The following is a 473,228-nucleotide window of genomic DNA, read 5'->3' as shown; positions in this document are numbered from 1 at the left end:
TATCGTTCACCTACCTGCTGAAGATTATTTCTCTATATGACTGCACTGAATCAGGTCTGTTCCACAAGGTTTGCATTTGCTGCAATTGGAAGCATTCAGGGGCGGTTTAAAGGACTGATCTAGTCTAACAGAACTGGGAGACAGGAACGTCTCTGAATTCAAGAAGTGTGTTTGCAGTAGTTTTGCTGCATGGCCTGCGGTTACGGGTTGAGCTCTTACCTCATTTTCCCCATTTGCAATACTGCTCATAGGATGGTTTGGTAATTAATTTATGTTGATGAAGTTAATTATTTGTAAGAATTGAATAATTTGGGAAGAATCTCTATGTATCCCAGAAAATGTGGCGAAAAGGAAAACAAAATACCCAGCCCTAAACCTGTAATTAACAAACCCAGACAAGATGGTAAGATTCAGGACAGAAACCTCATCAGAGATATTACTGCCAGTTACAGCCAGTGCAATTGACGTTCCTGTGATTCCAGGGGCAGCTTAACGGGAATGTAAAGTTAGAGGATGGCACGTTCCCGAAACCTCAGTTTTATCCTGGCAGTTTTGGAAGATCTATGTAGTATGCTAAGGCAGCTGGTGAAGGGCTCAGGAGGTTGCATGTTATTTTGCAGTTCCTGCAGGTATGTATAAGGAAGCAATCGGAAAGGATTATGCAATAGAATTAATTTATTAAGATTTCCTGTGTCCTGCAGAACAATCCGTGACTCATCAGCGATTTGGACAGTACTGAGATGTACATCATATCAAAGGAATTCTGCAGGGCCAGCTCTCTTGGCAGGCTCGAAGTGATCTATATCTCCAGTGTAACTTTGGTTTTAGTGTGACCAACCAGTATAATTAAATTACCAGTGTCCCTCTATCGGATTAACTATAAAAGCTGCTCTTTACCTGGCAAAACGGGTGCTCCATCTCTCCAGCTTTTTGATGAGGTAATAATTCGAATTATCTTGCTGTTTTCATGGCACTTTGTGTCCTCCAGGTCAGTACAGATCATGTTGCTGAAGACCTTTACTTTGCACTTTAATAGAAATTAACTGCTCTGATGTTTGAAGCTGCCATGAAATATCTCAAATTCAGTGTTGTTTTTCCAAAACATTTTAAGTCAAGTACTCTGTAATCTTTGTGTTACGATCCACTTAGTCCATCTTGGACACAATGCAAATATGTGGAAGTGAAGGATGGTGGTTGCGTATTTTCACGGTTTGCTTGTGAAGCATCTGAAACACCCAGAGACTCCATGTCTGTCAGTGCTCTGCAGTTTTGGATTGCTATTCATGTAACCCAGTGAGGCAGAAGAGCAGAGATAGGGGAAAGAACGGGGGAAGATTTCTCTCTGCAGCTCATTCTCCAGGGTTTTGTTGAGTCCAGTTTTAAACGGCTCAAGCTTCTGAAGTGATTCAAGCTATGACATTTTGGCAGGGTGTGAAACAAAATCTGGCAGAGGTGCTATTACTGAAGGGCTGGTTTTGTTCTCTCTGAAATGTGTGGCCAATCTCTCGCTGGCTTCAGTCAGGGCAGGATTGGGTCCTCAGAGTCGTTCAGTTTGAATAAGCTCAGCAAAACCAGCAAAATAATCTAATTTTCTTGTACAGTTATGCTGTTAACAGTCTCTTTTGGGCTTACCCTCCTCTGTTTACCATGTCCACCAGTGCAGCCAGAACTTTGTGTAAAGAAATGAACTGCTTTTGTTAGGTTTTGAGTAATAAATAGCCCTGGATTACTAGTCCCTGTCTGGCATCTCATTCAGACAGTCTCTCGCATTACCTAGTTGTTGGGTTTTTTTAAACCCTTATACTGGAAGTGGATGTTCTCCAGAGGCATACTTTAAAAAATCAATAAAGAGAGGAAAAGCTAATTGATTTTAAAATTATTTTTATTAGTATTTTCTTTATAAGATAGCCCATTAAACCTGGGCAGTCCCTAATGAAAGGTAAGTTTACTGCAGTCTGTTTTACCACACTGTCAGAGTTGTCTCCCTTGTTGCCTTGATGTCGTAGCTTTCTTTTTTATTTCTCCCCACTTATAGGTAAAAGGATATTGTAAAAAAATAACATAGTTCAGGATAATATGGATTAATTTCACTTTCAGAAGTGTTATTCTGGATTTCTTACTGGTTCAGCAGGAGTTGTTGAGCTCAAGTTGCATGTCAGTCCATTTCTACTGTGTTCTTCCATATGCACGCAGACAAGGATTTATCTCATCATAGGTCTATACTAAAATAGACAGAATAAAATAAATAGAAAAGTGATTCTGAGTGTGTGTTATAAAACCATTCCAACTCTAAGCTGAATCCTGGAAGGGAAACCTGCCACAGAGTTGTCTGTCGGAAGCATTGTGCTGGGCAGCACATTTATATTTTGGGCAACATTGAGTTATTTTTTTCTGAATTCTTTGTATTGAGGGGAGAGTCATGGTTCTGGAACAGTTCAGAGTACCTGTTCGTACCTGAGGTGAGGACGGTCACCCAAACAGTACTGAGGAGGCTGTGCCACACAACGTCACAGGCCAGGACCACTTGCTTGTACTGGCGGCTGGGCCAGAGCCAGCAAACATAGCTTGTTCCGTGATTGCTGCAGGGATTTTTCCAGTCTTGAGATATGCTCACATGTGCTTGAGATGTTGGCCTTTACCATGCTACTTTCCACACTGCCTGCACTGTCAGCAAGTTCCTTCATGCTCCAAAGGCCCAAGTGAATAGGCACTATTTACACCCCTCCCTTTCCCCACCACCTCAGTGGTGCCCCTCTAGCTCTCCCTGCCTCATTCTTCATCTGCGGTGCTGCCGTAAAATACTGCCTGTATTTTACAAAGCAGAGTTGCTGTCATGATTTCCAGTCAAGATGGAATGCTGATCACTAAAGCAGCATCTAGACTGTCGGTGTATCCTTGCCTTAGGTTGGCTAGCGGGATCAGGAAGGGATGGGACTTTAGAAAATGAGGTGAAAGATTAAGTAAGACTGGGTGGATGGAGGGAAGGGGAAATGGGAGGAAGCAGGACTAGGCGTTTCAAGAAACAGCTGGGGGAAAATAGGGGTAGGGCTGGAGAGGGACTTTTTGAAATGCAGGCAGAGCTGACGCAGGGAAGTATAGCAATGACTGTAGTTGGGAGACTGAAAGAGGAAATTCTGACTCTAGTTTCATGCCCACTTTTGGAGCACATCGCTACTGGTTTTAATATCTGAAAGCAGGCTTTACTGTTGTGGCACTCATCTTCACAGAGTCTTGCACAATGCAGGGTTAAAATGCAAACGGTCAGATCCTGGTGTGAATTAGCATAGCTCCAGTGGCTGACCCAGTGTGTTTGCTGCTTATGGTATGGCATCTGAATATGCTCTTTAGCTAAGATTACCAGCGGCTAGTCACATTTTTCAAGAAACAAAACTCTTCAGATCATTGAGAAAACATGCAAAATCTAAGTTAAATCAGGATCCATGACAGCTCCACAGAAACTTAACAATACAGGGTAAAATTCCCTCCATCTTTTTAAGCCTGAATTAGCAGCATGCATCAAAACTGGGATATGTGTACTTAGATTCAGCTGTTAGCTAATGAATCAAAGACTGACCTCATTGTTAAGCCAATACCCATCTGTATTTTATGACTTCCAGAGATATACAAGGCTTCCAGGATCAAATAGTCACTTGTGGCTTCCCTAGTATTCACCCTGACTTGCTGACTGCTCACCAAAGCACTGAGCGCTCTTAGCTGTCTGCAGTTTCCTGGCTAAAGGAGATCTGGAATGTAAAAGTGTATTCATCACCAGAGGTTTTGCCAGATTCCAGGACTTCAATGAAGCAGTAAGAGACGATTTGAAATTGGAATGGCATGAAGATTCCTCCGGGTTTTCAATCAACTATAGGGTAACAACAAACAAGAAAGTAACCCTTAAGGAGAACCTAAATGATTTGGGATTTAAGCATCAAAAAGCCATACCAGGTTGTAATTACTGTCATGCCTGTACCAGACAGATTCTGAGTCTTTACTGTGAGCCTCTTGACACAGAAATGGAGGACCAAGTGGCAAGCGGCAACATGTCCAGTATGACACTCTAACCACTTATCTGGAATGAAATGACTAGGTATAGCCAAATACTGAGAAACAGTAGTGCATAAGCTGTATTTTCGACTTCAGTTGATAAAACTGCAGACAGTGCTAAGGTCAAACAAGTGTAATTCAGAGCCAACTTTGCTAAAATGGTGGCCCTGGTTCTTACCCTTGTGTATGAACTCATTCTAGGCAGCGAAATCTTAGCAAACCTTTCTCCAGGATGGTAGGAAATGCGTGTCTATGTTAAATGTGCACCAGATGTAATGTGCTACTTGCATATGGATTGGAACTAGCTTCCTTTGTGATGGGCATTACACACCATCTAACATCAGGATATGTAAGATAGGAACCAGGTGCTGCTGTACACCAGCCAGATGTTCTGGCCCTCTTGCTATTTTGTTACTTTGCTTTCCTGGCACTAGAACACCCTAGAACTTACTGAGGAAATGAAAGATTGTTGGTGACGTGCTTTTATGTGTTTGTTTAGAGAAAACATTTACTCTTATGCATCACAGATTTGTGTCCAGAAACACATTCCCCACTGCTTTAGTCTGTTGTTACCTGGATGAGATAGAATGCAAAGGAGATAGTTCTGATTTGGAAGTGGTTTATGTACATTTTGCAGAGTGGTACAAGCTTATATGATATGTAGGGCAGGGATGAATCATCATCTTTGTCGCTTCACACCACGGTAACAAAATTATTTTGCTGGATTGACTTCTGATTTACTGGGTGAGAAACCTCCAGGCAGTAGTATGCTGACCCACCATCACCTTCAGTTTTGCTTGCCAGTGCTTGCTGTTTCTACATCTTTGCAGAGAGATCTTTGGCTGAGGATCTTTGTAATTGTGTATTGGATGACTATAGGACTCCTTTTTTTCTTTTTGTCTTTTTCCAGTCCTTGCCTGACTCCTAAGACTTAGAGACTTGTAATTAGTTTTCCAGTCATTCATCAACTCTGGTTTCTTCCTTGAAGGCTGAGGCCAATTTGTCCCTAATTGCTCGAGCAGATTAAAGGAGTGGACGGATGATTGCAGGTGACTAAGTTGGTACGTCATAACAAGTTACTGTCCCTCAGCTGAGATTTAGCTTCTGTGATTTCACATGCTCTTGTGTTTCCCCTGCATTGCGTCAGCCAAGATATCTGGGGATTTGATTTGGCTGAAAAGCACCCAGGAAATATCTTAGGTGGACCAGTTCCTTGATCCCTTCCATTACATGGCTGCACAAATAGCTGTGCTGGCACAGCATGGGGAGTAGCTCAGGAGCAGAGAAGTGCAGCAGGGTAGGAACTATTGATACTGGTACTGCTGACAAAGAAGAAATCGTCAGGCTATGCCCTACGGCAGCTGGACTGCTCATTCTGCTGTACGTCTGAAGGGGAGGAAAATGCAGTTCTTACATGATTGCTGTAAAATCAACTGTTCAACGGAGTTGGTCTTTGAGGCTGGGACCTGGTGCCAGGCTTCTTCCCACAGAACACAGGAGACCCTTTTTAGGTGTAAGAAATCCCCTTTTCCCCCCATACTGGAAAGGGGCCATCTGATTTATTCTGTGTAAGAGGCAAGATGGATACTTTCCCTGACACCTCCCCCCTCCCCCCTGAGCACTTTCTCTGGTCCAAGTGCTTAGAATGCAAATAAAATGATCTACTTTTCACTCATTCCTCTCTCAAGTATCAAATTCTGGTTTGCAGCGGTAGCTCTATATCCTGTTCTGATGTTGTTCATGGACATCCCAAATGCATCTTCCTCCTTTTGTTTGGGAACTCCCCCTGAAATATCCGGCAATAGTTTCAGACAAAAGAGTCTTGAAATTTGGGTAAATTAAAAAAACCCTGTAAGTATCATAATCTCGGGATATCTCTTCAGGATATCTTTTTAGGATTCCGCATTACTATGGAGGAGGATAATAATGAAATGTAAGAATGTTTTGGAGAGATCCCTTGGCAATGAATATACAAAGATTCAATTGAAACAATTTCTGAACTGAGTTAACCTGTGTGAAGGTAGTCTTTTGTCAGCTTCAAGTGGCATTAAAACCACCTATAATTAAAGTTCTGGTTATTTCATGCTGTTTGAGTACCTTTATAAAGATAGAAATACAGCTATAGCAGGGGCTGTTAGAGCGATGCACTGGCTGAATGTGGACCAGGCCTTACGCAGCCATTCTCCAAGCAGCTGAATTATTGTATTTGTTAGAATATCTTGTCAGTCAAGGCATGTTTATGAGTATTTTGGACTGATCTCTTGCTTGGCTTCAAGATTTATTTTTTAAATAATCAGGGTGCACCCATGTTTCTGAAAAGGCTTTGTGATTTTGAGTGCGGTACAAAAGGAAGGTACTCTTCAGGTCTCAGTTCAGGGCTGAAGGCTAACTGCTCAGTTTGAACTCCAGCTTTGATGGTGCCCTCTTTGCAGATATGGCCATCTGCAAAGATTTTTCTCCTCTGTTGTCATCCCCGCCGTCCCCCCAGCAATTGCATAAGCATGGCTCCCACGTAACTGCAGAATTCTTGATACAAGGCTGATCGTGGCCATCTTTGAAGTGAAGCAGCTGCTATACTGCCCTGTACTGAAATAAGCACCTTTATGTAGCAACCCGAGGACAGACTATGGACAGACCATGCTCTGCATGCGTTCATGCAGCCTGTCTGTGTGCGTGGTTTTGAATCCCATTTTAAATGTGTCCAACAGAGGGAAGTAAGCGTGCAAAAGAATTCTAAGTGTGCAACTCCACATCAGGTTGAGCTGATCAATCAGCTCTGCTGCAGTCCCGCTCTCCCTACCAGTCCCAGACTCACACTCTCACTTCCCCCATTTGTTTATTTTTGCCAGGTTAATTTTCTGCTGGTTTAGCTCCCGAACAAACTTATCATGGGAACTGATAAACGTTGGTAGGAGGAAGAAGGGAGAGACTGTGGCAGCGCTGTCGTAATCTGTCATATACGGGCATGTTGTCTTGCTTTAAGACGAACGTCTGGGATGACGACCTGGTGTCTCCCTTTTGTCTGCATCTACCTGCTTCACTTAACGTTTCACTTTTGTGCCTCCAGACAGCATGTTCCAAGAACCTCACCATGCCCACGCTCCCTTCTTGAGAGCGGCGCAGCTGTACATCTGTGCAATCAAATCCCTCTTCTCCTCCCTCAGCAGAGCATGAGCGCCGAGCCGAAAACTCCTGCTAACTAGGGTGAGGAGCTTCCAGCAAGCTTGGGGTCACAGGGCGAGCAAACCCCCGTACCCCTGCAATATAAGGTAGAGATGTCTTGGCTTGTGCAACCCCGCGGCAGGGCAGAGCGCGTCTGCTTCTTGCCTTTTTTGGGTCCGCACGCAGAGTGCATGGCAGAACGGGGCCGGCTCCGTAGCACGGCGTGAGACGAATCACGGCAATAATAGTCATCTCAGCGCCGCACGCCGCGGGTGTCGTTGCCGGTGATCCGCTCCCCGCCTTGTAGCTGCCTCGATGGCGTGAGAACGGCTCCCAGGTCCCCGCCGCTAACCCCCAGCCCAGCCCAGCCCGGGTGCCGGCCGCACGGCGAGGCTGGAGCGCAGCCCGCGGTCCCCCCGGGCAGCGCAGGGGCGCAGCGAGCACCGGGGTCCCGACCTGCCACACCGGCAACCTCCCCCCCCCCATCCCCCAAGTTTTCACCCTGGGCCACCTGGCTGCGCTGCCGCCCCCCCGCCGCAGGAAGCGGGAAGCCCCGGGCCCGGCTGCCCACCGGCGGGGCGGGGGCGGCGGGGCGGGCCCCCCGCAGCCAATGGCCGCGGCAAGGCGGGGAGGGCGCCGGGGGCGGGCCGGGCCGCCGGGAGGGGAGGGGCGGGGGCGGGCGGGGAGAGCCGGGCAGCACCTTGCGGCGGGCGGAAGGTGAGTCCCGCCGGGCCGGGCTGGGCCGGGCTGGGGAGGGGGGTTCCTCACTTCTGCTGGACCCCCAAAGTTTGTAAAAGGGTTGAGTGGCCGGTTTATTCCAACGCATTCCACCTCCCGCCCCCCCCTTTTGTTTTTTTAATTATTTTCTCTTAGGAAGGGGGTACCGAGCCTGCCTCCCCCCTCCTGCCTCCCCGGCTCATTCATTTAACAAAGGGAGTTGCCTTCAGCCCCCGGGCTTTGCGAAGCCGGGGGCCGTTTGGGGCCGCATGCTCGGGGTGCTGGGGCAGAGGTTGGGGTGGGAGTGGGGGCTCAGGCCAGAGTTTCTGCTCAGCACCGCGGCCTGGCTTGGGCTTGGGGTGGGGGGTTGGGGCCGTGTGCTTTGGGTAGACACAAAGCGCTGAGGAGCCGGACCCTTGCTGGGCGATAGGGTGATGCAGCCCCCGGCTTTGTGTGGCTGGTGCGCGGGGATGGAGAGGTGGGAGCGTGTCTTTTAATACCGCCCCCCCCCGCCCGCCCGCCTGTGTGTGCGCCTATGAAACCGTGGCTTTTTGCTATTAAAGTACTCAAAAGCAAAGCTGAACTTAGGCTGGTGGGATAATTCAGATTGGAAGGGACCTCAGGAGGTCTCTAGTCGAGCCTTCTGCTCAAAGCAGGGGCTTCTCCTTGGGGAGGGGTGGCAGTGAAGGGACATCGTGAGCAGGGTGGCACCTCTGGGTGCTCCTGAATGCCCCTGAGAGCCCGAAGGAGAGGCAGCACCAGCAGGACGAGCCCTCAGGGGCTTTAGTGCTTCTCTCTTCCACTGTGCGTGGAAATGCCCCGATCCACAGCTCTCCCATGCCTGCAATCCCTGTTCTTGCTGCTTTTGTTATCCAGAGGGCTTAAAATTCATGATTATTGGGAATAGCCGGCTGTGTGTGTGTGTGTGTGTGTCATGGTGTATCTGCTCCTGCTGAGCACTACTTGATCCTTAGTCCAACATTCCCTCCAGGAGTTTTCTTTAGGAACAAGATTTATAAATAGATGTCAAAACCTGGCTCTTCGGTGGGGACCTGTTACCAGCTGTAAGGCATGTACTTTATGCGGTGATGAGGGATTATATATCTAGCTCTGTGTGTAAGAACAACTGGAAGAGCTGTTCAGTTAGCCAAGCTTTTCAAAGTGAAAGCGGGTATTGTAGCTGGGTGAAATGGCCGTGTTGGGCACAGGCGGAAGAGTGTTTGTTCTCTTTGCTTGCAAATTACTCTTTGTACAGTGGCTCATGGATGCCTTTCGCTGAACTACCTCCCTCTTCTCCGAGCCTGGAGTTTCCTGGTGTTGCACACATTACCTGAGAAAGCAGGGAGCATCTTCCTGTCTGCTGCTCTGACATCTCTTGGTGTGGGTGTGTTAATCTTGCTCGCAACTTTTTAGGATAAGGCTGGAAAAACTCCTCCTTGTGGAACTGTGTGTGTGTGTGTGTGTCTGCTGGATGCTTAGAAATTGCTTTTCCCTGTGCGTTTTCCCGTGGATAAGCCAGAGAAGTGAAGCTCGTCTCTGCACAGAGAACAGAAGGTACAGTAGAAATTTATCTGCGTCTAAATACTGAATCTGTTTAACTATGGACTGCCCCTGTCTTGTGCCATGGGGGAGAATTTGTTCTTAGCTGTACTGTGTAACAAAGCCGGAGTTGAAGACGGGAGACTGATAAGCTGGGTTGGTATTTCGCCTTTCTGAGCCCTGTGGGGAGCAGCTTCTTTAAATGGGATAATGTAACTACCGTTCTTGGACTCGGAAATTAAAGCCAAAAATAAAATTTGAGGAAAATGCTCTTGGACCATGGCAGTGGGAATGCTTTGACTGATTTAGGGGAATATTATGTGCTCTGGATGTTGCTCAGAAAAAAAAGAGTAGGCAAATGTAAGGCTTTTGGTCCATGCTTTTCCATGAATCACAGGGATATTGGGAGAAACATGTGACAAGTCCAGCATAACTACCAGAAGTGAAAATATATTACTTATTTACTGTGTTTCTGTCTGCCTTGCTTGTGCTGGATTAAAAACTGATGCTAGCTCTTTTTGCCTGAGAGGCCAAAGAACCGTTTGATTACTGCTGCTTCTTGTGTATCCTTTTCCAGGTCTGTGCAGACCTTTTCTCAGCTTTGACTACAAGTGCATGAATTTCACCTAGTTTGCTAACTAGTGTTTTGTTTTTAAATATGAGTGAGCTGCAGTGTGGCTTCTTTCCTTCTTTCTCCCTTTTGTGCCCCTGTCTCACTTCCTTGATCTGGGAAGTTTTCTAATTTCAAAAGCTAGTTGCTACAGTCCAGTTCCCTTATATCCTTAAGAGAGTACAGAACCACCTAGAGCTCAAACAGACTTTTCCCAGTAGCAAAATACAGAAATGACCTGGAGCTCCACCCTCAAAGTGATCGGAGTTTACAGTTCATCCTGTCAACAGCAGATAACAGAAGCAAATTGACTTTGTAAAGGATCTGACCATCTTCCTGAGGAGGTACGAGAAACAGACTGAAACCAGGCAACTAAAAACTAAAGCCATGTTTGCTTAAAGCCTGGTCGATGTTAGCCGTTTTACAGGTAGAAGAATGTATCTTATTGGCTTTTTACCTCTATGGGAGGGCAAAAGAATATTGTGTGTCAGAACTGTGTTGTGTGAAAGAGCCTTTTTCTGCACCTCGCAGGGAGCTAAACTAATTTTCTTAGCCTGATGTCTTGGCCTGTTACGGGAATTGGGGAGAATGTAAGCATGTTCTGCTTGATACTGAGGGCTTGTTCTTAAGGCGAAAATAACTTGTCTAGTGTGTCACTCTCTGTATGCGCTTGCACAGCTCTCACCTGGGAGGAACTGCTTTGCACCCCTGTTCCCAGAGATGGGAATGGCAGGGTCCGTTCCCTTTGGCGGCAGCAGGACTGGGACTGTCAGCAGATGCTCGCTTATGTGGCACGTAAGTCACTGCGATCAGTTCTTCACTCCTAAGCAGAAGGCATGTGATGCTTTTTAGGAACGAACAGCTTAAAAATGCCTGATGCTGCTTATGCTAACCAGGTCTTTACTTAAGCTTAAGTCCAAGCTTGAAATTCCTGAGCTTGGGTGCGGCTGTGCACTGCAGGTGTGGATGTGTTGGCTGTGGGGGGTAACGCTCAGCGCTGCCACTGGTGATGACTGCTCCTGGCTTTGTGCAGGACAGCAAGCTTCCTTTTGTCCTGTCCTTCCTCAGGCACATCCCCAGAGCCATAGATGGGAGTCTTTGGCTCTTCCCATGCTCTGTCTCCTTTTCAGCATGTGGCTGAACATGGAGTGCGTGTCACAGTTTCGGGGTCTTTCGTGGGATTCACTTGATCAAAACATGGATGCTCAGAGCTGAACAAGTTCCCCCCAGGCTCCCAATATGATCAGTAGAGAAGAAAAGATGCTTTTAGGATGTGGTGCATATAATTCTCCAGTAGATGTTTTAAAATGGGTCACAGAGCTGCACTCTAAAAATGCTGATTGCTCTCTGTAGTCACCCTGGTCTCCTCTGTCTCCCTTGCTTTGTGTTGTACATGGCAGCAGGGAACTGAGAGGACTTACCCCTTACTCCTCTCACTGTGGGGATGCAGGCAGGCAGCACTGCTTACATATCCACTGGCAGAACCACTGTAGTAGCATAACTTTCACCAGTTCCCTTCATTTTATCACTTGTTTGTTGGGGTGGGAGAAGGGGAAACAAAAAAGCCATCTGATTAAGTGCATTTCCAGGGGAATTTGCAGAAAATTGGAGGTATTCAGTTCTGGTTTCTGTACTAATATACTTCTGGTGAATTGTCTAGAATAGCTGTTCAAACTGGCCATCCAAGGGTGTTCCGGTTTCTAGTCGTATAGTGATGATGGCCTTGCTCTATCTCTTGCATCTAGTCTGAGATGCAGGTTAAACAATAACTTTCCTTCTATGGTTTCTTTCCTTCTTGAGGTCTATGCTCTTTGGACCTGCTATATAACTGGTTTATCTCACTCTTAAGCTGATAGAACGACTTCAAGGCAGTTATATTTCCTGCTTCCTGTCTAGAATCAGTGAAGTGGTGGCAAATCAGACATCTTTTTATCATCTTAGGTTTAAAAAAAGGAGGAGAAAAAGAAGTTAATGGTATAGAAGAAAGGTCCTAATTTGGGAAAATTGGGCCAAATCAGAAGACTGCAGAAGTAGTAATCAAATGTGCTTTCTGAAAAGAAGTGATTGCTCCTACAGTAACCCTTTGGGATCCCACTTATCATGTGAGAGGCAATGCATGTAATGTATTGTGACTGCCTTGAAGTACATGACAGCTAGCTGCAAACATCTCCTTGGTCTAGGTGGGCTTCTAGCTGTGGGGACGACAAGAAAGTGGTAAGTACGTGCTGCGTGCTCGTGTGGCGTAAAGCCTTGTTTCGTGCCTTTTTTTCCCCCCTCTTCTATTTCCATAAATTCACTCCATACCTGTAATCTAAATGGAAAATGGGGGAGGAAAATAATTACTATTTATATTGTGTGTGGTTTTGGGACAGGGGATGTTGTCCAAGTTTACCTTAAAGCTTCGACTACTGCTTTTACGAGCTTGATGCATGTAGTTACAGTGTGTCTGTCCATGGTTTACAGCTGATGGCATTTGATGACTTTACAGATGGCAGCAGAGAAAGGGAAAATCAAATACGAAAGGTTAGGGGACAGTTTAATAGACTGGCTTGCCAAGGTGCCACAGCACCACTTTGGGACTTTGAGTTACTGCCGCCAAGCATTTGTAAGGCTTTGAACTATCAATATTCTTAATGACTCTTAAGTGGTGCACAAATATTTTAGATGATGCCTTTCTTACAAGACAAAGCCCATTTCTCAGGGCTTATGTTCTATTTATGAAATAGGAGTCAGAGTGAGAAATATTTTTATTTGAACTGGTGTCTTGCTCCATGTGTGTTTTCTCCTCATTTACATATAGAAAGCTTAGTGTAATGTGAAATACCTTATCACTGCACCTACATATTCCCAAATGCATGTTCTCTGCTGATGTTAAAATATGAGTCGCTTGGCCACTTAACCCAAACTCTGCAGAAAGAGAAGTGATTCCTTTTGTCAAACTCGGATTTAATTTCCTCAGCTATTGATAAGCGAGCACTATGCAGTTTCCCTGACAAGTTCAACTTGAAGGCTTTGTGCCAGGATGAATCTACCATTTGCCTTTAGTAGAATTTTAAGAATGCCTTATTTCAGCCATGCTTTGCAGAAGCTGGAAGTCACAACTGACTGTAGAACTCGTGTGCCTCCATAGTTCAGAGTCGTTTGGGATGAAGGAAGAGCTGATTTCCTTCAGCAGCAGAAGGGAGGGATATTCCAAATGCCTTTCCCGATCCTCCCTATGCTGTTGCATTCATTTCAGCTCTAGGCCCTGTGCTAACCTCTGTGTAAGGTGCAGTGTGTGTTTGAGGCCATCACTGAGCTCTGTAACCCCAGTGTGTGTTGGGGGGTGTGTGTGTGTGTGGCGGGAATGAAGCCAGGCTCATAACGTATCCTTTGCTTTTCTAGTTCATTAAACTGCTCACCTGAGTCTGAACTTTGGGGTTCCATCCTAATACAAGATAGACTTAACAGTCAGGTAACAGCTGCAAAGACCAGGGAGTGCATAGCACAGAAAGGAATTAGCAGCAAATGGACACATCAGGATTTGAAATGTAATATTGATTAGTTCATTAAAATTAATAAGACACTCAATTATAAAACTCCCATCACATTTTGCAGTTCTTCTGGAAATAGAACAATTTACGTGTCCTTATCCTTTCAGGAATACCTCACTCAAGACAAATTTTTATGTAATTTTCCTTTGCAAGTCACAGAACCTGTTAACTCTTAGTGGAGGCCATGTTTGACTGTTTTGTTTAGTGAAATGTTGTTTTTAATAGACTGGAAATTGTGGTCACAGTATTACATACTAAAAAGTTGCTTTAATTGAGACTGATCCAAATTAGTGTATAACTGGACCAATGTCACTGTAGTTAGGGTCAAAAAATCAAAAGGCAGATATTCACATACTGGCTAATTTTTAGCAAATTGGACCAATCTGTTTCAAAACAAACCACGTAGAGGGGAAACCCTATGATTCAAGCTCAGGAACTCAAGGAACAAATTTGTGAAAGGGAACGTTGGTTCATAAAAAGGAAAAGTGTCATGTTTTTCCTAATTCTTGAGAAATATGTATATGGCCTCCATAACACCGAAATGTGATTTTTCAGGCTACAGATTTAATTGCTTTGCGGAACCTTAAATGATTTAAAGCTGGGTTCCAAAGTGAATCTCTATGCTTTACTAAGTATTGTAATTTGTTAAATAATACCTTTAATAAAGGATATGCTTGAGAGAGTTTGAGCTATTTGACTCATGGTACTTCTTGCTGAAATGAGAAATTCCTCTAGGAATACTCAATTTCCGTGCAAGAGAGAGACTGGAGGAAGATCAAGATGTAGAACAAAGATCCTGGAATGATTGTTAAGTGGATGGCACTTCTCATGGATGTGGTCACTGCTAATTCTTTTTTCCACAGAAGTTTGATTGAATTTTCTTGCCACACTGCCCAGGAGAGCTGAGTCTCCCGTTTAACCACAAAACCTTAACCGCAAGCTTATAGTTCGCATCCCTGTTATGCCCTGCTGTTGTGCTCATCTTCAGTCACACGTTACAGTAAGATGTGAGTCCGATTCAGTGTTACTTCTCTGGCATTGCCGTTGTGGCAGACTACAGGTGATAATGGAAAAGCTTTGAGAGCCGAACTCAAAGGAGTTGCCTAGAAATGAAAGGTGGTAATGCTGCCTAGCTGTTCATCAAAACCATCCGCTTTCTGATAATCAAAGTAAATGGTAACGTTCTTTGGTAAAATGTATGCATGCTGTGGGTGTGTGTTAAGGTGTTTGATGCTTTCTGTTAAGCTCCAGGATTCTGGAGATGTGAAAGCTATGCAAAAATCTGTGTCATATAAAAGAGACTTCTCCCACTCCTATCTGTAGAGAGAAATGACAGAATGTGATCCAAGTGTGCCTTGAAGACTTAAATAATGAGATTTAACTACACAGAGGCTTTGGTTTGAGCCTCCAATTCCTAATTTTTTTGGGGAAAGTAATGGTATCTACTGCATCTTAACAGTAAGTTATTAACATTATAATGAAATTGTCCAGAATCATGGAAATCTGTACTGAGTACCTTACAGAAAGCCAGAGAAGTTGTGAGGGGAGGAAGGAGAGGGAACTGTAGCACCAGTTACAAGTGTTGCATCATAGTTATGTTGAGCTAATAAAAAAAGAAATCTGTATTAATTTCTGGCTCATCAAATTTCTTGTTGTTGCATCAGCCTATATGTCTTGGTAATAAGGTGTCTGGTAAAAATTGCAATCTCTTACTTCTGTGTGTCTTATAAATTTTTCTACACAATTCTGACTCCCTTGGTATCAGAGAGGATGAATAAGAAGGCTGTACCAAATGCACAGAAAGCAGCAGGAGTCTTATCCACTGCTAGGCCACTGCCAAAAGAGTCTGAAAGAGTGGGCCTAGAACTACTTTTCCATGCTTGCTTTAATCCCTTATTTTCCTAAACCAGATTCTGAGGGGTGTGAACAAAATTAACCTGACAGTTTATCTTGACAAAGTTGTAACCTCCAGCGCCAAACCACTGTCTCTCTTTCCACATCTGGGGCCCCTGACAATCATGTGAAACTTCACTTGTGGTGTCTATGTGGGAACTAAATTTGGTATTTTTCCTGTTTGTTTAGTTTCTTTTCTCTCCCTCTGGTCCTTCTTTACGTCTCTTAAAGCCTGGTTTGTTTGTTTTCCTTTTGCCTTTCTACAGAAATGTTGTTCATCTCCCACATATCTTGACTTGCCCTGGCCACCCCTAAGACTGATGAAAAACAGAATCCTCATACACCTGTGATCCTGAAGATGCCAGGCAAATACAGATGAACCGTGGGGACGTAAAACAATTTGTCCTCCACCTCAGTAAGAAGCAGCCTCTTCGGGGCTTGGCAGGAGGATGAAGTTTGGCTAGGGGCAGAATCCTTAGCCTCGTTACCTTCCTCTCTCAAGCAGGTAGTTTTGCTGATGAGATATCTGGAAGTACTTAAATACACAGACTTCATTTAGAAAAGCCGAGGAGGTGAGGGTAGGGCTGGGAATGGCAAAAGCCGGACTTCCAGCCAGAAGAAAAAGCAAGAAACTCAAGATTCCTTCAGGGCTTTCCTGAAAGCCAGAAAGTAGAACACAACCAGTATATCTTTCTGTGTAGGCTGTCTTAAAATGGAGGCAGACGGTTACAGGCGGTGTTTGAATTCTAGGTTCAATAAAGGCACATCCTTCAGTTAGGCAAGGCAAAACAGTGTCATTTGTTAGAATTCAAACCCAGTATCTAAATGCCTCGATGACTTGTCATCAAGTGACTCACTGCGCTGTCATAGTAGAACTTCTGACTTTCACATGAAAGTTATACTTGCTGAAACAGCGTCCTGCCAGCTCGTGTTAACAGCCCCCCCTCCCAAACTTGTCTCCAGTTCAGTCACAGTGAGGGGACAGGGCAGGAGAAGGCGGCAAGAGCCGGTTAAATGATCAGAAGTCTCATTACCTCTTCCTTGTAGACTTCTAATTGCCCCCTTTTTCATTTTTCTGTGTGTCTCTGAAACAAGTCCTTGAGTTGCAAAAGAAAAACATTCAGAAGTGATGAGCTGGCCGTAATTGTAAGAATTAAGTCATTTACTTGGTCCATCCAAAAGTGTCTTTTCTTGCGTGCAGTGTTGTCTTTTAAAGTTATTGGCTACTTTAAAAAAATGCCAATGTTGAAATGATCTCAGCTTGTTCCCTTTACCCCTGCAGCTTGATAGGTGATCATCAGGATCATGGGGTTTGTTTTGTTATTTTTGTCTTTTCTTTAATTCATATAATCAATTTCATTTTAGATGCCCTTTGCTTTTTTTAAGGGCCAATCCTTTCTAATACTAGGTACATCCTGCAGGAGCCCTTCCTGCCTTCTGATCCAATGCTTACTCATCCTGGGACCTAGTCCAGATGCCACCAACAGTGCTTGTGTGGGCTTTTTTTGTTTATTTCGAAAACGTTTTGTCACATGCTGACATGCAGCAGCACTAAATGCATGTGTGTAGTTCAGGAAGTAACTGTGCTGGAGATTTAAAGGATCTCACCTGAGCAGCAAGTGGCTTTCTGCTCTTAACGTCGTACCTGTTTCTGTCATCAAGCTTTACATTTAGTATTACAGGGGATGCCGTGCATATCTGATGATGTTCGCTTGCTCTTTGAGTCCCACCCAGTTATTTTGGCTCAGTAGCGAGGAGCAGTGACTTCAACAAGGTGATCTCATTTGACATGTGGTATAGTTGTGTTTGTTTTTGAAGACTTGAGATTCTGGTCCATCTGCGCTTCCTGTAGCTATAGGTAAGTCATCTGAAATCCAGTAGGATGAGCATGTGTGATCTCTGTAGTCTGTCTTCCTCCTTTCCCAGGAATTCACGCACTTTCCTTCTGCAGTGGAGCTCTTGTTAGCGTTGTTTTTCTTCTCACTGGGATGCGAATGGGGTGAGCAGTGAAAAGCTTCTATATAAAGCATAACCTGTGCTAGTTTCGGCATAGAGACTGTTTGACCTCTCCGCAAGATCCTAAATTCCTAATGAACTAACTACAGATTTGGAAGGAAAGAGTCTGTGGTTGACTGCATTCTAACAGATGAGAAGCTTGTGTCTTCCTTTTTTTCCAGAAACGAGCCCCTCCCCCATCACAAAACTATAAAGCAAGGATGTGGCTGTTGGCAGCTGTTTTCCTTTTGATGTGGTCAACTCAAAATTAATATTAGAAGTGTAATTCTGAACTTGCATTTTCTTGGAGACCAAATGTGTGATGAAAGGACAGGAGAGTTCTCTCTCCACCTGCTGGGAGTGTGCTCTTTGCTTGAGTTTTTTTGGAGGCTGTGATCGGGGGATGAAGCTCGACACAGCTGAGCTTCTCATGGCACGCAGCCATCCAAAGGCAAGGGTTCTTTTCCCTTTCAGCACTTGGCTGTGAGCTGACCTGGCAGAAAACTTAACAGAGCTGTATGAGTGAATGTAGCTGTGGGGTAGTACTAGAGATCACGGAGCTGTCTGTAGGTTGAAACCTGGATGTAAGGACTGTAAGACATATGGCTAGATCTGGTGGCTTCTCAGAATTAGCTCACAAGTTAAGTGCCTTCTAACTCCTGAAAGATGACCCTCTTATTACAGTATCTGCTGTATACTTGTTATTTTGGTTATTTTGTTCTTACCAACTTCTCCCCATGCTCTGTGAGCCTCTAGCACCTGCCTGGTAAGGTTCTGCTGGACCTGCTTATGCTTCGTATCTGAAAGTTCTTGGTACCAAATGGATTTTGACTCCTCTCTAACTGGCTCTCTGTGTTTTAATAAATGTATTTTGGAGAAAGCCTGACAGAAAATCACAGTGTGTTTCTCCCCACTCCTGTGGTCGTGGTGGTGTTCTGGATCCTCTGATTCCATGTGGAAGCATGAAGCCTGTGATCCCTGTTCATGCTGTGTAGGGACTTCCATGCTTTGCCTAGTGAGTTTTTTGTTAGTGTAGCAGAGCACTTTTGGGATTCTCATATCACCTACCTCCATAATGTCTTGTGTTGTAGATATATATATATATATATACACATATACACATATGTTCCTTCAGTCTTGAAAAGAGGAGTGAGAATTGGAAGGTTGTTTTTTCCCAGCAGGTTATAAGCTGGGCCCAAACTTCTTGCTGGTGCCCAGCTGGCACTATAGTTCAATCCAAGACAGAATTAAGTTGCTAGTGCCAGTCACACAAACATTATTAAATAATCCTGCTCTTTTGCTGTTCTACTTCCACCTTGCAGTCCTTCAGGTCATAGTCAAAGTGCTATAGCACAGGAATCCTGTCTTGTACCAATGCTTGGTGGCTTATTCAAGGAGATGCTGAGATTCCTTGCAACCTTCTGCCTAAATGGTGCCCGTAAAGGCTCACAACATAAAACACAACTATGCTGGTGAAGTAATACACTGTCTTGTGTCCTGCAGGTGTAAAGGGCAAACACAGAAGCAGCAGGTACAGGAAGGAACAGGAAAACACATTTCTGCTATAGCATAATGTTGCTTTATCTCAGAATGCCCTGAAATACATACAGTATGGCAATATTTGTGCCTTAGAATTCGTAGCCAAGATGGAAAACCAGATGACAAATTTTCATGCTGTCAGGATCTGCGCAGCAGGTATTCGGTAAGATCTGCTGGGCATGAAGGAACAAAAAAACCCCTTATGCGTTGTTGTTTTCCCTGTCTTCCCCACCCCCCCTCCCTTTGTTTTTTTCCTTCTTTCCCTCCCCCCCCTTCCCTGACCTCGGGACATAACTCTCTCAGCAGCCTATGGGTTTCAGTGGGAACGTCCAGGCACTGTCTTAGCACTTAGAGAGCCTAACCTTGAGAACAAAAGTAGAGTGTTTAATGTGGTTACATACTAAAAGATGTGGGTAGGCATCTAGTGGGAATCCAGAAAGCGCGTGGGTGCTTGATTCCCTCGGAAACTGTTGGGATTTGGCACCTAAGCTGGTAAAGTATTTTTAAAAACTCTCAAGTATCTTTTGGAGAATTGGGTCTGATGTTGCTAATCAGTGAGGGGTGGGGGTATTTTTTTTTTCTGAAGTAATTGCTGCCTTTGATCCTTGTTACTTTCTAGCAGATAAACAGGAGGAAATTGAAGGAAAGCAACAGAAATGACTTTGGGGCTGGAGGGACTGACGCAAGAGGAAGATAAAAGAGCTATATACTTGTGTAGTTTTTCTAAAATGAGGAGGAGTGCAGGACTGTTTATGGGCTTCTGAAGGGCATAAATGCCAAGGAATGGAGGGTGTGGAAGAAGGAAACTTTCAGTCTTCACTCTGCAAGTGCCTGTGCAGGCAGGTAACTTCACACACAGCCTCACTGAAAGGAGCGTTTTCATTCAACTTGTGTTACTGGGATGTGCTGGTGAGGAACAGACAGGCAGCAAGGAAGGTGCCAGCTTTTAGTACTTCAGCCAGGATAAAACATTTAAATCTGCAGTTGTTTGCACCCCGAATTGCCTGGCATCAATGTCATCACATTGCACAAAAGTTACTTTTCCATTTGTGCCAGCTATCTCTATCAGGAGGAGCCTAGACAGAAACCCTGCTTCAGGCCCTGGTAGCTCGGGTCCCAAACTTGCATTGTTAGTGCTCAGATCTCCATCCTGTATCACAGTGGAGCTGGCTGCCACGGTGACACGGTTTAATCCCACTGATCTCTTTATGGTATCTGAAACTGCAAGCAGGAAGGAAAGGCAGGGTGGCAGCCCAGCCCAGGCACAGGTTGCTATGGGGGAGAGCGGGCACAGTGAGTAGGTGAAACAGTCTGTCTTGGGACTGCTCTTCTGAGATGTTAGGGCTTTGCTTTTTATATCCATTAGGACATAGATATTAGATAAATTAGAACATAATCCATTAGGATTAGAGTATCGTGGGGAGTGCTTGGTGACACCTTGGGAGGTGTTAAAAAGGTTACTTGGTGTTGATAAAGCCATAGCAGAGAATAGCAACTGCTGAAGGTACGGGGGACATTCCCACACCAAGTGCACCTTTTTGTGGCCAATAAATCAGAGAAACAAATTTGAGATAAATGCAAAAGGAAGAATTCAGACCGAATAGATAAGTTAGATTTTATTAAGTCACCAGGGCTAGATGGCGTTCAACCAAGAGTCCTGACGAACTTGAATGTGAAACTGCTGAACTGCTGGCCAAGCTGTATAATTTATCACCACAGACAGTCGCTGTGCCAGAGGACTGGGGAGCTGCTAGTGTAACTCCCATCTATAAAAAGGGGTCTGGAGGGGATCCTGGGAACAGCACACCAGAGAGTCGTGCTATCAGGATTGGAAGGGTCTGTAATAAGGATCTCTGAATACACGGATAAATGTTAATTGTTTGGAAAGAGTTAATGTGGCTTCTGAAAATGAAAATCCTGCTGCCCTACCCCATGAAGTTTTGCGGGGTGTCAGTAAGAAAGGCTTAAAGTGAATGCAATATATTTGGATTTTCAGACAGTCTCTGTCAAGATCTTAAGCTCTTACAAGTTTGGAGGAAAGGTTATTTTATAGTTTGAAAGCCGCATGAATAATAGGAAGTAAAAAATTTGGGATAATTTCACTTTTCAGGACGGGGAGGGAAACACCACTGCAGCAGCAACCAAAAAGCCACCATCCTCATCAGGAAAGGGATGAGCGATACCATTTCCTTTCAGTGTAAATGACTGTTGCACCCATATATTGTATGTGATGTGCAGTTCTGGTCTCCACATCTCCAAAAGGACACAGTGGTATTGCAGCTGCAAGGGTCAAAGAGATGGGCTGCCTTCCAAGGAGGAGCTAAAATGGCTGGGACTCTTCCTTTTGAGAAGGAGGGGAGGAACGTGGATGAGGTTTAAATGATTAAGTCAGCAGGTAAAGCTGAGTATGAAACATCCGTCAGCTCCCATGCTATCACAGCCAGGGAACTTTTGATACAACAAGATGAGCTTTGATTTTAAAATAGCTGAAAGTGCATGCTAGTGTAGTGGAGAAGAATTGGTGCTTGTGGCCTCAGAATAGGTGGAATTTGGTGACAACAGGCTTTGCGGTACTCGCCTGTGCAGAGCAAAGCCTACATGCATTGCCTTTGCAAGAGAGTCTGCATGACCCTTCCTTTCCCCAGGGCTCTCTTCCACAGCTTTTCATAGGAAGTGATTATCCAGGTGGCTGGCAAGCGTTAGACACTCCCTTGTGTGCATGCTGAGATTTTTTTTTTTAATTATAAGTGACTTATCCCTCATAGGAGTGATTTTTTTTTTTTTTAATGCTGCCTTCAGCAGGGTGTGCATGTGAACTTTATTTTAATTAAGGGTGAGGAATCTGTTTTACATAACTATATCCCAGATTCTCATGAGAGAGTGAAAACAGCCCTGAGGGACTGCTGAAGAGGCCAGTGAAATCGGTTGCCTCACTGATGGGAGGCCTGATTCTGATCTCTCTTCAGTTCTCTCTACCTGTGGGACTTGCTCTGGGCTGGCTGACAGCCAGAGGGGTTGAATCAATGCAAAGGGACTGACTTCTCACAGCTTTATTTTGGGCCACTAACTTGTGGTTCTGGGCAGATACAGGGGTGGCAGCTGCAGCTCTGCCCGAGGTTCTTGTCCCTGTAGTGGGAATAATCAAACGGGATGTGAATCTGCTTCCAAGCCCTTTCAGCCACGGCTTGGTGCTGGTTCAGACAACTTCTGCCACTATGCCTGGTGCCAGGGTATTAATTGCAACACTCCATTCACCCACCTCTTTGGAACAGGGGCGCATGTTGCAATCAAAGTCTGGTCCCCCCCAGTTGAGTTGCTTCAGATTTAGTAGTAATGCTAGTGGGATTGGGTCAAGGTGATTCTCTGAATCTTCGAGAATGAAAACAAATTGCACTGGAAGTCACAAACCAACCTTTTAGAGCTGGTTGTGTATTCCTTGTTTTTGTTTTTTACATGCTGTCAACTAAAATTTTATTTGAGTTGTAAAGCCTGGAAGGGACAGGGAGCAGATGAGTAAAATGTTTCTGTGCCGTTAAGGTGGGAAAATCCAGGGCATGTGCATGGTCTTCTGTTTGTTTAGTGTTTTTCTCTTAAGAAAAAAGAAGGAATAAAGGTGTTAAAACTCTATTGTTGCAGTACTGGCAGCAGGGTATATAAATAAAAGAGAATCTCTTTCACTGTGCACAAAGAGAAATATGAAAACCAAACCACAAACTCTGTAAAGATACTAATTAATTATTTGAGTAAACCCTGGCAGGTTGTTAGCATCTGGTGCTTGTTTACAGTGGCTGAAGTGAGCATCCCTTTCAGCAAGTCTTATGTACTGGTGGTAGTTTTACTACCCTGTTATCAAAGTCTCAGTGTAGTGTTGAAGAAACTAAATTGTTGACAGACTGCACAGTTGCGACCTTGTGGTATCCTGCTGAACCTGGTGGTGGCCAGCAATTTCTGAAGTAAAAACCCTGGAGAGTTTTCGGCATGTCTGTTTGTTTTATCCAGTGATACAAAGGGCAGATACCTTTCCTTTTTACTGTGTTAAGCCAGGCTCAAACACCAATGTCACTGAGTGATGTCCATGTTGCTTTTGTTATACCTCTGTTCTTTGCCCTGAGAGCTGTCTCTAGAGAATATCTAGATATTTGGGTTCTCTTGTCAAAATAAGTTGTTGTCTTACATGAATCGGAGGAAACTTTTGATGCTCAACTGTTTAATGTTTTATTGAAGTGGCATTTCTTGCCGTCAGTCTGAAAAGTATTTGGACTTAAAACTGATGGGAAGTAACCAGTGATGCTGGGGCTTTGCAGTTGTACGGAGCTGATGGGCATCAGCCATCAGTCTCCTATGAGAGGAGGAAACACTTTGGAGGACCAGATCAGCAGAGATGGGGCAAAGACAAACTGCCTGGAATAGATGTTCTTCAGGTGTTCAGTGGAGTGATGGAAATGAGTGCACTTTCACTTTAGACAGAGAGGAGTCTGATGGTCATGTCACAACTTGGGTGTGCCTTGCTGTGGGGTGAGTGCTTAGGTTGGGGCATGTGCATCTAGGGGAGGTCAGCAGAGGTTCAGTCGGGTGTCACATGGGGGAAGCGGGGAACAAGGGCCATGTCAGTCATGTTGAGGCTGAGAGAGTTGGGCTTGTTCAGCCTGCAGGAGAGAAGGCTCCAAGGAGACCTTAGAGCAGCTCCAGTGCCTAAAGGGGCCGATAAGGACGCTGGAGAGGGGCTTTTTACAAGGGCATGCAGTGACAGGACAAGGGGGAATGGCTTTCAACTGAAAGGGGGGAGATTTAGATTTAAATTAGATATAAGAAAGAAATTCTTTACCACGAGGGCGGCGAGGCGCTGGCCCAGGCTGCCCAGAGCAGCTGTGGGTGCCCCATCCCTGGCAGGGCTCAAGGCCAGGCTGGACGGGGCTGGGAGCAGCCTGGGCTGGGGGGAGGGGGCCCTGCCCCTGGCAGGGGGGTGGGACTGGCTGGTCTTTAAAGTCCCTTCCAACCTCAACCATTCTATGACTCTATGTAAATCTGAGAGGGTGTGCTGAGGGCTTTAAGCATGTCAGAGTGCAGAGAGTATAGAGAAATTTCTGATGACAAAATGGTTTTCCAGAGAGAGGGTCCTGAAATGAAAATTCCATCCCTGGTATAGGTGGTCAGAACAAGAACAGCATAAACTATGCCAGGACCAGTGATCAAAATCTCTGCTTCATGCCACTCGGGCCCTGCAGCAAGCAGGATGAAGTGTTGTAATCGCTTGATAGTTTGAACCAGGAACAAACCTGTGAGGTTTATTCAGGAGGAAAGGAAAAAGAGAGTGAGCAGTGCCAATGTTCCTGATGGGGGGAGGCTGCACAGGAGATGGGCGAGGATGGCAAGCACTGCCAGCTCCTGCTCCACTCTCTCTGCGCTGTTTCCATTCTGAGTGTGGTACCAGAGCCAGCAGTTTCCCTGGCAGCCTGCCGCAGCTGGCAGATCCCTGCTCTCTGCCTTGCTCTGGAGTCGCTTGCAAAAGTCACAGGGGGTTGGAGGGTGGCAGCAGAAAACTCGGAACCAGAGCAGGACAGGACAGAAGTCTGGAAACCCACATGGTGTTTCTCCTCTGCTGTAAATGTGTGAACTTTCTCAGCTCACTTAGTGTCCTCGGTTTATACATGGGTAGTGGAGCTATTGGGCACGTTCAGGTATTCTGTGTTACCCAGAAGAAGCTGTTCTTCACCCACATCAGTAACGTTTTGTCACCAAGTAGTGTTTTCTGGAGGAGTGATTTTCTGTGCATTGCTTAAAATTTAGAAGAAGATCCTGAAATTTTATGAGCCCCTAGTGTAAGCAGAAAAAGTTGGCCGAGGGGTTGGGGGAGTATTACCCTTTCCTGCAGAAACCATTGCTCATTTTCCCTTTGAAAACAGTTTCAGGGTATTTTTTTTATTCCAAGCCTTTGTTAATTCATTATGCAGAGAAACAGCCGATAGCTGGTTCTTTTAGAAAGCTGCACAGATTAGAAGACACTTGAATACATAAGCCACAAGCAAAGACGTAAGAACATCCAAAGGAATAATAAATGTGAAGTGTGATGCTTTCTGGACTGCTGCACAGCTGTGAAATAATGGGTGAAGTGAGCTTTTTGCCCTCACAGATCGCATAGATCTGCTAAACCTCAGTACTTGTGAGTTTGACTTCTGTTTTTTTTGGCTTCAGATACAGCCAGTGTCTGGAGTTGAGGCACTCCAATACTCTGCTTAGTGTCCCCAAAAGACCTGCTAACTTAGCTAAGCTTTTGGGCTTGAAAGAGATGAGCTGCGTAGCTTGAATTGTAACTGGGTGCCTCTAGTTCTGGGAGGCTGTAACGACTGCGACCTTTTGAAACCTTGTTCAAACTGTTTTTGTTGCACTCAGACAGGAATGTTATGTGCTTTGTTCCATCTCCTAAAAGGCAAACCTTTTTGGCCACTTGCAGCTTTTCTACATTGATATATATGGGTCAGGGGAGGAAGCAGGCATAGTCTGTTAGATGTTTTCAAGCTGCTGAAAAAGTCCTTCTGAATGCATGAAGGAGGTTTTAAGATCCCAGCTGAACTTTTGCAAATAACTTCTGTCTTGATTAGGAACAGAAATAAGCCCCCAAACTTGAATTGCTTCCAACTTACGTGGACATGAGTGAGTGGACTGACTCTTGTCTGAGACAGACCTGTGTGGGAAAGGGTTCCATATTTAATTCTGAACTCTTCCTTTCCCTGGAAGGAAGCATCCAACGTCTCAGTTACCATTACTGGAATGTCACTGTTTTTCAAACGGAGTGAAACATACATTCAGTAGTTGAAATTAAGGTGAAGGTTTGCCCTGCCTCTTGAAATTATGGGAAGAGCTTTTCTTGATACCGGTATGCCTTTAGGTACGTGTCTTCACAGAATCACAGGCCACTTGAAGGTAGAAGGGATCTGCAGTGGTCATCTGGTCCAACACCCTTTGCTGAAGCAGGGTCACCCAGAGCCATTTGCCCAGGACTGCGTCCAGGTGGCTTTTGAATATCTCCAAGGAAGGAGACTCCACAACCTCTCTGGGTAATCTCTGCCAGTGTTTGGTCACCCTCACAGTAAAAAAGTGTTTCCTGATGTTCAGAGGGACCTTTCTGTGTTTCCGTTTGTGCCCCTGGCACTGGGCTCCACTGAGAAGGGCCTGGCTCTGTTGGTTTTGCACCTTCCCTGCAGGTATTGATGTACATTGATGAGGTTCCCCCAAGCCTTCTCTCCTCTAGGCTGAACGGTCCCAGCTCTGTCAACTTTTCATCATAGGGAAGATGCTCCAGTCCCCTCAGCATCTTCGTGGCCCTTTGCTGGACCCTCTCCAGCCTGCCCATGTCTCTCTTGTCCCGTGCTGGGCTCCCTTGTACACAGCCCTCCAGGTGTGGCCTCACCAGTGCTGAGCAGAGGGGAAGGATCACCTCCCTTGATCTGTCACCAGGACTTTCTGCAATGCAGCACAGGATGCCATTTGCTGCAAGGACCCATTGCTGGCTCGTGTCCAGCTTGGTGTCCACCAGCACCCCTAGGTCCTTTTGTGCCAAGCTGCTTTCCAGCTGGGTAACCCCCAGCATATTCAGGAGCCTGGAGGTGTGCCTCCCTGGATGAAGCGCTTTTCATTTCTCCTTCCTGAACTTCATGAGGTTCCTGTAGGCCCACCTGTAGTTCCCTGGGTCCTCGCTGAAGATTAGGAGTGATGTTTGCTTTCCTGCAGTCTGTGGGCACTTCTCCCAGTCCCCATGATTGATAAAAAATTATCTAGACTGGCCTCACAAAAAGACACCTGTCAGCTCCCTCAGCACTCATGGGTGCATCCCATCGGGGCCCGTGGACTTCTGAGTCCCCCTTTGTAGATGTGAACAGAAGCTTCTAGAGGAGGAGTAAGGCCTTGAGAACTGAGCCAGTTCCTCAGCTCTCCCTTCTTCCCTTTTCTTCCTCCATCTATTGCCTGCTGACCTCAGCACTCAATTACTCCAAAAGGCGCTACACTTGCATGACAAGGCTCCTGTGTATTAGGCTTTAGATTTAAAGCCTATAGGTAATGTGGCTTTACAGGCAGGACACCTCTTTGGAAAGGTTCTCCTGCTGTGTGGAGCTTCTCCTGAGGCGGTGGTGTTGCACGTAACACCGGTGTGTGTAGCCTGTGCAATGTGTTTGCGGTTACACTTGGCTGAGTCTGCTGCAGGGACCGACTGCACGACTTCAGCTCAGGCTGCCTTAACTCATGCTGTTTGCTTTGGAAATTACAGTTTCAATTGCTGCTGATAACCCAACTGATTGTTACGTTATACATTTAGCGCTCTTTTTTTAGTCTTTTCCTTAATTACTTCTGTAAATAATTTTAGAACACTTAGCATTAATTTTGGAGAAGCTGGCATATCAAAGACTGTAAGGCTAGCAGCAGGTGCTGTAAGTAATCACTCTTCTAAATTAAGCAACACTTACCAAGGCAGTAGGTTAATTTCTGGGTAAACAGCCTGCATACAGATTCTTAGAATCAGCTGGATCGTGACCCAGCAAATGTCTCAAGGCTTTGTGTAGCCTTGATCACATGAATTGTCCCACCAAGCCTTTCATTTTTAGAGGGAACTGGGGCTGTGCTCGAGCTTCTGTTGAAATAGCGCTATCATGTTGGAATCTCTGTCACCTGGGTCTCGGCTTGTCTCTGGGGCTCAGTCTGCACTGCCATCAGAGGTGTATTTGGAGCACGGGCAGATGTGTCGAGCTGCCTGGAGCCCAGGGTACGTACCTGAGTGGCTAATGTTTATGCTGAAGTCTGGGCTACCGTGGATTTCTGTAACTAGCACAAGAGCAAGCAAGGTTGTGTTGGAGAGCTTTGTGCTGTTTCCTTCTCCACCTTTGTGTGTGTGAGCGGATTTCTGCAAAAATATTTCCTCTGATATCTCTTAGTAGAATTCTCTTGGGACCTGGAAGCGGTAACGGTTGTCCTGCAGGACAGATTATGCTCAAGCGATGCTGTCATTAGCCCGTCGCTTTGGATCGTTGCAGCTCCAGCCAACAGTGCTTTTGCTCGAGGCCGGGGGGTCACCTCCAGAAGTGTGGCTTGCTCTTCAGAAACTGCTCCAAGCCCATGAGGCTCCAGGGGGTCAGTGGTGTTCGTGACTTGATAATTAAATGATTTTCATCGACTCTGCAGGGCTCTGAGGAAATTGATAGAAATCTTTGTTTCCGTCACTACACAGAGCGTGACTTTGGAGCACTTTGTCTCGCTTGTGGAGTAGGAAGGTGTGGTTCACTCAGACTCGAGCTCTCTTTAAAATACATCTTCCTGCTTGAAGATCATGCTAAAAGGTAAGAGGAAGGGGGGAATTTCTACTTTCAGGGAATCCCGTGCAAAGTAGAATAGAGCAATAATAGAGCCCTTCTCTCCTTTCTCGAATCCCTGGAAGAACTTAAGAGAGTTGGAGGAAAAAAAACATGGATTTTTGGTGCTTCCATGTGACTGTAGACTGGGACCCATCCCTCCTTTGAGTTATGGTTGGTGCCTCCTGTGTCTGTGGATGCTAGTTATCAAGCTGGTGTTTGGAATCGTACACCTGCTAAATAGATCTGAAGCCACTTTTCACACTCCTTAACTTGATTTTTTTGCTACGGTCAGTCATCTTCAGACAAAGAGGCTGTTAGGCTTGAAGCTCGGTGCTGGGGTACAGCCCTCTCAAGTTCAAAAATACAATAACGCAGAATGACAGGTTTTGGAAGGTTGAACTCAGTTCTTGTGAACAGTGTTACAGAATGACATGGCTTTTGTAACTGGTTTAGGGGTCTGTAATCTCTTTAAATAAATCTCTTTTATCTTCTCACTTTCTGGATTAAAAGTTTGTGGATTTGTTTGCTCTGAAATCCTGAAGAGGCACAGTTCACATGGTAGTACAGTCCAACCAACTCAGTATTCTACTAAAGCAGATTCTTGCTCTGTAAGCAAAAATATTTTTTTCAGTCTTTGTTCCTAGAGGTGGCTGCTTTGATTTAAATGAACACCTTGAACAAACCATGAGTAGGGGTTGATCCCCCAGTCACATCTATCAAGTAGTGGCAGATTCTAACCCTATGTTCAGGAAGCTTTGTCTGGTGGAGAAGGTGCTGTCGTCCAGCCTGGAGAGCCTTATGGAGTTCCCAGCTCTGTAATGGGAACAGGGTGGACAAACGACTTGGATTTTGGATAGCTCAGCCTTACTCTGATACCTGAAATCTCACGTGGCGCTGTGAGCAAAAAGTCCTCTTTAAGTGACTTTCCAGTTCCGTGGTAACTGGGACCAAAACATTTTTTAAAAGAAATAGTGAAGAGGAAATCGTACTTGCTACCTACCAGTGACTCCCCACTCTTTACAGATCTGACGGTGGATGCCTTGTGGGTTTAACAGATGGTCCAAATGCATGTTAGTGCACGCAGATCATTTGGGTTCTCTGAGGTGCTGCGAGATGCCTCCAAGGCTCGGAAACAGAGTCTTGCACTGGACAAGAGCTGGGTGGACAGCGATTTGGTGATGGGAGCACAGAAATGTGCTAATCTTGCGCATGTTTTCTGGGCAGCCTTTTCAGAAGGGGTCAGAATTTGACCTCTTAAATACTGTGGCATTGGAAGCAGGGAAACCTTGTTTCCCAGATGATGATTTGGCTCTGTGTGGGCTGCAAGAATTGAAAGCATCAAGTAATGCAGCGATCAGATATTCAGCGAATGTCTTGCAGGCTGGCTTTCTGAAGGGACTCCTGGAAGAAAAAGCAGAGGACCAAACATCCTCTGCTCCAAATTTGTGGATTTTGGGAGGGAATAGGTCATTCAAGAATACTACTTTGCATCTCTCACTGACTCTCTCTCTCTGACTGCCTTAAACTCAGTCTATCCAAATCTTTTTTTCCAGGCTGGACAAAGAATTTGTAGTGCTTTCTCTTATCAAAAGTAGAAGGAAAAGGAATCCTATCCCTTACCAAAGATATGGACATTGCGTTAGAGGACTTGAACATACTGATAACAAAATATTAGTTCACCAGTCTGTCCTCTGAAATAAAACATGTCGAAAAAAATTGCTGTAACATTAGACTGAAACTTGGCAATTACGTTTGTGTGGCAATTTGATTCATTCTCCTAAAATACCCCTGGACAATATCCAACTGTAGCTGTGCCCTGATCCCAAGACCACGCTGCAGATGTCCTGAATGCTCAGATGGAAGCAGCAAGCTCTGGCAGCGTGTTCCGTGTGGTTGTTAGAAAGCTTTGAAATCTGGTTTGCTCTCAGAGGGCATTCCATTTGGGAAAGAGGAACTGATGGCATCCCAGTTTTAACTCTGGAAGAGGAGGAAAAAATAAAAAGCCTCAGAGACCCAAGCTTTTGTCTAGCCTGTGGAGCTGGGTGTCTTGTTCTGTCTTGCCAGCCTGCCTTCTCATTCAGGGCTCTCTGAGTGGTCGGTAACCACATTCCCTCTGCGAAAATCAAACTGCTGTCGATATGGCCTGTGAACCCTGGTCTCCCATGACCATCGTCCGTCACAGTTGTCTCCTCTCTTTGTCCTTTCACAGTCATCATTTGAAAAACTTTCCACTGCTTTTGCCTTAAAAAAAACTTTTGAAGTTAAGGGTCCCTTTTGTTTTACTGCCTATAAAGCATGCATGTTAATTACGGGACAATTGCTGTGTTAGCTGAGGTACTGCAGTCTTTCTGGGGGACTAAACCCTGCTCCAAGCAGGAGCAGTTCAGCTTCTCTCACTCAAACTCCCAGGGCCAGGGGTGAGGAATTCCCTAGGGTTTCTGCTCCGTGGTGACAGTGGTATCTTGTGTGGCTGCTGTTTATTACACTGTAAGTAATAGTTTAATGGACTTGCATGCAATAAATTGCTATTTCATGTTGGTGTGTGGTTTTCAGTAGTATGTCAGAGAATTACTTATGCCTTTTAATTTGCATCATTCAAGAAGGTAATATTTTAAGTATGTGATTGTAATATCAAGAGTTTATGAAGTGGAGGGCAGGCAGGCTTTTGCTTGCTCCAAAGATTTCCTGTCTAGAAAACATAAGTCATAAACATGACAACTATGGGATTTTTTTGGCTGCTTTTTTTCTCCCCCCCTCCCCCCTTTGAGTCAGGCTTCTTGCCTTCTCCTGCGTTTAGATCATCTTAAGAAAATGACCAGTTTCATGGTAAAACGCAAGCAGACCACCTAATCCGTGGAAGTCTTCTTGGAATTTGTTTTAAATTGGAACCTGTCTGGTCTCTTCAGCAGCCTGTGTGCTTAGTTTGACTCTTGCTCCAAAATGAGTCGTGTTTCAATCCCTGAAAGGCCTGCTTTCCATTGGATACCTTTGAAACTTTTTTCTTTTCTCTGTTTTTTTTTTTCTGTTGGTTGTCAGGGGGCTGCTGCGACTGCTACAGAGGCTGCACCGAATCCTTATGTATTGTGTCCCAGTTGCTGCCTTGATTTTTTATTTTTTTCACAGGGATCTGATCTGACTTACACCGTAGGTGTTGATCCTGTCATGTGCAAGCCCCTGCTGCATCCAGGGATCCAAATAAAGGATCCATGTAAGAACTGGATGCTGCAAACCCTGTGCTGTTGTCAGTGAAACTGGTGACTTCAGTTTGGGCAGGCGCCAGGTCCCCTGTTCAGAGCAGCAATACTGTATGAAGCCCTGGGCTTGTGGAATATGTGACCTGGCTGTTGGTTGGCTCCCTGCAGGATGGTCTGATTAGGTTGAACCTCAGGGGAAATGTTCAACTTAATTAAGGAAATAGTGACCAGATCAGAGTGTGGAACAGGGATGGGAAAGACCATCAACCGGTAGCAGACTGGTTTCTTGAGCATCCCTGCCATTAGATCTGGGCACAAAGGCACCGTGTGGACAGCAATTGGCTCTCAGACCTTGATGTGTCCTGGCTGTAAACCCATCCACCTTGCCCCAGGTCATGCTGGGGAAGTCAGTAGTTATTGTAGGGCTGTTCTAGAGGTATCTGTGGGAGAAGATGGCAATTTGGGAGGTGGTGCTGGAAAGACATTCTAGAAAAGCATCTATCTGTTGTTGGTGTTACTTACCTAATCACAAAAAACAGCAGCGAACCAAAGCTGGGGGATTATGCACAAGTTAAGTGACGTCCTGGATGCACCTGCTTTGTGGTTTTTTTGCTTTTAAAAGTATGGTTGGTTGGGCATTGAGTAGCTTTTGGAGATGTGTTTTTAGCCACTGCTTTTAAAATCAGCATGCTAAAACCCCTGTGGAATTGTGAGAGTTATATGCATATGCAAACAGGTATTGGTTGAATTCAATAATTATAAAATATAGCCTTGGAAACCTCATCTCAGATGTTGTCAGCAGGTCCTTCACATTTTGCCAATTTTCCAAAGCTGTCAGGTAGTGCTGTGTGGGAAGTGTTACGGGGCATTATGGGATAAATCCTGAAATCCTAATTCAGGCCAAACTCCCACTGTTTTCAGTGGGTGGCTTGCTGGCATTAAGGCCAAGTACCTCTTAGCTATCACAGGTGACCTTTCTATCTTTTTAAAGTCAAGGAGACTGAAAATTGATGCCTGTATCTTATAGCACAGATCAAACTGCAGGATTGCAGCCCTTAAAATTTATACATGTGCTTTGTGAACACGAAGTTAGTTAAATAAAAACATTTCCAGTAACTGTTCTTTAGATTCTCAGTAATGCTGGTGACGTGCCAGAGACCTGGAAACAGAAATGAGCTGGTGATTTAGAGCAGCATATAAAGATGACTCTCATCGTGTAGGGGAAATGCCAATGTTCTGAAAACTGTTTTTCATAAATGGAGAAAATACAACTGCTTTTATTTTAAAATGAAAACTTTAACTTCTTTCAAAATATCAGCACAAATTTATTAGATTTATTTGTTCAGATAATTTATTTTTTTTTTAAAAAATGTTTCTATGAAATGCCTGTAACTGTCAGAATATTGCTTTCCAGTAAGAGATACTGAATTGCATATATTTTAGATGTTAATAGTTTGGAAGTAGGTACCTGAGGTTCCTGTCACCATACAGTTGAGATCATATGTTGTTCTGGCCTCTTCTGGCTGTGCAAGAAAGAGGAAAGTGTTTGTGTTGGCAACATTCAACAAACCAAAACAATATCCCAACAGTAAAAAAAAGAAAAAGGCCCAAAAACTTTTTAAAAAATGTTGCTGTGTAAACCTTGTCTGGCAGAAAGTCTTCCCAGCTGAAATTAAGAGCTCCTTTCCTTCACCTCCATGGAGCACCATCATTAAAGTCTGCCTGAACCTGTCTTGGTGTCAGCCTTGAACTAAGGACTTGCTCAGCTGCGGTTGAGGCTCCAAAGCCCACGCTTTTTCTTCCTTCCCTGCTTCCTCTAAGGTGGTCTCTGCCTATCTGTACTTAAAGTTAGGGAGAGCTCTTCTGTCCCATCATCTGGGCTCCAAGGGGAAGGAAGGGTTTTGCCATCCTTCCTTGCCCCCCTTTACCCTCCCATCAGGGACTGCATACACAATTCTCTTTTTCTTTCTTTTTTTTTTTTTTTTTTTTTTTTTTTTTTTAAACTGAGGATGTGTTTCTTATGGCAACTGAAGTTGCAGAAGCACCTGAAAGGGATTTTTTTTCATGATGCCTGCGCTGTAACACGTGAATTGCCTTTCCTTGAAAGAGGTGATTGACTGATTGCAGGAGGGCAAAGCAAACAAGAAGTACTCACGCTTTCCCTGGCTCTTGTGTCTCCAAGATCATAAATGAGGTTTCTGTGAGAAGCAGAACAAGAGCTTGCATCTCTCAAGTATCAGGACTGTACTGCATATGTTAAAGCTCAAAATAAGGGTGTTCACTGATCCCAGCTCTTCCACTGTTTTTTGGGTTTTGTTTTGCTAAAGGTTGTCACTTATCACCTCTTGTAATTTTTCTTCATCACTGAACTGGGGCCATGGAGGCTGTTTGACTAAAACCACTTGCTTCAGATAAGTTGTTTGAGTGATGTTGCATATCTCTTTCCTTTAGAGCCTCCCTGCCACTCTGTGCGGCTTGTAATTGTGAAACTGGTGAGGTTGGCAGGAGCCTCAGTGGGTAGTTTAGTCCAGCTCCCCACTTACAGTGGTGGCAGCATGTTCAGAGGCACGCCCAGTGGGGTTTTGAGCACCCCCAAGGATGGAAACTCCATGATTTTTCTGGGCAACCCGTTCTGTATGTTTGGTTCTATCCCAGGAAAAAAGTTCTTGTTTCTGTTTTTTTGTTTTGTGTTTTGTTGTCGTGTCCGTCCCCCCAACTTCTTATGTTTAAGTGGAATTTCTTGTATTTCAGTTTGTGCCTATTGCCTCTTGTCCTGTTGCTGGATACCACCAAGAGGAGCCTGCTTCCATCTTCTTTACATCTCCATCAGGTATTTATGCATATTTACAAGATCCCCCTGAGCTTTTCCTTCTGCAGGCTGAACAGTCCCAGCTCTCAGCCTCTCCTCATATGTCGGATGCTGCAGTCCATTAATCATCTTCGTGGACCTTTGCTGGATTCTCTCCAGTCTGTCCATGTCTCTCTTGTACTGGGGAGGCAAGCACTTGACCCAGCTCTCCAGATGTGTCTCACTAGCTCCGAGCAGAGGGAAGGATCACCTCCCTTCACCTGCTGGCAGTGTCTTTCCTAATGCGGTCCAGATGCTGCCGACTTTCTCTGCTGCAAAGGCACTGTGGAGGCTCATGGTCAGTTTGATGTCCACCAGGACTCCCAGGTCTTTCTCCGCACAGCTGTTTCTCTGCTTCTTGGCTCCCATCTGTGCTGATGCCTGGGATTATTCCTCCCGAGCATCGAGCATCGGGGCTTTGCATTTTCCTTTGTTGAACTTCACAAGGTTGGTGTTGGCCTGTTTCTCCAGCCTGTCCAATATCCCTCCGAGTGGCAGCACACCCATCTGGTCTGTCAGCCACCCCTCCCAATACTGCTTCATCGTCAAGCTTCCTGAAAGTGCACTCTGTGCTATCACCCATAATCTTTCCTTTACGGAGAATCCAGAGCCCTTCGTGAAGTGTTTCAACAGTTCTGGAAAGTACGTTGCTGTTCGCTGGGAAAAATCAGACAGAGACGAGGTAGCTTCCCTAGCAGTAAAAGAACATTTAATACTGTGCCCTTGTAGTGAAGGAATTCATCATTATTATTTAAGACTTTAATTCCTTGGCTCTTTGATACTTCCTGCAATGCCAGCTCATGCCCTGTGCTAACACCATAGCAACCTTCTATAAGTGTCACTATATGACGTTGCTTGTTGGCCAAAAGCTGGACAAGGAATGCTTTCTAGGGTAGGATATCCACGGTGTCGGTAGGAAAAGTGCGGCAGTATGAGAGAAAAATCCTTTTGTTATTTAATAGTATTGCAGAGTGACGGTGGGTTGGGGTTTTTTCCTCCCCTAAACTGTGCCCCAGGGGAAATATGGGCATCAACTGAAATTTTCTCAATGCTTTATCTATATCCCCCTCCCCCAAAACCTCTACACCCTAGGCACACTCTAAACCTCTGGGCTAACAGATGGTGTTGAGAGGGGGAGGGAGGGGGAACAATTTGCATCTAAATAGCTGAAATAAAAAAGGGTCATGTCCCACAGACCAGCCCCACTCACCTGCTGTTTAAATCCCCCTGAGAACCAGGCAAACGCGCTTAGTTTTTTAACATCTGCGTCAGCTGTACTTACTCTCTGAAGCATTCTGCCCTAGAAAAGCTGCAAACCCACGTATCTTGCTGGCTGGGTTGTGTTCTGGCCCCAAACCCATGAACTCTTAAGGATTTGCTTCTTTGAATGTGGTTGACAGCTGTGTCACTTTTGTTCAGCCCTCCCATCAGAGTGACTGCTGCTGTTGGCTATTGTAATTAGTGCAAGCGCTAATGGTATAGAAAAGGTCCAAACCAAATATTACCTCTTCCATCAGCTTTATACTCACATGGCTGCATGGGTCTTCGGAGGTGCTTCTTGCTGTATGGTCCTGCGGCCTCACGCCACAATATTCTGCGCTGGGTTTGTGTGTGTAGGTGAGACGAGGTTTGGCCCTAGTGGCCACCAAGCTGCAGCGCGGCGGTGGTCCTGATCCTGCAGGTGTGCGGCGGTGGTCCTGATCCTGCAGGCCTGTGGCATGGTTCGGTGTTGGGTGGTGGTGCTTAGTCCTGCCTGCAGGCAAATCTAAGTTGCTTTGGCTTTCTGACTCTGTACTGTAGATATTTGCCAGGTTAAACTAAGACCTTGCTGCTCTGTGATGATTTTCTTCTGGAGTGTAAAGATCTAAAAGCTGTTACAACTGTTGGTTCTTTTGGGGGTGGGGAGAGGAAGAGAAACATTTACCCACCATCTCTACAGATTTACGGAGGCTGCCCTGGCTCTACGCCCTGTCCTAGCAGCAAGGAGTGAGCTTTTGTCTCTTCAGACAGACTTTCTCAAAGTGTTATGCTGTGGAAAGCCTGTAATGAAGAAAACCTTCCCACTTCATCATCATCACGTGGGCTATTGACACACTGAAACCATCCTACCTGATTTCCCAGTGGTATTTTAGGGATGCAGGCAGTGGAGGAGGCAAGAGAGCTTCACAGCTGAAGTTTAGTCTTACTACTAAATTCCAGGATGAGTGAAACCTTTTTCTACCCACCAGCTCCTTGGGCTTCTATGCTCAAATGCTAAAAACAAAGAATGTGAAGATAGTCCAAGTGGTTTAGGAACTTTATTAGTTTTGTCTGTTGGCACCTTTTCCACCTCCCAATGAGCCAGAGGCATTTGGAGTTCAAGTTTTGCAGACTTGAGGGCTCAGTAGGATAAGGAGTGGTGAAGGAGAGGGCTGGGGACCCACCGCTGCCTTCTGTGCGTTGACCTGGTAGAGTAAAACTTCTGCAGAGGGGGATTTTTATTTCTGGAGTTGGAAGATCTTGAATCTCTTTTTTTCTCCAGCACAAGTCTGAAGGGAAATTGTGAGGTTAACCTTTCTGAGCTGCCCGGCCCTCTCTCCCACAAGTGTCTTGGAAGAGGAAGTGGACTCAAGAAGCGGCATTGTTTACTTTTCTTGTTTAATTCCTAAGCATATGCCAATATAGTGAGTGGTAGTGGCTGAGTAACCTGTGTGCGTGAGGTCCACATGGAATTGGGCAACAACCCTGTTTATATGCCTCTGGGGAGTTGGTTTATTTATTTTTTAAATTAATACGAATTCCAGTTAGTAGAAACAAGATCTGGTGTGTGCATATGTACAGAAGTAACTAGGCAAGGCGTAATACCAAATAATACGAATTCAGAGCTGTCTATTGTGCTTTATAACTTTTTACAGCTCTTTTTTTTAATATTTTTTTTAAAGTATTTCATATCACTTGAGGATAATTATTATAGACTCCTAGGATGGTCGGGGTTGGAAGGGACCTTGCAGATCATCTGGTTCCAGTCCCCCTGCCCTGGGCAGGGCCCCCTCCCCCCAGCCCAGGCTGCTCCCAGCCCCGTCCAGCCTGGCCTTGAGCCCTGCCAGGGATGGGGCACCCACAGCTGCTCTGGGCAGCCTGGGCCAGCGCCTCGCCGCCCTCACGGGGAAGGGTTTCTTCCTCATGTCCAACCTAAATCTCCCCTCTCTCAGTTGAAAGCCATTCCCCCTTGTGCTATCACTGCATGCCCTTGTAAAAAGCCCCTCTCCAGCGTCCTTGTTGGCCCCTTCAGATAGGGGAAGGCTGCTCTAATGTCTCCCTGGACCCTTCTCTTCTCCAGGCTCAACAAGCCCAGCTCTCCCAGCCTGTCTCCATGGCAGTTGTTGTCTTCATATTTGTGCTTGGGACTGCCCCAGCCCATGTGCAGGACCTTGCACTTGGCCTCGTTGAACTCCATGAGGTTCACACAGGCCCACCTCTCCAGCCTGTCAGCGTCCCCCTGGGCCATCCCTTCCCTCCAGCCTGCCGACCCCACCGCACAGCTCGGGGTCATCGGAAACTCACTGAGGGGGCACCAGATCCCAGCATCCATATTGCCGACAAAGATGTTAAAACAGCACCAGTCCCAGCACTGAGCCCTGGGGAATGCCACTTGTCACTGGTCTCCACCGGTATTTTAGAAATGATTTTATGAATGGTCATATGGTGCATACGCGCTGTCTGGGAGTAAGCAAGATGAGTTACTTGGGTGGTGCAAATGATATGCACACACGTGTGTATATGTGTGTACATACACATGTACATATGTACGTGCTCTCTACTGTACTGCACGCTCTGCCTCTGCCCTGCTCCTTCTGCCCCCTCCCCATGGGCCCCAGTGGGGTGCTATGTGCAGGTAACTGGTGCTGGCAGCTGCGCTGGCTTGTGCTGCTGCTGTCTTCTATGGATAAAATGCTTGTTATGCAGCAGGGCCCCACCGAGCGTGTGAGAGCAAATCCAGAAATGAAAGATGTTTTTTGAAATCAATTTTTTTTTAAATAAAAAAGATGTAAATTGCACCTCTTCTACAGCTGCACATGTTACTTTTCGACAAGGGAGGCAAAGGGTGGAAATATGAGGAAATAAGAGGTGCCCTTTGACATGACATTTGCAGGTAGTGGGGCAAAGAATGGGGAAACTGTGTTTATTGGCCTCAGGTGTATACTGCTTTTATTTTCTTGGTTTTCTTTTAGTTTTTGTTGTTTGTTGTTTTTTTTTTTTTAAACTGGCTTAGCAAGTGGCTGATTGGCATTGGGCAATTTTATTTCTCTGTCTTCCTGAGCTCTCCAACTGGGAGAGGAACTTGTGTACAGAAAGAACCATTCCAGTAGTCTACAGTGTTTTTTCAATCACTTTCTGTGTGTGGAACTGAAAGATTAAAAGAAAGATGTGCAGGGTTGGAACCGTGCCTAAAGCAATCCTCAGGGATAACAGGATTATTTTGACTGATTTTTTTAATTAAAATAGAATGCTAAATAGATTGTTTTGAGTATACATTCAGCTCTGGATTGTTGTTATTGGCCTAATTGCCTCCCAAATTAGAGATACCAATATTCAAATTCACTCTATCCCTCAGAGGACACTGACATTAAGTGTGAGTGTGAAATGCTATGTAAATGATATACAGGCAGGCAAGGCAGAAAATGGTCTTTAAAGACGTTAGCCTAAACTTCGGTTTTCTCTTTACCTGCTGTGTCTTGACAGACAGGATGATGAATTTATATTTTTCTGTATTTATTTATTTATTTATCTGTCCTGACAGGTCTTTCAAATGCTTAGAAATGTAGTCTGAGAAAAATGCCAGTAATCTCAGCCTTTGAGGAAGCAGCAGTTAACGAATCTCCAAGGAAATATCCAGAACACAGATGTTCCATGGGGGAGAGCAGGTTAGGAGCCAGCAGAGAGGGGCTGGAGACAGTATATCATCTTGAGTCTTAGACAGAAGCTGTCTGTGGATTTTGAAATGACAGACTTGTGGGCTGATCTGCTCGGGGCTGCTTTTTGAGAGCCCATTTCAAAAAGTAATGATTTGGCATCTGACCACTTCTTTTTGAGATGTCTAGGTTCAGCTTTGTCAGAAACAAAGCATTAGGTATTTCCAGATTTTTAATTGTATTAAGGGTTGAAACCCTCAGGGGAAGTTTCACCTATGGGGATGTATATTCACACCATGATAGAAGAATATATTTTAGTTTAAAGAATATATGTTAGGCTCAAATCCAACTTCTGTTTTTAAAGCTAAAAGGGACGAAGCATAATGGCAGGCCACAAATTTGAATGTCTGTTTTAGATTTTAATAGAGCAACAGAGAATGATAAAACTTGGACGCTTTTGTTGAAGAGGACTACTTTATCCTCAGATAAAACTAGATAGATACTGAAGAGTATTCACAGAAAAACAAGTTATTTTGAGCCCAAAGTAACTTTCCTTAAAAATAAAAGCAGCCAAATGTGCATATCTCAGGTGGCTGTGAATCAGCACCTGCAAATACCAGCGGTATGAGAATAACTAGGAATGGAGGGAAACTCAGCTCGAAGGATGCGGCTGGAAAGAAAGAGTGGAGGAAGCAACCTCATACTTGCAAAGGAGACAGTTCACTTAAGCCACCAGGTCATGGTCTGTTTTGGAATGATTTGCAGGATGCCCTTTCTTGCAGCCAGTGTGTTTCACTTCACCACGTCGCTCTGTGAGGAGTGTAAGAACAGGCAAGGGGGAGTTAGTGTGGGTTGTGCTGCAGTGGGTGTACAAATGTGAGCCTCAGCAAAGATGGAGGCAGCACTTACGTGAGGCAGGTTGTAAATGCCGTGAAGTGGCTGGGGCAAAATTGGTTTGGGAAGCGCAGCCCCATGCATTCCTCCTGGGGATGCTCGGAGACCAATGCTCTGAAATTTCTTGTGGGCTGTGAAACAGCCGTTTCCAAAACTGACTGCCCTGTTTGTATCAGATTTATAGCGAACAGAGCTGTTACTGCAAAGGCGAGAGGTGGAATTATAGTGTGCTAGCTGCAGAATGTAAAATAACTCCTTTTATACTCTCTTGCCTTTGATTTACAACAGGAGAGAGAGGGCTTGTGGGCAGGTAACCTGGGGTGGATGCTGAAATGAGAATTGGCTTGACAGCCTGAACGCTGAGGAAGCTTTGGGGTTATGGGTAGCTAGCAGGAACCTCTACAAGAGTGTGCTGGCAGTGAATGTCCTTGAATCTTAATTATTGGAATTAAAGTATGATCAGAAAACTGTGCATCTTGATCTGCTGCATGCTGTGCTCTCCCAGGGAGGCTAATTCACATGCTGATGACCCTCAGCTACTTCCTGCTAAGGACTTCAGCAAGGTGACTTCCAGCAGTGGGAGGGAATTCTGTGCTGAACAAAAATACCTTGACTCAGACAGCTTCCTAGAATGCCAGTTTTTGGTTGTCTTCATTTTGGAAATCTGGTGAGTTTTGGCTAGCACTTAGAAAAGGTACAGCAGAGCTGCTTGGCTGCTCAGTACTGACCATAGCATTTTTAGCATTTTAAGTGCAGAGGGAGTATGCAACCAACCTGACAAAGCATTTGAGATGAATAAAACATGCATCCTGGCAATCCATCCATCAGTGAAATCTGAATTCTGCTGAATTTGCAGTTCATATTGTTGCTAATTTTATGATGTAGATGCTTGTCCACAGGGAATTGGATTGAAAGAGGCAAATCACTTGCTGCAGATGCTGACAGGGCTGTGCACAGGAGCTCCACCAGCCTCTGCTGGATTGGGTTTTGTTGCTGCATCCAATGGTGCTGCTTCACGAGGAAGAATGAGTTTTGAATATGTAGCAATGAAGATCCGTGTGTCTTCTTAAAGCCACTTAGGTAATCGTAGCAAGAATGCAGGCTAAGAAGATCCATGCCCCAGAAAGACTTGCACAAAGATATTGAGGAAAACCTTGCCTACTATTTCTGCTCCTGTTATTAACTTCTACTTGTAATTACACAGTGCCTTAAAATGGGCCTGCTACAGTAGTAAGTGATGTTCTTATGTTTCCTTTTATTCAGGGGAGTAAAAATAGTTCGCTTGGTTCATGGGCTTTATTTAACTGAGCACTAATGCAGAGTTGTGTCGCAATATATTGCAGAAACAGCAGTTCCTTTGTACCAGTCCTATAGAGCTTTCTTCTCTCAACTGGCAAACAGTAAGTACGATTGGGATCTGAATAAATGATGCGATAAAAGGCCTGATGGTACCTCCTAAAAACTAACTGCTGCTCGTTAAATTAAATGATGATGATGATTCTTAATGGACTCGTGAATGCTCTGCAGCCCATTTGGGTACAAGTAAGGAAGTCTAGGAACACCAGACCCTTGCCACAGTATACTTACTGCACTTACTTCTGTACGTACTGGGATTATAAAGTAGGTACAAAAGGTGTTTTGCTAGATAGCATGTAATTATAAACACAGAGCTGATGCTCTACTAGCAAGGAGGGCTCCTCTGTGAAAGCTCAGTTAGGTGGAAACCCAAAGCTACCATAGGCTTTTTCACTTTTCCTTTGAAATGAACTGCTTTTGGAGCATCACATGTATCATAATTGAAGAAGTAATCGTAAACTTGAAGCAGATTTATGTGCAGCTCTCAAATTGTCTTTACTGATGCTAAATTAGCTCTTTCAGTTCTGGGTATTTGACTGTGCTCTCCTTGCCTCTTAAAACAGTTTGTCTACAAAAAGCTCCTGTTTGATGCAGAGCTTATTTTGTCTTGGGAGAATTTTTCTTTCTTCCTCTTTCCCCAACTTTGAAGAAGAACCAAAACTCTAACAAAGCAATGTGAAACCGAAGCAATTTTTGCGATTTCATTTAATTGAAAACTTCTGCCATTATGAAAATCCTGGCTAGCAATTAAGGGAATGTGACAGCTCTGCCAGTCGTTACATAAATACTACAGAGCACAGGGCTTCCTACTGTCATTAGCTGCAGGGAACACAATGGAGCTATACACAGGAGCGAGCTCTACTCTCGTAATAAATGTTTGCATTTCCAATTAGCGCTGAACTGTTGTGGCATTTCCCCCTCAGTCTAATTGAGGCTCTTGGATGGCTTCACCCACGAATGATGCTTGCGTTGTCTCCTTGCTTTTTAGTTTCCCAGTGAGAAAAGAGATGAACTCCCAACTCCTAAGACCAGCGGTTTCCTCTTCGCACATCTCTGTCTCGGTGTCTCTTCTCCTTAGAAAAACTCACCTTTTACAGATTAATGCAAACTTTCTGCTCTTTACATACTGTGGCTTTTTGCTAACCGCTGCATTATGGTGTCCTCTGTGTGGGGGATATTGTTGGCTTGACCTGACAATTTTCTAGTTTTCTGACGTATTTCTTACCCCCCACCCCCATTGCTAAATGTCAGATGGTAGATCTGCATTTAACGAGGTGTGGTTTTTGTAAATACCTACGTGTATTTAAAACACGAATACGTTGTACTAGGAATTAATCCACATTAGGGGATAGCAGGGCTTAGTCTGAGCCCAGTGCTCTATGTTCATCTTCTGGACAGGAAACTTTTGGATGGAAAAATGATTAATGATTCAGCTGCTTTCAGTTACCACTGCTGCTAATGTGCAGTTTGGACTTAGAGCCAAGTAACTTCGGTGGTGAGTAGCTGGGGTGTGTTTAACTGCGTGTGTTAATATATTTTTTTTATGCTACATCTAGTCATTTCCTCCGGAACACAGATTTCCTCCAGGAAACGTGCTTATATGGGCTTTGGGTATGCTTTAACATGAGGCCTTTATTTTTCCCACCCTGCTAAGCAAGCTCCAACTCTAGTCGCTACTTTGACTTGTGTGGTTGCAGCTCTCTGCCTTCCTGCAAGGAAAAGTGGAACTGAAGCCAAGGCTGCTCTGTACTGTGCTGGAAAAGGGAGCCTGTCCTGACATCTGCAACGGGGAACTTGCGTGTTAAGGCATGTAGCTGGGGGAGGGGAGATGGTACTTCTGGAGATGAAGAAACAAGGAGGATGACTTGTGGACTGAGAGCTTTTTAAAATGATACTCTTGGTTCCTTCTGTCTCAGCTCAGATTTTCTTCTTTTTTTAAACACGGGAGCAATTTATTTCTCTCAGGCGGTTTAAAAACTGTTGGAATGGGGTAAGTGCTCAAAATGAGCAGGCTGCTGCCCAGGGAGAGGAACAGCCAGAGCTAGTCTCTGCAGCTCTCAAAGCATGAGCTACCCACCCAGAACACAAGGTGAGTTCACCCTGCGCTCCAGGTACTTGTGCATAGCTGGCATTGATGGTGACATGGTTATTTGGCAGTTAGTGGTGAAACAAGCAAAGCTAAGGCGAAACATGGCAATGTAACTGGCATCGCCCCTCTGCAGTTTTGGATTCGAGCCTAAGCTGGTGGAAAGGGCTTGACCTGCCTGGGTGCTACTGAAACCCTCTCTGTGTCTGGGTTACTGGCAGAGCAGTCATGCATGTGGCCACACCGTGGAAGCCGGCGAAAGCTGGGCCTTGATTATTTAAATTTTTAAAAAAAAAAAAATCCAGAAAGAAGCTTAACTGGAGTGAAAGGAGAACTCTGCGCTGTTGCTAGGAATCAAGCGGTTATAATTAGTCTCTTCTTCTTTAGAAGCATATCTGTGCAGTATGATGGGTTAGTGTGTATATCTGTCCAGGAAGAGATTTTACAGCTCTCCTGCCCAGAAGCAGCGCCCACTGTGCTGGTGTCCCTGTCTTCCTGCAAACTATGGGCTTGGGAATCCCACCCAGCAGTTTAGCTCAAACAGGTAGGGTCATATTAAAGGTTGTTTTTTTTTTTTTTTTTTTTTTTTTAAAAGGACCCTCAAGTCTCCGTGACTTGGAATTTTAAAAGCCACCAGTCTGCCAGCATTGCTGTTGGGTTGTAACTGGTCAGTCATCCTGGGTGTCTAGCACTATGAAATAAGGCTGGCAGTGGGGCAAGAGGGCAACCAGGAGGTGGCCGCCTGCCATGAGTGTCTCCTTTCCCCCTCCTCACACCCACCCACTCTGGCTGTAGCAGTGGGTACGTTCGCTTATAAACTTATTTTTAGTGATTATTGTTTTATTTCATTTAGCGGTTTCATCTGTGTCTTGAGGTGTTGGCAGCACCTGCAGGGGTCTAACAGGTAAATTCTAAAGGTAGATGAACAAACATTGCTGTTTCATGTATTACATGAAAACCTGGGTGCTTTTTTTTAATTCACATGTAAATGTGGGGTCTGGGCAGATGCACTGATAGCCCTTGACTTTTTTTTTTGTTGTTTAATTGGCACACTTGCTCAGCACTCAGATGTGGGCTAACTGGCTGGGGAGACAGCTAGATGCTACAGTTTCTGTTTTGTTTTGTTTTTTTTAATCACCTCTAAATGTGACAATCAGTCTGTCCTCCCTCAGGGTGTGTGTATTGTTGCTGCCCTTTTCCATGACAGCATGTGTCCCAGATCCCATCTGCTGTCGGGAGGAGGAAAAGGACACCTCTTGCCTTTTTTTCAGGTGGAACACGTTTCCTTCAGTGTGAGACTGTGTTTGAGACTTAGTCCCACATAAAGTAATAAAGAAAAAATGAAGGGGTGTCTTTTCATCCTATGTCAAAACCTAGCTGGTAAAGTCTGCTGTTAATTTTCTGCTGGGATTTGGATGAAAGCGTGACACACGGGGCGGGAATCTGCTGCTTGCAATGTGTTTGAGCAGAGCAGGGGACGCCTGTGCTCCTGCCTGCTGAGGTGGTACAAGGGGGAAGAAGGAGATTTTAACCGTGTGTTTGCACAGGCAATCTCTAGCCACGGGGTGGAAGGGTGCAGGGATACTGGTGTGGAGGTAAAACCGCTGTTCTAATTGGGATCGCCTCAATTAAAAGTCAGGACTCCTGCATTTTTTTGTGGGCAAGACACACTTTCCTCACCCTGGCAACAACAGAAAAATAGCATCTTGGAAAAACGTGAGATTCCCTTCTGGTAGTAGGCAGAGAGGGATAAACAGTTGCTGAGCATCTCTCTCCCCCCTTTTCTTGTTTAATATACTTTATTCATCTGTAAGTTGTAGTGAGTAACTTACAGCTACTGTCTTGCCAGACTGCATGAATTATAGATGGCTCTTTTATGAGTTTTCGTGTTGACTCCAGCAATTAGTATGCATTGGACATGGTTATCTTTATGGCATCTACTGTAGCGTAGGTTTCAGCTCCTCTGACTTTTTAATTGCTTTCTGTTTTAGCAATCAGTCATCTGCCTGTCTTGCTAAGGAATGCAAAGAAAACACAACTAGCTTGATAGAAACTTAAGAGTTCAGCATGGAGCAGCAGCTTTGAAATGATGTGGTTTAGCAGAAGGAAAAAGTACATAAATAGAGTATCTTTGTTCTCTTTCTCTCTCTTCCCCCCCCCCCCTTTGGTGTGTGCGTTACAGTAGTGCTGGAAGGCTCTGCGCATGTTGAGGTCCCGCTCTGCTAGATAAACGGCTCAGGAACCTGCACCTGTATTACAGGAAAACAGATCAGCAGACCTGCATGGATCTTTGAACTCTCAGACGCAGCTGTTGGCACCTGTGGGTGCCGCCTCCTGCTCAGTGCCTCCGCTTGCTCTGTCTTGAGCTGCCAAGTGGTTTCCTGAGCCTCTCGTCCCCTTGTGTGTGGTTGTCTGCCACTCCTTCCTGGCTGCAGAAGTGTTCCAGAGGTGTGAAAGGAGCGTTTGTCAGGTCTGCTGGTGAGGCCGGGGTAATCTAATTTAGCTAATGGCTTTCAAAAACTGATGGGGAGAGGGGCAGGGAGCATTTGAAGGCCACTGTAATTTGACGTATGGCAGTTGCAGGTTACGGTACCTAATAAAACTTTTCATAAGTCCTGTGTGCTGAGACCACTCAAACTTTCAGTTCAGGACTCCCAAATGGCTGCAGAAATAATAGTCCTACATCATGGCTATGCCTTCCTAGTGGTGTCTGTGGGGTTTGGTTTGAGTGCTGCTATTTTAATATATAGTAGTGGAGAATAATTGTGTCTGCAGCTAAAATGCATTCCCTCCTCTGACTCCAGCTGAAAAGTTCACGTGCTGTTTCATTGCTTCCGCAGCTCACTTAATCGTGCCGTGGAAACATAAGATGACTTTCTCCAAGCAGAGTTGTGCTGGTGTGAAGGGAGTAACTCGGTCCGGTGACGCTTTGCATTCCTGTTGGGATGGATCACGCCGAGTGACTCAACCTCCGTGGCGGAGCGCTGATGTTCCGCTGGCTGGGGAAGCACTTGCCTGGTGCTTTGAATTTGAGCAGAGCCCTGCACAAGGGGGGTGGTTTAAAGCCTGCTTACATGTGAATCGGCAGGAGATTATTTTAGGAAGAGGAGAATTTGTACAGTCAGCTAGGCTATGGTGAGGGAGGCGGCCACCCCCGTAAACTCTCGCTATGGCTCTGTGTTCCAGGCTCTCAGCTCTGCTGTAAAGCCCTGGAGAGGTGGCCGTAATTCTGCCAGAACGGGGTTTCATCCACATACTTTGAAGACAACACAAGTTTAAAGTATAATGATGCTGAGTTTGGGGATAGACTGTGTCACTGTATCACAGTGGAAGGTCTCATGTAAACAGATTTTTGGCTTTCCCTTTAAATATGTAGTGGGAAAAGGTACTTGGGAACCTTGTAGGATAGTGCTGCTATTACAGGGGATAACTTCTGTAGAATCAGTCTCTTAATTTTGTGGCTTGAAGGATTTCTCTCACTCCCATCTCCAAACATTAAGTAGCTCTTGTAACTCCAAATGTAAGACTTTGATGAGGAGAAAGATCTGAGAGCTCGAGCAATGAAGAAGAAAGGAGAGGGTGAACTAGAGGCTTTGCCCACGTGACAGTTGCAGTTATCAAATAGTTGTAAAACAATACTGTTTGTTTGTTAAACCATGTAAGTTCTCAGCAGTTACTTGCTCATTCAGGGAATAATGTTAAGATAAACAAGAGCTTGTACTGCCAGTGTTTCTAGCCCTGTGGTAAAACTGTATTGTGTGCTCTCCTTTCCGACTGAGGGATTTTGAAAAACCCTCTGATATTGAAGATGTGAGCAGATGTCCCTGAGGTTTTGCACTGGTGGAACTGAAAGTGAGGATGCTTGACATCCAGGGGTTTGTCTTATGTTTTCATGCTGCCTTGGTTTTTGTTTGTTTCTTTCTTTCTTTCTTATGTTACTCTTTCCCCAACATTAGGCCAGTCTCTGCCTGTAATCTGGGTGGTGGCGATGGGTGTCTTCTCCCTTCTTTTTCTCCAGCCTGCATTGCTGCTCTCTTCTCTTCCTTGTACTGCCCTTCGGTCTGATGTTGCCTCCATTCCCCAATACAGGAAACTTGACTCTGTTCCCTGCTTAGCCCTGTGCCTCTGACAGCAGGTAGCAAGGACTGATTCTCACCTACTCGCATCTCTGCTTGGTGGGAGAGGGACCCAGCAGTGAGGCAGTCTCCCCTGCCATCTCAGCCATGCCTGTGGCTCCAGGGAGACTGGCTGGTGGGGGAATCTTTGGGTGCACCTTTATTCAAACCCTTGGGGGGGGGCGGTGCAGGGTAAACCAGGGTGTTAGAGCTGCAAATGCGGTGCCTGCTCCTGGGGTGGGCTGTTTGGCAGGTGCAGAGCTGCGAACATTCATTTTCCTTCTGTTTCCTTATTTGCGGCATATTCCTAGCACCCTCCCAGCAATTTGTGTTCTTGTGGTTAAATAAGCATCAATGCAAAGAATGCAGCTCTTACGTGGCACTTCGGCTTATGTTTCACATGTTTTAGTGGTGCCAGTTCAGCACCAACTGCTGCCACTGCGATGTGCAAAGCCTGTCAGTAAGGCCTCCATATCTTCGTGTCGCACAAAGTTATGTGCGCAGCAGTGGCTGCCAAGTTTACCGGTTGGGTTTTAGTTTGGGCTTTTGTTTTCCCCTCTGCTTAAACAAGGAGAGTAGTTGTTTGCACCGTTTCACGGCTGGCACTTCTGCTGTTGCTGAGTTCTGCTCCGTTTTGTGCTGGAGAATGGCATGAGGCTAAAGCATGAGCGATGGGCGATGCACGGGGCATGTGCCAAAACACGCCCAGATAAACGCACAGCAAATTTCCCCCTACCCCTCCTGAATGCCCAGGCTGTCCCACCGTTAAATCAATACTCCACATGCAAGTCTGTCATTTAAAGTTCCAGTGCATAGTTGTGTTGGGAGGAAGCAGGGCTGGGCTCAAACCTCTTCCGAAGCTCCCTGTGTGTGAAGGCTTGTCCCAAAGCCTTACGGGCTGCGCAGTGCTGCCAGCCCTCCCGGTGCAGAGCAAGTGTGAAGAAACTGGGAAGCAAACAAGTGGACAAGAAGGTGGAGCTGCAGACCAGCGACAGCTTCGTGGGTGACAGCTGGGGAACCGCTGCTTTCAGCAAAGCCTTAACACATCGCTGCTGAGTGCCTTCTGCAGGCGTCCTTTGCCTGCCTTAGCTCCCTGCAGCTTTAAGAGCAGCGTGCCCTGGGTCTGCATCTTGCCAGTTAGGCTGAGCGTCAGTAGCTTGGCCAAAGAAGACTTTAAAGGCTGGCTGGGTGGTGTGTGGTCATAGAACTGTGGTATGGTTGTGGGATCTCTTTGGGGTATGACCCAGTGCGGTTCCTCTAAGTCCATCCTGTGGAAAAGTAGCTCCCTGGAAGCTAGCAGTGACCTCGGCTTTGTAACTGGACTTCTCACTTGCGGCTTGCTCTCCACTTTTGACTTTCTGCTACCCAGTAACGAGCAAAGCATCTTCCCTTACTGTTTGTGAAATCTGTAAAGCTGTTGCACTGCATTTCCCACCCGAACAGAAACTGTTCCTGCTTTGGTCTTTGTTCTGCAGTTAACTCCCAACTTTCTTTTGAGAACATAATGCAAACAAATTCCAGTTTCCAGAAGGATCTCACTGCAGCCAGGCTGTGTCTGGAGTAATGCTGATCTCATTTGGGTGGAACAAACGAGTTGTTGCAGAATAATCTATTACCCTGTTCCAAAGCTTCCGTCTTCAAATCCGCACAGCAGGGATTATTTACTTAAGGATTTGTGTGTGTGTTGGGGATCTAGTTTTGTTTGACCCTTCCAACAGAACAAAATGCAGCCAGCTTCCCGGCGGTTTGAACTGCGCCTGAAGCGTGCCGCTATTGCAGAAAGGCCAGGGCGGCTCGGGATCAGCGAGGGTCATGGCACTGCATCCGAGGTGACGTGGTGCGGCTCTGTGGCTTCCTGCCTGTTGCTGCCTCCCAACCAGTTCAGCAGCCTTTTAGCAAAGGAGCCCGAGCGGCTCCATCGGAACTCATGGAGTGCAAACTTCAGCCTCTCCATGTCGTGCTGTGTTGGAGACCAATATGAACCTCTTGATGTAGTTTTTGGTGGAACTAGTATGGTTCTGAGAGGCTTTATGAGCTTGGCAACTTGTTGGCTCCTCTTGGGCATCCCTGCTCTTCGCTACCTTGTATTAATCATCTGGCTCCCTGCCCTGCACTTACTATCCATGGTTTGCTTGAGAACTGGCTGTATCTTGAAAGAAGCTTTTCCTAATGATCAATAACTGAAATGCTTGATCATAGTCACGTTAACAGAAAAAAATTTGGAACTTGAGTAGAATTTGTTGTGCTGACACCGAGTTTGTGTAGATCCGAGGCTACAGGCTGGTCTGCAAATACCTGCTGGTGATTCATTTGGCAGTGTGAAATTCCAGTTTACAAAAAATAAACCAACAAGCCTTCTTATTTCTTTTCTTTTTCCTGTTTTTAGTAACGGCCTCCCCAGCTGAAGATGTCTAACAATGGAGTTGAAATGGAAGACAAACCGCCCGCACCTCCAATGAGAAATACCAGCACTATGATTGGATCAGGAAGCAAAGATGCTGGGACTTTAAACCACGGCTCAAAACCTTTGCCTCCCAACCCAGAAGAAAAGAAAAGGAAGGACCGATTTTACCGATCTATTTTACCAGGAGATAAAAGTGCGGTATTTTGCCTCCTCTTATAAAACTTCTGTCTGAATGTTGCTCCGAATGACCTTAATTGAGCACCTGATGCTTAGTTGTGGTTTAGGTTTTAGAAAATGTTGTGTGTTTGTTTCCTGTACAACTGTCTTGGTCATTTTGGGGTACATAAGGTGCTGGCTGTAGGTCTGTTTTTTTTCTAATGAATATTCCTGCCACATTTAATCCACCCTGCGTGCTCTGTTTCATGCCTTCCCCCCACCCCCCTTAAATTGTGATAACAGTGCCCCTGAAGACTGGGACTAGCTGTGCCACTTCCCAGACTGACTTGTCCTTAATGATCTTGAAAATCAGAAATTTTTGTACCAATTACGAGCTGGCCAATTAAAGTTGGCATCGGCAATTGCTTTGTGGAGAGCAGAGGGAGGTCTTGTTTGATTTGTTGCTTTAAACAGCAAATAATTTGAGTTAAGCATGACTAACAGGCCATCTCCTGCTAAGCCTGTCATATGTTACTGCGTGGTCATTTAGTCTGTTTTAGTGTTTGGGTCAGGCATTGTCTACTTGCCATGAAGAATAATCCGTTACTGCAAATTTTTGCACATTTTGTGTGAACTGTTGGAATTTTCTGATGTTACAGGGATTGTAACAGATGGAAATGGAGATAGGAACTGTGAACTTTACATGAAATGCTAATTTTTAAGATCCAGGATATTTAAAAATCCTCTCTCTTGCGAACCTTTTGAAGTGATAAAAGAAGAAAACCACCTCCATCCCCTAATATATGCTGGTTTCTTTTTATATCTGACCTATTTTTTGGAGTTCCTCTTTCTAATACATCAGCTTTTTTGTAGAATCTGCATTGCAATGGTATTTGGACACTGGGTAACTAAATCAAGCCCTTGGTATCTTCAGCTTCCTGGGCTTCAGGAAGGAGGCTGCCTCCTTAATTGTTAGTGAAAAGATTAATGGGAGTGATGGTTTTTCTTAGCTAAATAAGCAAAATGTAGGTTTATTTTCTACAAAATACAGCAGCATTCATTATTATTTTTATTATTGTTGTTGTTATTATTATCTAATACCTTCAGCAACTTGGATTTGTTTTACGAATGTAGATTTTTGAATCTGCAGTCCAGAAAGCCATGAACTCAATGTTAAAAGTTTGCCAGATCCTGCTTAGAACTTGTCATTATGAGTATTAATCCTAAAAAGCTGCAGGAATTTTTTTGTTGGCTTACTTAGGGGAGTGGGGTTTTTAAATCTCTAGGCTCAACAGTTGCAGAGAACAAAGAAATCACCTGAAATTTATAGGCAAGTGAAATACAACCTGAAATGCTAGTTTGAACTAAAACTTGGATTTTAAAGGAGAGCTGCAAAAGTGAACGGTTTGGGTGAAATCAGCAGACAGACTGCCGCTGATCTGAAGATGCCTGTGTTCGCTGAAGATTGGCCAATGTGACAGATGCTTCGAGGCATGAGAGATTTTTGTTTAGCCAAGCCCAGCAGAGCCTTCTGTTGCAATACACCTGCCCAAACAAGAATGGTTGCTTCTGTCCTCTAATTCCTGTCAAGAAAAAATACCTATAACGCTGTCACCTTCACTTCAGATTGGTTGATTTTCCTCTCAGGAAAGCTTCTAATCCATCATGACAACTGAATTCCTAGTGCCTCCTGCTGCTTAAGCGTTAATGAAATTCCCAGGTGTTCAGATACCTCTCTTTGGGTTGTGCCTGAGATAATTTGAGTGTTCTTAGTTTGACTGGACTAAGAGGCGAGTTGGTTTCCATTTAGTTAGAGGAATAGAATTCTGGGCAAGTCCAAGACCTCTGGATCTTCATCCAGGGAAGCCAGTGATTTGCATTTAACCTCTGCTGGGGTTGTAAAGAGCCTGTGAAGATCTGAAATGCTTGGTGGTTAATTTGGCCAGCAAACATGGACGTGGGCTTTTATGCTGTAGCCTGAGAGCTGTTGAAGTCAATGCTGTCAATCCCTTTAGCGAAGCGGTAGCTGTTTAGGCAGGGAACATTACTGGGGCAGGCACTTTACGAAGGATGGGTGGGAAAGATGGTGAAGGGATTGTGCTTGATGCAAAGGTGCAGCTCAAACACGTGGGGTCCTGCTGTGGAGCAGGCAACAGACTTGTTGAGAGCTTGTGGGTCCAGATCAGAGGAGAGGCCAGCAAGGCGAGGGGGCTATCTTGAGAGCATCTTTTAGAGGTTGCTGGGTCAAGAAGGGCAGTTCTATCTGAAGGTGCTTTGGAAAGTCTTTTGCATTGTGCTACCCCTCTGCATGAACAGAACTGTGGTGTAAAGGACGCATAGGGTTTAAATCCTGGGCCTCATAGGTGTTTGCATGCTTCCATTGAGCTATGACCCCTTGCCAGGCTGCTCTGGAGGTGTCGTGCTCTGCCTGCAAAATTTAGGGTGTAATTTATAGTCCTGATTCCTCTGTCCCAGCCTGAACTCCCAAAACTGACAGTTTATTTTAAATAATAAAAAAAACCTAATAATAAACTAAACACTAGGTGGGTTCTATCCAAGTGGATGCAGAGCTTCGTGACTTGGTGCTTTCAACAGGAGCTGTGAACATCTGAAGTTTCTGGGGCTCAGGGCTCATCAGTGTCCCAGCTGAGAGTGTGAATTTGGCATGAACGTGGCACGTTTAGCAAATCTGAGCTTTGCTGAGCTCACTTGCAGCTGCCTTCCGGAGGGTTTTACCTACAAGGTGACAGTTTGCAGTGCCTGGGAGCCCTTTTCGTGGTGACAGGAGGAGCACTTTACTTAACATTACCAGTGGAGGAGACCTTTCTCATCTCCCTATGCTTCGGGACGGGCTCACAGGCTTACTTCATGGTGAAACATTGTGCTTCATAGTTGCAGCCCAAGTTGCCAGAGCATCATAAGGAAACTTTAGGGGTGGCTCTTCTAACAGCGTCAAGCATGTGACATTTTGAATGAGAAGGTGGTAAAGGTGTTGGAATAAGGCCCGCCTACCACCAAGGGCTTTCTTAAACAGAGTTACCGTTTATGTTTTATTTATTTTTTTAATTTAAGATTCTTGAAGGCTTTTTGCCTCATTGCAAGGATAAGATAAGCACTGTAGAGGGGGATTAGGTGTTTAGCAGGACTGGGAGTGCCCATCTCTTTAATTCTTTTTATCTTATACCTGCTACAAATATCTGCTACAAAATGCAGTTATGTTATTAATGGTTTAATATGTTTAGGCTTTTAGATCTGTCAGAGTTTGGATCAAAACTTTCTGAAGTTCATTGTCCCCTGAGACTGCTGAAGGAAAATCTCGGAGTTCCTGTGCCAGCTTCATGTGGTTCACATGGTGGTGAATTCAGGCTGGGTGCTCTAAAACCCTGAGTGTGGCAGGCAGGCAGATGTAAAAAAGGGCACAGAGCAACTATGGTCCCACCTGCTGTAACGTTACTGCTAAGGCAAAGTGATTTTAGCTTGACTTTGTGGTAGCTGTCCCAAAGAGTTGTTGAGAGGCAGGGAAAATGCAAGGGGTTGACATGCTGCAGGAGATGGTCGCAGGAAACTAAGGTGGTTGGGAGAACATTAACTGCTTCAGGGGGATGAAAACAAAATAAAGCCGTAAATGCAGAAGAATCACTCCCTGATTTTATATTGCGGTGTAGCCATACTGGAACTCTCTGTGTTGAACGTGAGCAGAGAGCTGGAGTGTTGATGTGACAGAGGCTGTTAAGTTATTTAATCAGTCCCCCCAGAACTGTTCTGTTCCTCTGTGTAGGTGGGGCTAGTTCAGGCCATCATCTGCCTCTTTGGATAAGTTAGCAGTCAGCACTCATCTCCGTTTGCTGTTGAGTGGACGCTGCAACAGCTGGTGGCAGAGAAGTTTGTTGGGGTTTGCAGCAGAAAGCTCAGGCTGGCTGAATGCAGAAATAAAATTAAAAAACCCCAACAACCTAAGTGCATATTGACCTCTGGATAGCAGCTTAATACCCTTAAGCTTTTTTAGGGATACGTTCAAATCTATTGTGGCAGTTGTCCTGGAGCATGTGTGGGTGTGCAGCACTCCTGCACCGTGGTGCTAGTACAGGTGCCCTGTTCCTCACCTGAGTGATGGGCTTCTGGGCTGAGCTGGGGAATGGACTGAGCCTCTAGAATATGGTGCCTCTGATGGCTGGCTCTGCATCTCTCTTCCTCTTGCCTTCCATCCACCGCTAGTGCGTGCAGCTCTTTCTGTATACCTGCTGGATGCAGCTGCTTGTTCCCTTTCTGGCAGGCTTCCATACTGCAGATGCTTACCATCTGCTAACCAGCAGCTGCTTCTATCTCCTTCTAGCCCCCCCTGCCCCTGGTGATGGCTCCTCCAGCATGGCACCTTTCTCTCCTCCTTCTCCTTGGCAACTCTGTCATTCTTCTGCGATTCAGCTTCCCCCATCCCCTTTGTTTGAAAAAGGGATCGAAAACAATCTGTTCCATCTTCACGTCCCAAATCTGATCCTTTTCTTCCTCCAAAATGACTCTTGTGCAGCACTAACTCTGTAATGACACAGAGAACGGTGCCAGAGCTGGCACTGAAGGGAACAGGATTTGGTCCTTTGGGGCAAGCCCTGACCATCTCTGCACAACTAACCACTATCTTAAATAACTGCAATATTGAGCATTAGCCTCACGGGTTTCTGAAGTACCTGGGGTTTGGTATTCATGTTGCCAAAAACGCACTGGAGAATGTCAGCCACGAAACAAATTCTGTTTGGCTTGAGATAAAAAAGTTAGCAGGTGGAAAACATAAGTGGTTTAGTCACCTTCTCCTGGCTCTGCTTATTTTATAACTGCAAGCAGCAGCAAATCTGAGTAGAATGTGCTTTGTTCCTAAACTGATCCTGATTTCTTGAGTACAGTAAATATTAAAAGGAAGGTGGAGTCCTTAATCATCATAAATATGGATGAATTTAATCCAAGGCATAATAATAATCTTGTTTGAAGACCTGACTTTAAAATGTGCAGGGTGCATCTGCTTTGCTTTATTTCCTTTCCTGTTTCTTCATGACTTCTGCTCCTCACCTGCCGGATTCTGCCCTCTTGCTCCACGTCTTCAAAGCTTCTTATTAAAACCACATTTAGTTCATTTTGTGAGCAGTAAAATATAAATGATTTTGCTCATATAAGCTTTTGTAGCAGAAGCACACATGTTAAACTTGGTTTTCTTCATAAACTCTGTTTTGCAGAAGCAGCGTGAAGGAAGCAATTTATAAGCTGCGCTTGTAGTTAATTTTGTCCCTGTCAATATGAGAAGCAAGTGTATATTTAACAGCACACAATTTTTTTTTTAAAAAAAAGTTGATTAAAACAATGAATAAAAAAATGTGTTCAAAATTGCATGGCTTCCACTTACTGCCACTGTAGTGCTTTTGACTCAGACCTTCATAAGTTCGAGTGAATATTTTAGGTAAATAGCTCTTGTACTGTTGAGTCTAGCCCTACCAGTTGATATTTGAGGTACCCAAAATATCAGTTTCCTTGTCTTATCCTTGTCCTGCGTTACAGGACTTTTTATTTCTGTTGTCCACTCGCTGTGGCTGCTCTTAAGTAACAAATTTTTTAAATTTGCAGTTTGTCTGCCTTAGATCGAAATCCTGTGACTAGCAAAAGGGGCATGCGGTTGGGTAGGTGAACTTGAACTTATTGGGGAGATTTTATTTCTTGATGGATTTATGGATTTTGTTGTTATTGTCTCTTCCAGCCAATAAAAAGAAAGAGAAAGAGCGGCCGGAGATCTCCCTCCCTTCAGACTTCGAACACACGATTCATGTGGGGTTTGATGCAGTCACGGGAGAATTCACAGTAAGTGAATCTGGAGGAAGAGAGAACTCTGTGGTTTGGCTTATTGCTGGGAGGAGCCAAGACCCATTAATCTTTTATATAGTAATGCTGGAAAGGCTATTACCATCATCTATTTTGCTCTCTTTTGAAACACATCTGCAGAGGTTACCCACTCGTTCCTGCTGAAAGACTGTCAAACTTGGCACATCCCGGGAGCTGGGCTGCCAGCAAACTTTTCCTTTCCCGTTTTTTCGGTGATATGGACACCAAAACATGGTTTATCTCTCCACCCTTCCCCTCCCCTCCTCTTCTAGAGCTGGATTAGGTTTACAGCGTAGTCTGTGTCCACCAAGAGTTCCCCTTTAGGGCAGACACAGCTGTGCATAACTACTTATGACAGAATATGTATGTGCTGTCTTGAGGCTAAATGTCAATTAAAAAAAAAAAGCATAAAAGCATCTGGCATGCAAAGTACTATGAAGACAAGGGTTTTAATTAATCATATTATTATTCTTGATTGTGAGATAGTATTTCATAGCAGCAGCAGTTGTTTGTGAGCAAGCTGTTTTGACCTGTCTTTAATACGCTGCTTTTCAGGGGCTTTGCTCCCCTAACCTGAATCATGTGTACAGTTGTGTTTTGCATTTCAGTCTCTAGACTTGCCCGAGTTAGCCTAGATGTACCAGTGGGGCACTACCTCAGCGCTGTATCCAGCCCTCCTTTTGGACAAGGAGAGAAACTTTATTGATAAAGGATCCAAGTCACTTGCCACTTCATCTACACAGACTGTTATTCTTGCTGGCGATGAAAGGCACGAGTCTGGTTGTACTCCAGGTGTATTTATTTTCTGGCTGAAATGATTGTCCCTGTAACGGAATTCTGAGCTTCATACGTGAAGTTAACACCTCTGCTTTCCCAGCTGTGGTTACAACAGGCACCAAACCACTATTACCAAAGAACTCTAGGACTGCAACAAGACTCAAATGATGTTGCGTGTCTGTTGTGCTAGATGCTATACACTGTGTGCTACTTCTGTGGTCTTTCTTGGATATATAAATGTACGTATCTCTATGGATGAAGGTGGTTTTGTTTTTTTTTTTCTTGCTTGAGGCTATTCCCGAGCTGCAGCATTTGGGTCTGCTCCTGTCTGGTTTTTGCCTTTTGGTTTTCCAGGGACCTGGGACTCACCCAGAGCCCCATGAGCAGAGTGGCATTTGCATGTCCACGTAAGGAACAAGTGACTTGTAACACAGGCAGTGGCTGGGAAGGTAGTGACCCACCGTCTCTTCCTTTCCTTTCCTCTCCTCTCCTGTCCTCTTTTCTCCCCATTTCCCTCGCAGCACAGCATAACTCCAGGAACTGTGGCAGGACTGCAGCTGTGGCTGTGTGTGCTATGAGCTATGGTAGGCTAGCTGTGGGCTAACGAGGTATGTGTCCCCACAGGGAATGCCAGAGCAATGGGCGCGTTTGCTGCAGACTTCCAACATCACCAAGTCGGAGCAGAAGAAGAATCCCCAGGCAGTGCTGGACGTGTTGGAATTTTACAACTCCAAGAAGATCTCCAACAGCCAGAAGTACATGAGTTTCACAGGTACGTGGTGATTGTGTCATGCAGCTGCTTTGTCCAGCTTTCCATTATCATTGCATGTGGGGATTCTTTCGTTTAATGATTAAGTAGATCTGTCTTTTCAAGCAAGATGTGAATGAATTTCTCTGGCTGCTCAAGCACCCCTCTTCCTGTGAAATGTTCATCCTGATGCCCAGCATAGCTGCAAAAGAGGTCAATCAATTAGCTGAATCCCCAAAACACATTGGTTTTCTGAAATTTACAGTCAGCACCTGGAAGGCAGATCCCAGAGTGTTGGTGTTGCGATCCCAGTGATGAAAACCCTAAAGAAAACAGGCAGCTAAATTTTGCGCTAGTTTCAGTTTCCAGCATGGCTGTGGATGTTGCTTCGTGCATGCTCGGGGTGAGGGTCTTTCTGTTCCCACGTGCCATGATTGAGGAATATGTCTGTTGTTAATGCCTGATAACTGCTGGCTGGATTCCTCTAAAAATCAAAGCTGCTGAGGTTTTGTGCCTTCTTGGTATGGAATACCTGCTCACTGGATGATTCCTGCAACCATTGCTCACCACTCCTTTTCCCTTTCAACTGTAACTCCTTCCCTTTCTAAATATTAACCCCTGCTTTGGCTCTTTTAAGAGGACAGAGCCATGTCACCAGAACTGGGATTAATTAGGAAGGCTCCAGGCAGGAATAAAAGCACAAATCTTCCCCATATGGGCCTGGAGAGTCCAACAAAACCCCACGGGTTGGCTTGTGGGGTCCTATGTTGCTATTTCAGGAAGTTTAGGTGGCTGAGACTGGAACATCTTGCAGGTCTTGGGCTAGCTACAGTGCCTCTGTTGGTATTTAACCCACTGAAAATATTTTGTATATATGGATGGAGGACAGTCTTCATTCAGGTGTTGCTCTCAGAGATTCCACCCTCCTGCAGCAGGGATTTGGGCCAGCTGCATTTGTCTGCACAATTCTTTTACCCTCTATTCCCGTATCTGCTGGGTGTCAGCTTGTTCTGGGGAGCTGACGGTAATGCCTAGGTTTAGGAGCAGCCCTTTTTCCTGCCCCTTCCGAAGGGATCTTGTCCCTTTCTCCTCTCCCCGCTGCTGCTGCGTTTACAATTCATAATGGCATTACTTTGTCTTTTACAGATAAATCGACAGAGGATTACAATTCATCAAATACGTTGGTAAGCCTTATACTCACGTTCTGCCTCGAGCTTGGGGATTTAAAATCTTGCGTGTGAACTTTTCGTTTGTGTAGTGTTTTAAAATCGGAACATTATATATTTGTATAGTGCATACGTGTTTATAAAAACAGGCATGCTCCTTTCACTTTATTTGCAACTGTAGGAGAATTACGTAGGCAGAAGTAGCTTTTGTTAGCTAATAGAAATTAGTGAATTAATGAATAAAATAATTTGGTGGTTTGTTTTTTTTTCATAGAAGTCGATCTGTTACTGAACTTAGAATTTGATAATCACTCTGCTCTCAGGTTTTATGTCTCTGTAAACGTCTGTAATATAAAAAAAGTTTAATTACTAACCTTCAAGGTCTGATTGTCCCAAACTAATGTTGATTATTGTTGATTAACCAAACTAATCACAAGTAGAAAAAGAAATAAAAGGTTGTCCTCCTCTCTGCTTGACCTTTATTCTGTCCTTACCAGGGCAGGCATTACTCCCGTTTTGCTCTTTTAGGAGAGACAGTATGTTTCTGTATGTGTGTGTGAAATGGAAGAAACAAAACTTTAAATTTAAGATGATTCATAAACCCCCACAATTCCTTCATCTCTTGTTTTCTTACTGCTATGCCATTATCTAGAGTTGGCTTGTTCTGCTTCCCTCCAGAGGCAGCATATCCAGATCTGACTGCTTCAGACTCTCTCCGAAAAGGAGAACGTTTCTGCCGTTGTTCATTATTACATGTCATAGTACATCAATCCTCAGGAGTTTAGAATATCTGAGGCTGTTAGATTTTAAAGTAAAAACTGAAAAAAACAGTACTTACCAGTCTACTGAGAGAGCCTGATGTTTTTGAAAGACACTGGGTAACCTTTAATTTTGGGGAAATTCAGGGAATTCCCAGTACACAGGTGGTTTTTCTTGTTGCTTTTAAGAGGCTAAGCTTTTGCATTATGTCAAGTGCACTTTAGCAATTGTATATCAGGGTGCTGGTGACTTCAAGTATTTTAGGTTCAGTGAAATACTGTGTTGCTTTGCCCCTCTAGAAGGAAAAAACTTCACTTTAATTTTTTTTTTTCCTCCTGCCACTCTTGGGGAACTGATGATGCACAAGCAGAACTGGTCTGTCAGGTTGAGGAAGTTTATTTTGAAATGTTTATACCATAAAGGATGCCATGAAGTTCAAATCCAGTTTCAAATTTAAAAGGTTAAAAGTGACTTCGATTTCTAACCACAGTATTGCAAAAATATCCAGATACTTTTAACAAATAATAAAAAATCCTTGCTCCTATTTTCCATGAAATTTTCTCTCTGTAAGCAATTTTGAAAGGATTTGAAAAGACGTTTCCAGACTTTACGGCCAGAATCTCTCATTACTTAGTTCTCAGTCACAGTACCAAAGCTGATGTTAACTTGACCTCCCAGCTTTTAGAGAAAATGTTGTTTTGATCGGAAATAAAACATTTAAAGACTAAAATTTCCAGTCTGCATGATCAGGGTTTGAAGCAAGCAGCAAAACGAAAGAGGGAACATAAATAGGGACAGATATTTCCAAACACAGATGGTGGCCCTGGAATTGCTGCGTCTGCCGTGTGGGTGTTGGGAAGGCAGCGAGAGCGCCCAGGTGGGTCCTTAGGAAGAGGATTGCCATCACACGGGCAGATGACAAGCACTGTCTGAACGGTTGCATCAGGCAGCGCTGGACTGCACCTCCATTTCCCACCAAGGCTCAGGATCTTTGGGGTTTGAATTTTTCAGATATTGTTACTCGCTCGCCTGTTCTGATTGCTCTTTGTCTGCATGCACTTCAGTGCAGCCACTCTTAAGAGCTCAATCCAATGTTTGTGATTTTGTTCACAACAAGCAACTGAGTTTTTATTTTTGCTCTTTCTGTAACCACGTGCAGAATGTGAAGGCTGTCTCCGAGACCCCTGCAGTGCCCTCAGTGTCTGAAGATGAAGATGATGAAGATGATGCAGCCCCACCCCCAGTGATAGCTCCACGACCTGAACACACAAAATCTGTGAGCAGAAATACTTCTTTCAGCCCCTGCTGCTGCAGTCACACTCGGGTCTTGACCGTGACCCCTCATGCACGCTTCAGGGCATGGTGCTGAGCCCTTCTGGGGAGCAAGAGGGAGGAGGTGGGAGCCATTCCTTCTGGCAGAGCACCTCTGTGTTATTGCCTGCCTGTTTGGGGTGGGGGGACCAGAGAGCCTTTGCTTGGTGACATTAATTGTTAACAAAGTAGCTATAGAAACACATCCCTGACAGCAACAATAACAAGATGAATAGAAGTGTTTAAGTCTTCACCTGACTTGCATCTTTTTCTCAACAAAATTAGATATACACCCGCTCTGTGATAGATCCTATTCCTCCTCCTACCAGAGATGTGGCCACCTCTCCTATTTCTTCTCCTTCGGAAAACAGCACAACAGCGTCTGACATGCTGGTCAGGAACACGGAGAAACAAAAGAAAAAGCCAAAAATGTCAGATGAAGAGATCTTGGAAAAATTAAGTATGTCCCTATTTTTTTTTTTCTTTAATTAAATTCCTGGTCCTGCTGTGTTGATTTCCCAAGATCTTAATAAGCTGAAATGTTTTGACATTCCCATTTTGAGTTCCCTTACTGAAGGCATTGCCTTGTGACTGTGTGCCAAAATTGGGGGCAGACGTGAAGGAGGAGAGAGCATAAATGTAAGCCGAGCACCTGTGATGCCAAGTGAAATCCCTAGGGAGTTACAAAACAAGCCCTGAACAAGTAACATCATCTTAACTATTTAGTCTGAGATTGTTCTGCATCGTGATATTATGTAGCTCAGGGTGGTGGATGATTATATTACAATGTTAGACATAAACTGTCTTAAAGATGGAGAGAAAAATGAATGCATCCCCAGATTCACTTTCCACAGTACCACGGTGTAAAGTGACTTGGTTATTTTAAAGTGCCTTAACGTTGTGGGTACCCAAATTAGTGGTTGTTTCTGAGAAAAAATTATTGTGTCTCTCTGTTGTGTCCTAGTGTCTTTAACAGTCCCTACCTTCAGTTCAAGCGCTCTTCTGCTGCCTGGTATTTTTGGGTTGTGCTGTGGCATATCCAACAGCTGACCCAGCTGTTCTGTGCAATTGGTTGTTTTTTGATTGATCCTCAGCCTGGGCCAGTTTTTATTAGGGTAGAGCCTTTCTAATTCTTTGAAGTACTAATCCTGTATTAATTACATACATGCCTTGCTTGTCAGTTGATGTAAATTGTGTTAGCACCGCTGCGGTCAGGCTGGTCTTGGCTGAGGGGATAACCCTAAAGGTCAGTATTTTAGGAAGCCAAGGCTAGTAGCAAGATGAGGGAAAATTTAATCTGAGGGTGTAGCTTTAAAAAAAAAAAAAAAAAAAAAAAGCACCCGAGTACCTCATTCCTCTACATAAAGCCTAAATTGAATTGATGCCATGTTCACTGTAACCGCTATTGGAAAACTCATACCCATTGTTTCAAAGCAGCGACTTCACCCACTTAATTAGCGAGACCTTTGTACCATTAAGGATTCAAGCCATTTTTGTGACCCGGTAGGGCAAGCAGGGACTCTGGGCAGGAAAGAAGTGCTATTCTAATACAAATACGCTCCTGTAATGAAGAGAAACGCAAGAGGTACTCTTAGGAGAGCTGGGAGGCAGATATGCCTTCTGATACCTTGCTTGCTCCAGCAAGTGGTATTCAGTGCTGAGCTGATTCTTTGGCATTGTGGGGTTTCATGACAAACATATGGGGGGTGGGGGGTAGGTTTGAACTTCAGTGACTGCTGTTAGGAGTCAGCTTTTAGATGTGGGCTAGTCAGAAACATGCAGTGAAGTTTTAATCCTGTTGTAAACTGATGAGTTGTGCAAAGGCATGCAACTTTTTCATGTTTTGGTTTGACATGTGAATAAAATGACTAAAATCTTAAAGTGTTACATGTATTTGCACATACTGAAGTCGTGCAAAGCTTAAAAGGAAGCTGGTAAATCTTCACCTCCTAGCGTTAACACAGCATTGGCGCAGACATTAATGAATCCTTGCCTGACTTTTTGGAAGGTAGGAAACATTACTCCATTTTACAGATGAGAGCATTAAACAGGGCAAGACTGGCAACTGCCTCTGTCACTGCAGCACTCGCTCCTGTCACTGCCTTGGGAAGCACTTGGCTGTCTTGCAGTCTGAACTTGTAGCCTGTGCTAGGCTTTGAGGGAAGGTTTACGAACATTTGTCCAGAAATACTTGTCCTCAGGGCAGACAGCGTTGCTTCCGTAATTGCACGGTGGGTTTTATGTAGTCAGATTTCTCTTCCCACCCTCCTCTCCAAACATGGGCCGTATTCCCTTCCCTTACCTCTGTCTGCTCTAAACCCTGTGGGTTTGGCTGCTCTCCAGCGGTGTCTGAAAATAGGCTGCTCCTACCCTGCTCGCTACTGGATTTCTTGGCCTAATGACCACGAGCAGTTTCTTTGCCAAGATGCATCTGTTTTGGCTCAGCCCTAGACCCCTGTGAAAGCAGCACCATGTCTTGGCAGCTCGAGTGACTTGCAAACACCAGCTGGGATGCAGCTCTGCATCCCTCGGTCCTGTTGGCCACCCTGGTGCTGTCAGAGGGGAGACTCGCTCCCAGCTGAGCTCCAGGAATTGTTGGCTCCGATTTCTTCAGCCTACAAAGGGTGTCATTCCTGCCTGTTGTAAGGGGTGTTAGGAGTTAGCAGTTAATGTTTGAGGGAGCGTTGAGCTTCAGTGATGCTTTTCCAGTTTACCCTTGGCAACTCGCTGTGCTGTTTGCAGGACTCTAGCGCATCCATGCAGCCTGCCCGCCGCCTGCTGTTGCGCTGAGAGCTCCCTCCCCTCCTACAGAAAACATTGCGTTCCTCGTGGGTACCAAATCCACCTTGAGCCTGAGCAGCCCCTCGCTGCCCTGTGCTTCAGAACACCAGGCAAAGTGGTTTTTCCCTCTGAGGGATGCAGTAATGTGCTTTCTTCTGGCTGAACAGCCACGTTAGGGGAGAAGGAGCTGAGATTGCCTCGGGTTGCTCTCCAAAACCACAGCAATGCTGCAGTCGCCTGGGAACTGCTGCCAAAACTGACTTCTGCATTCCTAGAAGAGCAGCTCAGCATTGCCCAGGCCAGGGGAGGTTTGACTCTGAAGTGTCTCTCCAGCTTCCCTCCTCAGTCTTGCAACCCAGTCGTTGGGTCAGTAATAGGTCGTGCCAGGACAGATATGTCACGAATACTTTTTTCTGCCAGAAATTGTTGTGGTATAAGGAAATCTTTGGCTAGATTTGCAACAGGCTGATGGCTCTAAGGTGAATGAGGTCCTGGCCTCCAAATTCAGAGGGCATTGCAGTGTAGGGACATCTTGTATCACCCAGCGGGTTGAAGCTGAGGGGTGACTTTTAAGTTGCAGGTTTCCAGCAAATAGTTGTATTATCTGCGTGAGGGCCATATGTCCCCATCTTCTTCCTAGCCGTGTGCAGTCGCTGGCTGCTAGTGAAGATTAAACATGTTTAATGTCTGTGTTCCACCATTTCTGAAGGAAAATACCTGGGAAAGGGGAATGCCACAGCTGGTATGTGTGTAAATAACTGAGGACATCCCTGGTGGTTGTGTGCCTCTGGATGGCTGACGCAGCGGTTTGCGAGGCTCGGCAGAGCCTGCTGCAGCCACGGGGCTGCTCCTAAAGTACAGTTGGTTCTTACAGCTGTACAAAAAAAAAGTACTTATAACATAACATCCTCTTGGGTATTTTTTTTTTCTTTTGTAGGAAGTATTGTGAGTGTGGGCGATCCAAAAAGAAGTACACGTGTTTTGAGAAAATTGGACAAGGGTTAGTATACGAGTCTTCTCCGTCCTATAACTTTCCTTAGGCTAAGAAGGAAATGCTGAAACCAGGCTAAGTTAGCTTGCTGGAAAAGCTGTCGGTGATGCTTTGGAGAGTTTATTTTGGTTGGTTGTTTTTTTGTTTTCTTTTGGTGGGTTTTTTTGCCTTTTTTTAATTTGTTTTTATTTTATTGTTGTTTGGTGGGTTCCACCCGCCCAGCTCTTCTCCCTTTCCTGGCAAAGCCTTGAGTCACAGGGACTGGAGGGTTTTTTTTTGTGCAATTCTGTGTTAATATATGAAAATATGTCATTAGATGATCAGGTTGCTAAATATAGCAGCAAGCAGGGAAGGAACTGCTCGTTTTCAGTGTGCAAGACAATCTTCAAATTGCAGATTTGCTTTGTGAATCAACTCTCCTCGATGTGGTGGTGTGCGCCTCTTGGCAGGGTAGGGGGAAGCAGGGGCTGTGGGAGAGGCTGTAGGGGGGCAGATCAGTGCAGATCACTGAGATCTGCTGTCAACTTCGTGTGCTGAGGCTCAGGCTCCCGTTTCCCTCACTACAAATGCCACATTTGTTTACTTCAGCTGATCCTATCTGCTCTGTAACGATGCTGGGCAGCATGCAAGCCAGGTCAGTGCAGTCATGCCAGTTTAAATGGGATCAGCTCACGGTCCTACAAGCTGTGCTACATTGCTGGTTTAGCAGGAGGAGTTTGGATGACCACAGTGTCCCTTATTAGGGGCTTTGTTCCCTATAAATTCTGTGGCTTTTGCTCCAACAGCAATCTTGGCTCAGCAATATTTCAGACAGTATTTACCACTGGAATTATTGCATGAAAAGGAATGGGACTGAGAGCATTTCAGAGAGACAGGTGGGAAGGGGCATGTGTTAAGCTCTCAGTCTGCTATAAGGCACTAATAAATGTCGGGTTTTGTTGATTTTTTTGTTGGTTTTTTGTTTTTATTTAGAGCCTCAGGTACAGTTTACACAGCGATGGATGTAGCTACAGGACAGGAGGTAAGTGCTGCCAGAATACTACAGCAGTGGATTTTGGATTGTGTCCCTAAAAGTTCAGGTTGATGCTACAAAATAAAGACTGTCTTTCAGGGGTTCATGACATCTTACTTTAAATGAGGTATTTATTTACTTGCTAATGAGGCGTGGTTGAGTGGTCTGAGCAGAGAACTGGATAAGATGATTTCCGAGGTTTTGATTCCTGAATAATTTCATGTGTGTAAAGAATCCTTCTGTGACCACAAAGGCTAGAAGCAAATGTTCAGACTGGATGGTTCCTCAGCAGAAGTGTACTTCTTCATCCCCAAGACTCCTGCCTGTCCCCACTTAAACTCTTTTATATGCCCTCTGCTCCTTTGCTTCCTACACTTGTACTAGTTGACTTGCATAGAAATAATTCCTCTCCCACTCTTTGCCCACTTGCTTTCCGCCCTTGAATTGAGAGACAAGGAATGTCTATCTGCCTGTGTGCAACCCCTCTCAGCCCCGAATACTGAGAGGTGCCCTGCGTATTGCCTGCGTGCATGATGAACTAGTAGTGACGGATATGCAGCATCTGTGGAAACCATCATTGCTAGGTGGGGCATTTTTAAAGAGGAGAGTGTATGCATTATTCCAAACATATTTATGGAAGTCTGCAGCAATGCATGACGCGTATCTGCTTAGCATTTGTACAATGTCAGGGTTATCCGCCAGGAAATTTCATAATTGTGCTTTTTGCTGAAACTCCTTCACCCCCTTTTCCATTCTGGAAGAATTAATACAGTTTAATTGCAGCCTCTGAGGGAGAGGCATCACATTTGTTTTGAAGCAATGAGAAATTTTTTAGGAGGAGGAATTCCTTTCTCGGTTTTCTGCTTGCTTTATCGACCACTTCAGGGACTCCCCGGTGAATATTTGAACACTTTATTACAACAGACTTTTAAATCATTCCCATTACACTAGTGTGATCAGGCCTTGTTTTTTTAAATTTGCACTTGGGGTTGCTGTAACCTAGGCATGCTGTTGGCATGTTCCTTTCTGTGAACCGTGCTGCTACCAATCCTTGCACCTCAGGAGCTCGGTGAACGGCAACGCAGTTTGGAAGCACTGGAGGGAAACTCCTTTATTTTGCACTATAACCCCTTGGGCAGCTCCCAGGGTTAGGAAGCTTTTCACTGATGATGGCTCCAGTATACCCGCAGCTGTTTATTTTGTATCCTAATGCACGGGACAGTCTTAGATAGGGAAAATGCCCCTGTATGGGCGTGGACAGTGGACCTACCTCTGAACAGGAGTGAGGAGGTACAGGAGCCTCTTTGGAGCTCTTTCAGTAATGGCCTGGGATTTCTTTCTCTGCATCAGATGCCTTCCCTCTCCATCTTTCATTCTCCTCTCTGGTCTAGCGCAAAGAGCAGCACGGCATTTGCGTTTTTGTCTTCTTTAAGTGCTGTTTGGCAGCCCTTGTGAATACTGTGGGAAAACAGCATAGTGTCTGTCTGTTGTTGCCTTCTCATGTGTTGGGATTTTTCTATTGTCTCCCCTGCTATACTACCAAAATGCTAATTGTATCTGTCTATATTGGCACTCTGTGGCTTGTTTCTTTTAATCCTTGCTTTTGTGAGCTGGAGTTACTGGCTCCGATCCATTTGCCTAGGCCTCTTTCTCTGCAAGGAGCAGTTTTGTAAAGATATAATTACTTTTCATTCCCTTTGCCTAAATATTGTACCAAATAAGAGTTGAGCTGTAGCATCTATGGAAGTGTTTCTGCCTCCTGCTGTGCTGAGTAGTCTTACCAATCTGAAGGCTTCTCTGAGGGCCAGGTGGTCTCACGAAGTACCGGTAAGAGTTGAAAACATGTTGTACCCTCCTGCTTTCTGTATATGTACATGCCGAGTAGGTATCCCGAAGCAGACGGAAAGCTACTAAGCCAAAGGGCTACAACTGGCAAATCCATCCCTGTTGCCCTTAACAGGGCATATCCCTTATGTCTGGGGATAAAGCTGAATCCAATGCACTTGTTTTCAGCTTTTTATCTAAAAATTGTTGCCTCTTTCCCCCAGGTCTTGCTGTGACAGAAAGAAACAGAATTACCACCTTGAAGTACTAAGCTTAGGCTACGTTATTTATCCCCTCCATGCATGGCAAACCTGCTGTAGATTTCTAGAAGCAGGAATTTGCAGGGGAGCAGCAAAAAAACACTAAAGAACTTCCAGAAACATCCAATCCAAAACAAAATGAACAAGATTCCTTTAAGAAATAAAATGTTTTTGACGTATTTGTCCATACTAGGGTCTATACTACTTGTTACCAAGAAGCTGTAGATGGAGACTGCTATCCAACTGTGACGTAAAGGTCCAGTATGAAAATAGTAACTCCCCTCGTACTTTTGGGCATGAGGTATCTTCCAATATGTGTTGAAATGGACTGGCTGCAGGAACTCACAGAGTTAGTAAATGGCTGAGCAACCTGTGCTGAAAAAGTGTTTTCCCACTTCACATGAATCTACATCACTAATCTACATGGTACTGGCTGCTTTCTGGGGGACTGTTGCAATAATAATTTACTTGGTCTTTCTTCACTGCAGGTTGCAATCAAACAGATGAATTTGCAGCAGCAGCCCAAAAAAGAACTGATTATTAATGAAATCCTTGTGATGAGGGAAAACAAAAACCCCAACATCGTCAACTACTTGGACAGGTATGTCATGATTTGAAGAGTTCATGAAGGGACTCTGGAAAACACTTCCTTGTCACTGTCTTAAGAGATCCTCTTTCAGCTTAACGCAGGTATAGGACAACCTTGGGTTGCTTAATGCAGTGTTGGGGGGTGGGTGGCTTGGTGGTCTCCCTCCATATCCAAGGAGAAACAAGTGTCTGAATTGGCATTAATGGGGTACGTAGGCTCTCTTTAGAGATGTTGGCAGCCAAGGCATTAGTAGCAGTGTGCTGACGGGACTCCCTTTTTCAGCGCTCTCCTTTGCCAAATTTGACACAATGAACAGTTTCCTTCCTGCCACTAGAGGAGACACAGAAGTAATTTGAACTGTGTTATTTGTGTTTGCTTTTCTCTTCCTCATCGTTCCGCTTCTGCTGAGCCATGCTGACATTCTGCTTGCGGAGGAGCAAACTTCTGCCAGAGTGCGATGGTAATCTCGTCCCTGTGACCATCCACTGAGGGTTTTTGCACAGTAGCAGAACAGCGACAAGGGTGAATGACATGCAACACATACCCAAACGAGGCTGCTTACTTGTGGGTGTGAATAAGGGAGGAAAGGACACCTAGTACATAACTCTTCGGAAGACAGAGGGCACAGGGTTATTCCTTGCTCGGAGCTGGGCTTTGTGGGCTCATACAAGTGCCGTGGCACTTCTGCTCAGCCTTGGGTATGTTACGCCCATATGGGACAGCTGCTCCTTGAATCCCTGCTTTTCCTTACCGCAGGAGCAGCGCCTAACAACTTACCTTCGTACAGACCTGCTCTGCTTGTTCTTGAGCTGATGTCCCTTGGACTATGACAATAACAGAGCAAACGCAAGCAGCACAGTGGCTGCTGTGCTGCATGTAAACTATTTTTTAAATAAACATATGTAGCCGTGAAAATTCTGGTCAGTATAGCACAAGGCAGTAAAATGTCCCAAGTGTGCAAACAAACATGGCTGTGAGAGCTCTTCCCTGCAGGGTGTTAATGCTCGTACATAAGGGTGATGGTAGCAGTGCCACCATCATCAGCTGTTTGGAGGCTGACTGCTTTGGAAAGAGCAACTGGTAAAATGTGCTTCTTTGGGGGAAGGGAGCTGCCTTTGGAAGTGCAAGACATTCTTGCATCTCCCCTATGTGAGTTCCAGGAGACAGTCACAAGCTGTCAACGTTGAAATCTGGGGCATACTGAAAGCCCAACAGGCAAAAAGCATTGCATGGTGGCTTGAATTCACCATCGACATAACATGGGTGCCTTGTGTCAAGCCCGTGTCATTCACCTTACGTTAAAGATACAGCTAGTTTCAGTTGAGCTGCAGCAGGATTTTCAGTCTGCTGTGCTGAACGTTAGAATCTAGTCCTGATGAGCTAAAAGTTTGGCTTATTGTAGGGTAAAGAGTGCCTAGATAGGGTGAGCTGCAGGCTTTAATCTTGGCAGCTCTTTTTTTTTGTTGTTGTTGTTGTTGTTGTTGTTGTTGTTTTTGGGTTTTTTTGAAGATGCAATGGAGGGATGTGACCTAGAATCTCTTTTGGAAATCTGAGAGACTATCTGCACACTTGTTTGCTCTGTGTGTATACCAAAATCTTATCAGCTGTTTCTTTTAACAGGTTTCTTTAAAGGCTTTTAATGTCTTGTCCATAGAAAAGTACTTCTCCTATACCGCAGCATCGGCTGTGATGCTGAATTTATATGGTAGTTTGTCCTACGCGTAGCTGTAAAGAGCTGCTTTGTTGAAGGGACAGCAAGTCTGCTCCTGAAACTTTGTGGAAGGGAGTGTGTGCACAGGGGAGTGATGCTGGGCAGGCAAAGAGCAGAACGATATTACCTGTGTAAAATGAAACAAGTGGTAAAGAAGATCTAAGACTTGTGTCTGGGCTGAAACTGTTTATTTCTCCTGGCTGGTTAGAGGCTTTGTTTCAGCAAAACTTCGAGAGACGTTTTTCTCATTAGAGGAGCATCCCTGAGTACATGCGCTTGCCTTTCTAGCCAGTACATCCCACCTGTAGGGTAGCTGCCCGCGTCTTGCTGTCTCGGTCAAACTTCCCACAACCAAAGTTGCTGCTTTTGTCCTCCACTTTCTCTTACTAATCTTTTTCAAAGGGATTAGCTTTTGTTTGAGTGCTGCAAATGGACGGAGCGGCAACTAGGATGAACAGGGGGGTTCCTGTGTCGATTATGCCACTTCAGTGGTATATATCGATACATCAATAAAACAACACTGCAGGATGCTGTTGCTGGGGAGCTGTGTCCCTCCTGCCTGGCATCATGTGCCTCTTCACTTCCTCAGTGCTGCATAAATCTGATACTTGTTTGCCACTTGCTGGCTTCTGCCTACTGCCGTCACAGAAGGAGCTACGAGGAAGGATGCGCCTGCTGCTGTGGGACCTGGTTTCTTTTTTGTGGTTCTGTTTTCAACAGTGTTTCCCCTTCTGGGTCCTTGATGTGAGCTGCAAGGTAGTCATCGGTATAAACCAGCTGTCTTGCTTCTCTTTGCCTCAGCTCCTGCTCTTGTGCAAGGGTTTCCTTGCTTTATCCTCTCTTACCTGCATGGCCTACTTGCTTGTGGTTAAGACAGCTTTTCTGCTGCAGTGTAAGCGGCCAGCATCGCACAAAGGTGTGCTGTGACATTTGAGATAGTGACGTGGCCTAATTCAGCTGTACTTAGGAGCTGAATTTAGTATCCTGTGCAGAGAAGCAGCCACTTGCACTGAATTACCTTCTGGAGGTGCCAGTTTCTTTCTGCTGCGTTAAAGAGCCCTGTTTCCAAACTCAGCCATCTAAACAGAGGCGTCGGGTGCCCAGTGTCAGGCGAAGCAAACTCCTGCCCTTCGAATTCTTTCTTTCTGAAGAACTCTCCTTAACCTAATAAAACCCACAAATCCTCACTTGAAGTGGTAGCCACTGCTACCCTCACCCAACCCCAAACTCAGCTAGGGCTGCAAGGTCAGTGAATAAAGCTGAAGATGGGTGACAGTCGTGCTACAAGAAAACACGGATTTCTTTCCAGGCTAACTTTGTGTCTGCACGTTGGAGTCATGTTACTCGTGCAGAAATCTGTAACAAATGATCTTGCACTTCTGGGCAAAACCAAAGTTTATGAAGTTTATCAATAAGAAAGGACTATGACTGACTGGTGTGTGTTTGTGATAGGAGGGGCTTGGTGGACACCTTCCTAAGGTATCTAAGTGGGAGCTGAGGAACACCTTACAGGAGCAGACATTACCTGCTCTTGCAGATGAATGAAGAGAAGAAGCTGTGGATCAGTTTCTTCTTCCTCAAAGACTTGCATCAGCTTGTTTTTGCTGCCAGCCTTGTTTTGGAAGGTGGCTGTAGGTGACAAGGTGCAACACCGTACTATGCCTGACATCATATGGAAAGCAGCACGTAGGCGTATGGACTTCCTGGTGGTATCTCCAGAACTGCTGAGAACATGTTTTTGAGTCACACCTCCAGTAGGCAGCTCAGTGACTAAAATAGACATCTGCTGCAGCAAGAGAGCGAAAAGATCCCTGAGACGGTACCACCCTGTCTTCTGAAATGACATTTGTCTGGTAGCAGTTGGCGGGGAGCCACCGTTAATTCTACCTCCCTGCGTGTTATGTCAAATCTATCAATTATTGAGGTGTCTGGGGCTTGGCACATGCCTTTGGCTGCTCGTGGCACAGCTTTGGTTCACAGTGTGGTTCTTGGCTCTCTCCATCCCTTTTGGCTGTGGAGAGATACCAGCTTGCTCCCAGCATGTGCCACCTGAGATTGTCGTGCGGAGCAGTGGAGCCCATTCTGCCCCCATCCTTAGAGTCAAGTGGATTTGGGCGGCAGAGGGTGCTGCCGGCAATGAAGGGAAGTGGTGTGATGTCCACGGTGACTGGTTTCTTGAGAGGGCTCTGGTAAAATCTGGAGAGAGCCTGGCAGAAGTGATGAAGAAGTAGCAACAGCTTTGGGCCAAGAAGGAAGGGTGTTGGATGGAGCAGCTTTCAGAGCCCGTTATTAGAAGGCAGATGATCCACAGAGTTGACTCTGAAAGCAGTTCTGCTGCTCCTCCCTCTCTCCAAGGGGCTGCTGTGCAGGTGATACTGCTTTTGCTGGGGTCTGTGATGCCAGGGGGAAGACCGCCTGTGCATCCCCTTCTGTTCCATAGTGGAGCTGGAGACCTGTCGGCTCTGGGAGCGTAGCCCTGCGCCTTTGGGCTCTGTGTCCTGAAGGAAACTCCCCACTCTTATCTCCTTGTGTGGTCTTCAGTGTCACCAAACAGAGATACCATCTTTGTCTCTGCTGTTAAAAGCTCTCCATAAGCAACGCTTCTGTCATACAGGTGGAGCCCAGACGATTCTCACTTTTGGGGAGGTTTTTTATCAGCTGGGTGTTGTCGGTGTGCCCTGTGGGGGCCAAAGCCCACCCCATGCCTGCTCCTGTGATGTCTCACACATCTCTGTCTGCTTTCCATGCCAAGTTGGGCTTAATAACTTCTTTCTCCTTCGCTGTTGCTTTCTAGCTAATTGTTCCCCAGAACCTGCCCTGCTTTCTGCCTTTGGCCGCTAGCAAATTCATTATTTTTCAGTAGGATCTGTGTTTCAGAGCAAAGCAAACACCTGCTTGATGAACTCTAATGCCAGCAGAAGCTTTTCATTAGATCCTCTGCCCTGTCTCTTGACTCGTTTGTCCACTCACTTCATAAATGGGAGGATATGCTGAGAAGGTGGGTTTTCAAGTTTACAAGCTGATGATTCCTTCCTTTGGGATTGTGTCATCCTGATGTGTCTGTCATGGAAGATTGTGTTGATGTTTTTCCAGGTGGGCCCAAAAAGGCAGAAGTGGTGGGTGGTTTGGGTTTGTTGTTTTGTTTTTTTTTTTTTTCAAATGACTTAATGCTGAAGTCTTCATCCCAGGTCTCCTACTTTGACATGAGCACACACACTCCTAGCTGAGAATAATGTCCCAAATGGCTGAGAGAACTCACCCTCACCTCAGCTGTCTCCTTCCCATCTTCCTATGGGTCTTTCCAGACAAGATGTGCCCTTTTGGGCTTTCCTCTTTTTATTCTAAGTCTTTAGAATTACCACTGCATCCAGCATGATGATCACATTTTGCCCTTTTGAATGGTTCCGAATTTTCCAGACAAAATCTCAGGCTAATTTGGTAGCGTTAAACAGATTGAGGTGAGCTTCAAATGCATGATGCTTAAAAAAAAAACATAAAAAAAATAAAAATAGTGTTCCTAGTTGTTCACAGGCAGCCATCCATTGTGTCACCGACGCTTGCCCCTGGCCCCAGGCAAAGTAGGCAGTTGCTTGGGACAACAGGACACCAGTAGTAACAAAGCAGCCCCCAGCTGCCTCTTCTGATGCCAGAGCCCTCAAAAGCCACGCTGTGTGCCAGATGTCAGGGCTGCACACTTGTACCCCATCCCTGACTAGTTGCTCTTCCCCTTCTCTCCCAGCGGCAGCAGTTGTAAGGTGGGGTCTCCATCTTGGTCTGGGCCCTTTCCATGGCAGAAAAATTCAGCCTTGCTACGTCTACCCCGCTCTCCTGTTACCTCTCTCCTTGACTTTCGGCACTCGCCCTTCTCCGTTCATTCAGGTTGTGATCAGATCCTTCTGTGTGCAGAAAGCAGCACGAGTACCTGGTGCCCCAGTGCTGTTAAGTACACTACTCAAGCCTCATGGTTTCAGCTTCAAAAGACAGCTTTAAACCCCCGTGGATTTTGGCTGGGTAAACAGTGTGATGCTCATATTTGCCGCTTTTAAAATCCGATTGTGGCTCTTCAGTTACCTTGTAGGAGAAGAGCTCTGGGTGGTCATGGAGTACTTGGCAGGAGGCTCCCTAACAGATGTTGTGACAGAGACCTGCATGGACGAAGGACAAATTGCAGCTGTGTGCCGAGAGGTAAAGCTCTGCTGGTGCTCGGGGGGAGCTGTGATTGGGAAGGTTGGGAAGGGGACATGGGGTTTCCATGACCCGTCACTGGTTCCACGGGAATAGCTGTGTCCAGCTTCTGTAATGCAGCAGTCATTCAGAGGATGGATGTCCTCTGGGAGGTCGCAGCGTACAGTCCTGATGCAAGCCTAATATATTTTATCCTAGAGGGAGGACCAGGGTGCAAATTTGGGTCAGAATCCCCTCGGTTATGCCTATCCTCCAGGTCTTTTGGGACCTCCTAGGACCTGCAGATCCCAGCGGGCCATCTCTGTAGCCCTGCACATACTGAATGTATGAAAGACTCTAAGGCACTAACCCCTTGCTGCTCAAAATGCAAGTTGTTAAAAGTCCGTTGGTTGGCTAATTGTAACTGGTGAATAATTTCATGCACAGTAAGAATATCTCCCTTTTTTTTTTTTTTCCTAGTGTCTTCAAGCTCTGGAATTCCTCCATTCAAACCAAGTTATTCACAGAGACATCAAGAGTGACAACATCCTGCTGGGAATGGATGGCTCTGTCAAACTAAGTATGCAAGGAACATTGCTGGTGATGACTTGAGTTATCAGCCCGGGCCTGTTATCTGCTCTGGACCAGGCCTGGATTGATAGGGTGTTTTGAGATGCTTGATGCTGTGGCTGTGAAGAGGCTGTAGAAATGCTCCTGTAGTTATTTTTGTGGCATTGGTTTTAATGGAGATTGGCAAGCATGAATCCTTGTGAACTGATACCAGACTCAAATTGAGGTTTGGGGTTCATTTAGCTGTGGGCCATCTGTTTTTTTGGACTAAAATAACAGTATTTTAATGCTACTCCAGTCTAGAAAGCTGGGTTTGAAGGTGTAGGGCCAGAAGTCTTCATTTGTGAGCAGTCTCTTCAGTCTGGAAAATACTGCAGGTACTCGTGAGGCAGGGAAAGCGGAGGGAGAATTGAAAACTATGTAACTAGAAAACACATAATCTTACAACGCCAGCCCAGGCTGGACTCTGAATGTTGTTTCCTCCTTGTGTTATCACCAGTAATGAAGACCCTGAGACTGTTCTGCTCCTCCGGTGCTAAGGTAGCTGTTGTGCTGCTTGTTGCCCATGCCGAGATAAGTCTGGAAACCAGTGAACGATTATCTTCCATCTATAGCTTTAACAGAATTGTGCTCCCTTTCTCTTCCTCTCAGTTCTGCTGGCTAGCACCCAACAGGCATAAATAAATCTATTTTTGTCAGCAGTGACAGCAGATATGACTCAAAATTCACACAGTGCAGATATGCTGAGTAAGAAGGTGGGGGTTTGTTGCACATGATTGCTTTTTAGACAAACGCTGTACTTTGGTACGGTCAGATCTCTGGAGTGTTAGTGCTGTGTAGCTGACTGGGGCCAAAGTGCTCTGTTCTTATCAAATAACTTCTCTGAGCACAGTATGCAGGTTCCGGACTGCAGTTTAAAGTTAGAGAAGTCCCTGTGGATATGATGCAGTAACCTTCTGGACCTGAGCTGCTTATGGGCTCTGCTGGAAACTTGATCTGTTTATGAACCATATGTCCCTTTCCTGGTTGTTGCCCTTGATGAAAACTCAGCTAGGGATCAGTTTAATTTTCATCATTGTGCCTGAAATTAGATCCGTGGTGCCATCGGGGGTCAGGATGGGCAGTGCATCTCGCTGTGTTGATTCTGCTGGGCTCACAAGAACAGAGTTAGTTTTCTTTTGGTATGTCAAATGCAAATAAGACACAGGACCCAGCGTTCTTTGTATGAAGTCTCTCCATCTTTCTGTCTACTAAAAGAAAATAGTCAGTATAGAAGTAGGTACTGTAGATTTATTCTGACTGCAGTTTGCTCTATAAAGGAGACCCTGTTTGAGCGATGATGTATTTCCTGGGGAAGTAGCATCTCTGGGACTGAAAATATCACCAGACAATACAGTATGTGGGTTGAGGGGTGCATCTAGATCAGACTATACATTAATTTCTGTTTTCACATACCCAGGAGGAATAGTCTTTAGACCATCCATTACGCAGTGTATTACACCTGCATAATGCTGCAAACGCGGTCAAGTGTCTCAGCATCCATATACGGTTATTTACTGATCCCCATCATCCACATAGACAAGGCGGCAACTCTGTCGTCCTCATGGCCTCAGCGAGTCAAATTTAGAAACTTGCCTCTCAACACTGTTGTCTTCTGTGCTAGCCACAAAACCACTCCTTTCACAGCTGCAGCAGCAATGCACCAGGTGGTGCAGCAGGGTAACGTATACTACAGCTCTGGCATCAGTAAGCACTGGTTTTGGAGAAACTTGCTGATTTCTGTGTCTGTTTCTCCCCCCCTGCTCCTCTTTACTTTTCCAGCTGACTTTGGCTTCTGTGCTCAGATCACTCCTGAGCAGAGCAAACGCAGCACCATGGTGGGGACCCCATACTGGATGGCACCTGAAGTGGTGACGCGGAAAGCGTATGGGCCCAAAGTGGATATCTGGTCGCTGGGGATAATGGCCATCGAGATGATCGAAGGAGAGCCCCCCTACCTCAACGAGAACCCCCTGAGAGTAAGCAACTCTCTTTTGCCCTCAGATCTTCGCTAAGCATGCTGGTGAAACTGGGCTCTCAAGGAGGCAGGTGAATCCTCCAGTGTGGTTTCACCACCTACAGCCCTGTATCCCGTCAGATGTCATAGTGAGAAGACTGAGATAGTTTTAGTTAGAAGCCATAGTTTGCTCTGGGTAGCAGAGACGTGGATTCTTCCCGTGCAGACCCTCTGGTCAGCTCTGATGAGGTAGATCTTGCACACTCACGATTTCCCACTTCTTGGAGGTGCTGATAGAGGCAGAGTACCTGATGGCACCAAAGCAGCTGACACTTTGAATCCTTGGGCCCTATGAGTGGGGAAGGGTTCTCTTTACATTCAAAATATGACATTACTGTTCTATAAAATGGAGCTTTTTGCTGCTGGCGGGTTGTTCCTGCTTGCATGCTCAAATAAAGCTACAAGCTTAATAAGCCTTTAGACGGGGCTTAAGCCTCCCGATGTCCTTGTTTAGTTTTTAACGGAAGGGGAGGTGCTGTCAGTTTGTAGGGAGGTAACTGCTCTTCATATAAGCCAGGTTTATGGCTTCTCCTGCAGCTGCACAGGATGAGGGGATCTAGAAAAATTCTGTTTAACTCTTGTCTCCATCTCTTGCACTGGAAGTGATTTTTGGGAGAGAAGAGCAGCAGCAAAGAAGAGTGAAAGGAAAGAAACTGGGTGTCCAGATAAAATGAGGATGGCTAAGTAACAGTGCTTTGGCCTCATTTAACTCCACTTGTGCCAGTTCCCAGGCTATTGTACTGCTCCCATGGGATGTGCAGAGTGATTTGCTCAAAGGGCTTGCATATTAACAAGTCTCTGACAGATTTCTGTTCCCTTTGAAAATCCATCCAGGATGTTTCTTGCATGAAATCCTGAAGTGGATGAATTCTGAATTCCTTGATTCTCAGAGAGGGTGTGTTTGTGAATGCTTAATCTGCCAAGTGGTAGCACATCTGCTTGTTTCTGCAAGGTGTTAAAATGCTTGAGGGTCTGCTGGACACCTTTTGTAAGGAGCCAACTGTGTCTTGTATTCACTTCTTAGGCCTTGTGCACTCAAAGTACCAAGAGAAAAATTATCTCCTATTTATTCAGGGGTACCTTCCCGTGAGGATATAGTCATTGCATAGTCTAGCACTGGTAGAGTCATGCCAGTTAACTTCCCTATGTAAACATGGTCTGGAATGTTGTTTTTGTCCTCCTAGTCCCTTGAGAGGGCTGCAGGATCCAAACCCAGATTACGAGGGCAAAACAATAAAGGATTGGATCCCGTCCACCTAAAACCAGAGCTAGCAGCTATTCTGTTTGCTGAAACTTAAGCATTGATTAGTCACCCTGATAAGGTGGGGGTTTTTCCTCCCCATTGAACTGTGGGAAGGGAGAGGAGAAATGGGTGTCTGCAATCCAGAGATGGAATCTAACCTCCTTAACCTCCCATTCCTTTGGTGCTTGTTTTTGCTTTAGGCTCTGTATCTCATTGCTACTAATGGGACTCCAGAACTGCAGAATCCAGAAAAGCTTTCATCCATATTCCGAGACTTCTTAAATCGCTGTCTTGAAATGGACGTGGAAAAGAGAGGTTCTGCGAAAGAGCTGCTACAGGTAGGTGATGGGGAACAGGGCTGAATCAATGTAATCGTGCAATCCGGAGCGAAACCAGGCTTATGGCATCATCTTGTTTGGGGTTTTAAAATACTGCATCAGCCGAAGGCAGAAGCACAGCTAAGGTAACCTGCCAGAAAACAAAACAAAAAACAACCCCAAAACCTAAATCTATTAATAAAGTGTTAACAGACTACTCCTTTTTTATGCTGTACTTCCTATTAGCAGCAGCTGTGCAGTGTTCCTCAAATCATAGCTGTGCCCCAGGCCTGCCAAATGCTGAGCCCTTTAATTCTGTGGCTTAATTCCAGCTTCATCACACAGCTGGCCGTGACATCTGCATGTGTTGTCATGGGCTTGCCGTGCTTGTTCCAATTTGGACAGCAGGAGGACTTCTAGCTATCTAGCTCTGGGTGTCTCCCTTCTGGTGGAGGGATCACAAAACTCTGGAATATGCATGCCTTGCATTAACCGGAGCAGGGTCCCCTCCCCCCAGCCCAGGCTGCTCCCAGCCCCGTCCAGCCTGGCCTTGAGCCCTGCCAGGGATGGGGCACCCACAGCTGCTCTGGGCAGCCTGGGTCAGCGCCTCATCACACTGTCATTAGTTATTTCACTGAAAACCCGGTGTTGTAGTCTGAACTGCTGGTGAAAGAGGAGGGCCAGTCTGCCAGGCTTTTTACCAACACGGATGAGAGTGGTTTGTGTGTTCCTTCTGTCAGATTTGCCATGGGAGTGCAAAATGTACCTCTTTGTAAAATAAATCTGTGATTGGGGCGCTCAGACCTCAACTGTGAGACAGTACCCATTTTTGTTTTCCTTTCTTTCCACTAGTTAGTCTATGGGTTCAGTTTTGGATGCCTTCAGACGCTGCCTTCTGAGACTGTAATGCAGCATTAATCACTGGCAGAGTGGCAGTAGTTGAAAGATCACTTTTTTCCTGGACTTTCCAGCCCCAAAATATCAGAGCAGTAATGTTCTGTTCCTTGGAGCAGGAGAACATTTTGACTGTGACGTTGCTGCCTGGTTTTAACTACCTTGTAGCCCCTGATTTTTTTCTTTTTTTTTTTTTTTAATGTCTCTTTCCATCTCTGAAACTTGTTGCCTTGGGTGATCGATTCTTTCTGATGCTCAGAAGTCCAGTGGGATATAGTTGTTTTTTGTTTTCAGAATAGCTTGTGGACTTGCCCTACCTGCCTTCGCTCTCAGGAGAGCTGTATTGATAATCAATATTGTTTTACTTAACGGAGCACCTTGTACAGGCGACTGACTGAGTGGTTCTGTGTTGCAGTCTCTGTGCTGCTCTCCTAAATTCCAGCTGCTTTACAAATTTCTAGTATCCCTAGAAGGCCAAGGTAATGCTTTCACCAGACCTGTGATTACAGGGAAGAGAGAATGACAGGCGATGCCTGCAGGAAGCCCTCTGCCTTGTGTTTGAACCACACAGGTTGTTTTTAGTACACCTTCCTTCCACACAGAATTTCACCATAGGTTTTGCAAGACTTTATGATTCCGCAGAGGAATTCTCTGAGTTTTGCTTGGTCTTGAACATGTACAAAACTGGAGAATTTAGCATGTGTTGGATGCAAATCTGTTCATCGCTTCGGGTGAACCCTGAAAGTTTGTGGTGGTAACAGACCTTTTGTTTTCACCTGTTCAGAGATTAGAGTGGGTCGTTGGACTTCCTATGGGTCTAGGTGCCAGCATTTTGAATAGCTGCCAGACTTTTGGGTCATGTTCTGAAAAATCTAACCCTTTTTCTTTTTTCTTTTTCCTAGCACCAGTTCCTGAAAATTGCAAAGCCTCTGTCTAGCCTCACTCCTCTGATCATTGCAGCTAAAGAGGCAGCCAAGAACAACCATTAAAGTGGTGGAGTCAGCACAGTCATCGTGTCAAGACCTTTAGATGTTCATTTCAGAGACTGAATTACCTGCCCCTGTCCCCATCTGCTCCTTCTTCACAGGGCTGTTCGCTAAACTCTGATCTGCCCTGAAGGGTGGCAGAGGTGTTGTTCACTGAATGTGGAAGGGCACGCAACAGGGACACTGCTGATCTTGCGTAGTGAACTGTCTTTCCATCCTTGTCATGGGGGTGAGAGGGGACGAGTATTTTGTATGGTTCAGAAGATCTGCCTGAGAACATCTGAACCTGACCCACACGTAGCAGAGCCAGTTTGTTTTCATATTTCTTACTGTGTTGATTTTTAAAAACAATATGGAGCCTTAGACCATGTTTATCTTAATAAATTAAATCTTTTGCTGGCTGGACTTCTGCTTCTGCCAAGCTGCTATTACACCACTGAGGCTGCTCTGTGCTTTGGATGTCTTGAGCAGGAAAGGAAGCAGGCAGCAGAAATGTGAACAGCTGTAACAACTGAAAGGGGAATGGGGGCATGGATACACATCCTTCCTACAGCCCTGCTGGGTGCTTCGAGGGAACGTGGAGAAAGCCTCCATGTGCTTCCTGCAGCCGTTGAAGAACTTAATTCATGGATGATCTTTTTGCCAAATTGTGTGAATTGGGGGCCCCCCACCCCTTTAGTTTCAACTCGACTAGTTAAATCTCAAACATTTCTGATGTTCTAGAAGGTAAATAACAAGAAAAATTGACTGACAGAGCTTGTGAGGGTTATTTGATCAGCGCTGTGGGGCATCTTGGAGACCCTTGCCCTGTATGATAAAGCAAACAGAGCAAAATTACTATTATAAAGATAAGATTTGCCTGCAAAGTGATGTTGAAAACTCTGTTTCTTAGAGCAAGTCCCATGGAAAACAAACTGATCATGGATGCTGCTTTCTTCTTGGAGACGTGGGGACATTAATTTTTTTTTTTTTTTAAATGGTAGTGGTTTCTTTATGCTACTGATTCCTTTGGTTGCTAATAGTCTGTAAAACAACAGGAAACCTGGAACTACTAGAGGGATTGGTTGTAAACACTGGGCTTATGTTCAACTGTATACTGATTTTTAATAAAATGACTGCTGCGTTTCTTAACTTGGGGCTGAGGGAGGATTGGAGAATTCACTGTCACCAATCAAGTCTGTCCGATGGGATTATTGCCCATATCATCACCGGGTGCTTGAATGTGTTGGATGAAGTGATATAACTCTTACTCCATCTTCTCTAGTCCTTTGGGACAGCAAGTGGTTCTCAAGGGAGTAGCTTTACACGTAGAGAAAATCGATAAATGAGCTGTATTGTAGCTGAGGGAGCTGCTTTCTCTGTACTGCTTTGGTCATTTATGGGGCAAGTTTAAACCCATTCTGGAATAACCTCTCATCTCTCGCCAAAGCGCTTGTGTTGCGCAGAAACTCATTCCTGCTTCTTGCTGAGACCTGCTGCTGGCTCAGCCCTTTTCTTCCTCCACCTGGGTTGTAATTCAAATAATTCAAATACATTTTTCCTATTTGCTCCACAATACGTGACAGCTCTTACAGTAGTTTTGCTGGGTGTAGATAGAGTTTGTGAGGTCTTTTGCTTCTGTGGTGCCTTCTCCCATCCTTTGTGCTCCAAGGGGGGTCACTGTTCGACACAAAGCTGAAGTCCATTGCCAAAATCTGCAGGCTCTTTCCCTTTGTGTATGTATATTTCATCTGCAATATTCAAGAGTTCCCCCTTGCAAAGATTGTACCCAAGGGCGAATTCCTTGGGCAAAGCAGTAAAGCTGCCAGCCTGGAGAGGGATACGATCTGTTTATGAGCTCCTCTGCTTGGAGTTTAGGTGGAGATCTCAAAATGGGAGGCCACTACACTTGAATAATTCCTTTAATAAGGGTTTTGTATTTCCTTGAAGACTCAAGGTGGCCTACGTGGGAAGAAAGGAATTAGGGGCTAGATCTCACTTGATCTAAAATCTCATATGGCTCTGGTCTTACAGGATTTAGTAACCTACTTTTTTTGACAGCACAGGATTACATCTGATCCACAAATGCATTTAATGTCTCCAACTTTAACTCCCTTCCCCATTCCAGCCTCTGCATCCCACTGAGATGAGGACCTTAACGCAGATGCACCTTATCTGCAGGCACACGCATGAGCTTATTTTTCTGCAGCAAGATTTCTGCAGAGTTTCCCCAGAGAAGGTGGAAAGGGTTATTGGTGTGTGTTTAAGTAGCTTTTCTGCATTCTCTGTTGTGTAATGGGAAGGAATTGGCACAAATGACTTTATCCCTCCTGTGATGGTAGTGATGTGCTTCTGTCTCATTGACTTCCATGTTGAATTGTTCCTGCCTGGTTTCTCTTAGCTGCTTGAGAGAAGGTTTGCTAAAAGCCTGTCGTTCTCCACCGGGAAGCTGCAAGACTGTGTGTCATCTTGCTCCAGGCTTTTTTTTCTTTTCCCCACCCGTGATGGGTGGTGGGAAGAGGAGGCAGCTGCTACAGTGTGCTTGGACCTAGTTTCAAGTTACCAGGCATGTCACATTTCTATGTTCTCAAAAAATCCTAAAAAATCTTGTAACTACTGTAAGCTTAGGAGAATGGGATCATTTTGTTAGGGTTTTTTTCCTGAAATACGTCTTTTCCTCCACTTTCTGACTGTGCATTGCCCGGCATCAGCACCTGTGTTAGCTTTCACATAGCCTTTTACAGCATCTTCTTGTCTGCAGAGGGCTCTTAAATAGTGACTCTCTGACTTAAAAATTAACCTCTGGAGCTTATTTTTTCTGAGAATGTCTTGACTCTGCTGTGATTTGAAAGCGACTCCAACTAGAGAACTTCCTCAGTGGCTTTGCTTTTTTTTTTTTTTTTTTTTTTGTTACACACTCTATGAACTGATTTGCCCCAGTTGAAACCATTTTTAATCCTAGCCCTTAATTATTTATTTGCCTGTTAATATTAAAGTCTCTCTTCTATATTAGAACATAAAATGCTCCATTTTTTGAGTATCCTTTCAGAAAACTGGCTTCTTTTTTGAGGGTTCTTAAGCCATCTTATACTAGAAATGTTGCGACATGCTACAGCTTACAAAGGGCTCGGTGGAGCATGAGGCTAAAACTTTTTTTTTTTTTTCCAAAACACAGAAGATTGTCTTATTTAAGAAGTATTGGTAGCTTTGATAAGATGCTTCCTATGTTTCAGGATTGGGTGTTGATTTGTGTTACTTCAGCTGTAGGGATTTTTTGAACAAACAAACAATTCAGCAGGGCCAAGAGTTTGTGTGTGGGAGCACGGTGAGCCCGTGTACCTTGAAGAAGGCAGGTTGTGATGCTGAGTGTGAAGATCATGGGCAGGGATGGAGGGGATGATAGAACTTGCTAGTTTAGTTGCAACAGCGATCTCACACCTTTAGTCATCCCTAAAACGTCTTAATTGAATGGATGTGTTTTTAAAGGGCATAAATCTGGCTGAGGAGTCGCTACTCTGGGCAGGCATTATGCTCCTACCAAACTGTGTTCCCCTTTTAAACAAAAGGGGTGCATGCTTTTCTCCAGCAAGGAGGCTTCTTGAGAAAGGTTTCCATGGAGACACTTACTTGACTTGAACGATCTGGTATGGGCTTGAGAAGAGGCTTGGGGGGTAAACACCACATCCACACAAAAAGCCACTATTTCGCAAAGCAAGCGGGATTGCTGCAGTGTTTCGTTTCCAACTTGATGCCCCTTTTCAGGGGCCTGGTTTTGAAAAAGTGGCAAAAAAATGTTGCTTGGTCAGGAATGTGAGGTGTGTAAAAGGCTGTTGCTTCTTAGCCGAGATCTCTGTTAGTATCCTAATCCATCTGTCTCTCAAAATGTGGCAGGCTGGTGTAAGTAGGGCACATTTGCAGCAAAGAGCTGTGCAAGAATGGACTGCAGTGGTCTGTAAGCAGGTACTTGCTTCCTTAAGGCCTCCCATCCCTGGCTGACGGTCAGAGTGGTCCCGATCGAAGTCCTTGTTTGAACCTCATTCCTAATTAAGAGCTTGCATAATCCATTTGTACAGTGGATGGCATCATCTTCAATGTTAAAATTGTAAAAGGTGACGTCTGATTCCCCATTCGTCTCGCCACCGTAAAATAATGAAATTTTTTAATGGCTTCTTAACCGTAATGGAGAGCCTGTAGATGTATTTTGGGGTCATAAGCCCAACTGGATCAAACATATGGCTTTTAAGATCTCATCATTTGATGATGACAGCTCACAACGTTGAAGGTGGGATCTTGGAGAAGCAGCTGACAACTTTGACAGAGAATAGCCAACAGTAACGGAACTGTAATACAGGTGGAAGCTGGACAGAAACTCGCTGCCGAAGTGGACACCTGCAGAGAAGTGGTGTGAAATGCTACAGAAGAAGATGGTGTTGGTCCAAGGGGTGCTGGGGTAGGATGAAGCAAAGGCTAAAATCTCAGTGACACAATCGCTGAGGAAATTCAGGGAGTGCCACAGCGGCCTGCTGCATCTCAAGGCTGCTGTCTCTGAAGGAGGAGAGCAGAAAGGAGCCTGGGAGAGGAAAAGGTGCTGGAAGTGGAGACTGGAGCAGCAATATGGCTTTGAGTCACAGCCCGTGCCAAGAGCGCTGGAGCTAACCCAGGAGGTTTGCAAAAATGACAAAATTCAGCTGAAAAGGGAAAGTAGGAGCTAGAACGGATGAGATGGCCTTGATGTGCCAAGGAACTGAAGAGAGGGGCAAGTCTTCACGGGTACGTGAAACAGCAGAAGCAAATCTCATGCAGGCTTCTGTGGATGACAAGCGGCTCATTCCCCCTCGCCTGGCCGCATCAGTACGGTGTCTGTTCACGCTCAGCACTGCTTTGGGATCGTGTCGGCAGCTGCCGGGCTTTGCTCTCGTGTCCGTAAAGAAGACTTTTTTTTTCTCCGCGCCTACTGATTCCTGACTGCAGCCTTCACCTGTTGGCAGACGTCTTTGTGTTGCGTCCCACCTGGAAATACGGGGGATGTTGCCATTTTCAAATCAGCTAGATAATGCATTTCTCTTCATACTGTCTTGGTGTAACTCTCCTGTAGTGCCCGGTTTGTTTAATGTGTGAGGTCAGTTCAGCCCTTTTAAAAATAAAATTGAAACCTTATGTAAAACCGGAATTAATTACTTGGTTCTCCTTCGCTTGCTGTGAAGTCACTTGCAGTGACCCTCACAGTGACAGTACAGATGAGTGGGGACGCTTAAAGGAGGGGTTGTGTTTCTCTGACCTATTTTAGATTTTAGATTAAGATTTTAGATTAATCAGATCTTATTTGATTGAGCAAAGCGACTACACTAAAAGCTGTTGCAGCAAGTGTGATTTTTATGACTTATTTTAACTTGTTTGGGCATAGTTAATGGCCTGATAAACATTAGTCTGGAAGTAGAATCTAGATCACAGCTTGAGGAGGAAGCGGCTGGTAAGGGACATCGTTGCCTCCTGGGTGCTCGGTTTCCCCCCAGGTAGAGCTTGGTGCCCGAGGCTCCTGGTACAGAGGAGGAAATCAGGGGAGGGTTTGGGATAGGTACCTACAACCACCTTCCCCAGCATCACTTTTTCTTGCATGGTCGGTAGGATGAGGCTGACAAGAGCAGGAGTTTATCATCCTACATACTGGTTCACACAAATGCTTCGTAGCAGGAGGGAGCAGGAACATCACTTGTTTTGGGAGGACACCTGTGCCACCACCCCCTCCCTTCTGCAGTTCATCTCCTGTTTGTAAAACGTCCGACCTGGGTGTTTTACTCTGAAGTCTGAGAAACCCAACCCAGTGCTGAGAGGACTTTCTGAGGTCATCCTCCGGGGAACGTGGGGGTGAGGAGTAGTGAGGAGCTTTGCCAAGCTCTCGCAAGTTCAGCTGGGTGCTCGGCCAGATTGTAGAGAGGATGCTGGAAGAAAAGGGAACACCTTGAACGGGGGACATAACCAACTTGAATAAGGCAATTGATGTTACTTCATAAAATCCCCTCTGCCCAGAACAGATGCTCTAGCTGAAGACTACTTTCCAACAGCTCTTTTTCAGGAAAGCCAGAGGAGAGACCCATCTCTCTTGGTTTTTTGCAAAGATGAGGAGCCCCATCACTCGGGCAAGAGGAACATCACAGCCCAGCTGGCTGGGATTGCGGTGATGTGGTAGCATCCCACATGGGGTGTCCTTGCCGCGTTAGAGAAAGGAAATGTAACTGAGCCACCACCACCTGCTCCTCCTCCTCTGAAGCCTCACAAAGGAGGGTACCAGGAAAACTTACGCTCCTGGTAACATACCCCCAAGAGTGCATGTACAAATGCTGCTGGGTTGATGTTTGATGGCTATACCTCTTCCCCTGTGGAGGATGCACAGTCTGTTTCTGACTAGCTACCATTTTCCATGGTTTCTGGGGAGAACTTTCTCTCTTGGAGGCCTCTTCCCTTGAGATGAATTTGGTTGAACTGTCCAGCAGCTTCTGGGGGTGGGAGATGTTGGACAATGAATGATTTCAAGGCTTTAAGAAATGGTTGGCATTGATTTCAGTGAAGTGCAACCCATGTGAAGGCTCTTCAGAGCCCTAGGGAGCTTTCCTCAAAAGTAATTTATAACCAAATTTAAAAATAAATAATTATTGGAGAGTTTTTTGATGGCTGAATCAGTTTTGGAGTCTGATAAATAATTCTGAAGATTTCAGCCTTTAACCAAACATCTCTATGAAACAGGTCTCAATGCATCTCCACTTGGGAAGCTCCTAACAAGGTTGGCCCAGGCCAGGTCACCCTTTCAAACCTTGGTGCCTGTCCATTGCAGGTGCCTTTCTGAGGTCCAAACTGGCAGCACGGGATGTTCAGCAGTGCTTTCCTCAGCTGCTCCTGTGTCTGCAAGCAGATTTGTGGTGGCACCTTTTAAATAGAGAAAAGGAAGCACCCACTCAGCTGCGTGTGGGAAGGCAGACCCATGGCACAGGAGATGAGCTTCTGCAGTGGTTCTGGTCAAGGTGTCCTGGTTTCTCTATTCCCAATGCCTCAGTTTCTTCCATCTGCGTGGGAGGGAAGCCCCAGTGTGATGATCTCAGAGGGGCATCCTGAGGCTACAGGTGCAGTTACTGCTTTTTCTGTGGCACCTCCCCCAGGTCTATAAAATTTTACTTTCTTCATCCCTAAATTTAGTGCCCTGTCCTCTTAGCTCCTGCTTCACAGAGAGAGGTGATACCTTGCATTAGACCAGCTGATCTACAGGGGGGGAGCTGGGGACAAAAGACAGGGAGAACCTCTGGGGAACACGCAGCTTCAGGTCTGAGGCAGGCACGGCAAGCTGGCAGCTAAATCCTGGTGGGAGCAGTTACTCGCTGTGTAACTGCAAGATATTGCTTTATTTGGGAGCAAAATGGGGGAATTAGCGGTAGGAGAAGCAAGACGCTGGTAGGTACGACAGAAAAGAGGTGTTGCGTGTCACGGGCTGCGGGACAAACGGCAACATCCCATGCAGATGGTGCTTTTACTGCGTCCCTCACTTTCAGAAGCACCCAGAAGACTTCCAAGTTTCGGTTCCCAAGCTCATCTTTTTGGAGGATCTGTAGCCTGAACACTGCGAGCAGGAAGCTCGCTGGGCTTTCCCGGGCGATGCTTCCCCATTCCTGGGGCTGTAATGCCCTCTCCCGGCAGCTGCGCTGGAGATTCGTTCCCTTTTGTTGCTCAGTTTCCAAGAGCAACAAAACCCCCACCCTTTTTATGTTTCTTTTGGAGGATGCAGGTGAGGGCAGCCGGCACGCACCAGCAGGGATAAGGAGATGGTCACGACGCGGGATCTGGTGTCCTGCTGTGCCCGTTCCCCTGCCATCACCCATCTCCAGCCCTGCCCCCCTCTCATTTTTAAGTTACTATATGCACTTGGGTGTTGTGGCAAACGTGTCCCTCCAACGGGCACGCATGAGCCATCGAGGACAGGCCCTCTGCTCCCATTACGACACAGGTCCCTGATGCTGGGTCCTCTGTGCACACCGACAGGGTGGGTGTTGGCAGGCACCACCGTGCTTCTCCTGGGTCTGGTGGGGCCTTCTGGTGGGCCAGGTCTGCGCTGACGTACTGGTTAAGCCTGGGAAGAGGCATCTCACCGCTGTGCCATGACGGCTGGCAGGGTTGAGGGAAGCTGGGAGGAACTGCTGAGCTGGGGCTTGTCCCCTCAGAACACAGCCATGGGTGAAGTGAACCAGGACCTGTCCCTCACCCCACACCTTGTGCCCCAAACCCACTGACTGCATAAATCTGGGGCTAGCAGCTCCTCTGGCAGTCAAGGTCACAGCCCTCCTGGCCACGTAATGGTGTCCAGGACTCACATGTGCCCGGACCAAGCTCTGAGGGGCAGTGGGCAGGTAACAGCCCTCTGGTTTCTCACTGGTGAAGGGCTGGAATACTCAGAGGCTTCTCCTGGGGGGCTGGACTGGCACCGGAGGGCAGTGAGCTGGGGGGCAAACTGCTCCCCCAGCCCCACTCCTTTCCATTCCCCAAGCTCACGGCTGCCTGGATGGTGATCCCTGCAGTGGGAAGCATCCACCAATTTCTTCTATTCCCCACTTGTCCTAAATATGCCAGGCTGTAACCCCACCCCTCAACCAAGGTCTCTGTGTTTTATAGACACTCCAGAACACTCCAGCTTTGGGAAACTCAGACCCAAACCAGGAACATTGTCAGCTGTCCCACCTCCTTTACCATCATGAAGAAGCTGGCAGGTAGGTCCCAGCCTGGGGAGGACCAAGGTGAGGCCAGTGGCAGTGCTGGGGCAGTGAGAGATGGAGGTGTCCCCACACCAGGCACCATCCAGCTCGGTTTTCCCCTTGCACCAGAGAGGGTGGGCTGGGTGCTCCCAGGCAGGTGCAAGAGCTTTAGCAATGCCACCACCTGCGTCAGGGTGCTGGGGAAGGGATGTCTCATCAATGGTGGCTCCCTCTGGCCAGTGTGGCTCTGCTTGCCTGGGCCACCCACTCATGCGAAGGGTGAAAAGCACCTGGTGAAGTCTCTGGGCTCACCCCGGTGATGATAAGTGTCACCCAAGAGGCTCCATGGTGACAAAGCTGCAGCATGAGCATCATGGCCCAGGCTGGGAGACGTGGGGCACAGCATGGGTTTAAGAGCCTGAGTGGTGGGAAACACCTTTCTGACCCCAAATGGAGCATCAGCTTGGAGTCCCCACAAAACTTATTGGGGGTCAGGAGCATCACACGCTGTGCAGTTCCCTGAAGGGTGACCCATGTGGCTTATAACCCTGGGGTAGCTGGGGACCTCCCCACTGTGACATCCCCACTGAGGAGCAGCAGGGTGTCCCTACCACCCTGGGGGGAGGGACCATCAGGGAAGGGGCTAAAGTGGTCCTCCAGATTCACCCACCAGAGAGGGTAAGGCAGGAGGAGGCAGCACAGAGCAGCTGCCCACGCCCTCACAAAACAAAACCGTGAACATGCTTCGCTCCTGACATCCCTCATGGTGCCCCCATACCATTTGCCATATTATGGTGCTTGGGTGCAGAAACATTTGGCCAAGGGATGGTTTCTTGGACCTTCTTCTTCACCACTGGTCCTTGCATCTGCTTTTCCCCTCTAAGACTTCTGTGGCCCTTGGGGGTAACTGGAGTTGCATCCTCCCGGGTACACTGCAACTCCCTGATTTCTGCCAAGAACAAACCAATTCTGTTTCATGAAGGACAGCCATAAAACATGGGAGAAGAGGAGCAAGGACCACCCCTCCCCCTCTTTATACAGCGCTGTATCGGCCGGTCCATGGTGCTAGCAGCAGCCAGCCCTGCCGTGGGAGCGCAGGCGGTGGAGCTGCTGCAGAAACAGCTGTGAGAGGCAGAGAGTTTATGGCTGCCGGCTGCTTTGCAGGGTGATGTGAAAGGTCCCGTGGCTGCCCTCCATCCACACAACGCGGCTTGCATGTGGCCTGGGGGGCACAAATCCATCTGATCCTCCCTTGCTGCCCGCCTGAGGGATGCAGCTCACTCAGAAACGATGCTCAGAGCCCCACTCTGAGCACCAGGACTCAGGAGAGGAAATTGCCTGGCAATTTTGCCTGCCTGAGTTGATTATTTTGAGTTTAAATTCTGACGCTTGGGTTAAGTTTTGCACCTGGTAGGCTGCACACTCCAGAAGAAACTGGAGTCTTTGGCACAACACGATGGGCTTTATTCAACGACCGCTATTTACAGCCGCTGCTGTCACTTGGGAAGGGACAGCAGCATTCCTTGGGAGCACGCAGGCTTAAAAAGAAGTCTGATCAATCCAAGCAGCCTCAGAAACAATGATGAAGGAGATATCCCAGGGTGCAAGAGCAGGGTCAGGCCCTGGCTTCCCTGGAGGCTTGCCAGCATCCTGCAAAAGCTGCTGCTCCCCATTTGCACGGTGCCTCTGCTTTACCCTGAGTTTTGTCACACCAGCGCTTCGTGGCAGAGGGGGCTGATGCATTCCCTGGTTGTTGACATTTCAGAGCTGTGTGTCAGAGGGTTCAGGCTGGGAGATGGGGAAAGAGACCCCTGCTGCAGCGTCATCCCCCGGGGCTCAGAGAGAAGCTGGCTGTCAGCATCTTTATACTTTGACATGCTGCACATTGCAGCTCTGGAGGCATCTCAGCTCTCTTACGAAGGGGCTTGGAGCTGCCCAAGGCCCCTTTCTCCCCCCAGCCCACCTTCTGTGCCTCCACTGAGTGACACTTCTGCTTTCCTGTGGGATACTCGCCCATGGCTGTGGGGTCTCTGTCAGCACGCTGCCATCCCCTGGGAGAAGTCTGGATCACTTCAGGTCACCTCCTCCTTCTCCAACCCCGCAACTCCCTTATCATTCCTGGAAACGCCAACGCCATAAATGGTGCCGTTTCTGTAATTAATCTTGTGGGGACATCGTTACCTGCATGAGTCACCTGCTCTCAAGGCTCTGCAGCAGCTCGTTGTGCAACCGTGCGGCAGGTGGGACGGTGTGCGAGCGCAGCCTGGGCAGGGGGACACGCACCGGCCCCTCCCTGCTGCCAAGGCAGGGCTTTGCAAGGAGGCAAATGTCCCAGCCTGGGGAGTACTCAGTGTGGGAGGATGTGACCATATGTATTCCCCCCCAAAATACTCCATGTTGTGTCTGGCATCTGGGCAGGGGGACCATCCCCGCTCCCTGTTTGTGCCATTTCCCCCCTGGTTTTCTTCTCCTGACACAAACAGAGGCGAAACTCAGCAGGGTTCAAGGCTGACCTGCCCCACTGATATCCTCGGGGGAGGGGTTGTAGGGCACCGGTTCCCTGTAGGCGTTTTCTTGATGGGCTCACAACCCCCCGGCTGGGCTCGCCAGTGGCAGGGCTCCAGCAGATCCTCCCCTGCCCGCTGCCAGCCGCGCTGGGGCACCGGCGAGGGTCTGGCCGTTGAGATAAGCGGGTGAACTCTGAGCTGAAGATACTGAACCCAGAGCAACCTCTGCTCGGCTGGTGAGTCCTCTGCCAGGTGTTTGCAGAGCAAACTGCAGCGCTGAAGGCTTTGTGTCTCTGTACCCAGAAGGTGGCAAAACCACGGCATTATTTTCGGGCAGAGAACAGGGATATTTGGGATTTTCTTTGCTTGTTAAGAGGTGGGGCTATGGTTGTGGTTTAAATGACCTTTTTTTTTAATTTTTCAGGGCTCTTCCCTCCACTGCAGGGAGCTTTTTAGTGCTGAGGATGTTCCTCAACCCTGTGCCCTTATCCCCCACGTACTCCTTGGAGTTCATCCATGCCGTGAGGATACAGCAGCTGGAAGCAAGGCAGCTCGGACCAGGATGACAGGGAAGCCCTTCGGAAGGTATTTCGGGGAGTGCGGACCTTGCTGCTGGCTTCAAAGACATAGCAAAGCTCTCAGGCTCTCTGGGCTCTCCCCTGCTCCTCAGACCTGCCAGGCCACCCCCATGCCATGCCGCCCCTGGGCACGGGCCTTCAGGACCTTAGTGTGGCTCCGTGATGAAGCTGGGCTCAGCACAACCGCAAATATATAAGGAGAAAAATCCAGTGGATTAACCCGGGAGATTATACCTGCAAGGTACCTGGAAAAGCTGCTATTGCATCTTCCTACATCTCATCAGTGCCATCAGCATTCTTAATCTCACCCTGTCCTGCCCTATTTATCAGGTTCCCAGGAACCAGACCATAAAACAGATAATATTTCTAGATGCTCACACACAATCCCAAGCCTCTTCAGGCCAGCCAGCTAAGCTGAGATGGGAGACAGTCAGTAATGAAACTGGCTGTTTCTACCTTCATACCTTGCGGGTCCCACAGTTATATAATACTCCAATTCCAAAGGGAGATGATGCTATTTTAGGACCTAGTGCTAAGTAAGGATTAGCAATACTGCTTTCAAAGTGGAACTTTTATATGCCTGTTGCTCATCATTAGTTTTCAGAGTGAACCAGGCTGTCGTCTCTATAGCTCACCTGCTGATTCAAAGTTTCTCTTTCTAATGTCAGCTGCCCCAAAAAGCTGCGGGGCCATCGTGTCTGCCCTCATCTTCCCCTCTCTGTCTGCCAGGGCGGTTTGCTGATTTTGCTTTTGAGGGACCCTCTGATCCATCTTTTCATCCAACGAGAAAAATCCCAGTGGGAGAGACCACAGGGCCAAAACGCCCGCAGCAGTGGCGTTTCAGAGAGTGCTCGGGGGCTGTAGGGGGGTTGCTCTTGTCTCTCACGCAGCAAAGAGGTTTTTAGGAGCAGGAGGAGTGGTGTGAGGCTGTCAGCTCCCTAACCCGAGAAACTTTACGGTGGGATTTTTGCCTCTCTGAGAGTCCAGGGTGCACTGGAGATTACAAAATACAACCACACAAACTGCTTTTGTTGTACTGACCTGCCCCCTCTCCCCTGCCAAAAGAAGTTATGTCTCTAATAGGATTTAGATTTTAAAGCACAAAACTGTGTGAAAAATAAGTAAAATAAGCAGGGTTTGCATCTAGGGTTGCTCAGAAATCTGGTGCAGCGGATTCACGCCTGGGGCTTACAGCTGTGAGAAGCATTTTCACAGAGGGCGTTCCGGAGTTTTAATTCTGAGGGTTGGTGATGACATGTTTCGCCCAAATCTCCTTTGGGATATTTCCTCAGACCCCTTCCTTTGCACACCTAATTCTGCTAAGGCAGGATTTGCATGCCAGCCTCTCCTGCTCTAGGTGTGAGATGGATGGATCAAGTCCAGGTTTGCCCGCAAGTCCCTGGCACCTCCTGGAGCCACGCAGTGAGCAGCTGCCCGCATCCCATCATCAGATTTTAGTGTTTCCAGCCTTGGGGACTGAATTTATTAAGCCTCCCGTGGCCCCTCCTACCGTGGGAGGGACGGCTTCAGCAGCCTCTCTAATACTGGGTGTCACACAGCGGTGCCACCATTCGGGTCCCGGAGTGTCACAAGCAAAGGACACAGCAACCCAAGTGCGGCAGAAAGGAAAAATAACCCCTCCATGAGCATCCCGGCGAGGTAATTATCTCCTCTCTCTGAACCCTTAAAGATGCTCCTGCCCTGTGAAATGCGCCTCTTCTTGCTCTTTCCTGCCTGCCCTAAAAGTTAGCACTGTGGTGGGGGGTTTCTTTGACTTTTCCCTTTCTACTTTGGACTTTTGAGTGTGTTGGTTGGGGATGCGACAGCGGGAGTTTGACCCGGCTCCTGCCTGGATTGCAGTGGGAAACAAAGCCTGAAGTGCTGGAGAATAGGGAGAACCGGTAACAAAAGGGGAGCGAAGGGGGTGATTTGTGAGTGGTGGGTGGTCCTGGTGGTTTGCTGGGGAGGAGAAGGCGCTTGGCAGTCTGGCTTCACTCTCGGGGTCCGCACCAGATGAGTTGACTTTGACCTGTTGAGGGGAGAAACGGGAGCTGGGATGAGATGTGAGTGGTGGGTGGCTGGTGGGGCTGCTGTAGCTGGGGCAGTGGCGGGAGGGAAACAGTGGCCAAGCATTTGCAGTTCTTGGGATAAAGGGCTGTTTCCATAGTAAAAGGGAGAAAGGAGCCTCTCTCTTTCTTCCCCTGAGCTTGCCTAGCATGTGAACGGGGAGGCTGACTCAGGAACAAATAACCCGTGAAAGGCTAACATCTGGGAACAGCTGTAAATAATCAGGACCAGGTTGGAAAGGCTGGAACAAACCCTCTGGTCCATCAATTGCCCCGCCGCGGCACGTCACCCTGGGAGTTTTGATGGATAACTGTTTGGAGCACAGCTCAGTTTGCAGCCGAAAGCAGGATCTGGCCCTGCCGTTATCTGAATTGTTCCACGTGATTTGAAGGCATATCCATAATTAGCAGTGAAAAGGGGGAATTTTCACTTCTAAGAAAGTGTGAATTTTAATTCAGGGTTGGGTGCTCAGCTGATATGAACCTGGGGACTGGCACCAGGCCAGTTTTGGGGTTGGGTAGTGCAAACTTTCATTAGCTGGAGGCCCAGCCTGTGGTGTACATCACCTCCTTTTCACTTTTATGCTTGCTTTGGGAATCCCGACCTCACAGTATAACATCTCTCAGGACTTATTCTCCAGCATGTAATACCAGGTGGAAAGGCAAGAGAGAACAAAAATAATTTCCTACAGCTGCTCAAAGCTTTTAAATTACATTTAACAACAACAACAAAAAAACCCCCCAAACTAACAACAGCAGCAATAAGCATAATGCACCATGGGACAAGCTGGATTTTAATTAAAGAAATGTTCTGGATGTGGGAGCCAAATCCTTTGTGTCACTTCCTTTCCAATTTTGCTATTGAAACGTTTAAAAGTTGTGCAAGATTTCCAGGGCAATTTTTTGGAAATCTTTGCAGAGAAACACAAAGCTGGGTTTCACAGCCAGTCCTGTGACTTTTTTATGCCATGATGCTGGACCGAGGAGGTGACTCATCTTTGGAGCTTTATGTGTCTTTTCTGGTGATGAAAATGCCATTCTTGAAATCTGGTGGCGGTAGGTTGTTGTGAGACTACCTGCAGCTTACAAAGTGCCTCTGTGCAAGTTGTTACCATACACTTGTACTTAGTGTGATGAAGTATCAGCCAAAATACAAGAAAAAGCATTTCCCCCCCACTTCCCGAGTTTGTGGCCCTTTGAGAACGCGCTCTTCATTTCCTTGCTGTGTGAGACCCCAGAAGCCCTCCTTCAGCAAACATTTCTCAGTGCGTGCAAATGGCTTCTGAAATTACCGCCCACCAGCTGAGACACGTGTGCTCCTTCCTCCTTGCAGTGTGGAACAGATCCTGCCCCGTGGCAAAGTCCCAGCTCGGTGGCTTTGCATGGGGGACAGGCTGGAGGGAGCTCTGCAGCAATAGCCTGGCTTGAGACCGAACCTAACTCCACGTCTCCTGGGATATTTTGAACGAGGAGATCTGTACCTTGTCTTGGAGTGACCACCTGTGGTTTGGCTTGTAGAACTGCCCCAGAGACCTCTGTGGTGTACCATAAATGAGGGTCTTGAGCTACTTTTTAGAAGAGCAGATAGGATAAGCAGTTGGGAAGATCCTTTGGGCTCCAGATTATACTGGGGGGAAAGAAAGGGAGCCAGCATGGGTAGAGCAGCTTGGAGACATGACCTGTGATGTACCCTGGACCATGCTTTCATGGCAGGATGAGCCCTGAGGGCAGTACGAGCTTGCTCCACATCTGCTCCAGCTACGGACACCTTGCGCAAAAGCTGAGCAGCCTGCCTGCAGATGCTCATCTCTTCAGCATCTTGTCCTCACCCTGTTCTTCATGTGCTGGACACTGCTCTCCCAGCAGCATTCAAGGAGGATCCATGGCTTTTTGGTGGCTGAGGGGCTGGCATTTTATAAGATCCCAGTAAACAGAGGGTGACCTTGGGCCATGTTCCCTGTGGCTCTCCCCACCAGCAGGACATTGGCATCTGCTGCATTTCTTGTCCTCTCCAGGAAAAAGGAAGGAAGAAGAAACAGTGATACTTTAGAGGGTTGGACAGATTGAATGTGCTCATGTCCTGGTCTCATACCGGTCCTACTGTTTTGTTATTGTTTGCCTTGCAAGTCTTTGTGGTGGCCTCAGGGAAGATGCTGCGTTAAGCATGATGAGGACCTGCTCTCAGGGTCAGCATGGACTCTCCATGGTCCTGCCCCAGGTCCTTTCTGGTGGTTGGGCAGTTGTAGTCCATGTAAATGTACATGATGCTGTAGCAAGAAAGGGATGAGGAACCCTGTCCTGGGACTCATCCTCTGTAGATCTGGTGCCAAGGGAAGGCTCTTGGGGCCACCACAGCATGCCAACACTTTTCTTTAGTCAACACTCACATGGAAAGCTGGCAAGGGCAAGAAGTTAACCATGATGGTGGTGCTCTATGTGACAGCAGCAGGCAGGGAGGTAAGGCAGGGTTGAGTGGGGGAATCTGTACGTGTGAATGAAGTTCTGGCAGCTGCCTATGGGGACAGTTCTGATGTCAATGCCACTGTTGGGTGCAAGAAGAAAGGAGATCATATCTGCAAGCAGGGCAGAGCATGGGAGCAGCTCGAAGCATCACTGTACGCCTGCACACTCAGGCTGGACTCTCATTGCTTATGTAGAAATGGTTTGGAGTCAGTCCCTTCCTTGCTCTCCCACTTCATTTCTTCTGCTCTCCAACACAACTGTGGGCAATTCCTTGTTTCTCCAGCCTCCATCTGTTCTAAATAGGCTGGCAGCCCCTGGGAGGTTTTCAATCCCTAAGACTTTTGTACAGCACTGAGCCTCTGTGACAATTACGGGTCGGGTCCTCTCTGCTCCCACCACCCTGCCTACCACCACCGATTCAGTCCGGTCCTTTCGGCAGCTGCTCTTAATCACTGAACTTATTTGGGAAGGTCTCCAGAAATGGAGAAATAAAAGACACTTTAGAAAAGGCAGGAGAGGGGAAACTGGCAAGAGCAATTCCTTTTTAAAAGACTGCTTATTTCTTCAGATGTACTTGCTACTGATTAACCTTTGCTCCATGATTGCTTTAATTGATTCATGCCTTAAAGCAGACAGAAAGCTTCTGTGGGGTCATGGTGGCTCTCTCCTAAGTGATCTCTCTCTCTCCCTGCAAAGCCTTTAATAAATTTTTGTTGAGTAAAAGCCAGTTCTTGCAAGAAACACAGGTGAATGACACCAAACCTTTTACCTTCTCCATCCCCCAGATTATCCAGCCCCAATCTTAGTGCTTTACCACTGTGACCTCTTCATTCCCTCCCTGCTGCCAGCTGGCAACCTGCTACCAAGCTGAGCCTCTCCCATATTCCTCTGCAATTCATGGTGAATGCTGTTTTGGTGGGTGATTTTTTTGGCCCTTCTGTGAAAATGAGGCACTACAGGGTTGGGAACTACAGCTCTCCATAAGCCTGTTGTTGTCTTCCATGTGGTCCTACCCATGGGACCTTCTGTGGTCCCCATGACTTCTGCATGGAGAACTTCTGTGGCTGCTTTTTGTACAGCAGCAGGAATAAACCCACAGCCAAGGGGGAGACAACCGCTTGGTAGTGGTGGCCTTGGCCTCTCCATGCTGCTGGCTGGATGACGATAAGTGGCCCTGACTACCTGTGTCCCTGTGGCGAGGGGGGTGAGATGCAAGTGGCAGAAACCCGTGTTTGGAAACAGGTGTACGGTGGGCTAGAAGGAAGCAAACCATGATCTATAGATGAGAAGGGCTTTAACAAAGATCCAGAAAATATTGTCATCTGGAAGTGCCACCATGGCTGGTGTCAGGAGAGCCTATATGGGACATCAGAGGCTCACTGCTGGCTCCTGGCACTGAGCTGGTGCATGTTTGCTGCTGCCAGCTGTAACCACAGAGCCCTCATGCCTCAACTCAGGCACAGATGTCCAGGGCTGGCTCCCAGCACCAGAGGAGCTAAACTGAGCTGGGCAAAACTGAGCAGGGCAAGGTCCATCATGTGCTTGGTGGTGCCTGGCTCTCCCTGATGCTGGGAAACACTTTCTTCATACCATTAGCTGATGTCTGCCTGGTCTGAGCTTTTCTATGGGGGGGTCTTCCAAGTATCCATGGGCTTGGGTGCCCATACCAAGGCAGCTGGCGAAGCCCAAGGTACAGAGGTGTCTCGACGGTGAGATGGAAGGGTCACAGGGTTGAACTGGGCTCTCTGGGTTTGAGTGATGTAATCCCCTTTGTCTTGGGCTGGCTTGTGCCCTGGTACTTTGGACATGTGTGGGACAGTTCATCTGGCTTATTTAGACACCTGCCCTTGGATGAAGGGTCCATTTCTCTTCTCTGGCTGTACCAGGAGCTCAGGGTGACCACTCAAACATGGAGGAGATGAGTCCAACCCACCTCAAGCTCTGCAACTAAATAAATTGCTCCCTTCTTCCAAACTGCTGGGATGTGAGTGCTGCCAGGCACTGGTCCAACAGAGATGACTGTACTGGGTGTCCTGAGCTCTGAGGAGGTCCCACAAGGGTCCTCCCATGGCTTGTCTATACTGATCTTTCTGCCTTGTTAAGCAGATTCCATGGCTTGCACCAGCAGATGGACAGAAATCAAATGAGCTGTACAGTCATCATCTGCTGCTCCTGCCGCGCCGTTGGCACAACTGAAGTTGGGAAACTGAGGCTGTGGGTGATGGCCCCGCTGCATCCGCAGGCTGCTGTTAGGTCAGGGGGTCTGAGCATGGATCTTGTGTGTCTACTATCCTTTTGCTCTGAAGTGGGTTCAAAAGCTCTCTGAGATGGCTTATGCAGAAATGTGGCAGTGTTTAATTAGCTAGAAAGGATTTTCCTCTGGGAACAGCAGAACCACATTCTTAAAAGACAAAATTGGGCCAGCCCTGATGCATTTGGATACTGCAGATAACTAAACAGAGAAACCTTCGGCTGGTGGCATGGAAAATGTCCTTTCCTCTCTTTTCCTCCCCTCCTTGCAGGGGTATTTTGCTCCAAAGCTTAACTTTTAACACTGGCAGCTTGGGGGAGGGCCAGTGCTGGGGGCTTCGGCATGATGGCCATCCAGGGCCCCTGTCCTTTGTCCCGGCTGAATAGCACTCTGCGGAGCTGCTGGGCGCCGGTATGCGATCTGCAAACCTCTTTTCTTTCCCTCTCTTGGCTGGCGGACAAAGTCTTCCCTTGGAGATGATGCTTGCGGTGGTGAGCTGCCCTTGGTGGGGCTGTGGGGCCAGAGAGGGTCCCCCACACTGCATCCCAATCTCCTTGTCTCCCCTTAACAGCAGGGCACAAAGAGCCACTTAGGCATTCACAGGAGAAGAGAGGGACCCAAGCCAGGGCATGCTGAATTGCACAAAGTAGGATTTATCTTCAAAGAAATATTTCCCCCCTTTCCGAGATCCCTTTTTTTTTTTTTTTTTTTATTTTGCAAGGGATTTATTCCTCCTCCTCCTCCCCCCCAGGCAGGCTTTGAGCCGTGGAAGCACTTTTTGCCTCCCCATGGTGGCTTTTCAATGGAGGGAGAGCAACTTCTTAGAAAACCGCGGGCCACCCAGGGGCAAAGCCCAGAGCTGTGCCCCACGCGCTGCACGGGGCTGGGCTGAGCACGCCTGCGCACATCGCCGCTGCTGATGTTGCATTGCCACGAGCCTGGTGAGGACAAAACTCTTCCCTTCTCCTTTTGTCCCTACTGATGTGTGGGGAGCAGTGTTTCATCCCCAACTGGTCATGTTGAGCCTTTATTTTCAGGCTTGACCTGGAGGTATGAGCTCGCTGGTGTCCCTGATACCCTTTTTGGGTCAGTAAAATGACACCTCGACATGGACACCTTGCTGCTGCTGGCTGGAACCAACACCTGGCTGGGCGGTGGAAGGTCTCCGTTTGGCCACAGCTGGAAGGTCGCTGCTCCTGATCCCTTTTGGGGCTAATTTCTGCCTCTGTCCACCTGTACTGCCCAGGGAAAGAATGCCAGCTTCCCCAAAGGGCTGGCTATCCTTACGGTGGGGGAACCCAAGACTAAGCTAAGGGGAGCCATAACTGAAGCTTATGGGTTATATATCAGCTATACGAAGGGGCTCAGGGTCAAAAACAGAGGGAAGGCTCTGCTAATGGGTCTGGCACCAACAGGGCCAAACCTACCTGTGTGCTGTGCCTGTTTCTGTGATGCTGGGAAAGCGCCTGTGTGCCCAAGAACACTTGGATCAGAGCTTTCTCACACCTAGAGCCATGTGAATACACCCAAGGCAAGCAATTCTTGAAAAACACATAACCTGAACCATTTCATATAGGTGAATATCTACTTTTCGAGAGGGAAAATCTCCTGTAGCACTGTGAGACCCTTTAAAAAACATGATGAATTCCCCTTGCCGGTTTTTTTTAATGAGATTTCTGACGTGCCAGAGTTTTTCAGGACCTTCCATGGCCAAACTGGACCCTATCCATGTTTTTGTGCAGAGGGAAATATGGAAAACAGACATGAAAGTACAGAAATCTGCTGTGTTTGGGTCAGCATTTGATGTCAGAGTGTGGGATTGCTTTGCTATCCTCAGCCAGAGTCTCCTCTCCTCCATTACCATCAATAAAGCTGGCGGCAGTCATTTCTGTGGAGGACTAGAAGAGCACCTTGGGCTGGACATGGGTCACCCCTTCCTCTCCTTGGGACTGGAGCATCCCTTCCCTCACAGCACCAAGGGCTGGCAGGCCTCCTGCCCACTCATCTCCTGGACCCTCCATGATGCAGCAGCTGCAGCTTTAGTCCTCGAGACCACAGAGACACCAGGCTGGCAGGGCCTGACGGCCACCAAGCCTGCTGGGCTGGTGGCTGTAGGTGGCCACTTTTTCTCGAGTGGTGCAGTGGAAGTTTCTAGAAGGATGGGTGGGACTGTTGGGACTTTCCAGAAGGAAGAGGGGGAGGTGCCACATTCCACAAGGACGGTTAGGGTGGGCAAGACCTTCCAGAAGAAAAGCTGAGTGGGCTGGGGGGAACCTCTTTAGAAAGTAGGTAGTGTGAACCTCTCTACAAAGAAGCAATCAGTCAAAAATAATTTAAACCCAGACCACACTGAACAGATGTTCTGGGAATAGTGTCCCATTCCCTGTCAATGGAAAGCTTCCCTCACTGAAACCAACCGCATCCTGGAGGTGTACTACGGTGAATGAAATGGAGAAATATTGTTTCTGCAGTTGCAGGAACAGTTGTACCTTGTTAACCCCTTCTACTGCCACATTTGCTTGTTGTTCCCTCTATCCCTTGTCGTTAAGCTCTGTCGTTTCTTTGTCCTAACAGCCGTGTTCTTCCACCTTAAACCCAACAGCTAATCGGTTCATGAGATGTGCTTTGCACGTGTTTGTCCCAGTCTGCACACTCCCTGTTCCCACACAGAAGTAAGGTATAATTAAGGCTTATAAAGAAACTGTTGGAAGTCTTAGCGATAAATTATAATTATCATCTGCCAGGGAAAGAAAAAGATACAGAGTGTATTCCCTATCATAGGGAGATTATGACTAGCTTTATTTTATTTGATCCTTTTTCCTTTCCTGTGTTAAACCTCATTAATTCCCTGAAAAGAAACTGAAGGCAGGCGATGATGAAATAAAAGGCAACCTAGGCTGTGATCCAGAGCCCTGGGTAGACTCGTAGGGTAGAGATGCAAGTTTAAGGGATGCTCTTTGCTGAGCTTTTCTGGCTAGTTCTGAGATCTGTGTGCTGCTTGTGGTGATGGTGATCAACCATCAGCTTGCCAGGAGGTTGATTTCACTCCTTTGCATCTGTTGGTGCAATGCTGTGGAAGACTCCCATGTGGAAGGGCAGGAAACGATGCCCAAGAGAGTGGTGGGATGGCACCAGTAATCTCCATGCAAGGGAGCTGAAGGGGCTGGTGAGGTTCAGATCAGGCTCAGAACACCTCTTCCCCCTAGCATGGGGTTCCCTTTCTCTCCAAATCCCTTGGAAATGGTGGTATAGGCAAGGTGGGCATCACTCCTGTCTGCTCCCTTCCTAAGTCATCAAGGTGCTCAGGGCAAGCTGGCCATGCTCAGGTGCTGAGAAATGACCATCTTCATGTCCCTCACATAGGTCCTGGTACCTATGTAATTTTTTTTTTTCCAACTCTCTTCTTGCAGTGGACTGGGAAGTGTGTTTGTAACATCTGGAAAGATGCCTGCACCCCCCTGCCCACATGTTGCAGATACTGTATGGGAGAAAACCGGGTAGATGTATGGGAAAGGAAAGAAATATTTAAAAGGAGCCAGGAAAAAGCTATAGGACAATGAAAAATTGGGCTGCTGTACCTGTTTACCCCTTGAAAGATGAATGCCGCAGCCCTATAGCACCAAAAAAGGGCTTTTTCTCTTCGCTTGTGCACTGGCCTCTCAAGCAAGCTCCTCTTGCAGTACCTTCTGCATTCAGGCTGTGTGGCTGAATACGTTTCCTGCTTTTCCACTCCTGCTCCATCCCCCTGCGCTATATCTCATGATTTTCCTCACTCTCTGTCTAGCAGTGGGAAATGAGCAGCCCTGTCCAACCGCCTGTCACTATGGGGACTTTTATCTGCGAGCAAACAAAGTCTCTGTTTGCATGGGAAAGACCTGAGGTGTCTCGGGTTTATGGAGCTGAAAAACATATGTTACTGCTTTCACGGCTCGCTTGCTAAGGAGTCCTAAACTTTGCTCTCCTGCTGATGCATGTTTTCCCGCTTGCTCTTTGCTCCTGCGGCTTTTGCAATGAATAGATTCAAGTTTGCTGTTTCCCTCCATGATCCATTCACCTTTGCCTGGTGGAGATGGGCAGGGATTGCAGACAACCTCTAAATTTTAGGAGCGCTGTGCTTCAAATCTGAAGGCAAGTACTGTAAGGCCTCTTGCTACGTCCTGGCAATGACTGAACTGCTCCAAACCCTGGTGCAGACCTCCTGCCTCCAGGCCTCTGCATCTACCGTATGCTGTGATGCTGTTGCTTGGTCCAGATGCTGGGATATTATCTTTGCTAGGATCAGGTGCTTTCAAATTTAAATCTTTCAACGTTTGATGTGGTCTGAGGCATTTCAGATTCAGTCAGACCTTGGGAGAGGTGTTATGGCTTCTGAATGCTCTGGCTGGTAATTTGTGAGCAAGGATGAAACCATGGGATGGAGGGTCATGGACAACCTGAGAGGTGAGTGAGCTGTAAGGAGGGAGCTTGCATTAAATTAAACACAATTATCTAAACACAGGGAGGGGCACCTGGGGGCAGGCACCTGGGAGAAGATGTGGAGGTAAAAGGGAAGGAGTGATGCCTGTGTGGAAGGACACAGGCAAAGAGAAGAAAGGAGTGCCTGGAGATCTGTGTACATTTTGAGCTGAGAAGGACCTTTTTGGCTGCCCTTCTATTTGCCTTTGTCTTCCTTATCCTCACATGGCACTTGTCACTTCTAAGAGGAGTTTCTTCTGGACTTCTGGAGTCACCACTGAAGTGTTTGCTGATACTAGCAACAGCGCAGTGTAAATGCAGCACAGATACTTTCATCTTGCAGAGCTGCAGACGGAGATGAGCTCTTCTTAGGAGCCACTGCCTTCAGACTGAAGTGGCCCAAATCTTTGGTGAGTTGTCCCTGGTCTTCCTGATCCCTGTCAACTCTTGCCTTTGCATCAACACACAAGCATTGCCTTTTGTCTAGTGCCTCAAGCATCTGTGCTTCGTTCCTCAGCAGAGACCCAGCAGTCCCCTACAGCTGTGGGGCAGAGTGGCTCAAAGTCTCCCATCTGCTAGGTGAGCCCTGTATGCCCAGAGGGAGCAGGAGCAGCCTTGGGTCAAGTCATGATCTGGGACTTGGCAGGGTGGCTTCTGCTTTGGATGAGAGCTTGCTGATCCCAGCAGATGTGGTATAACGTGTTTGTTGGGTTCCCTGTTTTCTAGTCTCTGTCGACCTCTGGTCGTATTTTTGGAAGGGTCTGGCGGGTGACTGCAAGATCTTTTGTGCATAGCCATTTTATATTTTAGGTAGAGGAGGACTTCAGCTACAGTAGCTTTCATTCCCTAGTCACCTTATGTCAGAGAAAAAGCAGATGCTGGTAAAGGATGGAAGAGTTCCTTCTTATACAGCTCCATCTTTATAGATTTAAAACAAACAAACAAAAGTCATTTTTCTAGGCACGTAATTTATGAACTCAGATGCCTAAACTTAAGCTTCATAAGTGCCATTTCCCAAGGTTTGGCAAGGACTGGGTGCCACCATGACCTTAGGACGTTGTTTGGGGTCAGCTCTTGGACAAGGTGTCCCCTTTGAGCGCTGAGGGCTCTGAGGTCTGAGCCCGTGATGAATGCCTAGCCCTGGACTGGCATCCCAAAGAAAAGGAAAGGGGTGGCACCAAGTTCATAGTGGCTTCCTTCTGCTGTTTGTGCTGTTCCTACTGTATTGTCCCCTGTATGTTCAAACACTGCATTGCATCAAGAGCTCCAGCCGTACCTTCTCCTGCTGGTGGCAACAGCCGTCAAAGCCCTAAGCTTATGAAATCCTCTCAAAGTAACAAGACTGTAACTTCAATGTAGCATAACTGGGGTAGCTAAGAGCAATTGGCCTGTAATGACCATCTACCTCCTCAGTAGTCCAGATAGTCTTGTGCAGCCCAACGTATCTCCATTTACTTGAGTGTAGATATGTCAGAAAGTATCTGTGCTTAACCAGATGACATGTGAGTCCAGGCTTATTGCCTCTGTGGGGTGCTTTGGCCCTTTTCAGGCTGCAGAGGAGCAGCTGGGTGAGGTAGCTCTGTCCTTTGGGGCATAGGAGAGGAGAGAAAAGGTCTCTGGGAAGAAAAGGGGCAGGGCAGGGGAAGAGAAATGGATGGATAGGGCACCGGCAGAAGCCAGAACCCAAAGCAAGGGACAGGTTATGGTCTTTGACGCTGAGAGGTCTGACTGCCATAGTAGTACTGCTAAACATCTTGGACAACAGGGTCATTGGGGATTCAGGGGATGCCAGACACAAAGGTTTTTTGCTCTTGTTTCACCAGCCTGAAGTTTTTGGGAGGCCCACTTGGAGGTGGTAGTGGAAAGGAGGCTGTGTTCTTCTCTTCCTCCTTCCCCAGCCTCCTCTGAGATGAAGGGTGCCTTCCCCAACAACCCCTGGGCTTGGAGAGGTGACTTGTGTGGAAAGACCAAGGCAGAAGTTAACAAAATTCTTTATTATAATGATGTTAGAAGTGCTTTGATGCATAAAGCTGAAAACACCTTTCCCTTGCTGCTGGGGGTGAGCCAGGGTGAATTATTTCAGCCTTCAGAAGGCTGAGGCCAGACCATGTTTGACACATGAGAGAAACTGAATGCTGCAAGGATCCAGTGGCCTGTGCTATGGGTGGACAGGTCTACCCTGGAGAAACTGAGGGCTGTTCACCAAGTCCTGTTACAGCCACCGTGTGCCAAAACGCATGGGAAACGTAAGGAAAATCCCAATTAACGGGTGACTGTGGACTCCATACAAGGATACTCTGAGGAGAGGAAAACATGAACTACAAGGAAAGACGGGAAAATCTGGGATTGTTCAGGCTAGAGAAGGCTTAAGGGGAGAGATCCAAATGTGAATACATGAAGTATGTAACAGAGGAAAAGTTTAAGCTGTTCTCTATACCCACCATGAACAGGGTGTGAAGTAATGTGCTTAAACTGTACTACAGAAGACCAGACACTGGGACACGGGGACACATACGCACGCATACCCCTACACACCAACTTTTAATAGTAAAGCTAGTTAGGTAGCTTGTCCTGGGAGCTGGTGGGATCTCCATCACTGGCAATTTTCATGAGGGGTAGACTAAGACCTAGACTTAACACCTGACATGCTGCTGGATCCAGCCAGATGGAGTGGACAGTGTTTCGAGGTCTCAGTAATCTCTGTTCTGTCAGATCCTGTGTGCTCATAAGCACATACTGATGTGTGAGCCTCGTGCCTACACCAGGACTGCGAGTAACAAACCCCATGGCCCACTGCCAGCAAAACTAATGGGTTTGGTCTGGTGTCCGGAATTCCTGTTGCTGAAGGAGAAGGGCTGGGCAAAAACAGGTGCTGTGGTTTGGTGAGAGGGGAACTCGTGGTTTAAGGAACCTTATAGGAGGTAACAAATACTGCGACCCCGTGGCACATGACACCCTTCTGGTGAGAGCTCTGAAGGGTCAAATATATTCAAAAGACGTGGCTGGAGTAACTTGGTAATTGCTGGGTTTATGCCAGGCATACTTTAGGCCAGCTAATGAAGACAGCCAGATCAGCTGTGGCCAGCATTGCTCACCGGTGGCATAATGCCCACATCCCCCCATCCGTGCTCTGGGTAATTTAAGAGCAGGATCACCATCTTGCCACATGAGATCGGCATCAATTTTTTACTATGGGGTGACCTGCTGGTGCCAAGATCCGATACTGCTGAGCTTCTGGGAGGGCTTGACCCCACCGTATCTAAGAGTGTGTGACTGCCCTGGGTGGGCAGACATGTCTGTCTCAGGAGTGCATGGCACGCTTGGGCACCGCTTAATTAGTAGTGGTCAAAACTCCTTTTGTTTCACTTCCATCTGGTCTCCTTGCACTCCAGCTTCCAATAGGCTGGGACATTTGGAAAGGGTACAGGGGATGCATAATTTCATTTTTAACTTGTGTCTTATGTCTCCATTTTATTTTTGCTTTCTGCAAACTGATCCGTTTTTTGGAAGTGTCAGTTTGCAAGGATTTATCCACAGATTTCTGCAAAGACATGCTGGGCTCTGAGTTATTTGCAAACAATTTATGTGTGCATTTCATCCATCTGTATAGTGCAGCAAATTGTTCATTCTTGTTCTTAAATGACTGTTATTACATCAGATAAATCAGTGAAATTGGGAGTCCTAAGCTACAAATTTGCAGCAGACATGCCTGGATTTGAACATGGTTGGTATGGACTCAAGGATACGATGGCACTTTTTAATGCAACAGAAAAATATCTCTGGCTGTCTCTGTACTTTAAAGAGGTGCTGGGCAATGATGTTTCTCTGTATACCCACACAAGAATGTTTTCCTTGCAGTATGGACAGTGCCCTGCTGGGTGAAGGGCTTTTTGCTGGCACAAGCCCCTGTGCTATTTGCTTCACTGTTAACTACATCGGTTGCAATTTACCACCAAGTTCTTTGTCTAAAATCTTGATTATGAAGACATCTCCTATGTGTGCATCTCTACAGCTACTCTTTCTACCCTTGAGAAACTCTGCCAAATAAAGCTATTTCAATCAGGAAATAATTTTTATTTAAGACATCAGTCTGTACAGTGCTACAGTTTTGCCAGGATAAGAGAGCTGTGTACTTGGAAGGTTTTAGTCCCTTTCCTGCATGAGCTGGTTAAACTGATAGCAGGTTACAGACAGGTCACGGTGATGTTGAATTAATTTCCATGGCTAAGCCTAGGCTCAGGTTCATTGGCATAATTCGAGAATCTGCATGGAGTGCTTAAGTTAGTGATTTCATTTCCCAGAGCTCTCCGTATAGTCAAAAGGAGGCAGAGGTTCCCTCAGAGGGGATTCAGAACACCTATGTTACAACCAGGAGCACCACTGACTGCTGAGGGGACATGCAATGACAATGCTTTTGTTAGACATCTCACTTAGGTATATAAAATCAGGTGGGGTGTCCTCAGCACTCCTTCCTGCTGGTCTCAGCATCCTCTTGAGAAAGCTTCCTCTCTTTTTCCTGATATGACAATCTTACCTGAAAGAAAAGGAGGGTTTACTGCCTCCCCATAAAACTTGTGGTCTTTTTTCAGAAGGAAGATGAGATAAAGCCACTGAGATGGAGGCTAGTTCCACCAGCCTCAAGAGGCTCAAGTTTGGGAAGCTGAGGGTGGTACGTCGGCGCTTACTACAGAGGTATGAGCATCAGCCCTTCATCTCCTGCCTGGCTGGTTTCTACAGCTGCCGGTGGAAGCGGTACCAGCGCAGAAGGACCGAGCCTGGGAAATGCTGCTGCAAGACGGTAAGTCAGCTCAAAACCAGCACAGACATTGATTTCTCTGTAGGGACAGGTCAGCCCAAGCTGACAAGTGGTTGATGTTGTGGGTCAAGGGCATCCCTGCCCAACATCATTTGGAACCCACTGAGCTCTGCTGGGTTCTTAGATTTTGCTCAAAGTGCTTGATGTATTGCTGTGTTTCTGCAGCAAGCTTAGTTTGTCTGTGCCACCATGCAGCTGACAAATATGTGGTGGCAGGAAAAAAACCTTACACCAAACCCTTCTGGCCAGGGAAACAGCTCAAAGCCATGGGATCAAATTGGAGAAGTAAAATTTGGGATGGATGTGCAGTAAGAAATGCAAAGAGGGCTGGTGCATAGTGCGATTCCCTCTCATGTGAGGTGGTTAAAACCTGTATGTGAACTCATGAGACCTGTTTTCCCTGAAAATAACTACTGCAGAGTATGCTTTTGAGGACATTCCCCTGGTCACAGGGGGTAGGGAGGGAAGTCCTCTCCATATCTACTTGAGGAAGTCCAACACCAAGCCATGTGTTTTAGGGACAACCTAAAAGGATCTGCCATTTGCTCTGACTGCTTTGGGATAGGCAAAGCTCTGACCACTTGTCCTTCCTCTCCCTCTGCAGCGGGAATGCGTGTTTTTCCCATTGCTTGTTGGAGCTTTCTGCTTTTCTCTGGTCTTTCTGTACATGTGGGGTGAAGCAAAAAATGACTACAATAACTTTGACTGGTAAGTACCATCTTTTCCTCCTCTCCCACTCCTTGGGCAGGCCACTAGGCTGGCTGGGAAGAGATGAACACCCTCCCCAGCAGCTGTGCTGCAGCAGGACCCTTGAGCCATAAGCCAAAGATTTGGCTCTTTAAACTCTTGGTTACAGCATCCCAATTGACTGTCCACTGAGTCCAAAGGTGATGAGGCTATGTCCTTTGCTGGGCTACAATTTTTAGGTGTAAGTGTGTATTTGGGAGAAAGGAGAGAATCATCATCCCAAAAATTGTGAGTGAAGGGTACTAAATAGCTCTTTCCTTTCCTTCTCTGAGTCTTTTTTTCCACCCCTGCTCCCTCTGAAGAAATGTCGTGGCTGGCATCAGAGGCATTGCACCAGCTATCTCACTGCAAGACAAGTGCATGTTCCCAGGCTCAAAAGTAAGAAATAACCAGCAGGGATTTATGTGGATCCTTTCTTTCTGCAGTACTCGGGCAACAGTTATGCAAATCTGGCCCCTAAAATTAAACAGCTCAAATGTTATGGGGAGGAAAGGTGTCATAATCTTATTCATCCCTATTGAGCCTTCAGGTAAAAAGCAAAGCTTCCCTCTCTCTCCCCTTGGGCGATCCCTCTGCAGCTTCTCCAGCTTTCTCGTGTTTTCTGCTTCAAAACCTGACTCAAATCTCCTTTTTGCTGCGGTGCCTGACACGACCACATGCAGACAAGGTGGGCTGTGGGCCTGTCATGGCATCTTAGCGTTTCTCCCAGGCTGCCTTGTCTGCAGCAAAGTGCTGTGCCTTAGAGTCAGGCTGGGAGCTCTCTGGAGCCAGCCCATCGGTTTGGTCCTGTGCTTTACCACCCCAGCACACTGGGGTGTTAGTCTGGAGGTTAATGCAAGCATGGATTTGGGGAATGAGGCTCTTAACCGCTTTTGCGTGTCACAGGGTAGATTTCCTCCCTCCCTCTTTGTTTTATTGCTCTGAAAACATCAAAACTTCAAGGAACAAGGCTGTGGTTCGCCTCTAGTCTATGTGCTAAACACAAACACTGTTAAACCATTTTATTGCTTTTTAGGTATAACTATGGGAACCTGGGCTTCTGGTTCCTCTGGTCTCTTGTTCTCCTGATCGTGGCTGTAATCTTGTTCACGTACATCACGCTGTTATTGGTAAGTAACGCTCCTTGTAAGCCAACCAGGATTCGAAGTCCTAAAAAATAAACATAGGAGTGGCTTTAATGAGTCAGACCAAAGCTCAGCCTAGCCCCACATACGATCCTTACACATTGGATACCTGGGGAAGATGGGGAACACGATGAGCGTTGGTGACTTTCTCCCCACGCCCACCTGCAGATCACCAATTTCAGCTTGGGTGTCTCTGAGCCAGGTGTAGTTTCTGTGATTTCTCTCTATGCTTTCCCTTTGATGAATGTGTCCAGTCTCTCCTTGAAGGAAAGCCAAGCCATCAGTGGCTGGATATAGGTTTAGGAGAAGCTAGAGCTGTTGCTTTGGCAGCAGGGAAGTATGGGACACTATGTTAGCAGTGGTGGTATGCCATCAAAGCGGAATAGTTCCTCGAATCCTGAATAAAAGGCTCATCAGGAGAAGGGTAAAATTATCACTGAAGCTGCCTTGAATCACTCCGCTTTGCTGGAGGGTTTCTCTCCAGGTAGAGACTAGAGATGTGGTCACAAAATGCTGTTGAAGTTTATGCCCAAAGAGGCAACATTCCTGAAATCTTCACTTTTCCAAATCCGTGATCTGCTGTCTGCTTTGGTTACTGGAAACACACCAAAAGCAAGCATTTCCTAAAGTTTCTACCTACTCATCCTTTTCCTCTGTCCTTTCCCTCATAGGGACACCAACCCACCCACCCCCCACCCACCCCCCAAATAAAGACAGCTCTGCACTTCTTGTTTCCACCTTCTGCATCCAGAGCTATAGGCTAAGAAATCAGTTTAACTCCAGGGACTGAAATCCATGTTCAGTCTCATGCCTGCTTCATCTTCCGTTCTGAAATGCCAGGTGCTGAGGGTGAGGTTATGGCTTTGACTCACCTCTGTGACCAAGACAACCAGCTTTTATCATCAATTCCTGCTGTTCTTATCCATTCCCTGGCATGTCATCATATAGTCAATCTGTGAATTGCTCATGGCAGGGAATCTCTTTTTTGCTTTGTTCATGCAGTGTGTAACACAGTATGTTTCTGAGGTCCTTTGTCCCTGCTGAAGTACAAATAAATAGTGATTTACCCTTGTGCCAGCAATAAAAACCCCAAGTGATAAATAAGGCAGCTGCTTGGCTATGCCCACAGTGATCAACAGCATCATAAAAGCTGTGGACTAACTGAGCTCTGAATAGGACAAGTAATATTTAATTGCAAAGGTTTTGTGACACCCTGGTGACTCCAGGGCTTGACATCTATTATTCAGCAAAGCCTACTGGGCAATCCATGGAGAAGTGTGGGTGGTTTGGTGATTACAGTGCTACTCTGGGCAACTCAGAGCTTTGCCAGAGGTGCCCAAGGGAGATGGATCCCTCTGAGATCATACCTCAGCAGGCTGTGGATCTGGAGTCAACCTCAGGATCAGACTAAGCCATCACAGCACATGCTGGAAATGAGCTTTACAGGATTTCCTGGGTTTGAGGAGCCTGAAGACCCCTGGGGCTGGTGGGTCATGCCCTCTCTGGATCCAAGCATCAGCCAGTGTCCAAGCAGTGGGCTTTCTTAGAGGAGCTGCATGTCTTTGGCAGTGTGAACATGATGACTGGAAGCTATCAGGGTGGGTGATGGACAAAGTAAAGCTAGAAAGGAAGACGGTGAACATGAGGCAAAATTGGTGTCCTACAGGGTTCAGTTCATTCTTGATACAACTCTTCATTGTATAAACACATCCTCATCTTCCTCCTCTCAGCAGCTCAGTTCTTTCTAACAAGGCTGATGGCATTTGCCTTCCTCAGGAGGGTGAACACAGGCAAACCTGAAAGAATACAAGTAGTTTGGATGCTATCAGACAAGTCCTACAAAAGAAACACTTCAGAGGTTCCTCTGCTCTGGGGACAGCCCCTGCAGTGACGGTCCATTTGCTCCTTGCTTTCATGAAGCTGTTAGGTCACCCACCCAAAGCTGTTGGGTATGTCTAAGGGCACTTGCCCTGCTTGATTGCATCATTGTGTCACTGTGTCTTATCTGGCAAGACTGCCGCACACATATTTGTTGAGCAGTGGGCACTGGGAGGCATGAGGCCCCACATCATCAGAGCTGTTACCTCAATAGGATTAGGTCTTGAAGGAAAGGGGAGCAAGGAAAATTATCACCACCACCACTCATGCTCCCACTATCTCAAAACACGTGGGGTCACATAACAGTCACAAGCCTGCATGCAGGGTCTTGCGGTGATAACTGTGGATCAGCAATGCTCATCCCAGAACGGCTTCTTTCAGAGGACTCTGCCAGGAATCACCTTGCCCATCACTGTTTGCAGAGCTCCACTGCCACAACGTCTGGCCTTTCACTGTAGCCTTGGATGAACCACCCAGCAAAACACTAGGAGCCTCACAGGCTAGTAAGTGCAACTCAGCCCTTCCTCATCTAGATAAATTTATCAGTGTGCGTACTCTGTGATAGCTGGATCACTCTAATACATTTCAGAAAACTGATGTCCAAATAGGTTTCCCCACAATGAATCACATCCCATGTTCTGGTTGAACAGTGCTGGATGAAGACTGTCGCCTTACCTGTTACAGGAAGGACTGGAGACGTTCACCCAGGCAGTGTTTCCTTGTGACATTTTCCACCAGCAGCCTGTCACATCAGAAAACTGAGCACCCTAATGCCCTTGTTGGAGCAGAAAGATTTTATAACAACCAGGGGCTGGGCTGGTTTGGCTTTTTTTTTGTGAGCACCATACCCTCTTCCTTAATGATGGCACCCAACTGGAGCCCGCAAGCCTGCTTCCATGACCTTATTGTGAACCACTGAAGCAAACACTCTTCTGCCCACAGGCCACCAGCAGCTGAACAAAATGCTGCATAAAAAAGCACTTGCTGTCTGTACAAAGACGCTCTGCATCCGCATGCGTCATTGTAATTTCTTCAGACAATCAGTTTCAATTAATTCAATTGTTATCACTCCCCAAGACAATTTTCTCACCCCCATTAGAGCTAAAAGGTTAAGCCGAGGGGTCTAATTGCAGGACCATTCATGCTCAGTGGAGAAGAAAAAAAAACTTTTCTTGTTCAGTCTTTCAGACACTAACAGATAATACTTTCCTCTCTGCAGTTTAACCATGTTCGTGCTGAGGGTTTTGGGGAGGTGACTCATGACTGTACGAAGTGAAGAGGTTCAGATATGTTGTGGCCTCTCCATTCGCATATTAAGAGAGAGCTCAAAATAGTACGTTGGCACTGAAGTCCAAAAAGTGATGCCTCCATCCCTGAGAGACTAGGGTACCAGACAAGTTCTGAATTGCTGCATTTTTACCAGAAGGTGAATGTAAGGAGCTGAAATTTTGCTGTTGTGAACATCTAAGTGAGCAGATACTTCAGGTGAGCTGAGCATCTAAGTGCCTGCCTCCATGTCTTTGTGGTGGTAGGTTCAGAGCTTGCCTAAGCCTCACCAGCAGTATTGAGATAAGTACCAGGTCACTCCTGTGCTGAAGTAGAGTGAGGTTAAGCATGAATTGTCCATCCTTCTGCAGCCTAACCTTGTGGTCAGTGCACCCACCCAGGAAGAGGGAGACAGAGATGCAACCCTCCTTGCAGCGAATCCATCTCTTGGTATGCCTTAAGCATCCCTTAATTACCACTTTGCAGGCAGATGGTGGAGAGGAGACACTTCTGCACCTCACACTAAAGAAGACAAGAATGCAAGTGTTGGAGGCTGTAAGAGGGTCTGACAAGAGGGTTCTAGCCTCAGCAGTACTAGTCAGAAACGTGCTGCTCACCCAAGCCCACATGTCTGGGTGCTTGTGTCAGACAATCCCAGGAAATGTGTGGAAGCAGTCTGGAGGAGAGGGACCTGCTGGTGTTGGTTGTCCTAGGTGCAACCGCATGGGACATTGCTAAAGGCAACTGCTCTGTGTGGAAGAGCATGTTGGACAGGTCCTGAGGCAGCTTTTGAGGAGCAGGACGAAGTGAGGTGATTGTGGCTTAAGGTGTTAAGCTTCAGGTGTGCACATCACATCAGGTCCATCAAGATGTGTTCTCCTACAGTGACCAGCACTGCAATTTCAGGTGTTCCTTCTTCACCCTCTGAGGATGAAACCGGGGAATTATTCTTCTTGTAAACTGATAATGAGATGTTGTTTCCATCCATAAAAATGGGTTCACCCTCCAATGGCATTCCTAGATATGATGCAACATTCATATGAAAGTTGTATTGCAGTAGCAGGGAAAAGTCCAGTTGAGCATGGTCTGTGAGATAAGTGTTTGGTTGTACCTTAGCCAAGGACCAGGTCTTTGTATAACATTGCTGGCAGAAAAGGGACAAAGTGCCGTTTTTCTTCCTTTTTCTGAAGTAGCTTATTTAAATGGGCCTGGCTTAAGATCTTTAGCAGTAATTCAGTTCTCTCTGAGCTGCTCTTTGAACACAGTTACTCATCATGTCCTGGCTGCAGGATTTGATCAAAGGAGGCTAACATGTCAAGAAGCATTTAAAAGTTGATCTATATTCTCTGCTGAGCTTATAACTTGCTTCTAATTAGCATGATCCTGTAAAGAGAGTGTGTTTTTAGCTGGATGGGAAACAGATTACATTGCCCTGGAGTTCTATTTCAGGAAAGAAGAGCCCCTTCCCCTAAATCTATATGTCCTGTTTTAGTACAATCCCACTGTGCTACAGTCTTTAGGGACCTGTAGCATAAATGATCCTTCTCAGTGGAACACTGATGTCTACTAACAGAAACTTTTCTCTAAACTCTGGTATCTGGTGATACTGGTCCCCAAATTATTCCTTACACTGCTTGGGAAGCTTGCCCCAGGCACTTGGATTCCTGAGCATAGACCTGTGTGTTTTCACAGCAGCGAGGTACTTCTCCTGCTGAGATTCATCACCAGGTTCACTGGTGGTTTGGGCCTGGGACAACTTCAAAAAACCACTCCATCGGAGTCATGGACTGGCTTTCCTCACCCTTTGCTTCCTGGCGTTCAAGGCTTTTCAGGTTGTCCCCTGCCCTGGCTGGGGCTTGAGCCATGTCTCACAGGACGACCACCACCACCACCCCCGGCACCAAGGGCTCCAACTTGCTGTCAGGAGGGAAGAAATGTGCCAGCCATCAAAAATGAGAGTCTTGTCATCTCCAAGGCACTTTTCCCTGTTCTGAGATGTGTCTGCCTCTTGCGTTTCCTGCGAGTGCTCTGGAAGTGTTCTCCTTTGTTGCCTGCTCTGTATTTTTGTGGTGCTTTGGAGGCTTGTTTTTAATTCCCTGACCTCTCTCCCATGGTCGATATGCCTCTAATTCCAACAATTGCACAGAAAATAAGCAAGGTTAGTGCTGTGCTGGTTCATACCATAGCAGTTGAACGTGGCCACCGTTCCTCTTTCAGACTTTGTACTCACAAAGAAAAATCACTGAAAGTGTGTACCCCAAAGAGCCTCATTATCTGTTACCCATGAAAGGGCTTTGATCCTGCAGGGCAGCCTTGATACGTGGTTGGCCATTTCAGAAGCATTTTTACTACAGCAATAGACACTTCTCTTCATACACCTGTCTTGCTAACAGCCTTGACATTGTGCAGGAAGACCTAGTGTAAAGTGACTTCCCAATGCAAAAATAATTCCAGGAGTACCTCAGTGAACACACTTCATCATCTTCTACCAGGATGCAAACAATGTCTTCTTGATTTCCAGGTCCTAGCGATGTGTTTGCTTGCAGAAGGCCAGCAGCTGTACCTACACTGGAGTCACAAGGTGGGATGAGCCAGGGCTTTCTTGGTAACTCTAACACATGCTTTAAATTAATTGAGTCTGTGGTGCTTTCCTGCATGAAAAACATCTTAGATTTATGAGAGAGGAGGAGGAGATGGAAGAGGTTAATCTTAGGAGGCTTTAGATGCCTATAAGAGCGATATTTCCACCTGAGCTGATCACCTAAACTCCCTTTGCAGTCAGTGGAGGTAAATGAATCCTCTGAGGATGCAGTTCATCCAGCTGCTCATAGACATCTACATTAAAATGAGATGAATCACAGTTCAAAAAAAGCATGTTTTCCCCCCACTGACTCTAAAAGAAGCCTGCAGTGATTCATTCAGGTGAAGTCTATATTTGACAGGCCTATATGTGGTAACATGAAGACAAAAGCAAAATTTTCGTGAGAAGCACTGCATAATTTTCTGTAGCAGACTCCAGCAGCAGCGAAAAAATTGGCTGCAATCTCTTCAGAAGAGAAAGTGGCTTTCCCAAGGAATCCTGGTGCCTTAAGCCTTTTGGTCTTTGAGTAGTTTGGGAAATGCCATGTGGAGTTTTGAAGGTGCAGAAACAAATCTTTGGAGAACTGTTGCTGCAAAATGATGCATTAGTATCACCTTCCTTAAGAAATTCTTGAGGCTATATGAGGCATTTTAAAAATGAGCCTCTAGCCATGCAGTTTAGAATGTAATGTGATTGTGAATCTCACAGTAGGAGGGAATAGCTGAACATGCAGATACTTGATCCTGTGTTTCTTCATTTAAATAATGAAAACACAGACACCCTTACTATTGGAAACCGACTTACAGAAGAACCAGAAAGATGTAGAACAATTTATATATAAAAAACCCAACAATAATTGAGACTGCATCCTTGCGTGGAACAGATTAGGAATGGATTATTAAGGTGTTGATCTGTAGGATCCCCCTGAAGAATGGTTAAGGCCTTGGTCCAATTTCTACTTGCTCTTAGTTCTCAGCAGATAGATGATGTACAAAGAAGAGCCTGCCGTCACCACTGTGCTGGTACCAAACTGAGCAAGAAGCCAAAGAATAGACTGAGCTACCTCCTCACTTTTTTGGCTAAAATCATGTCTTAATTATGGGAGTGTTTGCTGAAGCCTGTTGCAAAGCAGCTCATAACATAAGGAAGCTGTGTTGCTGTCCCTTTTGTGTGGAATTCATCACTTCTGAATTTAGCCACCTGCAGGTTAGAGATCTAACGTAAACTGATTGTCTGTGCTCCAGCTACATCAACACAGAGAGAGAGGTGTCTTCCCTCATAAAGCGAGTGGGAATGGATCACCTCTGGAAATTCCTCTCTTTCTCCAATGATTCTAGAGGGAGCGCTGAAGGCTGATTAGTTGGGTACCCAACTCTTAAGATCAGTCTTGCTATACAGAAAAGCCAGTCGATAGCACTCTTGGCCGGGTTTGAGTCCCTTTGGATCTCTCTGTCTCTGAACTGACAATCTCATGCATCCTAAACTTACCGAGTCCAAGCTGCTTACATAAACCTGTGAGTCAAATGGATGGCACAGCCTGTGCAGGGATGCTGATGCTGATTTATGTCTTTGTCTCCCCAGATTGGGACTTTTCTTGTCCTGGGCTTCTCTATCACAGCCCTCTTTATATTATCAGTACTCTGGGGAGATCAATGGAAAACTGTGCGCCTGTCGTTCCAGGTAAGAGGGGCTGGGAGGTCTGTTTGAAAGAACAACTTGTTCATAGAAGTATTTTGTGGTAATCGGTAGAAAATATTCCATATGGTGGGTGTTTTTCACATGGGTTTTCCTGGCAGGGTACATGGTTTTGGGTAAAGTTTTATTATGACTTAACATGTCCTGTTGGGAGAAAGGAAACCCAGACTTGAGGCTGAATTTCAAGCTCTCTGATCTACAACATGTCTCAGTTTGGGAAGTCACATCCTTTTCTTTTTTTTTTTTTTTTTCTTTTTGGCAAAAAGTAGGTCTGCTGTTAATTTGCAGGTGCCCAGGGCAGGTAAATCAGACCTGTTTGACGGGTAGGATTGCTGGAGCAAGAACTTTCTCCATAATCAGATCCTGCCAGTCCAGCAGCTTTAGCATTAGCACAACTTAAGTCTTCTGTGACTCAGGAGAGTCCTCTTCTGAGGGCAGGACAGCACTGAGTTTTTGGGGAGCAGGTGGGGAACGCTGGATTCAGGTGGGACAACAATGCAAGAGGTCAGAGTGCATAGTCTGTTGCTCTCCTCAACTCTCACCAGATCTGAAGATGGAGGCAAGGGCTGCCCAGTGCTGTTTAGTGTCTGAGCATTCATGTCCCCACATGTATTGGGAAGGAAGAAGGATGTAGCCTTTGAGTACACAGCTGCCTTGCAGATGTCATTTGGGCCTATCACCTCTCCCCGCTGTGGCCTGCTGCTTGTGAGTGTTGGGAGAGCAATCAGAGATGTGGTGTTTGTGGGGTGTGGTTAATTGCATGTTCCTGCTCTACAGAGGCTGGTAACTGTTGGGCTATGCGCTGGCAAAGGTAATGAGAACCCATCAGCTTCTCCTTCCCCTTACAGACTCCAGAGGAGGTGGATGAGGAGGAGACACAAGGGTCTTTGGGTTCCCCACAGCCACAGGTGGTGTTTATTTCAGGTGTTCAAGCCCTTTGGGATGTTTTGCATGGCCTCCTGCTGCTGTTCCCAAAGGACATGAATCTCTTGTAGATCCTGTGTCATGTCCATTAGCCCGGCAAAGCTGTCTCAGATATCCTGGACATCTCAGTTGGCACCTCTGTTTACACAACTGAATCCTGCTTCTGATCGAAGGATGTTGGTATCAGGTGTCCAGGGCAGACAGTATCACACGCAATAACATCTCTCAATGACTGCTGCTTTCTGTAACCTTTCCAGCTTAGAGGATCAGCATGGATTAAGCAATAGGAAAGGCTTGCATCTGGATAGCTTTTTTTCCTAGCACATACCCTGCTAACTCTTGGTTCTGGCTGGAGCAGAAATCTGACGAGCATGAGAAAATGGACTGGTTTCTTTGGCAGATTTGCCTAGTTTTATGAAAAGTGTGTCATACCAACATCCATTCAGCATCTCCACAAGTGACAAACTATTTCTGCTTGGTTTCCAGCTCTGCTCATGCATTCCTGTTAAGCACAGAAGCGATTCTTAGCTTCTGATATCCTTGTTTAATTTTTAAGGCGAAAAAATGAAGTCCAGTTACTGTATCTGTGCAGCAATAGGTATTATCTAATATATCTGCTTCTCCTATACCACAGTATATGTTCCATACAGGTGTAAATATCACATTTTATCACTCAGCTTTGTTGACACCAAGTTAGTGATTTAGCTGCAGTGTGACATGGAGATGACTATTACCTAGATGGGATTGGATTGGGTTAGACTGGATTAAACTGGCCACTCCCCAGAAGATGCTCCCAGATTATGGCACAGAGTAATGGCAGTCGTGCCCTCATGGACGTGGACAGCTGTGTAGGGCAGTAAGGAGCACTCCTCAGCCTGGGTAGGTGGCCTGGCTGGGGGACATATCTCTCCCCCAACTCCAGAGTTGTTTGGTGGATCCAACACAGGTGTGGGAGAGAGGTCAAACTGCTGGTATCTGCAGCCAGAGCCCATCCAGGTGGAAGCTGCAGCTGTGCTGAGGCTTGATTCCATCTGTCTCCACACATCATCCTTTGACTAAAATTCTTTTCTCTCCTTGCCAGATCACAGCTCCCTATCTCCACATAGGGGCAATAACTATCATGGTCCTCCTGTCCTGGCCGGTGGCTCTTCATGCCATCAGAGCAGATAAGAAAGGTACAGTAGCTCTGCTTCCTGCTCCCTATACGACAAAAGGCGTGTATCAGTGTGGGAAAAGAGGCATGCAGGAGCCCTTTCTTCCACACCCGCACTCCAGTTGGAGGAAACTTTTAATGTCTGTGTATCCAGGGGAAGTAAGTGGGACTGTGGCTTGGACTGTGCACTGTCCTGTGGCTGTGCAGGTGTGTTGCTGGCTTGCTTGCTCCCTTGCACAGTTTTGCCTTATATCAGGGCAGTGACCAGCCTTGAGACAGAGGAGATCAGCAGAAGCACCCATGTTCTGAGTCATGCGTGGAAATTTGTTCAGCCCTCTGTGGGAGAAAGCAGCCAGTGGCAGCTCTCCTGGCTGATGTTTGTTTGTTATACTCAGCTTTTCTGTCTCAGAAGGGATCTCCAGTCCAGTCAATCCACTTCAGGCTGGTGCATCTCAGGAGAAGCCAGCTGAGATAGGGGAAAGAGCTTTTTGATCACTTCCCAGTGTTATCTCATGGGAAGTTTCCATCCATCTCTGAGAAGTATGACCAAGTAGTGTAAGGACAAGGCCAGGTGCTAGGAACAGCCGCAGAAGAGCCTGGCTCTGGGGCTGGCTGTTTTTCCCTGATCTAGTCTCTCCATATAGTCAAGATTATCTACTGATTGTTAAATACATAAGGTACGAAATGTTAAGAAGAAAAAAGAAAAGAAAAAAGAGGAAAAAAAAAAGGGGGGGATTTGTAGAGGAATGAAGGCAGGTTAATTAACATTGATAATATACAGCTGTGGGCTGGCTTCGCTGATGTGGATAAGGTGCAGCTGTGGCTGGCTCCTGTTAAGTAGTTAAATATCACTGAGGATAGTGGAAGAGGGGGTTGCATGGAGGAGCAGCAGTGTGGTTTGAAAGGTGAAACAGCACGGACAATAGAATCTGACTGATGGTAAAAGCTTTGTTGTAGCCTACTAGTTCGTTTGTGATCAAGCGATCTACATGACACCTGTCTGCAGATCTTGATTGGTAATAAAAATCACAGACAGAATGGGCTGGTGAAAGCATTTTTTTTCTTGCCCAAGGTTCTTCTTATTGAACTGCAACTGAGGAGGTTGGGAGGGAATAGGCTGGGACTCTAGATGTTACCGTCCACCATGCCTGATGGACCCTCTGATCAATAAGTCAGCTTGGTGTAAGCCCAGGTTACTTCAGAGCCACTGGGACAATGTGCAGAGGGGTGGTGGTCCTATTCAGGAAAGAGATGTTGGTACATAGGTGCTTGTTTCTCAGAGGAACTGTTTTGTTCCCCGAAGCGAAGGCTTACTGGGGCTCTTGGGCAGTGTGTCAACAGACTCTAGAGAAGACCATAGGTAATCAGTTGGCAAGTTTCTGAGATGCAATGCCCGTGCAGTCAGTCTGTAGGGTTCTGTAGGTCACACGTGGAAGGTTGCTGACAACAATCTGAATGAACCAGGGAAATATTCACCTTAAAGGGATGTAACATAGTTGAAGAAGGTTCCTCCTCTTCACTGTGAATGAAACTTCAAAATGTTACTTGTTTCTACATGAGTAAGAAAAAAATTAGCATCCTTCTGTTGAGGATTGCTTTTCTACAGGTGGGGGATATTTCATTGCACCACTTCTAAAGAAAAAGAAATTAAGGCCATGTCTTGCTATAAGAGATAGTGAGATGTCATTAAAGCACAAAACCTGCAGTTCTGACTTAGTCTATGTCCTTGCTTTGACCAGCTTGTTTTCCTGGGTTGCATTGTTTGGAGAGAAAGTGAAAATTAGGGGAAGAAAGGATGGAAAAAGGGGATGGGACAAAGCCCAACAGCTACTTCGCTGGAGGGCTGTATTAAAAGTCAAGCCGCAAGGCAAACCCTTGTTTGTACATTACTTCATGGATTAACTCTAGCCTTCCTCCTTCAAATTCTTTCAGTTGTTCAGGTGATAATTGTTGGTCCATACCTGGCTATGCTTCTCTTTCTTTTCTTGATACCTCTGGGGATGTACTCTCCTTGCATCAGAGAGATGGGGACACTTGGACCAAAGCCAGCCCTCATTGGACACCGTGGAGCACCAATGGTAGGTCTGGAGAAGTTATTTTACATCATGTCTTCAACCTGTGTCTCGCTACCTTCATCATCATCTGTGTTTTTCCATGAAATCTGTGAAGGGTAGAAGGGGAGACATTTCTGTTTGGAACTGCATGCCAAAGGCATCACTGCATGGATTTGCTAGCCAGGATAACACTGTTCCTGAGGGACAGGATGGATTTGGTGGCTAAAGTAGAAGAAAACAAACAGCAGACTTTAAGAAGATAGTGATGTTCCCTTAATAAAAGACAGAGGCTTTATAAAGAGACAGAAAGTACTTACAGAGTCCCCCAGAGTGTGTTTGAAAATTACCTGCTCATGCATCCTTTTTTTTCCAGTTGGCACCAGAAAACACTGAGATGTCCTTTCAGAAGACAATTGAACATGGTGGGGATGGTCTTGAAACAGACGTCACCATTAGGTAAGGGGAAAACATCGCATCTCACAGAATATATACTGCTTCTTCCAACAGCTGCCTTTGGAGACACGCAACTCCAGGCAATTAGTTTTTACTGATGGCTTGGACAGGGTCCCACAGGTGACACGTGATGATGGGGGCTGTAGGGCATGGTTGTTCTCAGGCAAGTCAGTAAGTTATTGATTTAACAATCATTATTTCTACAGGGTATTTCAAATGCTTTGCAGTCTATAAAGACAAGTTCCTACCCTAGCCTGACCTCTAGGCCACAGTGAGGGCTGTAGGTTGGCCTGCAAACCAACAGAAAATTGTGTTCAGACTTCCGACAGCATTGTCCTAATTATTACATCTTTAATTGCCTTTGTTTGGGGCATCCGTTGCCATGAATTGCTAACAGGATGCTCTGCAGGATGAGTGGTTTCTGGGTGCTGAGTGAGAAAAATACAAATGCTTAGATCGTCTACCAATGTAGACCTTCCCATAACGGAAAATTTTGCCTTTCCATCCATTTAGCCTTCAGTCCTCTGAAACCCATAGAAACACTTTGGTGTCAGCAAAAAGATTTCAACCATAAGCTACTATCCATTTTTGGGGCAGTGGCTGGCAGGCATAAATGCGACCATCTCTATGTTGCCCCTGGGGAAACTGAGGCACAGATAGGCATGACTTCTCCAAGGTCACCCAACAGTATTTAATCTGGAAATAACCTTGTGTCTTCAGCCTCAGTCTTCCTCCCTGTCCCAGCATCTCCACTGAGGGAGGCTGTACTGCTGCATTCACACATTGTCTTCTGACCTGGTGTGAGTCTGCTCATGCCATGAATGAACTTGCACCTCAGGTGACCCGAACTCTTGCTCTCCAACAGCTATGATGGAGTTCCTTTCCTCATGCATGACAGCACCTTGAGGAGGACAACTAACATCAAGGAGGTCTACCCCAATGACACTGCTCAAAATGCCGCGCTGTTCTCCTGGGATACCCTGGAGGAGTTAAATGCTGGAACGTGGTTTCTTAAGGTAAGCACCAGGAAGGACTGTCATCAACTGAATGTAGAAAAGACATCAGCTGGCTACTACTTAATAGCAGGAATATTAGGAGAGGAACTACTGTTCATTAGGAGTTGAGCCAAACTCAGAGAATTCAATAGAAAACCTTCAGTTTGGGTCTCCTTGCTTTGTCCTGTTGGCCTTTAGGTTTAGGAGACCTATAGCGGTTGGCTGGTGGCTGTTCTTGTGGCTTCTTATCGTGGCAGCAGCAGAACATGTGGGCTGGGGGAAGAAGACAAGACCTACTTGTGCATGGTGCTGTGTATAATAGTCATAGTTAACATGGTGGGACAGAGAAGCACAGCAGAGCTAGCTGTGAACTGTGCAGTTGAGGTCCCAGAAGCAATGTCATCACAGCCTGGCTTAATTTCCCCTGTTTCTCAGGTAGAAGAGCTAAGCAAAATACAATATCCTCACCTGACAAAGGCTGATGTCAAACTTTTTCCCTCTTAGAGGTACAATTTTTTTGCATGCAGCTGACTCCCAGAGGGGACTGCCTGATTGATTTCCTTTTCTGTATTTGTTTATTTCCAGGACAAACCATTTTCATGCATGAGCTCACTGTCAAGGGCAGATCAAAACCAGGCAATGAATCAGTCAATTTACAAGCTAAGTAATTTCTTGCACCTCGCAGACAGTCAGAATAAACTTGTGATATTTGATCTCTACCGTCCTCCAGAGAAACATCCTTACAGGAATTCATGGATCAACAGAACCCTGGAAGTCATCCTCAATGAGTCGGGGATTAGACCCCATCTGGTAGGGTGGCCTCACTCCTCCACATCTCTTTTTCTTGCTCTCTGAATTGGGACTTTGGGGTCATACGCTGCATGATTTCCCCTGCAAAAGGTCCATCGCTTTGCATTTCATTTGTTTTAAGAGGCATCGTTTAGAGGATATCCCTACTATTGGTTCCTCAGCAGGTACAAAATAGCGTAGCCCTACAGCAGCACAGGGAAATAAGCCAGTGTATATACCAACTGATGCCATTGTCCCCAAACAGCATCCTTTCATTGTAATAAATGGAAGCCTACTCCCTGTCACCCATGCTCATTTTATATATTGCATAGAAACTCCTGGCTTAAATTAAAACACAGCGATCTGGGAGCCTTCATTGCCTTCCTCCTTCCCCTGGCAATGGATTAATGCTAAACTCTTGAGGATCAGGTTATGCACCCATCAATATCTGGGCAGTTACTCTGGTCTGTGCTGAAGATCTCTTTTCCCATGCTGGGAGAGTGGGAGAACAGAATATTTTCTGTTGACTTTCCCATAAACCAAAGCTGTCTTTTCATTCATGTCAAACATTGCATCTTTTGTTGGGCTGTGTGAAATATAGTCGCTGATTTCAAGTTGATAAGCTAGGAGCCGTGAATACTTATTTCTTGATGAAAGTGACTTGCAAGTTTTAACCCTGCATCCAAATGTTCTTTGATCATGGAGAGAAACATGTCATTTGACAGGCTGGGTTAATCCCCTCAAGATATTATCTTTACAGGGTTTGTGTGAAGGGCAGGGCGTATTAGTACGTCTGTTGTGAATTCACTGGGTGGTCTTGTTGCCCACAGGTCCTATGGCTGCAGAATGACATGAGGTCCTTTGTTCAATCTGTCGCTCCTGGCTTTCAGCAGACAGTGGGCAGTAAGGCCCCGGTTGAAGACCTATTGATGGACAATATTGTCAAACTCAATCTGGCCTACACAGAAATGTCCAGTGAAGATATCCGGTAGGTTGCAGTTTCAGCCCCAAATACCGTCAGTAGACTGCATCTGGGCTGTGTTTGCCTCATGCATGTGGCAATGTCTCCCTCCAGTGACTAGCTCCAGGATCTATAGCATTTTGAAAAGAGCTTCTTTAGATCAAGTGACCATCCCTGTTGTGTTTTGGGAGTGAAGGACTGTAGCTCACTCCTACTGTTGACATTGTGTGTGATCAAGAGGTGGCATATGTAATTACACCCCCCCTGCGCCCAAGTCCCTATTTACTTGACCAGGATCTGAGGATCTCCTGGGTAGAATAACACAACTGTCTCCTGATTTCATGTCCTTTCATTCATGCCACCTTCAGTCCATCAACTCTGAATCACGGAGAATGGACAACTGTTTAACCTCCCATAGCTCTTCCACCACGTCAGTGTGCGTGCATAATGCTGCAGTGAGAGACCATCACCCTCTTGTAGCTGGTGTTTTGGAGACTTCATTTCTTGTGTCTGTTACTACCAGTACTCTGTTGCTTCTGACACACTGACAATATCATCTCTTCAATGGAAAGCTCCACGTTCTTTCATGAATTTCCAAAATGGCTGTCTTATATGAAGAGAAGAAAAAAAAAAGAAAAAAAAAAAAAAAAAAAAGAAAAAACAATCTGCTCAGCTCTCCTTTTTAAAACAGTTTTATTTCCACAGTGCACAAAAATATTTAAATCCAATTTTAAAAAAAAGAAGAAAAGAAAATGTTTAATCATTTGGATAAGAGTAGTGTTAGTGTTTTCTCAATGACAATTTTCACAGGATGTAAAATACTAGGTAGATCCATTTGGGTAAACCCTGGATAGATCCTAGGTAGATTTACAAATGGTGATAGTAATGATATATATTGCTTTATCGTTATACAGAGTATGATCTTACTTCATATTGTTCCAATAGCCTGTAAGAACTTGAAAAATGATGAGTTGATGCAGCAAGCATGACAAACATTAGTAGCCAGCTTCGAGGTGGTTTCCAACACCCAACTAAGAGATTACAGAATCACAGAATTGTTTAGGTTGGAAAAGACCTTTCAGATCATCAAGTCCAACCCTTAACCCAGCACTGCCAAGTCCACCACTAAAACATATCCCTAAGCACCAAGTCTACACGTTTTTTCAATTATCTCCAGCGATGGTGACTCTACTGCTTCCCTGGGCAGCCTGTTCCAATGCTTGACCCACTTTTTGGGGAAGAAATGTTTCCCAATCTCCAATCTAAACCTCCCCTGGAGCAACTTGAGGCCATTTCCTCTTGTCCTGTTGCTTGTTACTTGGGAGGAGAGACTGACCCACTACTGACCTCGCTACAACCTCCTTTACAAACACATCATTACACTGATTCATATGGCAGAAGGGTAAGAAAATGTTGACCTTTTGGACATTTTATCTGCATTTACTTCTAGCAGATCAGCTATTCTGTATTGGCCAGTTGTGAATGGTTAAGTATAGGCTGGTTGGCTTTCCTTTCTCCTCTTACCTAGGTCCTAAAGCAAGCCTTTCCTACAGAACATTGCTGTCTCTCCTTGATTCAGCCCAAAGGAAGTACTAGCCTCCTTGCTTAATGAAGGCTATTGCCTTTTGGTCTTTTAAAGGAAATATGCTGAGGCAAACATCACCACCAACCTCTATGTGGTCAACGAGCCATGGCTTTTCTCCCTGGCGTGGTGTTCTGGGGCACACTCTGTGACCACCAATGCTGTCCACATGCTGAAGAATCTCAGCCAGCCACTCTTCCTCATGGTAAGTGAAAATCGTTCCTGTCCCAGGGGTAGGAAGTAGAGTTGGGATGTTCATGGTTACTTTTGGAGACCATGGGTCGGTTCATGGATAAAGGACACTTTGCATGAAAAGGACTTGAGTTGAAACCTGGCTTCTCTGGAACCTCTGGGCCACTACAGATAGCACCAAAACCTTCTTTTTTCTCCTGGCTCAGGTAGAAGCAACCTACTTGTTAGGATTTGCAACCTAGGCCTTGAGATGACTGAAAAAAAAGTCATATTGAGACTTGTGAAGGGAGAAAGGAACGGCCTTTGAGGGCACAAGCTGATGCATGAGGATTTCCACTTCTAAAATTTTTAAGCATCTTATTGATGTCAGAAGGTCCTCATTTCCCAGGGCTTCCCACTGCCCTTCTCAAACTTGGTCTTGTTCCACAAGCCTGAGGGAAACAACCATAGAAATAACCCTTCTTTGCTGGGAGGAATTTTTTCACATAATTTGTGTATTCCCTGTTCTGCCTTGGACAACCTACAGGTCTAAGAAGCACCTGAGGCACTGGTCCCACCAGAGTTCCTGCAAGCCTAAAGGGGTTACTATGTAGAATCACTGGCTTCAGATGCTTGAAGCAGGTTTTATGATGCTCCCATTCAGACAACTGCAGTGTTTCAGTCCATTTTGAGGATGAGTGGAGACTATGCCATCTAAGGGTGAATCTTCAGATGCTCTTAGACTTAAAGTAGGAGCCATCCCAGACCCTCTGTGGTGTTCACTAAAGGACAGTTTTGCCAGAGAAAATGAGATGCCACCAGTTAATATTAATGATGGAGGGAATGAGAGACCTACAGGGCCTGACTGTACAAACAAGAGGTCCCTGTTATATTCACCATGAAGTGGTACAGTCTTCTTGATCACACAACAGACCTGTTTTTATGAAGGATGATGATTTGACACCAGCAGCTACTGGTGAGTGGCCACTTTGAAATGCCACCAAATGCTTTAAACACCTGAGGGATGTTACAGCACATGCAAACCAGGCAGCTGAATGGCTATATTTGAGCAGCAAGAAAGAGCAACTCTTTTGCATATCTTGGGGTCCTTGGTGGTGGACACATCCTCTTGTTCTCTTCCAGACTCCGCAGCAGTACAACATCATGTGGATCCTGACAGATCTGACCTCTGTGCTCCTCATCTCACTTATCTTTGCTCTGCACTGGTAACTACCAAGTTGTTAATGGCCATCCTAACCTCATGTTTTATGCCAGGTGAAGGGAAGGAGGGATGCTTTCAGGTGGTGTAAAGGATTAAAACTGCTCTTGAGAACATTGTTTTGCTTCGGGAACCGGAGGAAAACCCTCAAAGTCTCCAAAAACATCTCTGCTTCTCCTGCTTGCTCTCATTTTCTCTTTCCATTTTGGCAGCTCAGGCATCACCTGCCCTCAGAAATTCAGTGGAGACCTGCTGGATTTACAGTAGCAACATAAGCCAGTTATCAAAGCTGGGCTAAGAAAGGAACTGATTTTTTTAATTATTACTATTTAGACACTGTTGCATTGGACTGACGTAAAGGGAAAGCTCTCAATGTTAATATTTGAACAACTTGTGTCTCTGTCTGTATACACCAGAGCACCTGAGGAAATCCATCCTCCCAGATGAAAATGTTCGAGTGTGTCGCAGATGCCATATTTTGTTTCCTTTCATGCTGTCACAGACATTGCCACTGTTTAATAAGTGGGAAATGTGGGAAATTCATGGGACAGGCTCACTCCAGCAGGTCAGGTGGCTGCTGGATGCTCTGCTCTGTCAGGGTGGAAAGAGGAACTTGCCTCTGCTCTTATCTCAGTGGTTCTCAAGGAAAGCAGGAGGTGCTGGGCTCAGCTCTTCAGCTGGCCAGATGTGGATGGGTGGAAGGACCAGCCCAGCCAGCCCAGGGGTGTCTTCTGCAGCGGTGCTGCAAGTGACAGCAAGGGGAAAGTTTGGGAAGCTGCTGGGTGAGCAATCTGCATTGCTTGTAACCATGACTTGTGCTTGTAACCATGACTTGCTTTGGCATAGGAAAGGGTGGCAGCTCTAACTTTGCTCTGGGATTGTGGAGAAATGAATTAGTGGCAGTATAGCCAGGTGACGAACTAGCAGATGTGCAAGCATGTTTGCTGAGTATCCAGGCTTTTCTCTTCCCAAGGCAAAGCGGCTCCTTCCCTTCCTTCCCCTCTCACCCTGCCCTGCTCTCCTCGGGTCCTGCTTTGGCGGCTTTCGCTTTGCTTTCAAGGCTGCAGATTGCAGGATGATTTGCAATCACCCCCGCAATACATCACAACCACCATCAGACCTTCCCATGCCTGTGTGCTCCAGGCTTGTGTTCGTGTTGCGTGCGCATTTCCCAGGACCCTTCAGATACTCCTGATCCAGCCAAATAACCCCCTCTTCTGCCGAGAGTGATGGGCCAGCAGCGGTGCCCGAGTGCCCTGTGTGGTCTTGTTTGAATGCACCAAAATCACAATTTTAAAATCCTTGGCTGCTTAGGAACCAGCAGCTGCAAACATTTCTGAGGCTTTTGAACTCTTAAATATTTCTTAGAAAGCAGGGCTTAGAGATGATGTTTGCTTTCAAAGTGCTGTTGCACACGAGGCGTAGATGCTTAGAGATCAGCCATGCACTGGATTCCCTTCTCGGTAAGGACCTGAGCAAATTCCAAAATAAAATGCCATTCCTGCCCTGAAAAAGTAGAAAAAAAGGTGTCCAGGGCACTAGGGATCTGAGAGGGGAACCACAGCAAGCAGTGACCTGACCCAGTGCTTTGCCGCTTGCAGGTGGCGAGAGCGGAGTTTCTCCTGCTGTGCTCCTGATGGTGGCCCGATGCTGGAAAGCGGCACCTACAACAAGTTCAGGACAGGTGAGCAGGGCAAGGAGAGCCGGGAGCTGCATCCTGCTCAGAGCTGTGTCCTCAGAGACACTGGGCTCCTGATGGATGGGTTGGTGACGGGTACCCATGCTGTGGTGAAAGCTGGCTGTGTCTTGGGTTGTCTCAATGTCAGGTGAAAATGACAGTGATTTTTTTCCCCTCTGTTCACCACTGGTGAGGCCAGGTCTAGGCATTGGGTCCAGTTCAGGCTCCCCAGTATCAGCAGGTACAAAATGGGAGCGAGCTCAGTGGGACCACTAAGCTGGAGGACATGGCATTTGAGATCTGGGTTTGCACAGTGGAAGCGAATGTCAAGGGGCATCATCACTGTCTGCAACGATCTAATGGCAGGGTGTAAGGAAGATGGAGCCAGATGTTTCTTGGATGTGCAATGACAACAATATAAGCTGCAACCTTGGAAATTTTTACTAGATGTAAAGAGAAAAAATGAGGATGGTCAGATACTGGAATACGGGCCCAGACAGGTGGGGAATATCCACCCTCAAAGATGTTCAAAGCCCTAAACAGACCAATCTAATTGGCCCTGCTTCAAGCAGAGGTTGGGGCAGAGACTTCCAGATGTCCCCTCCCATATGCGTTACTCTGTGATGCTGTGAAAAGGGAGCCCAGAGGCTCTGAGCACTTGGGTCTGCAAGGCAGGATGGGATGGGCTGAGGACCCTCCCATGCACCAGGTTTCTGCACCCATGGAGCTATCATCCAGATAAATTGACTCAACCTGGTCTGCACACATTTTCAGCCAGGTTCTGTTTGCTCATCGCAGCTGGCAGAACAACTGCAGAAGTTGCAGCAGCTCACTATGTGTCCCCTTTTCTAGAGCTCAGCGACATGCCTGCCATCATGGCCTGACATAGGCAAGGAGGGGACCTGCCATCTCAATGAGGACTGGAGAGCAGACCCTCCCCTGCTGCCCCTTCCTGCAATGCAAACACCAGCCGGCCAAAGGGGCTAGCTGGGGTGTGTGTGTGTGGTGGTGTCGGGGCTCAGATCCACCTGGTGAAGAGGAGCCATTTTGCTTCATGACCCTGCTGGAGATGAGCACTGAGGTTCCTCTCCTACAGTTTTTCTTGCAATCCCATGGCTGGCAGGGATCCCTGGAGTGTAGGGGAGCACAGATGGGGTTGCAGCCATGAAGAAGCTGCACACCACGGTAAGATGCAACAGCCACATGGGAGCCACCATTTACCTCTGAGACCACCGGCATCCCACAGGGCAATCATCCTGCAATCCCTGTGAGCGAGCCGTCTGTTTCCACAGCTGTGTTTTACACATGCTGCAAACATCTGAACATTCTCCAGTTGCCCTCATTTTCAACTGCCCATGTTTCTACTGTTAACCAGCCTTTTTCTGTACATGCTCCCTTCTCACAAGTGTCCTCCATCCCCAAGAGCACGCTCACCCCACCACGATGGTCAGCTGCTACCGGCTGGGTCATTAGGGCCCGTACCTTTCTATAACACAGGCAGTGGTGGGTTAGGTTTTCCTTTCCCCCACTCTTGCCCTGCCATAGTCCCTAACAAGACAGTCTCTTCACTGTGGCTGTAAGCGAGGGCATATCTTCCCATGGATGATGAAGGACTTTTTGGTACCTTGGCTATGTAGATACTGGGACTATGACCAGGAGCACACCACTTTTCTTCAGAAGGACTGAGCTGCATGTGATTTGGTCCCCCCAGGGGTCCTGTTTGCTTTTCCCTTGGGCAAGTCTGTATACTTGTGCTGCATCCTGGGATTTGTTCTGATTTTCATTTCTCCCACAGTGGCTGCTGGCACACAGCGGGGAAGGGGGTCTATGCCCTGATCTGCAGGGGAGATGTGAGCATCTCCTAGGTTTAAGCCATAAATTTCTACTTGAACAGATAAGAAGACCACATTTTTTGTAAATTGGAAGTGCTGTTTTAAATACGTTTTAGCTCTCCTATCCTGTTTTGTTCTTATTTCAGCAAGCTGGGAAAGGGGAAGAAAACTGTAGTCTTTACCTGAATCATGCTATAGACATTTTCTCATACATGAGCACCATGTAGCTCAGTGTTTTTGTTAAATAAAGCTATCACAGGGAAACATTAAGTTTCAGGTAAGTGTGCTGAGAAGCACTCAAACCTTTCCAAGTTGCAGTTTTGGAGTATTTCGGAGGCTAGAAATGCAAAAAGGCAGCATCCTCCTTCGGAAAAGGGCTCAAGGGCTGGTGGATTGGTATAGAGCAGCTCCAGATTTATGAAGCACGGGGAAAGGGTGCTACCGATGGTGTTAAACCACCTCCTCGTGCCCCACAGCCATAGCTCATTCTTATCTTTTTGTGCGTACCACCCATGTGGAGGTATGTGAGCAGCAAAAATCGGAGGTGGGTGGTGTGTGGGTTGAGTGGTGGTGTGCACCATGGGGTCCTCAGCCTGTTCCCTGGTGTCCAGTTGAGAGATTTGGCTGTGGTCCCCCAGCCACTGCTTTTAGTATGTATTAGGAAAAGCCACCTGAACATGCCTTTGTCCATGTATCTGGCTGCTGTTTGGCCATTATACAGTGGTATCTCCCCATACTCACCTTCCTCATCCTCAGCAGCCTTGTTCAGGCAGAGCCTGGCCAATTAGACCTGTGGTCTCTTGTGATGTCTTACACCCTGTCACATCTCAGCTCCTATTTTTGTTGCTTCACAGCTAGCAGGGTCTGGCCATGCCGTTCACCACGTGCCTAGTAGTCTGACTCCTTCACACAAACATTTCACCCAGTACTTCCTACATCCAGTGATTCAGCTCAAAACTGGACTTTGTGGAAGAACCAGCCCTTGTCTGAGAGGACAAGCAATGGACACTCCATGTTTTTTTTACCCCCCCTCCCAAAAAAAGGATTTAACTTAATTTCCAGTCTGAGAACACTGATGATTTCATAGAATCATAGAATAGTTTGGGTTGGAAGAGACCTTAAAGATCATCTAGTTCCAACTCTCCCTGCAATGGGCAGGGACACCTTCCACCAGACCACGCTGTTTAATTTGCTCCCCACTGCTGGATTCTCTCATTAGGAGTCCCACTCTGCAAGGAGAAATCTTGTCCCCAGTGAGGACCTGGGAGCCCTGAGCCCAACCTTCCTGTGGAGACACCACCACAACCGCGCAGCACAGAACAGCCTCCCACAAGCCACTTGATGCTTTTTAATAGGGTATTTTGCTTGGACATATGTTTTTCATGTTACATCACTTGCTGTGAATACAAAGAGGCCAGCAGACGCTAATACATAAGACACAAAGGCACACGCACACAAAGTCCCAGCACCCCTCAAAATAGGGTGTCAGCATGGGAGGCTGACAGAGCTGTGAGGGATGAGGGTGGTGGCAGGGGAAAGCTGGCCCAGGACAGCACTGGAAAACATTGCTGAGTGTGCTGTGGGAGGCAGGGATGGCTGGAGACTCACAAAAAGCAGTGGTGGTGGGGATGGAGGTGATGGGCATGTCTATGGACAGCTGGAATCCCTGGAACAGCTGGATCATGGCAGCTGGGGAGGGGAGAGAAGCATCAGAGATGGATGGTGAGAAGGCAGCTTGGCTCCCAATGTAGCCTTGGCTGGTGTAACCATGCTCCCATCACCAGAGTGCCTTGGGTAGGGGGATGGTGGAGGAAGGAGATCTCCTAGCAGCCCTGTCTGGCTGGTGGATGACTCCGTGCAGCATCTCATTCACTTTGGTGGAGCAATCGAGGTCCAAAGTCACTGCTGCCTCCCGGTCCGATGTCGCGATCCTTGAGGTCCAGTGGGCAGTCCTGCCAACTCTGCCTGGTGTTGGAGGACTGAGCCCAGATGAGCTTAACAGAACAACACACAACACCCTACAATATGGACTTTTATGAAAGCAACCAAGCTCAGCCCAGTGTGCGGGACCAAAAGAGGTGTCCCATATTTAATGAGATCCATTCAGTGTCAGCGATGCCAGCATCAGATCTTGGTGGACAATTATCACCCCTCCTGGTGCTCCACACCCAGGCACATGCTCCTTTGAAGCCTGGATTTTGGAAAGGCACCCAAGGCTCCTCCCCCTGCATCTCCCCCAAACACAATATGGCTTCAGCCTCCTCTCTGCTGGCAAGTCCTATCTCCACTCCAAAGCAGGCTGTTCTGCACCACGTTGTGCATGGGACAACCAGCCAGCAGATCAGTACAACCAGCCAATGATGGAGAAAAGCCTACTGAAATTAAGGGTCTGCCCTTGCTGTGAGTGGTTCAGGTCCAGCTGGGACTCATGAAGAGCCATTTTAGACAGCAACACACACAAAAGCACGATAAAATCATTAGCTGTTTGCAAACCAGATGGACAAGTCCATGTTTAAATTATAGCTCAACACAGGCTTGACCTCAGTCTTCCAAGCATGGGGACTTCAAAACTCCAACATCCGTATTGAAGCTTGCAGTAAAGATCCTCCCAGGGTTAATTTGTCTGGGCACAGGGGGAAAAAGGAGATAATTCTTCTTACAAGCGTCACTTCCAGCTGAGCCTGTAAATTGAGAAAGATGTGTCCTACTCATCCTCTGGCAATCATGGCTCTGGGGGAATCCCTGGGTGAGGGACTGTCCTGTAGGTTGCCCTCAGCCCTGAGTCAGCATCCAGATACCGGCACGAAATGCAGGATATATTTTTTTTCCTTTTTAATATTTTAAAAAATAAATAGAAGAAGAAACAAAACTTTCAAATTTGTTCTTTAAATATTTCCAGCATTGCACAGACAGCATTTAGTACTCTAGCCTGTTCGGTCAGTAGTTTGTTTATTCTGATTCCTAGTTAAAATGTTCTCCTCCCAGACTGCTTTTTCTTTCTGTCCTTCTTAAGAACACAACATATTCTTTTGTAATGTCAAGAAACAAGCCCTGCGGTGTTCATTTACAGCTTGGGTCAGGGCTCTGCTAATCCCCTTCAAATCTGAAATGCCCATAGCCTCACCAAAAAGCTGTTAGCATCCTGACAGCTCTCTCTTACTTAAGAAAAACAAACCAAACCAAACCAAACCAAGCCACACACACACACACACACACACACACACACAAATCCTCTTCCAAGAGCCTTTGCGATGCCAGCCATTGGGATCAGGCAAACCTCCTGCTGGAGTGTCTTTGCTCAGTCACTGTCTGAGAGCAGTGGTGTCCCCTGGAAATCTTTGAGGTGTAAGATGGAGTTGGGTTGCAGGGTGAGGAAGGAGAACGGGAGGTCAGAGATAGTCATCTTCGCTGGAAGGGGAGGTGGGATTTGAGCCCTCAAGGTCAGAGTCCAGCGAACTCCCTGATGGTGTTCGGCTCATCTTCCACATCTGGGAGGCAAAGGTTCTTCCCCAGCTGCATGGGTATCCAACAGGCTTCAGCTGGTGAATTAGCCCCATGGCCACCTGCCAGTGGCTTCTTGCAGTTCACTTGCTACCCTTTGCACTCCTCTGTTTGCTCATGGCTGTTAGCATCTGGCTGATGTACGAGGTCAAAAGATCATCCATCTTGTAACCCTGAAGAGGGGAGAGAAGATGTTACTTGCCTTTAGAGCACAATATTCAGTCTCTGGCTCGTGGCTCTTGAACACACTGGCTGCCAGTTTTTTACTTTCTAGTTTTCAGGTACATTTTGACCTTTTCCACTGTTCTCCTTGGATGAGACACCACAACCACAAGGAACACAGTCTAAACATTATTTGCAGTGTTGAGAAGGAGGAACTCACTGTCCCAGGATGCTGTTGAGGCTAAGGACTTAGGGAGTTTTGGATGGGACCTGAGTTTTCAAATGGCCAACAAAATGCTCAGTGCCTCAGATAAATAACAATTAATCCAGTAGGAATTTTTATCCTTCACGTTTTGGCTTTAAGCTAGTCTAGGAGGAGACTTGTTGCTGTGACTGTTACTAGGGAAAAGCTGGGCAAAGGATGTTGGTAAATCTGCTCAAGAGTACCCCGAGACATCAGCTTTAATGTGCTTTTTGGTCCAGTGGCAGGGAGCTCCCCATGCTCCTGAGCTGGCAACATCCCAAGAACCTCAGGCTTGCAAGTTGTATGGTGGACCAACATTTAGCAGAGCCATGGGAAGTCCAGAAGAAAAAAAACCAACACATTGGGGGCTCTTCTAAGAGACCACTTTCAGGCCAGAGAATCCCTGAGACACGAGCTGCTGGAAGCATGCAATTTTGCCTGCCGAAGTCAGGATTTGGTCTCACCGTGCCCTGTAATCTTTAACAGTCCTTACCAGGGAGGTCTCACAGAGAAGCTTGCTTCCTCTCACCAGGTTACCAATGGTTATATGGAAGTACGTGTTGCCACTGCTCCAGTTGGAGATCTTGGTGAAGGGGTGAGTGATGAGAATATCCTGGTGAGAAACACAAGACTGACACTCAACATGTGAGAGCCTCAACTTTAATGATGGGCTGTGGAGACCTTTGCTGCAGCCTTTAATAGTAAGACCAGTTGTTCTCGGGGTACCCAGCCCCCTGAGCTGGGAGACAGAGACAGGGACAGAGTGAAGCCCCCGTAATCCATGGGGAAATGGCCAGTGACCTGCTACACCACTGAGACATGCACAAGTCCATGGGGCTGGGTGGGATCCACCCGAGGGCACTGAGGGAGCTGCTGGCAGTGCTCACCGAGCCGCTCTCCATCATTTATCAGCAGTCCTGGAGGACTGGGCAGGTCCCACTTGACGTGACGTCAGCCAGTGTGATGTCCATCTACAGGCAGGGCTGGAAGGAGGGTCCGGGGAGCTACAGGCCTGTCAGCCTGACCTCGGTGCCAGGGAAGGTGATGGAGCAGATCATCCTGAGCGCCATCACAGGGCACATGCAGGACACCCGGGGGATCAGGGCCAGCCAGCGTGCAGTTATGAAAGGCAGATCCTGCTTGATGAACCTGATCTGCTTCTAGGACAAGGTGACCCACCCAGTGGATGCAGGAAAGGCTGTGGATGGTGCCTACCTGGACCTTAGTAAAGCCCTTGACACCGTTTCCCAGAGCATCTCCTGGAGGAACTGGTGCTCAGGGCTGGGACGGGTGTGCTCTGTGCTGGGTAACAAGCTGGCTGGGTGGCCGGGCCCAGAGCGTGGCGGGGAATGGAGTTAAATCCAGTTGGCTCTGGCTGAGAGCCCAGATCATGTCCTTGCTTACTTCCCATGAAAGCACAACAAGAATGTCTACTGTGATGAGACTATACCATGATCTCATGGAAACAGCAGTGAGATGCAAGGCTCTGGATCCTCCAGTCCTTGTGGAGGACTGCCGTACTAGAATGACTATTTTCAGGTGGAAGTAACTAGTAGGAGCTCATTTACTCTAGATCCTGCCCTAATGTTTGTAAAAGGATTAAGGAAGGAGTGTGTGTATCCTCCAGTTACAGGACCCTAACAGTTGATGTTCCCAATCCATCTCCTGTTCAAAAAGGCGGGGCTGGCTCTGTGCAACAGTAAATTTCTGCCTCCAGAAACTTTTCTGGCTATCCAGCCTTTCTAAGTGGGCTTATTGAGAACTCCTGAAGTTCTGAACAACACGCTTTTTGGGATGAGCTTTGTGAGGGGTTGCAGAGTGGGCTCAGGAGCATCTGATGAAGACCTGTTTTGCTTACCTTGGTTTTTGGATCAATGAGGCTGACTCCATGTTTGTTGATGGCAATTAGAAGGATTTCTGGATAATTTGGCTCTGTAGTTTGCTGTCGGAAATATGATGAACTAGTTAGGGGACATGTCATGCAAAATCCTTCCTATTTCCTCTCTCACTGCCTTCTCCTGCCAGCATTTAGTGGCCCACTAACTGCTATCCAGTTTATCCTTTAAGGATAAACATAGAGCTCATTAAGATATCAGCAACAGTCAGGGCTGTCTAGTTAAGTATAGATCTTCTAAATGCACGATAACCAGTGGGTGAGTTGCTCACAGTGTTAAGTCCCTTGCTCCCTTTGGTGGCCTCCCAAAAGTGAAACTATCTTGCCACTGGCAAGGAAAAGCTGGGACAGGCTGGCAAACCCCAGATGTCTTCTCTCCCCTTCCAGTATGTTTGGTGTTCTGCTTATCCTCGTGCCTGCCACTGTGGACTTCCAGGCCAAGACTACACTGCTCTGTCTCCTGATCTTTGCATTCGGTTTTCTTCCTGCTGGTAAACCCTTCTCCCAGCCCTGTTCCATGAGGACTTCTAGTTTGTTCAGTTGAAGAGATAGAGCACAGTGGATAAGGGCTCAGCACTTGGCCCTGCCACACGGGTTTTTTTTGCTACCAAGTCACTTTTGATGGATAAATCACAGGATATATTCATATCCCTCATGTCATCTAAGATGGACATAACTGAAAATGGGTGCCCAAGTTCAAGGAACTGATGAGTAATTTCAGCAACTTGTTTCCAGCCCAGGCTCACTATGTGGTCATTGAGAAAAGAGTTGCAATAAGGTGTCCAGAGTACTTGGACAGATTTTGTGACTCCTGGCCTCTACTGTCTTTGATGGGAGTCTGGTGCCATGGTGAGTGGTCTGGATTTGGTTCGTGGTGGGTGCAGACATGTCACTTGGAAACCCACATTCTTCCTTGTCTTGAAAAAACTGGCTCTTAGCTCTTCAGCAGCACAGCTGTGACTATAGACCCAATGACAGATGTGCTGAAGCTCTACAAAGCCTCTGTAATGAGTGTATAGGCCCTTCACTGATGGGGACTCTCACGTTCTTCATCAAGGTTGTTCCAGTCTGGTCCGGACACTGGGACAACCCTGCATACCTGTAACCCCTCTGTGATACGGGGCTTCTGACCCTAACTAAAAGCTGCCAGAGACCCCCAAGCAGGGCAGGTACCTTCACTTCAAAGAATGCTGATCCAAATGTAGGCCACTTGAAGATAATCTTTAGGAAGGCAAGCTTGGCTTCTTCTCTTGTTTTGCCTGCATGCTTGTTGTAGTATGCCACGATGGACTGCAACAGAGAACACAACAGAGCTGGAGGGTTTGCACTGCCTAGCACCACAGATGTTTGCAGGGAAGGAGCATCAGTCCCACAAAGATGGTTGGTTCTAGTCTCTACTCCAATGAACACTTCACAAAAGTGCTGGCCGGTCACTGGAGCAGGGCTTGGAACCAAAGCAGGTCCTTCCTTTTTAGATGAACTGTTCTGGTGGCTATATTAAAGGGATTATAAATTATGAACCTCCAAATTAGGCAGCAGAGAAGACTGGGAGACTTACAACCCAGGGAAGCTGATAGCTCGCTGGTTAGGCACGTGGCTGAGTTCAAGTCCCAGGAAACAGAAAGGACTTAAAAGACTGTTTCTTGGCAGTAAGACATTTCTTGGCATATTATTTTAAGGCTCTAGACCTGTCTGTACCTGTGCCACTGCTCTCCCTGTGTAAAGCAGGGAGAATTGCTCCTCTGCTCAGTAGTTTGCTTTAAACAAAAGACCTTTACATGAGGCCATCTCTCAGCACGTGTCCCTATGGCATTGCATCCACAGCTACAGCCACAGCCACATGCAGCACAAAGAAAACCCACTGCAAGGCATGCATGTATGAATGTGCATGTACAATTCCTCCTTTTGATGTTGGGGAGGCTGTAGCTCTGCTAAGGCTCAAGAGGGACCGTGGGTCACATTCTGGCAGTCCCACTTGAATGTGAGACTAGGCCGAGAGACTAGGCTTCCCCCAGCCAGGCCTGGCATATGAGTCAAGCTGCTGTTTTACCCTTTTCCAGTCATCTGGAGAGATCTGACGGATGAGGTCCTGAGGCACAAGCTCCTTCAGAAGCTTGGGTATGCTGGGGAAATAGGACTTGTCATCCTCAAACTTCACCCGGTAGATGAGAGCTGCCAGCTGCAGGACCTCTTCCCGTGTGCACTTGTGGTAGCCGCGCAGGTACTTTGGTAACTCCTGCATGGAGGAAAGAACAATTCAGAGGTAGAGGGGATAACCACAGACCTTCACTCTCAGATGTTAAACGGAGTTTGTGGAGGTATGCCGCCCCTGGTGAAGAGGCTGTGCCCTGGGAACACCCATAGCAATTGTGTTGAGTGTGGTGCAGCGGTAGCTGCTCAGCTGAGACCACACTAGAAGTTTAAAGATCCTCTCTGATCTAAAACAGTCTCCTGTTATGTGGAACAGGGAGGTCCCTATGTCAGGTGTGTGAACCTACAGTCTTGTTCACCCTCTGTCATCACAGGAAATCCACTCCTAGTAATGGCCACTTGGAACTGAATGGGTATTCTGCTTGTTTTGCAGCTTTAAAAATCTATTCCCTCATTACCATAAGTGTCTGATTACCAAAATGTGCCAAGTGACTAACTCAAGCATTAAGGGATACAGTCATATTGGGATAACCCCTTTACCCAGGCAAGAATCCAGGGAGTGTATCGGTGTGTGTGAGAGAGCTTTGGGATATGAAGGTGTCTCTTCCATACCAGAAGAAACAAGAACAGAAGTGTAACTTCTTATCTGCCTACTGGGACCATCACAGCTCATCTCCATGACTGGAGGTGGCTAAACACCCTCAGGATGCTTCTGAATTCAGTCTCCATGCTGAGGCTGCCAGCAGGACATACTCTGACCCATTTCTTGCTGCCCACCCAAGAGCAGTTGGCCCAAATCCCAGCTGATCTGGCTACCCTAAAGTGCGTGAAGGCTGCTCCTTGCCATGCAACTCAACAGCACTCTTTGTAGTGCTCTATTTAAGGCAAGAGTTCTTCCTACTTAATGCAAGACTTCATGCTTCTGCAGATAGACAAAGTCTTGGTAACCCATTCCTAATTCCTCCCAAGTCTCCGCTGCTATTGCAGGCTCTTGGAGTACCTGGTAATAGTGGAAGATTGAGTCTGCCATCGAGTCCTTTCCAGGCATTGTGTTGGTCCACAGCTTTTTCATGAAGAACACTTGGTAGGTGAGGGAAGGCACTATACCTGTGCAAGGGAAGCAGGGAGCAGGCATGTAAGAGCAATGCTGTGGGTACCAGCTGGCAATCAGTGTCCCTGCAAGCCAGCAGTGCCCGTGTGCCATCACAGTCTGCTGGGACAGGGGTGTTCCTGAGGCCAAATGGGCTCTGACCTTGCAGAGAAAACCACATCTTTCCCTTGCAAAGCTGGAATAAAATGGAAAGAGTGTTTGGATCCCTTTGCATGACAGTACTTCAATGGTAGCGCTCATGCCTAGTGCAGGACAGAGGAACCGCACCCTGCAGGCACCTGTGCCTTGCAGCCACTGACACATTCAGCAGAGCTGCAGCCAGCTCCACTGCGGATATGGCGGCAAGGTGAGATGAATCCCATCACCAAAACCTTCCCGCAGGCAAGCCTTGTAGAGCTGCCCATCAGCAGGTGCTCCTTGTAGGGGCCAGGTCTAGGACTGGAGCAAAAGTCTTGCTGCTCCCGGACAGATCATGTCCTGGGTGATGTCCCCAGGGCTGGTGCAGACAGCACACCCACAATAGTGCGGCCCAACAGCCGTGGCAGACTATGTGGTCAATCTTGTTTGAAAGGGCTGGAGGGCTCTAGGAGGGCTCTGCGACCCACAATGGAAAAAAGTCACTGTTACCATCTTTTGCTGGTCTTGCTTTCTTTATCCAGTCTGTCAGGTGTCTCACAAAGTCAAAGAAGAAATCTCCCTCAGGCACGCTGATGACCTGGGGGACACAGCACATGGTTACAAAGGCTGAGCAAGTGGCAAGAGGCTGGCCTGTGCCACATCTCCTGTAGTTGTTCCTCGCTGCTTTGCCCCGGTTACACTGATGTGTAAGAAACTGCTGATGTGAGAAAGCCACTGCCAGCACCTTGCTGCAGGCTCTGCCTCCAGTTTCACCCATTACTCCTTACTGCAGCTTCCTGCTCCACCGGAGCAATTAATTTCCCTTCATGATGACTATCTTCATAGGTTTCTTCCAGTTGCCTGAGGCAGCTCTAAGCTGCACGTTTTTCTTACTTAGTCCTTTCTTGTAAACCTGACTCAGCAACAGGGTAGGACAGCCTTGACTGTCTGTGTTTTAAGCACCCTTTGAGGGTACAGATAGCTCTGACTCCACCAATGTGTATCCACCAGCAGGTGGGTCACCCCGAGTGCCTGAGGGCTACCCCAGTCTTTGGGTGGGTCACTTACCTTGTCGGAGATTTTGACAAAGAGGCTGAAGCCTTCAGAGCACTTTAGGAGGAGTCTGTTGGAGATGTTCTGGCAGAAGTCCTTGGCTTTCGTGCTGGACTCCACCTCAAACGCCTGCAAAGAAAGGAAGATCCTCACCACTGCTACCTCGAGGTGAATTTCCACTTTATGCTGTCTTTGAGGAACTGAAGGCTCAGAAGCACAAAGGAATTTAGGTGCCCACCACCAGTGAAATCAGTGACATTGTGGATTATGGCTCTAGGCATGGGAAGGGACGTTTGTGGAAGCTCAGCCATGCTACTGCTGTACCACTGTGTTTCGTGATGCCCGACCTACATCCTGCACTGGTTTATCCAGGGCTCCTCAGGCAACTCAAGAATTTTTTCTGATCTAACAGTCAGATCTCAGAGCTGTTAGTTAGGGAGGTAGAGAAAGAGCGTGAGATACCTCCAGGTTGATTTGTCCCAATTGTCTCTTCACTGATGATGATGATGAGGTCAGATGCCTGGCTTAGACCAAATGCTTGACGTACAGATAGCTGAAGAGCAGCTCCTGCTTTACACGTGGATGGGATAGCTAAAGGACTGTCCCTCCTGAGTGCAGGCCCTGCCCCAGTTTTGCCTTTTGAGCTGTGCTCAGCATTTACATCACCTTGGTTTTACTCTGCCTACTTACAGAGAGCCAGTTCGTAGCAGTTTAAGGAATTTAAGCTTCTGACCACCATACGCAGGACTATGTTAGCCTGAACCACCAAACCACCAGGACCCATGTTCCTCAACCCATGAGAGACTGGCCTGGTGCTCAGTGCTGCTGGTGTTCAGCAGCTCTTCAGTGCAGATGCATGCTGTACTGGTATGATGCTACTCTGCCAGTCTGCATGGGTGACTGCCATGGCCAAAAAGATCACAGCAAACCCATCCAAGTGCAGCAGTACCCACTGCCTCCTTCTCCTACCTCTCATGCATATGCATGTGTGTAAAGCAGTATCATGCTTATTGCTGGTCAGATAGAAAAAAATACTCAAAGCGATGAGAAATCCCAGCAGTTTTCTCAACTCTCTATTACAACTCTTCATTACAGAGAAGAAGGGCATGCACAGCTGCTGGAGAGGAGTCATCCTTTTGCTTCATGGTCGTGCACTGCTTTACATATAAACCCACTTGGAAATACAGGAATTTAGTTGTGCCCAAGGGCATGAGGCGAGAGAGAGATGTGAGCCTCGCAGGGAGACTAATCAGTAGCATGAGACAGCAGTATCTGCAACGACATGCACGTCCGCTCTGGCATCAATATAACTAGCTGCCTTATTAGTGTGTAAGATGCTTAATGAGCGGTTCCTGAGTGCAGGTATAATTTCTGTGTCATCTCAGGTCAGAAGATATAATTTCAGCTACCTACTTGCCAGTGCTGCCATAGTCTGCCCTGTCCCCAGGGAGCCCCATCATGGTACCCTGCTGGGTATGGCTGGGTGGGCAATATCAGATGTCTAGGCTCCACATAACTGATGTCCACGGCTTGTGAACTACTGTGAGCAAATGGAGATAACAGGACTTGGTTTCCTTCTTTCTGCAGTTTTACTATAAAGCCTCCAGTGAATACTAGCACAGCACCCATGTTCTGAAAACTGTGAAATGTGGTAAATCAACCTCCTGAGCTTGAGCTGGCCAGGGTAGATAAGGATGAGTTTTCCTTACACTGCTCTGATCCAGAGCCTTCTGGAAAGGCTGAATTTTTCCAAATCAGAACCAGTATTAGCCTCTTCTGAGATTTTAATAGGAAAACTGACAGCCATCCTAACAGAAAAGAAGAATTTCCTTCTCCCTATTTACCTCATCGGTGTCATCAGGGAAGTAAACCTTGTGGAAAATTTGGGTGGTTTTGTGTTGAATGGCTTCCACCTCTACCAGATGGGGTGGGTACTTCCTAGATCCATTCCTGCAAAACAGGAGGTGGCAAGTGCCACAGCATCAAAGCAAGAATAATTTGTTTAAATCTTCCATTTTAATACAAACCCTTTTTTGAGTAACTTCAGCTAATAGGTATAATATATAATATTTTTTTCCCCTCCTAAAAAGAAGGAAGAAAAATTGTAGTGGGGAATGTGCATTTGCTTAGGTTGAAGGTGACTTAAGTGGTCCTGGACAAAGTCAACTTAATTAATCTCCATTCTCCCCCCCTACCCAGTTTATCAGCAACATCCTCCATCCAATGTCCCTTTCATTCAGCTTGTTCAAACAGAGAGAGAGGCTGTGAGCTTCCACTGTCCTCCCAGCCACCAAAATATCTCCCACTCCTATTTTCTCACATGTATTTGGATGCTCTGGCACATTCAGGGCTAGGAAGTCTTTTGGTGCTGTACCTCAGGGCTTTCTGGAGTCTCTGGATGCAGTCTGCTGCCAAGGGGTGATGCTTCCGGGACTGCAGGAACCTCTGGACATGGGGCAGGAGTATGTTACTTGGAGGGAAAAGGCCTGTACACAACCACAACAGCTCCCAGCCTTTCTCTTCACTGTATCTACACAAGGAGAGACCCAGGAGGAAAACAATCACTCACAGCACAGACACTTCAGATCTGCTTTGCCTGACACAAGCTAGTGCATTTGGCCCAAGGGGAACGAACAACTCTTACTTGATATGGTTGTCCGTGAGCTGCTTGAGAGTCTGGCAGTAGATTTCATCTTTCAGGGGTTCGGCTTTCAAGGCACCTTCAAATATTTGGTCTGTCAGCTCATTAACTGAGCGGGTCCTTTTTGATGGATAGTCACCCATATACTTCAGCACTGGTGGGAGGTAGGAGTTAAGGACTGGCTAATTGGGATGTCTGCGGAAGCCCTTCTGTTGATGATGTGGTTAAAGACATCCTACACATGACTACAGAAGTGGCTGCAATTTGGTGGAGGGGGCAGAGTGTATGGAAAAGGCTTTAAATTTCTTTAGGAGATGTCCAGCAAGCTCTCCCCCTTATCATGCATCGTCTCAGGTTGAAAGAATTGGTTTGGGGTCTGGATATGTAGATCTAAGAAAGCCATGCGTGATCATGTATTACCTGACCACTAAGCAGTGTGGGCCAGTGGGACTCACTCGTTCCCTGGCCCTCATTTATTAAGTAGACAACCCTTCTCAAGGATGCCTGAGTACAGATTCAGGATGAGACCTATCTCCAAGCCTCTGAGATGGTCCCAAATCCCTTAAGAGGGACCACAAATCTTTCCTTGGGCTTTGCCTGGGGCCCTAAAGAGCCTTCTCAGCTCTTTGCCTGTCAGACCTGTTGCCCAAGGGCTCCCCCAGGCATTGGAAGGATATCAATGAAGGCCATGCAGGCTTCTTGGGACAGCTCCTCACTGCCCAGGATCTTCTTCAGCAACGGCTGTTTGATGGGTTCACGGGTGTAACACCACAGCTTGTCCTTTCCACGGCTCTTGGTGATCATGACCCGGCTGAGGGTGTGCTTGGGAGGTGGCCTGGTGGCCAAGGCAAAGCAAGAGGTTACAGGGTTAAAAGGGACAGCTTGCAGCCAGTGTTGCACCTGGGAAGGTTGCTCACAGCACTTTGCTAATAAGCTTTTACACCAAATAGGACTTCACGGTTTAGGAAGTATCCAGCACCAGTTCTGCCCAAAGATAACCATTTTTACTTTCCTAGACCTTAGAAAAGTCCCTTAGGGACCCTGCCCAAGTACTGACACCAAAACCACCTTCCCTACCCAAAAAGCTTCTAACCACAAGAGAAAGGATGGTGGCAATGGATGGTCAGGGCAGCATCACTGAAGGAATATTGCCTTGCAGAACAAGGCTACCAGGGTGAAGACATACCAGAGGATCTGGGCTGCCTGTTTGGACCACCAGTCTATCCGAACAGGGGTGGGAGTTTTGGGATCAGTCTGGTCAGCTGCATTTAGCAGTGGTGCACACTGAAATCTTTGGAGTTGAGATGAAAGTACCTGCACTGAATTCAACTGCTGCCTATACGGTCTGAGGCTGTGCATGGGATCACAGGAAAGGAATATGAGACCACTAAGCACAGCCTCCTACATATACTAAATTTCACACTGTTACACCTGTGCTGAGCCAAGCTGAAGAAATCCTTCACAAAATTTTGCCTGTGGAAAACCTGCAGTTCAAATGTCATGACCTAAACTGGAGGCTGCAGCTGTATGAAGACACACAAGGGGATATTCAGAGTCTTTTCCGGTATCCCAAAATTTCCTGATTCCCAAGCTACCTGGAGATAGATTCCTATTCTTGTAATTTTTGAGGATGTTTTAAAAAAAATCACCTAAAATAATCATAGGAAAATTCCTCCAAAGTGTATGGCTTTACTCTCTCTTCACTGTCTGAAATTGCTAGCTGAGAGGTTCTGATAACATCTTGTCGTTGGTCAGGAGTCATCGTGACCAGTGCCTGTGGAATGAAAAGGGCTCTGTTACCTGGTGTATTCATATATACATCTGACGTATTCAGAGGGAGGAAGCAGATACAAAATGAAAAAAGCAGTGAGTGAAGAAGAACCCATTAATTCCAGTTAATAGTAAGAACTGTGCAACTGTCATTTTTTGTTTCTCTGTGCCATTCTCAGTCACTAGTGCAAGGAATAACAAATGTTTCCATAGTGTGAATCAGTTTCTAATGAAGATAATGTGCTCTGGATCCTACAGCTCTGTACATGAATGTAGTGGTTCCCTACAACCCCAAATACACTTTCAAGTAATCAGGCCAATTGGAGGGACTTAGCACGATTCGTGGATATTCCAGGTCACAAGCTTGTGGCATTCAAAGTGACAAGAACAGAAGAAAGGCTGAGATCACTTCTGCCTTGGACAAGCTGTCATATCTCTCAGCTACTTTGGTTTCCATCTTATCATCAGGGAGTGTCTGGCCAGACCTAAGTTCTTCAGGAAAGCTTTGACCTCCTTGGGCTCTGTATGAAGTTGCACATTCTGTAAGACAGCTTACCACAATCTCCAGCGGAGGCATGGTGACTGTAGGCAAGACATAGACAGAATCAGTTGGGAAATCTCCTCTCTGCTTGGTCCGTTCATTGAACCCATTAGCCCACCCTGAGTTCATCACATGTTCTCCTGTGTCCTGGTCCAGAACTATGAGGTCTCCTTTGAGGAAACTAAGGAACCCAGATTCTTCTCCTACTGCGAAACAAAAAAACCATTAATTCAATACTTTTTTTTTTTTTTCCAAATCCCTTGGGAGTAGTTAATCTATCTATAAGTTTACCACTGGACTGGGCCATTTACTTACCAGGGTTTGGGTTGTCTTGAAGAGTGACAACATACTTGGATCTTTTCCTTAGTCCTTCAAGGAAGGTCACCACCAGGTCCCGGATATCCTCTGCGTTGTTGGAGGTGAAAGTGTATTCATCACCTTTAATGGTGGCCAAGGTGAAACTCTGCCCTTGAAGCTTTCCCCCTCTAGGATGTATTTTTATAGGAGACATAAACAAGAAACACAATGGCATCAAGAGGCAAAGCCTGAAAAAGACTGGTTCATGGTGAAATTATCAGCAATGTCTGTTCCTCCTTACCTACTGCTTGACACAGCCGTGATCTCTGGGAAAGAGAGCTCTAAGAGAACCTGCTCCTGTTCATCCACAAAGTACACCCCTGTCCAGTTGACAGCTACAATCACATCATTTTTAGGCAGGCTTGGCCCTGGATTGTACACAAGACATGCCATCGGTTTATGAAGGGTCTTAGCATATAAAAAATGTGTGCATTTCAAAGGTGGATGCAATGATCAACAACCTCGGTGTAATTTTTAGGAAGAGAAATGGTGGCAGACTCCTAGCTTGAGCCATCGCTAATCAGGATGCACCAAAAAACAATGCATCCAAAAATCCACCAGCTAGGTGGTCCATTAAGTCTTCTTGTTTATGGAATCCCTATCTCTCCTTCCTTTTACTTTGGAGCATCCTGTGCTCTGGGGTTGTGCTCTATTGACTCACCTGAGAATTTGAAGGCTTCATAAAAACGAGAAAACAGCAAAGGCCACTTGAAACGTGCAAAATCCACTACCTCTTCCTTGACTTTTTTGGGGTCTGTCCTCTTCTGAGTGTAAATTCCCTAGAGACAAAGCAAACCACAACCAACATGAAGCACAAACCCAGTTATATCCAGGAAAAGAGCAAACAAAACCAATTCTTGTCACCTAAAAATCTTGGAACTAATATTAATTGAGGACTCAGTGTGGTTAAGGGCCAAACAAAATCCTACAGGAACAAGTGATAGTTTGGAAAAAGTCCTGGTCTTTGGTTCCCACTTCAGGGAATAATTTGACTTTGAGAAGACTGGACAAACATCTAGAGTGAGCAGTCTGGGTGGGATTCATCTCGGCTAACTTTGGGTTTCCCTAAGGTAGGTGTCTACTCTTTGGCTTGACTGTCCTTTAGCTGGAAAAGGACACTCAACAGCCCTCAAGCACAATCATCTAGCTTTATTTAGGACATCCTCAGATACCTGACACTTCTGTATGTAGCTGACAGGCTGATGGATGACCTGCAAGATGCAACTGAATTGCATCCCTGGGTCTCCATTGACGGTAATAGGTGGTGAGACTCCTAACACACATGGAGATGCTTAAATTTTAGGGCGTCTTAATCTGAAGCTGGCTCCTACTGTTAAATGAGTGTCAATTCTCATGCCTGGATGACCCACCCTCATGACTGGTCATGGTTATGGATAGTGAATTAAGCAAGGGTGTCATTGTGTAGGGGTGTCACAAATGTTCTAATGGAAGTCAGGGAGGTTTTATACAATGCCTGGCAAATAAGGTCCTGACATTGCCTGGAGACACGAACCACTGCTGTAATACAACCATTAACACTACAATCCTGTGAAAAAGGAGCAAGACCCCAGAGATGGCATTTTGCTTCTCACAGTGAATCTCTGCAGGTTGTCTTCTTCTGTCAGATCTTGCCTCAAAACCAGTGGTAAAGCTGTACAGCTAGTACAAAACCTGCCCTTTCTCTTTGATTTAGCTAAGAGCTGAGCTATGATGTCTGACATACGTTGAAAAGGTACACAAAGCTACTGAAGCAAGCCTTGGTCCTTGCCAGGTCATCTATTGCCCCCACCTTTTTATGTGCAGCTATAATGAGCTGAGCCCATTTTTCCACTGTTTTCGAAGCTGTGATCTCTCTGTCCGGGATGTAGGATGGAATCAGATTTAGCAGCCTTTCCAGTACCATCTCTGACCCGTAGTCCACGTAGTACTGCTGAGAAGCCAGTTCTGCCAGATCTTCTTCCTATGGGAGCCAAACAAGCCAAGTTAATGCTGTTACCAGCGCATCACCTCAACCTCTATGCTCCATCACTCAAGGATCTCCATGGAGACTGGATGTGCTGCTGCTTCAGAATGGTGTGGGGATGCTTGCTTTCAGCAGAACTTCACCAGTGTTTTTTGCACATCTGAAGTTCAGGAGATTGGCCCCTAAAAGCTATGATTAAGCCTTAACATGTTTGGTGACGAGCACCATGCAACTCTTTACTGTGTGTGAACATGTTTGTGCCATCTTTCCTGCAATTCAGTCTGGTTCTCATGCCTGCAGTCAGCAGTGGGTGATTTTACTATGGTAGACAGAGTTTAATGATTGAAAACTGCATGTAGCCATCATTTCTTGTACTTGAGAAGCCCAGCAACTGAAGTACCCATCCATAAAGCAGAACTGTAAAATGTCCTTCAGTGCAGCTACATTCCAAGTGCTTTGGGGTGAAGTAATAGAGCTACTGAGATGGTAATAGCACAAGAAACCCAGGAGCAAGAGAAGGGGAGGGAGAAAGAGCAGAAATTCTGATAGGATAAAAGAGCCGCAGTTCATGCAATATAGACGGGAAAAGACAATTTAGTTCCCAAGCTGACTGGACTCTGTTGGACAACAGGAGAATGATTAGGTGTTGCGGAAGAGACAGGTCTTCAATTTGTCACCTGGATGATTTTAAACACAAGCAAAAAAGACAGTGTCAGAGGTTTTGATGTTTCTTGAGATGCTTGTTTCAATGACACTGGAATAATTCTGTAAGCTCTCAGAGACTCTAGAGGCACAGGTTTATGTTGCCAGTGTCCCTTCAGCATACGGCAGCAACACTGCGTTGGTATTGCATGGCAGAGGTCTGGGTATCCTGAAAAGCATCTCTCGCACCTAAGGCTTAGCAGGATTCACCAAACAGGATCCTGCTGTGTACTCCTGATCTGGTGATCTGGTTACAGGCTATCGGCAGCCCTCCAAACTGAGGCTGATGGTCATTCACGCTCCCATCCAAAATTCACCAGGAGGAGTGCCCATGCAGCATATAGGAGCTACTGGTCTGTCTGCAGCCAAGAGGATCTGATTCCTGTAGCTACTGTTTCCCAAGAGAATGCCATAATCCCCAAGATTGCAGGTGTTCAGGGATGAAGATTTCTCATCCCCTTCGGTGAAACCTATTTCACCGCGTCAAGGATACATGCTGGACCAGACCAGTAGCTGCTGAGGTCACATACCTTGTCACACCGGTACTCCCCAAACTTCACCCCTCGCACGATCTGTTGGTAAATGAGATTGGTGGCCACATTGTCCTCATTTGGGTTGTGCCAAGGAGTGAAGATCTCCTTCCTGAAGAAGAGCCGCCATGGCGCATTGCGCTCCTGCGCTCCCTGCTCTTTGGCATACTGCTCGCATTGAGACACAGCATCCATCACATGGTCATTGCCACTCCCCAGAGAGGAGACCTAGGCAGGGTAGAGGGAAATGTGGCGTTCACCCAACTAAACACTGATCTTTCTAGGTAGAGATATATATCTCCGAGTCACTCATTCAGACTTCCTTTATAATCAAAATAAATCAAAGTATCTATCTCTATTAGCCAGCTGAGATTTAACAGATCTACAGCATAGCTGGGTAAACCATTTTGTTTTGAGCCTCAGTTTCCCATCAGGAATGAAAGGAGAGCATCAATGTGAATTAGCAAAGCAAATGGTCCCATTATAAAGTATTAGTTTTTAATACTGTGCTTTGAAACTTCCTGTTTCAAAGTTGCAGACATGAATCCAACCGATCTAAGCATCAGACAAACCCAAAATAAAAAGCCTGTCCTATTACAGAAGATTTGTCACCTCTGTCTTCTCACTGTGGTCTGGCGTGAAGCCCTAAAGCACATCTCCTCAGAGTGAATATCCCTGAATAAATGTCTCCTCAAAAAAAGCCAAGAAGGCTGAGTATAAACCATTTTCTTATCTACCCACAGGCAGAGGCGGTCACATCTGGAGGTGAGAAATACTTCATCCTCTTACACAGCAGCTGTAGGAACCATTCTGTTTCATTGGCTTGCAGCTGTTGTCTCACCTGGTGAAGTTTTACTTCAGGTCTGTTTTCCCTACTCATTTACATTCACCTTCATTTTTATGGAACTTCTGAAAAAGGTATGGTTTTAGGTTAAATAAATAGAGATAAATGCCAATGCAGGTATGGCAGTTTGGATTTTAGCTCATTTTGGAAGCTTAATTTCAACCACTAGCTTTCCAATTAAATGCAGATTCTCCCTTGCATAAAAATCCAGGGTGTTTTACTGGAAATTCACCTCAGAGTAGCTCAACTAAGAGTAAGAGCCTAGCATCACAGAATAATGTAGGTGGAAAGGCATTTCTGGAGGTTTCTGGTCCAGCCCACAGGGCAGAACAGGTCCACCTTTGAGTAGTTTTCTCCATGCCTTCTCCTGTTAAAATCTGAATATCTCCAAGGAATGAGATTTCATAGTGTCTCTACGACCCTGCTCCAGCATTTGACTGCTCTTATTGTGAAAATCAGGCTGGCCCTTGCACTGCAGAGATGTTCCTTCTGCCCTGTGGAAGATATGTGAACCCCCCCCGTTCTTTCATAGAGCTAGTCAGGAACATGAGATATACCTTGTCAAAAAGTGCAATGTAAAGCGAGAAGCCAAATCGGTCCTTCAGGCTGATTTTGTCAGCCAAAGAATTACAGAGCTCTTTAGCGGTTGTTGCAGAGTCGGTCAATAGCGTTTTTGTTGTCCCATCCATAAATGTGACAGGCAGCATGATGGGTTTCTTGGACTTGGTTGCCTAGTGGATTAAAATCAAACTTTATAAAGGCATGTGTATTTCAGTCCCATCAAGACTATTTACCTACGTACTCTTCCACCCAACTGCGGTAACTGTTTTCTAAATCCCGATCCTACTGGCTTGCTGCTTTTCAATACCACCATTGCATACTTCTCAACAGGGTAACGTGCTGTCAGCCACTGGAAGCACTTGGAAGTCCCAGATTTTTTATTTAATACATTCAGTCATCAAAGCGCCTAATCCAGTAAATACAAGCATACCTGGGAATGCTCCTGGCATTGGAGCACAGCTGTCTATGCTAGTAGAGCAGCACAGAAAATGAGAAATTATTGCACAAACTGTGCCAGTTCCAGCTGTGGCTATCCCTGAACAAGTCCCAGGGACCATTCTCAGCAGGCAGTTTGCCTGCAGTCACCTGCACCTGGAAGAGTTTCCTAGCATACGGGGGGCTTGCCCTGTGCCAGCTGGTCTCGGTGCCCAAGAGCACTCTAGAGCACATACAATTTACAAGTATTGATGTAGCCAAAGAGATTATCTTCAGGATACTCTGGAGCAAATCCAGGATGCACAGGGAATGTGGTATCTCAGAAATACCTGAAAATTCTTGAAAGAAATGGGCTTTTTATCGCTCGTTGCTATCCTGCCAGAGAGATGTAGCTGCTGTGATCGTGAAAAGCATAAACCCTGAGCCCCAGCTACCTGAGGAGTGGATTCAGGGGCTCGTACCTGCAGCTCCAGCCAGCTGGGTGGCTGTGTCCTTGTCCCATTGACAAACGTCCGCCTCAGCCTCTCTTCGCAATAGGGAGCATAACCGGGGGGGCCTTCATTGATAAAGTTCCTTAAATACTGTTGGCAGCAGGGAAGACATTGGTTAGACCATCAGCTCCAGAAGGCCAAACATTTGCAAAGGTTAAAAGCAACATTTTTATTGAAGAAAAGCCCTCTGGGACCAACAGCAGTGATACTGCCAAGGATCAGGATGTTCCTACATCACATTGCTGGAAGCTGAGAGAGAGTAGGACAGTCTGCATCCTTGCCTTGTTCTTATACATTGCACTTCTGGCGTCGGTGGAGACAAGATGCCAGCCTTGACAGACCTTTGATCAAAGCCAGTGAGGCAGCTTTTCTGTTCCTGCTATTGCTGCCAGTGATTTCTATCTCTGTATTTCAAAGATGTATTATAAAATGTTATTGAGCTGGCTAAAAACATGGGAGTGAATGAAAAAAAGACGTGTAAGTAATGATCCACGGCAATTGTAAGGAAGTGTCACTCAGAACGCTTAGATGCCAGTAAAAAAGATCTTTCACAATTACAGTAAACAGATGTTTCTTTAGTCAGATTTAAAACTGCATTTTAGAAGACCCTAAACCAGAATTCAAAGCGCTTCACCATATGTTAAATGTGCAACCACATTACTGTAGAGAAAATGAAATCCAGTGACTTCCACAATACCAAAGATAATAAACTTAAAAATAGTACATAAATATCTTGGCCAAAAAGGTAGCTAAGACTAATAGTTATGTAAAACTTCTTTTTTTTGAAAAAAATAAAGATAGAGAGTTCTCTGAATGGTACTACATAGCTGTTCCTTCAGTAACACAGACTGCTCTATAACACTGTCCGCCCATAAATAAAATGGGTAGAGAGAAAGATATCTCTGTCAATCATAACTTGCAGAGATACTCTGAAATAAGTAGGTAATACAGCCAAGTTATATGGATGGGAGCTGTTGCAAATGATTGCAAGCAGCTGATGCTGTGTAGAAGTGCAGTTTTAATTTTGCTGTTAATAACAAACCATGCAATTATATATTTTTTGTATTTCCCCTTCCTTGTGGTTGAACCTTCCCATGGAAGTCCGTTATTAACTGAAAGAAAGGTACAAAGAACTAATGTGTCTTGACCCACGCTTAGCATATGATGCAATAAAGGTGTCTAATGTGATTCCAAGCATGACTTTCATATCTGGGAGCAGGAAAACATATCAAAGACTGCCTCATTTTCAGCTAAATCCTTCTCAAAATGTTCAGTTCTAACTGACACTTTAAATCATCAGGTCATAGAATCGCAGAATGGTTTGGGTTGGAAGGGCCTTTCAAGACCATCTAGTTCCAGACCCCCTGCCCCGGGCAGGGCCCCCTCCCCCCAGCCCAGGCTGCTCCCAGCCCCGTCCAGCCTGGCCTTGAGGCCTGCCAGGGATGGGGCACCCACAGCTGCTCTGGGCAGCCTGGGCCAGCGCCTCGCCGCCCTCACGGGGAAGGGTTTCTTCCTCATGTCCAACTTAAATCTCCCCTCTCTCAGCTTAAAGGTGTTCCCCCTTGTGCTATCACTACCAGCCTTTGTAAAAAACCCCTCCCCAGCTTCCTTGTTGGCCCCTTTAAGTACTGGAAGGCTGCTATATGGTCTCCCTGGAGTCTTCTCCAGGCTGAACAAACCCAACTCTCTCACCCTGTCTCCATAGGAAAGCTGCTCTAGCCCCTCTGATCATCACCATGGCCCTTCTCTGGACCTGCTGCAACAGGTCCATGTCCTTCTTAAGTTGGGGACCCCAGAGCTGGACACAGCACTGCAGGGGGGTCTCATCAGAGCAGAGCAGAGGGGCAGAAACCCCTCCCTCAGCCTGCTGGCCACGCTGCTTTTGATACAGCCCAGGACATGGATGGCTTTCTGGGCTGCAAGCACATGTTCCTGAGTCATGTTGAGCTTCTTGTTAACCAGCACTCTCAAGGCCTTCTCCTCAGCACTGCTCTCAATCCATTGTCCACCCAGCCTGTGTTGGTGCTTGGGATTGCTCTGACCCATGTACAGGACCCTGCACTTGGCCTCGTTGAACTCAATGAGGTTTGCATGGGCCCACCTCTCCAGCCTGTCAAGGTCCCCCTGGATGGCATCCCATCTCTTCTAGCCTGCAGACCCCACCGCACAGCTTGGGGTCATCAGCAAACTTGCTGAGTGTGCATCCATGCCACTGACAAAGATGTTGAACATATGCCGACCCCTGAAGAATGCCACTCATCACTGGTCTCCACCTGGACATTGAGTCTTACTCTTGTAAGTTTGTGGAAAAAATTCCAGGCACAACAGTCTCATGAAAGTCCTCATTTCCCGCCCCACCCCCACCCCCGCACCCCACCCCCCGCCCCCAATATTGCCGTTATTAAAGGTAGAGTCTAGAGGTTTCAGGAGAAAAGTAACCAGAAGTCTGATGCAACACTCACTGCATGGAAGAGTACAGGAAAGTAGTACTAAGAGATATTTACCCTTACATACTCTTTTTCTTTCTGTTAAAATGGTGGATAATTACTGCTAAATGAGAAGTTAGGGCATCAGTTGAAAAAGATGTGAGGTTAACAAAATATTATCTAGCTAACTGGCTGATGGCCAATGCATGGCTATCATACATTCAATGGTAGCTATTGCATGGTTAAAGCAGTAGTTAGTGAAATACTAAATCAGATTGTGGATGGCTCATGAAAACATGGTACTAACAGATTAAGAGTCTGAGAATAAGGTCTGGCACTGACATGGAGTTTGTCTCCCAGCCAAGAACAGACTGGACTAGGTGGTATCAGTTAATGTAGCTTCAAAACAGAAGAGTTCACTGATTTTCAACAAATTTTGGAATATTCCTATGCTTTTCACAAAACAAAAAATTAGTCTGGATGGGAACATATGTGGCTTGGGGGTGTTTCGTCAGGACAATGCTTTATCTTAAAATACAACATTTAAGCTGGAAGGTGTCACTGATGTCCCCATGGGTAACTACAGTGGCTTCAGAGGAGCTCCAAGACATTGCCCAGGTCACTGCCTGCATGTTTTTTGTAAGACTGGGGCCTTGATAGGTAACCACAGTGTGGGCTGCTGCAAGTGTTGTTTGCACTGATACTTGAGAAGCTTCAGTCACCACAGGCTGCCTACCATCTCCAATAGCTCAAGGTGCAGAAGGGTGATGAATAAGGGCAGTATTAGTATAAACGCTCTCCAGAGCTGTTGGGAATATTGCCACATATTTCAGCATTGACCATAACTTTGGGCAGAGGTACATGTGAAACACTGGCACAGGCTGCCCAGAGAGGCGGTAGATGCCCCATCCCTGGAAACATTCAAGGTCAGGTTGGACGGGGCTCTGAGCAACCTGATCTAGTTGAAGATGTCCCTGCCTGTGGCAGGGGAGTTGGACTAGATGACCTATAAAGGGCCGTTCCAACCCAAACCATTCTTTGATTCTACAGTTCTATGATTGCCTGAGTCTCCAGAGCTACCCATAAATTATTGCTGAGAAGTGCTTCACTCACCTAAAATAATCTTCCGCTATTAAAGATTTAAACCTCCACAATCTCCTGTGGCATACTTTCTCAGATCTCATTTCCAGACATAATTTAATTTTCTGCCACTTTGCCAGTGATTTATCTGCTTAATTAGATTTCATATTGTCAAGGTCTGGCAATGAAGGAGGGATTTCTATTCTTGGCTTCAGGACTGAGGAGTACCTGATCTGATATCTATGGAAATTAATGGAACATCTTTATCTCCAGCAGGCTTTGGAGCAGGTCCAGCCTCCAACATTCAAAGATCTGAGAGGGACAAAGGAGGTCTTTTTTCACGGCAAAGCAAAGACACAGTGCTGAGCCCTTTGCCCTGAGCTCGCTAAAGTCTTAGGCATGGGATTAACATAAGCAGTGTAGTGGGTGTAAGTAAAGACTTGAGGTGTGTAACTCATTTGGAAGGCAGACTGTTCAAACCTAGGCAACAAAACAAAACCCAGAAAAAAAAAAAAGAAAAACCTTAAAACCAACCTGATTTAGCATCTCCTACTGACTTCAGTCCTGCTGACCCACAGTGCTTCTGAAGCCATACTACATGTCATCTCTTATGTGGCAGTTTAGAGCTGGATGTTTTCAGTGTGACACACAGTGGGGCTAGTTGTAGCATGCAGAGAGCAACTATGCAAACATACTTCCAGGTAAATTAAACCCTTCCCTTTCTATGTGCATTTTTTTATATTAAGTTATATTTATAATTAGCTGTGCAGTACTATTCCTTGCCAATTTTGTTAGAGTACATGCCTGAGGTCATACTGCCAGTCAGTAGATGCTTGAATGAATGCATAGACTTTAGCATGCAAAAAATAGGCGAGAAATGTGGGCTATTCGGGGTGTACAAATTCCACTTGCAGCCCCCCACAATCAACCTTCCTGCCAGAAGTCACTTAATCACACATCTGCAGTGCAGGAGGCATCATCTGAGCTGGTTGTCTACATTCCCTCTAAAGTCACAGAAAAGAACGGGTCACTTCTCAGGAGTGACTCATCAGATCCGCTTTAGACTTTGAACCTGGGATCATGCACACTTTCCTTAGGAACTGTCATTTTCATTCCTGGCGAAGATATAGACCAGGACATCCTCTACTGTGAAACCAAACAGAAAAGCTGGTCCAATGGATGGAAAAGAAAATACATTAGCCGATAATTCATGAGACAAATATCACCTACAACTTACCTTCACAAACTTCTCAGAAGGGGCAAAACATCCCACACAGAGGGACATCAGGATCCAACCCCTGGCGTGGCTGCTTTTGGATGGGTTCTGGGTCAGTTGCTTGCAGATTTGACAATAGATTTCATCCCTGCAATAGGAATGAAGAAAGCATTAAGAGTTAACGAGGTGATGGTTTTCCACAGGAACAGAAAGAGACAGACCCTGTCTGCCTGTGATTGATAGCTAAAATTTCATTTTAGCATTGCAAGGATATTAAATTAACTGCCCTGATGATGGTCACCCTGATTGATACAGTGTCTATAAAATGCCACCCACCACCAGTCCTGCAATGTCCACTGAGCATTCCCTGTGCTGCAGCTGAGATTCCCCACAGCTAACTGGCACTGCTTGGAGAAAGAGTGAAATAAAAGGGAGTCTCAGGGTTCAAGGAAGCTCAGTGTCACTGGATGAAGGAGTCTACTCTGCCTTCTTACAAAGATTTCCCAGTAATGCCAAAAGAGCCTCCTAAACTAACTGTCATAAGAAGGCTATCAGCTGAGAATCTTCATTCGCTGGCTGTCCCTCTTGAGACACCTGAAGTTGCTTTGTGGAAGTGTTGGGAACTATCACCTCCAGGGGAGGTCAAGGTTTGCCCAGCTCTTACCCAAACAGGCATGTACATTGACAGGTATCTCAATTTAGAATGTAATGTCCATGTTTGATATTTAACCTTTAAGCTTAAGTTCTTTAAGCTTTAACTTTTAACCTTAGTTCTCCACATGCAAAAGAAGGGATAACAGTACTTCCTCGCCTACATGGGAGGCAACAAAAATGTTAGCCAACCTGTTAGGCTGACAAACACCATGGGAAAGCCCATGGGACACTATCAGGTCTGCCTTCAGAGAAGATTTTGTGCAGAAAAGTAACACTAAGAGTTTCATGCTGAACTGGGAGGATAAAATGAAAATGAGAGAAGCTGGTTATCAGATAAGGATGCTCGCCATGTTCCGGGACTACACAGGTAAGTGTGAGTGAAAAGTGTGAGACTACATAAAAAAGGACACATTGTATACGTTATGACACACACACACAGAAATAAGCTAAACCAAAGATGTTCCAGTAGCCTTAATTTGGCACTTTCCAATTTTTGAATGTTTAATTTAGCAATTGAAATGATTTTGAGTTTTTTATTAGTGTACCATTAAAAGCAATCACACAAACAAAAGAGACCTAATGGTTAAATGGGAAAAAAAAGGGTAGTGAACAAGAATGAGTATTAAAAAACACCCAGTCCAGTAGCTGCTATCACTTTCAGAAGCATTTGATTCCTTCTGTGTGGTCTTTCCACCCGGCCTGATACAGATCATGAACAAGATCCAGCCCAGCCCGTATTATACAACACAACCAGAAAAATGATAGAAGAACTTCTTGAAGCCACACAGAGTAGCAAAATCATTTGAATAGCTCAAGAAAAGCTCAAGGAAGAAGGAATGAAAAGAATGGCATGTTCATGCCTATGTCTTGATTTCTAACCTTAAGGCTGGCCTGAGGATGCCATTACCAATAATGAAATGGAGCTTCTCCAGGTTGGAGGTGGGTCGGTCTTCGAGCATGCTATTTCCCTGTAGCGTAGACTCACCATCGTGAAGTCTTTTTGTCACCTGCCAACCAGACATATTGCTCCCTTTCAGTACAGCCAGTTACTATGGTCCCCCCCCTCCCCAGTCCCAAACGTGTGGTGCTCCCCCAGAAGGACTCCTCCACCAGCCAGGAGGGGTCTTAGAAGTTCTTCAGTCTAGTACTTGAACAGCAATGGGAGGGTTTGACTTTGTTGGCTTTAATCACATATGGATGAAGCTGAAAATGGTCCTGTCTAGTCACACTCCCACCTGCTTGGTCCTTGCCCAGGGTTTCTACAATGGCAGCCTTGCATCCCAGCTCTGAGGTGGTCCAGCAGCTGGGAGAGGGCCACCAAGGATCTTTGGAATAACCCCAGCTTATTGACAAGGAGAACTTGTCCCTTTAACTCAGTAATATTAAAAAAATCATTAAAATACTGACAGAATGAACCCACTCCCCATGCTAATGAGGCAGCTGAAAGCACATAAGCATGGTGCTGTTTGTGGAAACAGGGATGGCGTTCGTGCACCTACCAGCTCTCTGCCTCAGCTAGTCAACCCAGTCTCCATGTGGAGACACTGGAGAAAGATGGGCATTTCTAGAGCATGTTCAGAGCCACCATAGGGTAAGCTGGGTTGGGTCCTATTTCTTCCCACTGACCCTAAAGGGAAGGAGGGTGACTCTGTCAGAGAGCAATCTTCATGCTCTCAAGCAGCTATAGCCAGGCAAGATGGTGCCTACTCTGGAAGCAGACATGGCAGTGTGTAAAAGAAGACTGAATGCATGTCTTTGCATTGCTTTCATCCTCCCCACCCGATATTTATTACTCCTCACTCTTTTGAGATGGGATTTTTGAAAGGTCTCAGCTTGGGCTAACTGCTCCTGGGGGAGTTTTACCCCTGGCACTGGAGAGGAGCAGAGGGTGGATGGGTGAGCACATTTGGAGACCCCACCTCTGCTACCTATGCCACGGTGGAGGGAAGGAAGCTAAAAGCAGGGATAACATTCAGACCATTACAAAGTGGTGAGAGGTATCGGCAGCTGGATGGAGGGCTGTGAAAGAGGGGAGGGAAGGTGCTGGATGGATGGAGAACAGGAGCCGAGGGGAGGCCGGCGCGAGGTGCAGAATGACTCAAGGAGACACGGGAAGCCAACCTTTCCCCTTAAACACTCCTTAAATCTTTCAGGCAGAGAGACAGGTAGCGCCAAACCCAGAGCAGGGCTGGTTCTATGTTGTCTAGGGAAAAGCAGAAGAGAGTCAGAGAGGGCTGCAGACAATCCAACGGCACTTGTGCTGCCAGGCGGCCAAGCGTCTCCTCTCACCTCCTCCGTCAGTTTGGATTTCTTCTTGAGTGTTAAGGAGACCAGTTTGTGCCGCACACTGTTCTTCTTGTGCCCATCAATGTGAGTACTCTGCAAAGCAAGAGGTGTGGACATAACTTGGTGAGACACAGAGCCCTGCTGAGTATGCGCTCTCCCTGCCTCCCCTGGGCTTCTGCAAAAGACCATCAATCCTGGGCGGAGAGGGAGATATTTCAGAGGATGGGGGGAACCAGAAGTGTGGAGCCATATTCCCGTGCCCCTTGATAACCCAGGTCTGGCTCTGAATTTTGTAGATGCTCTCTAATCAACGAGCCTCCCTCAGATCAACGTTACATACTGGGGACATCTGAAACAAGTTATGTTGGCTACATGGCTGACTCCTACTCAGCCTGGGTCCACCCAGTTCTGCTGTATGACATTCAGGCTTGTTCCTACAGTGCAAATGAGATGAGCAAGATCACTCTGTGAGATGAGCCATTTGCATAGCAGGTATGCAAGCTGCAAGTCACCTAGCCTGGGATTCATGGGCAGGTAGTTACTCCTTGCAGTTTCATCACCGGTAGCCAGCTCTGTGCTCTATCAGATTTCCCAGAAGAATAAATTTGATGTGGGACAGACCCAGGCACTGGCTACATATCATCCAGTTACTGTTGGCTTACTACTTCTACATCAAATTTACATTGGCCGTGGAATTAAAATGGCATGGATAATCACTTTTTGACCCCCTCCCCCTTTTAAACAGCTTCGAAAAAAACTATAATTTTACACCAGATCAACACTTCGAGAGATCAAACCAAACCAGCTGTGATGGTTTATATCCATTATAAAGCCAAGTTGGTACTGTAAACCTGGATTTGCATATCATCACACTCAGGGTCAGGTCAGACCTCTCTGCACTGTTGTGCATTCTGCAAAGCAGATGTAAACACAGAGGAAAATGAGAGCTTAAATTTCCCTTCTTTTCTGTACTACCTGATGTCTCAACTGGACAAAACATGCCTCTTTGTAATAAACAAGCAAGAAACTACGGGTAGAAGGAATGAAAAGTGATTCTTGCTGTGTATTTTTACAGAATTACAATCTACATGAGGCTACTCTCCTCAGGTAATTCACTGAAAGTGCTGGATGATATCACCATCTCTAAAACCTAGATTTGTTAAATTACTTCTGCAAATGCCACAGGGGCTTGTCCAAACGTTATTACCGAAAATTTCTTGTAAACGCAACAGTGTCATTTAGAAAATGCCGATACCAGGTGGCATCTTGTCCTATTGAATAAAGCACTTGCCAAAGATGAAAGCATATCAGTGTCATGGATGGTAGTTTATCCAGAGCAATGTCTTATCTGGAAGAGTCCTAAGATGAAGTCCTCTAGTGACATCCCAGAATGCACTGAGGATGCAATACAGATTTATTTTTTTCTTGATTTCCACAGCTTAATCTCCCAGTAATTCTTTACTTCCTGCTCCAGGATTAAGGGCACATTTTTAATTTAGTCTCTTCTGACCCAGGGAAGATCAAGAAGAAATCCCCAAACAAGAGACCAATGACACAGGACGCTGCATTCCCCCCCTGCATTTCTGCCCTATAGGGTGCAGGGAGAGCTCAAATCCCCATGAGAGATACCGTGGGAGGCATCCCCCCTACCATACTGCTGGGGAACATTCAGTTACTCCTGTGAAGAAGAAGGGACAGGATCAATACCTGACACATGGGAAATTTGCCCTTTGTAGCCTAACTGCAAATAAAATAGACAAACTGATTGCCTGCAGCAAACCCCACAAGTTGTTCCTTTCTAACACATTTCAACATCCAACTCCTAACAACGGCGTCTCTTTTTCAGCCGCAGCAGTTACCTCTCCTTCTCCCTGCAGAGCTTGAAGTTCTTTCTTATAGGTCTTCTTCCCAAGAGTCTCGTAGATTTTTGTCATCACTGGTATCTTCTCACCACCATCACTCATGGCTGTGTGGTATTTCGGCTCAGGGAAGTCTCCCATGAAACGGAGGATGGTGATCCATACAGCAAGTGCTGCCTATTTGAACGGAAAGTTACACCCCATTAGCTCACACTAGGGTAGTGAAGGGGGTGGTCAAGTCATGCTGAATCCATCAGGATCACCACTGTGGTCTCTCTGTACATCTACAGGAGGTGAAACACTTCCCTGAATCACACACATTTTTGCCTGCAGCAGTCATGCATCTGAGCAAGCCGGGCAGGCTGGTGGCTGGGACCACAAGTTCAGGCTCTGCGTTCAAGCCATCATGACTGTGTTTATGCATGCTGCGAGAGGCTTCTTCTTGGCTAGGAGGTGCAAGCCTTAAGGAGGAGCAGCAACTGGCAACCCCTAACCCAGAGCAGAGGGGAAGGAGAACCACAGAGAAGGCAAGCTCACGGCCAATGTAATGTCCATTATAGTCATGTAAGTTCAACACAGTTCTGCTCTTGTACTGCTGGCTATAGCACAAGTGTTTTTTCTCTGCTAGTTCTGCCCTGGCGTGTATGACAAGGTAAGAAGCAACTTTTCTAGCTGCTCAGTAGCAACTTTACAAGGAGCACTCGCTCAACAATTTTCATCGTCCATGCCTTGAGCCCAGAGAACTTCATTAACTGTCTTAACACAAACATCAAGGCACAGAGATGGACTCACCCCTCTAATGCTTGTTGTCTTGTCAGCTCAAAGCATGCTGGTGGGACCAGTGTCTACTGACACATGCAGCAGATGGGGGCTGTACTCCCCACCGAACCAGTGTATTCCAAAGGGAAACTGTTGGTGCCCTTTGGCTGAAGGGTTGCCCAGGCTTGCCCCAACCCACCCTGCCCTGCTCGAGGTTTTTCATCCCCTCCCTCACCAACTGGTCTCCTTCATCTTCATGGTACAAGAGAGGCTGCTTGAGAGGCCGGCGGATATAGGTGTGTGTTGTTGTGCCCTGGAAATACGTGGCAGCAAACTTGGCAAATTTGTACTCTGAGAGATCTTCCTCTTCTTCCTCAGGGAGAGGCAATGCTGCATCCAGGTCCTCTTCCTCCAGCTCTTTCTGGGCTCGCTCAAGATCCTGGTGGGGAAGGACATGTCAGGCACTCAGCATGGCTTTGGATACTGAACTACCCTTTCCCTTCGGGCCTGACTCTTCTGTCTGACTTCCATCCCCAAAGGTAAAGCCAGCTGGAGGGAAAACTATGAAATACAACTCTGGAGCCCATGCAAATCACAAGTCCTGAAGGACATGCCTGTGCCCAGGAGTGTCCCCATAGCAGTCAGAGAAGCAAAAAGCATGGCCACATTCCTAGCATGGGGAAAGGGTGTCCAAGAGCTAAATGTTGTGAGCCTGTGATGAACCATGAAGGAAAATATCTCAAAGGTCAGAGGTCCTCAGTGATCTTATAGTGATACTGCTCTGCATTCCATAGCCCCAGAGAAAGCCTGCAGACTGCCTTCCTGTCCCCAGCCACAGCCCAGCAACCCTCTGGGGCCACACAGAAGAGCTTGGTCTTGAAGGAAGCCTTCAGAGACCCGCTTTTGTATTGCTGTACTCTCCCCTGATTCATTAACGTATTGCTAAAGCCTTTCATGTGAAAGACAGGCTCATGCATGTCTCCAGTACCTCAAAGCCATTGGGTGCCTGTCCTTCCTGGCCAGGCAGGGAGGATGTAGTCCCCAGGAATCCAAACATTTTGTCCACCATGTCTGAGTCATTCACTGGCTCATTGCGAGCTTTCTCCATTTTTTCTAACAGCTCTTTCTTCCGACGTGCCTCCTCCTTCTCCTTTACTTCTCTCTCTGCATCTTCCCGTGCCAGCTGGGCCAGACGTACCTGCAAGAGGACAAGTACAGTGACTGAACTGCTCCCTTTAAAGAGCTGGTGCTAAATTTTACAGGGCCTGGCTTTAGAAAGGCAGACTGCCTCGTGCTTGGGGTACTACCAGCATCATGACTTGGAGCAAATCAGTGACATGTCCATGCTTCAGTTCCCTAGCTGCAGAAGGACAAAGCAATAGCATTTTCTCATTCCTTAGTACCTGTTTAAGGGGTTTGTCTATGCACAGAGACTTTCACTGACCTTATTTTTTTCTTTTCTACAACAACCTTGTATGTGTACACACATGTAGAGTGTCCCAGTTCCCCCTTCAGCCTTTATACAATAGCAAAAGCAAGTGAATAATAACCATAATCTCTGGCATTCCTGTGCAGCAGATCAGAAATTCTGGAGCAGCTTCAAACTAGTTAGAGCACAGAGTAGTGAATTAAATACAAACCGCTCAAGCAGAGCAGAAATCCCTTAGATATTTTTGGCATTCCCTCTCAAAGAAGCAAAATCAGAGCAGGAAAACAGAGATGGAACCCCAGAAAGACATCAGTCCTTGCGTACTTGGTGCTTCTTTTCTGCTTCCTCTTTGGCTTTCTTGGCACTCATCTCCTTTCGGAGTCGTTCCTCCTCTGCCAGCCGAAGTTTCTCTGCTTCCAGGCGTCGATGGTACTGGGGGAGTAAACACAAGAGCCCTTCTGTTTAGGCATCCGATTCTTTGTGAAATTCTTTTTTGCTCTTTAAAAACCGATCCCAAGAGCATGTGATGCAGAAGTATGTTTACTTCCCCTCTCCCCACCTCCATTTTCCGTGACCAATCTCTCCTCCGTGGTACTTACTTCCCCTCGAAGGCGCTTATACAGCCTGCGGGCGATCATGCCCCGGGCATATGCCTGGACGGTGAGCACAGCCCAGAGGCGGTGGCGGAAAGCCCTACGGACCAGGTAGCCCCGGCATCGTGCCTGAAACTCGATGATCCGCCGGCGAGCCATATGGTACTGCTTGTGGAGCTTGCGGGATCGGTAGAGGGCCTGCAGTCTCAGGAAGCCGATCCGCATCTGCAAGAAGGAGCAGGATGAAACCACCCCACCACCCAGGAGCTCACCCAGCATAAGCAGATTTCCATGCTATAATCTTCTTGCATGGCTGTAAATAACAGCCGCTGAAATCAGCCCCCGCCAGGACAAGCCTTCAGGAGGGAGGTTCTCCAAGAGGGTGGAGAAATGAACCCCTTCAGCTGTGGCACTGATTCAGAGACCAGGAAAGACAAAGGCAGTTTCTTCCCCACTGAGTCCTATAGAGTTTCTGACTTTGAGAGCCCTCAGGAGGCCTGGCTGGTCATCTCAATGTAGCCACAAACTATGAGGGTTGCTCCCATGGAAGTCCACAATCTGCAGACCTCCTGCCTGACAGCCAAGCTTTTGTTTCATGGCAAAAGGCAGCATCCTGACCCACCTGGGAGTGGCTATTCATATCAAGTTTCAGGCTTGGAGGATGATATTGAGATACTTTAGACCCCAATGCATTTTCTGAATGACCTGCTGTTGGGTCAGAGCCAGCTGGGACAGGAAGAGAAGAAAGCCGTGGGCTGGGTTGGTGAGAAACCAAATTACGGTCCCACCTGCAGATGGAGTCTGTTTTTCAGGGGAAGCTGCTTTTAAGTTTTCAGTCACCTGGAGACTAGGGGAAGACTTTTAGAACCCCAAGTGACCAGTTGGTGCAATGGACACCTAACTCATGGGGAAAAGGACAACTAGAAGGTGGTCAGGTACTCTCTTCCATGAGAAGGCAAAGCAGCAAAAGCAAACCTCCATGCATTGCTCCAACCAATAAAAGCCAACCCAAACCCCTCCTACACTCAGTGGGGCGTTTTGAGCCAGAAAACTCTTTTATGACCCAGCTGAAAGAGGTAGGAAGGCAGAGGTGTGAGGATGCACCCCTGTACTTACAGCACCATAGTTCTTCCTGCAGTTATGTCCACGCCAGTATCTCTGAATCATGAGGACTGAATTTCTCACTTTCAGGAAATTGGACCTGCAAAGGCATTTCAATCACTTGCCTCGGCGGTTTGGCCACAAGTTATCATCATCTTCTGGGCCTCATTCTTTGGAGATTTGAAAGTGATCAGCCAGGTAGAGTAAACACTGAATTTTAGGCCTGAAAAAGTCTCCTCCCCCAGCTCTCCTTGCTTTCATAAAACGATCTGTAGGGGCTCTATCTGACAGGTCTCTGCAGGCAGATTCTGCCAGGCGATGGGAATGGGCAGAGCAGAAGATGCTGGGAATGGTCCCCTCCTTCCCCCCACCTGGGACCCTCCTCTCGCCTCTAAAACCTCTTCCCAGTGTGCTCTCCCCACTTCGATTCTAACACCTGAGAATGGATTTAATCTCACCCAAATGATCAAGAGCAAACTTCGGCCACACCACCCTGCTGCTCCCATTCTTCTTAGCCTGGCTTGATTCTACCTGTAGACACCTTGGAGACAATTTTTTTTGTAAGGGCTTGAGGGTCTTGCTAGGATTACTGTGGGAAAGATTGCTGAGTTATTTAGCATCTGCCCTTTCTGCAAAACCTAAGGTACAACCTGAGTCGCAGCCATGGCTTGGACAGTCAAAAAGCACAAAGCCCCAAGAATGTCCCTTCTCTGTGGGTGAAGCTGGCCCTTGGTTGTGGCTCCCCCTCTTCTTCCACAACGGCGCTATGAGCTCTCCAAGGCTACCTACCCTCCTCCCAGGTCTGGCAACTGAGTTGCAAAAAGGAGAGTCCTGAACCCCTTTGGCCTTTGGGACAGCAACATTAGTCACAGTGGATGACCCTGTGGTCCCATTGCAGACTTGTGGGGATCCTCATACTGGAGGCTCAGCTGAGCCTTCAGCAGGCTCAGAGTCCTACTGCTGCAGTGTCATAGCAAACATCAGCCCCCCTGAAGACCACACTGAACAGGGACAGAAGATTCTATACCATCCATGTTTGAAGCAGATAACACAGTTTTCCTCGTTTCCTCTACAGTTTTCTCACAATACTTGACGCTCCTGAGTGCCAACACACCAGGGCTCCCCCCTCCCCAGATGCAGACAGGGCAGGTGGGCACCCAGGGAGTGATGCATCCCCTAGGGGCTGCTTGCTGGGTGACACATCCCACGTAGCCCACTTCTCATTTGGCAGTGGGGCTCACACCTACCTGTCTTTAAACCCACGGACCACCTTCTGGATAAGGATGACTTTGTCTGTGATGGCCTTGTCTCTCTCAATCTCCAGCAGCATGTCGTGGTGGTCCTGTGGGAGGAAGTGACACAGCACTCATGCCTCAAGCTTTCCATCTGCCTGACGTGGCAGGAGAGGTGGCACAAGGCCCTTCCCCAGAGGAAATGTCCAAAAAAACCCTCTTGGGACATTTTACATCCCAAGTATCACCCCACCTACTCGCTGGGGAAATCCTAACAAACCCTAGTGATCTGCTGCCTTCATCCCCAAATGAACCAGAGCATCCAAAAGCTGTGTATGCAGTACTTGATAGTTTGGAAACAACCAAATTGCGTTGCTTTGCCATGCAGAGCTCCCTGATAGTGCTGTCAGCCATGGGAGCAGTTCCCAGGAGCATGGGACACATTTGGGAACAAACTTCAGGCTGCCTGAGTCCCATCACTCCCACTAGCCAAGGCTGCAATGCCTCCATACCCTAAGGGCAAAACAGCTCCTTGAAACACTGACTTTCCTTGAGCATGCACCAGTCCAAGCTTTCTGCTGATTCCTCTCACCCTGTTTGTAACTCGGCTTTTTTTCCCGGCTGTGGCATGCTGAGCCCTGCCGTGCTGGGTGCCGCAGGGGCAGCTCCATGCGTTTCCTGCTTTGCTCGACCTCACGCAGCCCTCGGGGCCTCCCAGTTTCTCCATTTCCTGCCCTGACAGCTGCGAGATTGTGATAACAGGCTCTAGAAAGAGCCACTAGTGGGAACAGCATCTAGGGAAGAGATGGGGGTGTTCACGCTGGTGATGGGGTTGAGGGTAAATTTCAATATAAGCAGTCAGGGTTTACCACTGAGGTTTGCCTTCAAGAGAAGCCTTTGCTTCCAGCCTGGCTCCAGCTCAGCTTCACCTTTCCAGAGAAACGCAGGAATGGGTTTTGTAAGGAGCGGTGAGCATGAATGGGGTGGCAGTGCCGGGCTGCTCTGTGTCAGCCAGAATGATGCAGAGAGGGAGGCTGCAGGCACATCTTGGGTGGTGCAAGGATGTGCTGAAAGCAAAGTGAGACTGGTGTGCTCTCAGTTCCTCTCTCTGCAGGGCTCTGCATAAACATTCTTCCTGCTGTTTCTGTGCTTTTTGGGCGAAGATAGGAGATGAGGTTGAGCAGCTCAGTGTCACAGCACTATCCAGACTATCATGCTGCAACAAGGTCTTTCACCATCTCATACCAGCATACTCTTCATGCCAGTCCCTCTGCTGCCACCTTCTCATCTCACCTCATCCAGGGCATGTGTTCTCCCTTCTCTTGCTTCTTCCTCTCTCAACTTCTTCCTCAGCTGCTCTCTCTTCATTGGCTCCCAACCACTTAACAGAACCATCCACAGCTGCACCTTATCCACATCGGCCAACTCACCGCCCCTGAAGCCAACTCATAGCTGTATGTTATCAATGCTAATTAACCCAGCTGCATTCCTCTACAGCTCAGCACAGGAGGGAAAAGGCCGTGTGCTGTATGTGACTCTTCCTGTGTCCGTATGGGTACATGCATACATCAGTGCTGGCAGTATCAGGGCTTCCTCCTGCCCGCTGTTTCCCAAGCCAGCCCCAAATATCCTGCCTTGGCCCATGTCTTACCCACTGCCACACAAGCCCAGGAGGGGCTGACTGTGGGTAAAGGTCAAGTCTTGTGATGGAAAGGGAGTGGCAGGAGACCCCTTCACAGGCAAGGGTTCCAGATGGCAGGGGGATTTGGAAAACCACCTACCTTCAGGAATATTTTTGTCTTGCCAATCTGCCAGTCACCATCCTTCCCGAGCACTGCTTCAGCAATGCGCTGGCATGTCCCACGCAGGTCGCCCTGGTAGGAGAGGGGATGGGATTCACCAGGACCAGTCTCACCAATTGCTCCTCCCAAGCCCAGTGGGGACCTTTTCTGATCCCAGTTCCAGCAGTTTTCTGCTAATGAGGTTCCCAGGGCTTTACTGTCACCACATTTAAGGTTGAGTGAGAAGGGCAGGCTGCATATGGCCATGGGTCCCTGCCAGCCCCATAACCATTTTTTCTTCACGTGGAAAGCCCAGAGCACCACTGTAACATCTGGGGATCAAATGTTGCATAACTGCTTTTTCAGAGGAAGCACACCCCATAAATATCTCTGGGGAGCCCAGCAGAGAGCAACCATTTCCTGTGGAAGAAGATGCTCACCTGCTTGTATGCTGGCTTCACCCCAGGCATGAGCACCCGGTACCGGTCCACGAACTCCACAAATGTGTAGCGGATGGGGTAGCCAGCTCGGCGGATCCGGATGGTCTCCATCATTCCCGAGTACCTCAGCTGACGGACGCACAGCTCCCGGTCAAACAGCTGGGGAGGTTACAGGACACGGTGGTTTGATGGCACATCTTGGCCTGGATTGGCCATAAGAGAGTGGGGACTCTGAAGGTGAGTGGGGCAAGCAAGTCAGGCACCCACCCAAATCCGTCACTTGATGAACCCAAGGCTGTAGGACTGTTGGCTGTCATGGGCCTGATCCGATGAACTGTTCAGTGTGTTTGACTCACTCCATTTCTTTAATTCATTCTTGCAAGACTGGATGTGTCCTACACATTACACTAAGGACTGGGAGGAGAACTGGAGAGTACAATGCAACGGTGAGCATCACCTTGGGAAAATGGGCAGCAATGCTGCATCTGCAAGGGTCAAACCATACAGTCATCCTTGCAATGACCACTCGTGGTTGTTAACTTCTGACCACTGCTCTGAGCTTTGCTGGCATGATCACAGCACTCCTGTACAGGCAAGACGGTACTGTTTTGCAGGCAGAGTAAGCAGAGGACCGTATCAGCAAAGGCTCAGACACTCAGAGGTCTTCGGGTGCTGACATCAGTTGAAGTTAAGGTAGGTGACACCCTGAAGTCACACAAAGGAAAAGTGCAGCCTCAGAAATGCTGAGGCCCTGAGATAAGCCTGTAAGCATCAAACCACCCTGTACCCAGGAGGACATCTGAGGAGCTTCAGATGGGCAGGTCAGAACTGAGACCAGCTGAGGGTTTTAAGGGGAACGGCAAATCTCAGACCAGCATTCATGGCTGCTCCTGACAAGCAGCAGATGGTTTCAAGGCCAGGCAGCAGACACAGGTAACCCAGTCCTTGCAGATGTTTGCTAATAAACCTGGCTGCTCTCCCTTGCTTTGGGTGCCTCAGGGAGGAGAATGCGTGGTGCTGCTAGGTGGGCAGATCTGCTGAAGCAAAGGGAGGCTTAGGAAAATCTCTGCCGTGCTTTAGTGCATTAGGAAGGATCCTGGAGCCCCTGAGAGCACCCTCTTGCAGCCTGTGTTGTCTGCTGGGAGCATCCAAATAGTGCTCAACCCAAGTCTAAACCAAAGGTGGACATGGTGTGGTGCTGGCACACCACAGAAACTCAGGACAGTAAATCTCAGCCTGGGCCAAAGAATTACTGCCAGGGTGTTATTCATCTGCCGTCCCTTCAGCTGTCTAAAATGTAAGGATCTGTGCATGTACAGATAGGAGCATCCAAAATGTGAGTCACCTAGGCTCTCCCTGCAGTGGGTGAGGAGAGCTAGGTATGTGCCCGTATCTCAGATACCCCTGTATCCCAGGTGCACCTGCTGGGACAGGAGGATATTCCCTATGGATGCACCCATCTCCCCATCCCTGGAGGGAGATTTTTGATTAGCTCACAGCAGCCACTTAACCATGAAAGGGCTGGAGTGAAGTGAGGCAGATCCTGATCCCAGGAGAAGACAACAGATGAGCGAGGAAAAGGCAGAAAGTAGCATCACCCAGATTTGGTCTCAAGCTGTCTCTATCTGAAGTGGGTCTTGAGGATGAGAAAGGTGCAGAGGAAAGAGGTGTGTGTTCCTCTGTCTGCCATTGCCATGAAGCAGAAGGGTGTGTGTACGGTTGTGGGCTTGCAAATAACCCTCCAGTGTTTGTAGGGCTAGTTCATTGCACATATGGGCAACCGTGTGCTCCCGGCATCCAGGCCTGATGAGGCACAGGCTGCTGGAAACAGGTTTGACTTTGCGTGGTTTGTTACCTATTTCATCCCACACTTTTCTCTTGCACTAACCAGAACAACAGAGCAATGCCAAGAAACAGCAGCATGGGATGATGTACAGACCCAGTGAACTCCAGCCAGCATCCTGATGCAAACAATTTCCAACACCCACCCACCCCCACCCCCAAAAGCACATTTAGAAGGAAGCAAAAGTTTTAAAATAACATAAAGTAACAAACAGTCAGGACTTTCCACTGACCTTTCACTTCCCACTATCCCATTTCCTATCACTATCAGTACACTTTCCTTCAAAGCCAGGGACAGAAAATGAACTCCCAGAAAATGTTCTCTTTTGCAGTCACCCTGTACAGCTCTGTGTACCATTATCTGGCTGTTGTTTTTTGTTTGTTTGTTTGTTTTTCTCCTTTGTGTTATTAAACCAAGGCCCAAAATAAATTTGGCAAGAATTCACATTTCATATTATATAGCACTGAAGTCTCTAATTCAGTGTTAGCTCATCTACTCATTACTTTAATGGGGAGGTTAATTTCTTTGTCCAATTATTTCAAAATCATAGCTGTTTTTGTGTCTCACTGAAAGTTTTGTAGATAAATGGGTTGGACAGAGACTTCTGGCTTAGCGCTTGCAAGAACTGATGAAATACCGACTTCCTACACAGGACAGAAAATGCCAGACCTAATCCCAGCCATCTGGGTGTAAAAGCAGCTCAGAGTCAGGGCACTGGGAATAATTTGTTAACATCAGTTCAGGATATACATCTATTCCTCAACATCACACGTTCTTAAAGAAGGCCTTCTTAAGGTTGATCTCAGCTCAAAAGATGACCTCAGATCAGACATATTGTTAAATATTAACCCAAAATATTCCATTAATATGCTATTAGGCCCTTTTTTACGCTTACCAAAACCAGAATAAAGGCACAGCAAACTGCTCTGAGAGCCTCCAGAACTTTCACCCTGCATCACGCCAGGTTCACTGAACAGCAAAAGTAAGTTTCAAACAAACACTGCTTGTATCTAACAGCTCCTAAATTCGGTATTTTATGCTTTTTTTTGCAGTCAGTTGAGCTTTGCTAACAGACACCAACTTTAGATAAAGCTCCAGCTCTGGCTAAGTTAAGTGCCAAGGCACAGGCAAAATTATTCAAAGAAACAAATAGTTGGAATTATTTTTAAATGAAGCTTGTCCTCACCAAGCAGTATCACTATTAAGAGTGGTGAGCAGCTAACGGTGATTGCTAACAGCACCAGAGACCAGTCCTGCAAGGTCCTGCCTTATTGTTTACTGTTAACTGCAAATCTCAGAGTCCCCTGCATGACCATTTTGTGGTCAAAGGGATTTACAGCCACCTCCTTTCATTTGCTTCTTCAAGTTTGTCCCCAGAGTGTTTGTTGCTTTTGAAGCAAGTCCCTAGGCATCACAGCAAAACAATTCCTCTCACCATTCCTCTGTGCTATTTTGCCTCTATTTTTCTCTGCTTTTAGGATTGAGCTTTGGCAATTGTGGGGGGAAAGCAGCTGAAAGGATCAAACAGGGTTGAAACTGAATGAGAACTAATGGGAGCGAAGATTTTGGAGAAAACTCGTGGGGAGGGGAATAACTTTTAGGAAACATTGAACCCTGCCATAGGGACTAAACCCAGGGCCCTACAGCTCACCTGGTAGGGTGGCACCTATCCCTATGGAAATTCAGAGGCATTTCCAAATAGGAAAAAGGGATGCAGGCTGAATTCCTCCAGGTTGTCCTTGGGAAGAAAAGCAGGGGCAGGAGGTCCCCTCTGTGAAAAAGTTTTGGGGTGCTATGGGATCGCAAAGCAAGTGCCTGATTTTGCCCACCCTTTGTTGAACCCCTTGCTGGTGGAATAGGCTGTGGGTTGGCTTCCTAAGCACCCAGGATCAATCCTGACTCCACTGATGCCCCAAGGAGTTTTGTCATTAGCTCCAGGGCAGCGTGACCCCGCGGCCAGTCCTGTACAAAAAGCTACCAGGAGAGAAAAGCAGGACTCACCATGGGCTTCTTGTACTCATTGGGCTTGATGCAGCGAACAAAAAAGGGCTGGCACACGCTGAGAGTCCTCATCAACAGCTCCAGGGACCGCTTGAACTGGCTGCTGAGTGTCGGCGAGCGCTTCCTCGTCTCCGCTCCCTGCAAAACCGCAGCGGAGCGAGCTCAGGAAATGAAAGGATAACAGTGCCTTTCCCCTCCGGCCACATCCCCGGGAACCTCCCGCAACAGCCGGGGCTGGAGGAGGGAGCAAGGCCAGAGGCGGTTAAGTGTTGCGGCAGGAGAGGGGCAGGGGCAGAGCCGGACAGCTTGCAATGGCCAGACTCTGGCAACCTGCTCCATACACCTCTACCCAGGGAGGAAAAGTGCCATCATTTAATTTCTCCTGCTCAAACCTTCCTGTGTGACTGGCAATCCCATCTGCCCTATGCAAAGCCATGAGGAAGATCTGCCCATGAGGGCAAACAGCCTCTTCTGGACCATCGAAAAACTCTATATTGCAGCTTGGGGCAATGCATCTGCCCAGGGATGCTCCTTGGGAACGGCTTGGGCTTCCCTGTCCCCATGCATTGCAGCATGGCCATGCCAACTCCTCTCTCGTGGTTCCTTATGTCAGGCTGAGCCCTTCCCGCTCCCTGGGATGTAGGACCAGAGACCCATGTAGGGTAAAAAGAAAGCCAGGGTACTTCTGCTGCAGGGCGACTCTACAACAGTTCTAGAAACTTCTAGTAAGGTCTATATACCTCAGCCTGTACTACAGAGAAGATTAGAGCTGTGTTTGGAAAAGAATATTGGCTAGACTAAATGAGGTAGGTATTTAGGGCAAATCAGGATGATTTTGAGTATTTTGCTTAGTTTAGCTCCCTTGGTTAAGTTAATAATCCAATCTCCATTTTGGGGCAAGTGTTTCTAAAGCAGAACAGAGATGTTTCCCTTAATAGGCCCTTCTCCCTGCCCTGGGAGAACCTTGTTAAACCACCTCCAGGCTAAATGAAGCCCCTAGCTCATTTTATGTGTCAGTCACTATCACCTGAGCTCATCACACATCAGTCACAGCGATGCTGTGTGTCTTGTAGGGTCTGGTGTTCAGGGAGCCTTTGTGGGATAGCAGGTACTGCTGGTGGGTTGGAGGAACACTTGAGCACCAGTATGCAACATTCCCCAAATAAAAAATAGGGCAAGCTGTGGCATGACCTAATGGCTAGGGATTTCCCAAAGGGAAGATTCCAGCAGGATTTTAAAGCATTTTTCCTCCAAACATCCTCTTCTTTACCGGTGGTCAAGCCACTTGTGGAGTCACAAAGTCGCTGTTTGCACTGGTCTTGCTGTTATGTTTCACAAGGTGGTGAGTTTAATTTCCACTTTTCCAAAATCTTTACGTGTGCTTCATCATACAGCCCTAATAACCTGCCAGATAACATTCCCACCCCCCAAAATGGAGGAATTTCATACAATCACAGATCGTTCAGGTTGGAAGGGACAATGAATGTCATCTAGTCCAACGCCCTCACCATGGGCAGGGAATTTGCACAGCTCAGGCTGGATATGATGTTGAGACAAACCCAGTCAACACAAACACAAAATCGTCATGGAATTCCAACAAGAGAAAACCCAGTTCATGCACACACCAGGAAAACCTGGCCTGCTGGTCAAGAAGAGCAGGGGCAGCTATAGGTGATCTCTGCCAGTACAATTCTCCACTGAAGGACAAACTGTTAACAAATCTAGAGTAATTAATGGATGCAGCTGCTACCTGCAGAGCACTGTAGAGTCTGGCACTCACATTCTATCACAGATTTGATGAAGAATAGGCTGTTTCAGCAAGAATCCTGGTCTGGATAGCTTTGATTAATGTTTTCTTATTACTTTGCTAATTATGTGCAAGGGGTCACCTCTCTGAAATGTGGAAGAGTAGCCGCAGGGGTTAGAAGCAGCAACAGATGCAGGAGCAGGGCCAGAAGTTGGAAGCAATTGCATGTTAGCTAGGCTTGTCAATTTGGGCTTGGCTGGGAGAGGTCATTTTTCAGCTGTGGTGGTAGGAAGGGTGCAAGACTTTGTACGAGTGTCTACAAGGGAATGCATGAGCGGTTTGCTCCCAGACAGCAGGACCTGCCTCTCTAGGTAACTGATGCCTTGCATTGCTTCCCTGCATGCATCTAGCTCTGGTAAAAAGCAGTGATGGTTTCTCCATCCTTGCACCTGACAGCTTTTTGCTGGGAGGGGTTGGAGGGAAGGGACAGCAGCCAGAAAGCAGCTTGTCTTCCTATCCAAATTGTCAGAGTGGTCTGGGCTTCTCTTCTCAAGACTGCACCATACCATCCATTCACATGCTTCCTGGCCCTGACACTGGTGCACAGACCCCTCTCAGCGGTGGGCACCAGCCCTATGGGCACTAAGTGGGCTCTCAGGCACACAATGAATACTCATACAAGGGCTTTGCATCAGCTTCCTCCTGCAGGGACAAGGTGACACCACTGAAGTCATCGCGGTTCCTCTCACCTCACCTCAACACCAGTGTGGGGAGAATCACACCTCTTTCCTTATCCCAACAAAACAGCCAAAAAAAGGAGTGGAGCAGCCTGCCAACACAGCCTAGCAAGGCAGCGAAAATAGAGGTTTTACTGCCCAGGAGGAGCATTTTTTAGCTAAAACCAGACCCAGTCTCCATAGCCTGAAGGAGAAAGAGCTGAGTACATTCGGCTTTTCTCCTGGCCAGACATGTCTTAGCTTTCAAACTCTTGAAACTGTAACATCTTTGAGACTCAGGTTATCTCTTCACAGGTGTCCATACAGAGCCTAGCGCAAGGGAGGATGAGACCTGTGTGTCACAGGGAAGGACGAACGGGATCCACAGGTTCTGTAGCCCAGACTGGGGCACTGAATAATCACTCAGTCTGTGCTCAGCATCAAAGGGAAAAAAATGGAAAAGAAAAATAAGAAAAAGGAAGAGAATTACATGGTTACAGAGAAGCTCCATCTCAGAAGAGAATTCAGAAGGATGGGCAGACCAGCACAACATTCAGACAACCTTCAATGCTACTTCTTTCTGCCAACTCAAGCCAGCCTGAACTTTAGGGGTGCAAACACATTCATGGTTGTTTGCAGTAACATAAAGATAGAAGTCAAGGCAGGATATCACCAGAAGAACACAAGAGTATGTCCCCACAGCATGGGGTGTCCAAGATGTCCAGTGGCACAGCTGGAGCATCAGGACATTTCCCAGCATCTCTGTGAAGCTGTAAAATCTCTAGGGCCCTATTCAGGCTCCTTTCTCTGGTGTCTTGGACATGTTTAGGTACTTACATGTCCACAGCTGAGAAGGCAATTACCAGCTCAGCCTACCTGCACCCGGCAGGTTCAGTGGATTAAGTTGGACTCAAAGTTATGGTGGGTAGGATGGTCTTCATACAGACCCAGAGCCTGAGCAAGGATGATGAAAAAGTTTTTTTTAGTTTTTGACATCCAAACCAAGTAAACAGAAGCAAGGCAAAAGGCAAGTTAAAAGGAGAAATGTCACTGAGACAGAAATGGTAGGAGTTACTAATGCTGTCCCTCTGCACCTTCTCCTCCTTTAAGGAGAAGGCTGCATGGTGAACCAGGAACACTGCTCAGCACTAGGCCTGACAGAGCAATGGCTTTGGTGGAAATGCAGAAAGATTAATTTCTTAAGGTGAGTTAGGGAAAGAGAGAGAAGCATGTACCCCCAGCAGTACTGTGGGGAAAGGTTCTGGTCAAAGGAGGGTCATCTCATCTCTTTAGGACTGTAAGGTCACTAAAATGGACCATAGCAACATGACATGATGCTTCTCAGCCTTTTTTCTGAAGTCTGAGAAAAATGATGGGTTTTGTTTGTTATTTTGTTATATGCAATGTCACTTGGATGGCCTCCAGGTGACCAGAGAAAGTTGAGGGCCCCTCACAGCAGGTTCTGCAGTGACATATAGTGAAGAGACAGTACATATAGTGAAGAGACAGTCTCTTTCCTAAAGGCTGTGATGTCTGGAAAGTGCCTTCAGATGCAAAGCTGACATGGGCTACATAACAGTGATGAGTTTGGAACTACACCCCCCTATTTTGAACTACCCCCCCATTTTATAAAACTTACTGATGTTGATGTATTTGGAAAATTTTTGTTGGCTTGGCTGTTCCACCCTTGCCTCAGTGCCCGACAAATGCTGTCAATTATTATTAATTAGAAAATGTACAAAACTAGAGGCTATATTATGAGAACAACTATGACAACAACAAAACTCATAGAAATCATCAGCATTATGCCTCCCATTTCTTTGTATCTCCTGTTGTCTCAGAGAAAAAGACTGGCCTGGGCTTTTCTAAGAGATTTTGCACAACAAGCTTCTCCTGGATTTAATCCCACTATATGCTAACTCAGGAAGGATTTTTGTGTGTGTGCGCGTGGCATTGCTACCACTCTAGACAGGCCCAACGAAATGCTGCAATCTAAACAGTTTGCAATCATGATATGGAGGGGAAAGGAGTCCAACTCTGGAATGAATGGCTTCGGGTCATTTAGGGTCTGATCCTCCTCATTGGAATTCCAAGTCCAAACATCCGAGACACTGCACAGGTAAGAAGGGTTGAAATTCAGCCCCATGCAAGGACCTGAATTTTGAAAGTCAGATCTATCTCGAACATAACCCTCTGGATATCAAAAGATTGTCATGGAAATGTGAGCAGAGTTGCAAAGCTAACATAAAAACTTTAGCACACAGTATGCTACCCTATGGCCAAATATCTAGCAAGAAAGGTTTGGGAAGCTATCAGAACCAGTCAGGAGTTGAGATGCAACAGAAAAGACCTAAAAATGTGCCAAGAGCATGTTTTGGTGATCATGGCAAAGTTCAATATTAACTGTGTCTTTGAAGGCTTGGATTTGAACTCTCCTCTGGACAAGAACTAACCCCACCGACAATGATGGCATTTCCAAGCAATCCAGAAATGCAATCCAGGAGTCTCTCTTCACACACGAGCTGTCAGCTTCCTGCCCCCAAAAGGGCAACACAGGGCCAGATTTGCAGTTGCATGGAGGAATAATGTCCCACTGAACCCAACAGTGGCACCATGATAAACAACCACCAAATGCCACAGATGAACCATGATTCAAATATCAGAAAAAAATCCTCAGAACTTTTGCTCAGGCTGGTTCTGATTTTATCCAAACCAAATTCCTGTCATTACAAAGCTCTTCTGAGCTGAATTCTAGAAATAAATGACAGTCATACACCTGTATCTATTCAACAAGCTGTAAAAATGCTCTCCATCACATTGGATGCTTGAAATGGATCTTCTATAGATAGTGCAAGAAGAGGAATAAACCAACAAGAGCAAAGCACAATCCTTGCCAAGGAGAATGAATATATAACAGAGGAACTCGTGTATTCAGTTTACCTTTGGTGTGGGTGTGGGCGACTGGCCAAATGTGCTGGATGCATAGCCACAGAGAAACTACGTGAAGCACGGGTGAAAAACAAAAACAAAACAGAGACAGAGAAGAGCAAATAGTGAAAAGAAAGAATAACTGAAATGGGATCCTGACATTGTTAATCTTGGTGGTCCAGATGTTAAAATATTTTACAAACAAATTCATTCTTAGAGTGTTGTCTATCCCCCTCCTGGCTTTTCCCCTTTTCTTCATGTTCACATCCCTGAAGCTGAGGGACACCCCTGAAGCTGCCACTGTCCAGATTTTGCTTCTTGGAACAACTCTTCTACATCTTTTAATGTCACTCATTATCCATCCAGTTTCAGCCATCCCCACTCCTCTCCCTCTCACATCCCTGCTCTCCTGTGACCGGTGCTCTCAATACACAGCAGTTGGGAAGATGCCAGGGGAAAAAACAGATTTTCACAAAAATTCTAAAGAAATCCCTCCCTTCTTCCTGGATTTTAATCCAACAAATCAAATGTTTTCCATAGAATTAATATTTTTGCCAAGGGGAAATCCCCCAAATTTCCTATTTGTTTTTCCCTTCACCAGTTTCCATCCTCCACTTCTCCTTCTACCTGTTCCTTGAGCAAGCAGTGCTGTCAGACTACACTAGCTGATTCCTCAGAGTAATGGTGTACAATTCCCACAGAATCCATCATTTCACCTGGCACCACTCAAAGCAATGTTGCAATTCAGCAAACACATGCAAATAGGCCTCCTCCATGATGGGCATGCATAAAACCAGCTTCACATACCCATGTGCTCCAGCAATACCCAGTTCACCACACAGTTTTTGTTGTGCACAAATATTATGTCTTTCAGAGACCAAACAGTTACTACTGTATTCAAATAAACACTCTCGACTAGTTTTCAAACTCCTCTGGTGTGTGGCTTTCTCAAGTTTCTGGCACGTAAGGATCCCATTTGAAAGGCTGAAGGTAAAGCAGATACGGACTTGCTTTTCACTGACTCACAAAATGTTACAAACTCCTTGGTAAGCTCCTGAGGACCAAAGGTTGGAAGCTGTTGAGCAAAACACCTCATTATTTGATTTAGCTCTTAGCAGAGCAGCCCTCTCTTCTTAAGGGAAGATAGATTTGATTGACCTGGCCTGAGTGCCTCTGGAAGGTTTCTCCACGGGTTGTCTCACTGATGCTTGGGGAAGGCGTGCACACTTCCAAGAAGAGCCTTTCTCCCAGCTCTTTGCTACATGCAATCAATTCCTACGACCCAGGCTCATATGCTCCTTCTTTTGGGGAATGTTTTAAGAAAGAGGCTGCAAAGATTATGGAATTTTGATGGAAAGCAATGGCAAAATCATCTCAGCCCCATGTTGGATCCTGCTTGTCTGAGCAGTTTTGTTTACATCGTGCTCAGGGGATTTGTGCGCTCCCAGTTCACACTAACACTGTGTGTACTTAGGGGAGCTGGTGCACAATGTTTGCTCCTCTTGCAGTTCCATGCCAGTCTGGCTACAAGTCTCTCATCCAAAAAAGAAAATCAGAGATTGTTAAAGTATCAAAGCACAGGGGCTACTACTCGGGACAGATTCTGAATATTTTTAATGGAACAATAAAAAAATATATGTTTATCTCAAAAAGAACTGCTCTGATGCTTTAAAAGGTCTCAGGTTGCAGACAATGCCCAGGTGAAGATTTCAATTTTGCTGTTATATACTTCCATTATCTTTTAAAGGTGCTTGGTAAATGTCCCTGTGAAGAAGCCTACATGACTCTGTAAACCTGAGCGCTCCCTCTCATCGATTCCCCAGAGTGCATCTCTGCTTTGCCCAAAGAAGCAAGAAATCATATCCAAGGTGAACTGCAAAGCTTGCACTGAAAATAAAAAGCAGTGAGGAACAAGCAATAAAAAGCAAAGTAAATGGCAGCACTGATGCTAAGGGAGTTAGCGTCTAGTTCAGCATGAGCATCCACATCTGGGGATAGCTCTGAACCCACCGGGAGTGTCGTGCCAATAAATATTTGTCAATATTTGTCAATCCCTGATAAATGTTATCTTGTTCCTAATTAACATTGATCATTCATTTCAGCAGGAGCAAAACTGAATGACTAAAGGTTACAAACAAGGCTTGCAAAACTGTCTGCAGCCTATTTAAAGACATTTCTTGGGAATTTAACCATTCCTTTGCCTTAGCAAGCAAAGGAATTGAGCACTTAAAACTGTTTGGCACTCCTGAAAGTCCCTAAGTCCCTTGGACCATCAGTGGCCTTGGCTGGCATTTGGAAATAGGACTCCAGCTTCTAAAAAACTTGGTTGCATTGGAAAATTGTATCCCCACACCCTTGGCAGTCCCATAGCTTTGCCCAGGGAAGGACTGGGGGATTCGGCCATGGTGACCTACCTGTGTAGATTTTCAGGTTCTGCAAGGTTGATAGTTTAAAACAGTTTGTACTTCAATTTTGGGAGTGGGACTGATGACATTTTAGTGGGGAGATGTAGATGTTCAACTTACTCAAGAAAACATCATATATTTGTGTTTTTAATGGAAATAGTCACTAATCTCAGCATTTAAGCTGATATCCCAGTAATAAATGCTCAGATGGGGTGGGAAGGGTTAAAGCAATAACTGTGCCTTTCTTCAAAGCTTCAGCACACATGATCTTCTCCCACACTGAGCATGGAGTAAGCACATATGCTCCTGGAGGACTGGGATGTGGAAAGGGGAACTTTGAAGTTCAGCTTGTGCAACTGGTGTCCCCTCTCTCTGCTGTCTTTACAGCCAAACAAGACTGTTGGGTGGTCCCTCCCAGTCCTGCTGCTGTGCTTAAGGGCCAGCTGGATTGTCCATTCGTTCTGCTCTGGTCTACAGGTATTTGGTTTTCACTTCTCACTCTATTATACACAGATCTGGACTATTCAGCTCAAGGGGCTAGCTCTCTCTTGGATTTCTACAAACACAAACCTTATCGCTCCCACCCTGCACAAGACAGGAGCAATCACAGTGCAAAATAATATTTGACGAGCTGAATGCAGTGAACTGGGGGCGTGAGCATGGGTGTACCTGTGACTCTGCATTAATGCTTTCTGATGGCTGGCTCACACTAACAGGTCTGAAACACCCCAAACAGCATCAGAGCAATATGACTCTTACAAATCTTCCACTCCTCCCCAAGAACACCCCTTCTTGTGAATAAAGGTCTTCTCCCGCCTGCATTACCATTGCCACATCTGCTTGGAAGATCTGCTTGATGAATTTGTTTTTTGAGGAATGCACCAGCTGAATGATGTCTCCATGCAGCGTGTCCCTGTTTTTCTCCAAGAAACCTAGAAAAATAATGGGACAATAGAGAGATGACACAGTGCAACATGGGCAGTATGTGCTCTACAAGCAGCCGCTGGATTGCTGGAATACTGGCTGTTCTTGGGGAGGTAGTGGGAGTGATGAGTGGGCAGAGAAAGGGAGACCAAGAGAAGGAAGAAAGAGGTGCATCTTGAGACTGGATCAAAGATGCATGTCATGCAAAGCACTGCAATTCTGTCATGGGCACACACAAACGGAAAAGCACCAAACTGCAGCTCATACACACCACTGAAGGGCCAAGTCATTGCATCCAGGAAAGGAGCACAGTCCTGCTCTGCTCCAATGCAGCAGCAGATCACCTTCCCCCGAGCATCCCCTCACAACTGCAGTGCCACTGGAGCTGCCCCATACCTTTTGTTTCGTAGTAAACAATTCCAGCAAAGTGGTTGATGCCAAATTGGGTTTCGTAGTTATTCTTTGGAGGAATATAGTTGGTGTTAAGCTTGTGCTGGGAGTTCAGCTTGTGTAACATGGTGGCATCTGTACCCTATGCAGGAAAAGATCTGATGTTAAACCAGGGTTTGTCCAACTGAAATAATTTTCCAATCAATAGTGCATTTCTTTTTTGTCTTGGGTGACAATGTGTATTTATTTTGTGAAGTGTTGGAAGGGGTATCTCAAGTGCAGAAATTAAAGAAATTGATTAAATATCACTAGTATATTGTGCTATATTCAACATAGTGCTCCAAAGGGAGTATATATAATGTTATTTTCTCTTAAACTTTTTCAAAGGCTATTCTCGAGCCTCTTGCAGGCATGTCCTTCCAGCAGAAATGCTAACTTGTTTTAATTTTGGTTGTGATACTCATGGAAGAAAATGTGACAGAGCAATAAAAGCTATGCATTGGCAACCCACAGATGAATGTGTGTTTGGGGCTGATCAGACCTCTCACAGGGTGCCAGCATGCAAGTGCAAAGGGGGTAAAAACCAGAGAGTCACTGGCAGCAGGGCTGAGCCCAAAACACACCTTGGGGAACTTGCTCTCCTCGTCAATGAGGGAGATGATGTTCATGGGCTTGATGGCAATCATGTCCAAGGCATCCTGGTTATCTGTGAACTCAATGTGCTGCCAGTTGATGTTCTCCAGGTTGTACTCCTCCTGCTCTAGTTTGAAGACGTGGCGCACGAAGAATTGCTGCAGGTTTTCATTTGCAAAGTTAATGCAAAGCTGCTCAAAACTGTGGAGGGAAGGTCAAGGAAAGGCCACTTTAGATCCACCATGGTCTATCTTTCTCCATGCTTGAAGCAATACTCTCAGACCACATCAACCACTCAGTAAGGTTGCTGTTGGCTGAGAATTTCCTTATCGGTTCAGATAACCAGTTTCTCTCTCCAAAAATGTTAATAGCCATTATAAGTGTGTAGCTTAAACCAAAAAGTTCAGGAAATTTGTCTGCTCCCACATAAAAATGATTAGCTCTGATAATCTCTCATACAGAAAAAGACTTGGCCCAGTCCTGTTCACCTCAGGAGAAGTGAAAGGACTGCAAGACCTTGAGCTTGGGCTGGTGAAGGGATGTTAAGATCTGGTTGTCCTTTTGCAGGCTCCATACCTGTTGACAGTGAAGTTCTCAAAGCCAAAGATGTCAAGGAGGCCGATGGATCTCCTGATACTTTTCAGTTCCTGGGAAGGAGGTCTGTAAATTGCAGCATTGATCTTCTCCACGATCCACACAAAAAGCCGCCCATAAATTCCCTGCAATGTCCCAAACATGGAGGTCACTGAGACAGGTTAGCAGGTCGCCCTGCTAGTCCACAGCACCACTTCATTCACGATGGCACAGGCTTCCCTAAAGCATGGCCAGCAACTGGACAGTCCCTGAGGACACACTCGGCAACATCTATGCCAGACTCTTGGCATAGTTTAAAGCTTCAGCAGCTGTTATGTAGATCAAAGAAAATGGACCTGAAAGCCTGGATAAAAGACAATTGAAAGCAAAATCCCAGCTTTGGATATTCCTAAATTTTGGATCTATAGGCTTGCTGTAAAGCCAGACAGTCCTTTTCTTGGTTTCTAAACATCTCTTTCTGCAGATCAGCAGAGTCATATGACACAAGCCAAGGACATCTCGCCTGGGCAAGGTGCTGACTTAAATGTTGTGGCACCAGCTGAACAATCTGCTGATTTAATGAAGCAGCTACTGCTGCTTCAGCAGTTCCAGAACTCCATGTTTTACAGCATTATTAATTTCTTTTGTATAAGTTACAGCAGTGCTACCAGGAGGGGAGCCTGATTCAAACACCCATCACCACTAGAGTAGTCACTGCCTGGATTTGCAAACTAGTTAGGTATCATACCAGCTAGCTTGATCTACCGGTTCCCCACAGATAGAGCAGGGAGACCAAGCTGGCCAAAGCATGCCACTGATGCTTGTTTTGCAACCTTACGTGGGGCCGCAAACAGCACAGCAATGATGCAGACCCACCCCATCAACCTCCATCACCCCAAAGCCTCAGGTAATGCTTTAAGTGCTCTGATGGCTGCTGAACTGCTCTGTTCCTGCTACTGTGAAATTCAGCTTTATTTATTGCTGCAGACATGCCCAAATCCTGCAATTCAGGTGTGGGTGTTACAGGTGTTGGTAGTGCTGCTCTGATTTATAGCAGCTGGGGATCTAACCCTGGGGCTTAAGCTGGGATGTTTTCCTGAAGTTGAGGTGAAGTCATCTCAGAAGGCTGGCCCCTTCCATAGGTCACCTTTGAGTATAGACAGTCTCAAGCCCAGATTTCAAATCCCCTGAAGGCCAGGCTATCTAACCTTCTCCTTCCATCTCAGCTCTGCGTCCATCCCAATGACAACACAGTTTCAAGGCCATCTGCTTATCTGAGCTCATGTGGGCACCGAGTGAGACACTTCTCCTGGGCACTGGACGCCCTGGGCTCAAAAGTAGCGGATTTCTTCTATTTATCGACAGGAGCAGAAGGGAATGCCCAAAGACTTGCCTTTACAAAAGCGTCCCTCACATCCAGCGCTTGTTCCATGCTGAGAGGGGTGGAGACAGTCTCACCCCTGGTGATTATAGTCCGGCTGGTAAGGCAGTTCATCACGTCCTGAGGGTCAACCTGGCAGAGACACCACCAAACACTGCTGCTGACCTTATAAAACACAAGGTGTTCTTAGAACGGCCTGGCCTGAACGTGCGTGGCCAGAGAGGAACAGCGCAGCCCCCCATGGCTGGTGGTAACTGACTTTTCTCAGCTATACAGGGCAAATATCTCAAATGATGTCACAGGTACTTTCAGAGAGTAGTTAACACTTTTATACAGTGTTTTACCATGGAAATTGTCTTTGTGACTTAATGTCAGATGCTAATGAGGCATGGGGAGAGCAGATGACAAAGCAAAGCCTGCAAAGCTGTATCCTACCAGCATGAATGTAGCTTTGCATCCCCTTGACCCCTTTTCATACTTCTGAGATCAAGCCAGGGAAATGTCCACCCCCTAAAGTACACAAAACCAGCCTGCAGACAGCTGTGGATCATACTCTGGGACCAGCGGTGCCTATGGAGATGAGATGGTGTCCCTTGAGGGAGCGCTGTTACCTGCTGGGGAGGCCACTGAAGGATGCTCAAAGCACTGTATGGATGGTTTGGGTGTGGGCAACCTCACCTCACTTCAGATACACACAGTGTAAGTGACATCTCTGTCTCAGCTACTGCAATGAACCCAATGAGAGAAACACTCGTTTTTTAGGGACTGAGCTTTTTGGATGCCTTTTTTAGGATGACTTGCCACCAAAGGTTCTGTTTCTCTCCACTTATATGAGGGGAAGCTCAGATACCCAGCTCAGATGGAGACATCCACCTTCATGCAGCCAGTACAGGGCAAAGTATGGCTTACCCAGGTCTCTTCAGCCTCCTAGAGCTGGTGGTGCAAGGAGAGCCTGGCTCGGAGGAAGCTTTGCCACAATACTACAAATATGGGAACAAGCCAGAAAGGGAACAGCAGCACCGCAGAGCCACTGACCTCCAGCAATGATGCTGCAGTGATTAGCGACGCAGACTGAACAACCTCGCAGGCATCCAGGTTGTCATAGGTCCGAGCTGGGGGAAGAAAGCAGGAGGAAAGCCATCAGCAAGGGATGTGGCTCTGCAGAAGGTGGACGGGGTGAGGGAAAGGGTCCTAGTCCACCACCTCGGTGTGATGGCCAGTCAAAATCTACCCATCAGAAGGGAGAGAAAAGCTCATGCAGCACCTGGAGTCCTGCTGCTGGCTGCAAAGGACCTGTACGCTGCTCTGCCAGACACCCTAAATGACTGGTGGGGTAAAAATGTTTCTAGCTTTCTGACTTCCAAAGAGGCTTTGTAAATCACTGTGCCATTTCTGGCAGCAGGGCGGTTTACAAAGGCATGTCCAACCACACAGGCACTCGTCAAACACTCCATTAGTCTCTCCTTGCAGAACCTGAGTCTACTGAATGGCCTGTGGCCGTATTCATCCTCCCTACATTCAGAAAAGGTGGATGTCGCTGGGGATACTGGAGTCTGGCAGCCCTGCAGGGTGCGCAGGTAGACTTATTCACCCTTTCTGACATGCCACAATGAGCACCTGAGTCCCTGGCATGGCACCATGGCAGGTGGTCTGGACACAGCCCTCCGTCCCTGAGCTTGGCTCCCTCTCACCATGCAGAATAAAGAGCAGAGGTGTGCTGGACCCCATCCCCATATCTGGTCCTTTTTACCTTCGTACTGCAGGTTCCCCATGTGCAGGATGGCAGCCAGCAGCTTGGAGATCTCCCAGTTCTCCGTGTCGGTGAACATAAGGACCTTCATTGCAGAGCGGATATTGGCGTACTCCTTGCTATCATCTCTGCCATCGCAGGTTGTGCAGTTACCCTGGGGAGGCAAAGAGGTCACACAGTGCGTGGGCCAAAGCCGAGAGCACCTGGGTATAACTCTAACCTGTGCAGGGCTTGCCCCTACATCAGTAGACATCCTAAATCAGTAGACATTTTTGTTCACAGGATGGATGAGCAAAAGAAGATTTTGAACCTGTGGATCTGGCTCTGCCCTTCGGTGTATACTATGATTTAGTGCTCAGCCCTGTGACCTGCACTTACCCTGCTGTCCCCAGCTACCCTGTGCCTGGCTGTAGTCAGCAGAGGAGAAAAAGCTCCCTGAGATGGGGATAAAGACTGAGAAGGAAATGTGCCAGAGGCTTCCACTCATCCAGATAGAAAGCTGGGTCCCATCTTGCTGGTGACGGGCCAGCCTAAATTACACCTGCTTCTACCAGCTCCTCTGGATTGCCATGCTGGTACGTAGGGAGTGGGGCTGGAGATCACTGGCTCAGTCAGGCATGTGGAGCAGAGACAGCCTGGCACTGTGTGCTGCTGAGAACGCGCCACCCAGCCACGCACTCCTCCCTGTCTGTCGCTGCTGCAAGAGCATTGGGTCATATCTAACACCTTGGTTATTTCCAAACAAGTGGTCTGGGCACCAAACACCAAAAGCATCCAAGCCTCTGCCCTGCCCCACAGGAAGAGTGAAAATAACCCAGTCTATACACAGGGGCTAGGGGTTTGCACTACGGCTGTGAAGCTTGTGGTGGTGGGACAAACAAGTCCCACAAGCCCTGTGGCTAAGACTCAGGAAGGTCACAAGCAGCAAAGCAGCTCTTGGCTGCAGAGAAAGCACCGCTCTCTTCTTTCTGCCTTGCTGACAAGCTCTCACTGCATCGCCCCACTGAACCTCTGCTTCGCTGCGCTCTCACCATCGCAAGGTAGTTGTAGTCCGTGGCTTTCCCAAGACCCAGCTTCTTCTTCTGCTCCATCGTCATGCCTCTCAGCATGCAATAAAACACGTGGTAATTCCTCTCATCCTGGGCCTGCAGTAGAAGAGCACGTGTCAGCTCTGCGAGGACAACAGCACTGCAAAGGTCGACCGGGGCACTGCCAGCTCCCACACCTTGCAGGTGCATCACCTTACCTGCCTGCAGACCCGGGACTTCTCTAGCAGGTACTGCTCAATCTTCGCCCCCTCGATGGCTCCCCTTTTGTTGAAGTGGATGTCAATGTACTTCCCGAATCGGCTGGAGTTGTCATTACGGATGGTCTTTGCATTCCCGAAAGCTGCAGGGAGGAATCACAGCGGGTTGGAGAGGACCTGATGCAGAGAGGGTCATGGATCTGGTTTCATGGGCAAAAAAAAAAACCTAGAAGAGTGAGGCTGAGGGGGTCAAAAGCAGCCCCAAAGCCTTTCCCTTAAGGCTGGCTGGCTCAATTCCGTCTCAGTGTGGGGAAACAGGATATATTGCAGATGGCTGTCCTCGGAAATGCAGAGAGGATCACAGAGAAAGAGCCATGAGGATGGGGTGACCTTATCCAGGAAGAAGGGCTAGGACAGCAGGATTTTGGCAGCAGCCGATGAAATACAAGTGGGCTGAGCAAGGCTGGCAGGAGGATGCCGCAGCGTGCAAGGTGACGCTATGCAGGAAATGACAGAGCTGCTGGTGAGTGATTTGGTGACTGAGAGGGAAAGGAAAGAGCTGGCTCTTCAGTGAAATATAGAGGACTAACCCAACCCTCAGCAGAAGACTTCTCCCTGCAAACAGACTGTGCGGACACAGATACCCATGTCTGTCCTCTGTGTGGGTGCGGACTGCTGGCATGAGCACCATGGCCAACATGCCCTGGAATTTATGCTCCAGGATTGCTGGCAGGTGATGGAGATCTTTAAAATGTATTTGCATTTGCAAATCTCTTCCCTTCAACCCTAGCAGTGATGCAGTGTGTTCAAAACCGCCCTGAGTGCATGCCATGCACCATGATGCTGTGCAATGCCAGTGGTCAGGCAGCCCTGAGGTGCCCTGAGAACCTTGTTGTGTCCTTCATGCCATAACTGAAACCTACTGAGGCCACAAGCTGATTATCGTTATCTGGTTATTCCTTGAACTGCCTTTATTTCTTATTCTACATTCTGTTGCCATTCACTGATCTTGGAAGGAAAAGGTGGGGTTTGCTATTGTGTGTTGCTAGCACAAGGTGTTTGGTCTGTGAAGCTCAGGTCAAATTAATCTCATGTTCTGCTGAACCAGCAAAGAATAGGATTTTTGCAGCTGTGGTCAAATAAAACAAAAATCTAGGTAGCTGAATGCAGCATTTACAGGATATGGGTGCTCTGTATACAGTTATAATTCCAGCACTGGAAGAGGTGGGGAGATTTTTCAAAAGAGCTTTGTGTATTTGGTGATCAGCATTTTTGAAATCACAGACTACACAGAGAATTAGGTAAAATTCAGGTTTCTGTTTTGAAATTTTTTGGGAAAAGTACTGATTTAAGTGGAAAACCCAGTATTTTCAATTTTAAGTAAATAAAACAATTGGGAAAAAAATTCAGGTCAGCTGAAATGCTTCACTTTCAGCAATAGTGGTCAAAAATATTAATGGAAAATTTGAGGCCCCAAATCAATGATTATTAGTCTTGCGAAAAGTAAATTCAGGTGGAAAGAAAATGAATATTCTTTTTAACAAATGTTTATATCATTGCTTCTGATTTTTTTTTTATTTTGTCACTTTTGAAACTCAAAATGCAACAAAAGTAACTTACATTTGCCCATATTTTGGGGTTCCTGAATCTGATGTGTTTTTTTTTTTCCCCAACAAAAAAATGCTTCCATTATCTGAGGGCCTCACCTTCCAAGATGGGATTTGCCTCCAGGACCTGTTGCTCAATCCAGGAGTGCTGACCGCTGATCGCCGCCAGGAACTGCAGAATCAGTTTTGTGCTCTCTGTCTTCCCTGCTCCGGATTCACCGCTGCAAAGACAACAGGAACCGAGGTCAGTGAAAGCCTGCTGCATCCCTGCCTGGGTCCCTCTCTCTGTCTCCAAAAGGACTGCTGTCTCTGTGCCTCTTCTGTGAGCATAGGTAGGGTGAGGCCAATATGAATGGGTTTCCAGCATCCTGAGAACTGGTTGTAGGACAAATGGTAGGGCACACTACCAGACAGCTTCCAGGCAAGATCCAGATTTGTTTTACAGCCCATTTGGCCCAACCTGTTGCTTGGGTTTGGGTCTTTCCAGCAAATACCATCATTCAATCAGCAGTGAGAAGGTCATGAAGAACTTTCAGACAGTGTTTTTCCAGCTGTGGACACCAGACCATGACCCTATGATCCAGGGGCTAGCTGGTCCCCTGGGGCATCTTCACCACCAAAATGCACCACAAAGCAGACTGAAATACTGCCTTTTAAGTGGCAGAAAGACACTTTCACAGGTCCCCTAGGCTTGCCCTACCAATGGGCAGGTAGGAGAGGAGAAGATCGTGGGGCAGGAGGCAAGAGTTACTCCTCAAAGCTTTCTCTCCACTGGAAGATAACTGTTGTTACCTTGTGATGGTATGAGAGGAAGAGCTGGGCAGACATCTTTCAGTGTGAGTCTACAGCCTGATATATGAGAGAGCCAATATAAGTAATTGAAATGGACCTTCCTGGTGTTCAGTAACCAGCCCTGGTTCCATGGCCAAATTGCCTCACTTCTGAGGGCTGGCTGACTACTGTCACACTGCATCATGCCTGGCCATGACTCTCCTCTGATGCTTCTTTAGTGCTGCAAAGTGATCATTATTGCATGGCATTTTAGTCCCATGTACCTGAAATACTGTGCATGGGATGCTCCCAAGTTATGTTTTTATGCAACAAAACTTAGGGTAGGCAGGCCTCGGAGAAAAGTGGTGTCTTGAAAGCACAAAGACTGTCTGAGGGCTCAGAACTTGACAGGATCGTGTTGGAGGACTCAGGGAACCAAATCTGGATCATATCACCCTTTGGGACAGATACAGGAATGAACTATACCCATAACTGTGACCAGGGATTTCTTGGTGCCCAAGGTTGATCAGTCCGGAGCAGAGCCATGCACGGAGACACCAGTTCAGCAATGTGAACAACAGGTCCAGTGATCAAGCTTGTCCCTTGCCCTTCCTTGTGCAGAACATATAGATCTTTGCATCTTTGATGTCTATAGGAGTATTGAGTTTAAATTTAAAAGGGAAGGTTAAAGGTAACATGAGATCTATTGGGTTGTAGGGTAAGTATCAAAGGAGCGATAAAACATCTTTACTAGGAACAGTGACCACAGAGACCACCTCTGCACTGGGAATATGTGGATGGAAGATCTAATAGATCATTCAGATTGCCGAGTCTATTTGATAAGCTGTTCCCTCTCAACCAACGCTGAAGGTGCTCAGCATTCATTTTCAGGATATGGCCCATTTGGAAATTCACAAACTCACCTTATGATACAACACTGGTCCTTGTTGTTGCGCTGCATGTTGAAGTAGCAGTTGTCCGCAATTGCGAAGATGTGTGGTGGCATCTCACCAATCTTTTTGTTGGTGTACAGGCGTATCTGCTCAGGTGAGTAGATGGGTAGGAGCTGGTAGGGGTTTACTGCCACCAGTATTGAGCCAGTGTATGTCTGGAGGAGAAGCACATGAAGGTTTATGGGGACAGTGAGATAGAGCTGAGAGGCTTTGGCAGCTTGGATGGAGTGTGGATGCCAGAAAAATCAAGGCTTTTCAAAAGCTGGATGAAAGATGATGGTCAAGTCAAAGATGCTTGCAGGATGGAGCCTGGAGCAAAACTGGAACAGAGGTCCCAAGCTATCTAAATCAATTCATACTCAGCCCTGCTCATGCACAGCATGAATTCAAGCCTTAATTCATATTTTAGATGCTACTCAGTTAAGATTCAGAGTTTCAAGTCAAGCTTATATTTGCAAATAAGAGCCAACACATATCCACACATACCTATTGCGTTGCACAAATTATGAGAAACCAGAGATGAAAGAAATCTGAAGACTGTTGCCATTTCTCAAAGCAGGGCCAGATGGATCCAAAGCATTCCTGACAGATGTCTGTCTAACCTGTTTTTATAAATCCACAACAGAGCTGCTAAGCCTCCCTCTGCAATACTTTCTTCTCTACCATCTCTGCCTAACCAAACTTCTCCACGCTGCAGTTCAAACCCTGTCCTGTGCACATGGATATGGCCCACCAAGTCCTGACACACCCCCTCTCAACTACTTCTGAAATTTTGGAAATTTTGGTCCACCCCATGCTCTCTGTGGCACTCAAATGAGCAGAGCTGCTCTGAGCCTTGGGCAGAAAATCCCCTTGTAGTGCCTTGCTGTTTCATTTCTGCCCTTCCAGGAGACATTTCTCTCAAACCTCTCATCGAAGAGCTCATGACCTTACTCAGGTGCAGCTCTGATGTTAGAAGGTTTGGCCACATCCCAAGCTCAAGGCAGAGAATGAGGGTCTCTGCCGACTTCAGCTAACTTTTGTTAGTGTCTATAGCAAGTGACACGGCTCCACCTCAGGCCACCCAAAGGGCATAAGGTGAAGGCTGCTTTCACTCCATGACTTCAAAGGAGCCAAGTCACCCTCTCTAGGTTAACTTTTGGCAGCTAAAGTTGCAAGATTAATCTCACTTTTCTTCTCTGGTGGGACCAGCTGTGAAACTGTCCCACTGCTGTCTATATAGCCTTTTCAGAAAAGGAAAAAAAAATCATTTAAACATAAAAATAATTAATTGTGTGGCCTAAAAACAACAATAAGCCTTTGCCATGAAGCAGCAAAATGGCATGGGCAAGAATGCTTGCAAACTGAGAAGAAAATCTCTCCGTGCTCTGCTAGCTGCTCCTCTTCTTGTGCATATTACAAACTGGCTGATTTAGAGAACAAGTCTGAGCTGTTTGTAGAGAGCTTTACAGCAAGTGCTGGAGGCCACAATGCCTGTGAAGGACCTTGAAGGCTGAAGAAGAAAGAAAGTAAGATAAGGTTGGCTGAATGCCTGGAAGAAAAATGGGATATGAAGCAAGGCTGGAGTGGATGCGCGATTGAACATGAAACTGACAGAGATAAGAAAGAAGAGAGAAAAAAAATGCAAGAAGTTCAGTGCGTTGTAGCTTAGTAATTAACCAATTATATGTAGCCAAGAAGTGTGTGAACATTATTGATTAACCAATGATATTTTAGTATGTTGCACGTGAACAACGAACAAAGATACATAAGCGTGGGTTTTGGACTAATAAAAGGTCTTCTGGTTGGATTCAGGAGTCTGTGTCTTCATCTCCTCACTTTCTCATTTGTGTGGGCAGCAAGAAACCTAACACTGCTGGTGAGAGGAGTGGAAAGGGAGACTTGGAGATGGAAGCCCTAGGCTGAATTTCTCCCACCAGGCCCAGCATTCCTCAATCTTGATGGAAAGGGCTTGAGTAGAGCGAGATCATTTGTTTGACAACAGCTACACAACACTTGCCACCAGCTCAGGCTTCCTGAAAGGCAGCCAGTAGGTGGCAACTGTGTGCTATAGTAGGGATGCTGAAAGACCTTAAGGACTTCTCACTTTCTAGCTTCATGGCCAACACCAGGGAGCAACTTTCTGCTCAGTCCCCAGTGAGGTTTGACTTTACAGTGATAACTGACAAAGGACACAATAGCCTTCCCTGTAACAGGGGGTTACGTGCCAGTAAAGGAAAAAAAGTTCTTTAAGCTCAAGAAGAAAGTTGTCAGAAATCCAAAGGATAGAAATTGGCTGTGAAAGCATGTAGACTGGATGTTAGAGGAAGGTGGCATTGAAAAAAGGGAGCCGAGAAGTCCCAGAGCAGCCTTCAACAGGGACAGAGCAGCTAAGCTCAGTGCTTAGGAGAAGGAATGAGCTCAATTTCTGAATGGGTTTGTGTCACCAAGATTCTCAAAGCATCCCCAAACTCCTTCCAGTCCTGAGCAAGATACTTGGAAGACTGTTTTCCTCTTCATACTTACTACCAGGTTGATTTTAGGGACATTTCTGATCTTTCTTGTGCCTTTCTCCAAAAAGGCCAACTCTTTGCAGAGATCTCTGAAATCCCTGCATTTCAGTCACACTGGTCTGCCCTGTCCTGAACGCAGCCAGCCAGACCTTTAAAGCAGTTAACCATTAGTTGCAGGAATGCTTTGTGGATGCTCTCACTGACCCTTCCCTTGTGATCCACAAAATACTTTGTCAGCACAAACTCTTGTACTATTGCCTGGTTTTGTAGGTCATTCCTAGTTGATAAATACCATTTGCCCAATTCTTGCAGCTGACGGAATGCAAAACCTTGTCCGCTTTGCTGATGAGGGGCCAAAGGGCACCTCCAAGGAAATACTGTCTCTGGGGTTTCTATTGATGGGTGAGGGCAAAGCCCTTCTGCCTTGGGGAAATAAAGCTTTCCTGATAGTCAGAGGCTCTGCCGTAGCTGGCCACAGGAACCACATCTCAGAGAAAATTCATTACTGCCTACATGACCTACATTTTAATTAGCCCCAAACAAATCCTTTCTGAGCTTGCTTCCCTTGCTACCCAGAACACCACAGCTGACTTCATCTGGATTTTTATGGGGTCAAAGCTCTACCAAATACTACTGCATTTTGGCAGCCCTTCGGGAGCAGCAGCAGGCATTGGTTTTGTCTCCAGATAAACAGATTTAACCTTACTCACGAGTCCAAACTCCCCACCAGACACTCTTACTATTCAGCATAGTTTCTCTTAGTCCATGCAAGACAAACCATGGGCCACAAACCCTTGTTGAAGTTTTTATTATTTTGCTGCAGAAGTTTCTCTCCTTCAAGTTGAGGTCATTATTGAGAAGTACTTACAGCTTTGACCACATTCACGGGTTGGGGACTTTCCAGCTCTGGGAAGGTGTCACAACTTCACCATGAGGGTCAAGCTCTGTGACAAAGTGGCTGATGCTTTTGGTGCATTTGTGAAGCAGCAGCAATGATGGTGCAAAGTAAATGAGAATGCCACAATGGTGAATAGAAACAAGTGATCCAGTGGAAGGCATGACAGCGATTGCAAATGACAGTGCCGAGAGTCATACTTACCCTCCCACCGCAGTTTGTCTTACGAGTAAAATATGAGGGAGGAGAAAAAAGAAAATTATATTTTATTAGAGCAGAATTAAACTCTCCACAAAGCTAAGGAGATGAGGAGACAAGAGGGACTGAAGTCCTATGGAGAAAGTCACCCTTTACTCAGCAGGCTCAGAAATCCTTCCAAGCAGTGAAGGTAAAGTCACACTGAGCTTCACTACCTTTAAGGCAGAGCATATTATACCACAGAAAATAAAGCTTTCAGAGACTGGGTGTTCCCTAACCACATGGTATCCATGCGGTACCTCAGGTCTGAAAAACTACCACTAATATTTACCAACTTTGACACAAATATACTCCTCTTAGTGCCACCGCTCTTAAAACATGAGCTCTAAAGTTGAGTACCTGAGCCTCCAACAACACACATGTAGACAGAGGTGGTTTAGGTGCCACTCCATCAAGCTATGCGCTCTATGTCACTTTGAGAGTGTCATTCTGATTTTGAGATGGCTGTAATGGCTGCATTGTGCCCAGGATCATGGGCTGGCATGCGAAAGCCGTTAGTGGTATGGAGAAATTAAGGCACAGTAACCTGGAAGCTCTGTGATGCAAATCCCTTTGTGCAATGTGACCATCGCTTATGCAGTAGCTCTGTAGGACACACAGCACTGTCACCATCAGACCCGAATAACTTGTAGAGAAACCACATGGTTGCTGAGTCACTTCAGCCCAAATCACCACCCACGTTCACCTCCAGGTTAGAAGCTGGGCTTTGCATTAGCCCTTATTAGTACGATGCTGCCAAACAATGCTCTGCCCAGTGCTCGTTTGTGTTCATAATCCCCCTGGATGCCTGTGAATAGCTTGGTGAGGGAGCTCAGAGGCAGAGCTTTCGTGAAAAAGCTGGGTATATTCACAGGCAATCTGATACTGCACAGGTGAAATCTTACCTGAGGACCTCTGTTCACTTAGTGAGGCAATGAGTGCTTGCCTGATGACATAGAGACCCCAGGAGAGAAACATGGACACCACTGAAAACATATCCAACATGATCCCAACTTTCTCAGAGAGCAAAGGAGAGCTGCAGGAATCCACTTGGTACCACTGTGAGGTGCCCACAAACAGAAGGAAAAGGGGGAATGCTCCATGGATAAGTACATGTTCCCTGAATGATCCAATCAGCTACAAATATTGTGCTATCTGTACTTGGTTGGCATTCAGGTTGCTTGAATTTAGTTATCTGCATGACTACTACATCTAGCCTTGAAGATGGACATGCTCTAAGCTGGAGGAGGTTGGACTGTTGACCTCCAACCTGAACTTTCCTTCCACAACAAACTCTTCTATGATACCCAAGCTTCAGCCAGCTCTAAAGCAGTCACCTCATCCAACAGGCACCTATGTTTGCCCAGCTGAAAGGCAGTGTTGGCTCTGTTGGTTGTATTTGTATCCCTGGTGACAGCCACGGGTGCTTAGTGCACATGGAGACACCACCTCAAGCATGAATTTGGGTGGCTAACTTTTGCTAGTTTATCCTTATAAATGGCTGTGGCTCCCTGAAGCTCCAGGGAGTAACTCAGTTCATCTAATGTGTGAATAGTTTTCAGGTCATGCCTATTTCTCTAAACTGACAGTACAGGGGACATAGCCATCATGTATAAATAATAAGGCGTCTGAATGAGAGAGGAATTTGGGGGTCTCTATTCTCCTCCGAGTTTTGGGGATGTATGGGTGCCTTTTCAGCAGCCAGGTTGCCTTCCTCTAGGATTGAACTCCATCTCTGAAAGAAGAGAAGGCTATCTTCCAGGGTTGGGGGCAGGGAGCTGTCAACCATATGAACAGCCTGCGTAACAGAGTGGTGTGGTCACCACTGCCCAGCTCTAACCCAAAACCATCCTATCAAAATGCACTGGACATCAAGCAGAAACCAGCAGACTTCACAGATAAAATCCTGGGTATGGTCTGTTAGCTTCTGCTACCTGGGAAGTTGGACTGCACTGCAATTCCCTCTGCCCTGAAAATCTAGTAGTCTCTAGAGCCTTTTAAAAATTAGAGTACCAGGTGGCTTTGAAAAGGCCTTCAAAGGCACAGCAGGCACTTACCTGAGTGCCTGAAAACTGTAGGATTTGAAAGCAATACAGATTTTCCACATTTGCATAGGCTGTTTGAATACATTAGCTAGTGGCAAACACACACATGCTCTGCACTTCTACCTAAGAATGTGCACCAGACCACCCAGCATATAGCACACTGATAAAACCAGTGCACAGACTTGGGTGCTGACTCTTGTCCTGCTGGGGAGGTGGCCTTTGCAATGTTATTGCAAAAAAAAAGATGCAGTTCTGGCTGTCTCCTTGTAAAACCCTCAATTTCTGAATGTCTTGTTGGGTTGGCAAGGGGCTGCACGGGGTCCACTGGGCATGACATGACTGAGCTGAGCCAAGGCAGGATACTGCTCCCCCCAGAGATCAGCTGCTGGGACCCCAGTCAACCCAGAGCTAATAAGTCATAAACACAGGTGGGGAAGGTATTTTAGAGCTGTTCTGGGAATTCCTCACTTCATTGTTCCCATGCATATTTCATGCAGGCACCTCCTCATCCTTCCTCCACTGTTGCACCTCCAGCAATTGTTGCCTTCACTCACTTGGGCTGAATGAGTTAGTGGTTCAGAGGGAGAAGGCAGAAGGGCCACATCCAGCACGCAGTTGTCCAAGGCTTTTGCTTTAGGATTACTACAACACACACATGGCTTGGGTTGAACTGGTTATTGTGCGTGCAGAAAGCTCAGGCACGTTCCCAAAACTTCTACAAGGGCTACACAGTGAGGTGACATGGACTTTGCTCATTACCTAACTCATGGGGTCTTTCACTGAGGCATCCATAAACTCTGTAGTGTGTCCTCCATAGTGCAGAAGCTCCCCACCCCTTTGGTCCAGGTGAAGGTAGAAACCCAGATGCTCAGTTCAATCAGGGTTTCCCCTATGTGGGTTCCCCAGAGCTGAGGATAGAGGAGGGTGAAATGCAGAGCAAGAGGTGGAGGTGGGGAGGACACTCACATAGATGAGGTGCTCCCGATAGCGGATCAGCAGATTCCTGAGGATTCCTGCCTCGTTCAGGTCACCCAGGCGGATCATGTCCTCCACCCCATGGATGGAGGTGGGGTGCATGGGTTTGATGTGGCTGGCATTCTGTGGGGAAATCCAGTGTTCCTGGGGAGAGAGCGAGGGCAGAGAAAGGTAAGTCACATGAAGTACCACTGGGATGAGACAGAAACAGCCCACCCCAGGCAGAAGGACCAGGAGGAGGAAAATACATGGGGAGAGCATTAGCACCATGGGCCACAGCTTCTATTCCTGGTGCATGGCAGCGACTAATTTGAAATATTCATAGCAGAAGGAAAAGATCTTTTGGTTTAGTGGAGCAGCAAAGAGACATGAGACACGAGTCATCCTGGCAGGAGTATCATCCAGGGCAGTGTGGACATCCAGCACGAGGGGAGTTTTTACAAAACAGCAGATTTGTTCTTCCCTTCACACAACTGTGTTTTCACATCACTGGTTAACCCTCTGCCACAAAATACTGTTCAGCAGAGAAAAGATGACTTAGAAAAGGAGAGGGATGCGTAGGGTTGGCAACTTTTATTGACAATGTTGCTTAGACTGATCACTTCTAAAGGGTTTCAAAAGCCACTAGAAACTGGATACAAGGACCCTGCTAAACCAAATCTCTTTCTACCATCCTTGAAGGGAATGACGGCAATCATAATTATCTCAGCCTGGGGGGAAAAAAAATGATAGAGAACCTGCTCAGGTCATGCTCTGCTTGTGATAGAGGTGTTACTGTGAAACAGCCAGAAGCAGAGGTGGGAACCTGAAGGGGAACCATTTTTTGGGACATCCTGTAGGAGGTCAGGAAAGACTGGATAACAGAAGCAGGTCAGGGTGGGTTTGCCCAAAGCACTATCTAAATGTATTTTGGAGGCTTCTATTACCATTGTGCTCAAGAAGCTTCTCAACCTTTCACTCCCAGTACAGCCACAAAAGTAGGGACACATTCAAATAGAAACCTATGGCACAGCTGATTCCCAAGGACATAGGAGAAGTCCGTGACAAAGCCTGGTCTAGCCAGGCCGTAGAGCTGAAGAAGGGTCATCACAACCCTTTGTACGTACATTGCCTTCATCATCCACAACCTGGATCTGTCCAGAGTCACACAGTTTAACCACTGCTCCAATGGGGACATCGAATTCCCGTCCGGTTTTCAGGTCCATCCACACATAATCCCCCTGGAACGGAAGAGAGGACAGTTACACTCAGGGCTGCAGAAGGTTCAGCATCCCTTGGGATACAAGTTGCTCATGTTTTGTATCCAAATCATTGGTATGAATCAAATCAATTACTTTGCAAACCACAAACCATCCCTTTTTCACAGCTGCTCAGGAAACACCCTGCAAGGTGATAGCAGCAGGGCATGCTCCACATAGCAGGCACCCACTGCACCATGTCTTCGTGCCATGAACTTATGAGTGGTTGTTGGCCACACACTGAATCCAGCAGCAAGCAGGTGGCAGAGCAGAAAAGCCCACTCAGGCAGAGGTTTCCATCTGTGCAATATACAAAGCTAGAAAGTCGATGCTTAGGAGACAGTTTTGAGGTCTGGAAAGCTTTGTCTGGAGGCTTGTGGCACATCCTTTCCTTGCAAATAACCACTATAAAATATATATTGCCCTACCTTGGGGACTGGTGAAAAGGAATGACTAAAGAAGGGTTAAGAACATACCAAAGAGGTTGATATATGTACTTCTTCAGGGGGTCTTCCAGCTACAGCAATTTCTAGGTGGGCTTTTTGCATTTAATACTTCTCAGTGGGTTTTTTCTACTGTGAGCATGTCCAGTTGCTTCCTGAAGCTGTGCAAAGTTTTAGCATCCATAACCTCAAAGGAAGAGTTTAGCTACAAATAGCATGAAAAACTATTTAGTTACAAATAGCATGAAAAGCTATTTAGCTACAAATAGCATGAAAATGTCCTTTTGCATGTTTCAAATGTTTTACCTCTTTCATTTGAGACCTCTGTGGTTTTGTTTTGGAAAGACACAGCAAGCAGTTGACCCCTATCCACTCACTCCATGTTGCTGGTGATCCTATAGACCTCTGTCAGTCCTGCTGGGCAGGGACTATCTGCTCATCAGCTCTGTGGATATTAAATTACCTGAATGCAAAAAGGCTTTTAAAGAAGCTGTTTTCCTCAGTACAAAAGAAAAACCCCAAAGAACCCCAAACTAAACTCCCAAGCAGACCTACACTGTTTGGAACACAGCAGAATTATTTCCTACCCCTATTCTCGACATGAAATGGTGCTAAAACTGGGAGCCATCTAGTTAAATTTTTGTCAGGTATGTTTGCATCAAGCAAGTAAATGTACTTTTTCATGCAGCTGAGTTTAATGTTGTGAACTTGCAGCCCCACCTAACACCACATTTCTGGGGGCCAGCTCCACTTGTACCTGTTAAGCACAATGCAAATGCATTACTTGCCTTTGGAATTACGGAAAAACTGCTGGGAGAAGGGAAAGTGAAAAATAGGAGGGATCACTTTGCATGTGCTCTGATATAACCCCTCTCCTGAGCATCCACTATCGACCATTTCTGTGGACAAAGTGCTTATAGATTTGGTTTGACCCAACGAGCTGCTGAACAACCTTCAGCTCCACTCCAGGTGGAGGGGCCGGGAGACATCTAGCAATATAAACCATGATGAAACCTCCATCATCCAAGTCATCGCACACCAGGACTGCGAGCGGTATTAAGCTGTGAGTGTCGCAGGGATGTAAAGCTACATCCAGAGACTCGCACGTGGAGAAACACTGCACACGAGGAGTCCCCAGCCATTTTTTGGAAGACTCCACCCTTGGCAGCTGCTTGCTAGGTTTCACCCAGGATATTAACAAAGTCATCCTGCTTCCATGGAGCTTCAAATGCAGCCCCTAGCTGGGGTTTTCTTTTCCTCAGAGGGTTGCGCTACAGCACTGTTGCAAGTATCTTTACCCTGCTCATAAAAATATACTATTCAGACCTTTTTCCCATTAACTGCCTTACCTTCACATCTCATAACTCAGTTAAAAAGGAAAAAAGGAAAAAAAAAAACAAAACCCAACCAGAAACAGCTAATGAATACAGTAAGTCAAGCATAGATACATTATGAATCCAACTATATTAATATTTATTTCTTAGATCCTTTGATCCCAGACTCTTAAAGCATTTCAGAGTGTTCAGCACTGTTACCTTTGCTGCAAAGCTGAGCAAATTCATGCACAGGGTGGGTAACTTAATCAAGGTGTCAGCAAGAGAAGAGTTCTGCTCAACAGAAAGCCCTTCTTGACACCTCAGCAACTGTTAAAAATTGCTCTCAATCAAGAAAACAAGAAATGTAATGCTAGTTTTTTTAAAAAATCTCTAGTTTTCAACAGCTGTAAAAGCAGCCTGCTTCATATGTTCTATTACCACACAGCTGAGATAAAAAGGCAGCCTGCTCTACCCGAGGTAAATTGATACTGTACTAGCGCTAAGAGGACTCCTGTGCTGTGCCTGCCTAATGCACAGAGTGCTCATCCTCTCAAAATGCTCTTTCTAAACACATTAAAGTGCAGTTCTTAATACTGTTGAAAAAAGCAAGTCTTATGGGATGGGCTAAGCTGGTAAGCTCAGAAAGGTCTGGGAGGTTAAAAAATAACATCACTTATTAAGAATGCTGACCTATTTCCTCCCTTGACTTTAATCAATTTGATATCAAAGCCGTGGAAGTCAGTCACACTCCTTCCGCTGATACAATCGCCTTTGGATCAGCCCAAAAAGCAGCAGAAATATTGGGGATTTCAGGGAAAATCGGGGTGATTCATGCATTTGACAGCTTGGGCAGGCTGGCTTATAAGTTGCATAACCTGCCTCATGCCTAGACTGATGTAGTTTATTTTCTAACATGCACAACAGAGTACTGGAGAAGTGAGAAAACCACCAGCCACTTTGCAGCATCAGCATGGTCCAGCTGTTCCTCCTCAACGCAGCTGCTGGGTGCTAGTGCCCTTCCAAACGTTCTGGGGCAGACCCTCAGGACCTCACAAGCTATAGGCAGTGACAACCACACAGGGGTGCAAAAGGAGGAAACACCACGATGGGTGCACACACACACACAGATCAACACGAGTCATGAAGAGGATCTTTAGGAGGAGCTTCCAAATGCAAAAAGCAAGAAGGTTGCACCACAGGGGAACTGCAGTGCTGGGGGTTGAGCAAAGACTAGTGAAGAAGGTGGGAGAAGCTCACACAAGCAGTATAAGGATCCCAACAAAGAGTGAGACCAATTTCAAATTAGCCTGAAAGCTTCCAGCCATGCTCGGAGTGTGGGACCCCCTATCTTACCGCTAAAATGGTCGTGGGCTTCAGGGCCTGGTTGACGTTGCGGAGTAGTGTCCATTTGCCCTGGTCTCTCTCCTGATCTTCCACCACCTCAGGGCATGGCTGAACGAAAACAACTTTCTTCCTCTTCAACATCTCCAAAACCTTGCAGTAGTATTTGTCTCTCTGTCTGCTTTCTACGTGTATTCCACCATGAATGCCAGAGAGCTGTGGACAGCTTGCTTTAGACCTCCAGCGTGACCATGCCTGCTGCTTGCAGGACACCCTCTCACCTGATTCACAATATGGCTCTTGGTAAAGAACTTCTCCTAGCAGAAAAACTTCCATGCGCCTGCCATGATCCTCCACTGGCCAGCTACCATACTCCCTCCATATGACCAGCACTGCAGGAGTCTCAAAGCCAACTGAACAACTTTGCCTCTCTTCACTGAAATTCTTCCAGTCTCTCCAGTGAGGGGTGATACTGGGTCAGAGACATGAAGGGCACTGCAATGACCCGCTCTTGAAAAACGACTGCAGCATTAACAGGAAACCTCTTCATTTCCCCATGACTTCTCCCCATTACCTTCCTTTCTTAGTGAAATAACCCTCTGCCAGCTTGAGGACTTACAGCACAGAACACACTCGTGTACTTATTAATCCACAAATGCAGTCAGTCCCCATGCAACACATGGCATTTAATTAACCTAATACCTTTACATACCAAATTAACCAAAGCGCAGCGGGAACTCAAAACCAGAGGCCATCTGCATTTTCTTTAAACTGATCGCCTTGAGTAGAACCATAGCAACTGAATTTTAAATAATTGAGTGGAAGGTGTGCAGAGCAGCATGGCCTCTGTGCCTATAGGTGAGAGGAGAGCCTGAGCTGTGGGTGAAAATGTGCTGAACATGAGGACCATGGAGATGATGAGGTCGCACTGACCCTGCACCTGACTGCTCTGCAGACCCGCTCCGGCAACCTCTCCTTCTATGTAGGCAGGACTGTTTTAGTCAGGACTGATCAGGACTGCTGGCCCAACCAGAAGAGCACAAGGCATTTTACAGTCACCCCAGATTTGCTTTTTCTTGTCCTATCTTTGATACACTTAAGATTTCTCATTTTCATCTAAGAAAGGCTTTTCCACTCATTTAGAGAATTTAAGGCCACTCTAGCTGGGCCCCAGTCTCTGTCATAGAAATTTTGATACTAAATCGATGTCATTTACACAGACCAGAGCAATGCATGACCAGATAATGGTGCAGCTGATGAGCTTTCCGTACCATTCTCATTTATCACTATTTTAATGCAAAACTCTACTGGTGCCTTGATTGCACGGGGTTTTGAATCCATCTGTTCATGATGCAGAGAACATATTCTTGGTGGAAAGCTTTCTAGCTGAAAGAAGGCTGGATATGTCCCCTTGATGGGACACAGTCACCAAGGACAGCAGCAGATGATGGGAATAACAAGCTCATACCGAGCTACTTCTGATCATCACTGAACAGCAGTGACAACAGCGAGGTGACCTTTGCCCAAAGGACAGATAATTTGTAGGATTAAGCTATATTATAAAGAAACAATGAGGTGTCTAATTCCTGTAGCAGTGCAGGTGAATTAAGGAAGAGGTCAAGTCTCATGGATAAGAAGCCAGGGGAGAGATTAATGAGATGGATGTCTACCAAAGGAGCAAGCAAATATGTACATGAGGTGCAATAGTAATGTAGGGAGAAGGAGACATAGATGGAACGTCGCAGTCTCATGGGAATGTCTACCTCCAGCATGACCTGAACCCACAGTGCTGTAAATGACTGTGGTTTTGCTCCCCTAGAAAGTACAAGATAGATGTAAAATCAAAGCTAATAATCAATGAGAGGATGCAAGTGGAAGGAAGGACTGAATAAATATATATAAAGTGACCCATAGGGTGGGCTCTTTGGATTTCAGCTGGGTCTTAGGGGCTCTTTGCTCATCAGCACACCTTTCCTCACTGCTGTGCCAGCGTAACTGGAGCAGTGTGGGAGCAGCAGATCCGAGAAAGAGCAGCCGATGTATTTATCTCACTTTGCACTGGAGCAGATGTTATGATCGTTGCTCAGCTACACTCTGTACCATATTTCTGAAGCCGGGTATCTCTGTGTGCTGCCAAAGAGTAAGCTAAGGAGCACGGGAGTGGGAATGATCTGTCCTAGCTTATCCTTGGAGCGAAGTAGAGATGGGAGCCCAGAGGGCTGAATCCAGTCCCTGCAGTCCTATTACATGAGCGTGCTTATTTTTCCCTTGACGCTGGGGCTGCTGAAGGTCTGTAATTTCACACATTTCCACCGTGTACTTTTTGCATTGCTCCACTGCTAGCAGGAGATTTTGTGAGGACTCTTAGAGAGTCTCACATGTGTTAGGCAGCGGCACTTGGCATTTGCAGTGCTGTCTGAATGGCCCGAGCATGCTGCCTCCTGGAAACAGGAAATCCCGTCCCTCCGAAGGGATGACCTGGCTTGGAAAGAAGCCTCCCCTCCGTATGCATCAAGGGGCAGAGCAACAGCATTAAGCCTCCTATCAGCACCCTTTTTCTAAGGGAACATGCTATGCCTTATGTGGGAAACAAAGAAACACACTTAGGACAATAAGGGGAGGGACACGATGGAGGGAAACGAACCTTAGCTGGCTGGGAGCCCATCAGCAATGCCATCCGGTTTAGATTACAGCTCCCCGGGGTAACATTAGACTCTCCACTGAAGAGATAGAAGTATGAGCCCAAAGAGCCATGCTGGACCCTGATCTGATGATTCACGATACCTCTGCAGCAGCAGGCACAGCTGAGATCAAGGTCCTGCTGTGACACATTTTGGGCACACGCATAGTAAGGGGCAAATGCTTATCCTAAGGAACTGATGTGACCCAGGCAGTAGGTTTATGCTGCTGCGGAGACCTGAGCTCCTGTTAAGTGCTACTGTGGTGGTGTGGACACCACTGCTGGATCAAAAAGGGAAATGCCACCTGCAGGAAACACCCTCACAGCAGGAGAACCACCTAATTCAAGGAAAGCTTGGGTTTCTTTGCCCCAACCTGTTTTTCAGACCCAAAGAAAATGCATCAGACACTGCCAAGACTGAGGAAATATTCTTGAACCAGTTGTTTTTCAGCTGTCACTGAAAAGCTGAGTTATTCTGTGAGACAGGTCAGGTGGGACTCAACCAACCCAGGGCATGTGCCCACCTCTGAGCAAGGCATCAAGATCTTTGCTAGATGATCATTGTAGTTCCCTTCAAACTGAAATAGTCTATTCTGTTATTCTATTCTATTCTATTCTATTCTATCCTATCCTATCCTATCCTATCCTTATCCTATCCTATTATATCCTACATTAAAGTGAAAGAAAGAGGCAATTCTATGGTCACCTCTGCATAAAGCAGGCAATTAAAATAGATCGGATGATACTGACCTAAAGGGGGTGTGTGAAGAGGACAGTCTGGAGGTAGAAATCTACTGTCAGGTGTCAAAAGCTAGCTAAGGTGGCTCCTACGCCTAGCATGGCTGTTGGCAGTCCATAAGGGCTGACGTTCATGTAAATTGCTGAAGGATGTGGAACAACACTGGTTATCGGAAGCTGTCTGTGGACTCAGGTCAGCAGTGCCCTCCCAATTACTCCCTGCAGTACTGAACTTACTTTTCTAAAAAAGGAAAGATGATACCCTGCAGAATGATGGGCCAGATCTGATCTGTGAGCCATTCCACTGACAACTGATGTAAAACAACCTGTTTATGCAGCTTTTTTTTTTTTTTTTTTTTTTCTGAAACAAGCACAATCACATACCCAGGTCTCCAGAGAGCTAGATCCAAGCTGAATCCTTTACTTCCTTCCTGCTAGTCTCTGAAGCAGAAAATCCTCAGTGCACACAGACACAAGTGCAATGCAAACACAGGCATTCCCCCAGCTCCAAATTTCAATGTCATTTGGAGAGCAGACTGAAATCTAAATGTATCGGTGCATCGCAGCACATTATTATGCCAGTGCAGACTTTCAGCAGCTACCTGAATCCTTTGGGCAGTATAATGTCTGTGCTCCGCTAAAACCATGTATCACCACCTCTAGATATCACCTGTCTGATTCAGTTCAGCTCTCGATTACATGGGTGTACCCTTCTCAGTTTAATGGAGTTTCTCCTGGATCCACAGCTGAACAGCCCAAGGGACAGTTAGAACTGCTAATTTCTATTCTTTACACTCGCCTTTAGCTGCGCAGTTGCCACCAGCAGCAAGAAAAGGTATGAAAGGAAGAAAAAACTTGAATTTCTACTTGACAACAAACCACAGTGCAAGAAACACACATGCTGGCTGTCAGTAACCCTAAGAATTTTTTGTGTTTCATAAATAAATAAGATTCTCTTCCCAATTTATCGTAGCACATCAGGCACCAGCTGTCAGCCAAGGTAACGTGCTACACACAAAGGCTTTCTGAAGCACAGGCAGAGATGCAAGAGGAATCGTTAAATAATTCAATAATCAATGCACTGCTCGCTCATCCTGTAACTTTGATACTGACAGGAGGGAAAAAAATAACCCACAAACGTGGCACTCATCCCAACATTTTCCCTTCTAGTGCTGAGGGATAGTCAAAGACTCCCCTCAAAATGATGGATTTAATCAGGTTTGCAGGGGCACAATCTGGCATGGTGCAATGAGGCTCAGCTCCCAGTGATGTCTGACCTCATCCCCGGCTTTTGGCAAGAAGCTGCTTGTTGACAGTTCAGGATCTCTTGGCTCAGGAGTGCGATATAAACGTGCAGACAAACACGGAGATAGAATATTTAATCCACTACTCCTATGGCATTACCATTGCGGGCAAAGTGGAGAATCCGGCAATCCATTGACGTTACAAGCAGATTAGGCCCTGGGCATCACCCCCAAATGCCGTGCCAGAGCACTGCGTATCAGGTCTCACACAAAAAGCTGATAGGCACTGCTTGGGATGTGATTGAAAACCCTGCTAAGATGCAGAAGTGGAACAGGAAATGAAGACTGAGCCTTTTAACCCCACGGCTGGCTCCTGTCCTAAATGCAAATGGAAGTATCCAGAAGGCAGATGATAGAGCAATCATAAGATGTACAAATCTGGAAAACTGGAGAGGGGAAAAATAAAACCAGGAGGAATCAGAGGGGGAGCACTTTATAATGGGAGCACGTGATTTAGTACTGTCAGACCAAGACATATTCCTTAAGGTCCTGGGAGCAGAAAGGTTGCACTGGTACCACACTGGGAGCTCTTGGGTCCACTCTGGATCTGCCAACAACAGTCACCCCTGCCCCCTCCGCTCTCCCCCCAGACAACCGAGGGTGCTGCTAAGAGCTCCCTGGTTTGCAATAGGAGGCACGATGGAAACCCCTTGCCCCTAGCCATCCAGAAGCAAAGATTTTGAATATTCTCCTTTAAATGCATGTTGTTCTGTATGTCAAACTTTAGGAAGATGGGACTAAAGGAAGGCCATCTTCTCTGAGCACCGCTGGGGAGGGATGCTGGTTCCAACAGGTCCCTATGGCTGGACAATACAGCTCAGCTGCATGTTCCCACCCCTTTCTTTGATTTGATCCCATGGTAAACTGGCTCAGGAAATTAACCCAGCAGCAACATTTTCACGTGTCTTTGCAAAGTGTTTTGCTGGTTTAGCCCCTGAACTGGCTCATCAGGCACTCAATGAAGAAGCAGGGAGAGCAGCAAGAACACACAGCTGGCAGCACATCCCAGGGAGTGGAGCTGCTGCCTGTGCAGGTATCTGCTGTGGCATCACTGAGTGGCACTGATGGATGCTCTGCCTTGCTCATGGATAAGCTTTATTCCCAGGTGAGGGCAGAGACCTGTTTGATTTGATTAATGAAAGAAGAGTCGCAGCTGATGAGCATGAGAGCTACAGAACTGTGCAACAGATGGAGGTAATCAGATATTTCCACCCAACATTTTTCTGCCTCTGAGGCATACAGCCCTTTCAAGATTGCAATGATTGGCAAACAGGACACGGTTTGAATTCCAATGTACAGTACTGATGAAGGGAGAAAACAAAAAAAAACAGAACAAAAAAAAAAAAAAAGGATCATACACAGAAATGCAAATTGCAAGGGATGTTTTTCATCCTGGTTCAGAAAGATTGCTCAAAGAAGCTTAAAAGCAACCACATGAATTCAATTGTTTTATCTGATTTTATTCCTGGGGAAACAAACCAGGATTTTTCCACCATCTGCAATACAAATCTCTTCTACTATTCACATGCAACCTGTCAAATTCTCTTTCAGAGTTTCAGCTTCATCTTTTGTGCTCTGGGAAGATCCTTTCTCCTTCACTTCTTTACTTCAGGCACCTCCTTACCCTCTCCCTGCCTTTTTGCAACCTCACTGGGATCTAGTCTGCAATTAGTAACTGCGTACCAAATTGACATGGGACTACTGTAATCTGCACAGCTATTCCTGCATGAACAGAAATGTAGACATAGCACAAAGAAGTGTTTAGTCCTAGTAAAAATGTGTTCTTTCCCCATATAGTAGTAATCTATACTCACGCGGTTTTCCCAGCAGAAACATGCCCATGCTAAGGGTCTACATTAGCCAAAGTGACACTGATATGTCTAGACAAGCCCTACTACTTAAAATAGCATGTCTCATCTTTGGAAGTATTGAATGAAGCGGGACTAATGCTGCTTTTTCTTCACTACCATGCCAGATCTGAGCAGCACTGCCCCTTTCATACATTGCCTTTGCTTATGCACTGAGGGTTGTCTTGGTTACTGAGGAGAGTGAGGGGGTCTGGGGGTAGGTTAGCTTGCAGCTCAGTCAATGGCATCTTGAGGGAGTCGGTGATATGACTGCTGAAGGGAGAAGTGGGCTGCTCCAGAGGTGTGTTTGAAAAGCCAGTACCTCAGAGGGATGGTTGGTGGGAGAAAGCATAATGGAAAACAAAAAAAATCATGCAGGCCATGTCTGCAATGCAATCCAAAACATCTTGATCCTGGGTTTTGTTCCTTAGGTGCCAGTCACAAGGGTACAGAGATGTTGCGATACAAGTAGCATTCATCCAAAAGAAGAAAGGATACTCCCAGATGTTAAAAAATCTTGAGAACGTGAAGCACCCAAACTTTTTTTGTCATCAGGAAACAGAAAACAAAAATAATCCTACTAGTATTTATTAAAACCCAGCAAAATCATCCATTTCATTGCTTGCTTCATGGGTTTGAAGTCTCCAGGGTTGGCTCCATGCAAGACTGCCCTTGAAATGGAAATCAGGAGCAGGCTGGTAATTGCAGCCACTTGCCCTGATTCTTCAAGCCCCCTCTGCCTATCGTGTTTGGAACACTTCCCAAATTGCTGGTGGTGGGTCCCTCCAAGGGAGGAGGTGGACCATCAGCGGACTTGCACTGTGGGCTCCCAGCAGCACAATACCAGCCCCATCTGCTGTAACTCTCTGGAATTACCAAGTGCATCAGGAGGTTTGTTTCTGCTGATTTCTCCATGGGTTTTAATTAAACTTTCATGCCAATAGTACCCTAAGCATAATGAGGACTGACAGTGTGCATTTTTATCCCAAATTTCACACCATCATCGCTGGGCTGTGGAAGATGTGAAATTCCAGAAAGCTCTGGAAGAAGGTAGGCACTCCAGAGGACAACCAGGTTACTTAAGGGTCTGAAGGAATCAGTCAGCAAGTCCAGCGAGACAAACCCTAACCGAAAGGTTGCAGACATAGAAACAGTGGTGTTTTTAGGCTGGCACAAGATGACAGAGGTAGGGACAATCACCACTGTTCAAATCACAATTGTAGTTGGCAGACCCAGCCAAGACAGTTGCCTGGTTGGGTCAGGACATGTACAGGTGTGTACTGTGGATGCCTTCAAACTGTAAGCTTTGGACAGCTTGACAGCTGATGGTTTATAGCTTGTTGAGCACATATTGAAGAGACTTGGCTTTCAGAAAGAGATCAGAAGCCAGATCCTGAACATCAGTCCTTTTTACACACACAAACTCAGAAACTTCCTTCAAAATCCAAGTCCCACCAAATAATCACCGGCTGTTACAAACAAAGCAATTGCCACAGCTTGAAAAAGCAAGTTGGACCTATTTCTTACATGAAATTATCAAGGAACAGTGGCTGGTAAGATTGCCAGTGGGATTAGACTTTCATATTGACATCCTGAACTCTAGCATCTAGAAGAATAAAACCATAAAAGAAATGAGCTCTGCATGATTTTGGCACAGCAAATAATTCCTGTATTCTTGCTACTTATTTGCCTCATGGGTGTTTTATTACACGGACAGTCCATCTTGCATATGCTGCACAGGCAGATGTGGTCTCAAAGGAGTTTTGTCTCACATTTTATCCACTTTACAATGAAAAGGGTTGCATTACAAATTAGTTTTGTTAAATGTTACTCCTGGAACCAAACTTTTGGGTTTGTTGCGGGTTTGCAAGGTACCTAGCCTGGCAGAGATCCTGGTCCAGCAACAGGCAGCTGGTTGGTGCTCATGTGAAAACCTAAACCGTGTAAAGGGGAATGAATTCACGTAAAGAATGCTCATCAATTTTATACTTGTTTTGAGAAACTCGGTAATTGCCATATAGCCTTAATTTTGAGACTGCAAGAGTACTATCACATAGATATATCAACTATGCTTATGTTTCCATAAAGAATGGGCTGACAGAGTACCAGCATGGAAATATGGTTAATGCTTCCATTGCATTTTGCTGGATGCAAATGTTCTTTAACATCAAGCATCTACTTAATAAAAAGGGCTGCCTGTCTGTCTCACACCAAATCTAGGAACTTAATGGGGTTAAGGGGCAGTAAAATGCCTTTACAAAGTGATTTGCAGATCATGAAAATGCAGTGTGTGACCTTAAGAGTCATTTGCCAGCCATGGCGCTGGCAATAAAATGCCTGGCTGGGTGGTAGGAGATGCACATAAATTGCTCACATTGCATTCACACTGGCTGCACAAAAGGCTTCTGAATAGTGGTGTGCAAATCACTGGCAAGGCTCTGTTTCCCCCAATCTTAAAGACAAGCAGCACTTGGTTCTTTCTTCTTCAGCCTGTGAAATAAGGCAACCTCATTTTTTCCTGAGTTCTGCTAAAGTGACTCTAGGGAAAGAATGGAGGGCATCTGCTTCTTGGTAAATGTTGCAAGTTGCAGAAGGCAAAGGCAGGGACTGGGAGAATGAAGAACTGCCCACTGTAGGAGATCAGGTTCAAGACCATCAAAGGTACGTGAAGGTGTACAAGTGCACATGGGACCTGATGAGATGCATCTGTGGGTCCTGAGGGAATGGGCAGATAAGGTGGCTAAGCCACTATCCATCAAATTTGACAAGTCGTGGCAGTCTGGTGAAGTTCCCATGGACTGGAAAAGGGGAAACATAACCCCAGTTTTTGAAAATGGGGAAAAGGAAGACGTGGGAAACTACGGGCCAGTTAGTCTCACCTCTGTGCCCAGAAAGATCACGGAGCAGATCTTCCTGGAAACTATGCGAAGGCATATGGAAAATAAAGAGGTTATTGGTGACAGCCAGCGTGGCTTCACTAAGGGCAAATTGTGCCTGACAAATATGGTGGCCTTCTACCGGGGGGGTTACAGCATTGGTGGATAGGGGTAAAGTGACTGATGTCATCTACCTGGACTGGTGTAAAATCGTTTTACACTGTCCTGCATGACATCCTTGTCTCTAAACTGGAGAGAAGTGGATTTGATGGATGAGCCACTTGGTGGATAAGGAGTTGACTGGATGGTCATACTCAGAGAGTTGTGGTCAATGGCTCAATGAACAGGTGGAGACCAGTGATGAGGGGTGTCCCTCAGGCACCCGCATTGGGAACAGTATTGTTCAACATCTTTGCTGGGGACATGGACAGTGGGATCACGTGCACCCTCAGCAAATTTGTCTACAACACCAAGCTGTGTGATGCAGTTGACATGCTGGAGGGATGGGATGCCATCCAGGGGGACCTTGACTGGCTGGAGAGGTGGGCCCATGCAAACCTCATTGAGTTCAACGAGGCCAAGTGCAGGGTCCTGTACATGGGTTGGGGCAATCCCAAGCACAAACACAGGCTGGGTGGAGAATGGATTGAGAGCAGTGCTGAGGAGAAGGCCTTGAGAGTGCTGGTTAACAAGAAGCTCAGCATGACTCAGGAACATGTGCTTGCAGCCCAGAAAGCCATCCATGTCCTGGGCTGTATCAAAAGCAGCGTGGCCGACAGGCCGAGAGAGGTGATTCTGCCCCTCTGCTCTGCTCTGATGAGACCCCCCTGCAGTGCTGTGTCCAGCTCTGGGGTCCCCAACTTAAGAAGGACATGGACCTGTTGCAGTGAGTCCAGAGAAGGGCCATGGAGATGGTCAGGGGGGCTAGAGCAGCTTTCCTATGGAGACAGGGTGAGAGAGTTGGGTTTGTTCAGCCTGGAGAAGAGAAGGTTCCAGGGAGACCATATAGCAGCCTTCCAGTACCTAAAGGGGCCTGTAAGAAATATGGAGGGGGCTTTTTTTACAAGGGCCTGTAGTGATAGCACAAGGGGGAATGGCTTTCAACTGAAAGAGGGGAGATTTAGATTTAAATTAGATATAAGAAAGAAATTCTTTACCATGAGGGCAGTGAGGTGCTGGCCCAGGCTGCCCAGAGCAGCTGTGGGTGCCCCATCCCTGGCAGGGCTCAAGGCCAGGCTGGACGGGGCTGGGAGCAGCCTGGGCTGGGGGGAGGGGGCCCTGCCCCTGGTGGGGTGTTGAAACGAGGTGATCCTTAAGGTCCCTTCCAACCCAAACGATTCTGTGATTCTGTGATCATTTTAGAAGAGTTGGGAGGGACCAACACTATTCAGGGTGTAAGTGGAATTGCCTCAAGCAGGTCATGAAAATAGGTGTGCAAGGTTAAGTCACACCAAAGGACCATCTAGTGCTGCGTTCTACCTTCACCAGTTGCCCATGTGGATGCCTAGAACAGAGTGGACAAGTCTGTAGAGATACTTCTTTAAAATACTATTCCAGTCCAAAAATAAGGAGACATCAACCAAAGTCAGTAGGGACTAGGTTCAGCAAAAAGCGATATAGGTGGAGAAGTGGAGAAGTAAGGAAGCTGGACAAGTGCTTGGAAAGGAGATGCATTAGGGATTACTAAAAAAAAAATAAATCATATCAGGCTTGGGAAATCATGGAGCTGTATGTCTATATGGGAGGGCCAGGAAATTAGCTGAAGGATGGGAAAATATTGTGAGGAAGTTACACTGTATGCTTACTTGTCCCTTGGTGTTCACCAACAGTCAGTTTGGATACATAATACCAGGCAGGACAGACCTGGGTCTGAACAGATATGGTCATTTTATATGTCTTCCCAACTTCATCACACTGTAACTCTGGTCAGAATTGTATAATAATTTCTATTCAGGAACAGAAATCCATATAATTTATAGAAGGTGAAGTTTTCACAAAAATTGCCTAATGGAGGATGAAATCCTTGCAAACTTTTGCGATTGACCTTTCCTCAGTGCAAGAAAGCAGCTGCATCCCTCCGCCGGTGCCACTTCCCTTCTGCAGATAGCGGCAAGGGTGATTTGGGAAGGAGAGGAAAGGAGGACCGATCCACCGTACCACCTTCTCGTGTGTGCAGGACTCAGATTCATATAGATGGTCAACAGGGAAAAGGCAATTCCCCTCCATTGACAGTCTAATGTACAACCCCTGCACAGGCTGGTCAGTGCTGCTGACCACGAGAGCAGTATCTGTAAATAGACCCAGGAGTGGCAAAATGGAAATGTAAAAGCATCAGCGTACAAATTCCCAAGCCCCAGTCTTCTCTCATTCATCTCATTTCCACACTGTTGAAAGCCCCAGCAGAGGAATCTGAAGTGCCAGCTGCCTTACCAGCATATCTCAGGCAATTTCACCCACAGTATTGAATTTTCTCTGCTCTTAAACAGATTTTTATTTTTTTTCAGAACAGTCTCCTTATGTGTATTCTAGCAAACATCTGAATCCTCCTTCTGTTTTGGTTATATTTATAAAACAACTAAAAATGGATTTACTGTTCCAAAATGCTTACAAGAAATCTTTCTTAGAGAATGCCATTTCACCAAAACCTAAAATGCAGGAAAAACATACCAACAAATCTTTTCATGAAAACACTTGAGTTTGGCTAAAGACTGACACGGAGCATATAATTTTGACATCCTCATGGGAATTCTGTCTTCAAGGTAATCTTTCCTTTCTGGTAAAATTATTTTATTTATTGACCAGGCAATGACATCTCAGCAGATATTCTCTGTACTGACGGCTCAACTTTCTCCTGAGAAAGAAATACCATTTTTCAATTTGTGCTATTGAAAAGGTCTGTTACTGCTTTCCCTCCCCTGGGCCCCGGGAGCTGTGCGCAGCTTCTTGAACCTGATTGCAGAAAGCCAGAGCTAAGGGTTGTTGTTTGATTTGTTTGGGGTTTTTTGTTGGTTGGATTTTTGTGTTTTGCCTTTTTTTTTTTTTTTTTTTTTTTTAGTAAAATAGCTATCAACTCTACACTGTGCCAGCAAATGATGCTGTGGCTTGAAAAAGGAATGAATTTTACACCATAAGGGCCAAATCTGTTGTCACTAGTGTATATCAGGGTCATGCCACAGATGTACCTGCGACCCCAAATCCATGAAACGTTGAGGGCTTCCTTTTTAATGCCTTCCTGTTGAACGTTCTCCAGTTTTGGAAAAGGAATTTGATGAAGAGGAAGGTCACCTCAAGCAGGGAGAGCCCACTGCACAGCTATCTGTACAAGGAGCAGATGAAAAGCACAGTCCCATGCTGCATTAAGGATGTTGCATCACAAACATTTCTTTCAGCAGCCACGTTGGCTTAAATGTCTAGCTTTTGCCCAAATCCCTCCAGTCATGACTCCGTATATCCTGTCTGAGAACTGATCTGAGTAAAACCAGCAGCAATAAGTAAGAAATAATAAATTTTCTTCAAGGGTTTTTTAAGTACTTGTAAATCATAGGATTTTTGTGAAATTATGGACAACATGGTCCAGCCAACAGCTGTATCACACATCTGGGAGGAAGTGGAGGGCAGATAGAAGGAGGTAGGTGTGCAGGGGTGGTGATGGGATGGGACAGGAACCCCTTTACTCCGCTCTGATTGCACAGCTGGGATGAAGATGCTTCCTCCTGTTATGCACAGATCAGAGGCACAATGGCTGGAATGAGGACCAAGGGAAATCAACCCTTGTGTCGATCCCCAGCAGCAGGATAAGGAGTGGGGTGGGATGGAGGTGGGTTGGAATTAAAGATTTCTGACCTCACTCCCCAAACCTCACTCCTGAAAAGGGGTTGATAGATGGGCCAGCAGCCCCTACCTCCACCACTTGGTGCACAGCGGTCGTGTGAGGTTCAAGATTTATTACAGGCTTTTTCTTTACAGAAAGCATACACAAACAGTGAGACCTTCGGGTTACAGAATCATAGAATCATTTAGGTTGGAAAGGGCCCTTAAGGTCATTGAGTCCCACCGTTAACCCAGCACGGCCAAGTCCACCACTACACCATGTCCCTAAGCACCACATCTACACATCTTTTAACTGCCCCCAGGGGTGGTGACTCCACCACTTCCCTGGGCAGCCTGTTCCAATGCCTGACAATCCTTTTGGGGAAGAAGTTTTTCCTAATATTCAACCTAAACCTCCCCTGATACAACTTGAGGTCACGATGAGTTGGAAAGCTTACAAGAAGCAGTTTGAGGGGCTGAATTTCTCTCTTCGTGTTCCAGATGTCAGGTCTCAGCAAGTTAAACGGCATCTTTAAGGGCTCTGACGGACATGGAGGAGTTACCATCAAGCAAGACAAGATGATATGTGAGCTGCTCTGCAAGAGCTGTCCCCGGGGATGTAGATTTTCCCTGGGGAAACCTAAGGTCCCAAGATTAATTCAAGGTAAATGTTGTTATCGAGTCCTTTGAAGTTTCCTATACCCTCAAATGAATGTCCCATTGGCTGGGTGTTTTGCTACTGCCTCTTAAAAAAGTAGAACTAAATTACCCACATATATGACAGCTCTCACTCCAAGCCTTCTCTCTACCTTGTGATCAAATAGTTACAGTTTCAGTGCATACACTTGAGAGAAGATGGATCCCGGGGGCTTGTCTGCGGTATCAGAAAGCAGGAACGAATGTGTTTCAGACAGGGGCTCTAAGAGGCAGGGTATCTCTACACCAGGGCTGGTATTGCTCACCCTACCTTTATTTGACATCATGCAATTTATATTCCGCAGCCATAGTACTGCAAGAACATCTCCCTAGCCTGCCGTTTCATTTTCTGCACACAGCTACCCTAGCACTTTAATTGTCCCATAAATTTGATGGAAAGGATTTGATGCAGGGAGCTGTTAAAATGCCAAATGTCTTGAGCACTGCAACTAATGAATGGCTCCCAACGATTCATGTTTCAATCTATATGCAAATGTGCCCTTTGGTTGGCTTGTGCTGGACTTTTCATTGCTGCATTACAGCTATCCAGGGAAGCCTCAGACTCATAGATCAGCCAGATATAAGGCATAAATGGGAGAAGACTTAAATTATTCAGTGTTTATGAGAAAGAGAATCCAAACAGTGGACTTACACTTTGCTTTTTATAATAACATGATTACAGATCAGCCCTGAGAAGATCTACAATAACGTTGGGTTTTTTCCCCCCGCCCCTTCCTCCTTGCTAACAAAATATATAGCACAATGAATCACTTAGCAAAGCTGAATGCAAATTATCCAATAACACCCAAAATAGTGTATGTCAGCTCCAGGTAAAACCAGTGCTCACAGACCCCAGCTGGGAAACGTCTGTGCATGGACTGAAAGATTTCAGAATCTGGGCTCTGCTATTTTACTCCCAGCAAGGGAAAGCACCTCCTAGAGCATCAAACTGAGTCTCTGTAAACACCAGTGGTCACAAAATCTATTCCTGCTCATTAGTGTACTGCACAAATCCCTTTCACCTGCAGTGCAGTGTGCAGTTCTGCCCTTAGCAAGAAGAAATTAAGCTGGAACAGGTGAAGAAAGGGCTGCCACCGTCACGAGAAGGATGCAGAGCTTGTTTTACAAGGGGGCAAAAAAGGGGTTTTGTAGGATTTTGGTCAGATCCGAGGCTAGGAAGGAAAGTGATTGCTGTCTATTCAAACACTTGAGAAATGGCAAGAAGGGGAAAGGATAATTTTAGCTAAAAGCCAGTCCAGCCACAAGAACATGAAGCCACAAATACCCTCAAAAAACAGAGTCATGAACATACCAAGGACAGTCTCGCTCATGTAGGGTTTGTTTTGTGGAGTTTAAAGCTGAAGCTGTACTGGGAGTTTTACACTCAAAGAAATGCACAGACTTTGCAGAATGGATAGCTGCAGAGAAACTGCGAGGTTTTGGCATTGTCCCAAAGAGTCACCTCACCAGGAGCACAGCCAGCCAGGAGAGCAGAGCTGAAGTCTTTGACCAAGTCTTGGCTCCTGCAAAGCTTCAGACTAGTTGGAGACACCTTCCTTGCTTTGGTGTTGAGCTAAAAAGAGCTTTACAGCAGAGGCATCCACAGTGCTTGATCCCTCAAGGCCTTAATTTCTGGCTGAGCTGTGGTTTCCTTCATCTGCTTAGCTTATGTCTCGGCTGTTTCTTTTCACTCCTATGTCTACTTCTCGCCCTATAAGCTCAGGAGCAGGCTGGGGAGGCAATAAGGCTGAGAGAAACCCACAAGAGCAGCAATGCTTCTCATGTGGTCTGGACACGGTCAGGGGACCACAGCAACACAGATACTATCTTATGCCAAGTTTAGTTTAGTGGATGTGCTTTGTGGGATGCTGAACCTGGTCCTACGTGAAAACACTTAAATTTTGTGAGCACGCTTCATTCCCCAGCAGGTAAGTGGCTTTGATTTCTCTTGGTCTGGCCCAGCAGCAGGAAATTTGCAGCACTGGGAAATCCCGGATTTAAGATCAGGTTGTACGAGGGTTGCCTACATGAGGGAGAAGATGGAGTTGCAAAAACAACCGCTTGGCAAGCAACAAACATTTGTTATTTGCCACCAGGACCACAGTGGCAAATAACGCGCTCTCTGGAGCTGTGATGTGCCCCTCGCCAGGCTGTGTGGTCATCTGCGGCTGGGGCCACCCCACCCTCCTTGTCTCCACGCCAGTTCTAAAAACATCTCTGCTTTAAACAAAAGACAGAACATGCGGGAACGAGCTGCTGCTGTGCTGCGGAGCCAAACGGTTTTGTCAGGCTGCCAAGGCAGGAATTGAGGAAACCCTCCTTTTTCATCTTCCCTTTCTTTGTGCATGGAAATGGACTTGCCATGAGTAATTTGCTAGCAACTAAAGCTGATAAGTTTGGCTCCCTGCAGGCCCCTGCTGGGGAACAATATTGGTTTTTCTTCTGAATTAGTGGGTGGAAGGCAGAGGGCAGGAGCTCTGTGTGTTTTCTCCTCTTTGCTCAGAGCTGTGCACTTGGAGCCCCCTCTGCGCTCAGCTGCCCAGGGCCAGCCTCTGCAGGAGAGCCTGGTGCGAACTGGTCTCATGGGAAGGTGGAAGGGGTGCAATGCCAAGGGCTCATCTTCAAAGTTCCTGGATTTATAGCTGGGTAAGGACAGGGAAAGTAAGCTGTGAAGGCCAAAGGCTCTGTGCTGATCTATCTCAGACCATCATTCCATCTTTTGTTTGATCACATTGAAGAAAGTTTTCACAGGAAAAGGGGTGGGAAGGAAGGACCATAAACATGTTGTGTACATTCAAGAATAAAAAAGAAAAGAAAAAAAAAGAAAGAAAAAAAAGAAAAGACAGAGGGAAGCTCACTGGAAAGTCATAACAATCAGGAACAGCATAGATGTATCTCTAAGATCTTACAGCAAAACTGAAGGAGGCAAAATACATATATTGCTGCTGCTTGCAATTTGGCAACACCATAAACAGCAGCTCTTTGCACCACCGAGAGCAAAGTGGTTCAAGTGTGACTCAGACTGAACCTTTAAATGGGGTAAACTTGTATAAAGTGACCTCAGGAAGAGCCTCTATCTGCTAACAACTGGGTTTTGTTATTCCGTTATGGAGGGATCCTTGCTCACCTCATCTGTGCTGCAGAGGCATGTTTGCAGTAAGCAACGAACCCCACACAAACCCGTTTCCCTGATATATGTCATGCCCTGCTCAGCCTCCGAAGTCACAGGTAGAGTTAGTCTCAAAACTATCAAGAACAGCAAGAAATGGAAGAGCTTCTTGAAAACTGCAGGTTGTTTTAGGGAGCTAGGGTCTTTTCTTGTTTAATAATAAGAAGCTTTAATCCCAAAGTAGTGTATCAAATATTGTTAATAACTTCTAGGAATTCACTTGGAGATTCTTTATACATTTTTGACAACCTGTCTTTATGAACTAAAAGATGTTTGCCTGGAAAACAACTTAGTATCTTCTCTAAAAAAGCCTATAGGAGACTGAACATGCATGCTGACTATTAAGGCTTCACTGCTAAGGGTTCTTGTAAAACCTGCCTGGAGGTGATGGGCTTTAACCCGTCAGGAGATCCATACACATGAGTCACAAATGGCTCCAGGTTTATTCTCCAGCATTCAGCTCTCAGTACAGAAATACCACTATGTTTTTCCTCCCATTGTAACATCCTAGAAATAACCCCTCGTCAGCTAACATAAGGGCAGCGTCACTCCTGCTCTGCTCCAGCTTTACTGCTGTAACACTATAGACACGAGAGACAAAAGCCCAAGAATTCCGCCCCATTTCCACACCAGACCAACCACATCCTGAGGTTTTAATAAGGAGCCAGATCCCAGGCTGGAACCAGGCTGGAACTGGCTAATTAGTGCCTAGATGCATGGCCTGAAGTGCCTTGGTGATGTTATTGGAGCCATCTACTTGTCCCCTTTGCTGTAAGTTACTTTCATGGTAGCAAGGGTGACAGAAGAGAAGAATGATGTCCCTGTACTGCAGCTCTCCATTCACAGCTGGGTCCATCTAAAAGTCAAGCGCTAAGCCACTCTCACGTAGAGCTCAGGTAGACAAGGGAGAGAGACAGCTTCAGAAAGGAGATCCAACCTACCCCAAGACAGGTGGGAAGGAAATTACTTGGGAAGCACCCTGTATACACAAGACACACCAGGAAGATGGTCTATTTGGTTAAAGCTCTGCAAAAGGTGAATTCAGAGTGATACAGAAGACACTGAACTAGTAGCTGAACCACAGAGGGGTAACCCTGAGCAGGGAGACGTTAACAGGCAGCCTGGAGTGATACCATCCCAGACAAGAGTTGTTATAGGGCATTTCTTAGAGCCGCAACTGCTAGTCTGAGCTTTCAAATCAGCATATGAATTTGCTTCATTTTAATTCCCACACCCATTTTCTTTGGCATTGCAGACTGCACCAGTCAGGACGGCTGAGCTTCTAACCACCCCTACCAAAGTGCAGCCTGTTTTTTGGGAGGCCACAGTCAGGGCAACTCTGTAAAGAGCATTTCAGTTGCTCCACGAGATCTTTGGCATTCCTTCCACACTCAAAGCTATTCTCAACTCTTCTTTTCAGTGGTATAAACTGATCCCACGGGAGTTCCTGCATGCAGCTTTGAAGGCCCAGTGCTTTCTGCCCAGCTGCAGCCAAAAGCTCATTTACCAAGACAGACACAGAGCTGAATCAAAACTGCTGGGTAGATTTGCTCCATCACCTCAACGCTTGGCTGTGTTGACATATTTGAGTCTCAATCTGTAGCCCCAACCCCAGGACACATGGCAGTACTGTCAGTCCCCCCCAGGTGAGACACTGCAATGAGGCAACCCAGAAGCCAAGAGTGAGAGAGACAAGTTATGCCTAGACACAGGGAAAACACTTCAATTTGAAGCCCTAAATTATTTCAGAATCTACATGAGATCTGACATGCAACTTAATTCTTCAATCCAATTTATTTCTAAATGTGCAAAAGGACTCGTATTTTCACACGGCCAAAGCAGCACCACTCCTGGAAACTGAAAAATCAATTCTCGACTAGAATATTTTTCAAGGCAGGCAGCAAGCTGTTTTGTTCTTGTGCAGCTTCTGGGCCATCCCAGATGAGAAAATAGAAGTGGAACATTCCACGAGGTTAATCTGGACTACACACACAGAGCAATGATTTCCTCTAAGCCAATCAAGGATTAAGGCTAATGAATATCTCTGTATCTTGTAACAGTCGTTTTAGGGAAATAGAATAGGATAAAAATAGACTGACTTGACCTTCCCCACCGCCCCCCCCCCCCCCAAAAAAAAAAAAAAAAAAAAAGGCTTTTATTAGTCCTTGGAGTGATGGAGTAAAATTAGAAATGCTAAAGAGAGGAATGCTTCACTTACCTGTCGTAGAATGACCATGGCTCCTGTATAAACACATCAGCAATCACCAGGAATTGACCTAAACCAAGAGAAATCGGCAATTAATGAAATGACACCCTGACTCATAGACCCCAGCTCAGGGACTGTCCCAACCCTGAAGGGACAGATGCAGCACCTAGGTGTGGAAGAGGGCTAGGAGCACTTAAACTCTCAACGCTTTCGTAATATTAATTCCAGACAGCGAGAGACAATCCTCTAATACGTCCAGATTAATGCCTGCATTAATGAGACTGAGACTGGAAGTTGCTTATGCAAGTAATAGTTTGTAAACTGAGTCCTAGAAAGTTATCCAAGGATTAACCTAACAAACAGACTGATACTGATTTAGTACGTGTGTCATCAGATCCCATGGTATGAACTAAAGCACATGGAGAAGGAGAGCCCTGTCCTTACAGCCCACAAGGCTGGCTGGATTATCATCTTTCTATCAAAACTGCTTTCAGGAGATGAGAGAAAATACCAAGGCCTCCATCACAGCCTGCAAGTGATGCCTGGATTGGACTACCTCCACGCTCTGCTCCTGCCTGTGGTGCAAATTGTGCCTTTTGGGGGTTTTCATGGGAAAGTCCCGTGCTGCTCCTGGGTTTGTGCTTGCTGGTATGTGGTGCCACTTCATGGTACTCCCAGCATTATACAGGTTTGGTGTGTATAAGTGAACATTTCTTTTAAAGAATTGAATTTCTACGGCTTTTTATCTCCAAGTCATCCTTGTTTGTTGTTATATTTATGATGTGGAACATTTTCCAGTATGGTAATAACACTCGTACCTTAAAAAGCAGGCAAAAAGGCATTCTGTTAAACAGCTCCCACAAGAAACTGGGGATGTGAAGGCTGAGGAAGGATGATCTTGCAGGACATAGGGCATTTCCCTTCACAGTGACAAAGTGGTCCAGACTCATCATACAAACCTAAATATTTTGTTTCAGGTTTTAGAAAAAAAAAAAAAAAAGGAGTGATAACACCCTATGCCAGTGTCCCAACACACTTTGCTCATGGCAAGGAGAGCGATCTCTTTTCCCCACCAGCAGCAACTGCACTTGTCCCATTCAGTGATGTAGGTCTTAATCTTTGGTGTTGATCCTGCAGAATTTTCTGTAGCTTCTCAACTGCAGTGGGAAACATGGATGTTCCCATCCTAGCTAGAAAGTATTAGTTCCTGCAGGGACTGCAAAGGCTCAACAGCATTTCCAGTTATTCCCCTTTTCCTCACCACGCTGCTTGCATCACGTCTACATTTTTAGCGACCACATATTTGAAGGCAGATAGCTACCCCACTGAAAGCTGTAGGAGTTTGCCATCTATGTGCCTTCGCTACCTTAATGAAAACATCCAGCTGCTGAACCCATCTACATGATCCCTCTGCATTGCCCAGAAAAGGAACTGGTGTCCTAAGGGCAGTGAATACATCATGTTCATTAGGAAATACTCACTAGACAATATTGGCCACAGACCATATTTAACGAATTAATTTTGCTTTTTCTAGAAGACAGAAGACTGGTGGAAAATCATGCGCCCACTTTAACATCTGAAAGACTGTGAGGCAATTTTCCTAATCCTCAGTTCGAATATTCTTGTAGCACATTAAATTATTCCTCTTCTCCTTAATTCATATGGCTTGAAAAAAACTTTCTAACCCTGCCAAGTAGTAAGCCCTGAGACAGACTTCCTAGGGATGCTGAAGGGTCTCCTCCACTGGGAATAGTCAGTGAAAACTTGGCTTGTCTCGGAGCAGGCACTGGGTGAGGTCTTCCAGAGGTTCTTCTCAGGTCCGTAACACAATGATTGTAGGTACAGTGTTGAACACGGGGTTGGGTAGCAGTTTGGGTTCCTTGCTTGAAGGATATCTGCTATGGACAAGCGATCTTATAGTTCCTCACCTCAGTTTCCCTTTCTGAAAAACAGAGATCTCACCCAACAGGGGAGCTCCTAAGTAGTCCAGCCATTATTTGCATGATAATCAGCCAAATGGGCTTGCCCCATTGAGTGTACATATTGCAAAAAAACATATATGGGGGATCTCCTCCCACAGGCTGGGCTAGAGCCACAGGTCTCAGAACTGCTCCTTTAGTCATTTATTCTTCTGCTGCTGAAGCAAAGCACTGGCTCATGGTTGCCCTGGCTCCCAGCATAAAAACTATCCTGTATGTGGGCATCTTGCTCAGCACAGCCTGTGGTGATGCTGAATAGGTGTGCCAGGTTTGGAAGAGTATTTACATACTCCCCACACTCTGCTTTTAAACAGGATTTTGGTACCCAGAGCCTGGGTGTTGGTGTTGGTGTTATTTTCTGAAGGTCTAACCTTCAGCCCAAGTCACCAGTCCCTTCACGACGCTTTTGCAAACGAGGCTGTACACCATGGGCAGCTGGCTTTCCCCAGGGCTTACTCAACAGGGAAAACCCCAAAAGGGAAGGGTAGGGGGAGCTGACGACTGCCCTCCTTCTTATTCCCACAGGGATCAGTAAGAAGGATTCGACTTGTCTGAGCACCAGGGAGATCAGCTGCCCACTAATTCATGGGAGCCTTGGTGGGAAAAAAATGGCCATCTGGACCCTCCAACCCTCCCACCTTCATCTCCTACATGAAGCTCTACAGCTGCCTGTGGTATGGAAAAATGAGCTGGGCTAAACAAAATGTACCCTACCCCTCCCCAAAATCACTCACACATAAAACAAAAGCACAAAGACACTCCTCTGGAAAATACGGGGGTTTTGTAAATTGGGTTCATTTTGCAGCTTTGCGGGCATCCCTAGTTGAGCATTATCTGAACAAAGCATCTGAAGGAGGCAGTGGGTGAGGCTGAAAGGGTTTTAAACTACTTTTGCATGCAGGGTCATGTGCGACATGGAACTATACACACCTCTTGCTTGCAAGCAGTGGTCAACAGAAGCCAAGGAGTGCTTCGGTAAAAGGTCTGCACCACAGCAACCTCAGCCATGGCTTTCTTGGATCTGAAGAGATCCCAAATGCAAGAGGAACCTGACAGAGCTTGACTCTGGAGGGTGAAAGGCTGAGAAACCTGGACAAAACCGTTATCATGCAATTGGAAAGAGGGGGGTTGCTACTCTAATCTGTTTAACTGGCATTTCTGCTCCTTGTTGGCACTTTGGGACCGGAGTCCAACCACATGACTGGCCATACTGCCTGGGGGATCACTCCACAGTGCTAATCCTCCAGAGCACATGCTCATTAAGCACTGGTTAAGAGACATTCAGGTATTTAATTCTAAATGTAAATTCTGCTCCTTTCTCCTGAAGTCCACGTGCCACATGATTTTCCTGTCTGCAAATGCAGCAAAGAAATTGAATAATTTATTTATGAGGTGACACATTCAGTGACAGCCAGTCCCCCTCTGCACCCAGTGTGGTGTAGAGCCTGTCATTTGGAGAAACCCTGGGCACTTAACGGTGTGAAAAATCAGAAGTTCATTCATCTTATGTCTACTTCATCTGACTGGCAGAAACATAATCTATCACCTTAGCTGAGCAAAAAGATTTAACACACCGATGCTCTCTGCACACTGCTGCTTTGACTCCCTCCCCTCCAGCAGCGGATCTGAGAAGGATTAAAGATTTTGCAATGTATTTTACTGTTCATCTAAGAAATGGTGAATAAAAAGGTCAGACCTGTACCCTTGGAGACAAGCGCCTTTGTCCTTATCAAAAGCAGGATTCAGATCAGGAAGAAAAACAATGGCTCTTGAATGAGGTTAAACTAACCAGCTCACCGGACTCTAACCACTGAATGCGCATGACAGCAAGTGGAGAGGAAGAAGGCAATGCCACTAAATACCATTCCTTCTGCTTTTTGTCCTGCTGAAAGCTGGCATGCTTGGGAAGCTATGGCAGTTTGTATTTTGCATTCTTCCTAGAGCCCCAAATCAGAACCAGGGCTTTCAGGTCAGAAGATATTAGTCTGAATATGGCACCATCCATCTTCTTGACTGACAGGTGTCTTCCCCGCTAGCATGATCAACAAGCAAGTTTTTAACAGAGACTACCCACTACTTCTCTAGGTAACTAGCTCCAAAAGTCAAATCATCATTAGTGTTTAAAATGAAACAAGTAACTGCTCATCTGCATCTGCCTTCAGCTTCCCAGATGAGGCCAGTCATATCTTACCAACCACAACCGACCCATCGATGGGCCCACACGGCAGGGCCCAGCCCCAGGGCTGCACCTCCACTTCCCTCATGCTGGGATCTTGTGCACCACTTGGCTTGGAGTGGTGACCAGGACATGGCGCGGAGGGGAGCCAGGATGATAGACCGTGTCTGGGAAACTCTTTGCAAGAGGCACGTGCCCTAGCTTTGCTATCAGACTGAGGCCTCTCCCTGGTATGACCTGTGTCAACTGGCCTGTCAGAGCCTCAGTGCCGTGTATCTGCTCCCTGTGGAGGCACTCACAGCCTACTCCCATCGGTTCTCGCTCTGCTTTTCAATAAACCAAACAGGCTCTCACAGTAAGAACTTCAGACAACCTGCCATGGTGCCTGAGCCTGTCTTGGGTAAATTTTAGCTATATGTGATCTCCTGCCATCCAGTGCTGCCTGGGACATCACTGTTTCCTTGGCCCATAGACTCCCATTCTCCTTTCCTTTCTGCACAGAAGGTGAGCTCTCCCAGCTGCTCAGGTTTGCCCTCAAAGCCTATGTGACGGCTGGTTGTCCAGGACTTGCTGAGAGGTGGGTAACTCGAATTAAACCCCCACCTTGGTGGAGGAACCCAGACTTTGAGTCTCGCTAGACGAGTGCTTGAGCTGCTGGAGTGTTGCTTAAAACTTGAGCATCTCCCCCTTTCCCCCCGTCTGAGCCTTGGACTGAAATTTTCATGGTAATGGCCATTCACTTACACCTTCCCTTCTCGTGGCACAAATATCTTCATCCTTGCAAGAAGAAATAATAATTTCTAATTTCCCCAGTGCAAATTACATGGAGAGTAAAACCCAGCCATCGTTTCATCTCTTTCAATGTGGAGAAAAAAATACATCCCCGTTAAAAGCAAGAGTATTGCCCTGAATGCAAAGGCAACAGGAATTCATGCAGAGTATTTGCTAATTTTTTTTACACACAGAATGGCACTCCCTGAGTTTCTACAAGTGAGAAAACTGTATGAGACTCTCGTGATGGAGATGTGAGGACACAATGAGCATCACCTGGCCAGCACGCTGCCTGCCACAGCACTGAGAAAGTTCCCTTGTTTATGACTTAATTGCTGCCTCCGCATGGATGGATTAGCTTGAAGTCGTGCTGATAGGTGATGTGAGGAATGCAAGGAAGCTGTCTCACCTCAGCAAGGCAGGTCACAACAGCAATAAGCTGCAGAAAACATTAGAATCACCATTTCTCACACGCATCTGTGACATGGGGCTCTGCATGGCCTGGGACTCCATGAGCCCAGCGCATGTTTTCCTGGCAGAAGTCTGATCCAAGTTCACTGAAAGTCAAGAAAAGCCTTTCCTACCACCTTTGGATGAGACTTTGAGTGGCCACCAAATTTCCAGTGAACGCTGGTATCAGCAGGCAGAGGAACAGCTGCTTTGAACAAGAGGTGAATTTTGGTGTAAAGAATTACCTCCCCAGCAGCTGCAGGTCCAGCTGCCTGGAGAACTGAGAGGAGAAGAGAGATTCAAATGGAGCTGCAAGCTGACACGTGAAGGCGTAGGTGATAGTGGGAAGTAGAGATCTATCGTGAAGCCCTGGATCCTCAGAGTAGCTCCTCATGTCATGGATGAAGCCCAGTCATGGATGCAACACTGTGCAACTAAACGACAGCCTGCAAGGGCTGTTTTAGGGAACATGCAGATTTTTCTCTAGCTATTCCTGCAGCATTCAGCCTTACAATGATGAGATCCACAGGATTAGGCAGTAATGAGATTTGAGGGTGCTCCTGTCGGGCTTCTCCTTCTGGTGGGCGGATGCTGTTCCCAGGGAAGACCTGGTAGTTTGCTGGTTTTGTGGGGGGGGGGGGGGGGGGTGTTTTGGTTTGGGACTTTTTTTTTGTTAGTTGTTTTTTGGTTTTGTTTTGTTTTGTTTTTCCGCAAAAAGGGATGGTCCAGTCATCCTGCACATCTGGGATCTCCAACCCAGAAAATTCCAGCTACTCAAAATAAAAACAACTTTTCCTGCACAGAGCAACACAGCCAGCCTGCTGATCAATTAGCCAAATAACTACAGCGAGAAAAGATTGCAGGCACCAAGATTTCTTATTGTAGTGAAAGAGCCCAGGGTGGGAGTAGGCTTAATGCATTAGATACACAGATACTTTGCATTTCTGTACATTAGAGTTTTTTTCATGCGAGTAGCTCAAGGAAGACAGTGCAGTGCTAATGCCCACTGCAGTCTGTCATTCTGCAAGTGCAACTGAAACCTAGGGAAATGATGCTCGTAACTGAAACCACCAATAAATAGCACGTAATCTACTCAGTGTGAGTGACAGAGAGGAGTCAGGGCTTGTGCAGTAGATAGTTTCCAGCCAAAGGCTTCAGCACACAAAATCAGGGCCTGATTTTCAACAGACCTCAGGTAGCACTGAAGTCTTCTGAAAAATCTGTCTTCTCCCTGAAAACTGAGCACTTAAAGCATGTCCTGAACTTTCCTCGTTGGTCAGGCTGACTACAGATCAGCTGAAAATGTAAACACTGCTGTTTCTTTTGACCCAGCTGAAAAAAACCTCTGGCCAGACCCCCAGTGATATGAAATAATTGAGATACAACTGACTTCAATGCAACCGTGCCATTTTCCACAAGCTGAGAGTCAGGGCACCACAAAATTCCAAGGTGGTGACCTGGTCAGAGACTGGGTGTGAAGGGTTTTAAAAGACAGCAGTGAAAGGAATATGATCCTCTGTGCCTTCCTCCGCCAGGAGCTGCAGGCATTAATCACAGCCCGCGATGACAGCTCCAGGCTGTGCCACCATGTTTGCCTTTGCAAAGCATCACACCGGTCGGTCGGTGAAAGGACCACGAAGACTCAACTGCAGCTAGAGGATTTCAGAGCTTGTTTGGTCCTTTGCATGTCAGTACCAATCCCCGCACAGAGTCACCCAAACTCTTTCATATTTCACATTAGGAAAAGATCGACAATTTCCCAGTGAGGCTGACACTGCACGTGTAGTTGGCTACACTGAGGGTGCAAGAGCGCAACACTGAGTTGACACCAGGTATTCACAGGACGTCTTACTATTAAAGAAAATAAAACTAACCCCAAAACACTGCAGACGTCAGGGTGTGATTTTAAACAGAGCTCCAGACCAAAGTCAAAGCTTCCACAAAGCCAAGAACCCCTTGTGCAATGCACTTACTACCTAGGAACGGTGCAATGCCTGAGCATTTCCTTGGCTCCTCCTGGCCACGTGCACGGATCAGAAGGGAGCTGGGAGCTAATATCTGTCACTGGTGTTTATTCACACGAGTCTGGGGACCACGGAGTAAGGCAGAAGCGTGAAAATTCTAGGACGGGAGTCCATTAGCATACCTCTTTGCTGTGGCTTTCTATGCCACATCAGCACACATTGTGCCCTCTCCTGTGACTATGCTGTCATTTAGGTGACTGTGGCTCTCGATCTTTTTTTGTGTGCTCCAAGCCCCACCTGACGCCCAAAGTGGGACTGAGCTGTCTGTATGCAGACACTGTATTTCATCACGTCAGCCAGGATCACCTCCATGACTGTGGGGACAAACAGGTGCCTCCAAGGCCTGGTTCACTCCATCTGTTGGAAACGTCAGCATTATTTCTGTCCATAAATTGCAGAGGAGGCCTGAGGTGACTGCTGTCATCTGTATGCCCCCTCCTTTCTCTATCCCTATGCTCCCTGAGCAGCTGGGAATGTGTCAAGACCACTTAGCTGACTCTGTGGGACTGGTTTGGCCCTCAAACCTCTATTTGAAGGGTCCTGGTAGCAGTGCCACAGAGAGAAACACCTCAACTGAATGAGCCCCAGCCAAACAGGTTACATTAAAGCAAGAACCCATGGAGAACTCCTACCTCTGGAAAGTCAAAGAACTAATACGCAGCCTCTGTTCATCTGAGAGTAGTCAGGAAATGGGCATCAATTTTTCAGGTGTCCAGGAGGAAGTTCAATAGATTTGCCTTGCATTCAATCCCCCCGAAAAGCCCGGCAGGTAGAGGAGTTAACAAAAGCCCTGACCTTTTCTCCCTCCCTGTGCTTTCACGTAGCCAGAGCAGAACAATGGACCACGGCGGCATCCGATCCCAGCTCGCCGTGGAGCACTCGGCACAGCCTCCTCAGGAGGCCAATTTCCTTTTGTGCATCAGCCTCTACCGGCAATTGAGTATTTTTCAACAGCCACAGTAATTAATCAAATAAAGTATCCTTTTGCAAGAAGGCCAGGTGTAATTTCAGCATAATCCAGACCGAGCAGGCTGAGCTGATCTAGGCAAAATGCTGCACTTGCAGGTTTACCACGTGGTGTTTGCAGTCTGTTTTCATCTCTTCTTTATCCATAGATGAACTGCTGGTGTTGCTAGGGCCTGCACATGGGGCCTGGCACACAATAATAAAAAATTAAAATAAAGCCTATATTTGAAATTGAGGGTGATTTAGCACATGTATGTGCTCTCAAGACTCCTTGGACTAGGGTTGTCTTCACTGTGCTGGGCTGTCCTGGAAGTCCCCTTGCTGGTCCTGAGCTCACTGGGATGTCCACCCAGCACTGTGCCAAGAACAGAGCTCAGATCCTGCCCACCCATGCTCAGGGAACCCCAACTAGCCTAGGCTGAGCAGACCAGCACCAACAAGTGTTGGTGGAGCCACCACAGATGTGGTCCTTCATGGGCTGCTCAACCCCTGTCACTGACAGAGCAAGGTATACACACAGACGGTGGTCAACTCCAGGCTGGTGTGTTTGATAATGTGTGCATGGATTTGGGAGGAGATTCCTGTGCAGTGCATTCTCTTTTGGGCCAGGATCAGGAGGCAACAACCTTCCCAGCCATCTGGGCTCTGCCGGCCCTGCAGTTGAACAACATCCATTAGCCCTTAGCTCAGACACAGGTTTAATCCTTTGGTTTTGTTGCTCAGGCAGCTGCAAAGACTGCACCTACCACCTGAGAACAACTCCATGAAGATCCAAAGGAAGGTTTGTACATGTCTATATATACACTTCCTATAGAAAGATAGATATATTCCCTAGGTATATACTCTGGCCAATCCTACTTTACTGGCTCCAGTTAGGAAAAACTGGGCCATGTTATGAAGGAGATTGGACTGGATCATCTCTTTGGCCCTCCAAGCTTTCTATCTTATCAACCTACAAGACCATAGGCCTTGCTCCAAGCCAGAGGGCAGGAGAAGGAGCGCTGCACCCACTGCAGTCTGGGTCCAGGGTCTCAAAAGGACATTTTTGGGGTATCAGGTGATTTGTCCTGTGGCACACTGGAGCTTGTTCCTGAAGTGGTTCCAGAGTGATTTAGGTACTTGGGCTCTTTCTAAACACCCTTGAGGTGCTCCCTTTTAACAGTCTCTAGATGATCTGCCACTACCCAGACAACGTATGGCAGAGATAAGATCTGAACACCAGACTAATGGCAGTCCAATAACTTAATTACTAACCCACTGCTGCTTGCTACAGAAAGGTTCATTAAAGAGTGTCTTTACTGCAGCCACTGTTTTAGTACTCAGTCCAGCAAGCTACTATGCTGTTATTCCCTCACTGTCCTGGTTTCAGCTAGGATAGAGTTAATTTTCTTCCTAGCAGCTGGTACAATGCTGTGTTTTGGATTTAGTATGAAAATAAAGTTGATAACACACTGATGCTTTAGTTGTGGCTAAGTAGTGCTTACTCTAAATCAAGGATTTTTCAAGTTTTCCATGCTCTGCTAGTGAGCAGGTACACAACAAGCTGGGAGGGAGCAGAGCCAGGACGGCTGACCCAGACTAGTTAAAGGGATATTCCATACTATATATTGTCATGTTCAGTATGTAAACTGGGGAGAGCTGGCTGGGAGGTGCCGATTGCTGCTGGAGACTGGCTGGGCACCAGTCAGTGGCTGGTGAGCAACTGTATTGTGCATCACTTGGGCTGTTGTTTTTTTGGTTTTGTTTTTGTTTTTTTTTTTTGATGGGGTGTGTGTGTGTGTGTGTGTGTGTTATTCCTCTGTCCCTCTCTCTCTTTTTGTTACAATTGTTGCTGTTGTTGTTATTTTAATTTATTTCAAGTATTAATTTATTCTTATCTCAACCCATGAGTTTCACTTTCTTCCCAATTCTCCTTCCCACGCTGCTGTAGCGGGGGAGTGAGCGAGCGGCTGCATGGCACTTCATAGCCAGTCGGGGTTAAACCACAACACACACGAACCCCAGCCTACTTATGGAGGAGGAGATGATGCTACCCTCATTTCACACAGAGGGAAACTGAGGCACGGAGGACATGGCTTTCCCCAAGGTCAGGCAGGAGAACCAGGAAGGTGCAATGTGCCTCTTGCAGACACCCAAGGCTGCGCCTATGACTCCAGATCAACATGCCTTTAATAAAGGCAGCTCCCCTGCTCTTTACTGTCCTTAAATTGTTCTAATAAGCAGCTGTTTTACCCTCTACTCTTGCTGGTCCCTAATGGTCTGGCCTGGGCTGTGCGGTCTCTTTCCTTCCAGTGCTATTAGTGCTGGCTGGAGCAGGGCTTCTGCAAGCTGTTAAAATCCTGTGGGGTTTTTTTCTCAGCAGAAACCCCTTTGCTGGGATTTTCAGTGAAATCCTCCCTCGGCCTGCCCTGACACTATCCTCTTATCTCTCGTGGTCCTGGAAAAATTCAGGACGGCCCTTCAGAGAGGCTGGGGTCAGCTTCCAAATGCAGGGACTAGTAGGATTAAGTGGGTTCAAATCAGAAGATACCAGCCCTGTTTTATCCTGCTAAGACTGCTGATAACTCCAGAGGATGTTTGGCTTGAAGAGGGACTGTACAAATTAAGGAGAGAGTTCTGCTCTGCCCTTGCCGGGTGCCTTTGGTGCAGTCACCATTGCATCCCTGAGGGCAGCTGGAGGCAGTGCCGGGGGACATCGGCCCTGTAACAGTCTGGTGAGAGGGGGACAGGCACTCCCTGACTCATTGGCTGCACATGCGAAATGTTATTAATTTTTCAGCTGGGGAAGCTGAGTCACAGGGGCTGGTTGCTGCTCTTCACGTTTTGATAGCATATTGAGTCACTGAGTGTTCTTCAGCGCATGGGATGCTCTGTGCTGTCAAGGGCATCATCTGGCTGAGCTGAAGTCATGCTTATAGGTCTTTGCCAAAGCAGAGTTAGAATAAAGGACATATGAAAGGGTGAATTTAGATGAGATATTGGGAAGAAACCCTTCCCCGTGAGGGCGGCGAGGCGCTGGCCCAGGCTGCCCAGAGCAGCTGTGGGTGCCCCATCCCTGGCAGGGCGCAAGGCCAGGCTGGACGGGGCTGGGAGCAGCCTGGGCTGGGGGGAGGGGGCCCTGCCCGGGGCAGGGGGGGGTGGAACGAGGTGATCCTTAAAGTCCCTTCCAACCCAAATCATTCTATGATTCTATGATTTGGCAGGTGTTGCACAGACATAAAGTAAAAGTCACTGCAGCCCCAAACAGCCTGGATGGGCGAAAGAACTGGGGGCTCCAGGAGGTAAAGTGACTTTACTCCATGCCAAGTTCCCACCTGGTGAAGAGCAGGGCCAAAAATAATGACAGAATTCCCTGTGAGCAGCAAAGCTAACAAAAGCCTTCTTTACAACCACAAAACTCCAATTATTTATTGATGGTCAATAGGGTGTAGTCCCCCCAAGAAGCCTTTTCTGCAGATGGAGCATCCAGAACAGCTTTCACACCCCACCTGGGCTGGCCAGTGTCCAACAGGAGCTGGCAGCATGCTGCCGGGCACTAGATTTCTCCCACGTTCGCCTATGTATTTTCATGAAGTGTCTAGGAACTTCATTTCCCTTGCTGCAGCTCTGTCAAATTTCAAGGGAACTTGGTCAGCAAACTACCATGATTAGGTGACACATCTAAAGAGACAGGCAGTGTGACCACACAGCCTCGTTTCCTATGGAAATCAGACTAGACGAGCAAGTTGGCTCTAATCAGGTACTTAACTTATGCCAGTTTTAACAAGCTGCTCCATCCCCACCCTCCTTTGCCGTGTCTTGGGATACCCCTCCCAGAAAAGGGGTGGCTGTTGCTATTTGTGATTCTCTCTCAGCTACACATAAGGAATCGGTGTTTGCTGGAGACAAGTTTCACTCCCTGGGCTGAGTTCAACAACACGGCTGCACCTGAGAAGCTTGACTTCTGTTCCAGCCATTTTCACTTAATACCTTCCCTGACTGCTGAGCTCAGTACTGGGAGGACAGGACCTAGTTTGCAGCTCCAAACAGGAGTGTGCTCTGCACAAAACCCAGTTATAACAGGGCATTGGGGGAGATCCAGAGGGTTCTTTCTAACAGCAATAAGGTTGCCCAAACACCTTTCATCCTCTGTTACCCGCCACCCTAATCTGTACTGGTACGAGTAACCTGAATGAACAGCAGTCCCGATTTGCCCCGTGCTGGCATCCCAAGCTGACATGGCTCTCCAAGCCATTTGGCCAAGATCACCGGGTGCTCTCTTGTCTCCCCCCTGATGCTTTGGGTGCAGGCATGACATTTAGCAGTGAAGAGAGTAACATCTCAGTGCCTTTCTGGAGTTAACACAGCTGCACTCTCAAAAACTCCCCTCCCTGTGGAACAAGGACCTGCTCCTTTAACCACAAGCACTGGTGGCATCACCAGACAATGTTTCCCCTGCATTGTGCTGGACAGGAGAGAGTTCTTACATGGGAGGGATGATGTCCCTGCAGTATACCTGCTCTGAGAGACCTCCCTGGCCTGACAGCAGATTGGGCTGACCTGCTCATTAATTGTTTATATGTCTCCATGTACCACTTTACTGAATTATGTAAAACATCTAATAGTCCTTGCTAGGGATCCTGATCCTTGGGTGGGCTGTATCTTGGCATCCCAAGTGTTCTAGGATGGTTGGTAGCTCTGAAATCCTGCAGAAATGAAAGGAAAACCTAAAGGACTAGTGGAGAGTTTTATCCAGCCTTTTTTTTTTTGGTCAAGGATGCTGTAGCCCCACCAGCCTGGCAGGGGGGCATGTTTGGGAGGTATATCGCTAACACTGTTAACAGCTCACAGGGACTTCCAGTAATTCCAGCAATACGATGCTTTCTCATGTCTGTGCCAAAGACTGTTCTGGGCCCGTGCAGCTCTCCAGCATATAAAAATGCTCCACATAAAGCCAGCTATGCCAGACCTTTTCCTGGGCTTTACTTCCAAGGACAGAACACAGAAGTTTGGGTTATCCTGGCTCTGCTGTTCCCCTGGGATTAAAGGCAGCCAAGAAGCTGAGCAGAGGAGCTGAAGAGCAAAGGGGGATCATCTTGCTGACTTCAACAGCCCTCTGCGTGCAGCTCCTCAATGGGCTTGAGGAATGCTCTGGCACGGAGGTTACAGATGAAATAACCACCACCTTTATTTCTGCAGATTGAAACATTCTGCAGGCTGTAGGAGAGACAAACCCTGGGGAAGGGGGCGGGGGAGCGGTGGTGGTTTCTGGAGTTCATCTCAGCCCAGGGTAAATCTGCTGGCCTTGATGGCACTGATCCAGCCAAGCTGAGGGATGAGAGGAAGCGGGATAGAAATAGCTGGGCTTGTACAATGTAATAGCAAACACCACTGGTGCTGGAAACCCCCCAAAGGCTCAGACGCAGGAGGCAGAAGTTTGACACACTCTAGTTAGGCCTACGGGGCTCCTTCCATCTCACTACAACATACACCTGCCACCCCTCTGTCCTACTGCAGGAGGTTTGCGCGTCCTCCCGACAGCCTCAGCTGGGCAAGGGAGCCCTGTCTCTGATGATGGGAGTTGTTATGCTTTGTGGGTGCTCCCCCCTTCCCTTTCAGCTTCACTGTTTCTGTGAAGCTCCTTGGGCCCACATGAGCTCAGTGGGACCTTTGCCCAGGCTGGGAACTCAGTGCCACCAAGAGGCAAAGCATGTTCTTCTCCCAGCCTCTCCCATTGGCATGGATACAAAACCCCCCACACCAACACACGCTGGGTATATGGAAAACCATCCTGCTGACTTACAAAGCAAACCTCAGCCCCACAACAGCATGGCTCAGCTCTGGGATTCACAGGGAACCTCCTGCAAATTCCTTTCTGTCTAGCAGCGATCTAGCTGATCACCATCTTTGTGGCAATTCCCTAATGGTCTACAAGAGATCTGACACAGAGCCTGCAAGAAATTCCATTAAGTTCCTCTCTGTACTTGCTGGCATGAAAGTATTTTCAATGAAAAAGGAAGAGGAGAGGCTTTTTGTTCCTCGACCCACATGATACATGGCACTGCTAATGAAGTGATGAGGCTGACACCTTATCTTCTTCATGACAACTAAGAAGTGCAGCAAGGCAAATATCTCAGAAGAATTGTTTCAAGGAGAATCTCAGGGCATGAACAACTCTTGGTGAATAGAAGCATGAGCTCTGCATAAAACAGCCCATGCTAGGTCCAGCTTGTGGGCTCCCCATCTATTCTAGTTTGCTGACAGCGAACAGCAGAGGATGCCCAGGGAGCAGTATAAAAGCAGGGTGAAGATTTAGTGGCACTACTCCATAGTACTCCCCCAGACACTATAATTTGCAGCTCAAGAGCTTCTAGAGCCAAAGAATCGTAGCTTTCTTCTTTAACGTATGTATTTTAAAGCTTTTGAGAGGCTTTTCATCAACAAATTTGTCCTAGTCATTTTTTAACCCATTAATACTTTAAGGATCCCCAGGGTCCTGCAGTAAGGAGTACCACAGATGTCAGGTTATGTGAACTCCTTTTTGATTTCAGCCTGGTCTCTATAAGCTTTATTTGATTCTCTCTAATTTTTATATTGCAAAGGAAAATCCTCCTTTTTCCTAGACCTGCAAGCATGGTCTTCTAGGATCTAGAACATACCTTCATCCTATCTCTTTTCAGCTTGGAGCCTTTGTCTAAACAGTCCTTCCTTGTGTGGAAGCTGTTCCAGACCTCTGGCCATCCTTCCTTTCTCTGAATTCTCCCCAGTTGACCTACATCATTTTGGGGATGGAGGGACGAGGACAGTGCACACTGTTCCAGTTGCAGTTACACCAGGGACTCACAAAGGTACAATGCTGTTTCAATCCTCATTCCCCTTTTGACATCTGTTTAATCTTTTTTTTTTGTTTTGGATTACTCGAAATAAATCAGCAGAGGAATGAAATGTGCTCTCTGGACAATGACAGATGTCCTGGGGAGCACACAAGGACTTGGTCCCAAGAGATGGACCCTGGTCCCAAGTCTAGCACAGCCCAGGCAGGGCTCAGAGCACCTTTTCCCTATGCCTCAGCGTATTGGGCAGGTGAGTCTTGCCCAGCATTTGCAAAGCCATCTCAGGTGGAAGGTATTTCACAGCTGCAACTTGCAAGCACTATGAGACTAAACCATAATATTCCTAAAAGTCTTCACATCTACACAGTGCCATCAACAGCTGCCTTCATTCAGACACTGTGGATACCTGCCATTTTCTATTTGTCCCCCTCTGCCAACCTTCACGTTGGGCCCATCCTCTCTCCGTCTCTGCTGTGATCCCAGATTTATCTTACCATTTCCAAAGTCAGGAACTGTTGCAGTGGGTGGCTTTGCCTCCTGGGGTGAAGCCCCTTCCCAGCACAGCTCCCACCATACAGCCTGGTGTCAGATGGGGAAGAGAGGATAAGACCAAGCTCCACAGAGCCTCAGTTCTCCCAACACTCGGAATAACCTTAGACATGCCCTTCTGTGAGCCCTCCTTCCTCCACACATCTTAAAGTTGGAGGCCAGGCTGCTTATGCAGCAACAACAGGCAGTGGAAACCTCCACGCAAGGCAGCTCCTAAGTCTATAATCAACCTATAGTGTAAGTTTTAACTCCTTTCATGCATGTAGAAAATGTATTCAGGTCGCCTGCGCCCCGGGTAAACACTGGGTTATTACACCAGGTTAAATGCATGAAAGGGGATGGCAGCAGCTGAACCAACATGCTGTGAAAGGAACTTGCTAGGACTGAGGTCCAAGAAGAGCTCGATGCTTTTCTGCCATTGCTCTAAAACTGCCAGTGGGATCAAGAACTCAGTTTTTGGATCCCAGCTGGGCTGAGGTGGGAGTTGGTACCAAGCTGCTCAGGCTGGGCAGATCTGGGGAGGACTCAGCCAATGGTGCCAACAAATGAAGGGGTCCCCAGAGACTTTTTGCTTTAGATTTTGAACTTTTCTGTATTTATTTGGCACTCAACCTACTTCAGATGACTTTTTTCATTGGATTTCCACACATTGTTCTCTCCTTGTGAAGCGGGAATCATCAAATCATTTAGGTTGGAAATGACCTTTAAAATCATCAAGTCCAGCTGTTAACCCAGGCCAAATCCACCACTAAACAATATCACCATGCACCACATCTACATGTTTTTTGAACACTTCCAGGGGTGGTGATTCCATCACCTCCCTGGGCAGCCTGTTCCAGTGCTTGACCACCCTTTCAATGAAGAATTTTTTCCTAATATCCAATCTAAACCTCCCCTGGAGCAACCTGAGGCTGTTCCCTCTTGCCCTGTTGCTTGTATCTGCTCTCTCCCAGTATCCAGACTGGAAGAGCTTCTTAGAACTGTTCTAAGTTTTTGTGAACAGCTCTGGGTACAGTGGGGTTTGGGGGGGCTACCTGGGGATGGGTGGACAGCCTAAGCATGGGCACTGCTGGGGCAGTCCTGTTCTGAGAAGCTTGCTGGCTCTACCTAGCAGTTTGGCTGGGGGACCAGACAGTCACAAGCACACCATCTCATCCCATATCAGGTTCTCCTTGCACGTTGCCTAGCAGAGGAGCATTTCACGGTGCAAAGCTCCCTTACACGCCGACTCCACATCCTGCCAGCCCCTTGGTACAGCGACACTTGTCCTACTCTGCTTCGGGAGCAAGAAAACTCTGGCTCTGTCCCAAGAGAACAACAGAAGTCCCTATCTCTCCTCTCCCTCAAAAGGGACCAGCAGACCTGATCTGGCAGTGAGTGCAGGCAGCAACTACTACCCGACAGCATGGTGTCAGTGTGGGGAACCAAAAATGTGCCCAGGACCGAGAGTGCCTGAAGCCGCCTGTCCTGTCTGCCCCTTTCTGCTGGGCTTGGAAGCTGTTCTCTGCAGCTCCAGGAAAGGCTTTGAAAAAAAACTATGAGCTGACAATGCCTTCATTAATCACAGCAAAATCCTTTCCATGGCAACCCATGGATTGCGAAGTCACAAGTTAGCAAGCGTAAGACAGAAACACTGTACAGCAGCCCCGGTCTGTGGAAACTTAATAGTGAGTGAGATGAATCAACTGCTCTGAGGAGGGGAAATGAGTTAGAAATAATATTGCCTTAGAAAAGAGGTTCATCCCTGGCCTGGATTCAGATCTCATAAACGTTGGTGTCAGTGGGGAGATACTGTAACTTCATGAAGTTACTCCAGTCTCACTCCAAAAAGCCCAAGAAAAGGCTTTGGCCCTACACTGTTTTTTCAGAAGCACAAAGCTTTCAACGAGGTCAGGTAGAAGAGAAAGACAGTAAGACAATTTGTCGCCTGCCCATCACCACGACTTAAACACTACACATGATTTAGAGACATGTATTTGGAAATTGGCAGAGCTCAGAGATCACAAAGCCACAGGTGAAAAAACAATTTTGTCCATCAACCAAGAGGAGGGAAATGCCATCCTGTTTTTTGCCCTTGTCTGTCCCTCTTCAGCTGTCCCTGGGGCAGTTTAGACACAGGGTAGGGAAGACACTTGCACAGGGTCGCACAGGCTTTCACAGGGATCCAGGTTTTGACTGAAGTTTTGGCAAAGCTCAGTCCAAAGCTGCAAAACCATCTCATGCCTTCACACCACCTCTGTTGGGACCTTGCGGTCCCTCACCTCATGGGAAGAAAGATAGGACCCATCATATAGTGGAGAAGGAAGAGAGAGGGGTCAGCTTACAACACAAGCCATGTAGTTGACATCTTGATGTAAAGCACAGGATAACCCCATAAGCTTGGTTTTCTTGGGCATCCTTTTGTTCAGACTATGGAGAGAAGCACTCTCACACCAATGTAACAACTAGAGCTGTGTGAAGACCGCCTCCAGCTCCTGCCAGCTCCTTCTGCAGGGGGGATTTAGCAGTCAGGGACAACCAGGCAATTTTAGACTCACTGGCCTTTCAAACTCTCCCTCTATGTTGCCTACAAGACAGGTCCTCCACTATATAGCCCAGTCCTCCCAGAGGCACCAAGAGATGCCTGGTCCACCCTCCTTAGGATAACGTGATTGTAACTACCCTAGGAAAGCCGGGGGGCTGTTCTTTGTTATGGCTGGTGCTCAGCTGGTCCAGCACAGCCCATCCACATAACATTGCCCTCCCAAACCAGGCAGCAAAATGCAAACTGCTTTATGGGAATTGCCTATCCCATGCTCAGGGATTGTCCTAATAATGTCAACAGCTTGGGAAGGTCCTGAGCACTGCTTACGAGCACCGTTGTGACCCAGGGAACATGCCACCAAAACAGCCTGGACACAAGGTGTGCTGTGCTGGAACCTGGGGAAAGCCCTGCTGCTCTCTGCCTGAGGGCAGGTCGTGCTTTCACCGCCTGGGTGGTGCGTTAGGAGCTGGGTCAGAGCAGGGAGTGGTCCCGGGACCGATGGGACCGGGGGGGACACCTGGGGTGTTGTGCCAGCAACGCCAGTGGGTCCGTGCAGCAGGCACAACCCCGTCCCTAAGCACCTGCAAACGTATCCCTGGATGTGAAAGGGCTGTGGAGCGAAGGGGTGGGGGGCTGCACGGCGCAGCGCTGGAGGGGAATGCCCCCCGCCCCCGCTCACTGCTAGGTGACCCAAGCTAAATTAAGCAGCAGCTAGAAATTAGCCAGACACTAATCCGTGCTGCAGGAGCCCAGCTGGCTCGGGGCTGCCGGGCATTTCTGGCAGGTCTGCTGTCGTGTCGCCCCCCGCAGCCAGCCCAGCCCCTTCCCCAGGTCTGATGCGGGTGCCAGAGACGGCTCGCTGCCGCGCAGCCCCACCGGGGCTACCCCCGCTGCATCCCAGCCCACCGCACCCCCATTGCACCCATCGCACCCCACCCGGAGCATCCCCAGCCCTCAGCCCGGTCCCTCCCGGGTGCCGCCTGCCACCCCCTCCGCCTTACCTTAGCGGGGCATGGCCGGCCGGGGGCCGGGGAAGGGGCGCTGGTGCCCGGCGCGGAGCCGCGCTGCCTCCGGCACCGAGCGAGGGCAGCGCCTGCCCTGCCTGAGCCTCTTAGCGGGGGAGGAGCCGGGATACAGCCGGCCCCCGGTGTGTGTGTGTGTGGGGGGGTGAGTGTGAATGTGCGTGTGACACTCCCAGCCCGGCGACACCGCAAGAGCCGCGCTCCCCAAGCGTCCCCACACCCCAAGGGTGGGTGCATCCTCCTGTATCCCCCGGGTCTGCCCCAGAACGTGGTACCCATGAAGAGCCCTGCTGTGAGTTACGCTGCGTTTTTCAAGTCCTCGCTGTGCAGAGCCCTGATAGCCTTTTGGGCAAAGGGATGGCTGGAAGGATCCCCCTGCCCCACGCAAAGCCTGCTCAGGGCTGCACTGGGCACCGTCCTGAGGCCCCGTGGGAGGGGGCCAGCAGCTGACAGGCATTCTGGTTTGAACACAGCAGCCTGAGCTTGTAAACGGGAAAACTGGGACAGAAAAATGCTTGAGGAGCAGGAAACTCAGAGCTGAGGTTTTGCCTAGAAGCTTAACTCTGACCTGGTGACTCCCTGCCCAAATCTGAACTAGTGTCTTTCCTCCTTCCTGCTGAGGAAGGTGGGGGTGGCTTTTAATTGAGCTGTGTCCCATCACGGGGGTTTCTCACTTAGGTATGAAACACGGCATTTTAGCCAGTAAATGGTGCAAAACACGCTTTTTTATTTGCAGCATTATCACACAAGGTGTTTCTAAGCTCTGCTTTAGAACGAGGGGGCCTGAACCCCTCCTGGGGACTAGGACACCTGAATATTTTTTTTTTTTTGGTGATACTGCAGAAGTAAGGAGCAATAAGAGGAAGTTTCTTTCCTCCAAAACCACACTAGGAACTCCGCTCAAAAGATGGGAGAAGTCACAGCACAGCCACCCTGTCCCTTGCCCAACCCCAAGGAACTCCCTGCCGCTGCCCAGTCCTCTCAGAGGAGCCAGCTGTGAATAGAATCAGTTGACTTTAAGCACAAGAGAGACAAACCATGGCCACCTGGGGCCGTGCCTGGTTTCACTTAAGCCCTACTCACTGTGCCGATGTGGTTTGTGTGGGTATGAGGGCAGATATTGGCTGTGCCTGGGATTTGCTTCACTCTGGACCACAGCTGATGTGCCTGGAAGTGGTCCAGCCTCGGGCAGCCCCTTCTTGTGCCCAGCGTCTCCCATGGGCGTGTGGGAAGGCAGCAAGGGAGACTGCCAGGGACACAGGGCGAGACATGCTCCTCTGCCTGCACCACTGGGTTTGGAGGTGGGATTTGAAGAGCACGAGGAGCCTTTGGGCGACTGCTCAGTGCAGCATCTCATGGCTGTGGGTCATGGGCTAACCCCTGGTTTAATACCTGGGACATTGGCCAAGGATATGGAAGCACCTGAGCAGCTCTGAGGGTCAGGCAATGAACCCATCCCCTTGCTGAAAGCCCTGCTACCTCTGTAGCCCTTCTTCCTAGTAATCCCTGGACCTTTTAAGCAGCAGAAGGCTCATATCCACATGGCAGCTGGGGGGAACGTATAGAGGAGTTGGGGTGGGAAGCTGCAAGATGTAGGGAACCCAACACTAAGAAGAAATATTCCAGTGTCATCTTGCAACTATGGTAGGATGTCTGTTCCTCCATGAAGGTGCTCTTGCAGGTCAAAAGAAGACTCTGAAGTGTTGTTTTAGTTTAACATTAGTGAGCAGAAATTCTTGGCAGATGGCAGCGCTGGAGGGATGCAGAGCTGCTGCAGTACCCTTGGGAAGCCTGGGCTGAATCCTGCCTGGGGCTGTGCACCACTCTACTACCTGCTGCCCGTCTCCGAACATGCACATGCTCCCCACATCTACACAGTGGTGTGTTGGGATCCCACACTAATTCCAACATCCCTGCCCATGTTGCCAGTCCACATCGGTGTGCACCACCAGCACTGGGACAGGCAGGGCTGCAAAGCAACCCCCACTTTCAAGTCCACTGCCCCAGCACCAGCAAAACCAAGATGTGGGTGATGGTGGGGATGCATGACTTCTACACACACCTACAGGATGATTTGTGGCTTATCCAGGCTTCCATAGCCCTTTTTTTGAAAGTGCACAAAGCAAGACTCAATAAAGCTACCTGGTCTACACCAGAGCTCGCTCTTGTGCTATATCTAGCAACGTGTCACAGCCCCGTAGGTGCTCAGCCATGCCTACTGCTCAGGACATCCTCCAGGAGAGCATTAGGATGTTTGTGAGGCTGAGATGTCTGGGAGGCCTTCCCCTGAAAAATGCCCCTTGCAAGCTCTTTCAGTGATAGCGTAGGATGCTCCTTTCTCTGCCTAGCATTTGGTGATATATTTTGTCCCAGGGGACGATCCCAGGAGCAGGGCTTTCTGGATGGGTGTCCTCATCCCACAATAAAAAGGCTTTTTCCAGTTGCCTGCTCCAGGCTCTGGAGGGTGAGCTGCAGAAGGGCACAGCTCCTCCATGCTGCAAAGACCTGAGCACAGGCTAAATGGTGGAGCTGGGGGCTGGAAGCTGAAATGGAAGCAAGATCCCAGTGCCAGCACTTCGGCACCATGTGTTACCGCAGCAAGACTGGAGGCTGCCACGGGCAGGGACAGGCTGTTCACTTTTCAAATGCTCCCAGTGTGCAACGTGCAGGTTTGTTCTCCAAGGGAAAGACATCCTAAAATCACATCCTCCTGCTGCTTTGCCCAAAATCCCCCCCCCCCCCCCTTTTTTTTTTCCTTTTTAGCAGTCTGCAGAGTTTTTTCCAAGTCAGGTGAGGCTCAAAAAAACCAAGTTCCCTGCATTGTGGTGACTCTGAGGCATAGGATGCAAAGGTTTTATAGTCAGAGGAGGTTACCCCTCCTCTCCGTGGCTTTTCCCAGTGAACATGAGTGCAACCTTGTGTGAAACCTTCATGCAGATTGCCTTGCCTCAGTCTCAAAGTCCGCAGAGAAAAGAATTTGAATGGAGTTTAGTGAATCAAGCAAATGAAAAAGGCTCTGCAGAGCCACCTTGTGCCCATCAAAAGCATTCTGGAAGAACACAGCAAAACAGGTCCGAATAAAATATACACAATTTATTTATAGGAGTTTTACAGCTGTACAACGTTGGCTTTCTGTTTGGACCACTCTCTGAGCTTGTGCAGCATGACACATCAGTGCCTTTGGAGATGAAGACAAGTTGTAGCCTGTTTTAACACGGACATGTCAAAAAGAAATGGATTTCACAGAGTGTAACGGCAGGCTACTCACAACCATTGAAATGATCAACAAAAGAAGTGGAAAATAAATCAGAGACATGTCCTACACTACCTGGGAGGCTCTGGAAAGTGCTTATCAGACCTGTCCTCCTCTCAGACAAAAAGTCCTGAATATTTCTGTTTACTTCATTCAAGGAGAAAAGGCATCCACATTAGGAATGGCATTTTAATAACTACCCTCCCTCATCTGCTCTACAACCAAGACAAAAAAAAAAAAAAAAAGAAAAAAAAAAGCAAGCAACAAAGGTAATTTTTGTTATTCCATTGGAAATGTAAGGGGAAGAAGGCTTCTGCTTTAGATTTTCAAAAGTTTGGGGTAAAAAAAAAGGATAGATATTACTGATGTTAAGCCATTTTGGTCCTGATATAGTGTGATGATTTTTTTTTTATTATTATTGAAGAAGCTGTTTAAAAGCTGCCTTTCCTCTCTTTATGGCTTGATTCTCTGTAGACAGGAAGGATGCTGTCCATGGGTACCAGGGCACCGCTACTCCTCAGCAAGCTCCAACGCCATTCCTTGGGGATCACAGTGCGGTTGGGCACGTGCCAGGGCGCTTGAGCTGAAGCTATCAGTAGCCCGATCTGCTGAGAAAACAAGGCAAATGCAGGCAGGCTGGCTACCCCCATCTGCTGATGATGGTGCAAAGCTCCTGTGATGTTCCTGTGATGCTCTCCCTTAGCTAAACAGCTCTTTTCCCTGCCAGGTGAGGTAACTTTGGGCACCATGGTCCCTCTCACATACCATGCTGAACATGAGCCTGTGAGATCTTCACTTAAGACCTAAATCACGCCTTCTAACCCCACAATGCTGCTTTCGTTTCTTTTCAGTGATGAGTCCCATGAACAAACCCAGTATAAAGTCAAAATACCTCTGAATCAGTCTGCCCAGATTCAAGGAATTGTCTTTACCTTGGGGTCAAAATGTCACTTTACCAAACCAGGAGTATTTGAAGCACTTCTGCAACATGCAGTGATGGCACCAGGAATCGGAGGGCACTCAGTGCAAGCCAGGAATAACTGAGACCTGGAAAGAGCATCCTGTGGGCCACTGCTTGCCTCTAAGTCCTGGAAAAGAAGACCTAAGAAAATAAGCAATTTGGTCAAAAACCCAATTCATAACCAGGAGGCAAACTCTGAAGCTGAGGAAAGGGGAAAAACAGCCTGCAAAAATCGATTAAGTTAGTTGTACTGTAAATTTCTGGATGCACCAAGAGTTGAGCTGTCTGGTAATGTGGTTCTGGGGAACGTCTTACGACGTTACAGGTTTGGCAGAACTTTAGGGACTTTTTAAAAAAAAGATACAGACTTGCAGCACAAACACAGGCATTTAGTAGGACAAGCAGAAACTCTACTTGTTATGGCAACAAAAGGCTTTCCTGTTCATTTGTCGGACTCTGCTCAGGTCAAAATCTACCATGACTAAAAGATTACATCATCATATGTATCCATTTCTACTTGCATACAGGTGGCGGCAAAATATTTTCTTGTTAGAAAACCTGACAGAGAAAACCCTTAACTTGCACCATTTTTAAAGGCACATTAATTAAAAAAAAAACCCTGAACCTAAACAACAGGAGAAAAAAAATGCTTTGAAACCTGCCCTGATCAGCTGCTGAAAGGCCAGAGGAGGGTTTGTTGTTTGGCTTAGCTGGGATGGTTTAGAAGAAGCCAGATTCTGCCACCCAGTGGAACAAGGAAGATACATCCAGTCTTCATGACGAACAGAAGCAGACCATGGCCCTAAACATGTCCCCGAGGATGTGCTTGGGTTGTGCTTGTGACACTGGCTCTAGCACTGTGCAACTCATCCTCCAGGCCAGGAGACTGGAAATTAAAGGTGAGAGATGAACACTGGCATGGATCAAAGATTCCCAGCATTTTCAGGCTGCGCTGGGAGCAGTGCTCCTCCAGCACAAGCTAAAATCCCACTATTTTCATAGAGAATTTGGGAATGCGAGGCACTGAGATATGATGCACTGTATGCAGCAGTAAAGATGGAGCCCACTGAGAAAAGCTCCCTATCCCTTGGACCTGATGCTTTGGCTTTCAGAGGATATGGTCTCCTCTTATCTAAACACTGAATGGCCCCAGTAGACAACCCACCCCGGCTACTGGGGTGAGCTCTTGGGATGGGGACAGCATGAAGCCATGGAGAGAGCAGGCACCACGGCAGTTCGAGGCACATGCAGGAGCTGAGTCCAGACCGGTTCAAAAACTTGACCCCAAAGAACAGTTGTCCCACCATAGTTGTTGGCATCTTTGTATTCATGGGGTTGAACAAGACCCAGGAGGAAACAGCTTGTCCCTAAAACGATGGAACCTTTAGTCTTGTTGCCCCTGTGGATTTGGGATTTGGGACTGCCTTGGTGCATTTTGTTTCCAACTGCAATATGCAAACCCATGCCCAGCACCACATTCAAAAGGGCCTGATCTTGTTTTCCACTTCTCCTTTGCTGAGGTGCCTCCACAGATAAGCGATTAAACAGCAGTTTCACAGGAGATGACTCCACACACACTACTCTTAAACCAAGCAGACACATCAAAGATGCATGAAAGCAGCTGGTAGGACCGCGGTGGCCACATGTGTGCATGGTGGCACGTGTGTGCCAGCCTGTGTAAACAAACAGCAGCAGGGCGTTGTGCTCTGGCTGTCAGGACACACAGCGTGCTTGCAGCGATCCCCCAGGGCACACAGCGGTGATGGGGGCTGCAGAGGATGCCAGCAGAAGGATTGTTGCGGTTCCCCAAAAAGGCACCACTTTTTAACATTGAAAACACAAGACTGGCTCCTAAGAATGGAATGCATGCATAGTTCATATAGGCTTTGCAGATGGTAGGTAGGCTATGTGTGTGTATGTGTGTTTGTATGTATGTGTGCATGTTTATATACACATCTGTGGCACCAGAAGAAGAGTTCTTGAGTACTTAGACGTTGGTGAGGATGTTGCTGCTGAGCAGCATCACAGCAATGGTCCCAGAGAGATCATTCGATCTTCTGTTCCCCCTGTCCTGGAGGTGCAGTGTGTGCACTGACTGCCGATCGCTGGGGTCCCCCGTGAGCGCCACTTGGCCCAAAAACTCGTCACTTATTAAGTTGTGGTTCCAGATCTGGGGAAACAAAACAGACACGAGGGCAGCGCCTTGAGCGATGCAGCCAACCTTCATACACCAGAGGGGAGGGACCTGCTCTGAGCTGGAGCCATGGAGGTTGTTGAGATGTGGGGCTCAGAGACATGTGTGAGGGGCAAAGGATGTGCGTTTACCAGATGTCACCGCTCAGCCGTGGTGGTGAGGGGCTGAGCTGCATGAACTGATGAAGCTCAGCCCTGGGGAGCAGATCCACTGTGGACAGTGTGAGGAGAGGGCAGGTGGGGTGGCCAAGCGAGACAGAGTCTCCGTCCCTCGGCTTGCTGCTCGCCTGCTGGTTACCTGAACAATGATGGGTTGTCCTGGCTTCTTGCGGTAGAAGAGCCCTTTCACATCAAATTCTGGAGACACTGTGTTCTTCTTCACCGGAGAACGAACTTTTTGCCCTTCGCACTTGATGATCACATAAGGGTCAGCTCCTGGGGAAAGAAACGGGACTTTTTGCTTTGTTGTAGCTCCTGTAATTCCTCAGAGCCCTTTTCCAGGATGGCATGCAGCACTTTTCCTCCATACCCCACCAGAGGAGATGGATATCTGCCAAAGAGTTCATCACAACCCAGATGATGTTCATGAAGCTCAGTTGTTGGGCTCAGGCCAACTCCTGTTAGGTGACATTGTACCTGGGCAGCAGGTGGTAATGGACTGCTATGAAACGGCCACCTCTTCCTTGACTCCATAACCTACCTAAACACTCCTTTATCACTCCAAATCCTCTGACCTTTGGGATAAATATTTTATGGAAGACACCGCTCTGCTCAACTCTCCTTTCAGGGCTTGCCCTGCTGAAGGCAGGCAGAAATAAAGCCATGGGGAAGAGAAAGAGGTCACAGAGGTCATTTCACGCAAGAAGGCAAGGGCCTTCAGCTGCAAAACTCCACTTGCTTCCACTGCAGCTCATACACTCCCAAGCCAGACTAACCTTGGTTTTACTTCAAGGTGGTAACTAGCTACCTCAGCAGGGACTCTGCTTTTCACCCCTATGCACAAATCATTGGCACATCTTCCTCCTGGATTTAGTGAGACTCCAATGCTGCAGGGGCTGTCAGTGTAACGACTAATGTTGGGCTAAGAAAAATGCTGGGTGGTCAAGGTGATGAGAGATGGCACAATGCTGAGCCAAAATGAAGTGTTAAGATGTGCTAATTTATGAGATCAAAAAACTAGACCATTTGGGCACTGAGGAGGTTGGTGAGCAACTGATGGATGGGGAGCCTTAGGATGGAAATGTATTTGAAAGGCTTTTGAAGAGGTGAAGATGGTTCTTAGAATATTTGTTTGGGCAAGAATTCAGGAAGAAGGTCAAAATGTCAAAAAGGATCATCGATGGCAGTGAGAGACACGGGGAAGAAAAAGACTGGGCATCAAGGGGCAATCACGGGAAATGAGTGGGAAGTGGAGGAGAAAGTGGGAAAGTTATTGCAATATCCCAGCTGGAACAAGGCAGTCATGGGGAACAAGCAAGCCACAACGATGAGAGTAAAGTTCAAGTTCACAGACTACTAGCCCACAGCTGGATTGTACCTGAGCTTCCAGGAGAGGGAAGGAGTCCCTAATTAGTGAACATTTTCCCCTTACAAAATAAGTGCTCGTTTTGGGAATTTCAGTAAAGAATGAGCAATTGCTATGGAAATGTAACTGCCAGAATGCATTTTCTTACCATGAGCTTTAGTGAGTGTGATGGAAACACAGACCAGGTGGATGAGTTTTCTTGTCCAAGAAAAATGTGGAAATTAGGAGGAACAAACCATTCTCTTCTGAGGGCCAGGGATTTAAGAACCACATCTTTGACTGCCAGACCACCTCCTCGCTAGCTTTCTGTTTGCAAGGACCTGGCTCCGCTGGTGAGACACAGCTGCTGGATTTCACAGCTGTTTTTCCAAACTAGCCTCGTCTTTTGGGATGTCCCGTTAAATCCTCATATTCCATAAGCTGGAGCCAAATTCCTATCTGTAAATCATTATTTCCAAAGTAGTGTGAAAGGCTGAGAGATGCGAGAGATGCCATTACACTAGGAAGCACCAAACATGCAGGCTGTTGGTGGTGGGAACTGAACAACTGGAAAAAAGCCATTCCCAAGGGCCTCTTGCTGAAAAAATGTTTCATGGCTCCAGAAACCACATGTACCCTTGTCTGAAGGAAAGATAAATCTCCTTGTTGCTGTGAAGAGTTCAGAGACCTTTGGCTACAGATTCCCCCTGCATTCCCCATACGCTGAATTACTGCTAGTAACCCAAGAAGAAACAACCTACCTCGGGTAAAATTCCCTCCCCAGACATCAGACAGGATAGAAGGACTCCCCTTGTGGCATGTGATAAATAATCAAATCAGGCTAGTCCTTGCCCTAAGGCAGGATCCTGCTCGTTACTTCCAGGGCTCTAGTGATACGCAGCCCTGACGATAATGCTTGGGTGAAAAAAGTAATTAATTAAGTTTTTAATTTAGATTTAAAAAAAAAATTAAGTTTTCAATTTTATACTTTAAATTTGGCTTGAAAGTGGCTGGCTGAACCTTGCCCCATTCAAAACATGTCCTTGACTTAAGAAACTGGGGAGAAAAGCTAGGACCTGGTCTGCTCTCATGGTGGAAAGGCATTTGCTTCTCTAACTGCAACCTCTAGACCTTTCATCTATACTTCAACGATCTCCCGTTGCAAGTCATCACTAGTCCTGGGTTTCTTGGTCCAGATGCCCCAGGAGGACTGAAGATGGGGCTCTTGCCATGAACTTCTGCATGGCTGTAGGACATGGTGAGGCATGGTGCTGCTGCTGTCTTTCATGCAAGAGAAGTGCTGGATGTCAAAATTGCATGATAGCATGGTAGAACCATGAAAATAAACCTGTAGAGGGCCAAGAAGGCAGAAACACAGTACGCTGTGTGCTGGTGGTGGCTCAAGTCATCTCAGAGGGCTCCTAGGAGCCAAGCATGGAGCAGAACTTACAGGAAATAAAGAGGGAGAGGGTCTTGATCCCCACCATCCCAAAATGAGCTATATTTGCCATACCCTCTACTGATAGATATTTATTTATCCAGCCTCCGGTGATGAACACTACCCCAACACATCAGCCTGTTCCATCGCTTCTCTGTCCTTCCTATTAAAAAGCCTTTAAATACAGTTCCTGACTTTTACAGCTGCTCATACTCCGGAGGAAAGCCTGGATTGCTATAGGACCACTGCTACAGGCTTTAGAGAAGTTTTAGGAGGATCTCCCAAGGATCTTGCACAACAGCCTAAATATAACAGCTCCCAGATCATGCCCAGAGCAAGAAGTGAGTTTGATTCTCCATGGAATTTCTCCTCCTCTGGTGTCTGACACTGTATACTGAAATGTACATTGAAAATAATATCTGAGGACATCATAAATCCCAGCAATGTCCCACCTCAAGAAACCACCTCCCCCTTTTCCCACTGAGACAACCACTTCCCAGCTCCTCCAGCACTAGACGAGAGGCAGAGAAAGACCAGTACCTTGGGAGTCCTGATTCTTGAGCCCAGCTGCAGCAAGGACGTGGATCTGGGATACCACTTGCGGGTAACCACACATCCCACTCCAGCAGGTGTGTGGTGGCTCATCCAGTGTCAGCTCTCTGGAAGGAAAAACATGTGGACTTTGAGAGGTGCCCAGCCTTACCCCGTGGGCAAGCCATGGAGTTTGCTCTAGCAGGATGGCAGAACCACGCAGTGTCCACTGTCAGACTCTGCTCCCCGCTCTGATCTCCTCAGCCTGGGTTTGGGATGTTCCCCCATGTCATGCTTAGAAGCAGAGTGGGAGCTTCCCTGCATGTTTGTGGTGAGACCTGTGAAGGTGCCCTGTTTCTTGGCCACGCTTGAAGGGAAGCCAAACACCAGCTCCAGGCAAGGCCACGGCCAATTCCCATCAGGAAAATCGCATGTCAGAAGCACAGGGCTGTCTCCAAATAGCCAGCTCCTCCCCATCTCTGCTCTTGCTCCTTACCGGCAATCTGAAGGCACATCTGTGAAAATCCTGAGAAGGAACTCGCCTACATGACCGGGGTCAAAAGTGGTGGGGATGATGACATAGCGTCCCTCCTTCAGGTCTGTCCTCAGGAAGACGCTGCGGGAGTTGATGTAGATGGAGCTGGCCACCTTCTGCTGCAGGGTGTGCATCCGGTAGTTCCTGTTCAGCTCCACCTTGGCAGAGACCACAGCAGGACGGTCAGCAGGATGGCGCTGACTGACAATGTATTGGTATCCGCCCCGGGGGTCCAGACTGCAAGGACTGAACCCACAGTGCTGGGAGAACGAGAATGAAGAGAACCAGCAAAATGGTTCCAGCTGGGGTGGTTGGAAAACAAGTGCAGACATGGCTCTCCCAACTGCTGGCTCAGGGACTCATTATCTCTTGCATTCCCCCCAAAAAGCAACACATAAGGATCAGCCTAACAAAGTCTAACAAATTTTAACATTTGAAGACAGGCTAATGACAGACGAATCATTGCTTTTAGCAAGGAGAACTTGTCCATGCTGTCACTGTTCATCTCTGAAATCTCTTGTCATATTTAGAGGGGGGCACACTGTGCTGAAGGCACCCCAGAGGCACACAGATAATGCTTAACTGAACAATACAAATAGTCATGCAGTACTGACTTGTCGCTCCACCACTAAGAAATTTATGGGGGTGTTCAGGGCAACATGCAGGAACCACGGTCTACCTTATGGATATCAAAGCCTATGGCCAAGTTCTCTCCTTTGCCCTCTTTGCGACTGGTTCTTTTTGGCTTCTGCTGGATGGAGATCAGCACTTCGTCTTCTGCCTTCTTCACATCAAACATGTACTAGAAGGAAAGGGAGAAAGGTAAGGGAGGACTTGTACTAATACAGGACCATGGAGGCACGGGTCGGGTGGGCACACAGTAGAGTTAACCTCAGCTTCTCCTCACCCGCCTCTCTGCAGGGACAGCCTGGCATCAGTAGCAGCACTGAGAACCCATACCCACTTCTCCTGGGAACTGGCATCATCTTGCCAAGCCAGAGACTTTTTGGCTCATCTTAGAAAAAGACTGGGAAATCCAGTCTTTGAATTGCTTGGCAGAATCCAAGGTGTCTAGATGCAGTCTCATACCAGAGACTTTCACCCCTTTGCAGTCTGCCACCGGTCCTCCTACAAGGTACGGAAGGAGGAACTGACGTTTACAGAGACCTAAGATGAAGGCTAATACAAAGCTGGAAGCAGGAAACAACTCTCCCACATCCTTGATGACAACTCCTGCAATGGACCAGACCACTTTTTGTCTGCTTGTTAGATGAAGGACTCACAGAACTTGTCTCATTTTACTGAGAATCCCAGATCAGAGCAGTACAGGACAGAAGAGCTTGCTCCAGGACATGAACTTCAGAGCAGGGTCTTTTCTGAAGGCCAGGCTAGAAGAAAAGGCCCTATAGACTACACCTGTCCTGGCAAATTTAACAGTGCCAAGCTCTGGGCAAAGGAACTGGAATTAGATCATTCAGACATCCAAATTGCTGGAAAAAGGTTCCTGACCCAGTTTGACGGGCACCAACTCTCACTGCTACCCTGGGGCACAGTTTGCTGTTTGCTTGTGCCAAGATGTTCCACATCAGGCACTTGGATGCAGTCTCCCTGATAGGAGGGATAAGGGTCATAGAGTTGGCCTGGATGTTGGTCATGCTGTGCCAGGCATCTCAGCCACAGGATGGCTGAGAGCACAGTTAATCTACTGAGGTCTGGTAGCCATTTTGGCCTTCTAGGTCCCTGTAGGAGACTTAAACATTTGGAAACACATGCAAAGGCTCCAGAAGGTACTCTGTTCCATGACTCACTTGGGGGTTCTGCAAAAAGGTGTCCTTGTGGTTGATACAACCTCCACAGCGGTTCTTCAAGGGGTCACTGTTTCTGGTCCATGCCCCATGTAGCACTGCCTCCTCCCAGGTCTTGTGGATGCTCAGGTAGGATGTATTGATGAGACGGCACTTAATGATGTCTGTGAAGTATTTGCAGAAATCTTCAAAGGTCATCCTAAGTGAGGACAGGACAGAGCTCAGTTATGCTGCTTCGTTCCCCTGAACAATACGCTGCAGGGATTTTCTTGATCACCTGTTGGAGACTGAGGGTGGGTAGCCTCTGATGGCTGATGCATAACAGAAGAGATGGAGATACCTTTCTCCATGCATGCAGTAAATACTTGTTTTCTAGTTGAAAAACACAGCTATGTGTTTTGGAGTGGGAGAAGCAGCGTAGTGGCCCTTCCTCCACTCATGGGTACACATGGTATGGAAATGTTATCTGGTGAGGCTGTTAAGTTCGTAACAGTACCCTCATGAAATGACTGGGACCCCAGTGTGATACAGAGCAGCTTGCAATCCTAGGGCTATCCAAAGCTAACACCCACGGGCTCAAGGAGGAGGCTACACTGAAGATCCTAGGGCTTGGAAGGCCATTTGCTCTGGTTAGCTGCATGCATGGAAATGACTAGCATGCTTCATGGAGTGGGAGGACTCTGTGGGCATGGCCTGTGGTGACAGCCCTAGGAGGGACTCACCAGAACTCTCCGTCATCTTCCACTGTCATTCCCATCTTCTCTCTCTCACTTTTACTCACTTTCTGCCACTCCTCAGAGCTGTGGGAAGAGTACAGGATCATTACTGCGAGGGCAAGGGGACAGACAAGAATTCAAGAGGCTACTTGACCTCAGCAGGATCTGTCAAGGGCAGAAGACCTGTATAAAGCTCCAGCCATGCAACCAGTCCCCACACTGCTCTGGTTAGCTCACCTTCCAAACAAGGGGGGACTGCAGCATGGCTTGGAGCTTCAACTTCTTTCCTGGCTAGTGGAGCTGAATCCAGCTCGGCAAGATTTTGTTTGGCTAGTACAATCACAACCCTATTGGTGAAGACAACAAAAGGGACTCTAGCCAAAGGCTCTGGTTACACCAGCCCTTGGTTCTTCATCCCATCCACAGACACCACAGCAGTCACTGGTGACAGAGGTAGGTTCTGTTGGGTGCTATTTTTGCTGGAACAAGACTGGGAGCAGAAAGGTGAGCTATAATCATCCTTCACTAGTGTGAACATGCTGGGCAATTTCACCACAACACCTGCCAGAGCCTTAATGAGAAAGTTTGCCAAGCTCAGCCACCCTCCTGCCGATCTCCAGGGACCCCAGGGCAAGGAATGAATCTACCCCAGTGAAACAGCAGGTTTAGGACGCGGGTTGAAGCAGCATCCCACAGCTGCCCATACAATGCTATCCTATGGGTGTGGATGTAGTCAAATTGTCTCCTGGCTCAAAGCTTGCTCCAACCCAGCATTTCCCACCAAAAAAAAAAAGGTGCTGCTGCTGCCCATCCTAACTCACGTGTCACTCCAAGGGCCGTTCCACTCCCGCTCGCCCCATGGGTTGCGCATGCGGATCATGTCCAGCTTCTCCGATTTGAAGAAGGACAGCAGGCCGTGGCCCAGGCGGACCTTCCGCACGTCTGTCACTGCGTACGCGTGGCCCTTCACCAGTCCGCAGGCCAGGCGGGCCTCCATGTCAGCTGCTGACGTGGCCTGGGCAGGGGGACACAGACAGCGCTCGTACTGGGGGGATGTGACTGCCTTAGCAGGGACTGGAGAAAAGAGGAACTCAGATTTCCCCGTAGGTTTCTCGGAGCCAAAAAAAAGAACACCAATGCTCAGGGACAGTGTCAATTGCTTTGGCAGATGTATTAGATGCCATTTTAGGTGCTAGATCCTTCCTGGTCTTCATCTACCACATGAGGCCTCCGAGCTCCCATACTGTCGACCAATAAAGCTCATTCTACTGGTTATAATGGGAGGTCTGGCACCCAGTGTTTGTAGAGATGTCCACATGCAGACACCAAAACACCTTCCTCTGGAAGAGAATTCTCTCCTAACATTGGAATTGTGGTGGGATAAATCCAGGCTCTTGGACACAGCAGTAAGGAATAAAGAGGGCTAGCATCCAGGCTTGACTCCTTTTGCCATCCACAAGAAGTAGGAACCCTTGGCCTTAATTTATCTGTTCTAATTTAAAAGTCTCTACCAATGTAAGACAACTTGCATCCTAAAATGCCTACTCCCATGAGAACATGACCGTACAGGTAATATTGCTTACTTTGATGGAGCAGCTGATGAGGCCTCCCCGGTTGTGCACCTTCAAGACACGCTCAAAGAGGAGGTTTCGCTTGGCTTCATCAGCAATGTAGTCCCCTTCGGTCAGGTCGATAGGTTCAGAGACCCCACCAGTAAAGTCTACCAGGGCATCAGCTGTGTTACCTCCATCCAGGGCCTCGTAACAGCCTGACAACCTGGAAGAGGGTGACAGGGATGGCACAGAAACACTGGCTTGACATTTGAAGGGGTCTGGGATAGTTCTTGGGCAGCTCAGAGAATAGAGATTTGTAATAAAACTTCCAGGGGGTGAGGATAGCAAAGTAGGGTGAAAAAATAAGACCCATGCTGCCTGCAGCACTCCTGCTGTCATAGGACAAAGTAAAAGGAATGTGAAATCTCTAGGATAGGTGTTACTTAAACGTGGAGCTGGAGGATATTTTGCTTTGGGGGTGAAATAAGGCTAGAGAAGGGTGGTTTTTTTCCTACAGTTTCTGCCCGTTTGAGATATGTCCTATGCCTCCCCAGGACAGCTGCTGTTTCTACTGGTGCAAGCCAGCTGATGAATGAACAGAGAGGAAAACCAGGGTGCTCAGGTCCCAGTTTGTCCTGTAACTGCCTGGATACCTACTTGGCATAAGCTTTCTCCACCAAGGCACACCAGAACTCGTTCCTGGAGTTGGAGTGGCAGTAGATGAGCTGGTTGTGCAGTGTGGGCAGGCGGTCATCTATGACCACGTCGAGCCACTGACCGAAACGCCAGAACTGGAAGTGGAAGATCCCCACATAGCTCTCGGGTTTCTCGGGATTCCACTCCTGCTCCTTCCAGTCTGGGATGACCTGCAAGAGAGGAGGCACATGCACCTAGGTTACTCCCTTTTTTGCTGGGTTTGACTCTCATCCTGGAACTAACGCAGACAATATCAAAGACAGGAAGAATATGAGGTGGATGGACTAGCTTACAGCCTGTCAGGGCCAGATTTTGGACCTGGTTCCTCCAATGCAGGCTAGATTAACATGTACTGGAATAGTGTAGCCTTCATCACACCCTGGAAGATGGAGCTGAAGCTCCTTGCCCTCTTATAATTCTACCCTGGAGATCTGCTGCCATCTACTGCTGTAGACAGGCTACTGGAGCAGGCGAGTCCTTGGTCCAACCAGAACTGGTTATTTTTATGACCAGATTTTTGTTCACCGTAGTGTCACTAGGGTACCACTAAGAGAGGGCACCTTTTTTGACTTGCTTACTTGATTCTGGTGTGACTTGATTGGCCCAGGAGCAAGCATTGTATTCACCTACCTGGTGGCAATGAACAGGGACCAGACGCTGGGCGCCTCTACTCTGCTGAATAAAAGTGGGAAAAGCAAGATCCCCATTCCCACAAGGTCTCCATTCTTTTCTGGAAAGAGCTACCATACTCATCCAAGCAAGCACAGGGAGGTGACTTGCTGAAAGAAGGAAAAGGGCCTGGCGTGAAAGATCCCTAGAGCAGCTGAGGGGCTGAGGGAGTGCCGGTTTGGTGTCACTGCCATCTGCACTGCCAGTGGGACAGGCACAAGCGAAGCGTAGCTGCCAACGTCCATAGTCCTTCATGGCTGCAGGCACCACCAGCTTTGCTTTGGATAGAAAATCCACACAACAGCTGGGAGAGAAACAGGCACAGCCACGTGCAGATGCTACGTCTAGGAGGATCTGCTTTTTATTTAGAACCAGGACATCGGGGCACACAGCAAGAAACTGCCACACCACAGCTTAGCTTTTGTTGAGGGTGAAGGCAACGTGGTATTACTTCATGGCCAGGGTGGGCTGTGAGGCCACGTACAGTTAATGTAGTGGATAGCCGACAAGTACTGACCTATTCAGCTGCAGTAATGTCCCACACCTTTGCTTCTTTACTTACCTGCTCTCAAAGCATCATGACCTAAGTGAGGAAAAACCTGCACGTGCCCATGGGGAAAATTATGTTCCAACTAATCACTGTCCCGTGGAGGCAGCTCTGAGTGGTGGGGTGGGACAGGAAAGGACACAGCTACAATGCATGGAAAGAGGCTCTTCAGGAAGTCCCAGGCCATGGGGAGACCCCCTGCACCATGCTTTGGCCCTTTGTCCAGCTTCTGGAACCTTCAGCTTTCTTCTTTTTCTTTTTTTCTTTTTCTTTTTCTTTCTCTTTTTCTTTTTCTTTTTCTTTTTCTTTTTTTTGACTGCTGTCATGAAGCCGTAACCCTGCAGAGATGCTTCTCTCTGGAGAGCCCCTGACTTCTTAGCTACTAGCAACAATCCAAGCCCAGGGCTTTTACTGCTCCTACACTGAAATATTAATGATGCTATCAGCCCTGCAAGCTCACTGGCACTCTTGAGTTGTCTGAATCAATAGAAGCAGAGCAGACAGAGCCATGAAAAAGAGCTGCTTTTGGAGTGTTTGGTGTTTTCCATGAGTGCTAACAACGATGCCCCAGACTCCCCGTGGGAGTGCCAGGAAAGGTCAGACAGCCCTCCATCAGAAACCATCGATTCTGTCCTGACTGGAGCTCATCCTAATGAATTGTCATAGAGGACCATTGTGCTAATCAACTTGCTATTAATGTGGGCTTAGAAATGATTACAGCATTGATTAGAGGCAGCTTGTCAGCCAGAGCTGGTAGCGACAGCTTCCAGCTGGCTGGTTCTGAGATATGTCATTACGTTGGTGGCAGGAGATACTGGTCCCCACCATCCTCCTCCATCCCTTCATTTGGGGACAGCACTGAAAACACCCTCTGCTGCCAAAAGTAGCAAAAGCGGCCAGCCTTCATGGAAAGCAGGATCCAGGAGTAAAGGCTGGTCATTTTTCTGCATGGACTCAAGAGGAAATGAGAACAGCCTGATCTCCAGAGCCCAATCTGGCCTCAACCTGCCAAAGTGCAAGATGTGAGCTCAAACATCAGGTTCCTCCCCCTAGCTCCTCCCAGAGTAAAGCATCCCACCCAGGCCAAGGATCCTCCAGCTGCTTCACCCCCTGGCCAGTATGTTTGTGACCCCCCTGGCTGACAGGGAGAGGTGACAGCTCTGGATTCAGTGCCTATTGGGACACCACACTTCAAGGCGTACAGCACAACCCCTGCCTATGACCCGATGCTACATATTATCTAAAAGGATCAACCCGGGGCACATCTACAAACCCCAGCAGCTGCTGGAGCCCAGACTCCTCCAGAAGATCATCATGCGACTGAAGTCTGCGGCTTATACCCACTCCAAGGAAACCTTCCCAGACATCTCCCTCCCTCCTCAGTGGATGCTGGAGCGCATGCCATGGACCACCCATCCCAAGATCCCACTGTGTCCTGGACTCAGCTTGGCCGTGTGGCACTGATGCGGTGGAGACCACACCTCCTTATTCACCCAGCTGTGCTGCTTTTTTCTTTCCGGTCCCAAAAGCTGGAGCTGTAACAGCTGGAGCTGTAACAGCTGGAGCTGTCCCCTTTAGTGGGACAAATTTACAGTGAAAGGGCTCAGAGAGATGTAAATTGGGAGCCCAGAAACACCAGGTTCATTTCCCTAAGCTGGTTTAGGGCTTTTCTCATGTTTTCTAAGAGTGGCTAATTAAGAGGAAAGGCACTTGAGACCCTGGAGAAATGTCCCTGATTAGAAGGAGGAATTCATAGATGTTGATTCCTCCAAGCAGGGGGTCTTCTGCTGGGAACTTGCCAGCTCAGGCAGGGGAGGGAGAGACCCAACTGTGCCAATTTGCTGAACCATGGTACAAACCAGGATGAAATTCCCCTGGGAGAGGACAGAGCAGTGTATCTGACAGCGTTCATGGGATACTGAAACTATGTAGGGAGAGTTTCAGTGACCGATATAAAGATGCTCATCCTCCCTGCAGACAGAGATCACACTGCCCCATGCACCTCCCACTCCCAGCTCTGATGGAAAGGAGGATCCACCTGAGGATCATTTCCCTTCCCCTACCCAGCTTCAATCCCCTCCCCAAACCACACAAAACTGCTAAATGCTCCATGAAGCCTTTCACACTAAGAGAAGGTAAATGTTCATTTTACTTTTTATGGGAAATAAAAAGGTAGGTGCTCAAAAGTACCAACAATGAGTTGAAAATTGGTGGGTGCTGCTTTATTGGGTGCAGGATTGGGGCAGCTTCCAAAAAGGGCATGAAGAAGACACGCACAGCCTCAGTCCATAAGGGGAACCCTGTTGACTAGGCTTTTATTTACTGTGTACATCAGTATTTACTGGGTACATCAAAACCCAGCGAAGTATCTGCAGCAAGAACTGTACTCCAGCAACCAGCAAGACAGCAATGGCACATTGTGAGACCTGGCATGCAAAACCCCCTTTGGATGTTGGCAGTGGCTCCTGTTATCAGGTTTAATGTGGTTTGCAGTCACAAGCTCCGCTCTGGGATGTACAAGGAGGGGCCTCATATGGGAAAATCTGCAAGGACCTTAGAAGTGGGTTTGGTCTACAGTAGGTCCATGCTATGGCCAAGCAGGGATGCATCCACTTTTACCTCTCCTCACAGACTCCAGCATTTCTTGGGGTCTAAACAAAGACATCAACTTCTCCGGCAATGCCCATGGCATGGCTGTATGATTCAGTGGTTGCTGAGCTTTGGTTGTGGGCAAGACTCAAAGCTCCCACCACCTCTTCAGCCAGTAGCTGATCTTCCTGCTTTCCTTCTCCTCTCTGCCTAGCACAGCTTGTGCACATCATTTTATACACTATTGTTGGGCTGGGGAGGGCATCGAGTCTGCATCTCTGGAGGCTTTGAAGAAGAGGTTGGACCCTTTTGGGGATGGTCCGCACAAACCAGCAGGCCACGGGTAGAAGGTCACCTTGTCCTGGCTTTCCTATCACTGCCCTCTCCTTACACAGGTCAGGAAAATCTCAGGCCACACCTTGAGAAGCGCTCACCCACATCTGAGTGCAAGCTTAGCAAAGGACCAATTGTAATAATACCTGATGCTTTCAAAGGACATTCCTACCTGTGGGTCTCAAGAAGCTTCACCAAAGTACCCTCCACTTTTTTCTGGAGGAAAAGGGAATGTCCAAAGTTAGTTTTTTCACAGTCATGGGACAAGCCAGGCACAAAATACCCTCCTGCTCCTAAACTTGCAAAGGTACCATCTCTCCTCTCTGCTCCCATGGCCACCCAGACACCGCTCCCTGCCTCAGCATTTGTAGAGGGTAGGAGACACCGCTTTCTGGGACAGCAGCAACAGGTTCCTGCTGTGTGGTTTGCAAAGTGCTCTGCAGCCTCACGGCTCTCTATAGATGCTTCAAAATAGATATATTCATGAGTGCTTTAAGGCCACAACAATGCACAAATTGTTTTTGCTGTGGGGGACTCGCTGCTGGCTCAGACCTACAGCCTCCTCTGAGCTGCTGGCTCACTTGCCCGGCTCTGCACACACATGCATGCTTGCTCCAACCCATCTCAGGACCAACCACCTCCAGGCAGCACAAGGTGAGCAACATGCTGGAGTACACCTCCTCACAGTGACCCCCTGCAAGAAAAGGTGGCAGCTGTCAGGAAAAGGGTGGTCCAGCCTCCTTGGACCCATTTGTCCAGCGGGTTTGCAATCTGCAGAATACAGCATATCCAGATGTACTTCAGCTTCACAGCAAAGTGATCCTCCACGGGACTGGTCTTCAGAGACACCAAGCAGCTACAGTTGCAGCAGCTGTCACTGCAGCCTGCAGGCACTCAGCATCCTTGCAAGGAGCAGCACCCCATCACAAACAAGCCCTCCCTTTTTAATGGCTAGGATGGAAACTGGAAGTCAGGGCTCTCTCCACGTTGTCTCTCCTGTTTCTAGTATGGCAATTTCTTATTTTTCCATCAGGCTTTTGGTATGCAGTTGCCATAGTTGGAAAGGTTAAGGCAGCCTCCTGTTTTCCAGCCAGCAAGACCTGGTGAATCCCTGCTGAATTTACAAGCATGCAGTCCTATATTCTAGGCAAATACAGCAGCAAGCTCATGGCCCTCTCCTCCCCATCGTTCAGAGGACAGCACGTATGGGGAATGTTCCTCAGGGCTAAGGGGCTCCAGAAGTGCCAAGCTGTCCTCCACTTTTTTGCAGTGAACCACACAAACACTGAACTAAGAGAAAGAATAATGAAGACAAAAGCATAGCTGGAGCAAGAAGGGCAGAGCAAGAGAGGATCAGGCTTTAAAAATAATGGAGCCTTTCAGCTGAGCTGGTTCAAGGCCGTCGGTGAAAGTGAGGAGAAAATACATCACCTTGCGGATCTGGGCCAGCTCTGCTATCCGTTCCCCAAATTCCTGGGCATCTGCCTCATTGTACTCCACCTCCTTGGCCCCTGGCTTCTTCCAGAAGATGCCCACTGGCTCCAGCAGCTGCCGGTTCATAAGGTGGGTGAGATCAGGAGTCCAGTGCTGGGAGGTGCCGGTCACCATGACCTTCCCAGGTCTCTCCAGCTGGATGTCCCAACGGAGGAAGCGCAGATTGTGCTGTCGGATGAAATCCACTCGGTAGACATGCTCATTGGAATGCAACAGTTTCTCGCCATCCTGGGGCCTCATGTTTTTTTGCTGCAGGCTCTGGAATCGCAGCCTCATGCAACGAGTAAGCTGGTCATCATGGATGAAGGGCAGCTTGAGCATCCCTGCCTCAGCTGCCATCACCTCGGCTGCTCCTCTGCTATGTCCTCAGCAACGTTTGGCTCTGAAGCAGGACACACAGGGGGAAAAAAGCTGCCAAGCCCCTAGAGCTGGTGCCCCCTCTCCACAGTCCCAGCAGTGCTAGGCAACCTGGGCCAGTGATGCAAAACAGCCCCTGAGGCTTCCTCTGGATGCCCTCCAACCTCGTTTGCAGATTAGGAACTGATGGTGCTGCTGTGCACGATAATCTATAGGGAAGGGACATCTGATGTCAGCATCCCTGGCAACCTCCCTGACAACCATGGCTTGTTATCCTGAAATGAAGGCGCGCAGCCAGGGATGCCACCCAACAGGTCTGGGTAGCGGTGGCTTCCTCTGAGTGTAGGCTTATGGGATAATCCAGGTTGGAAGAAGACTTTGGAGGGGTCTGGTCCAGCCTGATGCTCAGAGCAGGACTTACTTCAAGGTTAAATCAGGTTGCTCGAGGCTTTGGCCAGCGCATCTTTGAGTATCCCCACAGATGGACAGCCCACAGCCACCCTGGACCCCTGTTCCACTATCTGACTACACTCAATGCTCACAATAAGCTGCAGCTTGTCCTGTGTCTTGTGACTGTGCATCCCCAGCAAGAGTATGGCTCTGTCTTTCCACACGCTCCCATTAAGTAGCTGCAGGCAGCAATAGACTCCCCCTTCATCTTGCCTCCTCCTGGATGCACATGCCACTTCTCTCAGCCTCTCATCATACATCCTGTGCTCCAGACCATCTTGGTGGCCTCCGTCAGGCTTGCTTCAGTGCCACTGTCATCTTCTGGAGACCCCAAAACAGTGCCCAGGTGGGGATTAACAAATGCCAGACAGAGGGAAAGAATAATTTCCCTCACCCTGCTGGCTGCACTCCTGTTAGTTTGGCCCCCATCTCTGCCATGGTGCAAGTTTGGCTTACAGCGGGTTTGTCCCTCAGGACCCCATGTCCTGTTCTGAATCGCACAGCTGGCAGGAGTTGGGCTCCACACTGCTCCTGCAGCAGCAGCTGGGCACCAGCAGCTCAGCGTGGGTCTGCCCACCCTCCAACAGACTGGCACAGAGCTGCAGAGGGTGCTGGCAGGTGGGCTTCACCTTACTGTGCCTGGGAGAGGGGAACTCAGGCATAGTCTGTGCCTTAACACTTGTCTCCTTGGGCCAGGTGGCTAAGCACGTTCAAGATGCAAGTAACGCAAACAACCTCTTTCCAGGCACCATAGGGATGCTCTGAGACCACACGAACACCAGCAAGACCATTATTCCCAACCTGGAACCACCCATTCCTCAGCAATTGCTGGGCATGGTTAAATCCAGAGCACCAGTGCTGTGCTGGTGGATTGTCCAGACAGTGGATGGCATGAAGGGGAACAGTGGTGAATGTGTTTCTCTTTGCAGGGTGCTGGGTGGCTCCATGAGGCTGTGTACCCTGAAGAGAGGTGCCACACCATGTTCCCCTCTGCTGAGCAGCCTCACCAATGGCTAAATCACTGAGGTGGTTTTAGGTGCACCATGGAAAAAGCCTGACTCCTGCAAGTGTGATGTGGTATCTTTGGGATGTAGTTACTGGTTTGGACACTTAAGAGATGCAGGGGTTCCAGCACAAAGCTTTAGACGTTATGTGGAGTCAAGCTGTCTGGGTTCTCTCCATCCTACCTGTGACTCAGGTTGGCTCCTGCCACAAGCCATGTTTGCAGGGCACTTGAGGAGCTCCAACTGTGTTAAATGAACTCCAGGAAAATGTCTAAAATATTTTTACAAAAGGTTGTGCCAGCACCTGGACTGTGCCATATTTGACTCACAACCTCCCAATATCATCCCTGGAGGCTATCACTTTGACTTCCAGAAGTCCCAAAAAAGACCATCAGAAGCTGACCTTGGCCAGACAAGTCACTGACACCAGGGGCCCAAGGTGGGTCATTTTCCTGGGAATTGTCCTGCAGTCACCGGTCTGCTTCTACTGCTAAAGAACCTGAGGACAAAGTCACGAAAGCTAAGAGCTACACAGCCCCATTTGAAGGGACAAGAGGGGTCTGAGGAAACCTGACCCTTCTGGCTGGTCTCTGAGCTCTTGCCTCACTTGTTTATTAGCTTTAAAACACCTTTAGCAACAACTGTTGACCCAACCCTTGGGTTTTAAAAGTTAAAAAAGCCTTCAGGTAACCCTAGAGACCTTTTGGAGCTGACCTACATGTGACAACGTCACACAGACCTTGCTTGGGCTGCCTTGTTTCTTTTACCCCCTATATGTGGTGGCAGTAGGAGCAACCACCTTGCACCTGGTCATGAAAGGACTGCAGTGGGGGTCCAGTCCCCAGGCACATCTGATGTTCCTCCCTGCCCTGCTGAGGTACAAGATCAGCCTTCAGAGTCTTCTCAGAGAGCAATAACCAACCACAGGTTGTAGAAGACCGAAGCAAACTGAACTTTTGGAGGTCACTGCCCTCAGAGCCATCTGCTCATGGCATCCCATCCCTTCCTCCAGTCTGGAAGCAGCTGAGGGGGAAAAAGACCAGGCTAGGTGGTGGAGATGCAGGGCTGTCTGAACCACTTGGCTTCAGAGGCCGGCCCCTGTCCCTTGTTTGTTGAGCAATACCAATGCAACCTGTGGAGCACACATACAGATCCAGACAACCCTTTCAGACAAAGTGCTGCTGGAAATTATTTAAATTCCCCCATTTCAGGGCCTCCATTTCTTTTCATAAGAGCGAGAAACATATGAAGGATCACAGAAAGGGTGTTATAGAGCCTGATCACACCTAAAGCCATGCAGGGTCAGCCGAGACTCAGGAATTTAGAAAACAGTTCTAAATTAAATTCCAGTACCACATTCACACTCAGTGACTCAAACAGAGGCTTAATGGTAAGTAGGGACATGAGGGGAGCCTTGGGGCGAGGTAGAAGAAGGAGCATGAACAAAATCATCTCTTGGGATGCACAGGGATGGGCTGGCTTGCCCTATTCCCTTGAAGGTACTCCCCCTCCCCATACCTGAGAGAGACACTTTTACTGTCTGAAGCGGGAACAAAGGACACTCAGAGCCTAAGTTACATCCTGGTGTAAATCAGGATTACATTTTCCAGCAGCAATGAGATGGGCCAGGATCCCTGTACTGATATTTCAGTGATACTAACACCACCTGCATCAACATCTTTCAGCTCCTCCCAGACCCTGAACCAGAGACATTTTTGGTGTCTAATGACAGTTTAAAAACCTGGTGTTTGCTGCCAAGTCTGTCCTCTCAGCTGTTGCTTGCATTAACATATTGCTTAGTCAGGAGCAAAGGTTTGCCCTATGTGTGGAGATGCCTGAGGGCCAGGGAGCAGCAGGTACCTCCAGCAACGTTATCACAATTGTGCGTGCAACCCAACCGAGGGCTCCAAGCTCTTCAGCAAGGACCATGCTCTAATCACAGCACAAGCAGCAGAGCTGCTGTCTCTTTGGACCAAGGGGTTAATCTGTGCACTTGACATCTCCCATTTTGCTTTAAAAGTTCCTGCTGCAGTTTATAGCCATGCTTACTCCTCACTATTCACCATAAGCCCTCAAAGCAACTCGCAAAGTGTGAGCAAAGGTCCCGTCTAATCCACAGGTCTCCAAAAGCAGGGATGAAATATGTCTGACCAAAGCCCTGTAGCAAACACCACAGCAAATTCAACATCACTGGGAGGAAGGCTTGGGGAGGGGGCTGCAGCTTTTGCTTTCGCCACAGAACAAATCTTTCTGAAAGAAAGGGGAGGCAGGTAAAGCAGAGCCTCTGAGAGTTAAGGGCATGGAAAATGAGAAAGTCACAAACACACACAGTCAAATTGCCAAGGGAGGAAAAGCAAAGCCGTCGGCAAACTGAAATAATGAGGTGTCCAAAGGGACACGGCTTCTGTTTGGTTGGCATTTCCCAGGGCAGGGCTGGAAGTGAATGGTGAGGAGGGAAGAAAACTCAGCCGCTCACCCTTGGGAGATGTTGGCAGAGAACAAGCTAAACAACCCCTTGCACACACCTGAGAGCCACAACAGTTACCACGGCCACGACGGGAGGCAACCTTACTGCTTAGCCAGAAGCCGACAACAGCTATCCTGTTCCCATCTAAAGAAAAACCTTGATTTTAACAGAAAATGGGGATGCTGAAATGAACACAAATTCCTGAGCTCAGTGTTCATGATCCCAAAAACCACACGCAGCAGAGAATGGAAGTACCACAGCACACAGAGTGGATGCAAAGGTGTAGGACTGAGGGACCCCTTTTAGGTCCACTGCAGTAGGAGGCAGTGGGTGAAGCAGGTGATGCTGTCTGCACACACCAAAGGACTTTGGTGGCTGCCTTTTGCAGTAAAATCTAGGAAAGGGTGCTTGCAACTTGCTGGTCCCTTGTCCTACTATGAAACATGCCTGTACCAGGGTCTGAAGCCCCTCCCTGTCTTGGCTTTCACAGGACTGACTTCTTCTGATGCTGAGGACATGGTGGTGATGGGCACAGACTGTTCAAGGATGTGGTACTAAGCACCTCCTTCCCCCTGTACCTCTGTGGTTGCTCCCTGGGTCTGCAGCCCCTTGCTCTGGTGCAGCTCCTTGGTGGCTCGATGGCCCACAACACCATCCCTTTGGACCCCACACTCGAAGGAGCACTATTACAGGTGCAATCCAGCCATGGGACATGCCAGGGATGGACGCTTTGGGGAAGCAGCGCCTTGGGAGAGATACTAATACCCTCAAATCACCCTACCTGCCACAGCGCAAGGTGTCTCGTTGCCAAGATGGGCCCACACTGAGCAGCCAAAGCGAGGTAACACCATAGGGACTAGGGAAACGGGGCCAAATGCTGCAGCTGAACACCGTGAATTTTGTTCTTCTTGTTGTTTTTTAGGTTATTTTTGGGCAGGAAGGGTCAGATTTGGGATACAGAGGACAGGACGGGACTTGATTTACTTGGTTAAGGAGAAATTGGCCAAGGGTTTGGCTCGAGTGTAAAGTAACTGCAGTCAGGATGACTAATTCCCCTTGACAGATAGTCCTTTAAGGAAGGTTTTTGCACATGAACAGTTTTTCAGGATCTGAGGCATCCCTGAAGAACCAGTTTTCTAGCTGGACGAACGCAACGCGAAACCAAGATGCTGAAGGCAGGCTTTCCCCTGGCATGGGGAACCACTTACCTTCTGCCACAGAGACTCCCGGGACGCCAGGGAGGAGCAGGCAGCCACAAACCAGCAGTTCCCAACCTGACCCTGGTGTAAGTCATGGGAGCTGATGCCATCCACAAAGAGACGTGGATCACTGCAGATTTCCTGTGGGACAGGAGAAAACCAGACACACTGGGTAAGCGAGGAGACAGGGAAATCAGGAGGAAGCCTTCCTGGCAAAGGAAAATCTCTCTCTCTCTTCCTCAGGCTCCATTTGAGTCCTGCCTGCAGCTTTCTGCTGGCCTCACTCATCACGCCAGTGGAAGGAGGACCCTGTCCTGCCTTCTGCTCTCATTGGGACACAGGCAGCATCACTACGAAAGTGACAGCAGATCCACTCCCTATTCTCTTCCAGCATCAGCACAGCTTTGCTGTAACTACCACACATGATAATGGTACGTTTTCATACCATCACAGCCCTAGCGACCCATTCCATCTTCTACGTCCACTCTTTGTTACCTCTCATAAGCCCTTCAGCTTGCTCTGTGACTGCTTTACAAGCTTCTACCTCTCTTATTTTGCTTTGGTCAGCATGAGTGCATCACCCAAACCTACTCTCTCCCATACTGGAACTTGTGGAGCCCTCAAAAAATATAACCCTGCATTTAGAAAATGAATTCAGTGCCTAAATCAGGTGGTTCGTGCAGGAAAGCTCAACACAGATGGAGGGCTCAGCCACAGTTGCAAGAAGTCAAATGTCCTCACCCAGGAGGTCTCTCCTTTCAGATCTTAGCATAGCAGAAGGAGAACATTCAGTGAGCTAAAAGCTTTGCAGCAGGGCCAGGAAGATCAAATGCTCATTCTGACACCAAAACCAGCATGGTGGATTGTGCATGGATACCATGAGCTGGGAAACCTGGCTAGGAGGCCAGCTAGGAGGTGAGCTCATCCCTCCAACCACTCAGGTGCCCACTACATCGCCTTTCCTCTGCCTAGCCCCTGCCAGGCTGCCCTCCCTTCTTCCCACTCCCACTCAGAGCCTGGCCAAGAAAGCATTTAAATAACAGAGGATGCTGAGCAAGCTTCGTGTGAAACACTGCACTTTTTTTTGACATCTTTTCTCCTGATCAATCCAGTTTGGAAGGACACGTCCAGCTGGAGGCTGGGAGCAGAAGGGACAGATGAAGAGCTGAAAGAAACTTTCCTCCTTTGTTATTACATTTAATTTGAAGGGGGGGGGGGGGGAAGCAGATTTTCCTTCTTCCCCCATCAGTTTTTCAGGCTGGTTGCATCCAGAATAACATGCTCCCTGCTGCTTTACACATGAGGACTTGCATTGCCTCTGCCCACCGCCGGGAGGAAAAAGAATCGCTGCTCCATAAGCACCTCCTGCTATTCTCAATGCTATTCTCAACTAACCCAGCCAGCCCTGTACACCTGAAAAATAATCTGAGCTCCAGCCAGACACAAACTGGGCCAGGACCAAACACAAGGGAGAGGACTAACCCCCTCCTAGCTGCTGGTGTTGCAGGAGGTTGAGATAAGCTGACAGCCACCAAAGGCATGGCGGCGTGCAGACAGGGGTGGGAGAGGAGCAGTGGGGTTTACCTGCTCTCCCATACCACCGAGGAAGCAGCTAGCAGCAGGGGATGGGGCTGTCCTGTCTGTTGGTGTCGGGGATGTCTGCAGGATCAGCTCTTAGTGATCCTGCTCTGGGGGGCAGAGGCACTGTGTTTACCCCGTTTAAGGACCACAGCTGCCCCTTCTACCCTTGGGTGAATCTGCAGTGTACAAAAAATAGGAGTCACTTGGTATTATGTAAACAGGGGAGAGCAAGAAAGCATGAAAAACATATCCTACTCGGCAGAAATTAGCATAGGGTAGAAGGTGTCAGATGCTCAGGGACCTTTCCTAACAGCAGAGCTGCCAGTTAGCTGTGATTTCCCCATCACCAGGAAAAAGTTTGCAAATTAAAACCCCGTGGTTGCTCATTTTAATAGAGAGAAGCCCTGTGTACTCATCAAAAGAGCAGCCTGCCCTGGCACAGATGAAAGGTGCAGCTCCTTAGACCTTACTCTGTTGGACCCACAGCAGCAATGAAGGTGCTGCAGCTGAAAACACTCACGCCAGGGCGGGCTCCTGCTGCCACACACAATGCTCATCTGACTCAGCTTCTCTTCCCACTAATGCAGGTTGGTCCCTAAGGGTATATCCTTCTTGAAGGATTCACTCAGGCAGCTCTTCAGATGCTGCAGTAGGCATTTCCCATCCGGGTGCACACTTGGATGTGGCATTTCAAGGTGCTTTTGGTCCGGCATGGCTGTGGCTGAAAGCACACACTTGCTCTACAACTGAGCAGCCTGTGGACTTTTTAACCTCCTTCCCTCATAGTGTGCAAGACCCCATGGCAGTTTGCAGCTGAATTGGAAGCTTCCTAGGAGCACAAAGGCTGCTAAATGCCACAATCCTCTGCTGTGGCAGGGGGTGACAGCCTCTCCCTTGACCTAGGATCTTGCATGGCCTGGTGCCTGGAGATGCATCAGGCTTTGGAGGAGGAGTGATGCTTTGCATGAGGATCAGCCCCACACAATATACAAGCCCAGCTGGAAGGGAACACCACGTGAGCTCTGCACGAAACTTGTGCAAATCCCAAAATGCTCAATGAATCTTCCCAGGAGTCCAGCCTGAAGGGCAGAGAGGAGCTGCCATGCTTCCCTGCAGAAAGACCATGCAGCACCCCCAAGTCCTAGGACTGAGCTCAGTCCCAGTGGTGCTAAGCACAGAATCACCAAATCAATGTGGTTAGAAGGAACTTCTGGAAATCACCCAGTCCATCCCACCTACTCAAAGCAGGGTCAGCTAGAGCAGGTTGCCCGGGACCCTGTTCAGTCAGATTTTTAATATCTCCAGTGATGGAGACTCCACAACCTCTCTGGGCAACCTCTGCCAGTGTGTGGACCACTGTCACAGTAAAAAAGGCTTTTCTCATGTTTAAATAGAATTTCCCGGTTTTCAATTTATGCTCGCTGTCTCTTGTCCTGTCACTGGGCACCACCTAGAAGTCTGGCTCTGTCTTCTTCTTTCCCTGCCATCAGGTATCTATGCACATTGTTAAGATCCTCTTGAGCCCTCTCTTCTCCAGACTGAAGAGTCCCAGCTCTCTCAGCCTCTCCTAGTGTCAGATGTTCCAGTCCTTTGATGATCATCTTCATGGCCTTTTGCTGTACTGGCACAGGGGAAGGCAGCATTGCCTCCTTGCTCTAACACTGCAGAGCTGATCCCATCAGGGTAAGACTCACCCATGGGTCAGTCTCCCCAGCAAAACCTCCTGAGGTTTCCCAAATCCCTTAGACTGGTGCTTCCCAATATTAAATTACTTGGATTCTTCAGTTCCCACTGAAGCTGCTGAGCTCCCACTCACACATTTTGGCCCTGGTCTAGACTATGTGGCCTTCAAACTACAGAGATGACATTCCCTAGGTGCCTGTACTGAGGTGGAAGCAAAGGACCAAGGTGCTGCTTCAGCAAGACTGCAATGCCCCCAGGATCGTATGGAGCACACTGGGGCCCTGCTGCAGGATGCAGTGCCTTCAGGGTGCAAAGGACACTCAGAGCCATGCAGCACCATGCCCACATGCAGAGGTGGGTGATGAACTAGAAACCAGAGGGAACCAGGTCAAAAAGGGGCAAGAAAATATTTAATTTTGTTTCCCTCCCCCTGCAGACAGAGCTGAAAGAGACGAAGAGCTTGTTCAGCAGCCAGGCTGAATTACAGAGCCTGCGTTTTGTATGTGCCAGGGGAGGGAAGACGCAGAGATGCTCTGGTCACAGAAGGTCATCCCCTTGGCTTTCTCCCCTTCCTGCCATGCAGCAGACAGAAACCAGGTGAGCAATAACATTTACCCAGATGGACGCTTCTCCAGAAAGCAAATACCACGCCATACTCCATACTCTCAGCACCACAAACCCTAGAGAAGAAGGAAGCACACAAACGTGCACACCCACGCACACCCTGGGAGCCTTCTAGCTTCAAGTACCAGTCACCACAGAACCAGCTCAAACTGCCCCGTGGCACCCAAGACTTCAGCAAACAGGGAGTCCATCCTGTCCTTCATCTCATCACAGCCAGATCCTGGGTTGTGGCTACTCCTAGTTGGACACAGATGGTAAACAGCAAGGAACAGCAGGAGAAAGCCAAGAGCTATGGCTGCAGGGAAGCTATGGCTTTGCTGTGTTGCTCTTAACTCCATCTCAGCCAAGAGAGACATCCATGCCTCTTTACTCCCAAGAAGAACCTGTCTTGCAGGATCCCTAAGATCCTAAGCACCATCAGAGATGATCTGCTCTCCCTAAAAGTGCCTGCTGAAATGGCCACTGAGCTCCAGGCAACAAAATACAACTTAGAGAAAGCCTGTGTGGATGGTCCTACGGAAAGATATCGCCTGATAATACAGGGAGGGCCAAACCAGTGATTCAAAGTTCTGGTGATTCATACACTCCCTCCCACATCCTTCCTCCTGCAAAAATGTGGGACAGAGGGGGAAACCAGAGCCAGGGCTGGGAGAGGATTTTAAATTCTCGGTCAGTGAGAGGCTGATTGCAGAGGTACCAAGTCTGGCTTATGCAGAATGAGCCAGTTTGCTGCCTCTGGCTTTGGGTTTTTGAGGTGGATTAAGGAAAAAAAAGACCCGATCAGCACAATTCTCTTGCACTCGCTGGTGTAATACTGCTTCCCACCAAAAAAGCATGTGGGCTTTTCCTCTGCCCTCCCCTTTGGAACTCTTTCCCCCAGCACACAGTTTTCTTCCAAATGTATTTAAACCAGAAAATATCACCCTCATCTTCTCCAGCTAGTCCAATTCCACACAGAGTAGTAATGAGCAAATCACCCCCTAATTGGCTTTATAATTGGTGACTGTCTTGCCATAAATGTTTCCCAGTGCAGATTTCTGAGCTTTAGATTCACTGGGGATCTGGATTGTGTCAAGCCAGCTGCAGGGAGGGAAAAAGCTAAGGGGGGAAATAATCATGTGAGATACAACATCTGCTGCATGCCAGGACCATTTTTTGCTAACAAGATTTTGCAAGGAGCAGACTAGTTTAATTGGATTGCAGAGTCTGCCTGTTTCAGGATCAATGCTTTCACTCAGACTTACAAAACCAGCAAGATAATCTATTAGTGTGGGTGCGCTTCCCCCCTCCTGGGCAATGGGGAACCACAATGATCCTGTGTCCTAAAGGTCACTCACAGAGCCAAGAGAGCAGGAGGCATCCAAGCACAGTGAGCAACGGTGACACAGATGACACAAAGGTCCCTGCACTGCCTTGCTGCAGGTACCTGCACGGGGATGCAATTTTGCAAAAAAAAATTTGCACTTGAGTGTCATAAGGAAGGGAAGGGGAACAGGGTGAGTTTAGAACACCAGGGATCCATGTATTCCAACGGATTATTACAGAATCATAGAACACTTTGGGTTGGAAAGGACCTTTAAAGGTCAATTAGTCCAACCCCCCCACCATGGGCAGGGCCCCCTCCCCCCAGCCCAGGCTGCTCCCAGCCCCGTCCAGCCTGGCCTTGAGCCCTGCCAGGGATGGGGCACCCACAGCTGCTCTGGGCAGCCTGGGCCAGCGCCTTGCCACCTTCAGCATAAAAAATTTCTTCCTTATTTCTAGTCTAAGTCTACCCTCTGTTAGTTTAAAACCATTGCACCTTGTCCTGTCGCAACAAGCCTGACTGAAAATTACATCCTCAGTGGCTCGGCTTCACCCACAGTGAAGGGCAGGTTTGGCTGGCAATATCTGCACCTATAAAACTGTTCGTGGGGGTTTGTATTGCCTCAGTCAGGCGTCTTTAATGCTAATCCACCCAGAGTATCTCAGTGTATACACATTTGTATCTGTTATCAGCCCCTGTGCCATGCAAAGGGCATTGGACACTCCGCCCACGGCCAACAGGACTTGCTTGTAAAGGGAGGCATCAAAAAAACACGCCCCCACCAAGCCCATGACTGCTTGTGTACCTCAGCACCACGCCATGCCGTTTGCTTTGGCACCAGAAAGAGCAGGGATGGTGACAAACAAGATCTAAAGGTCAATTTTGCAGCCTTAGACAGGTCCCTCTGCAGTTTTTGTCTGCCAGGTATCCAAAGCACAAAGTCACCAAAGAGCTCTCTGTTGAAGTAGAGAGACGCAACACGCTGTGAGAGCACTGCAGGAGCAGGCAGAGAGGGAAAAGGATGGGAAGGAGACTGGAACAAGTGCAGAGACCTCAGAACTGCCATTCCCATTCCTCTGCCCATGCTCTCCAGGGATGCGCTCTTGGAAAGCCTCACCATTACTGAGCCCAGCACTTCTTCGGTCTCTACCCAGGCAAGACTGATGCAGAGGCCACCACAGCCCAGCTTTTAGCATCTCCACACATTCAGACGCAGCCCTCCCCAGACTGCCTCTCCCACAACGAGTTTTTTTGACACGTCTGGTTGCAGAGCCACTAAGAAAAAGTACTCCCTGGATCCTAACAGCCCTGAGATCTGCAGGTTTCAGCACCGAAGCACGAAAGTCTTAAAACACCTCGCTGACAAACTGGGGGATAGGATGCTCAGAGGTGATGTCCCCCAGGTTACCCCATTCAGAGGCAGAGGTGGTCCCTCCTAGTTTCAAGTCCCAACACAGTCTGGTCACCGCATGAGCCATTGTTCCTTTATGGAAATGATGTCACCTGGCTCCTCTTCCTGCTGCATCGCCTGAGCCAGCCTGACCCTTACGAGTGCACACAACCACAGGTTCAAGAAGCGAAGGACACTGAGCAAACACAGCAGCTCTCCACTTGGATCTCCTCCCCTTAAATCTTGGTACATGTAGGCATGGGCTCTAGGGAACTATACCAGAGAGGTGGAGAAGGAGAAACAAAAATAAGCTCCCATGGTTGTTTTAACTTTAACACTCTCTGGCAGATACACCTCTCTGATTCACCACAGTGCTGCTGGCCACCTTCTCCCAAGTCACCCCACCCTCCATCATATCCCAGTCTTGAGCTCTCCTATGGATCTCCTTTGACTAAACTCTCTTGCAATGGTACTAAAGACTTGCAGGGCTAGGTACAACCCTGGTCTGGCAGCATCATGGGTTTAAAACACACCTGCCCTCCAAAGCCCATCCTCTCATCATGACACACTGCACCCTCAGTTACAGAATCATAGAATCATTTAGGCTGGAAAAGACCTTTAAGATCATCAAGTCCAACTGTTACTGCAGGATTGCCAAGTCCACCACTAAACCATGCCTCTAAGCACCACAGCTACATGTTTTTTGAACACCTCCAGGGATGGTGACTTCACCACCACCCTGGGCAGCCTGTTCCCGTGCTTGACCACCCTTTCAGTGAAGAAATTTTTCCTAATAACCAATCTAAACTTCCCCTGGTGCAACTTGAGGCCGTTTCCTCTTGTCCTATTGCTTACTACCTGGGGGAAGAGACCGACCCCCACCTGCCTACAGCCTCCTTTCAGGTAGTTGTAGGGAGCGATAAGGTCCCCCCTGAGCCTCCTCTTCTCCAGGCTGAACAACCTCAGTGCCCTCAGCTGCTCCCCATCAGACTTGTGCTCCAGACCCTTCACCAGTTGCACCAGCAGTTCGAGTTGTGGGGTCTATGCTCAACCAGAGTAACTGCTTTGGCTTGAAACTGTCTGCATTAGGCCCCAAACTTGTACTTGGGGAGGTTCACGGTCCTGTTGGTACAAATGAGGGACCATGAACCACAAGCATGAGCCACGAGGCTGTCCCACAGCTTGCACCATTTTAGAGCCACCTTGGAGGACACGGTGGTGGGGACATGTTGGTGAGAAGGGAGGAACCTATTCAAGTAAGCCCTGCTGCGAGAAACCACAGTATTTTGGGAGGAATAGTCCAAACCCACCCACTCATCACAGAGCTATTGTGAAATCCTGGAGCAAGCTGACATGACCACGAGCTCGGCTGCACTGTTTCTGCCTCCAAGTGACATAATTCAAGTTTGGCATTCGTGCCTGCTGAATGCTGCCCTTCCTGAATCCGTTTCTGTGTCTCACCGAAAGCCCATTTTCCAAAACAGGTTTAGGAATCCAAACCATGCAGGCCTTTTTTGTTTTGTCTGTCGTTTGGTTATTTTTCTTAAATTATCCTAAGATCCAGGTTATTGATGGGAAAACAAAGAACCTAAAACTGCAAAGGAAAATTACCTCCACCCTCCACTGTGCATATCTCAGATAAAAACCTCCTAACTACTTTTCCACAGGGATACCTCCCACACTGCCTCAAGCCATACTGTCCCAGAGCGAACAACTACCCTTTGGTTTATGATTGTGTCATATTTATAGCACAGCAGCATCTAGAGGAGACCGAGACCAGGACTTGATCCCACCACAGCCCAAATTAATCCCTGACTATGCAATGACAATGAAGAGGTTATCATGGGTTTAAGCCATTTAAAGAAAATACATCCAGCCCACGCCTATTCTGGTTATTCATACCCTGGGTGTAGTTTTACAAACAGAGAAACCTGCTTTATGAGAAAACCACCCTCTAGAAATGTGGACTCATGAGCTTCTGTTAGCTGGGAGAAGGAAAAAAAAAGGGGCATTATTTAGAGAAAATGATTCAATATTCACCCGCCAGGAAAAGGCTGAGCTCCTGCCACTGTTGAGAGAAGGAAGCAGAAATTAACTTGGCAGCAGTGTTGGCTGTAGGCACCCAGCATTAGCTTTCCAGCACCTCCAAGGGGGTGTTCCCCAAAAAGGATGAAGCCTGTATTTAACAATCCATGAGGATCTTCCCAAGAGGCCACGGGATCAAGTCACGAAGCTGCAGGAGTTCACAGAGATGTCGAACTCAAGCAAGCTTCATCCCTCCTCGGTAGCATTGCTTTCCCCTATGGTGCTCTCCCGACCTGTTTGAGTTTCCCACTAAGACAGGCAATACCCAGTATTTCCAGGTGGGACTCTGAAGCCTTCAGCTCATGCTCAGTTTGCTGCCAGTTTACTGAGAGACACAACAATGCAGGTACAGCAGCAGCAGCTCCAAGAAAGGGAACGAACAAGCTCTTGCAGCCACAGGTAGCACATGGTCTCCACACAAACTTACTACGTGATTTACACAGGCTAAACACATATGGTTAGACTTCAAGCCAGTTTCTCCAGTTTTTAAGCACTTTGTTTACATTTTCCATCATTAATTCTTATGTAACTCTATCAATGGTATTTTTACCAGACCACAGTCAAGCCTTAACCATCCCTGACCACTCTCCATTAAGATGGTTCGTCCACCCTTTTCCTTCTGGAGGGGAACTGGGAGGAATGCATCACTGAGTGGTGGTTTCTTCCCAAAGATGCAGAAATATCAAAGATGTGGGATGCTTTGTTTCATCTCTACGTGAACACGCAGGTCTCCCCCTTCAGGTGATAGCTGCCTTGTTGGTCAACACAGCTCCTCTGGCCCCAGCTATCACCTGAAGAGGACAGATGTTTTAGCTCGCCCTTGCTGACTTGATCTCTTCTTGTAAGACCTGAGTGAGACACTACCCACCTCAATGGGTAGAGAAGTGGTGCCAGCTTGCCCCTGCTCCACAGGGAATAGCAGCTGAAGCACTGATTTGCTTTAGGGCACTTGAGAAGCCGGGGGTGAAAAGGTGGGGGTGAAGCCAGAGCATATGGCAAACTCCCTTAACAGCATCAGCCTGGGGTGCTGCTCTTGACTACGCTTTCTGTGCCAAAGGACGGTCTAAAAGGGGCCTATTGGTGGGTTTTCACAGAGGTGAGCATCCAGATGAGGATGTGAAGGGGTCAACAGATCACGCAGGTTAGCAGCCTGCTGCGCAGGCTTGGTGCTGGTGAGCTCAACTACCAAGTGCTTGTGCTGTGTGCTGTGCTCCAGGGCACCGCTGACACCCAAAGGCTTTGTCCTTTCTCAAGGATGCTATTCATTCTCCTACTCTTCTCCAAGTGCCCCAGTTCAGGACTGTCTTGTCCATAGGGGTGGCTGGGGCATAACAGGGAGCTGAGCACCAGGTCCCTACAACTGCACATGGCAGCGAGGCAGCATGCAGGCTGGGGACAGATAGCCAGGAGCACGGGTAGGACGGTCAAGCCAGGCAACACCATCCCAAGGACTTCATCCCCCCATTGCACAGCATTTCAGTGTACACAGGTCTAAATGATGGCACTGGGCTAAGCGCCTTCGCATAGGACAAAAATCCCACCGTACCATGCTTCCCTGCACTGCACATTTCAGTCCACACTATAAACAAGTTTTTAATCTTTGCAGGGCTTTGGAGGAGTAGTTGAACAGTCTCTGTGTTAAATCATATATATCAGAGGAGAAACAGTGCCATTCCACTCACTGTCAAATAACGTTGGTGTTTTATCTTAAAAAGGGACGACTCCGAGAATTTAATGCTCCGAACAAATAGTTCAGACAGTGTCAAGTTGTTTGGCAGCGAGGAAAGGACAAGCCCTTGCCCTGGGGTGTTTACAAAGACAGACGCTAGCTGCATTTATTCAGCCCCTATCAACCCACTGATGCTCCTGGACTGGACAGGAGTCCAGGCTCTGCTGAGCAAGGCAAGAAGGAAAGATGATGGAGGGAGGGTTTGTACCTGTTTCTTTACAGCTGTAGGTAACGCTTTGCCCCAAACACATATGCATTACAGGGTTACCATACATTTAAAGGGAACAGAAATGCAGAAGCAAGCAAGTGGGCACACAAGATCCAAAGGGTGTACGCTGAAGTTAAGCCAAAAAAAAAAAAAAAAAAAAAAAGCAAATCCTGAGGCAGGGACTGGTCTTAAAGCAAGTGATCCAAAATCATGGAGGATTTTCCTCTCCTGGAAAAACAAACCTGCATAGTGCTTAGAGGAAGCAGGTCAAGTTTAGTTCAACAGGACTTAACTCAAGGAAGCCATGACCTCTCGTTACACAGAAATCAGCCGACGCATCGACAGTTTCCTCTAGCTTCAAGTTTACTAGACCAAGGAAACGGCTCCTTTTCTGCTCCAACTGCAGGGCCAGCGTGGCTCTGGCTGTCGTCCCCCCACCAACACTTCCTTTTGTTTGTTTCTTTCTTTAGCCACTTCTCGCAGCAGCCGGACTCAGCCCTCGGCTTTACCGCACCTCATGTTTTATTTTCCTTCTGCAAGAAGCAGCACTGTGCCTGATCAAGTCTTTGCAAGGGGCTTTTGAAGGGCTTTGGCAAAAGGCACTTGTTCCAGCAGGACAGAGCCTGCCCTTAACACAGGCAAATCGTCCCAAAATCCCATTCTCTCAGAGGGCTCAAATATTAGAGCTCACAGTCTTGCACGAAGATTAAAAGCCTGGGCTGATCCAGGGTATAACTAGCTCTGTACCTGCCCCGCAGGCTGAAATGTGCCCCTTCGGCACCCCAGAGCCAAATCTGGGAGGATTTGCACCATTCCCTCCCACGGAGCTCAGAGGGCAGCAGAATCCCAGGGCTCCTTTCTGCAACACCCTCTGCTATCGTTATGCTCTTTCCCATTACCCACACAATAATTTCTAGACACTGACACGCAGTTGCATAAGGAAGCAGGCAATGAATCTAATCCACTGATTTTACTGTTACTTTTGCATTTAAGGCCATGTCCTTCTGATGCCAAGGACAGAGCTGACTGGCTGGCTAATTTCTTACCAAAGGCTGCAGTAAGCTGTTCTCATGCTGGGAAGCTCATCACCCCCCATCCTCACTGGGGCCAAGGGGGAAGAGTGTGTTTGCCTGGCACCATAGGGCTGTGGCCCTGGGGGGATCCAGCAAGGTCTGCTAGAACACAGCCAAGGTCAGCATCACATGTAATGAGAGGAGACACCTTTTAAAATAAGCATAAATAATACCAAAAATTATCTTCTCCATCCTTGAGGGGAAGGGATGGGGTGAGCCTGTGAATGGCTTAAAAACAAGGTCAGTTCAGAGATTGCATTAAATGGTGACCAAATCCTCTCCTGGCAAGGAGCAACCAGACTGGCAATCAGATCCACGCTTTACTGAAAACAGCAGATAAATTAACAGATCAGCAGCTCATAAATTCCTAAGCTGAGAGAAACAAAGATCTGGAAGGACTCTGACTCCCATGATGGATCGCAGACAGATGACAGACTGCTGGGAAAAGATGATTCCTTGGTCCATCCAGCAGCACAGACGAGCCACAGCATCAATGCCAACCGCAGGCATCCTTTGGGCAGGACCAAAACTGAGTGAGACAGGCCAAAAAGCTGCAAAAAGCTGAGCAAAGGCATCCCTGGAGTGCAGGTGCCCAGAGGTTAGTATTTCTGGCAGAAGAAGCTCCAGAGTGGGGCACCAGGAGGTTATTGCTCCCACTGACTGTTACCATTCTAATTGCCTCTGTGTGCCTGCTCTGAGTGAGCTTTCAGAGCAAAGAAATGCAAGAAACTTAACCTCTGTCTTCCCCATTATCTTCACCCTTGTGTTTTTGCCAGCTTCCCAGCCTGTGCTATACACTGGGGAACAGACCTTTTAATGCAGAAACTTGTGGGCGGGCAAGTGCCGGTCCTGCTTTTAGTGAATTAGTTCATTGACTCCTTTCCCCTTCCAGGAAAACCCCACGGGGATTGATTGTATAACCCTCACTCAGCAAGCAAAAGGAGCTAAGTGCTCACTAGCACAAGGAAAAGGGGATCTGAGAGACACTCTCCCATCCTGCAATATCTCCTTATCCTCCAAACACAATAACATTGAATTCAGGAGACAATGGATATAATGGACAAAACCCCTATATGCAAGTCAGGCTAGATATATGTCAGGCCAACAGGGAATTGGCTACTGCAAAATGGTATTTTCTTGGTTTCTAAAACAAGATTTCTCTTGTCTGGCTGGGGGTGGGGGGGGAGAAAAAAAAATCAAACAAAAATCCAGGGCTGTGCAAGACAGCATCCCTCCCCGGTGCCACAGTAGGGCTGCAAATGCCATGGCCCTGCTGCCCTAGGACCTCCCGGTTCCCACAGGCCTTCCCAAAAGAGCTGCCCCTCTGTCTCCCCCAAAACTACTCTGACTCTCAGACTTTCCCCTCCAAATGACACTGCCTTCACCCAGATATAATACTGCCATTTAGCAAGAATCTACCTTTATGCTGTTTAATCAGTGACAACCTCCCTTGACAATCCCTGCAGAGGTAACTCAGTGCTTGCAAGCGAATACTGGTGAGAGATAAAAATACTGAGAAACAGGGTTGGAAGGCAAAACTCTCCCCCCGAAAACGGGAAGGTGTAGACTACATCCAAGAGAATTTCTCTGGTGGTTGCAACCAGCCGGGCTTGAACTCACAGTGCAGAGGTGCAGCTCAGGTTCAACCATCACCGCACGTCACCTTGAGCCACCCAGTCACTGTGACTACAGCCTGCTTGGAAGCCCTTGTGCTTCTCATCACATTACCTTTGGTGCAGCTCGGCACTGAGTTGCCACCTGGTGTCCCCCCAAGCACCTGTGGGATATCTTGTCCCAACCACTCTGCATCTCAGGGAAGACCACGAGGTGCTTCTGCAAGGTCCTGTGACACACTGCTGTGGACGGGGAAATGCCTCTCAGGCCAGGGAAGAAAAAGCCTTCTCCAGGCTCAACCTGTCTCCCTAGGAAGCGGGGGAGGACCAGAGCATGCAGTTTGGGTGGTTCAGCATCACATCTGTGCACAGTGTAAGTCTCCCCCAGACATCACTTGCTTCCCACAGGAGCATAGTGATGCCCAAATTTGTCCTGGCTAGTGACCCATCTCAGTAGCAGGTCATTGCTTGGTGGACTGAACCTGAACTGTGTGGCCCACCTTGCTGCAGAGAGAAAACAAGTCTTGGCTAAAGCCCAGGGTTACTAACGACCCAAATTTAACCCTGTACCAACCCCATGGTGTCACTGGAAGCAGTCTGTACCCAAGAAGAGAGTCTGGAACTGTGATGATTAGAAGAGATGAACACTCCTCACAGAGTAGATTAGCCAATTCCACCCTCAACCATCACTGGTTTTTCCCCAGGGGATGAGCAGACACAGCTGGGTGCCCCAGATCTCCCCTTATCTCTGCCACCCAGCCTGCACCTCATCCATCCCCTTCCCCTCCCCATTCACCTAGCTCCCAAAAAAGCCCAGACCAGCGCACCCAGTGCACAGAATAAAACTCCTGCCCCCGTGCTGCACTACCAGCTGCACCTGTCTCAAACTGGGAGGGCAAAACCCAGAGCTTGAGGATCAGGCTAAGACTTTCTCTATGGGAGGTACTACTTGCCTGAATACAGAGACCGCCCTCTCCTTCATACGGTAACAGGCAGAGCGCAAGGGAAAGGAATTTCAAGCAAGGTGCTGGGATTTGGGCTTAGCCCAAAAAGCTAGGTTTAATTTCTAATGCAATAGCCAAGTGCTGCTGCCAGAAAGAGACGCTGATGCTGCCCTAGCAGCTCTGCCCTAGCCAGCTCCGAAATCTGCTTTGGCTCAGCAGTGAGCAGCCAGGCTAATTTGTAAGTGGATGCAGTGAAACAACATTCTTTGGGACCCGCTCCCCAGCTTGGGCTGATGCTACGGCTTCCCTCCCTCCGAAACACTCCAGCAATTAGCTTTCTGGCTTCGTCCTGCTGCATCACGGAGACATTCGGAGGCCGGACCAGAGGGCTGGAACAGCTGCTCCCTCTGCAAAGGTCTGGCACCCAGAGCAGGGCTCCAGGCCAGGGGGAAGCAGGGAGGAAGGGAGGGAGGGAGGACACGCCGCTGGAAAGAATAAAGGCCGAGCCCATTCCAGGAAAGGCTGCAGCGCCAGATGCAGGAGGAAGCTGAAGCAAAACAGAGTGACCTGGGAAGGGTTATTCATGAGCTGTTCCAGCAAAGCCCTTCAGCCTCCCCTTTTCCTTCCCGCCCAGAGAAACCTCAAGCAAGAGGGAGCACACTGCAGAGATTTTATTTTTTTTATTTTTTTTCCATAGCAGCCTTAGGCTTAGGCTTTGGGAGCGCGTGGAGGAGCAGAAAGGATGAGGACAGGTCCTGGTGGGGAAGGAAGGGATGCACAGGTGAGGGATGGGCTCTTTAGACCTGTACTAGTACCATGTAAAATAGGTGGGAATGAGATCCCGCTCCTGCCAAAGCTCATTCCCAGCACACCAGCGAGTTCACTACAGTTACTTTTCACATGCAAGTGCTTTGTCTGAAAAACGTAGCTCCTACGTATCACTTCTCTCCAGATCTCACTAGATCACATGACAATCTTTCTGAGAAAGCAAACACTTGTTTTTAATAGCTGACAGCTTTTATTTCCACTCTCCACCCACTCTGCTCTCACCGCAAAGCATGGCGAGCTCTTACGTTTTATCACGCGGTTTCAGCTGAAACTCTCCAAAGCAAACCATGGCCACCCTGAGAGATAACAGAGGTGTGTACATGCCATCCCCTCCCTGCAGACAGCATCCATGAGACTGGCAGACTCCATTTCTGGGTCGGGAAGTCCCCAAACCAGCACATATCAGAAGTCAGGATTATCACCCTATCTGTTTTTTCTAAACAAGAATGAAATATGATTGCCTAAGGGAAGATTTGCTGGTTGTAATAGAAAGAGGATGCTGCAGGGACTCCGTGTGGCTTAATAACTGTACTGTGCAATTACCACACAGGCAGAGCAGTTGGTTTGAACTTCGTGGACCCTACTAAATACTGTATTGAATTGGAGAAGCCGGTGGTGTTTCCCAGCTCTCTTGCTGACAGCAAAATGGTGAGATATATATCAAGATCCCTAACACCCAGGTGCACCGCATTTGCTTTCTTGCAGAAGATGCTGGGACCTTTTTCTGGGCTTTTCCCCTCAGAGAATTGGTAGGAATTGGGTCCAGCAACTAAAACGTCACTTTGCATCAGCTGGCTGGCACAAAGCCATTCTCCCTCTGAAATTCGGTCACTTTTACCAAAAGGAACAACTGAAAGAAAGAACCTGGGCAAAGCCTTTAGAGAAAGAAGCTTCTGTAAACTTCAGCAGTACCCAGGGCAGATGTGAGCTCAACTTCTTGTTTTATGGTGATTTTGTGGTCAAGGCAGCTAGACAGGTCTGATCAAACGATCAAGGAGTCTGCTATTGCTCTGCACAGACTCCTAATGCCAAAATTGCTAGCAAAGTTCCCTTCCTCTGGTACAGAAGCAGCAATAGAGGGGCCATCTCCATGTCTAGTTAAGCATACAGGACCTTGCTTGCATGTGGGACCCGCTTCCAGCACCCATTCCCGCTGCCAGCCCATGCCAGAAAGAGCCCCAGTTCAACCATCCTCTGCTAATTGCTTTATCTTCGAAGGCTCCTTCCAACCCAAACTATTCTATGATTCTATGAAACTGCAGAGCTGGCTGGTTGCAAAGGGCTTGAATTCACACCGTGCTTCAGCAGGGACGGCCTTGGACTACATGAGGGTGCCACCTTGCAGGTGAAGACCAGAAGGCCCAGAAAGCTTTCTTAGAAAGATCTCATGCTCACCACAGCAAGGCAGCAAGTGGATGGTACCTTGCTGGCTGACCTCATGTCTTCCTAAGCAAGTGTGGATGCTACATGCCTGAACATCGAGGGCTGTAAGTGAGCTGAAAGCCAAAGCGGATGGAGAAAAGCTCTGAGACACAGATGCTCAGCAGAGGACAGGCAAACTTTGTCCCTCTACAACTGGATCCAGTCCTCTGTCATTAGACATGGGGCTGAATTAATGTGCATGTCTCTGAATGGAAATCAGCAAGGGGGTGTCAAATACCTCCCTATCTTTTAGTCCCAGAGAAAGTTGTTTAGAAAGTCTCAGGCATCACCTATCTGCTGTATAAATGGGATGCGCAAGGTGTGTTCACCTTGTCCCCCACAACAAGACCACACCATGGTGGGTCTTGTCTTCAGAAGGCAGCTGTGCACAGAGCATCTTTCCACTCCAGAAGACAAGGAGAATAAACTAAAACACACACAGAGCTTTGCACAAACCCTGTGTGTCCAGGCAGAGCTGGTGTGGAAAAGCGCAAGGCAGAGCAGAGAGAAGCCAGACCTCCTCCCACGAGGAGCCTGGTAAGATGCTGGGGGGCTCAACCCCTCCTGCCACACAGAAAGAGTCAGTTCAGCTCCATCCCTCCCTTCACACAAAGCCTTTTTGTCCACCCCTCCAGACTGCCCTCACTCAGACAGACGCAGCACTGTCTTGCAAAAGGCCAGCTGATTTTCTGGGCTGCCAGCGTAGCTGAAGATGACAAAGGCAGCTCAGGCGACCCCACCATGCTGAAATGCCACCAAGCTGCATGCAAAACAGCATGGGCTGGGCAGAGAGGATTGCTTCTACCCACAGGCAAGGAAGGAAACCCAGGTGTGTTAGATGCTGTGATACTGCCTCTCCCCAGCCACAATGATCGTTGCTCCCTGGGACTCCTTGTATTTCATGGCAGTCAGAGAAGCGGGTTCATGGTTAACCCCAAGCAGCTGGCCATACCAGGACACACAAATTCCCCATAGTGCCCCCAGACCCTGACATGCATCATTTGGGCTGGCACTGAGGACAGCAGAAGGGGGACAGGCAGCATTACCCTCAACCTCCCACAACCTGCCTCCATGACACACTGCTGTATGGAGGACGTGCAGAGTGTTTTTTGCAGAGGACATGCAGAGAATGCAGGTTTTGTGCAGGAGAGGAAGGATGGGTTAGACCACTCACCTCCCAAAGACCCCAAAACCACCTCACCTACCCAAAGCTTATCTTCTTTTCACTTCCCAAATGGACCACCAAGAGTATTCAGAGATAAGTTTGCCCTGCTGGACCCACCAGGCTTAACCAGACCAACCTGGCTGCAAACCATCTCTCTGGGTTATGCATGAGGAAACCAAGTCACAGTGAAGCCTCCTTTGCACTTGGTCCTCCCTGGCAGTAGAAGAGCCTGGACCTGGGTGCAGCAGGGCTCCCTGGAATCCCAGAGGCTCACAATACCACGTCTAGGCAAATAAACCCTGCTGGGGATGGAGAGGAGATGTTGGCTGAGGCTTGGGACCCTTGGTAAAGGATGCACTGTGTATTTTCGGGGATGCCTGAGAGCAGAGATGGTGGAAAGCAGTGCTGAGGGGCAAGGGGATGAGTGCACTTACTTTTGGGCGCTTCCACTGAATTCCCTGGATCCTTGACTTGTAGAAGAGCGAGTCATCATTGGCAGGGAAAAGCGGGTCCTCAAAGAGCTGCTTCCGCCGCTGGCATGCCTTCTTCAGGGAGGCGTAGCGCTGGTTCTCATATGGCTTCACTGAGGAAAACATCTTTCCCCACCGGCCCTGGGAGGACAGACAGAGCAGGAGTGAGATGGGGCAGGGTCCGGCCAGGGACACTCAGTCCTCCTTTGCAGCACCCAAGTGGTGAGACCAAGACATCATGACTGGAGATAACCACCCATCCTCTGTCTCCACCCTTCCCCAGATCTGGCTGACCTACACCCCTAGACCACACATTTACAGTCCCATGAAGCACCTCTGGCTCACTCCAGGAGGTATGAGTGTGCTTCATCACCAATTTAAACAAGCAGGTAAAATTCTGCATCCAAGTGAGGAGGGACAGATGACTCCCTTAAGCCCAAGTGTACCTTGCTGATCCCCTGGACGATGGACTCCCATTTACCCCTTAAGGTGGCCAAATGCCACCAAAACAGGCACAGTAGGAGATGATAGCTGGTGTCCTGCCTCTTAGTGAATTTGTAACTCATTTGGGAAAAGCACAGCCCTCTGAAGCAAAGGAGAAAACATGCTCTGCAAGATGGGTGTGCAGAGGTTTTATGGGGGCTGAGCCCTACCCAGAGCACCCCCACTGTGCAGCCTTGAATCATGGACATACATTTCATGGTTTCATCAGAGATGCCAGTTTCTCAGTAGACTTTTTTATATCTGTTTTTAATTAAAAAAAGGCCTCCTGGCAGAGCACCATGTGCTTCTAGATTAATTATTCTGTCTTGACAAGCGCCTAGCTTCCAGGGCAGAGATGTGAATTTAGCAATCCAGAAGACAGCAGGAAACCGTTGCCCAAATGCCCCCCTGCTCTTCACCACTGCTCCATCACCCCTGCCGTTCAGTCACGTACCAACCCCTTTGCTCAGGTCCTCATCCCTTCACCCTGCAGGCTGCACCTCCTTGTCCCCCACAACAGGCAGAAGGAAAGGGGGTGCTTTACCTTGTTCCCCTCTACTAAATCACAGACCTTCCAAAGCTCCTTCCCTACGGTTTCTCTGTATTTATTTATAACAGCTACGTACTATCCTTCTCTCTCCCCAAAACAGGATGTCCTTTTTAAAATGTTGATCATTAGTGACTCTGGTCTGAAAACATATAGGCTGGTTTCCTAAAGAAATGGGGGTTTGTGTGCCACATAATCCCAACTATGGTCTCCAGCACCATCCATAGTAAAATGATGGGTGACCCATCCAGCAGGCAGATGCATCCAGCAAACTGACCTCTAACTGCTCGCTATGAAACATACAGAAACCATATGCTTATTGTGGTATTATCACAAGTGGTGGGACAAGAAAGATGCAATAAAGGCTAATAGGAAGCACCTAATCTGTAAACATCTAAAATCCAAGGGATTATATGATCACTTATAGTTGAGCATCAATTTAGGAACAGTGTCACATCCCTTGTTAATGAACCACTAGGATTAACTGAAGGAAAGTAGGTGTTTGAGTGCTAAATGAATGTCTGTGCTGATCAGAGTAATCCTCCAAGAGCATCACTCACCCAGCCAGTCTCCTCTCATCTGGAAGAGAGGAAAACACTTCACTTCTGCAAAGCAGAAGAGCAAAGGATAAGTTTTAGTTGTATTAGTCAGTATTTATCACCTGATTAGCAGCACAAGCGTTCATCATTCAGAGCTTAAGTGAATCCAAAATAACCCCCTTGTTGGCTGCTCCACAGGTCCCTGCCGCCGAAGCAGCCTGGGGGGTGCTTTGTGCCAGCCAGCCACCTTTCTCCAAATCGCTTGGTGTGTCCTGGCCCTGTGCCCTGAGATACAGCAACTGCAAAAACTGCATGAAGGGGCAATTAGGCTTCAATTAAACATGGTCTGAACTGCAAAAGAGGCACCACCCTGGGTGGACTGCATAGGATGGATAGGGGCAACAGGTAGCTGCATCTCCCATGAGGAGACCGTTGGCACTGGATGGCCAACAACCCAGCTACCCCAGTGTCTCTCTACTCCCACGTCCCTGCTGTGGAGGAAGAACATAGGGAGCATTTAGTGATGATCCTCCAGAATTGCTGATCTGAGATTTTAGAGTTTATAATGTCTTAGCTTGCAGGTCAAAGACAGGGAGAGCAGCTGTGCCTTCAGCTCTATTTGGAAACCAAGGTTAGGACCTTGCCTGCGTAAGGCCAGTTACAGAAGTTTTAATTCATGCAGCAGCCTTTGCAGGCAGCTCAGCAATGCATTGAAGTGCTGTTGTATACAGGGCTTATAGCAATGCTCACAGGATTTTCTCCTTGGCATCAGGACCAGTTTCCAGATGCCACAAAGAAGCCCAAGTGCATCACGTGCCCTCAGAAAAGCCTTAAAAATAAACGGCCCAATATAAAAATCTAAATAATACACCAGATTTACTCCTTGTAGAACAGCAGACAGCCTCATTGAGCAGTCAGGGAATGCACCCACTAGCCAAAACATGCACCCACCCTGCTAAAAGCGTCAGGGAAGGAGCTAACCTCTGGACCTCCAGCTGAGGAAGAGGGTGAAGGACGGGGAGAAGTCCCCAGGGAGGTCACGGGGACGTCTTAACAGTGAATGAGCTCCTTTTGAGTGACAATCAGGCAGGACTTTCGCAGTTTCAGCACTCACTGCTAAGAGACACATGCAAAGTGGCAGTGCTGGGACGGGATGGTTGCCAGCTGCATGAATACAACAGGCTGAGAGAGAAGGATGCTGCTTTGGACTGAGATGCAGGATGCTGAGTCCAAGCAGAGATGCTTGGACTGTTGCATGAGCTGGGTTGACAGATGGACAAGGACATTTCCATGGGAGGGTGTGCAGACAGAACCAGAGAGATATAGAAAGGGAGCCTGGAAAGGACAGGAGGGAGGTGTGGTGCCTTTTGAAAAGCCACGCTTGAGTTAAGGCAGGAGTTATGGGTTTGACACAGGAGATGCTGGACGCTGCTCCACAGTCTGTCCAGTGGCTGAGTGCTGGTACTGGCTGCTCATTCATAAAATTACTGCTCCTCCCCAGGCAGCTCTGCAATGACAGCTTGGAGCTGTATTTTCCAATGACCCTTGCAACTCTGACTTCCATGAGACACCCTGAGCAATGTCCATCCCTATGAGAACAGGACCGCGGTGCTCTTGACCGAGGTGCTCCAGGACCGCGGTGCTCTTGACCGAGGTGCTCCAGCCTTTCTGCTGCCCAAATTTACCTGGGAGAAAAGGGCCTTGCCCTCCTGTCCCAACCCACAGTGACTGTCACCTAGACAGCCATCTGTCCTTGCTGCGGGGCTGCTCTCACATGAGAGGGCAGAGATGGGTTTGAGCTACAAAGGAAATGTCATGCAGAGCAAGAAACGATACTGTTCAGAATAATTTAAAAAAATGAACAAACTTGAAAAATAATTAAAACAAAGGGATAGGGGATATGTTCTTAGGGCAGTATTAAAGTCCATTACTCTAATTTCATCCTGACCAGGCTGAACTTCAGATCTGCCACATTAAAATGCTTAAGGGCTGTCTAATTACTCTTTGCCTTCTTGCACTGAGCTAGGATGCTCCAGGAGCACAAGAACTGGGCATTTTCATGCCTGGTCCAAATTAACAACCCTACACTTGCACATGAGTGTGTTTGTGTGTGAGCAGGGAGGGGAATCTGCACTCACAACTCTTAGCATAGCCAAATTTGTGGAAACAGTGGCCTGAGCCCAACTTCAGTCCAACCCTGAAGGAGTTAAACAGGAAACTATTTTGTTGGAGGACTGAGCCAGACTTATGACTCAGGGGTGTTGCACACTGGCCCTTTTCACCTCCAGCATCATCCAGGCATTCCAGCTCCTGCCAGCTGGTAACGATCAGGGCTCTGAGCACTGCAATGGGGGAGAAGGTTTGAAAGCACTTGCATTGGCCAGGACCAGGTACTTGCTGAAAAGCTCTTCCTTCCTCCCCCACAAACTGCTTACTCTCCTTCCCTTCCAGCTCAGAGGCTCCTGTACCACACAGCTAGCTGTCACAGGCTAACCACACTTGCTTTATCTCAAGGCTGCACCCCGTCCAGGAGCAAAGGGCTCCTTGCTTGGAGATTCTGCAGTTGTCTGCCTCTAGGTCAGACAAAACACTTTGTCCTTAGAGGACAGGATCTGCTGGCCCGTGTTCTCCAGCTCTGTTCTCATTAAACACGAGATATGTTTGATATCACATTGTAAAGGCATAGCATCAGCCAAGAAGATGAAGCAGGAACCAGGCATGTTGTTGCCCAGTCTGCAACCAGGTGCAACCTGGTAGGGGCAACCTACAACACTGCAGCCCAATAGCAGGGTGTTCAGAGCAGCCAGGCTCTTCCTAAAAATGTTATTTAATTTTTTTTCCAGTCTCCTTGGGTGTTTCTGTTGACAGACACAGGACAACACCGGGGTTGACCTTCCACCTGCTAACACAAAAGTCCAGCTCAGCAGTGGGAGATGCTGCTGACACAAGGACAGCTTCACATGCCTTTTCTCCAGAAACCAGGGAAGATGCAGTTGAACCATGAATCACTCTCTACACTGAACACAAGATAAGCCCTCCACACCCAACATGTCTATGAACAAAAAAGCCCCAAGTCACAGGCTAAAAAGTGACAGTCCCATTGAAAGGCTATCAGGACTGGCAGCACATGGTCTACAGCAGGTCTGAGCTGCATCCCCAAAGCCCTTTCCCACTCCCAGCTGTACATCTACCGTAGTTTTGGCTTGGAGTTGGAGTGCCATGGCCCAGAGCCAGCCGCACCGCATAGCATCCTGCATTAGGAATGTCCAGAAGGACTGGGAGGTGAAGCTACACTGACGAAAATTAGAAAAAAAGACATTATTTCTTCTTAAATTGACTGCGGTTAACCAGGGGAGCTAATTCCTATGGGAATTTATAGGTAGTTCACCTCCAGATGTTTCTGAGCAGAGTTGGGCATCTTTCCAGAGCAGCTGCTTTAGCCAAAATGCAAATTAACGAGCATTTACAGTGGTTACTTGCTGAAACAAAACTGCTGAAGAACAGAAAACAGAATGAGCCTTTCTGTGCTTTATCTCTTCCCTTCATCCGGTGGTATCCCTGTTCTCCTCTAAGAGCTAAAAACTCCACTAGGCTAAAGGTGGAACAACCATTTTTACTCTTAATTATATTTATATCAAGTTCTGACTTTTGTCAGTAATTTACTGCAGCACAGGTGGGATCCGAATCCGGACACCAGAACACAGCACTGTTTAGCCAGAGGGTTAATCTTGCACGCATGTACATGAGGACCAGCCGCTCCCCCTCAGAAACTCAGCATAGTGGATTTAGTCTCAAAAAAATCCTTGATGTGGTTAGAGGCTGTTTGTTCTGGGTAAACTTGCTGTATCGATAAGCTTTCTGCAAAAGTGGCTAAGTACAGCAAATGCTCCCTGATGACATCTCCTCCTCTGTGGAGTGGGAAAAAGCATCATCCTCCATCTGCAGGGATGCTGGTCCCTCCTGCAAAGCACTCAGAGACATAAAGAGGAAGTTACTGTCTAGCAGCTGGCTATTACTGCAAAAAACTCAGGAAAAAAGTAGTCTTTCATTTAAAATGCATTTGCAGCACTGCCAGGGAAGGAGCCAGGGTCGCTCATCCTAGCAGAGAATTAGTGCATGTGACTCCGTATCACCAAGGCAAGCCTGGCTGGCCACATCCGCACAAAATCGGCCACAGAGAGTATGTCAGATTTGGAGGCTGTTTCCAGTAATGCACGGTGATTTTTATCATGCTGCCTTTATTTCCTCTGGTTTTCTCCCTCCAGAACATTGCTCCCTTGTTGCTTAATGGCAAGAAGACAGCGCAGGGAGACAGAGCCAGCAAGAGGGCTTGGATATGTGCAGCCTTTGTGTATGTTTTTTCCTGGGAAGGCCAGGGTTAATGGGAGTCTGGGGGTCTGGGAATCAAGGAACCAGCTGGGTGTGATGGCCAGGAGTTCCCTTTTGCTTGGATAACTCACACTGGGGACACCTTTGGCATCAGGAGTTCCTCGTTCCTTGCAGGTATGAGTCACCATTTGCAAACAGTCGCTGTTGGAGCTGCAGGAAGAAAGGGCAGCCCTGAACCGTAAACACCCTAATAACCCTGTGCTGGTGGCAAGCACTGCCTGGCAAGAGCATTGCACACAAGATGTGTTTGTGGCACCAGCCAGACTGGCCCTTCTGCTCAGCACAGACGTTAAGGTCAGATGGGACCAGGACATATGTTTGAAGGCATCCTGGCACAGGCAGGAGTAACAAGCTCAAAGCAAAGCTGGTGGCAGCATTCCCAATCAGGCTGGGAAAAGCAGGAGGCTGGAGAGACACAGGACTAGCAGGGACAGGGGTGGAAGAACAGCAGAAGAAGATGGCAGAAGGACAGACCTACAAACTGGGGGAAGAGGAAGGCTAGAACATGTCACCAAGCAGCCAGGATTGGCTGAGGCATGCAGAGGGGAGCTGAAGATATTCACCACTCTGGGTCCAGTTCATCCCAACCCACTCATGCTTTGGGGAAAACGTAAAAGCTCAGTTTTGAGTATCCCCCAGCACAGCCCCAGGTGCTGTTCAAGCCCTGGGCCAGCTTTACCATGGCAAGCACATGTTACAATAGGCTTGTTCTCCAGACCACAGCAGAGTTAAAAACCCTTGTAGATCAGCAGAGGTTGAAGGACAGGCACCAAAAGGCAAATTAATGGGCTTTGCCTACGCCCAGCCCCTGGAGAAATGCACTGCTCTGCTTTGCTAACCCTTCCGTGGCCCAGCACTCAGACCTTGACCCTGGTTAATAATTGCCAGGAGCAACACAGAGCACCAGCAACAACAAAGCACTCCTGAGCTCCTCAGCAGCCCTGAGGCTTCCCCAAACAACCCTTCCTGGTGGCAGGAACCTTCTCCAGGGCTCCCCCAGCTTTATATACAGCAGCTCAAACCAGGATGGAGTAGCACAGGGATGTGGGGCTGGACTCACGTAGTAAGGTCTAGGTTCAAACATGGCATTGCTCACACAGAGCAGGTTTTCAGGCACTGGAGAAACACAGCCCAGGAAGAGCAGTCACACATGCAGAACTGAGCCACCTCCATCTATGGTCGTCCAGCCACATGGACCTTGCTTATTCCAAGAGGGCTGTCACCCCACACATGCACTGCTTTGAACACAGACCACCCACCCCATGAGGTTACAGGAGTGCTGAGCCCTTCTCAGCATCCATTTTGATCACCGTTGGTAAAAAAAAAAAAAAAAAAAAAAAAAACCCAACCAAAAAAACAAACCCAAAGGATGCTATCTTTGCAGGAGTGGACTGAACATGTATTTCTATTATTTATTCAGGACTTCTAATTGAATGTCTGGACCAGCTTCTTTTAAATCTGGTCACACTGACTCCACTGGAAGCCCTGCACCACGTCAATACACTTGTGCTGTTTTTCTTGCCAGCTGGGCAAAAAAATTATGGTCTAAAGACAGACCTGTACCTTTGTGGTATGGCTAGAGGGAAGGACAGAAGCAGCACAGGGCACCACTTGAGGTAGCCTAGAGAGCCTTCTTCTTGAGCATTATGGGTCACAGAGGTGCTTAACTAAGGGATTTGGGTAACCGGAAAATTCATTCAGAGAACTCATCGTTAGCACAGATAAAATGCAGCACGTCTCCACACAAATGCTCTGCCTTCCATAGCTTCTGCAGCCTCTAGGATAATTAAAGCAATTGAACTTCAAAAGATGCAGAGACGCATGCCTGAGGAGCAGAAGAGATAACAGGGCTGCAGCTACTCTGCAAAAGACAGAATCAAGGCAGCTGGATCCTACAAGATCATCCCTCCCAGACAAGCTGTGCTATTTGTCCTTCTGGCTGATCCTAAGCATCCCTGCTGCAGTTTCAGCCCAGACCACGTCATAACACCAACACCTTCCCCAGGGCTACGGGTTTCTTCTCTCTCCCTCACCTTCACCCCTTGGCTGCAGGCAGAGCCCAAAACTGTCCTCTTGGAGGCCTGGAGGTACAACCAAGTCCTTCAGGTGTCCTCCTGAGAGACTCCTGGCCATACCAGAAATGTGTCCCTTGACCTGCTCCACTTCAAACCAAGCAGGATTCAACCATCACCTGCAATTTCAGCCAGCGAGGGCTCCTCGCTCCCCACTGCTTCTGATGATGGGCTCCACACCCCACAGAGGATTGGCTTTGTCCCAACCCTCCAGCTCCTGGACCCAAGTCAGGACTCAAACCTCTGCCAAAACAACATCTCCCAGCTTTGGCTAATAAACAGTTTTAGTATTTCCTCTTTGCATGATCTAGACCTGAATAAAAGCACCGAGGCACTCTGCTCCTTGCCTGCCGCCTGCTTGGGTCCTCCGTTTTCAGTTTTCCCCTTTGAGAGGCTCATAACCCCCTTGCCAGCCCTTTCCTGAGCCCCACGTCCTATAAATCCCATAGCCACAACAGCAAATATCCAGACCACACCTAGGTACTGCCTGACTTCAGAAGAGCATTCTCCTTGTCTGCAGAACCTTCAGGATGTGCCAGCAAGATCAGCCATTTTTTTAATTTACCTCCTTTTCCCTCCCTGCCTTTAATAAGTTTTCCTTTCTGTGACTCCTCCACAGCACTGCGAGTACAAAAGTGGTATTTAAAGGCTTGTGGCAACTCAATTTGTTAAGTGTTTTGAAGAGGGAAGCCTCTCTCAGGTCAACTGGATCACCTCAAATGTGTGGGGTTTATTAGAAATCTTCGTTACTGGAGCCACACAGCTCTTGCAAGCTGAAAGGTCTGAACGTAAGATCCCAATGTCTCCGTTTGAACTCTCCAAGTTGTGTTTCTGCCTTGGATGCTGTAACAACCCCAACCTCCCAGTCAACTTTTGCCCCCTTATTCCTTTATTTCAGCAGTGCTGCTCTTCTCTAACATAGAGGCAAGAGTTTGCCACGCTGCCCTCGGAGCTGAAAGGCTGCAGCCTTTCACCAGGAGGGACTAGATGCCACTTCCCTCCCCCAGGGAGACGGGTACAGGTCACGATGCTGAGCACCGCAGCTTACCTCCATTCAGCTTCATCTCCCTACCAAGCATCTTCCCTGTCAAGTAGCGGGAGGCTGGATGGATACCTCCTGTGAGACACATCTGGTCCATGACCTACAGCTGGATGACCAAAGCCAACCAAACACCACAAGAGCTCCTGCTATGCACCGTGGCTGACAGGCCACAGCAGTGCAATATTTGCTAGGGTAGGGACAGATTGTCTCCTGCTGTGGAGACACTGTGCACAGCAGAAATATTCAGGGAGAGACTGATCCATTTCACAAGGTACAGCAGGCTCCAGAACGTGCGAGAGGTCTCCATGCACCATCTCAACATGACCTGGGTAGGGGGTCATGCTCCCCTTTGTTTGCGTTTGCTTCCCAGCACTTCTGTAACAGGATCAGCCATCAGGATGTGCTGCATCCCCATGTCATCCTGCTCCATGTGGTCCAGAGGGCAAGGTAGGACTCTGCACCCATGGGCTCCACATGGTCTTCTGGGTCCCTTCCTGTGGTAACCCAGAAAAAGACCCTGCCCTTTGCTAGCCCTTTCTTAGCATCCTGAGCTGTGCCCTCAGGCAGGCTCCCCAGGTCAAACTAACCCATCGCCAAGCCACAAGCATGAACAGTAAGACCAAAACCCTGCTCCTCATACTGCAACTCCGACCTCGCGTTTGGGGCTAAAATCCAAAATCACCGCTCCTCTGAGAGCATCCACTGCCCTGTGGCATTCACCTTCCCAGGGCTGCCCCTGAGGTACATCTCCCAGAGGCCAGGATTACAGGCAGCAGCATCAGGGGAGACCCTACACAGGCAGGATAAAAAGCAGCTGTCCACCCAGCTCAAAAGATTTCTCCCCGATGAGGTTTTCTGCTCTTTTGAAGCTCTCCTGCTTTGCTGGAGCCCAGCACGGCTGTGCTTACTCCTGCTGCCACGGCTGGCAGCTGGATCCATCACCCCTGCTCTCACCCCAGTGATAACGTCTGTCACCGCTCTGATGGAAACTGGAAACTCTGCCCGAAGCTGGAGCAGGCGCCAGCTTATCTGCAAGGAGGTTGCTCAGGGCATGTTACTACCATAGAGTTAATGGCAAGCAGGAGACCACAGGCCGGGCACAGGGCTCTGGGATGGAGGTACAGAGCAAGCATCCTGCTGGAAGTCCTTGCTCCATATCTCTTCAGATACCCTTGTGCTGCAGCAGCCCTGAACTGCAGCAGCAACTCACAGGGTACGTACCAGATGTACCCTGATGTGGGGAAGGGTTTCGCTTCCCCTCATGGGACAGGAACTCACTGCAGCCACGGCCACAGCCCCGCATTAGGCACAAATCACTGCTCTCCTGCTCCTGCACGAAGACCTGCCGGGCAGCCGAAGGCAAGACTTGCCAGGCGAGCAGCCAACAGACACCAGCCCCATCCAACGCCCACACAGCAGCGGGTGGCCTGGCTCTGCAAGAGCCGAGTTTGCAGCTGCAGCTTGTACCAGTGCAAGACTTCCCTTTGCTGGGCAGAGAAATCACGTCCCTTTATCACCCCGGAGCAAGCCTTACAATACTTACGCATGCTCAGACAACTGGTAGGACCAGCTCTGCAAGGCTTTCTGAGCAGCAAGCCTGCAAATACTTTGTAAGCAGCTCTTGCTTACCAGGGTGTGGCTTGCACAAAATAAAACAAAGCAACCCGAAATCCTGTGGGACAAACAGGGGTGCTTCCTTCTCTGTATGGGGGGTCTGGGGGCAACGGTGGAACAGCTCAGGCTGGGCTGAGAAGGGATGGAGTCAACCAGAGCCACCTGCATCCCGCACCAAGGAGCCAAGGAACCCCAAACAAGTAGAAATGCAATGTCAGCTGGAGTGGAGGGTGCTAACTGCAACAGAGCAATACGTTTTCTCAGCCGGGGAATTCATTGTATGAATTATCTAGAGTTACAACCAAAAAAACCCAGCAACAACAAAAACACAGTGGGGAAAAAGCATCCTGGTTTAAGGGAAGGCCAGTCAGGAGCAGAGCCCTTACCCTTTTCACCCAGTGATCAGAGACCTGCTGTCTGTCATGTTGTAACTCCATAGAGAGTATTACGTGTCCCTTTCACTGGTGGTAAACGCATAGCCCTGCCCTGGGCTGCCACAGTCCTGTTTGGTTAGTTACAGCCAGATTAGAGGATAAACCTTAAAGGAATAAACCGGGGCTACAGCCTCCCTCATCTGAGGGTCAGCCGCAGCCAGCCAAGGAGACAATCTGCCCGATCAGCTAAGGAGGTCCCTGCAGGGTGGGGAGAAGAAGCTCTCTCCCGTATACCATTTCAGAGCTTCCCACTAAGGTTGCCAGCCTCCCAGCGTGGGGCTGAGTTAAGGTGGTTGGGATGCTTTACAGTCCGCTCTCCCCATAACCTACGTTCATGACCGATTGCAGTCACAGGACTTGAGAGAGCAGAGACAACGCTCAGATGGACGGCAGGAGGACTAAGTCTGGTCATTTTTGCGCAAGGACAAACGAAGGGGCAGGGAGTGCTTTTCTGTGCCAGAAGAGTATTTTAAGGTAAAATGCATCAAAGTGTTACTGAATTGGGACATGCCTCCTAGAGCACATGAAAGCTGCCTAAGGGATGCACGAGCAGGCAGGGGGTGAGGAGCTCAGTCCAGCCCCCTCTGAAGGGCTGGATCAGGCCCAAAGGAGCTGGTTCTCTGACCTACATGCTGCAAACCCCGTGGGCTTCCAGCATGGCTTTGCAGTGGTATCATCTGTCATTTCTCCAGCACAGGAGGATCCCCAAAGCATGAAGATCTGCAATACTGGCTGAAAACTAATGCGTAGTGCAGAATGGCAAAAACTGTTGAAACCTCCTGGGTCCCAGAGTGTGGAGCAGAAAGGATTTTTTTTCCCATAGGGGGTGAAAAACTCAATGGCAAGCATCCCTATTCCACCACGACCTCAAGAAGTTATGCCTATACTGAGGCACCAGAACGGGGGTCTCTCCTACAGTCTAAGCCAATTTTAGCAGGAATAACCTATGGATGAAAAGGCTTCATGGTGCAAAGAGGAGAGCTAAGAGCAGGGGAAGGGTTAATGTTGCAGCCAGACAGATGTCCGACTGTTGTGAAAATCAGCCCCCATGAATCCAATGGGTCTGCGTCCATTTTCTGCAGCGCCCAGAGCCTGGCCCTTTCTCCCTGGGTAATCAACTGGAAGTGTGCAGAGCCAGAGTAATCACTGCACCTCATTCCCCATCCGTGACTCTGCCTGCGGGGCCAGGAGATGGAGGAGCAGCGCCTGGCCCGAAGCAGGTCAGTGCAAGCCCATCGCTGAGCCTTTGTGCTCCACAAGCAGCTCAGAAGAGCAGGCAAAGGCATGAAGACATCAGCAAATAAACGGTACCCAAGCGTGCCAAATGACACCGCAGCATGAGCAAAGGACCACGGACGCCTCTCTGGGGGCTGAAACCCTCCTGCAAGTATGGAAGTGGCTTCACTTCTGGACATCTGCAGAGAAAGGAGTTGACACTTCTGACTACTAGGGAGGAGGAGAGAGAGTGCCTGATCCCCCAGCCTTCAAGGCACAGCTGTATCCTTCTCATTCTCCCTGTATTAACCTGCTGCTGCCTTGCTTGGAGTAAGCATCAGGAGAGGGGTCTTAGCACCCCTGGACCGGCCCAAAATTAGCCAGTAATGAAAGCAAAGTATGAGCAGATTTTGAGGATGCAGCCATTCTTAATATCACCATACTCCAGCACAAACGCTATCTAAATCTCTTGGGATCAGATCCAAAGCCTTCTTAAAGCATAGATGCTTTGTTATTAATCTGTACAGCGACCAGGGAAGGGACAGCTGGGATTTTTTGAGGCATAATCAAAGACAAAAAAAAAATATCTCGGTGACATGGCTGGGCTTCATCTGCTTTGTGCCTGGTCTGGTCCTGCATGAGGCAGGTGGTGAGACCTGCTTGGCTAACAGCCCTTCCCAAAGGAGATACCAGGACCGGGTGTCTGGACCAGAGGGTCCTGGCCTCCTACATTGACAAGCCCCAAATCCTCCTCATACCATAGTCAGGCACCTTAGAGGAGAGGTAATGTGCTCTAATTCACACTCTCCTAGCCTCCTCCGATGGGATGCAATTGCAGAGCCTCTAGATAAGCCTCCCAAGCTAAATTAAATGAATTCACACCCATTTGTCCCCACGCCAATCCTGTCCTCCAGTTTAAATAGCTCTTCTGCTTCCCTGGTGTTCACCCCTTGGATGTATTTATAGTCAGCAAGCACATCCCCTCTCTGCCTTTGTTTCGCTGAGCTTTTATAGCCTGGTATAATAGCTCTCCATCCCTCTGATCAGCCTCACAGCCCAGATTCCCTGCACCTGCTCCAGGCTGAGTTAATCCTTCTCAAGCACCAGATCTCAGAGCCCCATTCCTCCGTGTTAACTCTTCCATAACCCTGTCCCACAAACACCCTTTGCCTGGTTCCCCTTGCCTTTTTGCAGTGCTCCCAGTGGCACCCAGCACCAACAGGCCCTGAACCCCCAGTCTCGGCTGTCCCAACATGATTCAGCCTCCAAACGTAGCACAAAGCCCAGCCATACAATGTCCCACTGATAGATGTCCTAGAGGACGTGCCCACACACTGCAACTCACCCTCGAGGTCAGCCCCTTCCCTCTGGCCGAGCAGCGTATCCACCCCATACGGATGGTGCCTCTCAGTTTGGTTTTGCAGGTTAAACACAGCATTAAAAATGAGAATGAGCTCAGATCTTCCCTTAAAAGCTTCAAGCAGATTTAAGCTCTCCTGCATGGGGTTAATCCATCCAGCAGTGTCCTTTGCCACCTTCCCTAGCCACCCCACCCCACCCCTTGGCAGAAGTCTTCTCCACTGACATAATCCCACATGCTAGGTGTGTAAAGCCCCTTCAAGTCCAAAGGAGACCTGTATCACCTCCTTTGCCTAAAAATGAGAGCAAACCCACAGGCAAAGCACAGCCCCCTTGGTAACAGTCCTAGGGTTCCACCACCCCACCATCCCACCTCAGGGCTTGAGGATGCCTGAGGTAGCTCTCCATGGGCATCCATCACCAGCTGGAAGAGCTGCCTTGAACGGACAGCGCTGCAGGGGAGACGGCAGCCACCCGGGGATTTTGCTGGGCTCACGGCCATGTCAAAGCCCCACCTAAGTAATCTCTTACCAGAATGGGCAAGGAGCGGGGGCAGATGGCAGACAGCAGGGCTGGAGTTGAGTCTGCCACAAACCTCCCAAGTGCCTTAGTCATGTTGCTTTGCTTCTTTTTTAGGTGTCACCGCTTTGCTTCTGCATGTCACGTGGGGTGTCCCTAAGACATGATAAAGGGGCTTGATTTCTACTCTGAGCAGGGCCTGCTATAGAAGCCCTGCTGCCTTCCTCAAAACCTGCTTTTCCTTTCACTAATGCCTTGATCCTCAACTCTGCTGCCAACGAGAAAGTTTTTCCCAACCAATTCTAGCACACAGCTCCTGGCAAGCACCAGACACCAAGCGAACCAGCCCCCACATACACAGCAGCATCTGTATGCACACACCTGTTGCAGACAGAATTTAGACCTCACATCCAGCTCCCAAGGACAGAGGGTCTCTCAAAGAGCATGCATCAGCCCTTCTTGGGTTTTGCAACCCCGCTGCCTGGCTCATGGGCTGGAGCTGAGCCCCAGGCAATTCACATTAAGGAGCTACTTAAGGAAGAAGGAGGCAGCTGATGCTCCTGGGAGGGGCAGGGAAGGAAATAGATTGCACCAGGACATACGTGCCTATAGCAGGATGCTGCACTGAGCAGGAGCTAAGTGGTCAGCACCCCAATCAGGCAGTGCTCCTCCATCCTCACCTGGCTCTGCTTTTCCCACTCCCTGGTTCTTGCAGCCCCAAGGATGCTCCCAACAGGTGACACCTGCTCTCACCTGCACCTGTAAGCTTGCTCCTCCTCAGTTCACTGCTGCCCCGAGCAGCATGGGCGGGCATGGATGCATCTGCCTTGGGCTACCCAACACCCACGTGCAGAGCGTGGGAGATGCAGCTGCAGGGACGCTGTGTTGCCCTCACCCCGGTATAACACAAGTTCAGCACACTCGGACACCAGGCTGAGCCCGGGAGGAGGATCCGAGCCCCCTAAGATGGAAGAGCGGGTGGAGATGAAAGGCACCCCGGGGAAAGTCTGCAGCTCGGTCCTTGCTGGATGCAGCAAGAAAAGCAGCTGAGGATTTAACAGCATCCTCTGCGACCCACTGTGCTTGCTGCCCTGCTTTCATCTCTGTTTGCCATGTCTGCCTGCACTCCCCACCAAGCTCAGAGCTAATACAGCATCCAGGCAGAAACATAATGGTAATCAGTAATAAATAATTAGTAACAAATCCAAGCATCGCATGCAGGTGGATCTGCGGAGCCAGGCGAGCAGCCTGTGCTCACCTGGCAGCTACTGGAGTGGGAGGTGAGGGACAGAGGACCGGAGCCACTTCTGATCGGACATCATCAGAAAGCACCGGCCTGGTTTCTCAGATCCGAAATTATATTTTTCAGGGCAAAAAGAAAGGGAGAAATGGATGGTGCCTCCTACCTCTGGGATATGGGAAATCCAGATTCACATCTCTGCTTAGAAATCCAAAAAGCCACCAGTGCCCTGCGCCCCAGTAGCAGCCTGGTCTGCCCCACGGGCAGGAGCTCTCTCTCGCCTTAACTTTCCATGAGACTTTCTAAAAGCCCTTGGGTTTGTCCCAAAAAAAACGGAACAAAGAACAATACTGAAACCTCAGGGTTTTTTCCCAGTGCAGAAATCCTCCTTCTCCAGCCAGCACCGAGGCCTCATGGCTGAAAGTTTCTGCCCAGCTTGGCTCCGCCAGCAGAAACAAGCCGGACTGGGAGCAGCTGAGGGGTTTTAACCATCCGGGGTGCGACTTGCAGATGCACCAGCCGCACGCACCCCGACTTCCAGCGTCCCCGAAAACGCGACCTCCCACCAGCGCCCGCTAAAGGCAAGGGCAGCACCGTGCTCCCGGCAAGGCAGCGCAGGGGAGGGGGCGGGGGCCCGCTTATAGCTTTTTTTGCGTCTCCCCCCCGATCTTACACACCCCCACCCCCCAGCATGCAGCTGCCCGGGGGTTCCCACAGCCACAGGTGCCCTGAGCATCCCCCGAGGGGGTGGCTGGACCCCCGGGCAGGGCGCGGAGCCGCCTCCCCGCCGCGGGAGCAGCAGCGGGGGGGGGGGTGCAGGGACAAGCCGCCCCCGCCGCTCCCCGGGGCCGGGGCTCGCCTTACCTGCCCGGTGCCGGTGCCCCGATGCCGGTGGCCGGTGCCGCCGCTCCGGGCGCGCCGCTGCCCGCAGCGCTTCGCCTCCCGCAAGCACCGCCCCGACGGGGCGGGCAGCGGCCGCCGCCGCCGCGCCTGCGCTGGGACAGGCACCGCGAACAGGGACCGGCACTGGGACCGGGGACCGGGAAGGGGGACCGGCACTGGGAACGGGGACATGCACCGGGAACGGAGACCGGGATCGGGAACTGGCACCCGGCACCGGGACCGGGATCAGGAACCAGGATCGGGAACTGGCACTGGGACCGGGAAGCGGCTCTCCCCACCGCTGGGATCTGGGACTCTCACCGCCTGGCAGCGGGAAATGGGGAGCGGCACTGGCTGGCGCTGGTCCAGAACCTGCGCCCGTGACTGGGGACCAGTCTGGTGAACTGGGAACCCCACTGGGGAGTGGGATCTGGGTCTGGCATTGCCCAGGCCCTAAGAGCTGGGATCGTCCGGGAAATGGGCCCATCAGTGGGAACTGGGGCTGGCACCACCCAAATGGGGGACTGGAGCAGGCAACTGGGGCTGCCCAGGCACCAGTACCACCACCAAGGTACTGGGAGCTGGGACCAGCCACCGGGACCTCCCAGGCACTGGAACTTGGACCAGCACTGGGACCAGCATTGCCCTGGCACTAGACACTGGGACATGGTCCTACTGGCAGTGCCTGGGACCTTACACTGGGACTGGGAACTGGGCAAACTGGGGCACCATGCACCAACACCAGCTGGGCACTGCACATCAGGGCCACCCAGGCACCAGGCAGCTGGGGTGCGTTAGGACATCACCCATGGAGGGTGCAGGGGAGAGTCATCAGGGCTTGCAGGATGTGGGTGCAGAGGGGACGTCCCCCAGTCAGGAATGCTGTTGGGCAGGACCACAGGGCTTGAAGGAGACATGTTTTCCAGCCCAAGACCAAAGTTATTCCCTTTTTCTGTTGTGCAAGAGGGAAACTGAGGCACCGGGGAGGGGGGACAAAGGCTGGGCAAGCACTCGGGCCCCCTGCACCACATCCACAGAGGTGGACATGCAACAGGTCTCACAGGGCTGGTGATACCGGCTGTGTCCCTATGATACTGGCTGTTCCCCCACGCTGGAAAACATGCACTTGCAGCCCACAAACACACATCCAGGAGGGGAAAAATAAACATGACCCACCCAAAAGTGCATCCCTCATGGTGGGAAGGGGCCAGTGGGGTTTTACAGACTCTCTGGCATGGGCAGCCCTGATCTGATGCTCTGACTTGACACACTAGCTTTAGTGGCAGTATTCAGGGTTTATCGTAAGTTAGGCCAAAAAGAGATGGCAAGGGAAGAATAAATGAAGAGAATGGTTGTAAATGATGGGAATAAACTTTTCATATTCAAAATTATGGGTGATTAGAATCATTCAGATGACAAAAAAACAGGACTAAAGGTTAGCCTGCCCTGTTAACCTGCCAGCAACAGGAATTGCACCCCACCTTCCCTGGGACAGTCCCCACAGGAGACAGGATGCATGACACAGAGGATTCCCTGTCCTGTCCTCCCGGCAGAACACAGTGACTGAAGGAATGGGGACAATGGTGACAAGTTCCTGGCTGGCAGCAGGCACAGCCCCTCTGTGACTACCCCACCATCCCAAGTGCCTGTGCATGATGGTACAAGGCTCTGCAAGTAGAACCAAACAACGATGAGGATGGTGGTTCATCTAGCATGGAGGTGTCACTACGGTTAAGTTGGCCTATGTCCTGTGTCAAAACTGCTTCCATAAAGAAAAAAAGATGGGTCACTGTTATAGGGGACTCCCTTCTGAACGAAACAGCAGGGCCAATATGCAGACAAGACCCACTTCTTAGGGAAGTCTAGTGCCTCCCTGGGCCTGAGTTAAAGATGTGAAGAGAAAGTTTCCCACCCTGGTATGCCCCTCAGGTTACTATCCATTAGTGATTTTTCAGGTGGGCAGCAATGAAGTTGCAACAAGAAATCCGAAGGCAATCAAGAGAGACTTCAGGGCCTTGGGACAACTCGTTAAGGGATCAGGAGCACAAGCGGTGTTCTCCCCTGTCCTTCCAGTTCCAGGGAATGATGAGGGAAGAAACAGGAACACCCAGTAGATCAATACCTGGCTCTGAGCTTGCTGGCAGAATTTTAGGTTTTTTGATCCTGGGTCAGTTTACATGACACCAGAGGGGTATAACTGTCTCCAAGTGGGAAAAGTATCCTTGTGCAGGAGTTAGCAGGGCTCAGTGAAAGACATTTAAACTGGATTTGAAGGGGGAAAGGGATAAATCCAGGCTCTCTAGAGGAGAGCCTGGGGGCAGCACACCGATGTTTGAGGGACGATGCGCTAGTGAGATCCTTTGGTCTGCTGTCTCAGTGGAGGTAGGGGACAGAGACGCTAGGGTTACTGGTGTGTTGGAAACCACGGAAGTACCTGAGAATAGTCACATAGGAATTAGGGCTTCTCTCCCCGAAAGGTGGTGGGATCAATGGCCCAACTGAAGTACATCCACACCAATGCACACAGCATGGGCAACAAACAGGAAGAGCTGGAAGCTGTTGCACAGCAGAATAAATATGACATAGAATCACAGAATTGTTTAGATTGGAAAAGACCTTTAAGATCATCAAGTCCAACCATTAACCCAGCACTGCCAAGGCCATCACTAAACCATGTCCCTAAGAACTGCATCTACGTGGTTTTTAAACACCTGAATCACCACCACCCTGGGCAGCCTGGTCCAGCGCCTGACCACACTTCTGGGGAAGAAATTTTTCCCGATCTCCAATGTAAACTTCCCCTGGTGCACCTTGAGGCCATTTCCTCTTGTCCTGTCGCTTGTTACCTGGGAGCAGAGACCAACCTGGGCAGCCTGCAGCCTCCTGCCAGGCAGTTGTACAAAGCAGTAAGGTCCCCCCTGAGCCCCCTTTTCCCCAGGCTGAGCCCCCCCAGATCCTCCCGCCCCCCCCCGAGCTGTGCCGCAGCCCCTTCCCCAGCCCCTGCCCGGCTCTGGACACGCTCCAGCCCCTCCGGGTCTGTCTGGGGGTGAGGGGCCCAACGCTGAGCCCAGGGCCCGAGGGGCGGCCGCACCAGGGCCCGGCACAGGGGGACGGGCACTGCCTGGCCCTGCTGGCCACGCTGCTGCTGACACCGGCCAGGGCGCTGCTGGCCGCCGTGGCCACCTGGGCACACGGGGGGCTCATGCCCAGCCGGCTGCCGACCAGCCCCCCCAGGCCCTTCCCCGCCGGGCAGTTCCCAGCCCCCTGCCCCCAGCCCGCAGCGCTGTGGGGGGCTGGTGTGACCCACGGGCAGGGCCCGGCACTCAGCCCTGTTGGGCCTCAAAATTTCAACAGACATAGTTGCCATTACAGAAACATGGTGGGATGACTGGCAGAACTGGAGTGCTGCAGTGGACAGCTATAAACTCTTCAGAAGGGATAGACAAGGAAAGAGAGGTGGTTGGGCAGCCCTTTATGTTAGGAAGTGTTTTTATCTAGAAGAGTCTGATTACGGTGATGAAAGGGTCAAGTCTTTACAGGTAAGAATCGGGGGAAGGCCAACAAGGCCGATATCACGGTGGGAGTCTGTTCTAGACTGCCCAACCAGGACGAAGAGGCAGGCGAAATGCTCTATAAGCAGCGGGGAGAAGTCTCACGATAGGAGCCCTTGTTCTCATGGGGCACTGCAAGTTACCAGGTGCCTGCTGGAAATGTCATCAGCAGAGAGGGAACAGTCTGGGAGCTGCTGGAGTGTGTGGGAGAGACCTTCCCGACAGAGCTGGTGAGGCACCCAGCGAGGGAAGGCCCCCATGGGACCTGCTGTTTGCAAACAGAGAAGGGCTGGTGGGTGACACGATGGCTGGAGGCCATCTGGGCCACAGCGATCACGACAGTTTTTGATTCCTGGAGAAGCAAGGAGGGATCAGCAGAACCGCCACCTCGGACTTCTGGAGGGCAGACTTGGCCTGTTGCGGGGCCTGGCTGGCAGTCCCAGGGGAGGCTGTCCTGACGGGAGAAGGACCCAGGAAGCTGGACATATTCGGGAAAGAACACTTAAAAGGCACCGGAGCGGGCTGTCCCCACGTGCTGAAAGATGACCCGGTGGGGAAGACAACCAGCCTGGCTGGAACTCAGGGAAAAAGGAGAGTTTGTGACGTTTGGAAGAAGGGGCAGGCAGCTCTGGAGGACTACAGGGATGTCGAGAGGTTATGCAGGGAGAAAATGAGAAGGGCCAACATACAATTAGAACTGAATCTGGCTACAGCTGTAAAAGACAACTAAAAATGTTTCTATAAATACATCAGCAAAAATAGGAGGGCTAAGGAGAATCTACATCCTTTATCGGATGTGGGAGGAAACACAGTGACACAAGCTGAGGAAAAGCCTGAGGTACTTTGTTGGGGTCTGCAGCAGGTCTGCAGAACCCCAACAGTACTTAATGCCGTTGCTGCAGCCTTTAATAGTAAGACCAGTTGTTCTCGGGGTACCCAGCCCCCTGAGCTGGGAGACAGAGACAGGGACAGAGTGAAGCCCCCGTAATCCATGGGGAAATGGCCAGTGACCTGCTACACCACTGAGACATGCACAAGTCCATGGGGCTGGGTGGGATCCACCCGAGGGCACTGAGGGAGCTGCTGGCAGTGCTCACCGAGCCGCTCTCCATCATTTACCAGCAGTCCTGGAGGACTGGGCAGGTCCCACTTGACGTGACGTCAGCCAGTGTAATGTCCATCTACAGGCAGGGCTGGAAGGAGGGTCCGGGGAGCTACAGGCCTGTCAGCCTGACCTCGGTGCTGGGGAATGTTATGGAGCAGATCATCCTGAGCGCCATCACAGGGCACATGCAGGACAACCAGGGGATCAGGCCCTGACAGTATGGGGTTATGAAAGGCAGGTCCTGCTTGATGAACCTGATCTGCTTCTAGGACAAGGTGACCCACCCAGTGGATGCAGGAAAGGCTGTGGATGGTGCCTACCTGGACCTTAGCAAAGCCCTTGACACCGTTTCCCAGAGCATCTCCTGGAGGAACTGGTGCCCAGGGCTGGGACCGGTGTGCTCTGCGCTGGGTAACAAGCTGGCTGGGTGGCCGGGCCCAGAGCGTGGTGGGGAATGGAGTCACATCCCGCTGGCACCGGGCACAGGTGGTGTCCCCAGGGACCAGCGCTGGGGCCAGTCCTGTTTGATGTCTTCATCAGGGACCTGGACGAGGGGCTGGAGCGCACCCGCAGTGGGTTTGCAGAGGACACGAGCTGGGGGCAGTGTGACCTGCTGGGGGGCAGGGGGCTCTGCAGGGGGTCTGGGCAGGCCGGGCCGAGGGGCCGAGGCCAGTTGTATGAGGCCCAACAGGGCTGAGTGCCGGGCCCTGCCCGTGGGTCACACCAGCCCCCCACAGCGCTGCGGGCTGGGGGCAGGGGGCTGGGAACTGCCCGGCGGGGAAGGGCCTGGGGGGGCTGGTCGGCAGCCGGCTGGGCATGAGCCCCCCGTGTGCCCAGGTGGCCACGGCGGCCAGCAGCGCCCTGGCCGGTGTCAGCAGCAGCGTGGCCAGCAGGGCCAGGCAGTGCCCGTCCCCCTGTGCCGGGCCCTGGTGCGGCCGCCCCTCGAGCCCTGGGCTCAGCGTTGGGCCCCTCACCCCCAGGCAGACCCGGAGGGGCTGGAGCGTGTCCAGAGCCGGGCAGGGGCTGGGGAAGGGGCTGCGGCACCGCTCGGGGGGGGCGGGGGGAGCTGGGGGGGCTCAGCCTGGGGAAAAGGGGGCTCAGGGGGGACCTTCTGGCTCCCTACAGCTGCCTGGCAGGAGGCTGCAGGCTGCCCAGGGTGGTGGTGATTCAGGTGTTTAAAAACCACGTAGATGCAGTTCTTAGGGACATGGTTTAGTGATGGCCTTGGCAGTGCTGGGTTAATGGTTGGACTTGATGATCTTAAAGGTCTTTTCCAATCTAAACAATTCTGTGATTCTATGACAAAGCAAACACTTAAGGACATCTGCTTGCCACATTTGCAGTAATGCAGTGAAATTTTTGTTATAAAATTAGATAGGAGGCTGTGCCGGGAGCAGCGTTGGCCTGGCATGAGCTCCTCTTCCGACTGCGGTGTCACCTGCAATGGCACATGGTCACCACAAATCACATGGGTGATTTGCCTTCCCTAGGGCAAACCATTTCATCAAGTTTCTTATTATCTGAAACACTTCTGGACTTTTCATATTAAGGTTCTTAGTGTTTTCCTGTTAATTTTATGAGAAATTCATTACTTATTCAGTTTGTGTGATACTCGTGTTAAATGAATTTAAATAATTGTATTAGTTGAAGGAATAGGAAAGCCAAAAATCTGTTGTTCCACAAATACTTTCTTTGGCAGCAAAAGACATTTTGTCATGTTTTCCTTCTCTGTGCTTGTTTTCCCCTCTCTCCTACAGATCTTGGGGCTGCTGTGATCTGGTTCTGCCCAGAACTGGGTCAGTGGAAGAGTCCTGTTTCACACACCCCTTTTCTCTCCCTTCATCAAAAGTCACCTAGGAAAATAACCCTAAAACCCACAGGGGTTTAGGACACTGTATTTAGGACCCCATATTAGGTCCTGAGCCTGGTCACGTACAGTGCTGAACCATCAACCCCACCACGGTAAGAAACTCCAGCAGCAAAAGGCAAAGGAAAAAAAAAAAAAAAAAAGAGAAACCCTCAGTCTCTGAAGGTTTGTAAGGGGGAAGAGATGATCCTAAAAAGGTCTCCAGCCCTAAAATCATCGGTAGCGGCCCAAAAACCAGCTGCCAGGCAGACTAGGGCAGGGATGGGTGCTGCTGTTGCTCCCTGGGTGGGCAGGGAGAGCATACAGCCCGTTTTGATTTGCAATGTGCTTAAATGGGGTGACACTCCATCAGTGTTAATTAATTATCATCACCCGTCATTCCTCCCACCTGTACAGACACCGCCCGCCCAGTTAGCTTGCTTTAATGGCAATGAAAGTAAATAGGTAAATTTCTAATGCACTATTTCCCTTATTTGACCCCAAAGTTGCTAAGGGGGAGTATCTTGCTGTGGGGGATGTGGGGACTGGGGTACACGTGGGGGAGTTTGACACCCATGGGGGTGATGGGTGATGCTGTGCAGTGCCAGATGAAGGGATTAAAAAGAGGAGGAAGGAAAACTGAAAAACAAGAGAAAATATGCTTATTCTTGAGACAAAGCAGCAGCAGGAGTCCAGCTTTTATTATGTTGACGGGCTGGAAAGCATTAGGGAAAAGCTGGAAAACATTAGGGAAAAGCTCCTCTGCTGAATTAAGGCAGCGAGTGGGTCCCCAGCTGCTCCCATCTCTCTGCAGGGACATGGAGTCTGAGCTCACTCTCATTGCAGGCCCAGATCTTGTTGATTAACTTAGTTGCATTTTCAATTTCAGCCTCAGAAAGGAAGGGAAATTATGTAAATACGATTTATAACGACACTTTGTTGCTCGGCAGCATGATGCAAATGAGGCCGTGGTGATGGCAGTGACATGAGAGCTACACAGAGGGGAAGGAAGAAATAGTGATGCTTTAAAACCAGACCCCAAACATAAGTAGGAATAAGGTGAAAGGCAAAGTGGAGGAGGAAAATTACAGCTGGTCATTCCTTCAACAAATGAGATTTAATTATTCTTCTGGGATTTCAAAGCAGATGACTTAGGTCTTCCGCCCTTGTGGGAATAATTTGTTGTTTTTGCTCATGCAGCAGACCCCCAACATGAAGTTTGGTCTTGAGGTGCTTCAAGGTGAGGGTCTTCTGCCCAGGGTGGTGGGAGAAGAACTACACACTCTTGCCACCCCTGCTCCTACGAGGCCAGCTCTCCCACTCCGAGGGCACATTTGGGGGAGGAAAGTGAGAAGGTGACTGCAGGTGGGCGGTTGGTGCCCATATCCTCATTTTCATGCTGTGGAGATGTGGGGAGCAACCTCCAACGGCCCCATTGCCCAGCACAGGAGCTAGCTGGCGAGAGCAATCTGAGCACTCTTGCCTCCATCAGGTTGCAGCCTTCTGCTCCTCTTTGAAGATATCAAGAAATGAGCCTACTGTGATTCCTCTGATCATCCATTTGCACTTGAATTAAAACTAATTTTTCTGGATTCTACAAAGTTTTTTGCCTTGGTTGCAGCCTCTAAAATACCAGTAATGTATTCTCTCCTTTCCCTCTCCACATGATTGCAGCATAATCTCCTACTCACTTGATTTATTTAAGCAGGCCTTCAGATGCTCCAGTAATGGGAGTCATTTAGGTCCCTCTGCAGATATGTATTTATTTATTGCTGTTCATTTAAACTGCAGTGTCAGTTGGCAGGAGAGAGACAAGACTGGGGTCACAAGGATGTTAAATTATTCGCCGTCAAAAATAGCTGGTTGAGAAAGTTAAATTAAGCAAAGTCATTCAAGGTCATAGTCAATCACTGGTGGGATGAGAAGGACATTAATTAGCTGTTTTATTTATGGGGGTCATCGTCACCAAAAGACCAGCAGTTGGTAACAAAAAGGGAAACTATAGCAACTCCTTTTGGGTTTTTGGCAAAGCAGCTCTTGGATGAGAAGCCCAATTGCTGTCCTTGACTATGATGGAGAAGTTGAAGCTATTGAAAGGCAGTGTTGTGATGCTCACCGAGGCCCTGTGGAGCCCCAGGAGGCATGGTCCAGGGAGAGCCCCCTTGCAAAATGCAGCTGGGGCCTGAACTTGGTAATGCTCCTCCCACAAAAAAGCTTGGGCAGCGGCTGGGTGAAGGTCTCAGAGGGCATCTGAGATGCTTTAGTCACTCATGCAAACAGGTCCTCACCTGAGATTTTTCCACCTCTCTTGGCAGACAGTGCAGTAGCTGCATACCTCTTCTGTTAATATTTGTATTTCATTTCCCATTTGAACTTCACCAGCATCTTCTTGCAGCTATTAGACCTTGTAATACCCTTTTCCTCCTAGTTTAAGAGCTCCCTAAGACCAGGCATCTCTTCCCTTTCCATTCTTCTCTACCATGCACTACCATGGACCAGCTAAGGTAGGAATATCATAGAACCACAGCAAAAAATCAGTGAGTAAACTGGGCAAGTATGACCTGGAGTCACTGGGAGCCAACAGATCCACACCTTGTAGCTTATGGCATGGCCTTTCACAGGAAAGCAGCATGATCATGGCACTCAGTTCTTTAATGATAGGAACGCCTGGCCAGAAGAGACGTTTCCAACCAAAGATCCAACTCATAACCATTCATCAGGAAAAGGCCCATTTTCTCCCTGTTCCTGCATAACATGCAAGGTGGAAACCATAAGCCCTGATGAAACTGCCCTCTGCCTCACTGACCTGGTGAACACATCGGCCACAGTTCAGGACGTGCCCACGCTGTGAACTGCACAGCGGCCGGCTGGCAAACAGCTCACGCTAATTGATAACTCTGCTGGGAAATCCATACCATTAAATTCTCCACTTAATTGTCTGTATCAGCACTTACTTCTGCACAGCCACAAATCAGAGAGCTTTTTAATGGGACAGCCGCTGTTAAGCAAGACAAGAAGTCAAATAGCAAGAAGCTTGCTTGAAGAGAAACGAAAACATGATATCAGGGTTTATACTGGAGGAGAGATTTGATGCTGCAGCTGAGATTGTGGGGGAGCTGTGGCCCAGGGAGATGCTAAGAGATTGGCCTTCCTCTGAAAAGCTAGCAAGGTAAATCAGCAGAGGAAAGGTTGTCCGTGATTCTATCTACAGGAGGCAGCTCAGGTATCACAGATCAAGGTCTGGCAGCACAGGGCTGCTTGAGCATTTACCCTTCTCCTCTGTCCTGAATCCTCCTCCTTGATGGTGACACCGGGTGACACAAGTGTGGGAAACAGTGCTCATGTCCCCAGTTCCTTGGCCATCTGAGCAGTCTTTTGCTCAGCCATGCGTAATTAGAGGAGAGCTGGGCTTACTCTTAACAGCTTTCCTACCCCACATCGATCTGATCTACGTAGGTGAGTACTCACCTGCTCATAAACAAGCAACTTCAGAGGAAAATGCCCAAGTGCTGAAAAAAAAGATGGTGTTGCAAAGCCTGGTCTAGGGGTGTGCTGTGATATTAAACTCAAACGTGCCAGCCCAGCCCTGCAGGACTTCGAGGTAATCTGTACTTAAGGAGACAGGGCTGGGGCAAGGGTCCTGGCTAAACCTCAGCTGGGTTTGCAGCTGCACAGCTGCACAGAATGGGGAGATACCACCTAAAGGGCAGCTTGGAGGATGCAGGTATGAGCATTTCCCAGCCTCTTAACCCACTGTAATTCCTTCTGGGCTCCAGAAGTCAAGTGTGACATGGCCCCTCTATTCCTGGGTTTTCAAAGAACTTGAACCCATCTTGCCAAAACAGAAGAGAAACCCTCAAATTTTTAAGGCTTCCACATAAGCTGATGGACCTAGGAACAGCAGAGAACTGAGTAATAGCCAATGGTAAACCTCCATCTTAACTGCCATCCATCCTTTTGCTGGACTAATAAAGAAAACAAGAAGATAACCACTCCCGGCACCATGTTCCTTATGTTCCTCCGCAACTGAAAAGAATAAAATCTTTCCGGAAACCCCAGCGGAATGCCAGGACTAGGTCAGAGTCATTCAGTAATGACCTATGGGTGCTGCCCTCTGCCAAAGCCCTGAGACATCAGCAGATAAAGGCATTGGCCAAGAGCTCCCACCTTGCCAGGGTTTCTCATAGCAGCAGCGGCACTGGAACACTTGGAAGTCAATACCATCTCCTGGTCACAAACCTTCCAGGACTTTGGTCGTTGTTCAGCCATAACCACCTGGCTGGAGGGGACCAGGGCTCAGCTGCTTTGGCAGGGATGCACCTCTGCTTGGGAGCATGCTGCATTATAGGAGGTCAGCTGATTACCTTGATTTTTCCATGGGGTTTTCCACAGCGAGAAACAAAATAGTTTGGAAAACAAGTGGGTTGCCAGCAACCCGACATTCCCCTGGAGCAGAGAGAAAGGGAAGGAGCAAATGGCACCGCTCTCCTCTCAGCTGCTTTTTATTTAGGGCAGGTCAGAAGCTGCCCTAACAAATGCTGACTCCAAATAGTCCTGCCAAGAACTTTTCAGGCAATTTTCCTGCTGATTCTCTTCCTTGCCTAGAGGGGGAAAAAAAATTAAAACCAAAAAAAACATGTTTTTTTTTCCCCCTTCTGTCACCATCTCTGCCTTTAGCTCCTAGCAGAGACACATCTGAAGCTCCTGTTTCCAGCAGCTCCCAAGAGCATACAGAGAGCCAGGCAAGGCAGAGCCACACATCAAGGCTCTTCCACACAACTCTTCTCGCAGATAAGCAGCTTGTTGTGAAATTAGGACAAATTCTAATCTTGGCTTCACAAGCCTAAATCAATGTTGGGATCGGTTGAATGACTTTGGATTTGTACTGGTGTAACTGAGACTGAGTTTTGCTTGATAACCGCTTCCCTCTTCTTCCAGTCACGCTCACTACGCAAACCAGTGGCTTGTTTCTGAAGAACTCACAGAAAGGCAAGATTTGCTTTTCCTAAGTAAATCTTAAAAAACTGTTGTGTTTTGAGCTTGTCCTTATTCCCCAGTTGCCTAACAATACTGCCCATTTATAATGTGTAGATACCTCAATGTACCACCTGGTTCCTGCATCAGAAGAGACTTTGTCCTTCCAGATGGTGATTGTCAGGTGTCACTTTTGGACTGCCCTCCTTGGCTTTTGGAGCGGCCAACTCCGGGGAGGAGGAGCAGGCAAATGCCGGACCTCATGGGAACACCCTTGACCAAGTCCTTGCTATTACATATGTGGAGCAAAGCTCCTAGAAGACAACTAAAATGACTCATGATTCCCTACAAGACAAGACAGTAAGACAAGCAGCCAGTGGATCTGAATTTTTCCTCAGGGATTTACTCATTTTGTGCAATATATTTCTGACTGAGCTACCTCCAACATCCACCAGGACCTGTGGGCTGGCCACTCACACCCACTGCATTTCAAGGAAACGGAGGTTTCGGAAGGGCTGAGGATAATTTGCTGTGGTGACCGTGTGTCCCATCACACCCCCACACCAGGAACCATGCATACACGTTTCCCACCACTTTCACCCCATGAGAACTTATCTGGGCATTTCCCCACCATTTCCAAGGCAAGTATTTTCACTCCACAACCTACTCTTCTTCAGCAAGACACATCTCTAGGGCATGTCCTGGCGGCTTCTAGGGTATTTCCTTTAGATATCGCTTACCAGCCTAACCTTGACCTAACATCAGCGTGCACCAACTCCAGCACTTGTGCTGACTCCTGCAGTTGGTGAGGAAGCCAACTCCAACCTCTGCTCCTGGACTGTCTCCGGTTACAGAGCTCAGGGAAGTTGCTTGAGTATTAATTAGAAAGGTCACCTCTACATCTCAGCATCATCCGGGCTTAGCTTCAAACGCTAGACAAGCATAAAACTATTAGTGCAATCAAGATTTATTTGCTGCAGTACAGACTGACTGGAAAGGTGGAGCCGAGGGTGTGGGAAAAAACAACAGGGATGTAATTCTTCATGTAAACCCCAGCAGCAAGGCACTGTGCAGCATCCTTGTCTAACCCCTGAACCGTAATTCAGCTGCTGTGTTTGGGAGTCCACAAGAGCCTTGACTTGGGTACAGCCCCTCAGTGCATGCTCTGAAATCATCCGTGTTTCTTGCGGTGTCTAGCGCCTGGCTTTTGCCCCTTCCTCCTCTGCAACTTCTGTATTTCAGGGGGAAATACTGTGCTGTAGCCAAAGCGAGTGCGTAGAAGATGTTCCCAAATATACTTTTTTTCAAAAGGATCTTTGACACCAGTGGTTTTTTCATCGCTGCCAGTTTGTGAAACGGATTCCACCAATTTCTGAAAAAGCTCCACATGCACCTTTTTATCATATACTGGGAAAAGCAGCAATTATCCAGCACTGTGGATGAGATTACTGGTTACCACCTGCATTGTGCAGATACTCACCTCACACACCAGTAATGCAGATGACAACAATAGCAATGGCATCTTGTGTGCCTTGATCCCCCTCTTTTTCAAAGTTTCAGAGAACAGAAGCGTCTCAGTCAGAGATACTGGGAACATAACAGTAATTTAAAATGCTTTTTTTAGCCATGCAGCTTCGGGCACTGCATACATGGTGATGAGGACACCTAAATCTTCAGAGGGTTCCCAGTGTACTCAACACCAGGAAGGCTTCTCCACCAACCCCAAAACGACAATATGCCCAAGGCCCACCTAAGCTTCAGAAAACCTTGCTGAGTTAGCTATGTTGTTTTGTGTTTTTTTTTTTTTTAAAAAAACACATTTACTTGGCCCTCCATTTAAAAAACCCCATTTACTCCCCCCTGCCACCCCTTTGCACAACACAACTGCATTAGTCAAGTAAATGAATAACGATGCAGTTTCTGAGCAGACCTGTGGTGCTGCCAAGAAGCTTTTGCCTCATTAAATCTGTGTCATATCTACTTCCACTCACACAAGGATGCCTATCTTGGCTGCTGGGCAGTGTACATGAGTTGAGAATTTAAGCGATTTTTTTTGTGTTTCAGATTATCAGTGTGTTTTTTAAAGGAGTCTGACTTGTGCAGGCAACCAGAAGATCACCGGAGAAGGAAACAGGAACCCTCTGATTCTGCAAAAAAGCAAATGTTAATCAGTCTTTTGGAGAAAAATATATCCAGCTTACAGCTCGCATTTTCTGTTTTACAATGCGGAAGGAAAAGCTGTTACTCCAATTTTCTCCCAGCTTTGCAACCCTACCTGCTCGTGCTGCAATTACGCCTGATCTCATTAACAAAGCACTACCAGACCTGGCTGGGATTTGGAGAGGAGATCTAGGGAAAAGACAGGTGTTGCAAGAAGTGGCAGGGCTGATTCACAGCTTGGCTATCTTCCCTCTGAATCAGCAGGAAAATAATTAATATCCCAAGCTAGCAATAGGGGACAGCAGCCAGCTAGATAATTATATGGTCCTCCTTACAATCTCAGGTCCTCATTTTTTAATAACTCAAGTAATCTCACTTACTTGCCCATTGTGAAGAAATGGCTGCATTAATTAGCAAGCAAGTGTGTTGTGTGAAGTATTTGGTATGGAAAAGCAAAGACAAAATGATTAGCTTTGCCTTAAATTCTCAGTGAAGCCTCTTGTTTCATCTGGGTAAGCATTTGCAGCCTAAATGCAGCCCTGGGGCTTACTGTGGTGCTTTCAGTGGACCTCAGGTGGTCTGGGCTGTGGAAGGAGATATTTGCTGCTGCGTGGGGCCAGTGGGACAGGCTTGGGATGCCCAACCTGGGTGTTACATCCTGTGGGAGCCTTTGGTCTTGCTCAAAGGGTTCCCGGGGGTTGGCACTGTCTCACATGGGCATCCCTATGTTTTAAAGTGGAAAAATAGAGAAAAAACAGACCCAGCAGAGGTTGTATAACACAAAAAGACCGATTGCCATGTGTGAGGCTGGGAAATCATACTGCCCAAGGATATAAATTCATCCCAAAGCATCCAGATTTTTTCCTCTTTGCACAAGGTATTTTTATAAGTCTAGATATACAGAGCCAATGAAGTATCTTTTCATTGCTGTATGTCTTTGCCAGAAAGAAGGTGTTGATGCCAACAAGAGATAGAGGAAAAAAGGGTTTCAGAATTAAAAAGTTTCTATTTCAGCTCTAAAGACAGGAAAAAACTCAAATACTCCAGTTCAGTGATATTAAAAAAAAAATTCCTGCTCAGCAACATAGTTTAGAGAAAATAAGTAAGATGGAAATCCCCTTCACATTCAGCTTCTTACAAGGAGAAAAGCCCGAAGGAGGGACAAGGCTTGTATCTAATTGAGCTATTAGGGAAAACTTTCCAAGTCTAGCTTTGGAGTGGGCAGGCAGGGGAGGCTGTAGCATCTCTGTCCCTAGAGGTTTCAAACACCACCTTGGAAAGGCTGCATCGCACTAGGGCACGGCAGCTGGGGTGTGCAGGATAGGGGGATGGAGCATCATGCTGGCCCTAACTGGCTCTTACTGTCCCCCATTAGCAAGGGGAAACGGGGTGATCCCCCAGGCACAAGCACCCCTGTGCCTTTGGGTATGGCTCCCACCACCACAGCACCACTGCATGCCAGTTTTTATCTTCGGGGGCTGTTTCTGTGGGTTGTTAATCAGTAAAACAGCTCAGCCAGGGACATGGGGCATCGTCCCTGCCTCCGGGCACCTCAGTTGAGGAAGTGTTGCTCCAGATGTACCCACAGACTGATGCTGTCAAACCAGGGTCTGCCAGGAGAAATCCCACAGCCTCATATCTGGGTCAGCGTGAGCGATGCAGAAATCATGTTGCCGGCTTGTGAAGAACTGGGTGGGTTACTTCTCATTAGCCAAGCCAAGAAAAACATAAAAGAAATGAGGCCTTTAACACAAGTGCAGTAGGGCTTTACTCTCCGCATTGACATGGACTGTACCTTCACAGCTCATACAGATACATGCTTCTTTCTGGGACTGATATACGAGACTTACTGCTACGGTCACACTTTAATGAATAACACCAGAGACTCCTCCACTCCCTAATTTGCTGCCTTCTGAATTTAAGCTGCAGGAGTCATCTCTCTTTATTATTGGACGGTATAGTTATACACAAAAAAATTAAAATACAGCTCTCTAAACAGAGATAGGATTCAGGCAGGACACAGATTCAGGCAGGAAAACGGTTTCATTTGAAATTGTAGGCTGAATAGCGATGTTCTCCATCTCCAGCCTTGCCACCTGAGGATGTTTCTGCTCCAGATACACATCACCACCCTTGCTGGAGGCATTTGCTAGGCACACTGCCTAGCACTGTTACATCTTAAGGCAAGAAAGGCCAGGTTTTTATGCTCATTTGGGGTTCCATCTTTAAAACAGTTTGTCCCGAGTGGTGTTTAAACATTGATTTCCCCTAAAGCCTGATCTATTGCAAGATCTCGTCATGGGTTGGCCTGGGGCTGCTGCTGTGGTGGTTGTACAAACCTGACATGGGGCTGCTGATGTGCCCCGTGATGCTTACTGGAGAGCAAGGGGTCTGCTGGGATGTTAAATGGATCATGGTACAGGAAAAAATTGTTTTACTCCATCCTGAACACGAACACCACATATGGACAAACCCACCGAGTATCTGATGTCCTGGGTGTTACTGAAGAGCCACAACTACTCCAGAGGGGTGTGTATGAGCGTCTGTATCGGCTGCAAAGCAAATTGATAGTGAAATTCAGGGGGATATGGCAGAGCAATCTTCAGCAGAAACAAGTCCACAATATTAGTCAGCCCTCCTGATTCAATTAACACCAGCAGCAAGAAAACACAGCTGGAGTTTGTTTGCTTTTCAGATAACCTGTATAAAAATACCACTTCTGTAACAGCTCTACTTTGGTGCTGTTGCTCACAGGTCCATTGCTGTTTTTCATCTTGTAACTAGCACTTCATTTTGGCTTTGTTCCAGCCAAGGTGGGATGTTAAAAACAAGAAGACTAAAGAAAAGACCAAACAAATAGAAGAAAAAAAACCCCAACAACTACAAAACAACAATCAAATCCTTTGGAGAACTCTAAATGAACAAAATCCTGTTAGGCAATGACTCGCAGGGTTTGCCTGGGTGCAGAGTGGATTTGGCCGTCCTGTTCATCACTTCTCTTACCTGAGGAGAAGACGCTGGACTTGTTGCCAGGCTTCTATAATACTGCAATATTTTAACAAATTTACTCTGTTCTGTGCTTTGGCAGTGAGTCAACACACCAGCTATGAGGGGAAAGCAGCACTAAGGTGAGGCATCCACATAAATCACCGCAGCTCCGACATTCGGCCAGCCTATAAATATTAGGGGTTTGACATCAGTTTACATCAGCAGAGTAAGTCGGTTAATTCCATTTCTGTGGGATCATGCGAGCTGCTATTCATTAGCATCTACCTACCTGATCTCAGTGATGAGGAACCAGTCAGAGCCCTTGATGTCTCAAGGCGTTGCTGGGTGCTGTGGGCGCACGGTCCATAGGAGCGGCACACACCAAGCTTCAGCTGGTCCCTGTGCTGGCTGTACATGCATGTCAGCACCATTAATTACTGCTAATTTCATTAAGTCAGCCGGTGCCTCTTGCATGCAAATTACAAAGTCAGTCTCAATGAAGGAGATTAATGAGGTTGGCCGGTTTTCAGTAGCTATTTGGGTTGCTGTAGCAGCTGAAAGCGTCATACACCAAGACTCCTGGCTGTTGCATGTGAGCAAGGTGGGGACCCACCAGAGGAGCCCTGCTGAACCCCAGTCTGGTATTAGGCCTACCCCTCCAGGCAACCCCAGTTTGCCCTGTCTTAGCTGTTGCAGAAGAGGCTGTTTGGGGAGGCAGAGCAGATTGCCCTGAAGATGTTCTCTGAGGACACAGAACTCCCTTAGGTAATGCCAAAGCACTGATCTCACCTCTGGCCAGTTCAAATCTTGTTTTTGATAAGGCCAAGAGATAACACAAGCACCTTCAACAGAAGCATGTTGAGTGCTTGATCCCTCTGGGGAAGAGCCAAGCCAAGATCACTTGGGCTGCTTGAGGTACCTTTGCAGAAAAAAGGAGTCACCCACAGAGAAAAGAGATCCATCATAGCTCCATTAGTGACTCCATTATCCCCACCATCTCCATGTACGTAGCACTGAAGGTCCAAGGCTGGATCACCAGCTCCTCTGCCAAACCGGCAGCAACTGCCCCCATTGTGGGTGCAGCACCGAGCACAGCCAGGTCTCTGGTTAAAGCCACTGGGAGTAAAATGTTACAAGTATACAGCTTCAGTTTTAGCCCTTGAACAGGCTGAATAAAGAAAAAACAAGGGCGGGGGGAAGAGGGAATAAGAAATTAATAAAGCTGCAAGTAAATTGGCAGTCTTGAAAGGGAATCGTCAAGCTCAAAATTGAATTTTCTGGTCGGGAGGAGGTTTTTGACAGAACCACAATGTTTTTATCCCCAGGGAAATTTCCAAGTATTACTCAGTTCCAGGCTAGCCACAAGCTCAAAACGCAAAGCTGGATTTCACCCAGCCCAGCCTTCGGGCGATGCTTGACTGCAGAGTCTGGATGTGCCTCTCTGTGCAGCACCACACAGCAAGCACCGAGGGGGGGTGGCACTGGCTCCCCCAAACATTTACACACAGCTAAGAGGCTTCCTGCTCTGTGGTTTGCCCCCCCCCCGATATTTAGTTCAAGACTGTCCCTGCAGAGACATGGCTGTAAAAGACACAGTGGGAGAAAATGGAGGCTCTAAGTAGGACCCAGGAGAGCTGCCAGAAGTGGGGGAAGTACCTGATGGTCACTAATCCTGGGTGCTGGGGTGTGATGAGACTGGCTGGATTAGTGCCTACTGGTCCATGATTTCTGCCTGGGGAGGTCCTGTCCTGCCCTGCAGTGATTACTCTCCTCTCTCACTGGAAGAAACAGGAAAAGCATGAGGCAAAGGACGTGCAAACTGCACGCTCCAAGCTAACACCACATTCATCCGATGCCTGCGTTTTCGTCTCCCACCCATGTCAAGCACCTGAGTTCCCTTCTAACTGTTGTGCGTTGGGGAAGGCCTTTGAAAGGGAGAAGATCCTGCTCTATCTGCAGTCAGCTACACCTCTGAGCAAGGGCCAGTGCTCGAAGGGCCCCAGCACAAGGCAGTAAAGACTGGGAAACTCCAGAGCCTTGCACTGGAGTTCAAAACGAATGCAAGCAGATCTCCATTTTAAAACATTTCTGTGTTTACTGGATGGCTGCAGGCAAGAAGCCAAGATGACCAAGCTTTGTGACACTACCATGGGAGCTCAGATCCTCGTAGCTGCAAGGCAGGCAGCTTCCCCATCAATGCAGGTCACAGCGATCCTGCCATCCGACTTGTGCACCCACTTGCCAAGACAGGCAACCAGCCATCTACTGAAGAGCAATCAAGACGAACCAGCCAGCCCTGTGCAACACAAAAGCCAAGAAACACCTGGAAAAAGTTGTATTTAAAACAAAATTCTTTAATAATTTTAACTATAAAGACACAAATTAGTGCTTGACTGCAGCATGAATAACAAATGAAATACATTAAATATTTCAAAGCTACTGTGCTTTGCAAAACAAGATATGCTGATACACATAAGCCTAATGTTAGTTACCAGCCGGTTTGGTATGAAGAATCAGTTCAGTATATCCAAATTGTCAATAAGCATTCCTCAATGCGGCTGTCAACTGCTATTCATCTGTCACAGTGTTGTTACCCATCTGCAACAATATACTGAATTTCAGGAAACAAACCCAAACACACGTTAGAACTAATAGTGTCAATGTTAGAAAGTTTGGTCACAAAACACGTGGGGTATTTCATGTGCCTTACAGGTAGACAGACGTTACTTGCTAAGACGGTAAACATCATCAGTGCACTAAGCTGAATTCAATAGTCAACATCATATCGTCAACATCAGTCTGGAATATGAAGAGAAAAACCAGTTCCTGGTCAGTTTAAGGAGTAATTGCTACTTACGCTGCTTGAAACTCTCTCTTCCAAAAGCAATAGTATGCACAACAAAAATTCTTCTGCAGCAACTGACCAAGGTTTTAATTTAGAAAACATTTTGGTACATGACTTGCTATGAGCATGTGTGAAAACCCACGCTATTCAACATTGGCTCTGGAGAAACATACGCGTGTTCCAGAGATTTGGGGAAAGAAGGATGAATCTGAGGTTGTGCTTACAGCTATTCCTGTGGACAAATAACCAGAAGACCCTTTATCTTTGCATTTTTGAAATCTCAACAATCTGCTCCAAACATCAGGCAGATTCAACCTGTGTGAAGTATGTGCAACAAAAATTTGCAGGCACTGGTTTAGGGTCTTCAATTAGCTGGATTCTGAACTTGGTTCTTCCAAAATCTGCAAATACATGCTTAATCCAATCTAAACACTTCACAAGTAAAAAGGGAGAGTTCTGAAGTAAAGTAAGAGGTTCAGACATCAACCCTGCCCCCAAACTCGTATACATGAACCCCCACATCCCCAGTCCTGTTTGGAGCATCTGGCTGGGAGCTCCAGTAATGGGGCTCTGCATTAAGTGCTTGCTTGACCGCTTTGCCCTCACACTGCCCGTCATTGAACTACACACACTAAAACACACACCAGCTGTGGGGCTAAATCCCTCAACCAGCTTTCCAAATCTGAAAAGATGCAACAGCATCAGGGACATGGGGTAGTCAGGCTCGAGTCCGAGCCAAGCAGAGGCACACATACTGGGTAACTGTGTTTCTGGAAAGCGACTAAAGAGAGTGCTGTGACTCCTGCAGTCAGAGAATTCTTAACAAAAAACCAAAGTGACCCTTCACCTACCAAGGACCTTGTCTTCCAGACCCCAGTAGAAAACACAGCCTCAGCTCTCAGAAAAGACTTGCAACAGAGCGATCAGGCACTTGGCAGCTGCAGGCAGTCATCGCTGAGAAACTGAACAAAGAAACGCCAAACTGACCTTAAGAGTTACACAGTATATTCTTTGTAGTTACATTACCGACTCTCAAACAAAGCTGGTGGAGGATGTTCCAGATGGATAAGAAAGGTATTCATTCACGTATGAAACGATCCCTGTCACATTCCATCCTCACAAAACAGCAGCTAAGTAATCTACAATGAATCAAATGTAGACTACATCACTCCTATGGTAAAGAGTGCAGAGTCAGCATGGAAAGTTAAAGGTAAAAATAGCAACACATTGAAGCTTGTTACCGAAGTATCTAAAGTGCAGTTCCCAGGAGTGTGGTTGACCTAATACTATGGGATTCTATGCTTAATCTTTTGTTATTCTCTTTCCACGTAAGATTTCTCAATCTCCTTCTGGCTTTTCGGTTCTCATGGGTAATAAAGACTCCATCATTTATCCCTCTTCCTACTGAAGTCTCACAGTTAAACAAACAGTACTTATCAGTTAAAGCCTCCCACCATCTACTTACAAAGTGCAGATGGGGATTCCTTAAAGTAAACCACTTTACCTGAATACATTTATTTAAATTATGGGGCACACATTCCACTAAAATGAAGGCGTGGTTCCTGGATTCTGAGGTCTACTGAAGAAAACAACAGTGCTTCTTCAGTACAGCTTGTCTTCAACCGAGAAATGTTGTATTGAATTGTTTGTTTCACCACCAGCTATCAAATGCCAAAAATACATCCACTAAGAGAAACAGATTTTAAAAAACAGTATTACTGAAATTCTGGAATGCAGACTAAACAAGGTGGTAGTGACTGTGAGAAACACTAGTAATGTTGGGTGAACTTTCTGTCGCTGCGTTTCACATGGAAGAGCTAGCCGAAAAACTCATTTAGCTGTTTGAAACCAGGTGTTGGAAGCAAATGCACTATGGCCAAAAGAATCAACTGCATTTCAAAACACACAATTTTGTTTTAGCCAAACAAGACAAGCCCAGGGATGAATACAGCACAATACTAGATTAAAAGAGAAATAAAACAAATTGTGAAACAGTATTTTTCATCACATCTCTCCCAAAATCATGTAAACCATGTTATTTTGTTTGCATCTTAGTTTTAAACGTAACTTAAATTCCAAAAAGCTTTCACTTCACCTGTCTGAATTGAAATTCTCCTACTTGTGTCTCTTTCTAAAGCAGCCAGACTTCTGCACACAGATCAACAGCAGACTGAGCACAAACTAAGACTGACACAACACTGAACAAGTCAGGATGTTTATGGAGTGAAGAGAGTCAGCCACAGAGCAGTACAATATTGTTGCCGACCTCAGGAGCTGCATGGTCTAAGTCAGGCTGTTCTAATATATATATATATATATATATTTAATTAAGGGCATGGGTATTGTACAATACATGACAGAGGTAGATCGGCAAGTGCTCGACTGCATATTCCAATTCTGACTATGGGGTAGTCTTCTGAACTTAGGGGTAGCACATCTTCCCTGTGCTAAAAGAAAAAGCATTAAAATGAAGTCCCGAGATGACTAATACCGCTAGCCCACAACACTGTCCTCAAAACACGGATGAGATTCCTCCTGATGGCAGATTTTTGTTTATCATGTCTTAGCTTCAGTTCTGGATAATGCATGTCTTGAGCTGTATGCAGAAAAAAAATCTAGATTCCCAGCATAAGGTATGGTGTTGATCTGCACTGGGAGAGTAATTTTGAGGTTTTTTCTCTTATTCCCAAGGAAGAGTTTCTCACCTCACGGTCTGCAGAACTACTTGCTGCTGATCTGTGCCCAGCCGACGGTTGTAAGGTGGCAGATTTCCTGGCTCTTCATGGATGTTAAAGAATAGAAGAGTTCATTGCTATCAAGTCTGTCCAACACATCCTATAGGATTCATATTGAACAACACCTGCTACTTCCATAATTCTCTTTAAAGTAGCTGTTGTCTGAATCCTACTCAACAAATAGGATCAAAGATGACCCACCTTGTAAGATGTAGTGCAAGAAAAGTTTGGGATATGCTGCTCTAAGGTTTGTAGAAAAAAAAATAATCAGCATGTCATACAAGTCATATAAATAAAAAGCAATTTAACAGACATTTAAGACATTACAGGAGTAAGGATGTATGTCTTCCCAGGCACTAGAAAAGGCAAGTCTGAATTTCAGTGACATGCAGGTAAAAATGGCTTGCCATTTTCAATATCACTCACAAGATCAGTAAGGCAATTAAACCAAAGCACCCATAATTTTAGATTATTTACGCTTAGAAGGACAAATACGTAAATTACATTCTTCAGGGTCTAACAATAACCTGAAAGAAAGGCTGCTGGAAGGCTGGTAGAGGTGTGCATGGTTTTGGTCATTTGGAATGGAGAAGCCAATTTGCGTAATTTGTTTAAAGATAAAAACAGTGACAAACGATATGTGAATGAAAAGCTAACAGACGCATAAAATTAAAACAAGGGCTTTTCCAACTTTTTTCAAAATCCTGACAATTCAATTCAACAAGATCTGAAAAAAAACCAACCCAAAACCAAAACTCAAAACCAAACCAATTCCTAGTTGCAAATGTGTAGGAGAGTCAACAAATATATTTAAAATATACCATTGTAGAGATACCTTACCAATAAGAAAGTGGCTTTTCAGCACACTGGTTCTTTCAATTAAAGGGAAACCAGAGCCCCCCCGATCCTCCAGTAACAAAGATAAGGCCACTAAAATAAAGGGTTTGTGCATTTTCTTAAAAATAATACCATACCTAGCAGATGTCACAATTGACTGTTGATATGTCTTGTTGCTGCACTGCTCCTATTATGGGACTCTTTCCCTAACTTAGGAAAACATGTAAATGTGAAAGAAAATTAGATACAGTGTGCAGAAGCATGCTTGAGAGAGCCTGGATGTGAACAGGCAGGCACTTATTTTTAAGCTACATTTTAAAAACAGTTCTCAAATCTCTTTACAAAAAATATGCCTTCTGGATAATCAAAGACACTTGATCCAAGACAGCATTTTCCTACCTCTATTCTAGTTATTCCAACCTCTTTCAGACCGAAGATCACTCAAATTTCCCAACCCAGATGCTGACTGTATCTACGGAACTGGAGCCTACTGACAACAGATTTGTTCTAAAATTATCATTCAGGAGTCTTTATAGTGGTTTACAGGTTGAAATGCCCTGCTATCAGCACACGCTTAAACCTCACTGACGTCACTGTTCTAGCCCCGAGTTTGGGTCTATTTGATCCCAAGAGTCCAGGGTCTGCCACATAACAAAAGCCACGATTTTATTTAGAGTCTCACATCAGTAGGAGTGCTACTGATGGCCATGGAAGATGCAGCTGAGCCGCAAACAGAAAAAAAAACATTAAAGGGAGGAGAACATTTTAGTCATTGCTTGATTGTACAATAGCCAGGACTCTGTGATCCGGGAGACAGCTTTATAGCTACACTACCGTGCCTTGCTGTGGGCATGATTTGAATCAATACAGAATGGAATTCCCAATTAGTCTCAGCATTTCTCTTTTCTCCTTCAGGGCAAGATGGATAAGCCCCTCAGAGCATCAAAAGCAGACAAAAATTGCATAGCACGGCAGCTAGTAGGCCCAGAGACAGACTCTGTTAGTCTCCTCAAGATCTGAAGAGTCAAAACCACAGCCTCCAATATGAGGTATATTTTGAAAAATTGTGTTAGTTCAATGTTTTCTTTATGCTTACTTATAAACTTTCATCAGCTGGGTAGATAAATATTGCAGAAATCAGTGGGTTCCCTCCCCCCGTTAATCCCCAAAATTGGTTTTAAAAAGGTGGTCATATTTTCAGAGTAACCATGTGATGGACAGATTAAGAGCAAGCAATCAAAGTGCTGCCAATTATATTTTGAGGTATCCTCAACATCAATCTTGTTCTTTACTCTTTCTTCAATATTTCTGAGTAAGAACATGCTTCTGAAAGTCTGACCAATATTAAGACTTGTAAAAAAAGCGAAAGAGATGATTTCAAAGCTCAAAGCTGAACGAGCACACACCTAAGGTGTTTGTCCATCTGTAGTACGAATGGGACATGGGCAGTAAAAAGCAGGGATAGAAAAGGGAGGCATGTAAGTAATAATTATAAAAAAATTTAAAAAAGTGTTTCTTGTGTTTATACAGTCACCCTGCAGCCTCCTGATGGATCACTGGTCAAAGAAATTAACAATTCAGTCTCAACACACAAACAAGAACCCCTATAATGCTTCCTCATCTAAGTGTCTTCTGCTGGTCACACCCTGGAATGTCCTCCATGATGTACATCAGCTGGACTAAAGAGAAAATGGAAGTTCGGTACAAAGCGAACTAAATGGCACAGGTATCCCAACCATTTTGCTTAAAATATAAATTGCAAAGGAGGCTGTGGAAAAGCAAGATAAAGCCCTAAATCAATCATTACATACTTCATTAATTGTATAAAAGTGCAAGATTAAAGTAGTTCGGGTTAAGCATTCAGTTCAATGTAGGCCACGCAAATGCTTAGCTTGGCCATCCATGGCCTGGTTTTGTCATTCAGTTACTAGTATCAGTTTAAACCACAGAAAGAACAACAACTGAATGAAAAACTATGCAATCCACTTCAAAAATGGTTAGTTTTCTGTGACCAGCACGAAATATTAGCTCAGTATCATCAGCTATACAATATATACATAAAAATATTGTGTCTTAATCTTTGTTTTAACAACTTAGAATAAAGCTGTACTAAACATTATATCCCTAGTGTGCCAACTCTTTGCTCTGTTCCGGCCGGCTGGCCTAGTAAGACAGAGAAGTCCTTTTATAGCAATGGTGCTTGAATTGATCCATAATTTTGATACTTCAGCCACAGTTAACTGTTGAATTGCTTTATTCAGCCAGGCTAGGTGATCGCACGTGACTGCCTAGGTCTCAGTCAAAGCTTCTTGGGCGGCTCCACCAGAAGAACAGGCCATATTCCAAAAACAAACTGTTAAAACAAAAACAGGAAGAGGGGAAAGATTTCCTGGAATGTTATGTCTCTTGGAACAGAAACCAAACACGGTTTAACCATCATTTCAACTGCATTTCTTGGGATGTAGTAGAAATCAAAGATAGTACCCTAACAGGCATAATCAGTTAGCCCCAATGCATATTCAAAGCACAAGACATTCAAACGCTGCAGGTGCACCGATGGACACAAAATATTGCTTCCTTACCTTCACCTTCGGCCTGTGTTTCAGGAAAAGTGTCCTTGTGTATAAACTGAGGAAAAGGAGAAAAGTGTGCTTAAAATCTCATGTATAACACAGCACATAAAATAATAATGATGCAATAATCCAAATTTTGTTTTCCAACTAGAAAAGTATTGCTTCTGTGATTACAGAGCTACCCACTCCACCTAGATCTATGCAAAATAGGAAGCATGAGCCTACAGTAAACCCCTTTGTACTAGACCATGATTAGCAAACTCATCTACCCTATTACCTGTGTGGGGAGAAAGAGAGAAATTTGAAGAACTAATTACTCTCTCCGCTATGGAAAGGACTAAGCAGAGACTATAGCCTGTCATTTTGGAAGGATGAAATTAGATCAATGTACCACAAAACGTAGCAGATGTTACATGGGGGGTGGGGTAAGCAACATAGACTGATTCTGTACCTCATTTTTGTTCTTATACGCCTCCCTCCCCTCAGCAGATATTCTCCTGTATATAACTTCAGTTCTTTAAGTGGACATAGCTGATGCCACTGTGTGGCTCACAAAATACTAGGGGAACTACTGCAGGGAAAGCATGTAGTTCATTCAGGTAGGACAGACAAATCTGTACATTCCCCAAGGGCTGGAGGATGCTAACGCAAATTTTCTCTGTGCAGCATGCTGTAAAAACCTTGCCTGTGCTATCCAAACTCACTGTATCACTTGCTTTCTGCGAGGAATTTTCTTCAAAAAATTATCTTGGAGCCTTTAGGGCAGCCGGCAACCCATCAGCCAAAATGGAGAAGCTGTTTTCCACATACTCTGACATATTTAATGTATATACATATATACACACACAAATAAATGTACATATATACATGTACATAAATACACATACGTGTAAATATGTGTGCATATATATGTATATGTATACACGTGTATACAAAAGAGCTGTCAGATCAGATACTGGAACTGCAGTTTTCCCTGCACTTCTCTTTTACTAACTATTTTAACACCTGACGAAAAAGTAGAACACTACGTTACACAGCAAAAACCTTACGTACTCAAGTTTCCTCACTACATAGAATGTATGTGTTAAAGAGACATTCTTTTGGTTATGGGCAAATGGCAATTTACCATTAATGTTATTTCATTATATATTATAACATATATACTATAGAAATTCTTCAGATTCCAGCTTAAATTCTATTTTTGCTCCTGGTTCCACTAGATGGTAGTATAGAACAAAAGCGAGAGACATCTACGGGCTGCAGACTAGCCAACTTGGGTTCATGTTTAAATCTCCTAAAACTAATATCCTGCCCTTCTGGGAACAGCTCTGCTCCAACCACTTTGGTCTTCACCCTTCTGCTCTACAGCATGATGCCCGCTAGTTCTCAGGAGGGACAGTGCCTATCAAAAAGGTTAGTTATGCTTCTAAAATTAAACATGTTTAAGTACTTCAGGATTGCTGCTCAAGAACAGAAAGGTATTAATAGCTCACATTTTGAATTAATGCTCTGTCAAATAGTTTTCCAGTTTAACTGCTACATGTTTCCAATTTCTGAATTACATTTTCCTGAAAAACCATGACTATTAAAGATTAATGATTACATTTCGAAGAATATAAATTGCTTTTAGAAAGTTTTTAGACCAGCTGCAAAGACGAAAGAAAAACTCCCATCGGTTTAGTAAGAAGTCATTTTCCTGCTCTTTTGGACAATACATTTTGAAGTACAGCTGAACGTGGGAAAACTCTTAAGACTGCTTTACGGTTTAGGAAACATTTCCTACCTTAGCAGGATATGGAGGTAAGAGCCCAGGCCTGTGAGGATATGCCACCATGCATGAAACTGTGTCACAGCTCCCACAACAGGAGGCATCTTCTCTCGTAGTGCTCTGTAAGAAAGAAACACTATGCAATGTTGGTTGTTCTTTTTTTCCCCAAGCTAAGCAATCTGAAATTGCGGTGCTTCATTTGTCAGATCACATGTTACTGTTTCTGTATCTCAGGCATGTGCTTCATGACTCAGGCTTTCAGCAGTTGAGGAACAGCAGTTAAAGCTCATGCTGCCACTATAGAAAGATACTAGCAAACTGGCTTTCTTCACATTTAAAGAAAACTCATGCTTCTTTACACAATGAGTAATCAGTTACTTCTGGACTCAGATTTCAGGGAATCTATTTACAGCATCCCACAGTCCCAAATGAGTTCTACCATTCTCCTCCCCAAAACCCCATCAACAACGGTCCATAGGATGAAATGCTGAGTTTACGGTCTGAGAGAGGAAATGGGGTCCATTAGACGCCACCACTTTACATTTGGCAATCACACCACCTGTTCTCCACCTCCATGGAAGCTCAGGTTGCCTTCCTCTGTTGTACTCTAAAGCAGGGATAAAATGGGTGTTCAGTGAGGAAGCAATGATAGAGGTCTGAAATACTCTGCCAACATGCTTTGTACATTGCACAGTTATGGGGTGTGAACTACTTGGGAAGAGGCTAAGGGATGGACACAGAGAAAGGGAAGGAACTCCATTTCCCTGATTTCTCCTGCTCACTAGGCTTCTGCAGATAACGCCTCTTTTGGTTGATGGTGGAACAAATGTTTCCATCTGTCTTTTTTCTTGACTTTCATTTCACATTCAGTCAAAACAAAAAAGGAAAACTACGATTGCAGGTGTTAAGGAAGAAAAATCTGCAGCTTCTGTAATACTTATTTACTGCTTGATGTTACAATGTTCAGTCCCCCTGACTAAACACTAATCCCTGAGCTACTGCTTAGTTTCCAGAGCTGCTCAGTCACACGTATGAAGAGTTTTGATCACCCCAGCACAGCCTCTGAGGCTTTGGATGGCAGGAAATCTCAAAGCTCAAATTCAAAAGTGCATGGATACAACCAGGGAAGCTAAGTGCTTTAGATGTGGTGTTATTTATAAAAAAAAAACAACCAAAAGCATAAGTTCTAGGTTTAATGAAATACAGAAAAACAAAACCTGAACCAAAATACAATTTTGAACGTTAAAATCAAAAGAGCAGGTAGGCGGATGATTCACAAGTTAGATCTTTAGAGAATAAAAATTTACAAGGAACTGGAATATACTTTCTCCAAAGGTTCAAGTCGTAGTACCACCTGGAGAAATTCAAGGCTCTGCAGACATTTGATTAAAGCTAGTAAACAAGTGTATTTAATTTTTTCCAGCACCACAACCAAATAAATATTACAGAAAGTATGCTAACTTTTTTTTCCCTTTACAAAATAAAGATGGAAAAAAGTGCTTCAGCAGCTGGTGTAATCTTTGAGTCTAGGAAAAAGTTCAAAAGCCCCACGGACCTGCAGCAGCTCAGCAGGCTCGGTGAATTGGGGGTTATGATCTCACCACTGATGTGATGCAGCTGCAAAAATCAACCCTGATGCCAGTATGTGCAAAGTCACTGTATATCCACCCATTTGTGTCGGCAAATAGCTTTTCTATCCCATCTGTATCAAGCATTTCTAGGGACAAGGCACCATGTATTAAGTACACTTATATATTTTTTTTTAAAGTTTAAAGAAAACTCCATTGAAGTTAACTTTAAGTTGGCTTAACCTAGTGCAGGGACTACAGAGCCAACAAGGACAGATGGAAAACGCTAGACCTCTTTACAGCATGCTGCAGTCTGACCCTGACAAAGCAACCTTCTAGGACGATTCTGTACACCACAGATTCAGCAGCATAACAGTGCACCAGATAGCCAAGAGTACATTTTCTGGATGCTGGCATCAACCTTTCCTGCGGCAGAACACAAGTACCACAACTAAGTGGAAGAAAGGTGCCATGATGCAGTTGTCCAGTTCTGGTGTAACACACATTAAGAGAACAACCTGTTCAACTGGTGCTCTCTCATGCACAGACAGGATATCTAACCACATGATGAGATGCTGGGCTCCTACAAGCTTTGTCTGGGGGCCTTTTTTACCCCATCTGGCAATACACTAAACAGAGAGGAAGTCTCTCCTGGCCTCCTCTACAAGTGCTAAGCCAGAAGACTTCAGGCTAATAATGACAGCCAAGCACAGTGTACTGGCTCACAGAGTTACTGTTCTTTTTGAGATGCTCAAACAGCTGTTGTTTACTGGTGACAGATATATTGCAATAGATACTTCTTTAATGTGCAGAACTACTGCTTTTGGTATTTTCCTGGGAAATGGCAAGAGTAGAAACAAAAAGAAAAAAAAATGCAGGATAAAGAACTCATTCAGATGAAATCAAGTGTGAATAGTAGCCTTTAGTAAGATGCAGAACCTCAAAAATACTTCAGTGACATTAATTTCTCTCAATTTAAGTTGAAGTTAAAAATAAAAATCAGTTATTTAAAAAAAAATTATACTCATGGATTTAAAAAAGCTCTTGAGTGCTGAATCTAGTCGTGAGCAAACTGCATAAAACCCTCATGGAATGTTCTGTAGGCAGCATACCATACATACCATGACATGGACTTGAATATACACCACAGAAAATACAAAGCTTTATGATAAAAGACTATTAAGAGTTATCTGAACAAAGTGAAAAAACTCACCTCAGTTTATCACAGAAAATGTTGTCCACATTCCAGAGAAAAAATCCCATTAAAAATACAGTTAAAGATGTATAGCCTAGACCTCTAAGCCATGGGTATACCCTAGAGAGAGAAAAAATGCAAAATTTAGTTCAAGATGTTTCAAAGGCAGCTTGTAACATACATAAATACTATTACATACAAATAAACCACTTTAGTAATTTATTTTTTTCCCTAAAAGGAAAAATACCAACTTCAAATCTCATCTGTTCAAGTATTATATTTTACCACCTCCCCTTCTCTCCTGAATTCACATTCTCCGAGACTGGTTTTTTAAACGTTTTTCTTCTGTATTTCTAATTGTTCCCCAAAATACTGCTCTCTCCTAACACCACAAGTAAGTGGGAAAACTGAAGTTGGCTAAAAAGTATTAATTCTTTGGTACTGTGTATAATCTTTCAGTTAAAAAATAGCCAGATTACAAATTAGGACTCTCCCAAAAGAGGTGGCTCTTTTCCAAAGCATAATATCCTTAGGCTAGGAATAAGGTCTTTCAAAATTACTTTTGTGAACATAGACCACCATGACCAACAACCAATCAAATAAAGGGGTTTAGAAAACAGTAATTTCCTGCTCTATTTTATCACTGAGCGCTACTGGGGATGGAAAAATGTCCATTTCATTTTAAGACAAAAAAAAATAATCCTGTTTAGAATATGGGAAACACACTGAAGAACCAGATGCAAGAAAGTGCATCATTAATAAATTTACCCTCACTATCTGCATTCAGGTTGGACAATGGAATTGTGAACTTCCTACATGGCAGTTGGGAGCATTTGCTCCTTTCCCACTAATAAGATTTAGAGTCCAAAAGCAAATCCAATTCCAACCCTAAAAGGTTGCCATGAAATACTGTTCAAGTTATTTTTAAGCGTTCTGAATGCAGTTTAGATTCTGGGTTAAAAAGCATTCCTGAGCTGCTTTTTCTCCACTGTATTATATACAGTGCATGTTTCAGACCTGTGAGCACTGGCAACATGCAAAACACGACAGGCAGAGCTTCTTCCACAGGGCAAGCTAACCAGAAGCATGTTGTATGTGTTCACACCAAGGGTACTGCCAATATAAACTAGCAAAATTATTATTTTAGTCTAGTAATAAATGCATGGAGCACCATGTGATACATGGCAGAGACTACACTGTTAATATTCCCAACTCAGTGCTCTAGAGACATAAGCAAGCCCAGGACATGAAAAAGCACTAAATGGTATGTTATACATGCTGGTAATTAGGTAATTATAGCTAGAATTGTTCAGGGAATAAATGGTGGTGTTTTGTGAGGGAATGAGAGAGAAGCTAGCATCACTTATTAATGGGGAACATGCTTCGTGAGCAAAGAACACTTGCCAAGTAGTTATCTTGGGAAGGAAGCAGACCCAAGAAAGAGATGGAAAGTGCAGGGGAATCGGGCAGGAACAGCAACACATGATGAGGATCGGAGGAGGCAGCGGCCTGGAAAGAATACCACGCTGCTATTTGAGATATTTACTCTAAGCTCAGAGGAACTTCAAGCCCCACGCTATGGAATAGGAGTGATAGGAAGCTAACATATATTAAGAAAGAAAAAAATAAGCAGAAATTGGGGTAGATATGTAAGTTGAAAAGGGCTTGGACAAGTGTAGTGCCACTAATGGAGAGACAGGAATATGTTTTAGTAACCCAGAAAAATAAAACCAAAAGTGTACTTGGGGATGACTTCTAGAGGAAAGAAAGGGTACCTTCCAGTTGGCACAACTGATCTAGCAGAAGTAATTTAAAATTAATCATACTTTAGTTAAAATTTAGAAGTAGTTTAAACCTACTTCGCTCCTCATCTCAACTTTCTAACCAGCTTGCATAACATAACCACAGGGGGAAGCAAGTAGGGCCATGTTACAATGAAGTGATCTAGCTAGTTAAGAAAATACACTCCCAAACCCCTAAAACTGAAGCAAAAAAGTAGGTGGAACTTCAGAGACTGATATTTGCTGGAGGAAGACAATGAATGATGCCCTGTGAGGGAGGATGGCACTGTTATTGATAGCGCCGGAAGACAATGAAACTCTCTAGAAATAATGAGAATGCACAAGTGTGTGGTATTTGCAGAACTGGAAAGATAGCAGGGCCAGGGGTTTGCCTATACAGACAGAAATAAATATAATCTAAGTGACTAGAACTGTGCTAAATCCTTTTATATGAATGGAATTAAAACCACTTGAACTTGATTCAACTTAGTTTCCCTTGGAAGTGAATTAAGAATCACAGAATCATTTCAGATTAAGGTAACATCATTTAAGATCTCCAAGCTAGGATTAAAGTTTCCATGTTCATGGGTTTGAAAAGTGCCTTTAAACTGATGATTGTTTCTAAAGCTGCAAGTAACACGCCATCAGTTTTAAGTTCTTCTTGCTTAACGGAAGTCTGAACAATTACACTTGGTCTGTGGGGATCTCTTGGGGAAAGTCAAACCAAATTAGCTGAAACTGCAATTGGAAGGAAATTCAATGAATCTACTTTAAGTTCACACCTTTTGTTAAATTCTTCCATGTTTTTCTGAACAGATACGTGTGTAACTCAACCAAGTTTAACAAAAAGCACATTTAGAATGAAGATAGTAGAGAGAAAACAGTAATTTTCAGTGGCAAACCCCAAACACATGAGAACACCAACTGTTCACAGGGGAGAGAGAGGAAGGGGCAACCAACTGAGCGCCCCTGAGAGCTAAAGGTATGTGTTTACTCCAACAGACTAAATTCTTTCTTCGTCACTTCTACCCACCAAGTCTGTACTTCGATGATGCAAACATTTCTCAATGTCTCCTGCCATTTCTAATACCTTTTTTTGTTATACATAGCTCCTTATTTCAATTTCCATAACATATGACTGCACCCAGTCAAAACCGTAAGGGAAAGTATCATTTAGTGTTCTGTGTTACTATGTTTTACATTTGAATTTTAGACACTGAAGTAGGGAAGAGCAAAGGAAAATATTAACTGATGGTTCAGGTCTGCGGTCTTACTCTCACCTCTCCCCAGTTATCATCATTAGAGTTGGATGCTGGCAATAGATTTCACATGTTACCCAGCAATATGGAGACAGAAACTTCATTTCCCTTAAAGTCCCAGGCTAACAGCCGAAGCCACCAGCAGAACGCCTGGCAGTGAACACTGATCGTAAGTGCAGAGATCTCAGCTTTGTTTAATGTTATCCCAGCGGCTTCCCAAAAAATGCAAGATGACGAACCACTCCCTTTCAACCAATCACAGCACGAGCTAGCATTATGTACCTAGCTAAAAAAATTTGGCCATTGCCAATTTCTCATGTTAAGCCCACCAAAAAAGATGCAAATGCGAAGTTTATCTTATAATGCTGAACTAAATGGTTACTTACCATAATACTATATAAACAGATCGTAGAACTATAATGGAAACTAGTGTTCCATACATGACCTGGAAATAAAAACAGAGATAAAATTTAGCAGTTGGATTCAAGAGACTTTATAAAACACTACAGGAGTAAAAAAATTTTGAAGCCTCTGTTAATTCGTATTTCTTATTCTCATAAAAATAGCATCCTCTCTAACTTCCTCTCCAGATAGTTTTCCATAAAAGTTTCAAATATAAGTGTGATTATAAACCATGCCCTTTACGCAATTACAGGAAGTCAGTTGTGCAAAACTTTCCCTTTTCTGAATTAGGAAGCAAACACTAGATGGCACTCAGTAAGCACGCTGAAACCAAAATGGTAACGAACTCCTACCATCTCTTCTCTATCTGTGCATTTTAGCCCAGGATTGCACAAGCATCAGCTAACACCGTTTTTGAAACCTGTATTTTCTTCACTGATATTTGATGAATATATTTTCCTGAAAGCAAATACCTGAGACTGCATAGGCAGCATGCCCATACTGAGCACCAGTATGGGAGAAACTTCCAAGGAAGCATTTAAAACAGACTTACAGATTATCGGGATGCAGTCTAATTATATAGTGGGAAGGCTGCATGCTCTGAAAAGATCCCTGAGCAAAATCTGGCTCACTGTAGGCTTGACGAATCTGAATGTAATTGCCTGACTTATATAAAAAGTCAAAGTAATAATTTATTTTCTGCCTTGTGATCTTTAAATCACTCTTTTTTCACAAGCTTAGTATCCACATAACACCATCTCCAAGACGTACAGACTAAAGAAGAGAAGAAATGTGATCATCCATGCCTGAAAAGTGATGTAGAAGCCACTGCAGCAGGGAGGATTTTCAGACACTGGTGACATGAAATGACTCTCCATGCTTTTTGTTCCGAACACTGTTTTCCTCCCGCCAAAAGGCAGTTCGTTGCAAGCAGTTGTGCCTTGCTCTTTGCTTTGCTACAGTGGCTCACAAGCCCCTCACTATTTTTCCATTCCTTGTTCACTGACTTTCCTTTCTCATTTTGTTTTTAGTTAACTCCCAGCTAATGCTGCCTTTGTTTTCTTCATGTGAAACAGAGAAATGACAAACGTTTGCTGCCTATTTTTAAAAGCCACTAAACTTCACAGAGTTGTGCTTAGAAACTAGTGTCCTTACCATGTTCTCCTGACCTCCTCATACCTTTCTTCTTTTAAACTACATTGTCTTCAGGACAAGGACCAGCCTCTTACTCTGCTGTAACTGGGGCATTCGGCTATTACCATCCTGCAAGCATATGCACATGTCTAGTCACCTGACACAAACCACATTGCTGCAATAATGCAAAGTGAAACCTACCTTTCAAAAGTCCATAAAGGCAAATTTTCAAACTTGTTTAGCTTTAAGGATGAGGTTAGTAACACACACCATATTATGAGTGCATATATACAGAACAAGACAGACAACAGAGCCCTTATGTTTGACAACAGGTAAAAGTACGCTCCAATATTGACTATGCAAAGTCATTCAGCACAGCAGCTCTTTATTTGCACTCAGAGTGAGATCAAATAACTTCAGTAAACTACTACTACTCTGTGTTCTGCTCTGTAGAGCTAAACAAAGCAAAAGTATTTGAAAGGCTAATTGGTTCTGGCTTGTACTTCATACAAAACTGTTAGCAAATTCCAGTCCCCTTGCCGGGGTACAGCACAAATTGGGGGTAATAAAACCCCAACAAAACCTGCCAGACACAGCCTAAATATTAAGTGCTTATCAGTTCCACACTAAAGGTAGAAAGGGGACTGCTCAGGTGTGCTAGGCGCTGCATGCAGGTACAATTCTGTATCACTGACATTTTGCCTAAAAAGACTCCATCATGTAAGAAATACAGACTATATTTAAAAGTTAAAGTACTGTTTACTTCATCAGCCTCATTTAAAACAGCCTGTTTCATTTTTCTAATCTAATAATTCTAAGAGAGGGATTGCACAGAGGAAGAAACTCACAGAAAGGCTCCTCTGGAACACAAATCACAATATAATGCCCTTTCCTTGCTCATCTCCTCTTTCTTATAACTTCCATTGCTAAAATGCTCTTCTCCAGCAGAGACACAGGAAAAAACCCATGAAGAGAAATTTCTATCATACTGGTTAGGAGTGTAACCACCTTTTTATTTTTTGCTTTTACCCAATTTGCTCTTGGGTTCTTTGCACAAGATGTTAAGAGTGTCAGACTGCGCCAAGAGAAACACATCTTATACAGAGCCCAAACCCCAGGTAAAACACAGGCTAAACATGCTAATTTTTTTACAGCAGCTGCTAAAAGCAGGAAAGAGCAAAAGCTAAGAAAAGCTTTCTTTGTAAAGCCTCTGGCTCGGTATCTCCTAGTGACTTGCTTAATGGCTTGCAGAATAGGACAGTCTTAATGGAGGGAGGAAAGGAAAGAAATAAATACAAAGAACCTTGTAGTGACTGAAGAAAAATATGCCCACAGTTGACACTTCAATTTCTTGCCTTTTCCGCTCCCCCACACAAACAGGTTGTTAGCAGTAAAACACATTCATGTTTAAAAGCCTGTGAAAGACTGGAACAACAAACTGTTCTGCTCTGCACGCTCCAATCCTCCACGCTGAAGGCAAGCACTGAGGAGGCGTTGCCATGATATGCAGAGACTGTAGCTGCATGCCTCACTACAGCTGTTTCTTACTAGAAGCCTATAAACCAAGTTACACAACTTAGTTTATACTTCAGGGAGCAATGCTTACTTTTATTCCTTTACCACCCATGGATTTACTATTCTCATCATGCCAAAAATTTGTTAGGTATTATCCGTACATCCAAAGAAGGATAAAGTATGAAAGAACTAAAAAAAAAAATATGAAATATCTGAAGTATTGACTCAAATTTTTCAATTCCTTTAGCTCCGTTTGTTCTTCTTCTTTAACTACCACATCACTTAAGTGACAGATCAAAACCAAGCAAGTTTTGTGCTGTTTTGTCTCACAGCACTTTTAAATTATAAGCCAAAGAACACCCTTGCACTACAATCGAAACAAAAGGAAACAACAGAAACTCATCATCTTTTGTTATCACTAGACAATTCCCTCTGCTGTTTAAGATGCAAATAAAGCGACAGGTATTTCAGCTTTGAAGCCTGTATCTTTGCAATGGGGAAAACCCCAAAGTCTTACTAATACCCCGTGGATTCCCTGGTATGAAGGGCAAATATGAAGAACATCCTTCTAATTCGCAAATGGGAAGCAAGCATTTCAGGGCTTAGTGTTGGCAGCATTTCTGATGTGGAGGCAGTTAGGCAAGCGATACAGATTCATTTATGCAAGTTGGAGGCAAGGTTGGTACTCCACACTGGGGGAAAGCATACAAAACTGGTTCTCCATCTACCCTTCTAGTACAGAAAGTAGCAACAGCCTGTTATATCCACTTCTCTGTTTCCCCTGCTCCTGGCCTTCTGCCCATCCTTGGTTAATAAAGCCCATTTATCAGCCTCAAATATTAGTGTACACATTGGAAACCGCACCAAGAGATTTTGGATTCTTGGCAACCGTTGCTTACCTATTAATAAACCAACCAGCTATCAAAAGATAGCCTAAGTACTTGAGAGCTGGAAATTGTATTTGCAATTTACAACAAAGAAAACAGACTTCTACATGTTCTTGGATTTCTGGAAAATAAATCTGACGAGAGAGAAAAAGGAAGGGCAATCCCCACAATGACACTGAAAACACCAAATAACTCAGCATAGTTACGGCTGGTTTAGTACTACATGTTGCCTTGACAGCTCCTGAACTAACTAATTCAGATTACTAAGTTTGGTCCCGTTTAGAGGCATGTATGTGATGGCAAAGCAACACACAAGTCACTGCTGCTGCACAACACAGAGCAGCTCTGGAGAGCTCTGGAACACTGTCTGCAGCAGTAAACTGAGCCTCCCCTTTCAATGACTTGTAGAGGTGATCCTTTGGAGAGTCAGAGCATCCTTCCACATTCCCTAAGCTATTGTGCACGTAGAAGTACTAGCCAGAATGAAAGCTGTACTCGCTTTCTGGAAGACATCCCCAAACAAGCTGTGTAACAGAGTGAAATGTCTCTCAAATTAGTTTTACACGTGGTCTTCACCAAGGCAATGCCCAAGTAGAAAAAGCTCTGTGGTGAAGACATGCCCTGAAAAGGTCATTTTTCACAGACTGCTTGGCAACCGGAACATGTAGAAAGTAAGAACATATTTCACTAAAAGGCACAATATATTAAGCCACAAGCCTACGACTAACTGTTGCCTTAGCAGCAGGAGGGACTCTGGAGAGCTGCAGGACACGGAGTGAGTCCACACAGATTCCCCAAAATGGGGAGTCCCATGTCTGAACAGGTTGTTCCCTGACATAACATATTCTTCATGCAGTTTCAGGCTCCCATAGCTACTTCTACATACATGTTTCATCCTGTTTTCACTTCTTTCAATGCATTTGCATATTTAACACACCTGTGGAGAACAATTTTATTTTTTTTTTTTTCATTGAGGCAAATGAAATACCTTTTCTCCCACGCTCACTCTCCCTCTTACCCAAAGTCATCTTAATTGGTAAATCTAATGGTATTTTATTTCTATCACTGTTGCAGAAAATTCACTGGTCATATTATTATGCCATGATCAGCAAACTCATCCAGGCACTCCCTCCCTCCTTCCTTTGGTGATCTGTATGCGGTTTAGAACAATAATAGTTCATATTTGCCCATCAGTGCATGCTCTTCCGTTCTGAATCATTTATCATCCTAATCCTCAAGGTCTCCCGGTTATCTCTGCATCACCTCCTCTGTACTCAGTGATGCCTCCGAATTGTGTATCTTCACAAGCATCACAAGTATTCACAGTACATGACTCTGGGTTTTGTGCTACAGGTCATTAAATAAAAACAGTCCCACTACTGATCCGAGAAAGTCCAGACTGAGACTGCTTTTCATCATCTCCTTTAGTCATTTTGCACTAGTCACTCCCTTAACACTATTTGCAATTCTCATACTGACCTACTTCTCCAGTTTGCTTAGTTTCTCATGGGACACCATAACAACACTTCTGAAACGTCTATACAAAAAAACATTTTAAAAATCACATTTCCTAATGTAAAAGAAACAGCTATTTAACCTAATTTTCTATTTACCTTTTGATTATTTGTTTGCTCAAAATTTGCTTCAAACTCTTGCAGCAGATGACTATGCAAATAAAACAGGTTTTTAGGTCTATTTCATTATTCACATAACTTAGCCCACTAGCTGAATGAGGGTTTTGATCACTAGAAGTGTATGGCCAGCACATGGTATGTAGCAAGTAAACACATCAAGATAGAAAACAATGCTTTGTGGGTGACAGCTTTCTAAGCCGTATCATATTAAAAAGGGAGCTACCCGTAAGGCTTGAGTCTAAAAGGTTAACTGCCAGTGTAATTTCTTCTGCTTCCAGGGCCATCTTATATTTGTGTATCTATGGATCACCCCACACCAGCAGCCAGACTTCCCCCATCCCCTTCCTTGTATAAGCACAAACATGCATGTGGTAAACAGGAATAAGCAACTCATTTGATTTAAAATTAATTCTTAGGAGACTTTAACCTGTTTTGTTCCCCAATCAAATTTACATCAGAGAGTAGATTTGTGTGCCAGATGGGAAAGAGGGGAGAGGCACAGATGTTTTCTTTGACAGTGGTGCTGGCTTTAAAACAACTAGAAAACCGGCATGCAGGGTTCTTTGGCACCATGAAAATTAGATATAACAGTGCTACAGAGATTTTGACATAAACAAGGTAATACATGCTTGTAAAGGCCACTGCTGTCTTTCACTTAATTGATGAGGCAGTAAAAAAATACCAGATCATTGTCAGGCAGGGAGGTGTTTTTTCCCTTCTAATGATGTGTAGCCTCCAACTGACCAAAGCATGCATCTCATCCCTCCTGCGGTTAAAGCGCTAAGACCTTCAGAGATCTGCAATATGTGGATGAAGAAAAAGAAGTTGGTCTCTGTTGCCACTGTGCCATGAATAACAAACTGAAATCCCCTTCATGCCCTGCTGGCAGTGAGCAATTTATGAGTCTTCAGTTGAGAAGGAAAGTAGAAAGTAATTCACTGAAAAAATGAGGCTTGGATCCTGGCTACTAAATATAATAGGGTCTTTTTCCATTCTTACTGCTCTCCTTTTGGGGGAAAAAAAAAACCCTAGTGAAACAATGAACAATATAAAGTTGTCCATGTAGTTATTCCCCTTTTTGCAAGGCTGACAAATGATGATGATCACAGACAAATAGCTAGAGGAATAAAATGCTGCTCTGTCTCCTGATGCTGCTTTCCAACACAGTTATGGACCAAGACGGTGATTTAAACTATGATTGCACGATCATATTTAGCTTTAAGTCTATGAAACCCATTCAGTAGGAAAATACTTACTGAAATTATATTGAAGGGTTTTGTGTTATTTTTTTTCCCCATGTGCACTCTAAAATAAAGGACAAGCATTAAGAAAATAACCTTGCTTAGTGGTGCAGACAGAGAAATGTTTCCTCCGAATTTACAACGTATCTGGCAAAGAATGTGAAAAAATGAGTGCTGTACTTGAACACTTGGAATTTGGCCATAACTGTATGTTCTCTATAAAAATCAGTCTGGAAAGAGCACTTGTAAGAAGGCAAGCGCTTTTATGGCCCTAAATCTTTTCTACATTGATTCCTCATGTATATATTGTAACAGGGAATTCATATTCTAAACCTAAGAGAAACCAGATGCCAAAAATTAAAGGTCTGGAACAACAGCTTAAAGTTTCCCAATTTCCTTCTTTCCCAACATATCACAGTATCCGTCACCTTAGTATTTGTGACATGGGACAATACCTATGCCAATGCACCAAACTGAAAAACAGTGAAGCTGTGATGTGTTTATTGCCATAAATGTAGGTTGAGTAGATAACTGATTAAAGAAATAATATTCCAGTATCAGTAGTAAATTCTGCTACTTTGTCAACAAAATTACTTTAAGTCACTTCATAGAAAACCAGTTATAACCAGCTCAGTAAAAGCATCACAAATTGCTGCTTTCACCCCAGCCAGTATCTTCCTGCCAGAAACATAAGTTGGGGGAAAAAAAAGGTGGTCTTTAATTAACATTATATATAAAAACAAACAAACCCTGCACATTTCTATTTCTCTCTATAGGTAGAGTAACAATTCATGTTTCTAGGAGAGATTATTTGGAGCAGCTGGATATTTATTTTATTCATCAGTGCTTCACTAATCCACCAACAGGAATCACGTATCGTTTTTACAAATGCTGATGCAGCAGGCACATTTTGACAAGTGACGGCACCACCAATTTTAGAAATCCAGGCCTTAAAACTCTGTCCTGCAAAGAGCTCAGTGTTTTGCCTGGCAATTTTTCAGCTGTTATCCCTAATAAAAATATCCTAAGTGCTGGAAAACGACTCATGGCATGCATAAACGAGCGTGATTTCTAACCTCCTGTGAAGAGAAGTGATAGAAGTCCTATCCCCACAGGCAACACATCCATGTTAATACTCTTGGGCTGCTACAAAAGGAACCTGTACCAAATATGCCATTAAGCCTGTAAGACCATTAACAGCCAGTCTGCTATGTAACCCTAGAAGACATGCTGTGTTTATAAAAAAAACAACAACCAACCAACCAACCTCATATGTTTAAGTGCAGAGGAGAACATGGTGCTAAGCCACATTATGATGTCAGGTCACAGTTTCACAGCAGCCACTAATGGCAAGAAGTGAACAAGGATTCATTAAGCCCTCCCTCTCACACACACCTTAGCCCATAGCAAGGGTTGCCACTGCTGAAAACCACATGGAATATTAGGTCAAATGCTAAAACACAGCATGCATTAAACCATTCTAGTTTTTCAGGTCACCAAGTAAAAGGACAGCAACGTGACAGACAGCAATGCCGCTTAAAGAAAAAGGCAAATTGCGCTTGCCTTCCATCTTCCTTCCAGCTATAAAATCCTGTGAAACATTCCGCTAAAACAGCATAGTTTAAAAACAAGATTAGCTTCTCCAACTGAGCAAGATTTACCTGATGGAATACAGGCTCTTTCAAGTTTAAGTAAACCTGGAAAGATTTAAAAAAAAAAAGAAAAAAGAAAAAAGATAAATAACTTGCAATAGAGAACTATCATAACATTACTCATCTAAATATTGCCAAGACTTGTTCTGTTAGAACCAAGATGTGAGTGCCTACCCATGCACCATTAAAGTTGATTAAACATTTAAAGCTTCCACTGGCAAAACCTGAGGTTTTAACTGAAGACTTACTTTAAATTAAGAAGCACAAATAGAGACATTAACATTTAGAATCTCCTCATTTAATAGACTTACATACAAAAACGATGCAGAAATTAGACACATTCTCAGTAGGCACTATAAGAAAATTTACTTTGATTTGCTATGATTAGTGTTTTTGACAATGCTTCAATGCCTCATTTTACAGAAAGCTAATAGTTCTTCCTATTGTTAATGCAGTTCATTTAATTTCTGTTTTTGAAGAGAAGGGCACTAGACCTTAGGAATAACATGCCACAAGTGCAAAAAATTGTAGGAGGCACAGAAGAGAACAGACAAGTATTCTGAAGGCAGATGATCTATGATAGTCCTTTTTTAAGAAATAGTTATCAATAAAAATAACAAAGGTGATTTCTCTGTAGGTGACAGCCAGCACAATACTAATTTTATAAATAAAGGTAGCACACTGCACTGAGAAAAGCAATCAAATTAGCCATGACAGTTAAAATTCTTCTAATTTTTTTAACAGCTACATTCCTTTCTTATTCTGGCTGTTTTAAAACACCAGTCAATAACCTGACTGTGTATCGCAGTTCACTTTTTACAGTTGGTTGAACAGGATTATTCTCATTTCTGTAGACGAATTAAAGTAAGGGAAGATGAGGAATGCAGTTTGTCCAAGGTCTCATAACAAGTCAACAGTCACTGTTTCTCCACATTCCTATTCTAGCAACTGGATTACTGATTTTCTTCTTCATCTATTCTATACAGTGGTTTAGATAAAGGTTTCGGGTTTCTCTGGCCAGCACAATTTTCACAACGAAAGAACAATTTGTTCTTCCTGACTGGAAGTGAGAGCAATTCAGTACTGCATGTATAATGTGCTCTCACTGGCAGGAAAACTGTCAATCTACAGGTGAAAATACCGTATTAAAAGAAGTTACTTACTATGCTGACTACGAAGCTGTATGTTATTAACAAGAAAAGCAGTGGATAATTGACTGTGTTCTTGTACTTGAAACATTCATACCTGGAACAGAACATAAAGGAGAACAGTAACATTCATCACTTACCATATAAAGGATGCATTTTTCAAGGTATATTATCACAAAATTTGTGAGAAAATTGATCCAAATAAGTCTTAGGCCCTTCAAGAAACTGTAGCTCCTCCAATAAAGATGTATCCTTTTAATATAGAAATTCACACTTCTACAATAATTGTTTTAAAAAAAATATAGTGTGAAAAAAAACCAATAACCTCATGCATATACAAAAAATAATGCAGTCAGTGGAAAGAGTTTGGGAAGCAGAAATGTTTTCAGAAGGTGCTTAAGGGGTGATAATGGATGGCAAATTAGAAGTGAGTTTAAAATGCAATACAGCTGCCAAAAAACATTACATCTGTGAGCTAAAGGCAGCGTGGGAAAGGGACTGCTTACCAAACAGTGAATTCGAGAGATCTGTTAAAATGCAGATTGTTTATGGCTTCACTACAGTCACAGCGCAGTAAATTTGCTAGATTGGGCACTGGTATAAGTGAAACGTAAAAAAACCCAACAACAACTAATTGCTCCCAGTATGTAAAACAAGTAATTAAAATTACTTCACAATCTCTGCACTACACTTCAGTCACAGTTGTGATGGAATTACACATCCCAGACCAGATCATCAGAAATAAGGTCCAAAAATCCCAACAAAACTTCACTCTGAGAAGCACAAAATCTTTAGGGCTAGAGGAACTTGTCTATGGAACTCCAAGTTACATCCACTTAGTTTATTTGTTTATGATCTTTTGAAAACAGACAGACACTATCATGGATGATTTAACGGAAACAAAGAAAAACCATGCAGGAATATCTGTGGGAAAAAAATTAATTTTAAGACAGCGCAATGTGCTACATTGCAAAACGGTTTGCCACAGTAATTATACAGCTTGAGAGTCAGTAGGACTGAATGACGTATAAGGGAATGTCCTGTGCAAAACCACCCCACCACCTACCCTGAAGAAAACCAAAACGATTATTAAAGGCCTACTAAACTAAGCATTAGCTCATTCTTCAGAACATTTTAATTACTACCAAGCATACATTCACAGAATCTTATTAGAGCTATAAATGCTGTAACAGGCTTCAACATTCTTGAAGAGAATAGAGTAACCATTGCACAAAATAAGAACGATTATTTTTGCAAACAGATTTTTATAGCCACTTCTCATCCTTTTCTCCAATCACATTCAAATCAGACAAAATAAATACAAAGGGAATTTCAAGGAGATAGGGAGCTACAATGCAAATATTTCCACTAACAGAGGCATTATGTTTCTGGTCCTGAGTTAGCACAAATCATGTAAATGTATGAATCACAAACTGACGGTAATTCCACAGATGTGGGTTTAGTCCTACAGCATCCCACCTCCATTGCAAGCTACCAGTAATTGTCACCAAAGACATTATAATATTCAATGACTGAATATTTGATATGTTTAAAAGCAGAAAGATAACCTTTGTCTTTTTGACTGCAACAAGTTGATTTATCATTTGGATTTTCCAAGCAACAGAACAAGTCATGTTAAATCCAGGCCTTGCAGCAACAGGTAAGAAAAAGCCAACTTATGGTATCTTTACAGTCACCAAATGCTACACTGCTCCCAAAATGAAACGGGAAAACATCCTGGCATGGCATTAAGCTGGCATGCATGTTTCAAGACACTCTCCACAAAAATACACACTCTTCATAAAATGAATTTCTTTAATTTTCCAGATGAGTGGAAAGCAGGTTTAACCAGAAATCTAAAATTTGCATTTGGAGTCAGACTACATCACAGAAATACAGCTCCAATAAATTACAATGTTGAGAATTTTGTCAGCATTACTGAAGTTGATGTTATTATGCCTACTGTTTACATACCAAGTAACACTGAGCTCTGGTTGCATACTACATAAAGTCTTTAACAAGAGGTTGTTTTTTTTCTTTTTTTTTTTTTTTTCTCCTAAAGAAACACTGGTAAAACATCTCTAAATTAGCAAAAACTAGCACTAAGGCCAGCCTGGTGCTCTAACGGCCAAGTCATAATGTTGTACTGTTAGCAAAACTGAGATCTCACTGAAATCAGTTGAAGCTTTAGTGTCACCCTCTCTGTACACTAGATTGGGCTTCACAGAATCTACATTTCAGAAGTTAGTATTTCATAAATATTCAGGAAAAAATATTTAACAAATACTTACAGGCAGTAAACAAACACGCAACAACTGTATATCATTGGCAGTTCATCCAACAGCTATAAAAAGCAAAGACATCAAAACATGAAAACTACTTTTAGCTTGTGTAAGTTAATTATGGAGAAATAAGTTTTAAGTCATCTGGATACCCACCTTCTTGACTGTTACTTCAGTACACAGCAGTGCTAAATCGTAGTCTTCTACTGAAAGCTTGCTTCATTAATAAGCTTATTTCTCTGAATCTTTTGACTATTACATTTCATAAAAGTCGGCATGTTCAAAGAATCATGCCATTTTCACTGCTTGTGCCTCTTGAAACATTTAAAAGAATTAGTTGTGTAAAGTCAGATTGAATAAGACTACCCCATTTGTAGCCTGCTCAATACAGCCAGTAGCATCTTCTTACTTCTGTATGAACTTCACAGAGAAACTGAAATAATTTTTTTCTATAACATAAAATCAGAACTTTAGCCCATTAGGAAGTACCTTGTGATGTGCTTGCATGTTTACTTCCTAATTTTGGAAATTTATTATGTTGTTTTAATTCAGAGGCAGGGTTGGTTTTTTTGGTTGGTTGGTTTGTTGTGGGGTTCCTGGTTTGTTTTTTTGTTTTCAAAATTATGGCTGCCACATAATGTTTTATTGTCTTAAATAATTATTATACTTTGGGAGAACACTGATGTGTTACAGCTAAGCCAATTATTTCTCCAGGAACTTGTTACCTTAATGAAGACAGCATTAAAATAGTAATCACAAGAGAGGTAATTTCTCAAAAACAGGTATGTTCAAAATTGCCGTTTATTTATCATTAGAGGGGGAAAAAAATTTAAAAAATCGCAGCATTATTTTCTTCTAAGACTTTTTTCATCAAAGAACATTAACAAATTGCTGCTCCTAAACACAGAGTTATGCTTACCTCCTCTTATAAAAGACTGAAAATCATGAAAACGCAGAAGCATACAAACAGATCAATGAAGATCCACTGCCTCTGATTTCTTGTATGTTAAGCAAAGGTTAATAGTTAGGCATCTTAGAATTGTTAGACCAGGTTTGACTCTTATGAAAAACCAGAACTGAATGCAAACAAGACTTTGATCTTTTCCCATTATCACTCTGAAAGTTCTCGATGGCCACGTCTGTACAGAAATTACCTTGCTACTACTGTTACAGGGTACTTAATGTTCAGAACCATGTTTTTCTGAATAATGAAACACATTAAAAGCAATAGCAGCTTTCACAAACCCTTTTACAAAGCCAGCCTGATTCTACTTGGTTTGGGAGAATGTTTCTAACTGCACAGACAAAAACTTTCTTTTAGATTTCAAATTAGATACTGCCAAAAAAGTTAACTAGTTCTTTACAAAAGGAGAGAGATGTATTATCCCGAGTAGGAAATACTAGTTTTTTGTGGTTTTGGTCATAGAAACATCAGGAAAGTTTCACAATACTGCTAACAGATCTATGGACTAGCTGCTCCTGAAAGGGCAGATCTGTCATCTTCTTCACCCACACTCCTACTGCTTCTCTTCAAGTGAGGCAGTTGTGCTCGTCTGATCCATGGTGAGCCAGATCCAACAGATGATCCAGCACACAACTGACCTTGCAGAAAAAGGTTTAAATCCCTGAATCCATGCATTAGAGGGTCAGGGACCACAATAGGTAGCACAAATAAGTAGCAGAAACAGATGGCAGCGGAAGCTAACAGGCATGTTAGGTGGCACCTTGCCGTCACATCAGGTTATCTTTGCTGTGATGCAGTAGAGAAGAAAAAATGGAAGCAATAACTGAAATCAGCTTTATACTAACAGTTATTATTTATAAGTTCAGTGATATGCTTTATCAAGTCTGATTAATTCATGAAACTCTTCAGGAGTGTGAGTCATTCAAGGCCTCACGAAAGATAATGGCGGGGGGCGGGGGGGGGGGGGCGGGAACAAGTAAGAAATACAATAGAGCAAAGTTTTTCAGATATGGACAGCTAAGTACACTCTTAAGTTTATATGCTGGCAGCATCCCAGGAACATAACGGTAACATCAAAGAGCCTCTTAAAGGATCCTAGTTAGAATTTGCTTGCAGAAGACAATGGCTTCTGTATCCAAAGGAATTAATTGATGCTTCCAGAAATACTGTCAACAGCATGTCTGAACATGTCTGAACAATGAAGAAACATGGATAGAAGTAAACTCAGTGAGCTGATTTTTCTGGTTAAATAAGCATTTTGGATTCTTGAGGAATGCACAATCAAGCAGATTCCCATTAAATGAGAGGTGATTGCTTCAGAAGTATTCTAAATAACTGCTTTCAAGAACAGAAGCTTTCATATTTCTCTTAATTAAGCAATCTGAATTGACAGTTTATGGTATTAACATTGCAGAACAAAGGTTAAAAAAAAATATCTCTTCAAACAGCTATCAATGCTGACTTTAAATCATAACAAGAGATAAATTGAATGAGAAAAGATTATTTGCTGGTTGAAACGTTTCCACTTCGTGAGCTAGCAATCAAGTAATTACGGGCCACTTGCAGATTTCACTTGGCTGCCAAAATACTAAGAGTACTTTCTCTGCCTCACAGGAAGCCTTTTACACCAGTTGGAAAAATGATGCATGACATTCCTGCTCCCCTCTCATCTGCCTCTGCCCAACCCCTTTACTTACCACAGTTCATGAGCCCCTTAGTTGTTCTGATGCAACACCAAAAGTACATGATAAACAGCATTAAAGTGACTTGGATTAAAATGGTCTCTAAAACACACACAGACACACACACCCCAACCAAACAAAAAACCACGTAAGAATGTTTTAAGCCTGAATAATTTTAATAATCCAGGTTTCAGGGCGCCCTTGCTCACCTCTGCATCAGCTTAACAAGGGGGGTCAGTCTCTCCTCCCAAATAACAAGCAATAGGACAAGAGGAAAAGGCCTCAAGTTGTGCCAAGGGAGATTGGATATTAGGAAAAAAATTCTTCACTGAAAGGGTGGCCAACCATTGGAACAGGCTGCCCAGGAAGACAGTGGAGTCACCATCCCTGGGGGTATTTAAAAGATGTGTAGATGTCATGCTTAGGGATGTCGTTTAGTGGTGGACTTGCACTGCTAGGTTAATGGTTGGACTCAATGATCTTAAGGGTCCTTTTCCACCCTAAATGGTTCTACGATAGGAAACACTGGCAGGGTTAGGAACAAGCAGCTGAGGGAAGAGAGATGAAAAGGTGCAAATTCAAGGCAGTTTCACCACTGAAGAGGATACAGGTAAATCACACCTCAGTTTGGGAGGGAATGGTGAAATGGATCTAGAAACCACCTTTTTCATGCCAGGAAAAGCAGCAGATATTCTTACGTGGCGTCAAAATCATGCTCTATGGAAGCTGACAGCACGTGCCAGAGATATAACACAGAACATTCTGAAGGCAAATGTCACTATTGATTGTAATTCAGTTCAAGTTTAAGACACCTAACTATTGGTGTCCACACATCCAGTGTCCCATCACATCATGACCAGTAGAACCCAGGACACAATTAGCTGCCAGGGCGCAGGTCCCTAATGGATCTGAGATGCTCTGCACACACCCAAGACTGGCAGATATGATGGGGGGTGTGGGGTGCATCTGAGAGACCTGAACCCTTTGTGGGATGGCAGCTGGGGGCCAGACAACACACAGGGTCTCAAACGACACTAGACACCTGTATTCAGACAAACATTATTTAAGCTATGACTTAAATTATAAGGACATTAATACAAATTAAGTTATGACAATATTCCATGACTCCATGACTGCCAATGGAGACTAGAGAACGATTCAGCCCAGACAGCTGGCTCTCTAAACTCCACTGACTTAATTGTATTTCCATGGGCTACAATGGCAGCACAGACTTCCAGCACACACTTTTAAATGTAGGTTTCTTAATTCCGAACGGAATCCTACTCCACCTTGACTTTGATTAAAAGATTAATTTTCTTAATCTTCTCAGACCTAAAACAGGACAACAGGACAAGACTCCTTGCGTCCCTTTAGAAAATGAGAAACACCAGGACCAAATCCTTACACCCAGGGATTTATTACAGAATGCCTTGAGAATAAGGCTCAACTATCGCTACTCAGAAGACACTGACTTCAGTATTAATCCTACCAGTATAACTATCTAGATAGAAAACAAAAATGGGAAACATTAAGATGCAAAAAAGCATACATTAAAGAACACTAACTCTAGTCTATACTGCTTGCTATTAAGCAATACGTAGGAACTTTAAAATAACTACTTGAGTGAAAAGGGATTATCATTTCCCAAAGGATAAAGTGTCTTCTACCAACATAAGCAATTGATTTTAGCTCTTACTTTAGATGCAAGTATATATACTTACATATCTATTGATGGAAAATATCTACTGAAACAAGACCTGCAACTACTCTTTGTTGAAAGCAGGAGTCACGTACAATGATATTTAAGGTAGAATAACTCACACTACATGAGTTTCATCTAGTCAGAAAAACAACAATGTGACTATACAGTGAGATACACACATAAAATAATTCACAGCTACTTATCAATGCTCACCTGCATTTCATACTTCAAGGTCATGTGGAAGCACCAAGATCCCAATCCCACAGCTGAAAACAAATCAAAACTATGGTTAGCATAAAAGTCAACATGTAAAACTTTCAGGTGCATTAACTTCAATGCATTAACTCTACCAGGAAGAAAAATTAAAACATCAGCATCCCATTGCAGGGACAAAACCTCAAGTCTTCCACAGCCTTCTACTTTACACTTCTGTCACTAGTGATGCCCTCAAGTTTATACTTCTTGGATGGTGGATGTCCTCTTTCCTTCCTCTCAATACTGTCTCCTATGAACTGGTATAATCTCAAGGAGGATAGGAGCGGAGAGAACCCAGAATGAATGAACATTACAATTCTATTTCTCCTCTTTTTTTAATTTTAATTACATTAAGATTTATCTATCTCAAACCTTCTATAATGCAAAGTGCGATTCAACTGCTAGTACTCCTGAAAGCCTGTGATATTTCTGCTTACTGTCCAGTTTTAGAAGGTAAATTTTACAAGGAGCTTTTAGTCAGCTCTAGAAGTAGGAATTAATTGCTATTAGAACTCAGAACTAGAAATTCAGAGTAAACAAAACCCACACAGTATGGATTCATTTTGTGAAATTGCCATTTCCAAGCCTCTTTCTTGGAAGCTCGTCCCTCTATGCAAAGACTTTCATTTATTTTAAATACTTTATTTTTAAAGTCCAAATTTACTTCTGAAATCAATTTATGAAATATCTACTTTGCCTACACACAGCTTTTTCAGTTAGACAAGGACAATATATCTTGGAAGTTAGATTCGACTGTTGAGAGCAAAGCTGGGGAAGTATTTAATGTATCATTCATTACTTTGAAACGTGATCAGTTAAAAACTCTCATTAAGCACTAGCTCATTTTTATTTTGCAAGAACAAGTACATTAATGTGATGTCTTGTCTTCCTTCAAGAAATTATGTTTTACCTCAGACTGTGGTTTCAGAGAAAACCGAGTAATTTGCACTCAAACCTTCATCACTGGGTAGGGCTGCTGTGCTTTGCTGCAAGAGGCTAACCTTCTCTACATACAAGTTAGATTCCACTGACACACCAACAGACCTCTGTCTAATAAACCGTGCATGTTGTAAATGATTCCCAAGACAGTTGATAGAAATGTCTGGAGATGTTTCTTTAGGTGCTATAAGACCAGAATTGTGATTATTACACATACTCAGTTAAACGAAATACCTAAGCACATAACTGTACTGAAACATAAAGCTGTACTACAGCTAGATTTAAAAACTTATTGCCAAATATGTTAAGGTGATTCATTCTCCGGGAAAATTAAGCACGGCTGTCTACCAGAACATAAACAACAATATGCACTTCTTTAAGTTCTGATTAAATTGGTTTGCTACTGAAAAATCTTTCCAAACAATAAGCAACAACTCTTTTTCACCTTCATTGAGATTTTAATGAGAAATTCTCATAGCCATTTTTCTATGCATACAGAATATATCACAACTACTGTTCATTCTGAAGAAAAAAACCCATTAAGATCATCATTAAAACAGTACCATCCATTATCCTGGCTGTCACAGTCATTTCAGCACCTCCATGATACAAATGCTTACAATTTGTAACAAGTGTAGTTTTCAAATATGGGCAACATCATTGCATAAGAAATTTCAACTGATTTTAAATTAACAAAATATGTAATTGGGGGTTTATTTTTTTGGGGGGTGAGGTTTTTGTGGGGGTTTTTTTGGTTAATGTTACTGGGGTTAATAAATCTCAACAATCAGCTACGAACTCCTCCACTTCCTCCTATATGATCAGAAGTTATTTCTAGATTATTTTTCCTCTCCAGTCTTTGCAGAAATCAAGAATGCTGCAGATATTAGTGTTTCAGGCCATAAATCCTGTGACTACAATTAATTTCCTAAAATAATAAAACCCCTTCATGCTTCTGTGTAATGATCACACTTGGAAGTTTCTTTGATTATGAAATTTTACTATGCATTGGAGAAAGATACTTTTGCTATATTTTGTAGCAATACAATAGTTATCTGAAAAAGAGAAGCTTACAGGGACTCGTCAGGTGGTCTTTCCCAAAATAAAAATCTCTACTGGAAATGGCTGTAATACTGCTTGCTGCAGTCTTGACAGAGCTCATGAGCACTGTCAAGTCTGGTATTTAAGTGCATTCAGCAGATAACCCAGAATGTTATATGACTAGAAATTTTATGACTAGATTATTCATCAGATGACGCTCTCCCTCTCAAGATTGCACAGACATTTCCTCAAACACTATCGTGGTAACTACATACAATAGCAGCATTTTGAAAAGATTGATTAAATGAAGACTAAGGAATGAAACATGATTCTTTACGTATCCCATTTATAGCTGCTTACTGCAGAGGTGTAACTTAAAAACACGTTTTACACTGCAGAGGAATAACTTAAAAATGTTTTACATCTAGACATCAAATGAGCTAAGAACCAAGTTTCTCATTTGGCATATATTCTATCTTAACACAGAACTGCACAAAAAGCTTCATTAATCTGTTTAAACAGAAAGAAGGAGGAAACTGCATTAAGAGATGAACTGAACCACAGCAGCTAAAGCATATGTCATACTCTGCTTCACTAACATCACTATATAACTGGTAAACTTCAGCAGAAGGAAATTAATTCCAATACTGCACTCACTGGGCCAAGAGCTGTGCTAGTGAGAGTAGCTTAATGCAAGGTGGTTAGTGTTCAGTGCTGAAAACACTGTGAAGTAAAAAGAGGAAACACCTATCACATGCCAAGGACTAGAAAATCTTATCTATCAAATCTAGGAAATCTGCTATGCCCGGAGGATGCTACCTTTTTGTCGCACTTAAAAGTCTAACTTCTAAACTTACAAGGGGCTGGATGTATATTTTTGTCTCCAGTAAATAGTGATTTAATACTTAGCTCAAATGTCTTCACAAGTAGCTTCTACCTGCGGTTGTACAGGAATGCAACTATCTTTAGATACCCTTCTCATGACGACTTCAGGATCAAGATGTTTCTAAGGAAGATGTACTTCACAAAAACCATCAGTGCAGTAAGACATTCTACCAGCTTTGTACTTGTCAAAATATGAGTGAGCATGATCACTACAATTACACCAATCAATTTCCCCATAAAGCCATTGACAAACACAGCAGCAGATTTGCTCCTTATTTTGTAAGCAGGGGTTAGTTTTCATTTTAGGTGTTTCCTTTTGCAAAGGAGCTTAACTCACTAAAAGCTGCATATTGGTTGGGAAGTTTTAACATCATCTGAAGCAATACCATTTCCTCTCCAACTACTGTAACTCACTTTTCATAGATACAAATCACTCAGCATTTTTACATCAATGAATCTCTCTAGTTACAGGGGATATATATAAATTATGTATTAAGCATGCAATACACATTAAGTCACAATATGATGAGATCAGAATAGCACTTAAGGAGACTGGAAAAGCAAAGTCAAGTTAGCTACTATATGTAAACAATATTGTCTTTTTTTGCCCTGCAGCAAATACAATGTGCAATCACTGCCAGATGATAAAAAAGTTGTATTAGTGAGGATGTAAAAAGCAATGTATCTGCAAACTTTACTTCATACACAATTATTTCACTATGCTTCAACACCATCAAAGACGTCGATCCATGCTAGAAATAATGTGACATTATACACAAGATGCAGCTCCATATATGAACCATATAAAATCTCTGGATCTGAACCCTACAGGAACACACAAGTTCCCTAAGAATTTTTAAATAGTTGTAGGAAGAATCAGAAGTATCAAATAATCTGTGATAATTCATTTCGACATAAGACTACCCACCAACATCCAAATTTTTTATTATAAGCCTAAAGCCTTTACAGAAAAAGCAGTTTATTAGGACTTCATAGACATGGTTTGGATTTAAACTCTACAGGCACCATATGAAAACATTCTGAAGGAAGAATGCTCTAGATACAAAAACCTTTATTTAGGTATCTACACATGACCTAGGTGTCAAAGCTTCCACTAAAGAGAATGACATTATAAAGAGTAATTCAGCTGGCCAAATATAAGAGGATATTTTAGGATGAGCCAAATGGTTCTCCAGACTTCACTGTCTCCCAGACCTCTCTGCACAGGTAGACACATGTTTAGGTGTTTGAATCTGGAACTGAATTCCACCTATGGTTTCTTACAATGGTAGAACTGAACTAAGGATAAACAACAATAGACATAAACAGTCAAAGAATGAAACAAGATGAAAAAGCAGAATTAAGTGAACAATTTGTATTCAATTATTTTGCTTAGTAATGGTTTCCCTCCACAGCGTAAGAGACAGGAGACACCTTGGTTACTCCAAGGGTACAGCTCTAGAAGTAAATTCCAGCACGGCCGGGACTGCTACCAGGTACTATAATGCAATCCTCTGTGCTAGTTAATTGTTAGAACAGTCTGCAGTGTGAATCTGGCCTGTTACAACTAGCACTTTCCCTGAGTAGCTCCCAGGCACAGCCCAGCAGCCCAAAGAGCCCAGGGCTCGTGCCCAGAAGGGAATTTGTATGCACTCACCTCGTTCTGGAGGGTAAGACAAACAGACATGGGCTGTTCCACACTACCTGGCTTCAGCACTCAGGAATGTTCCTGAGGATATTTGATTTACTAACGCTGATGGCCTAAGCACCTTCTCTACAGCTGTTAGGTAAGAATAAGGGAATTAACTCTGAAGGGCTGCTAACAACTATTTTCAGAGATACAGCATTTCATTGGAAATTAAGTTTAGTGAGTTGCTTACGAGTTCCTGTGTCTAACACAGAAAACTTTTTGCACCCTTTTTTCCTCCATTTTGGCACAGCTGGAATGACTAAGTCTTATTAAACAGACCAAAGAAATGCAAAACAGAACAGTCCTTCCAAATTTCAAGTAAAGCATCTAATGAAGTATATAACTCCATTGACTGCTTTTTCTTATCTTCTTAGAGCCAAAAAAAATTTACACACCTTTAAAAATTATATCGTTACCTTTATTTTTTTTTTTAAATAAAGATCATTCTAGAATACAAACCATAAGGAAATGACAGATGGCAGAACATGATAAAATACCACAGCATCATAAGGAACCATTCAAAAACAACTGCTTATCCTTCGAGGTAGTGACAGCCTGACAATTTGTTCCACCTACTTCATGAGATGCAACATGCTAAAATAATTGCTTAAGATTATTCTTCATAATTTATAGGTTGATTAAATAGTTCTCTAAAGCTTAAAAATCGCATCCAGTTCCTATTGAGTTCACTGATAACACACTCTTTGAGCTGGAAGGCAGCAGAAATAAGGGCTGAGAACAGCGTGCTATATCTCAAAGAACTTGCTGAAAAGTGCAACTCAGTTGGCATCAGTACGAACAAGAACTTATTTGAACAGTTATTTAGAAATCCCCCTTCTTGTCCTGCCAAGTACAAGAATCATAGCATGTATGTGAAATGAACAGACCTTCCCTAATTGAAAATGCATTTGGTTCAAAGAGGAAACAAATATCAACAAAAGAAATTGTGGGGTATAAAGTGAAGCACTGAACATGGCGTGGTAAAACACAAAGGAACTGACAATCAGCTAAACGTCTGGAAGCATCCAAAAGAAACAGCTGATTTGGATCAAAATAACATCTAGAAACAACACTACTTATGTTTTCAAATGCTAACAGATTTAATTTTAATGTCTGCTTTGACAGCTGTCCCTTCCACTCCCATCTTCATAGCAGAATTGTTAAAGAATTTCTACTTTAACAAAACAACCTTTAGACACTACTAACTAGTTAGCTAGTTAGAAGCTCTGCTTTATGGTCTTTAATGATGTGGTTGTAAACTATCTTTAGATACCCTTCTCATGACAACTTCAGGATCACGATGTTTCTAAGGAAGATGTACTTCACAAAAACCATCAGTGCAATAAGACATTCTACCAGCTTTGTACTTTTCAAAATATGAGTGAGCATGATGATGCATGGTGCCTGAAGCAAAATCAGAAGTTTGTGTTAAATTCACTATCCCTTTACAGATTAAGTCTACACTTGTTTGTTACAAATTAAGTAAGTATAGTGAAATCTGTTATTAACTAAGATTATAATAACAGAAAGAATTCTCTCTGGTACCTTCTTACAAAAATAAATTTCTGTACTCTTACTCTATTTCAGTATGCTTCTGATTCAGTCACATGAACAGAAAAAATGCCAATGTTCCTGGCACATTTCAACTGTATTTAAATTTGTTTATCTTCTCATTTGCTGCTTTTATTCTGTAGTAGAACAAATGTTAAGCGATTACTGATTCCAAACCATCCTGTTCCCGTTTTTCACTGAGAAACTACAAAACCTTCTATATTACTTTACATCTTTCAACTGCTGTAAAAGTCCAGTGTTACCAATACTGAAGCAGAAGAGAAACATTTTTGGAATTTAATATTAGGTTCCAACATACAAGATAAAAAATCAAGCCACACAAACATTTATCACTTCAGACAGGAGTCAAAGGCAGCCCTGTCACAGATGAGCAGAGCCCAGACAGAACTCAGGGCTGTCCTCCAGCACTGCTGTCAAATAGGCAGGCTGAGCTCCCCTTCATGAACACCAAGAACAGTACAAAACTGAAGTCCATAGCATTTATCACAATCAAAGACAGATAATTAAAAAAAAAAAACCAAACAAAAAACAACATTAAAGGGTATATGAGAAATCCCCACGCAGGGCAGTTGCAGCGTAGCTGCCTGACGTTCTGGTTAGGTAGTGGTATACTTTGATCATAGTGAAGCGTCACTGACAGAGGTAGTCACAAGTTATGGTGAACACTGAGTCTCAAACAGAGTTTTACCTTCCTTTTTTTTTTTTTTTTTTAGAAAGAATGGCAGTATAGGATACTTAAATTCAAGAACATGCAAAGAGTTAATTTCAGCAAACTCTTCCACACCATTTCTTTCCCTGTCTTTTTTAAAAGTAAACCCTGACCTTCAAGAATTTCTTCTGCCAAACTGTTTTACACTGAGACAAAAATGAATAATTACTCAAAACCATACAAAGTCTACAAGTGGCTATTTGGAAAGTGTTCAGAAAACATCCAAAGCTGTACATTGTTGCTGCTTATCTTCCGCACATATCAGCAAATCCAACATAACTGAAAAACCATGAAGTTGTACCTAGTATATATTGCAGTTTAATTGGCATCAAGAGTATATTTAGCATACGGATATGTGGTTTTCAACAGTATTTCTCTAAATACATAAGTATGCCAAACTTAATAGTAACATTTACAATAAACCGATCTCTTACTACTAAGAAGAATGAGAAAGATAGCCTCCACACTGATAGGAGCTACAGCAAACAGAGGAATCATGTGAAACAGAAGTTCTGTGAAATCTACTTTGAGACCCAACTGCAAATTTGAACCATCTTCAAACATTTTCTCAAAAGGAACATGACTTACCGAATCATAGGATCACAGCATGCTCTGGGCTGGAAGGGACCTTCAAGACCACCCAGTCCCACCCCGCCGCCAGGGCCAGGGCCCCCTCCCCCCAGCCCAGGCTGCTCCCAGCCCCGTCCAGCCTGGCCTTGAGCCCTGCCAGGGATGGGGCACCCACAGCTGCTCTGGGCAGCCTGGGCCAGTGCCTTGCCGCCCTCATGGTAAAGAATTTCTTTCTTATATCTAATTTAAATCTAAATCTGCCCTCTTTCAGTTGAAAACCATTCCCCCTTGTGCTATCACTACAGGCCCTTGTAAAAAGTCCCTCTCCAACTTTCTTGAGGCTCCTTCTAGGCAACTTCTAGTTACACAATTAATGTTTTAAAAGAAGTTGGTTCTATTCTGGATTTTGTTATTTTAGAAAAAAACAGAATGCCCTTAAGGTCACCTATGCATGGATGTCCCATTGTTCTTCCATCCTTGCAAAACTTCCCAGATACAAAGGCAGTTAGGTTGTTGGGCGATATATGCCAAAGAGGAACGGAAAACAAATCAAACTCATGAAGGAATGATTTTCCAGTTCCTTCAAGATCTTTGCTATTTCTTGTATTACTGTTCCATACAAATGCCACAAAAATATTAATAGTGTGAAACTGTTTGGAAGTAGGACACACAAGAAATTTTCTGTAAATCATCATAAAAGGACACAGTAAGCTAACTACTTGGTTTACTAATATTTTCATATTGTTCATTGCACATCTGAGCTCTCTTTATAATGAAAAAGCAAATTAAGTTTTACACATACCTGTAAGACACAAATATGCAGCTAAATACCGTTTTTCAAGGCCATCTTTATAGGTCTGAATCGCACCATAGATTGGAGGTAGAATGAAAATCAGGTTACTCACTGTGTTCCCTGTAGGACAGAAACCAAAAGCAGATATTTTAGAATTGGGTATTATGCACTTTAAATAAATAGAGCTACATTCACTCATTAAAGACAGGTTCAATAGTTTTCCTATGGAAAGTTACACCTTTATGGAAGTTGTCTTCTGGTTTCACCCAAAACACAAAATTAAATTTTAGTACAATTCAGTTAACTACTTGAAGACTAGGAACATTTTAACTCTTTTGTCTTTTTTTCCACTTGTATGGATAGAAATTAAATGATAATTTAACTAAAAAGTTTGACTTAGATGGTGCTTACTTTCTTGGCAGGAGGAGAAAGACATGGTTACCTTGACTGCACAGCTTATGAACTAAAACCCAGTTCCTTAAGGAGATATAAGCCACAAACAGGTCAAGCCTGGTATTTTAAGAGAGCTGTTTGTTTGGGGTTTTTTTCTTTTCTTAAATCTATTCTTGGAACTCTCTCCTTCACACTCCCTTCAGATACTTTAAGGTCACCAAGTGACTCGTTCCCAAGTGAAACCAGTTCAATGTTTACTATCAGTGTGCTAGTCACTGTGTGCACACAGAACACGCCAGACAGGATACTTACCTATCAGATCATAATGTAAGACCAAAGACTGTAAGAGGGTATGGTAAGGAACAGCAAGAAGTCAGAAGCCACTACTGATCGGCATGATAGGCAACTGTCAAAGCTTATCAACAGCTTGAACTTCAGCAAGACACCACTGCTCTCCATCCCTCCTGGGATGCAATACAAAGAAATGACACATGGCAGAGAAAGCAAGAACAAGCCAGGAGCCCAGCTCTCTTATCAGGGCTCATATCGACTCTTCCTGCACTGGGGAAGATGAAGGAACCTTTTTGTTTTCTCTTTCCCAGTCCGATTTAGATGTTTTTTCAAACTGTCCTGGCCTATGCAAAAGTACAACGAAATACTGAGAAGTTTAAGTGAAGCACAAGGAAATGGTACCTTTCTCAGCAGAAGGGATGCAGATTTAGCTTTTTAGCCTAACCACAAATCATAATTTTGAAAATAAAGGTTATGTAATGGGAATAAAATAACATACAATTTGGGAAAAAGAGCGAATTACTAAAAAACGCAGAACATTGCATGCTTTCACATGCCATCAGTTAAACATATATAACATTGAAACTCTAATTTCCAAATATCTCAATGAAAAGAACAATGTATGAGGCTATGGAGAGGGAACCCCCCCTCTATTTCTGGCTTTTTTTATTCAGCAGGAAATCTCAGAAAGAGTTTCACCTTCTAAAACAAGAATGAGCAGGCCACACCTAAATCACTCCCCTAATTCAAGCACCTATCTTTTCAGGAGTCCTACTTCCCAACAACCATTCCAAAGAAAAGTGAAAACTACCAAACTATGATCATGCAACTGCAAATTATTACAGCACCTCTGGATACAAAATTCCATACTTTAGAGGTTTACAGAAATTTCAAATCCAAATAGAAAAAAGGTTATTTGAGACCACATGAAGCAGCAGTGTACCTAGTTTACTTTACCAAGTTAGTTCTTCTAAATTCTCACAAAGTAGATTCAAATCTCAGTTTGAGTCTTCCTGACCAGATAAAATCACATCTGATGTTTATCAGACCTTTAAATCACCTCCTTATCGATTTATCATCACCTCCCGCACAACCATGAATTCACCAAGTTACAAACAAAACAGAGATGTGCCAGAGATCTTACTCTTCTAGTCAGCTCTGCAGTAAGTTCTTCCACGTAAAAGAAGCCCAGCTGAAATCAAAACACCTCTGCAAAGACATACAAGTTATACCAATATAAAAGGCCTTTTTCATGCTTAAATTCTCTGGGGAATCATTAACCTTTTACCATAGTCCCACAGTGCTGCAATGGGCAGGGATTCACTTTCAGTGGAGACCACGTTTGGAAGAAATTCACTAAGACTCAGTATTGTGCAGCAAACTGACCATTACCACGTCCACCCATAAATCATGCAAAGATGTCATCCCGCCTTGAAAAGTAGAGTAAAGGCTATGTAGTCTGGATAAAAAAATCTTCGGCATTCTAAGGCGGTTCTCAACTATGCCCATTTTCAAGACAGGTTATTAGACATTATAGAAACATCACTGCTCAAGGTCACTTTGTTATGAAACCGCCAAAATCCTGGCAAAAATTCAAATATGAAAATGCTGAACAAAAGAAATATCATGATGTTTATCCGCAATGAGGAAGGCACGTGACTTTGGAAGAGAGTGGCAGCAGGATAACAAACTTCAGATGTATGTAAGAATGCAGAAAAGAGATTCTTCTGTAGGAAAGCAAGGTTTCAACAGTTCCTGTAAAGCTATAATTATGTTAAATCATTGAAAATGTATGAGCATTTAATCTAGGACCGTCTTGCTGAGAGAGGAAATACCGTAGACCTAATCTAGCTGTAAATTCCTGCCACTCCTTCTCTGCACTTTTTGATCCACATTATTCAGAACATTTAGAGCACAGATTAGGCAAGCCTATTTGCAAAACATATTCATTGAAAGTTGTGCAAATTTTTCAAAAAGGGAAATGTGGGCAGGGAAACAATGAAGTCCTCTGGCGTGCTGCTAGAAAAATTACTTCTTTCGAGAACAAAAACTACAAGGCTGCTTTCGAATTCAAGGTCACTAGGAGCACATCTTTCAAAAAAGTCTAACTAGTCTTTACAGGATTATCCTCACATAGAATAGCTTATAAATTCATTAAAAGGGTTTTTTCCCAATTCCATCAAAAGATGGCAGTAGGATATGCACGGAGATTAGCAAACAATACCAAGAAAGAAGAAAAAGGTAACAACTACAGACCCATAACTCTAAAGTTAATTAACAAATAAGGAAGTGAAACCAGTTTTGAAGGAAAGCAATATGAAAGTTGAAAATGAGAAAAAAGTTAAACTGTCAAGAAACATAATCTTCTTCAACATATTCTCCTTTTTAAAAATAAAGGAAAAAAAATTCATGCAGCAGACCTCCTTGGGAAGACCAGAGATTGGAGAATTTGTAACTAAGGCAGGAGGCAGAAGGTATGCAAAATATTTAAAGAAGAGATTCTTGATTAATGCCTGTAAGAAATACAGTACATCAGGATTTAGATGCATGCATGTGGATGGACCTGGGCTTAAACTCTGTACAGCATTCTTCTATTTCAGTACTGGATTCCTTGAATACTGGTCCAGGGAGTGACCTATTTTTTCTTTATTGACCCAAGACTGCTTCTCAGCATTTTATCTTCAGCAAGTCTGTCAACAGAAAGGAAGACTAGGTTATCAGAAGAAGAAAGGAAAGAACTTGTGGGCTGAAATGACAGGAACAGGATTAAATATGATGGCCAAGAACACGTCTTTCAATGTGAATATGACTCCTTATTCAAAATGTAGGATTAATCTATCTGAAGAGGCAGAAAAGTGAATAAAGACTGCATGATGACTGATCATAAGACATCACTGTAGGCACCCAACCCCCTAAATTTACTTTCAGTAGAGGCAGGGAAAATACTAATGCCTTCAAGCAAGCCAATAGTAGAATACACCATTCTCTAGTTATTGATAAAAGAAAAAGAGAAAACACATCAGGCACCAAGAAGCATCACTCAGATGGGAGTGACGAATGGGAGCTTATAACATCAGAAGGGACAACAATTGCTTAGGTCACCTAGCCTAACAGAAGAATGGCTGGATGGAATAAAACTGCACTCTGTAAACACATGGATAAATGCCAAGGTTGGAAAGGAGCTACCTGAACTAACGGATAATATGGACAAAAGAATAAATAGATATAAACTAGCCCAAGACAAATGCAGGATATAATGAAGAGGAAAGTTTCCCACTGAAGAGGAAATATTTACAACTGCTCCCCAACAGAAATGGGTAGCATGATGAACCTCCTGCTTTCAGAGGAAAGCTCAACAAGCTCAAAAGCCAGAGTACACGGTGTGGTGGCCCATCACATTAGTAAAACACACTGTCCACAAAGATTATACATGGCACTAGGTAAAGTGCTAAATCAATGCCTAATCACGATAAATACAGATGTGTAACTGGCCTTAAAATTGTTCACAAAAGTCTTTCAAGGCTGTTTTACTCCAAGCCACTGTTTCAAAATACTGCTTTATTCATTTAGAGAATGCTATACGGCAGCAGAACAAAACCAGATTTATGCAAAACAATTTCCACAGGGCTCTGTCTACGGGCAGGACAGCTGTAGGAGTGTTAAATCACATCTGCAACCCTGTTCTATGAAAACAACAGCAAAACCTGACAAGTCTTTTTTATGCTGCATGTACATTCAGAGTTATCTTCAGGTGCTAAAAAAAAATGCATATTATTATAAATGCACAAAGACTGACCACCTCGAAGACACTCAACATAAATCCGAAGAGAAAATGGTATTTGCCAGCAAACACAGGCACAGTATACTGCTTACTGTTATACAGGCAGCTTGGTACAGTTAGAGCATACACAAATTTGTAGGACCATACCTTCATAAAGTCTCAATTTCCCCAAATGTATAGTTAATTCTACATTAGGAAAGTCATTTCTACAATACATTTGGATGAGGAATCAAAAGGATAAAATAAGTTGTATATAAGTTCAGTTGTAACAGAACATGGTCATAAAGATATAATAAGCAGGATGAAAAAACATCAGGAACACAACACCAGGAGTTAGAATATAGGTGATGTTTTCAGTGAGGGAGAAAAAGTGTTATTATAAAAAAAGAAGCAAAATTATCATCTTCAGCTTTTGACAAGATGATCAATGTGATTTACACAGTGTTAAGAGATTTCTTATTCATTCTTCTCGTGTTTGTACACAGAATGACTGCAAGATCTACCAGGTGCACAGATCTTTTCAAAAGTTAAAATTCTCTTTCTCTCTATCAAACAAATAGATTTCTCACTCTGCTGTGATTTCTAAAAGATTCAAAACCAACAGAAACAGATGCTACCCTGAGAGAGAGAAAAAAAAAATTTTGCAGTTAAAAAGGTTGACTATATGTAAGAAGTTTATTTAAAACCAGGACTAAAAACCATAATATTCATTACAAGCCTCCACAGCCTCCCCTTAAGGACAACTGCACCGAACTGTGAAACAGGAGAAAAGAAATTGGCTTCTGTTTTCTAAACCAGATAACCCAGTTGCAATAAAGTCAGAATGTCCCTTTGAATAAAACAAGCAAGAAAACGAGATTTTGAGGCTGAAAACATCCATTGTGTTGTCTGGATGTCGTGGCACTCTGTACAGTCAATTACGGTGCACTTCCTGGATCATGTAGCTTTTTCTTTGTCCATCACTGCATGAAGAAAATAAAAATAATTATAAAAAATAAAGCCTATCAGATGTCATCATGCAGAACTTGAATCATCCTTCTAGCTGCTTTCAGATATAAGGAATTTCGTGTCATGGCTTTTGTTTCTGGAATCATCTCAAACAGCTCTGGTGCAAACTACAGCTCATTATTAGAGTTTACCCAATGTAAAGAAATTGCAAAGCAACGCACTTCAGGCACATTTGAGAACATAACCATCTACCATTAGGAGCCCTCTCTGTTAACGAAAGATGTTTCTCTTGAAAGGATCTCTGGGGATATGAAACCAAAAATGAATACACAGAATAACAGTGAAAGGTGTAAAAAGGATAGTCCTGTGGCCCAGCACCCCAAGGTAAGGAGAAACAATTAAAGACGAAAAGGTGTTTGGAGATTAGACTTGAACTGGAGAAGTAGGTAGCCTCACAGCTTAAAGACTGAGGAGGAATCTAAAGTATTTCCTTATAAGAATAAGAAACTCGTTAAAATCTAATATGAGAGTCCTTGCTAAGATACAAGTACTTCAAAGCTCACCTATCACAGCATTGAAAGTGTGAACAGAGGAATTAATTTGAATTAAATCCAGCAAGTTTCCATACAGTATATGCTATATATTATCAGTCAATAATAACTCAGTCAGAGCCCAGAGGAGGTTTGTATCACTGATGCTTCAAAGTGCAGGCATTTCATGATTTTTTAGAAGACCCAACTGCACAGAATTGGCTGGTTTGGCCACTAACTTCAATCTTGTGCCGTTTTCACTTATGGCTTATCACCAGGAGGGCTGTGTAGCAATTACATTTTCACTTCCACCAGCCATTTTTAATATCTTCTACTTCAAAGTTTACAATAACTGCACTTCAGAGTGTCAGAAAATGAAAACTCCTGTCTCCATTTGATATTTCAGAAGGACCTCAAGGGGAGAAAACAGAGTCATCCCCACAGGAATTTTGCCAATATGTAATTACTAAACTTCCTACTTAGTAATGTGCATGAAGGATCAATATAAACTTCCTGTTACTCAGTGAAACACAACACAGTGTTACTCCAGGCTGGAGCAGAGGAACAATGAAGACTGAAAAACAAAAGAAGTGGGGGTGCTGGGTGTTTAGAGTGTTTATTTTTATGCTACAAAATCAATTTCTTACCTCGTGTAATTCTCCTTTCCAAATACTAAGTAAGCCTTGATTTTGTTTACATGGACATTAACTGAAGTTGCAACTTCAGCAATTCAGCTGCAACTTGTATTAAACACCACATTTCTAAAGACAAAATGGGAAAAACACTGAAGAAAAAAAAAGGTGAAGCAATTACTGAACTGTACAAACTATGTATGAAAGCTTCCTGAAGAACTATAAAAAGCAGTCAGGATAAATAACACTTCAAACTAATGGGTTATTAGTGGGACTACTAGTTCTCCCTAGGTATTTAAAAGAAAATCAGAAATCTGAAGAGCAAGTTCACATAGTTCATAGAAATAATAAAATTAAGGGTAGATAAAACACCGTAGAAAAATATGATAAAGTGAGTACATAACAAAGAAATGCTGCATTAATCTAGCTCTACATAGATGTTGGCATACTATTAATGAGAAAAACTGTAAGGGACAAATGAGAAGGAGGGGTCAAATGCAGCAACCAGGAGTACTACATCAGAAAAGAAAAAAACTTAAAAAAAAACAGGAGAAGCTGCCTAAATCTTGGCCTGGCAGCAGCTACAAGAAAGCAACGTGGAATCCAACAGATTTACATGGGGTAAGGACTGAAAAAAATAAAAATAATTATTTGTATTACTAAAGAACAGCATTCTGATCAGCACTAAGAGACTGAAACAAGGAAAAGGAAAGTTTAGGTAGAACATCTAGAAATCAAGTTTATTTGGCAGCAGCAACGTCTTCCAAAGAAGCCATGAATCCTGAAACAGTTTCAAACAAAAGGGGACAACACGCTGTGAGGTAGCACGAAGGAAACAATCCACCATGGGCAAAGAAAGGCTGCAAACGAGGCAGGAACACAGCTGCCTTCTCAAGGCTAGCACCAACACAGATGCATACCACGAGTGTGAGCACACTGTGTTCCAGTCGCATGCGTCTCAGCCCCAGCCGCAACAGACAGCCGATTCCAGTAAGTCAAAGTGCTGGGACAAGGCCAAAAAAACTAAAGGCAGCATTGCTGCTGCAGAGCTGGTGGCCAACTGGGAGGTTTTAAAGTCAGCATGTAGTGCTTCTAGATCGTCCAGGCTGCTTCTTCCTTGCTGGACCTCCATTCCTCCAAGATATGTAAATGTTCAGAAGGATATCAGCGTACCATTTTAGTGATTTACTGGATTGGGGAGGGGTAATGAGGTAATTTTAGGGGAAAAAAATTAATTATTAACAACACAATTTGATTTTTATTCCTAGTGCTCATTTATGAGCCGTTCCAACATGCTGCGTCAAGTGATACACTCTGATTTATGGCCTTACTTTATATTCCAGCTGCAGAATTAATTCCCTTGGCATTCATCATACTAGTTCAGCTAATATTTTTGTAGATGGTTTTACTCTGATTCCAGTATTTCACGTTACATTTGTGTTCTTCAAAACAATCAAAAGGTATTTAGAAGGAAAAGCTCTCAACAGTCCTGACTAACAAAGCACACACAAGCCTGTAAAGCGTGGGTGTATTTTCTAATGCACAAGCCTCTCTTTGATATGCACGTCTTAGAAAAGTACTTCTTATTAAACTGCCCTAGGTTACAATTAAGCCATCCTTTTCTTTACCCTCACCGCTCTGCAAAGCGCTTTGCTACTGTGCAGTAAGGACACCAGAAAATTAGAACCAAAGAGGAGACTGTACTAATGCTGACCTCGCTTCTTATGTATATTACGCTAAAAATAAATAAGTGAAAGCTAATACTACACAAGTCCAAATTTTAAAGGTCCACACTTCTTTATAAGAAACTGATAGCCTTGCAATGCCAGAAATCCAACATTTGTGTCGTACCACAGATTTAACTTGGATGGTGTAACACGTTCCTCGCTTCTGAAGCCAGTTTTGCTAATTATCTTGCTGTGGCTCTAACTATGTCTATCACACCTGTGCCTGTCAGAAGTGTAGGGTATTCTGAAGCATTAATAAATGGTTTGGGGTTTTGAAGGGACCCATTACATAAAAAAGAATGGTGTTTAAGGATGTAACAGAAGTACTAGCATCTATCCTTGGCCATTTTTTGAGACTGCAGGAAGAAGCCTGGACAAATATAATAGTACACAGCTCCTTTACAGGACGTACTATTCCCATACCAATACAGCCACAATTAACTGAATGACAAGGAATAAATTGTATCACAATTAGCTTATACGGCATCCTATCATATTTTAATGTTGCTTTACTAGAGTGTGGGGAAGCCTCGTAGAAAATAAAGCATCATTTCCCTGATAAATGTGCACCTAAGATGATAGCAAGCAGAACAATTACTTTGAAGTATACCTGGAAGGATTTTGCAAGTGAATTTAAAGTAAAAACAGTTGACATAGGCAGATCATTTGAAATATCAATATAGAAAGCTCACTAAAAGCTAGTGCTTATGGCTGGAAAATGCAATCAAAGCCTAGAGATTAGGCTGAGATGATGTAAAGTTAGAATATTACATGAAATAAGCTTGTTGTTGAAGGGCAGATTTACTTCTATTATAAACTTCACTGGAAAACAAAATAAAACATATTTCAAGTGTTATTTTAAGACAGGTTGATGAGGTAAGACTGGAAGGAAACAATTGAGATGCGGAAGCTTACCTTTCAGCTATGGCTGAAACTAAGCAGTGACCAATACAATGTTATGATCAGAAATCTGAAGAGCAAGTTCACATAGATCACAGAAATAATAAAATTAAAGGTAGATAAAACACCGTAGAAAAATATGATAAAGTGAGTACATAACAAAAAAATGCTGCATTGGCATACTATTATGAGAAAAACTGTAAGGGACAAATGAGAAGGAGGGGTCAGATACAGCAACTAGGAGTTGCTCCTTCCAACCTTTACTATTTTATGCTGGTATCAGCATCCTGGCTTCATGCTCAGTGTCTGCACCAACTCCCCTAAGCCTAAGGGTCTGTCCAGAGCAGAAAGCACAGCTTTTGGCAGTTGATGGTTAGAGCTACCAGAGTACATCCAGCCCAGCATCTGACAGTCCTCACCACAAACGGAGATACCAACTTGAGGCATAGTAAGCTGTGGGCATCATCTCAGAGGCTCTGGCAGGACTCTTCCAGGAACCGTGCAGTGACATATGAAAGCTGAGCATTAGGGGAGCCCAGTACACTTCACTGAATGGCACAAGAATGATGTGTGAACAGTGCTCTTTTCCAGGTATTTGTAGCTTTAATTTGAGTAGCCTTTCTTCAAAATCCAAATTCTCTTGCTTTCCTTCCTTTCTTGCTACTGGTGTGGATTTCCCCTGGGTGTCCAGAACAATTAAAAGTCTCTCCTATTAATGACTCATGTCATTCTTTTGCATTTTGCTCTATTTGGATGGTAGGAAATGAAAGGTGAGACGCTATGTGACAAATCTAAAACAGAGCACATATGAATAACGAAACTAATCAGCAAACACAGCCTGATTGAGATGTACAGCAACCATTCAAACACTGATCGGTGAACCCTCTCCGATCAGCAGTACTAGCAGAAAATCCCATCCGTAACTATCTTTTTTTGCAGGAATGCCTTAACTGAAAAGTCCTAAGACTACCTGGAATGTGATAAAAGGCAGGCATCTGATCTCAGGAATGACTCTGACTCTTGTTCTTCACTCCTGAATACTTTTTTATATAGGCACTACTTTTCTGTAAAATCTTTATAACCTTTTCCAGTCAATACAACAGCCTCCAGCAAGAACTTTCAACAGTACCCAATTAATTCACCAGCCCAAAACTCAAAGGTTGTTGCTCCTGGTCTGCAACTTCTAATTCCAGGTCTATTCTTTAGTTACTGTCCAATTGTTATTTCAAGACAACTTTCTTGTTCCTGCTTGAAAAGGAAAAGAAAGAAAAAAAAGGTAGCTGCCTATCCACCCACAAACCTTGGCAAAAGCTGTTTATCTAGAGGAAAATGAAGGTGCTTCTCCACAAAGACAGTAAGGTCAAAGTCCAAATCTTAAGTATCTCATTGTCTAAACCAAATACAAGAAGAGATATGCTAACATTGAAGGTTTGAGCTTTAAATGCTGTCTTTTTCTCATAAATATAACTTATTATAGTACCTACAAAATAACAATTCATGAGGTTGGTGGCAAACATTCCGGCAGAAGTCAGTTTCATTGAACAATGATGTGATACAGTCAAAAACATACATAAAATCAGCCAGATGCCCAGCACAAATGGTGGCTGGCAGAGGAAATGTTTCAGAGGACAGGTTTGAAACAAATGTAGAAAAAGTACAACAAAAGCAGAAAAAAATAAGTTAATACAAAAGCCATGTGGAAATCAGCATGGAATAATTTAAAGGCAGGAAAAAGAACTGAAGAACTTGGAAGGGGATGCTATTAAGGAAAAGAAATAGCTTTAAAATATTTCTCTGCAGCCTAGAACAGAGAAAGGAAAAAAAGAAAAATTAAATTGGAATGAACTCGAAGAGTTTTAGCATGAGTACTGTTCTGACATTAGACATGCTGAAGACTATACTGAGGGGCCTCACACGAAGATAAAACTTGGGCCTTGAAAGACTTAACAGGTACCAAACCCCAAAACTCTGAGTGAAAAGCAACTGTGATATCACAGATCACAAAGCCATTAGCAGTTTAAGTGAACGAAAATAACATCTGCTGTATGATTTCACTACCACGGTGCACTTCTCTGCTGCTTTCCAAGGCATCTACGCAATACAGTTGAGCTGATTCTTATGAGAGACTGCACTCATCAGCTCGAAAAGGCACAAGTTATAAAAACTGGCAATGCTCATCCGGTTTTCACTCTGCTAGTTGTAAAGAAAGCTGTGAACTTCCACACCGCTGCTGCTAGCTGCAGCTTAATGGAGACAGCAGTAAACTGTACCATTTGCAGAAGCCAGATCTGCAGGTACAGGGCACTATGAATAGAAGCGCACTGCCAACCCACTTTTTAAATTTGTTACTAAATTTAAAAAAAGAAAGAAAAATGATTTGTTGCTTCAGTCTTCCAGGCTGTTTACTCATACGCTAGTCAGCATGTTGCATACAGTTAGTTCTGTCTCTGCTTATATGGGTCATTTCCACAACTGTGAAAAGGACTTCAAAAAAAAAAAAAAAAAAAAGGAAAACCCAAAGGAAAAAAACTCAAACATATAAAGGCATCACTTTTCATTCATGAGCAAAATATCACCAGAAGCAATTCTGAGTTTATGTATTTTGTATTTTTTTTCTTAAGTCTACAAGATTTAAAACCTGAAAAAAAAAATATATCTGTATCCTGTGGGAGGAATGCAGGGAATATTTGTATAAATACACCCTGCAGCGCTCCTCCTGAGTGTAATAACGCACGGAGCAGGCTCCACAGCTTGCCTGCTGCAGTCCGGGGCCAGCACTAGACCTGACAGTTTCTGGCAAGAGAGCAGCCCTGGAAACTACCCCCAAGAGCAATCAGGTCTATGAGAATCACACAAACGTACCCCTTCTTACACAGCAAACCCTGTGAAGTAATCTTCGAGGAAAAATATACCCATTTTACTTAGAAGAAATGTGAATTCCACTCTGTGACAATAAAATCAGTTCTTTGGGTCATTTCCACTCACTGTTGTAGGTGACTATTTGATTTCAGAGAAAGCCAAATCTGCCAGTCCTGTTTCTCAAAGACATGCAAGTAATTTTTCAGGTACCGTTGGGTTTCCTCATTGTAAGGTCAAAACACCCATTAGAAGGGAAAAGAGTAGTGTGCTTTCCAGGTGAGAGGCCAGTCTCTGCCTGAACAAATGGTGTTAGCCAGGGAAGATGGAAGAAAACCTGATGAACAAATGATGGATCTAATACAGAAATACTGTCCCTAGACTGTCAGTGTCCAAACTATTTTTAATTCTCATTTGTGCTACAAAAGTCTACAGAACTGCTTCTTGGATCTAATACTGCATCTGATTCCTTGATGCTGGATTTGTTCAAATGAAAATCCTTATCCAACTGGAATTACCAATTACTAAAAGTCCAGCCTACAGGGTAGTAGCATCTTGAGCTTCCGCTGCAAATAACGAGCTCATTAAAGCACTGTATAAATCAGAGAGCTTACAGGGTCATGTTTTACGATCATAAAGTTGATACACTGAAATCCTACTAGTTGGAATTCATACAAAACATACTCTGGTGTCCTGTGCCATACACCCATGACTCACAGAGAAGCAGATGTGAAGGAAGAGGCATAGCTAGTATATGTACACTGTTCTGGCTTCACTCACCTCCTGCTGTTAGGTAGAGGCGGATGCTCAGCTCACCCCCAGTGCCACACCTTTTCCTAAATTCGGCTCACCTGCTTTTCTGCCTAAAGACCACCGAGGCGTGCCTTCTCCTCAAACCTGAAAGTTGGGTCTCAAACTAACATCCTAAACCTCATTATGCTGAACCAGCCCATGCTCTTGCCCCCTTCTCCAGCTCCTCTGGTTAGAAGGAAGAATCACAGCACCATTGCCTGGACTAGGCTGCAAGGGAAAATACCGAAAGCCAGCTGGAGATCCTTAAAGAGACATACACTCTGCACACATCATTCCAGGGTCACTACAAGGACAATGGATGCGGAAAACAAGTCCAAAGGAACCAAGGAATAATGCAAACCCAAATAAAATAAAATAAAGCCCCAGGACACAGCTGGGAAACAGATACACTGCTGGACACTAATCTCAGTTTTGAAATAAAGTTTGGAATTTCCCCAGGAAAGCTCTGCAACATGGAGGGCAGGCTCAGTCACCAGCTGCTGGAAAGTCAAAGAACTGGAGAGGAACCTCGTAAGGCTGGGGGGAGGCACAAAGGGTGCATCTCCCTGCCAGGGACTGAGAGAGAGGGCTGCATCTGTCTCCCAAACTCCAGGCACACTGAAGTACAAACTCTGCCAGAGATTGATGGACCTGACTGTAAAGGAGATAATGATCCTGCAGATGACGACTGCACTGATCACTTATAAAACGTCAGTTTTTCAGTCACTGATCACAGGGCATATGCAGCCTATTTCATCAAGGAAATTAATTTTTAGAAATGGATAGAAAAAATATCCTGGTCAGACAGTTCAGGTTTTTGAGCTAGCACAAAACGCCCAAGTATTTTACAGCTGCATTTCCAACTGCACAAAAGGGTCTGTGCCTGAAACCTTAAATCTAAACAGCGCCCAGCAAAACCACTGGGACTCTACCCAGAGCTTGCCTGTATGGGGATAGTCAGATCAATTAATGATAAAAGATTGACACTAAAGCAGTGCTGCTCTTTTTTTTGAGTTTTAACGTTCTCTAGAAACGCGTCTCTTCCCGACACCTACCTTCCTTGCAGTACTTCCACAACTACAGAATAACCAAACATCTTCAATTCACGCAGCAGCTCAGATTCTCTGCTAGTGGACTGAAAAATGGATGTAATTAATGAAGCAGGTGTAAAGAGCCCCACACCCAGAAAACTCAAAGCAATCAAAGGTAGGTAGCTTTTCCCCGATAACCACTTGTAAGCAGGTTCCCTTCCAGCATTATAAATTTCATTTTTTGATATGTATTTTGAATTAGAAGAACTCTTTGCATTTTCTTAACCTTTCATGATCCATTTCTATGATCTTCTTTAAGCTTCTGAGATAGTCAGAGAAACAGTCAAATGTGTTAGCATTTCTGTGCGTTGCAAGATAAAATGACTACGTACTGCTGAGCTGCTGGGATTGGAGACCACTCCCAGACTTCCTTTGAACATTTCTGCAGTGATTATTAAATCTTTCTTTTGTTTAAAAAAACATCTTCCCTACTGGTCTGCGAAAGGCTCCAGCTAGTATGGAAAACGCATTTCACAAACAGCAGTTTCACACACACACAAAAACATACAACAAACCCCAAAAGACATTTTTGTCTTTCAATTATGACAACAGTCATTTTTATCTGTGACTAAAGGCTCATTTAAAGGCATTTAAAAGTCAGCAGCATTCCTTTACCATGATTTATTTTTCATTAATCTTCCTATTTCTAGCTACAAATACATACTCTGCAAATTTGCATCATGCAGTTCATAAACCTGCCTGCCTTAGCTTGCACATAAGCAAAATCAAATTGTACAAATGCCTCTGCTCTGTTACCGTTTGGAGTGGCAGATGTCCAATTGCCAGCTGTCCAAGTACTGAATATGAAGTGCTAATTATAGAGTAATCAAGCGCTTTGTTAAACCATATTTAAGAATTTTATCATCACTTAATAACTAGAGAAGTATTAGTAAATAAACACACATGTGGTCCATGACCACAGCATCTATCAAGTTTTAAGCATATCCATGTGATGGATAAATGAGAACTGATTGGACAAACGTTGACTTTCCAAAAGCCTTTGCCCCTGTCTTTCAATGAAAGCTGTTGGGAAAACAGAAAATTAAGCTGTTAAGAGATGAAAGGTAGAGCTGTACCATGGATTAGAAAGTGGCAAAGAGACTCACACACACACACAAAAAAAAAAAAAGGAAGAATTTTAAAAAATATTTAAATCATTAGTTGTGGCAAAATGCAACAAAACAGTGCCACAAGATTATCTTCAGGCTTAAGTATATACATCCACAGCCTAGGAAGGGAAATAAATTAATGCAACAGTATTGGCCACTGACTCAAAATCATTTAAAATCATTAAATAAGAAAGTAGGACAGCAGAGACCATCTGTCTGGCTCGCAAGTTTACTTCCACCATATTATTCTTTGAAGGGAAGAACCCCTCTTTCAATTTCTTTCTGTCCACAGCACAAAAAGCAAGCCAGAAAGGTTCATCTTAAAAAGCATCCCACAGTTGAGCACTGTTCTATACACTCTACTTGACTTTATAGCCACCATCAATTAAGTTTAATTTTGCCTTTACCTTTTTGTCTTTACTGTCCCCTAAGCTGAGGAAGCTCCCTCAAGGAGCCTGATGAATTTAAAGAGGAAACCTGTGATGGGGCTTCCTGCAATTAGGTCATTATCCCTTTCAGTCTTAAAATCTGTGAGGCTGTGACATCGCCTTCTCTTAAATTGCACTTTAGAGCTCATCTGTGTCATGATGTCTTTAAATAATTCAGCCACAGCCAGGCAGTTGGGCTGATCACACCCTATTAATCCTGATGATTCTTCCCTCACCTACCACTTTATTTCTGAAAGAACAGACAGAGCTCTTGAAGCCAGATAGAGATGGCTTTATTATATTTTTTTAACTCACATGGATAGTACCTAGCCCAACAGTCCCTGGCGCTTTCCAAAGCCTCTGGCAAAAGAGGCAAAAATACAGCAGGACGCCCAAGTGGAACAGGTGACAGTACACATGTGGGAGTTGAAATTCAGTATACAGACACTAACTCTAAATTTTGTGAGTTTTTAAATTCTAAAGTAATGCTTCCTGTGCAGAATGGAGATCTGTGCAACTTTGACAGCTGTCTTTTTTGAGCAAAACTTAAAAGAAAAAAAAAAAACAGTGTTTGTGTGTCACTGTTCACAATGTAGAGGATGCTTGATGGCAACATATGCATTAATAAGGTATCTCACATCTAACAATACAGGTAACAGTCATCTCAATCTCTTATGTCTTGTCTGAAGGAAAAATAGGAAGCATTTAAGGAAGAACAGCAAAGGTGGCTAGAAACATGGGCAGATTCTTATATCTACTTTGTTTTTTCTAAATAAAGGACCCATAAGGAAAGCACAGTTACAAGTATTTGTTTACCAGATTGCTAATGAAAACAAAAAGCAATGGATTTAACTCCAGTGATAAAAATACATAAATAAATACACCCAAACTTTTCTTATGTGAAGGTAGCAGAACATTCTGAAACAGGACCAGAAGCCAAGAAAGAAACAATTTCACCAATTCCTCAAGAAGCCCGAAGCTATATTACAGATGCTTGTTGCTGTAAATGCCAACATAAGGATATACTGTCTCAAAAGCAATCATGTTGTAGATGATGCACATTATTCATGGACAACGATAGCTCAAGGCAGTATTTCACATACCAGGAAACATCACTCAAGTTTTATCCAACCTGAAGCACAGCACGGAGTTGATAATAACAAATTTGCCCCCATGACTCTCCTGACTGAGAATTATAAGCCCTTGGGTACTGCACAGGGCTCCTTTGAATGTAAAGTATTTGTTTAAATTGATACTACTCTCCATGTTTTCCGCAAAGGATATCTATGAAGATTAGTCATATGCTCTCCTTATACTCTACAAGACAAGCCCTTCTTACAGCAATGACAGTGAAAGCAAGAAGGATAAGGCACTTCTCATATAGACATTCATATCAAAACAGACCCCCAACACCAAACAGTAAATGGACTAACCTGGCCTGAAACACCAACCCTGCTAAAATAAGGAGTAAACTCAAAACATTTAAGCACTTAAGTGTTAAAGAACAGCATTTACGTTTGACCTTGTTCTGTTAGCCTGGGTGGAAGAATGCTGGGTTTTTTCCCCTTATTATAATTATTATTATTATTTTGCTTAAGTTGGTGTACAAAAGCTTGCGTAATTCAGCACAGAAGCACTGGCAGCTGGAAAAGATTGGTTAAAAAACCCCAAACATCTCTATTACTTGCCCTCTAGCACACAGGAGTCAATCCAGAACTCCTGAGAAACCCTGAAAAAGGAGTTCTATGTACACCACACAATAGATTTAGCCAGTGAGGGATACAAGAGTCATTTTAGGGTTTAATGTAGTTAAGCTGGCAAAATAATTCAACTGGTTTTCCATTTCAATTGGTTTAATATTCTACAGAAGGATGTAGAGCAGTTAGTCATCCACCTCCACAAAGGATGAAAACTGGCTAGGTGCTGTGCCAGAAAGGCAAGAAAAAGCACTTTTCATTATGAAAAAAATTAATCTTTGAATATAGGTCATTGTGTTTGGGGTACATCAAGAGAATGCAAAGTGAAGTGCTACAAAACACCTTACCTCACTTTCACATCTCTGAATATATACAATTAATTAGCTGCCATCATCTACACTAGTTCTTTACAGAGTCAATGGCAAAGAACTACATGTAGGCTTCTGGAACACAATGTAGCAAATTGTACTAAAATAGCATATTAAAAACAAATTACTAAACAGCACAAAGACCTAATTTGAACAACTAGCTTTCAGTTTGGCTCTTCAGCCTGCAAGCTAAGGAAAACTATATTTTATTTGAACCTCCAAGCTTTGGGCCTCCAACAGTTTCTTATGAATTACTTATAACGAATATTTAATGCAAAAATTTTAAATACCATCAGCTTCACTGTATGGTACAGAGATAGTGAGAATTCAGAAACCAATTTCAAGTCTTCTGTGTAAATAATAAGTCTAATTCTTAGTATTTTAATTAAAATAATACAGGCTGTGCATGATTTTTAAAACCAGTATCAGAAACATCAAAAATTACCAAAAGGAGAATTCTGAGAGAGATAAGAAAAATATTTTTCTATTTTCTGGCTTGTTTGTTCTCTGAATTTGAACTTTTGAGAGTAAGGAAGCAATAAAGGCACAGCAACTGACAGAAGACCACTGGGCCACGCAGATCCTGGATATACTTCTCAGCTCTTCTGCTGAAGCAACTAGATTTCAGGGTAACATCTCTCTGATCTTCTGAAGTAATTAGCTTCACATTAAGTATTTTAGAGAAAGTTGGGAAAGACACTTTAGTCGTTTTATGAAAGACATTGTCAACCAACTTTTGCTGGCTATGATTTAAGTGCAGTGGGGTTCATATAATCAAGAAAAGAAAAAATCAAAACACCCACAACTATTTCCTCTGACCCTGAAAGTGCAGTTACAAAATTATTGCTAAGGAAAATCTAAACCATCTTGACATCTTACTGAAATTACCTGCTATTAAGCTAACTCCAAAATAAAGTGGTCTTATTTAGTGTTTTGCTTTTTAATCTTGGACCATTTAAATGCTTTAATTTAGAGCACAACCCTTACACACACTTTGGTCAGCACAACTGACAGGCCAACAAACTGTGGTCCCAAACACCAAAACTCTAAGGAGGGACCAGACCTTCTAGAATTAGTCCCTTTTTCTTCAGAACACATGCCTTTCCACCTCCCAGCATTAATCTCGTCCTCATCTTCCTTCTCCTGCATAATCTAGAAGCGGATGAAAAATATCAGTTCACAAGTCCAACAATGCAGGGATTATTTCAGAAATTTGCATGCTAGTCAAATTTATTTTTATGTGGGTGAAACAACTGAGCTTCCTCTTCCCTATGAGAATTACCTCACAAATTACTTTTTACCACAAGGAAAACACAAAAATACACACTCTGCAAAAGGCTTGTTCTATTTAAAAATTTCTAGGTTTGTCCCATTGTAGGAGTATTTAATTTTGTTCCCTCTTCAGCCGGCCTTCCTCTTCTCAGCCATAAATCTACACACCAACTTCCTTTTTCCTCTGAGTTTCTTTGCCGCCTATGCTACTGTTATTCAGATCCTCTGTACTCCTTCCCATTCCCACACTCTGAAACCTCTCACAACTATTAATTCTGGTCCTTCACTCATGTCAGTGCTTGTAACCAGGACTCACAGCCTGGCATGGATGCCCAGAACCTTCCACCTCCTGCATGCCAAGCTCTTCCAAAGTGCTGCTGAAGCACCCCAGCTATGCAAAAGGCCTCCTCAGATTGCCCACTCCAAGCACTTCAGGGTAGGTGAGCCTGTTCACTTTAGTACAACTTTCCTAGGGTCTTAACACTTCAAAAGCAGCCGCCTATCTTAAACATGTGAAAGCTTTTTATAGGACAGGGTGTCTATCAGGTGGCAGCACATAACTACAACTACTACGCCCTTTAAAGTCACTGCGCAGGATACAAAAATACTTAATTTTTCAGTAAAACATTAGTGACAGAGGGCTTGATCCTTTACCAGCTACCACAGTATACTCCCTTCTCAACCACCTGCTGAATGACCCTGTACTCAAAACACCTTCTTTCCCTAAAATGTGCTTGAATGTATCTAAATTCCTGACCGCCTCTGAATAACAGAGTTCTGAGGTCAAAACAACAGCCTTCTCTCCCACCATTGCTCTGAGCCATCCTAGACCAGCACCTGCTGCAGAGTGACCCTTCCAGCTATGCTAACTCCCACCACCTGCAACAGATGATGGTCAAGACCCACCAAAGACCAGCTGGGCAAGTGTCTCTCCTGGATAAAGATGCCTCTTCGGTACAAAGACACCTTCTTCTCTCTGCTCTCCCTGAACAGTTTCATGTGGTTTGGCCACCCATGCCTGAGCAGATACTCCCACCTCCTCTCAAGGGGAGCCACGCTGCAGACCTGTGCAGCTTTACAGCGTGGCACCCCAAGCACGATTTCAACGAAAACTCCCTTCTTCAGCCATCCACGCAGTGCCACACACACCCCTGCCCCAGTGCCAAGCCCCCTGAGACCCACCTCACCCGGCCACCCCCCTCAGCCACCCCCCAAGCCCCCAGCCACCCTCCTCCTGCCCTGCCATCACTTCGGAGACAGGCCAAAGTGACAGACTTGCGACGGGGGTGCCCAAACAACATGCTGGGGCACAGGGAGAGAGGGGCTACACCGCCACCTCCTTATGATACGGCTTTGGGGGGGAAGGGGACAGGAAAACACCCACTTCCACCCGCCGGGGCCGGCTGCGGGCAAGGGGCCCCGTCCCCGCGCCATTTGCCCCCTCAGGAAAGCGGGGCCGCGGAAGCGGGGGCTCCCCTGCCGCGGGGCCTGCTCAGTGGGGTGAGGGCACGGAGGACTGCGGGAGAGGTGACCGAGGCGGCGGCGGGACGCAGCCCCCGGGGCCGAAGCGGCCACTCACAGAACTCGGCGATGTAGTAGGAGACGGCGTAGTTCTCCTCGCACCACTCCAAGGTGGAGGTCGGCGAGCCCCAGTAACCCTCCCTGTCAGCGGCCGGAGCCATCTCGGCGCCTGCTTCAGGCCAGAGGGCAGCGAGGGGAAGGGGGAGGCGGGCGAACGGCGCCGGGCCCGGAGCGCGCCGGCAACGGCGGGCGGGGACCGGCCCTAGGCCCGCCCGGCGCGGGGAGGAGCCGCCGCGGCCCGCGGGTTGCCATGGCGATGGGCTGCGGCCTGAGGGCGCGGGAAGGCAGGCCCGGGCTCGTCTGAGGGGGGAAGCTCGGCGGGGAAGAGAATGTTGAGGTGAAAACGGCATTTTTAGGGAAAGCCTGGGGGAAGGTGCGGCCGGGGGCAGGCTGGGTGCCCCGGTAGGGAGAGCCCTGCCGCCCCGGCCTGGCTGGGTGGCGCTGAGGTGGCTCCTCTCGGTGCTTTTCCTCAGGCTGCGGGGAGGGTTTGCAACGCGAGCAAGGCAGCACGCTACCGTCGTGGTTTTAAATGAAGAGGTGTTTCTCCTACTCGTGGGGTGGGAGGAGGAAGGAGGTTTTTTATAGCACTGCCTACTACACGGGGGTTTTCTGTCCTCTGATGCCATATTTAGTTCTCTCCTTGCTTACTACGCGTACTATACTTACACACATCATACGCAAAGTGCTTTTCAAGTGTAGTTGATATCCAAAGGCAAGTAGAGTCTAAAAAGGGAAAGACTTGAAACTCATGGGAAAAGAATAAAACACACAAGTAAAGGCCTAATAATACTGTGTGTGGGTTTTGGGGTTTTTTTGTTGTTGTTTTGGAAGAAGGTCCAAAGATTTGATGGGAAGCTTCAGACAGATCCTGAGGGCTGTACACAGTGCTTGTACCCCACAAGTCAGCAGAATTTATTATACCTGCATATAAGCACACAACTTCTTTTTCCACACCTTATTTCTCCTCCCCTCCCCTTCTGTAAGCTAAACAACTCCAATCTAAACACAGACCTTTCCTAGTGTAAATGCTGCTGTTTCATAAGGTATACATCTGTCGTGAAGAATAACCTGCCTTCTGCAGTTCAGCTTGTATGTAATTGCTTTCAGCATCAGAGAGATGTATTTTAACATTTTTCATAGTGATATACAGCCTTCAAAGCAAAATTGATTTTAGTGATGGCAATGATAAAATATTTAAATTGTTAAAACAACATCAAAATCACTCTGGGGTTTTTGGTTGGTTGGTTGGTTGGTTGGTTTTTTTTGCAGTACTGTCTTTATTTTTTTCAGAGCTACATTATCCTCCCCAGATTTAGATTTTGAAGATTGAGGTCTGGAAGAGTACCAAACTGATTCAGAAGCACAAAACCAGTTGTAAACAATAAAGATGATTCTAGCCTTCTCGATGCACTGTAGCTTTTTGGACTTTTGAAGGTTCAGTTTGTATAGTATTGAAGTTTGTAGGGCTCAGGTCTATGTTTTGTTAACCATTTTAAGATTTAAAGTTCTTAACAGAAAAATAGTTCAAAGTTTGAAATCACAGTTGTTCAGAAACTGAAGACTAATAAATATCCCCTTTGCACACCAGGAGCACAAAATGGAGCATTATGAAAAACCAAGCAGTTTGTTGTATACTCAATTACAGTTGACTTTAAATAAATAATTAATAATATTGATGCTTATTTCTTTTCTCATCACATGCAGGCTGGACGTGAGAAGATTTATAACCACAATAGAAACAGATGTCAGACATGAAAACGGCTTTAAGACTGGGCTAGATAAATAAATGACAGCTTGTATGGGGTAGATAACAACGATGTGGGTTGTTACCCATTTTGTTTTTTTCTAGATAGAAAGACAAGCAAAAAGCTATAGCTAGCCCTTGATTTGAATCATTAGGGAACTTTTATTTATTTGACACATTTCTGTAGTGTTCTCCATCACAATATGCATTTAGTTCTAACTTACTCTGTGGTTTGGTTCTCTGCTTTTGAACTCCGGCGAACCTTTCAGTTATTGCGCTCAGAAGGATAGTATTGAAGAGGCAGCCACAAACTGTTACAGCACATGCCTTTTTCTTCCCTGACACTGTTCTGTAAAGGTAAATTCATCTTTGACAAAACCAACTTTGACCGTTTCAACTGTTAAAATAATACATATTAAAAGCAATACTTCTCCTCTGTAACCCTGAGCTACACTTCATAGTGTACATTACTGCTCTGGATATAATGTGACAGCCTGAAGTTATTTGCATCTAAATGTGGTCTATCTGACTAAATGGTCAAACCCACTTATGTCTAGGTGTTGGATTTTCTTTGTCTGATCTGTACAGCCTGTGGAGGGAATGTCTTGTTTCTGAAATAACAATAAGAGAAACAAACACAGAGCTCCTGAAATGCTCGTTTTCAGTATTACTAAATATGTGGTTGACATGCCAAGAGAGTGATTTCTGGTGGCCTCAGTTTGCCTGTGGCAAAGGATCCTCTTTCCATACAGTTTTATGTTGCCCTGAAACCTCAGGGCTTAATTAATCAGTTAGGTTAATTGAGTCATGTCAGTTTACATCACTAGAGGGGTAAACCCTGTAAATTTAGTGCGTGGATCCAGTATTTTTTTGCTTGGGAATGGCAAAGGGCAGCTGATCAAAAATTGCACATGTTCAGCTGTTTCTCTTTGTGATCCATGAAATTCAGGGAGTGACACCTGAAGAAGAACATTTTTCTCTCTGCTCTATGCAAACATTTATTATGACTTATGCTGCTGGTTGTTTTGATTTCGGCAGAAAATGAGACCTAACAAACAGATTGCTTAGAACTCACAGAATCACAGAATGGTTTGGGCTGGAAGGGACCTTCAAGACCACCCAGTCCCACCCCCTGCCAGGAGCAGGGCCCCCTCCCCCCAGCCCAGGCTGCTCCCAGCCCCGTCCAGCCTGGCCTTGAGCCCTGCCAGGAATGGGGCACCCACAGCTGCTCTGGGCAGCCTGGTCCAGCGCCTCGCCGCCCTCACGGGGAAGGGTTTCTTCCTAATATCTAACATAAATCTCCCCTCTTTCAGTTTAAAGCCATTCCCCCTTGTCCTATCATTACAGGCCGTTGTAAAAAGTCTGTCCCCATCTTTCCTATAAGCCCCCTTCATATATTAAAAGGCTGCTTTGAAGTCTCCCCAGAGCCTTCTCTTCTCCAGGCTGAACAATCCCAGCTCTCTCAGCCTGTCCTCATAGGAGAGGTGCTCCAGCCCTACGTTATGGCTACATATGTTGGAGAAGATTGTACATACTCCCTTTCATCAGTATATGCAGGCAAAGGGGAAGGTAAAATTGACACAAAATCTTGAAGATGTTTTCACTGCTTAGTTCTAATAATGTTAAATTAAAGGTATCAATCACATAAATAAAGCTGTATTTTGTGCTACAAATTGCCTGTTCAAATTTTACGTTAATTATGAAACTGTGCCTCTTCTAGGATCTCACTTTATTGGGTCATAGCACACGCAACATCTTAGGTATGGAATCCTGCGTCAGGACTCTCAGCTCTGAAGTCTCACACCCCTTGATAATGTCAGTTTCCAAATACTGCAGCTCAAAATGTCATTATTGGCAGCTTTCTGAATTGTCTAGTCTGTACTGGTTATAGAAAAAGGTCATTAACACCTTTGGATCCTGCAAGCCTGATCCTGTGTAACATGTAATTTATCCCGTTGATTTATATGCAGATAGCGTGAGTAAGATGCTAAAAGCAGGATTATAAGAGGCTGAATCAGACTTTTTGTAGAGGAGAAGTCATTTCCTAACGTGAAGAAGGATCTGATCCAAGAAACTTCAGCAGACTTTAGCAGAACCGATTCCCTATTCATAGCTAGGTAAAGCAGAAACGTCTGTGCTGGAGTTAAATGGAGTCATGTGTTTGTAAAGCGTCATCAAAGGGACTGAAGTCCTAGATCCATATAAATATTCATAAACTCTCCTGTGTAATATGACTGTTCTTAGTCATATTTTCAAGGTTATTGTACGCATTTTGGGCAAATGGCTGTGGTGGTGAATGACAGCATCACAGATTTCAGCTCTGTGGATGCTGTGAGCATCCAGCCCTGAAGGGCTCAGATACGAATACAACAACCTGAATAGCGTTATAAAGCGTTGATGAAAACAGGGGCTGCTCAGTGCGGCTATTTAGGATGGGAGGTGCAACCTGCCGAGGACAGAGGATGGTTCAGTCCTATATACAATCCTCAATTTGGATTTTAGGGAGGCATTATTCATCTCCATTTTCCTAGCACAAGCCTATCTGATCAGGTCCATCGAGATGTATCCCAAAACCTTTCACACGGAAAGCTGAGGCAGGTCATGCCATCCACAGCAGGGCCCATTTTACCAAAATCAGGATGTTTGCTTTCCTGTAGCAGTGGATTAAGCTGAAGCTTACCTGTACCCAGTGGTTACTACCCTGAAAACAGACAGCATGTGTAGGTGTCTCCAAGCACCTGCAGCTTTCAACCCATCGTATTAGCATGAAATAAAATTGATGTCAGTTTGCACTAATTTGCAGGGCTGAAATTGGTGCGGGAGGAGACAAGCCTGCTGTTCAACCATTCCTGAGGGAGAAGCGGTTGACAGTGGGGAAAAAAGCGGAAGGAGAGCTGAGTTTTGTAACTTTTCCAGTCATCTGAACTTATTTCACCCTTATATGTGAATCAGAGCCCTTATCAGCTGCAAAATATCTGTGATAAATATACACCAGTTCAAGGTGAAATATCAAAGGAAAATCTGTCATGGGAGGGAGGTTTTTGAGAAGCACAAAAGGCATGTTCCTCAGTCTCATTGACTTTCAAATAAATTTGGGGTTCGGTCAGCCTTTGTGCTTTGGATTGCTTCTCTTGCTTTAAGAAAGCAAAAGCAAATGCTGTAGCAATTCATTGTTTACACTTGTAAACTGCTTTCTTGTTAGGAAAAATATAGCAAGCTGGATTTTGCTGCCTGCTAATTTACATACACAGAGTTCAATATGAAGAGATTTGCATGAAATTTGTAACAGTATTTAAGTGTGTTCATCTCAGTTTGGATCCTGCCTTAAAGGCTCAGTTCACTTCCTTAAATGCTGGCGTCTTGTGTCATTTGAGATTATTTCAGAGCAGCAGCTGAAGGCCAGGCAGGATGCCCTGGGGTCACTGGATCTTCCCTAGATCCGGTGTCATACCCCACACAGCTCTCAGCTGCTTTGTGTCCAAGAGCACTAAATGTCTGTGTTTTAGCAACTCAATTGAGTTTAGGTGTGTGGCTTTTTTGGCTGAATCAGGTTAGGTGAGGTCATGATTCCCAGCTCCATACTCTTTTCAGAAAATCACCCCAAGCTGGTTTGAGGTCAGTGGAGCTCCTGTTATGTTTTCTGTACTAACAGCATCCATGGAAGGTACAGGATTAATCGACTCTTGGACTTGCTTTGACTAGAATGGAGGCATTGATGGGAAGCATAATTCAGGGCTACCAAGATCATGAGGGGACTGGAGCATCTCCCTGATGAGGAAAGGCTGAAGGAGCTGGGGCTGTTCAGCCTGGAGAGGAGAAGGCTGAGAGGGGACCTCATCAATGCCTACAAATATCTTAAGGACAAGTGTCAGGGAGGACGGGGCCAGGCTCTTTCCAGCGGTGCCCAGCGACAGGACAAGGGGCAACGGGCACAAACTGCAACACGGGAACTTCCATCTGAATGTGAGGAAGAACTTCCTTACCTTGAGGGTGACAGAGCGCTGGGACAGGCTGCCCAGAGAGGCTGTGGGGTCTCCTGCCCTGGAGACATTCAAACCCACCTGGACGTGGCTCTGTGCAACCTGCTGTGGGAGAGCTGCTTCAGCAGGGGGTTGGGCTGGGTGGGCTCCAGGGGTCCCTTCCCACCCCAGCCAGGCTGTCATTCTGTGATTTTGTGAAGCAGCCATACTTCTGGATATTGTACCACTCATTGGAGTAAACTGTCCTTACTACCAACTATAAACTCACTTTAGTGGTGGACTTGGCAGTGTTAGGTTAATGGCTGGACTTGATGACCTTAAGGATCCTTTCCAACCTAAATGATTCTATGATTCTATATGAAATCTGGGAGGAAAGATATACTGGAAGACAAGAGCCACAAAACATTGGCTCTCTCCAAGACTGGAACAGGCAGTACTGAGTCCATTTGGGACTCAAAAAATAGCAGTAGCCCTTTTCATGTGGTGAGAACAGGAGCAGTGCTCCTCTCTTTTTGTTCCTATCCTAGCTCCCTCCCCATGAATGCAGCTGAGAAAGGGTTTGGAGGAGGGCACATCCCTGGTTCTCTTTTACAACCACCTCCTTTTGGGGAAGAGAAGGGAGGGCGCTGGCAGCTTGCAGTTAAAATAAGAATCTGTACGTAGTATCATGATACTGCTGTGGCACAGAGGAAAGATAGTTGTACAAAAAATGTATTTTCAACCTTGCAGGAAAGACTTTGAAGTCTCCACATTCTATGTGACAGTGTCCAAAGCCATTTGGGTGAATGTGGCAGGAATCTCCTGGTATTAGTGGCTACCTTGCGCAGGCAGATGGCCATAAATAGCAAGCTTTTGGGTTTCAGCATCGGTTTGCTAACCTGTCCAGCTAAAACACCTCAAGTTGGGGCCTCCTCCCACCTACGGTTATGCAGCTGAAGTTTCTGGCACCACTGATTTCAACTGCCAACTCCTGGTGTGTATCTGTCCTTCCCACTTGTACCCGTTTGTGTGTATGATCAGATAGAGACTAGGCAAAGACTGATCAGTGACCACCTACTGCAGGATTGGAAGTCCCAACAATGTAGGGGTGACTCAAAGCAAATTTTGAAGGGAAAATTTTGTCAAGAAGCAAGAAACTCTGGAAGATAGGCTAATCTAAAGTCGGTGGGGGATAAAAGCTGAAGGTTTTTTACCCCCAAACCCCCAGTAGGAACGCATTTAGAGGAACTAGCTATTGCCAGTGTCTCACCCTTTTCTTAGAATTTTCAGTTTAGGGAAGAAAGCACCAACAAACCATTTGTTCACTGTGTCTTCTATAATGAATCAATTAGTGTCTGAACCTGGAAGGCAATATATCCCACCTCACGCTCTGTAAAACCCTGGCCCATCCAATTGTGCACTGCTTGGCACGTGGTCCCATGGATAGAGAATCCAGTTTCCTCCTATTGCTGCTCTTGGAAACCTCTGCAACAAAAGGGGAAAACCACTAGGACCAAGCAGTCTTAGTGGTAAGCAGGTACAGATATATTAAAATGTCAAATGTTAAAAGAATTTTTAAAAAAATAAATGCTTGGAATATCTTCAGGTACACTGCACCTGCAGTGGGGAGGGCAGCTGCTATTCTCTTGATCTCTGGGAAAGTTGCATATTTATCCCAAGCATATGCAAATTTTTCAACCTAGCCTGGAAATGAAGCACATTCTGCTCATGTAAAGAAACCATTGTTATATTTCTCTCATTTACTGCAGGAAAGAGGAGGAGAGGAAAGAGATCGAGCTGTTACTTACTTGGCAAAAATCCTTTGTTATTTTTCTGGATATCAGTTAATTAGCAGTGAGCTAATCAACTTACACCTCAGCCAAATTCTTTCCTTTAACAAGTATTAATAAAGGGGACTGCTCAGACAGTTCAAATTGACTTTATTAGCATAGCTTGGATATTTCAGACCTGTGAACTAAAAGGGGGATAAAAGGAAACAGAAGGAAATGCAATAATACATTTCCACTTGCAGCTTTTTTTCTGGGTTGACTTGTGTCCCGTGGTCATTCCTGCAGTAAATGTTTGATGATCAGCCTCAGTAGGAGAGCTCATTACTAGACAGGGGAAGAAAGAAGTTTTCTGGAGCTTTTATACCGCTGACACTACTTCTTGGTGGCATCAGCTGCCGAGAAGTGAGTCACTTCAGCTGGTATTACAGAAAGCCATCGCTTTGACCACCTTGGGGAGGCCCCCACCCTTCCTGTATTTATATGAAAGAGAATTGGCTTCTGGGCATGGTAGTGTCCAGATGGACACACCAGACTTCATACGTGTGTCAGACCAAAGCTGTAGATGGAAGTGGGTGCATCATGACACGCTTCTCTGAAAAGTTTCGTCCAGAAGTGTGCCATAATTATTTAATTACAGTGCGAATTGCCTAATTACAGCATATGAAGCTACATCATGTGCATGAATCACATGCAGAATTCTGTCTGTGCGAAGGCGTTATGGCTGCAGTGGTAAGTCAATCTGAGATAATACTGAATTACTGTCTCGGACAACTTCTCCCTGTACCGAGTGCTGAGCGTGGTGGCTGTGGACAGTCTGAATCATTCCATGGTTTTCTGAGTTCAAATGCCACAGTAGGTGTGACCTAAAAGTTAGGCAATGCTAATACATGGTTTAAACTTCACCCAGTATGCTTAGCACAAACCCTAGAGCACACTCTGTGAACGCTGCATGATTTCTGTGATCCATATTAATAGCTTGGTACCTTTCTGGTAGAACCTGGAGTGTGACTGTCTTGGGAAAGGGATACAGGTCCCTTGTAGGCTAGACTTCAAAAAACAATTCTATATGTTTATCACCTGTAAAATAAGAAAAAGGGCCCATAGAATAAGCTCTGCTAGTCCCGGGCTGGCTTTTCTCTAGGACCATTGCTGAACAAGGCTGGGGAACTGTACTCCTCTAGGACTGAATTTTCTGCATCACTTTGGCTACCCAAACCACATGCCCCGTTCATGAATAGGTATGACTGACATAGGTTAGGGAACTGCCGATGCTTGGAACGAAAGGGGAATAAAATTGAGTAAGACTGCAGCACAGACTGGCTGCCCTCTCATGCCGGTCTTCCCAAAGAAGGTTGTGATGTGCTTAGAGGTCAGTGTTGTACATCAGCCCATTTGATCAAAGGCTAAGCAGTGTTTCTGGATGAATTAAATTTTTTGAAAATGCCATCAGAGCAAAGATGATATCTACTGCTCCTGATGTACCAAAGTCAAACCAGAAACAGTTTAACACCTTCCTTCTTGTATTTGCCTTTTAAAAGGAACATTTCTACCCACTGCTCCCACTGCCAGAGACTGCACAATTCACATGACCGTCTCCATTTTTGAATCCAATGCTCTCCCAAGGCTTTGGAGGCCAGACTGCTAATCTCTTGACAAGCAAGTGTATTTCTTGACAGTGTGATTGGTGTTGGCCCATCGCCCTTAATGGCTTGGCCCTCTGACAGCTGGCAGTGATTTTCTGATGGCTGGAGCCCCAGTCACATGCCCCCTGACAGCAGCAGAATAATATTCTCATGCGTGCAATAATGGCAAATTTGTTTGGAAAGCTCATGAATAAAATTCCCTTCTCTGTCTCTTTTTATAACTCTGACATGCTTTTCTGTTGCCCAGTCTCCTCGTTCTTTTTTTTTAAACCCCTCTCCACACTTATTTCTCCCATTATTATTCCTTGTGTTATCGGAGTGGCGGAGACAGACACCTCTAATTTCTTCCCTGCTCGAGACTCAATGCTCTTTCTTTTTGGTCTTTGAGCAATATTCCCCAGATATTGTTGGCAGGAGGCTGAGTCCTGTGTGAAACTGCCGTGCAAAGCCTCTCTTATTTTTCTCCTACCAGCTTCTAACAATGTTGGTTCCATCTTCCATCGTCCTCGCTTGCCAGCTTTGATATTTATTTTCAAAACATGCCTTTGACTCTTGTGTTTTCTCAGGAAAGTTTGGGCTTGGTTCCACAAGCCTGACATACCTCCTAATTCAAAGCACAGAGAGGAACCTCGGGTACAGGGAGGCAGGGGAAAGGGGGAGCTACAGTGTAAAAGCTGATTTTTATTTTTGCCTTAGCTTGTGGAAAGTATGATTTGCCCTCAGCTGAGCAGGAGGAAGTGGCTGGGGCTTATAGCTCAGCTATACGTCAGAGCAGGAGCCGAGGAAGCAGAATCTGGGGATTTTCTTAATGAGACTTGCTTATTATCCCAGAGAGGCTGGTTGTAGGAGGGAGGGCATTGCTGCCAGCATGCGGGAAGCCTCCTGTTTCAGCAATCTGGGATGAAAGATTAATGTCTAATTCTCTAGTGTTTCTGGTAAGATAGGAAAATAAGTTATCTTGCTGTTTGCAGTACCCTTGTTAAAAAGATAGTGCATCACTAAATGAACAGCCCTACTTCTTTTTCAGAGGTGGGACACTGCTGCACAAACCAAACAGGTACCATCGTGCGTAACAACACCGCACCCTGGCCACCCCTCCTCTTCCATGATATCTGTTTTATGATGGCATTCATTTAGCGGCGGTGAGTGGTGCTCAACAGGTCCAGCTCCAAGGCTGAAGCAGTTCCTGAGCTGTGCTCTGAAAAGAGGACTCAGACTCATAAGTCTTGCAGCGTGGACACTTTGCTGGCTATGAGCCTGCCTGCAGCAGAAGTTCAAAACTTCCACACCGTCTTTAGGAATAGCTGAGCTGAGAAAACTGCCCCCTTGCCAGTTCCTGTGTCCCCCACTGGGTAATGTGAACAAGAGCTGGGGCCTGCATGACTACACCCAGCATGAGCTCTAGCTTTCCTTTCTCAGCTGTGCCCTGGACTGTGTGCACCTATGTGAAAAACATGGACATCAGCCTGGGCCTGAAATTGGGCTTAAACCAAACAGTCTTTGGGACTATTTATACATAGGACAAGAGCAATGCATGTGAAAACAAAGAGCCTTAGTATTCCTAAATTTTGTTGTGAAGGAGATCCACGGCTGGAGCACGAACTTTTGCTCACAAAGATATGTCAAAATAGCTGGTTTAAGTGTTAGCAGAGTAACTTGGGCATGCAACCACTGTAAGGGAGAGGGACGTGAGGCTCCTGCATTGAGCGAGCTGTTCTGGGCTTGACTGTGATTTCATCTGTCTGCTGCTTAGTAGGGACACTAGTTCCTACTAGCTAGCCCTGGGGAGGGAGGAAAGCAGGACAGCTTTATGTCCCATCAAAGTCTAGGTCAGCCCTGGGAGTGCTTCTCTGCACAGCACAGAACTCTTTTCCTGGGGTTCCCTAGAAAAAACTGCAAGCTTCTGTAGCGTGAGCTCTCCCAAAGCCAAGAATATGCTTTTTGGAAGTGCTTGGGAGAAATCCAGGAGAACAGCTTCTTTTGGAAGCAAGGAAATTGCTGCATTTACCTGTTCAACCAGGTGGGTGAGCTGAAATAAGTGGCTCCTTGGAGCCCCCATCATTGTTCTAGAGAGTGTAGTTAGGACAAGCTTCTGTTCTGTGCTGTGTGGGTCTCTAAAATTAGGAAAAACACCCTGGGATTTCCTCCCATTGCTGTACTATGCTGCTGCTAACAAGGGGCTTCCACAGGGGATCTCACTTTATTTTATACAGAGACTTTGGAAGATGGGGACTGCCTTCCAAAATGCTTGGAGTTACCTCGAGGGTGTTTTAACTGGGTATTTGTGAAATACTCTCTGGAGCACTTACTGGTGGTCCAGGAAGATGATCTGTCTCATGAGGGGGGCTTGGTCCACTTTGGTTTTCTGTTCTCAGATATTGGGATGCTGTAGGGTGAAGCAGGCTGGAGCCCAGTGCTCTCCTGGACTCCGGGCATTGTAGTGCCACTGTGGTTTCTTGTCTTTTGTAAATGTGTGGTGTGATCCAGCACTGCTGGTGGTAGCAACAGACCATCAGCTTTGTATGAAGTTTGCAAGGGCTCAGGGCTGAGCCACACCAGGTTTTCTGTTTGAACTTCTTTTCAGCTGCCTATGCTTTGTTTTACTTGGTTTAGCTGTGACAGTGATTTCTCTGATTGACCAGGTGTCTCCAGCTAGTTTGCTATACTTTTGTATAGCCATAATTTACATCAGTAGCAGTAACAAGCAGTTATTCTATGAAAAACAAGACATAGCCCTAACACAACGATGTGACAGAGAAATACAGGGCTGCTGTGATAGCAGAGACCTCAAGCAGTGGAGATAATGGATGCGGTGCTGAGAAGCACAGGCATGATATGAGAGAAGATGGGGCTTGGCCTGGCACTGGAGACCTCATGGCTATAAACAGCTCAACCATGGGTACTTACAGAAATGCAGACCTGGATCTGGACAAAATTAGTTTTAGGAGTAACAATGAAAACAAAGAAATAGTATCTAAGATACATACCATGCATATAGTAAATTCGCGTGTAACCTGGAGCTGTAGACTCATGGAAAGATATGAACACGCGTATAAAAGTGACCCAAAGTAGGTTTTAGAGTGAGGGAAGGATATTCAGTAACATAAAGACCATATTATTCTAGTGAAACACACCAGAGGCTGATGACTTACAGTGTTACCCTCTCCAGTGGTCCAAAGTTACTGATTTTAAGACAAAATGTCCCAATAGAAGAGCGAGTGTAACATCAGAAAAAGGGATAGAACCGAAACTAATGCAATTTTAATTGTATTATTACTATTATTGAAACTTTTTCTGTATAGGATTATTCCATATGGAATTTTGATTCTTAATTTTCCTAAAAATTAGATTGAGAATAATAATGTTTCTTGAATTAGAGAGTTAAGTTTTCAATTATACCAACAAGAAGTTCTTGGCTTTATCTTCACATACGGTATGCTTCCTCTTTGCCCTTGCACAACATTTGGATTGTAACACTTCAGAGACTGAACTTTTTGGATGAAATACAAATATCTACAGAGTAGGTGTTTCCATCCAAGCTGGTTACAACAGATGCCCATTATTGTCAGCAGAGACTAGAATTTAACCTTGAAGTAGAAGTCTAAAAAGAGGTCAGATGAATCATGCTATAAGATTGTCTTCTTTTTTTCTGTTAATCATACACAGAACCCAGGCTGACTAGATGGAATTGGATTAAGTCTTCAGATGTCTTAAGACATCTTAAAGATGTCTTTCAAGACGTCTTGAAGTGATGGGAATCCAGCCCTGAGTTGTACTCTGTCCTGACTTCACCCGATTTTGTCTGCAGACCTGAGATGTCCTTGAGACAGGTGATCCTGGAAACACTTCCTAGAAGGATCCATTGATCATACAGTGTTGCTGCAAGGGTAGAAGGGACATGCAGAAGCAGCTGATCAGGCAGCTGACAAGTAAGGTCAGGTCCCATTTGGGAAGTTAGGATTTACTCAAGGTTGCCTCAAGCCAACACCAGAGCTTGGTCTTGTGTTTAAGTAAGTGAATTTGCATGTGAACGGAGGCTGGCTGGCACCCCTAGCAGCCTGGGGATAGCTATGCTGGTGAACACAGGGACAGCTACACCTGTGTTAAGTTTCCAAATATCAGGCTGAATTTGTTAGTGTGACTTTTCAGTCAGTTGTCTTATCTGAGGTACCTGAAAAGACCTGATACTCAGAAAACACTATTCCTTTCCAAGGCCATGGAGACACTGATGTTACAGAGAGCTGTCACATCAACAAACCAGCTTGTCTGTGCTGATGGACGCAATTCCAGGGAAGGACATGCATACAAGTGTGTCTAGGCTGCAGCTCAGGCTTTGAAGATAATTTCCTACCTGTCTGAAGCATCTCTCACTGAACATATCAGTCCCTCACTGTTCATTTATTGGGTGTATTTACTTTATTCCCCTTGCCGGCTGGTAAGGTCTGTTGCCCTGGCCCTGGTCTGATTCAGACCTTATAGCCCTTCCTGAGGGCTCCTGGTGGACCCTGATTTACCATAGAATCGTAGAATCACTTTGGTTGGAAAAGACCCTTAAGGTCATTGAGCCCAACTGTTAACCCAGCACTGCCATGTCCCTCAGTGCCACTTAGTCCACCACTAAACCATGTCCCTCAGTGCCACATCTACATGTCTTTTAAATACCACTAGGGATGGTGACTCCAACCATCTCCCTGGGCAGCCTGTGCCAGTGCTTGACAGCCCTTTCGGGGAAGAAATTTTCCTGATACCCGATCTAAACCTCCCCTGGCGCAACTTGAGGCCATTTCCTCTTGTCCTATAATTTGTTACCTGGGAAAGTGGGTTCATTATTTTTCTTGCTGGGACTCCAAGTGCCTTGTCAGAAGAAAACATCATATTGTAGGAGGCCCCTGCAGCATGCATATGTGGAATAGAGATAGTTCAGCTCAGAGATCAGGCTTTGAATACTGACATCTTTTACATCTCAGGACATCTTCCACATTCCAAGACAACTTCTACATCTCTGGACCCTTCATTTCTCCATGAGGCTGTGGTTTCCATCCTGCATTCCTCCTGCATTCGTCTTCCCTTCCTGGCTTAGGGCTAGCATCAAGCAGGAGCTCACAGGATGGTTTACCTCTTCTATGTGCATTAACCTATGGATGGAGAGTGGGTCGCAGTGCACTGCAACTAATAGCAAGGCTAACAACTGAAAATGACCCTGCTGAACATCTTTTACCAATGCAGTCAGGGCAGGGGAAACCAAAATGCCTTTCCTCCAAGAAAGTTTCTTTGCATGAAAAAGGTAACTGTTCACTGAAACAGGAAAAATTACAACTTTTCCTTTGCTTTTTTACTTTGAAATTGAAATTTGCAGCAGAGAGCAGCCATTTCACCATGCAGCCTGTGATAATCAATTGTCCCACACACCGTTTTTTAATTAAACAGACAACTGGAGTGAATTAGGCCAGGGACAGATGCACAGAGAAATTTGGATTGCAGATGATCGTGGGGTGATGCAGTGAATGCTGGCAGTCAGGAGCTCTCGAGTCTGTTACTATCTCAGCCACAAAACCCTCTGTTTGACCTTGGGCACATTTGTAGCCTTGAATCTTTAAATATCCCTCACCCACACAATGTATAGGTCTTCAGGACGGGCCCTGCCTGTAACTTTGCATGGTGCCATCCCCTAGGGACTGAATTGTGACTTGTGGTTGCTGCAGTGATATCAAGAGGTACTGTAAAAACGCCGTACCACTGCAACTGTTAGAAATATTCTGTGTGCAGGTAGATCTAAGATAGTTACCTAAAAGCTCTCCTGTAGGATAGTGATGGTGAAGTGCACTGAACCAGATTTGTTTGTGCTTTAAATCCACTAAGGATTAAGTGATCTCTACCCTACTGATGCAGAAGTGTTTATTTAGTCCGTCTTTCCTTCAAACAAAAGCTCCTTTGTGCTAACTGGGAATGTATTTTTGTCTGTGTCAGGTCTAAAATTGGTTAGCAGTAAATACAAAAGAATTGCCAATTGGAGTGTTTCAGCAAGGAATGCCCTGTGTTAGGACAGGACCACTTGTGAAGGTGGTCATATCAATGATGTGATACTGCTGGAGTGTTAAATGATTATTGGACATCACTCTCTGAATCCCAAAGGCTGCTATGGATGCCTAAACAGACATGTACCTAAAATTGCTTAACATTTCTTAAAACTGTTTTCTGTTTGTGACAAAGACCAACATTTGCATCTAAGCTCAGAGTCTTACTGAGCTGGCCAATGTACAGGTAGTTCCTTCTGCCAAAAGACAGAAAAGACAGAGGTGACAGGGACAGGACATCCATGGAGATAAGGTTGTGCACCCCTGTGCTATGTGGCAAGACAAGTGACCAAAAAAACAGAGCTTTTGTCTCTGATGCCCAGCCTCATCCAACAAATGGCACATGTTCTTCTCCGTGTTTCCTATTCTGCTGCTTCAGATGTGCTTTCAGGATATCTCTTGGTGGCCACTGTATGAGCCCCAGGTCCTGGGACATTTCTCACTCACCACCTTAATCTTAGAGGAGCTGGCACCCATGTCCCATGTTGCAGAAGAGCTGGGTGAACTGGGGTGTTTCTTCCTACCATAGCTCAGTTCAACAGGGGTCATTGAAGCAGCTCACATGTTCTCAACTCAAGCCATGCTTCCTCTTGAGATTAAAACACCAGTAAATTCTGTAGGAATTTTCTTCTTCTTTTTTTTTTCCCCCTCTGTAAGAGATACAGCAGGTTCTCATTTTCCAACTTTTTTTTTTTTTAAGAGCCAAGACAGTTAGAAATGAATAATTCAGACTGAGTCCCCTGTATTCACACAATCCCAAGAGCTGGAACTCACCCCTCTTCCAGCCCTGCCTCCTCACCTTCCCACAGTGTAGGATACACAGTGGCACAGAGGAAAATGAAAACAGTGAAAGGCTCAATAGATGAAGTTTTGGTGACTCATTTGATGAATGCCTCACAATCAGCTTTACAAGGGACTGCAGCAGTTTAACTGCTTCAGCCTGCTTTGCATCTAAGGCAGCGATATGATGGTCCCATCTTCTGATTTGTGGCAGCAACGCTTCCAGTGCCAAATGTGCTTTGTTAATCCAAGTGTATCAAGAGACAACTGCCTTTTGCTATTTGCAGCGTGTAAAAATCAATATGCCACTTACACATCCTCTCTGACTGTCATCCCAGACACTTCTGCTCTGCTATTACGTGCAGAAGGTTTACCTCCTTCAAGCAGAACGCTGTCTATTTTCTGCATGAATGCGAGAAATGCTTCAACCTTCTGACCCCATCTAAATTACAGGTGTGAGAAAAAGATTTATGAAGGGTATTATAGGATGGGTGGCTTGTGAAAACAGAGTACTGGTCCCCATGGACAGGGATATCTTTTCTATTTCCACAAAACTAAGCTTTTACCGAGAATGAAATTTTCATCATATACCTCAACTGTAAGGTGTCTGTAGACTCTGTAGACCTCTGTCTTGGAGGTGTGGTAGAACAGGTGAGAACAAGATGAGATTCAGCAGCCAAGAATCCTTTATATATATATATATGTATATATATATATGTATGTATACATACATATATGTGTACCTGTCCTGTTGGGTCTACCCCACAGTAGACTGTTTTGGGGCTGAAGAGCCAAGCCGTTGTTGAAAGCCATTACGGCCTGCGGGACTGTGAACTTAAAAACAGGGTAGAGGGGAAAGATGCATGCACACAAATATCTTAAGGGTGGGTGTTAAGAGGACGGGGCCAGACTCTTTTCAGTGGTGCCCAGCGACAGGACAAGGGGCAACGGGCACAAACTGCAACACAGGAACTTCCATCTGAATGTGAGGAAAAACTTCTTTACCCTGAGGGTGACAGAGTGCTGGGACAGGCTGCCCAGAGAGGCTGTGGGGTCTCCTTCTCCAGAGACATTCAAACCCGCCTGGACACAGCTCTGTGCAACCTGATCTAGGAGAACCTGCTTTAGCAGGGGGTTGGACTAGATGGTGTCCAGAGGCCCCTTCCAACCCTGACCATGCTGTGATTCTGTGAAAGGGAGCAAAGGAGAGAAAAGATGGTTGAGGAAATGATTGAGAATGCCCTATGGAGAACAAGCTGCTTTGAAGCACCTAATGGCCCAAACACCACATGTAGACACCTAATTTCAGTATCAAAGAGGAATATCTTGGAAGAAGGAAACCAACACAAATGCTAAGGCACACACAAAAGGGCTCAGATATTGGATCCCCTTGGCAGAGTGGGGAAACCCAGGTCCCCATACAGTGGGAGGGCAGTCAGTCAGTACAAAATGGGAACCACCAAGCTGGCCAGCAGGCAGGACATTGCACAGGGCCAAATCCTCTGATCTCTGGGATGGATGTGCCACACCGAGGTCTCCCTCATACGGCACATAATGCCTGGGTCCTCTCCCAAAGTGGCACAGGTAGGGAGGTGGTTGCTTTCTTTCCACCCTTAATCTACTGCCCCAGAGATCAGAAACACCTTGGAAAGCCAGAGGTTTGAATTCTTCCCCTTCCAGCAAGAATTTCTACCCAGACCTGGGAGATCTGCCTACCAACAGCCTGGTGGTTCCCAGGATCTGGTGGAAGCAGTCTACCCTCCTCTCAGTGATAATCAGCAAGTCAACAGCAAAGAGGCTGTACAGAAATGATCCAGAAACCCTTGCTGGAATAGTGGGCTCATCCAGACAAACCTTGTCTGGTCCTCCCTGCCATGTGACAAGAGCCATCATCCCTTCCTCCATCCCTTCCCCTCTCTGCTGGTTAGATGACACCCACCCCACTTCAGTGCTTGTTCCAATTGCAGAGAACGGAGTGCGTTTTGCCTCTTTTTTTCCCTTGCTCCATTCCCCCCCGGAGGTTCAAAGGAGACCTTGGGGTTCCTCCAGAAGCCTTGCTCCACTCTCAGCCATGCCTCGTCTGCAGCCCTGGCTAGCGTGGAGGCTGGCTGCCAGCCACCCCGGTTCCTTCTGGGGGAAGGTGCCAGCAGATGGTGCTCTAAGACCCCAAATTTAGCTTTTCTGCCCCGCACCCCGAGGCAGGGGCACTTCGGCACAAGCAGCCCACAGCACTCTCTTTGCTCAGGCCTTTCCCACCCTGGGCACTGCATCTTGAAGCTTCTGAAGGGCCAAATGCTCAAGACGAAGTTTCAAAGTTATAGGTGTTATAATATCTTCTAGCTCTATCCATCCCCCAGGGCCTTTTGTACTGGTAGCGTTTTTCCTTGGCGGGGGGGGGGGGGTGGGGATTTCCAAGCTAAGATGAAAATGATATTAACTTCTTTCATCAGAGCTGATCCTGTTCTGGAGAAGCTCAACTATTTCTTTCCTCTAACTTGCTCATAAAAAACCTGTGACCTGTATCTTATTGGCATATCCTCATCCCACATTGGCTTGAGGACAGTGCTTTGATGAGACTTCGTTCCAGCTCAGAGATGTACCCAGCAATCTTCAGGGATGGACAAAACAATTTTCTGATAAAAAGTCAAATTTAAAGGCAAAAAAAGCATTTCAACTGATAACAATATACCCTGGACTCGGGCAAAAAATGGCGGTGCTGGGGAGAATGAGTTGTAGCTGCATTCTGTAGTTTATGGGAGAAGTAAGGTCTGTGTTTACAAAGCAAGAAGAAGAGTGTAAGAAAGTGCTTTTAAGCTGTCAGCTATTTATGTCCCTTGCTTGTTTAATTATGGACTAAATATAACAGCGGTAGAGACCAGAGTGTGCAAGCACTTGATGCCTTGGCACAAAAGCAGTGCAGAAACTTTAAATTTGGGCTGCACAACTGTTTGCTTTACGGTGATGATTTGTGGGGAAGCGATAGCAAGAGGTGAAGGTTTGCCTGCATTACCTGAGGCATGAATGCTTCAGTATTGGGGCTGAGAGGTCAGGTCAGACACCAAGTTTTGTGCCTTTGCAGCTTCTGAGTCCTTCTGTTCGATAGCTGCTATGAACACATTTATTTTTTTGTGGGGAATCCCCCAAGCTCCCATTTCAGTAACAACTTTTTCTTGCTGGAGAGCTGCTGGTGCTCAGCCAAGAAAAGCCAACATTATGGTGTTTGCTCCAAAACTCACAACTGATATTCTTGGCCAAATCTCAAGAAATCATTTTCCCCACCAAAATGGAGCTCTCTCTGATATAAACCACAGCAGAGGTTCAATGCTGTGCAACTGCTTAGTAAGAAGACTCATGCGTCCTGCTCAAACTGTAAGGGGGAATTTGGGTTAGCAGGATATAATTACCAGAGCTGGAGTTTGGCTGTGTGACTACAGCTAACATCCTTTCACTCCAGAAAACTGCTGTGAAGGATTTCAGGCCATGAGTCTCGTTCCTGAGTCCCATCCTGGGGATGGCAGCTCCCGCGGTGGCTGTGGCATCCATCATGGGAGGAAGAAGGTATTGGAAATGCTGCTTAGGAAGCCCTGCAATCCTCCTGTCCCTTTGCTCTTGGGAAGAGTCTGGGGGAAGAAACAAGAAATTTGATAGAAAACAGAGAAATATGGCAGTAATGAGATAGCTGTCAACACTGCCTGTGGATAACCTCACAAAAGCAGAATTATTTATAGATGGAAGTGTCTGAGAACTTATTTTCCTTGACACTGTGACTGTGGCAGCGTAATGGATAGCTCTACAGTTTTCAAACCCACTCAATTAGGAGCAATGAGGTGCAAAATTACACATGCAAGAAGATGGAAATATAGATGTTTGAGATGAAACGGGCCTTGCTAGCCTGCCAGCACCACCTGGTTCCCAATGGGGCAGAAAGAGAGCTCTTTTCTAAGCATCCCAATGTAAAAATTTTTTTATGGATCTTTTTGAACAGGTGACTATGATATGTGGAGCCTGAAAACTAGAGACGGTTGGGTTATTGTTTGCTGCTTTGAATGCCTGTGTGTGTATAAATACCTGTCTACACAGAGAAATAGGTTTCGTTCTCTCCAGAGGAAGAAAGTTAGGGAAAAAATGGATTTAAAGTGGAGTTCCCATTTTGACTCATTCCTTTTGGCTTTTTCCAAAAGGGCATATCCATCTGAGGAGGTCATCTGACGGAGAGCTGATCAGAAACTGTTCACTTAGAAGTGCGGCCAGCCAGATCTCCTTATTTTATCCTCCTTATTTTACTGCTAAAAATGTCTTTGTCAGGTTGGACTGGTGTTTACTGACCTTTGGGATTTTGAGGGATCCAGGCTTTCAGATCACACTCAGACCCTGGGAGAAACATCCCTCCTGTTCTGCTTTTTCTTGATTATGGATGGACTTTGGTCCTGAGAGGAGAGTGCAGTTCACTGCTTATTTCAGCTGTTCTCGAGGCTTGTGCTGATCTTTATCCAGGATGTCTCTTCTGCTGAATTAATTTCCGGAAAAAGGGAGGTGTAGAGAGCTTTATGGCCAGTGCTGGAGGCCACAATGCCTGTGAAGCACCTTGAAGGCTGAAGAAGAAAGAAAGTAAGATAAGGTTGGCTGAACGCCTAGAAGAAAAATGGGATATGAAGCAAGGCTGGAGCGGATGCGCGATTGAACATGAAACTGACAGAGATAAGAAAGAAGAGAGAAAAAAAATGCAAGAAGTTCAGTGCGTTGTAGCTTAGTAATTAACCAATTATATGTAGCCAAGAAGTGTGTGAACATTATTGATTAACCAATGATATTTTAGTATGTTGCGCGTGAACAGCGAATGAGGATATATAAGCGTGGGTTTTGGACTAATAAAAGGTCTTCTGGTCATATTCGGGAGTTCGTGTCTTCATCTCCTCAGGGAGGAAAACTGGTACCCAGTAAATCGCTTGCAGTAGACATTTCCCTTGTTGTGCTGCAGCAGAAAGTGACATTATTTCATAGAATATGAAAAATTCTGTATGACCCATCTATATTCTAGATAACCCATTAAAGGTCATAGAGATACCCTGGTTGTTATTAAGACTGAATTGCAGCTGCAGTGATCGGAATGGCAAAGGACTCCAAATGCAATCAATTGGCTCTTTGAGTTTCCATGAGCATGGTCTCCAGGCTGCTTCACTTCTTTCTTCTTTCCTGCTTCTCTCTCTGCTTTCTTGATACAACCTCCATCTTCTTCTGTGATGTATGCATACAATACAAGAATATTATTATTCCTATTTACAGTAGTCATTACAACACTGGGGCTTAATCAGCAGGGCAAAATTCAGCCAGTGAGTGCCAGCAGATCCACGTATAAGCATTTGATCTCATTTTGAAGCCTCAGCACTAGGAGTCAGCTGCCATCTAGTAAGCAAGGAGGAAAGGTCTGAGTGCTGTCTTGTGTTCTTTCAGGGAGTTTTCTGAGCCCTTCGACAGATCAGGTAAGCAGCAGCTCTGCAGTTTGAGCACTGACTGGGCTTCGTGTGTTTTGCCTCTTTTTCCTGACCCTGCCCAGCATCCTTGTGTTGCTATACGCAAGGGACATCCGTCACGGTGTGGGCTTAACTTAATTTTCCTTCACACATCTAAGTGCAAATGTCTCCACTTTGTTGAGTCAGCCTCAGCTCCCATTTTTTAGTCACAGAAGAGAAATGGCCACCACTAAAGCAATTCACCAGCCCATTTTATGTGCCTGCCTTAGGATAAGTAAGATGATGTGTCATGCCTCTAAAATAAAATGGAACAACTCCTCACTGACTTGGGTTGCCTATGCCAATTGTAGAAGATTGAGATACAGCCTCACCAAAACTTCACTGAGCCTCACCTGCCTGATCAGCAAAAGGATTTCCCCCCCAGGCATTTAAGAACATAGGTAAAGATCAATTTAACACAACTCTTAACCCCAGATGTATTGAGCAGTGCTTTGGTTTTCTCTGAAGGTCACACTCCCGTGCGGTGTACCAGGAGAGCAGTTTAGTCCTCTGGCCTTCAGATGCTCATGAGTCCATCAGACCTCCCCAGAGGGCCAGTGGGAAGTACAAACCACAGGCTTAGCCATCTCAGCTGTTCTACAAGAGTCTGTAGCACTGCGGAGGAATTTGTCCAGTCCAGGTTGAAAACCACTGTCAGAGGACATGTCCTCTTCTGGGCTGTCCTGACATCTGCGTTAAAGTCAGTTGATGGCAAACCCTGTCACCCATCATGATTCAGACTCAGGGGTGTTGCTTCTTGCTGTCGCTGTAGCTGTAGACCTAGGGCACGTTGATTTTTTTCATCTGGGAGAAGCCTGTGTGGGGTGGTGGTGTGTCCTCCCCTGTGTGACCTTCGCCTGATGCTGAAAGGCACCATGGACCATGTGCCATCCCTGAGCCACAGGGTGGTCGGAGACTCCTGGCCCGGCCCAGGCAAAATTTGTATTGGAGGCTGGTGGTAATAAAAGGGCAGCCAAGACCTCACTAGAGACAATTCCCAATTTCAGCCCCCAGTTTTTCCCCTTCCCTTAATTTGCTGCTGTTGCCTCATCCCCAGGGCAGACCCCAGACTGGGGTAGGGGGCTGTGAGTAGGACGAGCCATCCCCTTGGGGATGCTCCAAGCTCCAGCCTCTGGGCTACTACACAGGGGCCAGGTGACACTGCTGTGTTGGTCCTTGTGCAGGTTGCCTGCCTGTGGCCTTGCCTCGTCCCCACACCACTGCTCCCATGAAATGAGCCGTGTTTAGCCATTATGGATGCGGAGTGTGTTGGTGTGGGGGGAGCGTCATTCATGAGGGGGCTCCAGTCTCTACTCGTTATGCGCCAGCTACAATGAATCAACATTAATGAGGCAATTTTTGGTCATTTCCACTTTGTATGCACAATAATTATTTTCCACCCTTGCAAAATAGTCCCTAATTAAACTGATGCATTTCGACAAGGTCTTGCGAGACTAAACCCTGTTCTTCTTTTATAGGGGCAGCATGGCCTGTGAAATCCGTTGTGACCGAGCTCTGCAAGGCACAACAGAGTTTTCAAATGTCTCCCTTTGCTGGATTTTAATAGGCTGAACAAATGGAAACCTTTAGTGAAATCAAAGATAAAGAAAGAGGTGACACATCTCTTTCTCGTGGATGGAAAAGAAAAACAACAACCACAAACCACCTTACCTCATTCCTGTAGACACTCTAAGACAATGTGATATCAAATATGCAGGAGAACTAGATGAAACTCATTAATTCACTCGAGCCAGGAATGCCGCTCATGAAAATGCAGGCAGGAAACAGCTCTCTTTTTACAGACTGAATTAAACAAGGGCGACTTTTCCATGTATTGCTCCCATTCCGTAAACATCCCTGCTGCAAAGGGACCGTCTGAATGCAGTAGCTCCAAGCTGTTGAGCGGCACTAGAGTCCTATTTCTTCTCAGCAATAGCTGTTGAACCAAAGGGAGGTCAAGAGCCTAGTGCTACCAGCCTTAAAGACAGCAGTGCTCTTCAAGGGGTCTGGAGGAGCCTGTGCTTTGAAGCAAAACAGTCTCACTGACAAGCTGTGACTGCTGTCCTTGGAGCAAGCTGTTACCATAGCTTTGGAAGTGGTTGGTTCTTGTTGCATGAGCAGATTGCAACAAATCAGCTCAGCCACAGCAATTTCTTGGGTGTAAACTCATCGCTAGGCAAAAACACTTACTGGTCTGAGCTTAGCTCATGAGCGGAGAGAATGGGCCTAAACTAGATCATCTCTTGTTATCTTCAGGCTGGAAAGTGCATGGAGGCAGCTGATGAGCAATATCTCAAGACAGAGTAACGTGACCTTATGATCGTGTCTTCAGGCATTAGGAAGATGGGTTGAAAGTAAAAGCAAAGAAGGAGTCTTAAGTCCTCGTGTAAAGGCTCCTAGCCCATGCGCTCTGAGACCGATAACCACTTTGCGGGGAGCCTTCCTGGAAGATAGATGCAAGGCCAAAGCCAGCAGCAAATTGGGAGTGAACCCGCCACACTACACAAGAGCTTATCCCTTTATGCCCTGGAGTCTCCTTCTGTTCCTAGGGGAAATGTAATTAATGCAAGCACTGAAAAGACAGAGGAACTCAAAGCTGAAATGTGCAGGGCTCAATCAATGGCATCAATAATGATACAAAACGCCTGTTTAGCCCTAGGGCAGAGTCGTGGCAGGTGGAGACATTAAACACTGGGACAGGACGAGGACAGAGGGTAAGTGCAGTGACTGTGAAATTCTCACACTCGCAAACCAATGCCTGTTGCAGACCATTGCTGCCTCTCCCTCAGGTACTTGCCCTGTACCTTTCCTTCTCTACACCTCCACATCTTACATGCCACCTTTCAGCCTGGTTTTCCTTTTCCCCCTTTTTATTTGATGTACAGCCACCAAAGAAAAAACAAAATGAAGAGAACGATGACTGAGACCTTAAGAGGTGTGCTGGCAAAATTGTGCTCAGAGCAGAAGTACATCAGTTTGAATATGGAGCATTGATTTCTTTTTATCACCTTGCTTATTAGCTACACAGGATTTGTTCTTAAGAAAAAAAAAAATCAAAATGAGCCTAGAGGAACTGAGAGATAAGGGGAAGGATGTTTTCTCAAGTTATTTCTCCTCATGAAATTCTTTTAGCTCCAGATCTTAGGTAAGGAGCCAGTTCCCCATCTTCCTTTTCAGTAATTAAAAGGGGAAAAAAAGAAAATCTGGCGGTTTACCAGATGTTCTTTACACGTAGAATTAATATCTTTTTATCTTCCAGAGATAACACATTGAGCTGGAGGAGTCGGATCAGAACATTAATGTCTTTGTTGTGATTCCAACTTAAAGGAACATCTTTGCTGTAATAAAACCTAACAGTATTAAATGGTCTTGATTTTCCATTGCAGTATTGTTGCTTGGTGCCTGAGTAGCATCACATGGCTGGATCTTCAGATGGGGTAAGCTGGTTGCTTTATCAGTAAGGTAAAAGCTAAAGCTATTGATTTAACTGGGACTCTATCGCCCTGATTAAACAAAGACTCTGGCCTATTTTGATAAAGTTACCTTGAGGTGATGCAGCAGAGCATCAGTGTTAGAATCAAGTTGCCTGACACTGGGGACACAGGATGAAGGGAGACAAAGCAATAAACAGTGCAAAGGTACAGTAACCCAAGGAAAAAGAAGAAAATTCCTCAGGTGTGGCAATTTGGGGAGAGAAACAGAAAGTCAGTGTGTTTACTGGAAAAGGTGATGTTGAACAGAGATTCCTTGCAATAAAAATATAGAGACCCTGAACCTCCTGCCTGAGAGCAACTCCTAGTGAGCAGCCTGAAGGAGACAAAACAACCCCCTGTCTCCCTCCCAGATTCTTTCCTTTGATTGTTTACCTATTTTCATATCAAAGACTCAGCTTGGGTGTCTTCCTTCTTAGCTATCACCATCACCAAGGAATGAGCTTCAAATCAACCTTCTTGGAAGCTGGCTTACCAGGAAATCTTCTTTAATAGCAGGTTTTACATGTCTTCTTAAAACCCCCTTCAGAAGCATCAAAGCACCCACTAATTGCTCTGTGATGCCTCACAAATACCTGGATTTGAATGGGTGTATAGGATCCTCTCAGACTGGTTGAATTTTAAAAAAATCATTACTTATTCTCAGGTAGACAATCAGGAGTCAGAAAAATGTTGCCATAGTCAAGTGACTTTGACTGAGCTAAGCAACCGAGCCCACAACTCACAGTCTTCATGTTTTTCAAAAGTCTTCATGTCATTCATGTTGTTCTGGTCTTCGTGTCATTCCTGTGAGATTCCCAAAGATCTCATCTTCCTGTGCCATCTTAAATGAGCTCAAGAAATCACCCACTCATCCTAGATGGAGGAGACCCCACAGTTTTATGGTTGCATCTTGATTATTTCTGTTGTAGCTTCACAAGATGCAACCTGGATTCCAAGACCAGATTGCTCTGAGTGTCTACTCAAAACAAAAGAAGAAGGCCCCCAAAATATCTTCCTGGCTTGTGGATTCCAAGGCTATAGATAATCTGTAATGACCCCATATGCAGTAACACCAAACTGTCCGTTTCCATCAGCAATGTGAACAGAGATGGATGCAGAGAGGAAACTATTAGATTTAATCAAGTTTCAGCTGTGGTTTCTCATACTCAAAGCTGTGCTATAAAAACCCAGGCAATGGGTGTCACATGAACCATCTGAGTGCCCACCTGGCAGGATGGCTTGGAGATACAGCTCCTGTACACACACAGCACGTGAGCCAGGAGAGCAGCTTGTGGTCCAGATGCTGAGCCCCTTCACAAATGGGACCTTCAGTTACAAGCAGAGAGGAAACAAAGCAGGTGAATCGTTTGCCATACAACAGACACATGTTAAATTAATCACAGTGAGATGACCACTAATTAACTGATCATGCTAATGAGAACTTTGGATTTTGGCAATGAGGTTATTTTTTTTTTGATCGGGAAGAATTGTGGATGCTGGTGTGGAGAACAAGACAGAGCGATCCTGAAAGATTTGTGGGGGTTCCGCATTGCGACTCCAAGAAAATTATTTTAGAAGTATTTATAGTAAAAAAGCTTTTGTATTAAAAAGGCAGTTACATTCTAACAAGACAATAACAAGCTGAGACCTCATGTTGTCTGAGGTTTTCAGTTCTGGTCTTGCTGCCACATAGATTAATGGGTGGGGTTTTTTTTTGTGTTCCCTGTTATTTACCTGGAAATTTATGACTGTTTTAAGTCCATCACAGTGATTCCACCTCAGATGCACTACAGATCTATCAAATTCCCAGAGGTCACCCAGGCCTGTGTTTTCCACCAGATACACAGGAGTTTGCTGGTCCTTTGTTGTTCCTAAGGGGTACACGTGCCTTCAGAGAGATTATTTAAATGCTACTAATAAGCAACATCGGTTAAAGAGATTCCTCTCTCATCCCTGCAAACCTTATTCCTTCAGGGAACTTATGAAGGACAATATGATCCAAAACCTGCTCCCATTTTTCAGAATTAATCGATTAATTAGTGCTAGGGCATGCTCTGGGGCCTGGAGCATCCGTTCAATTATCTCTTGCTATGTTGCCACACTGGTCTGTGGCTTGGCTCACACCTCTGTTGAATTTATGAGCAGGTTTCAAGGGATAACGTGGGCCACGAACCATTCCCAATAGGCATCTGAGTAATGTTCACTCCCCATCTGCTGACCCTCAGGGAGCAGAGGCAGAGATGCAGGAGCTGTATCACTATGTGACAGGCATTTATATCTCTGCCACACTGAGCAGCCTCTCTTAGACCAGCCTTTTGCTATTTCCCCTGGTGCTCCAAGCTGTCTGGGGCCACAAGGACATGGTTAGCACAGTGCTGAGCCCTGACACAACTCTGTGCAGGGAACAGGTACAGGAACACAGCCACACTGCTTGAAACCCCAGAGCATGGGTGGAGAGGAGACATCTGCCTCAAAATCCTTTCCAGAGGCTGGTAGAGAGACAGAGATTTCTGCACAGTGATAATCAGCGAAGTGTAGGTCATAACTTCATATTTTGTTCCACATCTAAGCAGACTTATCATTTAAAAACACTTCCTCTCTGAAAGGTTGCACCGGTGGAGTTGAGTGACAGTGGGAGGTGGTCCCATATTTCTAGAAGAGGGTTGATGATGCTTTTGCCTAGAGGAGACCCAGTTTTCCAGCCATTTCTGCCTGCCCTGCTCTGCCAGCCTGCTCTCTGACCAACAGACACGTGACAGTGGGCACCATCCTCCACCATGTGGGACAAGAGAGAGCCAGACCCACCCATGTGTACAACTGGGGTTTCCAGGTCCGCCTCCAACCTCAGAGCTCTGGCTGTTGTGTTCATCTCCTGGTGGGTGTCAAGTCCCATGCAGGGATTTGACCCTGATGCAATGATCATTGTCAGATAAAATTAACGTAGGTCATCTCATTCACACAGAGGCTGGTCAGCCGAGCAGAGCTGCGTGACAAGCTTTAATTAGATCCACAATGACTGTGCTCCCTGGGAGAGTGGTTTGATGGCTTGCTCAACACATGCAATGTCAGTGGCTGGTTGCCACTGTGTGCTGGAAGGCAACTTCCAAGTGCCACCTTTTAACAAGAGTGGGGAGAAATTCATGTGGAACAAATTGGGATGAGGTTGTGAGATTGCTTTCCTTCAAACACAGACTTTGGTGCTGTTCCCTCCTGCAATCGTGTGTTTGCTCTCACTTTTTCCTCCCACATACGTACAACTGCACCTTTGCACACCCTATTTCTGCTGGTCTCTTTCTCTTGTGAGAATGCTCTTTCATCTTTCTCCATTCTGGTGCTCACAGGTACCCCCCAGTTCATCTCCATCACATGCTTGAGATCTCTTTGTCTCTTGTAGGATGATACCTGATGGCAGAAACACTTGCAGACGAGTGGGTTTATGGGGAAAATTCCCCTTGTGCAAAGCTCTGCTGCAAGGAGACTGATGGGGAGGCAGGCTGGTGTGACCACCCAGGTACAGCAGTAGGTAGGCAGAGAGGATCGGTGCAGGCAGAGGCACAGGACCTTCAGGGGAGAGTGAGAAATACCTTCTGCTATCAGCTGTAATTGTGTTAACAGTCAATTAAGCTACTTTGGATTATGGCCCAGGTTCAGCAAGGCCATTCTTTAGAGTGAGTCCAACCCAAAGCAGGAAGGAAACTGTACAATATGAATGGGCTGGTTGTAGGCTTAAGAGTTCTGTCTGCTTCGGGCTCCTGCACTTCAGCTAATCACACTTTTTCTGCTCCCTCTTTCTTCCCCAGACCTGGAAGAGAACATATTTTGGACAAAGTTTTGGGCACAGTCTTACTGGATCTTCTCTGATCACTTCAGTATTTTGACATCTGGCAACAGGAGTCTTCCCTGAGCAAGACCTCTGAGCTTTGGTTGGCGTGCATGAAAGGGAAGGAGAAAGCTGGCACACTCGTGTTCCCACCGGGCCAAGTCCTCTCCTCCACCCACGCTGCAGAACAGCAGCTCCTTATCCCATCAAACTCTCCATCTCCTTCACAAGCTTCAGATGGCTTAGTTTTATTTAACTTTCCCTTTTCGGTTCTTAACAAACTTCCTGCATGCTTCATCTAGAGCCAGCAGTGGTCCCCACTGGGATGTTGCCAGGCAAGGAATTTATTTGTTTGGATAGAGGTATGAGGGTCAGTGTGGCAAATTTAGACAAAACTCAAATGTTGGACTGGGTGGTCCTAGCATCTGGCTGTAGTAGACTGGAGTGGATTTTTCTTTAGAAAGTCTCTGTGGCATAAATGGGGCAGGCTAGGGGAAAATAAATGGCAGAAAAGAAAGGATTTATGTATTCTTACACACATTTAACAGCAGGCTTTCTTACATCTCAAGTGTATCTGGCATTCAAGCTTGTAAGTGACCCTGCCCTACCTTCTTGTAACAGATACTGCTTCCATCAGAGCCTCAGCCTTTCACCGTGCCACCTTACTGCCGCCCAACTATTGCAACTCGTTTGTCTGGATGATATTTTAACGAACAGAGGTGACACATGATGCTGAAGTCTGTCTCCTTTGCCAGGTGATATGTGAAAGGGTGAAACTTCAGTGTGACAAGCTGTCAATGGCTCTTCTGGAGGAGAATTTCAGGTCTAACCTTTAAGACACGTGGCTGACAGCGTCTGCCTAAAGCATCAGTCTCTGAAAGAGGCGATCATACAGTGCGACTCTTGCACAGCTTCGCTTCAGTTCCTAAATTGTTCTTTCTCTGGCCTCACACCTTTGGTGGCTATTGGCAAAATGGGAAATGAGGGAGAAGAGAGATTGGCTTGGTTGAATGCTTGTTTTCATTCCCATCTTTGCCTGCACCTTTGTTCCACTGGGGAAAACCAGGTAGAACTGTGAAAGGTCCAGTACTTAAGTGGAATCAGAAGGAAAATGGGAGTAATTTCTTCTCCCACTTGTTCCAAAATTTTGTGTGCTAGGGGCAGGGCAGGGATAGAAGAAATTGTTTCTCTGAACAACCTCACAGTGGGACTTGTTTCACCTCTCTGGATTACCATGGAGCTGGTCACCATGGGCTTCCTTTATAGTCAACAGAGGGAAACTGGCACATCTGTGGTGTGATCCATCTGCCCTGCTTCAGATCTTCACTCCTGGATGAGCTGATTCATACAAAGCAGTGCCTGCTCCCCTCTGCCGAGTGTGGGCTGCTAGCTTGAATGGAGATGTCTGCACATGATAAAACAAATCCCCACCTCCCACCCCTGTGTCTTGTCCTGGTTCCCAAGCTGTCTTTATTTTTAACCCAACGTGCTCAGCTCTTTCATGGTATAGAGACCCTCAGCAGTCATAGCAGGGTGTCTTCTCAAAGAAGTCAGGGTTTCATAGGAAGTAGCTCTAAACCAGAAAGACCCCTACTCAGTGTAACACAGCTGTGGGATTACATGATGACATTGGATCAGGCTCAGAGGTGAACCCTGAGGATTCCCTACTCTGGTGCATTGGGAAAATGAAGTTTTCCTCCCTTTTTTGGGGTGGTGGAAGGCTGCTTTCTAAGAGCAGCTTGGTTTGGGGGCATAACTTCTGTTGGTCTGGGTTGTGCAGGTCTCACTGAAGCCCGTTGGCTTCTGGATAAAATTCTGGATGCAAAGACAGCTCTGAACCCACCCTCCAATCCATTTCATTGCCTCTGCAAGAAGGAGCAAGTAATCAAACCTGAGGGCCCTAACCTATCAAAGAAAAAAAAAAAAAAAAGACAAGGAAAACCAGACACAAGAAAAACACTTAGCAGGTAGGAAAGGAGTGAGACAATATAGCAAATGCCACCTTCACCAGGTTAGCTACTGACTATGGCAGTCTCCTGTAACATCGCCCCTTGCTTGGCTAGCACTAGGCAATCCTTCATCATTCCTTTCCTCTGGCCCAAGGAGAATAATGTGATCTCCAAGGTCAACGTAATTACCTGCTCCTTCTCATTAAAGGAATTGCCAAAGTATCAATTTAAAATCATTCGCCTCTCCGCCCCTTTCATTGCAAATGATTTATGAGGAGGTTATTTATTCGTTCCTCTTTTCAGCTGAAAGCCTTTCTAATTAGGAGCGGCACATTGAGATCTCCCGTTCTCCAGGGTGGAATCCCATTTACAGCAAAAAGGGGAGCATGGCAAGCTGGACAATAAAGCAGGCAGCTATTTGTTTTAAAGGAACAAACCCCATCTCGTGGCTGGTACTAGAGAAATGGCTCCAACCCCAAATCCTCCGCTTACAGGCTGCGATACAGAGCAAAATCAGCTGTATAAAGAAGGGTTTAATAGGCTCTGGTTCAACTCTTGGCCATGCAGGCGAGGGGACGATGGAGTGGGTTCCTTAATCTCACAGTTTCCAATCCACCAAAAAGTCAATAATTTGGGGCCATTTAAGCTGCCTGGAGCTGCGAGGATGTCTTTCCATTGGTAAGGCTGCATGTCAGCTACACAAAACAGCAAATCACACTTGGACACTGGGTATTTTGAGCCAGCAGAACAATCATGCTTGGCCAAGCTATGGAAAACACTCTGTAGATCCCCATTAAATGGGAGAATTTGAAAATTTCAGGCCTCTGTGATGATGCTGGGAGCCACCAGAAGCGACATTAGTCTTTTGTTGCAAGTGTTTGGAAACTACAGTACTAATGTCGTGACAGTGCAGTTAGCTGTAATTTTTCCAACCAGTTTTAATGCTCTTTTCTAAGCTATATGGCATCTGAGATCAGCTGCCAGCACTCAGCAGACCCTGTAGCTGACAATGTTATTCATTTAAACCTAACACAGTGTGCATCTTGTTACTGCAAGCCCTCTGTTAACCAGCTGTAGGAACAAACTTGTTCATTTTCTGGGTAATCCCAGGAAAACCCTTGTTGGGAGAGGGATGAAGAAGCAGCTTTTGGGTCCTGTGGATTTCGTCTGGCATTGTAATCATGGTGAGAGGATCTCAAAAGCCGCACATGCAGCTAAGCAGCATAATTTGTACAGCAATTTCCCCTGCTGAGCTGTTAATAAATGTGTCCAGGTGATGGAAGAATGAGTGGGGAGCGTTGTGATTTGGGGGATGGGGCTCGCACACTGCTGCTGTCCCCCAAATCACCGCAGATACCTGCAGGATAAAAGTCAAACACATGCAGTATAAATCTAACTATAATAAAAAGGAAGAAGAGCATATAGGGACAGGACAGAAAATTGAGATAGAAATGGTCAAGTTCTGGTCTCACATTAGTTTTGAGCTCCTGTTCCATGGGTAAATGAGCAGTTTCTAAAAGCTCCCTGACTGTGGTGGAGCAGAAGCTCTTGGTGAAGTACAGCTATTACCATGAAATCTTTTAAAATTAAAAAGAGTTGATTAAAATTAAGAGAGTTGTGTTTCTCTTCTTGGTCTCAGCAGCGTAGCTTAGAAACCGAAGACCTGCCATTTCCTCTGAGTGTCTTTTTTCTGCCTGCTAATGAAGCCTGCCTTAATTTACTCACCTCCAACATCTTCCCATTACTGGCCCTTATAATTATAGGATTGGTCTTTCAGGGTGTCCATTGGGAATGAGCAGACAAGAACTTATTCCTGCTGCTGTCTTGTGATGTGGGAGGTGGTATGGGTACATTATGCTCCTAGCTCGGTGCTTTCTGCCTCAGTTTCCCCCTCTGTTAAAGGAAGCTAATGACACTGGCTTTGGAGAACAAGGGGAGCCAAGCACCTGGAGATGACTGCTTTTGTGGGCTCCTCAGGCATGCTGGGCTTCACAGCCTCCTTGAGCGCTCTTCACTTGAGAGACATCTCACAGATGACTCACTTGAGAGTGAAGAAACTGCACCAGAAACAAAGTGCCTGTGGACAAGAGAAGGGGGAAATCAGCTTTCCTTGTAGTGTTTTTCTGCAAACAGAGGGACCAAACATCAGACACGATGTAGGATTTTTGATTGCCACCTGAACCACCATCACAGCCCTGCCCCATGTCAGGGGCTTTCTTCCAGCCCCTCTGCCCCATCTGGTTGCTGGAGAAGCTTAGATGTCTCAGGGCTGGTTCTTCCATGCCTGAACTCTGGAAATACCCCCCTGCTTCATCCCAATTCACTGTGAAGTGTCAATAACTGGTGGCTCTTTTGGGGTGAGGAAGAAACTTGCCTGGAGAGAAAGGGCTGTGCCTTGTAAGACAGAGGACATGAAGCCCCATGATGGGGTGATCTTCCCTCCATCACCTCCTGCTCTTTTGGGGTGGAGGGTGTCACCCTTGGTAGGTTTGCGCAGTGCACAGCATGACAGAGTTCTGGAGCCATGGACCCATCTGAGGGGTAAAGGACCTTCCCCAACCCCATACCTTTGCTGGGGCATGGCTTGGCACCACGGGCAGGGAAGGAACAGCCAGGTGCCTGCCTTCCGTGCCCAGTTTGTGCCTGGCAGGCCCCAGTGGTTTGGGTCTGAGCTTCCCGGCGCCACAAGGAATGTTTGAATGCACGGACATGCTTGTTCGACACCGCCTCAGCTTTGTGATAATTAAATCCAAAGGGTAATCATTATTTCATTGAGTTCCCTCCAGCACTGTAATTCCATCTCTGCTGTGCCAGAAAACCCTGGATGGAGAGGGAGTTAAAGGGGCAGCTTCAGGGTAGCTTTTTTTCTCCTCTTTTTACTTTTTTATTTTCTTCCCCCCCCCCTTTCCCTTTCCCTTTCCCTTTCCTTTTCCCTTTCCCTTTCCCTTGCCCTTGCCCTTGCCCTTACCCTTGCCCTTGCCCTTGCCCTTGCCCTTGCCCTTGCCCTTCCCCTTTCCCTTTCCCTTGCCCTTGCCCTTCCCCTTTCCCTTTCCCTTGCCCTTGCCCTTGCCCTTGCCCTTGCCCTTGCCCTTCCCCTTTCCCTTGCCCTTGCCCTTGCCCTTGCCCTTCCCCTTGCCCTTGCCCTTGCCCTTGCCCTTGCCCTTGCCCTTGCCCTTCCCCTTTCCCTTGCCCTTGCCCTTGCCCTTCCCCTTTCCCTTTCCCTTGCCCTTGCCCTTGCCCTTGCCCTTGCCCTTCCCTTTCCCCTTCCCTTCCCTTCCCTTCCCTTCCCTTTTTTCTTTTCTTTTCTTCACAGGTTCAAAGGGACACTGGTCAAGTTCATGAAGAGAAACCCATTGAAGACTACTAGAAACCAACCCCAGCTTAGGAGCTTCTTGAGGATCCAGGGATGTGACTGGAGTGGAGGAAAACGCTCTGGGAAACAGCACCTGTACTTGTCCTCTTCTCAGGCATTTCCTGGGACACTGAGGGGGACTTTGGTCTGGCCAATACATGTTTTATTTGTCCCTCCCTCCCACCAGCCCACGGCCAGTGACGTGGCATGGTCACCCCTCAGCATTTGCAGGATCCCTTTTGCCCTGTCACTGCTGATCAGGATCAGGCCCCATAGGCAGCAGGGTCACCTTGCAGTTGGTTCAGCCCACGGGAGGCAGGACCACGCAGGAGAAGGCTAAAAGGTTCTTGCTCCCACTGGCAGCAGGGACCTGAGACAGCAGAGGAAGAGGGAGAGATGGAAACCCTGCCTGCCCTGACCCTTGCAAACACATTCCCGCAGTGTGTAAGTGCATGCGTGTTCGCTGGGACTGCTCCATCTCCCCTCTGCTCCTGCCCACGCAGGGATGCGTAGTGAACAGGGGCCTCCCTGTCACCAGTACCCAGGGCTCTCCGAGAGACCTGAACTGAAATTGGATTTTGTGGTTCAGTGACTGAAATCAAGAAGATTAAAAAAAAAAAAAAAAGAAAAAAAAGAAAAAAGAAAAAATCAGTTCTGCTTGAAGCAAAAGGGGCCTTCCAAGGGGGTTTCAGCAGAATGATTAAATCCCCCCACCAAATAATAAAACCCACCAAAAGTCACTTCATTGTGGCTTAATGCTCAGTGTTCCCTTTGTGTCCGTAATGAAACGTTTTGGGTTTATTCTGGATTATTTGGTATGTCTTAGCTTTACCTTTTTTCTTTGATTTTTTTTTTTCGCCCCCTCTTGGATCATTAAAGGAAAAAAAAAAAAAGGGGGGTGTGTGCAGAAACACCAGTCTGAACTTTTGGCTGTCACACTTCATTTCTGATACTGCTGGAATGGGATTTTTGAGCATCCTCTCTAGCCAGCTGGTATAGAAGGCCACACAGCAACCTGGTTTTGAAGGCAGTTTCAGTCCCTATGAAAGTCTCTTTTCTCATTAGATGAGATTATTGTAGACAGATTACATTGAAAGTCCTTTTTCACAGCTAAGAAACTGAGTTAGAGAGAGCCCTTTGCCATAGAGAAATACCTCTCTGCCACAGCAGAGAGTGTTTCAGACTCTGCTTCAGTCTGGGCCTCTACTGGCTCTTTGGAGTTCATCTCACCTGACTTCTGATGTCTCAAGCGTTAATGTCTCCATCATCAATGTCTCCAGGTCCAATCATCCCTGGCTCCCTTTAAAGCCCATGGGGAGAAACAGGCGCTTTCAAGAGTTTATCCATCTGGCCTATTATGACACTTCTTCATGTGGCTGGATGACTCCCAGCCCTTATTCTTGGTGGTTCTTGGCCATTCTCTTCCCTGGAGATGACACCATCCAGAAGTTTTCTTTGTTTGGATAGATCCTGGCTTTGGCCACGTCCCGTTGGGGCTTGCATCCCTTTCTCCATCACAACCATTCTATCTATCTGCTCTTCCATGGTTCGCCAGCTTTTCTTCCTCCTGTTTCTGGCACAGAGGTATGGGTTGCATGATCTCATTGAGTTGTCGGAGGACTGTTTGCAGGCTGCCACTGCTGAGTGGCAGGCAAGTCCTTCCTTGCTTGCCTCGTGTCCTCAGCAAAATTTTAAACCTTGTTGGAGCAGAGGACACCTTTCCATCCACTATCAATTTAGCACAATCAGACTGCGTCTCTTTATTGCTGTTGCAATATAAATACCAGGCAAACCCAAAAACCTCTAAGTAGTTCCATGATTCATATAAGGTTTGAAGAAATGTGGAGGCTTATCTATTTTCCAGTAGGCTAATGGGATAAGAGCCAGGAATTTCTGAGCTCTTGTCCCAGCATTGGAGACATGCTTTTGAGCTGGGATCTCAGCCTGTGTTATGCATTTCCCCTTGATTTGCCTGACACGTCATGTACCAGATGAAGATGGATCCTTACACAGGGGAGTTTATGCTCCTAAACCCACAGACTGCACAGTCAAAAGGCACCACGAGGATCATCTTATCTGACCTTCTGTATATAGAAAATAGATTTTTCCCAGAAATTGGATTAGAGCATTTCCTTTCATAGATACCCAATCTTTATTTCAACATAAGAAGCACTGATAACTTGGCAGCCTCCTAAGATGTTGCAATATTTGATTGCCTTCATAGCACTGAGTTGGTGTCCACTTCAAAGGCTGAATTAATCTAGTGCTATCTTCTACCCATCATGGCTTCTTATTCCGCTTATCGGCATGGCTGAAGAACCTCCCCTTCTCTGCCTCACTATCAGACAGCTTTTACCTATGTAAATACCAATATGTAATGATCCCTCTCAGCCTTCTCTTTGATGAATAAGGTTACTTTCCTAAATGTTTATGTTGACAGGTTGTGCATCTAATCCCTGGCCTTCAGCTATTTCCCCAGCCCCCGGTGCATGGCCAGCAGAACTGACCCATCACCTCCTAGAAGCCCTAGCCTCCTGTCTACTAGGGCAAGAAGGTGTCCTTTCTGAGGGACCTTTCTTCATTTGGGATGTACAGGACCTTTGTGTGGCACATCACCTTGGCTGGCTCTCACCTGTCCCCAGCTCACTGCAGTTCAAGGCAGTCTCTCACCCTTTAGAGGTGAAATAGCCTCTGATGGGGTATTTGCCCTTCAGGTTGACACCCCTTTGACGCTCTCTCCTTCTGTGCATGTACCTGTGTATTAGCCCAGTACGTTTCCCATACCACAGCCCCTGGGACTGCTCCTGCAAACCCTGTCTGCTTCTCAGTCCTCTTAAAGTCTTTCTGCACCTTTTTCCAGTGCCTCCTCCCCAGCCTATCCTCCTCAGCCTGCCTCTGGGCTTTGAGCCCTTTAATCCCCCATGCTCAGACCTGCTTCCATCTGCTTCCCCGCTGCCGTCCACATCCATCAAGCCATCACTAGTAAGAAAAGGGTTATAACCCCATCCCTTTACAGCCACATTTCAAGAGCTGTCAGGGACCAGTTCTGACACCGTTTAATGCATGTTTTGTAATCTCATCTAATGCAGTTTAGAAGGAAAAAAAGCTGAATGCCTTGGAGGAACTGTGATGTATTAAACCAGCAGAGCTGCCTTTATCAGCAGAGGCTCAGAGGCTGAAATGTGGTGAATGCTGATGAAGGTTTTCTGCTCTGCCCTCTGACTATGTTTATAGACATACGTACATTCGTCCAGATTACAATCTCATTGATGAAATACTAAAATAACTGCTCTGTTGTTTTTCTAAGAATGGATGGTGCTCACCCTTCTGGTTGTCCCCTTCTCTGCACACGTTGTCATGACCCGAGTCCTGTGCCAGCCCATTCCTCTTCCCTGAGATTCCCCAATACATGCTAGATTTAATGTTAATGCCTGTTCGGGTCATTTCTTCATGGCTTCTGGCTGTGAGTTACCCAGGCCTATTGATTTGAAAGACCCACCTCATCATGCTGTCTCCTTCCAAACAGGGACTAGAGAGGTCTATCGGGGATTTCTGAGTCACTGGCTGTGGTCCTGCTAGGAATATCCAGTGATCAGCCTAGTCCTGACCTTGTGCTCTTTTAGTATGGATGAAATTTTTAAAAAGATGCCTCTGAACCTCAGACCTGGAGCTCTCACACCCCAAGACAGGCTGTCAGGGCCCATCAAGGATCTATCAGATGAGCTGAACATCTCATCTAACCTGGTTCTAAAAGAACTCACACCCATGCTCACCTAAACTTTTCTGCCATAAGGAGGTTAACCTGAGCCAAGGGCTGAATTTTAATTCCAACCCATTCTCTGTTCCCAGTAAAATCAGTCCTTCTGGACAGGATACACCAGGAGGAAAGGGCTTTTGCCTGTTGTCAAGGCAGAAAGAGTGTGGGTAGTCCATTTCCTAGTGCCATGGCCTTTATCCCTGATGGATGCGTTCTCCTCTGGTGAACTGCCATGTCTTTGCATGGATGAATTTGGTGGCTGTGCTACACCTCTGTTGGTCTAGCTGACTCATGTCAACACGGGTGTCACGGGAAATTGGCAGGCACTGCCTGACAAAGTGATCTGCAGACACACACACTAGGCCTCCAGTCTTTTGCTTTGAGAATGCCCAGAGACTTGCTGTGCTTTGTATTTTGCAATGACTTGCATCTCTGCTGATGCTAACACCAGACCCTCCTACTGGCAGCAGAGTTGGTACGCACCACCACAAGGAGATGCAGTGGCGTGTCTTCCTGACAAAGTTATCTCAAGGCCAGAAAAGGTATCAGTATTTACAGGAGGAGGTGGTATCTAATAATTTCTTTTCCTCTATGAATGCATGCAGCTTCAGAACACATGGTGATAACTCATGTCACCCTGACATCTCCCATGGCAGTTCGGTGTGCTGGCAGCACCGCTTTTCTGCAGTGGCTGTGCAGGGGATTGATCCACAGGCTGCTACTCTAAGCAGACCCCAAGTCCCTTCTGAGCCTCACTTCTGCCTGTCCTAGGCCAAAGAGATCCTGACTGGGGCTAGCAGAAGCTCTGCCTCTGGCCAGCACTATTTATCCAGCAATGGGTCAATTTCTGTCCCACGTCACCATCATGGGGCAATTTCTCTCCTTATCACCTCCCAACAGAGCATCCCCTTTGTTTTCTGTGCATGCTGCCTGCTCCATGTTTAACCTGCAGTGCGTAGCAGGTGTCTGGGAGAAGAGCAGGTCCCACAGTTAATTTCTTGAAAAGCTGATAAAAATGCTATCTGCTGAGTCCCAGGCTGTGCCTGGTGCTGGAAAGTGGTAAGTGAAGGAACCAGCCTTCAGCAGGGGCTCCACGGTTCAAACATAGCTGATATGCAGCGTCATTGCTTGTCAGCCATTAATTTTGTGACCTCGCCATCACGTCTGTGGGAATAAGGAGAAGGAGTCGCCCGCTCAGGCTGCAGCTAGGGAAGATTCAGGTTAGAAGCTGGGGAGCACATTTAGATTAGACATTAAGAAGCAGTTTTTTATGATAAGGGTGGTGAGACACTGGCACAAGCTGCCCAGAGAAGGTGTGAATGCCCCATCACTGGGAGCGTTCAAGGTCAGGTTAGATGAGGCTTTGAGCAACCTGATCTAGGGAAACACATCCCTGCCCTTGGAAGGTGGGGTGGAACTAGATGATCCTTAAAGGTCCTTTCCAACCCAAACCATTCCATGGTTCTATAATTCTACGATGAGGACAAAATAAAGGCTGTCATTTTCTTCCTTAGAAAGGATACGGCATCTCCATTGCTGCAGGTCCGCAGGAGCAACGGAGACATGCTCCTGTCAGAAAGTGTCAGTCTGGCTGATGCCAAGCTGATGCCATGGGTGAACTGGCTGTTGAAGCCCCCAGTTCAAGGACTTGAGCCAAGGTGCTGGGCTTTATCTATAACAGAGCAATATGGATGCAGCGAACAGGTCGGAGTGTGCTGTTAGCCCTTAGCTCCCGTGCTGAAAGCAACCATTCCCATGTATGGGAGTGTTTTATGGCCTTCGCACACTTGGATGCGTATGGACAGTCAAGGGTGTGAGGGATAGGGGATACTCTCAGCATCTGTGCTGTATGATGGAGCCAGCCCTGGTAAGAGTCTCTGCCCAGCCAGCTGCTGGCTCTGATGGGGACAGCAATGGGGCAGGCACTATGACGGGGACAGAAATGTGATACCTTGCTTTGGGTTCCCAGAGCAGAGACAATCCTTTCTGCCACCCCAAGGATACTTCTGCCCAGGACTGCTCCGGTGGAAGGGGGCAGGAAAGAAAAGAAGTGGGTGTGCGGCAGGACTGCCATGGGTGCAGGCTGTCTTCCTCTCTCCCTAGCCATCACAAAGGGGATTAAGGAATAGAGTGTAGATTTTTGCAGCCATTAGGGAAGATCTACCACATACTGGATCTCCAGAGCCTGTCACCTACCAGGATTTTGTCCTCTTTTCCAATTGCTTTTGAGATTAGTTCAATCCCTGGGAAGAGCCATACAGCTTTCTTCTAGGCTTTCAAGCATACCTTGAGTCTGAGGGAGAGAAGATAAGCATTAAAAACAAATACAACAAATTGCTTGCCCCTGCTTGAGCCCAGCTGCCCAGCACCACCTTTGTCAGACAGAAGGGAAATCTCTGTTCTTGGACAACCAAGTACTTTGCAAGGAAGTGTTTGAATCTCAGGGATTTTTGGATATATGAAGAGGCTTGGAGTCTGAAGAGCCCCTCTAACTCCCAAGCCTGTAGCTGTCCCCATTGCTCTGTTGGGCAGGCACACAAGCTTGCTCTGTCCGTGCTGAACCAAGAGGGTAGGAAAGTGTGACAAGGAGAGACCCAAGCCGGTGGGACAGAAGCCAGGCTGGTCCAGCTGCAGCCAGAATGTTTTGGCCAAATGTCAGCTGAGCTCAGTGCCAAAGCTAATAAGCCTGCCAGAAGCCAGGACTTCCTTGCTTGGATGAAAAACTAGGCTAATGGTGCTTGGCTGGCTCCAGAGCTCTGCTGGAAACTGCGTAACTCTGCTCTGCTGTGTGAAACTGTGGCTTCAGACGGAGCAACCGGTTCCCTTTCTGCAGCAGGTAATGCAGGGATCTGTGGCACTGGAATGGGAACACGTCCTGACACAAGGGTTGTCCTGAGGGCCTTCTCCTGTGGCTCGAGGAGACAAGACAAAGGACTTACCACCTCGTTTCCATCAGGCTACTGGGGCTGTTACCATAATTTCCATATTCCCTCTCTAGGGGATGGTGTCCCTGCCAGCTGCAGTGCTTCCACTCTGCTTCGGGATGCTGGTACAACGCATGCTTTATAGCTTTGATTTTAGCTTCAGGAAGGGGGAAGCTGAAGCAATTCTAGACAGAGCTTTTGCCCACCTAAACTGGTTGCCCATGGGCTGCAGGCTGTTCTTCATACATAGAGGACTGACCACTGCTTTTCTGGGGCTGCTGAAACTCAGCAAACAGTATTTGCTGAGCCACCACAGAAAAGCACTGTTTTTCCCCCAAAGCAATAAACCCAAGCACACTGTGAGCCTAGTAGTGCTCTTTCCCAGAACAGCACCTCTTTCCCTGGCATCAGCAAGTGTCTACACTCTTCCTTCTGTGGAGTAGAGACTGGCCTACTTGTGTATGAACATAGAAATAGCTGATGAGCAAAAGTAGAGACAAGAATATTCTTACAGGAAATATTTTGGGGTGAAAAGATGTCTCACTGGTCAACATAAACCCAGCTGTGAAATAGCCTCCAAAGGGAGAAGTCCACTGGACCTGTCAAAAGGCTTGACACACCATTAAAGCGATCTTACAGCAAGCAGATATGGACTGGATGGAGCCAGTGTGGGTTCCCAAAGCTACCAAGAAAAAAACACACTTTGTGATGAGGCTTTGGGAAACCTAACTGAAACACAGTCCTAATCTTCCCATATTTCTGTGATAATATCCTCTTTGGAGGTCTTCTCTGGTTGCAGGATCTCTGGGACATGATCCTTCCCACTTTAGCTGTGGAGGAGCATTGGTCTTGGGTGGTTGAGAATGCTGCCACAGGACATTTAAGAAACAGTGGTAAAAATAGCATTGTGGCACAATTGTCATCATGGATTACCCAGGCATTTCCCACGGGATATAGCAGGGATATGTTCTGTGCCCTCCTCCTTCCCTGTTTATTCAATGGGATTTTCACCTCTGCAGTCTCTAGGGTGCAGGTCCCAGATGACACCATGACAAACAGACAGCTGGTGAGTGGGCTTTGTTTTTGAAGACAAACAAACACTTTACAAAAAAATTAAATAAGAAAAATTTTATGAATGAATACTTGTGGGGAAAACAGAGAATTTTTATGCTGATGATTAAGATTGGTGGCAAAATAGGGAGAAGTCTTTCCCCTTGTGCTCCTGCAAGAGAGACTGCAGGTAGGGACCAAAGAGGAATCTGTTCTCCTTGGCGTATCTCACATGAAAAACTACTCCCTCTTCAGGAGTTTCTTACCTTAGACAGACACAGCAGATCAGCAGGTCTGAGAACTACCTCCAGAGATGCCCAGTTCTTCCAGCAAACAAACCTATGCGTTATTTCAGGTTTTGTAATCACTGAAATGATAAAAGAAATGACAGCAGTGAGTACCTGTAAAGCAAGAAAAGACTGTAGAATATTGTTCTTCAGAAATATCCTAAAGGTTGTGGAGCAGCACAGATTGATTTATGCTTTAATATGAGTCCTCAGGTATTTGACCAACACAATGAGGTTTTATGAATACTGGCCACCCTGTGGTAGCTCTCTGCACTTAGTTTATTGCAACCACGAGGTAGGACATACTGGTGTAAAAGTCTGACTGAAGTTCACACTGGTGTGCTCTCCCTCCCGACAGATGAAGCTAAGAGCTTAGATTTGGTGAGTGAGCAGGGCTGAGCTGAAATCTAGGCATTTTCTGAGCTGTGATAACTATTGCATGGGTGAGTCCTACAAAAAGGTAAGGACAGTCATTGGCAGAAGGAGACTTAACAGTCTGGTGTGGTGAAATTAGGGACAGTAGTAGAGCCCTGAGGATATGAAAGACTTGCCTTCCACATTCAAGGGCAGCTGAAATGAAGTCAAGATGAGGTGAAAAAGAGCACTGCTTGGAAAGAGCTTCAGGCCTTATAGATTTCATCAGAACCGTAGAGGTGTGTGCCCCATGAAGGACCCCAAATTCATCTCTGCTCCATCCCTGACCTTCTTCCCTCCCATCATACCTGGTCCTGTCCCAGGAGGTGAGAAGAAGGTACTGAGATAATTCCTCTCAAATTCTTACTGAACAAGAGGGGTATTGAATATACTCCAGCCCCTCAGAGATGCTGCCATGGAGGCTGTCCTGGTTTTGGCTGGGATAGAGTTCATTTTCTTCTTGCAGGGCTGTGTTTTGGATTCAGGATGAGAATAATGTTGATAACACCTTGATGTTTTCAATTTTTGCTAAGTAGTGTTTAAGTCAAGGAGTTTCCAGTTTCTCAGGCCCTGCCAGCAAGAGGGCTGGAGGGGCACGGGAAATTGCGGGGGGACACAGCCAGGACAGCTGACGCGAACTGGCCAAAGGGATATTCCACACCATATGGTGTCATGCTCAGTATATAAAATGGGGGAGCTGGCCAGGAAGGTGGGATCACTCCTTAGGGACTGGCTGGGTATCGCTCAGGGGGCAGTGAGGAATTGTAGTGTACATCACTTGTTTTGGGTTTTTTCTTTGAGTTTTATTTCTCTTTATCTTTTTTGTTATCTCCCTTTCCATTACTACTGTTACTACTACTACTACTATTATTAAATTTTACTTCATTTCAATTATTAAATTGTTCTTATCCTACCCCATGCATTTTATCTTTTTTTTTTTTTCCAACTCTCCTCCCCATCCCGCCAGGGGACAGGAGGAGTGAGTGATCAGCTGCATGGTACTTAGTTGCTGGCTGGGGTTAAAGCACAACAAGGGCAAAGAGGATAACTGATGTCAGCTGAGAAAGCATCATTAACAATGCAAGGATTTTAGGACCATAGGCCCAAGGATGACCCTGGTTTTCAACAGAGACCTACCAATGCAGGTGTCAGCTCTGGTGATGCAGAGCTTGTCTGTCAAGACATTCGTTAATCTAATAGTCCAATGCCTCACAGTCCTACATACATTTGTCTTCATAGCAGCCCAGCCAGGGTCAAATTATAGGTTATAAGCAGTCAAGATGCTCAGAGGTACTTGGGAGCCTTCAGTCCACCTGTTTAGAACGTAAAATGGATGCAGGCATCGCTCGTAGAGTCCAGATGAAGAGGGACTCGGTGCTCATTGTACAGGGCACCATGCTCTTCTCGCTGTGCGTTTCTGCTAGTGCCTGATGGCCACCTGATGGCTTGGTTCAGCTCACTGACCGGTCTGAAAACTGGTCTTTTTGCTTTTTTGATACGGTGAAGGGCTGTGCAAATGCTGGCTTTGATGTAATGGAAAGGAAGGTCAAGACGACTTCCCCCTGCTGCCCTGCAGTCACAGGGTGACTTAAACTACCTGTGGAAACACACCTCGGAAAGGTTGTCATTTATGTGCCTAAGCCCACCCAGAAAGTCCGGCATGGTAGAGGGGCTTGAAACCATTTTCTGGGTGAGTGACCCATAACCTGTGGCCCTTCATTGGTCCTTTGTTGGCCGGGACAGCAATGTTATGTGCTTCTGCCAGCCCTTTGGACATCTCTGGACCATTCCTTTACCTGCAATCTCCTCCAAAATCAATGGGCAGCTTGAGCCCACCAAAATGCATCATCACACGCCGTTTAACAGCATGCCACCACCAGCATCATTGCTGGTAAGGAAACACTGTCAAAAGGGGCTCTGGGAGGAAGAAACCATGTATTTCCTTTAACCTACAATAAAGCGAAGGAGTTCAAAGAGAAGGAAAAGGAGGTTAACAATCTCTTTGAAATGTAGGTTCAAATTCCCAGCACGGCCCCAGTCAATTACCAGCAAGTGCCGTGACACACATCCACCATTAATGAGGAAGAGGAAGGGAGCGTGTGGTGCAGAGGTCCAGGCAGGCAGCAGCAGGGGTTAAAGGGCATCACCTCAGTGGTGGGAAAGTTTCCAGGGGCAAAACTTTGCTTTTTTTCAGGCTGATTTATCCCACTGGGGTGCAGCCGGAGTGGAGGTTGGACCACTGGAGGGGATGGAGGTGGGCAGGGTGGCAGCACACCCCCTTGCAGCTGGCAGGGGTTTTTTGAAGGATGCACAGCACCTGGCACAGCAGGCAGCTGCCTTCTCTGGGGCAGAGCGATCCCCTTTTATTTTAATGCCATTCATGAAAGGCAGTGCAGGGGTGGGGATGGGGCAGGAGGGGGGAGGGGTTGTCCTGGTGCCGAGGGATGCATGCACACAGGCATACAAATGCTAGGAGACAAAGACTGTGATTAAGGGCCAGTGCTCTAACTCCCTGCTTATTATTGGAAAGGATTTATCTGATGGCCTAGTTTCAGCTCCAATTTTCCACCTTTTAATCAGGTTCCCAGGTCTGCTTGTCCCCTCAAAAGGGGAAGGAAGGGGATGTCTCGGGGGTGATGGGGCAGGAATAATGCTACATCCCTGCCTCTGGATACATGCATGGGGCAGAGAGTTTGGCTGCCCCAAAGCTTTCCCAGGAGTCAGATCCTGGGTCAGCCACAAGGATTATGCCCAGCCATGCAGCATTATTTTCTGGCACGGCAAGAGTGCATCTGCGCTTTTTGGCCTGACCAAACCAGGGTGTGTGGAACAAACGTGCTGGAAATAAAAACCTCCTGCAAAATGGAAAGTGTACAGAGGAGCAGCTATTTTTAAAAAGGACGGCACCTACTGCTGCTATGAAGTCAGTCACATAATCAGTCAGCAAGGGATTTCTGTAGGCTGACAGCTGACAACCCGGAGAAACAGCTCCAGCAGACGGGCGAGAAGAAAATGGGAACTTTTGAGTACCAAGAGGTGCATGTTTTCAAACAAAGAGAAGAAAACTGTCCTGTGCTGCCCCCGAGACATGAGGCAGATGGGGAGAAGAAATCCTGGGGGCTGGGATGTTGATAACCCCCCAGGGGACAGAGCGCTGCAAGCAAATGCCAGCTCAGCCACTTCTTCCCCCTCCCTAACCCAGCCCATCCTTACTGCCCAGCCTCCGCTGAGGTTTTCCTGCTTCTAAAAATACCGAGTCTAATTAAAACGCCATCTTGCTTGCCAGGGCAAACGTATCCGGCCGCAGAGCTGAGCCGGTCCTGCAGACAGCCAGAGCTTGCAGCTACCCAGCTCGGCTGTCGTTCCTGGTGTGAGGGCTGAGGTATGTCTGACACCGGGTTTAGTCCATCACACCTCATTACCAAGCTGACAGCAGCTTCAGGAAGCTGGCTTGAGGGCCTCCTCAACTTTTCCAAGCCTAAAGCCACCCTGTGCCTTTTTCTCCTCTGTGGGACACTAGTGCTCTGTTTCAGGTGTCCACATCCCATGGTGGAAAGGGGTGGCATGCATGGGCAATGTAGGGGCTCATGCTTCTCACAGGGGCTTCCATGCTTCTTCCCACCCAGAGGGCTTCGGAAAGGCTATTTAAATAAAGGTAAATAAAATAATAAAAATAATACAAATCTCTAAAAAACTAAGATGTTAAGGCAAGGAGTACTGGGAGGGACAAGGTCCAGCACAGTGCTGGGGCATCATATAAGTGGGGCATTCATGAGGAAGTGGGAGAATCCAGCCTCAGAACCATCGCTCCCAGGACAGTGTCATTCCCCAGGACAGCAGGACACTCTCCACCCCTTGGACTGAGCCTGCATCCCAGGGCAGGAGGGATCCGACCCAGAAGGAGCATGGTGGTGTAGCCTAATGATCACAGCCTAATGGTGGGCACCAGAGGAGTGGTCACCTCTAAGGGACCTACAGTCTATAACAGTGTTGGGAGCAAGATCTGGCCTTGCCTAGAGATGTCAGCCCCCAGGTTATAGTCCAACTGTACCTTGCATGCCATCCTGGAGGACAGGGCAGTTTTGGGAGGCAGATGAAGAACCAACAGCCTCCTCCAGGCAGCCTACAGCTCTGCCTGCCTGGGTGGGCGATGCTGTTGCTCCTTCAGGCTTGGGAGGACCAGGAACACTGCAGCTTCCCAGAGGCAGTTTTCTCCCTGAGGTGCTGCTCACACTGCTTTTATACACAGCACTGAGAAGTACTTAAAATTAAATCTGCTATTTAAGAGCAGCAAAGCCCTCCTGAGAGGACTGTATTTATTCTTGAGTTGCAATGGCTCTGCATGCCCTTAGCCCTCCACACAGCAGCCCCCGCTCCTTGGAGAGCAGTGCTGAGACTGGACCACGTGTATCTCACCGCTGAAAGCTCTGCGGTCTGGCAGTGTGCAGCTCTCTGTACTGTGGCATCACACCTGCACCCCTTCATTTCCTCCCGCCCCCATGGTCTTGTGAAACAGCTCATGGGCTCTCCCCACTTCATCCACTCTGCAAATGCAGCCTTTCAACCCTAACAGCCCGTGTCCCACATTGGTCAAGTCCATGAAGAGATCCCCACCATCTCTGACAAGCTTTGGAGTAGATCCTGGAACAGGAAATTTGCTCCAGATCCTCTTAGGCTGCTCCACTGCCATGTGTCCGTAATTTCCTTCGAGTCAGCCAGTGAAGCTCTCAAGCCTGTCTGCCAGTCGAAGAGCCTAGTGAGCCAAACACTGTGGGACAAATCCTGCCCCCAGTTTGGAGATGCAACACCCATGGGGCTGAGCAGAGCAAGGAAAGAAGCACTTTGGACCCGGTGACAGCTGCCACCCTCCCAGCGCTAAGACAATAAATCTGGGGGATCTGGGTTTATTCTCCTCCAAATCACTTTATTATATTGTGAGTAATCACAAAGCCTTACAATGCTGCAGAGGTTCTTTAAAAAAAAACAAACTAACACAGCGACGGTATTTGCCAGCTTTTGCTAAGACTTGTTTAGCCAGCAGCAAGTGTGAGATTACACAAGGAAATCTTGCAGTCTTCAGTTGGATTGTCACATTGGGTTTTAAATTTACCACAGTGGCACAAAGACAGTAACTTTAACAGTATGTGATCCCGTAACTTTTAATCTACGTACAGATTTATAAAATTAAACATTTTTTTAAAAATTACTTTTTCTGCCAGCAGAAAAGAATTCTCTTAAAAAGGCAAGATCCACTAAAAAACACCCCCTTCCTCCCAAACTGCCCCCGTCTTGCACTGCAGTGGGTTGCTGTTCCTCCCCAGATCCCTGCTGTAGGCAGTCCCATTGCCTTTTTAAGAAAATCGTGTTTCTTGTGATTGTGAAGGCTGGTTGAGCATTGCAAAGATTCAGCAGAGGGGCAAAAGCCCCAGCACTGAAAGAAAAGGTTAAAATCCCACCCTCAGGTCCCCAAACAAATCACTGAGCCAGAGACAGATGAAAATGTGGCAGAGGGATTTCAGAATCTAAAATGAGGTGCTGACTTTGGCTTTTATGGCCTTAGTGGATTTCAGCCATCCCTGGAGACAGCTGCTTTGGGCAACAGTGTTTCCATTTGCAAAGATCTTTGGGGGTGTGAGGATGAAGTTTGAGCTCCTCCCAACACTCCCAAGGAGGGTTGTCGGATGGTATTATATCTGCATCACCTTTGCATGGACCTCTCTAAATCCCTTTCGAACACTGAAGGTTGCCCTGATGCAAGGCTGGGTTCAGAGACCCAGGCACAGATCAGCCTGAGCAGGACCCCCCCATCCACAACATCCCACCCTCAGGGCAGAGCGTGCCAGATATAGGAGCTCCTATAAGCAAGCTGAAGGCTTCACACGTGGCATTGAGTCATGCTGTGCTGCCTTCTCCCCCTTTCTCCTAGCCTGGGGAAGAAGAGGGACGAAAGGGGCCCCCCTTTGCTTTGCCAGCATTTCAGCAATGGAGGAAAAAAACGAGTAAATCTCTGAGGACCAGGCTTTTTATCAGCTTTCAGTTGGCAGCCAAGGAGCTGTGTGAGAGAAAGAAAAACCACAACTCTGGAAAAAAAAAACCCAAGATCTTTCCTGTGATAGACAAAACACTCCAGAGTTGCAGGAATCAGTGTTAATTTTTTCCCGTGGCACATTCTGAAGAGTGTTTTGGTGCTGGAAATTGCTTCACACGTGCCCAGCTGAGTCGCAGATGTGTTTAGATGAGGAACGTCATCATGGAAAAACAGCTTACTCACACGTCTTCTGGGTCTGCCTCTTGGTTTGATAAGGTTGTCAAGATGACAATCCCTGCCAAAATTTTCTTCCAAGCTTCCCCAGAAAGGGAGGAGGGATTTCTATTTATTTATTTATTTATTTACGCTAGGCTACATGATCTCTTTGCTTTGCAACTCAGTTAATTTGCTTCATCGGAGGCTGGTTCCTGGGTGAGATGTGACTGCTGGCAGACCCCTCTGCTTCCCTTACTCTGCTGCACATCACCTCTGAGCCATGGCTCGCTAAGGTTAGAAAGACAGGAGGTTGCCAAGGTTGGACCTAAAGTAATTAGACATGAAAAGGATTGAGACGGGAAAACAGGGAGAAAACTGTGGGAAAAGTTCTCAACTTACTCAACGTTCACTGCACACCTATGCAAATAACATGTAAAAACCAGCACATTAGGAGCACCCTGTATTCAGGTTTGTCTGGAAATGTTTCTTCAAGACTGAAAGTGCATGACAGGGAACGGGGTGCTGCTAATGAAGGCAACATCCAGAAGGCACTTCTTCGGGAGTAATAATTAAAAATAGGATGATACATGGGTTTCTAAGCAAGTAGCTACAAAGTTGGTACGTTTTGGTGTGTGCTCTGGAGAGACATAGCTTTGCTCCTACAAACGTGTCTGGAGCACAAAAGTTTGCTCCAAGCCAACTGTTCTGCCCTGGGACCTGCAGAGCATCTTGGTCCCCGTTGTGCAGCATCACCACTCTTGAGCTAACCGGCTCCGTGAGGACCTCAACGCACCAGGTAAAATCTGGAGCTTGCAGATGACATGGGCCAGGATTTTTGAGAGTTTATAAAATTCACAAACGATCAAGTATTGGCATATACAAATATATAAATTATTGACAGTTTTACAAAAGGCACACTGCAAGCCATCTCAGTCCGACATCTGTACAAACCCCACGCCCCGCCCCCCTCCCTCACCCACCCCCTCTCCCCAGCTTTCATCACGAAACGTAAGGTGCTGCTGCTACGGAGCCGTGACTGTCGTGGCAACTGAGGACCTCTTTTTTTGGTCAGCCCAATTTGTCGGTGGTACTGGCCTTCTTTGATGGTCTTAAGACACTGTATGTTCTTCCCCAAGGTGATGCTTTTGATGGAAGGCAGGTATTTCAGCACAGTCTTTGGCAAGGATGACACACCTGTTCCAGAGAGGTTGAGCTCTTGTAGGGAGTTCAGACCAAAGATAACTTCAGCAGTCAGTGACTTCAAGTTGGGATTGCTGGATAAATCCAGAACTTGGAGGGCTGGTAGCTCCTTGAAGCTGTAAGGAGATAACTCTCCAAAGCCACTCAGGCCACTGAGGGATAAGTGAATCAAATCTTTCAGCCCCATGAAGTCTCCTTTCTCAATCTTGACTAGAGGGTTCCCATCAAGATTTAAGTATCGGAGAGGAATACCTTGAAGGTTTGGCACAGATGTTAGCCTGTTTCCAGAAAGATTTAAGTTCTGGATGTTGGGGATGCTCTTCTCACGGTGCCTTGTTATTGTGCTGAGCTTATTATTGGATAGATCCACATTCAGGGATTTTCCTTGACCTTTTGAAGCAAAAATGTCCATAGCGATATCCAAGAGCTTGTTATGGCTCAAATCTATGTCACCCAAAGGAGAACTGGAGAAACAGTCCTCCGGAAGGACTTGCAGAGAGTTATGGCTCAGATCCAAGGACTCCAGGTACCGAAGCCTGGAGAAGGTTGTGGAGGAAATCTTGGCAATTTTGTTGTAGCTCAGGTCGAGGCTTACCAAGGTGGTGTACCCGGGGCCAGTAAGCATTGATTCATTGATTGTTTCCAGTTTGTTTGATGATAGATCCAAGTAGGAGGTATCCAGAGGGATTGGGACGGGAACAATGTGTGAGCCTATTCCACTGCAGTCCACCTTGGTCAAGCTAAAGCTGTCAAAGAGACCAAAGCTTTCAACTTCGCAGTGGCAGCCAGGGAAGCAGGTTTTGGTCGTACCAAAACAAGGAAGGAGAAGCAGCAAATTGAACCAGGCTAGGGACTGCATTGTTGACCTGGAAAACAAGAAGATAAGGAAATAGATTTAATTGCCACAGAAATTACCCTACTGTAGATGTAGTTTGAGTTGTGCAGTCTTCCGCTCTGTCTTTCCAAAGGGATAGATAAAGTACAGTCTTAAATAGCATGGATATCCCAAACACGTTGTCTCTCATGTTACGAACCCTAGCAGGAATTTAATGAAGAAAAATTGGGTCAACAGTCTTTGCAGATACAACCAAGTGAAGATGCAACTGGAAATTAGCTGCAAGAAAAGCAGGCTGCCTTGAAGAAAGATCTATCCAACATGCATGCTTTTGACTGGACCATGGAAGAAGCTAAATGGCAGCTCAAACAGCCATTTTACAGCCTAGCAAACCAGTACAGAGAGGTCTTCAAGTCACGGCATGTGTGTAGGTTTGGGGAGCACTGGGTTTAAGACCCCGCATTGACAGGTTGGAGAAATCATTTTTCTGGGCTGTGTGCCCAGTGGGAGCCTTAGGTGTCCAAAAGTATTATCAGGAAAGGAAAAACCAAAGCTCCGTTCAGATTTCCTATAGATGACAGAGATAATGGCATCATCAGAACATCATCGCGGATGAACAGCTAGAAAGGCCACCTGCCTACTGCCCAAATGGACAGCACGTGTCCTTTGCATAGACTTCAGATGCAAATTTAGAAGTGTTTAGGTAGTATGACCATTGCTTTATATCAGGTGGCTAAAACCAACCCTTCTCAGGCTGGTGGCAGGTGGGACAGGCAACAGCCACTTGGTTCCTTGCCTGCCAGAGCAAACGAACCAAGAACTGCTCAGTCTAACCCAGACTCTACTGTGTTGGGCCTGGCCTCCTGCACAGGCATCAAGTGGAAAGATCTGATTTATTTCATATAGAGCCTCTGGGCAGTCTTTGCTAAATACATTAAGTATTATCTCTGATTAACAACGCCAACAAGCAAGGAGCTGTCTCCAACCCTCTGCTTTTGGCCCTCCTCCATCTAAGACATTTCTGTCCCTCCAGCCTCACAGCTGAGGGTGGAAGAGAGCTGACCTGACTTTGCTGGGCCTCTTCAGATTGCACCCTAGCAGTTCCTTTTCACAACTGTGGGGAACAGAACTGTGTAATTTCAAGAGCCAGCCAAAAAAGCATCTCTGGAGAGGGTAAATTGGAGCATGCCAGCATCCCGCAGGTCAGCAGAGGCAGCAAGGGCTGTCCTCATTTGTTTCCATTGCAGTCATGGGTGATGGATCCTCATGCCTTATCAGCAAGGTCTCCAGGAGGTTAGCTACAAAAACTCCCACCAAACCAGGCATGAGATCCACTAGCACTGGTCATTGGCTATGCTGATTGCCATAAACAAAGACACACGTGCCAAGCACTCATTTAGCCAAAAAAAAAAAGAAAAAAGTCCCCTTTAAACACATGTTCCAGTCCCCATCTCAGCCCCCCTGGTCTCTATTCTCACCTTTTCCATCACTGTTTAAAAGCACTTTGTTAACTTCCTTGCAGTATCACCTTTCCCACACAGCCTTTGATCTGGCTGAGGCGCCTTCCCCACAGCCCTTGCACCTTCCCAGGACCATTTCCTAGAAGTTCACACTTCATCTTCCCTCACCCACCCTTTGGCAGCAGCTTCTCTTCCTTTTCAGCACCGTCTTCTCGGCCCTGCCCTCCTTCCCAGGAGACCGACCAGGAATTACTTGCCAATGTGCAAAAGAACTGCAAAGGGGAAAAAGAGTTGCAAAAATATTGTCCTGATCACTGGTACGACTTGTCTGGCAGTAACTCTCAGACCTCCTGCAAATAGAGAGCAGAGACTGGGACTCTGGCCAAAGTGCATGCAACCAAAGCACTGCTGAAGGCCAACATGCAGTCCTCTGGGGTCCATTATTCTATAGAAATAACAGAAATTCAGTAAGACGAGCCCTACTCCAGCCCATCTCAACTGTTTCTTGAGAAAACACGTATGTGTGCCGAGGGGACACAGTGGGTAGAGCTCCTGCCTGCAGACACGTTTCCAGATATCCCTCTCCTAGTGACATCAAGGCTGATCCCCTCTGGTTCTGTGCAGACAAGACCACAGCTTGCTCCCTTCTGTGGTCCCTCCAAAACTAAATACTGCTGCTTTTTTTTGATTTTTTTTCTTTTTTTATTTTTCCCCCCCCGTGAAGCTGCATTTGGAACACACTTAAATGTTTTATTACCAGGGGAAATTATGGCAGTGGGGAGCTCTTTGGAAACTAAAAACCCAAAACCTCAGACATTACATGTCTCAAATACAGGGAAGTACCTGCATTAGTGTCAGCTCAGCCTACTGGTGGTTTTTTTCCCAAATCCCACCCAGTGGCTATCCCCACTGGTTGTCTACAGCAGGGAAAGCACCTCCTAACTTCTTCGTCAAAAGCCCAGCTCAGTTCCTTGTGGCATCCCGTTGGCTCCAATGGGAACCGGATCAAACCCCAGCAGGTCCAGAGACACATCAGTGTGAGACTTGGCTTTCTGAGTACTGCTAAGACCTTTGTGGGCTCCTGCTGGGACACCCAAAGAAAAGCAAGAGGACAATCTCCAAAGTCCTAGTTTAACTGGGAACAGACTTTTTAGTAGGGCCTGTAGCGACAGGACAAGGGGTAATGGTTTTACATTAAAAGAGGGGAGATTTGGACTAGATATAAGAAAGAAATTTTTTACAATGAGGGTGGTGAGACAATGGCACAGGTTGCCCAGAGAGGTGGTAGGTGCCCCATCCCTGGGAACACTCAAGGTCAGGAAGGACAGGGCTCCGAGTGACCTGATCTAGCTGAAGGTGTCCCTGCCCATGGCAGGGGGTTGGAACTAGATGACCTTTCAGGTCCTTTCCAGCCCAAACCATTCTGTGATTCTATAAACTGAGAGGAGAATTAAAGCCAGCGCTGAGCTTTGCTATGCAGCTCCTCAAACCCCTTTTGACATGGGAATTCCCTTCCTGATCAGCCCCAAAAATTATCACCAGAAGGAGGCAGATACAGTGACTCCCACTGCAACACCCCAATCAAGCCCCAGCAGCAAGGACAAAACATTACACAGCTGAAATGCAGTACGGAAAGCTCAGCTTAGATATTTGCAGTGTCTACTGCCTCCTTCCTTCTTGCAGCACTACCCCAGATTCTCTCTTACTGGCTCTGCAATTGCTTTGCAGATGAGATTCAATCCACTACTACCAGTTAAAAACTCCCTTGCGGAGCAGCATGAAGCATTCATTGGCTAACAAGCCACTTGGCTAATAACTCTGATAAAAGATGGGAGAAATAAACGTTCTGGTCATCTTCCAGTCCAAGAGAGAGACTTCTGCATTGCCAAATAATCAATGAAAAGCTTAGTCAGGTACAGGCATGCTTTATCATTGCATGGAGCGATCGACAGTGCTCCTTGAAATGGGAAAAGAGACATGCCACAGGCATTTACAGTTCATCTGTGTACAGCGTGCATCTGAAACCGCATCAAATTGCCTTTGGATTGCTGCCTGCGAGCTGCTCTGTTGATAAAGGCAGGAGGCCAAGGTATCCCCTTGTAAAAGGAAGATGAGTTATCCTCCTGCAGCGCTGGGGAGATTCACCTGGAGGGAACACCATGGACCAGAAACCACTGGCACCATCACCTGGGATGGTGGGGGGAAAGTCACCAGGAGAAAGCAGCCCACCCTTGGGCTAGTCCAGCCATGACCTCTTCACTTCTATGGGTGTTGTGGTGTGGAGAGATCCTAGGGATAAATTTTGGCCATTTCACAGGTCAGAGGGACTTGTTATACCCCCTGATTTTAACAGGAGCTGTGGGGGGGTGCAGTATTGTCTCCCACGGTTTACGTGTCCAGAGTGGCTGCAGGGCTCTGGTTTTTGTATCTTGCTCATCCTTTCTGCACGGCAAATATCCTGAGACAACCCCAGGGAGACCCTGTGGTGGATAATGGAGCCAAGGTTGGGCCAAGCTCCTAGCAGGGTGCTAGCCTTCTCCCCACATCCCGCATCTCTCCCTAAGCCTGCAGATGCCCTGATGTCTCCTCCCTGCTCTGCTCATCCCCTGCAATGTCATGTGGCAGGACTTGAGCAGAAACCTCACACTGAGATTTCTCTGCCAAAAAGAACATTATAATCTTATTTTAAAACCAGCCTTCAGAGGAAACCCAGGTCTCAGCTGATGGTCAGGGCGTGGGGTAGGAGAGAGGTAATCCCTGTTATAGTGGTGTTGCAAATTCACACTTCTCACTGCACTTGCTTTCCTCCTTCTCCTGTTCATTCCTCAAAACAAGACATTTCCCACTATCCTCCCCAATCCACAGCTGAGACTTTTCCACCTCATTCCCATCCAAGGGAGATGTGCTAACACATCCCACCCTGGATGGAAGCCCATTGCTTGGGGATGCGTCCCCCTTGAGGAATGCAGAGATGAAAAGGATGCTACCTAGGCTACCTCCGGTTGCCCTGGCAACCACCAAGCCAGAAATCCCTATCACCAAAAATCAAGGATTAATTAAAAAAAAATACAAGGAGGAGGTGTTTTAAAGTTCATTGTTTGATGGAGTCAGAAAATGGCTGCCCTGTTCTTCACACTGCACTCCTCAGCCCCCCTGAATATGCCACTTGTCAAAGCATCGGCTGAAATGCAGCAGAAGTCGGAGCTGAAGACCTGAAGTCACCCAATGAAGCTTAAGGTACATAAGTAAGAAGTGCAGAAACACAGGTTGTCTCTACAGTGGGGTGAAGAGAGAAAAACTGCTCCAGGAGGGTATGAAAGCCACCTAAGAGCAGACCCATCCTTGGGGATGCCCCATGTCTACCTTGTCCGTGGCGGAACAGGATGCCTAGTCTCCCCAGTATACTGCTTCCCACCCCACCCCTGGCTGCATCTTCCAGACCCAAGTCCCACCCAGCAACCAGCTGCACCCAGGATGAATCAGTTCAGCTCACTCATCCAACAAAAAAACCCTAATCTTCCTTTTCCCCCTTTGGTGGGTCAATTTTCCTGCAAATCGGGCTCTGACACAGGAATGGGGGAAAAAGGACCTGTCTTTTCCACTGCAGCCCACAATTACAGCAGATCAGGTATGACGCAAATCCCTACGTGCTTAAGGCATGGTGGAAAGATCCTGACAATTTCCAGGTTTCTTGCCAATGTGGTGCTGGAAATCCTCGATTAACAACAGAACAACCTTTAGAGAAAAGAAGCAAAAAGGAAGACCAGGAGTCCACCTATCCCAAACAGAGTTGCTGTTCTAGCAAAGGACAGAGGAGCTGGATTAGCAACAATATTTCATCGGGAAGAAGTTTAGGGGATTGTCTTCTGACTCTTGCATCAGCCAAGTAAAGAAAAAACAAAGTCTTTATAGCAAGGCCCACAAGGCCCACTTGGCTGCAATCACTAATTGGGGGCAGGGGAAAGGGAACGTTATGGGAAAGTGAAACAAGCTGCATAGGATATGATACAGGCCATAAGTCCTCCAGGCTGCAAAAGAAAAAATAACGAAACCAAAGATAACTGGCTCTTTCTGTCTTTAAATACTTGGGAGGCTCTGAGAGGCAGCTTCGGAGCACCATGATGCTCCTGAGTTGCTTTTCCAACGATAAAATTGCCTCAGGGACCTTTCCCCCTGTCTCCTCCTGTTAATTATTCTGTAAAATAAGAATAATTATCGAGTAAAGTGCAGCACTAGCAACAGCTACACTTTTCCAGTGCGGACTCTCCGGGGCTGAGTCCAAATGACGCCACAGATGCAATCACAGCCCGGTCTCCAGATCCCATACACCAGACAGTGGAGCTGGCTCAAACCAGCCTACAGCCAGCAACCATTAATCCCTTAACTCGCAGGCTCACACCCCTCACATGATAAAGAAACTGCTGCTGACAAGGTTACTCTTTCTTTATTTTCTTTTCTTTTTTGTCTTTTCTTTTTTCTTTTCCTTTTTCTTTTTTTTTTTTTCTTTTCTCCTTTCCTTTCCTTTTCCTTTTCTTTTCCTTTCCTTTTGTGCAAATCTATTGACAGTAAAAGGTCATCCAGGCTTTTGCTCTGCCTGCTTCAGACTGGCTCTTCCCTGCAGAAGGCTTCCCTACATATATGCAGCAAAGAGTTACGTTTACCCCCTCTGTAAAGCTCATTAAACCAATTAGTGCTTCCTCACAAAGGAGTTCTGGTGTAAATGGGAACAGGGCTTCCTGAGCCATTTGGTATTTTTTGCTGTTGGCTGGACTGGCGTACACTTTGCAAATACCAGTCCTGGTTTTGTACTCGGTGTTCATGACTCCTTGGATTTAGGGAGAGGAGAGCTAAAGAGAGTACAAGATTCTCATTATTTTATATATATATATATATATATGCTATTTAGGTTTGACCCTGCATTTGCTTAGATGGGCTTGGGGGAGTTCAGTGGACTTGCTTTAGGTGTAAGTGACAGCAGGGTGAGAATTAGTCTCTTGGCTCTTCTAAATTCAGCTTAATTTCATGGAGCCCTCCATCAGGAGCCACTGCACAAGTTGCTTTGGAGTGATAGGTTACCACCCTTCACACTGACGGTTTTGTCAGTGGGAAGTGCAGATCTCTGCAAAGACAGCAGAGCCATCCCCAGCCACCCACCAGGATATAAGGAAAGGGATGTGCAACCCAGTTCAGTTTTCTCCTTCTCCTCACCCTATTTGCCCCACCAGTGCAGGCAAGCACTGGGATGGGAGGAAACTCTGCCACTGGGACAGTGGCTTTAGCCCTTATGGCTCAATGTACAGAGACACAAAGGGCCTGACCAGGAGCTGAAATCATCCCGCAGGTGCCTGAACACTTTTTGCCCCGTCACCCCACTCACTGGGGGAAATCAAAACTAAATGCAGGGAATGAGGGGGGGAAATGATTTCTCTATTAACTCCTTTCTGCTTTAGTGATTTTTAATAATGTATGTAAAAGCACCTCCTTTGCATTCAGTCAAGAGCCTCACCACCAAAGGGGGAGTTGTTAGCAAGTAATTAGCCCAGTGGTATCAGAAATCGACATTACCAGGTGATGGAAGAATGAAGTACAATAGGCACCAAACTGGGGATGGAAAGAAAAAGTCACCTCTCCTCCCTCAGTGCAGAGAAGTGGTTGTATTTAAGGCAGACCAGGGTGGGTGGCATGATGGGGATGGATGGGCTCATGGAAGGATTAATTCTTTCTAACCCTGGGTCCCCAGGGATCACAGGTGGCAGCCAAGACAAGGAGATCATGAGCCAGTGGTTTATTTGCTCTGTGGGGTGCTTTGTCCCCACTGAAGTGATTTCAAGAGAGGACAAAACTGCCATAAACAGAGTTGAGATGTTGCTCCCAGATCTGGACAAGAACTCCATTGCTCTGCATCGAGTCCACATCTCACCAAAACCCATGGAATTTGGGTTGTGGACAGCCAGAAGTGGTAGGGAAGGAAAAAACAAGACACCATTCCTCATTTTCCCCAAATCTCAGTTATCTCCATTCACTTTTCTCATCTCCGGACATAGAGAAACCACTGAGCCAAAACCACCATGATTAACCAGCATCCCACCCATGCTTTCCATCCTTCAGGGAGATTTTCATAGATGTTACAGGGGATGGGATAGATAAGATAAGCAAGAGCAAAGCCAAATTGTTAAGCATCATAAGCATTTCCCAACCCCAAAGCCAAAACCAAGCAGCCCTGCAACCCACCACGTGGGCTTCAGAGAAGACATACGGGATTGATCTAGAGCACCTCCAAACCCTACAGTTTCACATGATGGGTTTGTTTTCAAACATGGGACACCCCTCGCTCAGCTGAAACAGCCTCTGCTCTATTTTTTTTTCTCTAAAGGAAAAAAAATCCTTTCTTCATAAAAGAATGGGAAAGACCTATTAAAATATTCTTTGCTCCAACTGTAATGTCACAAATCCCATCTGCTTTGCAAGAGGCCACAGGTAATTTATCATCCTAGTGTTTAAACTAAGCTAACAGTTTATTCCACTTGTGCAGTCTCCCCCCTCCAGCATCCCTCATCCCCCCCTCCAGGAGGAAATCTGGGTGCAGTGTGGTGTATTTTGGGCTCTGGCAAAAGGAAACCTGTGTGGGCAGATCTGCCAGCCCATACGGTGAGTTCCAGCTGATTTACATCCATGGCTGAAATACAGACTATTTCTGCCACCTCCAGAGCAGTGCGTCTCAAAAAGACACGTCTTGGAAGCAAACAATACAGCCCAACTCCCAGGAATTTCACCTCAAGTGGGAAAAAGTTGGTGCCACCTCCAGCACCAGCAAATTAGGAATTATGTTACTGTGGCACCAGGGTTTTACACAAAAATTCCCCTTCCTCACTTAGCCCAGGGAAACTGTCAGGTTAATAGCAGCTTTATTTGGGGTGAGGGAAATAATCTCCCGTGGCTTTTGAAAGCAATTTTGCTCGCCAGCCTCATGCTGAGCTGTGCTTGTGCCCGGAGGAGGCGTTCCCAAAAGGAAATGAAGCTTGCCAAGCCTCCGGAGGGGCTGTGGATGGGGAAGGCAGGCGTCAGCACGGCATGGAACCTCCCGGCAGCACCGGTGGGGGATTCACGGGGCTTGCGGGGAGCAGACGGAATGTGAGCATCCTGGCCCCACTGTTGGCTCCTGGCTATGCCAGCTGCAGGACTGCTCAAACTGGGGAGCATCAAACTGGGAGCATTGTCAGCCCCACACCGGTTCCCAGCAGCACTAGATACATGGGATCAAACAAGGTGCCCACAAGGTATGCAGGAGCTCAGGGCTTTCTCCTGCCCCAGCATCACCCCGGGGGTGACCACCCCAAATCCTTTTATCCCCAGCAACCCCTGCTTCCCACCCCCCTCTCTTCGTTACCGTGAGCATTTCCAGGAACAGGAGGTCTCGCTATCCTGGCGCTCGCTGAGCATAACAGAGACCTCATCTCAGCCAGGAACACAAATATTTTCTTAACTGTCTCAAACTCAGCCCGAATAGGATCTTTATCATAAACCCAGTGACACATCCCAGAACGGGCAGTCTGTGTTGCAGAGGAGTTATTTTGGCACGAACAGAAGGACAGACCACCCCTTCGGCATGGCGCTTCACAGCAAAAGGAGAGGTTTACACCAATTCTGATGCATTTTGTTGTAGAGGGACCTGGTAAAGTTACCAACAGATCCCCCTGCCCCATCATCTCCGACACCCAAGGGCTCGCTCTGATGCACGCAGGGAGGATGCGAGTACCCAGGCTTTACCCAGATCACAGCAGTAACCCTGGGAGGATTAAACCCTCTTTCTTCAGGGCTGTGTCCCCCTTTGCAAAAAGATCAATTTAAAAATGATGGAGCAGATGAAGCTGTGAAATTTTGGGGTTGCACATGCTTCTCCCTCCTCTCTGACCATTCCTGGTGCCAGACTAAGAAAGCCAGCAAGATGATGTGAATTTTTAAAGCATGAAACTGAGGCAGGGCCTCATTTCTTAACAGATCATTATTGGAAGCTAAAGTGATCCCAGCAGCCTTCTCCTGTAGTTTCAGCCCTTGATGATGCTCTCCCACATCTGACCCTCAACCCCAGCCGGCTCCTGTGCCAGCTCCTGCTGTGGTGATACTTTTTCACGGCACTCTGGCTCCCCGAGACATGATATAATTCAAGAGGAATGCACTCTGGGACGAACACCATACACCCTGCCAGCAAGAAACTTCAAGAGTTGCAGCACGGGAAGAAGAAACCTCCTACCCACAATGGACGCTTCTTGGGTTTAATTGTTAACAGAGCCACTCAGCCACGTCGTTGTGCCCAAGCTGGGAAATGCCATCTGCCATGGGTGAGCCTGGGGTGGCATACACAACGTTCCATCCCAGGGGAGCGCAGGTTGCAAGGACCCACCAGCAGCTGTCTGGTCCATGAGGGAAAGGCGCGACATCTATGGATGTACCCCACATCCCTCACCTGGTTTGCTTTTAACCATGCCAGTGGGCTGGCCTGAGCTGCAGAAGGACCTTGCTGCATGGATGGACATGGATGGGTTCCCCTGGAGAGGATGAGCTGGGCAGGGGAAAGGAAGGAAAAGAGAGGAGGGATGGTGCCAGGGGAAGGCGATATATCCCAGGGTGATGCCTCTGCCCTTCCTGGTGAGATACTGCCCGCCAGGATTGAACAGCTCATAGCAGCCCCATCATCCTGTATCTCTAAGGGCTTTGCAGCCCTTTCTCCTTGAAACAGAAGTGGCTGCAAATCAGATGTCCACATGCTGCCCCCGACGTCGTGCCTCAGTCACAGTGCTGTGCCCGACTCCAGCAAGCAGAGGCAGCCAGCACCAGCTGAAATCATGCGTAAAGGAGACGGAAAAGAAATTCACCCCAGCTGGGCAATGCCTCCAGCCCTGGCAGGAGCTGGAAGGGTTTTAAGAGGATAGATACCATGTGGCCTCAGCTCTCTGAAAGGCAGCAGCTCCCAGCCTCCCTCCTCCCAATAGCCCTGCGGGGCTGCTGGCTTCGATAAGGGAGGGCAAAGCGAGGAGGTGATGTTACAGTGGGTGCCCCTCAGCACTGCTCCAGCCTGCCCAGGGCTTCTTTGTGGGCTTTTTTATTTATTTTTGTGGTTGTTTTGGTGTTTTTTTTTCCCATGCACAATAATCTCTGGGCCTCTTTGCTGCCTGTGGCTCTCCGTGTGCAGCTGCAGACCCTCCACCAAGAAGATAATAAATACAATCCTGGCCATTATTGTTGCAAACAGCACAGCTGGAGGCTCCCGTCTCATTCCCCTCCTGGCCTTTCTTCCCCCCAGTAATTCTTGCAATGTGACACTGTGAACAATGAATGCCAACAAAACCGCTTGGTAGAGCATCAGCTGGGGTTTCAGGAGCTGCTCCCACCCCAAGGAAGCTCGTGAGACATTGGCTATGCCCAGTGGGTATCCTACAAGATTTGGTGAGGGCGGATTTGGGAAGGGGAAGGGGATCTGCATAAAGCTGATAAAGGGTTTACCAGCGGGGCATCACCCCAGCCACAGTTCCCACCCCAGATGATGCTTCAGTGCCCCAGTGATGTGGTCTTTAGTATCTCCTCAGTCCTTTGACTCCTCTCCCTGCCCTAGGATGCCCTCTTGGCCAGTGTGGGATTCTGGAGAGAAAGATCATCTATAGTGGGTTGGGAGACGCAACTCCAGCAGGACCCATTTCTCACTGCTGATGTTACCACGAGTCCCCATTCATGTGCCTCAGTTTCCCTCCCGACACCTTAAGGATGACTAACCGCAGGACTGAGAGGTGGTCATTCTTGTGTGGGGATGGGGGTACCATCCTCAGGTTCAAATCGCACCAGAAGGGAGCACAAGACAAGATGTCCCAGTCTCACCCCACACAGAAGACCCCAGCCAACACCACCACTGCCACAACAGGTCCAGACAAATGCCACCACTGTCCTTGTGCACCACGTTCAGCTCCTGCCTTGTCTGGACACTTGGGACAACCAGCCTTGCTTTGCCCTCTGCAAAATGGGCAGCCAGGCTAAGGGACAGGGAAGGTGACACCTGGGGAGGTGGTTGTGGTAGAGAAGTATCTAAATGCCTCAAATTCATAGACTCTGAAGTGTGCCTGCAGTCTCAGTGGCTGTGAACATCAGGCCTGCCTCTCTAGGGACCTCTGCCAACCCATGCTGTTCACCTCCCCTGGCTCCATCCTGTCCCCTTGTTTTTGGTGCAGCTCTGTGGCATTTCTGCCATGCCATGTGCAGATGCTGCAGGTCACCCAGGATGCACACAACCATCTTCCTTGACCACTTCACTCTCTATTAAGCCACCTCCTAAACTGATTTGACCTGAGTTCACTGACCAGCAGAACAAGTTCCCGAACTACAGCATCCTCACATGTGCCCCCCTATACGGGCTACATGGTGCTGGACCCTTGCACCTTGTTCCCCTCCCCAATGCCAGGGGAGGCCACCATGCACCATGTTGTGAAGACAGGAGATAGGGACATCACCATGAGACCTTTGGGGACAGTCCAGAAGAGCAGTCCTCTCCTCCAGTGCATAAGACTGACTAAATTCAGAGTTACCCTATCATCCTGTAAACCTTTCAGCTGGAGATCTCTTGCAAGAGGTCGCAATGCCCTGGTCCTGGGTAGATACAGGGGTTGCACCTTGGGTGGGAACTGAGCCTTTGCACTGGAATTAAAGAGCTTTGGAGAAAGGGTCTCCTCTGTCCTGCTGTGTGAAGCTTGGACTCACCATGCTTCTTGCTACAGACATCTCATTCCTAAGGATGAGAGGAAAATGGGTGATTTTGGGGTCAGGGACATGTCCTGCCTCACCTGGAGAGCTCTGTGCACTTATATGACTTCAGACATGATGAGGTTTGACCCATCTGCCCCAGCAGTGCTTTGCCTTTAAGTTTCAGTTTTTCCTGACAATGGTTCTCTTATTCAAAGTTGTTTAAAAAAAAAAAATATCCCTATTTCTCTCCCTACACCCGGGTTTGAGCTGCCAGGCACAAACCAGGGGAAAGGAGAGGAGTCAGTATCACAGATACATGGAGAGAAAAAAAGAAGCAGGAGGGGGAAAAGGGGAAGGAAAAGAAAAGCCACAGATGCCAGCACTCAGCTGTTACACACAGCACATGGCCCTCCACTCAGCTACAGCAGAGATAAAGTGCTTTTTACCAGTTTGCCACTGCTGCAACAGGCAGATTTCCAGCCTGGTTAATGCAACTCAGGAATGTCCCGTGCTAAGGCAGGCAGGTTGTTTTAACCGCTTGCAGCATCTGCAAGGGAGGGGGGAGGCCGGAGTGATTCTCAGAACACTTATTTCCTCCCCCCCCCCCCCCCCCACTGCTGCACATCATGAATATTCCAAGAGGGAACAATGGAAACTCCCAGGAAATTTTAAAAAATAATGTAAAATTTGCAATACAAATGAAAATGTCGAGGCTTCCCTGTACTGAATGGCTGAGCCGCTCACACATTCACCTCGCTAGCTCCAGGTGCCAAGTTTTAAGACAAGAAATGGCTTGCTCGAGCCAGCCTTTATCTCTTCCCAGCCCTCAATACCTCTCCGCATTCGGAAGTTTCTTTTGATAGCCTGCCAGGCAGCCAGCCCTGTGGCTACTGTGTGCAGCCCGGGGGTGCCAGGGGTCAGGAGGGCTGCCAGACAAGGATGCCTTGTCTTATCCCACCCTCCAGCCTCTGCTTCTCCCCACCAACCAGCTGACAAGCGAGGAGGAGGGAGAAGAGACTGAAAGAGGAGAAAAAAAAAGCAGTTAGGGATGGAGGGAAAAGTCTAAACCTCTGAAAGACGGTGGCTCACCTTTTTTCCCAAGCTCTGTCTGACGCTGGGGTGGCACACACCGCTGTTCACTGCAGGGCTGGGGAGCACAGGATCCTTTTTCCTACATCCAAAAAAATAAAAGACTTTTGCACACGCTTTTTGTTTTACAGCTCTTCTCGCTATTTCCTCCTACCCATTCAATGCTGTTTTATTCCTTGCACTCAATCTTAAAAGAATAGGGGTGCAGGAGACCCTCACCCCAACCCTACAGCCTTCCTCGCCAGCCCACCTTGCCGTCAGAAATTAACGTCCCCTGGGATGTCCACCACGTCCTTGCTGCCTCGCAGCATTTTGTAATCGCTCCCCACTGTCTCTGCCAGCAGCTGCTCAAATTCATTCACAAACCAGCAGCCTGCCCCGCAGCACGCCTGCTCCAGGATGCCGCAAGGGAGAACCCGTCCGGGTGCTGCCACCCAACCTCCTGCCAGCACCGCTCACCCGCGCACCCACCGCCTCCGGAGAGGGACCCCGCACCCGAGCGGGGACAGGCGACGGCCAAGCACAGGTCAGGGCCTCGCCGGGCCATTTATAACCTACATGTGAGCCAGCACCTGCCATGTCCTCTCCGGGACAGGCTCCCGTGGGTTGCGAGGGGACACGAGCTGTGCCCCGCGCCAGGACAACGGCAGACGCTAACCCGCTTTGCCTTTGCAGCGCCTGGTCGCCGACGGCGAGCAGCCAGCCAAGTTTAGGCTGCAGATACTCCCAGGGACATACCGGGCTCCCTCCGGTCCTTTCAGCATCTAACACATCCAGCGTGCTCCTTATTCCCGGGGAGATCGGCAAGGCGTTGGTCTAACCCTGTCTTTCCACAGCGCCTCTTCCCCCGGTACTCGCCTCGCTCTCTACCGCGGCAGCCGAGCCCTGCGTGCTGCCAGGCGGGCTCTGGAGCGGCGATCAATGCAATATTTCAGCGCAACGCCAGCGATCAGCGCCGGCTGCTCTCTGCGGAGCAATGGCACAGTGTCCACCCAGACAAGTTTCCTACTGTAACTTCAGTGAATGCGGTTATTCAGGCTAACGGCAGCTGATTTATCATGGCAGGCACCCGGGGAAATCTGTCGACTTGGGAGACCGGAGGATCCTCGCCGGGCTTCTGCGATGAACGCCGTGAGCTGGGCACGGCTCGCCGTGCTCTTGCTGCCACCGAGTTACGTTAGCTAACCACGCTAGCTAACCACGACGGAGCGTCAGTTAACGGAGGCGATGCCACTTCCCCACGACACAAGCCACCGCCGGCTCCATCCCCGCCACCCTCCTCCCAGCCTTCCCAGATCCCAAGCTAAGGAGGAAAGTTGACGGACCCTTTTGTTTCCAGAGAGCTGGCACGTGTTGTGGTTAACTGGGCTAATAAATCTGCCGTGGTCTGTGCCTTTTAATGACTGCAGCATTAATAACAAGTTTCCATGGAGCTGCTTAAAAGTTTACAGGGTGTGTGCGTTATCAGGGGAACCCCGTGCTTTCTGACCTCCTGCTTCAAAAGTCACAACCAGCAGGGTTGTTTTTTTTTCTTGCCTTTTTTCCTTTTCTTTTTTTTTTTCAATAAGAACAAAAAAATCCTGGTCTGCTTCCCCTCCCTTCTGCCCCCCCCGCCCCCCCCTCCCCAAACACACCTTCCCCTCCAGCTTAATCCACTTACAGGCATGGGAAATTCCCAGGCAGGGAGCTTTGCCCTGCTTTTATCTCTGCAACCCGGGGGAGAAGACCCCCCAGCACCTTCAGACTCTTTACCCCAGCCAGGCAACCCCCTCTTAAGCTTTACCCCCTCCCCCCCCCCCTCCTTTCTCCCCTTACCTCGTGTTAGCTGCAAACCCTGCGAGCTTCCCAGCACCAGAGCCCGACCAAAAAGCTTCTCCTCTCCCCGCCGTGTTGGGAGGGGAGGGCGGGGGAGGGTGGTGGGGGAGGGTGGGGATGGGGAGGGGGGAGACAGGGAGCCCTGCGTGAAATCAAAGCCCCGAAGCCGGGCACGGGAGGCGGTGCGGAGCCTCCAGCTGCTGCTCGGATTACTTTGCAGCCGTGGCAATCCCCAAGCACTCCACAAACCACCATTGCACCGGGGGAAGGAGAAGGGAAGAGATCCCGCCTGGAGACGCTTCATCCCGCCCCGGCTGCAGCCCCCCGGGGGCGGGGAGCCGGGCTGGGGGCTCGTACGCACCCCAAAATCCCACCCCCCCTCCCGCCATCCTTTGGCAAAGCCAGAGGTAGGCAAAAAAGTACTTTACCTCCACCGGAGACCTCTGTCTTTCCCCCCAAGCAGCACCCCAGGTGTTTTGCAACCGGTGCCCCCCCCCCCCCCCGAGCCCCCACTCGAGGCAAATTCATCACACCAAAAAAGTTTCACCACTCGGAGGCTGGGGGTGGTGGTGGTGGTGGTGGTGTCCGAGCAGATGCCCCCAGGGCTGGCCCAGCTCCCCTTTACAGCGAGCTCCCCCCCTCCCCAAAAATGCGATTTGGGGTTGCGGGGGGGTTGCTGGCCCCCCCCCATCCCCCCCCCCATCCCCCCCCCCCCCCCCCGCGGCTCTGCAGCCCCTGCCCCGGCCGCTGCCCGCGGGGCTGGGGGCGGCGGGGGGGACTTACCAGGGCCAGGGTCGGTTCCCACGGCGGGAGCCGGCAGCAGCGAGGCTTGGGGCCGGGTGTCCCCTTCTTCCCTCCTCCTTCTCCCTTCTCCTCCTCCTCCTCCTCCTCCTCGTCCAAGGCGTGCAGCTGGCCGGGCAAGCGGGCTGCCCCCTTCCCCGCAGGAGGAGGGAGGAGGGAGCTCAACAGATGGCTGCACACAAGGGAACATCTGGGAGGAGGACGAGGAAGGAGGCAGGAGGCAGGACTTAGGTTCGGCTGTGCCACTCCCGAGCTGGCAGACCCCCCTCATGGGGGAAAAGGCGGGGTGGGGGGTGTCAAGCCGGCTTTGCACACACACACTCCCCCTCCCTGCTGCTTGGCATCCCCCTGGCTACAATCCCTTGCTGTCCCTTAGCTTTCTTGGGGATCACCCCAGAGTCACCCTGACAGCAGCACAGCTGTGTTCCCAGCGAGACCCTGTATTTGCAGGGACGGGTGCTATTCCTGAGCACTGCCCCCAGTTTTCCAGGCGTATGGGGCCAAGGTCAGCTCCAGCACCCCAGGGTGCAGGGTGGGACAAGGCAGCACCAAGGTCTGAGTAATGCCAGCAGGCAGGAGACTGGCGCTTATAAATTGTATTGTGCAACCCCTGAAATAGGATAAAGGAGAAAAAAAACCCAAAAAGCAGGTAGTAATCCAGTTTAGGAAACAGAGAATCTGGACCCCATCACTGTAGGATGGGAGGTCTCTGGGACTTCTCCAAGGAGACTGTGAAAGAGCAACCCCGGATCAGAATTTCTTGACTAAGGTGTAATGGCCAGGCAGCGGCTCAAGTCGTGATGCTGGTACTGGAAAAAGAATCAGGAACCTACCTAGTGTCACGGTGCTGTGACACTGGACAAGGCAAAAAGGACCTCAAGGGTCATGAGTCACAGGGGACTCATCCGTGCCTGGCTGCAGCTTCCCACGCCGCACCCCCCATGCACTAGCCATCATTAGTGGCCTGTGCCAGGTCCCAGGCTGTGTGGTTGCTTGTTTCTTAAAAAGTTTAGGTTATAAAGGTACAACCAGGCTCCCTGTGTTTACTTTCAGTCAAGCTTGTGCTTTGAAATGCGCCACATGCCCCATACCAATGGCCCTCAAGCAAAACCGTGACTGAGATTTGCATTCAGCATCTCTTTGTGCTGAAAAGGTGGCGAAAAGGCAGAGTTTTTTTCTCTGCTTAGCTGCTTTCTCAGAGCACATCACTCCACGACCTGCCTGCAGATTTGCGGGGTGACCCCCCTCCAGCGAACCCAGCGCTGGGGCTCGAAGCAGGGGATACCAGGGGCATCAAGTGGAGATCTCAGTGGTTCCTCTCCACCCTCTGAACTTCTGAGTGAGGCTTGTCTGGGTTATGTGGTTACTTGATGCCTACATCTTAGGAGCTGCTTTTTGGGAATCACCATCAGACTGACTCTGAGAGCTCTGCCAAGGAGGGGACAAGCAGCCCCAGGAAGCCAGAAAGAGGAAATCTGTGCTCAGTTCTCCTCTGAGCCAAGTGCTTTTGACGGAAAACCCTGGGAAAACCGCTTAATCCAGGCTGTGATTTTTCACGTAAAAGTGGCAGTGTTATATACAGACGTGAACAGTCCGCTGCAGGGATCCATTCACCAAGGCCTTTGCACTGTTCATTTTTATAGCTCTGGGTGGGGGAAGTTGCTAAGCTGGAAGCTTTTGTTTGATTTTCCATTTTGTTCATTTTTCCATGCCTCACGCTAGGCCTTTGCCATGCCAAAGTTGGCCTCAGTAAAGCAAAACACCAGTTTGAAGCTGGAGCAATTGGGAATTAAACCCTCTGGCTGAGGTAAAGTCCAGCCGTCAGCACTGCCAGGTCTGGTGATTTGGAAGGAAGAACTGAAAAACAAGAACCTGGTTTAAAAGCTCTGAAATTTTGCTAAGGAAATACCTTTAAATTTTGGGGGGTTTATTTGAAGCCTAAAATGAGCATGCTTTGCAATAGCTGGTGGTGGATGGACATGGGAAACTGTGTACTCAGAAATTTTGTTGCTCAGGTAATCAGCTGAGAGGTCTTCTGGCTTGAACTTCTAATGCTAAGAGAGAATTTAATCAAAAATTTCCCAGTTTGATGGAGTTGGCCAAAATCGTGCTAGGGAGAGAGCTGAGAATTTAATGCTGGGTGATCTGGGGGTAAGGGATTAGCCCTGGTGTGATACTAACACAAAATTAGTCCCGGTGTGTATCCACCTCTGCTTCTTAGCTCTTTCAACCATCTCCCACTGAAATCTGCACTTCTCCTGAAAGTGGGGGTCCTCCTCCTGATGCTTGGTCTGTGCCCTGCAGAGATGGATGACAAGTGATGCCTCATGCTGCTGTGGTCCACACCTCTAACATGAAACCCTCCATTGCAGAGTGCCTTGGCTGGGCAGTCCATAGATGGATGCTCCCTCCAGCAGATCAAATGCAGTTAATTGTCACGATAAAATTGAAGTAATTTTTTGAGGACTTTTAGTCTTAAGGTGATGTTTCCCACCATTACTATTTCTATTTCTTTGCCACATGGGAACACATTTTCTTAAAGATAAACCAGGGTTCTCCTAGGGCTGGGCGGTCCCATGGGCTGAACCTTCACGTGCAAAGCCAGCCACAATGTGTTTGGATAAATTTCCCCACCTCTCTCGGACAGTTCACTGTCTATATACACCAGGGTGGATGAAAGATGGAAGTAGAAAGGAATTTTATTAGAGTCATGCAGCACCAAATGATGCTAGGACCTCACCTGTGGTTTTAGGCACTGCTGTAGCCATGGGTTACCCTTCTTTGGAAACACAGATAAAGGCAGTTTGCTAAAATTACTCCATTTCACCCTGATTTTAAGGTCTAGATATAATTCTGCCAGCACCTTGTTGAAATATCAGAAAGCTGAGAGTCAGATCTCTATGCTGTCCCTCAGCTCAGCTTCTTTCCTCTCTTGCTGTCTCCAGGTGTGATGGTTTGGTCTTCATTGGTGGCCCATCACTAGCTCAGCTCCACACCAGCACAGATGGATCTTCAGTTTTCTGTCTGATCCTGCGGCCCTGAACAGCCTCACTCCAAAGAGCCCCCATATACTGATGCTACAGACACTCTAACAGGTCTGGGGACGATAAGACATCTTCCCCCAGCTTAGTTCTTCCAGGGCCACACTGAGCCTTCCTCTGACCTCCTGTTCCCAGAATACACCAGCTCAGTTCCTTGTTTCTCAACATCTGATAACATCACGGATGGTTTGGCTTGTTAAAATCCAGGCAACTCTGAAGCCAAAGGAAAGATATCTGAGTCACTCTGAGTTTCCTCTGAATAAATTCTAATAGACGCATATGAGGTAAAAGGAGTTGAAGAGTGAATGACGACTTAAACCCAATTAGTAAGAAGAGCTAGTGTTGGAGTTTTGCCCCATGAGGTTTGAGTCCCTCCCTAAGATCTCATTTCCTTTCCCTCTCTTATGCAATCCCTGAAAAGGAAGTTTTTCATGCACCAGATGGTTGGAAAAAGCTACAGCGCCAGATGGGTGCCTTGCAATCCCCAGCTGATTGTCTCCTCCACGTGTCCCCCTCCCTGGGTATTCCTGCAGAGGAAGGAGCCTTCCCTTTCTGTAGTGAAAATGATTGCTCATGAACTCTCTCCTTGGCTGAGATAGAGCAGATGTCTTAGGAAGTTGTCCAAGCTTGTCTGCATTTGATGGGATTTCTCAGAAGGAAGCACCCACAGCAACAACCAGCATAATTACCTGTGCAGGAGTTTAGTTATTGCAAGAGGTTAGGAAAAAAGCTGCCCACAGCAAACAACCACCACTGATTCCCACTGGGAAAACGTAAAAGAGGTGGGTCTGCCTGCTTTGGGAATGTTTCCCATCCTTGTGCGAGTCCTGTAGTAAGAAGAAGTAGAGGGGTTTTTTTTAATCCTGTAACAAGCAAGACTTAAAAAACACCTGCAGCTGTGCCCACGGCATCCAGGGGAACTTGGCAAACTTGGAAACACATTGCACTTTGCTGGTATATACAGCCTTGGTCAAGAATACAGGTTGTTCTGCAGGTCCATCCTCACCCTTTGTCACTGGACCATGTCTTATGGAGAGTAGTCCACTCATCAGTGTTTGGCTGCAGTCAACTCACTTGGTCTGTGTTGATCAATGGACTTGCATGCAAAACTGTGTCACCTTTTTGCTCACCATGTTGATTTTATCTCTCGTTTGAAGGCCAGTAGGAAAAATACACAAAAAAGTATCTGGGAAAGGAGGCAGAACCCAGCTCCTCCTGCTGGAAGCCCCACAGCTGTCAGCAAGAGTTGAGGCCCCTCTTGATCATTCTTTCTGCCTGGCCACGTGAATTTACTCTCCTTAGTGTCTGGCGACCCAGCCTGGGCAAGAGTAACAGAGGACAGCCCCTTCCTCACTGTTTGTCCCCTGCCCCTGCTGTCCCCTCACCCCAGTTGCTCCATAGCCTGCTGGACTTGACACTATTTTGGCTAGTAGCATCTATGGATTTCACCTCCCTTGGGCTGAGGAGGCCTTTTTGATCAAAACTCAGCAGCAGGAAGGGAGGGCAGCTCCCTCCCCTTGCTGTTTGGTAGCCTGACTCACAGAATAACATCCAAGAGCACAGAGCCTCCTGCGGGATTGCCCAGGTCCCATCTACTGAGGGAGGTAAGAAGGGTCTCATTCAGGTCCACTGAATGACCCCTAGATTCCTCCTCTCTGCTGACAGCGGAGGAGGCCCGGGCATTTATGACAGTTTTGTCACCACGCTGGGGCCGGGCATCTACTTTTTGAGTATCGTGAAGCTCAAATAGCCTGCCCAAGGGGAGCGTGGGCTTTTGTCCATCTGGCTGTATTAGCTGCTCCTGGCAAGTGGGTGGATGTTTCCCAGCAAGCTGCTCACCGGACTGTTTGTTTCCTTTCTACGTATGCTGAGTCTCTCATTGCAGATATTGACTTCTCTTTGACATCAGTCAATAATTAGCCCTTGAGTTAATAAATATTTAGATTTACTTGGACGAAACCAATGTGTCCTAAGCTCTTTGTGCTATCATTCATGGTTAAGCACTTGGGCCAATGGTTGTCACACTTTCAAGACCTGTTCCTGCAATGGTATTTGTCGATTGAGTTCATTCTGCTCATGAAAGGTCACATCCTCAGCTGTGTTGAATGCTACCTGGAGTCACCATGGTTCATAAGACCACACAAGAAAGGAAGTAAAGCACAGGGGCTTTCATTTTTGTTTTCTTCTGATTTGTTTTAACAGCTTCGTGTTAGCCTCAGCAGATAGAAGGAGTGTTGGCATCTTTCTAATGCCTTGTTGAGGTTTCTGCTCAGTTCCATGTCTTTGGATCCTCAGATCCTCAGATGTTTCTTCATCTCTGTTTTCCACATAAGCATGGAATCAGAATCCCCTTGAGAAAGTGGAAGTCTTTGAAAATCAAAGCCAGAATATGTGGCCCATATTTACTCTGTCAATCTATACAGAAAGAGTCTGTGTGGTGCATTCAGGGAACCAGCACCCTACTTGGATGGTGTAAGCTACTTTGGTCTTCTCATCCCCCAAAATGACATTGAGGCATGGGTTGAGGCCCTTTATCCAGACAATGAGACACTTGAAAATCCTCTTGGAGGACAGTCTGGAATAGAAGACTGATTTACATTGGCAAGGTAAGAACTAATGAAGAATAAGGTAAGGGCTGTGTATTGTGCATACAGACCACAGAGACAGCTCTCAAGATGCAAACTCAAAGAATAATTTACGCTGGAAGGGATCACTGGAGGTCTTTGGTCCAAAACTCCAAAGTCCAGCTTTCATCCCAGAGAGCTCTTAAACACCACATAACATTTTGCATTTGCTAAGGCTCTACTCACTTCTGCAGAGGACTGTGAGTTTCACTAAACACCTGTGGCCTTTGTTAAATGTGTGGGTACAAGTAAGCTGCTGAAACAAGCCCTGCAGCTACGTGTTGTGGAAAAAAAGGAAACAATAGACAATATTTAGATGCGTTTTAAATACCATTGTTGGAGAAAGCTGTTGACACACTTTTCTTGCTCCCTAGTTAATGAAACCTGGTTTCCTTGGCCCCTGCACATTTACATCCTGAGGTACTCCCCGTTTCTCCCAGTGTCCCCTACTATTTTAGTCAGGAAAGGGCAACTTACAGTACTGCTGGTAGGGCCCTGAGGTGCCAGCTGGTGGACTAGTAAACATTTGCTGACTGCTCAGTTGGCTGCTGCCTGCAGGATGAGTAAGGAATTGCCTTTCCATTAGTGGACCCATTAACATGTATTAATTTACAACTAATTCTCTTTTAATTTGCTTTTAATTCTCTTCTCCCTAGTTGTTGATATTCATGAAACTCGCAGGAACTTCCTCCCCCCACAGAGTGGCAAAGACCTTTTCCTGAAAGTGGGGTGATACTGGCCAGCAGGCTTAAAAATGTTGATGCTTAATGTCCAGGCAAAAAACCACATGGGCATCATTTTGTTCAGGAACCAGGCTAGAAGAGCAAAATAACTCCAGTCCCAATAAAAGGCAGCAATTTTCCCATTCTTCTACTTTTCTCAGTCAAAGACAAAATGGTTATGAAAGTTTTTTCCTTTTAATTTGAAAGATAAAATTCACCTATGCATTGAAGCCTTGGAAGCAAGGTTTTATCCCAAAGCACAAAATCATTACTCAATTATGTTACCCTTTGAGCAGCCAAATTTCAAAAGAAAACATTGACTTGGAGTGCTTTTGCTTGTCACTTGAGAAGATTAAGCACCATATAGTGGGAAATAAAGACAACAGGAGGCCAAATACTGGGAAAATCTCATCTGGTGGAATTGCCTGCTGAGGGAAGCAAGGGATGTCCTTGTTGCTGATACTTTTAAAGTTAGATTAGGACAAGATTGAAAAAAACTTGCTGTCTAATATCTAGATCCCGTTTCTTGTAATCTTGATGAAAATACTCTGACTGCAGAGGTACAGCACAGTCTTCTCCCTTATCTGCCTGCTAATCAATCTCTCCCTCCTCTGAAGCTACCTATAATGTCCATTGCTATGGTAACCGAGCATGGTATGTATCACAGACAAGATGACATATGCATCTTTTCCTGCTTTAATAGCTCCTCTGTTTAGGCTGCAGTCTTCCCTCATTGCAGAGTTCCCCAAAGGACATACATATGCTGACTTCATGGGTTTGCATCTCCTTGCGGGCAGCTGCCAGGGTCACCCGCTGAACTGCCGGCGCTGTGAAGCCTGGTGGGTTATCATTCAAACCAGCTTTGCATGGATGTTAAATTTGTGGTGCGTTCCTCTGAGGTTTAATTACATGTATTTTTAACTGAGCAGTGAGGAAATATTTTGAAAGAAACAATGTTTGTTGAGCTTAAAGTGTAATTACCCAATAGTGAAACATGCCTGGAGAAATGGGAGTTATTGCGTTCTTGGCTTTATTCGGCAGGTCAGTCATTAAAGTTTAACAAATGAAGCCAATATTTTATCTCTGCAAGTTTGCACCAGCGAACATTGATCTATTGGCTGTTTGTTCATGCTCCAAAATACGTACCCATCAATACACAGAAGCCTTGTGAGCCCAAGGACGGTGTCATAATGAAACAAGCCGACAGTTGTCAGCAATGCTTCGAAGATTTACATCAACTTACGAGGAGTTAGCTGCAGAGGAAGCTCAAGATTTAATGCTAGAGGCAGAAGCTGGTCTTCTCCATTACAGAAGGGTGCATTGGGCAGTATTAACTGCTAACACAGCCTGTCTCCACCCTTGGGAGTCCCTCAGCAACAAGGAGACTTTATTTCTACTGCAAGAGATGAGCACCAGAAGCCTTCACTGAGATGATAGCTGGGTTAGTAAAAGATGATGCCTTCTGCAAAGACTTTACATCTCAGTGGTGACAGGCACACACAGCTTTGGGTGGGAAGAGGACAGAGAGGGAAAGGGACTTGCTAAAGTCCCTGGCATCAACCTGACTTCACAGCAACCTTGGTTGGGTTGGTTCCATATGGAACCAGCCATATCCTTGGCCAGGATGCTGGTTCCATAATGCGGTGCAGTAAACAAAGGCTCTCTTATTTCCCGTCCTGAGCACTGAGCTTGACGTGTTGCCTTCCTTTTATTCATCCTCTCCCTCTCAAGAAGTAAACATGAAGGTTGAAGGAACGAGCCTTTACTTGCCTTTGCCTTGCCAAACAGCTGAATGAAGATACAGTTCTCTACCTAAACGCATGGGGATGTAAACACGGGATGGAAAAGAACTAATTAAGCTGAAAGCTGCCTCTGGAACATGAACAACAGGATATGATGGGGCAGAAAGGTCTTATAGCTGGAAATGTGATGTTTTGTGTCTCGAGTCGTGAGATAGAGCTAGCCAGGCATAGATATAATGGCTCAGAAGGTTTTGCTCATTCTTTGAGGAATACCATATGTCATATCTGTGGGGGAAAACCGTATCTATTTGGTGGATTTCGTCTCTCTCCTTTACCCCTTTTTACTTTACTCTGCCCTCCTGCCTGCAGCAGAGCTCCCCAGGAGCTCACTTCCCACCCAAATCCTGAACCTCTAGCCTGATGGTTTCCTCTGAAGCACACTGATGGCTCAGAGTGTGCCGGGGAACTACACAGCAAAGAGTGGGCTCCATGGGAGCATTTTCCTTACGAGAGTAATGAAGGTGCCAGAGTTATTCTGAAATAAAAAAGGCAAGGAAGATAAGTCAGCTCTGTTTTACTGGGAGGCACGTTTGTGGGAATCAGCACCCTCCTTCAATGTGTAAACACCCGAAGTGCCTTGTTGTTGGTTTGGTGGGGCTTGTGCATGTTATTCCTGATAAGGCAAAATCACGTTTGTGTGTGCCAGCTGTAATAAGGCTGTATTTCCAACAGAGCTGGCTCTCTGAGCAAATTATCTTTTCCCCTGAATGATATGAAGATTTTCTGCTATCTCTACCCATAACCTCCTCCCACTGAGTGTTTTGGTGAGGCTGCTGGATTCTATTGTCCAAATTGTTTATGGTTTTAGACATTATTTTGGTTAAATGAGTGAATAGCTGAGACCTGGGCTTCTCAGGGCAAGTCTGCTTTCTCCAAGCCTAAGGAAATGTAATTACCCTCGAGCCCCTCTGTTGGCCAACAACACATGGAGAGGAGAAGGCGGAGAGGAGGAGTGATGCAAAAACCTAATTTCATAGAAAAGCAGGCTAAACACAAAGATTTCTTAGGACCAAGGAGAAGCTCTGACTTATGTGGTGAGACCATCTCAGTAGGAGGGATGTCTCTAATAGTTTGTCTTCTATGGTTAGAACAGTGTGATGAGGTTGAAGGGTCTCAGAGGGACTGCAGCTTCCTGGAGGCCCATTTTGTGATTATTGCCTGGTGGTAAATTTATTTTTTTCTCATTTTAAATGGAGATATCCCATGCTATCACAGGAGACATCTCCCAAGTCTGATGGCAAGGGGTTCTGTCCCATTCTTCCACCTCGTGCGGGTAAACCACAATTGGGACAGCCTGGAGTTTCTTCCCACCCATGTGTCATTTCCTGGTGTCGGTAATGAGAAAAAATAGCTATACTGGCACTTTGCAAGCTTTATTAAGTGACAGCTGGAACCTTGGTGCTGCAGCTCCTAGGATGGTGTGAATATGGGTTATCTCCTCAGGCTTCACACAGATAGGGTCCAATCAGAATGATGCATGAAAAATTATTTTTTAAACTCAATCAGGTGGATTTTCTTGAATGCCTGGAAAAGTGTTAATGTTGCCCTTGTAGACAACACCAGTAGAGCAAGTGCCAAAGGATGGGTGGAGCAGAAAGAGACTTCTCTGGGTCTTTATATATACTGGAGTTGAGTCCCCTCTCTCTGTCCACTGCCACCCAATAACACAGATCACTCATAGGAGCTGGAGTGCATAACTGCTAGTGGATGGTGACCTCTTGAATAAGCCACGTTGATCATGCTTGAATGTGTTTCTTTGGTCTTCTGCCATCTTTTTACTTTCTGTCTTACCTCCACCACCTTTCAGCTGTTCCAGTTGCTCCTTGATTCTCCTCTTCTCTTGACCTGAGTCCTCTCCCCTTGCTTCTTTATTAATCTTAAAACTGCTCTACTTTGTGTCTGCTTTGGCCCAGATACACCCGTAGGTCCTTCTGCTTCATATGAATTCCACAGAAGGCAGGTGATCCGGTTGCCCTCAGCAGTGCTGTAGGTACCTCAGACTGATACAGCTCCATGAAGGCACCCATAGTCTCTGAGTCCGTGACTTTCTATGCAACAGCATTACTGAAGGAATGTGTCTTTCAAAGCTCCTTCTGGATGAATATGCTTATGCTGCCTGAGAAATACAGATCAATTTTTTTTTTCTCTTCCTGCATTTTTCTCTCTCCAGTTGCTGTCCCTACTCCTGCACCAGCCACTTCAGTGTTTATTGGAAGTTTGTGTTAACGAAAGTATTTTTACCATGTGTGAATCCCATTGTCACCGATTCTGATATGTCTGCCCCTTGCTTGCTGTCATTTGCATAAGATAAGGATCTTAATGGCATTCGACCAGTGTAATGAGATTCCTCTCAGCTTGGGTTGTTACTACACTGTATGGGAAGATGAGGAAACGTTAACAGTTACTCTGAGCAGCCTTCTGGCTGGAAGCCCTTGCTTAACTTTCTTCCTGCTCTTACTGCTCCACAGAGCAACTGTTCATAATGTTTTTATCTGGAACATGCCTGATTTTGTTACTTTCTATGGTGCTTCTCTCAACGGAAAAAAATAATCCTCAAAAGCACCTTAATTGCCATCCTCACTCTTTTTCTACTCATAGTCATAGCATGGACACTTAATCTAACCTGCTTGCACACTTTAGTGTTTTCTACCCGTTGCTTCCTATGTAATTTACTTGAACCAGCCAACAATTACTTCCATTGTGATTTTTCCCACTGCCCTATAATGTACATCTTTATAGTTTCACTGCTGGCAGTAACATGTGCTTTAGCTTTGACCTCCTCTTTTCCTCAGGTGTGGGATGGTCTCTAACAGCCATGGCACATACACTGGGAAAAGGGTGGAAGGGACCGTTGCTGCTGTATCTTCCTTTCCATTTCCATTTCATCATCTGTCCTTGGCTCAGAGTTGACAGCTTTTTTGTCATGTAAGCTGTGCTCTTGATTGTGGTCTATTGTGATCATACGCAGGTAGGTGAGAGTTTCTGGCCAAATACTCTTTCCATGGCTCCATCTCCTCATTCACATTTGCTCTCAGGCCACCAGGACTCCTCTTTTCACTCCAAACACTGGCACGCTGTTGTTCCCATGGAACACTATCTTTTTCCATCTCAATTTCACACCTTGTTTTCCTTGTTCTTCTCTATAACATGAAAAGGTTTACTCCCCTTTGGAAATTTTCCTGGGCTTTGTTTTGTGCTTTTATTTCCACTCTCCTCTCCCATAATCCCTGGCTCTGTTTGCATTTTCCCTCTATTGCTTTTGTTTTGATGTTTGTCCAGCTTCTCCTTGTTTGCTTAGGCCTCCCAATAAGTTTCCCACTGTGTTCTCTATTGCTTCCTTAAGTATTTCCCATCTGGTCTCTACTGAGATTTCTTTATCATTCCAGATTAATGGCCTGAAACGTTCTCCAAGCATTACCTTCCCTGTCTCTCTCAACAACTTGCCTTTTAACTTTGCAGGATCAAATTTAGTTCCAGTGTCACCCATCTTTCCCCTGGGCTTTAATGTGTTCGTCATCTTTTCAATAACTAATTCATGATCGCTGTTGCCCTTCAGCGTTGCTATAGACTTTCACATCCAGCAGTGACTCCGTTGTGCCTTTTGCAGATAATCATGTGGTCCATCTGTTTTTGTGTGTGACCAGTTGGTGACCCTTTGTAAATCCATGAGGCAGCCAAATGCCATCGGTGATCAGACGATGCACCTCACAGCAGCTACTCAGCTTCTCTCACCAGCTCAGCTCCTCCCAGTCCCACGTGGCCCAGCATATTCTTTGGTTTGTTATTTCTGCTTTCATCCTCTATGTTCCCAGCTTTCACCTTTACAATGGCCTCATAAGCTGGGGCCTCATTTCAGATGCCATATTGATAAAATTTATATTTTCCCCTCTCTGCAACTTGTTTTGGTGCATAACAGCAAATCACAGCCAGTCAGAGATTACTGCGGGCTGCAGTAAATATTGCTGTGATGATCCTCCCAGGCACTAGTTTCCTGTTGTTCACAGAAGTCCTTATTCCTTTTGCACATGTAGGCTATATTACTCATCTGGGAAGAAAAGAAGAAAGAAGTGTAATATTCAAATTACCTGTGCCTCCAGGGTGTCTCTGGTTTGCAGCTGTGGATGCATAGCTCCGCTGTGCTGCTCGCTGGTCTGGGGTGAGAGGAAGGTCCAGGAGCCCACCTCAGAAGCTGTGTGGCGTGTTCAGCTGTTCTCCAATCTCCATGACCATTTTCATGTGTTTGGGCCATCAGTCAGACTGAATTGCAAAACTCTTCCTGCAACATGTTTGGGATGTAATGACTGATTATGCCTGTCTGGTTTATGTGAAAGACTCACCATCCCTTGCAGGACATGTTGGCACAGGTATCAGTGACACCTTCAAATCTTGCCTACCACAACTGAAGCTTTTGACTTGAAATCTAGTTTTCCTCTGCCTACATAGACTACCCAGACAAGGTGAAGTGAACTGGAAGACGTAACTTTTTTTTTTTTTTTTTTTTTTTGCCTTAGACAAATGAATTACATTTTATTCAGTAATATTTGATGTGACATTTCCGGGTCATTCCCATCCATCACCTAAGTGTGGATCTACAAAGGGTCTGTATCTCAGCATAGGAACAACCTGTTTTCCTTTATTTTTTAGGATATGTGGTAAGATGTGTATTAAAATATGCTGAAGTACAAAAAGCAGTGAACAGAGAAGACATAAAAGGATGGGATTCCATTTGAAATTAAGGTGCCTACATTCATGTGTCTGCATTATGCATTAGGTGTCTGCATGTGAGATAGGCATCTAAGCTCCCACAGCAGTGAAAAAAAAAAAGTAATTTCTGCCTAAATACAACCAGCCAGTTCTATGTGAGATGCTGGCTGAGGTTTCCTGCTGGCCTACAACTGTCAGTCCCTTAGGGCAAAGAAGGGAACAGCTCTTGTGTCCTATCATCTGACACCACGTGGATGTGTCAGATATCCGATGCCACCTCAAAAGGCAGTTGATGTTTTCATTTGCACTAGCTGAGCCTCTAGTCAACACTGTCAGTGTAGTCCAGATTCAGCTAAACAAACACAGGTGTTGGGTTTTAGAGGCAACTGAATCCTTTTGCAGCCACATCAACCACGCAGACCAAATCTCCACCGATTCTGGTGGCCTCAGATGCCCACAGAGACACTTCTGCTTATGTGTCTCGCCAAGGTGCAACAGGGAAGTCAGCTCCCTCAAGGAATGATGTTGTCAGCTTAAATTAACCTTCTTCTGTTACCACCTCAATACATCCAGAATTTGGATTTACAGTGGACACTCAACGAAACTTTTTTGTAGAATTGTAGAATTCTCCCAGAAGCAGCCAAGCCCAAATCACCACTGCAAAATAGTATGAGGTATGGCTAGAATGGTGATCTTTGGTACCATTTTGTGGGGTGAAAATGAGTAAGTCCAGGGCAATTCCCAAAGAGTTTCACTGGGAATTTAACCCCAGGCACCAGCTCAGGCTGGGGGTGACCTGCTGGGGTGCAGCTCCATGAAGGACCTTGGTGTTCTGGTGGGCAGCAAGTTGCCCATGGACCAGCAGTGTGCCCATGTGGCCAAGCAGGCTGATGGGTTCCTGGGGAGCATCATCAGGAGGAGTGTGGCCAGCAGGCCGAGGGAGGAGATCCTCCCCCTCTGCTCTGCCCTGGTGGGGCCACGCCTGGAGTGCTGTGTCTGGTGCTGGGCTCCCCAGTTCAGGAGAGACAGGGATCTACTGGAGAGGGCTATGAAGATGATGAGGGGACTGGAGCATCTCCCTGATGAGGAAAGGCTGAAGGAGCTGGGGCTGTTCAGCCTGGAGAGGAGAAGGCTGAGAGGGGACCTTATCAATGCCTACAAATATCTTAAGGACAAGTGTCAGGGAGGACGGGGCCAGGCTCTTTTCAGCGGTGCCCAGCGACAGGACAAGGGGCAACGGGCACAGACTGCAACATGGGAACTTCCATCAGAATGTGAGGAAAAACTTCCTTACCTTGAGGGTGACAGAGCGCTGGGACAGGCTGCCCAGAGAGGCTGTGGGGTCTCCTTCTCCAGAGACATTCAAAACCTGCCTGGATGTGACTCTGTGCAACCTGCTCTAGGAAAGCCTGCTGTAGCAGGGGGTTGGTCTAGGTCATCTCCAGAGGTCCCTTCCAACCCCAACCATTCTGTGTTTCTGTGAAATTCCTACTATGCACAACCGGTATCCCGCAGGCAGACACTCCTTCGGATCCCAGACTGTAGGGTTCAAAATGCACAGCAAACTAGAAACAGTAGTGATCCGTAATGGCACTTCTGAACAACTGGAGCATGCCTGAAAACATTGCATGGAGGGAAGAGCTGATATGTGATGAGCGGAACAGCTTGGTCCACATTTCATCACATTCAATGTAGAAAAAGCAACATGCAACTGGTGTTGATGAAGAGAAATAGATCTAAGCTGACTGGTGAAAATGGAGATCAGCTGTGATCTTTCTGTGATCATGGAGTTCATTCCCTTCTGCGAACCGTTAATGCCGATGTGTAAATTGATTGTGGATTACCTTCCCTCCTTAACAGTTAAAATACACATCAGCAGGCCTAACCAAGGCTGGAATAGGACAATGAAGGACAAAACCATCTGTAACATATTTTTTCTTAACCAGTCATAGGCAAAGTCCCAACAATGATTCAGAGATCCCAGGGCTGGAAGGAACCAGCATGATCACCTAAGCTGACCTACTGTATTGTTAAAGGAACAAAATTTCACTCGTTCTGTAGTCTACCAGTATGGGACTGACTATGCCAGAGCACATTGTGTCAGGAGACCTCAACTCTTAACTCACAGGCTCTTACAGGAACAGTCAATACCTAAATAGAAATATACACTTAGTTATGAGAGAAACTAATAGACAGTTGTCAAAAATACATAGCTCAGAGTCTGCATTTAGGAAAATCAATGAAAGGTATCAAATTGCTGAAGCTACTCTCTAGGACGTAGCAATCAGTAGACCCCTGGTCAGACCAGAGAGCTGCCAACACACTGTTTCCTCTTCTGGTGATTTTATTGGCTGTTCTTTTCATCTTAGACCTTCGAGGGGTGGCTTGAGCTTCTGAGTGACTTCTTGCACAGCCCTGATACGTGTGCATTTGTTGTCTTTAGACTGCAAGATGGTACAGACTGGACCATAGTTTGCTTTGACTTGCTCTTCCCCAGGCCGAGTCTTCTCTGATGAAACTGAGCTTTTCTTCCAAATAGACGTACATCTTGTGACAGTGTTTTAAGCAGAAACTTCTCTTCTCCTGGGTTGCAGCACACAGACCCTAAAACTAAACCATCCCAAGAGACGCAGGAGAGAGCTGAAGGTAGTGATGGCATCCAAACCATTGGTCCTCCCATCTTCAAAGCATTGGTCCACAGACCTCGGTTCTCAGAGGATGCCTAATTAAATCACAGTCACTGTTATTGAGAGCCAAAGCATAGCTCAGGATTACTCGATGCTATGTTGTGATGTCTGTGATGGTGAGTAGAGAGAGGTTCATGGTTTCCACTGGAAGTGACCTCAGTGACACTTTCTGCTTCCTTTTTCCATCAAAACACATTAAAAGTGATAAAACTTAGCACTCACAGGAGAGGTTTTCCAAGCTGCCTGTGGGCATCTGGATACATGTTTCCTATTAAAACAGACTTCCAAATACAAAGGCCGTTTGAAAAATCCCAGCTCTTTGCAGAGATGGAAGGCAAGAAGTCTGAAGTCATACAGGGAATTTCTTTCTCTGGGATCTGAGCAATTAACTCTCCTGTCTTGGTCTCAGAGCCCCCAGTACTGGCCCACGTTTTTATGCATTAAACCACTGGGCTGACACTTGTCCCAGCAGCAAGTTTAGCTTACGCCAACTTGGGATCATACTAGTCGTTAGAAGGCTGAAATCATTAACCATGCCCTGGGCTGCATCCCCAGCAGCGTGGCCGGCAGGGCGAGGGAGGGGGCTCTGCCCCTCTGCTCCCCTCTGCTGAGACCCCCCCACAGCGCTGCGTCCAGCTCGGGGGTCCTCAGCATCAGAAGGACACGGACCTGTTGGAGCGGGCCCGTCGGAGGCCACGGAGCTGGTCAGAGGGCTGGAGCCCCTCTGCTGTGGGGACAGGGTGAGAGAGTTCAGGCCTTCTCTGCCCCAGGGAGACCTTAGAGCAGCTTCCAGCAGCTAAAGGGAGCCTATAAGGAAGACAGGGACAGACTTTTTACAAGGGCCTGTAGTGATAGGACAAGTGGTAATGGTTTTAAACTAAAAGAAGATAGATTTAGACAAGATTTAGGAAGAAATTCTTCACTATAAGGGTGGCAAACCACTGGCACAGTTTTCCCAGAGCAGCTGTGGGTGCCCCATCCCTGGCAGGGCTCAAGGCCAGGCTGGACGGGGCTGGGAGCAGCCTGGGCTGGGGGGAGGGGGCCCTGCCCAGGGCAGGGGGTGGGACTGGGTGGTCTTTAAAGTCCCTTCCAACCCAAACTGTTCTGTGATCCTATGAAATAGCTGGGAAGGTATGTAATGGAAATGCTCTCCTGATGTTACTCTATTCCCAGTACATCACCCATCTGTCTACGTGGTGCCACCACCAGTGCGACACGGGGAAGGTCTCCAGGTGGTATAAGATGAAAGGAGATGGCTATGGCATGAAAAATCTGAGAAACCAGAACTTGCTTTTCCATTTGATATATTGCAGCCAGAATTGTTAATCTGCACAAACAGCAACCCCTGCTCTAATTCCCTCCAGCCTTAGGGGTAGAGGTGGAACAAGGAAGATGGATTACAGATTTAGAAACAGGATATCAGCTTTCTTATAGACACAGATTTTAAAACTGGAGAGGCATTAAATATCGCCTTTCTTGACTTCCCCCTGGGGCCCAGAAGTTCCCATGCTTTGAAAGGAGTTTCTAACCAGCATCTATGTTGCTGTTGTATTTCTGAACAAGCAGACATGGCAAATGCATTTTAGAAACAGGCATAAAATCTCAGCAGTGACTGAACAACAACTTCCTTTGTCTCTCAACCTCCCCCCAAATGCTTATACAATTGAAAATGAAATTACATCTCTGGGCTGAGCTGTAGCCATGCTCCTCAGAAGCCCCTTCAGTCCAATTGGCAAAGGATAGGGTCTGGCAGAGCTTAGTCAGCTCGTGTTTGCAAAACACTTTGGAAATGAAAACTGCTGCGCAGCACTGAGTCATGCAGCTGTGACTATGGAAAAGTGAAGTCTGTGGAGCCTAGGAATACATCTGGATCCCTTGTGGAGAGCAACTGGGAACTGTGGGTTAAGTGTAGAGTTCGTATTAGCAACAATAACTCAGGATTGAGCACTGGGGACCGCAGCACTATAGCCTGCTGTAGGGAAAGTGAAGGCTTGGGTGTTTTTGCAGGCAGAGTAGTCTGCTTGGGACCGACAGACATTGCACTTTGGACATGTGTTTTGCTCCCCTCTACGATGGCAGAAACCTGGCTGTGCACCGTGGAGGGAAGCACTGCTGCTTGGGATTAATGATAACCTTGCAGAGAAAGGAATTAACCTGGTCAGCAAACCCAGGCATTTAACCAAAGAGAAAAAAGATCAAATAATGTTTCTGTATCCAGGACAGTTCTCACTGTCAGTCCTGGGCACCCGTGTCGCCTGACTGGTAAGTGGTGCCCTCCCTACCTTCTGTGCCCATTGCTGTGTTGGTGATGACTCCCATCTGACGGGTGAGAAACTGGGGCACAAGGGCCATTTTCAGACCCCCTTTTCTAATGCCTCGGTTCAAGGAATGAGGAGCCATTCAGCCACTCCAGGACTCACAACAACCCACGGTAACTGGGTGTTGTAGGTTCCTCACTTGGATGTATTTTGCATTTCTTCCAAAGGACCTGATCCCAACGTTCTATAAGCCACTGGATTTGAACCTGTCTTTTAAAGGACCTGAAGGTCTGTCCCTCTGCTGATTTTCTTCCAGTTATGCAATTATCCACTCATATTGCTTTTCTTCCAGTTTGGTTTTTGTTTTTTTTTTTTTTTGTTTGGTTGGGTTTTTTTGAGTGAGAGAAATAAAGGCCAACTGGGGAAAAAAGTAAATACTTCAGTTAAAAACCCCTTGCAATCTCTATTTTACTTTGGTATTGTGACCAGATCCAAGTGAACCTCCATCTGCAATATCAGTTTGGGTTGTTCCTTCCCTCTGTCTGCAGGGAGAGGTCTCTGTTAGCCAAACTATTATTCCTCTTGGAATAATAAAAACTTGCAGCTGGAACCAAGAGCCTGGCCAATGCAGACAATAAAACCATGGGAAGGGATACAGAAAGAAGATATTGCTTTGGCTTGGCAGGCTCAGAAATCTCCCTCTGCGTGGCTGCTTGCTTTCACCCCTCCTGCAGATCAAACCCTTAAAAATTAACCCAGCTGCTGACATGGGATAAAAATGGAGAGTATGAAAGGAAAATTCTACCTGAATTAGCAGTGATACCTTCAGCAAGAGGGGAAAGTAGGCAGCCTGGAGCTTACAGCCCACACATAACAGCTTGTGTAAGGAGGGAGGAATCGAAAGAGAAACCAGCAAGAAAATACCACCCTGTTATGACTCTGCAGACACAGGGATCTCCTAAGTTTTGGTGTGAACAATGTAGTGAGTAATATTACAGCAGGTGCTGTCATAGAAGAACTGCATAAAAACAAACTGGGATGCCTTCAGGATGCATTTAAGCTTAAAATTCCCTTATAAGTGGGCTTAAGTCCACTCCCTGCTCAGCAAATCAATATACGCAATGTGTGCAATCACCTGATCCCCAAATCCTTTTTATTCCTAAGTGTCTCAAGGGCTTTGCAAGCATTAACATGACAAAACATAACACATCAACACGTACATTAGGTACAATACAGAGGCTACCACCTAAAATATGTTAACGACCTGTAATCTCATGTCCTCTCTAAAGCTGATGGGGTGGGAGCTCATGAATCACGTGGCAGAAGATGTTCAGCTTTGGAGCACCAGGATGGGGCCAGGAGATGCTGGCTGTGGTTTGGGGAATGATGGGTGAGCCCAAGACAACTAGGTATGTGATGTGTCTGACTGCACTTCTCTGACCTTCACAAAGAGAGCAAAGGGTCTCAGATTTAATAATGCCCAAAACATGTATTCTGATATAAGATTTTGATCTGAAGTTGCTGTGAATCCTCATCATGAAAAGCTGTCCAACTCAAGAAGAAAATTATTTTTTTTCCAGCTGCTCCTCAACATTTTCCAAGCTGGCAAGGGCAAGCTGCCCTTCCCTCTTCTCACTCTTCTTGGAGCCAGATGCCCTTGGAGACTGCTTGACAGCTAAGTGTTTCAAGCTGCAGGGATGCTTGCTGCCGTGCTGTGTGTCCGAGGCAGCCAGCCTGCTGCAGGGCTTGGCAGAGGAGCCAGATTCCTTGGCCTGGCCCTCAACCACAAGTTCATCTTTGCATACCAGGAGCAATAACACTGCTCCTGGCTTTTCACAGAGCCAGAGCTGCCACTAGACACCAAATCAGGAATAAAGGAGAAACAGTCACACGTATTTTGTTTGCAAGACAAATGCAAACAAAGATGTTTTGCTTTTGAAACCACAAAATTCTGCAGTTTACAAAGAATTTCTAGCGTGTCCGCTAACATTCCCTGTCCTCTTCTCTTCTTACCCTCTCGCTGGCTCATCATGTGTTGCTCCCTGTCCTGCTAACCCTCCCTCATCATGCCCCAGAGAGAAAAGCAGGAGCTTTTCATACCATACATATCCCCAGCACCCTGTAGACAAGCCAGATGTGTACATTGGCTTTTTGGGGACGTGCATAGAGAAGAGCCCCCGTGGGCAGGGGTTATATACATGATTCAATCAAGACCGCTCCTGCCTTGGGTCCAGAACTACCAGTGGTGTAAAGCATCTCTTATACCACTGTGTGCTAGAGAGGGATAAAAGAGCTTTAGCTCTTCGACTCTGCCTTCTCCATCCTTTGCTCCAGATTTAGGGGATGGGAAGATCTGAGACTGGAAAAGCTGCAGTTGCCAACAGGATGGCAGAAGAGAGGAGAAGGAGATTAGCTGGGATGGGAGGGTAGCTGCTAGAAGGTTGGTCTGGTGGTTCCCACCCCTCTGTGCAGCCTGAAGGGGTGGCTAAGTGAGAACTGGATCCCACTCCAAACCAAACTTCAGATCCAAGCACCAGTTACAGCCAGAGCCCAGCTCCCTCAGACCTGGGCACCTCAGAGCCTCCTCATCTCTGCTTCCAAGTTTGGTGCAGTACTCCGCACACACATATCAGGTCACATCTTCTCTCATCGATTCCTTCAAATGCTATTGCTCAGTGAGAGAAAGAAAAATAAGCTGGTGTCCACCTTTCGTCCTCAGACCCTGCCTTGACCCTTCTCGTGCACCAGTCCTTGTTGTTTCCAGCACTCCAAACAACTTCTTTTACCCCAGCACCTCTACATAAACTGATACCAATCCCAGCAAGCTGTTTCTCTCACTTAAGGAGTTTAGTTTGCCAAACTGAAATTTGAGAAATTCAAACCAGAAAGAAGTAGGAAGAGCGGTGGAAATTCCCTGGGGAATAGGATCATAGAGAGGCGTGGGAGGTCCTTAAGCACCAGGCTGGAGGACGTCCCACCAGGAACAGCTTCATCCAACCAGCAGCAATGAGTTTGGTTTAGGACTTGGGAAAAAGTTCCCCAGGAATCTGTATGATGCTGAGGACCAACACATACCCTCTGCAAAACTTTTCCTGTACTCTGCAGGTTGTTTTTACCCAATAGAAAAATATCAAGAAGCGAAGAAAATTAAATCTCAAAATCCAAGCCCTGAACCTGACCACAGAAGGTGTTTTAACCCTGTCAACCCTTCCACAGCCTCTAGGAAGCTCACTGGGAACCTCTCAGTTGCCACTGAATTATGGGGAAGTTATTGAGTTACTGCAAGGACAGCACAGATCATAGGTAGATACAGGGGGAGAGGGAGGGAGGGAAGGAGCACAAGCAGTTGTGATTTCTTTTCTATTTGATTGCATAAACCAGACTCTGAGTAATACAAGATCAAAACACTTCACTAATCTATACAGATCCACATGTGTAGAAGTGTTATTAGAAAGACTGGAAACTTCTTACACCAGGTCTTGTGTGGTTTTGGTTTTCATTTTGTTTTTGTTTTGTTTTGTTTGGGTTTGTTTTGTATATAGAAAACATAGGAAAACCTTAAACTCTTCAATCTGAGAAGAGCCATGGCTGGTCCTTTCCAGCCTGAAAGGAAAGCTGTCTCATTTGGGCAGCAGAACAGAGTCAAATACCCGAGCTGAAAACACACACCACCGAATGCTGGAGCAGGTGTAGGATCTTTAGCCTGAAGGAATGAAACAACCTATGAAAGAAATAAGGAGATAAATAGATTAAATATGCCTCTTTGGTACAACATTGCAAATAAAGTATAGAGTTCTCCCTTGCCTCCTGTATTTCAGCTGTCTTGCGCTTCCCACCAGCAAATACTAATTGGTGCAGCAACGATTAGCCAAAATGCTAAACTACAGCCACCACCTCCTTTTGATGAGCATGGCTCCCCCAGATAGCACCTCAGGGTGCACCCTGTGCAGACCAACCCTGGAAAGCGTGCCCTGAGATGCTGGCTGAGTCGGGCAGAGACTGTAGGAGAACACCTGGTGTATTAGGATCGGCATGAGTCAAGGACCACACTGCTCAGCTATGCTGATACACAGATTTTAAAGCATCAAAGGAACATGGAAACTACCTCTCACCCCAAAGGGGCTCTTGTTGTGTGCATGGCTATGCTGAAGCTGAGAAGGATTAATCCATGCAACATTGGGCTGCCTCATTGTTCTCTACGGCTTGCTCAGGAGGAGAAGTGGAGAGGGATGTGCTGAGCTCTTCTCCCTGGTATCCAGTGATAGGATGTGCGGGAATAGTTCAAAGCTGAGTCAGGAAGGTTTAGACTGGACGTTAGGAAACATTTTGTTACTGAGAGGGTAGTCAAACAGGGGAAGAGGCTTCCTAGAGAGGTGGTCCATGCCCCAGGTCTGTCAGTGTTTAAAAAGCCCTTAATAACATGCTTTAACTTGGTCAGCCCTGAACAGGTCAGGTGGTTGGACCAGATGATCACCATAGGTCCCTTTGAACTGAATAGTCTATTCTACTTTCTCCTCTTCTCTTCTCTTCTCTTCTCTTCTCTTCTCTTCTCTTCTCTTCTCTTCTCTTCTCTTCTCTTCTCTTCTCTTCTCTTCTCTTCTCTTCTCTTCTCTTCTCTTCTCTTCTCTTCTCTTCTCTTCTCTTCCTATTTTCAGCAGCAGCACTCTCTTGGTGGGGAAAATGAGCTGCTGCTGAGAGTGCTGCTGCTACAGGCTTTGGATTCACTTTTAACACATAGTTCAAGGCAAAAGAAGGTATCTCAACAGGTTAAAATGGCCATAAGCAGCTGCAGAAGGTACCTAGAGTGAGCTGGAGGAGCAGTGATTTGCATGAAACAAGCAAAACAATCTGCAGGCTGGGGTCTCTGGTTACCTGAGCTCCAAAGCTGGCCTGTTCTCAGGGCCCCAGGACACAGCCCTTGAAGTCACAGGTGGAAGAATGCTCACCCTTGAACAGTTTGGATGAGAGTGGGTTAGTGTGTGAGCTCCTGTTTAACACCAAGAGAGCCAGGCTGGCCTGCTGGGTGGGTAGGTGCCTCCTTCAACTGCACCAGTCTCTTCAAGTGAGCACCGGTGGAAGCATTGGGGATCCCCAAACCATAGCAGGCACCTCACCAGGGGTGCACAGGCTGCTCTGAAGTGGTAGATCATGGACTGATGGAATAGTTTGCATTGGAAGGGACCTTCAAGACCATCCAGTTCCACGCCCCTGCCAGGGGCAGGGACACCTCCTACCAGCCCCATCCTTGAGCCCTGCCAAGGATGGGGCACCCACAGCTTCTCTGGGCAGTCTGTGCCGGTGCCTCGCCACCCTCACAGTATAGAATTTCTCCCTAATGATGGACACTGCTCCTTCCACTGGGGTGGGAAACGTGACTTTGAGTCAAGAGAGCAAAACCACAATGCACGCAATGGGAAAATATTCAACTCCGTGGTTTTGGCTCAAGCAGAGAGCATTTCTCTGATGCCAATAGCCTTTCAGAGCTGACTTTAGCAAACGCCTCCTGGCTGTATCTTGACAGGAACTTCATTTCAGGGAAAAAGCTTTGTAGAGGTATGAAGGTGGCATTCAGCCCCACCAGCGTCAGTAAATGGGAAACTGGGTACCTAATTCAGGTCTGAAGATCCTTACACTCCCTTCTTTTGCTTTTCTGCAGAGAGCAAACCTGGCTATATGCAGACCTCACTGAATGCCCTGCAAAGCATGTCACAAACCGCCCCCCACCTTCTGTCTCTCTCCTCTAATGATACTCCTGGGAGGAGAGCTTTGGATTCTGCCTGGATCAGAGATAAGCGGAACAGGTAGAGTTCAGGCTTTGTGTCAAGGTCAGAAAACACTGGGTTTTTACAAGCTTGATATTCTCCCTGCTCCTTCCCACCCTTCATAGGAAAGCTCAATATTACAGCTCCTGTTAATTATTCATCACAGCCTGTATTTGCTTAGGTAGCAGTTCACATCATGAACTCCCCTAACCTGCCCAGTCTAGCCTTCCTGGGTTGTAAATTAGCAAAAGCCAAGGCAACACTGATGAACAGTGGCCACGATGAACAGGCACTTCTTCTGTAAGCAGTTCCAGGATGACTCTGCAGTGTTTCAAAACACGCATAACCTTTGCTTCTCCTTTTTGCCCCAGTGGTGCCTGGCTGAGGTATCACCATGTCCCAGAGGAGTAAGTCAGGGCTTGTATTGTGGGTGTCATGTGAGTGAAAACAAACACAGCTGTGTGAGACAGCGATTAAAGAACAACCTCAGGTCTTGCAGGTCCCTTTCTTCCATGGACGATGATGAGTTGAGTGGTGAGCTGGGACACAGGAGAAATGGAGGAGCCACAGAAAGGGGTTGACTGGGAGGGCCCTTTGGACCTTTCATGCAGCTCCCTCCTGGGTACCCCAAGCAGGGGATGGTGGGGTCATGGGCAGGAATGAGGCACCAGGGATGATTAGCATGAAAATGAGGTTCGGTGTGGGTTTTGAGGGGCTGTGAGCTGAGCTCCAGTTATCCTGGGACTTCACACTGGGGTGTTCAACCTGATTTCACTCCACAGGAGTCACATAACCCTTACTTGTTTGAAAAGTTTAAAGAGGAGTAACATCACTGGTTTCAAGAGAAGCACACCAGCACAGACAAACTGAATGAATCCAGCCCCTGAAACAGCTGGGACCAATGCACTTGAGAGAGAAACTTCTGCTTTACAGGAGGAAGGTCAAAAATGGGCTACTAGCCAGGAAAGGAATGCCTGATCATGGTAAAAATATCTGTGAAATGTCTGAGAGACCATAGTTAGGAGCAGAAGAGACAGCAGAGAGGCTGGATTGCATTCCTAGGGCCACACAGTGCACATTTAAACGCTTGGTGCAAGCTGCTTTAGACAGCACTGGTTACATCCTGCTTGGAGGAGCCATTCGACATCCCAGGACTTTGCTGTGTGCTTGCACCATAGGTGATGACAGGAGTCCTCCATCTTTTGCTGGTCTAAAGGGTGGAAGATAAAGGGGTGTCAAGACAGTGGGAAAAAGGATCCTCTGGAGTTAGACATAGTCAATAGCCTGTTGCTGCTTTAACCAGTCAGGGGTGGGGGAGATTAGCCTTCTGCAAGCTAAACTGAAGGTTGCTCAAATGCATCTCCAGTCCAAAGGCTGGATAGTACCCATTGCAAAGCTCTGGATGCTACTGCACAAAAATTAGAGTGCTATAGTGTCTCAGCTTGAGACTGGTTCCATGGTTGACTCTCTGTCAAACAAATTAATGGAAAAACCTGCCAAAAAATGTCAGTTAAGCAGCTTCACTGAACTGAGTAGAGGGTCTCACTGGTTTACACCATAGAAGAATGGGACAAGTATGGTGTCTGTCCTTCCGCTAGAGCTGGAAGCCAAGGAAGGTCCTGCAAGGTGAGGAGTCCCCACTGAGACAAGAAGCCAAACCATGCTTGACAGGTGTCACTTATGTGGCTTCATGACATATGTTGGTGCTTCCTGGAGGACTTTTACCCTGTCTCCCCTGGTATGGTTCCTGCAAGGACCTGGTGGAGAGCAGGACCATCTGCCAGGCTGACCACTAGAGACTGGCATGGGCAATGGCAGCTCTGTTACTCCTTGGTGTGCCTGCAAAGCCCAACCTGTACAGCAACACTGAGAGTTTATGTGCTGCTGCTCCCTTCACCCCCTATGACCCATCTGCTGTGCAAAGCAGGCTGGGGTAACGGGGGAGCAGGAGAAAAAGCCCAAGCACAGCACAGTGCTGCAGCAGGGAGAGGAGAGAATGCTCCTTGGGCAGGTATGGTCCTCACTTTGCTCCTCTGAGAGAAAATCCCATGAGAGAGCCATGCTACAACCTCCCACATGTAATTATCACTCCAGCCACATCTTCTGGGCTTCAGCTCCTCTGCTTCCTGACTCCATGTCATACACAGAGGGATAAAGTCAGGGTGGTGCTTGGCTGTCTGCATTCTAGGCCACTCAGAATCCTTCATCATGTTTGCTCAGTTGTGGCTTTTTCCACTTTGGAGGACTTTCCCTAAAAACAGCTGTGGTGGTGGTGAATACTTGCCTTCTGTCCCCTCCCTGAAAAGGGTTACACCTATTGTAAGAGGCAGGTAAATAAATACTGGCCCTGGTTCTCATGGGGGACTTCAACTACCCTGATATCTGTTGGAAAGCCAACACAGCTGGGCACACACAATCCGTTAAGTTCCTGCAGAACACTGATGATAACTTCTTGATGCAGGTGGTGGAGGAGACAATGAGGTGAGGTGCACTGCTGGACCTTGTACTAACAAACAAAGAAGACTGGTTGGGGATGTGAAGGCTGGGGGAACCCTTGGCTGCAGTGACCATGAGATGGTGGAGTTCAGGATCCTGTGTGGAGGAAGCAGGTCAATAAGTAGGACTGCAACCCTGGACTTCAGGAGAGCTAAGTTTGGCGTCTTCAAGGACCTGCTTGGAGGAATCCCATGGGTTAGGGCCCTAGAAGGTAGAAGAGTCCAAGAGAGATGACTAATATTGAAGCATCACTTCCTCCAAGCTCAAGGTAAGTACATCCCTATGAGTAAGAAATGAGGCAAAGTGGGCAGGAGGCCTGCATGGATGAACAAGGAGCTTCTGACAAAATTCAAACAGAAGAAGGAAGTTTATGGAATGATGAAAAAGGAACAGGCAACTTGGGAGGAATATAGTGATGCTGTCAGAATATGCAGGGAGGTGACAAGGAAGGCTAAGGTCCGTTTGGGATTAAATCTGGTGAGGGATGTCAAGGACAACAAGAGGGGCTTCTTCAAGGACACCAGTAGGAAAAGGAAAACAAGGGAAAATGTGGGCCTGCTGCTGAATGAGGTGGGTGCCTTGGTGATGAAGGACACAGAGAAGGCAGAGTTACTGAATGCCTTCTTCGCTTCAGTCTTCACTGCCAAGGCCAGCCCTCAGGAATCACCAACCCTGGAGGCAAGAGAGAAAGCCTGGAGAAAGGAAGACTTTCCCTTGGTTGAGGAGGGTTGCGTTAGAGATCATTTAAGCA

At 46.4% G+C, this 473,228-nt stretch overlaps 7 protein-coding genes and 1 long non-coding RNA gene across 16 annotated transcripts; 3 read left to right on the top strand and 5 right to left on the bottom strand.

Annotated features, from left to right (window-relative positions):
• Nucleotides 1-34,316: 34,316 nt before the first annotated feature.
• Nucleotides 34,317-81,467, top strand: PAK1 (p21 (RAC1) activated kinase 1). The gene is given in 16 exon segments (XM_037377598.1): nucleotides 34,317-34,397; nucleotides 50,145-50,355; nucleotides 56,056-56,156; nucleotides 57,579-57,726; nucleotides 58,849-58,886; nucleotides 60,787-60,903; nucleotides 61,224-61,398; nucleotides 64,657-64,680; nucleotides 64,683-64,719; nucleotides 65,683-65,731; nucleotides 68,295-68,407; nucleotides 74,174-74,291; nucleotides 74,751-74,850; nucleotides 76,662-76,858; nucleotides 78,340-78,477; nucleotides 80,253-81,467. Coding segments are annotated over 15 exon segments (1,632 nt in total). The 5' UTR covers nucleotides 34,317-34,397; nucleotides 50,145-50,165; the 3' UTR covers nucleotides 80,340-81,467.
• A 12,194-nt stretch (nucleotides 81,468-93,661) lies between these two features.
• GDPD4 (glycerophosphodiester phosphodiesterase domain containing 4) lies at nucleotides 93,662-131,409 on the top strand. Of its 3 annotated transcripts, XM_037376434.1 has the most exons (17): nucleotides 93,662-93,791; nucleotides 103,711-103,777; nucleotides 107,957-108,165; nucleotides 108,788-108,891; nucleotides 109,946-110,039; nucleotides 115,720-115,779; nucleotides 117,361-117,459; nucleotides 119,480-119,573; nucleotides 121,484-121,629; nucleotides 121,979-122,061; nucleotides 122,924-123,074; nucleotides 123,639-123,863; nucleotides 124,673-124,830; nucleotides 126,443-126,590; nucleotides 127,700-127,782; nucleotides 129,377-129,459; nucleotides 130,306-131,409. In XM_037376434.1, exons 3-17 carry the CDS (start codon nucleotides 107,983-107,985, stop codon nucleotides 130,335-130,337), a joined length of 1,743 nt encoding a protein of 580 aa, XP_037232331.1. In that variant the 5' UTR covers nucleotides 93,662-93,791; nucleotides 103,711-103,777; nucleotides 107,957-107,982; the 3' UTR covers nucleotides 130,338-131,409. The 3 variants fall into 3 exon arrangements, with proteins under 3 accessions (XP_037232331.1, XP_037232330.1, XP_037232332.1); XM_037376433.1 differs by lacking the exon at nucleotides 103,711-103,777 and having other exon boundaries at nucleotides 93,663-93,791; XM_037376435.1 differs by lacking the exons at nucleotides 93,662-93,791; nucleotides 103,711-103,777; nucleotides 108,788-108,891 and having other exon boundaries at nucleotides 107,961-108,165.
• A 1,208-nt stretch (nucleotides 131,410-132,617) lies between these two features.
• Nucleotides 132,618-240,736, bottom strand: MYO7A (myosin VIIA). Of its 6 annotated transcripts, XM_037376432.1 has the most exons (51): nucleotides 240,638-240,736; nucleotides 221,398-221,455; nucleotides 198,828-198,941; nucleotides 197,713-197,865; nucleotides 194,669-194,686; nucleotides 191,048-191,232; nucleotides 189,453-189,574; nucleotides 187,747-187,889; nucleotides 187,532-187,645; nucleotides 186,501-186,654; nucleotides 185,786-185,862; nucleotides 184,763-184,882; nucleotides 183,373-183,515; nucleotides 182,787-182,997; nucleotides 182,170-182,305; nucleotides 181,675-181,781; nucleotides 178,457-178,513; nucleotides 173,054-173,191; nucleotides 169,210-169,368; nucleotides 168,770-168,862; nucleotides 167,004-167,098; nucleotides 165,772-165,856; nucleotides 164,662-164,880; nucleotides 164,387-164,494; nucleotides 163,622-163,831; nucleotides 162,869-163,072; nucleotides 161,875-162,051; nucleotides 160,019-160,108; nucleotides 158,609-158,736; nucleotides 157,097-157,223; nucleotides 152,324-152,443; nucleotides 151,424-151,597; nucleotides 150,023-150,250; nucleotides 148,617-148,787; nucleotides 147,489-147,606; nucleotides 147,069-147,195; nucleotides 146,786-146,955; nucleotides 146,486-146,676; nucleotides 145,809-145,933; nucleotides 144,837-144,994; nucleotides 144,163-144,316; nucleotides 143,893-144,048; nucleotides 143,363-143,468; nucleotides 141,534-141,647; nucleotides 140,976-141,063; nucleotides 140,238-140,344; nucleotides 139,137-139,322; nucleotides 138,260-138,376; nucleotides 137,051-137,134; nucleotides 135,686-135,805; nucleotides 132,618-134,959 (listed from the first exon to the last, which is right to left on the bottom strand). In XM_037376432.1, exons 2-51 carry the CDS (start codon nucleotides 221,413-221,415, stop codon nucleotides 134,870-134,872), a joined length of 6,609 nt encoding a protein of 2,202 aa, XP_037232329.1. In that variant the 5' UTR covers nucleotides 221,416-221,455; nucleotides 240,638-240,736; the 3' UTR covers nucleotides 132,618-134,869. The 6 variants fall into 6 exon arrangements, with proteins under 6 accessions (XP_037232329.1, XP_037232325.1, XP_037232324.1 ...); XM_037376428.1 differs by lacking the exons at nucleotides 221,398-221,455; nucleotides 240,638-240,736 and adding an exon at nucleotides 202,072-202,093 and having other exon boundaries at nucleotides 146,486-146,673; XM_037376427.1 differs by lacking the exons at nucleotides 221,398-221,455; nucleotides 240,638-240,736 and adding an exon at nucleotides 202,072-202,092.
• Nucleotides 240,737-243,730: 2,994 nt separating this feature from the next.
• Nucleotides 243,731-301,495, bottom strand: CAPN5 (calpain 5). Its single transcript, XM_037377030.1, has 13 exons — nucleotides 301,388-301,495; nucleotides 285,035-285,211; nucleotides 266,962-267,093; nucleotides 255,805-256,013; nucleotides 255,178-255,370; nucleotides 254,416-254,609; nucleotides 253,601-253,678; nucleotides 252,882-253,077; nucleotides 251,753-251,875; nucleotides 251,035-251,231; nucleotides 250,548-250,666; nucleotides 247,364-247,500; nucleotides 243,731-247,042 (listed from the first exon to the last, which is right to left on the bottom strand). Exons 2-13 carry the CDS (start codon nucleotides 285,194-285,196, stop codon nucleotides 246,860-246,862), a joined length of 1,923 nt encoding a protein of 640 aa, XP_037232927.1. The 5' UTR covers nucleotides 285,197-285,211; nucleotides 301,388-301,495; the 3' UTR covers nucleotides 243,731-246,859.
• Nucleotides 259,358-262,782, bottom strand: LOC119143126 (olfactory marker protein). Its single transcript, XM_037377031.1, has one exon. It carries the CDS (start codon nucleotides 261,812-261,814, stop codon nucleotides 261,335-261,337), a length of 480 nt encoding a protein of 159 aa, XP_037232928.1. The 5' UTR covers nucleotides 261,815-262,782; the 3' UTR covers nucleotides 259,358-261,334.
• An 18,867-nt stretch (nucleotides 301,496-320,362) lies between the features above and the next one.
• ACER3 (alkaline ceramidase 3) lies at nucleotides 320,363-379,865 on the bottom strand. 2 transcript variants are annotated; one of them, XM_037376572.1, is made up of 12 exons: nucleotides 379,682-379,763; nucleotides 377,894-377,982; nucleotides 359,297-359,407; nucleotides 351,047-351,099; nucleotides 346,495-346,547; nucleotides 344,219-344,300; nucleotides 343,065-343,100; nucleotides 334,977-335,035; nucleotides 331,569-331,670; nucleotides 328,803-328,907; nucleotides 327,029-327,074; nucleotides 320,363-326,799 (listed from the first exon to the last, which is right to left on the bottom strand). In XM_037376572.1, exons 2-12 carry the CDS (start codon nucleotides 377,961-377,963, stop codon nucleotides 326,746-326,748), a joined length of 771 nt encoding a protein of 256 aa, XP_037232469.1. In that variant the 5' UTR covers nucleotides 377,964-377,982; nucleotides 379,682-379,763; the 3' UTR covers nucleotides 320,363-326,745. The 2 variants fall into 2 exon arrangements, with proteins under 2 accessions (XP_037232469.1, XP_037232468.1); XM_037376571.1 differs by lacking the exon at nucleotides 377,894-377,982 and having other exon boundaries at nucleotides 379,682-379,865.
• Nucleotides 379,866-429,435: 49,570 nt separating this feature from the next.
• TSKU (tsukushi, small leucine rich proteoglycan) lies at nucleotides 429,436-446,563 on the bottom strand. The gene is given in 4 exon segments (XM_037377698.1): nucleotides 429,436-429,518; nucleotides 429,520-430,519; nucleotides 443,766-443,847; nucleotides 446,364-446,563. Coding segments are annotated over 2 exon segments (1,059 nt in total). The 5' UTR covers nucleotides 430,513-430,519; nucleotides 443,766-443,847; nucleotides 446,364-446,563; the 3' UTR covers nucleotides 429,436-429,452.
• Nucleotides 444,017-445,165, top strand: LOC119143433. Its single transcript, XR_005102708.1, has 2 exons — nucleotides 444,017-444,291; nucleotides 444,831-445,165. It is a non-coding gene; the product is annotated as an uncharacterized LOC119143433 (long non-coding RNA).
• Nucleotides 446,564-473,228: the final 26,665 nt, after the last annotated feature.

Source organism: Falco rusticolus, chromosome 2 (genome assembly GCF_015220075.1).
Source record: "Falco rusticolus isolate bFalRus1 chromosome 2, bFalRus1.pri, whole genome shotgun sequence".
Classification (NCBI taxonomy): Eukaryota; Metazoa; Chordata; class Aves; order Falconiformes; family Falconidae; genus Falco; species Falco rusticolus.
The sequence above is the reverse complement of the archived record's forward strand: the minus strand, read 5'-3'. Positions and strand labels throughout refer to the sequence as shown.

Excerpts from the sequence above, each read along its gene's own strand:
- MYO7A (XM_037376432.1), bottom strand. Across the intron at positions 187,890-189,452 it reads GGCAAATCCCATCTTGGAAG|CTTTCGGGAATGCAAAGACC; the intron begins GTGAGGCCCTCA and ends TCCTCCCTGCAG. Across the intron at positions 162,052-162,868 it reads AAGATGAAGGAGACCAGTTG|GCAGCACTTGCTGTATGGAT; the intron begins GTGAGGGAGGGG and ends CCGTTCAAATAG.
- ACER3 (XM_037376571.1), bottom strand. The coding sequence starts at position 379,784 with ATGGCTCCGGCCGCTGACAGGGAGGGTTACTGGGGCTCGCCGACCTCC. Across the intron at positions 359,408-379,681 it reads CTACTACATCGCCGAGTTCT|GGAACACAGTGAGTAACCTG; the intron begins GTGAGTGGCCGC and ends TCTGTCCTACAG. Across the intron at positions 351,100-359,296 it reads TGCATATTTGTGTCTTACAG|CTGTGGGATTGGGATCTTGG; the intron begins GTATGTGTAAAA and ends ATTTGTTTTCAG.
- LOC119143126 (XM_037377031.1), bottom strand. The coding sequence starts at position 261,814 with ATGGCAGCTGAGGCAGGGATGCTCAAGCTGCCCTTCATCCATGATGAC.
- CAPN5 (XM_037377030.1), bottom strand. The coding sequence starts at position 285,196 with ATGTTTTCCTCAGTGAAGCCATATGAGAACCAGCGCTACGCCTCCCTG. Across the intron at positions 256,014-266,961 it reads GGGAGTCTCTGTGGCAGAAG|GTCATCCCAGACTGGAAGGA; the intron begins GTAAGTGGTTCC and ends CCTCTCTTGCAG. Across the intron at positions 251,876-252,881 it reads CCTTTTTGCAGAACCCCCAA|TACATGTTTGATGTGAAGAA; the intron begins GTGAGTCATGGA and ends CTTTCCTTCTAG.
- GDPD4 (XM_037376434.1), top strand. The coding sequence starts at position 107,983 with ATGGAGGCTAGTTCCACCAGCCTCAAGAGGCTCAAGTTTGGGAAGCTG. Across the intron at positions 122,062-122,923 it reads GAAACAGACGTCACCATTAG|CTATGATGGAGTTCCTTTCC; the intron begins GTAAGGGGAAAA and ends GCTCTCCAACAG. Across the intron at positions 123,864-124,672 it reads CGGGGATTAGACCCCATCTG|GTCCTATGGCTGCAGAATGA; the intron begins GTAGGGTGGCCT and ends TGTTGCCCACAG.